General features: G+C 35.9%; 5 protein-coding genes across 7 annotated transcripts; 2 read left to right on the top strand and 3 right to left on the bottom strand.

Annotated features, from left to right (window-relative positions):
- Positions 1–10,588: 10,588 nt before the first annotated feature.
- LOC135840250 (uncharacterized) lies at positions 10,589–13,801 on the top strand. The gene is made up of 2 exons (XM_065356690.1): positions 10,589–10,701; positions 11,128–13,801. The coding sequence occupies exon 2, from the start codon at positions 11,139–11,141 to the stop codon at positions 12,765–12,767; it is 1,629 nt and encodes a 542-aa protein (XP_065212762.1). The 5' UTR covers positions 10,589–10,701; positions 11,128–11,138; the 3' UTR covers positions 12,768–13,801.
- A 40,488-nt stretch (positions 13,802–54,289) lies between these two features.
- On the bottom strand, positions 54,290–61,582 carry LOC135843046 (protein adenylyltransferase Fic-like). Its single transcript, XM_065360785.1, has 9 exons — positions 61,460–61,582; positions 61,242–61,367; positions 57,591–57,803; positions 56,403–56,483; positions 56,217–56,326; positions 56,039–56,133; positions 55,182–55,550; positions 54,981–55,097; positions 54,290–54,690 (listed from the first exon to the last, which is right to left on the bottom strand). The coding sequence occupies exons 1-9, from the start codon at positions 61,467–61,469 to the stop codon at positions 54,669–54,671; spliced, it is 1,143 nt and encodes a 380-aa protein (XP_065216857.1). The 5' UTR covers positions 61,470–61,582; the 3' UTR covers positions 54,290–54,668.
- Positions 61,583–73,805: 12,223 nt separating this feature from the next.
- Positions 73,806–343,913, top strand: shg (shotgun). 3 transcript variants are annotated; one of them, XM_065356719.1, is made up of 28 exons: positions 73,806–74,345; positions 292,350–292,493; positions 316,568–316,695; positions 321,260–321,448; positions 321,551–321,667; positions 321,781–321,930; positions 324,588–324,779; positions 324,930–325,135; positions 325,216–325,390; positions 325,482–325,661; positions 327,980–328,151; positions 328,384–328,527; positions 328,622–328,737; positions 328,816–328,974; positions 329,059–329,184; positions 329,283–329,444; positions 329,536–329,692; positions 329,776–329,963; positions 332,746–332,925; positions 333,047–333,205; positions 333,289–333,498; positions 333,599–333,852; positions 333,954–334,150; positions 336,389–336,528; positions 336,621–336,975; positions 337,071–337,277; positions 339,890–340,042; positions 343,703–343,913. In XM_065356719.1, exons 2-28 carry the CDS (start codon positions 292,427–292,429, stop codon positions 343,843–343,845), a joined length of 4,626 nt encoding a protein of 1,541 aa, XP_065212791.1. In that variant the 5' UTR covers positions 73,806–74,345; positions 292,350–292,426; the 3' UTR covers positions 343,846–343,913. The 3 variants fall into 3 exon arrangements, with proteins under 3 accessions (XP_065212791.1, XP_065212799.1, XP_065212783.1); XM_065356711.1 differs by lacking the exon at positions 73,806–74,345 and adding an exon at positions 258,986–259,137; XM_065356727.1 differs by lacking the exon at positions 292,350–292,493.
- On the bottom strand, positions 266,696–269,996 carry LOC135840260 (cyclin-dependent kinase 2-like). The gene is made up of 8 exons (XM_065356700.1): positions 269,896–269,996; positions 268,419–268,537; positions 268,256–268,337; positions 268,071–268,161; positions 267,788–267,954; positions 267,392–267,633; positions 267,151–267,298; positions 266,696–266,999 (listed from the first exon to the last, which is right to left on the bottom strand). Exons 1-8 carry the CDS (start codon positions 269,959–269,961, stop codon positions 266,787–266,789), a joined length of 1,128 nt encoding a protein of 375 aa, XP_065212772.1. The 5' UTR covers positions 269,962–269,996; the 3' UTR covers positions 266,696–266,786.
- A 19,568-nt stretch (positions 343,914–363,481) lies between the features above and the next one.
- On the bottom strand, positions 363,482–426,347 carry LOC135840290 (hexosaminidase D-like). The gene is made up of 8 exons (XM_065356739.1): positions 426,062–426,347; positions 384,683–384,858; positions 375,035–375,489; positions 374,536–374,925; positions 371,109–371,357; positions 370,784–371,025; positions 367,267–367,625; positions 363,482–367,173 (listed from the first exon to the last, which is right to left on the bottom strand). Exons 2-8 carry the CDS (start codon positions 384,687–384,689, stop codon positions 366,839–366,841), a joined length of 2,037 nt encoding a protein of 678 aa, XP_065212811.1. The 5' UTR covers positions 384,690–384,858; positions 426,062–426,347; the 3' UTR covers positions 363,482–366,838.
- Positions 426,348–426,567: the final 220 nt, after the last annotated feature.

Genomic DNA, 426,567 nt, shown 5'->3' on the forward strand with positions numbered 1-426,567 from the left:
TTAATATAAATTCAATCTACGTGTAGAATTAAGGAAATTTGCGTGAAATTTTTCTGTTTGATTTTCATTTTCTTGAAAATTCTTAAAACAACATTTTGAACGGCAAAAGTTTTGAAAAATTGATCGATCTTGACATTTTTCAAATTCAATCATTGATTTCTCAAAATTGTACTTGAGTCTGTAGAAGAGAACCAAATTGGCCCGAGCGAAGCGAGGGCAAAAGCTTCCAAAAGTTTGTAGTTCGCAAATAAAACAACATCAATTTCAATGTAAGCATTCAGTGTTTTCTAATCTCAACTTTTAAAACAAAATTTTCAATGGTTTTGTGAAATTATAAGGTGTGAAGAAAAGAACCAAATTAGCCCGAGTGAAACGGAGGCAAATGTTTTTGAAAATGTGGGACTTAGAATTGAAAAGTACATATAGAACATCAATAAAAGAATTCAGTTTTTCTGATCTCAATTTTTTTTTAATTTGTGTAAATTGTTTCTTGAAATTTCAATTGTGAAATAGAGAACCAAGAACATAAAATGTAAAAATGTTCAGAATCTTACTCAATCAGTGTATACTCGTAATCACAACGAGTGCTGAGTTTTGAACAAAGTATCTTTTAATTTATTGTAAGTTTTAATTTGCACTTTTTTCTGATTTTTCATTTTTTCCCCCTAAAATTTTCGGTTTTTCACAAGGCAAGACAAGCGGACTTGTCAGACAAGGCGCCGCCTTGTCTGCCTTGGCTCTGGCTACGGGCCTGGTGGAATGATTGAAAAACTGACTAATAAAAACCCTCAACCAAAAAAATCTAAATTTTGATAATCTACTCAAATTTTTGTGATTTTTTTCAAAGTTTGATTTCGGTAACACCTCCTCTAGAGGCTGAATGAAAAAAAGGACTTCAGATTCGTGTTTCTCGACCCAAAAAACCTACATTTTGACCTATCACTCGACTTTTTTCAGTTTTACAAAATTTGGTTTCGGTAGCTCTTCCCCAAGGGCCCTCAAGGGGACTGAAGAAAAAAAGTACCTCAGATTTGTGTTTCTCGACCCAAAAACCCTATATTGTAACATATCACTCGTTTTCTTTTTTTTTTTTACAAAATTTGATTTTGGTAGCACCTCCCTAAGAGCCCCCAAGGGGTCTGAGGGTAAAAAAGACCTCAGATTTGTGTTTCGCGACCCAAAAAACCTATATTTTGACATATCACTCGATTTTCTTCATTTTTGAAAATTTGATTTCGGTAGCACCTCCCCAAGGGCCCCCAAAGGGTCCGAGGTAAAAAAGGACCTCAGATTCGTGTTTTTCGACCCAAAAAACCAACATTTTGACATGTCACTCGATTTTTTTTCATTTTTACAAAATTTGATTTTGGTACCACCCCCCAAGGAGTCCGGCGAAAAAAAAGGATATCGGATTCGAATTCCTCGTTGAAAATTACTACGGAATCACTACTTTCAACTTTTGATATGCTCATAGTTTTGCTGTAAAACGCCATGCGCGCCTTTTTTCGCAATCCGAGTCACTGTGAAGCGCCAAGAATTTCCAAAAAATCGCAGGGAGGCTCCAAAATGATTCAAACTCACTAGAAGTCGATTTAATGGTGTGTTTAAGTTGAAGTGCAGCGTAAATTTTGGATTTCTAACTTCATTTGACGAAATTTTATGGAAATTTCAAGTTTCTAAAAACTGCTGGCGGCTCCAGAATTGCTCAAAACGATTTGATACCGCTTCCAATTGTTTTGACAGGTCGAATTTAGGGTATATCTCAAATTACAGTTTTTTGGGTCAATTTGGTGAAATTTTGATTTTTTCCCTTATTTTTGGCCCAAATTCGATTTTGAAAAATTCTCCAAAGTCGAAAAATGCATTTTAGCACTTGAAATTTTGACTGGTGATAAATTCTTGCATGTTCTTTCGATCTATATGTGTCCAGTCCAAAAAAATTGCTAGCGAGTCTACGAGTATGTATGTCGGAAAGTAAAATCTGCGATATCGGCTGACCTGTCAATCAAAATTAGTCCGGCATACGACAGTAGGAGTAATTACACCCCCCCCCCCGCCGATCCTCCGGGACAACTTTTTTCTTAAAGGGGACATCCTAAGGAACATTTTAAAGCAAACTTGCCCAAAAAAAAGTTGGCCTTACTTACAACATGACGGCCATTTTGATTTTACAGGTCAGCCGAAATCGCAGATTTTTTAGTATCAACATAGGACTTGCACGAAATTTTTCAAACTTTACAAAGGTAGATCGAAAGATCATGCAAAAATTCATCATCTGTCAAAATTTCAAGTGCCAAAGTGCGTTTTTCGATTTTTGGTGAATTTTTGAAAATCGAATTTAAGCCAAAAATGAGGGAAAAAATCAAAATTTTACCAAATTGACCATGAAAGCTGAAATTTGGGATATACCCTATGATCGACATGCCAAATCGATTGGAAACGGTTTTAACCCGTTCTGAGCAATTCTGGAGCCTCCAGCAGATTTTTGAAACTCGAAATTCCCACAAAATTCCATCAAATTGGAGTTGTAAAGCTGAAATTTATCAAAATAATTTCAATACGCTACGAAGTACTGCAGGTGAATTTCAAGTCGTTTTGGAGCCTCCAGCGGCTTTTTGAAAATTCCTAAAGCCTCCAGCAGATATTTGAAACTTAAAATTTCATCAAATGGAGATGGAAAGCTGAAATTTACTCTACACTCCAATTTTAACACCCTCTGAAGACGACTTCAGGTTGGTTCAAGTCATTTTAGAGCCTCCAGCGACTTTTTTGATAATTACTGGAGCCTCCAGTAGGTTTTTGAAACTTGAAATTTCCCAAAAGACATTAATTTATCAAATGGAGTTGGTAAGCTGAAATTTACTTCGCAGACTGTATGGTGGTTTAAAATGGTTTTGAAGCTTCCAGCTACTTTTAGGAAATTTCAATTTTCCAAAAGAACGCCATACAACCTTTCAAAAAGTCGCTGGAGGCTCCAAAACGACTTGAAATCCACCAGTAGTCAACTTCGTAGCGTATTGAAATTAGTTTGCAGAATGAATTTCGACTCTCCATCTCAGTTTGATGAAATTTTGGGGAAATTTAAAGTTTCAAAAATCTATTGGAGGCTCCAGTAATTTTCAAAAAAGTCGCTGGATGCCCTAAATTGACTTGAACCCACCTGAAGTCGTCTTCAGAGGGTGTTAAAATTGGAGTGTAGAGTAAATTTCAGCTTTCCATCTCCATTTGATGAAATTTTGTGAAAATTCAAAGTTTCAAACATCTGCTGGAGGCTTCAGGAATTTTCAAAAATACGCTGGAGGCTTCAAAACGACTTAAAATTCACTTGCAGTAATTCGTAGCGTATTGAAATTAGTTTTTAGAATAAATTCAGCTTTACAACTACAATTTGACGGAATTTTGTGGGAATTTCGAGTTTCAAAAATCTGCTGGAGGCTCCAGAACTGCTCAAAACGGTTTGAAACAGTTTCCAATCGATTTGGCATGTCGAAAATAGGGTATATCCCAAATTTCAGCTTTCTTGGTCAATTTGGTAAAATTTTGATTTTTTCCCTCATTTTTGGCCTAAATTTGATTTTCAAAAATTCATCAAAAATCGAAAACGCACTTTAGCTCTTGAAATTTTGACAGGTGATAAATTTTTGCTTGATCTTTCGATCTACCTTTGTGCAGTTTGAAAAATGTTATGCAAGCCCTATGTTGGAACGCAAAATCTGCGATTCTAGCTGACCTATCAATCAAAATGGCCGCCATTTTGTAAGTAGGGCCACTTTTTTTTTAGTACAAGGGCTAGAAATGTTCCTTAGGAACCCCCCTACAAGAAAAAAGTTGTCCCGGAGGATTGACGTGGAGGGGGTGCAATTTATCCTTAAGTGGGCTCCTCGACATCAGTTTACAGTTTGGATTTCCAACTGCATTAAGTTTCAAAAATGTGCTGGAAGCGTCAAAAATTTCCAAAAACTCGCTGGAGGTTCCAAAATGACCCAAACTCAATAGAAGTCGATTTAGTGTGTTTGAGCTGAAGTTCAGCGTGAATTTCGAATTTCCAACTTCATTTAATGAAATTTCGTGAAAATTTCAAGTTTCAAAAATCTGCTGGAGGCTCCAGAATTGCTTAAAACGATTTGATACCGCTTCCAATTGTTTTGGCAGGTCAAAATCAGCTTTTTGGGTCAATTTGGTGAAATTTTGATTTTTTTTCTCCTTATTTTCGATCTATCTGTATCCAGTTCAAAAAAATTGCTAGCGAGTCTATGTATGTTGGAAAGTAAAATCTGCGATTTCGGCTGACCTGTCAATTATAATGGCCATCATTTTGTTAACAGGGTCAACTTTTTTTTTGGTAAGTTCGATTTAAAATGTTCCTTAGGATGTCTCCTTTAAGAAAATATTTGTCACAGATGATCGGAGAGGGGTGCAGTTATTCCTATTGTCATTTATTTTACCTTTCAAGTTCACTGCTGGTAATTGTCCCCTTTTTGTGGAAGTGAAAAAACTAATTAAACCAAATCTAGACGTTTTCCAAGTAGGTATAAAAATAAAGACATAAATATTAAAAATTGCTATTTTGATTGTGTAAAATACGTATATTTCCTCCTACTTTAACTATTTTTTTTCAAAAAAAAAACGGTCATCGTTGTAAATAATTTTTTTAGTCGTCGAATTTGCCATCGAATATCGCTTGCAATTTCACACTGTTTAATAAACACACAGCCAATTGAAACCCGCTCATCTTGCGTTGTCGTTGTACGAGTATGTATGTACTATGTAGTTGTACAGAACAAAATCGAAACCACATTCGTATATTTTCGCAATAATAATAAAACAAAAGTGAAAATAAAAAAAAAACGGGGAAAAAAGACAAAAAGCACCCTGGAGGATCGGGTTGTTAGCAAATTAGCGCGATTGATATAGTTATGGTTTCAATTTGGTCGTAAAGCCTGGGACTTCGATTATAACAAAGTTTGGTACAGTTGGAAAGAAAAATAGATTACGTATAGAAAAATATTTCTATCGAGTGGGAACTTTTTCGATAATAATAATATTGGAGAATCTCCAGAAAAAGTTTGAACGGCGATGCGACGAGAAAGGGTAGGGGCGGTTGCAAAAACTCGAACGTTTTGCGAAAATTTTCAACTCCAAATGTAGCTCGCGAGGGTGGTAATTTTAACGGTTAGTGTGCCGTTTAGCCCGCAGAATGTTTGTTAATTTTCTAATTTTCTCTTCGTTTACCGTGAAAGTGGTGGGGTGCGGCGTTTACCTATTTAACGTCCTTTGACAAATTATAAAATGCGAAACAATTACGCCATAATTAAACCCGACCCAATTATACCGCGAGGCGAAAGTTATTCGGCGTGAAATTTTTCTCCGTTAACGATATTTATAACATGGGCGCGTATAGCGATGCGACAGCGACAGCGACACTTGATAAAGAAAAAGCAGCCAATGACGTAGATAGGTAAAGTAACTGTATAAGGTACCTACTTATACTTTACTTAGCGAGTTAATCTTGTTTTTTCCTTCTCTTCTGCTGCTAATTATCGAGATTGTGTAAACAAAGCCAGCAGCAGGTAAGTTAATAACAATGGTGTGGGGTGATAAAGAAATTCTCTTCGTCGTCGTCTTCGTTGGCGTCGCAACTTTTCTAATAAACTCGCAGAAGCGATAATTAGAATTTGTAGAATGCTTCGCTTCGGTTTTTCCCCTTCCCCGCCATATCGACCATCAAAAAACAAATCAAAATTAATCGCCTAAGGGGTTTAAAATTTGTACAATTGCGATTCACGTGTAAGCAGATATAAGTTACTTATCAACGTATAGGTAAGGTACATACATAATAGGTATATGTGCGAGTATTTGTATAGTCGAGAATACTCGTACTCGAGTCGAGTGTGCTGAGTAAAGAGTTAATGGTATTTATGGACGGTTCGAAAGAGTTGAACCCACCAACCAACCAACGTATAGAATAAAGAAACGAACAAAATGCTTTACTTTTGACTAAATTTATTCTTTGAGGCGAGCAGCGATGGCGCGGTAAACGGTGCTATCTTTTTATTTGTCCATGTTTTTGTGCTTGTTTGCTCTTCGCAGTAAACGACTCGACTCGACTGTACGACTTTTTTCGCACCTTTAAGGTCATTACAAGTGTTTTAGAACGACTCTCCTGTTTAATGTGGCGTTTTATTTACACTCGTCGTCGTCGTCTCGTTGAAATCCGAAGCGAGAAGAATAAGAAAAAGAGCGAGAAACAGAGAGAGCAAAAAAAAAGGTGAAAAATCAAACCGTTCGAGCGTACACTCTCGGTGCTTACTGTTTGTTGCTTGCTGGAGATTCGATGGCAATTCAACGCGCCATAAGTAGACTGTAGAAGAGAATTTTCAGTTCAGATTTGGCCATATTCGACGCCCTCGGCCTCGGCCGTCTAATTGGTGTTTGTTGACACTTGACGCTATATGTAGTGGATAGAACGTATAACGGAAATGCTATGTACGGTACAAGTGTGATGTTAAAAACCTGCAAACGTTGTTGATTTCCATTTGAATGAAGGTTTATTCCTCTAACGTGTGTTTTTTTTCTTTTTTCAGAAGATACCAGCAGCTAGCAGCCGATCGCTGAACCGTGAACGTCGTCCATTTAGGAGATAATTACATGCATCATTTCAACAACCAGGTAAGCACATGATCGGAGGCATGACGAAGTGATGTGATGTGTCGTGGAGGGGGAGGGGGATAGGTATTGAAATTTCCCAACCATTTTAACGACAGTTTTTCTTCCTTACTTGTAACCCCAGGACCCCCACCTCCCCACCCCACCACACCCCTCCCTCTTCCAGGATTTTTCATGTTAATAAGCCAGATGAGTTTCGAACAAATTTTGCAAGGGAGGGTTGGATAGAAAAATGTTGCATTATAATAATTTTAAGTGTTCAAAAACGATGCTGTTATATTTGTGAAAAAATTTGAATTGTTCTATTGCAAAGTTGGTACTGCAATCCAAAATCAAAAATTCATAACTTTTTGTGCTTTTTTTAGCTTTTTGGCTTTTGGAAATTGAATCGAAAAGAGAAAAGAAAATCTTCAAAAAATTTACGATTTGTGAGGTAAAAAAAAATCATTTTCAATATAACAACTATCAACGCCAAAATTTTGTGCTTTTTGGTATTTAAAAATTTTGAAGAAAAATAATGAACTTTTTATAAGTTACTTCATCACACAAAAAAAAAACATACTCGTAATTTTTACACCTCTCGTAATGCTAATTTTTGAAAACTTTTGCTCTCGCTTCGTTTGAGCTCGTTATTTGCTTTTTTCTTCAATTAAAATTGAAAAAAAAATCATTTGAATTTCCAAATATTGAAGCAAAATGATAAACTCATCTTTTTTTTATTCCTCCTGAAGTACTAATAAAAAAAAAGTGACCCTAATATCGACCCCCTCAAAAAATGTGTTAAAATTTACAAATGAGTAAAAAAACACCAAAATCAAAGTCTGCAGACGTTAAAACAAATATTTATTGCTTGACATATCAACATAAAAGTACCTTAGAACTTTTTATCGGTCATTTCTTACGATTTTGGTTCATCTTTTGGCATGTCTGTATCAAAAAACAAAGTCTTGAAATTGTCAAAACAATTGGGGGGGGGGGTCGAATTTAGGGCACATCATAAAAGTAACTTTGACCAGAAATTTGAAAACTCACCGTTGAGATTATCCAAAAAGTAGTTAGCACTAATTATTCGTTCAAGTGTCAGCTTTAACAGGAAATTTATCCGCCAAAAAATACTTTCACAAGCTCACTTCGAACAAAATTTAAAATTTAATGTTGATTTTCTGATTTTCGTTTTTTGCTTGTCATTTCTCACCATTTGGGTTTACGGCGGTGATTTTGGTCTCATTAGCTTTTTCTGTGAAAAAGGAATAAGAAAAATGTCTTTCCAAAAATTTTGTGGCATTATCAGGCGAGTTAGAGGGGGGGGGGGGTCGGATTTAAGGAGGGGGTCGATATTCGGTACCTTTACCCTTATTTTACTTTAAAACTCGTCGTTTTATTTCGAAAAATTGGGATGTTTTTATTCACAAAAATCATTCTAATTTTGCAATAAATTTTTGCATAGATATTTTTTAAAAATTTATTTTGAAAAAAGTTTTTTATTTGCTCAATTTCATTTCATTTAGGGTCATTCCACGTCCATTCAACCAAGAAGTGTAAGGAGGGTCGGCGATTTTTTTGAAATTTTTTCTGTGGAAACACCTTCCGAAGGGATGACCAATTGCGCAAATCGCAGTCCTCCTGTAGCCCTTTTTTAAAGACTGCTAGGGGGTGTCAAAGTTTTCAGTGAACTTGAAATATCATCGATTTCAGCAGTAGATTATTCGATAACCGCGATACCTACCAAAATGGAACTTTTTCCAATAGGCGGGGGTTTTAAAAGGCTTTTTGGTGATATCATAAAAATCAGTGTTGCCACTTTTTTTTTTCGTATGAAAAATTAGCTTGAAAAGTTTCAAAACGTAATTTTCATATCGTTCAGACTCTCAAAAATTCTGAAAAAAAAATATTTTGGACAACTTTTCATGCTGAACAACATATCAAAAAATTGGGATGGCATTATGTCGTAAATTCGATTTAAAAAAATTCAAAGTTTGCGGAAAAAATGCGATTTTTGATTTAAAACATGAAAAAAAGTTTTGAATGGTGAAGTTGACCCATTTGACCCCTATTTTTACGTATCCGTTGAAAAAGTTGGAAAAACACTTTCACTCGATGAAATAAACTCATCACAAAAAAATCAAAATTCGAAAAAATTCAAAAAATTATCGAATTTTTATTTTTTTGCTACGAGTGTGATTTTTATCAACTTTTTCACGAAATACGTCAGAACTGGGTCAAAATTAGACAACAAAATGAATTTAAACTTTTTTTGATGCTTGAAATTGAAAATTGAATTTTTCAAATTTTGATTATTTTGTGATGAGTTCATTATTCATTGAGTGAAGAGGGTTTTTCAACTTTTTCAACGGATATGTAAGCATAGGGGTCAAATGGGTCAACTTCACTACTCAAAACTTTTTTTCATGTTTTAAATCATTTTTCCACAAACATTCAACGCCTACCTGGCTACCTATTGGGGAAAAATCCATTTTGGTAGGTATCGCGGTTATCGAGTAATCCACGGCTGAAATGGATGATACTTCAAGTTCACTGAAAACTTTGACACCCACTAGAAGTCTTTAGAAAAGTGCTAGAAGGCTGCGATTTGTGCCATTGGTCACCCCTTCGGAGGGTGTTTCCACAGAAAAAATTTCAAAAAAATCGTCGACCCCCCTCAACACTTCTTGGTCCAATTGACGTGGAATAATGAAATTATATTTTCGACACCCGTTTGTTTGAAAAGAATCTGGAATTTTACGATAAAAGACATTAGAAAAGCGAAAAATTTGAATGTAAGATTTTGCCTCGTCCAAACCGTTTTTCTCTTGAAAAATCCCAAGTGTTAAGACATCATGCTGAAGTCTTAATTTTTTATTTTGGGATTTTGTTATATACACCCCGCAAAAAAAGAGAAAAAAATGTATCTTTTTGGGGAGCAAGGTTGAAAATATTTTAGAAGGTAGTGATTTTTTTTTTTTGAAAGGTAGTGAAAAAGATTTTCGATAAATCTGCCCGAGCAAAGCGAGAGCAAAAGCTTTGAAAAAATTGATTTTTTGGAAAAATTAAATAACTGATGCAAAAAGTTAATTTTCATAGCTTCAACTTTTAAAAATTTTGAAAATAGTTTTCAAGAAATCACAATGTGCTTAAAAACAGGAATAAAGACTGAGCAAAACGAGGGCAAAAGTTTTCGAAAATTCACAATTTTTCATTTTTTTCAGAACACAATTTCTATATTTTTTCAAAAAAAAAAAAACAATTTTAGCGAAAATTAGAAATTATTGTTTCCGAATTTTAAGCGAAAAATATGGCATTTTTTGATATTTTGGCGAAAGTTAGGTAGTTTTGACTGGAATGGATTGAAAAGACCTTTATTTAAATGAAAATTTCAACTAAAAAATTATTTTTGATTTGAAAAGCCAACTCTATTACCCTGTAAGTTTGGTCGGTGAAAGGAAAAGGAAAATGATGAGGCCTCCAGCGAAACGTGGGCGAGAATTGTATAGAAAATTTATTCCTTGATCTAACCTGCTTACACAATTTTCTCTCAACTTTCCCAACTCTTTTCAACTCACTCAATTTTTCCCAAAATTAACACTAAGTATGAATGATGCCCAATGATTATTTTGCTGTCTCCAGGCGTCTTCGATTTCCCTCCCTTATGACAGAATGAGAAACCCAGACCTCAAGTTCAATCTGCTTTGATCTCCCTCATCGTCCCTGGACACATGAGAAACCAAAGCTTGAAATATGGCACTATAAGTATGGTTCAGGATTATTTTTTGTTTTTCTTCTCTCCAAAGGGAAAACGAGAAAGCAACGTTATCAACATCTACCTAATCAATTTATCCAAGGTTGTGATAGAGATTATGACGAATTATGACTAACTCGTCGTACTGATGAAGAAATCGTCAGCAGATATTTGAAAATTAATAAAAAAAAATTATTTAATGAGGGAATTGATTCCGATATGGGCGATTGGAGTGTATTCACTTTGAATACAACTGGTGTATGGATACATTCGATTTGTTTGTGCGCTGCGTTTTCTAGGTAAGTACCTACTCAAAGGACACAATACAGTAGACTTACATAATTATATTTTTGCGATTGCACCTCTGAAGGAAGTTATTGAAGCTCTCTTTGAGAAATGAAAAATACGCATTTCTTTATAAATATACTCGTATTATGAAAGATGTATAAAAAAATTGCCACAAATGACACTTGGTGAGGTAGCATCCCTTCAAGTTTGAAAAAAATTCGGTTAAAAACTGCTGAAGAATTGAAATTTCCAAGAGAACTGTTAAATTCACTTATTTTGAAAGATTTGAGAGTGTGATCCAGCGATCAAATATACCCCCCCCCCCTCCCACAAGTAATTTGAAAATCATAGTAGGAGGAAATTCACTCTTCTAAGTACCTAATAAGTATTACCTTTTTTTTTTTATCGATAATTACGTTTTCCCCCTTTTTTTACAGCACTTTCCGACATGGATATAAAATTGATCATCTTTTGCTTCATCAACTTGGCATCAGCCCTAGACGTAAAGAACCTCACAGGAGTAATGTCCAAACTTCCTGAAATTTTAAATGACCCAAAATCGGGTACCACTCAATTATGTTCAACTTTCGAAGAACTCATTCTATGTTCTAAGATGTGGGTTGACAAGTCCCTCATTATAAAAGAAATTTGGAACGAAAACAGCACCGATGTTTTTGTGGTTACTGCTCCACGAGGATGGGGAAAAACGATAACTCTGTCTATGGTAGGTTATTACCACCAGCTACCAATAAATGATGACGGATCAGTAGCCGATAGAAAAAAATCAAGAAATTATATTTATTTCACCGAAGGCAAAGTTGCTTACAGATATGCGTCAGCAGCGCAATGCAACTGTTTACCCCTCATTTCTAGCGAACAATCTTTAAACAACGAGCATTTAGCAAATCATCCAGTTATATACATAGATGGAGAGGATCATGGCAAGGATTTCATAGATCATTTTCAAAGTATGATATGGAATACTTACCAAAAGCACGCTAGTCTGTACGAATTTCTAAGGAAAAAATCTTCAATACCAATCAACGATGGAGAAAAGACGGAAATTTTGCTCAACTTGGAGAAGTTTCAGGACTATTACAATTGGACTAAAATACAGAATTTAGATCGAAAGCGTTTAAAACAGGGTATAAAAATTTTATCAGATTTATTGGAAAAGACTTACGAAAGAAAGGTCGTAATACTTTTCGACGAATACGACAATTTCATTTCGAATACTTACGTTGGATATGCATGTCTTGGAGTTCCATCGTCGAAAGTAAGCGATGATTTTGTAGACTTTTTACAAGGATTCATGTACGAGACCTTCAGAGTGAACACCCACTTGGTCAAAGGTTTTATCACCGGAGTTTTACCAATGCTCGAAATCACAGGTCTATCTGGTCTGAATAATGTGGCTTTAAAATATGTGTTTGGAATTGACAGCTTTTTCCCTTACTACGGAATTCTTGAACACGAATTATGTGATTTGGTTTATGAAAGAGAAATTGTCCAAAGTTCAATGGAGCGTGCAGTGTCCCATTATGGCGGCTATCACGCATTAGGCCACCTTGACGATTCAATGTGCTCTGCATATTCGTCAATTCAATTTGTCAATACAAAAGTGGTAAAGGATTGCTGGACATTGACACCGGGTGTTAGCGATTTATTTAAACAAAGAAATTTTAGCTTGGATATTGGAAAAGTTATCACGAACTGGTACGAAGGCAAAAGTGCATTCAAAATCACGTACAATCAGATGACAGAACTTACTTTGCAGGATTTGGAAACTATTTTCAACATCTCAACGAAAAAGATATATTACGAATCTGACAAACATCGAAATTTAGTTTTTTCATTTTTCGTATCAGTGGGATTCATGTCAGTCTATTTCAATCAATCGAGCTCGAACTATCAACAATATCCCATCAAAACACCAGAAACAGTGGATATCGAGCTACCAAACAAGGAGATTTATGCGGAGATGAAATGGTATATTTTTCGTTACGTAAACAAGTATGTAAATTCGTTGACAGAATCAGGTCAACAAGAATTCCAATGGGTTAATAGGTTGATATAATATTGGAGTGAAAATGTAACAACAAATCACTGAGAAAATCACCAGTTGAATCTTAACCCTATTTATATAAAAATGCTTTCAATTTCTTGAATCAGATCAACACAAGTTTCACTATAACTATGACTCACAGTTCACCTCTAGCCGCGCAGCTTACTAAAACCATTTCGGAAAGGATGGGCTCATTTATTTGATTAGCCTCCAAATCTGAAAAAGTAAAAAAATATATTGGGTCAATTTTGGAACTGCAGTATGATATGGTTTCATTCGAATTATTGAATGAGTGAAAGCATATTTTGGATAAACACCTTACCCCTTTTTGGGCAACATACTTCGACAAAAATTGGAATAAAATACGGAAACCAATCCTCCACTTTTGGATTGATTGATACAGTAAATAAATACTTCATTTTTGGCTGATTAATTCAGTAAATAATTCACATTTGACTGATAAGCAGTACAGTAGACTTGACCCTAATTTGAGAGGGGAATTTCTTCGTGGAAACTGGTCCAACAACACGTTTACTACATACTTTGAAAAAGACGATGCCATCGAGAATATGGCATGCAAAATATAATCCAAACCATATCAATCGAGCTCGAACTATCAACAATATCCCATAAAACACCAGAAGCAGTGGCTATCACCTTACCAAACAAGGAGATATATGCGGAAATGAAATGGTTTATTACTCGTTACAGTAGTTATCTAAAAAAGTGTGTAGGTTTGTTCATTGCTGACAGAATTCCAATGGGTTGAGGAGTTGATATAATATTGAGACTCAAAATAACAGCAAACCACTGCAGCATGTAGCAAAATTAATATTAGAATATTTAGTAAAAAGTTCCAAGCAAATGCCTCCTGAGAATGTTTTTTTGTTGGAAATGTCACATTTGAACTTTTTTGAAACATTCATTTTCCAATAGATTTTTTTTACAGGTCGATTTTTTTGTGATTCTGCCAATTAGGCAAGGCATCCTCTATCACACTCTTCGAAGCAATAATTCAATATTTTAGAGCACTTTGGTTTCTGTCATTTGAAGTCTAGGTACTTGGGAATATTCCCATATTACTACTCTACATAGGTACTATTTATGTTTTGTTTTTTTTCAGCATTTTTCCGAAACGAAGGAGGTTACAAAAATTAGAAATAATGTTGCCTATAAAAAGAAGTAGGAGGAAAAAAATGATTCGGGCCATCATAATTATATGTATTTTGTGGCTTTATAATGAATAGTTTTTTGAATTTTAGCAAAATGGCGACTCTACTCATATTCTTATTTTTGCAAAAAAAAAAGCTGGTATTTTTGCAATTAGGTATGGTGTAAATTTGGCAAGAGAAAATCTTTTTTGCAATGTTGACAAAAAATTGTTTTTTTTTTTACAATTTTTCTTATGAATGACGTGAAAATAACTTCAATTGTCATTCCAGAGGCGGATAAATAACGTGAATCGAATTTTACCTTTCGATAAATTGAAATTTATTCAAATGAAAAATTTCTAAAACATTTAAAAACATAAATAAATTCGTCGAAGTATGAATAATAACAGATAAACGATGTTATCGTCATAAAAATTCTCGGAGTAATGAACTTATTTCAAAACAAAAATAAGTTCAACATTTTAACTTTTCAAATTGCTGCTAACCAGCGATATTTACATTTCCGCGAAATTACGTAAAGTCTGGCGCAGCCACATATTACCGAACGAACAATACGAATTTAAATTTTTAACAATATTTTTCTCGAATAGAATTTAAAACGTAATTTATGTACGGCCAGAGTACAATTGTACTGTGCGTACTTAACATACTTATAACGAAAATCTTTACAATTTTGGTAAAAACGAAACTTTTGTGTAATTTTGACCAGAAAAAACAGTATTTCTCAATTTTTTGTTTCCAAAGAACGACTTGTAAAAGATAAAGTCAGGAAATAGCCATTACAAACCACACGACTATTTATTAATTAATAAACATAAGCAGTTCAATCTAATTATATATGGCTTTTCTGTAAGTTGCGGATTGCAATCGTTTTTCCAAAACACAATAAGTCATGATTACTTCGTTTTCGTTACTTTTATAGCCAAAATAGAGCTGCGAATATGGTTTTTTTAATAGATAGTACTGTAATATGTACTATATTTTCGTTTTTATTTTATTGTCAAAATGCAGATAAATTTTTTTTAATGATAGTGCTATAGATAAATACTTGATTTTTGTCAATTTTATCGCCAAAATGGAGGTGAAATTTTTTTTTCAATCAAAAATTTTTTTCGTAAATTTATTGCCAAAATAGTGGTAACTATAAGATTTTTTTAAAATCAAAAATCTTTTTTTTCAATTTATAGTGTTGTAATAGGTAGGTAAATGTGCCTAAGTTTGCGCACCTAATTTTCAAACAGTCACTACTTTTTATGAAAAGGAGCTAGAATATTGAAATTTGTACAGAAGGTTCTTCAAACATTTGGCTATGATTTGCACCAGAAATAAAATTTTTAATCGATTTAGTTTTTGATATTTTGACCAAAAACCAAAAAAAGTCAAGTGCGCAAACTTAGGCATATGCCTTCCTAAGATTGCGCATTCACCTTCCCAAGATTGTGCACCAGTGAAAAACATAGAAATTCGTCAATATTGTTTAATTAATGATGAAAGCAAACAAAATGTCTCACAAGAACGTGCATTTGAAACTTCTGAGTGAACCACACTGGAAATGCGCTCATATCTGGTATTTCCAGCATTACACCCATTTTTCCCTAGCTTTTGACAAGGAGTAAACTCGATACACAGATAGAAGGTGTCATTTCATTCAAATAAATTGAATTCTTAATAAAAATTTTGAAAAGTATCATTATTATTCTAGAAAAGTAGCAAAAAATAAAAATCGCAATCTTAGGCACAGGGGTGTTTTTTTAAAAAATTGAAAAATTGAAACCTAATTAAAGCAGAAAATACTTGAAATATGTGCTTGTTATAATCCCCAGTCAATGACGAATCTAAAACTAGCTTATTTAGATCTCTACTGCCATTTCCATAAAAATTGTCGCATGCGACTTTTCTTAGAAAAGTTATAAAAAATTTTGAAAAAAAAGTTTTTCACTTGTCATTTGGCAACACTTGGTGCTACCATCACCAAAAAGCGTCAAGTATGGTCATTTTAATTCTTCTTTCAAGTAAAGGAGGAATCAATGTTGTAACTCTCACTGGTTCTGAGAAATCATTCCTGCGCAATCTTAGGAAGCGCGCAAACTTAGGCACATTTACCATACCTTAATTTTTTTTTAAAATACAGGTAAAATTTTTTGAAATTAATTTTTTTGATCATATACTTTTATATTGTGAATTAGAGTTGACTTACATCGATTTGCAACACTGGTTCTATCATATAAATGAAAACATGAAAAATCGTTTTCCCAAAAGGTGATAAGTCAGTTTACTTTTTCTTCTGCAGAAGCACTGCAAACATGAGTTACACCACAAAACCAACACATACGTGTTGAGGTAGATCCAATACAACATGCAGGATAGGTGGCATACTCCAAGTGCATCACACCTTGGAATGGGCACTAAAAACATCATTTATCTCGAAATCATAATTTTTGACTTTATCGCTTTTTGGAAAACCACCTTTCATATTAAAAATCAATCAATTGAGGTTGTCAGGGCTGGAGTTCTAGCTTGGCTGGAGACCTCCATCTCAGGCTGTGCAGTGTGCAGTCTCAGCCGCAGCCAACTGTTGGATGCTTCAGACCCGAGTGTCAATAATTGACTGGTGGTTCACCCATTCAGTGTCAGTATAACGGAATGATCTTCAATCGCCAACTAGCAGTGTTGTAACAGCAAAGCCCTAGGCACCAAACACAGATTTATCAGAGAGGACCACATTGTCGCCTGTATGGCTCGTCACACATACTGCATAGTGGTACCCCTTTGAGTCCCCCGCAGGGTCCAGACTCACTGACAAGACATAAAATGTGTGTATCAAATGGCTACCACTGCACTAATCACAATCACTGTCCCAATTAAAATCACATCTAGGTGCATTGCACCAAGATGTCATTCAAACAACTAAAGCAAGACATATTCTAAGCAAGTATTCATGTATCAGTGTACTCAGTAAGATAACTTATGTATTTGCGTAATATTTGGTATTGTATTTGTAATCGTCAATACAGTGTTAATGGAGCAGGTATCTCTCAGGTGACCAGGGAAAGAAACAGCAACGAGCACAGGTACTTTACTAGCAGCACAATCTTACATTGACTGAGATCTCTGTGCTCAGCCAAACTCTTTGCTGGTAGATTTGTACTCAATAAGTGGGAGAAACTTTGCCCCAGTCACCCATGGTCGCTAAGATAACCCCTCATAATATAGGCAACTCGATGCAGCTGCAAAATGCATATTTTTGCATCTTAAAAATATATAGCAACCACATGGTCACTATTAGCTCTGCGAGCCAACACCCTAAGAGGTGTCAGTGGATTAAAAGGGTCCAAAATGATATCATTGGTTACTACCGCCCCTACGATCAACATATCAAAATTTCAGCTTTATAGGTCATCCCCACTCCATTTAAGGTGGAATTAAAGTGGAAAAAATCGTATTTTACGCCTATTTTTGCCCCCCACCCCCTAAAATTGACCTATGGGGCCGAAATTTTCATCATTCAATGAAAGGATGCCACTCGAGTACTTTTTGCAGGTTTAAACCTTCCAACCCCATTTGACTCCTTTCCAGGGTCAAAATAGCAGATTTTTGTGTTACTTTACCATAAGTACGTGTTTTTTGACATTTAGGAAAGAGCCTGCTGCCCTTCCAAATTGATTCAGAGGATCCAAATTTTTCCAGTACAATGGGAGAATGTACCTCAAGTGTTTTTTGCAGATTTTAACCTTCCAGCCCCATTTGATCCTTTTCCAGAGTCAAAAAAGGTGGGTTTTCGGACTATTCTACATGTTTTTCGACTTTTAGGAAAGCCTGTCGCCCTACCAAATTGACATAGGGTGTCCAAATTTTTACAGTACAAAGGGAGAATGTATCTGAAGTGCCTTTTGCAGGTTTCGACCTTCCGACCCTATTTGACCCCTCTCCAGAGTCAGAAAAGTGCATTTTCAGGCTATTTCACCAATTTCGTTTGTTACATAAGTAATCTTTAGGACAGCCTGTAGCTCATCCAAAGTGACCTGGGCCATCCAAGTTTTCACAGCAGAATGGGAGGGTGTCGATGAAATGTGCCTTTTGCAGGTTTCAACCTTCCTAGTATAATTTTAATTTTTCAATTAATAAACACTGCCATCGTGTTTAAAAAGCCCACAAAGTTTTCTGTACAAAAATTTGGCTCTTACGTAGTGGCTGACTGCTACGACTTTTTTTTTTTTTGGGGGGCAGTTTTGACTAAAACACAGCTCTTTTGTAAATTTGGAAAGATCGAGACAAAATGAGAGACTGAAGTCAAAGATGGGCACTGTATGATATTTGTCTTGTTGAATCTATGTCACACTTTGGTTAAAATGAGAGAATCCATAGTCAAAAGTGTGCGCTGTATTGCTCCTTGGAACATTCAAGGATCTGATTTTGTTTTCAATTACGTACTTATTCGATCCTTTCAAATCGGCCAATGGTCTCCCAAATTTCATGAAAATTGAAAAAAACCGTATGAGATATGGTTTAGTACGAATATAAACTTATTTATTTTTATTCAATCCCTCACACCTCTCCCCCCCCCCACAAATGGATCACAAAAAATTTGTGCCAAGATTATCGCTTTAGATATAGACAGATTTATTAGATACCTACTCTTTTGAAAAAAAAATTGAAAACCAACTTGGGAGATCAAAAAAACATACATTCGTATATTTTGATACTTCGCACGACAGTCATCAAATTTTGAATTTTTTGACCCCCCCCCCCCTCCCTCTGCCGGTTGGTCAATTGGCCATCTATTAGATGTACAATCAAATTAATTTTAGAAAATGGAATTTCACGTCCAAAAATCGACATATCAAAAGTTTTTCTCAGCTCGAAATCGGGACTCAAACTTTTTTTTTCAAAGTCGAATATCAAGACTACAGAACAGGTTTTGAATAAAAACGTAATACATTATTCATAGGTTGAGACTTTGAAGTTTTTAAAATATGCAGCATCTGATCATCGAAAATAATTGAAAAATAATTTTCAATTGCCATTTCCCAAAAATTAGCCCCCCCCCGTGTCACGAATAGGGCCCTACCATTACGATCTCCATGTACGGCGAGTACATCTTTGTACATCCGCATATCAATACGTGTAGGTACACCGCGCCGTAGGCTATCCGAGCTTAATCTAATCGAGCTTTTATAACGCTTAAAAAAGTTACTCGAAATTCAATTTACCAAAGCACAGCGCACGTAGCATACACATCGTATGGAATAGGCTGCTTTCGCAAACTTTTCAAAAGATGTTTTCCAACCAAGATAAGTCTTTTACCAGATTCGTCTACTTTTTACCTTTTTTGTCCATTGACGACGACGACGACGACAACGATGTCATGATTACCTACCTACTCCTCGTATTAAAACTCTTCACTCAGTCTGTACTTTTAAGCGATCGAATTTTATACTACGTGGACCGCAGTTTGCGTACGTCGTGATCGGTGTTCGCTGTTCTGTTCTATTTTCCTTCATTTTAAACATCGATATTTTCAGCATCTACTCCTATTCAACCGAGATCCGCAACTTTAAATAAACCATTCAAAACTCGGTCGAGCGGTGGTTCGATGGATATTGTATAAACATTTCAACATCTCTCTGTCTACTTTTCAATATCCTATTCATCTGGCAGACGTGAAATAATTTTCTAAAATTGCCTCTTCTTTGTACCTATAGGTACGTTTACCTGCTAACTTATCGACTAATAAATGAATTTCGTACACGCGTTTCTCATATAGACACGTTTTCAAAGATTCTTTTCGTCGTCGTCTTTCTATTTGTTTCATCGTTCTTTCGTTTCATAGTATACGAAACTAATTCTATGAAATATAAGGCTTATACGTGCTCAATGTGCCATGAAAGTGTTCAAAAGCAGTTTAAAATTAACCAATGGGTTGGCCAAAGTTGGTGAATTTTGGTCAACAAGTGAAAGGTTGGCAAAAACAGCCAAAAAAGTAGCCCAAGCTCAAATTGAACTCCACATCTCTAGTCTATTCTTTTTTTTTCAACTCCACTTTGCAATTTGATGCGTTCCTTCCTCCCTTATAGCTTCGCCCTGCTTCTAATTTCTTTAATGTAATTTCAAAGCCGTGATTCGTAATACGATTGCGAAATGCGAACCTAAACGACGACAAAAAAAACGACCATTTCGAGCTACTGTTTATCAATTACGTACATGGTAATCTCATCGAGACACGGGCTATAAAGTTTATTTATACGGAAGTTGATCAGGATACAGAGTAAGTACCTACTTCGTCTCCCCAATTGAATTCGAAAATGATGCTACGAGTATATACCAAGACGGTGCGCGGCGCAAATTGACGTCGACCTTTCGAACCCCAAAGTTTTTGTTTTTCGTCGCTCGAAAAAAATACATGGTAGCCTTATACGAAGCAGGGGATACGCGCACATGAGAACGTATGCACGTGTCCATTCGATGGGGGTATCTAAATTCATTATTATGTCGACTAGGCGCAGAATGAAACGGCATTTCAAGATTTACTACCGAAGGCACAGCCTGTAACGGACACGCTAAGTGCTCTAATGTTCTTTTTAGATGGCGCGCAACCCATTTTTGACGACCTTTAAGGGGTTAATAATTCGACGAAGCGCCCCATACAAGATACGCTGCTCAGGATCACCAGCTCACCGGCTCATCGTACAAGTACGAGTGGAGTACACATATTGATAAATACTCGTACGTTTTAGGCTCACCCGTTGCAGCTTTATAGCAGTCTGCAAATTGCTCTTGGTAAATTATCGTCGATATGGAAGTGGGAAGTGCATTATTCCGTCTGCTGAGGCGACCTTGCCTACCCACCGAAACTTGAGGAAAACGCGATACGCGTTGTAAACCTCGTTAAGAACACCATTCCCACTTCGCACACCTGTGATAATTCCCTCTTGTTTCTCATACGAGACCGTCGAACGAATAAGGCTCCCCAAAAGTGCAATGGTATCAGCTCGTAAAAATTGTAAAGATATCACTATACGCTATAAACCATTAAATGCCATCTTTCTCTACAGACTATTTCCAAGCAACAAGCAACGCACTTGGTATCAATCCACGTACCTAGACCTACCAAGTATAAAGAAGTCATATCTACGAAATAGTCAGCTGTATAAATACTTCTTCTCTTATCTCTTTAGAATACATAAGAAGTTAGAAGTTGACCAAGCCAATCCATTTACAATTATCAAATATTGAATTAAGAGCAACTTACAGAGACAGGGTTACAGAAAATAAAACCGAGCGCATTCGGCTACATCAGTATACATACTTTTTACAATCACCCAGAAAAATAAAAACGTGAGCGTTTTTATTAGAAAAGCGTATTAATTGAAAACAAAATCAGATCCTTGAATTTTCCAAGGAGCAATACAGCGCACACTTTTGACTATGGATTCTCTCATTCTAACCTAAGTGCGACGCAAATCCAGCAAGACAAATACGAGTATCATACCCTGCCCATTTTTGGCTTTGGTCTCTCACTTTGTCTTGATCTTTCCAAATTTACGAAAGAGCTAGGTTTTTGTCAAAATTGCCAAAAAAAAGTCGTAGCAGTCAGCCGCTACATAAGAGCCAAATTTTTGTACAGAAAACTTTGTGGACTTTTTAAACACGATGGCAGTGAAACCTGCAAAAGGCACTTCATTAACACCCTCCCATTCTACTGTGAAAACTCGGACGACCCAAGTCACTTTGGAAGACCTACAGGCTGTCCTAAAGGCCATGTAACACATGAAACTTTAGGTACATTCTCCTATTGCACTGTAAAAATTTGGACGCTCCAAGTCAATTAGGAGTGGCTGCAGGCTCTTTCTAAAATGTCAAAAAACACGTAAAGTAGCACAAAAATCCGCTATTTTGAATCTGGAAAAGGGTCAAATGGGGTTGGAAGGTTTAAACCTGCAAAAAGCACTCGAGTGGAATCCTCCCATTGAATGATGAAAATTTCGGCCCCATAGGTCAATTTTGGGGGGTGGGGGGGGGTCAATAATAGGGGTAAAATAAGATTTTTTCCACTTTAATAATTTCGATATGTTGATCGTAGGGGCGGTAGTGACCAATGATATCATTTTGGACCCTTTTAATCCACTGGGAGCCAAGATATGCCTCTCCAAAAAAATGGCCTTTTTGTAATTTTTGACCCTCCACACTCCTAGGGTAAAATATAATTTTCGAGAAAATCCTATTCCCCAAGTTTGACTTTATTTTATCAATTAGAACAGGTTCCAAGTCATAAAACGTTGGGCTGAAACTTACGAATATAATTTGTCTGGCCTACTGCAATAGCCATCATTTTTTACAAAAATTTGACTAAAAATACCTACTGTTCATTGCTGATTATGAGCTTGTAAAAGAGGTGCAGCATTGTAAAAATTTCAAAAAAAATCGTGTTTTCTTATCGAGGTTGCAAAAACGACTCGTCCTTTAATCACAGAAAAATATCCCATTTGCCAGTAAAAAATCCAGAGTCCTGCTTTTGTCAAAATTTGCAAAGAAGACCTAGTAGTATTTTATTCCAAAAATTGTAAAAAATAAAATAAAATATAATTTTTTATGAAAATTGCAACATAAGCCTTCTTTTGCAGGGTTGGGCATCTACGCGTAGAATAACCTATTCTACATTTTGGTGTAGAATACGTAAAATTTGATGTAGAATGCGTAAAATGCGTAGAATGCGTAGAATGCGCGTAGAATGCGTAAAATACGGTGTAGAATGCGTAGAATGCAACAAAACCACCCATCTGAAAGCCAAACAAATTGTTTATTTACCAAAAATGCATTTTGAAAAATGAAAGTTCAACTTTTTTGTTCAGGAAATGAAATTTGAAATATGAATTTGGGTTTTCTTCTTTTGAATTATATAAATTGATTATAACAATTATAAGAATTTGATTTGAGAAAAGAAATCAATAGACTTAGGTACGAACTGAACAGAAAAAGTGATAAGACTAGTTATCATAATGCCGATGCCGAATGAAGCTGTGTTAGAATTTCAAAATTATAAATACTACAGGAAAAGCAGGTGATTTGAAATACGTTGCTGGTTACTATTTTGTTCTTGTTCTTTATACCTTATACTGTTACTATTTCGTTTTTTTTTTTAGCTTATTGTTCCTCTTATTATTTTTTTTAACGTTACTATTACCATTTCATTTTTTTACATACCAGCATTAAAATAAATGATGTAAAAAATGAAAAAATATAAGTATTTTGAAAAAATAAAAATAATGTGCATGTTTATTCTACGTCGTATTCTACGCATTCTACGCATTCTACATTTGTTTCAGGCTATTCTACACGTGCTATTTTACGCGTAGAATGCCCATGTATTCTACATGGTGTATTCTACGGCACAACCCTGTTCTTTTGTGCCAAAATTGCAAAAAGTCTTTAAGAAGTTGTTTTTATTACAAGTATATTTTGTGCGTTCTCGCGCTATTTTTGTAGTCTTGGTGTGTTTGGTGTTTCCAACACCTCTTAGGGTGTTGGCTCGCAGAGCTAATAGTGACCATGTGGTTGCTATATATTTTTAAGATGCACAAATACGCATTTTGCAGCTGCATCGAGCTGCCTATATTATGAGGGATGATCTTAGTGACCATGGGTGCCTGGGGCAAAGTTTCTCCCACTTATTGAGTACAAATCTACCTGCGAAGAGTTTGGCTGAGCACAGAAATCTCAGTCAATGTAAGACTGTGCTGCTAGTAAAGTACCTGTGCTTGTTGCTGTTTCTTTCCCTGGTCACCTGAGAGATACCTGCTCCATTAACGCTGTATTGACGATTACAAATACAATACCAAATATTACACAAATACATAAGTTATCTTACTGAGTATACTGATACATGAATACTTGCTTAGAATATGCCTTGCTTTAGTTGTTTGAATGCCATCTTGGTGCAATGTACCTAGATGTGATTTTAATTGGGACAGTGACTGTGATTAGTCCAGTGGTAGCCATTTGATACACACATTATACATCTCATCAGTGAGTCTGGACCCTGCTGGGGACTCAAAGGGGTACCACTATGCAGTATGTGTGACGAGCCATACAGATGACAATGTGGTCCTCTCGGATAAATCTGTGTTTGGTACTTAGGGTGTTGCTGTTACGACGCTGCTAGTTGGTCATTGAAGATCATTCCATTATACTGACACTGATGGGTGAATCACATAGTTAGGTCGGTGTATCTACCTAATATTTATTTTAAGGGTATATGCATGATTTCATTGTGTGTTTTATGTATATTTATTGTTTTTGTACGTGTAAGTGATTCCACACAGGTGAATCATTACAAGGAAATTAATTAGCTGCATCAAGTACTACACTCGGTGGCATAGTGGGTTGAGCCACGGCTTTCTGAACAAGAGGTCGTGGGTTCAAATCCCGCTAGAGACGCAGGCATTAACGTGTAATGTATACATTGTAGTGCATTTAACATCTATTACACGTTAAGCTCCGAGCACCAGAACAGCAGAGGCAACAGAAATGCACGCAATCTGTTGCCAGTATCAACAAGCTGTAACTGGTTGAGCAACTACAGGGGTCGGCATAAGTTAGTATTCCGATTTGCACAAACGAAAATTTTTTCAAATGAAAATGAATTTTTTTTCTGTAGTGATATAGCAGGAAGAAAAAACTATTATTACCAAAGTGTTGATGGGACTTCCACGAACACAACGCACTACCTACAAGACCTTCTATCTACTCATTACACACAACAGTGTGTTAAAAAGAACACATCAGTTTTCGAATACGAATACTAACTTATGCCGACCCCTGTATAGGTAGCGGTGATTACGGAACTCTGGGTTGTAAAAACCTGGCTAAAGATGTATGAGAAAGCAATGGGAAACTACTATGTGAAAGCTCAAAACAACATCGATTCCCCAGAATAATTGCGGTGGCAATAGGCATTCGCCTCACCGTGTTAGGGTACCACAAAAATGCGATTTCCAAAAGTTTCAAGTAATTAACTATTTTTAGGGAGGGGGGGGGGTGTTTTCATGGGGCAAAAATGTGAAAAATAGGTTATGAAAAAGCCATTATTAGGACATTTTAAAAATATCGAAAAATTTACCATAAAAACTGAATAAAATGAAAGAATTTGAGGGGGATGAAATTTGACTAGAAAAGAAGCTTTTCAGCAATAATTTTGTAAAAATCAGGACTTTTGTAGCACAAATACAAATTCCTTAGAAATTTTGGCAAAAATTACGACCATTTGACAATTTTATTAAAAAACTATTTTCGTGTGAATTTTGATGAAAAAAATTACAACATTTCGTTAACTTGTCAAATACAGATGTTTTGGCAAAAACAGGAATTTTTGGACAATTTAGGCAAAAACGAGATTTTTTGGGAAATCTTGACAAAAACAACACTGTTTGACAATTTTGGCAAAAATTAGCCATTTTTGACAATTTTATGAAAAATGAACACTTTCTGACAATTGCGCCGGAAATGTACTTTTTGTGATTGTATTGCCAGAAATTGACGCTTTTTACATTTTTCTCCAAAAATTGATGTCTACTTTTTGATTCCGACAAATTCGAAAAAAAAAAAAACAGAACCTTGTTAGCAAGTTTGACAAAAAGCAGGAATTTTGTTTGACAATTTTGAAACAAACAGAAGGTTTTTCAAACGAATTCGTTTTAAAAAAATAATTATTTTTCAATGTTAGTTGTTGGGTAGGAGGGGGGGAGGGGGGTATAGAAAATTAAGGACTCGCAACTTTCGAGAACTAGCGTGCTTCCAAAAAGAATTTACAAAAAAACAAGCCATCAGCTAAACGCTGATTACAAGAGAGTTTTTGCTGTTTTCAAATTTATTTAAATGGATTTAATCGGAAATTCACAAAACAAAACACTAACTATAGACATCAATACGGTTTAAACTTTAAAATTTTTATTTTTTACATTTCCATTTTTTTCGATTCATCAACATTTTTTTCTTCTCAAGCGTATAATTAAATATGTACCTTAATTCTTCCCAGGTTTTATCTTCAATGTTATATCAATAAACAACAACAATAATATTTTAAACTTGATTCGAAATTCAGATAAAAACATAAACGTAGCCAATTATTTGTGCATATTGCTTAGCATTTTAATAATTAAAATGCTACGACGACGACGACAACGTTGACGACGACGACGATGACGACGTTGACGACTATGAAAAAGTGGTTACAATAGAGTTTTTTCGCGCTCCGCGCAAAAACTCTAAAAAGGTCGATCATACGTAAAAATGTACGTTTACTGAATTTTTTTTCAAATTTTAAAATCATTTCTCCGAAATTCGGAAAGTTTTTGTAAAAGTTTCAACATTTTTGGAGAATAATTTTCAAAATATCTCATTATCATCATTCTTTAAAACGCCACAACGGATCGCAGATTTGATCGATTGCACTGCAAAGGCAGACAGCTATGTTTTTTCATGTTTTTTTTTATGAAAAACTGGAGGTTTTGACTTTTTAAATCCGCTCCTTTTCGATTTTCAAAAATTGAATGTTTGCCATTTTTTTGAACGATTTTTTATTTCAAGTCCTGGGTAAAGAGAGAGAGAATCCTCCTCCCTTCCCCTCCCTCACTCCCAACTTTTCATAGGAGACTGAAATTTGACAGTTCGGAAGGCGTGAAGGATAGAAAACATCTGAGACTTGAATATCTTGAATTTACTTCTGATCGATACTCATACTATTCTATATTTTTGTTTTTGATTTTTTGTTTCAGGTGAGTGGCCAATTTTTATCTGCACAAAGAGTTCTAATAATGTTGAAAGGTAAATATTCAGCATATTTTCTTATTTTCTTTGATAATTCCCAGTTTCCAAATACCTAATCCCTGTTATTTTTTTCGTTTGCAAAAATAAAATAATGACCATTTTTTTGCGACGATTTCAAATCTTGTGAAAACAAATGACGACCACCCCCTCTTCCTTTGAAAGATTTGAAACGCCTTTCCAATGATAAATAAGTACCTCCAGTTGATGGTGCTCATCGGTGAGTAAACTCGTTGTAAGGTAACTCGATACAGGATATGGTTTCATGGGGTGTTTTTTTTTTCATTTTTGATCACGTTTTAGACTCCCTTTCAAAAGAAATAGCCTGGTCGTTATTTTATCCGAAGATTTGAATAATTATTGGGCGTGTTTGTCTGTGTAGTGTGTATCGATATTGAGATATAAATGTATGCTGGTGGTGGTGGTGGTGCGCTTCGTGCTGTGTATTGAACTGAATGATGAATGCCTGCGTTTTTTATTTCAACGTCTTGTTCTCCCCTTGAAATTGAACTTCTCGTGTACCTATTTCTCTTGCAAATGCCAATGCCTCGATGGTACGAGTACATACATAACCGATTTTAACGAAGCTAAAAACGAGAGGAGGAAAAACGTTTTCGACATTTGGTTCGTTAAATTAAATTTTTAGACGAGTTGGGGGGTTCGGGGTAGTTGCGCGATCGGAATGTAATTTCAGGTACCTACCTCTCTGCTCTCCTATACAGCAATGATGTGTACTCGTATTGTGTACGCAAAACAGCGAAAAACGAGTGAACGTCGACTCCTCGTCGCGTCGTCGGTGTTGGTGTACTATATAAGACGAATGAAAAATCACCGTTTTGCGAGTACGTAATTCGAAAACATTTAAAAGTAATGAGATCGTGTCAGGATAAAGTCTATAAGCTATATAGTAATAGAAGGTAAAGGTACTATTCGTGTAAAGCCTTAGGCGTCGAAAACGAAAAACAGCGCCGCGTATTTTTCTCTCTTTTTCTCCCTCGGCGCGAGCGCGAGGGAAAGAAAAAACAAAACACGGCGCGTCTTTATAGCATATAACTATAGGTAAAGGTACTATATGTATATTCGCAGTCCTACAAATGAAGAGAGAGAGAAAAAAAGGGAGAAGTAAAGGCGAAGATGAGAGGAGAGGAAAAAACGTTTGTCATGAAAATAATTTGTTTTCCGCAATTCGTTCGGCGGCGAATGATTTATCTTTATTTAAACGCTTAAACGTATCAGTCGTCGAATATTTCGTAAACATGCAACAGCAACACGCTTCGGTTCACCGAGGAAGTATTTCATTTCAATAATTACCTCGTCTTGTGGCGTTGGCAGCCGCAGCTCCTGCTCCACCTAAGTCAGCCGTCAAATATCGTGCAAAATAAGAAATTACACGCGAAAATGTAGTAGGTAGGTAGGTACGTAGTATTTTGCGCTGAAAAGTGAAAAAGCGGGAAAGCACCGCATCGAGGTGTAATTACAGCGCAGGGTTGTGGATCGAGTGGATTGGCGACGAATGCTGGGGTTACCTACTCGTACACGGTTTACACGACGTTGCTTACGATTATCTACACAAAAACTTGCTAAAATATATACCTAGTATTCTGTGAATGGCAATTGTATGAAGCGAATATCAATTCAATACGAAGCAGAAAGCATGAGAAAGGGAACTGGATACACGTTCAAAATAATTATAATAGGTCGTGTTGTTGTAGCCAAATTTTCCACGCAAATGTAATAGTCTGGCATATGACAATAGGAGTAATTGCAACCCCCCCCCCCCCGCCCCCGCCGATCCTCCGGGACAACTTTTTTCTTAAAGGCGACATCCTAAGGAATTAAAGCAAACTTGCCAAAAAAAAAGTTGGCCTTACTTACAAAATGGCGGCCATTTTGATTGACAGGTCAGCCGAAATCGCAGATTTTGCGTTTCAACGTAGGACTTGCACGAACTTTTTCAAACTTTACAAAGGTAGATCGAAAGATCATGTAAAAATTTATCACCTGTCAAAATTTCAAGTGCTAAAGTGCGTTTTTCGATTTTTGGTGAATTTTTGAAAATCGAATTTAGGCCAAAAATGAGGGAAAAAATCAAAATTTTACCAAATTGACCAAGAAAGCTGAAATTTGGGATATACCCGATTTTCGACATGCCAAATCGATTGGAAACGGTTTCAACTCGTTTTGAGCAGTTCTGGAGCCTCCAGCAGATTTTTGAAACTCGAAATTCCCACAAAATTCCATCAAATTGGAGTTGTAAAGCTAAAATTTATTCTAAAAACTAATTTCAATACGCTACGAAGTACTGCAGGTGGATTTCAAGTAATTTTAGGGCCTCCAGCGACTTTTGAAAATTCCTGATGCCTCCAGCAGATTTTTGTAACTTTAAATTTTCACAAAATTTCATCAAATGGAGATGGAAAGTTGAAATTTACTCAATACTCCAATTTCAACACCCTCTGAAGACGATTTCAGGTGGGTTCAAGTAATTGCAGGGCCACCAGCCACTTTTTTTAAAAATTACTGGAGCCTCCAGCAGATTTTTGAAACTTTAAATTTTCACAAAATATCATCAAATGGAGATGGAAAGCTGAAATTTACTGTACACTCCAATTTTAACAGCCTCTGAAGACGACTACAGGTGGGTTCAAGTCATTTTAGGGCCTCCAGTGACTTTTTTAAAAATTACTGGAGCCTCCAGTAGATTTTCGAAACTTGAAATTTCCCCTACATTAATTTATCAAATGGAGTTGGCAAGCTGGAATTTACTTCGCAGACTACATGGTGGTTTCAAATAGTTTTGAAGCTTCCAGCTACTTTTAGGAAATTTCAATTTTCCAAAAAAAAGTTATACAATTTTTCAAAAAGTTGCTGGAGGCTCCAAAACGACTTGAAATTCACCATCAGTCAACTTCGTAGCGTATTGAAATTAGTTTGCAGAATTAATTTCAACTCTCCATCTTGGTTTGATGAAATTTTGGGAAAATTTCAAGTTTCAAAAGTCGCTGGTGGCCCTAAAATTACTTGAACCCACCTGAAGTCGTCTTCAGAGGGTGTTGAAATTGGAGTATAGAGTAAATTTCAACTTTCCATCTCCATTTGATGAAATTTTGTGAAAATTTAAAGTTTCAAAAATCTGCTGGAGGCATCAGGAATTTTCAAAAAGTCGCTGGAGGCTTCAAAACGACTTGAAATTCACCTGCAGTACTTCGTAGCGTATTGAAATTAGTTTTTAGAATAAATTTTAGCTTTACAACTCCAATTTGATGGAATTTTGTGGGAATTTCGAGTTTCAAAAATCTGCTGGAGGCTCCAGAACTGCTCAAAACGGGTTGAAACCGTTTCCAATCGATTTGACATGTCAAAAATGGGGTATATCTCAAATTTCAGCTTTCTTGGTCAATTTGGTAAAATTTTGATTTTTTTCCCTTAATTTTGGCCTAAATTCGATTTTCAAAAATTCACCAAAAATCGAAAAACGCACTTTAGCACTTGAAATTTTGACAGTTGATGAATTTTGGCATGATCTTTCGATCTACCTTTGTAAGGTTTGAAAAATTTCGTGCAAGTTCTATGTTGAAACGCAAAATCTGCGATTTCGGCTGACCTGTCAATCAAAATGGCCGCCATTTTGTAAGTAAGGCCAACTTTTTTTGGAAAGTTTGCTTTAAAATGTTCCTTAGGATGTCCCCTTAAAGAAAAAAGTTGTCCCGGATGATCGGCGGGGGGGCGGGGGGGTGCAATTACTCCTATTGTCATATGCCGGACTATAAAGTATTGGCAAAAACTATCCCTCGAAATATCCCCCCAGTCACTTCTGCTGCTTTTGATTTGTTCTCAGAAATATATAATTATCGACTCACTTTCGTCGGTCCTTCAGTAATGAGCCCCTCAAAGTTGAAAATATCGGATAAAATGAGAATGTATCAAAATCAGGGAAAACTTTTTAAAAATTTATTATAGGTTCAAATTATTTGAAAATTGTTCATCTCCGAGCAGAATACTTCTAGATAATTCTTTTTTCAGGAAAACCATTTCTTTAGACCTCTCAACAATTTTGGCCAATTACAAACAGACCTCCGAAGTTGAAAAAATCAAAAATAAAACAAATGAGTTTTTTTTTTTAAAAAAGATTATCTCTTCAGAGCAGCCTTCTTTGGAAACTTGAGGAGGGCCCAAGTTCCACTTTTTCATCGTGGAGGTGGAGGGGGAGGGGAAGTCGAAAATTTCAAGTGGTGCTTTTCTGATGAAGATGGGCCAAATCCCAGGATTAAAATTGCATAAAAAAAGTGCCTATATCAATTTTTTTCTTCATTTCTTGAAAAAGGGGGAGAGTTTAAAGTATTTCCAATTAAAATTAGCCGAATCTGAGAATTAGAAGGTAAAGCAGGGTATCTACCAAGTAGTGAAAGTAGTGAAAGTAGTTGAAAAGTAGTGATTTTCAGCAATTTCGCTTCAAAGGTAGTGAAAAATTTTAAAAAGTGGAAAACCCAATTTTCCACTCAAGAAAAATTCTGTAGAAAATGGCTTATTTGTTGACTTCTTTAGCACTTGAATTGCATATTTTTGAAAGCTTTAGCCCGAGCGAAATTGAAGAAATGTTCGAAGTTTCAATCAGAAAAATACTCCCTACCTCCATAAAAAAACGTTTTCTCTACTTCTTGAAACATGAATTTTTGAAAGATTTCTTGGCCTCGCTTCACTCGGGTTCTTCTGCTTTTTTTTCAAGTTTGATTTTTTTTTCTTCAAATGATCACTCAAGTTTTAAAATTTTGAAGCAAAAATAATCAACTTCTTCATTCATCCACCCAAGAAAACAACGTTTTTATACCCCTCAAAATACTAATTTTCGATAACTTTTTCGAAAAATTGGTATATTTTTTTCCAAATGTTGTTCAAATTTTTCATTATTTTTTATTTTGAAAAAAGTTTTTCATTTGCCCAATTTTATTACAGTAACAAGAACTTCAAAGGTGAAAATAAAATCGAAAATTGAAATAACAAAATTATATTTTCAACGCCCGCTTGCTTGAAAAAAATCTTGGGATGTTTGAAGACATTGTAAAAGCGAAAAATTGCAATGTAAAATTTTGCCTCATCCACCCCTCCCCCTCTTCAAATATCACAAGTGTTTGTAAAGTGTCCTGCTAAAGTCCTGCTTTTTCATTTTAAAATTTTGTTGGACTAACTAAATACCCTGAAAAATCACTGCTAAAAAAAATCCTTCATCTTTCATATGTATTTGAAAGAATTTTATTCTCGAAATATGTAGTTGATTGGTTTGTTAATTTTTCGAGTTCGCTCATTTTGTATTTTTTAACATGTACATGGTGAGAAATTGAAACAACTTGAATAAATGTAGCAATGGTTATAAAATCATTGAATTGATTTCAAATTGATAAAAACGTGTAACTCCTTTCTTAGGGGGGGGGGGGATTTTGGAAGACAGTGATTTTTTTTGAAAAGTAGTGAAAAAGGTAGTGATTTTTGGTTTAAAAATTCCGGTAGACACCCTGCAAAGACACGAAAAAATTCAAATTTTTCGAAATTTTTACATACTTTGAGAACTGAGGAGAGGGGGGGGGGGTGGTGAAGTCAGAGGGGGAGCTTCAGTGCACGACTTTTTCTCACCAACATGGTGGAGAAATTTTTCTCATGAAACTCGACAACTTTGGGACTACAAAGCTCACAACTTTGAACATTTTCTACGATACTTCGAATTTTTCATATTTTTTTATTAAAACTTGGGGCCTCACTGGCACCACTTATTTCTCACCGAGGGGGCTGAAAATTTCATGGCGTGATTTTCTCACCCAAAATAACAACTTAAGAAGGCCTAGGAGCGGAATAAACGAAAAAAAATTTCCACCATGTGTAAATTTGCATTTTAAGGTCTTTTTTTGGTGAAAAATAGTCCTTGAAGTTTTTTTAAAAAATAAATTATCCGCTTTTTTGAAAAAATTCTAAAAAGTTTTAGATTTTTTTTTTAAATTACCCAAAACTGCTGCTTTTTTTTTGTTGTCAAAAATTGTCCCTTTTTAACCAAATGTTCGCTTTTTCGACAAAGATAGCGAAAAAGTAACTTTTTCCTATGAATATCAGTGTTGTTTATTTTTTGACAGAAATTGTCAATTTTTTTTTAATTCCAAAAATTTACTAAAAATTACAAAAAATTTCAAAGTCGTCTTTTTAAAAAAATTGTTAGATAAAGACTTGTTTATTACCCAAAATTACCCCAAAGTTTCGCTTTTCGAAAAAAAATGGGATGGAGAAAAAATGTAATTTCTTTGCCAATAATTCCCAAAATTACTGCTTTTCGTTAAAAATTGTCAAATTTTTGTTTTCTGGCATAAATTCTGGCTTTGCAGAATAATTGCTAAAGATTTTCACTTTTTTTCTAATAAGTATATAATTCACATTCACAAGTTTCACTTTTCTGCCCAAACCATGTCCTTTGTGAAGAATTGTAAAAGATTCTCTTTTCTCAACAAAATGTCAGAAATTTGTCGTTTTTTTTTTTGAAAAAAATTCCATGAAGTGTCACTTTTTCTCAAAATTTACCCGAAAGTATCACCTATTTGTCAGAAGTTGCCATAAAAATTCCTTACTTTTGTTACTACCTAGTAAAATTGTCGAAGCATCGTTTTTTGTCAAAAAATTGTGTGTTTTTTTCAGTACTTTGCTGTCACAAAGTGCCAAAAAGTCTCAGTTTTTTCATCAGAAAGTTTCAAATGAGCTCAATTTTTTAAAATTAAGAACCATACTTAACACTTGAATTTGTATGTTCTTTTTTTTGGGGAGGGGGGATGACTTTTTTGCATTGAAATGTTTTGCTCACGTTTTGTCATTTTTTGGGTTAGTTTTTCAAGATTTTATTGTTATTAAAGTTATTTTGGGGGGGGGGGAGTGGAGTATAAACCCTGACCCTGGTAACATTGAAAACGAAGGAATGAAAATGATGAACAAAACCAGTGATGCCTGAAACGAAAACTGAAAAAACCTAAAATCAAAAACAACACCAGAAAAGTTTTTTTTTTTAAAATGAAAATTTAAAAAATTGAAACAATAACTGAACATTAAAATAATATAAAAACAAAACCGAGTTCTGAAAACCTGAAAACGAAAACTGTGAAACGAAATGGGAAAAACATCAACTCAACTTCTACGTGAACGTCTTTAAGCATCGACCAGCATTCCTTGATTTCTCTAACACCCCCCCCTCCCTTCTCTCATTGTCCATGGTCAATGTTGAAGACATAAAATTTTACCATAAAATATGTAATAAGGTTGTTGATGGATTGATTAGCTGTGAAGTTTGGTCTTTTAGTCGTGATGGAATTTTGAAGTTCAACAAAATGATTATTAGCTTATTTTAGACCAAGCTTTCGAAACATTTCAATGCAATAAATTTTTTTTTGATTTGATTGTTTTTTAAGATTTTGCAAATTTTTTGGCAATACTTGGTTGAATTTTTTTCGAGAAAACAGTCCAGTTTGGAAGAAAGTTGTATTCTGCGAATAAAAAAAAAAGAACGAACGAGCGAAAGTGAGACGGAAAATTGGCGCGATTGGGTTTTCACGCAATTTTCCTCGTTCGATTATCAATATTATCTAGATTTTTTGAGAGAAGCCGACTAAAGAAAATAAATATTAGAAAGGGGCGCAGTCGAGATAATAAAGGAATAGCAAAACAAACTTAATGGCACTCGAAGCAATGAAAAAGTCATAACAAGCTATGAAAAGTCCGACATTTATTGTTATCGTGGTTTTCGAGAGCGATCGCTGCTGCTTCGGCAGCGTGAAGGAGAAATAATACATTAATAGGCCTACAGTAGCACGAAAATCTACTAATACAAATACAGCTAGGCAAAAGAGGTTTGGGATACATTTTCCAAACTCAGCTCGCTCTTATACTCGTACCTATAAAAGCTTCGATAATTTTACGTTGAAATTCTGGTCGAGTGGCGAGTCCAAGGTACGTTCTGTTGGTGCGGATATGGAAAATGTTTCATTAGCGAGTCTGGATGGAGCAGGTATTGTAATTTAGAGTGTTGAATGGATACAAGCCTGACGTATTAAGCATATTTACAGGTATATTACGAGTATGACGGATTATTACCTCGTAAAAGTAGTTACGATCGATCAATTCGTTGAAACAATATCGTAAATATGGTGACATTTAGTCTGTTTACCATGTTTGTCCATCAGGTGCCTAATCTCTATTTGCGATTTCGCCCATTAGCCGATGAGTAAGGTGTTTCACAAGGAAATACCTGATCGCGTACGTAGATAGACTAAATTTCTATTTGGCAATTCACGGCGCCGTCGTCGTCGTCGAGTGATTTTTTTTTTTCGCAAAAGGAAGATATTTTGCGGTCGTTTTAGACGGTGAAGAGTGGAAGAGAGGGCGAGGTATACGATGAAAGTGTATAATGTAACGTCAATGTCTGACCAGAATAAGGTATCGAGTACTGCTCGAGCTCGAGCACACCTCTAGTATAGTAAATCTCTCTCAACGAATTGTGCAAGTTGATAGTCACGAATTCGTATAATGTTACAAACTATGATGAAAATGCAGTTAATTTCGTTTCGAATGCTATAAAGTTGTTCGTTTGGCATATTAATTAGCAATTTTGAGTTTTCAGTTTTCACAATGCGGTATCGACGAAGTATTGCGTGGGCTAAGGAAAGGCACTTTGAATGATACACGAAAGGATTGTGATTGCGAATTTGTACGAGTATTTCGACTGGAATAGTTTCATTCTGCTCGTATACTTAGATGTGAAGCTGAAGTTCGATACTTCCTCGAATTGGAGTTTCCAACTTCCGTTCTCTTTCGATAGTAATTCTATGGTCGATTCAACTGGTGTGTTCGTGTACGAGGGGAGCATTTTTTTGAAATTATTTCTTATTAGTCGAATAGTAAGGAGTCTTACACGTGTATTTTTGAGGGAAATGACTCGATGTAGAGCTATAATAATAGTAGACGGTTGATAGACGAGCTTGGGTGTATAGAGGCTGGGATGCGGTGGTGTGTGTGTGGAGGTTTATTTACTTTTTGACGAGGATTTGCCTTTGTACACTTCTACTCCATCTTGGCGATGGGTTTATTCATTTACTTTTCTTTGATGCATCTAACATTTATCACCATAAACAGCTAAGCTAAACAGTTAAACGTTTGAATAACTTTATACATAGCCCGAGCTGAATAAGATAAATGTATTTAAACACCGGCACCACCAGCACGTAACTGCAAAATGCTGTAGGCATAACCATGTGCCATATTATGTGTAGGTACTTCTACTCGTTTATACTGACTTATTTTGTGAAATACGTGTTCGAGCTTCAAAGTTGTTAAAAATCTCGCCGTTGTAGTGGTGTGTCGCAGGTATGCGGATGTTGCCTTTGAACATGCTACTGTAGGCTAGATTTTGTTTTAAAGGGTGCTTGTGCAGATTGAGAGTAGGTGAAAATTATCGAGGAGTTGTTTCATTAGTATTTTTAGTGTCAGTTTTTATAGAATTTGTTACCTTTTGTGGCTTCGATTGAGATATGATTTGACTAAAAGAACACATGAACCATGCATGACTCAGGAGATACTAGATCTGATGGAAGAACGAAGAAAAGCACCCATACCCAGCAATGACTATACGACATTGAATAAAGAGATCATGGGAATGTGCGAAATAGAGGTCTTATGAGTATCGATATTTATCGATAATATCGATTTGGTACTCAGGGTGACCGAAAAATAGTTGAAGTAAAAAATCAGTATTTTCGTTTCAAAGAGTAATAAGCACAGTGAGAAGCTCGGACGGTTGCATACATGCAGTACGTTTAGGAGCTCCAAACGCAACATCTTCGGTTTCTCCGAAGCAAGGCTTGTTTTTGGGACGCAGTGCTGCCAACTTAAAAACTTAAAATTTTAGCGAATTTCGGGAAATTTTAAAATGATGAAATATTTCAAAAGTAGTCTATGGAGCTGGTAGAGGTTGACGAAAGAAACAAAAAACCTCATATAAACGTTTTGCCTAACTTGAAATTTGAAGGGGCAATGATTCGGATTTTAGTGTTCAAATTAATGAGTAAATTATTGTCTCGTCATAAATTTTAAAACAATTGCAATTTTTTAAGATGGTTGGTGTTTGAACAGTAATGGACCAAGGGTGACATAGCAATTTGAATTTTTTGGATAAGTTGATTAGAGAATTTTTGAGAAGCATTTCTGTACCGGAACTACTTTTCGGTCACCCGGTAGTTGCTCAGTAGTATCGAATTGGTATCAATATTTACGTTTTTACATTCTCATCTCCACTATCCGTCTTTTTTTGGTTTGTAATTTGTATTTGAACATTAATTTTTGGTGTTAATGATGTAATTTCTATCAAGAAAAAAATTATATTTACATTATCGAGTTCTGTCTGGCTTGGCTGCTATTCATCTCCATAATTTATAATAAATTATGATCAAAATAACTGGTCAAGTGGTCATTGAAGTCAGTTGAAAAGTATCGATGTTTATTGATATTATTGATACATACTTGGGGGAAAATATCAATATATACAGTGGAAATCGCTTACAACGAAATTCAAGGGACCGGACATTTTGCTAGTTGTATCCGGTCTCTTTGAAGGGCAATAAAATCTGCGACCACTATTCTATTGTAAGCGCACCCAGATTTTTTGGTTCATTTAATATCAACCCTTAGGTTGGCTAAGAGCACTATTCACTTGGTAAGTGAACCTAACACAATTCCAAGGGAGGACCTATCTGTCAAGCAGATTCGCAAATGTCTGGCGAACTACCGCCTCGCCATTCGCTTTTCGGCAAATAAAAAAACTTAAGCACTGCCAGAGTACTGATAGAACTTATATATTTGAGGAACAGAGCAACAAAATATATAAGGTAAAACAAAGAAAAGAAAAGGCAAAAAAACGAAATACAAAAAGCAAACAAAAATATACAGAGCTGGACTAAGGTCCCCGGGATTATCCCATCGACACCCTACCAATCCTATACCCCTAGGTACCGGGCACGAGAATAGCCTAGAGACAGGAGCACCCTCACTCCATACCTACCTACCGGAGTAAGTAGGTACCAGGTTGTAATACCTAAGCCGTAGCTAATGGCTAGGTATTACGTGAGCTGTACATGCCACCAGTAGGCGCATATACAGACTGAATTTAAAACACCAAGAGCTCTCTCATCCTAAGCTATAGAAATAGCCTACGAGTCCCTACCTAACAATGTCCCTATACATGCCATAGCAGATAGGTACGCGGTCTGTTAGATAGGTGCACGGCTCGCAAAAGAAGCAAAAAACATTTTTCTCGCCTTACATCTTATACTAAAAGGTTTTGCATTTATAACGAGTATCTTGTAATAACCGGATATAAAGAGCTTCTCGTTATAAACAATGCTAGTGACACAAGTAGCAAAAAAATTGTCAATTTTACTACTATTTTTTGACTTGTCAAATCGATTGGAAACAGTTTCAAAATCGTTTTGAGCAGTTCTAGAGCCTCCAGCAGCTTTTTAGAAAGTTCTGTTTTTCAAATAATGCCACAAAATCTGTCTGAATTTCAAAATTTTACCAAATTAACCAGGGCTGTTAATACAAAACGAAACGAAACGAAACGAAAGACACAAAACGAAACGGAAAATTTTCCCTCTGGACACGAAACGAGACACGAAACGAAACGAATCAAAAAAATTACACGAAACGAAACGTTATAACGAAACAAATCATTTCTATTTCTTCAATTTTTGATTTTTCATTGCAAGTTTTTTTTGTAAATTTCGGCCAAATTTTGTCAAATTCAGTCACATTTCATCCATTTAGAGCCTCTAGAGGGGTTCTCTTCTTCATTTATTAATGAAAATGTCCGCTTTTCTCACTTTTTTGGCTGAAAGGAAACGAAACGAAACGACACGAAACGGCACGAAACGAAATGATACCACTTTCATGGAACGAAACGAAACGGTATAACGAAACAGTTTGGTTCAAAGAGCTCAACCGAAACGAAACGATACGTTTACGTTTCGTGTCTAACAGCCCTGAAATTAACCTATAAAGCTGAAATTTGGGATTTAATGAATGTTTTCTGCATGAAAACTCGTTATAAGCGAAAAAAAACAAAAACAATAAAACGAACCTTTCATCAAATGGAGTTGAAAAGCTGAAATTCATTCTTCAAACTAATTTCAATATGCTACGAAGTCGACTGCAGGTGGATTTCAAGTAATTTTGGAGCCTCCAGCGACTTTTTGAAAGGTTGTTTGGCGTTTTTGTTGGAAAATTAAAATTTCCTAAAAGTAGCTGGAAGCTTCAAAACCATTTGAAACCATCATGTAGTCTGCGAAGTAAATTTCAGCTTGACAACTCCATTTGATAAATGATGTTGTGGGAATTTCAAGTTTCAAAAATCTGGTGGAGAGTCCAATAATTTTCAAAAAGTTGCTGGAGGCTCCAAAATGACTTGAATCCACCTGAAGTCGTCCTCAAAGGGTGTTAAAATTGGAGTGCAGAGTAAATATTGGCTTTCCAATTCCGTTTGAAGAAATTTTGTGGGATTTTTGAGTTTCAAAAATCTACTGGAGGCTCCAGTAATTTTCAAAAAGTCGCTGGAGGCTCCAAAAGGCATTAGTTGCAGAGTAAATTTCGGTTTTCCAATTCCGTTTGATGGAATTTTGTAGGAATTTCGAATTTCAAACATCTGCTGGAGGCTCCAGAACTGCTCAAAACGGGTTGAAACCGTTTCCAATTGATTTGGCATGTCGAAAATAGGGTATATCCCAAATTTCAACTTTCTTGGTCAATTTGGTAAAATTTTGATTTTTTCCCTCATAATCACCAAAAATGGAAAAAGAAACTTTAGCACTTAAAATGTTGACAGGTGATGAATTTTTGCCTGATCTTTCGATCTACCTTTGTACGCTTTAAAAAAGTTCGTGCAAGTCTTATGTTGGAACGCAAAATCTGAAATTTTGACTGACCTGTTAATCAAAATGGCCGCCATTCTGTAAGTACACCACATTATAATATTCTTGAAAACAATTTTATTTTTTCAGTCAAATTCCTTAATTATTTGATACATTTTTACGTTTGTTTTGAAAATTTTTGAGCTGAAAGCTTCGGTAAGCATTGCAATACCCCCCCCCCCCCAAATCAACAACATTTTAAGACATCTTATTCGACTTTCAGTTCATTTACACACCCGTTGTTAATAGAAATAAATTATTGTTTCGCTGAAACGTTGTGTCATTCTCGAGTTGATACATTCAAAGAACTGATTCTTGTAATTCCCACAATGACTAAATAGATTAGGCATCCATAATGCGAGTTTCTAGTGAATAATTAATAGGTACAAACTGCTGCGATATATGTTTTTTCTATTCGTTTGAATTTTAAGGAGCAGTGCGTGAATTACCATTAGTAAAAAGAAAATAAACTTTAAATTATCGCACACCCGTATTTACTTTCAATTACCTATTACCTATTACAACGTATAATGATGTTTCAAAAACTCAGAAATTTCATAATAGTGGCGAAAATTCGAGAGAAAAATACTCATTTATTATTCTCAGTACATCTTGGTTGTTGGTAGCGTTGTAAAAAATTATATTAGCGGTATCCGCGTTTCCTTTGGCTTTTTCTCTGTAGTATAGTGTTACCTATACTTGCCACGAGCCACGAGGTGAACCATGATTTTCGACGTCGTCGTCGCAAAAAAGTTGTTCGAGATTTTTTCACTTTCAACTTGGTCAAAGGAGAGAAAAAACTTCTCTCTGGTAATTTAGTTGATACCCGTTCTTTGGTAATTACCTTATACAGTAGGTACCTGCGTATACCTACCTATATAGCGCAATGTGGATCGAGTTGAATTTTCAAAATTATACGTACGAAAAGATCTGCAGAAAACTCCGCTAAAATACCAGCATTGCAATCCGATGCCGGTAATTTACATTAAAGTTAATCGACGATTTAGGGTAAAGAAGAAGAAAAAAAATACGCCTCGAAATTACTCGCTGCTGTGTACGGTTATTTACTATATAAAATAAAGTGTTAATTACGAAAAGCTCACTCCGCAACTCGAGCATCCAACTTTGAGGATGAACCGGCTGCGAGCTTTCTTATTTAAATAATTCGCTAGATAATATCGTAAATTTTAAAAACTCTCGCAGAATTCATTCGCAGTGCGCGATTTTTAAAGCGAAAAGGCCAAAGTTAATTAATTCTTTTTCGCTAAACTTTTAAATTTTCATTTGGCACTGCGCGGTATTCTGGAAATTTTTCTTTTCAACGTGTACCTACCCTGTACCTACGAGTAATATTATCAACAACTCAGCTACTTCGAATTTGCTAAGAAATTAGTAACGAATGGTTTATAGTTTCGAATTTTAATGACCCCCCCCCCCCCCCTCACCACTTACTCCAGGTCGTACACCTTTATGAATATTTATTTGTCCTATTTCGATTCTGATTCTGTCGTGTAATAAAGCGTGTGTTTTGAAAATGTTGAGCTGTATAAGTATACGGAGGTTATTAATCAAAGTTATTTTTAATTTACTGATTAGATTTTTTATTAGTTTATTTTGAAGTGATTTTCAAGTTTTAAGGGAAAGCAAAATATTAGTGAAAAGGGTTCGTTCGACTGTTTGTGGTTGGGTTCTCCCATAGTTACATCTTTGGTTCGAGCAAATCTGTTTGCAGCCAGCCGATTTTCAAGACGTTGAATTGCAAATTTTTAATCATCAATTAAAATTATAAAAGCTCGAAGTTGACTTTTTCACAATGAAAGCTTAACTTTTCGTGTTGAGGTCATTATTAAATTTAAATAATTTTGAAAAAATTGCGAAACTTCAAAAGTGAAGTGGCATGATGGTTGTTTCTAATAAATATGGTGCTGAGATCAAATAGCTTCTTGCAGTACTTTCTCTATGTCTCCGCAACTTGATATAGCTGAGTGGTGAATGGCCAGAGGACTGGGTACAGTCAACATATGTCATTGTATCTTGAAAATCATTAAAACATGTTTTATATGTAGAACTATATTTTCAAGAACGTATATTACATCAGCATCAAATACATTAGGCTGAATAGAAATCAGTGAGGGTAATTATCGATAGGAAACTGACAGGAAAGTTATACACTACACTCTCCTCTGCGTAAAAATAATCTACATACCAATAAAATAATTTGAAAAAATGATTAGAAAGTTTGAATATAATGAATAATGACTCATAAGTCGAGTCTAACTGTTGGTTTTCTGACTCTGGTCGATCTTCTCAGAGTTTGTGCCTGTTGGTTACCAGGCTGGCCAATTTCGTTTCTATCATTGATATTTGGTTCCGGTATGTTGATTATCAGTTCATTGGCTTCAGGTGAGGCAATATCTGGCTCTGTAATTTGTTGATGTTGTAGGGATGTAGGCAGCTCATCCTCTAATGATACTCGTTTCACCTGTTTTCTTCAGTTGATCAATATGACGTTTTAGAGTACCTATAGCCATTGTTGAGACGGATTTCATAATGAAGATTTCCGAATACATTTTGTACTGTGCCATACTGCCATTTTATTGATTGGTTTTATGGTAGTCCTGGCTCAATATAAGGTCACTGATACACAATTTTCTGGTGTTGAAAATAGATGTTGATTTTAGTAAATTTAGAGTTGATTTTAAAGTTTCAAACCATGTTGTCGGTTTTGTAACTGAAGAACATTTTCGCTGGCGTTGCTTTATTATCGATTGGTGTGTTTAGGTAACTCGATAAGATGATGATCAATTTTTCCTTGATAGGTGTACATATGTTTACGTCAACCATTTTCTTCAGCTTGTGTTTGATAATTTGAACAGCTCGTTCTGCCAACCCATTGGTAGCTGGGAAATTTGGTGAGATGAACATTTCATGAATACTGTTGAATTTAGTAAATTCCGAAAATTCTGCTGATTTAAAGATGGTCGCATTAATCTTTTAGAAATTTGATTGTTTTCTTGCTGTCTGGGCTGCTTTTTATATATGATACACTTTGATCCATTTTGTTTTTGAATCAATTATGATGAATATATTTTCACCATTGCACTCAGCATAATCCATATGGACACGTTCAAATGGACTTTTCAGATCTTCCCAATGATGAGTCGCTGTTTTTAGCGAATTTTTCTAGACCTGGTCGCAATACTTGCAAATTCTAACTATGTTTTTTCTGCATGACGTGTTTCATTTTAACAATTCCATGATGAGTACCATCATACCATGTAGTTCGGTGAGAATTTTTGATTGAAGTTTTGCCGGAATGACAATTTGATCTTGATAAAAGATGATACCTTTATATTTTAATGAATAGGCTGAGTCGATATTTGCGCCATTTTCCAGTTGGTTTTTCAGTTTTGATAGACCTGAATCAACTTGGGTTTCTTTTGAAGCGGGTCTCGTGATATGTAGTTTTCAGCAGTTGTGATGAAATTGAGAGTATTTATGTGGTCATTGTATAGATAACAGCATTCGTTAATGACGTTGATTGCTAATTTTTCAAGTGGCATTCTTGAAAAATAATCTACGTGGCTTTGTTCTTTGCCAGGCTGATGTTTGATATTGTAGTCAAATTGAGATAAACATAAGCTGGAATTTCTTTAGATGAATGGAAGATTTGAGTAGGCAGCTGGTTTGTTGTTCGGTAATTATTGTAAATTTTTGGCCATACATGTGCTGGTGAAATTTCTTTACACCCCAGTAGATTGCAAATGCCTCACTATCTAGTTGGGAATAGTTGGACTTGGATTTGCATAACGACCTTGATGAAAAAACGATTGGCCTAGTTGAGCTATCAGGTAACGTATGTGACAGGATTGCTGATAAACCAACTGGACTTGCATCTATCTCCAGAATAATAGGCAGATCGGGATTATAAGGTGTTAAAACTTGATCACTGGCCGATATTTCTTCGACTCGATTGAATCCTTTGTCGCATCGGCTGTTCCACTGGTAATTATCTTCTTTCAAGTCATACAACGGTTTTAAAATTATAGATGCGTCAGGCATAAACCGATGATAATGGTTGACGAGATCCAGGAATTGTTTCAGCTCAGTTATTTGATTACTTTGATTTTTGATTGTGCAGTTAGAACTTAGAACCCTTTTGCTGTGATAATGTGACCCAGGTATTCAACTCATTTGGCAAAAAAAAAAACATTTCTTCTCGTTGATATGAAGATTCTTTTGGTGGAGTTTTTTAAGTACAACGCAGAGTCTCTGTTTGCATTCTTCCATCGTTGCACGTTGTACTAAAATATCATCGAAAGTAAACACTAACACCAGGTAAGTTTTCAACAAGTTGATCGATGAACTGATGAAAATGACCTGGAGGACGCAGTTTACCAGCATGTGTCAGGAGTGCCCTGAACAGAGACAGCTGGATGGAGCTGGTGTATCATGTAACAGAAATGTCAACTGGTGCATTGTAGTCATGATACCCCTTAGGCTTAGGGATGGAACGGCACCAAGAAGAAGAAGAAGAAGAAGAAGAAGAAGAGATCACATGTATAATATTTTTTTTTAAATCCAAACCGTCTGATCCTCTTCCTCCCCCGCCCTTCACCATGAAATTACGATGTGCGGGGGAGGGAGTGGATTACAATTTACATATAGATTTACTACTTGAAACTAGATTTTATATTAAAAGTACTAGAGCTTGAAGCGTCACTGGAAAAATAATTATTTACTGGAGCCAGGGTCAAAAGCGGAAGGTGAGGGTGATTTTTATTTTGAAGTTTTGCCTTTCAAGGTGACTTCCAAGTATGTACCCTCTAAAATTGAAAGATTTTGTAAGAAAATCGTTCCATATTTTTTGAGTTTTCCTCATGTACGATAAATTTGTTACAGGAACTCCTCCCCCTCCCCCGGCCACCGTTTAAATAAAAGAAAACAGTTTCCTCGAATTGAGCACCCAAAATATGTAGAATTTTTTTTGAAATCCACGAGTTTCTAGTCTTCCAACCACCCCAAAGATCATTTGGAACATAAACGTAGCCTTCAGCTTCTCATTTTTAGCTCCCTATATCTCATCAGTCATCATCATCAAAATGAGGGTCGATTTGCGTATATTTAATCACCCCATACATAATTTTCCAAAGAATACCGCTTTGATTTCATTCCAAACTGAAAATTAGATTCAAAATACGATAAATGCGGCGAAAAAGAAGCACGTTGGCATCCCCATGCATAAATTTTGATCAGTTTAGTCTTGGTAGTACGAGTAGATTCGTATTTGACGCAATTTACATTTACTGTCTTTACAAGTAAAAATGATGGCACGTCGCGCGTCAATTAATAGAAACGTTTTAGCGTTCGTTCGGTGTATTCGTATTCTTTTATGGCGCAAAAGATGTTTGATAAGAGTAAAGAGTCGCCGTCGTTGTACGCATGGAACGTAGAACGTACCCTAACATCGTAATAGGTCGTGACAGCTGTTGGAAAGTTTTTGATGCACCATTAAGATATTGGTTACTCATGACAAGATAGTTGCACAGTTTTCCTTCCACTTTGTATTTATATATAAATACACATGTTGTAAAGCTCTCTTTGCAATCTACGCGTAACTTTTCAATATATACGTACCTACCTTTCTGAGCAGTACCTCGCGCTTGCCCTCGGGTCTTAACCCTTCTGCACGATGGATCGGATCAGCTCAGCCTACGCGAAAACGAGGAAAACGAGGAAAAGGCCAATTGAAAAATAGGCCTCTTTACGAGTATACGAGCTTCATCGGCAAAAGGATCGTAATTTACGAGGCTAGCAAGAAAAGAATTTTACTCTTACATACGAGTATACGAGGCGACGCGACGCGGTGTCACCGTAAATATGTAGGTTATAGAAAAATTTTCTTTCTTGTAAGGAAAACATCTTTTATGGAACAAAAGACGTCATTAACCGAATTCAAAAATGGAACAAAATGAAACCTTTTCAGTAAGCGTATCAGCGTTTTTATCAGCTCTATTTCGTACCCAGCAGTTTGCTCATTCTTTCTCGCTTCCTCTATGTGGATGTTGGCTGGAAAAATGCTCCGCACAATCCCCCCTCCCCGGGTCACCACCTCCTTCTTACCCTCGCCATACGCTGCTGTGGGAGAATGTGCGAGCAGAATCGCGTAAAAACGTTACAACACCACGCAGAGGTTCGTATCGAAAATAAAATAAAAGCACTATAGGTAAAGGAAAGTACTTTTATATAAACGTATACCTATACATGGTTTTCTCAACGACATTACATATATCGAAAGATGAAAAGAAAAGTGTTTAGCGAGAAAATTTATCTGCAAAAAGGACATTATTGGAATGTATACGTTATACGAAGACGACGAACAGTGTAAGATCTCCAACGGAAAAACTTTCAAACGCTGCGCGAATCTGTCTTTTCATCTTTTTCTCGTTCGTGTTAGTGCTTTTTTTGGCTCGACGACGACGACGAGCGAAATGATCGAATCAATTTGCTTCAAAGGAAATATCAAATTTCTATCTTATTCAACGACAACGACGCCAAAATACACTTCGCTTTTTTCTTCCCTCCTGCCATCATCGCTTCAGCTAGGTACTATAGTACGAAAAAGGATACTTACTTTTATAATTCGCCGAAAAGAAGTGAAAAAAAAAACGTATTTCACGCGTTAACATTTATATTCCCATTGTGGCCGATTTTCCTCCTTCCTCCGGCCCCTTCGTCATTATTCTATTCCTCTTATAATACCTACTTTTCCCGAAACGCGCACGAGGAGAGTAATTTTGTATGTATAAAGTACCCATAGCCATACCTATATACTCGTACCCATGTCTATACTCGGATAATTTGCAGCATCCAATTCGATGTGCTCTGGTCAAAAAGCTAATTAGGTAATTCGTCACAGCCAGCACGTTCTACCCACCATCGCGACGACCGAGTATTTTATTATTCAATATTGATAATTTCAGCTATTCCTACCGCGATACGCTACGCGACATCGACAGCTGCAAATCCGAAAATGTCATGTTTTTCAAATAACACCATCGCGTAGAGATACTATAATCGTTATTTTTTATTCATAAATATTATACCTAAACCTATATACATCTCGTTCCACCTACACGGATATAGCTTTAAGCACGTAGGTATGAGATATCGCGCTATTTGTGTCACATTTTTTCAAAATGTTGACTAACACATTACAGAACTCGACAATAGGCTATATTATATTCTCAATTTCGTCGTATAGTTTTTTACCCCTTTGCAAAAAAATTGATTAAAAAAATGGCTATCAAAAGGTAGCGAATAAAGTTCAGCGTTTGATGATGCTGGTTAATTCCATCCTTTTACGCGTACGTTTCATTACTGAAATAGTCCGGCATATGACAATAGGAGTAATTGCACCGCCCCCCCCCCCGCCGATCCTCCGGGACAACATTTTTCTTAAAGGTGACATCCTAAGGAACATTTTAAAGCAAACGTGCCAAAAAAAAAGTTGGCCTTACTTACAAAATGGCGGCCATTTTGATTGACAGGTCAGCCGAAATCGCAGATTTTGTGTTTTAATATAGGACTTGCACGAACTTTTTCAAACTTTACAGAGGTAGATCGAAAGATCATGCAAAAATTTATCATTTGCCAAAATTTCAAGTGCTAAAGTGCGTTTTTCGATTTTTGGTGAATTTTTGAAAATCGAATTTAGGCCAAAAATGAGGGAAAAAATCAAAATTTTACCAAATTGACCAAGAAAGCTGAAATTTGGAATACAACCTATTTTCGACATGCCAAATCGATTGGAAACGGTTTCAACCCGTTTTGAGCAGTTCTGGAGCCTGCAGCAGATTTTTGAAACTCGAAATTCCCACAAAATTCCATCAAAGTGGAGTTGTAAAGCTAAAATTCATTCTAAAAACCAATTTCAATACGCTACGAAATACTGCAGGTGAATTTCAAGTCGTTTTGGATCTTCCAGCGACTTTTTGAAAATTCCTGAAGCCTCCAGCAGATTTTTGAAATTTTGAATTTTCACAAAATTTCATCAAATGGGGATGGAAAGCTGAAATTTACTCTACACTCCAATTTTAACACCTTCTGAAAACGACTTCTGGTGGATTTCAAGTCATTTCAGGGCCTATTCTAAGGCGCAGCTCCGCACATTTTGAGCAGTTCCAAAAAAAAATGTGAGTAGTTCCAAATTAGTTTGCGCAGTTCCAAAAATTCAGCTGCGTACATTTTTCATTTTATTCATTAAAAAACAATTTTGAACAAGCACAAAAGTCATAAAGATAGACGATAAATATGAGAAGTGTGTAAGTTCTGAAAAATCAAAAAATTACCAAAAACCGTGAATTTTTACTTCTTTGAAATCAATATTTCCAAAATTTTTCGCCCTCGCTTCGCTCGGGCTAAATCATTTTCTCTTTGCATTCTCTGATTATAAGTTAAAGAGTAGAAAAATTGTCTTCTCACATTAGAAATAATGCTGTTTCACTTGAAATTTACCAAAAGACGGTCTCTTTTCATTCCTGTCATGTACCAAAAAGTCCCAATTTTTTGCTAAAATACCAAAAAAAAAGTCCTATTTTAAATTCATAAGCAATTGAAGAGTGATATTCCAAAACTCGCTTTGTCCATTTTCACAACTTTTCAGGAGAGAGGAAAAACAGTTTCCCTTTAAACGGGTAAATTGGCTTTTTAGGCGAGTTTAGCACTTTATTTGGGTGGATTTATGATGTAGGAGTGTAGGTATACATTTCATCCACTAAATACTGCTGAAAAAAATTTCAATAAAAATGAACAAAGCGCGTTTTGGAACATTATTTTTTTTAAAATTTTTATTGAATTGGCTATTTAGGTGAGTTTAACCCCTCATTTTGGTAGGTTGATGATGTAGGAATGTGAGTTAATACTTCATCTACCAGGTACCACTGAAAACCCAACTTTGATAAAAATGGACAAAGCGAGTTTTGGAATATCACTCTTCAATTTGAAAACATGGGTAGTAGGTAACTACTTTATACTTAATTTTGTCCTGAAAAAATGAAGAATCGTGAATTTTTGAGAGCTTTTGCCCTCGCATTCTTACTTCTGAAAATATCGTGATTTCCAGAAAACAAAAAATTTTGAAGCCATGAGAATTGACTTTCTGCATCAAGATTGATGTTGTTTTGCATTTCGAATTATCAAATTTTTCACAGCTTTCGCCCTCGCTTCGCTCGGGCTAGACCTGTTTTCTTTTCTTTTCTCTGACCAAAGTTCGTGAAGAGTAGAAAAATTGACTTCTCGCATCAAAAATTGGCACTTGATGTTGTTTTACTTCTGAAAAATCATTAATTTTCAAAAGCTTTTGCCCTTGCTTTGCTCGGGCCTTCATTATCATTTCTGATCAGTCCCATCGTGAGCTATTTTTGCGCAGCTCCAAATTTTCCTTAGAATAGGCCCTGAGTCATTTTAGAGCATCCAACGACTTTTTTGAAAATTACTGGAGCCTCCAGTAGATTTTTGAAACTTGAAATTTCCCCAAAATATCATCAAACTAAGATGGAGAGTCGAAATTCATTCTGCACACTAATTTCAATACGCTACAAAGTTGATTGCTGGTGAATTTCAAGTCGTTTTGGAGCCTCCAGCAACTTTTTGAAAGGTTGTATGACGTATTTTTGGAAAATTGAAATTTCCTAAAAGTAGCTGCTGGAAGCTTCAAAACCATTTGAAACCACCATGTCATCTGCGAAGTAAATTTCAGCTGGCCAACTCCATTTGATAAATTAATGTTGGGGAAATTTCAAGTTTCAAAAATCTACTGGAGGCTCCAGTAATTTTCAAAAAAGTGGCTGGAGGCCCTAAAATAACTTGAACCCACATGAAGTCGTCTTCAGAGGGTGTTAAAATTGTAGTATAGAGTAAATTTCAGATTTCCATCTTCATTTGATGAAATTTTGTGAAAATTTAAAGTTTCAAAAATCTGCTGGAGGCTTCAGGAATTTTCAAAAAGTCACTGTAGGATCCAAAACGACTTGAAATTCACCTGCAGTACTTCGTAGCGTATTGAAATTAGTTTTTAGAATAGATTTTAGCTTTACAACTCCAATTTGATGGAATTTTGTGGGAATTTCGAGTTTCAAAAATCTGCTGGAGGCTCCAGAACTGCTCAAAACGGGTTGAAACCGTTTCCAATCGATTTGGCATGTCGAAAATAGGTTGTATCCCAAATTTCATCTTTCTTGGTCAATTTGGTATGATTTTTCCCCTCATTTTTAGCTTAAATGGGATTTTCAAAAATTCACTAGAAATCGAAAAACGCACTTTAGCACTTAAAATTTTGGCAGGTGATAAATTTTTGGATGATCTTTCGATCTACGTTTGTAAAGTTTGAAAAAGTTCGTGCAAGTCCTATATTAAAACACAAAATCTGCGATTTCGGCAGACTTGTCAATCAAAATGGCCGCCATTTTGTAAGTAAGGCCAACCTTTTTTTTTGGCAAGTTTGCTTTAAAATGTTCCTTAGGATGTCCCCTTTAAGAAAAATATTGTCCAGGAGGATCGGCGTGGGGGGGGTGCAATTACTCCTATTGTCATATGCCGGACTAAAATGTGAATGGGAGAAGCTAAACTAGATCTAATTTTTACTTGGGAAACATATCATTGTGATTTTTGTGTCTCTCCCTCCCCCCCCCCCAAAAATAAACAGAATAAGTTACGCAGACGACAAAGTGATAAATGCTGGTAATGATCAACCGAATAAGCAGTGCTGGATTAAGATATGGAATGAAGATGAACGCAGCTAAGACCCTGCATAAAAATCAAAACGTGAATCACATTCCAAATTATCCGAACCTTCAGCAAAATTTTAGTTTTTTGTAAGAGCGGATTGCAAAAAAAAAAAAAAAAAAATGTTGAGGATTTTGATCAAATTCGCCCAAGACCTCCATTTTGAGCTGAAAGTTGTTGAGAAAAAACGTTGACTGGGATTTATAGGTAGGTGCTCAAAGAGGGGACATTTTCAACAGACACGAATGGATTTGAAAAAGATTTCGTAATCACGAGCTAAGAATACGCGAATGTGTGTTCAAAGGCGTCCTAGAGTCTATAGATAGGTACTTTACCTGCAGCATTAAGCATATAGGCTATCTAATTACTTACAGTGCAGCATCTCGTAGTCGTACCTGCGAAACGGGTCTAAGAAAATTTCCTCTGCCAACTTGGGCGTTAGACTACGAGTAAAATTAAAGTAGGTAATTACAAGTAAATAGAAGCGAATTTATTTGGCTAATGAAAAAGCGAGTTTTACGCCTTAAGTACGTCTATAAATTAAAAACGTAACACGAGACACGGTCAAAAGTTACCGCGTAAACGTAGTCGCTGGTATTAGCGGTTAAAAAGATATTTATGTTTGCCATCGCAATTGAAAACGATTCGCGAATAATTCTTGCCTAGGTTCCCACGTACTAAATATTTACCCTTTGTTGCTGTTACCTAAAACGTTAATTTTTCAACCAGAATTCATCGTTTCGTTTTCCGCAGCGGATTAAAATTAACCTACCTGCTATCTGCAACCTGCTCTAAGTCGGGGTCGGCTTGCTTTTTCGATGAGTTGGTAATTTTGTTCCTATACACGAGCACGTTTTGTAGATGTGAAATTACTCGTAGGTGTGTTCATTTATGCGAAATTTTTTGAACCGTACAAAGGTAGATCGAAAGATCAGGCAAAAATTTGTCACCTGTCAAAATTTCAAGTGCTAAAAACTCCTTTTTCGATTTTTGGTGAATTTTTGAAAATCAAATTCAGGTCAAAAATGAGGGAAAAAATCAAAATTTTACCAAATTGACCAAGAAAGCTGAAATTTGGGATATACCCCATTTTCGACATGCAAAATCGATTGGAAACTGTTTCAAACCGTTTTGAGCAGTTCTGGAGCCTCCAGCAGATTTTTAAAATTCGAAATTCCTACAAAATTCCATCAAATGGAATTGGAAAACCGAAATTTACTCTGCAACTAATGTCTTTTAGAGCCTCCAGCGACTTTTTGAAAATTACTGGAGCCTCCAGTAGATTTTTAAAACTTGACAAACGGAGATGGAAAGCTGAAATTTTCCCTGCACTCCAATTTTAACACCCTCTGAAGACGACTTCAGGTGGATTCAAGTCATTTTGAAGCCTCCAGCGACTTTTTGAAAATTACTGGAGCCTCCAGTAGATTTTTGAAACTAGACAAACGGAGATGGAAAGCTGAAATTTTCCCTTCACTTCAATTTTAACACCCTTTGAAGACGCCTTCAGGTGGATTCAAGTCATTTTAAAGCCTCGAGAGAATTTTTGAAAATTACTGGAGTCTCCAACAGATTTTTGAAACTTGAAATTCCCACAACATTTTGTCAAATGGAGTTAGCAAGCTGAAACTTACTTTGCAAACTAATTTCAATACGGTATGAAGTCGACTTCATGGTCATTCAAAATGGCTTTGAAGCTTCCAGCTACTTTTTGGAAATTTCAATTTTACAAAAAAACGCAATACCTTTCAAAAAGTCGCTGGAGGCTCCAAAATCACATAAAATCCACCAGCAGTCAATTTCGTAGCGTATTGACATTAGTTATGCGGAGTAAATTTCGGCTTTCCATCTCCATTTTATGAAATTTTGGGAAATTTCAAGTTTCAAAAATCTACTGGAGGCCTCAATAATTTTCAAAAAGTCGCTGGAGGCTCCAAAATAACTTGAAATCCACCTGCAGTCGACTTCGTAGCGTATTGAAATTAGTTTGCAGAATGAATTTCGGCATTCCAAGTCCATTTGATGAAATTTTGTGGGAATTTCGAGTTTCAAAAGGTCTGCTGGAGGCTCCAGAACTGCTCAAAACGGCTTGAAACAGTTTCCAATCGATTTTGCATGTCGACAATAGGGTATATCCCAAATTTCAGCTTTTTTGGTCAATTTGGTAAAATTATGATTTTTTCCCTCAGTTTTGACCTAAATTTGATTTTCAAAAATCCATGAAAAATCGAAAAAGGCACTTTAGCACTTGAAATTTTGACAGGTGATGAATTTTTGCCTGATCTTTCGATCTACCTTTGTACGGTTTAAAAATGTTGTGCAAGTCCTATGTTGAAACACAAAATTTGAGATTTCGGCTGACCTGTCAATCAAAATAACCGCCATTTTGTAAGTAGGGCCATTTTTTTTGTGGACAAGGACTAGAAATGTTCCTTAGGACTCTCCCTTTAATGAAAAAGTTGCCCCGGAGGACTGTCGGTGGGGGGGGGGGTGCAATAGATCCTTGAGCGGGCTCCCCGACGATTATTATTGCATTTCTCACTTTATTTTTACTATAATACCTGAAAAATAACATAGGTGAAAACAAAATAGTCCAGTGGCAAACAGCGAAACTGCATTTTCATGATAAACGCATCGCTAAATCCCATAGGAAGGGTCCAGTGCGGGAGGGGTCAAAGGATCGAGTCAGCCCTCATTTTTCACGATTTTGTTTTCTGGTCGTTTTTGGCGTCATTTTCATACACCTGATTCAACCTAGATGAATTCAAAAAGTCATTACTTTCAAGATCCGAGGTGGAAAAGAGTCGTCTCAAACTTGAGATTTTCCGAATGAAAATTTTGACTTTTTACTCAAAAATATTCAAAAAATGTCATTTTTATGAAAATCTCGTCCGAAGAAAGAGTAAAACATATCAGTCCAAAAAACTGCATTTTTGGAATATTTTTGAGAAAATAGACAAAATCCTAATTTTTCCAAATGTTTTAACTTTTAAAGTACAAAAAATACTGCAAAAAATGGCAAAATAGCTCGTTTTTTGTGAGATTTCGATTTTTGAGCTTCACAAAAAATATATGTTATACCTTAGGGTGTAGCTAAAATTTTGAAAAAAAAATCGCAGAGGGCCCCCTCCGTTTTTTTATAACGAATTTTTAAAATTTTTGACCCCTCAAAAACCTTTCTAAATATGAAATTTTTCTTTTGAAAAAAATTTCACATACGTACCTACCTACTTGGTGACTATTTTCTATGAAAGTTTCAAAATTTTTGGACCGCCTCCTTCGGAAAGCAAGAATTTCGAATTTTGAGCACGTACATATGGGTCATTTCTCGGTTTTGAGGAGGGGGGAGGGTTGTCCAATAAATTCCTCGTGATGAGAATTTTCGAAGAAAACGTATAGTCAACTCTTTGAACATTTTTTACTTACTTGACGATCATTTTTTTCTCATCGAGCAGTCGTCATCTCCTTCAACTTTGGAGAACCGTTTCACTGCATCGTTTAGGGTTTTAAATTAATAAAAATGAAACTAAACGAAGTAAAATGGTTATACCCAGGAAAAAGTGAGATGAAAAAAAGCGGTGAAAAATTACTGGAAATTGAGAAGCGTTGATTTTTCCTCGGTACATGATACGAGTAGGTACATTCACCATAATGGATAATGGTACGACGTGTACGTGTAGAGGTCCATACTCCATAACTACGAACTAGGGTAGGTACCTTATGAGTGTAGTTACAGTAAAGAGACCCACCTATCTACGCCAATGGGGATGGCGCTGGGGGTGGAGGAAAAAAGAAACAATTTAAGTAATGCGTTGTCCTGGCGGAGTTGTATTTAGAAGAGCCCCGAACGAAGGTGATTAATGGGTACCCCGAGAAAAAGCAATTGTTTTAAAACAACTTACGTAACCGCGCTATGTCATTTTGTCAAACGTTTTACTCGTTTTCGTATTCGTATGAACTTAGCTTAGCTTACCTATCTACTATCTAGTACCTAAACCTACGTATTATCTAGGTGTACACTTGTACAGGGTGTTCGAGAAGTTCGAGTGCAATTCTCTTTATTGCCGAGAAGAAATGGTGATATATTCAGTTTCATGTTCGAGGAAATCGTGTCAGGTTATCGCCGATGTTGAAAGTTGCGAGAAATCAGCTGAGTGTTTTCATTGAGGAGTCGTATGCATTCTGTTAACAGAGTAATAATGGAATAGTTCAGATCATTGGGTCGAATCAGATCAGTAAATTGATCGTATTGGTATTTGAGGAGATCTAATTTGATGCACATCTATGAGTTTTGATAAGGGTGGGGGGGGTGATGATGATAATAAATAGTTCTAATCAGACCGGTTTGATCAAATGGATGTTTCTTTGATCCAATTTGATCGAACCATATCTGATCAGATGCCATAATTTCATCCTGAATAGACTAATTACCTAATTAGATTTGAAAAATGTGTTTACGAGTTGGAAATTACCTTGAATTTGCGATGGCTTGATGGGACTTGATCGACGAAATCACGCAGTCGCAAATAAACTTATAGTAGGGTGTGAAATTTCGCTTCTTAATTGCTTCCGTTATTACATCGTAGTACCTATTGAAAGAAACGAAAAAAATATGATCCAACGCAAGAAGAATTGAGTAGGTAATTATCGAATTGAAGTACTTGTATGCTTACGTTTGTATCTGATCGCTCGGTATGGTAACCCAAGGAAATCCATCTTCTCGTAAAATTGTATTCAATAGTATTCTGCTGATTCGACCATTGCCGTCAGCTAAAGGATGAACTTCTATGAAAAGAAGCTTAATCAGTCCAGCCTTGAGTACGGTGTGAAAGTTGCCTTTTGATAATAGTCGTGTGGTCTCGCTTATGAATTTTTTCATCAGGATCGGAACCACCTTGGGGCTGGGAGTTTTTGTCTGTCCCGTTGGTCCATTGACTACGACTTCGTATGATCTCAAATTGCCTAATTCTTTTTTTGGACAATGTGTAGGTCGTAAATAACGATGAGCTTTCAAGATCGCCGCGATGGATAAATTTTTACTTCTGGAAAACAGTAAATTTGTAAACATTTCGTGAAAAATTTAAGGAATTGAAGTATTGCTACTTGATTTTGTTGAATTGGTCGTGAAATTATAAAAAGGGTGAATCCTCTCCGATTCTGTAATAGTCCGGCATATGACAACTGGAAAAATGTGACCCCCCCCCCCCTGCTACTGCCGATCCTCTGAGACAACTTTGAGCGCATTTTTCGATTTTTGGCGAATTTTTGAAAATCAAATTAAGGTCAAAAATTAGAAAAAAAATCAAAATGTTACCAACATTTTTTATCTTATTTTTGATCTGTCACGAGGGGGTAGCAATAATGCCTATTGTCAAATTGCGAACTATGGCCTTTCCTTCTTCCTCCTCCTCCTCCTCCTCCCCTATCCCCCCCCTCAACTTTCGAGAGTCTTCATGTTTTGTTTTTTTTTCTATTTCCTTTTCTTTTACTTATACTACACATAATTTGATTGAAAAAATTCAATAATTACCCCAAGTCCACGATGTATTCAGTCGCTTTGATAACATTGGCAATGTTGAAATCATTTGCGGGTTCGCTCTCGATGATTAAGGAATTTCGGACATACTGTAAAAATTAAAGTTATTTCAAGCTTACTGTTGGAAAATGTGTACCTACATTGCTTACAGTATTTTAATGAAATAACCAACTTTTAAGAAAGATCGATCTTCCGCGTGTTCGTTTGCTAATAATTTATCAAATTCTGGTTGATCTGTGGCACATTCCATCATAATTTTAATGGCGGATAATTTTGCATCGACTGAAGAAAAAAATAAAGTGCACTTTGTAAAAATATCAAAATGGCCCAGGTGGTTACAAGCAAAATGAAAACTTACCGCATGAACATACGTCGAAGTATTCTTTTTTTATTTCACATTTATGTCTGTCGTTCAAATTTGACGTTATGTGATCAGCATCTGCAAGGAATATTACGAGCATGGGTAGATATATTTATGGGTTTGGGAAATATCGCGCTCGAATTGCTGAAAATCTTATTTTTCAAAAACTTTAAAATTTTTTTGTGGTGGATCCTCAATGAGAAAATGACGAATGGTGGCGTAAAACGGCAGTTCTCAAAGTGCATTTGCAAGAGAGTCAGGGGTGTTGAATCTTCTAGAAAATAAGGATGTAAAGTTCGAGCGAGGGCAACTTTTCGGGAGATGTGGTGTAAATCAATGTTGCCATCTTCCAAGCACCAAAAATCAACTGAAAGAATTGAAAAGTGACAACTTTGATTGGTTTACATTTTTTGTTAGAGAGTTCAAATTTTGCGTTATGTTCAAAAAATGATGAAAAAACATAAAAATTCTATAAAAATGTCTACTACTGGTAACCTACGAGTATCTTTACGAATTCAAACTGATTTTATCGGGGGTTTCTGTAAATGTGGTGTAAGATTGATGAAAATCAGTCAATTTGTGCAATTTCTACTTTTCAAAATATGAAAACGTACAATTTTTTGATAAGTTAATTTGCATAAAAAGTTGTACTAGGGGTGATTTTTTCAGAACTTTTGAGCATTTTTCAACTTTTCAGCTAATTTTTGGTGCTTGAAAAGGTGGCAACTCTTATTTTCACCCACCTATAACCACGTTTCTGAGAAACGCTTCTATACATATATTGAAATTGGGTATTTTTCAGAAAATCATCCTAACACCTCCTTTTCTTTTTTTTAAAATCAACCCTCAAATCAGAAATTGTCGCTCAATTGATAGTCTTAAGAGTATTTCGTACACTTCCCCCGCCCCCTCATCTCGCAAAAGTACTCAAATCACACTCATCAGGAGCATTTGACAACCCTCTGGGACATCAATACATTCTGAAGTAATTTGAAATTACTTAAAATGAATTGACTTTATTCAAGAAGGGTTTGTGTGCGACGAAATTCACGTTATACTGCGAATTTAGCGACGTTTTTCTCCAATTGAGTGGATATTTGTGGAGCATGTGGGGGGGGGGGGTGTCAAATTTTAATATCTCGATTATTATGGAAAATATTCGTGGTGAATTTCATATGTATTTACCTGTGGATTTTGTCGTTTTCAACAAATTCATCCAGAGATCCTTGCGACGACGTATTATTATAGCACGTATAAGAGATGATTTATCTGAAACTTTATCCTTAGCTTTGTCTTTTTTGGCCACAAATTCGTTCAATGAATCGGTAACGATCCCGGGAAGCGTCTTCTTTATGGTTTCAACTAAACGTTCGTCGATGTCGGTTTCATTCAAGTGATCTGTGTCATTGCCAGTAAGTGAATTCATATTTTAGATAGTAGCAGCGATTCAAAATTTATACAAAAATCTCCATAGGTAAGTTATTTACTGTGAATAAACTATTTTGATTTACCAGGTTTTTCAGGGAGGTGGGGAAAAAACTACATATATCCAACCTGAATTTTAACATAAATTGCTGAAGAAGTTCATTTTCAGTGCTCATAAAAATGTTGAGTCTTCTAGTATTACTGGAGGCTGCGCCAGCCTCCCCCCCCCCTTCAAAAAGGGATGAATAATGCTGAGTATTGAAAAAGTAAATTTCTTCACAGGGTTTGAATAATTTTGGGGAAAAGGGAAGGGAATTAGAAGAATGTTCAGGTTCAGGTGATAAAATTCAATGATTGTTCTATTTCCAAAGTACATAACAGAGCAGGCAAATAGCGGGTTTAAAAAGGAAAAAATTGGCACATTAATTTTTTCTTCGGGAATGTGTTCAGATGAACCCCCTGAACTACCAAAAAAAACCGACTCTCCTACTCCTGGAGAAAAATTTTTTAGGGGGCTGAAACCGGTTCCGATTCACGTTTTTTGCGTTTTGCTCCGTAAATATTAGGTTTTTGAGAAAAACTACCATGACGAAAAATGTTCCCCTTCAAATTCTCGACAATTTCATACCACGCTCGATACCCATCCCTCAAGAGGGGTGTCTAAAAAAATGGGTGGAAGAGTAGGTGTTTCAAAAAAAGTCAGCCCAATAAATTGATCGAAGTTTCCATTTAATATTATTCGTTTTTGCTCAAATTTTTTTTAAAAAGTCTACTCACCCAACTATTAATCACACCACCATTGATTGATCTTCAAGCCTCCGAAGGGGTTGGTGGGGGATGCTGGATTTTTCAAGTAACACAACGGAATCATATAGTTGAAAAACGAATCTGGAGATGCGATATATCGAATAGTATGTTTTCGAGGTCGCTGAATACGAATACAAACTTATTTTTTGGGTCCAACTCCTCAAAGCTCCTCTGTGCCCCCAAAAAGGGGGTTAAAATTTTGAAAAATCGTGAAAAGTCGAGTGATATATCGAATGCTATGTTTTCGAGGTCGCTGAGTACGAATATGAACTTATTTTTTGGGTCCCACCCCACAATGTCTCTCTTCGCCCCCCAAAAAGGGACTATTAGATTTTAAAAAATCATGAAAAGTTGATTGATAAGTGTATCGAATGGTATTTTTTTGGGATTCTATTTTGAAATATTTTATCAATTTATGAGTTTTTCCAGCAAAAAAATAACATTATAAATATGTAGATAATTAATTTCATTTAAAGGAGGAGTCCCGATAAGGCCATTTTTTGGCCCCACCCAATTTTCCACTCAGTCACTCTAAAAATGTTGTAATAAATGTCCCCAATACAAATCGGTGGTTGGTTAACCCAAAATGGCCATTTTTTTGGGCTCCAGGGGTTCCCAAAATTGTGATTACAAAAATAATTTTAGGAACCACTGAGTATTATTTTCAAAAACTTTTTTAGGGTAAAATATCTGTTTGAACTCGATAAACGTTATGCGAGGTGATTTTTCTATTTTCGACCCTCGGGGTCAGAAATTGAGGGGTTTTGATTTTTGGAAACTTTTGGAACCACCATTTTGAACCTACCCCTTTGAGCCCCCCTAAAAAGCTTTTTACAGTTTATTAGCATCTGAAAGACCTTCATCCTACCAAATTTTGAGCTCAATAAAATTTTCCGCTGGTACTCAAAAATCCAGTTTTATATTTTTTCGCAATTTCGAAATTTTGGGAACCTCTGGAAAACTAGAAACCTACGATTTGCGCCAAACGTAACGTTTTGAGGTCTATATTCAATTACGTTGATGAAAAAGTTCAACTTAATCAAGCTCCCTGTATATTCGTAATTTTGAACCCTTTTTTTAGAGCTCCCCACTTTGGGCACCCCTAAAAAAGGTGTTTAAGCAAATTTTTTCAAATAAATAGAAGAATTTACATTTGAACCACACTGGCAAGTGCTCGATGATTTTTCATTTGATTTTTCCTGTAACTTTCAAAATTAAGCTTTTTTGGGCCAAATTCTGAGATTTTACTCTTAGAAAAAACGCTAAAATCACGTTTTCACGATTTTAACGAAGTAAAATCTCAGAATTTTGCCCAAAAAAGCTTCGATATATCACACGATTTTTCACAATTTTTCAAAATTTGGCCCCTTTTTGGGGGCGTAGAGGGACATTGTGGGGTAGGACCCAAAAAATAAGTTCATATTTGTGCTTGGCGACCTCAAAAACATAGCATTCGATATATCACTCGACTTTTTGATGATTTTTTGAAATTTTGGCCCCCTTGTCGAGGCACAGAGGGACATTGGGGGGTGGGACACAAAAAAAAAGTTCATATTCGTACTCAGCGACCTCGAAAACATAGCATTCGATATATCACTCGACCTTTCACGATTTTTCAAAATGTTAACCCCCTTTTTGGGGCACAGACGAGCTTTGAGGAGTTGGACCCAGAAAATAAGACTAGTTTGGCTTTGTATTCGTATTCAGCCACCTCGAAAACATACCTACTATTCGATATATCGCGTGTCCAGATTCGTTTTTCAAGTATACGATTCAGTTGTGTTTCTTGAAAATCGAGCATCCCCCACCAACCCCTTGGGAGGGTTGAAGACCAATCAATGGTGGTGTGACTAATAGTTCGGTGAGTAGACTTTGTAAAAAAAATTTGAGCGAAAACGAATGATATTAAGTGGAAACTTCGATCAATTTATTGGACTGACTTTTTTTTGAAACACCTACTCTTTCCACCCCTTTTTTTAGACACCCCTCTTGATGGATGGGTATCGAGCGTGGTATGAAATTGTCGAGAATTTGAAGGGGAACATTTTTGGTCCCGGTAGTTTTTCTCGTAAACCTAATATTTTCGGAGTAAATCGCAAAAAAAGCGAATCGGAACCGGTTTTAGCCCTCTAAAAAATTAGCTCCAGGGTTGGAGGTTTTTTTTGGTAGTTCAGGGGGTTCATCTATGAATGTGCCAATTTTTTCCTTTTCATCCTTGCTTTTTCACGTTATTTTCCGGCTCTATAAAGTGATGATTCAAATTCAATTTTTTCAAGCAAAAAATCTAATTTTTCAATTCCAGTTTCTGCATGAAATGAAAAATGGAAATGTTTGAAATTTATTCGAAATCCTTATTTCATGGTGTGGTGTCTGGTGTGCGTACAAAACCTTCGTGCAATCGCTATTTATCACCAATGGCCTTCCTCCTTCGTCCCTCCCTTAACATTTTTCACTTTGTAAGCAATATGAAAGTTTTGAAGTGAAAACTGAAAGGTTATACTTATATACTTAAGACGAATAGGTATTCCGTAGGTATTTCGAAGTAACTAAGATATGTAAAACGATACAATTTTAAAATCAAAAGCCCATTATATGTTTACTCACGGTCATGGACCAGATCTTCTAGTTTGTACGCTACTGGAGGAGGTATTCCGCTTTCAATGAAGGAACTACACCTGCGATTATATTGCATGGAACTTCCAGTTCCAGCAGGACGTTTTCTTTCTGGACCTGTATTTTATATGATAAGAAATTACGAATGTAACTAGAACGTTTATGATAAAATTGTGGCAATACTCGTCATTAAAAGTTAAAGTACTTACTTCTAGACATGGTCCTGTAACTGGCTCGGTTTAATTTTGTGGTAAAAGAACTGAGAAGAACGTGTTTTGTTTTAATTAATTTAGTTAAATTTAAATCACGTGCACTTCGGTTTTCCGTTGAGAAGTTGTTATCATTAAAGTAACACCACGGATGTTCAAAATATCATGGATTTTTTTCTATTTTTGGGGTTTGTAGTGCTGGCAGTTTAGACAACATTGGTGTGAATCTGTTACCTATTTTGCGCATTCCAGCATTTCCACTTTCCAGCGCGAAACAAAAACGTTGGCGTAGGATGGAAGGAAATAAAACGACTAATTTTTCAAAGAAATTTCAAATTTGTTTGGCGGTGCTTCACCCTTAGGTAGTTAACACTTAACAGAAGTAGGTAAAGTGACGTTTTTGATAGTGTGAGTTTCAAACCGTTATTTCAGTATGATAATCAACTTGAAACGAAATATAGTATTTATGAAAGTTGTTCGTTGAAACATTCTGCTAACCAAAAAAAACCACAATTTTAATCAGAACTTATCAATTTTCATCGAGTTTTCACGATTCATAGAATGGGATCCATAATGCAACTTTTGGTTACGTTCAACCGTTTTTCTCCTACAATTTACAAGATATTCAATTGAATTTTTGATATGATGTAGAGAATTCCTCAACGAAGTGCGCTTGCTCATTGAAATTGAGGATAAATTGATATTATTTTCGATATACTCCTTCAAACTTCAAAGTTTCACCACGCTTATTCATACAGAAAAAAACCATCGCGAAAAAAATGAATCAGCAAGCGCACTTCGCCTACTAATAAACTATATAAATTCCAAATTTCACAATTTTTGATCCATTATTGGCGAAGAAATACGATTGAATGTAATACTTCGAAAGTGTCAGCCATCACGTTGAGAATGGCATTCATCCTTCATCAACGTTTTTCCAAATACGGAAATACTGTGATTTTTGAACCCCCTGAACACGAATATGAAGTCAGATTTACAGTAAGACACCCTAAGAGCCACATTTGGGGAGGAGGTTGCCTTAAAATTGAGTTTTTCGTCATTTCGTGAAATATACTCCTTTTTCTGGTAGTGACTGCTATCCTGGGAATACTCCTTGTATTTTTTCATAGACGAAAACAATCTTTTTTATGTGAAGAATTTTATTTTATTTCTGCTGGTTTCAAAATTTCAAAATTTGAGTGATAATATTGTAAAAATTCCTTGTTTGAAAAAAAGCAAACAAACAGGCTCGATCGAACTCATTTCGACGCTAAAATCAAAAGGGGCTCTACGGGGGAGGATCCAAATTTGAAAAAAAAAGTTTAATTATTGTGTGAGGTACCAAAATACACGTTTTTGAACCTCTGTAGCACGAATTTTACATCATTTCAGCGATCAACTTGAAAAATGAAAAGAGCTGTAGGAAGAGGGTCAAAATTTTGGAAAAAAAATCAATAGGTGAAAAAGTTTGGTTTTTTCGTGTGCGGAGTTGAGATTTTTTTGTTACAAAATTTCTAAATTTAATGGTAGTTTTTTAAAAATTCCAATTTTGAAAAAGAAAAGCAAAAAGGTCTGAACCAACTGAGGGCAACAATTTTGTTTTCCAAATTCGAAAAAAATAACAAGGCAGCTTTCGAAAATTTGAGTTTGGAGAAATAAAAAAAAAAGTTTAAGTTTCACGTGAAGAGTTCCTTTTTGATTTAAAATTTTTTGCACTAACGCAGTACTACCTATAGCTACTTGTTTACTTGTTTTACTGATTTTTACAACAAAAATGAACTTACTATTTCCACCCTGCACCCCAAGGACGAAGGACTAAGCAAACACGCGGTGATGCGGCCACATCCACATGTGGCAAATCTTTTTCACATCAAACCTGTTCAGTCAACGGGTGAAGAGGGATCATGTCTCGCCATCAGCAACAATGCTTTTCTCTCACACTCACATAGTCACATTTATGTACATATAATCATTAGAAGTAAACGTGATAAACATTCGTCTGCAATAAGTTCGAGTATACCTATATTGTGCAAATAATGCAACACAGCAGCACAGTGATGGTTGGCTCATCTTTTTTTGAAAAGTCAGTCGTCTCGAGTCGAGTAGATATTGCCCATCGTAACAGCATGGAAATAAATTATGTTTTTACAAAAATCCTGGTTACTTGCTCACAAGGCAGCCTATATAGACTTCCCAACATGCACAAAAATTTTCGAACTTTAGATCGAAAGAGCATTTTAAAAAATATGTCACCAGTCAAAATATTTTGGACGCTAAAGATGCATTTTTCAATTTTTGGTGACTTAAAAACAGGGTATCTAACAGATAGTTAAGGTACAAGTAGTAAAAAGCTAGTAAAAAAAAATGAAAAATTCATTAATGCATTCACTTGTATTGTGTTTTTTTAAATAATTTTGATTGAAATTAAAAATTTTCCTGTGAAAAATTTAAATTTGTTAATTTTTATGTGCGTGTGTGTGTGTGTGTGGGGGGGGGGGGGGTCGAATGGAGAGCTTTGTAAAAATTTGGTTGAAAAAGATAGAGAAAAGAATGATGATTTTTTTAACAAAAAAATTGTTTTAAATATCACGATTAACTTCTGGTAATTTTCAATTATGAGGGGGGGGGGTCAATTTGACAAATTTTATGACACTTTCTACAGTTTTGACAAATCTTCATTCAATTTTGTAAATTCCCGACTAATTCTTGGTATTTTTTTAATAATCTAAGCACTTGAGTAGTTTGTGCATTTTACCCAAATGAGACATTTTCTCAAATTTTTGTCCTTTTTTGATGGTCTATCAGTTTTTGATATTTTTGAGTGATTTTCACAATCAATTTTACTATTTTTATGATACTTTCTTTGTGTAAATTCATTTCTGGCCCTTTATTAAACGTCTAGATCGTCAGAATTTTTGCTTCGGCCGCCGACTATCATTATTTAATCGTATATCTGTTGATTGATCAATAATTATTTTATAACTAACTGATCCGCTTTAATTTTTCTTTGTTTCAGGTGAGTACAAATTTCCTTCCAAAAATGATGAAATATGAACTCGCGACTCGCGTATGAGAATGAGTAAGTGATTTTATAATCTTTATGAGAAAAAAATACGTAAGACACTTCTACACCTGCGTCCTTTCATTTTCAATGGACATTTTTTTTTTTTAATCTAAAATCTTGGAATTTGAAAATCAGCTGAAATAATTGTCCATCGGGTTTGAATCGAGGTGATCTGATTTTCCAAATACGAATTTGGAAACAATAGATCAAATTTATAAGTTTACAAATGATTTTGATTTTTAAGGAATTTTTAAAAAATCAAACTCGGGTCAAAAATGAGAAAAAAAATCAAAATTTCACCAAATCGACCAAGAGAGCTGAAATTTGTGGTGCCCCCGGTTGTTGACCCTCCAAATCGATTGGAAACGGTTTTGAATCATTTGGAGTGGTAGTTCTGGAGCACCCTGTAGTAGATTTTTGAAAATTTGAATTTCCACAACATTTTAACCAGTTGAGTTATTTTATTGAAATGAAATTTACTTAGTAATCCATTTTTAGTATGCTGACAAGGGAACCTCTTGAGGTGTCTGCCTCCGATTTGAACGGAGCCGCGATTTTTGGAAAGAACATGTTCTGAGACCCTCAAATCCAAATTTTCAGCTGCCCAAGTTCATTTTTCGATTATTAGCGAATTTTTGAAAATCCAAAATTGACTATTTTGGTGATTTATGTTTTTTTTTTAAAAAAAAGTACGTATGTACTTGATCAGTAAAAATGTTCAAAATAAGTCCTAAAACTGATATAAACCCCCAAATCTAAATTTCGCCATTTCCATGCATTCTGGAGCCTCCAGCGCTATTTTTCAATTTCTCCAGAATTTTCAATTTGCTCCAGAAAGCGTGAATATGAAGTTGGGCAGCTGGTGTATTACACTCGACCTGTTTAACGAGTTTATCGACATTTGAGCCGATTTTGAGAGTGACGTCTCAAGAGTGGTTTTTTTGACCAGCTTTTCTCAAAATTAAAAAAATCCAAAAAATCAAGTTTACTCTCAAAATCGGCTCAAATGTGGATAAACTCATTGAACAGGTCGAGTATGATACACAACTCGATTTTTAGCGTGAGTTTTGGACAAAATACAGCGATTCGCGTGAATTTCAAAAACTTCCACGCAAACGGGAAACTTTTGATTTTTTTTTGATTTTTCAATTTTGAAAATCAAAAAACCACTCTTGAGGTGTCCCTCGCAAAATCGACTCAAATGTGGATAAACTCTTTCAACAGATCGGGTATAACACACAATTCGATTTTTAGCTGCCCAACTTCATATTCACGCCTTCTGGAGCAAATTAAAAATTCTGGAGAAATTGAAAAATAGCGCTGGAGGCTCCAGAATGGCTGGAAATGGCGAAATTTAGATTTGGGGGGTTTATATCAGTTTTAGGACTTATTTTGAACATTTTTACTGATCAAGTACGTACTTTAAAAAAAAAAAGCATAAATCACCAAAATAGTCAATTTTGGATTTTCAAAAATTCGCCAAAAACCGAAAAATGAATTTGGGCAGCTGAAAATTTGGATTTGGGGGTTTTAGAACATGCTCTTTCTAAAAATCGCAGTCCCGTTGAAATCGGAGGCGGACACCTCAAGAGGTTCCCTCGTGAGTCGATTGGTGGTGGTTTCAAGCTGTTCTTAGAGCCTTCGGGTGAATTTTGAAAATTTCAGATTTTTTCTAAATTAGCGAAAAAGTAATAAATTAGTCAAAATAGTAGTAAAAAAATGAAAAAAATTCAAACACGCAACAAAAACCTTCAGATTATTGAAAAAATTGATTGGCAATATTAAAAAATACTTTGTAAGTACACAGATTTTCTTTCAATTTCAATTTTTTTGAACATTTTCCTGTGAAAAATTTGATTTATTTAATTTTGTGTGCGTGTGTTGGAGGGGAGGGGGGATTCAAATGGAGATTTTCTAAAGATTTGGTTGGAGAAACATGGTGAAACAAAATTGGTGAAAAAGTATCTAATGATTTTTTCAAAAAAAAAAAAAAAAAAATTGGACACGATGAAAAATCAAGAGGCCAAACATGAGAAAAAAATTAATCCCCCAATTGTCTCCCAATAATGTCATAAAAATTGAAAAACTCGTATGATTTTATCTAGTATTGTAAGGTTCGAAAAATCTAAAATAATGAGAAAAGATCAAAATCAGTGGGAATTTTTTTGAAAATATCTTATTTACACATAAAAATTGTTTTACATAACCCCTACCTTTTTTTTTCGAAAAAACTTTCGTTGGACCTCCGAAGTCATGTTGACTCTTAATATGTAGAAAATGAAAAAACATGAAAAATCGATGTTTGTTGAAATTTTTGGAAAATTTTTTTCGTTGGACCTCCGAAGTCATGATGATTCTCTTGTTGAAAATGAAAATAAAAAATAAAAAATCGATGTTTGTTGAAATTTTTGGAAAATTTTTCAATGATCAGAATTTTTCTTAAATGAAGACATTTTCAAGAAAAACCTTCCCTTGGTCTCCCAAATGATGTTGGTTTCCTTATAATGTGCATAAATTAAGACTCTCAAAGTCGAAAAATATCAACCAAAAAAAAATTAGAAATTTGGTATTTGAACGTGAAATTTTTTTGAAAATGTTTCATTTCATTTCTGCGCAAGGTACTTTTAAATAACCACATTTTCAAAAAAAAAAAAGAAAACTCTGTTCACAAAATTATGTTGATACCCTCGTATGAAGCTCCTAAAGTTGAAAAATACGTATCGAAAAATATGAAAAATTGATGTCTGTAGCTGCATAAATTATTTGAAAATTTTTCATCTCCTGAGCACTTGAGCAGAATACTTCTAGAGAATTATTTTTCATTATAACCAAAATATTCACTTTTGAAGATGTAAAAATGTTCCTATCCAGCTCCACTGCTCCAGCTATCTTCGAACTTTGTACCCCATGCTAGGAACTGCATGAATAATGACCATAGATCGCAAAACAATTGGTACCTAATTTTATTTCTCTTCTATTGTATTTGTACACATCTCACGATTATTAGTGATAAGAGATACAGCTTCATTCCCGGATCTACTTCGTATAAGGTATCCATAGCTATACTCTTATTGATAGATATGTTAGGTACCAAGTCCGAAATTGTACAATTCGGGGTTGATACAGCCAATTTTGTACCATCTCCGAAGTGTCCGGACCAAGCGTGAATATTATTTTTTCATCGGACTTGGTTCGTACCATGCCCGGAGGGTCCGGACAAAGTGTTCGACTTGGTACAATTTGTGTTGTGCAGAGTCCGAAATGTAGTTTTATAATGAATGAATTCGAATATTACATCCCTTTATTCCAAAGGAAATTTAAAGATGACTCTAAAATACACCTCAGCAAAATTTTCGGGTGCTGAAATTCATTTGTTGATTTTTGGGGAATTTTTAAAGATTCAAATATTGCTACCTATGCTCATTTCTCAAGAAGAAAAAAATCGTATATTATAGGTATTGGTATTAATTTAAAAGTTGGGAATTCTTCTAATTTTAGCTGATATTTTACCTAAGTATAAAAATTTCAATTTCCGAAATGAAAAACAATCAGCCCTAGCGAAGCTCTCAAAAATTGAGAGATGCAAAATTTTGAAATGAAAAACGATTAGCCCAGGTAAAGCGAGGGCAAAACCTATCAAAAATTTATAATTCTCAATTTTCTGGGATTAAATATAATTTTTTCAGTCTTGTTCCCTGAAGAAGAAATGTCAATTTCAGAATAATGAAGAAACTGGCCCTAGAGTAAAGTGAGGATAGAAGCTCTCAAAAATTCATATGTAATTCAAAATCTAAATAATTGGCCTAGGTATCTTTGTAAATATAATTTTTCTGGTTTCAACATTTTTAAAATTTATAATTCTAAGATTAAAAAATAATTTCTTTAGTCTTGTTCTCTGAAGAAAAAATATCAACTTCAGAATAGTGAAGAAACTTTGGCCTTAGTGCGAAGCGAGGGCAGAAGCTCTCGAAAATTCCTAATTCAAGAACTAAATAATTTGCTTGTCCCTATAGGTACCTATATTATTTTTAGATGCAAAAAGATAATTTTTCTGGTTTTAAGATTTGAAAAATTTGAAAAATAAATGTCAAAACATTTCAGTTTTGGAATAAAAAAATAGGTAAATGCGTGTGCAAAAGCTTTTGAAAATTTACAAATCAAAAAATAAAACGCCTTCGTTTTGTACTTGAATAAAATGTCAAGGTTTGAATTTTTAAATAAATGCATGAAATTCGAATTCCTTCATTATAAAACTTTATATCGGACTTAGCACAACACAAATTGTACCAAGTCGAACACTTTGTCCGGACCCTCCGGGCATGGTACGAACAAAGTCCGATGAAAAAGTAATATTCACGCTTGGTCCGGGCACTTCGGAGATGGTACAAAATTGGCTGTACTATCCCCGAATTGTACAATTTCGGACTTTGTACCTAACAGATATACGACAAAAACGACGTGATGTTCTCAAAAGATGAAAACGTTTTAAAACAAAGTGCAAAGTTTGTTCGGGCGGTCTTCTTGCCGAAGCCGAGAAGTTAATAAACACTCATCGTACAATCTGTTGACAAAACTTTTTGAAATTCTTCGCTTCTGCGAAACTTTTACAATCTTTGCCCTCGTAAATAATAGAAAAGCAAATGAAAAAATTAATTCGAACGAATTTTCGTCCTCGTTCACGTTCAAAGTTCCAATTTTACAGTCGTGTTATTTATTACTCGGGTAATACCTTTTTTTTATTTTCACCGGAGATACTTTTTTTTTCCTTATTAATTGCTCGACCTGTGAGAACGAATTTGTTGTAGGTGTTCTATTGCGATGGAATTGGAATTCAATGTACTTTATGTCTCGTAATCGTATTGTTTTTTTTTTAAAACAGTTTTTCGAATTGAGTAATTTTAAAACTTTTTTTGGTCACAGGTTTAACGTATAAAATAATATACAAATATTTAGTAATGGCAAAATACCCAGTCCCCACGTACTCTTTCAGAACTTGGCTATACACAAAATGATTTTGCACGTTTTATGTATAGTTAGGTTATGTAGTGTACGAGTACCTTATACCTTACTATAGGTGGAAAATAATTGCAGAAAATTTCACGACGCACGAAACTTTATACTTGTGTAGTTTCATTCGTTGGTAGTTGGAAAGTTTAAAAATCTTCCTCGACCAAAATCTTATCACGTGATAAATATCTGAAAGAACATAAATAACCGTAACTATAATTTCGCAAATTTACTTCGCAAAAGTTTGGCTCGTTTTTAGAAAGATGTCGAAGTTGGTGTGTAAAATGATAAAAATAATATGAATTAAAAATAACGATATCTCGAGGTACTATTTTGTTTAATGTGGTAGCTTACCAGGTATCCTGCTCATTATTCGTGTTAATGTATTATATTACAGTATAGGTATATATTCGATTCTTGGGGCAAAGCTTCGAATTTCACTTTTTCTTCCTTGGCGTAGGGGTTTCCCTAATCAACTCATTTTTAAACATGCGAGATGAAAAAATGTACAAATAGTATGAACACGGCTTTTTGTCTGTTCCTGTCTAAGCAAGAAAAACTTCTTACTAACATTTTTCAAAAAAAGTCAAGTTTTTACCACAAAGTTGTAAAAACTGTTGCTTTTTGCCAAAAATTGATAACGCTTTTTAGGGTCATTCCATGTCAACTCAACCAAAAAAAGGCGATTTTGAAAGTCATGTCTTTCGATTTCGCTCAAATTTTTTCTACAGTATATACCCACCCAGTAAGTAATAACCCCGCAATCAGTTTGGTTCCAGCCCCCTCAGGGGGTGGGTGGGTGGGGGGGGCTTCCATTATTTTCACATTGTCTCGAGGTACTCAACTTCAGCAGTCCATTCCTCCAAAACTATGATACTTTGATCAAAACTGATTTCATAGTTCGAAAGGGCATTGCATTTAGAACTTTTTGAGCATTTTGAAATTTTCACAAGTTGAAAGTTGAACTTTCAAATTGAAAGTTGAAATTTCAAAATGGCGCTGTAAGTGGGAGCTACCATTTAAAATTTTGAAAAAATTTCTATAGAAGAACCTTTTGATGCTTTTTCGAAATATTCAAGTTTCGAGATGGGATCTCTTGATGGAGGGGGAGCATCCCCACCCCCAATTTTGGGCGAAACTTTCGAAAGAACATCTGGGGCATGTGACATATCGAATTCTATGTTTTTGGTGACGCTGAACACGAATTTGACGTCAGATTTTTTATTGGACTCCATCCACGGCCCCCAACAATTTTATTGGACTTTTACCTATTGTGGGAGGTTCTGGGGGCCATGGGTGAGGTCGATTTAAAAAACTATGGCTATATTCGTGTTCAGTGATATCGAAAACATACTATTTCATGTGTCACACGAATGTAATCCTTTTTTGGGGGGGATACCCTCTTTGGGGAGGTGCTGGGGGCCGTGGATGGGGTCCAATCAAAAATCTGACGTCATATTCGTGTTCAGCGTCCCCAAAAACATGCTATTCCATGTGTCCCACGAACAAAACACTTTTTTGGACTTGACCCCCTTTGGGGAGGTGTTGGGGGCCGTGGATGGGGTCCTATCAAAAATCTGACGTCATATTCGTGTTTAGCGTCACCAAAAACACAGAATTCGATGTATCACATGCCCCACATTCTCTTTAGAAAGTTTCGCCCAAAATTGGGGGTGGGGGTCCTCCCCCTCCATCAAGAGATCAAACTTGAATATTCCAAAAAAGCATCAAAAAGTACATCCATGGAAATTTCTTCAAAATTTCAAATGATAGCTCCCACTTACAGCGCCATTTTGAAATTTGAACTTTCAATTTGAAAGTTCAACTTTCAACTTTTGAAAATTTCAAAATCCTCAAAAAGTTCTAAATGCAATGCCCTTTCGAACTGTGAAATCAGTTTTGATCAAAGTATCATAGTTTTGGAGGAATGAGCTGTTGAAGTTGAATACCTCGAGACAATGTGAAAATAATGGAGGCCCCCCACCCGCCCCCTCAGGGGGCTGGGAACAAACTAATTTCGGGATTCTCACTTACTGGATGGGTATTATATTGTAAAAAAAAATTGAGTGAAATCGAAAGACATGTTTTTCAAAATCGCCTTTTTTTGGTTGAGTTGACATGGAATGACTCAAAAATTACTGAAAATTGTCGCCTTTTTGACATGAATTCCAAAAAGTCTCATTTTTAAAAATTATCATGTCGTAAAAAAATGAAGAATTTTGAATTTTCGAGAGATTTTACCCTCGTCTCGCTCAGGCCCCATTCGAATTTTTAAAAATATTATAATTTCCTAAAAACTGAAAATGCTAACATAAAAACCAAGTTTTTGCATCGTCAAAAATTCAACAATGATAACGTTGTTTTACGTTTCTAATTAACAATTTTTCACAGATTTTCTAGTCCATTTTTCCTTTTTTTTTCCGATCAAAGTCGGAGGGTTGAAAAATTGACTTCTCACGTATCGAAAATAATGTTGTTTTATTTTTGAAAAATTATCAATTTTTGAAAGTTTTCATCTTCGCTTTGCTCGAGATTTTATTCCTATTTTTGAAAATATTATAATTTCGTGAAATTTTTTTTCTCAATTTTTCAATGGTGAAGCTATGAAAATCAACTTTTGGAATCAGTTATCGTGCTTTTTGCCGTCGCTTCGCTTGAGCAGATTTAAATTCAAATTCAACTGTGCAAATTTTCAAAAATTTTCAAGAATGGAAAAAAATCAACTCTAGAAATTTAAGAACCATAACCAAATCAATAGGTAGATAGATAAGGTTACCTGCTGTAAAAAAAAAATTGCAAAATAACGAAAAAAATGCGAAATTTCATTCAAAAATATAACCAAATAGCACAAAATTTTGGTGTTAGAACTTCGTATATTGACATTTTTTTTGTACCACACAAATGGCAAATTCTGAGGCTTCAGAGATCGCTTCGCTCGAGCAAAATTGAAAACGTTAGGTTCTCTTTTTGAATTTGATTTTCAATGGCCAAAAGGTTTAAAAAACACGAAAAATTACACGAAAAAAATTGCAAATTTTTTAATTTTGAATTTCAGTAGGTTATAGGTATCAACCTTGCAATACATAGAACAGTTCAAATTTTTTGTAAAATACAATACAAGTATAAATGCATTGTTTTTGGACATTAAAAATTTTTCATAATTTTTATTTCATACTACCCCTTCCAAAATTTGTTCAAACCTCATCTAGCTACTTAATTAGCATGAAAAATACTGCACGATGGAGAGGGACCGCCGACTAGGGTAGAAAGTTGGGTTAATCTGGCGAAAAAATCGAGAAAATTTCAGTCTCACTCCCCTTTCCCCCACGACACATCACTTTTTTACGCCTCTGTTTTGTAGATTTCCGTATAATTTAATTTCTAAATTAATCATCGTAAAAATGGTAAATTATCATGCTTTTTTCTGTGTAAATCTAAAATTCTGAACCAGCATTTTGAGGAGCTCGATGCAAAATTTTGTTAATTATTCTACTCTTAGAAGTGTCAAAATGATAATAAGTAGGTAGTAATACTCGTAATAATAATTATTATTGCTGAATAATATTTGTATTGAATAAATATCGATGACATTCAATCCTGAAAGATGAAAATAACAATTTATTGTTGATTGGTATATTGGTTGATTTATGAATTTATCAACATGATACTTGATTTGATTTTTGTCGTCGATGTTTAACGAATGCGTCATTCAGTTCTAAACTGAGTGAGCACAATAGTAACTGGCATTCGGGTACCTATTTTATTTATTGTAGAAAATTCCCAATACGTGACGTGGTCTCTCCGCTGCCTATAAATATTATAATGTTATCTTCGAAATTCGAAATATTTTGTCGATTTCGTATGAGTATAATATTTTTATTTGCTTATCAGTCACTTATGCCATGGCTATACCCCCTAGGCTATTGAAAAACTATGTAGAAAAATTTGAAATGACTAGGTAGATTACCGATTATCACCGTCCATTTTTGATAATAAATCGGAATGGAGGTGGAGAAATAAGATAAGGAAAAAATTAAGGAACGAGGGAAACAGAGGTGAACATACAATGCTAATCATTCGTGAAAAAATAAATAATAATTTATCGATTTAAAAAAAATAAAAATTTCAATAAAACATAAATTCCGATCCATTCGTGTACGATCTACGTCACACGGAACGGACGTTAAGATTTGAAAAACGCGTTCGGTCGTACTCGGCTATCCCCGTACGCGTTCGTCTCAGTCGGCGTTCATCAGGTTGTTGATACGCCAGTGGAATGTTTCATGCAGCGAGTGTAACTGTAATGGCGCGGTAGGTTGTGTCTCGAGTTCTAGCCTTTCCCGTTCGAATTTGCTGTGATACTCCGTAAACGTTTTCGTTTTCGTGTTCGATTCGGAGTAATAATTAATTTCTTTATAATATTATTACAAAAAATCAACGTTTATTGTGCGGTTTTACGTTTAAAATTGTAATAATAAATTAATGGTGCGAGTAAGCTTCGTTGTGCGGATTTGTACGGTACGCGAGTGCATGTGTTACAGTGTTTGGTGATTTCGGTAATACGTAAATTAATATCTATCTTCGATGAAATGTTTTAAAATTTAAATGAATATCCGCGTACGATGGTTACGATTTACGAATGTGTTAATCTTTGATTTTTTATTTTATTATTTACTGCTGCTGAAAAACTAGCGCGTAAAGTTTTTGTTTGTTGGTGTTGTGACGAAGGCGAATCTTGGAATTGCTGTGCAATAATGTGGCTGCCGTTGTATTTCATTGTAATCGGGTTGGCGGCTTCGTTGAATTTTAATTCAGGTATGCGAGTGTTTGATTTCAAAAGTATCGTAAGTAAAATAAATCGTCTTTGTAGTCGTTACTCTGTACTCTCGTTGTCGAGTGCTATAATTTTCCTCACGTACGTAATGTTTTTGGTATGTCGGTGTCAGCGTGTGTGTGCGTGCGTGTGAGTAAAATCATGTACGTACGTATAATACCTGTATGTAGTCGAATGCGTAAACAATGCACCTGTTGTCTGGATAAAGCTTGGCTGCTTGGGCCGCCATTTTCCGCCTGCATCGGGTATTATTTCCGTTCCCAAGTAAATATTCGCGAACGAGGAACGAAATACGAGTAAAAAGGAGTATATGGCTTCTTCCAAGATTTATTTCCCAACTCGAGATCAGGTTACAGGGTGCCCAGAAATATCGGGTACCCCAAAGAAAGTTTTTCATTAAAAATATATCTAGGTTGGTAACGTGAAATAGATGGATATGATTGGTGGAATGTTATCTCTCCAGTCCAACAACCAATCATGTGCTATCATTATTATCATTCAGTGTGACCAACCGAAGTATTTAACAGAAAACTTTTTTAGGGGTACCCGATATTTCTGGGCACCCTGTATATCGTGGTGTATTCGAAGCTTCGAATGTTACTAGAGATGAATTTAGCGTCGACCAATCGACCTAATGATATTTTTCACGATTGAATGCCGAAATTGAGTAATTATATTTTTATCTGGTCGGCTTTACACTACGTAATACGTATACATATGTAGATTAGATATCGTAGAGTACGTAATATTACCCACTTTAATCGTTTATTCGAGTCTGGGTTTTGTATATTAGGACTGGTCAAAATAATTATAATGCTAGTCTGGTCGTATTCGTATTGCTTTCATTTTAATGAAATCAACGACAACTCGTAAAAAAAAGAGCTATTCGTGTAGACGTAATACGTATTGTATGTTGAGTGCTGGAAGTACACAATATATGTATGATGTCGATGGTGTACGGTTATGTGTTGTACTGGTACATTTACATTTATGCACGATGCATGGGTTGTTGTGGCTTTTTAAATGTTTGTTTTACGTGATTCATGGTCCGGGCCAAAAAATCGCTCTTTCCAGCGATGCACGTAGAATAAAAATTCGCAATAATGCGCTTCATTCGGCTTATAAATATTATTTCAGCTTGAAAGAATTTTTTTCCACGTTGCTTTTTATCGTATTCGTATTAGGTACGCGAGATACGTGAGCTATACTCGTATGCGGATGGTCGATGGTCGATGGGTTATATTGCTTTGATCGCGAGTATAAAAATGCATATCTATAGTCTATGTAGATATTGAACAGTGAACCGTGTGTGATGTTGTCGAAATTGCAACTTGCGAGCAAAAGTCAGCAGAGATGAGAGACGATTTCACGATTTTCTTCTGGATCTGGCCAAAGTTGCGTAAAATTGTTGAGACGAATCGAGTTGAGATGCAGTTTATTATCTATCTACTTATTTAAATATTTTTTTATAGTCAAAGGCATGAAATGTGTAGGTAAATTATGCAAATCGTTTTCGTATTATAATTTGGGGGGGGGGGGTGTCAACAGTGTGATTGTACCTTTGGGTAATGATGGGTAAGGTAACATATTGTACAAGGAACCTCTAAAAAATTAGAAAAAGTCGTGAAAATTTCGACGACGATTTGAAAAAATTTGGAGAAATGTCAGGAAATTTGGATATTTTTATTACGAAAACACGGAATTTTGTGAATACGATTGAGCAGACTTTATTTTGTGGGCACGTTCATTCTCGAAAGTTGTATAAGTTTACAATTTTTTGTATTCTCTTCCACTCACCAAACATCAAGAAAAAAATTATTTTTACATTTTCTGTTTCAAAAGTTCTCTTTTTGTTCCAAAATTGCTAAACAAAAGTCATGTTTTTGCCAAAGTTGCTCTAGTATGAGGTTCGTGTTTTTTTTTTTGCTTAATTTGCCCCAAGTCAAAAAGTGTAAATTTTTGAGGGGAAATGTGAAAAAGCGTCAACTTTTGGCAAAATAGTCAACGAAGTGTTCGTATTTGTCAAACGGTCCTGTTTTTGTCGAGATTTTCCCCCACAGAAATATTTTTTCCCGCAAAATTGTCAATAAATTCCTGTTTTTACCAACATTGTCAAAGAGTGTCAATTTTTTACGAGTTGAAAATTATTATGTTAGTAGTTTTTTGATAAAATTGTAAAAACAGGGCCAATTTTTGCCTGAATTGTCAAACAGTCTTTTTTCGCCAATGATTTTCCATAAAATCTCCATTTTTGTTAAAATTGTGTAGAAAAAGTAAATTTTTAACAAAATTGTGAAAATATTCTCTTTTTCTGTCAAAATAATATTAATTTTTGGGGAAGTAGAGCCAAGAAGTGTCCATTTTTGACCAAATTGTTAAAAATGGGCATTTTTTGACAAAATTGTCCTGTTTTTGCCTAAATTGTCAAGAATTATTTTTTTTTGCCAAAATTGTCAAACTGTCAATTTTCGACGAGTTGATGAAAAATTGTGATGTTTTTTTTTTTTATCGAAATTCTCAAGAAGTAGTTTTTTGATAGATGTAAAATTGTCAGAAAAGGTTAATTTTGTCCTGTTTTTGCCAACATTTCCCAAACTAATCTCCAATTTTGGTTAAATTGTGAAAAAAAGGCCATTTTCTGTTAAAATTGTCAAATAATTCCTTTTTTCTATCAGAATTGTGAGAGAGTGCCAATTTTTGGAAAGGTTGTCAAAAAGCGCAAGTTTTGGCAAAATAGTCAAAAGGTGTCTATTTTTGGAACAATTGTCAAAAATGGGTCAATTTTTACCAAAATTGTGGAACAGTCTTTTTTTGGTTTTCCATAAAATCTCCATTTTTGGTTTAGTTGTCAAAAAAAGTCAATTTTTGACAAAATTTTTTTTTTCTGTCAAAATTGTGAGAGAGTAGGTATCAATTTTTGGTGAAGTAGGGCCAAGAAGTGTCCATTTTTGACCAAATTGTTGAAAAGGGGCAGTTTTTGACAAAATTGTCAAACAATCCTGTGTTTTGCCTAAATTGTCAAGAATTCTCTATTTTTGCCAACATTGTCGAACCGTGTCAATTTTTGACGAGTTCATAAAAATTGTGATGTTTTTTTTTTTGTCGAAATTCTCAAGTAGTAGTTTTTTGGTATAAAAATTTTCAGAAACGGTCAATTTTTTTCTGTCTTTGCCAAGATTTCCCAAACAAATCTCCATTTTTGGTAAAATTGTGAAAAAAAATGTCATTTTTTGTCACAATTGTCGAATAATTCCTTTTTTCTGTCAAAATTGTGAGAGAGTGCCTATTTTTGATATGGTTGTCAAAAAGTTCAATTTTGGAAAAAAATGTCAAAAATCGTAAATTTTTGGGAAAATGGTCAAAAAGTGTCCATTTTCGGAACAATAGTCAAAAATGGGCCAATTTTTACCAAAATTGTCAAACAGTCCTGTTCTCGCAAAGATTGACCACAAAAACCACTGCTTTTGCTTAAATTGTTAAAAACTTACCATTTTTTGTCAAAGTTGTCAAAAAGTGTAAATTGCTAAGAAACTCGTGGTTTTTTTGCCAAAACGTTCGAAAAGCATTGATTTTTACCTTGCGTACCTGAAAAGTCGATCTTCTTTTTGTATCAATAGGGAGCCAAAAAAAATGTGTTGTTTTCTGCAAAACTGCTCAAATAAGGTTCTTTTTTTTGTCAAATTTCATGTCAAAATTGCAAAAATTGTCATTTTTTTCCTTCAAAAACAGCCTGTAAGTTTTACTTTTCTGCAATAAATTGTTAAAAAATGGTTCATTTCTTATATCACTTTTATGCTAATAATAGTTGAAACAAGTTCTGCTTCTGCTAAAATTGATAAAGTAGGTATTGCGATTGGAAAAATTCTTGCTTTTAACCTTACCCAAATTGATGATTAAGTCAGACTTTTTTTATTGATTGTTAGTGTTACTTTTTTGCTAAAAGTTGGTAAATAATTTCGTCATTTAGCCAAAAGTTTTTAAAATGCCTGTTCTTTTGATTTGTCAAAATCAATTCAGAAAGCTTTTTGAAATGAAATTTTGACGCTGTACCTACTTTTCCAAGTTGCATAAAAGTTGGAAAAAATTTGAATTTTTAGAAAAAAAATATGAAAAAATTCTGAGCTTTTGTGGAATATTCGAGCTCCATATACACCTAATGTTAAAAGAGTCAAGCTGAAAATTTCTACAGTTTTCCATTTTTTTGAAATCGGAAACCCTTGCAACTCCTCAAACATCCCAACTGTCTCCGGAAATGTCGAACGAAGCAAATTTTCGGTGTGTTCCATACTTTTGGTGCTTATAAATCCCCTCGAATGAACCCCTTAGAGGCTAAAATTAATCTTTACAGTATTTTTCGTTTTCAGATCAAAGAAGAGGTCAATACTCAAGTATTAATCTGGGAAATTTCGAAGTTATTTAATTCATCCCTCCTCCCATATACTTACTTCAGATTTTTAACTAAAGAAATTCTTGAAACGATTCAGAGTCGAAAGCGACAAAATTACAATTTTCAAAATAATTGCCACCCTTGGCTCTCTCCATCTCTTCTCCTGTATTTCGTGGATATTATTGATGAAAATTGGTCGCTAATGACGTTCAAAATAATTGGCTCCCTCCCCTCCACTATTTTGTGTGTTTTTGACGTTTGAAATAGCCAGAAAATTGAATTAGCCAGTCTGGAAAACTATGTAAAGTTGAGTATTTGTTTCTGTGAAACCGAAAAAGACTGCAGGACACCCTGTATTACGTGTACAAAGAGTTAAAACCTGAGTACCTACGACAAACTGCGGAACTGATGATAGTGTTTTAGACCTACGGTTGACACAACAGATACCGTTATAAGAAGCAGTTATCGCGAACATTGCGCGTGTTGTGCTACATATGGTAGTTTTTTTTCACTACGTATTATTTTTGTTCGTCTTCTCGTTCTCGACTCGATGATGGTGTTAATAGACTAAATGGGTCTAATGGTCATCGTCATGGTAGGCGAGGCGGAAACGCGTCATCGGTCGCGACCAATATTTTGACTATGGACAGCGACTGCTGTGTACAATAGGATGCTTTTCGGTTTTCAGCGATCTGCTATACTACGAGAGTGTGCGAAAGACAGCGAACGAAAGGCTACGGTACTCGAGAGAGAGACGAGAGTATGAAATACGTAGATTTATAAGTGTATTCGACCGTACAGTGGTGTGCGAATTATTAGACTAGCGCAATTTTTTGCTACTGCATAAACAGATTTTTGGGGAAATACGTACTATTTAATGAATTAAACTGATTTTGAATTTTTTATACCATATCATTGACTACAAGGAACACTTTTTTTTGGTTTGGAAGCATTCATTTACTTTTTAAAAAAATTTTCGAGTTGTAAAATGAAATTTCACCAATTAGGAAAAAATCAGTTTTTCAGTAATAAATAATTATAAATTTCTAAATCTGGAAGCAATTAAACATGGATTCCGATTAAATGGACATCTATGGACCTTAGCCGATGCTGATTGGCCATTGGTTTTCAAAATGAAGCTGTATTTTCGAAATGCGCCATTTTTCATACTGGAATTTAGAGTTACAGAAAAGTCAAAAAAACATGTTTTTCCGTTGCTGATTTCTCAATTTCAACCAAAATTCAATAAATGGGACACCAAAATGACCGGAATTTAGTTGCGGATCTCTTCCCGTTGACAGAATTTTGCTATCTCATTTTGCTCTCGCAAAATTCGCAAAAGAATCTTGAAAAATGAGATTTTAAAAATGCACAAAAAACGACGTTTTTCAAGCTACTTCTGCTCGTGGAAGGAAAACGCGAATACCAATCGTTTCGCTCTAACCGCCATTCGATTCTTCATAAAATTTACCTTCAGAATCAACTCCTGAAAAAATGTATTGCGATAATTTGCGAGGTTTTAATAATTTCTTTATTCACAAAATCGCTCATGCAGCAAAAATCGCATATAAGGCGATCTTGAGAAAAAAGAAATTATTAAAACCTCGCAAATTATCGCAATACATTTTTTCAGGAGTTGATTCTGAAAATAAATTTTATGAGGAATCGAATGGCGGTTAGAGCGAAACGATTGGTATTCGCGTTTTCCTTCCACGAGCAGAAGTAGCTTGAAAAACGTCGTTTTTTGTGCATTTTTAAAATCTCATTTTTCAAGATTCTTTTGCGAATTTTGCGAGAGCAAAATGAGATAGCAAAATTCTGTCAACGGGAAGAGATCCGCAACTAAATTCCGGTCATTTTGGTGTCCCATTTATTGAATTTTGGTTGAAATTGAGAAATCAGCAACGGAAAAACATGTTTTTTTGACTTTTCTGTAACTCTAAATTCCAGTATGAAAAATGGCGCATTTCGAAAATACAGCTTCATTTTGAAAACCAATGGCCAATCAGCATCGGCTAAGGTCCATAGATGTCCATTTAATCGGAATCCATGTTTAATTGCTTCCAGATTTAGAAATTTATAATTATTTATTACTGAAAAACTGATTTTTTCCTAATTGGTGAAATTTCATTTTACAACTCGAAAATTTTTTTAAAAAGTAAATGAATGCTTCCAAACCAAAAAAAAGTGTTCCTTGTAGTCAATGATATGGTATAAAAAATTCAAAATCAGTTTAATTCATTAAATAGTACGTATTTCCCCAAAAATCTGTTTATGCAGTAGCAAAAAATTGCGCTAGTCTAATAATTCGCACACCACTGTATATATTGTGTACTGTGTGGTTTTAAGTTTCGATTTTGCCGTAGTACAGGATACTTGGGTTCGAATTCTATTCGAGTGGGTATCTTTTACGAGGATGTTTCTGGTGCGATTGTACGTACGAGATGAGATGAGTAAAATGACGATAAAACAATGTTTTTAAAGGGCTCATAGCATAGTTCCATGGCTCATAGTAGGTCTACGAGCGATGTGTTCTTGGCGAGGTGATTAGCGTTCGTAACTCGTAAAGTGTGCCATTTGAAAGTTGCTGTTTTTTTTGTGCAGATTGTTTCCCTTTGCTTCGTGTAATGATTGTGCTGGGGAAAGGATCGCAGTGGTTACCAAAATTATTATTTTAGGGTTTTGTAACTATTACACTCCCTGGAGAAGACCTCCTTTGGGAGCATTTCAATTCTATACAGGAAATTATAACTTGTTTGCAGTAAAACAAATTAAAATTTGCAGAAATGGTCCGAACAAACGCTGTAGAGTATCAAAAGATAAACATTTTTTCACCTTGGTACTTTCTCTTCAAGTTGATCGGTGGGGGGGGGGCGGCATTGACGTTGAAAATTTTTTCGGTACTTTGATGAGAAATAATGAAAAAGCATTTTTTCGTCCGTGTTGCACCAAAAATACGTAATTTGTTTGTTTTAGATCAAAACATGATATAAAATCGAAAAAACAGAGGATTCCCAAAAATGGGGGGGGGGGAGATTTTTGACTAGAGCTGAAAATAACAGGTGATGTCATGTGACATATCGTTTGTTAGGTTTCTGAGGATGCTGAGTTCGAATATCGACATGATTTTTTGATATGACCCTTCCAATCCCCACCTTAGGGCACTCAGATATTTCAAAATGGTCCCAGGAGGGGGAAGGGATAGTGATACCGTGTGACATATCGTTTGTTGAGGGTTTTGGAGCGCTGAGGTCGAATATTTGATTAGTTTTTTGATCCAACCTATCCAATTTCTGCCACAGACGCCTCATTGTTGTCTGAAGATGAGAAAGTTCAACTATTCAGGATGTCTCATATCCTGGTTTCTCTGTTCGAAATTTTATTTCAATCCGCTCGATGTCCTACAAATTGGTGAACATTTTTTCGAAGCTTGTGGGAGGGACATGGCAGAAGGAAGTCTAAGAATTGAAAAGTTGTATAGACGATGTGACTCGCTGTTGTGCAACGTCTGACGAACTGACGACGACGACGACGACGACGACGGTGTTAATTGTTCATTGTTGGTAGCGCGTTCAGTCTTTTTTTTGCGGTATTTAGTGCAGATTGCGAAGTAATAATGGGGACTCATCGACGTGTAACGGAACTTGGTAAACGGTGACGACGAAGACGAAGACGATGGCATTAGGTAACCGTATAATCGTTTAGCGTATGGAGCGTGCAGAGCAAATGCCCGATGACAAATATTTTTCAAGACGAAACGCGTCCTTTAAATAAAACCGGAGATGCGTTTATTCGTCGACACCTACGACGAGAGTGTTTCGGTTATGATTTTTCATGTTTTTCCGGTGACTCAGCTCGTCAATTGTGTCGTTGTCATCCGAAGTATACGAGAAGTCGAGTACTTACTCGAATACGTGGTTACTGTTTACCTTTCTGGCTGATTTATATACATTGTCACGGTACTGTTATCTTAATAGAGATATTAATATCACCGAAAAAGAAGAAAAAGAGCATATTTGTGTTCACCTTTATGTGGTCTGTAGGAGAATACAAACAGAAACGACGACCAGTGATATTCATCGCGTTTTCCCCATTTCTTTGAAATGGAACAAACGATTAATCGTCGAATTGGAATGAAAGTTGTAATATTTTTATCGAGGTCGAACTTCAACGTGATGCATTAGTTGTTCTATACGTTATGTGTGTGAAGTGAAGTAATCAACGTGTTTCTTGGAAACGGGGGGTCTCAGTCTCGATGCAGTATTATAATATTAGTACTGTGATAAGTAAATTGCTAAGTGAATATGGTACGCTCAACGTTGTGACTAAGCTACTGTTTGCTTTATGATAAGTATAGGTATTTACCATTAAAACGTAATTTTTAATCAGTGTTTACCTCAATCTTCCGCCAGATTACCATTTCCGTTCATATTTTTTAAAGGCACAGAGAAAGAAGATTATTGAAATTGTATTTCGTCGAATTCTTACGCAGTATTGGTTCAATTTTCAAGACTATTCGATTAATTACGTAATGAAAAATCAGTTTCTTTATATAAGGGACGGAATTCTGATTTGATTTGGTTTTCCGGTAGGTTGGTATACGACGCAATGTACCGATCGCTCTGCTGCACTCGGTAGCATCAAAAAATTATTAGTCCAATGAAATAGACTTATCCGTAAAAAATTATTCGTTCGAGTATAACGAATATTTTTTTTTAGCTGTTCGGATCGATGTAGAAAATATTCATTAGAAGTATCGCTGTGTCAGTGACCTCATTTGCATTTATTGGCTATTCCAGTGTCATCGTAATTAGTCAGGTCGAATGTAGGTACTTTGTTTCTGCGGACTGTGGACTGCACAGAACGTGATTTTTTTACATGATTTTAGTCCTGCGATGACTGCGGTATTATAGATTGGTTAGTTTGTATGTGTATGAGTTGAAACTGAGTTGAATTGAATTGAGATCTGCAGATTCACAGTTTTGATCGAAATTCAAAGAAAAACATAGGTACTTGAAACCTTGAATACTCGTAATAATGAGAGAATTGAAGTTTCTGAAAATTTTTGAAAATTATTTATTTTTAGCCAGAAGCATGCTGAATAACCCTCTTCTCTTTTTTTCAAAAATCACCCCCCTCTCTCCACAAGTGTGATTGTTTTTTGTTTGGAGGCCGTCAAAGCTGCGAGAAAAATCAAAAAAATCGAATAAAACGAATATGGGAAATTTTTTTTTGTATCAAAATTTCAATTTTCGTATTTTGAAAGAATTTTCGAATTTGAGAGCATCCCAAATTCGTAAACTTATTGTTCGCCCACTCGAGTTCATCTTTCAAATAATGTAATAATGCGAGCATTTTTCAATTTTCAACCAATTTTTCAGAATTTAATGCTCAATATTTCAATTAGAATATTGTCGAAATCCGCAAGCGAGACGAAGTGATATGTCCCTGAAGCGTGACGGTGGGAGGGGGGGGGGTGAATTAAATTTTTCCAAACAGATTTTTCCTACTTTTTACTTCACATCCCCTCCCCCTTCCCCCAGATTTTTCCAGCCAATTGGCCAGATATAGTTCGAACAATTTTGAAAGATGAGATGAAAACAAAAATGTTGAACAACATTAAATTTACAAAAATGATTGTTTTTACAAAAAAATTGAATTTATCTATTGATTTGGTGGTGTTTTCAATCTCAAATTGATTTTTCCATTCTTGAAAATTTTTTAAAAGAGATTTGGAAACAGAAATAGTCGCCCGCATAAGGATCACTTTCACCCCCCTGCCGATCCTCCGGGACAATTTTTTTCTTAAAGGTTGAGTCCTAAGGAACATTTCTAGCCCTTGTCCACGAAAAAAAGTGGCCCTACATACAAAATGACGTCCATTTTGATTGACAGATCAGCCGAAATCGCAGATTTCGCGCTCCAACATAGGACTAGCATAAAATTTTTCAAACCGTTCAGAAGTAGATCGAAAGAGCAGTCAAAAATTCATCACATGTCAAAATTTCAAGTGCTAAAGTGCCTTTTTCGATTTTTGGTGAATTTTCAAAAATCAAATTTCGGCCAAAATGTGAGAAAAAAATCAAAATTTTACCAAATTGACCTAGTGAGCTGAAATTTGGGATATACCCTATTTTCGACCTGCCAAACCGATTGGAAACTGTTTCAAACCGTTTTGAGCAGTTCTGGAGACTCCAGCAGATTTTTGAAACTCGAAATTCCCACAAAATTCCACAAATGGAGTTGGAAAGCCGAAATTATTTCTGCAAACTAATTTCGATACGCTGTGAAGTCGACTGCAGGTAAATTTCAAGTCGTTTTTGAGCCTCCAGCGATTTTTTGAAAATTACTGGAGCCTCCAGTAAAGTTTTGAAACTTGAAATTTTGGAAAATTTCATCAAAATAGAGATGGAAAGCTGTAATTAGCTATGCACTCCAATTTTAACACCCTCTGAAGACGACTTCAGGTGGGTTCAAGTGATTTTGGAGCCTCCAGTGACTTTTTGAAAGGTTTCATGGCGTTCTTAGGAGAATTGAAATTTCCAAAAAGAAGTCGGAAGCTTCAAAACCACTTGAAACCACCATGCAGTCGACTTCATATTATTGTATTGAAATTAGTTTGCAGAGTAAATTTCGGCTTGCTAACCCCATTTGATGAAATTTTAGGGAATTTTCAAGTTTAAAAAATCTACTGGAGGCTCTAGTAGTTTTCAAAAAATCGCTGGAGGTTCCAAAATGACTTGAAATTCACCTGCAGTCTACCTCATAGCGTATTGAAATTAGTTTGCAGAATTGATTTTGGCTTATTAGTAGGTAATGGCTTTAAATGCGTGTGCAGATAAATACAGAAATAAGAAGCTAACTGAGGACAACGTTTTGGCATAAATATGTAACGAAAAATCGAAAAGCATACGCAAAAATGTACTTATACCTGTTAGTAATTATCAGGACGATGACGACGACGACGATGGCGGTAATTTTGCCAATGTTGATAATACGACCAAGGCGTAGCGGAATTTTAGCCCTCTCTCCTCCCTCCCCTCGTCACTTATTTTTCTGCCGACTACCTATACTATTACGATGGTGAAGAAAAGTAGGTATACAGTAGGTAGCTAGGTACCTAACTAACAGCATTGTGGCGTCATTATGTATGGACGATGAAATGCCAGTGATGAGGAGTGAGGAGAAGAGGTGCGAAGGCGAGGCGAAAAGAAGCAAATACGGCGAAAAAGTTTACGCTGCTGCGGTTGCATATTTTAAAATGAGAAAAGCTGCTGAGAGAAAGTTTTACTTAATCGTATTTTTATCGCCGGTTTTAATACTGGTCCGAGCTTATGGTTTTTTAAGAAGAGAAGCAACAGAGCCGAGGCGAATAATTAATATTTTTCGCGAAGGGTGGAACGCGGTGGCGGTGGCGGCGGCGGCGCGGGCGTGTAAAAGAAAAGAGGAAAAAGTAAAAGCGGACTTAATTTAATGCAAATAAGCGTTAGTAGCGGAGTAAAATTTTCTTTATTTTTCGAAACATTAAGACAATAGAAAGTCTTTTCTTAAGAGCTGCGGGAAAAAAATGCAAGGTGTGTACAGGAAATATAATCTGTGCCTACGTCTTGGTTTTTGTGGAAAACTTGGACGATGTACGTTCAGAGTTGAAAGATTTTTTTTCAACTCGCACGTATTGTGGAAATTATACCTATACCGAAGTATGGTATCCAGCCAAGTTGAGTTGAGAGGAGTATATGAAAAATTTGCTGCCGCAAAACGTTCGCTCGACGGCGGAATAAAAGGTACATGTGTGTATTATCGATAAAAGCGCGTGTTTATGAGGTCACCCTCTCATTCCTGCCTCGCCTTTTGTTGGTTGACGAAGAGGAAGAGAGAACGCTTTGGGCGAGCTATAGCTATGTGGCGAAAACGAAACGAAATTAATTTCGGTGTTGTTTCGCACCGGCACGGCACCGGTTCGGTTCCTCGAAATATACCTTATAGATGAAGTGAAATTTTCAAACGTGATGCGAATAGGGAAACGAGATTTTGACTAAATTACCAAACAACCGTAAAGATTTTCTATTCAACAGGGTTTTCGTTTGTACAAACAAGTTGCGAGTAAAAAGTTTTCCTTAATTGTGCCGAAGAGTACGACGAAATCGTCGTCGTCGTCTCTCTGAGCTACGAGTACTACGTATACGACGACTTGACTTTTTTTTCCTGTTTTTGCTTCTTCGCAGTGAAGAGTTGTTGAGGCTGTGCCGAAGTTGTAGCTTCTTTTTCGTATACTTCTTCTTAATAGATCAAGCATGCTGTTTGCGTTGCTGTACTCTGCGAGGTTTGCGAGGTTTGTTCGTATCGTTGTAACGTGGCAGCGTTTCTTTGCCAACTCGTTACCGTAACCGCGTTATATCCTCAAATTCGCTCTGCTTTGTTGTGGTATTTAATCGGAAGAAGTCGACATGCAATATTGCTCGTACTGTACTGGAAGAACAGCAGGTTGGAATGATGATGGGTTTTATACACGAGTACAAGATCTCGTCTCAAAGTTTCGAGTTTCTTGATTTTTGCGAGTTCGTTCTCGCGAAATTGAATTATTCGGATACGGATGCTTGGTATTTTGATTGTTTGAGAGATACGACCGCATATCTCAAATTTTGGCTAGAAGTACATACAAAAAAATGATATTGTACGACAGATACATAGAATCGTAATCGTACTATAATTTTGGGGTTTCAAGATTCAAAGTCGATTAATCTTTTTTTAACTGCGCACTCAGCTGGAGGAGAGCATCGAGTGAGGCATCGTATTTTGATAAATATAAGCACTAAGCAGGTATTTAAATTCAGCACCTTATTCGAATGAAGAAATTGGGTGGAGTGCGGTGTCGAGTTTGAGTCATGAAATTTTCGTCAACATTTTTTCGTAGATTTTTTACATTGAGAAAGCATGGGGCCCTCCAAGCTCTAACCCATTTTTGAGGAACTGCAGGTGTTGGGCCAAAAGTTGGCCTTACTTACAAAATGACGTCCATTTTGATTGACAGGTGAGCCGAAATCGCAGATTTTGCGTTTCAACATAGGTCTTGCACGACATTTTTCAGATTTTACAAAGGTAGATCGAAAGATCAGGCAAAAATTTATCACCTGTCAAAATTTCAAGTGCTAAAGTGCGTTTTTCGATTTTTGGTGAATTTTTGAAAATCCAATTTAGGCCAAAAATGAGAGGAAAAATCAAAATTTTACCAAATTGACCAAGAAAGCTGAAATTTGGGATATACCCTATTTTCGACAGGCCAAATCGATTAGAAACGGTTTCAACCCGTTTTGAGCAGTTCTGGAGCCTCCAGCTGATTTTTGAAACTTGAAATTCCCACAAAATTCCATCAAATTGGAGTTGTAAAGCTGAAATTTATTCTAAAAACTGATTTCAATACGCTACGAAGTACTGCAGGTGAATTTCAAGTCGTTTTGGAGCCTCCAGCGACTTTTTGAAAATTCCCGAAGCCTCCAGCGACTTTTTGAAAATTCCCGAAGCCTCCAGCAGATTTTTGAAACATTGAATTTTCCCAAAATTTCATCAAATGGAGATGTGGAAAGTTGAAATTTACTCCACACTCCAATTTTAACACCCTCTGAAGACGACTTCAGGTGGGTTCAAGTCATTTTAGAGCCTCCAGCGAATTTTTTGAAAATTACTGGAGCCTCCAGTAGATTTCTGAAACTTGAAATTTCCCCAACATTAATTCATCAAATGGAGTTGGCAAGCTGAAATTTACTTCGCAGACTACATGGTGGTTTGAAATGGTTTTGAATCTTCCAGCTACTTTGAGGAAATTTCAATTTTCCAAAAAAACGCCATAATACAACCTTTCAAAAAGTCGCTGGAGTCTCCAAAACGACTTGAAATCCACCAGCAGTCAACTTCGTAGCGTAATGAAATTAGTTTGCAGAATGAATTTCGACTCTCCATCTCAGTTTTCAAAAATCTACTGAAGGTTCTAGTAATTTTCAGAAAAGTCGCTGGAGACTCTAAAATGGCTTGAACCCACCAGAAGTCGTCTTCAGAGGGAGTTAAAATTGGAGTGTGGAGTAAATTTCAGCATGCCAACTCCATTTGTGAGGGCGCATACGGAAAGGGTCCTTATGACCAAAAAAAAAAAAAAAAAAAAAAGTTCTCTAAAATTGTTGTAGGAACCCTTTCAGAGTTCCTACAACAATTTCAGAGAACTTTTTTTTTTTGGTCGAATTGTCCCTTTCCGTATGCGCCCTCACATTTGATGAATTAATGTTGGGGGAATTTCAAGTCTTAAAAATCGGCTGGAGGCTCCAGTAATTTTCAAAAAAGTCGTTGGAGGCTCTAAAATGACTTGAACACACCTGAAATCGTCTTCAGAGTGTGTTAAAATTAGTTTGCAGAATAAATTTTGACTCTCTATTACATGTTTGATGGAATTTTGGGGAAATTTCAATTTTCAAAAATCTACTGGAGGCTCCAGGAATTTTCAAAAAAGTCGCTGGAGGCTCCAAAACGACTTGAAATTCACCTGCGGTACTTCGTAGCGTATTGAAATTAGTTTTTAGAATAAATTTCAGCTTTACAACTCCATTTGATGAAATATTGTGGAAATTTCAAGTTTCAAAAATCTGCTGGAGGCTCCAGAACTGCTTGAAACGGGTTGAAACCGTTTCCAATCGATTTGACATGTCGAAAATAGGGTATATCCCAAATTTCAGCTTTCTTGGTCAATTTGGTAAAATTTTGTTTTTTCCTCTCATTTTTGGCCTAAATTCGATTTTCAAAAATTCACCAAAAATCGAAAAACGCACTTTAGCACTTGAAATTTTGACAGGTGATAAATTTTTTCATGATCTTTTGATCTATCTTTGTAATGTTTGAAAAATTTCGTGCAAGTGCTATGTTGAAACGCGAAATCTGCGATTTCGGCTGACCTGTCAGTCAAAATGACCGCCATTTTGTAAGTAACGCCAACTTTTTTTTGGCAAGTTTGCTTTAAAATGTTCCGTAGGATGTCCCCTTCAAGATAAAAGTTGTCCCGGAGGATTGGGCGGGGGGGGGGGGGTGCAATTACTTCTATTGTCATATGCCGGACTAAAAGTTGTGTAACCTTTGTATAATTTTTTGAAATTTTGTTTTTTTGTTTTAACCCTCTCGAGTCCTTTCTCCCAAACTGGAAAACTAACGTCAATGAGATGAAGTGAATTTTTGAAATTTTGTACTTCGCTTGTGTACATCTACATACTTGTATGAGATACGATAGTTGGTTGAACAAGTCGTACCAAACGGACGTTAATTTTTCGACGAATATGCAGTTTCATATTTAAAACGATCGTTTTAATTAAGATCAGCATATTTACATCGCGTAAGCCACATTCCACAGATGTACATATTTCCGTCTGTAGCACTGCACTGTGCATTATACCATTTACCATTCGACCGTCATTTCTATACATCATCAATGGCACTATACTCGTCAGAGGCGCGGATTCCGAAACAAAATCATAATGAAGTTATGACGAGAGGAGATGAGGAGATGGTAACATACCATCATACCAAAATCATATTACAAAAGGCAGGTGTAAAATCGTAGTATACGCAAACGAGCAGCTGAATTCTTGAGTTTATCCGTGTGTCTGTGTACCACTAACTCTAAGACCAGGTACCTGTACTTGTATGTACGCGACCGCACACCAGTTAGTCAGTTACCTATCCTATATTCTCGTTTCGGCCACATGACCCGGTTTCATAAGTCTCTTTCTCTCCAATCTCGAGTCATTTCTCCGATTGCATATTTTATGAGCGTGTACGTCGAGTAAGTCCTAGTTGACGATTCACAATTCGCGCTGCATAATTTTTCTTTTATTCTTCATGCTGATCGCTAATCCGATGTATCAGTTTGACTGACTACACATAAAATAGAAATAGAATCAAACCATTTTTTTTTCTTCAAAATTTGGTTAACTCAAAAATATAGGATTTTTCACGTTGGGAAAACTTTGGCGAACGAAGCCGAATTCACGAGGTTGACACACATTAAAGAAAACTCGCACCGCGGGTAAGATTGACGCTTGGTTTAAATGAGCTTCGCAGCTATAACAACAACAAAGACCAACGTATAACCCGACTGGCGAAGAATAACGAAATTTAAATTAATTTCATTTTTCGAACCTTCGCCGCCGTAGGTTAAACACCTTTAAAATCTCGTCGCTGTAGTCGCAGGCTTCGTTTTTCAATGCACTAGCTATACTTAAGTATACGAAGGCGAAATCGTATTCTAATTTTATTCGCGCCGCAGAAACTTTGTAAAACGTAAAAGAGCAGTACAACACGCGGTTTAAACGGATCGCGTAGTTGGATTAATTTGTATGGAGTATTTTTTGCCCTCTCTGTACGATGTAGATTTATACTCGTGTTTGGAAGAAATTTTCCATTTTGGAGTATCTTTCGGGTGTTGTGGGTCTGTAAAAGAGCTCGCGGACTTTTTACTATTTTGGAGATTGTTTCAATCCGGCGTATGAGAATAGGACTAATTGCAACATCTCACCCACCCTCTCTCCTTCCCCCCTCGAAATTCTCTGGGACAACTTTTATTTAGTATTTCCATTTGCTTGATGTATTTTCTTGATTTTTTTTGTTTCTTTTAAAAATTATAAAATTTCGAAATTTTTTTTTTGGCAATTTTGTGAAAATGAATTGGGGGGGGGGGAGTATCAGAACATTTTCAATTTTGAAAATGTCTTTCCAAGGTCCTTCTTTTTAGTTTTCAGAGATTTTGTTAGACACCCTGTACTCGCTTCAATTTCACTTCAACATTACGAATGTACCAAGCTCATGCTGAAACCAACTCCAGACACATAGTGGTTTTGAAATTGAATAGGATACGACTAGTTCATCATATTCCATTTTATCGGTCTGGTCTGGTCGTCGAGGAACGATAATCGTACCTGCTGCTGCCATGTACATTACATACGCGATTTCGTGTATGTATATATTGTATTTAATACTCGGAACCCATTCATCATCAACATAGGGCTATTCTGCTCTCGAGTACCGGCGATATACGATTTCAATTGTAATAATTGCGGCTTACAAATCCGCCCTGTGTATTGAAAATGTGCCTTGTTCGCCAACAGGAGGTCGAGTAAAATATTGTAACACGCGGTCATCGAGAGAGAAGGGTGAAATACATTATAGTGAAAACGACCTGATAATGGTGAAGGGTGGCTGGCTGGCGATGGCGGTACACTCATCATACCTCGTCGTTCTTTTTCCTATGTTTTTCAATTCATTCAACCCACCTTGTGGCTTCTATACGAGAGTATAATTCTATGCGCTGTTCATCTCCCAAAAACCGCTCCGAATATTATTTTTTCTTGGTATATACGATCTGGCTGCTGCTTCTGCTGATGCTACGTCTGCTCCTCGGACCATATATACTCACAAATAGGTATACGTGTGTGTAGGTTTGCCATGTGTTCTGTCTTCCTGCCGATGTATTGTTGTAAAATAGTCGACGGTCCTCGTCTATGCCTACCTGCCTTGTTGTACTCTTCGCGATACTAGTAAATTATTCGATAGATTGTGATTCTGTTTCACTTCTTTGCCTCTCGATAATATGCTGCAGTTCTTGCCAGAATTAAAAACGGTCGTTTTTACCTGAGTTTGAACGACTACACGACTAGTAACTATAAGGCTATACAGGGATGCTGTGTGCCTACACTCTATACGCCATTCAGGTGTCATCTCATTACTCTCTCACACACATACACACGCGTAGATACCTGCGTTTACAACACACACACACACACACACACACACACGTAGAAAACTAACGAAAATCGAATCTCTGCCAGAAACCGGTTCACATCGCCATCCTGGCTGTCGCCGCCGCGCTGCTGCCTTTTTCTCGTCCTATGTAATGACGCGTAAAATTACACGCCGACTAATCGGATCAAAACGTGATTAATAAGATTACCATTTTTTATGGCGGTTTTGTCTATTTTTTCCTCGCGAATTACCAGTTCATTTATATCTTAGGTCGTCGCAGCATCAACATTGTATTCGGTTTATAGCTTTTTCAAGTTCATTCGCTGATATGAATTACAACGACCTCGCATTTACCTTAAACAGACGTAAAATTGCAACTTCTCGTGTAGTTGATGGTGGACACAGAGAGAGGATTGGATTTTAAGTGGTATCGTCTCATCCGAGTGATACTACATATTTTTGTTAGAAAGAAAATGAAAAATTTTTACGACGCAATGCCCTTACAACGAACGACTTTTCAATTTTGAAACTCACTTGAGCATTTCAAATTAGCAGATTTAGTGTAATGATAGGTTAATTTACTTACTTTGTGTGATGATGAATTTAAATCAATCAACTAATTTATAAATCTTCATTTTGCTTTGTTTCAGGTAAGAACATTTTCGCTGTACTTACGAGTATTACACGTAATGTATTGATATGTACTTTGTTCAAGAATGGCTGAATAAGTAAGTTATCATATGACTCTTGCGTTATTTGATTTTTTATTTGGGGGGGGGTGGGAAATGGGGAGGAATTTGATTATTGCGAAGTTAGTTGATATACTTTATAATTGAGTATGATTGTTTGGGACAGGTACTAAAAAATTCTACCCCTCACAACCGCGCTATTTCAGGTTACGAGAGCTGGTTTTTCCAGGACCCCCCCCCCCCTTCAGAAACAGACGAAGCGCTAAAATCTGCACTCAAAAATCGTAGAAGCTTACATGTTCGAGTCAGAGATCAAAATCTGCTCGTCTGTTTCTGATTGCCACCAGAGTACTGCAAAATTCAGGGTGTCTAACGGTCCTTCCGGTCCTTCCAGGTCAGTAAAAGTCCTTCTTTTTGCCTATTGGTCCTTCTTTTTCAAAAAGTCCTTCAAAAGTCCTTCTTTTTGCCCGAAGGTCCTTCTTTTTTCCGAATTTTCTAATAATTCTGTCATTTAATAAAAATTAGGAATGGTGTTCTTTCACGTCCCATATTGTATCAATTTTCCACAGCTTTCGCCCTCGCTTCGCTCGGGCTAGATCATTTTTCTTTTCTTTTCTCTGACCGAAGTTAAAGGTAGAAAAATATTACTCCTCAAATCAAAAATAATGCTGTTTTACTACTCAGGAATTGTGAATTCTCAAAAGCTTTTGCCCTCGCTTTGCTCGGGCGTTTATTCAATATTCATATTTTTAACAATGATCAATACCTATAAAATTTTCTGAAAACTTAAAATTTGTAAATTTTGAAGCTATGAAAATCAACTTTTTGCATAAAAATGATGTTTTTCATTTTGAATTAGGTATCAATTTTTCAAAGCTGCTACGACAATTTTCAAACATTTCCTAGAATGGAAAAATCAACTCTAGAAATTCCAACAATATAATCGAATCAATGAAAAATTCATTTGACATTTTTGTTTTCAACTTCCCTTTTTAAAAAATGGTTCGAACCACATCTGACCAATTCTTTGGAAAAAATCTTGGTGTGGAGGGGAGAGGGGGGAGTTTGGAGTAAAAAATTGGGAAAATCTAGCGAGAAAAATTGAAGGAATGTCTTAGTCTCACCCCCTCTTCATCTCCCACCAGGCATCGTTTCGTCACACCTCTGAAAATAAAATGTAATGTTTTGTGTGGAAAGTTTTTTGCTCACCTCCTTTTTATTACATTAAAAATTTTTTTAGTCACTTTTTGATTATTTTTTGGTTACTAAAGTTATTTTTTTGAGAAAAATTTGAGTACCATCCCTGATATTAAAATTGTTCATCAAAGTACATAGTTTCCCTTACTCAATTTTGATGTCTAAAAAGTAAGCGAGGGTACGTGAGGCGTGACAAAGTATAACTTGAAAACTTATGTCGTAATATGAAAAAAAAAAAAAAAATCATATAAATACGAAAAAAGTACGAAATTTTGTTTTTTGGATTTGGTAGTCATTAGACAAAAAAATTATTAGGTCTATTTTGAATATTTTTAATTTTTTGTTTCTTTCAAAAATTATAAATTTTCGATTTTTTTTGGCAATTTTGTAAAAACAAATGAGGGGGGGGGTCAGTACGTGCATTTTTAATTTTAAAAAGGTCCTTCCAAAAGGTCCTTCCAAGGTCCTTCAAAAGTCCTTCTTTTTAGTTTTCAGATTTTGTTAGACACCCTGAAATTGAAACAGAAAAGTGAATCAACTTGAAACCAAAGTACAAAAAGTGTTGACTGGAAAAGGGAAAAGTGGAACAAAAATTGAAAATGAAAATTGAAAGTGTTGAAAAATTGGAAATTTAGAAATGAAAACTAGGATCCGAATCTTCATAAAACTGAAATGAAAAAATTTTAAAACTGAAACTAATTCTGTGAACTGTGTAAAAGTTGGAAAAGCGAAAATTGTGAAATGAAAACTTGTGATGAAAATCAGAAAAATTGAAATGGTAAGTGAAACTAAACTGTAAATCCACAAAAAATTGAAGACGCGGCTAAAAAATACGTAAAAAAGCGAAAATCAAAACCGAAAAATATAAAAATTGAAAACTGAGAACTTGAAAATGAGAGAACTGAAACTAACACTGCAAATTGCAAAATTGAAAGCAAAAATTTGACGAATGAAAGCTTAAACTGAAAATTTGGAAAATTAACACCGGAAGCGAAATGAAAGAGCTAGAAAAGTTTGAAACTAGAAATTGAGAAGATGAAAAATGAAGGAACTGAAACTGAGAAAACAAGAAAAATTGATGAAGACTGAAAGTGGAATAGCAGGGTGTCTAACACTCCTATTTATCCGATTTATTCTACAAAAGTCCTATTTTTTGCCTATGACACCTTTTTGTCCTTTTAGTGTCCTTTTTTTCAACAATTTTATCCAAAAGTCCTTTTTTTTCTAAATGACTTTTTCAAATTCTCAATTTTTCCCCTTTTTTCCGGAATTTTGAACTTGTAGAAAAGGGCTCATTTGTCGACTTTTTTAGAACTTGAATCACGCATTTTTGTGAGCTTCTGCCCTCGCTTCGCTCGGGCTATTTGCTCTTCTTTTACCGAATAAGTGACTTATTGTTCAAATTCAAGAAATGTTCAAAGTTTGAATCAAAAAAATAAACTCCTTCTTCTTTACATATTTTTTTTACTTCTCAGCAAAACATGAAATTTTGAAAACTTTTAGCCTTGCTTCACGCGGGTTTGTTTGCTTTTCTTTTTCAAGTTTGAATTTTTTTCTTTTTTTTGTTTTGAATTGGGATGTTGAATCATCATTCAAATATTGAAATTTTGAAGCAAAACATTATTAATTCATCACACAAACAAACTTTGTTTTTGTACCTCTCGAAACGCTGATTTTCGAGAGCTTTTGCCCTCGCTTCGCTCGGGCCTGTTTACTTTTCTTTTTTATTTTGAATATCATTCGAGTATCATCGTTTTTATGCCTCTCGGAACATAAATTTCCAAAAGCTTTTGCCATCACATTACTCGTGCTCGTTTGCTTTTCTTTTTTCATTTTCAATTTTTCAAAAAAAAAAAAAATCGTATTCGAATTTTAAAATTTTGAAGCAAAATTTTTTATATCTCTTAAAATACCTTCTAATTTTTGAGAGCTTTTGCCCTCGCTTCGCAAAGGGCCAGTTTGTTTTTCCTCAATTAATAATAAATTCAGAACTTGAAGGAGAAATCTCGCCCACTCCTTCCCCCTCTTAAAAAATCCCAAATGTTCAAAAACTGTCCTGTTAGAAGTCCTGCCAAAATTCCTTTGGCTAAAAACTTGAATGAAAATTTTGAACCTCCCACCTTCGAAAATTTTTTGACAACCCCCTCCCCCCTCACCTCAAAAAATTCCATAAATGATCGAAAAATGACCTGCTAAAAGTCCTACTAAAAATCCTTTTTAAGTCCTTTTTTTCATTTTGAAATTTTGTTAGACACCCTGAATAGTGAAAACCGATACTGAAATGAAACAGGGTGTCTAACAGGTACTGCAGGTACTGCAAGTACTGTAAAAGTACTGCATTGAAATCCTCGGTACTGCAAGTACTGCAAAGTACTGCATTTTGCCTGAACAGAATCATTGATTTAAAATTTTTTAAAAACCTCAAAATGAATAATAATTGGTGAAAATTTAAAAAAAAAAAATGTTAATTTTGTACCTCAAAAAATGGCGACACTTATATTTTTTTTTACAGGCGTGGCGAGACTGGTTACACGCGTCGCCACCACCGGAATGTTCAGCCAGTATAAGCTAAAAAAAATTACTCGTTATGTTGTGTTCCCCATCTTATAGTTTGAAGTCTGTGACATTGATGAAATATTTTGCAAATTTTGCGCAATGTGATAGTGAAAGGACCATGATTAATTTTTTACTTCTGCAATTTTAATTTGTTTCGATTGAAATGGTGAAATGGGATTATTATTTTTACGCTCCTCTCTGTGAATACAATATTACGATAATCACTAATCAGGTTGTCAGGTAAGTGTCAGTTTTCTACTCGTATAATATATTATGTATATTCTTTATATTTTACTCAGGACAAGGACGAAACGCTCTAGTATGATAACTGTTTTACCAAGTTGTGAAGAATATTTAGGAACATGAAAAAATAAAAGTATGGAATTAATTGTTTGATCATTACAATTTCAGATTCCAATTCAGCCAGTGCTAATAATTTTTCGAATTTATTCAGTTTTCACTTTCAGTGTTCATCTATAGAGATCTATCGTACCAATGTATTTTGAAGCATTCAAAATGAAAAGTTCGTGTTTCCTTGTTTTTGTGCTATTTATTATAGCATAATATGCTTCATGGTTTTCGTTGATTCTAACTTTTAATTTTGCTTTTGGTATGACACTGCTTCTTGATATTTTTTCTTCGACGATTCATTTACCATTTCATTCCATGATACCCATTGTTGTTCTTATCAGCGTTCATCACAATTTTATTCTTTCCACAACTTCTGTGTAAGATACATAATGTACTTACAATACTTGTTATTCGTTTTAAACTTGGCTAATGGAGAGCAGATTTAAAATAGCAGGATTGATAAATTAACATTGATCCATATCATTAATTGGTTTGTTTGCTTCTTTTTGTGCACGATTATTCAGATCACGAATTAAGAATGCGTACCTGACAGCTTGCTTACTTAATGCACGTTCAACCATTTACTTCAACTTTTTAAACAATCTCTTTACGTACCTAGAACGCACAATTTAACCAATTTTCATTTTATCCTCAAGTTGGGTGAATTTTTTGTTACGATTTCAGTATCAATAAATTTACCTATGATCATGATCCTGATTTTACATTTTCTCATGCTCTATTTGAAAAAATTGGAAATGAAAATGAAAACTAGAAAAGTTGAAAAGCCAAAATTTGATCAATTTCAATCTGAACTCTGAACTGAAACTGAAAAAGCTAAAAACTGGAAGAATTAATGAAAATCAAAATTGAAATGGAAAAATTTTTAATATTAGAAACTAGGAAAATTGACGAATTTCAACTTGAACCGTAAAAAATGAAAATCGATACAAATATGAAGAAACTGAAATGAAAAAATTGAAAATAAAAATGAAAATTAGGAAAGTCGCGCGGAACGCAAAAATTGATGAATTTTAATCTGAAGTCTGAACTGAAAATCGAAGTATGAAAATTGAAAATCGAAACTGTAATGAAAAAAACTTGAAACGGAAAATTGGAAGAATAATTGAAGGATGAAAATTGAAAAATGGAAATGAAAATTGACGAAATGATAAAATTGAAAATTAGAAACTAGAAAAATTCAGAAATGGGAACTGAAAATACTGAACGCTAAAGATTGATCGATTAAAACTCGAAATGATAAAATTGAAAATTAGAAATGAGAACTGAAAATATTGAACGCTAAAAATTGATCAATTGAAACTTGAACCGAAAAAACTGGAAAAATTGAAGACTGAAATTTGGAAAATATGAATAGAAAGTGAAATGAAGAAATTGAAAATTGAAAATGAAAACTAAAACTGGAAATTGAAAACATTGAGAAATGAAAACTGAGAAATGGAGATATTGAGAAGAATGAAGATTGCAAAATAAGCTAAACTGAAATGAAAAAACAGAGAAAAGGGGACAAAATGAAAGCTGAGACTCATTCTGCTACATTTTATCGGAGTATTTTAGTTTGCTGGTGTCAGTTTGTTTTATACTTATGAATTCGCCTTGTTTTCACGTACTTATTACGAGTACGTTTTAATTTTTCACTTTGACCATCCCTTCTCCCACCACTTCCAAACATATCGAAAATCGCGATATTTTTGAGTTCGCATATGTAACCAAAACGACGCTTTCATCTCGTCGCGTCTTCGCCCCAAGTCCACATTTTCGGTATAAAGGAAGGTGGAAAACGAATAAAAAAAAAAAAAAAAGAAAAAAAAGTTGAAATGGAATTTAAAATCGATTGTGTCAACATAGAAGTTGCATTAAAAAAACATTTAACGGGTTCGACGACGATAATCGCGCTTAACGCTTCGAAAAATTTCTAATACGCGAAGCGATGCGAAATTTAGCGTGAAGTGTTGAGAGGGTTGGTGCGAAAGGGGCAGAGGGTCACAACGATATTCTATACGGTGTAATTTTATCGTCAGTGTTTTTTTTTTCGTTCTTTTATTCGTTTCTTTTTTTTTTACGTAGTACTACGTATGCGAGTAGTCGATAAATTGAGTTGGTATTTTGTTTATATAATAATATTCTATCGGCGTGTCTTTGTGTGTAGGGTATCGAAGGCTCGATAGACGTCTTTTATCTGGTGTTTTTTCGACATCGAGTTGGTGAAACTTTCGATTATACTGCCTAAGCTGTAACGAAGATGCGGGCTCTCGCTCTGTGCTCGCTGCTCTTGTCGTGGATATGTTTAGATAGCTTATATGTACGTAGTGACTGCTGCTCGAGTCAAAAGAACGAGTAGGTACCTTACATACTACGAGTATATAAGATGAAGGACGATTTGGTAGAGAGAGATGATTGTGCAGTGTGTGCAGGGTTGTGAGAGTTATGCTCTGCATGTATCGGATTCTCTGTATGTCTATCCTACCATACCTTATCTTATATACCCACGTAAAGTGGTTTACCTTTCGAGTTGAGTTTGTTATAGGTGGTTGGTTGACAGGTGGTATATATACGAACTCCACCAAACGAGAATATTTCTTAGCTACGGGGAAATTAATTCTATCCGACTAATTTGGCGCGAAGCGGTTCCACGGTTAGAAGATTTTCCAGTTTGTGTTTCAAAAATGGATTTGAGAAACTCACGAAAGCGAAAAAGTATAGAAGGTACTCGTATTAAAAATAATCACGTTCGAAGGCGAGTGCGGAACTGCGGAGTGCAGGAGCAATTTCGATGCGAGTGAAGTGGTTGAGTGATTGATTGATGATCATTTTTTTTTTTAGTCACGGTGATTGGATCGAAGCTGTGATCGAATCATTGAACGAGTCGGTATGCGTGCCTTTGTGTTTGAATGAGAGTTTGAGAAATGATTCGTGATTTCGTGAGTGAGAATGTAATTTTTTTATGAGGGAGGTATCTTGACTTGCGAAAAAACTTTCGAATCGAATACAGCTAAATCGAAAGAGCGTGCAGAAATACATCATGAGCAAAATTTCAGACGCTGGAGTGGTTTTTTAAAAATATTTTTGGTGACTTTTTGGAGATCAACAATGACAATAAAATCAACAAGTTCTCAAAATGAACTGGAAAGCTGCAATTTCGCGTATGCAGTATTCCGATCCCTCCTCTCCCCTCTCGATCAGGTGATTGGAAACAGATTTGGATCGTTTTGAGTTGTTCCGAAGCCTTCAGCAGGTTTTTGAAAGTATGAAATTACCATAAGACTAATACTTAATGAAATACAATGCACAATTCGAAATAAAAGATGTATTCGAACATATTAATAATGTACAAAAATATGTATATTAATCGAATAAAAAGAAAATCGCCATAATGCGAACGGAAAACGTAAAACAGTAATAAAAATCAAATGAATTTGCGGATATTCGACTAGAAAAAATATAAAAGTCATCGGAGCTTCTTGTTGACTTTAGTTACACATACATTGTATGTATCTCGATAATGCGACAAATTGAAGATGTCATAGCAAAAAGGACATATGAATGGTGCTATTCAAGAAGGTCCTATCAACCGATAGGACCTTTTTGAGGAGTTCACGAAATTTGAATCTCTGACATTTTCTGCACACAATGGTGCAAACCGCAGCGCACTATGTGGTGTTTTTCACAAACAGCAGCCATATGAAGTTAGTGAGGCCGGCCCACCACAGTGACTTGGATGGCAAAAAAAGGGCGCATGGGGTTTTACAACAAAACTCAAGAGTTGGAAGTAGTGATTTCTTAGTAATTTTCAACGAGGAATTCGAATCCGATGTCCTTTTTTTTGCCCGACCCCTTGGGGGAGGGGGAGTGGGGTGCGACGGAAATCAAATTTTGTAAAAATGAAAAAAATCGAGTGATTCTGAATTTAATTTTTTCCTCAAGAGTTGGTGTTTTAAACTTGTAAATTACGTACCTAACAAGTTGTCTGAACTATTTATGTTTTTGGTGGGTTTGAGAAGGAATAAAATCAATTTTTAGGTGGAATAACCGCAAGAAGGTCCTGTCGTTTCAAGAAGGTCCTATCAAGGTCTCTTTTGTAAAGCACTCCCCCACTCCCATGGAAATATTGGTGGTGGAAAAAAAATTACTACACAGGAAATAAATAGTGGAAAGATGCTTCTGTTCAACAAAAAAAAACCGGAGCTCCCTATATCATTGTAAACCAAAATAGCAAAACACTGAAATATAAAAATGTGTTTTTCTCAAAACCAGTTTTTTGGCGATAGGACCTTCTTGAATAGCACCATTCATATGTGAAAAGTTGTATTTTGAGAAAAAGCTGTTTACTGAATGCAGTACACTCTTCACAAGCACACAAACTTTCAAATAGCTCTTTCTCAAAGTACAACTTTTTCACATAAATGTCCTTTTTGTTTGACGTCTTCAACGAGTAATTACAACGAAAAATAATCAATTACAATGTTGACGCGAATTTTACTTTATTTTTAACACTTTCCCTAATTCGAGAATTATCAAACAATGATCTAGACTATCAATGATATCAACCCAGATTGTTCTCTCAAGATTGACAATCTCGGACTTGGCAACAGCTTTGTCAGTATATCAGCCAATTGCTGCTCAGTTCGAATATGCTGAACATTGATCACGTTTACTCAAATTTGGTCACAGATGAAGAAGTACTTCCTTTGGATATGCTTTGTTCTGCTATGGAATTTGATGTTCTCTGCAATTTGAATGGCGTTTTCGGGAACATTGGACAGATTGATTAATTCTCGAAATAATCTCGAAATCCAGATGGTTTCCTTCGATGCTTCGTTAGCAGCGATCAATTCGGCTTCTCAACTTGAGTCAGCTACCAACTGCTGTCGTTTGCTGATCCAGGAAATCGCCACATCAGCATACGTGATCAGAACACAAGTTGTCAATCGAGATGTAGTAGGACTCCCAGTGAAATCTGCGTCACTGTAACATTCTAGCTGTTTGACAGTTGGATCGAATTTATACACCAACTTGAAGTTTATCATACCGTTCAAATAACGAATAACGCGTTTTAAACAGCTAACATCTTAGGGTGATGGATTTTCCAAGGATCTTGATAATACGCCAACTGCGTATGAAATATCAAATCGAGTACCTCTGGCGACATACAGCAGCGCGCCAACTGCTGATTGGTAGGGAAAATCAGACGTTTTCTCAATGTCTGATTTTATAGATCATCTTACAATTGGAGTATGTACTGACTTACAGCCAGCCATTCCAAATTGCTTCGTGATTTTCTCAATATACAGAGATTGATCCAAGGAAATATCTCCGTTCGATGATCGAGATATTCAAATACCAAGGAACTGGTATGCTGTTCTCAAAATGATCTTAAATTCAGACTGCAACACGTCGATAAATGCGTCCATCAGCTCTTCGTTGTCAGAAGATGTAAGTTCGTCGTCGATGTATAAATCTAAAATGAGCTTACAAATTTTCCCATTTTGCTTTACGTAGAGGATGTACACACAAGGATCTTCTTTACTTTGGACAAAACTGAGTTTTAGCAGGAAAGTGTGGAATTGAGCATTCCAACACCGTGGTACTTCTTTCAAACTGTACAAGCTGCTTTTCAGTTGACAAACTTGATTTGTACAGTAGTGTTATAACCATCAGGTTGCCACATGTAAACTTCTTCCTCAACTTTTCTGTACAGGAACGCTGCAGAGACATCAAATTGACTCACAGTCATATTTTCAGGCGCTGAGATCGCTAACAATGATCTTATCGTATCAAGGCAAGTTACAGGTGCAAACGTTTCATCATAATCAACTCCGGGTCGTTGACTGCAACCTTTTACAACCAATCGAGTGCAATATTTCTCGATTGTACCGTTAGAATTTGTCTTTAGGTGGGAAACCCATCGATCATGTAATACAGGCTTTCCCGGAGGTTTAGGAACCAAATTCCACGCCGCCATGCATCATTAGTAGCCATGGATTGCATTTTGGTATCCATCACAGCTTTCCATTGGGAACATTCTTGGCTTTGAGCAGCTTCGTCGTATGAGCTCGCAGCTCGCGCAAATTTCTCCGTCTAGATAAAAGATCGGATTTGTCTGGATGGTCATCGTTAGCATTTTGAAAACTATCATCGTAGTTCGAATCATCGTTCTCCGACAATGATTTCAATGATTTTGGAGAAGATTTTGGAGTAGACGGTGATTGTGAAATTTGCAAAGCCAAAGTTCCCTTAATGCCCTTGTGAGTAATTTCAAGCCGTTTTGAAGCCTCCAGCAGCATTTTGGAACTTCGAGATTTTCATAAAGCGCCATAAAAACTGTGCTTTTTGCAAAAGCTCTCTCTGCTGTTCACTCGAACATTCGCCCCCTGCAAAAATCAGCCCTCTTGCAGTTGAGTGATCAATCTGGAATCACAATAGCTGTCATTAGGTATACCTCGTCGACGACGCGGCGGGAAATTCGTTAAAAACGCGTGTCTTGGCGCGATATGTGTATAACAAGGTAGGCGTGTACCAACTTGGATAATAACGCCGAGAAGACGAGCGAGAATAAAAGAAAACCAAAGCGAGCTGCGTACATCGAGTAGAAGTGATAATTAGCCTCATTGTATCCCATTGTACATCATCTTCATCTTATAACAATAATCTAGGAAGTTTCGAGCAAGTGTTGAAGGTCAGTAGTTATCTGGTCGTTGGTAGAAGTTAGTTTTGAAAAGGGTTGCACGCGGCCAAGGCGAGTACAAGCTCACTTCTCTTACTCTCTTGTACATACGAAGCCAGCAGCATTCTATCTAGAGATATCCACTTACGTCATCTTCGAGCTATATATGTATTTTTTTCCTTCTAATAAGCACATAAGGTAGTATAACATTCCGTTAATGTGGGCTACGACATACACAGTTACACACAGAGAAAATGAAGGTAGAATGAAGAAAATGCTATAGTGTTGATGATGATGATGATGAAGAAGGATGAGGAGGAGAAGGAGCAGGAAAAAAATCGAGCAGGGAAAAAAGAGCACCCGAGTAAGGGCGTTCATTTCAACGGAGTGCTGCTCGGAGCAACTTTTGTTGTACAACATACAACAAGACGGATCGTTTATCGATACGATTTCAACGGGTTAAAAAAAAAAGATTACTTTGTCGTAGTTTTTTTTATATGTATGCTGCATAGTTGGATAGCGATGGAGGAGGAGAAGAGTACGGTACCGTAAACTCAGTTCCTATAAATACGTAACGTGTTCGTCGTAAATATAAAATCCGAATCCGACGAGCGATTTACAATTTGTAAATAAAAAGATTACCCGCGCGTTTTATGATTGGTGGCATGAGGGAGAGGGGGTGTGCGGGGAAGGTGGGTAAATAATATCGTACTTTCTGTATAGTAAGTTGTACTGCATATACTACGATTTTATTCGACGACAAATCGACCCAAATAAAAAGGTATAGTTTGCCTCGGCGCTCCGATAACGATGAGGGTGCCTATTAAAAAAAATACCTGGTCTAAAATTATTATATTCGTCGTAAAATTGGAATTATCATTTTTACGACAACTGCTGTACCTATACCTATACCTAGTAAGTTGTATTTGGCCGCAGGACGCAGGATTCCGCGAATCAAATGGTGAGATGTGCGAGTTCAAGTTGCGTGCATCTGTCGTCTTCTTCTTCTGAGGAGGAGCTCGAGCATCGAAGAGATGTAATTTAATAAAAAAAAATTACGACACGTTGTAAAACGTTTTTCTTTTTTTACCTCGAATTTCATCCCAGCTAAGTTCGAAGACGTTGAGTTTCATTTTTCCAAGTTACGAGCTCGGAATGCCGCATCGTCGTGTAAAAGAATTAGCGAATACAAGCGTTACGGTTGTATTTCCGGTTGCTGTACCGATACCACAACTGGACAGTGGACAGTTGAACACCCCTTCGCATTCGCGTAATTAAATTAAGCACGTGTTATATGTACTCCCAGAAGGGGCCAATGACATGATCCTATATGTACACGCTATACACAAATAGGTGCACTATACATTTATGCGGTCTATCGGACCATGTACGTACGAGTATTTGCAGCAGAGGGATTTTAGCATTTGCCACAGCGTCCACTGGCCATTCATTGCTGGTTAAGACTGTGTTAAGAGATTGTGGTATGGGAGAAAGAAGCTTTTATGAAATTCACTTTACACCGTTCGTTTAGTCGAGTCGAGTCGTATTATCGTAGATTATTTCATTACATTATAAAAGATCAACGTATAACATTGTCATGTCTGGTCTTGGGTGAAAATTTTCATTTCGCACCGAGATATATACAAGAGTGTGCTGGTAACACTGCAGCAGATTGCGAGCTTATACGAGAAAGTTATCACGTTCATAAAATATAAAATACGTAATGAACTACGGTGTATGAGTCGAGTACATTGTGTCGTAGCAGTGTAAGTACGAGTATACGCATTCTTTCCAGGTTCAGAGTTATTGACTGGGTTGAATAGGTCGACTTCAAACTCGAACCGAGGCAGGGTCGCGACCTGCCAATATAATCTTCGATCATTTTTTTAGGTCATAAAGCGTTGCTAGTTTGCTGCTGTGGTTACTGTCATTAATGCCTCTGGATGCTGCAGTGCATATAGCACCCAAGGCTCAGAGATATTATGTTCTTTTACTACTGTGTGCCCCCGTTATCTGCACGTACAAAGGTTGTTTTCGATATAACTTTATATTCTATACGAGCCATACTGGTATTACGATGGTGCAGTGCGGAGCTCGTATGTGCTTACTTTTTGATACTGAAGTTACTTTTTAAGGAACAAATGTCAAAATTTCTCACCTTTGTTTTTACAAAAGTTTTCCAAGTCTCGATGTTTGCCTGAAAGTGCGAAAAGTATCATTTTTTTGCGACAGTAATTGCCAAAAAGACCAGATTTTTCTTTAAAAATGGCTACTTTTTACCATAAATCTCCAATGAGCTTCACTTCTTTGCTAGAAAATGCGAAAAACCTTGTCTTTTGCTGAATTTGACGTGTTGCTTTTGGCCAAAAATAACAAAAAAAGTCTGTGGTCAACATTTTCCAGCCTTGTTTTTTTTGCCAAAAACTGCTTAAAATTTTCTCCGTGTTACAAAAAACTTGGAAAAGTTGAAAAAAATGCTTTTCCCCTGTAAATTGCTAAAAAGAACTCTGTTTTTTCTGAAATTATCAAAACTTTTTGCCAAAAATTGACAAAAAGCCTCGATTTTCATCGAAAAATTACATACAAAAACGTAAAGTCTTGCTTTTTGGCTAAAAAATTGAAAATTTTTTTTGGGTTTTCGACAAAGAATGCGAAAAATCATAATTTTTTGCCATTAATTTATTTGAAGCCGTGCTTATTGCTAAAATTGTCTGTCTTGTTTTCTCACCAAAAATTGTCAAAAATTCTGGCTTTTTCAAAAATTGACAAAAATTCTCGTTTTTTAAAAGTCAAAATTGTTGAAAATTGTGTTTCTTGTGCAAAAAACTTCAAAAAATCGTAATTTACGAGTGTAATGTGAGATTTGGAAACATCTCTCTTCAACTCACAATAATGATACTTGAAGCACCTATTCAGAGTACCTAATCTAACAGGTAGTGAAAGTAGTGAAAAAGTAGTGTATTTAGTCAAAAAGGTAGTGAAAAAAATGAAAAAATTTATTATTATTGAGTTAATTTGTATGTATTTTTTTTTTTTAAATAATTTTGATTGAAATAAAAAAATGTTTACTTTGTATGGTATTTATGCAAATTTTCTTCCAATTTCAATTTTTTTTGGTTGATTTTGTGTGTGTGTGGGAAGGGGGAAGGGTCAACTGGAGAGCTTTCTAAAAATTTGTTTTAAAAAAAAATTCTGTTAGATCTTTCTGCCAAAAATTGTCAAAAATTCTCAGTTGTTCGCAAAATTGCTAAAAAAAACTGTCAGTTACTTGTAAAAAATTTCAAAAAGTCTCACTTTTTTTCAAAAATCGTCCAAGATGCTTTTTTTGCCAAAAACTGGTTTTTTGATGGAAATTGCGAAACTTTTTTCTCAAAAAGTTTCAAAATACTCGTGGTTCAATTTTTCTAAATTAAAAACTGCAAATACTCGTAGTGGTATTCAATAATTTACTGCTGAAATAAACTAAAAGTGTTGTGGTGCTGCTAACATAATATGTATGTGTACTGTTGTGCCTATATCTTATCATGCGCTTCAGAAGTGAAGTTTTCTTATCATTTATCTGGTTTCGATTAGATACCTACTCATTTGATATGAATTTTCGAACGTCTATTTCGAGAATCTTTTCTTCTGCTAATCATCGTTGATTTTTAAACGATGCTGCGATGTAGATAAATTTAGCTTGTTTTTTCTGAACGATTTCTTTTCAGTGTGTTGAAGTGATATCGCTCTTTAGGAGGATGCGTTCTGGGAAGTACATACATACGTATTATGTACCTGTAAAAATGCTGGTATCAGATTTCCAATAAACAACTATTCCATTGTTATCACTTGTCAGTTTCTTCATGTTTGAAAAATTCGTTGAAAATCTAATACATGAGTAATAATGATGATTTTGAAACTCTCTCCTCACTCTCCCCTCCCCCCACCGAACCGCAGTAAATTGATTCATGATTTTGTTTCTCAAAATTCAGATTTAGGTATTAGAAGTGTTTGACAGAGTATCCGATTTTCAAACTCCATTACTGCGAATACTCCCCCCTCCCTCCAGATTTCATCAATTGTCGCTAGTCTTCCCCCTCCACAACTACTCTCACAGCTTCCAGCTCGCAACATTATGCCTGAGGCTTCTAGGTACTGTCGTTTTCGTTTTTCAGCCCTCACCCTCTTGAGACATTCTTGCAGTAGCTATAGCTATAGCAGGACCGGCCACGTACACGTACAGTCATTTTTCACGCTACAAAAAAGCACTTTTAATTGGCGACATATTTTTCCAGATGATCGCCAATTACACGACTGTTTTCTTTTATCTGGGAAAACGTCGCTAACATAGTTTTTACCTCAGCCCTCCGCTCATCCTGTTTTTGCTGTCGTCTTGCTTCTTTTATCCTGCTGCCTTATGGCTTTTGCTGTATTGCTGTTCTCTGTCTCTTCTTTTTGTGTATACCTCGCTCTGTCTCGTTTTACTTTTGGTTGGGTCGTCTACGCGAGATGCTTTTATGTGTACGTCGTAGAGGTACGTACTATGTAATTTTACGTCCTTTCAAAAACTTTTGATATTTATTTTGCCAACGAGGACGACGACGTTCGCTTCGTTTTCTAATCAACTTACAAAAATATAATAACAGCTCGGCGGCGTTTCGTTTTTGTTAATGATTATTACTCGCGTACACGAGAGCGGTGGAGTGTATTTTTTTTTCACCTTTTGCCTGGCCGGCGAATCGTGTCTGATGTAAAGCTTTTCATTACCTCGGAAAAAGCAGAACCCGACGACGTAAAAGTTGACAAAAAATTTCTGTTCATCGCTATTTTGCACGAGCGTACGTGTTACGCTTTAAGTATGAGAATCGGTGAAAAATTACGTTCGCATGATTATTTTATGGCAGCTTCGAGCCTGCGAGGTCTCAGTTTTCGTTCTGGCCTGCTGAAAAGCGAAAGAAAAAGTTCTCTCGATCGTGAGTTTCTTTTTCTTCGGTTTATTTGGCGAAAAGTTGGCTGAAATGTGTATGTAGAGTGGATTGGACTTGGTTAGCCTGGCTGAGTGGAAGTTTTTTGGGGCTAGGTTGTACTTTTCGGAAATGTGAAAAAATGAGATTTCTGAGGAGTGAGGGTGAAGTAGAGAAATCGTAATATTACGAGTAACTCGTTGACGTTCCTAGAGAGCCTCGCTCGTCCATATTTTTAGAAGTATTAGGTGTGTTTCTGTTGAAATCTAAATGGGTAATTTTAACACGAATAAGACGTAATGTAATATCCTAGAAGCTGCTTATATTTGCACAAGTCTCATTAAACGTAATACGAGAATGATTTCACTAATAGGTACTTAATTGTATGAATCATTCGAGAACTTCTCAAATACACACGTCGAGTGCTCGCAAATTTCTCATTTTTCTCGTGTATTTTTTTCTAATTTTTTTTTTTTTTTTTTTAGCTCCTTATCCCCTGCCAATATAATTTTTACGAGTTTACGACATCGAGTTTGAAGACCATAATAATCGTAATCTCGGATCCTAAAATGAAAATTTAAATATCTATTTAGCAATCTCGAAAACCACATCCTCGCTCAACAAATACTTTAGTACTTTGGCATCATTGTTGAGTCTGAGTCACATCAGTATAAGTTTTGAAAGAAGATAACTTCATACACCTTGGTTCTTTGTGTCATCACGGGGATCATACTCGTAGTCAGTATCATGATTCAATCCGTCGACGAAAGATGATCGGTAGGATCTGAACTTTCTCTCGATGGATTCCGCGAATAAATCTCGTCATTTAAATGCATTCATTTGTATGATTAGTTCATTCGTTCGGTAGCAGTCGATTCTAAGAAATATTTATTGATGTGCTAAACCCAAAATCTATCTCTTTCCGCTTTGATCGAATCATTGTTGAACGATTGATTCATTCAGTGGGTGGTGATAAAAGAAAGAAAATCCGGTAATTTTTGATGATTCAAAAAAAACAGAAAAAGGCCTTATTTTTGTTCGAAAGCCCCATTTCGAGATTTTCTCAGTTGTAATTTTTTTTCTTCGAAATTAGTGTTTAAAAATTCGATTTTTCATAGCAAAAGGTGAAAATGGAAGAATTTTACAATTTTGAATTTTGATGTTGTGCATTTTTTTGATATGTTGAATCATCTGCTAGAGCGAATTTGAGAAAAGACCTCAATTTTCTGTAATCAAGTGGCAGAGCAGATGGTACGAGGTGCAAATTTTTCAAAATTTGAATTTTGATTTTTTTAGTCTAACATGAAATAACACTTACTTACATAGAATAATACTTGAACATTGTGTGTTCTGTAATTTTGTAAGCAATTAATTAATGAATTAATTTTGTTTTTGTGTTTCAGGTGAGTAATAATGAATTTCAAACAAGATATTTGAGAATGAAAAAAACTGAAAAAAGTATGTACCTACCTTTTACGTGTTTATTGTTAGTGATTGTTCTCCCCAAAGTTGTTAGTTTTTATGGGGAAAAATCCTTGAAAATTTTTGCTCTTCAACTTGAAATTGAGAAAATCCCAAGTTTTAAAAATCTCTTCAAAATGAAAAAAAAAAAGAGCCAGCCCTCCCCCTCAAAATTGGAAAAATTAAAAATGAAATAAAAATCGAATTCTGAGATTTTTGAAACAATTTTCCACTCTTTGTGAGAATTGTTCTAAATAATATTATTAAAATTCATTTTCATTTTATCAAACTTTGGGTAGCTGTATACAAGGATATAAATTCTGTTGTGAGACCAGTGGAAGGGAGGGGGGGGGAGTCTTCATTTTCAGAAGGATTCTGGGCCAAAAGAAACAGACTACAGACTTTTATTTTTTTTCAATTTTGAAGTCTAATACTTAAGTATGTTTTTTCTGGTTTTCTCGATACTTTTGGAATAGTTTTTTGAAATAAAAAAATTTCTCAAGTATATTTATTTGTGCGAATATAATACTTTTTGATGACAGGGAAGGGGGTAGTATCGGCCCGTTTTTCATTTTTGAATAATCATGTTCTTCAGACCCCCTCTTTGGTTCTGAGGGATTTGTTAGAAACCTTGTTTTTGAATATCAAATTTGGGCCAAAAATGATAAAAATCAGAATTTTACGTTTAGAAAACGATTTCGAACGATTTTGAGCAGTTCAGGAGCTTCCAGCAGATTTTCGAAACTTGGAATTTCCACAAAATTTTACCCAACGAAGTTTTCATGTCCCAAAATATTAATTCGTAATCCTGCTATGGAGAGTTCAGAACTGCTGGAAATAATTCTAAATCGTTTCCAATCTATTTGGATTGGAGATGAAGGAGGGGGGGGGGGTAAAAATGCTTGGTTAATTTATTATAGTTTCTAGTTTTCCATTCCCCATTTTTGACGCAAATTTGATTTTCGAAAATTCACCAGAAATATACTAAAAATGAACTCCAGTTCCAGAAATGTTGACTGTAGATGTATTTTTTGCCTGCTCTTTCTATTTAGCTTCATCCGGCTGAGAAATTTTTCTGACCGTAGGGATTTCTCTTTTGTGAATGAAAAATACCCGCGTCTAAGTTACAAAATCTTGTATTTCATTCATGCTCGCAACAATGGCCACATTTTCCACTCAATTTTACGGGTATAAAAATATACTACATACACATACGAATGAAAACCCGTATAAAAGGTTAAAGGCAAGCACGGTTAGGTATGCAAAAGTAGATCTTGCTTTTATGACGCGCGAAAAAATACGTACCTGAAAGAGAGAAAAAAAAAGAGCAAAATACCTACCAAGTTTTTTCTTTATATATTTTGGAGTGTAATTAAGTAGCATTAAATAAAGGCTTCATTCTGTTCATTCGACCTTTGCTCTTCTTTGCTTTGCTTCTTTCTTTTTTTTTTTTTTTTTCTAGACACCTTTTCTTTCTCTGGTTCTCTCTCACACTCGTATACACTGTATCTTTCTAAATAAGGTCGGATTTTTTACGTAATTTTTACGCTCTGACGCTTCGTACAAAGTTAACATTTTAGGCGTTTCCGGAGAATAACGTTCGTGATCTTATTTTCCTTTTTTCGTGCACGTTTTTTTTTCCTCTCACATAGGTACCTATATAGACCTACACACATATTCTCTCTCGATGGTCTCATAGAGGAGCAATTTTTCGAAGTTTGAGCTTCTCTCTATATCGTATAGCCCGTACATGGAATATTTGTAATTTTTTTCATTTTTATTTCTTTTTATTGCTGTGTCCTGTATATACGATGTCGTAAGAGAGCTGTGGGATGCTGGTACTGCTGGTGGATGCTTTTTTTTTACGACGACGTCAGGCCATTGATACGCGTTTGAAATCTTAATTTTTGTTTACCCTGGCCCATCGTAGGTGTGGTTTTAATTTTTCAAAAATGTTGTATCTTATGATGATTTTGGAGTTTTGGTTTTGTTTTCGAGTATTATGAGGAAAAAATGAGTCCTGGATTGTGAATGATCGTCTGTAGGTTAGGTACTATGCGTCAGAAATTCTTTATTCTTCCAAACCTGTGGTATCGACTGATACATATTTTATCGACTGCATCGTTATCTATATCGCATACCAACGCCTGGTTTCAAATCCACCAAATCATCACGTTGGTTGGTTAAATTATCTTCGATTCATTCACATCCAGCACCCTTCACGAACTCGAACTATATTATGCGTAGAAGATGAGATAAAAACATTTATCATCGCTTAACAGCTATCATCTTTTAACGAGTAATCCGTATCCATAATTTGAGCTCATAGGTCCCGTTGGGAGCAGGAGGAGGAGGGGGAAGAAAGGTTAATTCGAAAGAGGCTGGCCGCGGCCGCGACCGTCCGAGTGAGAAATCTGAAACAGAAACCAGATGTGAAAAAAAGGCGGAGAGCGAGGAATACATATATTTATTCAACGTGGAAAAAAAAAGAGAAGCCAAACATCTCGCGTGAAAAAAAATACATACACAACGCTCTTCATAGACCCTTTAGGTATGTGCTTACATATCTTAAACCTACCTTAGGTATATCAATAATCGAAGTTTACTCGCTACAATCGCATCAATCCAATATAAGTCACGTTCTGAACATCTCTCCGCTTCGTACCTTGTCTTTTCAGGAACCAGCAGCGTTTCCTTTTCCTACGAACAGAGTCGTTTTTCACACGATACGAAGCGCGTTTAAAGCGCATTCGTAAGCTCGTTATATTGGATTCTAAGCTCGCAGTTGAGGTGCAGTACACACGATACGATTATCAAGCTTTGGTCCCCCCCCCGCCGGTTTCCCTCCTCTGTCCGTGCAACTTATGAAACAAGTCTTCGTTTGTTGAGCGTTTGAAAAAGATACTCGTGTTGGACTTTTTCGCTCAGGGTTGGCAAGAATTTCTTACGAGATCTCTATTTTTGTGTGTAATATACGTACAAGAAATCGTGAAGATTTTTTTCTTCGAAGTGAATCACCCGATGGTGCCTTTTTTCATCTGATTCATAGTGGAATATATACTTCACTCTGTTCGTAAAAATCGTGAATAAATCGTTCGCGAACGAAGGAATCATTAGAAAATATTCATGACGAAACAGCTGACATTTCCGATCCTGTAGTCAAACACTGGACTCGATTCACTCGGAGAGGGGGGCGGGGGGGTCGTTTGCGAACGAATGAATCCCTGTAAGTACTTAATAATTTTAGACAATATTTGCAAAAAACTGGAACTTTTGAACATTTTAATAAAAAACTGATAATTTTACAATGTTTCAAAAAGCAGAGATTTTATTTAGAGAATTTTGGCAAGAAACAGGAGTTTCTAACAATTCTGGATTTTTGGCAAAAGCTAAAATTTTTGACGACATTTACAGAAGAAAAAAAAATTGAAGTTTTTGAAAATTTTGGCAAAACAGTAAAATTGTTGTCAATGGTACAGATGCACTGGTACGCGTATCTCTATCATTTAGAGGGTCGATAATCAGAACACACTAACACATATATCTGCTTATCACACTCACTTCCCAAATGATTGTTGCATTGCATATCTTTTATCGATAAGCAAACTGCAAACACCATAATACATACTATACTATGCAGCAATTTGCGCTCAGCAACGTTCGAATATACGCGTTATCATTATACCCAGATGAAAATCAATTATTCTGATAAACCGGCTGTTCGGTTTCGTCGTTCGTTCTCATATTATTCCCTTGGCAAAAAGGAAAGTTCAATCGAAGCGGAGAAATTAATTTTACAACTTTTATCTTATCTCGGTCGCGTATACATTGCGGTACTACAATGTGAAAATTAAGCAAACATCGACACACTCGCGCAAAAAACACGATTATAATTAAATAATTCGTCCATCGACGTGTAGCTACGTATGCTACAAGTGCTACAAGTCGTCGAGTCGATTCCATCAATACCGTATTATTTTTTCCCTTCCTGCACATCCACCAACCCTGACCCATTCACTTCTCCTCCTCGGCTATGGCATAATACACGAAATGAATGCATATTGCGACCATCATTAGCGGCGTTGGGAAAACTACGAGTTCGTACATTCGTTAATAATTATTAAATCGATACTTTCGTTCGAAAAGAGCGAACTCATACGTTTACCTACGTAATGTACTTATTTGGAAATGCTAGTTGATTCAGAAACTCTATTTTCAATGCCAAAAATGTATCGTCTCGGAATGGGACATTTCTTTGATAGATAAGATCAAAAAGTAACCGGGGTCCAAAGAGATTATTCGCCTCAAAACCTTAATGTAAGAAATTTTGACTCATCTAATTGAATTTTAAAGCCCCAAAAATATATCTTAATGCATCATAATACGCTCATCTATTTCCCTCTCCCCGATGAAAATTTTCAACTTCATGCATCATTACTGCTTTTAAACAAAAAAAAAAAAATCAAAAAATTTTCTGTTTGTAGTAGTCCGGCGTATGACAATAGGAGTAATTGACCCCCCCCCCCCACCCGCCGATCATCGGGGACAACTTTTTTCTTAAAGGGGTCATCCTAAGGAACATTTTAAAGCACACTTGCCAAAAGAAAAGTTGGCCTTACTTACAAAATGGCGGCGATTTTGATTGACAGGTCAGCCGAAATCGCATAGGACTTGCACGAAATTATTCGAACTTTACAAAGGTTGATCGAAAGATCACGCAAACATTTATCACCTGTCAAAATTTCAAGTGCTAAAGTGCGTTTTTCGATTTTTGGTGAATTTTTGAAAATCCAATTTAGGCCAAAAATGAGGGAAAAATCAAAATTTTACCAAATTGACCAAGAAACTGAAATTGGGGATGTACCCAATTTTCGACATGCCAAATCGATTGGAAACGGTTTCAATCCGTTTTGAGCAGTTCTGGAGCCCTCGGCAGATTTTTGAGACCGGAAATTTCTCTCAAAATTCCATCAAATTGGAGTTGGAAAGCTGGAATTTATTTTAAAAACTAATTTCAATACCCTACGAAGTACTGCAGGTAAATTTCAAGTCGTTTCGGAGCTTCCAGCGGCTTTTTTAAAAATTACTGGAGCCTCCAGTAGATTTTTAATGCTTGAAATTTCCCCAAAATTTCATCAAACTGAGATGGAGAGTCGAAATTCATTCTGCAAACTAATTTCATTACGCTACGAAGTTGATTGCTGATGGATTTCAAGTCGTTTTGGAGGCTCCAGCGACTTGAAAGGTTGTATGGCGTTTTCTTGGAAAATTGAAACCTACAAGTAGCTGGAAGCTTCAAAACTGTGTGAAATCACTATGTAGTCTGCGAAGTAAATTGCAGCTTGCCAACTCCATTTGATAAATTAATGTTGAGGGAATTTCAAGTTTAAAAAATCTACTGGTGGCTCCAGTAATTTTCAAAAATGTTGTTTGAGGCTCTGAAATGACTTGAACTCACCTGAAGTCGTCTTCAGAGGGTGTTAAAATTAGAGTGTAGAGTAAATTTCAGCTTTCCATCTCCATTTAATGTTTCACAAATTTGCTGGAGGTTTCAGGAATTTCCAAAAAGCCGCTGGAGGCTCCAAAATGACTTGAAATTCACCTACAGTACTTTGTAGGGTATTAATTGACCAAGAAAGCTGGAATTTGGGATATACCCTATTTTTGACATGCCAAATCGATTGGAAACGGTTTCAACCCGTTTTGAGCTGTTCTGGAGCCTCCAGCAGATTTTTGAAACTCGAAATTCCCACAAAATTCCATCAAATTGGAGTTATAAAGCCGCAATTTATTCTAAAAACTAAATTCAATACGCTACGAAGTACTGCAGGTGAATTTTCAAGTCGTCTTGAAGCCTCCAGCGACTTTTTGAAAATTCCTGAAGCCTCCTGCAGATTTTTGAAACTTTAAATTTTCACAAAATTTTATCAAATGGCGATGGAAAGCTGAAATTTACTCTACACTCAAATTTTAACACCCTCTGAAAACGACTTCTGGTGGATTTCAAGTTATTTTAGAGCATCCAACGACTTTTTTGAAAATTACTGGAGCCTCCAGTAGATTTTTGAAACTTTAAATTCCCCCAAAATGTCATCAAACTAAGATGGAGAGTCGAAATTCATTCTGCAAACTAATATCAATACGCTACGAAGTTGACTGCTGGTGAATTTCAAGTCGTTTTGGAGCCTCCAGCGACTTTTTGAAAGGTTGTATGATGTTTTTTTGGAAAATTGAAATTTCCTAAAAGTAGCTGGAAGCTTCAAAACCATTTGAAACCACCATGTAGTCTGCGAAGTAAATTTCAGCTTGCCAACTTCATTTGATAAATTAATGTTGCGGGAATTTCAAGTTTCAAAAATCTACTGGAGGCTCCAGTAATTTTCAAAAAAGTCACTGGAGGCTCTATAAAATGACATGAACTCACCTGAAGTCGTCTTTAGAGGGTGTTAAAATTGGGGTGTAGAGTAAATTTCAGCTTTCCATCTCCATTTAATGAAATTTTGTAAAAATTCGAAGTTCAAAAATCTGCTGAAGGCTTCAGGAATTTTCAAAAAGCCGCCGGAGGCTTCAAAACGACTTGAAATTCACCTGCAGTACTTCGTAGGGCATTGAAATTAGTTTTTAGAATTGATGGAATTTTGTGGGAACTTCGAGTTTCAAAAATCTGCTGGAGGCTCCAGAACTGCTCAAAACGAGTTGAAACAGTTTCCAATCGATTTGTCATGTCGAAAATAGGGTATATCCCAAATTTTAGCTTTCTTGGTCAATTTGGTAAAATTTTGATTTTTTCCCTCATTTTTGGCCTAAATTGGATTTTCAAAAATTCACCAAAAATCGAAAAATGCATTTTAGCACTTGAAATTTTGACAGATGATAAATTTTTGCGTGATCTTTCGATATACCTTTGTAAGGTTTGAAAAATTTTGTGCGAGTCTTATGTTGAAACGCAAAATCTGCGATTTCGGCTGACCTGTCAATCAAAAAGGCCGCCATTTTGTAAGTAAGGCCAACTTTTTTTTCGGGCAAGTTTGCTTCAAAATGTTCCTTAGGATGTTCCCTGGATCGGGGGGGGGGGGGTGCAATTACTTCTATTGTCATATGCCGGACTATGGGGGAAATTTTTTGAAATTACTCCGAATGGCTGAATCTTATCTAAAACTATCCCTCCCCCACCGAATTTTACCATTCGAGACATTCTTTGGAGCCTCCAGCATCATTTTGGATCTTTCCAGTATACGTATGCTGATCAAAAAAACACACTCGAGCAGCCCTCCTGGAAATTGACTGAAATTGGGATGAAACTAGCTAAGCAGGTCGAAAATGAGTCGCGATTTGATTTTTTGTTGCTCAAATCAATTTTCGCACCTTGTGAAAAAATTTCAAAATTCTGGAGTTTAATTTGAAAATTGTGGTGGAGGCTTGGAGCCTCCACCACAATTTGAAATGGTGAAATTAGATTTGGGCGAGTTAATATTGGTTTCAGGACTAGTTTTTACCACTTTTTTCAAAAAAAAAAAACACACAAATCGTCGAAAATAGTTGACGCTACATTTTCAAGAACTCTCCGAAATTCAAAAATTTGAATAAGACAGACAACGGGTGATTTTTTTTCATCGGAGTATCATATTTCCAACGCAATTAGCCGAAATTTCCAATAACGAAGCTCTCATTTCAACCTCATTATCGCACACATTCGTTCGAATGGAATCAAACCCGCCGCGGTTTTCAAATGGTAAAAAAAAGTCCGCAAATTAAAAACTAGCGTCGAAAAAATACCAACGAGCTCGTCAACTCGCGTTGTTATTTTTTTCACGTCGTTTTTTTTTCTTCTTCAGTTTACCATCCCCGCAGCCTGCTCTTCACCTCGGCCAACCGACTCTTACACACTCACACTGATGACGCCGCTAAACAAACATTTCAACTTTGACAATCACTACAAATTTCACCATCGCAACAAAGCCGTTCTGATTACCTTAGATATTCTTCCCTGCGCGTCGTTCGCCTTTCTTTTCTTCACCCCGTAACTCTCCTCCGGTAAAGGGTTAACAATCGAAAAGAAACAGTTTCGTCGAAACGAATCAACAATCCAAAGTTACAACTTTCGCGTACCTACTGTAGGTACCTATTTAACTCGTTTTTGTTGCTCTGTTCGACTCCCTCCCTGTTCGGTCCATCGACCAAAATTTCTTTTCAACGTCGGGATCGGATGGTGCAGTATCTCTCGCGAAAAACGACGGTAATTTGTCTTTATTTACCGACTGTATTGAAGGCAGGCTACAAGGTGTTTCGTAAAATTGTAGACAATACTGTGAAAATTCAAATTCATACTTGATATAGAATTTTATGGCAAAGAGTCATCTACTTTTCTTACTATGTAATACCATATTTTTTATCAACCTCGTAATTTTTACTTTTTTCGAAATCAATATTAAAATACGTATAGTTTTACAACGAGAAGTGCTAATATACAAAAATAAAATGTGCTTTCTCGGATTGTAAGGTTCAAAAATTGCAGGTCCTTCCCCGAGGGTGGGAGAGGACATCCTGCACCCTTCCAGACTCCACTGACTGCAAAAGCACAAAGGTCTAGCTCTCCCGGAAACGATCTTTTCTTCAATTTTACTGCTTTAGCACGTTTCATAAACGTTCTCATCTCGTCTCTCCTTTATCAGCAGCGCACTACATCGTATAATATGTATTTTTAAAGAAGAGATAACGCAGCAATTGAATTACTATACTTCGAAACCCACCACACTTCACCTTTCTCCGATATTCTTGTCGTCATTGCTTACGTTCTGTTGTCATTTCATCGACGACTGCATTAATAAAATAAAAAAAAAGGGAACCGGAAATGATAAGTGTCTAGTTACACTCTATACAGGACACAATATAGCATACACGCCCGCCATAAACTAGGGACAGCGAGGTAAAGTGGTGCATGTTTCGCGGGATCGAATTGCACACCAGTCTATATAATACTCCGGCATTAAATTCGCCAAGAGTTGTTTTCTCTCCATTGTTTCTTCTTCCTCGTGAAAATTCTATAAAAAATATCTAATTCGAGTGTCGTTGAAAAAATTTGGAGAAAATTCATCTAGGAAATGAGAAAATTCTCAATATTCGTCAATTCCAATCCCTCGGGTGAAAAAGGTTACAATAATTTAAGAAAGAAAATTCAAACTTGCTACGAACACTTTGCCTCCAAAATAACTCAATTCAGTGGTAGGTAAAAAATCTGAAAAAATTGAACCAAAATATTCGTCGCTTTTCGTAGCACAATTTGACAGAATACAAGATATTACATTCAGACGTATTCCAACGAGCAAAAAAAGAAAAATATTCCAGCGAGCACAGATTCATAGCGATAATTTTCGAAAAAAAGTATAAGTACTCTCGATGTGTGAGACCGCAACAAAAAACGTCACGGTGGCATTTCCACGTTAATGAAAATAACTCTCACGACAAACCCTGTGAAAGATGTTGGAAAAAAGATTGAAACGAAAATAAACGCGTTGAGGAACGATCTGTCCAGTCCAATGCTGACCAGGGCAGCTCTTTACACAGGCCCTGGTCCCGGCCAGGGCTTCTTCACCCAGTCAACACGATGAGGTTAATAATTTCTCGTTATATCCTATATACGGTCGTACTTAGACTTACGTACGATGTACTTTTAACTTGGTTTATAAAATATGGCGTATAGAGCAAGACGAGAACGTGCAAGGTGCACGTTTTTATGGTTTAAGTATATACGTACATACTACATACGTGAAGTGTGAAGTGTAAAGTGTATCCAAAAAGGAGAGGAAAAAAGGAGAAAAAAAGCTAGAATGCTCAACGCGCAACGCTTACAAAGATGAGCGAAAAGGTTGAGCACCGAAGCGTTTAATTTCTTTAAAAGGAATTAAGAGTCGACTTTTAGTCGTCGTTATCGTGGGTGTACGCGACGATGATTCTAATTATTTGCTAGCTTTTAAACCGCGTATACTACTTGTACTTACACGTACCGAGAGATCCGCGGCGTGAAAGGTGTTGAATAGAGGACTTTTGTATCTACTTAGCACACATAAAAGACTAAAAAGACAACTTTGGATATTAAACATTTACGCAGCTCATTCCAAGAAAGAACAGCATAGCATACACACACATAACAGCGAACATCCAACTACATACATAGTGAGAGGCACTCATCGACTCAAAAACCTCTTTATGCCCGAAGGTGTAACGAAAAGATGTGTCGTGGGGGAGAAGAGGGGGGTTGAGACTGAAATGTTCCCTCTCTTACTGGATTTGATTCAGAATAGTGTTCCAACGTTCTCGAATGACTCGTTAATTCTGAGCAAATCGGTCGCGAACGAACTGATTCATAAGTTTTGAATGACTGGATAAAAAGTGCAGTCAAAGTTTCGCCAGTGTCATGTCATCTATGACTAATTCGATTTTACTTATAGTTTTTTGCCAAAATTTTCAAGTGTTTGGTTTTTTGTGTTACTTATTTTTTCGCCAAAATTGACAAAAATGCATGCTTTTGCCATAAATCCAAAATTGTCAGAAATGCCTGGTTTTTTTTTTTGCAATTTTCAAAAGTCGTAGATTTTTGTCAAAATTGTGAGAAATTTCTGTTTATGGCCAAAATTTTCTAAAATCCTTGCTTTTTAAATAATATTGTAAAAATCATCAGTTTTTTATTCAAATTTTCAAAAATTCGACTTTTTTGCAAATATTATCAAAAATTCCATTTCTTTAACAAAAAAATGATATTTTTTGTGTAATTTGTCAAAAATTGCAGTTTTTTTTGCCAATAGTTGTCTAAAATTGTAGTTTTTTGCCAACATTTTCAAAAGTGTCAAAAGTGCCAATGCCGTCCAAAAAATTCTCTATTTAGTCCGGCATATGACAATAGGAGTAATTGCACCCCCCCCCCCCCCCCGCCGATCCTCCGGGACAACTTTTTTCTTAAAGGGGACTTCCTAAGGAACATTTTAAAGCACACTTGCCCAAAAGAAAGTTGGCCTTACTTACAAAATGGCGGCCATTTTGATTGACAGGTCAGCCGAAATCGCAGATTTTTCGTTTCAACATAGGACTTGCACGAAATTTTTCAAACTTTACAAAGGTAGATCGAAAGATTATGCAAAAATTCATCACCAGTCAAAATTTCAAGTGCTAAAGTGCGTTTTTCGATTTTTGGTGAATTTTTGAAAATCCAATTCAGGCCAAAAATGAGGGGAAAAATCAAAATTTTACCAAGTTGACCAAGAAAGCTGAAATTTGGGATATACCCTATTTTCGACATGCCAAATCGATTGGAAACTGTTTCAACCCGTTTTGAGCAGTTCTGGAGCCTCCAGCAGATTTTTGAAACTCGAAATTCCCACAAAATTCCATCAAATTGGAGTTGTAAAGCTGAAATTGATTCTAAAAACTAATTTCAATACGCTACGAAGTACTGCAGGTGAATTTCAAGTCGTTTTGGAGCCTCCAGCGACTTTTTTGAAAATTCCTGGAGCCTCCAGTAGATTTTTGAAAATTGAAATTTCCCCAAAATTCCATCAAACATGTAATAAAGAGTCAAAATTTATTCTGCAAACTAATTTTAACACACTCTGAAGACGATTTCAGGTGTGTTCAAGTCATTTTAGAGCCCCCAACGACTTTTTTGAAAATTACTGGAGCCTCCAACCGATTTTTGAAACTTGAAATTTCCCCAACATTAATTCATCAAAATGGAATTGGCAAGCTGAAATTTACTCCACACTCCAATTTTAAATCCCTCTGAAGACGACTTCTGGTGGGTTCAAGCCATTTTAGAGTCTCCAGCGACTTTTCTGAAAATTACTGGAACCTTCAGTAGATTTTTGAAACTTGAAATTTCGCCAAAATTTCATCAAACTTAGATGGAGAGTCAAAATTCATTCTGCAAACTAATTTCAATCCTCTACGAAGTTGACTGGTGGTGGATTTCAATTCGTTTTGGAGCCTCCAGCGACTTTTTGATAGGTTGTGTGGCGTTTTTTTCGGGAAATTGAAATTTCCTACAAGTAGCAGGAGTAGTCTGCGAAGTAAATTTCAGCTTGCCAACTCCATTTGATAAATTAATGTTGCGGGAATTTCAAGTTTCAAAAATCAACTGGAGGCACCAGTAATTTTTAAAAAAGTTACTGCAGGCTCTAAAATGACTTGAACCCACCTGAAGTCGTTTTCAGAGGGTGTTGAAATTGGAGTGTAGAGTAAATTTCAGCTTTCCATCTCAATTTGATGACATTTTGTGAAAATTTAAAATTTCAAAAATCTGCTGGAGGCTTCAGGAATTTTCAAAAAGTCGCTGGAGCCTCCAAAACGACTTGAAATTCGCCTATAGTACTTTGTAGGGTATTGAAATTAGTTTTTAGAATAAATTTTAGCTTTAAAACTCCAATTTGATGGGATTTTGTGAGAACTTCGAGTTTCAAAAATCTGCTGGAGACTCCAGAACTGCTCAAAACGGGTTGAAACCGTTTCCAATCGTTTTGGCATGTCGAAAATAGGGTATATACCAAATTTCAGGTTTTTTGGTCAATTTGGTAAAATTTTGATTTTTCCTTCATTTATGGCTTGAATTGGATTTTCAAAAATTCACCAAAAATCGAAAAACGCACTTGAGCACTTAAAATTTTGACAGGTGATGAATTTTTGCATGATCTTTTGATCTACCTTTGTAAGGTTTGAAAAATTTCGTGCAAGTCCTGTGTTGAAACGCAAAATCTGCGATTTCGGCTGACCTGTCAATCAAAATGGCCGCCATTTTGTAAGTAAGGCCAACTTTTTTTTGGGCAAGTTTGCTTCAAAATGTTCCTTGGGATGCCCCCTTTAAGAAAAAGTTTTCCCGGATGATCGGCGGGGGGTGGGGGGGTGCAATTACTCCTATTTGTCATATGCCGGACTATTTCGATTGATATTTTGTGTTTTTTTTTCTCAAAATTTCGAATGATCATGAATAGAGCTCGGATTTTTATGCGCTTAAAAAATCATTTTATGCGCATAAAATATGCATTTTTTGAAATCAAATTATGACAAAATCTGCTCTTATTCATCAAAATATGCACTTTTATGCAACATCAATAATGGGTATCTATAGAAAAGATTTTTAATTTTAAAGGTGAAGAGAAGGCTAGAAAATTAAGAAATTCAAAACAAGGTGGTTTAAGTCTTCAATTTTACTTTGAGTAATCAATTTTAGGTTAACTGTAAATCGATTTAAAAAATCGTTTTTTCAATTTTTTTCAATTTTTTCAATTTTTAATGAAAAATACTACCAAAAATGGATTTTTTTGACCAAAATTTTAAAAATATGACTGAAAAATGGAAAAAAGGCCAAAATATGACGAATATGCGCTTAAAATGTCTAAAATATGCATTTATACCCAAAATATGCAAAATATGCGCTAACAAGTTGGGCTCATTTTACTTAGAATTGTATGATTCACAAAAATCCATAGGATATGCGTGATCTTCTGCGAAGAATGAAAATATGACAAATCATAAAAATCCGAGCTCTAATCATGAAATTAAATTATGTGTTCCTCCGTCGATCATCATGATTGTTTCTTTCTTTTGATCCCCCCTCACCCCATCCCAAAAAAAGGAGGATCGAATACGAGAAATATTCTGTGTGCTTGCTGTAAGAATTGTTGGGGAAAAAATCACGTTTCTTTGTCGTTTTAGTGTATTGTTTCTATATGAGTATAAGTGTAGCCGTAGAATTAGGACTTTCGACGACGACGACGACGTGGAAAATCCGAAACATAGGTACGTCTACGTGTTGTGTACCTTAACATAAGCCAAGCCTATACTAAAAAGTGAGCCGAGCACAGCACAGCACAAATCTGAAAGGTCACGATAAATGAGAAATAGACGAGTAAAACGAGAAGCAATATATACGAGCTACACGTACGTAGTATTTCAGTATTTGTTACGATTTCGAAGACGTCGCGTCGTATACTTACTTCCCTTAACCCATCTCTTCATCTCCGCACCTCGTCTCAGGTCTCAGCTTACCCTTACCTTTGCAATTCGTTCGCCAATACGAGGTTGTTCTTTCGTGTACCGTACCATACCATACCTTACCTTACCTCAGCTTAGCGTTAGCGTACACAACACATACATATATTAAATTTATCTCGTCACAGACGATAAAACAAGGTGTTGTAATTACGTGTATACAAGAACGGGCCGAGCCAGCAGCAACGGCGACAGCGACAGCGACATGCACTTCGGTGTGCTATGTGCGATCCGTGACTAGATGGTGATTTACTATCGACTTTGCTTTATTTATTTTCTACGGTTTTACTCTTCTAACCATTACTAGTACATAACCAAGACGAGAGACGACGCGACGCAGACGAAGGCGAAAAGGCGAAACGCGAACGAGAAGACAACGTATAGCGTCGGTCGTCTCTCAGCCACCAGCATCCCTCTCGTCGCTCTCTCTCTCACTCTCTGAAACACGATAACCTGCTCAACCCTTTAGCCATAAGATGAAGCGTGGTGTACACGGTTCGCAATCTGAGCGAGCTGTGATCGAATTCGAACGCTTGCGGAAGTTCGCGAGTTATTAGCCCGCGATGCTTTATATTGGTTTGCAAACGCGTTCGAAAGAACGAAATTACATTACTACGCGTACTTTGGTCGAAGCTGCTCAAAGGCAAGCGTTTTTTGAAGATGTTTTAATCGGAATTCCGACTTGAATCACGATAATTTGAAGGATCCAAGAGCTCAAGTCACCTACAATAGCTGTAGTGCTGATTAAACACTCTAAACGTATAACACCAATCAAATTCGAGTATCCCGAGCTGATCCAAAATAATGACCAAAGAAGAATTGCCTAAAAAGGAGCAGAGTCTGTCGAAACAGATTTGTAGACATCATCAAGCCACCGCACCGCTTGCCTCATCATTTCGTCGTCGAATATAATGGTGAGACAGACCAGGCAACAGACAAATAAACAGTAATGAGAATGACGAATGATTCGATATACACTACAGAACGTGTGTGTGTGTGTGTGTGTGTTTGTTTGCTGCGGTTCGTACTCGTAGTTTATGTGTACTCTTCTCTATAGCACTTATGTACTCGTAGTTTGAGTTTTCCTTCTTTCTTCATCCCTTTTTCTTTTGCTTTCTTTTCACGACTGTACAAAGTTTATTCTACGTATGAAGTGTTCGTAATACCTAACCTATTATCTGTGTGCCTACGAGTACGTACGAGTAGAAAATCGTGCGCAGCCGACGAATACGATTTGATGAGTCAGCGGAATTAGCATCGTGGCACGAGTTTACAGCCTACAGGTTTGATTAACGCTCGGCACGAGAACGAGACAATGATACCACCTCTAGCCTGTAACAGTAGGTGATTATGTGTATTAAGGTTCGGTTCGTTGTGTGATGCATTATCTAAACTGACCAAATTTCTTTAATAGTCATTTATTTATTCTTTGTAATACTGACGTAGTGAGCCGAGCGATGTAATAAATTCGTTTATTGCAGACTGAAGTGCAGCATAAATTTAAGCGTGGTTTAGCAAACTTGATACAACTTACTTATGTAACTTCATTATGTAAGTCGTAGACCCCCAACTTTTACATAACTTAGTTCTAAGGTCGATGGCGAAAAAAAATTGATGGAAAATTTTATTTTTTTGTCAGATTTGTCCAAAATTGCAGTCTTTTTTTTATCAAAATTGACAAAAATTGTACACAAGTCTGTTTTTGTCAAGGTTATGGTCCTTTATCGTGAAAATTTTTGCTGAATTTTCAAAATTGTGGTCGTTTGCCAAAATTGACGATAATTGAAGTTCTCTGCCAAATTAAAAGTTTTATTTCTTTGCCAGATTTGTTGAAAATTGTTGTTTTTTTAAATCAAAATTGACTACTATTTTACTGTTTTGCTAAAGTTGTCAAAAATTATAGTTTTTTTTTTTTGGGTGGGGGGGGGGGTAAAAGTTATCATAACTTGCAGGTTTTTTTGGCAAAATTACTATAAATACCTGTTTTTTTGTAAAAATTAAATTTGTTTTTTTTTTTTTTACTTAAATAGTCAAAAAGTTTCATTTTTGGCCAATATTGACTAATAAGTAAAATTCCTGCTTTTTGCCAAAATTGTGAGAAATTCTTGCTTTTGTCAAAAATACAAAATAGGTACCAAATTTTTACTACATTTTTCAGAAATTCGAGTTTTTTTGTCAAAATTGTCAGAAATTCCAGTTTTTTTTCTTTTGTTTGTTTTTTCAAAAATTGTAGTTTTTTGCCAAAGTTGTTAAAAATTGCTGGTTTCTTTGTCAATAGCTGCCAAAAATTGTAGTTTTTCACCAATATCGGTAAAAGTGCCAATTTTTTTTTTGTAAAGATTATCATACGTAGGTATAAATTTTAATTCGTTGCCAAAATTTTCAAGCATTTCTTTTTTTCTGCCAAAAATTGTCAAAAATACCAGTTCATTGAAATTTTTAAAAGTTCCAGTTTTTTTAAATAATAAGTTACTATGTAATCTGAAATTTCATTTCTTTGTAAAAATTGTCAAAAATGTTAGTCGTTTGCAAAAATTGTAGTTTGATGCCAAAGTTGTCAAAAAAAATGCATTTTTTTAAACCAAAATTGTCAAATAACTTTTTTTTGTCGAATTTGTAAAAAACTCCAATTTTCTGTCAGATTTGTCAAAACTTGTAGTTTTTTGCTAAATTTTTCAAGAATGTCGGTTTTTCTACGAAAAATTTTATAAATTCGAGTACTTTGCCAAAATTTCTAAAATTTCAAAGTTTTTCTTGACAATAATTTCCGAAAGTTGTTAACTCTTTCTGTCTCGCCCAAATCTCCAATTGGCAATAGTTTCTGTTCTCTTGTTCGGACAAAATTGTGAATATTACTCATACTTTTTCTCCACAACTGTAAAAAATTTCTGTTCATTTTTTCAAATTTCTCTAAATTTTTTGCAAAAATTGCCCATTTTTCTGTTTTTTTACTCCTGAAATAAAATTGTCTCAAGTCCTTTTTTTCCAAAATGTCGCATTTTTTTTTCTTTGTCAAAAATGTTGAAAATTTATGCTTACCAATTTTTTTTTGTAAAGATTATCATACGTAGGTAGGTGTAAATTCTAATTCGTTTCCAAAATTTTCAAGCATTTCTTTTTTTCTGCCAAAAATTGTCAAAAATACCAGTTCATTGAAATTTTTAAAAGTTCCAGTTTTTTTAAATAATAAGTTACGTACTATGTAATCTGAAATTTCATTTCTTTGTAAAAATTGTCAAAAATGTTAGTCCTTTGCAAAAATTGTAGTTTGATGCCAAAGTTGTCAAAAAAATGCATTTTTTAAACCAAAATTGTTAAATAACTTTTTTTTGGTCGTAATTGTAAAAAAGTCCAATTTCCTGACAGATTTGTCAAAACTTGTAGTTTTTGGCTAAATTTCTCAAGAATGTCAGTTTTTCTACGAAGAATTTTATAAATTCGAGTACTTTGGCAAAATTTCTAAAATTTCAAAGTTTTTCTCGACAATAATTTCCGAAAATTGTAAATTCTTTCTGTCTCGCCCAAATCTCTGATTGGCAATAATTTCTGTTCTCTTGTTCGGACAAAATTGTGAATATTCCTTACTTTTTTCCTACAACTGTAAAAAATTTCTGTTTATTTTTTCAAATTTCTCTAAATTTTTTGCAAAAATTGTCAATTTTTGCTTTTATACTCCTAAAATAAAATTGTCTCAAGTCCTTTTTTTCCAAAATGTCCCATTTTTTTTTCTTTGTCGAAAATGTTGAAAATTTATGCTTTGCTCCGAAAGTTGTCAACTATACCAAATGCCGAAAATCCCCCCTCCCCCGCAACCAAAGTTGGTACCTTTGTATGGAGCCCCTCCCACAATTGGCAAAGATGAACAAATTAATTATATAAAAAAAAAGAAAATCGAAATTTGTTGATTTTTTTAAAAAGTTTTTCATGTCTGGTCAGAATCCTCTTGAATGGTCGCAATTTCAAGGAGAAAATATCTCCATCGGTCTCCTAAACAATGTTCTAAAAAATTTCCAGTGATTACCAAAATACCTGACATGGCAAAAATTCACGAACAAATCGCTGGAATCTGCCAAAAATTGACACGAATTTTCTATGTGAGATTGGTAGTCTAATTTTATGAAAAATTAACGATATTGTATCACAAAAAAAAAAAAAAAAAATACCGGAATTTATCAAAAATTGACACGAATTTTCCAAGAGATTAGTAATTTACCAAAAAAATGTCAGTAAATTACCAGTAAGTAATTCGCCGACAATTACCGGTTATCTACTGTGAAACAAAATTTTTGCTCAAGATTTGGTAATGATACCTGGGTACCTCTCTCTACCTACGTCATAGATGAAAAATGTACAATTTTTTTCAGATTTTTCCAAAGGCTTGCATTTTCATTTTCGTCTCCATCTCCAGTTTCAAAGATTAGCCTCGATGATCGATTGTGACATAATGAAATTTTCAGTCGATTATCGCGTAGGAAATTCAAATTTCACCATCGAAAGGAGGAAGGGGGAAGAGGGAACTGGAAAATGGAAATATATATAGAAACCGAGAGCCAGCCAGCAATATGAGTGAGAATACAGCTTTAGCGACGAGCTTATCGGGGCAAAAGGAGGTGGATTTCGACGACGATGGCTCTGGTGGAGATGTTGGTAAGGGGTAAGGGGGTTGGGGGTTGGTGGTTGGTGGCGGCGCGACCGATTTTATAAACCGTACAGGAGACGAACGACGAACGCCGAACGCCTGAAACAAAAGTTTATTTATCGATGGTACGCGGTAATAAATTTTCGCCGCCGCGAATCGGAAGCCGATAGTTAATAACTTGGTAATGTGCTGCATGTGTTTGTGTATCGAGCAAAGACGTTCGTAGATTTATTAGTTGGAAATTACGATGCGGTAATGTGGGTCTGGAGGGCGCAAGATGTGGAGCTTCGGCATCAATTTGCCTCCGTGTATGTTACATAATACGTACGTACGTACGTTCTGTGTAGCTTTAATGCTGCCTGTCTATATACCGTAGGCATTTTGAAAAAATATGGCAGATATCGGAGCAGGTATATAGGAACTTGGTGACTATCTACTTATACTTATGTATGTTGCCCTACACGTATTTTTGAGTAGTTGTCCAAAAGATTCGGTATTTTGTAGGAAAATAATATAGGAAATTCAATTCTGTGATCGAAGCCCTAAAAATGCGAGGAGTATAGTTGAAATTCCACCACCATTCACCGATGTATTGTGGTTTTTTTTTTTTTGGACGACTCTCTAACAAAATCGATTTATCAACCCCTATTTTTGATTATCCTTCCCCTCGACCTGTATGGTTTGGTTTAGTTATGTGCTTAGCTTCACATCGTGTCGAGCAGTTACCTATACGTACTCGTATAGAAAAAACGACGTGTTCGATGAGCCGATTAAAAAGTAACGCGATATCCTCAATTAGCGACGATGAAAAAAAAAAAAATTATTAAAAAAAAGCGTAAGCGAACGCGCACGTTGTTCGCATACGCTATAGGAGGGAAAGGTATACCGATATACGCTTCCTTATTTTATTTCATTTTTTTTTTTTGACGAGTTTATCGGACAATTACGCGAATTAACGATCGTTTCACGTTTATTAATTATTACTGGTATTGTTTTTTCACCGGTTTAATTATTTTTTTTTGTTTTACTAACGTTGTGTATGTTTTTCGTGTGTTACAGGTAACGAATAAATGTATACTCGTCGGCTCTCTTCGTCATTCGTTGTGTAATTGTTTGCTAAATAATGTACTCACTCTCTTCGTAATTGTCAGAATTACGATAGAGAAAGAAATGGTTATGGAATGGGCGAGACGGGCGATGTGTGTGTTCATTATCCTGATGCTCGTGTAACGAGTTTTAACTGCTGGTAAGAGAGAAAAATTCGCTACACTTTAATAGAGGACAGAGGTAATCGGTGTTTGTACTCATATTTTTATTCATTTGATGTTAATCCATCTGAGATTTGTGTTCTCACTAACAAATTTCAGCATTATAGGTCAATTTGTAAAATTTTGCATTTTTTCCCCTCATTTTTGGACTAAATTGGATTTTCAAAAATTCACCAAAAATTGAAAAATGCATATTAGCGCTTGAAATTTTGGTTGGTGAAGAATTTTTGCATGTTCTTTCGATGTACAAGCTTTGTCCAGTTCAAAAAATTTTGTTTGAGAAAACATCGACTCATACAACATATGGCATAAAAGAATTGTATCAGCAAGGATGAGATTGAAAAAAGACTTTCTTACAATAATTGGAGGAGGCAGTACAAGCGGTAAATCCAGAAGATAAAATGTGATGCGATCTGGGATAGGGTACCCAAAGTCGGAAAAGTAAATTTCGTGCTACAGCAAAAAACAGTTGAGATATTGAGAAATGCCAATTTTCAGGTTACACTGAAAACTTGTTCTAGACACTGTTGGCTATCATCTAGCATAAAAATTACCTCTGAAAGAAATATTTTTCCCTATTAAATACCCGACGAAGTTAAAAAAGAAAAGGTACCCAAAGTCGTCGTGTTGTTTCCCCCCCCCCTTGCGCTTCCACTACCATTCCGCTTGCTACTACCCAATCGATGTTCTTCTGTTCTTTCCTGTTATAGTTATGTCAAATTCACAATAAAATTAGTTGTATACCATTAGAAAACACTTGTTACATTTATCTTCCTTGGTAGCTAGATGCCTGGAGAGCGGACCATCACGCCGGAGGTCGTGGGTTCAAGTGCTTCACCCAGCAAATAATTTTTTATAATTTTTTTCACTTATTTCTTTTTAAAGTCGTGAGTTTCTGTAAAATTTTCATTTTTTACGCATTAAGGTGCACCGGGGCAAGTCAGAATGATTTTTTGCAATTTCAACTTTGACCAGCTGTTACTCCCCTTCTAATGAACCAAAATGGATCAAATTTATTATGTAGGTTCCCATAAGGGTTCTTAACCTATGGTAAAAATTTGAGCGCGATTGACACAGTAGCTTTCGCTCAGTGGAATAAAATATAAACTGTCCTGACTTACCCCAATTGGGGGAAGTCAGAACAGGCTAAACTTTGCAGAGGCGTAGATCACAAACCGAGTGTCCTAGAAAAATTGAATAAAAACAGAATTGTAGAGAATTTAATTCTCTTTGAGATCACTCTCATCAGATTTTCACTAGGACGCACGGTTCGTCCGCTATATGCGAAAAACTAAGAAATAGAAAGTCTGTATTTTAGACCAAATTCAAAATAAGTTCAAAACAACAACAAAATACAATTGAACCAAGACATCTAAAATGAAACTGAATCGCGAAAATTTTTATGCCGTGATGAAGTAGGGGTAGTACCCTCAAGTCACCTTTAGTGGCACTTCGCCAGATATAAACCTCCAGGCGCTAGAGCAAGTTTTCTAACTTACCCCGAATTCCAACTTCCCCCGGTGCACCTTATAATGTTTTTTTTTTTTTTCAAATTTTCTGTACAAAAAATGTGTTTCCCTCAACATGATTCAACAAATAGTCAACAAATGTTGACACAATTTTTAAAATTTGATTGTCTATAATTTTGAAGTATCATATCAAAATTTCAGCCAATTTAGTGCAGTAGAAGTCGAGAAAATCATTTTTTTTCAAAATTTTGAAGGAAAAACTTTGAACTTTGATTTTCTCAACATTTTCTTTTTTTAAGCAGAAACTTCAACTGTTCATTGCTCAGCAACAAAAAGGGCTAGACTTAATATCTTTTTTTTTTTAAAAAAAAAGATGACATTTTAAGCTTTCAAATGACACAATAAAAACGAGAAAAAATTTTCCGACTTTGGGTACCCTATCCCAGATCGCATCACAATTGATAATAGCAGGAGACTTGAATGCTCAGGTAGGGGATAAGTGGGTAAAGACAGTAACTGGTATGTATGGAACAGAAGGACTGAATAACAAATGGGAAGAGACTGATAGATTTTTGCACTTTCAATGGACTAAGACTCATGAATACATTCTACCAACACAAAAAACATCACAAGAGGACAAAACTCAATGATCTACCATTTTATAGCCAACAAAAACGATGCAAAGAAATTCTTGGATGTAAGAACATACAGAGGTCTAGAAATAGGCACTGACCATCATTTTGTTCAAGGAGTAATGAGAATGGAAACAACAAGAATACCAGCCAGGAAAAATGAAAAGAAAATCGGCACAAGAGCCTTGGATGACCCAACCAACCAATGGCTGTACCAAAGACAGACGAACATCATAAGTGAAGTGATACCAAAAAGCCAGGACATAGAAGAAGAATGGAAAAATATCAAATCCATTGGGACAAAAGTGGCAAAAGAAATCTTAGGAATGGTTCCTTGCAGAATCAGGACAAAGCGGATAAAGAATTGAGACAAAGAAATCCAAGAACTCATACAAAAGAAAAGACAGGCATTTAGAAAATTCATGAGCACAAAAAGTGAGGTTGATGGTGAAGAATATCGAAAACAGTCGGCAAAAGTCGAGAGAAAGTCTAGGAAATTACAGAGAGGGAGCTGGGAAAATTTCATTACATTCCTGGAACATGGCACATACAAGTTATGGCCAAAGGTGTACAAGATCATAAGGAGAATTGACACAAATTTTAACGAAAGAGTTGGTTTGTCAAAAATTGAAATCAACGATGCAACGGAATATTCTGAAGAACTCTGGAGTGATGAAAATGCAAAAGATACAAAGATTGAAGATGAAATTGGAGAAACAGAAGACAGAATTTCATTTAAAGAGCTACAAGAAGCTTTGAAAACAGCCAAAAATGCAAAAGCTCCAGGAGAAGATGGCATACCAACAGAATTGTACAAATACGCAATTGGTGAATTTAAAAGAAGACTGCTGGAATTCCTAAATAGGATGTACCAAGAAGAAAAGGTACCTGAAGAATTCAAAACAGCAATTGTAATACCACTGTTCAAAAAAGGCTAGATGTCAAACCTGAAAAACTATCGAGGAATAAGTCTATGTTCCTCATGGTGGAGAGGATCAGCGTGGAAGGAGGGGGGGTTCAATCATTCCTTTTGTCATATGCCGGACTAAAAGAGTGAATTCTCGCCTTCCAATTGTTTGCCAACGAACTGCAGGAGGCATCGTCGTCATATCATTCGAAGTTCATTGAGACGAGAGTGCATTAAAACTACGCTACTCGTAAATATGTTTGGAGAATGCGCACGTACGCTGCGAACCGAGACCGAGGTCAATACGTGGTGTCAATTGGATCAAAATTAAGAAGACGATTTGCTGCTTTGCTTCTATACGCATTCCATGTATGTAGCAAGAGTCGGAGAACACATCGAGTTGCAGTTAAACCAACCGAGTGACGTAAAAACGTAATTTTTCTACAGTAATGGCGACCACTACGACTGCTGAGACAGAAAGGAATAATATGTGGGTGCTAAAAAAAATACTCGTATGCATCGTACGTTTATTATTATACACGTTCGTCCAATTTACATAAGTTTATGGTCGTCGGATGAGGTTGTACGGCAGCGCGGTCCATGAGAACGAAAGTACATAATACTGTATGAGTTAAGCTCTGAGATGACTCGAGAGTGTCGCACAGAGTGACAACCGCAAGGCGTTCTATAAAGCGAGTGAGACGAGAGAATTTTGTCGAGGAAACGTGTACGAGAGATGGTGTATTAATTACCCTGTATGGGTATGGATCGAGTATCACGTATTGGCATATTTTGTCGACATTATATACTTACAAGTACGAAATACGTGTATATTAATTATGCCAACGATAAGATTTATCGTATACGTTGACGTTTGTTGTGTATCGTAATTAATCGCAAGTACATTATTATTACAAGAGACCTACTGTAATTGGGCTCGTACGAAATGGTGTACGTACTTTCCCCCTTGTTGTGAATTGTGACGATCGAGTGAGGTGGAGGGATGGACCAGCAGCTCAAATACAATTATGTCTCTGTCCCTTGTTTAGTATAGCGGTGCATTAATCGGATAATCGAAAGTGCTACGATTGTTATTAACGATACGAGGTATAGGTACCTTAAATCGAAAGAACGAGCAGAAATATATCACTGGACAAAATTTTGATTTTTTTGATCAATTTTTGAAAATCAAAAATGAGAAAAAATCGAAATTTTACCATATTGGCATAGAAAAGTGAAATTTTGTTTGTGGCCTGTTGTCGAATAACCCCCCCCCCCTCTCCGAATTAGAAACTGTTTTAAACCGTTTTGAGCAATTCTGGACCCTCTAGCAGATTTTCGAAAGTTGAGAAGTCCCTCAAAATTTTGCTCGACGAAATTTTCGCAACCGAAAAACGATGCAAAAATGCATAAACAGTCAAAATTTCAGATTCTGAAATTGATCTTTTGGTTTTTGGTGAATTTTTGAAAACCAAATTGGGCGAAAAATTTAAAAATCAAAAATGGGAAAAAATCGAAATTTTGTTATATTAGCCTAAAAAGGTGAAATTTTGTATTTGTCCTATTTTCGAATACCCCTCCCCCCTTCCGTCTCGGATTTAGAAACAGTTTCAAACCGTTTCAACTAATTCTGAAATTGATTTGTCGATTTTCAGTGAATTTTTAAAAACCAAATAGGGTCAAAAAATTGTTTAAAAAAAAATGAAAATTTCACCGAATTGACGTGGAAAGCTGAAATTTAGTGTGGATTCAATTAATATCGACTACTCGATTCGAATGAAACCGGTTTAGAACTGTTTTGAGTAGTTCTGGAGCCTCTAAAGTAGATTTTTCCTCGAAATTTTGCTCGATGAAATTTGTACAATCGAAAAACTACGCAAAAATACACCAACAGGCAACAGCCAATGGGTATTTCAGATTCTGAAATTATTGCTTTTTCGATTTTTGGTGAATTTTTAAAAATAACCAAATTGGGCCAAAAATGGGGAAATAGTTGAATCAAAATTTCACTAAATTGATGTGTACTTAGAAAGCTGAAATTTGGTGTGGATTCTATTCTCGACTCCTCGAATCGAATGGAAACTGTTTAGAACTGTTTTGAGCAGTTCTGCAACCTGTAGCTGATTTTTGTTGAAAAATTTCACCCAATGTAGTTGGAAAGCTGATACTTCAAAAACTTATTTTGGAATTAATTGGTCAAATGGGTCACTGAAGTTGATTCAAACGGTTTTTATGGCACTTTTTGAAAATTGAATATATAGAATTTTCAACATTTATTTGGTGGCTCCAAAATGGCTTGAAACCGCCTCCAGTCGACTCATCATGTTGAAATTATATGGTATAGAGTAAATTTTAGCTTTTGGACTTCATTGGGTGAAATTTTGTGAAAAATTAAAACTTTTAAAAATCTGCTGGAGGTTCCAGAACTGCTTAAAACTGTTCGAAACTGTTTCCAGTCGATTCGAGGGAATGAAAATTCAGCTTTTAGGGTCGATTTGACAAAATTTTGGGGATTATTTGATTTTCAAAAATTCGCCAAAAATTATAAAAGCCACTTCAAGTATCCGAGCAGAGGTTTGCCAAATTGTAATCGATAAGTACCGATATCTGATTACATTCTCGAATATAGAATAAGTTTGACGTACCGAATACGAATTTTTAATGAAGAATTTGAGAGAGAAAAAAAGACAACCCGAACTCACCTGGGCAATAATTATACAGGATATAACTCGTAAAATGAAAATATACGACACTTTTTTTTAGTTTTGTCGTGTATTACGTTATACGTAGGGTAGGACTGCACACAGACGTACCTAACCTAACCTACCTATAGCAATGTCCTTGCGCGATATTCCGCTAGCTGCGTGTACTGTATTTGTACCTATAAACTGTACTATAGTCGTTTTACCTAATAGGATAATGTGGCCTTTAAATAATAATTTTCTGTATCGGTATAGTAAGTAATCGATTGTTGCGCTGCTCTATAGTATAATTAATGTGAACTGTGGAAGCGAAGAATGAAGAATGACGCATCGACGAATAAAGAACTTGCAGTTAGGTCGTCACGAAGTCCATGTATATTAATTTTAACATTGGTCGAATGCAGATAAACGCAATCGCGTTGAAAAATTATCGCGGAATAGCGGCAATAACGCGGACAATTACCGCAATACCACAACTATGGATTGGTGGGGGGAGGGGAATTGCAAAATTATCAGAGATGGTTTCCTAAAAATGGTTCTCAACATTCGATGCTTTCTACTGGTTCGTTTTTTTGATCAATCATCGTCGCAGAGATGTTGTTGCATATGTAATGTACTCGTATGCTGTCAGGGTTGCCCAAAATTGTCAAAATTTTGGTACAATCACGAATCTCGGTCGAATTGTGGTTTAATGGAGTCAACTTCTGGTTCAGTATCGAGAATCGACCGTTTTTCCTACGAGTACATCTTTTAGATCGATTCGTGAATCGTGAATCATTTGAAGATGAATGAATCAGGGTCGATTTCGAATTTCAAATGATTCATGGGCAAATTGATGTGTCCTAATTTTTGATTTGTGATTCAATTCAATCGGGTTTTGAGTCAATCTTGACAATCTCAGTCCATGACAAAGGTTTCTGAAAATTTCATCTTTTGTCCTCCGATTTTTTTTTTTCATTTTCGTCCATTAGAAGTTGTGGCTATCGATCAGTGTGAAATTGGCCTCGGCGATACACATTATAGCTTCACTTGATACACAGCAAATAAGTTGTTAAAGTTCATTCCAGCGGAATAATTTGAGATAAGAAATCACCAGCGAAAGCAGTTTTTTTTTTTTTTTTTTTCGTAAACGAATACGAAACATCGCCGATGAACGGTTTTCCGGATTTCGCATCTTGTTTACAGTGTTCGCCTGTTCGGCGTACTCGTATTTACGTAATATGTGTATTTGTTCGAAAATTTCGAACGGAATTGCCAAGTATTTGAATAGCATTACGACGATAATGTTGCTGGTACAGCGCATTTAATGTAAACACTGGCCACGTGGTTCTTCCGTCAGTCAGACGAACGTTGCGAGCATGCTGGGCTGGGTATTCGAACCCAGCTCAATACGAGGTATATTCGAAGTTGAATTTTCTCTCGTTTGAAAAGTTTCTATACTCGTAGCGATGTGATGTTATCTTTATACGTACAATAGGACCATCGTTTCTCAAAGTTGTCTGATAGGGATAATATTTCGTTATAATCTGGCCAAGTGTGTGAAGTGTGGTTGATCAATCAAAAAATTAATTAGTTAAATTGAGCGTTTTTGAAGCAAATTTTGAGCCAAAATTGTCATCACGATTTTTCAGGATTTTTGAAAAACTGCTACCTAATTCGACTAAAGTGTTTTTTGAGCATTTTGGAAGAATCAAGTCCAATTTTTTTTCATGGTATTGAAATAATTATGTTGAAATTTCGGAGTAAATTCAAATAAAATTCGACGAAAATGTTTTTAAAGTATTTTGAAAGAAATTTAGTTGGTTGTGATTTTCAGGATTTTCGAAAAAGCCTGATGTGACCTATTGAAATATTTTAAAATTTCGGGGAAAATTCCAATATTTTGGCAAAAGTACTTTTTGAGCACTTAGAAGGATTTTGAGCGAAATATTTTGTTACAATTTGCGGGATTTTCAAAAAAAGTGTCATGTGATTGAGATTTTGGCAGAAAATTAAATCTTATCATCGACAATTTTTTTGAGCAATTTTGAAAAAGTTTGAGCCGAAAATTGAGTCAATTTTTTTAGGAAATCATGAAAAAGTTTCACGCCATCTATATAAAAACTTTGTCAAAATTTCAGGGAAGGGTGGGGAGGATTGAACATTACCATGAAAATTATTTTGAGAATTTTTAGAGAAATTTTGAAACCAAAATTGTACCAATTTCTCAGGTAGTCGTGAAAAAAATGTCGTAAGACCCGTCAAAATGGGTCACACAAACACAAAATTTGATGATACCTCGAAGCAAACATTTTCAATGTTCATTAAAACCCTATAAAAACGCTCGAAATGCACAAAAAAATACAATATCGTGGAATCGACTCAATTTTTATGAAATTTTTGAAACAAAAATTGGCGAATTTGTGACACACGACGATATTGTGTTGTGTGATGTATAAGTTTTTTTTCAACAACAGAATGTTGCGAGTTTGGCGAAGAGGCTTTTTCATTTTCTCATCCTCTCCGTCAGGAAATTCACTTATACGAAAATAAATTATACGCGAATTTAATATTATCTTTTTTTTCCTCCGGTTTTTTTTCTTTTCATTTTGATCGTCTTCTGTGCTCGCGTAGCTCGTTCTCGTTTTTTTACGGTTCAAAATTATGTATTATGAAAGTTGAAATATCATTTTTTCGAGAGCTATTATCGACGATGAGCGAAGCGACGACAGCGACGACGACGACGAGACGCGTAGGGTGTAGGTATTTATTTTAATAATACGTTTCTGCGTAGTCGCTTTTGTGGGTGCGTCTTGTTTTCGAAGCGAAGCGAATGAACAAAGCGAAAGCTTTGAAAATTGGCCAGTTTGTCGGAAAAGAAAATATCGATACGAATGGGAAATCAAACAAGCTGGAATGTGAGGTATTTTTTAGATATTTTTTTTTTGCATTTGACAAGACGTATGCGATGGTTTTTTTTGGCAAGGGAGGAGGGTGCAGAAGATAGAGAGATGTGAAGGTTCGATTAGGTACGTGTGATTTTGGAGGATGAGGGTCCCAAAATCAACGGAAAAATGTTGCAAGTTTGCAAAAAAAAAAAAAAGTGAAGGCTCGAATTATGAGGTTTTTCGATTCCGTTAGCGATCGAATTGGACGGAAACTGCGTATTTGTTGGAATACTAGAACAGCAGTATGAGAACGAATGTAGGTTCGAATATATAAATTCTGTATTTCTGGAACAAATATTGTAATGAGCGTTTACAGAGTAGAGTACAGATACGATACACACGTAGTATTATGGATTCGACGATTATCGCATCTATTCGACGCGTCTCTCCACTCTATATGTTCGTAAACTGCCGCAATAAAGTCGAGAAGCGTAGTTAGATAAGAAGAAAAAAGCATGTATATCCTACGGTGTACAGAGGTTTTGTTTTTTTCCCCGCTTATTTATTGGTTGTACGTTTGTGTACGTGTTTACCAGGAACAGACCGTGAATCATGCGGATCGATTTTCTGCATGGCCATGATTTCTTTCTTTGCTGATTTCGAAGTTTTCTGTTTTTTTTCCCCTCTCTAGTTCTTCGATGTTCGTCGTGTTACTGTTGTTGTAATGCAAACGCAGCGAAAACGTGTCTTCAGACGATGTTCTGTTTATGGTGTTGGTGATTCTCGCTCGTCGAATGATTCGTATAAATCACGTACCGAGAACCAACCAGTTCAGCTTGTGTAATGTAGTCTGATTTAATGGTGGTGGTGTTAATTGCTGACGAAGGTTGCTTTTCGATGTCTTGAAACGTTTCTGAGAAACTGAGCGTTGGAGGGATGCTCATTTTGTGGAATGGAAATGTGATTGTCCGGTTGGTTGGTTGAGAATTTCTTAAATTACTGGTTGCAGCGACTCATACGAGTATTTCAAGTGGGCTGACTTCATTGAGGAAACCCACAGTGAAGGACGTCACAGAGGAAAGAACTAATTGTCAAGAAGTTCAATTTTTCCAAAAATTGCCGACAAGTTCTCATTTTTTCCAAAATTTGAATTTCTGTCAAAATTGTCCAAAATCCATCTTTTGTCAAAAAATGTGTTTTTTTTTCGAAATCGCCGAACTGAAATCCTGTTTTCTTTGCAATAATTGCCCAAAAGGTCCTAACTTTCCGAAATATAAAATCTATTTTCAGCCAAAATTGCTCCAAAGTTCGTGTTTTTTTTTCAAAATTGCCGGGAAAAGTCTCGATTTTAGTTAAAATTTGTCAGAAAAATTTATTCTTCGTCGAAATTGTCAAAAGTCATGATTTTTGTCAAAAAGAGTTCTGGTTTTTTTTTCTCAAAATTGTCCAACGTGTTCTTAGCCATGGTGAAAAAGCCCCGATAGTTGGAAAGTTACTTTTTCTCAAAATTGCTTTTAATAAAAATCCTAATTTTTTACCAAAATTCTGAAAAAGTTCCACTTTTGTGCTAAAATTGTCGAAAAGTCATGTTTTCTGCTATTTTTTGTCAAAATTATTGTCGAGAAGTCTTAAGCAAAGGAGGAGTATCGATAAGGCCATTTTTTGGCCCCAGACAGTTATCGACTGAACCACTCTTAAAATGTTGTAATAAATGCCCAAAATACGAATCCGTGGTTAGTTGACCCAAAATGACCATTTTTGGGCTCCAGGGGTCCCCAAAGTTGCGAATAAAAATATAATTTTTGGAACCACTGAGTATTATTTTCAAAAACTTTTTCAACGTAAAATATCTGTTTGAACCCGTTAAACATTATACGAGACAATTTTCCATTTTTGACCCTCAGGGGCAGAAATTCGGGGGGTTTTAATTCTTGGAAAATTTTGGAACCACCATTTTGAACCCACCCCTTTGAACCCTGCTAAAAAGCTTTTTACAGTTCATTAGTATGTATTTGAAAGACCTCCATCCTACCAAATTTTCAGCTCAATAAAAATTTTCGCTGGTACTCAAAAATCCAATTGTCCAATTTTTCGTAATTTTGATATTTTGGGAACCCCTGTAAAACTAGAAACTTGCGATTTGCGCCAAACGTAACATTTTGAGGTATATATTCAATTAACCAGATGAAAAAGTTTAATTAAGCTCCGTGTACATTTGTAATTTTGAACCCTTTTTGCAGAGCCCTCCATTTTAGGAACCCCTGAAAAAGGCGATTATGCATATTTTTTCAAATAAATTGAAGAATTTACATTTGGAAAACACTAGCAAGAGCTCGATAATTTTTCACTCGATTTTACCAATAATTTTCAAAATTGAGCTTTTTTGGGCCAAATTCTGAGATTTTACTTCGTTGAAATCATGAAAACGTGATTTTAACGTTTTTTCGAAGAGTAAAATCTCAGAATTTGGCCCAAAAAAACTCAATTTTGAAAATTATTGGTAAATAAAAATCGAGTGAAAAATTATCGAGCTCTTGCTAGTGTGTTCCAAATGTAAATTCTGCAATTTATTTGAAAAAATATGTATAATCGCTTTTTTCAGGGGTGCCCAAAGTGGGGGGCTCTAAAAAAAGGGTTCAAAATTACGAATATACAGGAAGCTTAATTAAACTTTTTCACATAGGTAATTGAATATATGCCTCAAAACGTTACGTTTGGCGCGAATCGCAGGTTTCCAGCTATCCAGGGGTTCCCAAAAAATCCAAATTACAAAAAATTGGAAATTTGGATTTTTGAGTACCAGCGCAAAATTTTATTGAGCTCGAAATTTGGTGGGATGGAGGTCTTTCAGATACTAATAAACTGTAAGCAGCTTTTTAGGGGGGTTCAAACTTCAAAGGGGTAGGTTCAAAATGGTGGTTCCAAAATTTTCCAAAAATTAAAACCCCCCAATTTCTGCCCCTGAGGGTCAAAAATGGAAAATTGTCTCGTATAATGTTTAACGGGTTCAAACAGATATTTTACGTTGAAAAAGTTTTTGAAAATAATACTCAGTGGTTCCAAAAATTATATTTTTATTCGCAACTTTGGGGACCCCTGGAGCCCAAAAATGGTCATTTTGGGTCAACTAACCACGGATTCGTATTTGGGGCATTTATTACAACAATTTAAGAGTGGTTCAGTCGATAACTGTCTGGGGCCAAAAAATGGCCTTATCGATACTCCTCCTTTTTGTCGAAAAAGTTCTGTTTTTTTTGCCAAAATTACAGTTTTACTTTTTTCATTTCCTCGATGTACCTTTGTAATTTTCCAATTTTTTTTTTTTTTTAGTTCTTTTTGAAAATTGAAACATTTCCGGAGTCGAATAATTTAATACTTTTGCTTGGTCTTTCCCATAGTACTTACGAAGTAATCGTGGTTTAAAACCTAATTTTTCTTATCTTTAATTTCTCAACGGTACACTACCACACGCTTCCTCCTCGATTAGCTCTTATCGATGTTTGCATTACCCAACGTTAATTATTTTAATCCAAATCCAATCGATAACGAATTGTTGAACGAGTGAGCATTATCGCGTATCAATATATGTACACTGTACAGTACACGAAGTTTTCACATAAACATAATATTACACGTTCATTTGGCAGTTATGTGTAGTTATAAAAATTACCCATGGTAGACTAGGCACTCGTTACGAGAAGCGTATTTATGCGCATACACGTAACGTCGAAGTTATGTTTGTTTATTGGCTAAATTGGCATGCTTATTCATCGTCTTTGAGTCACCCACCTCTCCTACCTACATGTATGGAAGTACATAGATTTAGAAACGGAAATCTTATAAGTTATAACTTTTGCTGATGGTGACTAGTAGTGAGTGGCGGTGGTGGACCAGATGATGTCATCGTACCTCTTCATCGGAGAGACGCAAACTCGACCATTCGACCAGTTTCCCATGTTCGTAATGAAAAACTTTTTTTTTTCTCACGCGTAACTTGTTCGCACGCTGCGTCGTCGCGCTGCAATTACACGCGCTGGTCTCGCGGCAATGGTCGCTGTGGCCCCGGCTACGCGACAAACCAGTTTTGAAAATATTACAAAAATTTCGTATTCGGATGGAAGCCCGCACGTTTACGTACAGGTAGCTGAAGGTACACACACAACTTTTAAGAGAAGAAGAACATGGTCGACCCGTTTCTCAACACAGCGTCTCTGTCTCTGAAATGCAGTTCTGCCCGGTGTGTTGTACTTTTTATTATCATCATCGTCGTCGTCGTCGTTATATTAATATCTTCTTCGCGACGTATTTATGCGTATAAACGAGTCGGCAAGTAGTCTTATAGGCTAAAATCAAAGAGATGAATCATCAGATGCACGCAACGACCCCGAGCGTTTGTCTCTCGGTGTATTTTACGACCAGGTCGGTCATTCTGCGATCTTTCTGCGCAAACCTACGTACCTACTCTCATACAAAGGTAGATGAATGCAATTTGCATGGAAATATCAAATCGTCTAGAGAGATAGTTGATCCTGTTGGATGGGAGGGAGGGGGGGGGGGGTTGCAAACAAATTTAGGCGAAAAATTTAGCACTTTTTGGGGAAATGAAATGAGTTGGAAAAAGTTGAGAAAAAATTGTGTTAGATTTGTGCAAAATTTTACTCAAATGGGACATTTTCCCAAATTTTGGTTGTTTTCAGGTCCAAAAAATAGTGTTGAAGATTCTACGTCGACCTAGAGGAAAGAGGAGAAGGACCGGAAGCATTTAGGAGCATCAGGGCAAGGTTTAATTTTGAACGTGAAATTTTTTCAGTGCTGCGAATGTACATAAAATTCCAGTCGTTTCTTAGGTCAAGTTGGAATATTAAACGTTTTCGTATAGTATCTGAAATCTAATCTATTCTCTCGAGACAATCGAAGAAGTTATAACTGGCTTTAAAATTAGGGTCTCTGCCTAGCGCCTTAAATCGAATCGACGTCCGCGTCGTACCAAATACGTATATTTATAACAATAGAATTGAATATACACAAAGCTACGTAAACAAATAATGGCCTATTACGTCTTAAGACCAGACCAGAGCAGGCTAGGTCAGGCGGCCTTTATAAATGCGGAACAAGCATTCGGCGGCGATGTTAAGCTAATATCGCGAGTACACGTACAAAACCTAGTAAACGCTACATTCAAAGTCTGTTTCGTGTAAACGGAAGTCCTGCCAACACTTTATATTGTACTTACACCAAAGTAACGGCGCAGTCGACCGCGATTTCTACATGCCAGCGACGACGACGACGACGACGGCGTCGCTGCTTTCCTTTTCCTACTCCTAGATTGTCATTTTAATGTGCTCGGTGCTCGCTAATTTTCGCTGAAATGTACTGTAGGTACGTCTATACGTAGGTAGGTCTATAGGTACGAGTAGGTAATAGGTATATCGGATCACGCATAAAACTAATTCATTTAGTCCTCCTGCGCCAAGTTACCTACTCGTATATAATATGTAATTCGAGTTTAACGATATTTCGCATACGAATATATGTACTGCCTAGTGAATTTACTCGTATATAGCCGCACTGCTCGCGAATATCGGCAGCACGCGAAATTATCATTTCATTTGTCACACCTATGCTGCTATATGTACACTGCCGCTATTTGCTGTATAGGTACTCGTCGCAGTCTCGCGAGAATAAGCAACCCACGCCACGCCACGGAAACAGCGGCGAGACTACAGAGACCTTCGAACGGCGTCATTTTTCTTCCTCTATACGTTGACAATGATATTCTATCAAAGTCGATTATTTCTCTTCGCCGCACTTCTCGACTGTACACTCGTAAATGTGCATATCTCACACCATATCAAATACAATTCGCTTTCCCGTCGAGTATTGCGCGCAAATTTGACGCTACGTCACGCCACCCCGCCGGAGGCAGCGATGAGCCATCGAGTCAGTCAATCAATTTCATTTGGATCAAGGTTTCGCCATCTTATTAGCGAACCTTTTGAACGAAATACATACTCGTGAACTTTGATTGAAAGAGTGTGTCCTAAAACCTTTGTAACAAAAATTTCAGGCTCTAGGGTTCATTTTTGGACCTTTCAGGGCTATTTGAAGTTTTGACTGGCTAAAGGCTCCGAAAAGGTCAAAGTGAGATTGTTTTCGAGTCGAATGATCCTACAAGTTGGTTAAAAATTCAATTTCAAACTCATACTCGTAGAATTTTGCGATAACATACTGTAAAGGAGTGTTCAAAAAGTCATTTGAAAAGGTCAGGAAATAGCCATTACAAACCACACGACTATTTATTAATTATTAAACATGAGCAATTGTCAGGTAAAATAAAACTTCATCAAAAGAATACGCAAATTATCTAAATTGATATTGTAAATCAATCAATCAATCAATCAATCAACTGAGGTTGTCAGGTCCGGAGTTCTGGCTTGGCTGGAACTTGGATGGATGATAAGCGATCTGTAATAAAAATAATCGCTTTTGAGTGCACACATGTTGTAAATAACTTTTGATAACTCATAAGCAGGGCTCGGATATTCTTTCTCTAAAAAACTCAAAATATGCGTTTAAATATTCTCTAAAAAATGCCAAAATATAAATGCTCTAAAAAGTAAAAATATTCCCTAACGATATGGGCATTGTTTTACAGGAAAAATCAATTACTATACAATTTGACTAATATTATTGTATAATACCAAGAATTAACGAACAAAAATGCAAACCAGAGTTTTTTAAAATCACAAAAAGGTAACTCTAATTTCATTATTAAAGGAATAAAAAACAAATAAAATGAACAAAAAAAATAAGGAGGTACGAGTGAGCTATTGCCAGTTTCACAAATTTTTTGGGGGAAAAAATTAAAAATAGCCAAATAGGTACTAATTAGATGCAAAAATTTGAAATTGAGCAAAATATTTCCTAAAAACTGCTAAAAACGTAAAATATGCTCTAAAAACGCAAAATATTCCCTAAAAAATGCCAAAATATGCTTTTATATGCTTTTATGGTGAAATATGCCAAAATATGCTCTAACAAATTCGGCTCATTTTACTTGAAATTTCATGAATCGTGGAGATAATTGAAAAATTCTTTATCATCTTTGCACACAAAAAATATGCTCCAGCATAAAAATCCGAGCCCTGCTCATAAGTATCTCAATCTCAACTAATACTAAAAGACCTCCGTCTCAAGCCATGCAGTCTCAGCCACAGCCAACTGTAGGGATGTTTTGGACCTGAGTACTAATTCTACCCATGGTTCACCCATCAGTGTCAGCATAATGGAATGATCTTCAATGACTAACTAGCAGCGTCATACTATAGACGCCCTAGGCATCAACTCAGATTTATCCGAGAGGCCACACCATTGCTTGTATGACTCGTCACACATACTGCATAGCAGTACCTCTATGAGTCCCCTTAGGGTCCTGACTCACTGACAAGACGTACAATGTGCGTATCAAAAGGCGACCACTGTACTAATCACAATCACTGTCTCAATTAAAATCATATCTAGTTACATTGCATGCGCAATGCACCATGATATCATTCAAATAACTGAAGCAAAACATATTCTAACAAGTATTCATGTATCAATGTACTCAGTAAGATAACTTACTTATTCGCTTAATACTTGGTATCATATTTGTAATTGGCAATACAGCATCAATGGAGCAGGTATCTCTTAGGTGACCAGGGAAAATAGCAGAAACAAGCACAGGCACTTTACTTCAACACAGTCTTATAACGACTGAAATCTCTGTGCTCAGTCCAACTCTTTGCCGGTATATTTGTACTCAATAAGTGGGAGAACCCTTGCCTCCGTCACCCATGGTCGCTAAGATAATCCCTCATAATAAACGCAACTCAATGCAGCTGCCAATAATGCATATTTGTGCATCATAAAAATCTATATGCTTATCTGTGTATCATAAAAATGTATAGAAAACACACAGCCACTAATTGCTGTAGAAGCTGACACCCCAGGAGGTATTGGAAAAGTTAACTCACCAAGATGACGAAAATAGCGTGAGAAACCCACAAAATATACTCGTAACAAAAATGACTTCTTACACTACTAAAGTGGCTAAGAGGGTGCTCAATAAGCACTGATCAAAGTTGTTACAGGTGCTGAAATTCATTTTTGATCCTTCCAGAAAGATTCAAAATTTCTGGAGAAAATTAAAAAAGTGCTCGAAGGCTTCAGAATGACCCAAAAGTGGTATAGTTGTTGATATTTTTATGGAAGTTTAATCGAAGAAATCGTTTGCATTGCTACACTGTGTTCTTCAAAAACCGTTTTTTTTAAATTTTTCTTTTAATTTTCAAAAATCTGGTTAGAATCCAAAAATGAACTTTAGCATCTGAATCTGAAATTTTGGTTTTGAGATTTTTTGGATGTACTTTTTCGATCTAACCAGGTGTCGTTTAATTCGAAGAGTGTGAGTTGGAAAAGTTCCTTTGTGAGATCTTTCGATGCTATTTTGGGAAATCTGTAGTACGACTACGAACTGACCAACCATGTGTGGTTCTCATTCGATTCACATATTCGCTGTGTACGCGGTAAAAGTGCATAAACGTAAATGAAAGTTGATTAGTAGCAATACGACGAGCGACGGTTTCACAAAGACAACAACCAATGCAACGAGACCCAAGACCTTCGTTTTGCCATTTCGCCGCATCAAAAATACAATTCCTTATTCACGTATACTTTACCTTATTCTCTACTGACACGCAAGATTCCGACAACAAACAATGAAGTCATTCAATTACTCGAGAAATACCTACGTGAAAATCACGTGGAAACGAGGCATTATTGTGAGGAGAAAGAGGCGAGAGGCGAGATGAAGATACACATGCGAAATGTTTTCGACGATGGTACTTATAATGACGAGATTCGAGGTGTTTTTTCAGTAAATTTTCCCACCGGTGTGGTTGGGTTCCAGTCCGTCGTCGTTGCTCGTATAATCGAATCACAACCAAATGAATAAAACAAACAAACACTAACACACGAACACAAAGAAATGCAACCAGCAGAATAAAGTAAATAAACGATATAATTAAATATTTACAAGTTGTATGGTCCAATATCGTGGTGTGTGTGTGTGTGTGGGGGGGGGGGGGGTATTCCTTCTAGGCATTTTTTCCAGCCTCGCATCTTCTAATAGGCTGTTTAATTTATTTGTTATTATATAGCTTATATATTGTTTTATTACGTGGTCTAATTATTCGTAAACGATAGAGAGATGAGGTGGCGTGACACCGCACCAATGTTCCTTTTTCTGTAAAAGGTCGCACTCCTCCCCTCCCCTTTCCGTCCCCTGCTCATTTTATTCGACTGTAATATATACTTTTTTTTAAAAGAACTGTACGAGCTACGAAAGATATAAAAGAACGTTTAATTAATTTCCAACCAAAACGCCAGTTTCCTGGCTTTTTTCTCTCTGTTCTCTTTGGCTTTGCTGGTTTTATTGACGGCTTGTAAATCGACGATAAAATGCTGATTTATGGCGACGTTCGCTGTAGTCCGAGAGATTGTCTATAAAAATTTAATCTGTAAACGAAAAGATTTCCGTGTTTTTGTAATGGGCTTTGCTCGATTTCTGTAGTATTCTGTTTGATTTTTAGCCGAATTCTCGCTAGAATTACAACACTACTACTTATTTGTATAATGAATTGGATTTGGGTAGTTGATTGCGCGGTTTCGTGCACAAAAATGATCTCAAGAATCTGCCTATAATCGCATAGTTTAAAAATATATGAAATAAAAGCCTTAGATTGACTTTTTTAGTGATTCGAGTTGCGAGAAATTTTTGACGTTGCAGACTAACACTCTTCTAATATGTAGGTACTTTTAGGGTCAAGCATCGGCAAATTTTGCGATATGGTGGGAGATGTGTGCCATCCGAGTGAGCCATTCGTTCATAAAATTAAACGGTAAACGATCAATGCGCACAGTGAAAGAGGAACCAGATTAGATAATCGTAATCTGCGTTCCGCTAGCACACCTTAATTACTCAACTAATAAGCATTGTAAGTGCGTAGTACGCTTACATTACATGGGAAATGCCGACGGTGAATTGCAACCGGTGTTTTTCCAAGACGATAGAAACATTACGAGTATACTCGTAGAATGAACGACGACTCCGGTTCGATCATTTATGAGAAAGTAACCACGGTGGTGTTAGTTTATCAAAATGAAATAACGTATTGCGATGTTTACAATGAAACAAAACCCTCGTAATTAGGACACTAATACGATACAGATACAGATACCTACATCCTCGTAAGGGTATTTGACGTGTACTGTGTACGGTATGCGAATTTACAGATTCGTATCCAGGAAGAGGGGATCAATTTGCGATGCATTAATTATTCCACGATGAAGGAGTTGGGACTGCAGAGTGCAGTTCTACTCGTAGTATTTCAGTCGAGTCGAGTAAGTCTATTCACGGTGCAACGTCACGATCGTATAGTGACGAAGATGACCTTTGACCTGTATTCTTGACACCCGAGCTCTGACCAGTCATCCGTACGTTGTCCTTGAGCTACTTGTACGTAACATTAGTGTACTCGTACTTTCCTGTTCGTACCTATACGATCATATCACGGCTAGTTCCCGAACAGATACTAGAATGATGCTGAAATGTCGTACACGTACTCTTATTTATGCGTGGCTACGAGTATTATGACGATGACGTCGTCGTATTGCAAGTGATGGTGAAGAGGAAAACGAAGGAAGAATGAGTATAACAATCGCTCCTACACTGACGACTAACTAGGTATACGAACCCATAACCTAATACTCGTACGTACGACTACGTATATCGAAGAGTAAAAAATACCGTAATTTAAATCCGAGCCACGTAATACGAGTATCACCAAGACCTGACTGAGATGCAGGAAGTCGAAACGAAATTAGTTTTGAATTTTGATGAACGCGAATAAACACTTCGTACGACGATCGTATCAAAAAAGAAGAAGAAGAAGAAGAAGGAGAAAAAACACAAATTGCTCTTTAGTATATATCCTAGCACAATATGTCGAATTGAATACCGTGTTCTCCCTTCCTGCCCCAGACACGACGACGTTGCACATCTTTTATTAGCATAATGATACGACCGTCATCATTGAGAGAACTTAGTATAAGCCCTTTTTTTTCAACAGCGTGCTCTGATGTATTAAAAGCGAGACGTGCATTTGTGCGTGTATAGGATGTTCAGTAAAAAATGCCTCCTCTTCGAGACTCGGTGCGAAAAGCAGGAGTTGAAAGACAAGGCATATATCACGTTTGCAGGAGAGGCAGTTAAGAAGTGAATTTTTGAACCAATTCGCTGAACAATACCTAATACCAAGCTAGATCAGTAGAGTAGGTTTGTCCAGAAATCTTCGCAATACAAATTTTAGCTAATGAAATTCACCTTTTGATTTTGGGGGCAAATTTTTGAAAATTAAGAAAATTTAAAACCTGATTTTCAAAATTTTTTCGTGAAATGCGATACTTTTTTTGTGGAAAGTAAACCAATGTGATGATTCATTCAATGCAACTCTTACAGACCATTCTAGAGCGTGGAGCCTCCAGCAATTTTTCAATATTCTCCAGAAAGTTCAAATCGCTCAGGGTGGGGGGGGCAAAATTGAACTTTTACACCTACGAGTTTGACCAGTGTTGATGGAGCACCCTCTGGAAGATGATAACTACGAAGTACAAAAGTTTTGAAAAGCCAGTTCCAAAGTGAATTTTTGTTTACTGAAGTTGCAATAGGAAATCCTACTGGCAAAAAGGAGTTCTTGCTTTCATTGCAGTTATACGCTCAGCGAAAAATCAGAAAGCAGCAGGTGTTGATAAAATGTATGTGGAGCAGATAAAGCATTATGGGTCAACAACTGTTACATGGATCCAGGAATTGTACAACACCTGTGTAGAAACATCAAAAATACCTCGATCATGGAGGCAGGCCCATGTCATTGCTATCCAGAAGCCAGGCAAAGACCCAAATGACCCTAACAGTTACCGCCCTATATCGTTACTATGTCACCTGTATAAGATATTTGAGCAAGTGGTCCTAAATTGAGTAGCTGAGCATATTGACAAGAACCTAATCAGTCAGCAGGCAGGTTTCAGACCCGGGAAATCTTGTACTGGTCAGGTCCTGACTTAACACAGCACATTGAGGATGGCTTTGAACAGCGCAAGGTCACTGGTGCTGTGTTTGTGGACCTCACTGCAACGTTTGACACAGTGTGTCATCGGTTACTTCGGTACACAATTTATGAACTGACCAGGGACTACAAATTTACAGAAATCATCACGACACTGCTTAAAGACCAGAGGTTCTATGTGACTTTAGAGATGGAATGAACAGCACTTGGAGAAGGCAAAAGAATGGCTTGCCGCAGGGAAGTGTCCTGTCACCCATCCTTTTTAATATGTACACCAATGACTGCACGTCGCTTCCTTTATGCAGACGACTTGGCGCTCACAGCACAGTGTGACACGTTTGTAGAGGTGGAAGACACACTGACTGAATCAGGCAATAGAAGAAATTGACGAATACTATAAAGCCAACCACCTCAGGCCAAATCCATCCAAGACAGAAACCTGTTTGTTCCACCTGCGAAATTGAGAGGCCAAGAGACAGCTCAACATCCAATGGCAGGGTGTCTAACGGTCCTTCCGGTCCTTCCAGGTCAGTAAAAGTCCTTCTTTTTGCCTATTGGTCCTTCTTTTTCAAAAAGTCCTTCAAAAGTCCTTCTTTTTGCCCGAAGGTCCTTCTTTTTTCCGAATTTTCTAATAATTCTGTCATTTAATAAAAGTTAGGAATGGTGTTCTTTTACGTCTCATATTGTATCAATTTTCCACAGCTTTCGCCCTCGCTTCGCTCGGGCTAGATCATTTTTCTTTTCTTTTCTTTGACCGAAATTAAAGGGTAGAAAAATATGACTCCTCAAATCAAAAATAATGCTGTTTTACTACTCAGGAATTGTGAATTTTCAAAAGCTTTTGCCCTCGCTTCGCTCGGGCGTTTATTCAATATTCATATTTTTAACTATGATGAACAGGTACACATGACATTTTCTGAAAACTTTTAAAATTTGTAAGTTTTGAAGCTATGAAAATCAACTTTTTGCATAAAAAATGATGTTTTTTGTTTTGAATTATCAGTTTTTCACAGCTTTTACCCTCGCTTCGCTACTCTGCTACAACAATTTTCAAACGTTTCCTAGAATGGAAAAATTAACTCGAGAAATTCCAAAAACATAATCCAATCAATGAAAAATTCAAATAAATTTTTTATTCGACATTTTTGTTTCCAACTTCCCTTTTTAAAAAATGGTTCGCACCACACCTGGCCAATTAGTTGGAAAACATCTTGGTGTGGAGGGTAGGGAGCTTTTTAGTCACTTTTTTGATTACTTTTTGGTTACCTACTAAAGTTATTTTTTTGAGAAAAATTCAAGTGCTATCTCTCATATTAAATTTTTTTATCAAAATAGTTTCCCTTACTCAATTTTGATGTCTAAAAAGTAAGCGAGGGTACGTGAGGTGTGACGAAGTACAACTTGAAAATATGTTGTATGAGAAAAATACGAAAAAAGTACAAAATTTCGTTTTTTGGATTTGGTAGTCATTAGACAAAATCAGGTCTATTTTGAATATTATTAATTTTTTTTTTAAATTATAAATTTTTGATTTTTTTTCGGAAATTTTGTAAAAATAAATGAGGGGGGGCTCAGTAGGTGCATTTTTAATTTTAAAAAGGTCCTTCCAAGGTCCTTCAAAAGTCCTTCTTTTTAGTTTTCAGATTTTGTTAGACACCCTGAATGGGGAAACACTGCACTGAATCACAATGACCACCCCAAATGCCTAGGAGTGACACTGGATAGATCACTCACCTACCAGCAACACTGTGAAAAAACCAAAATGAAAGTGGCTGCTAGAACAAATCTGATCCAAAAGCTGGTAGGTAGCAGATGGGGAGCTAAACCACAGGTCTTGGGCACATCAGCACTAGCGCTGTATCACTCAGTTGCAGAATATGCTTGCCCAGCATGGGGAGTGGAGACGATCAGCACATGCTAAAAAAGTAGATGTGCCCCTGAATGAAGCCTGCCGATTGATGACAGGATGCCTCAGACCAACTCCGCTCACAGCTCTGCATTGTCTCTCAGGGATTGCACCACTGGAAGTGCGTAGGGAGGTGGCTGCAGAGCAGAAAAAACTAAAGCAACACACAACCCCCTACACCCCATGCATGGCTACAACGAATTACTAGAAAGCAGACTAAAATCTAGACACAGTTTCCTGAGAACAGTGAATGAATTGAGTGCTCCTGCCAAAGTTGAACGCCGCTGTCAAATCTGGAACACAGCATCAAGTAGCAATACTATGAGCGAATCATTGCCCCAAGGCAACAAACTGAAGTACAGCCTCTGGAAAATGTTGAATAGAATTAGAAGCGGAACAACATGCTCAAAATCCAACCTACACAGATGACACTGGGCTGATGACGATCTGTGCAAATGTGGCGAGGTACAAGATGACAGACACCTTTTCAGGTGTCAATTATATGGTGACTTCGACGCAAACAAACTGGACTGGACAATTGATGACGAGGAGATGAAGTTCCTCGAGTATTGGGACAACAAGGGAATTTAAATACTTAGTATTGCCGACTGGAAAAGAGAAAAAAAAATTTCTAAACTTGTAAAAAAAAGCCCTGCTTTATTACCAGACTTGCAAAATGGTTTGTTTTTTGGTGAAATTGCGAGAAAAATTAAATTCCTAGTTTGTTGTTGTCAAATTTGCAAAAAGTACTTAATTGTGCTTCACTTCTAAACTTGTACTTATGTACTGTAGAAAAAGTCCTGCCTGATTCTGCAAACCTTACTTTGCTCACGAACACTTCTACTAGGAAGAGTATTATTATGCAAAAAGCTGGGGTTGCGCAATATGTACTTTATTGTGCTCAACTGCTGAGTGCTCACGCATGTTATGGACTATGGTGCTGGGTCCAGTAGTCGTTGTCACACTACTACTCGTCAAAATAGAAATGACCATTTCCGCTTTTGTACACGCGATACTGATAGCCGTCCTTCATGCTCTGTTTATGACTAATTCATCTGTAGCTGTACTGTAGGTGCCGTACTGGTTGGCTGGTGTACTGTACTGTACGTGGGTCGTGGGGGATGCTCCCAAGTTGGTGCAAATGGTCGCCGCCACATTACGCTGCCAGCAGGTATTCTCATTGCTTACTGCTTAGTGCTTAGGCACACACGGTGCACGGTACTAGGTAAAAGGAATTCGACCATGATGATGGTATACGAGCACATTACTGTAGGTATGCCGTTGTGCGAATGATTTTGCTGGTCGTTTTTTCGATCTTGGGTATAGCTCACATTGCTGATTATACCTGTGCGGTACATTAGGCTCGCATTGTACACCGATGATTCTGCTTCTATACACTCGACTACACATATTATTAACCCATTTACACGCTGTATGATCGCGTCGTCGTCGTCGTTGTGGAAGTGTACTCGTATGTGTGCAATGTGCATACTGCATAAGCATTGGCGTAGTAAAGTAGAGGTACGAGTACATCTACATAGCTCTAGCTGTACGTACTATAAATCATTACCGCTATAGTATGCTGTATATGTGGTAATGCGTACAGCATTGCGTTATTTTGCACGACGACGACGACGTTTGCCACCGTAATTTATGCATAAGCGAAGACGTCGCCGTCGACATGGACGTCGGCCATGCTATCCCCTGCCTATGCTTAAGTTATACTTATACTGTATAGTTACCGCATATCGTTAAAACTGCTGTGCTGTGTAAATTGACTGACGCGGATACGTTACGTTTACGAATACGGCCATCGTTATGTAGTATTATGATCGTGAAACAGTTCGAGCTCTTACGACAAATCGATTGTTGAGTAATAAAACAAATGCTCGCATCAAGGTTATATACATATACCTATACAATGCTGTGTGAGTGGGGCTTAATGCGTGTGTGCGAGTACGAGAGTAGCCAACTATACGACTGCTCGTATATTTGAGAAAGTACTTTACAGCCTTTCTATTAGTAAACGCCTTTTCCGCTTTAGGTTTTTACTCGACGATGTTCGAACGGACGTATCATATTTTTGAGCCAAATCGAGACGATTTTACGCGATATTTGTTTTAGTTTTTATTATAACGATGCTGCAAAAGTTCTACTGTATACTTGAGAGATCTGTCGAGTGGAGGTGGAGTGATTATGGTAGGGAAGTTCTCGAAATGGTATAAAGACTGGATTCTCGGTTTTAATGCTCTTTGAACGTATTCCTCGAGTAAACTGGCACCGATTAGATGTTGCTATATTTGACTCATTGATTGTATGTGAATCTAAAAGTATTACTTTTGTTGCTTTATGTTATATATCGTATTAATTGGTTTGTGTGTTTGTTATTTTTGTTCACAGGTAATTGAATGATACCATACTGATCTACGTAAATTATCGAGTCTGAAGTAGAAGATACCTATCGTTACTCAAAAAACTGAAAATGTATGAAAAATGTGAGTAATTTATAATCGAAGCTGTTGCATGAATTGACCAATCAGAATATTCAGTATTTAAAAAATGATAAAATTGACATAAAAATTATTCAAAATTGAAAAAAAATCGACAAAAATGTAACAATTTATCTAAAAATTGTTGAAAATGTCGAACAATGGATAAAATAATGAGAAAAGTTTTGAAAATTACTATTTATATAACGAAAACGTGATTAGGATGACTTGAATTGTCAAAAAATTTATAAAATTGGCTTACATTATAGGGGATGAAATGTCGGAATTGATCCAAAAATGGTCGAGTATCTTGAAAATGTATGAAATAAATGTGAAAAAAATTGATGCGACCTATTATTATCAGAATTGTACAACACGATGCAAAATATTCCTAAAATTCATTAAAAATCAGCTAAACTTACTTGAAAATGATTGATAAAAAATTCATGTTTGGAAAAATTTGCCAAAATTGCTACGAAAATCGTTCAAAAAGTGAGAAAAGTTGGCAGAATAATACGAAAGTTAACTCGAAATTTGCAAAATAATTGTTGAAAATCGAAAAAAAAAACCTGGTAAAATATCTATGAAATTGTAAAATTATCCATTTTCGTCAGTTTTCAATGGATTACGTAAATTTCTCGTTGATTTTCGAATAATTATGTTCTACATTTTTTGTTTTGAGCAGCTTTTACGTTATTTTCAACTCATTTTCTGTGAATTTAGATTTCGTTCTATAAATTTTTGATAATTTTTGTGCAATTTTCGCAATTTTTTAAAAGAATTTTCGACCTTTTTAGACCAATTTTCTGATTGTTCAATTTGTAAATATTTTGTAAAATCATCGCAATATTTAGCATTACTCTAATCGATGTTCTGTAAAAATTTCGTGAAACGAACTTTTCGTGAATCTTCTATCTTCCCTCTTATATATTCTCACGAGGAATACTTTGCTCTGTCAGTAAAAATCGTGAACAATTCGTTCGCGAACGATTCGCTCAGGGCGATCGTTTACGAACGAATGAATCATTAGAAAATCAATTGGGTATACTTGACATTTCCGATCCTATCATTAGAAACTGGACTCGATTCGTTCGCGAACGATTCGCTTGGGGGGGCAATCGTTCACAAACGAGTGGATTATTAGCAAATAAATCCGGAATACTGATGACGAAAATTGACATTTTCGATCCTATCTTCATAAATTGACCTAAAATCGTTCGCGAACGAATGAATCATTAGCAAATCAATCTAATATATATTCATGACGAAAATTGAAATTTACGATCTTATTTTGAGGCTTTCTCAATGATTTCATTGAAGAGTTCATAATTTTCTGGTATTGGCAGTAGGTCGTTTATCTTTCTTCAATTGCCTGTTTAAAAGCTTCCCAATATTGGCCTTTTTGAAATTGAATCTTGGAGGTGGGTTTTCACATTTAATTGGGCTGATGACCGCCTTAATTTCGCATATAATTGGCCTGTGTTGGGTTTGGGGATGATTGGCCAGTAGTCGAACTACTGTTTCTAGGGGGCGCCAGCTTATCGAGAAAATTTATTCGGCAAATCATCGTTTGCGCTTCTAATTGTTATCAACGGAAGCGCAAACGATGTATTTTTTTCAATCATTTGCGCTTTTTACTAAAATTTCGTCAGAGTAGCAGTGGTTCCCAAAACAGCATTTAAATATTAATTTTTTGAGAATTATTTTCTGAAAGTTTCAGCATTTCTTCTTAGTTGGTGCTTTTTGAAGGAAAAAATGATAATATGTATAGTTAAGTTCATAAAAACAGTTCTGTATTTTACTTATTATCAATTAAAAAAGTGCAACAACACAACGAGTAAAAATAACCAATTAAAAACGCGAGAAGATGAAAAAAAGCGAATTAAAATTCGATATAAAAAACACGAATCTTCAATAAACGTACAACAAATAGAAAATTAGTTAAAAAGGAACATGAAAATAAGTACCTATGCACTAGAGTGGAGCGGAAAAAATTTATAGTCTTCAATTTCGCTGAAATTGAAGTATGTTGGAGATTTTGAGTTGAAATGACCCCAAAAAAATGTTCAGCCCCCCACGTGCCCCTGCGGTGGAACGGTGGCCCTCCAAAGTAGGGCCATTTTGGAAAAAAACGTTGTTTTTTGAATTTAAAAGTATCAATAACCAACGTTTATCGATAACACTTTATTTAATAAAGTCAACGGCATGTAGGTAGTTAGGAATGTATCCTACCAATGTAAGACGCATATATATGTACAATGTAAGGTAAAGTACCAGTTGTGGATAGGGGTCCCAGTTGTGGATAATCGTTCCTATGGGCTAAAAAATTTTTTCATCACTTGTATCTTTTTCTGTAACATTTAATCATGTCGTTGCATTCATGACAGTACAAAGATTCACCCATAAAGTCTATGTACAAAAGCATTGAAGTTTCAAAATGATGAAAATGCAGATTTTAAAATTTTTTAGAAGGAAAGTTTTAATAATGGAAAAAAGCAAGTCAAATATGTAATTTTTCATAACTGCGGAAGTTTTTGGATAGTAATAAGATGAAATAACCACCTCTGCATATTTTTGAGAATTTTTGATTTCATATAGTACTTTAGAGCAGTCTTTGTCCACTAACCGGGCCCCCTGGCCCGGTTAGTGGACAATTTGAAGTTTTCGAGATTCTCTACCAAAAAATGAAATATTCTTGATTTTTTTTTCCTCCCAAGTAATATGTAGTTCAACATTTACACTACACAACAAAATCAAAAAAGTTTGAAAAATGTTGAAATTTGGGCTTCTCAGAGCATGTTGAAAAAAGTATAACCACAACTGGTACTTTACCTTACCTGTATACTCTCATACCCATTACATATGTGCTGAGTACAACTTACATCAATCATTTACCCATTCTAGTTATTTATAAGGGAAGCAGGCATCGCAAGTGGTCATTTTAATAATGACCTGGTCATTTTTTTCAATCTTGGTCATTAAAAGTCATTTTTTTCGAGAAAGTCATTTTTAGGTCCTTATTTTCATGGTTTTCCCTCGTCTTTAAATTTTTTTTTAATTTTACACAAAAAAAAAGAAAAATGTAACAGTTATTCCAAATATTTCATCATTTTTTTCTATTTTTATACTTTAATGGAAATTGATGTTACTATTAGTTGTTAGTTTCATGAAAATATTCCAAATAAAAATACAGTAAAAGCTCGTTATAACGCTTTCGGTTATAACGCTGATTTTCTCTGGTCCCTAGACAACCCCATTTAAACCAATGTAAAATTATTCGCGATATAATGCTCATGAGCGATTATAAATCGCGTTTTAACGCTCTAAAATTTAAGAAAAATCACATTTTTAAAATGATTTTGACAACATAAAACCAATTTTTTGTGACAAAAAAGCTTACTTTCATGTAAAAAATTCTCACTTTCTGAAAATTTCGGCCGCAAGAACAGTTTTTTGGTGCAATTTTTACAGTTTTGATTTTAGAAACAGTAAAAAAAACTTATATGGCAAAATTTTGCAACAGTTGCAGTTATACAAACAAGTAAAATTACTTTCGATTTTGGCCAGAAAAAGTAAGATTTTTCAATAACCTTATCAAACTTTAATAGAAGCTTGATTACAATTCTTACAAAAAAGGCAGTTAAGTATCTAGAATTTTTACAAAAGAGTAGAGTTCTAAATTTTTTGTCATAATCTTGAGAAAAAAACTGAAAAGTGAAATTTTTCAAACTTTGGTAAGCTACAAATATATTGATTACTTTTTAGTTTTTTGGAAAATTTTGAACAAGAATGCAAGGCTTTCTGAAAATTTTGACCACAGAAAACAGTTTTGTAAAACTGACATTACTATATTCAATATTCATTTATTATTTATAGCAGACCTCAAAATCAAAGTAAAATTTCAGATTTTTTTCATTTTCAATTGGAACAGTTGTTCAAATTCAAAATGAAGTTCACGTTTTCACTTCTTTTATTACGCTCTTTTTGCTTTAAAACGAGAATTCGCGGTATTACGCTCATCAGCGTTAAAACGAGACTTTTGCTTATAACGCATTTTGGCTTATAACGCTCTTTTTTTTGATCAATTGAAGAGCGTTATAACGAGCTTTTACTGTAATTTCAAAGCTTTTTTGCCGCGTACATTTTTAGCTTGAAATGTTATCAGTTCATAGCCAATAAAATGAATTGTGTTGGTTGATATAGGGTCTAAACATCTAGAAATCGAAAATATTAAGGTCATTTTTTAGTCATTTTTTTGGTGAAAAAAGGTCATTAAAGTCATTATTTTTTTTCAAAATTCAATTGCGATGCCTGGGGAAGAGAAATGTTAGTAGGTACCTACCTAGTACCTATTTATGGGACTCTGTTGAAGTGAAGAAATGCTTCTGTATGTGTGTATTGTGTACTAACACCTTCCAGTAGGTGCCTAGATGTTACTAACAAGTTTGGGAACCCCTGCTTTTCAAAAGCGCAAACGATGTATAAAAGCGCAAATGATTAAAAGCGCAAACGATTTACGAAAAGCGCAAACAGTTAACAGCCATTTATTCACAGTTCTTAAAAAAAGCATTCGCTGAGACTCATCCCTTGCCCCCCCCCCAGTTCAACGTTACCGTTCTTCGTTCCTTCTCGATTACACTTTCGCCAAACAAACACATTTGAAAAAAATTAAGAGTTAGAAGGAAAGAAAAGTCGTAGGTACGAACAAAGAGAAAATAGAATCGAAAAATACTTCCGTCCGACAAAAATGACGACATTAACTAATTGTCCTCATTATGGGGTAAATTGCGATCCGTCGATATAGTCACCCCCCTTAGCCCTCATGCAGAATAAGGTGCACCCGCTACCAACCGCATTTTTGCAAAACAAAATAAACGTGCGCGCTTGCTGGAGATATTTTCATAGAGTTTAACAACACTATAGGACTACCCATTCGGCACCATTCACGTTGGTAAATCATACTCGTAATGATGCGAGCAATACGACTTACAAGTATGCGACGCGTACACGTTAAATCGACGTTTGTAAATGGAATTACGAGTACGTATAGGAGATGCGACACGACGACTTTGGCCAACTTTTCTACCATTTTTCTTTTCATTATTTTTCATTCTTGGTTATTTTCTCGTTGGCGGTTTGACGATAGATACGTATATTAGATAGCAATGTACTTGAGAATGGTGCGGTAAACCGAGCTACTCGAATTACTTATAATAGGTCGAATATATTACTAGGTTATGATAATACCGTTCTTCGGTGCAATGCAATGCGATGCGCATATAATTACACGATTGTATATTGTGCGGAATTATGTATGTACATCTACTATCTACATACAAGAAACGGCGAGAATTACTCGTGTTCGACGAAACAAGAGTAAATGGTCCGTACAAGACTTTAACCAGCCTCGTAGTTGGTTGAAGACTTGCCAGAATTTTTTCCCCCCTTCGATGTGTGGTAGTCGAGGCCTCATTGTCTGTCTATTCCAACCAAGATTTCCTGTATTTTGCAACGGGAGTTGGAGAGGGGGGATTCTGGTCGAAATCCGAATGACGCTGATCTCTAAAACGCTGACTTTCGTGAGCTATGAAAAAATTGAAATGATTTGTAGACATTGCGTGAGACTTCCTAAAAACTGAAAAAATTACCCATATCGTGACATCTTGAGTAACACTGAAGAGACTTTTGGATAAAAAGTACATAATATGATTTTTTATGAACTTTTCGCATTATTTCTCCATCTGTATTTTACCTACCTTGTAATGATTTTCAAAAAAGTTTAGACATTTTTTTTCAGTTTTACTTTAGGCAACTTTTGCCTCATTTTATCTTTTCATGAATTTTTCCAAAAATATACGACTATACGTACTTACACTATTTCAAAAAATTTTGTAAGATTTTTTTGTTCGTGTTTTTTTTTTAACATCCAATTTTTTATCAATTTAAAACAATTTTGGCTTAACTAAATTCTGTCAATTTTTAGATAATTTTTAGCATCATATTTTCATTTTTTTTTTGTTGCATTTCTAAAAATAATACTATTCAAAAATTGTACTTGTACCTACTATTGTAATTTTAAGTAAATTCCAGCAGTTTTTTGGAAACTACTGGAGCCTCCAGCAAATTCTAAATGCTCGAAATTTCCACAAAAATTCACCGAAGAACGAGTTGGAAACCAGAAATTCACTATCGCATACTTCACTTCAAGTTTCAAAAATGTACTAAAAGCTCCAAGACGACTCGAAATTCACCTGCAATCGACTTCATAGCGTACTGAATTTAGTTTTAAGAGTGAATTTCAGGATTATATAACTGGATTGATGAAATTTTGTGGAAATCTCAAGTTTCAGGAAGCTGCTGGAGGCTCCAGAACTGCTCAAAACGGTTTGAGCCCCCATCCAATCAATTTGGCAGCTCGAAAACAATCTCATATTTCAGTTATCTAGGTAGATTTGGTAAAATTTTGATCGATTTTCTCATTTTTGACCTGAAATTTGATTGTCAAAAATGCACTTTAGCCCTTGAAATTTAGACTGCTGATGAATTTCTGCACGCTCTTTCGATCTAGCTTTGTCCAGTTTGAAAAATTTCGTGCGAGTTGGATGTTGAAAAGCAAAATCTGCATTTTCGGCTGACTTGTCAATCAAAATGGCCGCCATTTTGTCAGTAAGGCCAACTTTTTTTCGACAAGTTGGCTTTAAAATGTTCCTCAGGACGTCCCCTTTCAGAAAAAAGTTGTCCCTGCGTATCGGCGGGGGGGGGGGAGGTGCAATTATCCTTACTGTCATATGCATAAGACTATTTTTTGAACTTCGTAATGCTCTTTTTTCCCAATTCTTTCTCTCCAAAAAACAATTTTAACCATTCTTATCCTTCTCTACCTTTTGTGGTGGCATCACGACATCGTCGTCCTGTGAAATTCGTGCACCTATTCATCAGCTCTACACGATGACGAACGAGTTCGTAGAAAAACACGACGAATACCACCGACTAACATAGTTTTATCGCGATAAAATTTCCAAATCGACGTTAATGTAGTCGATAAGCGCGGCGATAGAGCGTCGTTTGGGGAGAAATTTCGAAGAAATACAGACCCCATTAACATACTCGTGCTCGTCGTCGTAAGATGGACCAGCCATCACAGCTCGAGTGTGTAACGAGCCGAAAAGAAGAAATCCGCTTAGCTCTATACTATTCGAAGACCGGCGCGGAGTAATTAAGATAATAGCTTGTAGTTTTGTACAACTAATCTGTGGAAAAACAACCAGGACAACGACAACGACGACGACGACGATGAGCACGAGGACACGAACTCGAAGTAATAAATCCATCGTCGCGATTAACGTATTTTCGTTATAAAAACACACAAAACGAAATATCCGAGCCGAACGAGAAAAAAAAAGAAGGAAAAAACCAGCGAAAAGAAACAGCCAAACGAATCTGAAAGAAAACGAAAAAAGAGAGAAAAAAAAAGCGCATGCCGAAAAATAAAGACGAGGCAAAAAGTAAATAAATTAGTCCGATTGTAAAGGTGGAACGAGAAAGGAGAACCAAAAACGGGGGAAAAAAAGTAGGTATAACTATCCGAAGCTGGCTGAAGAAGAAAAAACGCCGCTCGTCACCACCAAAACAACGTAAAGTGAACGCTATATAGAGGAAAATACGACAACGAGAACGAGACGATTCGAAAAAAGAGAAGAAAAAATGTCGTAAATTAAGTAAACTATTCCAGAATGAAAAAGATTCGTCGATATAGAAATAAGGAAACGAATTCGAAGACAGAGACAGAGGACAAGGGCAACATTTCTGCGTACAGCCGCGATTGAAGCGAGCGACGCACTGCCCATCTACGAGTATTTGTACGAAAGAAAAAGCCAGGCAAGGCAAATAAATGGAAAAGGAGGAAAAAACGCGCGCTTCGTCGAAGGAATAATTTTTCTTTCAGCCTTTTCGTTTAATCCGCGATATGTCACAGTTCAAAATGAATTAAATGGGATAAGAAAACGAGTACGTCGCATTAATCTTTCGCCGCCGCCGCCGCCGCCTTTTCAAAGGCAGTTTATTGCCAACGACGTGAAGGCTTTATGTGGCCGTTTGCGAAAGGGGTTCACTCCGAGTGCGAGGGTCGAGCGGTTAAAGGCCAGTATATCGCGGGCCAGACTGTCGAGTATCGTAATCGTGGTATTCTCGTATATACACATTTGCATTTTGTAGCAGAAATGAATATAGACTCGACTCGATGACGTATTTGGTTGGTATATGCACCTGCGCCTGCGTCTCTGCTCCAAGTGAAAAATTCGGACTTGAAAAATATCGCAGACCGGATACGGCGCCAATAGTCAATCTTGACGAATACACGTGCTGTGAAAACTTCAAAATGAGCTTCGATTTGTACTACGTACAAACTTCCCACCGGACGATGAATTTTTTCACCCTGTTTTCCGCCATCCCAAGTTCCCAACCGTGCGAGGGATGTGAAAAATGGCGTGCGCCGGACCAAACACCTCCTCATTTATTTGCGCTTCTGGCTGACTTGACTGATGATTTATGTTACGTAGGTGTAAGTGTACGAAGATAATCTCGAGTCGTACCTTTTTTGACCACTCGCTGATTCTAAATACATACATACTTACGAATATGTACTACATACGAGAATGCTACACACGAGTAAATGGTGACGAGACGAACGCAACAAGTGGTTGATTAAGAATCTCGTGTCATGCAGACACACACGAGTCCTTTCCAGCTGGTATGGTGTAGCCTTGTTCCGAGTTTGAAAAATTATACCACTTGCGGTCGCCCGAGAGCTTTGTGGCTGGGCGAGCGACTCGAATGGGAACAAACTCCTTATCATGCTAAATACTCGGCGTATTGCTCGGTTAACCGAGCTTTTTTCTTTGATTACTGCGGAAAATGTCTTTTCATTTCTTGAAGTGCACACGAAAAAAGTGTTTTCAGAAATACGAGTATTTTGGCCAGAAATGATAGAGAAGTTATACCCCATGTAAAAGCAGAATGTTTATTAGTTTTGATCCTCCACTTTTGTACAATTTTTTTTTCAAGTTCCTCATACTTACTATAGAAAGGAAAGAAAATAGCAATTGGCTCTCTCACCCCCCCCCCCTTCCAACCTGAAACAGATTGATAGTGGTAGTGGATGTTATCTTGTTACAAATGCTCTCACCTTTTGAGTTTGCGCTTTCGTTGAAAAACCATTCGAAAGAGGATAAAATTCTAAACATTTTTCTTTAATAAATTACCTACGCGTCCACTCTATCAATTTTTAAAAGCTTACCAATTTTTGGAGCTGTAATTTAAAATTTAGAAAAAAATTCAGGAAGACGTTATTTATGTTTATGATGTTTGCAAGAATGAATTTTTCGTGGCTCTTTTTTTCAAATTCAACTTTGAATTTTTGAATTCGTATCCCCTCCTTTTGTAAAATTTTGGATGAATTTCATTGCGAAATTCTCCATTTGCTAACTCGCAACTCGTAAATTCTAAATTTGTCGAATTTTCAGTACTTCGCAATTGGCAAATTTTCAAAAAATTTGAGCCCTCGCTTCACCAGGAATAGGTACGGTTTTTTACTCATTTGAAAGTCATTTCAGAAATGTCATCATTTTTGGTGAAAATTGCCAAACAGTCTCGTTTCAGCTAACAAAGGAACCTCTTGAGGTGTCCGCCTACGATTTGAACGTGACCGCGATTTTTAGAAAGAGCATGTTCTAAAACCCCCAAATCCAAATTTTCAGCAGCCCGAGTTCATTTTTCGATTTTTGGCGATTTTTTGAAACCCCAAAATTTGGCGATTTATGCTTTTTTAAAAAAAAAGTACGTACTTGATCAGTAAAAATGTTCAAAATAAGTCCTAAAACTGTTATTAACCCCCCCCCCCCCCCCAATCCAAAGTTCGCCATTTTCAGCCATTCTGGAGCCTCCAGCGCTATTTTTCAATTTCTCCAGAATTTTGAATTTGCTCCAGAAGGCGTGAATATGAAGTTGAGCAGCTAAAAATCGAGTTGAGTGTTATATTCGATCTGTTTAACGAGTTTATCCACATTTGAGTCGCTTTTGGGAGGGACACCTCAAGAGTGGTTTTTTGACCAGCTTTTTTTCAAAATGAAAATATTCAAATACATATCAAAAATTTCCCGTTTGCGAGAAAATTTTTGAAATATTCGCGAATCGCTCTATTTCGAACACAACAAACCCCTTGAGGCCGAGTTCCGCCATTTCCAGCCATTCTGGAGCCTACAGTGCGATTTTTCAATTCCTCCAGAATTTTCAATTCGCTCTAGAAGGCGTGAATATGAAGTTGGGCAGCTAAAAATCGAGTTGTGTGTTATACACTCGAACAGTTTAACGAATTTTATCCACGTTTGAGCCGATTCTGGAGCGGACGGCGGACACCTCAAGAATGGGTTTTCGACCAGCTTTTTCATAATAAAAATATCCAAAAATTAAAGGGAGGCCCAAGAAAGGCTGGAAATGGCGAAATTCGCTCTCGTATGGTTAATTAATGACGAAATACAGCGATTCGCGCAAATTTCAAAAATTTTCTCACAAACGAGAAATTTTTGGTTTTTGGATATTTTTATTTTGAAAAAAAGCTGGTCAAAAAACCACTCTTGAGGTGTCCGCTCCAGAATCGGCTCAAATGTGGATAAAATTCGTTAAACTGTTCGCCAGTGTATAACACACAACTCGATTTTTAGCTGCCCAACTTCATATTCACGCCTTCTGGAGCAGAATTCAAAATTCTGGAGAAATTTAAAAATCGCGCTGAAAGCTCCAGAATGGCTGGAAATGGCGGAATTTGGATTGGGAGGGGGGTTATTAATATCAGTTTTAGGACTTATTTTGAACATTTTTACAGATTAAGTACGTACTTTTTTTAAAAAAAAGCATTAAATCACCAAAATAGTCAAATTTTGGATTTTCAAAAATTCGCCAAAAATCGAAAAATAAACTTGGGCAGCTCAAAATTTGGATTTGGAGGTTTTAGAACATGGTCTTTCCAAAAATCGCGGTCCCTTTCAAATCGGAGGCGGACACCTCAAGAGGTTCCCTTGTAAGTAGGTAGAGCCCTATTGTAACTTTTTTGCGAAAATAAAAAAAAATTCAAAAAAATTTTAAAAAACGAAACAATTTTAGTTTTTTTTTTTTAAATTGACCCCAGTTCCTTTTTTTCGTCAAAAAATGCCAAAAAAGTGTCGCGTTCTAACACCGAAAACTTGAAAAAAAAAGTCAATAATTGCCATTAAATTCTGCTTTTTGCTAAAATTGTTAGTCTTAATTTTTTCCAAAAATTATCAAAAATACGTCTTTTTTTTTGCAAAAAATTCCAGAAATGTTATTGTTTTCCAAAAATTGGATAAACGTAAGTTTTGATTTTTGCTAGTAAATGTATCACTTTTTGAGAAAAATTGCGAATTACGTAATTTTTTCGCCATTAATTCCCAAACATTGCTGATTTCTACTCAAGTTGTCAAATTTGTCATTTTTGAAGAATTCTCGCAATTGCTAAAGATTTTCACTTTTTTTCTCAAAAAATTATCAAAAAGTCTCGTTTTTTTTTTGGCCAGAAATGGCCCAAGAGTATTATTTTTGGTTAAAAATTCTCTCGTTTTAGCAAAAAGTTCCAGAAAATCTGACTTAATTACAAAAATTGTCCAGAAGTCTCGATTCCCTATTGCTAAAATTACAGAAGTCTGGTTGATTAAGGAGGGAGAGGAGAGGGGCTCCAGTTCAGATCAGAGCTTACCTACATTTGCTCCCACGAAAATCAATTGATTTTCGACCACAGCTCACGAATTCGTACCGCCATTCTTCTGCATCACGCTGCTCTTAAATGTACGTAGTGTGACCTGTGACACAATGTTTGTCATTGTTTTTTCATTTATTTACCGAATCATACCGCGCTGGGATGAAGAATGCTGCCGTTCAAATATCCGCTTACTCACAGAAACGCGAAAGCAAGCGTAAGAAGAGAAGATCCGACACTAAATTCATCGGGGAAAAATGTATAAGCTCGACGAATATAATGACGACGATCATTATTCATTTTCGGTTAAACGTTTGGTAATTGACCTTAAAACGAAGAGAAGGAGAAAAAAAACCTCGAGATATTCATTTTTTTTGTGTCGTGTCGTCGTCGTCGTCGACAAGAATTAATAGGATTCGACGGAAGAAGACAATGATGATGAACACGGTTTTTGATTCTGAGGAAGGGCCGGGTGCTCGCTCGGCGCAGGAGACAGAAGACGGCAGACAACTCTTTCACAGCGAACGAGCTCGGACGATTTAATCTCGCTGAGTTATTTTCTCCTCCAGTTGGTGATTTAAATATGTACTACGTACATACGAGTGCTGTAATCGGCTATACGGGGAGGGGAGGAATGGAAATTACGTAAAACAATACGTTATTTCCGATGATTTTAAAACACGAAGATGCGATTGTCTCACAATAATAGGTAATAATTGAGAAGTTTGCTAAAGCTGCTAATCGTTTGCGTCAAGTTGCGCCCAATACAGAGTCGATGGTACGTATTGATAATTTCGCAAATTGAGAGCAGCTCTTCACACGAGTACTCGTATTTGTAAATAAACCGATGACGTCTTCGCAGTAACACGAGCAATTTCTCAAGTATTCGATTTCACCTTGGTCTTGGTCTTGGTCATTCTCATATACCTAAATGGCATACCCTACTACGAGAGTATTGTTGCGCATGATTCACGTCGTCGTGAGTCACTGCATTCGCGGTTGGCATGTGTACCTGGACTAGGCAATGTCCTATTATATTGCATTACATTTGCACGGTCGATGCAGTGAGCTGTCGGGGAAAAGGGAATTTCATAGTGCGAAATCTCTGATTGGTTTTTTTAACCAAATGACGATCGTCCTCCATTAATTTGACGCAGTTCTTCGAAATAAGTACCTACCTACGAGGAATCTCTCGCAGGTTTCTTTTTTCCAAGAAATGAGGTGCTTTATGGGCTAATTCATCATTATCATGAACGGAGACTAGTGGAGAGCATCGAGAGGTACCTACAGCGCAGCATTCGAGCATCTATGTGTAATTTGAATCACAAATTTTAAAACAGATTCGAGAAATCGCAAGAGGATCTGAATGCTCAAAAAATTCATATTTTGCCAATTTTTCAAATTGACTAAAATCATTCGTATCTCCTCGATTTCAAACACAACAGGCAAAATATTGAACACGACCAATATTGGAAACGCCTGTTTGAAAATTGCAACGAATAGTAATCTATTAATCTTTTCTCAGTCGAACGTTCGTTTAACCAGTCCAGACTTCACACACCACATACTTGGAGGCCGTGTAAGAACAAATGAGTTTGAAATCCCTGCGAGGGAACGGAATACATATAGAACTCGAGCATGTAACATTTTTCATCTATCCGATCACGAATCGATACTATATCTCGAGTATATGACAAGCGGAACGTGACTTGAACTATTACGATTACATTTTCAATATTCTAATCCAAAGTTCTGCAGCCGCGACTTCGGTCCAAAGGTCGATATCCTCTTTCCCCTCATCGTGGTGTATTGTCAATTTCAATTTCTGCGCGACTGAAAACGAAAGTGTAACATCGTGTCACCCCGAGGAGCACAATCGAGTCGTGCGGTTTATCTTCGCTGAATAATTTCTGATCGAATTTATTCTCCTACGTCGCGTCGTGGTAAAAGAACAAGAAATCCGTACACAATATACGCACTCGAGACTGCTTTGATGCGCACCTTTAGGTGTAAATTTACCATTATCGAGGTGAGATCGAATAGATCATCGACGAGGTGTTAGGTTTCCGCAAATCAAAGCGTGTAAAAGAGCGAAAATATAACGAATTACAAAATACGAGCGAATGCATTAAAGGTGCGTCGTTTTGAAGGGTAGCGACGACGGGATTTAGCCGGGGTTAAGACGTGTGAAATCAGTATAAATCTCCCACTTGCAAAGGAGGAGTGTACAATGTACATACACAACACAGCATGTATTGTATCGCCGAATACGTGTGTATGAGGGATATTATACGTGTCGGTTTGGTGTTCATTGAAGCGTAATAACACGATACACCATTACAAATGGGGATAAAAATTGTATACGCGATTCGATTTCATTACCTAATTGACGAAAACGACCGAGGGATGCTGTACAAATTTTCCAACCATATGGAAGAAGAAACATTGTACGTACGTAGTGTATGAAAAGACTAATTTTAGTAATTGTAACATATTTTCGAGTATTTTCCATTAGCAGCAGTGCATTGGGTGTATAATAAATTTTGGGATGGGATTCGAGCTGAAATTTCCTTAAACATTCACCAAAAACATCGTTTTCACTAAATTGGATTTCAGTGATTCATCTTGTCGCGAACGATTTTCTCATTACCGAATGAATCATTCGTGAAAAAAATCATCTTCAATTTTCAATGATGGGTTTGAAATCGCCTCCGCGCATTCTCTTTCGCGGGATTTGATTGATTAATAGTGTTCCCTCGTTAATTCTGAGCAAATCGTTCGCGAACGAACCGACTCGTAAGTTGTGGATGACGGGGTAAAAAAGTGTCAATGTTTCGTCACGTCACCTCCAACTAATTCAATTTTTCGGTGATTCATTCGTTTGCGAACGATTCTCTCAGAGAACAATCGTTCGCGAACACGAATCATTATTTACAAATTTTCGAGGTAGGTTAAAAAGAATCGTTTCATTTTGTCTTGTCGCGTTTGATTTGTTTACCAAGTGATTCAGTTATTCTCAAATGAGCGGTGACTGTATAGATGAGGGGCTGATCAGATAGCAGGCTGGATTTAGACCAGGAAAATCATGCACTGGCCAGATATTACACTTGACACAGCACATCAAAGATGGCTTTGAAAAAAAGAAAGCAGGGCTTGCAAACCGAAACCGAAACCCCCAAAAACTGATTAAAATTCCTCAAAATCAAAACGAGGAGCGTTATTTTCCCACAACTAAAACCGAAACTGGGAGTGTTATTTTCTCAAATTCAAAATCGAAACCGAGAGCGTAACCAATTGAAAACCGAATTGGTTTTGGAATTTTTCAGGTATTTAGCTCAATCAATGCTGAATTTTTGGTATAAATAAAGTAAAAACTTATGCTAAAGGTGAAAATGCCTGAAAACTAAAGAAGTTGACAAATTTGGCACTGCCAAAGTGCCGCTTTCTAGTCACATACACAAAGTATTTGAAAAAGTGATCACTTTCCTGGCCTTCTTCCCTCTAAAAAATGGAGAAAAAAGAAAAAAACCAAAACTGAAACCGATTTCTTTGAAATCAAACCCTTTAAGCAAAACCAGAACAAGAGAGATAATATTTTTAAAAACCAAAACCAAAACCTTTACTTTTTCAAAAAACATGAAACCGAAACCAAAACCGAGAGTGATATCTATCTGGTTTTCAAGCCCTGAAAGAAAGTCACTGGAGTAGTATATGTTGACCTCACAGCAGCTTTTGACACAGTGTGCCACCGACTACTCCAGTATAAGGTGTACCAACTTACAAAGGATTTTAAATTTATGCAGATAGTCACTATATTGATGAAAGACAGAAGATTCTATGTGACACTCAATGGTAAAAACAGCACCTAGAGGCGGCAAAAGAACGGATTGCCCCAGGGCAGTGTTTTGTCACCAATTCTCTTCACCATTTACACCAATGACCAACCAATTGGACCAGATACTAACCACTTTCTGTATGCAGATGATCTTGCACTAACTGCCCAACATGATACGTTTGCGGAGGTGGAAGACACACTAAACCAGGCTATAAAAAAACTGGACACTTACTATAAAGATAACCACCTCAAACCAAATCAAACAAAGACAGAGACATGCTGTTTTCATCTCAGAAATCATGAAGCAAAGCGACAATTGAATATTCGATGGGGAGGAACAGATCTGAAACATGCAGATAACCCCAAATACCTGGGTGTAACCCTAGATAGGTCCTTGACCTACAAAAGGCACTGTGCGGCAACTAAAATGAAAGTCGCAGCCAGAACAAATGTGATGCGATCTGGGATAGGGTACCCAAAGTCGGAAAATTTTTTTTCGTTTTTATTGTGTCATTTGAAAGCTTAAAATGTCAGCTTTTTTTTAAAAAAAAGATATTAAGTCTAGCCCTTTTTGCGGCTGAGCAATGAACAGTTGAAGTTTCTGCTTAAAAAAAGAAAATTTTGAGAAAATCAAAGTTTAAAGTTTTTCCTTCAAAATTTCAAAAAAAAATTATTTTCTCGACTTCTACTGCACTAAATTGGCTGAAATTTTGATATGATACTTCAAAATTATAGACAATCAAATTTTAAAAATTGTGTCAACATTTGTTGACTATTTGTTGAATCATGTTGAGGGAAACACTTTTTTTGTACAGAAAATTTGAAAAAAAAAACATTAAAATGCGTAAAAAATGAAAATTTTACAGAAACTCACGACTTTAAAAAGAAATAAGTGAAAAAAATTATAAAAAATTTTTGCCCGGAGGAGGACTTGAACCCACGACCTCCGACGTGATGGTCCGCTCACCAGGCATCTAGCCACCAAAGAAGATATGTAAGTAGCGTTTTCTAATGGTATATAACTAATTTTATTGTGAATTTGACATAACTAACAGGAAAGAACAGAAGAACATCGATTGGGTAGTAGCAAGCGGAATGGAAGTGGAAGCGGAAGCGGGGGGAAACAACACGACAACTTTGGGTACCTTTTCTTTTTTAACTTCGTTTGGGTATTTAATAGGGAAAAATATTACTTTCAGAGGTAATTTTTATGCTAGATGATAGCCAACAGTGTCTAGAACAAGTTTTCAGTGTAGCCTGAAAATTGACATTTCTCAATATCTCAACTGTTTTTTGCTGTAGCACGAAATTTACTTTTCCGACTTTGGGTACCCTATCCCAGATCGCATCACAAATATAATTTGCAAACTAGCAGGCAGCAGTTGGGGAGCTAAGCCCCAAGTTATGAGAGCATCTGCACTGGCACTGTGCTATTCAGTGGGAGAGTATGCCTGCCCTGTTTGGAGTCGTTCAGCACATGCAAGTAAAGTTGATATACCCTTAAATGAAGCATGTATATTGATGACAGGGTGCTTACGCCCAACACCATTGAATAACCTATATGAGTTGAGTGGAATTGCCCCACCAGCAGTCAGACGTGAGGTTGCATCCATAGTAGAGAAGACAAAGATGCTAAAGAATCCACTGCATCCTATGTATGGATATGAAGAACTGGCAGAAACCCGCCTCAGATCTAGACACAATTTCATGATAACAGTTGAAGAACTAAGAGATACCCCTAGCACAGATAGATGTCGCATATGGAATGCAGGTGTTGAGGGAAGAACTGGGCAGGAAGCCCTACCAAGCGGAGAACATTTGAAATATGGACTGTGGAAAACACTTGACAGATTGAGGAGCGGAGTAACATGATCTAAGTACAACCTTCATAGATGGCAGTTGGCTGATGATGATCTGTGTGAATGCGGCGATGTTCAGACTGACAAACACTTATTTGAGTGTGAATTATCAGGAATAATCGATCCTGGAAAATTAAATGGGGCACTTGTTGATGAAGCAGTTAGATTCCTTGAGTACTGGCAGGAGAAGGGTATTTAATAGTAGATTTAGATTTAGATTAAGATTTAGATTGAGTTTTTCATGTTAATTTATAAAAAAAAAAAAAACCGTTGAACTTTTGACGGGTTGCAGTAGAGGATTATTCAATTCTTTCGGTCAGCATCGTTGAAAACAGTCTTAATAAACCGCGAGTCGCCCGATTTCTTCAATTTTTAGGATCGTTGTACTCAAACCGAAAACCGGACTTTGAATGACCCTATGAAGTATTCAAAAGCAAAATTTACTGACTTCATAACTTCATCTTTAACTTTCAGCCAATCTACTTAATTAGCACTTATTGCAAACATCCATCTTCATCTAAGTACTCGTAGCATTGAGCTGTATACGCGGTTTGGATGTACCTATTACGAATATGTAGCATGTGTACGAAGCATCCAACTACATACGTACCTACGGGTACATTAAAAGACCATCCTGCTGCGTATAAGTTTACGTGTGTAAGTGTAATTGTAATTGTTTTATTAATGAGCGGGATATTTATGCATTACGGCGCGGAGTAAATATTAATACACGTTGAAAACACGCCTTTGATTGTATGATAATGTCGGCCAGAAAACGTTATAGTTAAATAGGTAATTTGCATGCGATACTCGGTTCGTGTGCATGAATAATGATGAACGGTTAGCGAGTCAGAGACGAGTCGATGAAGAAGCGCGACTCGACGTGGTACCATCTATAACTCTAAAAAGTACACATATTATAATATTGTATAGTCGAATCGAATATAATACGTACAAAGGTCAGTCAACAAATAAGTTTCCCTCATTCAGAAAATTAGGAAGAGAAATACTTAGGAACTTGAAATTTTCGGGGAATCTTGATACAACCTTTGAGCACTACTCTGCAAAATTTTATTTGGATCCGGTCAGTAGTTCGTTTATAATGAGAGTTTGAAGATGTGATAGAAGTTTTATAGCGTGTCCGAGGTTCAAGTGGATCAAGGAGGAGTAAAAAAAATTTTTAATTTTGAAAAAAATACGCCAATGGATTTTTATAGATGCCTACTGATCCTCCATGAAGAAAAAACTGTTCTAATTTGAACAATATGTGAGTGGTGCCGAAAATCCAGAGGTGAGCACACGAGCATGATAAGTGATCACAGAGTAGGTTGCACAACTAGTGTTTCAAAAACGAACTCAACAGCCAAAATTGATGAAATTATACACAATAATCTTAATATCAGTATCAAAAACATCATATGTGAGCATGATGCTTCATATTTGACTACCTAAAAAACATTATTGAACTTTGAAAGTCATTTTCAATACCGCAAAATTTGAATGTGCTGCATCACAAACAAAATTTTGCTGCATGTCAAAAGAATAGTCAGAATTTGTGTAAGAATGATGAAAACAAGTTCTTTAACACAATGGTAACCAAAAACAGGGTTGAGTGCATCACTATGCCTCGCAAATTTGGAACAATCCCCATTGAGAAATCAATTTAAGTTTCAACTCGGACCCGCTATAAGACTCCTACCACATATTCAAACTCTCATTATAAACGAACAACTGAACGGATCCGAATAAAATTTTGCAGAGTGATGCTCAAAGGTTGTATCAAGATTCCTTGAAAATTTCAAGTTCCTAGGTATTTCCCTTCCTAATTTTCTGAATGCGGGAAACTTATTTGTTGACTGACCTTTGTATGTACCGAAGTACCAATTTATTGGAACTGGAAGGTGCAGGTATCGTATAATAAACATACAGATACGCGGTAATACGAGTATAACGCTCGATGTTTGTGGCGTACTTCCACCCCGACGACCTCCTGCCAGTGATTTTCTAAGCCATGTGTGTGGAATCTCGTCAAAGAGAGCTACCTACGAATGCATAATGTGTATTTTGATAGCTTTCCCGATGGTATGGCATACGTGTTCGATATTATGATATTGAATTGATATCGTGTGTAACCGCAGCAGTAGGTATTGTGGAGCCGAAGTGGTGTTTCAAAAAAGGGTCAGTGCGGATGGATCCTTTTTGGTGTGTGGTGTCTTCGATGGGATCGGATCACTGTGTGTCTGTGGCTCCAAAATGTGTGTTTTGGGTTTGATTTTCACAAATTTTTATACCATATTTTGGGAATAGTATATCGTTTAAAGTCGATAAATAGGAAATTTTGAAACAAATTTGCACTGTATGGGCCTTTTGAGCCTGACCAATTAGATAGTGACCAACGCACGTGCGTTCTCAGGCTGGGTACGGTGCGAGCGTTATGTATTTTTGCTCACTCTACACTCGGGCGAAAAGTCGAAGACTATACGTCGGTGGCGAAGCGGTATTGGCGACCGACTTTGAGAGTTTGAGTTAGAGGAGTTGGAAGACTGGCGGAGGACTGGTAGACTACATAGTGGAATATACGAATACGATAGACTACATCGCAGTAACGGGTTCTCCTGCGGCTATACGATAGCGGTGCCGAGGTGAGGCAAATCAGCTCGAGTTTGCTGTTTGGCTACCGGAATATTATACTCGTATTTCCTATCCGCGTGTGTACGCATATTGTAGTATGTCTGTGTATAGGTAGGTACTGTATAGGTGGTGTACGATTTAGCGATGGTGTAGAACCCAGTCAGTAGGTACTTATGCGTCTTATTGCGGTATCGAGTAATATAGGTCACGATTTTTTTCCTACATCGTCGTTGCGGAAGAAACAATGTTGGCAAATTTCTGTTAGTTACTCCTCGTGTAATGCCATTCAGAATCTGGAGTAGACTGACTTGCTATAGTTAGCTAAGACGTAGAGTGCCCTATTTGCTCTCAAATAACGTTTGATTATAACGAAATACGTACGTACATATGCATACGATTAATCGACGAACACAACGTGTAAACAGAGACGAAACGAAAGGTTTTGTGTGGAGGGAGGGGGAGGGGAGGGATAGGTCTTCTTATAGCCAATCTTGACTTATGAAAAATTTTCGTTTTCCTTGTTCAATTTTTAGAATCCTCAAAATATGGATTATGCGAAGTGTTTGATTTTTTGGGTTTCAAAATTTTAGATTTGAATAATATAGTTTTTTTTTTGGGGGGGGGGGATTTCAATTTTGAACAAGAAAAGCAAACAAGCCCGAATGAACTGAGGGCAGGCAAAAGCTTTCGAAAATTTTAGTTTCGAGAAGTAAAAAAATGTTCATTTTGTGTGTGAGAAATTCATTTTTTGATTTGAACTTTTTTCGTTCAGGCCGAAGTTTTTTGATAACTAATTTATAATTCAAGAAGTAAATTTTTGGGCATTTCTTTTTTCTACAATAGTCCGGCATATGAAAATAGGAGTAAGTGCCCCCCCCCCCCCCGCCGATCCTCCGGGACAACTTTTTTCTTAAAGGGGACATCCTAAGGAACAATTTAAAGCAAACTTGCCCAAAAAAAAGTTGGCCTTACTTTCAAAATGGCGGCCATTTTGATTGACAGGTCAGCCGAAATCGCAGATTTTGCGTTTTAACATACGACTTGCACGAACTTTTTCAAACTTTAGAAAGCTAGATCGAAAGATCATGCAAAAATTTATCACCTGTCAAAATTTCAACTGCTAAAGTGCATTTTTCGATTTTTGATGAATTTTTGAAAATCGAATTTAGGCCAAAAATGGGAGAAAAAATTAAAATTTTACCAAATTGACCAAGAAAGCTGAAATTTGGGATATACCCTATTTTCGACATGCCAAATCGATTGGAAACGGTTTCAACCCGTTTTGAGCAGTTCTGGAGCCTCCAGCAGATTTTTGAAACTCGAAATTCCCACAAAATTTCATCAAATTGGAGTTGTAAAGCTAAAATCTATTCTAAAAACTAATTTCAATACGCTACTAAGTACTGCACGTAAATTTCAAGTCGTTTTGGATCCTCCAGCGACTTTTTGAAAATTCCTGAAGCCTCCAGCAGATTTTTGAAACTTTAAATTTTCACAAAATTTCATTAAAATGGAGATGGAAAGCTGAAATTTACTCCACACTCCAATTTTAACACCCTCTGAAGACGACTTCATGTGGGTTCAAGTCATTTTAGAGCCTCCAACGACTTTTTTGAAAATTACTGGAGCCTCCAGCAGATTTTTGAAACTTGAAATCTACCCAAAATTTCATCAAACTAAGATGGAGAGTCGAAATTCATTCTGCAAACTAATTTCAATACGCTACGAAGTTGACTGCTGGTGAATTTCAAGTCGTTTTGGAGCCTCCAGCAACTTTTTGAAAGGTTGTACGACGTTTTTTTGTAAAATTGAAATTTCCTAAAAGTAGCTGGAAGCTTCAAAATTATTTGAAACCACCATGTAGTCTGCGAAGTAAATTTCGGCTTGCCAACTCTATTTGATAAATTAATGTTGGGAAAATTTGAAGTTTCAAAAATCTATTGGAGGCTCCAGTAATTTTCAAAAAAGGTCACTGGGGGCCCTAAAATGACTTGAACCCACCTGAAGTCGTCTTCAGAGGGTGTTAAAATTGGAGTGTAGAGTAAATTTCAGCTTTCCATCTCCATTTGATGAAATTTTGTGAAAATTTAAACTTTCAAAAATCTGCTGGAGGCTCCAATAATTTTCAAAAAAAGACGCTGGAGGCCCTAAAATTAAGCTTGAACCTACGTGAAGTCGTCTTCAAGGGTGTTAAAATTGGAGTGTAGAGTAAATTTCAGCTTTCCATCTCCATTTTAATGAAATTTTGTGAAAATTTAAAGTTTCAAAAATCTGCTGGAGGCTTCAGGAATTTTCAAAAAGTCGCTGGAGGATCCAAAACGACTTGAAATTTACCTGCAGTACTTTGTAGCGTATTGAAATTAGTTTTTAGAATAGATTTTAGCTTTACAACTCCAATTTGATGGAATTTTGTGGGAATTTCGAGTTTCGAAAATCTGCTGGAGGCTCCAGAACTGCTCAACACCGGTTGAAACCGTTTCCAATCGATTTGGCATGTCGAAAATAGGGTGTATCCCAAATTTCAGCTGTCTTGGTGAATTTGATAAAATTTTAATTTTTCCCCCATTTTTGGCCTAAATTCGATTTTCAAAAATTCATCAAAAATCGAAAAATGCACTTTAGCATTTGAAATTTTGATAGGTGATAAATTTTTGCATGATCTTTCGATCTAGCTTTGTAAAGTTTGAAAAAGTTCGTGCAAGTCCTATGCTAAAACGCAAAATTTGCGATTTCGGCTGACCTGTCAATCAAAATGGCCGCCATTTTGTAAGTAAGGCCAACTTTTTTTTGGCAAGTTTGCTTCAAAATGTTCCTTAGGATGTCCCCTTTACGAAAAAAGTTGTCCCGGATGATCAGCGGGGGGGGGGGTGCACTTACTCCTATTGTCATATGCCGGACTACAATACATCTATTTCTTCACATTTGACATTTTTAAAAGTCAAGTAAGATCCCCCCCCCTCAATTTTATCCCTGCGAGTAGATTCGATGAGGAGGGGGGGGGGGGGTGATGTGAAAAATTAAACGAACGACAGTTTACTCGCATCTGTATTTAATTCGCTTTACCGTACACGAAACACGATTATAGAAAAAAAAAAAGGGTAACGCTGTAGAAGATACGAGACATAAAAAAAATTTTCGTTTGATGGAAAAGGCACGCGATAAATTTGTATTTGTAGCTTTTAGTCAGGAAGAGTCAAAAAGTAAACGCACCGAGGTAAAAGTACACTTACAGGCGATGAGGCGAGGCGCGGCATAAGCAAATGAACGAACATTCGACGAACGTGATTTGTCGAACGATTGGAGAATTAGTTAAATGTTTTGAAAGTCGAAGCTTCGACGTTGTTTTTCCTCGTATATATCCTTCCTTCCTTTATCTTGTTTTTCATTTTCTATCGACCTTTATGTACATTTTACTCTGTTCCAGTCGCACGATGAAAAAAAAAAAGAAAAAAAGGTGAAAAAAGATCGAATAAGAGTTGCATATTTGAATAAAAAAGACCGTACAGACGGTCGTTCACGTTTTAGGCACCTTATATGTATTATATAACTTCGTCTTTCGTACTGCTGCTGGAGTTGGACAAATCAACAAAAACGTAGGTAAAAGCAAAGTACAAAGTTTTTCAAGTTTTCCACCCCTTGGCTCGTATTACTCGCAGCATCCCACCCACCTATACTCGTAGCGATGAAAGTTTGCATTTTTCACGCGACCAAGACAAAATCTTGCCTCCGCTGGCGTCTCCGAGTGTGATTTTTATCGCAGCTCTTTTTCCCTGTAGAGGCGTCGTCGTCGGTCGTCGTGTAAAGTTGGAAAATTTTTCAAATGAGATTATAGGGCCTTCTGGCGAGAATAATATTATGGTGATTGCAGAAGCAAAAGAATAAGAAAGCTTTTGTCGAGTTGCACGAGTTCGAGTTGGCAATGTGTGCAAAGTTGTTCTCGTTTCTTCGGCTCGTAGGTACGAGTACGAGTAATTGCCACATTTGCATGATCTGAACTCTGAAGTTTCCACCGTTGATGATTATTTTCATTGGATGGGGGTTCGTTTCATTTTTTGGCTTCTATTCTGAATCAGTTGACGTTTATGATTCAATAATTCGAGAATTTGTAATCGACTACACTCGACAATCAAGAGCTAACCGTACCTCTACCTACTCGCTGAAAACGTTACGCGGTTGGATTACTTCCGCTTCCAACCCACTGGAGGGAGCGAAGAGGGGGGCTAATCGCCAATTGTTGGGACTTTTGGTTTTCTCACAATGTCGTCATAATCATGGCGGTGTTTTCCACAAATATGAGCATACCTTGCCTGAAATACGCTACAAGCAAGGAGAAGAGGAGAAGACCCGCAGACTTGAAAAGAGTCATCAGCACCAACATACTATGTATAATCAGATTATTGGTAATTACGCGTCGACCGCCAAATGAGCGCCACTCAAGTACCTACTCCGACTGGTACGAGTATTCTATGCGAAAGAACGTGGGGATGGGTACGTGGAAAGAGGACCAGAACAAGCGGAGATTAACGCGTACGAATCTACGATACAAAAATACGCGTGAAATTTACTCGTAGTTTCACGTATAGGGTATGGTATATCGTCCTAAAATAGTACTTAAAGGCTAAGCCCTGTTCGCTGCAGATACTTATACCATACTCGCGTGTCTCTTCCGGCCTCAACGCTATATGGTAGCTATAGTCGCTGTAAAAGTGTAGAACCTCTTCACCAGCCACATAAGTTGTTGGATGCGGCGCAAAGTGCGGTGGCTGTGCTGTGTATTGTTCATCGCCCACCGCCGCGCCGCAGCTGCCGCCACCGCCGTCGCGTCGACGTCGACGACGGTAACAAAGCGGATTAAATATACTAGCTGAAGGCGAATATGTAATCGAAATCCTTCTTCTTTTTCCTTTATAATTCGACAGAACACCTGAGACTACACTATACGCGTCGCGTCGAACCGCACCTCATCCTTTGGCGCCTTCTCGCTATGCACCCGCGTATACAATACGAATACACGTACTCGTACTTGTGAGTCACAGTGTATACGTATAGATATACTCGTATTCTGCACTATGTGTTCGAGCGACGTACGTCATTATTTTCAGAGTATAGCGAGGTATTAGCCTAGCAGGGTCGCCGCGACGCACCATAACCGCCCTCCCTGCCGACTGGCGTGAAGGATTACCTATCTAGGTGGCAGCTCTGCCTTCCTTACTCGTTACTCGTTAGATGTGGCTCAATCGACATTCCTTTAAGCGACACGTCATTGACGATACGATGGCGACGTTATCGCGAGAAAATCTTTTCGTCTTCATTATTATTATTAATATTACTATTTTCTTGTTCGCTTTTATTCCTTTTACAATAAGTAGGAACGTGTTATTGTACGCCAAGGTTGGAAATTTTATTGATTTCATTTTTAGTCAGGCATATGACAATAAGAGTAATTACATCATCTCCTCACCCCTCCCCGATCGACTGGGATAACTTTTCTCTTGAATGGGACATCCGAAGGAAGATTTTGAAGCCTGCAACTTGCCAAAAAAAGATGGCCTTACTGAACAAAATGGCGGTCATTTTGATTGACAGGTGAGCCAAAATCACCTCACCAATGTTGCTTATATTTCCAACATAGGACTCGCACGAAATTTTTCAAACTGAACAAAACTAGACCGAAAGAGCATGCGAAAAATCATCAGTCATTTTGATTGACAGGTCAGCCGAAATCGCAAATTTTGCGTTTTAGCATAGGACTTGTACGAACTTTTTCACACTTGAAAAAGGTAGATCGAAAGATTATGCAAAAATTTATCACCTGCCAAAATTTTCAAGTGCTGAAGTGCGTTTTCGATTTTTGGTGAATTTTTGAAAATCGAATTTAGACCAAAAATGAGGGGAAAAAATCAAAATTTCACCAAATTGACCAAGAGAGCTGAAATTTGGGATATGCCCTATTTTCGATATGCCAAATCGATTGGAAACGGTTTCAACCCGTTTTGAGCAGTTCTGGAGCCTCCAGCAGATTTTTGAAACTCGAAACTTCCCTGAATGTCATCACATGGAGATGGAAAGCCGAAATTCATTCTGCAAAATAATTTCAATACGCTACGAAGTACTGCAGGCAAATTTCAAGTCGTTTTGGAGGCTCCAGCGACTTTTTGAAAATTACTGGAGCCTCCAGTAGATTTTTCAGGGATTGTACTCGGTTACTTTTTAAGTAACCAAGTTGCTAAAGTTACTAATATAGTAACTTTTGGTTACTTTTTAAAAATTTTGGTTACTAAAAGTTACTTTTTCCGAGTTTTTTCACAAATATCTTTTTTTTTCTTCAAAATTTTACCCAGAACTCTTTTTTTTTCATAAAAAATGATGCTGTTTTACCTCTCAGGAATTGTGAATTTTCGAAAGCTTTTGCCCTCGCTTCGCTCGGGCTTTTCTTCATATTTCTATGACTATACGTATAATAATTTCTTGAAAAATTGAAGATTTTGAAGCCAAGAAAATCAACTTTTTACTTACATCATCAGGAATGACGTTGTTTTACGTCTCATTATTATCAATTTTCGCAGCTTTCGCCCTCGCTTCGCTCGGGCTTTTACTCATATTTTACACATAACACATAGATACCTAGGTATATGTAATTTTTTGAAAACTTTTAAAATTTGAAACTTTTGAAGCCACGAAAATCAACTTCTTGCTTAAAAAATGAGGTTGTTTTATGTTTCGAATCATCAATTTTTCACAGCTTTCGCCCTCGCTTCGCTCAGGCCGATATGAATTCTACTACTGCAATTTTCAAACATTTCCTAAAATGGAAAAATCAACTCGACAAATTCCAAAAACATAATCTCATCAATATTTGACCAATTATTTGAAAAAATCTTGTTGTTGGGTGGGGGGGGTGGTAGAGTAAAAGTTGGGAAAATCTAGCGTGAAAAGTTGAGAGAATTTCAGTCTCCCCCCCCCCCCCCTCCAACACATCGCTTCATCACACCTCTGAAAATAAAATGTAGTAGTTTTGTATGGATCAGAGTTTTTCGGTCACCTCACCTCTATTTTTTTGCATTGAAAATTTTTTTGGTCACTTTTTTGGTTACTTTTCCAGCTTTTTTGGTTACTAAAGTTACTTTTTTTGAGAAAAATTTGAGTACAATCCCTGATTTTTGGAACTTGAAATTTCCCCAAAATTTCTTCAAACTGAGGTGGAGACTTGAAATTTATTCTGCAAACTAATTTCAATACGCTACGAAATTGACTACTGGTGGAATTCAAGTCGTTTTGGAGCCTCCAGTGACTTTTTGATAGGTTGTATGACGTTTTTTTGGAAAATTGAAATTTCCCAGAAGTAGCTGGAAGCTTCAAAACCATTTGAAACCACCATGTAGTCTGCGAAGTGAATTTCAGCTTGCCAACTCCATTTGATAAATTAATGTTGAAGAAATTTCAAGTTTCAAAAATCTACTGTAGGCTCCAGTATTTTTCAAAAAAGTCGCTGGAGGCTCTAAAATGACTTGAACCCATCTGAAGTCGTCTTCAGAGGGTGTTAAAATTGGAGTGTTGAGTAAATTTCAGCTTTCCATCTCCATTCGATGAAATTTTCTGAAAATTTAAAGTTTCAAAAATCTGCTGGACGCAGGGTGTCTAACAGGTCCTACTGGTCCTATTAGTCCTACTAAAGTCCTACTTTTCAACAATTTTATGCAAAAGTCCTACTTTTTTTTAATTAGACCTTTTAAAACTTTCTATTTTCCCCCTTTTTTCCAGAATTTTGAGGGCTCATTTCTTGATTTTTTTAGATTTTGAATTGCACATTTTTGAGATCTTTCACCCTCGCTTCGCTCGGGCTGTTTGCTCTTCTTTTTCCGCATTAAAAACTTATTGTTCTAATCCAAGAAATGTTCAAAGTTTGAATCAGGAAAATAAACTCCTCCCTCCGTAAAGAAACTTTTTGTTTTCACTTCTCGAAACATGATTGAATTTTTGCATTCAAATACCATCGTTTTTATGCCTCTCGGAATACTGATTTCTGAGGGCTTTGGCCCTCGCCTCGCTCAAGCCCGTTCGCTTTACTTTGTCAATCTTGGATTTTTCGAAAAAAAAAATTATCATTCGAATTTCAAAATTTTGAAACAAAATGACGAATTTTTTATGAGTAACTCATTACTCAAACATCATCGTTTTTTATATCTCTCGAAAATATACTGATTTTCGAGATTTTTTGCCCTTATTGCTTCGCTCGGGTCTGTTTGCTTTTTTTTTATTTTGGATTTTACAAAAAAAATAATACCTACCATTCGAATTCTATCGTTTTTATGCCTCCTAGAATACTAATTTTCGAAAGCTTTTGCCCTCGCTTTGCTCCGGCCCATTTGATTTTCTTTTTACATTTTCTATTTTTCAACAAAAAATAACATTCAAATTTTAAAATTTTGAAGCAAATAGTACTTAATATGAAATTTAATATTCACGATCAAAATTGAAGAATTCTGGTTAAATTTGATTTTAAGCGAACATGATGTGATGTTCTTCAATTTTTAAAATTGAAAAGGAGAAAATCAAACGAAAAATTGAATTAAAACATTATATTTTATGGCGTTTTCCTACTTTTTAAAATAAAATCATAAGGTGTCAGAAGACAAGAAAAGCAAACATTTTTTACGAAAATTTTGCCAAAAACTTGAATACGAATTTTTAACTCACCCCCCTTAAAAATTCCATAATTGCTCGAAAAATGATCTGCTGAATGTCCTGCTGAAAGTCCTACTTGAGTACTACTTTTTTATTTTGAAATTTTGTTAGACACCCTGTAGGAGGTTCCAGTAATTTTCAAAAAAGTCGCTGGAGGCCCTAAAATGACTTGAACCCAGGTGAAGTCGTCTTCAGAGGGTGTTAAAATTGGAGTGTAGAGTAAATTTTAGCTTTACTACTCCAATTTGATGGAACTTTGTGGGAATTTCGAGTTTCAAAAATCTGCTGGAGGCTCCAGAACTGCTCAAAACGGGTTAAAACCGTTTCCAATCGATTTGACATGTCGAAAATAGGGTATATCTCAAATTTCAGCTTTCTTGGTCAATTTGGTAAAATTTTGATTTTTTCCCTCATTTTTGGCCTAAATTCGATCTTCAAAAATTTGCCAAAAATCGAAAAACGCACTTTAGCACTTGAAATTTTGACAGGTGATAAATTTTTGCTTGATCTTTCGATCTATTTTCGTACAGTTTGAAAAATTTTGTGCAAGTCCTATGTTTGAACGCAAAATCTGCGATTTCGGCTGACCTGTCAATCAAAATGGCCGCCATTTTGTAAGTAAAGCCAACTTTTTTTTGGGCAAGTTTGCTTTAAAATGTTCCTTAGGATGTCCCCTTTAAGAAAAAAGTTGTCCCGGTGGATTGGGCGGGGGGGGCGCAATTACTCCTATTGTCATATGCCGGACTACTACTGGTGCTACTATAGTCCTACTTTTCAAAAATTGTATCCAAAAGTCCTACTTTTTTTCAATCAAATTACTCGTGCTGGTAATAAGTTTCGGTAGTAATTATTTCGGGTGAAAAATTACTTGTAATGTTCTGGTAAATTGTTGATAATTTATAATTTGAACGATTTTAGCCGCACTGGGAAAATCTGTACAATGGGGGAGCAAAAGTTTACACCTCAACCTCAGCATTCTATAGTCGATGTGATTAACCGATGTATTAAACGTAGTCCCAAACTGCGGATAGAAGAATACTTATGCGAGTGAAAAAGGCAAAGACTCGAACCAACGATTTTTATTTGTAAAAGCGTAAAGATGCCTTTTCGAATTCCACATATTATACGAATAAGTACCTATACGAATAGGAGTAGAGTAGGTTCAGATACGGATTCGCTGTGTAGTAATCTGTGTCACACGCGTCGTCCGTCCGTCGTCGTCGAATCGAATAACACGTCGTCGACGTGTTAGCTAAAATGTAAAATAAACGAGAGAAGGTTTTCGACTCGTATTCGGTGCGAAAGGAAAGGAATTTCGCTGTCTGGTTTAGGGTTGAGGATGAAATTGAACGTGGATTCAATTGGTCCACCATAACAAACCCTAGAAGTAAATGTTTACTCTTGATTTTTCGTCGTTGTCGCCGTTGTCGAATATACTGTGCCGTGAACAATCTTCGTATACTCGTATATGTGTGTATGTTTGTGTTTAAAGGGTTTACCAAAGTGAAGAACGTGTAAGTGTCCGGTGTCCTGTGTCGAAGCTCGGTGTATGAGAGAAAAGGAAATTCACGCGGACAACGATAGAGATGGAAATAGCGTGTAGTCGAATTAACATAATTTTCAATTGCGGCGCGAATAACCGAATATTGGTGGGGGTTTTCGACCGTGGAGGACGTGCTCGCTTCGCGAGGTTTTCGCAAAACGACCAACGTTCCAGATTTGTACCGATTTTGTTTGTAAAATTGAAGTAATTTTTGCTTTTTGTCCATGATCAGAAGTGGTTCCATGTCCCTGAATGGGTGATGTCACATTCTGATTTCTGTTCTAATAATTATTGTTGCTTACAGATTCTTTCAAAATCGACGGAAACAATTTCGATCTCATTGAGGGGGGAGGAGGGGGTTCTAATGCTCTTTAAATTCTAATATGCCAAACGCTGCACTGCTGATCTCTATCAAAGACTTGAATTTCGTATTTTTGCGCTATTTTTATTTCGAATTTCGAGCCTCCCCCCTCGTCCGGTCCCCTCGTTCCGTTTCACAGGTGCTGAAGCGCAAGTCCTCACGTCGTCAATGGATTCAGAGAGATATGCAAACCAGCGTGTGTCTGTGTAATGTGTGATATAATGCAGTATATTGTAGGTAGAGGTACAGTATTGCACAGTTGAGCACATACGGTGACGCGAGTATTCATTCGCAGACGGTGGCGATGGATGGTGTGAATGAATAAAAAAAAGAGGACGATTAGCACGTTTAATAAAAACTATCGGGGACGCGACGTTTATTAAAAATCATCCAGGCGAGAAGCTGCGAGAAGCGCGCTCATTTGAAATAAATTAACTGACGGTGCGGCGCTAGCAGCAGAAAAGCGTACGTTTCTTTTTCGTGCGATGTAATGTGTATAATGTGTATGACTGTATGTGTGTGACGTATACAAGATACGAGAAAAATAGCAACCAGGAACTAGGAAGTAGATTTTTAATCGCTTCGACTCGTATATTGTGTATGGTACGATGAGTAAAAATTATCTAACGAGAGTTTAAGATCTGCGCGATGATTTTGTCTGATGCTCGAAAGATGCCTGTTTTTTGAGCTGACTTATTCGTTTTATTGTAGATATAGGTACTTTCTCTCGAGTGTAGCTTTTTTTAATTACTCGAATTTGTTGTACGGTGATTTTTATTTTTGCAGAGGATTAATTTTGTTTTTACTTTTTCTGTTACAGGTAATTATTTCGCTAATGTTATGGTTTGAATTTTCTGGAATGAGAATTTTGGATTCAGTTTCGTGCAAAGTGGTCGATTCATGTTCGGTGTGACTCTTCTTCTTTTGAATGGTTCGTATACTTATGAAGTACTATATTTTTATGTCTGTCGAACGATGAAGAGATTCCAGTCGTGCTAATTGTTGATGAAGTTCTTATAGTGCGGCATATGACAATAGGAGTAACTGCACCCCCCCTCCCCCCACCGATCCTCCGGGATAACTTTTTTCTAAGAGGACATCCTAAAGAACATTTTAAAGCAAACTTGCCCCAAAAAAAGTTGGCCTTACTTAGAAAATGGTGGCCATTTTGATTGACAGGTCAGCTGAAATCGCAGATTTTGCGTTTCAACATAGAACTTGCACGACATTTTTCAAACTTTACAAAGGTAGATCGAAATAGTATGCAAAAATTTATCATTTGTCAAAATTTCAAGTGCCAAAGTGCGTTTTTCGATTTTTGGTGAATTTTCGAAAATCGAATTTAGGCCAAAAATGAGGGGAAAAAATCAAAATTTCACCAAATTGACCAAGAAAGCTGAAATTTGGGATATACCCTATTTTCGACATGCCAAATCGATTGGAAACGGTTTCAACTCGTTTTGAGCGGTTCTGGAGCCTCCAGCAGATTTTTGAAATTCGAAATTCCCACAAAATTCCATCAAATTGGAGTTGTAAAGCTGAAATTTATTCTAATAACTAATTTCAATACGCTACGAAGTACTGCAGGTAAATTTCAAGTCGTTTTGGAGCTTCCAGCGATTTTTTGAAAAGTACTGGAGCCTCCAGCAGATTTTTGAAACTCGAAATTCCCACAACATTCCATCAAATTAGAGTTGTAAAGCTGAAATTTATTCTAAAAACTAAATTCAATACGCTACAAAGTACTGCAGGTAAATTTCAAGTCGTTTTGGAGCCTCCAGCAACTTTTTGAAAATTACTGGAGCCTCCAGCAGATTTTTGAAACTTTCAAACGGAGATGGATAACTGAAATTTACTCTACACTCCCATTTTAACACCCTCTAAAGACGACTTCAGGTGGGTTCAAGTCATTTTAGAGCCTCCAGCGACTTTTTTGGAAATTACTGGGGCCTCCAGTAGATTTTTGAAACTTGAAATTTACCCAAAATTTCATCAAACTGAGATGGAGAGTCGAAATTTATTCTGCAAACTAATTTCAATAGGCTACGAAGTTGACTGCTGGTTGATTTCAAGTACTCGTAGTTTTGGAGCCTCCAGCGACTTTTTAAATGGTTGTATGGCGTTTTTTTGGAAAATTGAAATTTCCTACAAGTAGCAGGAAGCTTCAAAACCATTTGAAACCACCACGTAGTCTGCGAAGTAAATTTCAGCTTGCCAACTCCATTTGATAAATTAATCTTGCGGGAATTTCAAGTTCAAAAATCTACTGGAGGCTCCAGTAATTTTTTAAAAAGTTGCTGGAGGCTCTAAAATGACTTGAACTCGTCTGAACTCGTCTTCAGGGGGTGTCAAAATTGGAGTGCCAGTGCAGAGTAAATATCGACTTTCCATCTCCGTTTGAAAGTTTCAAAAATCTGCTGGAGGCTCCAGTAATTTTCAAAAAGTCGCTGGAGACACCAAAACGAATTGAAATCCACGTACAGTCGACTTCGTAGCATAATGAAATTGATTTGCAGAATAAATTTCGTCTTTCCAACTCCATTTGATGAAATTTTGTGGGAATTTCGAGTTTCAAAAATCTGCTGGAGGCTCCAGAACTGCCCAAAACGGTTTGAAACAGTTTCCAATCGATTTGGCAGGTCGATTAAAATTGAATGAATGTTGCCAAAAATCGATAAAATCTCGATAAATTCGAGTGAACTTGTTGAATAAGTTCTTTGAAACATCGTAAAACGTTCATAAAATGTCTCAAAATTCGAATGTGAATCACTCTCAAATGCATTGAGGAAGTTTTTTTTTTACTTGAAAATGGCTTTACTTCGAATGATTCTTCCCAGAAATGAAAAATTCTAAAAAAATCTGTACAGATTTCAATTTTTTATCGTATTTTTTTAATGTGGTGGGGGGATGGGGCTCCATTCGAGAGAACCAATGTTATTCGGAAACAGAGTAAAAGGGTTCTTCTTGGAAAATGAAGTTATTTATGTAGGAGAATTCTGGGGCAGAAATGAAAAATTTTCTACAATCATCCAAGTGTTAAGTACATATTAAATTATAATTTTAAAAAAAATCGAAATAAGACCGAAAAACAAGTATATAAAACAAAAAACAACAACCGACAAAGCGAAAAAAGCAAAGCTCAACGACGACGACGACAACCAGGATGATGACATTTTCACGACGAAATCGTCGCAAAGTGAAACTGTGGAAAAGAAAAACCTCGAGGACGAAGTAGGTACGTGAGATTGGTTTTTTTTTTAGAAGAAAAAATTAATTGCGCGGAAGAAACGAAGTGCTCTCTGGATTCCAGTCAAGGTGTGATGAAGAAGAAGTTTTTCAAAAAAAAGAACTAAAGAAAAGAAAGCATACCACGCCGGTGGTTTTCTTTTCGTTGCTTTTCCTTTCGTATTATACCTTATATTTCCTTCAATGTCATGCCATTCTGGTTTTAAAAAGATGGAAAAATCAAAGCGTGGCGGAGAGGTTTAAATGCTTCAGGGAGGTATTTTTTCCCCTTTTTTTTTACACTAAAGCTTCAAATTGGTTACTTATTCGTATTTTTATAAGTATACGTTTAGAAAAGGTGGGAACATGCGAGGGGGAAGGCATTACAGAGGGTTGCCTCTGTAAGAGGGGAGCTATATTTTCTCGATATACAGCATTTAAAATAAAATCGGGTAATGGCGGGGTAAAGGTGCATCGTCGTAGGTTTTCTACATCCGTTTCTTAATTAGTCATTTCGCCACACGATAATGATGACTGGACAAAAAAAACCTTCTCATTTGGCGGGTCCATGGTCCATGGTCCAGGGTTCAGATCACATCTTTGCGTTGATTTCACTTCCACCACAATAATAAAGCGAAAAGAGGTGAGAGGAGAAGGACACGGTTGTACGTCGTCGACTGACACGTATTGTTGCAGATTCTTTTCAGATTTCGTCGTCAACAACGATGCCATTACCGATGACGCTGAACGCAGTCAGGGCTGAACGGGCTAGGGGACGGTTCGCTTTTAATACCATTTTCTTGTTACTTTACGACGTGTTGTAAATAAATCATTCGAGTCAGCCGGCTCGAGTGATGCTCAAGTGCACGAAATCGTCTCTCCTCGCACCCTTTTCATTGCGTATTCTAATCTGGTTCGTACTTCGTCGTCGTGGCGAATATGGTTGTTTCGCGAAAACGCACTTTAGCCTTGTGAAGTCAATTTTTTTCGTACGCAACTTACAGCCGAAGAAAAGGTTTTTTCGGTGGAAGATATGAAAAAAGAACTGAACTAGGTCAGTTTCTTTTTTTAAATAAAGAAATGATAATACTGGATGACACGAGATCACGAGCCGAAATTACAGGCACCAAAGTGCAGTTTTATATTTTCGAAAATCAAAGAGCCTAAAATGGGGAGGAGCTGTGATAATTTCAAAATTTCACCAAGTTGACCCAAAAAAGTGAAATTTGCTACGAACCCCAAAATACGACCAGAGGCTCCAGAAAACGACTTGAAACTATTTGTAGTCGACTCAGCATGTTGAATTTATTCCCACTCAAACACTTCATTTGGTACAATTTTGAGGTCATCTGAAATTTCAAAAATTGGCTGGAGACTCCAAAACTGCTCAAAATGGTTTGAAATCAGTTCGGCGGGTGGAATATAGGATACATTTCAAGTTTCAGATTTCTAGATAGGTTTGGTGAAATTTTGACCCCCCCCCCGCTACATTTTTGAGTCAAATTCGATTTCAAAAATCCGTCAAAAAAAATCGAAAAATGCACTTCAGTCGCTGAAATTTTGACTGGTGATTTATTTTTGCTCACTGTTTCGATTCAATTTGGTCCACTTCGAAAATTGTTCCATCAGTTCAGATACCCTTCGTTATAAGTACAACCTATCTGAAAAAATTTCATTTCTTCGAGAATTTCAATCTTCATAATCTCGTTGATTTTCACGAAAAACCCATTTCAAACCCACTTCTTTCGCGCGTTCATAATAAATTCAAAAATATTACGCGAAGCGCTTTAGTAGAAATTTCAAACTTTTAATCGCTGTTTCTTAAATAATATTTTTTACTCGAAACTAACCTTACTCGTCGTTTCAAGCGTTGGCGTTCCGATATACCTACATTTCTAATGTACGAATACGATACGCGCAAAGGTCGGCGGGTATTACTCCCTCGTAAAAATATTATGAAAGGTAATTTTACAAAATAATTAAGACGTTGGCTTTTACTCGTAGTAGAACGGCGAATAACGAATGACGAAATCCAAAGTGTAACCAGACGCGACTCGTGTAATTATTTTCGAGCAGAACGCCATCGCCACGCCCGTAAATTCGTAGAAATTTCGCTTTTTTGAAATTATACACTCGACTCGACTCGACGACTCGTCGACGAGACGATTATTATCAGCGCAATTTTCAATAAAGTCTCGCGCTATAGCGATGGAATTCATTTTTCCAATTTCAAACCGTATACCGTTTGTTAATTTCAGGTTTCGATTTACGAGTGTATTCGAAATTATTAGAGAGATGGATTTGAAATGCATCAACGAGGAGATTGGGAGGCAGCACGAATAACATCTCTTCGGATATAAGAGATCACTCCAAGGTGAAGGGGGGGGGGGGGGTTCAAACGAGTGAAAGGGAGGATCAAAAATTTACCCTTGCTCCGACTGTGACAGTTCGATGAATGAAAATTCTGAAAATATGTTTCATTTTTCTAACATGTTGAAGAAAAAACCAGAAATATTTTGGCTTAAGTTTCGTATTGTTTCGATAATCAACCAGTTTTGAAATTTTCAAACTTTCTCATCACCATTATCAAGTGTCTTCGTCACGATACGTCATTAAAAAAATTGAAAAAAAAATCGTCATCTTTCGAGTATTTAAAAAAGAGTACGAAACGAGTATAGATTTTTAAGCTAATAAATAGCCCGAATAGTTGGGTTATTAATCGTGTATCTGGCTTCGGTATCGATAACGAACCAATGATAAATTGCTTCACTCTTGTTTCATTAATAAAATTATTGTCCGTAGGATGGGCGATTAATCAAGTCTTACGTAAAAGTGTCGACCTCTCGTAGTTACTCGTACTTCAACAGGCGACAATATTATTGTATTCGTGCTCGGAGGTGCTGCAATCTAATCGTATCGTTTAAAAATCAAATTACTTTTTAAAAAAATTCATTCGTATCGATAACCCTGACTCTTTATTGCGACATCATTTCAAAAACACAGGTGAAAATAGGTTAGACGCAGACTACAACACGTGAAAAACAAATTTCCATTTTAAAGGCTCTAGTCGATTTTTCAAAAACACGAGCCGGGTTCCAAGTCTGACAAAAAACCGCAATCAACCTCAACCTAGCCACAATGAATGCCTTGTTATTCGCACTTCACCCTGGTCGGATTTTTTTTCGGTTTCGAAAGCTCACGTAAATTTACGTAGGTTGTACTAAATACGTACGAGTTGGGTCTAGAAGAATATTTGTACGATTCGTCTAAAACTTTACGTATACTTAACCGTATTATCGATTTCACCTTTAGGTTTTTTCATCTTCGTTTCGATCAAAAATAACAGTAATTTCAAATTCACGTCGATTTACATCACATTCCTTATTAGTCCGGCATATGACAATAGGAGTAATTGCACCCCCCCCCCCCCCCGCCAATCCACCGGGACAACTTTTTTCTTAAAGGGGACATCCTAAGGAACATTTTAAAGCAAACTTGCTCAATAAAAAGTTGGTCTTACTTACAAAATGGCGGCCATTTTGATTGACAGGTCAGCCGAAATCGCAGACTTTGCGTTTTAACATAGTACTTGAACGAACTTTTTCAAACTTTATAAAGGTAAATCGAAAGATCATGCAAAAATTTATCACCTGTCAAAATTTCAAGTGCTAAAGTGCGTTTTTCGATTTTTGGTGAATTTTTGAAAATCCAATTTAGGCCAAAAATGAGGGAAAAAATCAAAATTTTACCAAATTGACCAAGAAAGCTGAACTTTGGGATACGCCCTATTTTCAACATGCCAAATCGATTGGAAACGGTTTCAACCCGTTTTGAGCAGTTCTGGAGCCTCCAGCAGATTTTTGAAACTCGAAATTCCCACAAAATTCCATCAAATTGGAGTTGTAAAGCTAAAATTTATTCTAAAATCTAATATCAATACGCTACGAAGTACTGCAGGTGAATTTCAAGTCGTTTTGGAGCCTCCAGCAACTTTTTTGAAAATTACTGGAGCCTCCAGTAGATTTTTGAAACTTGAAATTTCCCCAACATTAATTTATCAAATGGAGTTGGCAAGCTGAAATTTACTTCGCAGACTGCATGGTGGTTTCAAATGGTTTTGAAGCTTCCAGCTACTTTTAGGAAATTTCAATTTTCCAACAAAACGTCATACAACCTTTCAGCTGCAGGCTCCAAAACAACTTGAAATTCACTAGCAGTCAACTTCATAGCGTATTGAAATTAGTTTGCAGAATGAATTTCGACTCTCCATCTTAGTTTGATGATATTTTGGAGAAATTTCAAGTTTCACAAATCTACTAGAGGCCCCAACAATTTTCAAAAAAATCGTTGGATGCTCCAAAATTACTTGTGCCCACCTGAAGTCGTCTTCAGAGGGTGTTAAAATTGGAATGTGGAGTAAATTTCAGATTTCCATCTCCATTTGATGAAATTTTGTGAAAATTTAAAGTTTCAAAAATCTACTGGAGGCTCCAGTAATTTTCAAAAAGTTGCTGGAGGCTCCAAAACGACTTGAAATTTACCTGTTACTTCGTAGCGTATTGAAATTAGTTTTTAGAATAAATTTTAGGTTTACAACTCCAATTTGATGGAATTTTGTGGGAATTTCGAGTTTCAAAAATCGGCTGGAGGCTCCAGAACTGCTCAAAACGGATTGAAACCGTTTCCAATCGATTTGGCATGTCGAAAATAGGGTATATCCCAAATTTTAGCTTTCTTGGTCAATTTGGTAAAATTTTGATTTTTTCCCTCATTATTGGCCTAAATTGGATTTTCAAAAATTCACCAAAAATCGAAAAACGCACTTTAGCACTTGAAATTTTGACAGGTGAGCCATTTTGTAAGTAAGACCAACTTTTTTTTTTGGCAAGTTTGCTTTAATATGTTCCTTAGGATGTCTCCTTTAAGAAAAAAGTTGTCCCGGAGGATCGGCGTGGGGGGGGGGTGCAATTACTCCTATTGTCATATGCCGGACTATATTATGGATTGATTTTGAAATTAGCCTTTTTTTAATGCAAGTATGCTGCGTTGCTTTTGAAATTGTCCAAGAGTATAATACCGAATACGAACGAGCAGGCAGCGGTACTAGAGAATGATATCACCTATTATTTAGAGCCTATGGGCTATGGGTTAATAAAAACATTCAAAAAGGCTTAGAACAAAATAACCAAGCCGTCTGCCTCGAAAGTTGAATCAAAAGCCCACGAAGCGTGAAATATGTTATGATGATGATGACGACGACGACACCTCATACATGCGCATGCAAATGTGGATGCTGTGGATGCACACGAAATGCTCGCAACAAAACCCAATTTCCGCAGCTACTGTGTGGCCGCAGCCTCCGTGAAAACCGCAATACGTAATACCAACCGGCAAAAGCACGCGTCCGCATCCGCCTCTCTCGCCTCGCCTTTTCCCAGCACAAATACGAGTAATAATGTATTCGTACGCCAGCCACCGCCATCGTCGTCGTCGTCGTAGGATGAGAAACCGCAAAACACATCGCATCGTTGTCGTCGTCGTTAGTCGCTAGTCGCTATATTACTCGTAGACCCACATCGTAGATGTATTATTAACGTCATAAAAATCTCATCTAAAGCACCGCCATCGCCATCCTCATCGCCGCAGCAACGACGACGCAGGCGGCTCGACGATTAACTTTTTATTTTCATTTAGTCCACAGGCGCCGCAGCAGCCACCGCCGCGCCGCGCCGTTTACTTACTCGTATTCCGAGTCAACGCCTTCTTACTGTTTGCCTGCCCATGTTGGCAGATGACGTGGCCCACGTGTGAAAGGCTTACTTACTTACGTCTTACATGTTACTCTATAACGAGGAAAAACGACGTCAAATGGGCACTGAATGAAAATGCTGGTGCGATGGGAACTGATGAATGGGCCTTTTTCTGGCGTCTAGACCATCTGAAGATGGGAATGGTGGAAACGGATTCTGAAATGTGATCGCAATGCGTTTAGTACTGAAATAATAGGTGAAATAAGAGGATTTATTCGGACTAATTCATACAAAAGGTTATTTGGTGGCATCCTGTAGTGGACGGAGTCTTATTCAGCGAACGAAAAAAACTGAAATTTGTTTTGCACTCTATTTTCAGCCTCCCTGGTCAATTTGTTGTGGTTTTGAGTAGTTCTGCGGTCTCTAACAGATTTTTAAATTTTCCTGTTTTTTTTTTGGGGGGGGGTGATACTGTTGGAAAGCTGTAAAACAGAAGAAAGCTCATTGTGGTGAATCAACAATTGCGATTCAAGAACGAGTTCTGTTCTCCAATTGGAGAGCTTCTCGAGTAATATGGAGGGAAGAGGATAAGCTTGGAAAAACACTGAGGTGTTTAGATCGTTTATTGCCCACGAGAGAACTTTATGAGCGTGTTTTTTCCAATTTGAACGAAGGAGTATCTCTTGAAAAGATTTGTGAGTTGAAAATATCACCCAGGAAAAAAAAACTTCCCAATAGCACGTTTTGGAATTTTGATGTATGTATAGTATTTTTTGAAAAAATTTGAGCCTCAAAAACACTATACTCATCTCATTCGCATTTTTTTTTTGAAATTGGGCCTCTAAATGCGATTTTAATTCAAATGTGACCAAAAATGTATTTTTTTTGGAATAATCATATCGTCATTTGAATTTTTTTTGCCAATTCTTGTAATTTCTTGAATATTAAAAAAAAGTTTTAATCCTCAAAAGATCTTTCAATATTTTCGTTTGAGAACCAAAAATATTTTTTTGGAATGTTCCAAAGAGATCTTCACGCAGGGATTGTACTCGGTTACTTCTCAAGTAACCAAGTTACTAAAGTTACTAACAGTAACTTATGGTTACTTTTTAATTCAAAATTTTATTTTGATGATTTTTCTTTTGAAATGTACCAACTTAGGGGTTTTTAATTTCAACAGGTACATATTATTATGTTTGAATTTCTCGATGGCTTTTAGTGGATTTTCTCCTGTTTTGATTGATTTCCACATCTTGAATTTTGGTGGTGATTTTTTTCCAAAATAATTTTTCCATGATTTTGCTCTGAATTTTGATGACGATTTTCGCCTGAATTTTTTCCCAATTTTATCACCTCGAATTCTCGTGATTTTTGCATAAAAATTTTCCCTCTAGCCTGTGTGATTTTATTGCTCAAATAGTGGGGATATCTCCTTATTTTGATTCGATGGCTTTTTTTGAATTTTGTGAATTTTTTCTTCGCTGATTTGGTGAGTTTTCTTTTGAATTTTTGTAGATTTTTCCCTATTCTAACGGGTATGACTTTTCTGAATTTTCGCGAGTTCTGTTTTTTCGAGTTTTTCAACGATTTTCTCAGAATTTCCTTTTTTTCTATTTTCTAATTTTGGCAAAGTTTCTACAGTTTTGACTCACCTTTTCAACTTTGAATTTTCACACGATTCTGTGGTTTTTGTTCTAAATTGTGGTCATTTTTTTGGCTGAATTTTGACTGCGTTTTTTTTTATTTCGACAGTTTTTTTTTGAGTTTTGTGCTTTAAAAAAACAAGTGATTTTTTTGGCTCACTTTTTTCTAGAATTGTGATATTTCTTCTTCCAAAAATCATAATTTCCTTTAAATTTTGATATTTTTTTTCGAGAAAAGAGGGAAGCTTCTTCGAGATTTGATGAAATTATTATTTTTTATTTTCACCTTTTGTGGTGGATTTTTCTGCATCTTGGGTCCTCCGGATTTCCTCTCTCTTTGAACAGTTTTTTTTTCAAGTTCGAATTATTTTTTTCTGTTGAACTCTCTTCAGTTTTGCTACAAAATTTTTCTCGAAAATTTATCGATTCGTTTCCGAATTTACTTATACCTAATTTTAATTCTCGCGAGTTCTCTGTCCTGAATTCTCACCTAATGTTTTTGCTGAACTGTATTTTCGAGAATTTTCTATTTCCAAAATTTTTCATAATTTTGTTTTGAATTTTATCGATTCGTTTTTCTGTCCAAATTTTTGTTCGTAATTTCGGCGAAACCTTTTTTCTTGAATTTTTTTATAAAAATTTTTCCTATTTTAGCCCCGAAGTTTGATAATTTTTTGTGCTTAAATTTTTGCGGAATTCTCCTGCTTACAGATTTTTTTCCGAGTTTTTGAGTGTTTTTTGGACTTTGAGACTCGATGATTTTATTCATATTTTTTTGAGGATTTCTTGATTTTTTTTCAAGTCTTATTTTTTCGAATTCTCTTAGATTTTATTTTTCAATTTTTTGACGATTTTCCTCGAATTTTCGTGTTTTTCTCTTGCGTATAAATTTTTGTCAAGTTTTCGCAATTTTATCGTTGAATTTCGTAAAGTTTGTTTTCAATTGTTGCAATGTTTTTTCTCGAATTTTAATGCTTTTTACCCTAATTTTTTTGGTGGAGTTTTTCCACTTCTAATCGAATTTTTATTCTGGAATCTTCGTGATTTTTTTCAACTTTTTAAATGTTGACAAAACTTTGTTTTTTGGTTATTTTGAATTTCGCGATTTTGATTTATTAAAAGGAGATCACGAAGTTGTTTTTCAACATTATTTTTCGATTAATTTTCTTTCTTTCCAGATCTCGATCTTTGCTCTGTTTCCTGTTTTGGTCATTTTCTCTCAATTTCAATAATTTTGTCACCTTTTTTCCATTTTTTTTGAATCGTGTCAATTTTCGACTGTTTTGATGGAGTTTTTTTTTTCATTTTGAAGGCACGTACACTTTTTTGTATTCTAATTTTTAAAATGATTTTTACAAATCACTTTTTTTCCAAATTTGGATTGCTCTCTCCCCTCCTCTCCTCCACCGTTCCCTTTTTTCTTGTTAATTTTAATAAGTTTCCCGATCTAAACTGATTCTTCTTCCTTATGAAATTTTTTTCAAAAATTATTGTTCATTATTTCTTAACACTAGAATAATTTTTTTCCCTCAAATCCTCGCTCGTGTCAACATTTCTGCTATTTTACTATTGGTATTTTTGTGTTTGATTTTTTGAAATGATTTTGATTAAAAGATTAAATTTCGTTCCTCCCTGTTTCGGTAGACTTCCCCCTCTTCTTTCAATTTTTTCAGTAGTTCAACACATTTTTCGGTCATGTTTCCGGAATCCAAAATTTTTCTCATACGTTCTTTTTGTACTACGAGTAGTTTGCTTTCGAAATTTCGGTAAATTAAGTATCTGTTTTGAGTTTTTGCTAGTTTTTTTTTCTTTTTCAAAAATGGTTTGTATTCGAATTTTGATGTTTTTTTTCTGTGTTTTTTGGAAAAACTGCTATCAAAATTTTCGTTAGGTACGGTTTTTTTTTGTGATCTGAAATAGAATGTAATGTTTTGTAAGGCATTGAAGTCTTTTGGTTGCCACTTTTTTTTTACATCAACATTTTTTTTGGTTACTTTTTCCGGCTTTTTTGGTTACTAAAGTTACATTTTTTGAGAAAGATTTGAGTACAATCGCTGTTCACGCTCTGTAGGGAAATGAAAGAGTATTTAGTCTCAAATTGTAGCACGAACCAGAAAAAAAAAACGATGCGCCATAAATGGTGCTCATCATGCAAAAGATACACATACTCGTACGAGTAAAAAACAAATCGTCCATTCGATCACGCTCGATCGAATCGCTTTGAACGTAAATTAAAAATATCGTCCTCTAATTAAGCGAGAAATTTTCCAACCCGAACAACTCGCATACAGAATGATTTGCAAATACACGGAATTGATGAAAAAAAATAAAATAAATAAACGCTCGTTTAAACTTCGATTAAAAACGTTTGATATTTTCGCAAAGGCTCGAACGCGATAGAATCGGTACACATTGGCATTGGCGTTTGGCATCGTCTCGTCGCTCGTCGTCGATAGAAAATTGAAAATAAAATTTTAAAAATAAATAACAGTGGAAAAAAACGTCCTATCGGGAAATACGTTTAATTAATGGTACACAAATTAAATGCTAATCCGCCACCACGTCGTTCTGTATACTCGTATAGTATGGTAACTTTGCACTTTATATGGTCGTGTGTTTGTTAATGACGAAAAATAACCTCCGGAGACCACGAGGACGACGACGACGAGCGTTTTCACAAATTGCCACCATGGTCGTGTGTCGTTACAGCCGCACTCTGCTTCGGCTATCGCAATTCGCAATTTAAAAGTTCCATTTTTTATTTTAATACACGTACGTATTTATACTCGTAAATTTGCGTACTACTACGATACGAGAGACTATGTCGCTTGTGCAGTGCAAATGGCAAAGGCAATAACGTCAAAGGCAGACTTATCAATTGATAAGTTCGATAACAAACAAGGCATGCAGAAATACTCGTACTCGTACCATCGTATACATACACATATGTACGTGTAGATAAATCACGATGACAGCGCCGGGGCCAAAACCGCGTAAAGCGCCATATAATCGAAAATAATGCCTTTTATTCGGCGTACCGGGCACATAAGCGCGTTTTACGCTTTTTTCAAGCATACGTGTGAAAATCAGACGAAGCGGAGAGAGGAGAAGAAAAAAAGAAGAAAGAAACAGATACATATAAACTCGCTAAACGTGCAGTAGGTACACTATAGCATCGTACACACCGCAAGTAAAATAAAAATATTATCAAAAAATACGTACATTCGCAGTCTCTCTAGCCACCATTTTCCCTTCGACCGTCTTTCCTCCTATCGGTAAAACCGCAATGACACAGCCGTATAACTTACGGTATAATCGGGTCAAATTGAGAATTTTTACTTCGACGTCATAGTTTACGCAGATTTTATACCTATAGCTACTCGATTGGGAAAAAAATTACACTTAAAAGTAACTCAAAACGAACTTATGAGAGCTTTTTGCCAATTTTGACGAAATAAGGGGCTTTCCAGGACAACTCAGGCAGAAATGACATTTCTGTCAAAAAAACATGGTCTTTTTTTGTTTTTTTTTTTTTTTGCAAAAACCAAAATTTTGTTGACAATTTTTAAAACTGACAAAAATGAAACCTTTTTGAAAATTTTGGCAAAAATTAAATTTTCTGTCATTTTGACATAAAAATGTAACTTTTTTACAACATTGGAAAAAATTACGTTTTTTTGACGATTTTTGCAAAAGATGAGACTTTGTGACAATTTTAGCTAAAAATGGTTTTCCCACAATTTAGGCAAAAAGTAAGATTTTCTTACAATTTTATAGCAGAAAACCCGAAGTTTTTTAGACAGTGACACCTGTGGTAAGAATCGAAATTTTTGAACAATCTGGACCAAAAATATGACCTTTTTACCATGTACCTACATTGGAAAAAATTAGAACTTTTTGTTAATTTGAGAAAAATGAGACTCACTGACAATTTCGACCGAAAAATGAGACCTTTTTTTTTTGATCACTTTGACAAAAATTTGAGTTTTTTTCCTGACAAAATAAAGTGAAATTTTTCAACAATTCTGACAGAAACTGGATTTTTTGGAAATTATAACCAAAAAAAAAAAGTCATAAATATGATCAAAATGAAATTCAGCTTTTATAAACTCGAATTTACCGTACTTGCGACCATTTTGAGTGACTTAAGCACCTATTTTCAAAATCAGTTTGTGCCGGTCCAAATTCAAAATTTTCTCGTCTGCATGTTTTTTTTTTTTGGAAAAATAAAAAATGAGCCATTCGCGAACGTTTAATCGAAAAACGCTGAAATTTGGATATTTTCAACCTGAAATCTCAAATTGTGTGATTGGGCAGTCATAACTTTGGGGAATCTTTCACTACAATTGTGTTTTAAAGGCCACTTTTGGTATGGGCTTTGAAAGGGTAGGTATTTGCGGCATTTTTTCGAAAAAGTGTCTCCTCTGTCACGGTTATCAAATTTGTTAGGCGTTTGATAAATAATTGAAAAGCTATCCATTCGAGCTCTATGCTTTGGTGAAAAAAATAACAAAAAGTGTCCAAGAGGTTCCCTAGTGAGTTGAAATATTTACTTAGTTTTTGAAAACCAATAACAAAAATACAAGACCTTTCAGATGATTTTGATCCCCCCCCCCCTCAGAAAAAAATCACCCTTTTGATGATATTGGCAGATCTACGAGTTTTTTTTTTTTTTTTTTTTGACAATTTGGGTGAAAAATATGACCTTCTATCACAACTTGAAAAAAAATTGGAACTATCTGTTTTACAATTTTGGCCAAAGATTTCGCTTAAATTATAAATCTTTCACAATTTTGGAAAAAGATTTGCGGACAATTTTTGCCAAATAGTAGGACGTTTTTATGCTGCTTCGACTGAAATTCGTTTTTTTTTTTGACAATTTTAGTAGCTATGTGATTTTTTTAATAGTCTAACTAAAAACCACGTCCTTCTTGTGCAATTTTGATAAAAGTTGGATTTATTGACGATTTTACCAAAAACAAAAAAACATTTTTTTTTGATATTCGCTGAAAAAATTGTATTTTTTGACAATTTTAGGTAAGTATGGTGAAAATGGAATTTTTGGACAATTCGGGCAAAAAATACGACCTTCTCTCACAACTTTTGAAAAAATTTGGACTGTTCGATAATTTTGGGTGGAATATGAGACTCTTGGACAATTTTGGCCAAGATAATGAATTTCTTATACCTAGCTATGAAAAAGAGGCTTCTTGGCAGTTGTAGCCAAAAAGTTGCACCTCTTTTTGGCCACTTCAGCAAAAATTAGAGTAGTGAGATTTTTAAGAAATTTTGATTGGTGTGGGATTTTCTGAAAATTATAACAAAAAAAAAAACTTATTTTTGGAAAAAATGGGAGTTGAAAAATATGACCTTCTCTCACAAATTCATTGAAATTTGGTTCTTTTCGGCGACGTTTCGAGGGGGGAAGAGGGGTGGATGGGATAATGTTCATTGTTCAAAATGACTGCTTGAAATTGAAACATTTACCATCCACTTAATCGTATTTTTTCTGTCCTCAATTCGACGGCAGCATACATTGTGTAATATTCCAACTTGGTCGTCGTCGTGGCGAAATGATTGACAGAAAACTTGACTAAAAAGAGGGAAACTTATTCGTATAAGAAAATACCGCACGAAGTCGACCGTGTACCCGAAGCGTTATCTGCATTAAATATCTGTTAAAATTATTTTCAAAGCCTTCACTGTCGAGTGTCGAATCGCCATCGTTTGAAAAAAAAAAAAAAAAAAACGCACTCGTATTCGAAATGGCAGCGATCGTCGCTAAATTGACGGCAAATATGACGTAATATACGGTACTGGAGGGAGAAAAAAATCCACCTTTGTGGATAGAAAACTATAGCTGAAATACTGAAAACAAAAAAAAAAGGAGAGGAATGAAAAAAAAAAACGATCGTTCGAATAGGTCGAAGGTGGAAAAGTTTCTTTCATTTGAAGAATAAGAAAGTACGATACGTATAGAGTAGACTTACACATTCGCGTATTGCATACTCCCCCCTCCCAGCCCCCCTTCGAGCCAGCTGTCAGTAGCGTTGTGCTGCCCTCGCCGCTGACTGTAAGCTTAGCTATGTTAAAGGTTATCGAACGTGAACTTTATTTGATTTTCAACGGTTACTTTACCTATATAACGTGTTACGTTAGCTGTTTTTCTCAATCTCAACCGAACGCATCTTTCGTTCGAGCACTTCCGCTTGAATTTTTTCGACTTTTTCCAAGGTGTATTTCTTCACACACGTGATACGTACTTCACCGAAGAAAAAACCTACATATGGCTAAATTACCCAACTCGCAACTCGTGTGCCAGGATACTTTGAGTCTTTTTCATTAACCACACACATGTGCACAGATCGCAGATACCTACCTGTTTATTGTGTGGTCCATTTCAATTCAAAAATGCGATAGGTAATCTAGATATCTTCCGACAACAACGATTTCCTCGTAATTACACCTCTTCCTCTTCGATCTCCGTCTACGTATCTTCATCTTGGTAATTTTAAGCAATTTTTTGTCCGAGCCCTTCGGCTACATCGACGCGAAATACACTAATTATGCAAACTTTCAATACAGCTAACTGTAGGCTACCCGGTGTGCGAAAATTTAACACTATGTACTCTATTTATGTAGCGAAATTAATCGTCCTTTTGAGCTTATTATATCGAAGCGAATATCTACGTAACCAGCTATTTTAGAGCATTAAATAGTATAATACGCAAAATTTCCGCCTTCGTATTCGATTACGCCGCACCACTTTACTCTACATCTCGCAACTCGGCAGTCTAATTAATTACTTACACATACACGCGTATACGTTTACGTGTACCATCGTAATACCGCGAACGTAATTACAGGTTATTCTCGAGGTAACGCGGCGGCGGCGGCAGCGGCGGCGGATAAAACACTTTGAAGAAAATTTTCGCAAAAATTCACGTCGTCATCGTCGTCGTCGCCGGTGGGGTGCTGATATTACTTCTCGAGTTGAATAAAAAAATAAGCAATTACGCCAAAAACTCGAGCTACCGAACCATAATACCTATACCTATGTATATTTTTCAGAAACGCTTACCGTATGGTAATTTAAGATCCGCGAGACTAAACTTTTTGCGCGAATTTCGAAGATTCGTTCGCGTATTACGAGCCCCGTTTTCACGTTTGTTTGAATTAACCCGACCGAACTCGTTAAAGTTGTACGTAAGTTCGAGAATAAGGATATAATTTTTTACTTTTTGGAAAAAAATACTTATACGTTGAGCGAAAAACCATCCTTAATAATACGAAATAATATGAATCATCAGTCGTCTGGAGAAGTCGTCAAAAGTCGATTAAAACATTGCGAGCAGTTTTGTAAATGTACGATTTGGTATCTTAAAAACAGCCGGGCACTATCAAAATGTCAAATTTTTTCGCAATACGACAAGAAAGCGAAGGATTTTTTGAATTAGCGATCAACGCGTCAAATTTTAAGTTTTGAGGTCAATTTGGTAACATTTTGATTTTTTTCTCCCCCCCCCCCCAACATTTTTGACCTAAATTTGATTTTCAAAAATTCATCAAAAATTGAAAAATGCACATTTGCACTTCAAATTTTGGCTGGTGATGATTTGCCGAATTTTTGCTTGCTCCGTCGATCTAGCTTCGTCCAGCTCAGAAAATTTCGTGCGAGTTCTGTGATTTTGGCTGACCTGTCAATCAAAATGGCCGCCATTCTGTTAGTTAATGTTCCTTAGAATGTCCCACTTTGATAAAAAGTTTGTCTCAGAGAATTTTTTTTTTTTTACACCTCGGACGCACTAGGCGCCGAGGGTTTGTATTTATTTAAAAGAAAAAACAATCTTAATTTTAGGGTTAATACAAACTATACCTTCACCCCAAAATTAAGATAAGGGATGGGAAGGGGAATGGGGGGGGGGAGGTGAGACGGATCATCCACCCTGACCCAAACCCCTAGGCGGTTGCCTAAGGCTTGATTCCTGCCAAGTTCCAGTAGTCATTATTCACTCATACCTGTCTGACAGCAAACCCGGGCCCCCAACCCATCTCTGGGGGAAGTTTTGAAGAGGGAGAGATTTTGCCTAGGGGTGGTCCCAACAAGTTGGGGCCCCTAGTTAAAAGGCCGAGAGTACATTGGGATATTTGTGGGGTGGTCAGTGCACTTGCTACTTGCTTCTCACCGACTGCCCACAATGAAGATTGTTACGTTTTTCTACACTAAAGCTAGGCTATTATGTACAGTATTAAATATCTTGATCCAGGTTGCGTCTTGGAAAACTTTGACGTCTGGATGTTTTCTGGCTTCTTTTTCTTCTATTTCTTTTGGATATGGTATAAGTAATTTTGGGGGATAAAAAATGAAAGAAATAATAAAAAATAAAAGAAATAAAATATTTACAAAAAAGGGAATTATTTACGTTAATAGATTTAAGGGTCATACTTGAACAGACTAGCTTAAACCTGAAACCCTAATTACAATTTTACGAGTGAAAATATAAGGTGGAGGGTGTCTATATTTATAATTCTTTGGCACCAACCACCTTTTACAAACTAGGATAATAATAAAAAATTTATATACATCTTAAAATATAGACAAAATCGGGATTCGGGTCACTATTTGGGTCACTATCTGGTACTGGCTACACTATCTTCTCGATTGGCTGCAGACTCAGACTGTAATCGGAGAGTTCTTGAAGAACTTGATTAACGCGTGTCAAGTCTCCAGTCCAGTTTGTCCAGTCCACAACCCAACCTGGGTATAACCAGCATCTCGATTTCCAGTTCAGAGCATTTTTGGACAAGGTTTTTCAACGTTACAAGGAAGTCCCTCTTTGTAGGTTTATCATTGTACTTCTCTTTCGTTACCATATATAACACAAAATTTGATGTTTTTCGGCCATTGAGCTTACCTTCCTTTCTGGTTTCCACTACCTCCCAAATTTCCTGAAAATTTGCTTCGCCACACCCTGAGTCATCTGGAAGTCGGCACTGACACAATGTGCCAGTGCGTATTTCGGAAAGCAGATGAGTAGATCCTCCTCTATTTCCTCCAGTGTAAAGACACCGTTGGAAGTTGTCACCAACTCCCCCTAGCTTTCCTTCCGGAGTTTTTCATTAAGTTCCTTTTCCTTTCTGTCTAGTATGGCTTTGACTTGAGCTGGAGTTGATGGGGTGGCTTCCAGGTACTCCTTGTATGGGAGTAGGACGGCCACTGCCGCCAGCCCAGCTGGTCTAAAGAATCTTTCTCTTACTGCCTCAAGAACTAAATACTGCATCGGCGTAAAGGGATGTCCCAACTCCCCACTAATGAGAAGCTGTTCCAGGGCCCTATCTACAATCCTACTACCCTTGTTTTGGTGTTCAATATCGTCAAAATATTTCCCTAATATTGACTGGGGGCTAATAGGATTGTCTTTTCTGGTAGGTCTTTTAACGTGGTCATAAGTATTCCGGACAGTTGTAACCCTTTGGTAGATGTCCTTGAGGCATATATATTTTTCTGGCAACCTGCTCCCCCCGGGGGGGAACACCCTTCCTCCAACGGATTTTCTCTGACCACCGGTCGCGAAGCCTCATGCCTTTCGGCACTAATCAACACGGCGGTCGTCATGGCGCCGCTGGGTTCCAGGGCTGGTATCACGGTCATATTCAGAGGTCTAAGTCTCATCTTCGAATGTGCTCTGGATTCCATCCTCAGTGAGGGTTATTGGTGGGGAGGGGGGATGCAATAATTATTCATATTATCATTTGAATTTGAGACTAAAATACGTACTTATGTAGGTGTAGATTCCTGGAACAAATTTCAAATCTGGTCCTATCATAGCCAGATTGAATTTCTCATAATTGAGAGGAAGGGGCTAATCTCAGGAGTGTTTTGTTGGTTTATCGCGTGAAATTTTGACACTTTCATACCTACTCTACCGCTGTTTTCCTTGATCGTGGGTGATACGTTGATATCGCATTGAGAGCGTGCACGCCCACACTACAATAGGTATAGGTATTAGGTACATTTGGCGAAATGTCGTTTACAGAGAATAATTCGCTACACCATTAAACTTCAGATTACCCATTGATCGCCTCTTCATTTTAAACGTTTCCGGATTTGTCAACAGCTTACCATTAACCTAGCTGTAGAACGATAAATTTGCATCGCGTCTTTAAAGCATAATTGGTGACGGTAACAGTGAGTTATCGTGTGAATCGTATAGCAGAGTATCTAACAGGTAGTGAAAGTAGTGAAAAAGTAGTGAATATAGTCAAAAAAGTAGTAAAAAGATATTAAAATTCATTAATGCGTTCATATGTTTTTTTCTTTATAATTTTTTGATTGAAAAATACTTCATATTATATAAATTTTCCTCCAATTTCAATTTTTTTGGCAATTTTTCTGTGAAAAATATATTTTTGTGTGTGTGTAAGGGGATCAAGTGAAGAGATTTCTGAGTATTTAATTGAAAAAAGGTAGTGAAAAAGTGGTGATTTTTTTTCAAAAAAAAAAAATATTCCGTTACTAGATACCACGATCAACGTCTGGTAATTTTTAATTTTATTGCAGGTTGGGGTGGGGGGGTGTCAATTTGACAAATTTTATGACACTTTCTGCAGTTATGACAAATCATCATTTAATTTTGAAAATTTCCTATTAATTCTTGGTAGATATTTTTCGATAAGCTAAGCACTTATGCAGTCTATGCAAAATTTTACCCAAATGAGACATTTTCTCCAATTGTGGTCGTTTTCTGATGTTCCATCAATTTTTGATATTTTTGAGTGATTTCCACAATCATTTTTACACTTTTTATGATACCTACTTTCTTCGTGAATATCTATTCATTTCAAATGTCGAGATCGTCAGAATTTTTATATGTACTTTGGCCTACGACCATTATTACCTATTTCATATATCTGTTGATTGATCAATAATTTTATAACTTACTAATCCGCCTTAATTTTTCTTTGTTTCAGGTGAGTACCAATTTCCTTCGAAAAATGATGAAATATGAACTTGCGTATGAGAATGAGTAAGTAATTTTATAATCTTTACGAGAAATGTTACGTAAAGTCACTTCTACACCGGTTTTTCGTAATTTTTCCTGTTAAGGCCAAAATTATCACCTTTTTGGATGTATTGACAACGAAACTGAAAATTTATTAGCTACTAATTTTGGCAGAGATGAGACTTTCTGACAATTTCGATGTAAGTAAAAACAAAACATTTTTTGAGGAAATTTTCGCCAAAAATATGTCTGATTAGGCAATTTTGAAAAAAGTTGGATCTTTTCGACAGTTTTAGCAAAAAAGTAGAATAAGTTGGAGCCTCTAAATTTTCACATAAGATCTGACACAGAAATGGGGATTTTTGTTTTTCAATGTTTGCGACTTATTTGAACTTTGGGGAACTTCAAACAAGGGAACCAAAATAGCTTGGGTCTCGTAAGAGGTTTTTTCTTAGAAAAGGTGAGTAATGATTATTTAGAAAAATTTCGACACAAATTTTTTTTTCGGAAATTGGCGTTTTTAGATTTTTTTACAAACTGGAAGTGGGCTCCTACCACGACTCAAATTTCAATTGGAGGTGGGGGGGGGTTAAACATTTTCAGGTACTTTCCTCCAAAAACCCCCATTACTTTTTTCGAGAGTGAGAAGCAAAAAAATTATCAAAAAGCCACTCTAAGGAGCACGTTGATGGTGAAACAACCCTCAAAAGACAAGAAACACATTTAGCTCGAGAACCCGAAGAATAAACTTCCGAGATTGTGCTAAGTGCGCTGCCAGATAAGAAAATTGTCGCGAGAAAAGTCGATCATCGTGTATATAGCCTTTAATTATTCACATTTAATTTCGTAATTAAGGCAATAAAAAGTTTATATAGGTTGCGGCTTGCTTCGTTGTTGGCGACAGCGTCGGCGGCGGCGGCAGCGACGGCGGTGGCGCGACGCACGTGACACAGCCGTGTAAAGTTGGACGCGAATTTTGACGGCATAGATGTCTACATTGACGCGAGCTGCTCGGAATAATTAATGAAAAGCGTGCATTATTGATACGTATAAATTCGCGTAAGCCGTATTGATAAGTGGTTTTACATGAGGGCTTTTCTATTTTCTTTCTTCGTTCTTCGTTCTTTACCTTGACGCGCGACGTACATACGAATAGCGCGAGAAGCGTTTTAGAGTGCTGCCGATGAAAGTTTAACGAACTGAGGACACCTATTTCTTTTATTTTTACTTTTCTTTCTCTTTAACTTCTTTCTTTTTTTCGAGAAAAAAAAATAATTTTTTGAGCGATTTTTTTTTTTCACTCATCGCTTTGTATTTTTACTTATCCTTTTTTTTTTTTTTTTTTTGAAAGTTCGCGATGGTTTTTCGACGGATTTTCTTTCTAAAAACGATATTTTTCGTTTACGTTATACTTCAAGGTGATTTCGCCCTTTGGTGCGATAAGAACCAACCAACGAACGAATGAACGAACGCTGGAAAGATTTAATTTCAAGGATAGCACTCTTCCTTATGCGCGAGTGAGAGTGTGTAATTTCTGTTGTATGTAGTTGTACTCGTATACTTTTTTGATGGGTATCTTAACGAAATACATTCATATTCAATGTCTTTACATATTTTTTCATTTTTTCCAAGGGTCTTCGACCTTTCCTTACTTATTTCATTTGATTTTCCGACGCGAAGGACCTTCATTTCCGTCTCTTTTGGTCAAAAAATACCAGATTATGTGTAATTTTCAAATACGAATCGTTTTCATCCTTTTCACCGCTCTAATACAATAAAAAATTCTAGCAGGGACTCTCTGGGAAGGGGGATGAGAAGGGCAATTTGCCTCATCCCATCTCGTCATTGTTTGGCTGGTGGTAAAAATCATTCGTACTACTTCGCTCAGGAGAAATTTTCTTCTTTGATCTCAAAATTTCGTACTCGTAAAAAAAATTGTACTTACCCCTTTTAAAAAATTTCTTTTCCAACGTCTGAAATTTTTTCTACGCTTCTTTGACGTCATGTCAGAACAATTTTTGAACTCCCCCTCCCACCATCACACCATTTTCCCTTTTGTTGTATGTAGCTTTGAGATCATGACCCGGATAAAATAGACAGTCTTCAAAGAGAAACTTGTTGAATCGTCAAAAAAGAATGCCCGCAGCCAGATCGTAATTCGACTTACGAGACGTTCAGCGAAATTTTCAATCTCAGAAATGACGAAATTCCCCCCCCCCCCCATTTCGCATATTCAACATTATTTTAGAACAAATACATACAAACGAAGCCAAAAAAAGACGAGTTTTTCAACAAGAAAAAGCAAAAAGAAGCAAAAAAAAAAAAGGAAAGGAAAAACTTGTTAGTTATCGTATCGGAAAGCCTAACACGTCCTGTTAGTATTCGAAAAGTTATCCAATTAGCTGACCTTTTCAGCAGCTTCGTCGAGTCGAGCGTCGCGTCGCACCTTCACGCAGCGCAGCGGCAACTTTCTTATTACTCGTAGGTATTTTCTTTTTATCGCCCCGACAAAAGACAGGAAGAAAACTCGCTCGAATGTCGTACCGCTCCGTTAGCTTTTAATAAAGCTTCATTATTTAAGTCGAACCATATTTTCGCTTTTAACTAGTCTCGTGGGACGAACGACTGATGTCGCCGTGGCCCCAGGGTGGACGAATTTATCCGATTCGATGTAGCTTTTCCCGCTGTACTGGAGATGAGAAACGTGACCAATGGAGTGCCTCATTTTCGTCTGTAGAGCCCACCAATATTGCAAATAAAAAGCGCAAAAAATAAAAAAGTTTCGAGTCTGTGTACCTACTGGAACTTTTTTGAAAATTTTTCATTTCTGGAGAAAACGTTCCCAAATTAAAAACCTTCCTTTTTAAAAAGCCCCCCCCCCCTTCCTTCAATATATGGCATGAAAGAATTGTATCAGCAAGGATGGGATTGAAAAAAGACTTTCTTACAATAATCGAAGTATATATGCAACAGAAGAGGGACTAGAGGAGCAAAGCGAAGAGTTCTATGAGCAACTACAGAGGGCAGTACAAGCAGTAAATCCAGAAGATAAATTGATAATAGCCGGAGACTTGAATGCTCAGGTAGGAGATAAGCGTGTAAAGAACAGTAACTGGTATGTATGGAACAGAAGGAATGAATACAAAGGGGAAGAGACTGATAGATTTTTGCACTTTTAATGGACTAAGAATCATGAATACATTCTACCAACACAAAAAAGATCACAAAATGACATGGAGCAATACAAGAGGACAAAGCTCAATGATCAACCATTTTATAGCCAATGAAAACGCCATAAAGAAATTCTTGGATGTAAGAACATACAGAGGTCTAGAAATAGGCACTGACCATCATTTTGTTCAGGGAGTAATGAGAATGGAAACAACAAGAATACCAGCCAGGAAAAATGAAAACAAAATCAACACAAGAGCCCGGGATGACCCGACCAACCAATGGCTGTACCAAAGATGGATGAACATCATAAGTGAAGAGATACCAAAAAGCAAGGACATAGAAGAAGAATGGAAAAATATCAAATCCATTGTGATAAAAGCTGCAAAAGAAAGCTTAGGAATGGTTCCTTGCAGAATCGGGGCAAAGCGAATAAAGAATTGGGACAACAAAATCCAAGAACTCATACAAAAGAAAAGAGGCATTTAAAAAATTCATGAGCACAAAAAGTAAGGTTGATGGTGAAGAATATCAGAAACAGTCGGCAAAAGTCAAGAGAAAGTCTAGGAAATTACAGAGAGAGAGAGCTGGGAAAATTTCATCACATTCCTGGAGCATGACACATACAAGTTATGGCCAAAGGTGTATAAGATTATGAGGAGAATTGGCACAAATCTTAACGAAAGAGTAGGTTTGCCAAAAATTAAAATCAACGATGCAAAGGAATATTTTGAAGAACTCTGGAGTGATGGAAATGCACAAGATACAACGATAGAAGATGAAATTGGAGAAACAGAACACGGAATTTCATTTAAAGAGTTACTTACAAGAAGCTTTGAAAACAGCAAAAAATGCGAAAGCTCCAGGAGAAGATGGCATACCAACAGAATTGTACAAATACGCAAGTGGTAAATTTAAAAGAAGACTGCTGGAATTCCTAAATAGGATTGTAATACCACTGTTGAAGAAAGGCGATATGTCAAACCTGAAAAACTACTGAGGAATAAGTCTACTCAACACCTGCTATAAGACATATGTGACGCCGCGTACGAAAAGGTTACCCCGACCAAAAAAAATAATTTTTTTTTAATTCGCTATTTTTATGTAAAATTGACCGTAGAAAACTTAAAACGTGTTTTTATCGAAAACTTTTTTTTTGATTTTTTTTGCTCGGGGTAACCTTTTCGTACGCGGCGTCACATATGCGAAAATACTGGCAAAACGACTGGCAGATCATGCAGAAGAAAAGTTGTCAGAAAGTCAAAACGGATTTAGAAAAGGAAGATCATGCACTGACGCAAGTTATACAGTGAAACTACTGATGGAAAAAAGGATCGAATACAACCTAGAAACATACACGTGCTTTATAGACCTGGAAAAAGCATATGATAGGGTCAATAGAAAAAAACTGTTTGAAGTCCTAAAAGATGAACAAATAACATACTTAAGTATAAAATGCGAAAGGTAATAAACAGCATATATGAGAACACTAGAATAAGAGTACGAATTGGAAATAAACTATCAGAACAAGCAGAAATAAGTTAAATAGAGGAGTTCGTCAGGGATGCCCACTGTCTGGTGTTTTATTCAACATGTACATGGATCACATGGTGAAAGAATGACAGAAAATGAAGCCAAAAGGAATCAAAACAGACAAAGGGAGGAAATATTAACAGTACTTTTCGCTGAGATGATCAAGCAGTACTAGCCGAAACAGAAGATGACCTAAAGAGATCACAATCTAACAAAGACATCAGAGAAGTATGATATGAGAATATCATCAGAGAAAACAAAAACAATGGCATTCAAAGGAAAGGAACCAGTAAGAAACAAGATTGTAATTAATGGAAAAATCAATAATTTCAAATACCAGGGAAACACGATATCATACCAGGGAGAAGTAGGTATTGGTGGAAAGATTGCAAAGTTCCTGAGAGTCACAGGACTGATAAATAGGACCCTGAGAAGCAGTAAGGTGCAAAAAGATACAAGGTTGAAGGTGTACAATACCCTAGCAATACCAATGATGACTTATGGAAGCGAGGTATGGACACTGAAGAAATCTGATAAAAGAAGAATAAGTGAAGCCAGTCATGAAGAAGATAAAACAGTATAGGAAAGATTAGAGAAATCATGTCAAAAGGATGGAGGGAACAAGATCGCCAAAACAGGTCCTCCAATATACACCAACGGGGAAGAGAAGCAGTGGGAGACCAAGGAGGAAACTCTCTGATACCTCAGGCTCATCCTCAACAGGTTCCACACCGTAGCAGACAGGCCAACAGGCCCACCGCTTACAAGGAATTGACAACGACGAAAATTTTTTGCACTTTCGAGTGGTTTCATAAATACGAAAATATCAACATTGTTTGAGGGTCGAGGGAGGTTTTTTTTATTGAAAACTTTGAGTCATGTGATCACTCTTCTGAAAGAAACTGAAAAATTTTCATTTTTTTTTTCTACAGATTTCAATTCAATTTTAGAGGGAACATCGCAACTTATGAGACCAGTCCCAGTTTTCCCAAGTTGAGCAGCCCACACACACACCCACAATACAAAGCTCGTTCATTCGTAAGCCTTTATAAATGTAGCTACCGATATACGTATTATTCTCGTACACGTACAATTGGTACGATTATACGTTCGGGTATAGCCTTAGCGTACGCGTGCAGCCGAAGAATTGGGAAGAAAATCTCGTGTAAAACAAAGTTTACTACCCGTAACGGGTGTGATAACGTTGTTTGTCTCAAGTTTACCTCTCCAGCCTTATTTTTACACGCGAAGGCTAAGGCGTTTAATTTTTTTTCCTCCTCTTTCGTCCTCTTACTATACACTTTGTGTGCACAGTACACGATCGCACTGTGTGCTTCGAGAAAGATTTATTTCGCCTGCCAAATGTAAAAAAAAAAAAGAAAAAGAAAAAAAACGCTTAAAAGTGTTTTTTAACAACGGTATAAACAACCAAACGAAGCAAAAAAAAAACACACAAAAAACATCCAACGAACAAACACACTCTGTGATATATGAAATGAAGCCGCGATGGTATCTTCCTCCTCTTCATCCGCGCATTCGACGCTCAAAATGAAAGAAATCGCCGCCTAAGATTGAACGGGGTTGCTTAGCAGATCCGATCAAACGATCCGGGATGTTTTTAAACAATTTCAAAATACCGTTTAGAATTCTAAAAAGGTTCGTTCACCTTTTTTTTTCTTTTTTCTTTCTTCTTTCTCTTTCTCTCGTTCGGTTGGGTTGTTTGAGCACAATTCGACGCGGAAAACTGTTACGATGCGATGTGGGATGTGTGTGCAATATTAAAATTATTATTACGCGTTGAATTGTTGAAAACTCCCTTATGGGTCGCGATGTTGATGGGGTTGTATTCGCACTGCATCCCATGTCTTACGAACACGTATAAAGGTACGTAAATTGTCTTTCTCGGATGTGATTTTTTTTTTTTTTTTTTTTTGAAAATACACGAATAGTTTATTGTAGAAAAATTTGCTCACGCCATTCCATATACGTAGTTGCTAAGGTATATTCGCGTTTATTTGTACCTACGAGCATATTTCATTCAATTGATAAATTTTCCTCGCTTTTAAAAAGGTGTATGTGTAGAATGAATCGAGCAAGAAATAAGAAATTTTAAGGTATTCCTTGGAGAAAAAAATAACCGTAAACACGTGTCAAGTATTTAGCTATACAAGTGGTCTCTAACAGATTTTTATTGAAAAATCATCACCTTTTTCACTACTTTTTTCACTATCTTTCTACAACCAAATTTTAGACTGCTCCCCATTCGAGCACCCCCCCACCCCTCCCAACACACACAAAAAATCAATAAAATCATATCTTTAATTATTGCCTTTGATTCCAAAATAAAAATTTCCGAAATAGTACAAATTCGTTATTGTTTTTTTTTTGCCAAAAGTTGTCTGAAAAATCCTCTTATTCCCAGAATTTAATTATTACTGAAATGCGAAATAATCTGTTCCAGAATAAAGCTTCACGCTTCGCAAAAAACGTCAAAAACATTGTTTTTTTGTAAAAATTAGGAGATGTGAGAGCGAAAAGACTAAACCGATGTCATTTTTTTTTTCAAAATATCCTTTCTCTTTAAGAATTTTATGCAGTACTTGCACGTAGAAAATCCCTGATACGTACTTGGTTTTCCTCAGAATTTTTGAAACTTCAACAAAGTTTATGAACACGATGTCTAGATGTAGAAAGATCGTTTGCGGAAGTATGATGATTCGAAGAAGAGTGTTTTCTTATTTTTTCGGTTCAATCGTCCTATTTTACTCATTTTCTCTTCGTGGTGGATATACGAGTAAAAAACGATTACGATTTCGTTACAGTGTTAAAATCGATCGTTACGCGAGTAAAAGGAACGCGATTGTGAACAGTTTTTCGAAAAACAGGTACGAAAAAAAAAGGAGGAAATTTTTGGTACGTGATTTCTTATACGAAAGAGTGTTGAGAAGGGCCGTTTGAGACCTTATAGCGTTACCAACTCGCCTTGTTCTTTCATCAAAACCAACATCTACGGTATGCTTCACTTTTCACGTCCGCGTTCGTAAACCTATTTATGCGATAGGAAAAACGTCGGTCGTTGGTGGAATTTTAAAATAATGAATCTAAAAATAATCGTTCTCTTTTGTTAGTTGTGGTGTTTCCGTTTTCTTTTTCCTCCGCCGACGAAGTGAAAAAGCCGAAAGTACCTACACATTTGAAATGAACAAAAGTCAAGTTTGAAAAAACTTGGCCAATTTTTATTGCTGTAAACAGTTTTTAAGTAATTAAGATACCTACACCTTATCGTTATTAATTTTTGAGGTCGACACCTACACGAATACGAACACAATTTTCAAGTCGCATTACTAAACCATTCTGTCATATTCGTTATATCGCGTCTGGCCTTAAAAATACCCTAGCGCTTGGAATACGCCGAGTATTTTCATCCACGTAGGTAGTTTTGTTTTTCCGGGGCAAAAAAGAAAAGAAAAACGTCGTTTCGCTTAAATTTTACCACAACACCGCCGTGTTGACTGTGTTGATGTTGATCGCCAACGTGAAATCTCGGCGACAAACGTTCACCACCAATCTGTCAACCGCGTTACCAGGCTGGGGCTTTTGTTTGCCTGGTGTATTGTACGTTAAAAGTCGACCCGCCATCGCCATCGAGGGGAAAAATTAATATCCTTCGAGCAACAGGAAGAATTAAATGATTGAAACAAAAACAGCGGAAAAAAATCGTGGCCTGTTTTGCGTTTCTCCGAAACGTTCCTGTCAAAAGTCTTATTCGTTAACGCCTACGTTACCATCTCGTTTGGTTTCATTCTCGTACACAGAGCTTGAAATTTTGTTAGAGTTGGGAAAAGCTTCCCCTTAGGTTATGCTCGAGACGCTCGTATCAACGAGTTTCACACATTACCACCAAAGTTCAAAATAGGCTAATTTAAAAAATATTGTTCATTTCAAGCCCACTGTGGTCCAGCAAATGCCTCATTTTTGCAGCAAATTATAACGTACCACAACAATAAAAATGTATCTACGTTAAAACTGAATGCTCACAACATTCACACCAATCAATTAAAATGCCATTTTCACCAGAGACGATTTCCGTCAAAATACACACGTATAGTTCCTTTACTTATTTATGGGTCCAAAATTCGTGATACCAGTTATAGTTATCAAATTTTGTAGTACGAGAACATACGAGTATAATTCATATTCGCTGTACCCTTTGCAATTGTTACGAGGGACATTGGACAATCACGCCTGCGACACCTCTTTCGCTCGCCCATTCACACGTCCGTCCGTCGTCCATCGTTTTGGCAGATTAATAAATCTGTTCGAGTGTTGTCGGTGAAGAGGCTTTTCAAATTTTCACACCGTGCTCTCGGCTCTCATCAGTTTTCACAGCGTATATCGAGAACACCACCAATGCTGAAATATTGACAAGCTGAAGCGGAGCAACGTATTTACACGTACATGGAATTTGGAATATCGAGCAGTTTTTGCACTAGCTTTCCAACATAAATGTACCAACTCGTATGACACGTGTTTTTCGACAATTTCCAAAAGATTGACACATTTCACGTATGTGTACCTACAGTATTTTGCCTTTCGGAACGTGCCCAAAAGACGTACGAGTATACCTTATTATAACAACATATTTAGACTGTAGTGTGTACCTTGCTTTGCAAAGTTGGAATTTTCCACCTCCCCCCCCCCTCCATCTAATTCCCTATTTTTTTTATTCCCCCCCTTATCTTTAAAAAAAAAACAAACAAACAAACAAATTAGACAGCTAAGCTTGCAAAGTGTGCGTAGCTAGCTGCCTTTCAACAGCTAACTCATGATAAAAATATACGATGCACAATTCAAAATAAAACGATGTATTTAACATATTTACACAATATACAATATGTACATGAAATTAAACGGATAGAAAATTGCAATAATACGAACATTAGTGTGATCGGAACATTTGTTAGAATATTCGAAAAACGGAATTGCGAGTATAAAAATACACAAAGTCATCTTCGATGTTTGTTGATTTCTTGAATACAATGTATCACAATAATACAATGAATTACCAGTAAAAACGCCGTAATAAATAATTACTGATAAATACATGATTTTTACATTATTTTTAACACCTTTCCCTAATTTGAAAATTATCGAGCAATAAATTGATAGCAATACAAGCAGTAAATTTTGTACCAATACCAAAAAAGAACAACTCACACAAATGCTCTGAATATAGAACCATTGCACTGATGAGCCACGCATTGAAGCTACTACTCTCCATCATAAATGCCAGAATTGAAAAGAAGATAGATGAAAATCACAATATGGCTTTGTAGCAAAAAAAGGGATGAGAGATGCAATTGCCCTGCTGAAAGTGATCATTCAAAGAGCACTGAATGCAAATAGGGAAATCATTGCTTGCTTCGTCAATTATGAAAAAGCATTTGATCGTGTCAACCATGAGAAGATGTTGAAGATCCTGGGAAAATACAATATCAATAACAAAGACCTGCAAATAATCAAGAACCTGTACTGGTAGCAAAGCGCCAACATCAAGATTGGAACTGAGTACTCGGAGAACGGATGTGGAATAAAGAGAGGTGTGAGGCAAGGATGTCCCCTCTCACCCAGGTTGTTCAACGTGTATGCAGAAAAAATAATGAGAAAATGGGATTCAAGATCAACGGCAAGAGAATAAACAAAATAAGTTATGCAGATGACAAAGTGATCCTTGCTGAGACAGAGGTGCAGATGCAGAAAATGATCAACCAAATCAACAGTGCTGGATTAAAATATAGAATGAAAATAAATGCTGGCAAGACCAAGGTGATGAGATTTACGAAAGGAGATGATAAAGAGGTCAAAATCAACATAGGATCACAAGAAATTGAAAATGTAAAGCAATTCAGGTACCTTGGAGCGCTGATAAACAAAGATGGTAGAGATCATAAAGAAATTAAATCATGGATTGGAATGACAAAGACCGCTTTCAACAACCTTGCCAATGTGCTGGGAAATCAAATGATGAGTATAGATCTGAGGAAGAGAATTATACGATGCTACATATGGACCGTTCTGAAACATTCCTGCAAAACATGGACCATGAGTGCAGAATGCGAGAAGAAAGTATCCGCTTTTTGAGATGTGGTGCTATCGAAGGTTACTACAGATCTCATGGAAGGACTTCATTACCAACAAGGAAGTACTAGCAAGAATAGGAGAGGAGCGGAAAGTTGTAGTTGAAGACATCAAAAACAGAAAGCTAAAGTATTTAGCTCATAAAATATGAGAAAAACGGTATTTTCATGCTAGCGGTACAGGGGAAAATCCAAGGAAGATCGACGAGAGGGAGGAAACGATCGGAACTGTTAACAACAAACTCACCAGCCAACTCTCCCTGCAAGGCCCTGAAAGAAACGATTAGATACGCTAGATACCGGCTAATATAGATGGACATATACGCTATCTCCTGTAAAGGAGCGCGACTACTACGACGACGACGACGATAAACATGAAGAATGTCGATCATGTTCTCCCAAATTTGGTTGATGTTGAAGATGCTTTGATAGCAACAATCAACTTGGATAAGCAACTCTATCAGCTACCTGCATCCGCAATATCACCGCATCAGCATTTTCAAAGTATACGCCAGTTGTTGAGTGAAACATACTCAGACATCTGGCGAAATCAGCAAAGCTGGAACGTTTGAGCTGTCTTTGATTTGCGTTTTAGACAGCTGATGTCTTTAGTGGTAAAATTTATCAGAGATCTTGATAACACACCAACTACGTTGATGTGTGTATCTCTGGCGACATAAAGCAGCTTGTTTGCTGCTGATCGATGATTGATAAGGAATATCAGACATAACGATGTCTGATTGCTTTCCCCAAGGTCTAAAACCCAGATTTGGAGCGTTGTTAGTGGCTATGGATTTCTTCCAAGTATCCATAGTATCTTTGATTTGGAATGGTCTTGGCTTTGAACAGTTTCCGGATATGACTTTGGTAAAGCTTGGAATTCAGCAGTGAAAATCTCAATTTCAACGCAATTAGCGAGATCTTTGGGAATTGGAGATTTTGATCGATGTTGGCCGCATAATAATTGCCATTTTGTCAAGTCTATATCTCACACTGAATCGTCTTGACTGTCGTCATTGATATTATCGTTAGTGTCATCTAATTTGTCATTCCCAAACAAGGAACTATTCTATGATTTTGTCGAATGTGTTGGTGTTGATTTAGTCAAAGATTTCAGCATAACAGGCGGTGACTTTGACATAGAAGGTGCACTGTTCTTTGGTGTTGACCTAGTGCTTTTAGTTTCCTTCGCATCACTGATTATGGTATCAGTTTCAGTATCAACCAGATCTAACAAATCTCAATTGATTGGTAAAGTAACTTGTTGGTCGCAATTTCGAAGTACTGGGAGATGAATAGCAGGGTACAATAAACACAGGGTGGTGATGGAATTGACTGGGGGTATAGCAGGGTACAATGAGCGGAAGGTGGTTTACAAGTCCCCTTTTCTCTTTCTTAGGAATTTATGCATTAAAATAATGAACTAAAATTGCAATTACTCAGCAATTACCCATCCAAATTGAATGAAAAATAATCTATTCCCTCCGCCTTAATGATCATCATATTCTGTCCAATACGTACAAAAAACAGTTGGATAGTCAGGGTGTCTAACACTCCTATTTATCCTACAAAAGTCCTTTTTTTTGCCTACGACACCCTTTTGTCCTTTTGGTGTCCTGTTTTTCAACAATTTTTTCCCTTTTTTCCGGAATTTAGAAGTTGTAGAAAAGTGCTCATTTGTCGACCTTTTTTAGAACTTGAATCACACATTTTTGTGAGCTTCTGCCCTCGCTTCGCTCGGGCTATTAGCTCTTCTTTTTCCAAAAAAGTGACTTATTGTTCAAATTCAAGAAATGTTCAAAGTTTGAATCAGAAAAATAAACTCCTCCTTCCTTACAGATTTTTTTTTACTTCTCATGTAAACATGAAATTTTGAAATCAAACCTTTTAGCCTTGCTTCACTCGGGTTTGTTTGCTTTTCTTTTTCAAGCTTGAATTTTTTCTTTTCCTTTTTTTGGAATTGGGGTGTTGAATCATCATTTAAATTTTAAGATTTTGTAGCAAAATATATGGGTAGCTTATTACACAAAAAAACATAGTTTTCATATCTCTCAAAATACTGAATTTCTAAAGCATTTGCCCTCGCTTCGCTCGGGCTCGTTGGCTTTTCATTTTCCAGTTTTAAATTTTTAAAAAAAATCATAATTGAAATTTTAAAATTTTGAAGTAAAACACGAATAATTTGTCACACATACAAACATTGTTTTTGTATCTCTCGAACTCGAAATGATGATTTTAGAGGGCTTTTGCCGTCGCTTTACTCGGGTCGGTTAGCTTTTCTTTTTGGATTTTAAATTTTTAAAAAATAATAATTAAGTATTCAAATTTCAAAATTTTGAAGCAAAATAATACTCATCACACAAGATAACACAAATTTTTATATCTCCCAGAATACCTTCTAATTTTTGAGAGCTTTCGCCCTCGCTTCGCCAGGGCTAGTTTGTTTCTATTTTCCTTAATTAATAATAAATTCCGAACTTGAAAGAGAAATCTCGCCCACTCCCTCCCTCTTTAAAAAATCCCAAGATGTTCAAAAACTGTCCTGTTAGAAATCCTGCTAAAATTTCTTTAGCTAAAAACTTGAAAAAAATTTTGACACCCCTCTCTTACTCCTCAAAAAATTCCATAAGTGCTCGAGAAATTACCTGCTGAAAGTCCTACTAAAAGTCCTTTTTAAGTCCTTTTGAAATTTTGTTAGACACCCTGATAGTTTAAGAGAACATTCAAATGAAATAAAATTTCATGTCTCCGAACGAAACCACGCTAAAAATGATGCTGGTAGCCCGATAGTTGAAAAAATCGCAAAAAATGCAATTCGTCAAAATTCTTTGTTTCTGCGTCAGAATTTGTAAAAAAAAAATGATCTCTTTTTTCGAAGAAAAACTTTCTTTGGCTCTTCAAACCATGTTGGCTCTCTAATGAGGAGTCCCTCGAAGTTGTAAAAATCACAACAACAACAAAATGATGACGGTATCAATACACTTTTCATCAATCATCAGAATGCCTGGCGCAGGACTATTCTTCAGCCAACAGAACTGTCGCTACTCGAGTTCAACAAAGGTCAGCGTACCATTCAAACAAATCATCCATCGAAGCGAATCACCATAAATTAATTACTTACGCGTATTTTTGGTCTAATATAAATCCTCCCCCTCCTTCGGCTTCCATATCCATCTGGCAGAGCTCATGCAGGAGAGGCGAGGCGAGTTAGTTCGCATTTTAATACCTTCGTGCGCTGAACCACTACGCGAGAGAGCATTCAATTACTCGTAGAAAGGGAAAAAACGCCGCGAAATACGAGTAAAAGAAAAACGAAATAACGTTGCGCCGCCGATTGTCGTGAGAAAATTTTTTTACACACGTATAGGAGGTAGGTTTGGTTTAATGCGAGCGAGCGCGTTTTTCTCTTTGGTTTGTGAAGTAAATCTGCTCAATGCTCACTCTGTGCGCTGCCCTCGCCCTCGCCCTCGGCCTCAGCCCTCCACTCATCGACGCGAAACAACTTAATGTCCACACGAATGATGCGATTAAACCTTTTTCTCTATTTTTCCCTGCTTTACGCGTTCTTCAACCTTCATTGCCTCTCGTTCTTCCTCCTACTTCCTCGAGCCATGTTTCTCGACTATACACTATACGTATAGGAGTACGACGACGACGTCCATTACACAGTATGCCTATTTCTTCGTAAAACACGCCGTTATTAGGTATTCTCACGCGAACTTAATTCTCTGGCCGCTCTAAACTCTCGTCTATAAGTATTCGAGTTGCCGAAACTATAGTGGTCTTTATTTATACCTAAGCTTGGCAGTATGTCGTTAAAAAATAGCTATAAGAAAAACTCGATCGCTTAGCTAAAAGTTTGGATAATTTGTGCGACCAGCGAGTCCGCAACCGACGTCCCGTCGTACTCGTATAATTTCCATTAATCGAATACCATTATTACCTACCTGCCTACTCGATTCGCGTGTAGGTATACTGGGTACATTTTATTACGCCGGCGATCGTTCGATAGCAATTTCGATCGCAGATTAGATACTTACGTGTTTTTGGGAAAGGTTACCTCAGTACAGCAGCCAATTGGTGACTCATTGCAGTTGCATTGATGATATTTTTTGATGATTTGAGCATGCCTCTCTCCATCAACTTCTGTTTCCAAATACTTACACACGAATTGTTGTCAAATCTATTCTCCCACTTAACCCTCTGAGTCTCGAGAAGAATCTGAAGGATTTGTAAAAATTGACAAATTTCTTGATTTATGGGAAGGAATACCCATAACTTCGTTAAGCAGTTTTTAAAAAAAAAAGAATTGAGGTTTATATTCAAAATATTTCATTTTGGAATTTGAGGAAATGCTCAAAATGGGCATTTTTTCTACCTGGATTTCCAAAATGTATTTTCGATGCGCAGATATGGGCGTCAAATCATCTAAAAAGTACTAATATATGTACCAACACAGGGCTTGACTTGACAAGTTACTAGTCTTGGATGATTGTAGGTTTGCCTGTAGCGCGCGTCAAGTTTTATCGAATTTAACGAATAAATGTGTATATTTATACAGACAGATGGATGAACGAACCGAAGAAGAAAGAGTTATCGTAATTTGTAAATATGTACATGCAAAGGTAAAGGTACTTCCTGAATATCTCAGTTCCCTATAACACTACCTACTTCTCTTCTCTGTCTATGTATACTTGTAGGTCTAGGTACGTCTATAGCACGAGCATTATAATATACGTATATAGCCGAGTATTTCGCTTCTCATCTGTTTGAGAATAGAAGCTATGCTGCTGCGGCTCGATGCGACGAGTATATTAGAGAGCCAAGTTAAAATACGAGTATTTCATAGTAGAATATGCGCGATCGAATTCATCGCCTTCGGTTATGAAATCCAGCCGCGAATAGACCTAAAAGCTTTATAATTACGAGTATGAATCGAGTTATCTGGACGACGACGACGATACGGTAGGTAAAGGAAATTCCGATCGTACAAATTCATCAACTTCGATTCGAGTATTTTTTTTTTTTTTAATACTCGTATATGTTCGAAGCAAATCGTACCGTACAGAATGCGTAGAGAGCGGACCAGACCACTACCGCTCCGCACAGCCTTTGTAAGAGCGTATTTACGACTTCCTCTTTGGGAATAAGCAGAAACTACTGGTGAGCTGGTGACTTTTCAGTTTTCCCAATGTAATGTCCGTCGTGTCGCAAATTTTCGTCGTCCGCAACCGTCTGCGTCTTATTTATAACGCTCTGTCGAATAGATCCCTCGTTTTTTTTGGTTTTTTTCGGTGGAGGAGAGGGGAGGGTTGTTGTATTTTCTTGTTAGCGAACAAGTTTCGTTGTGTGGGTCCACTTGGATTGTAAATTATTCCAAAGCGTTGGTCGTCGATGGAAAAAGTTTGTTTTTGGAGTTTGTTCGACGGGCCAATCAATTCGAGATGTGATAGGTTCACTGTTCGGGAGATCTACGTATGTTGTAGTATGTTGAGGAAGCGTGTCTTAAATAAATTGGCTTTACTGGTTTCTAGAGTAGAATTTTTTTTGGTGCATATTCTACGTGTTTTTTTAAGGTATGACGAATGGTGGGATTATTTTTTTCAGCTTTCAACACCTATCATGATCACGATTGTTGCCTTTTATGGTCATTTGTGTATATTTCTGTGTCATTATCAATGTTTTTGTGCGTAATTATTCTTTTGTGTGATTTGAACTCCCAATTAATCGAGAATTTATTTTGTTTTATTTGTTTTAGGTAAGTGCCAAATTTCCGTTAGCAAAGCGAGAGGCTCGAAGAAGATGATGATACTTACTCGGTTAATTATTTGTTCTTGAGCGAGGAATAAAATGATACCGTAGTTGTTGCGAGGAGAGAACTTGTCTCAATTTGCGTAAGTTTTTGCTCAAATTTTTCGATATTTTAACCTCTGACTTGATGTCAAATTTCCAAACTGATTTGAAAAATGTTCGATTCTCGTTTTTCCTCCAATAATTTTCATTCAAGCTTAGGTTAATTTTCTAGAATTTTGGGAATTTTTGGGACAGAGGTGTTACGAAAGTGATATTGAGGGGGGGGGGAGATCGACGTTTTCCCAGCTTTTTTCGCCAGATTTTCGCAATTTTTTGCCCCCCCCCATCCCTTTGTATTTTTTATGTTAATTAGCCAGATGTGGTTCGAGCCAATTTCGGAAGGGGGGAGTTGGATATAAAAATATGTTCAGAAACGATGATTTTGTACTTGATAAAAATTTGAATTGTTCGATTGCAAGGTTGGTACAGAAATCCGAAATTGAAAATTCGCAATTTTTTCGTGTTTTTTTTTAAGCTTTTTGGTAGGGTGTTTACCAGCCGAAAAAAAATTAAAAAACTACGAATTTACGTGAAAAAAAGTACTTACGAAATTGGAAAATGTCCTATAAAAGTACGAAAAACCATCGAAAGTGAACGAAATTGACGAAATTCGTGCGAAAATTCGAAAGGGTTTTTATAAAAATGAAAAAAAACCTGTTTGAAACATTTGTGCACGTTGCTCTTGCTTTTTTTCTAAATTGTTTTTTGAATTTGGTAGACACCCTGTTTTGATCCTTGAAAGTGAAATTCAAAAAATTAACAGAGCATTTTCGATCTTTTCCGAGGAAAGCGAGGGCAAAAGCTTCAGAAAATTTACAATCATCATCTTGAAATTCAAAACGTAGAAATACATATAAGTTTTTCAAAAAAATCATCCCTGACGAACCCCTCTGAAATACAAAAGTTCATCTCCCTGATAAAAAACACCAACCTCACAAACCAAATCTACCCCCCCCCCCTTAAGGGTGTAATAATCTTGTAATTACTATAAACACCCCCAAAAAAATTTCATTTTATTTGAGACGTCTTTTATTGATACATACATATTAGGTACTTTTTCATTTTTTTTTTTTTTTTTTACCAATTTGACAAAAATTTTGATGAATTTTATTTCAAATCATCATTTTTAACCAAAATTAACTCGAAACGTGAAAAAATTGATTTTTTGATTTTATTTTCGAAGTTTATATTATTCATTTTTTCTATCAATTGGATGAAAATTTTTACTAATTTTATTTTGAAACCATCAATTTTTCTATTAAACTTGACTTGATGGTATATATTTTTTACTCGATAAAAAAATTTAAATGCACAGATTTTCTTTCTTTTGTGTTTAAACGCTTTTTTCTCAAAATGAACTTTTTTGATACTGAAAATTCAAATGCATGCGAGTTCGCGAATTATGGATGTTGGTGATTGGGGTTGGTCTCATTCGAATGAGGACAGTGTTTCTAGTGCTTGAAAACGTGGTGAATTCGATTTTCAAAAATCCGACATGTGGTACCTTTTGGCTTAAGAGGTCACAAAATATGTTTAAAAGTATCCGATAAAATATGAATGGGACTCGAGTGAGGGGGGAGGGGGGCAAAAACTTTCAAAAATTCACAATTTTTCGTTTTTTTTTTTTCAGGAAATAATTCTTATTTTTTCAATTAGAAATTTTTTCTTCAAATTTTTGGCGAAGAATAGGGCATTTTTTATGCATATTTCAGCAGAAGTAAGAACGTATTTTCTGGCAGTTTTGACCAGAATGCATTCGGGAGACCTTTTTTTTTTTTTTTTTTGAAATTTTCCAGTACCTCGTCGTCGTCGTCGTAGTCGCGCTCCTATTTTTGAAGTGAGTAGTCAGTTTTCAATTTTTCTGCCCCCTAACTTTGGTCGGAGAAAGGAAGAGGAAAATGATCTGGCCCAAGCGAAGTGAGGGAGAAAACTTTTGAAAATTTTTAATTCAAGAAGTGAAAACTCGTGGTTTTTAGTATAATTCTTTGATTTTTCCTGTTTACACAATTTTTTCTCAAATTTCCCAACATTTTCCAACTTACCAGGTTTCTTACAAAATTCCAAACTTTTCGCAAAAATTTTTCTGTGGGGGGAACTGCCTCCCCCCGGCCACAACCCCTGTTCGGTACGTCTCTGTTTTGGGATCACGTTGCAGAATTTTTATAGTTTACGTATATTTTTGGTTTTGTTTATTATTTCACCAATTTTTGTTATTTTGAATTTTGATAATTTCAGTCAATTTTTTTCATGTTTTTGTCATTTTTTCGTGATGAGAGTTAATTTTTGAAAAAAATTTTCAATCAGGCATTCATAATTGTGAAAAAAAACAATCGCTTATTTGATGCATCAGAATAAAGGTGTCATTTCTAGCTAACTTTTTGCGAATGCAAAATGAATATGTGGTAACTAGGTTTGGAAAAAACTAGGGAAATTTTTTGGGACAAGAGATATAGGTTTCGATAGAGTGGAGAAAGTTGATAGGCAAGAAGATAGGTAAATGGATAGAATGAGACACAGGAAATAGGATCGAAGTATAGGATATTTAAACCTACTAGCAACCACATAACTAACCAGATAATCAGTTTCCATTCAAAATAAAAGATCTTCTTCACATGTTAAATAAAATGATTTTGTACCAGCCAAGAAGTTACGAGCATAGCTCGTGAGTAAATTTATTTCAAAGATACATACACCGTATGATTCATTATTTCGTGTAGTTCCGAATTGGGTTCAAAAAGGATCTCTCAATCGAGATATATCATTAATTTAGAAGGTAGGTAACTACCTATCACGATTCATAATGGAACCATATCGAGATTAATAAATTATTAAAAAGTCTTCAATCAGACTATATCATATTTACATCAGGTAATTCAAAAGGTAATTTAATTATTACATATCTAACCTAAATAAGGGGATTCTTTACTTCTCACCACATCTTCACCTGCACCTCAGTGCTCTGGCGTTTAAGCAGCCATATCAGGATACATGTCGAATGGGAAATAATCACGAACCACCTTCAGATAATTCAATAAATTGATCACGGTAATTCTTTAAATCATTGTAATGCTTTTAATAACGTTCACATTACACAAAACATCAGGATATTTCTTATAAGTTCAAAAAATATAACAAAACGCATAAACACACGTCTACATTCTATAACGGTATATCAAAAGTTAGTTGATCTGTTTCTAACGTATTTTATTTTCAAAAAGAATCAAACAGAATCAACTAACGAGCTCTAGTTTCGTTTTCTTTAACCTGTCAGAATCCTATATAGGTAGTTAGATAGGTTTCTATACTACAAATAATTATGTACTTTCCAAATGCGGAGCAAAATGAGAGTTATTCGTAAAGGATTTTCAAAAATAGAACATCAATTTAAAATAATCGATGACTATCTGCATTCATTCATCAATTTTGTGGTTATCAATATTGCCAATTTGCACGTACCTACCTAGCTACCTACCTATACAACCACAGCATAAAAGTTCGCGCATTCAACTATTTTTTCACTTTAAAAAAAATATATGCAAATTTCATTCATAAAAATCCTCGAGCATTCGCTTGGAATTTTTATACGTGACACTCACTTGCTCCTTATCAAAGATCACATCCTCGGTACTTCCCTGAATAAGCCACATTACACGAAAACCAAGTATTATTCACATATCATTTTTAGAAATTTGGCATGTTCATATCACACCACTCACACCACACTCGGACGTCAGCATCATTATCACAAAAATGACATTTTATTTCATAGAAAAATATAAAAAAACATGTAAGTATAACTTGAAGTTTTTTTCAATATTCCACCAATTTTTTGATCAAGATGGGTCTGGTCACCACTTCGTAAATTTTTTTTCAAAGTTGAACCATCTTCGTGTCAATTGTACCTACCTATTATTTTCGAAATAATATACCTACTAAACTCCGATTGGTCGAAATCCACCTGGGAAGAACTCCCACCTACGATTAGCCGTTATAGTCAGTCACATTTCATAAATCGAATAGGTGAATGTTACACGTGGTGAATTAGGATTTAGGAAGCACCAACCTGGGTGAAACACGCTGCTTGACACCGAAGGCGAAGGCACGCGAGTACACGAGGAGCCAAGCGGCGCGACCGTGGGCTTCGACGACCCTCCCGCCTGGTCTGCCTGTAGATTTAGCCGGAGCACGGGGCGCAGTGGCATATTATTCATCACCATTAATGAGGTAGAAAAAAGACAGTCTGGCGAATGAGTAACAGTGCTCGGTGCTCAGGTTGTGGAGGAATGGCAGACCGAACGAGAGGGTGCGAGTAAATAATATTCTCATTTTAGCAGCGTGTTTGGTCGACGAAAAATTCGTTGTAAAGTTTAAAACTTTGAGCCGCCATCGCGACCGCCGCCGCGCTCTGCGAGATTAGAATTTATGTTTAAAGTTTAGTGGCGGCGACGGCGACAGCGACGGCAACGGCCATGTTGAAAAAGTTGAAATGTATCTCGTATTTACCTATAATAAGTACATAAGCTAACTATACATTATGATACGAAAAGCACAAATCTACGAGCTCGTGTAGGTAGATAGGTGTACTGACACCGACCGCGGGGGAAAAATTTCAAAAAAGTATCTTACCGACGATGACGCCTCCGCTTGCAAGACGTGTACTCGTATGTATTGACGAAGGCATCAACTAGTAGTAGCTGGGTGCAGGTGAGAAGAGGGGTAGACGGGTAGACGATGGAAACTGTAAAGTTTCGACTTGTTATTCGTACTATAGGTATACGAATTACGTAAACTGCGAAAAATTTATCTACAAAAGTAAGGACGTAGATAGGTACTCGTGGTGGAGTAGGTATTCGAAAAAAAAATGCTAGCGAAAAAAAATATGACAGCTAATTTCGCGAGATATAATAAGGTAATTTTTTACACTTTGAAAGTTTTTTGCAACGTTTGTGTCAGCTTGGCATCTAACAGCGCGGTGATTGTTTTTTCCCCAGCTTTTTAACCCTCGTTTTGCTTTGTGCTTTTTTTTTTGCTGCACTCGATTACCCTTCTGTTTCTCCCCCCTCCCCCTCCCCCATGCTGTGGGTTTTTTCCACTTGTTGCTCTCGTTTCGCGAAACAAATGATTCGTGTGTTTAGATCAAACACACTGGCGCATTTTTTGATGGATGTAGACTGCATGTTGATGCACCATGATTTTTACAAAGGGTATTTTGTTATTGCCATTGCGATAGTCGTCTACTGTCTGCTTTATGGGTTCACTTTGTCGTTATCGATGTGCTCACTGTTCGGTTTTCTATCATCATTCATCATGCTATCGTACAGTGAATTGAATGCGAATATGGATAGGTTTCTTGATAATGCTGCGGGTATTTTGAAGCGCGGATATGAGTTTTGTATTTTGATCCTCTGTTGAACATTTTACCGACTTTGCCGTGAAACGGAAAAGTAAAGTATTGTATTTGTCATGATGGTTGAGGATTTGGGTGGGGGTGGGTTTTCTTGACGTTTTGGAGTGTGCTGATCACGATAAGACATATGGCGCAAAACGAGATAAGTTTATATAATTATTTATTTATTTATATATTTATCAATTTATGTATAAATTTGTGTCACGCTGAACTCAAAAGCTCCGAACTTTAAGTCGAAACTGATGATGGCAAAATATTGCTTTGATACTGAACTAGAGAAATTTTTAATTTGGTCGAAATCGATTCAGCCGTTTACGAGATATGAACGGTTACGTGTGTTTCAACGTTATGGATAAGCAGAAATTTGTGTAAACCCTTATATCTCGCAAACGGCTCACCCCCAACAAACAGATGGGGTGGTTAGGGTGTGTAGGTTGCAGATTAGCGCGCCGGAGGTCGGGTGTTCGAATCCCGCGCGAGTCAAGAGGAGAAAATTTTTTGTTGATTTTTTTGTTAATTTTATTCATCTAAAATTTTTTTGCCACAAAAAATCAAAATGTTTCAAAAATTTCTAGTGTAATTTTTGTTTCAACAAAAAACATTAAGTTTTTGGTAAATAGCCAGTAAATTTTGATAATTTTGTTTTTTTTTTGGTGAATTAATAGTAATTTTTAGTAAATAAAATGATTAGTTATTTTTGGTGAATTACTCGTAATTAAAGTTGGTCGAAAATTTTGGTAAATTGCTTGGGTAATTTTAGTTTTGGTAAATTAATGGCGTAATTTTTATTGGTAAATTGGTATTCCAATTGGTAAATTTTCGTAAATTGCTGGGGTTATTTTTGGTAAATTGGTAAAGTTTGGTAAATTGGTAAAAACCTTTGACAGTAAATTACTGGGGTAATTTTAAAAAATTGGTAAATTAGTGAGAAAATGTCCGGTAAATTACTGAGGTGAAAATTTTGGTAAATTGCTTGGGTAATTTTTGTTTTGGTAAATTAATGGCCTAATTTTTATTGGTAAATTGGTATTCCAATTGGTAAATTTTCGTAAATTGCTGGGGTTATTTTCGGTAAATTGGTAAAAACCTTTGGCAGTAAATTACTGGGGTAATTTTAAAAAATTCGGTAAAAAATTGGTAAATTAGTGAGGAAATGTCTGGTAAATTACTGAGGTAAATGTTGATAAATTGCTGGGGTAATTTTTGGTAAATTGGTAAATGTTGGTAAATTGGTAAATGTTGGTAAATTTTGGTAAATTGGTAAATTTCGGTAAATTGGTAAATTTTGGTAAATTGGTAAATTTTGGTAAATTGGTAAATTTCGGTAAATAGCTAAATTTTGGTAAATTGGTAAATTTTGATGAATCCGTAAATTTTGGTAAATTGGTAAATTTCAGTATTTGTTTTGTAAATTACACGCCTCAAATTGTTTATAAAACCAATTGTTTGTTTGTTTATTTTCCTGTATAACAGAGCAAAGTCGGTTAATCTTGCCTACTGCGCAAGATGTTTTTTATTGTTTAATGAGTGTAAAATTTCTTCTCGAAGGATAAATTTTTTTTCAATTTGACAAAAATCGCATAAAATAGGCTATGATGAAAAAACATTTACCAAAAATTAAGAGATGCTTTCTTACATCGAACGATAGCTTTAAAATTGTTTTTTTCAAATTAAAAGTAATGTAGGTAATAGGTATGTTTCTCGCCAACCAGGCTTTTAAACTTTTGTACAGACACCCCCCCCCCTCCTCAGCATTAAAAATTAATATGAACAGGTCAACAAAATTGAGGTGGATCCTAATTTAAATTGGATTTTTAGTGAGATCTTGCCTGATCTTGGACGTTGACAAGTGATGTGTCGTGGAGGGGGGGGGGATTACACTGATATTTTCATAACTTTTTTGCCAGATTTTCTTTACTCTTTACCTCAGATCCCTCCTCCCCCCTCAAATTTTCCAGTCAATTGGACAGATGCGGTTCGAACAAATCCTAGAATGATATTTGGACACAAAAATGTTGAATAATTTTAAATTTTCATAAACGATTGTTTTATACAAAAAATTTGAGTTTTTCTATTGATTTGCTTATGTTTCCATAATGTTTCAAGTCAATTTTTTTATTCTTGAAAATTTTTGAAAAAAATGGGCAACGGAATGAAAAATTGATTTTGAGAGACGCAAAATAACATAATTTTGGATGCAAAAAGTTGAAGTTCACAACATTTTCAAATTTGTTTCATTTTTTTAGCCCAAAATTTCATGTGTTTTAAAAAGAATAAATTCTGACAAAAATCAGAAATTTTTTACAAATTTTTGAAGAAAAACTGTTTTTTTTTTTGTTATTTAAGCAAAAGCTGAGATCTTCTGGCAGCTGTTTTACTTGTAGCGTACAGAGATCTTTAAATCAAATCAACTTTATTTTTTGCAATTGGCAGCATTGCTGCATTTACAAAGTCGACTTATTTACTAACAGTACAGGAAATGATAAAATATATAAAAAAATGAATAATAAAATGAAATGAATGCACCATGTACAGCATTATAGAGGTATAGGATTAGCACAATGATGATGTATGAATGATCATGACTATTGAAGATCATAAATCAAAAATACAAGAAGTCGCTGAAAGTTCAGTTTCTAATGCACTCAGTTATATAACAGCATCCATATACTCATCTTGTGTATAGAATGCTTTTTTTAGCAGCCATTTTTTCAGAGTCTTAGAAAATAATTTTGTGCAATTGATAATTTTGATTTCATTTGGAATTTTGTTATTAATTTTTGCAGCCATGAAGTCTATACTAGCTTAGTAAAATTTAGTCCTGAATTGTGTGCTATTTAGTTGTTGGCTATTTCTAGTATAATGACTATGTTCAGGGGTATGTAAGTTTACTATGCCCTTCTTCACAATTTGGGCTATCAGATATATGTATAAGCAGGGTAAGGTTAAATTTCATTTGAAAGAAAGACATTCTTGCATGATTCTGTGACTTGCATTCAATAGATGATTCTTATTGCTCGTTTTTGTATTACAAAAATTCTCTGCATAAGACTGATATTACCTCCCCAAAACACCAAGCCATATGCCATATTAGACTGGAACATTCCATAATATGCCATTTTTAATCTTCGCACATTGGTGACACCTTTTAATTGCCAAAGAAGATAATTTATTGATGATAGTTTCCCGGCTAAATAGTCTATATGATCAGTCCAAGTTAGACTGGAGTTGATGTACTATACTCCCAAAAATTTTAGACATTCAACTTTAGTAATAGGCAGTGCCAAATTTAAATTTTGTGTGCTGTGACCAAAATATATTAGGTTTGTTTTATCAACATTTAATTTCATTTTATTTATTCTGAACCACGCTACCAAATCATCCGCAACCTGCTGTACTGAGACACCCATATTCATAGGAATCAGTGCTGTATTGTCATCTGAAAATAGGATCAAGTTACTCCTTACATTTTTTTGAAGGTCATTGACATAATAAATAAAGAACAGAGGTCCTAATATTGACCCCTGTGGAACTACTTGCTCAACTAGGTATTGTTCAGAGAAGTGGTATTCTCCATTTATATCTTCTGTCTTAACAATTTGAGTTCTATTTTTGAGAAAGAATGTGGTCCAGTTCAAAGCCACCCCTCTAATACTATAATTTTCTAGTTTACCTCGCAATATTTTATGATTAAATCATATCAAATGCTTTTGAAAGATCGCAAAATAACCCTATAATGTCATTTTTGTTGCGGAGATTTTCCAAGATATTGCGAATAAGTTGATAAATTGCACTTGTTGTAGTGTATTTTTGTTTTTGCAAAATCCATATTGGGAGCTGTGTAACAAATTATTATCACTGAAAATTTTTTATATATGTTTATAGAATAAGCTTTCTAGAACTTTGGAAAACACTGATGTTATAGAAATGGGTCTGTAGTTATTCGTGGCACTTTTATCACCCTTTTTGAACACAGGTGTCACGATATTGACCTTAAGGATATTGGGGAATGCTCCTTCCTGAACAGACATGTTGAAGAGGCTGGCTAATGGTTCAGCAATGTATGGCGCTGCTATTTTCAGTACATAGATATCAAGTTCATAGTAGTCTTTTGAATAGGAATTTTTGAGAGAGTGAATTACATTCATGACCTCAACTGAGTTTGTTGGTGCAATGAAGAATGTAGGATTATTGGATGGGTTTAAATTATCCAAGGGATTTTCATCGTCCTTCAAGTTTTCTACCTTTGGTAAATTATAAAAGAATTTATTTAAAGCAGAAGCAATTTCCAGTGGATTGGTTACCATGTGGTTTTGGTCCATAATATAATCTATACAGTTTTTTTTTTTTGTTTTGATAAGTTCTCAGGAGGTTTTGTTCAAGTTTTTAGCATTATGGAGTTTCCTATCATTTGCAGTTTTTTTTGCATTTTCAATTAAAGTTTTATATTTTTGTTTAGTTATTTTATATTTTTCTTTTAGATGTGGCGAGTCAAAAGTCTTCTTCATGCTATGAAGGTCCATTAAATTTTGCTTAGGTAACAGTTTTGATTTCAATTTGGGTGGGTAAGGGGAATTTTGTAATACTTTTTTGTTTCCCTTTCACTATACAGAATGGGAATCACACTTCATAGTGCAATAAAAACAAATTTAGGAAACTCTGAAAAGCTGTATTAATGGTATCTGTTTCAGTCCAGCAGTTACTCCAATTCTCACCCTCAAGTAACCTAAGAAAAGTTCCCTTGGTCGTGTCATTTATTGTTCGTTGCTGAGGTTTTACATAATTTACTTCTTTCAATTAAAACAACATCAAGTATTTTGATTTGAGAAGTCGATTTTTCTACTTTCCAACTTTGGTGGTCAGATAATTGAAAGGGAAAATGATCTGGTTCGAGCGAAGCGAGGATGAAAGCTTCTGAAATTTTGTAATTCAATAGAACTATGTGAAAACTTGTGTTTTTTTGGTAATTCTTTGATTTTTCCATCTTACACACAAATTTTTCCCCTTTTTTTCAATTCATCGAATTTATCCTAAAAGTTTCCAACTTTTTGCCAATATTTTCTCGAGTCACCCCCCCCCCTCTCGCTCGGCACGCCTCTGATGGGTATGATTTTTGAATGGGTTGAAAGATTTTTTTGGGAGACCATGATTGATGGTCAATTGTGCTTTACATGTGTGGACGTTGAATGTTGACATTGTTCGTCTGTAGGTAGGTAAAGGCAAAAGAATGGAGGTGTTGGGTGGTTTCGTCTGTCGTCTTCGCCATACTCCTTCAAACAAAGCCTTACGCGGTTGACCCGCGACGAGTTGAATGACTGATTAGCGAACTATAAACGAAAGCGTGGCGGGCATAGGTGTGCCAGCGTCGTGTATAGTAAAACGAATTGCGTTACGAGTAAACGTTATTATTTTTAATCGAAATGTCGTCTAGATTTCTTCGACAATTTGATATTTCAATCTTGCGACACTCCCACTTCCATCTTTTATTCCAAACCGTCAACTTTTACCGAGTATTGTATGTCTGTGTTTGCTGTTTACTGTTTATACTTACCTACTTGAAGCCATAGAACACGCTTTGTTGATTCCTTAAAAAGTCAACGCCTCGGCAAAATGTCGATTATAAGCGAATCATAAAATTTGGTATAATATTATTGGTTCGTTTATCGAAAAATCATCGATCAGAATGAAATTATGACGATCTCGTTGATTATGATTACGATGATGATGTTGTTTACTTAATACTTCTTTCTATGTCGTTTTTTTTTTTTTGGTCGACTAACAAACGCACAGAATAAGTAAACAAACGATGAAAGGAGAAAGGGGGGAGAGTAAGAAATACTCGTCACACAAAAGTTGAACGTGATTCGAAAGTGTCAACACGGTAGTCTCGAGCGAACACAGAAGAGTCGTACATGTTTATAATACTTAATAAGGATAATGGCGATAATTTTTTCTTTCTTTCGCGTCGAAAAGTACTGGATGGCGATGGCGGGTTGGCGGCTGCACACAACGAAAGAGGTTCCAACCGGTTTGCGATGATGACGACGATGACAGCGACAACGACCACGACTCGACTGTGTTTTCCAGTGTTTGTTTGTTAGTTGGTTGGTTGGTTGGTGTTTGTGTGTATTACATAGAGTTAGTTACCTGTACACTCGAGTAAAGCTAAAGGTATACTTGGGTACGATGTCCTTGAACTGTGCTAGGCAAGTTCACAAAACGCGTACGAAGATCGTGTGGCTGTGGTGTTGGCTGGGCTGGAGCTGGAGCTGGAGGAGGAAGAGGATGAAAGAGGATGAGGTGGTGGTGGTTCGAATTGTGAGTACGAGTGTATTATAAGGTAGTATGCCTTCATCAGTGTGTGCTTCTGCCTACTGGCTGTAAAGAATCTTGTAAAACCGAATCATTTCGGAATAATTCTTACCTCATTACGCTAACTACCTATTGGTTATTGCCACAAGTGCTCGGCAACTGGGCACTAATTGTTTGGAGAGAGGTTTTTCTACGGGTATTTTTAGATTCCGGGGAGTGAATTCTCGATGTGTAGGGTCATTCGATGTCGAATCGCCGCCGGTCCCGAGGGATTTAACCCTTCGAGATCTGAGAAGAATCTGACGAATGAAAATTGAAAAAATTCATTATTTATGGGAAGGAGTACGAGTCTATACGTATAACTTTGTTGATCAGATTTTTTTTTTTTTTAAATTGAGGTTTACTTGAAATTTCATTTTGGAATTTGAGGAAATGCTCAAAATGGGCATTTTTTCTATCCCTATATTGTTCAAAATAAACTTATATTCCATTATGCAAAATAGTTTATTTTGTGAAATGTTTCGGGGTCATCAATAAATTCAACCTTTTTATCATTCTTACCTTAAAAATTTTGAAAATCAAAGGATCTCCTTTTTGGAATTTTTTTTAGAAATTTTCCTGTGAAAAATTTGATTTTGTTGATTTTGTGTGTGTGTGTGTGTGGGGGGGGGGGGAGATTGAGTCGAAAGCTTGCTGAAAATTAGTTGAAAAAAGTAGTGATTTTTTTCAACAACAAAAATCCATTACTACATAGATGCTACGTATGATCAACTTTTGGCAATTTTCAATTATTTGAGAGGAGCCGGGGGGGGGGGGTAAATTTGACGAAGCTTATGATACTTTCTGCAGTTTTGACAAATCATCATCAAAGATTTTAAAATTTCCGAATAATTCTTGGTACCTATTTTTGAATAATCTAAGCACTTGAGCAGTCTGTGCAAAATTTCACCCATATGAGACATCTTCTCAAATTTTAGTCGTTTTCTAATGGTCCATCAATTTTTGATATTTTTAGTGGACTTTGAGATTTTTATGATACTTTTTTATTGCGAATATTCATTTCTGGCTCTTTATTAAACGTCAAGATCGTCAGAATTTTTATTTCGCTCCTCGATCATTATTATTTCATCGTATATCTGTTGATTGATCAATAATTTTATAACTAACTAATCGAGCTTAATTTTTCTTTGTTCCAGGTGAGCACGAATTTCCTTTCAAAAATGATAGAATATGAAATCGCGTATGAGAATAAGTGAGTAATTTTATAATCCTTATGAAAAAAGTTACGTAAGTCACTTCTACACCTGAGACTTTTAATTTTCAATGGAAAAACGAAAAAAAATTTGAAAATCAGCTGAAATAATTCTCTATTAAGTTTGAATGGAGGTGATCTGATTTTCCGAAAACGAATTTGGAAACAGTGGATCAAATTTCTGATTTCACAAACGATTTTGATTTTTGATGAATTTGTAAAAAATCAAACTTGCGTCAAAAATGGGGAAAAAATTAAAATTTTACCGAATTGACTGAGAGAGCTGAAATTTAGTGTGTGCCCTGTTTTTGACCCTCCATATTGATTGGAAACGGTTTCAAACCATTTTGAGTGGTACATAGTTCCAGAGCACCCTATACCAGATTTTTGAAAATTGAAGTTTCAAAAACATTTTACTCTATTGAGTTTGTTGAGATGAAATTTACTTTGTAGGTACCCATTTTTAATACGCTGAGTCGATTGGATGTGGTTTCAGGCTGTTCTGGAGCTTTCGAGTATATTTTGGAAATTTCAGATTTTCTAAAAAGTGGTCTAAAAACTGTCCAAAATAACTTTGCCGCAATTTTTTTTTCCTGCTAATACAGGGTATCCGACAGATAGTGAAAGTATGTAGTGAAAAAGTGGTGAATTTAGTCAAAAAGGTAGTAAAAAAAATGCAAAAGAATCAAACGCACAACAAATTATTGAAAAAAAGTGGTTGAAATTAAGAAGTGCTTTGTATACAAATTTTCTCTCAATTTCAATTTTTTTTGAAAATTTTCCTGTGAAAAATTTAATTTTGTGTGTGGGTGTGGGGGGAGGGGTTTAAGTGGAGAACTTCCTAAAAATTTAATTGAAGACAGCTAGTGAAAAAAAGTGAAAAAGTAGTGATTTTTTTTTTAAAAAAAATTGTTAGATACCGTGTCTAATTCCAAAATGAAATAATTTCAAGTGAACCTAGAATTTTTTTTTCAAATCTGCTTAACGAAACTCCTTCTCATAAAATGAAATTTTTCAATTTTCATCCGTCAGATTCTTGTCGGGTCTTGAATGGTTGAAAGTATGATTACTACCATGATTTTAGGGGGGGGGGAGTACTTTTTTTTAAATCAGCCAAAAATGTGTAATGGTGTTCGTAATTGAGAGTTTCGTGTAGTTGAGTTCAATAAAATAAACGTTAAAAGGTTGAAGGTTGAGGCTCAAGTGAAGCGTAAAAGTTAATAGCACGATATACTGACTCTGAAAAATCGAATGATGTAACAGCCGAGCTACGAAATGAATGCTTGTGTGTGAAGGATGAGTGAACAAATGCCCCAAGTTGCGACGAATTCTTGGAAAATGACAAAAATTAGTCGATTGGCGATATATTTTTACCTGGCTATGCGTCAATATGAGATTGCATTTATCTGGGAAGACGTTGTCGTGTACTTACCAGCTGTGAATATTCAAACGAGTACGTTTGTATAGTATGTAGTGTTGAACTGGGTAAAATGCACTACCTGTACTCTGTACCTACCTCTTTCCAAGTCTTCGTAAGTGACTCGTACGCTGGATGAGTGGATGTCTGCCTCTCTGCTCTGCTGCTCGAATGGCGATCAGCGATGCGGTTGTGCCTGGTAACCCTTGGGCCACGGTGCGGAAACCGGTTACTGCGATGTCTTGACTCAGTTGACTCTGTCGTCTTATTTTGAACGTCGTCGTCGTCGTCGCGTCGCGGTCGTGTAGTTGTGCTCGACTCGACTCGACTTGGAGTACATGACCGGGTACCCGACTACCTGTGCAGTGTGCAACTCGGCGAACCGAAACTTACTTAGCTTTAGAGTAAAGAGTCTTTTACAAGCGAGAAGACTGTACGAATTTGGACCACAGACTTTAAGCTAATAATCATTGATTGTGGGGCAAAATGATGACCATTTTCTCGTAGATTTCAAGTTGCGATTTATACTTCAACAGATTCGGTATATTTTTTTGTCATTTTCACATCGTTTTAAGGTTTTCCAAAAATGGAGCTGAAAAAGATTCGGCGTATTTTTCTCTTTTCTTGTATCGTTAACCTCGCGGAAGCTCGTTGGCGTCGTTGCTCGCTGAATATAGCGATGCTAAGCGATAAAAGCTGTGTTAATGGATTCGACGTCGAAATCGAATTACCTAAGCGTGTCTTCGGTCTTGTCGACAAAAAAGAAGCGACTTCTCTTTTCGCGTGTCTTCGTTTCGAGAAATTGGTAATTGAAGTTATGTACTTTGCCGAAATGGCGAGAGTGTACTACCTCTTATCGTTCGGTGTCTTTGACTTTTGCAACCATCCATTCTCCTGTGCAAGAGCAAACTTGTATGTATTATTCAGGCATGTGTGCCGAATTGTTTGCAAATAGTTGAAAATTATTACTACATACTCGTACTTGAGGAAAAAATCTTTAAATTTGGCACCTGTTGGTGTTTTTTTTTTCTTCGTTTCCTCTGTTGTTGTTGTTGTTGTTACCCAATTTGAAAACCTTCGCGTCAGGAACATTTTCGTCAGAGATTTGAAATCTCTCCCCCCCCCACAACAACAGCACTCGCCATCTTACTTTTGGATAAATATACGAGGGGAACATTTCCGCGATTGGGGAAATTTTGAGGAAGACGACACTTGAGGCTCGACGACTCGGATCGAATTGAGGGCTATGTGCGTGGAACACTCTATAGATTCATATACACAATGTACATTGTACCTATACTGTTGTGTAATGTAAAACCGGCTTCGTAATCAGTCTTGCAAGAAACGAAGAAGAATCACGTAGTACGGGTGTATAGTTTGTTGCACTCTAATTTTCTGTATCATCGAAGGAGTCGATTCACTGCAGACGAGTGAGGTGTAATGTCAGCAGCGAGGAGGAGGAGTAGGCGGCTACGGAGGGCAACTTGTGTTTTCTTTGTTATTATTGTTACTCGCGAAGCAATTAAACGCTGTACGCGAAATTACTCGAAGCGAAGCAACGCGACGACGTAGAACTGGTTCGTTTTATAGTCATCACCGCGTCAAAGTGCAGAGTAAGCTGTGAAATTTTGATCAAAAATTTGTACCCACGAAAAAATCCATCCAATTGTGAAATTGAAAAATGGTATAAGAAACTTGGTACAAAATCACACTTACGAACTCGATTTTACATTTCTAAACCACTGTGTTGCCCCTAACACCTCGAAAAATTTAATTTTCGTTAAAATTGGAATCGGACCAAGCAGCTTACAAGGGAACCTCTTGAGGTGTCCGCCTCCCATTAGAACGGGACCGCGATTTTTGGAAAGAGCATGTTCTAAAACTCCAAATTTTCAGCTGCCCAAGTTCATTTTTCGAATTTTTGAAAATTCAAAATTGACTGTTTTTGGCGATTTATGCTTTTTTAAAAAAAAGTAGGTACGTACATATCTACTTAATCAATAAAAATGTTCAAAATAAGTCCTAAAACTGATATTAACCCCCCAAATCCAAATTTCGCCATTTCCAGCCATTTTGGAGCCTCCAGCGCTATTTTTCAATTTCTCCAGAATTTTGAATTTGCTCCAGAAGGCGTGAATATAAAGTTGGGCAGCTAAAAATCGAGTTGTGTGTCGTACTCGACCTGTTTAACGAATTTATCCACATTTGAGCCGATTCTGGAGCGGACACCTCAAGAGTGGTTTTTTGACCAACTTTTTTTCAAAATAAAAATATTCAAAAATTTCCCGTTTGCGAGAAAATTTTTGAAATTTGCGCGAATTGCAGTATTTTGTCATGAACAAACCCCCTGAGGTCGAATTTCGCCATTTCCATCCATTCTGGAGGCTCCAGGGCGATTTTTCAATTTCTCCAGAATCTTCAATTTGCTCCAGAAGGCGTGAAAATGAAGTTGGGCAGCTAAAAATCGAATTGTGTGTTATACTAGAACTGTTTAACGGATTTTTTCACATTTGAGTCGATTCTGGAGCGGACACCTCAAGAGTGGGTTTTTGACCAGTTTTTTTCATAATAAAAATATTCAAAAATTAAAGGGAGACCCAAGAAAGGCTGGAAATGGTGAAATTCGCACTCGTGTGGTTAGTTAATGACGAAATACAGCGATTCGCGCAAATTTCAAAAATTTTCTCACAAACGAGAAATTTTTGATTTTTGGATATTTTTATTTTGAAAAAAAGCTGGTCAAAAACCCACTCTTGAGGTGTCCGCTCCAGAATCGGCTCAAATGTGGATAAATTCGTTAAACAGGTCGAGTATAACACACAACTCGGTTTTTAGCTGTCCAACTTCATATTCACGCCTTCTGGAGCAAATTGAAGATTCTGGAGAAATTGAAAAATCGTGCTGGAGGCTCCAGAATCAGGGTGTCTACCGGGTCGCTATAGCGCTAAAAGTCGCGAAAAGTCGCTATTTTGAAAATAGGTCGCTAAAGTCGCTAAAAGGTCGCGATTTTCGCCAAAAATACCAAAAAGTCGCTATAAATTGTCCATACTTCAAATTTTTTTACTATTTTTCGTTGTTTTGAGTTTTTTTTTATGTATTTTTATTTACGTACCTACTGATTTTGTTAATTACTTTTAATTTTTTTACCGAAGTAATTCTAATTAATACCTAAGTAACGTTTTTTTCATTGAATTAATAAAATGAAGTTTTCAATTTTTTTTCTTCATAAATTTTTTTCGTGTTACATGGGAACTATCGAAAAATCCCATTTTTTTCGTTGAAAAATTGGGTGTGGAAACTGTTTAAAAAACATTTTCTCGTTGGAAAAATTGAGGGGGGGGGTAGATACTTACCTGAAAAAAAGTCGCTAAAAAAAGTCGCGAAAAGTCGCTATTTTTGAAAATTAAATTTTGGTAGACACCCTGAGAATGGCTGGAAATGGCGAAATTTGGATGGGGGGGGTTAGTTTTGGACAAAATACAGCGATTCGTGTGAATTTCGAAAATTTCCACACAAACGATTACCTTTTGATTTTTTGGATTTTTTAATTTTGAAAAATGCTGGTCAAAAAACCACTCTTGAGGTGTCACTCCTAAAATTGGCTCAAATGTGGATAATCTCGTTAAACAGGTCGAGTATAATACACAACTCGATTTTTACCTGCCCAACTTCATATTCACGCCTTCTGGAGCAAATTCAAAATTCTGGAGAAATTGAAAAATAGCGCTGGAGGCTCCAGAATGGCTGGAAATGGCGAAATTTGGATTTGGGGGGTTAATATCAGTTTTAGGACTTATTTTGAACATTTTTATTGATCAAGTACGTACTTTTTTTTAAAAAAAAAGCATACTTAAATCGCCAAAAACAGTTAATTTTGAATTTTCAAAAATTCGCCAAAATTCGAAAAATGAACTTGGGCAGCTGAAAATTTGGATTTGGGGGTTTTAGAACATGCTCTTTCAAAAAATCGCGATCCCGTTCAAATCGGAGGCGGACACCTCAAGAGGTTCCCTTGTTAGAAATGATTTTCGTTCAACAAGTATTATTACTTGCGATTCTTCACGAAATACGGTACTTCACGACTATAATAAAATCAATAAATATCCTACCTACACACATTGGTCTTACATTAGAGATTTCACTGACATTCGAAACAGAAACCTATTTTACTCGTAAGACTGATAACACCACGACATCGACTCCACACTAAACTGGAACCAGGCCCAAACCCAGGAATAAACAAAAAATGGTTCGTAAATAGATCAACTTTTTCGTTGTCGATGAAAAGCACACCATCTAATCAGATTCTAATTAGTAATTACTACACGTACTCGTACAAATACATTAACCAAACTGCAGTGTAGCTTTAACGATACCCCTAATCTAATCCTGCTCGCGTCAACTCTCATCATTTAACTATTAAACCGACACATTTAGGGGTTCAGCATCATCCACTTTGTATTACTCTTACAACACTATCTCTCTGTCTGTTGTTGTACATCTTCCAGATCTGTCGAATTCGTCCTTGCAGTTCGAAAACAAACCGTCTTCGATGTTGCTGCTGATTGATTAGCCACATGCCAACAGTCTGGCAATAATAATTTCTCGATAACACGTCGACTAAACAATAAACAGCTCATTTTATACACATTTTATCCATCGATGAGAGATACTCGAAATACGAGTATAAGAAGAAAGCATACACTCTCCAACACCAAGATCGGTCTATGCCTTTTTCAACGAGCGATTACGAACACGTTGCCAGGATAAGGCGAGGGAAAAACGACATATTTTTCAAAGCTCCGTATAGTACACAAGTAGGCTGTGAATTCTCATCGCACCTCCTTTTTTTTTCTTCCACCGAGTGTATATTAAAAAGCGGTACATAGTAAACGTACTACAACATACTACACGCCGCATTTAAAAAATGTGAAAAAAAAAACTCGTGAAATTTTAATATTTCCAAGTAAAACACACGGACAAGTATTTATAAGAGAGAGAAAGAAGGCTAAAAGTACGTAAACTGTTGGTACTTGCGGAAAAAAAAAGATGAAATAAAATAAAAAAAATACCTCGCAGTAAATCAAGCGCGTCGAGATAAAACCGATGGTTGGTTTTTTATTATTATTTTTTTTTTTTGCTTTTTTGCACGTTGTTGTATTTAATAAACTAGTATGTACACTTTCGGTATTGTCGACTATGTTTTGATAACATCTACCCGCCGTAAAATACGACTTAGGCGTTTAACATTATATGCTGAAGAAAAAGAGTAAAAAAATTACATTCATCTGCGAGATATACGTACGTATTACGTACACATTCGCATTTTTATAAACAGCGCATGCAGAAAGATATGAAACGAAATTTCACTGGAGGCGAGGAAGGGTGAGAAGGGACGAGGGGAGAGCTCGTGCGAAATTAAAAATATTCGCAGAAAGTCAGCAGCGTATACAAAAAAAAAAAAAAAAGGCATCCTGTAGGGCATCTCTGGTGTTAGCAGCTTATTCTCCCGTTTCGGTGTATATTCCTCGCTCCTTTTCGCCTCCTGCACTGCCCCTGCCATCTTGTACGTATTTTTATATAATACCTGCGAATATTGAAAATGAGAATCTAAGTAGAGGTAGGCAGATGTAGGTCTAGGTATACCCGAACTTGAGCATTTACACGACGCCCAAACCGAAAAAGAAACACACGTAGTACCTACCTAATTAAACACGGCAATAAATATAAGTTAACATCTCTCGTTGGTAATTTACACATCCATCTTGCTTAGTAGAATGGGATAGGTTTCTTTAGCACATTCGAATATATAAGATGGGCCCAGGAGCGTAAGATACGTACGAGTAAACCTTACCAGAGAGTAAATTTTACACGACGAAAAATTATTCATACCTACAAACAAACATACCCTTACAATCGGTACACTTTTTCTCAATTCAACTCTTCGTTTAAAAACAAAACAAAAAAAAAAAATCGTTCCAAATTGGCTCAATTTAGTCGACAGAGTCGAAAACCAATCGCAGTTTTCAAAACAAAAATTCAAGAATACTTTTCGCGGAACCTCCCTAATTGCGTACCTACGTATTTCACCCTCATTTTATACTTCTTCGAGTTCGACAACGTTTATACCGATGGTGAAAATCGGTATACACATCCTACCACAAAGCAGTGTAAAAACCTCGTATAAACACGGCGTAACACTTTGAAATAATTCGATAACCCGAACTAAGCATTTTCTCGGTTTTTAAGGTGGAGAAAAAAGAAAGAAAAATACGTAGTACCACATTAGGAGGAAAAGTGAAGTGAAAAAAACACGCACCCACACACCAGTGACTATACGAGTTGGAGTTTTCACTTCGATGTCGATAAAATTATACTTACCTACCAGATCTTACACATTGTGGGTGACATGGAAATACACGATACACGGTCGTAAAAAAAAAGAAAGAATTTTCAACGCTTTACCGACTCGATTTCCACTTTTTGTGCGAAAATTTACACCCTACGGTTCGAATATAAGGCCCCAAGTGGCGCAGAAATCGCCAACCAAGCGTTATTAAAAAAGAGAAAAACATCTTAGCACGCCATTTTTTTTGCGTTTCAAATCTACTTCTGTCGAGGAGGAAGAGGTAATAACCTTACGCAATGTGCCCAAACATAAAGTTGTACCTTTTATGTATTTTCATAATTTGACAATCCTGCAACCTCATCGTAGTTGTTGTGATCGCTCCTCCTCTGTAGCAGGTAGCTTAACGTGTCGTAGGTACTCGATTCTTTTTTTTTTTTTTTTATGTGACTTTAGTAATCAAAAAAGCTTCAAAAAGTAACCGAAAAAGTTACAAAACGGAAGCAAAACATTTTAATGCGGAAAAAATTACAAACAAAAAACTCGATCGAGATTTCAACAATTTTAAGCAAAACCTCCAAAAAAGTGATTTTTTTCAGAAAAGTTGGACTATTTCGTAATTTTTGGTTAAAAAAATAGAAAATTTTTGGCAATTTCAGGCAGAAACAACACTTTAAGAAAAAGGCAGGACCGTTTAGGAATTTTTGGGGAATCTTATGAAAATAAAACTTTCTTCAAATTGGCAATTATTGTTGGCAAAAAATGAGAGGTTTTCGAAATTTTTGACGGAAAGTAAAGACGTGTAATTTTATTTAAGAGAAACTTCTGGTAATTTCTGGCAAAAAGGCGAGACTTTTGACCAATTTTAACAATTGTTTTTCTCAAGACATTCGGCTGAAATTTGAAAAAAAAATATTTATGAAAATTTTTTAAAAATGAAATTTTAATTAGCAGAATTTTGAAAATACTAAAAACTGTTTTTCCCCATCTCTTCGTTGTTTTGAAAGACTGGTTTTTTGTTTTATTTTATACAACAGTTGGATTTCCTATCGATCAATTCCTATTTTCACTTTTATTATTTACTTTTTTCACCTCCTGTCGCGGATTTGCGATCATAATTATTTGGCTATGTTTTCGTTGTATTTAAACTTTGTGAATTCAGTTGATAACGCGCCGCAATTTAAAATAACCAAATCAGCTTTTGAAAATCTTTGGCAACAAATAATTTCTGATGATGTAGATTTTTGTAAAAATAATTCGATAGAATGGAAACTGTTGCCTGAATATGCCCCATGGTATGGCGGTTTTTACGAAAGGTTAATTGGTATAGTGAAAATGTCGCTAAAGAAAACAATTTTTAATTGTATAATAACAAAAAATCAATTAAGAACCGTGTTGTACGATGTAACTTCTGTAATTAATTTGCGTCCTATCGTTTATGTTGGTGAAAATGATAGAAATGTATTAACACCTAATGATTTGATGAATACCAAATTCAATTTTAGTCCAGATATCGATAATGTTGAGTAAAAATATTAAACGCGATGTACCTAATCGTAAATTTATGGAAAAGATCTAATGATATAATTAATCAATTTTGGAACGTTTGGAAATTTCAATATTTAACTAGTCTTCATGAACGTAATATTAGTATAAAACAAAAGAAAAATGTACAGTGGAACCTCGATAACTCGAAATCCAAGGGGAATGGTCATTCATTCGGCTTATAGAGGTTTTCGAGATAATCAGTTTCGAGTTATGCAGGTAAGATTTTGAGAGAGTTTGAGTTATAGAGGTTTTACAAAATGAATGAATTTAGAGATATGTAAGTGCATAAAAGATAGAAGTATGAATTGAAATATTCGAGTTATAGAGGTAAACGCCAGACAACGCACGACTTATAGAGGCTTTCTCACTATTCTTGGCAAAAGTTTAGCTTGGAGTTACAGCTGAGCTATGTAAGTGCATAAAAGATAGAAGTATGAATTGAAAAATATTTGAGTTATAGAGGTAAACGCTCGACAACGTACGACTTATAGAGGTTTTCTTGCTTTTTTGGCAAAATTTTAGCTTCGAGTTATGACTGGTTTGTGTAGTGAATTTCGACTTATCCGAGTAAAGCTAACATTGAGTGTTATGGAGATTTCAAGGGGAATGGAGGTTGGTTCGGCTAATAGAGGTTTTTGAGTTAGAGAGTTTCGAGTTATCGAGGTTCCACTGTAGTAGAAATCTACTACAGATCGCACCTCGGGAGTAATAAGGTGACATCTCAAAAAAGTGAAATTTTACAGAAGAGTGATTTTCTTTTTTTTTCAAACTTGATTCATTATTTTTATCAACTTATAATTAATTGTGAGGAATGAATAGCACCTCATTTTAAAGATCTGGTATCCTACCTTCATTTAGCATAAGAACACTTTGAAAAATAAAATCTTAAAGAGGAAATATTTCAATGTTTGGAAAACATTTTGAGTTAGCACCTTTCATTAAAGTTGATGTGGAGGCGAAAAGAAGCGTCCAAAAAAATTTTCACGTTAACAAAGTTGTAGAGAATTAAATTTCCAATCGACATAATGTCATTAGTTTTTTTCTAGAGTGCTTAGTTTTTGAGTTTTTCTCAAAAAACTAAAATTTCATTATATGTGCAAATTCATTTTTCTGAAAAGTGATCAATTTAAAAAAATTTTCCCTTTTGGTACAAACCAATAAAAAATGCACTCCTTGTGACTATTTCTAACTGACAAACATTCAAAACAATCAAAACTGTTTGTTAACACTTTGTATGTATGAAATTTGCTCAAAAAAGGTGGAGTTTTTTGAGATGTCACCTTATAACTCCAAACAACTTGCAATGTTGTTGAGATTTTGAGTTAGGCCATTTGGGTTTTTTACATGATCTAGATAATGTACCCAACTCAAAGTGTTATTTTTGGTTGAGGGGGGTCATACAAGCCCCAAAAATGCAAAAACATCAAAATCAATTATTTTTGAGATGTCACCTTATTACTCCCGAGGTGCGAGATCTCCTACTATAGGAACTAAATAGTTCCTATAGTAGGAGATATTGTATTAATCGAAGGTGATAAAAAATTTTGTCCTAGAGGAGAGTGGAAAGTTGGTAAAGTAATTAATGTTGATGTTAGCTCGGACGGTAATATCAGGTCGGCGATCGTTGAAACTAAAAATTCTAAACTTACCCATCCCATTAACAAATTGTATCCCTTAGAAACATCATAATTTTTCTCGTTTACTTATTATTTTAAATTTAAAAATTCGTTTTTCGTCGGGAGTGTCGCGGATTCGCGATCATAATTATTTGGCTATGTTTTCGTTGTATTTAAACTTTGTGAATTCAGTTATATTCGGCTACGAGGTCCGTTATCTGAAGTAATCCAAAGTTTGAAATACAGTGAAACCGCGATAAGTGCAAACTCAAGGGACCAGAAAAATTAGTGCACTTATTAAGTTTTTCACTTAAAAGGGTTTGCACTAAGCAAGGTTATTTTTTCGCAATTTGCACTTATCAAGGTGAATAAATTACGCGACAAGTACCTCATTTTTTTAACTCAATTTTGATGATTATTCATTTGATTTTACATTACCTACATCCATTTTCTGCCAACTTTATACTTTTTCAATTTTACACAATTTTTTTTTTGGACATTCTACTATTTCAGTGTAAATGTTGGAGGATTTTTTGAATATTTTCTACATGTTTTACTGAATTTTTCAAATTTTTAGTCTAGTTTGAATGATTTTCACTAAAATGTCGCCAAATTCATTGCACTTATCGAGGTACTGTTGCAGTTATGGGGGTGAATTTACATAGTAAATCGACTGTAGGGACCGGGGATTAATTTTGGTTGCACTTAACATGAATTTTCACTTATTGAGGTTGCACTTATCGCGGTTTCACTGTACAACGAAAACATAGCCAAATAATTATGATCGCGAATCCGCGACACCTCCCCTCACCCCTCCTAAAAATTGAGCCAATACCATCTCATCTCAAACTTGAGTTCGAGTGAGAATCGTAGAGACAGAGGATCATATTGTGAGAGGACTGAGGATGGATACAGCTTTGATGTCTGTTTTGGAAACTGCCATTAGCCGAAGGGACAAACTTTGGACGACACGACTCGTGTAAGTGACACGTGACGTGTGCTCAAACATAGTTATAATATGGTATACGCATCGTGTGTAATCGCATACGATACGCAGGAGAGATGAATACTCTCAAGTAGTACGAGTATGTGCTGCCATAATGAGAAATTACATTCGCAAAGTATCGCTTTGTGCTAAGAAAAGCGTCAAGACGTCTGCGAAGATGGCAGACAAGAAGTGCAGCATCCGTATATTGTATACTCGTAGCTGCAACATGAGCGATAATAGTGGTGATGGTTTTACCCAACGAATATGTTATTTGTTGGCTTATATGTATTATGTACATATAGCGTATGTTTGATAGGACTGCTTGTTACCATGTTGTTGTATGTATATGTTACTACGAATATCGTGTTACCATAAAATGAGACCCTGTCGTGTAATAGGAAAATGATGACAAAAGTTCATGAAAAGCGCGGACATAGACGCGATGAGGCGACATGGCGCGGCGCGGCGGTGATATTAATATCGTAGATACGATACGATAGTTTGGAGTGAATCTACCTCCCCCTCTTCCACTTGCTCTCTGTCTCATGTACCTACTCTTGAACAACACACCTCATCCTCATCCAGTCCTCCCACGCTTTTGGTAACAACCGCGATTATAATTGTTGTTATTGTAATCGAAAGGAAGGGTTGTGAGCGCAGCGAAGAGTTACCGAGATGTTATTGTACGCCACCCCGAGCCTCGACATCCCTATTATAAGCAACTTTTAATTGCTACGATGGAAAATTTCTGTATAGGAAACTTCTGCATTAAGCAAACGTTCGCGACTCGCGTCTCATTTTCTCTCGCTTTTTCGTGTGCCATCGTCATCTCAGCTACACCTTGTTCGGAGTTCTGCGTGTGCTTTAGAGCATTAGAGAACGATGCTGCGAGATGTGAGAAATTCACTCGCAGAGGAGCGCCGCCGTCGTCCTTTCTCCTTCAGGACAATGTACTTTCTATGTCTGCAGGTAGAAACGTGCGTGTATTTTCATTTTTAAAGGTGTCCCTTTTTTTTTTTTCATAATTATTTTTGGTGAACATTGTTAATGAATAATGAACCCTGCCTTCTGCAAAAATTTACCAAAAGTTACTTACTACGATCAAAAATCGCAGAAAATCTTGCCTCCAGTCGAAATCACTAAAAATTCCAAAAATGATTTTCCCTGACTTTTCACAGTTTCCTGATTGATTTTTCCAATTTGCCAGAATCATCCAACTATACAGAGGAAGAAGGTCAAATTCATGAGGAGGAGACTTTAATGTACTTAATTCAAGTCAAAATTTCTCCGAAGAAATGCAGTACCTTTTGCATTGCCTTATTTTTTTTATCCAGCTTACACCGACCCCCCCCCCCCCCCGAAGAAAAAATATTTTTGAACCGGTTGGAATTTGTTGACGAAACGCTCTATCTCTGGAATCCGACGCTCTAATAAAATTTTTACAAGTATTAATTTAACAAGTAAGTGTTGCCATCTTATGAGGCACAAAATGAACATTTTTTTCCAATTTTCACCAATTCATTCATTTTGAGGTTTTTAAAAAATTTTAAATCAATGATTCTGAGAAAAAATACAGTACTTTTCAGGCAAAATGCAGTACTTTGTAGTACTTGCAGTACCGAGGATTTCAATGCAGTACTTTTACAGTACTTGCAGTACCTGTTAAGACACGCTGAAAAATGAAAAAAAAAAAAATTAATGGGAAATTACAAGCTGGACTTGGGAAATGAAAAAAAAGCCAAAAACAGACTATTTCTACAAAAATAGAAATTTTTGACGATTTTGGCAAAATATGACTTTTTTTTGCAAACATAAAGATTTTTTAACAATTTTGACAAAAATTACACTAAAACTTCTAATTTTGACATTTTTTGAAAAAAATGACTTTTTGGGTTTTGATAAAAAACAATACTTTTCATCGTAGTTCGGACAAAAAATAGGGTTTTTTGAGAGGACGGGGGGGGGGGTTAGACTGAAAATTTGCCGATTGATATAGGGAGAAAATACCAATTTTGCCAGTTGATCTCACATTCATATGTCTCATAAAAATTGTCCTTTTCTGTTTCGGAGTTACTTGAAAACAAAAAACAAATTGGCCCGACAGGGTGTTTAAAAAAATTCCCAGACAAAAAATCACGACTTTAGCATGACTTTTTCATATTTTTACCGCATAAAAATTACCCCCCCCCCTTCCAAAAAAATGGAACAATTTGAAACTGCGAGGATTTTTTTAAAATTTTTAAGTAAATAGGTATTTCAGTTTTTTCGTTTTTCTGATTTTTTGAACAAATTTTTTATTTTATGGACATTTTAAAATGACTTTCATGGCGGTTAGACGCCCTTTATTTTCGAGAGCCCTGAAAACGTGGAGTTTGGAGTATTTTGAGAGAATTAAAAACGAAGTTTTTTTTATGCAAGGATTTTATTTTTTGGCTTTAAAAATTTTCCAACTCGAAAGATTTTGCTTTAGAATGTTAATTTTGAAAAAGAAAAGAGAACAGGCCCAAGTGAGGGCGAAACGAAAAGTTAGTATTTTTTTCTTTTTAGAAATTTCAATTTTGAAAAAAGAAAATGAAACAAGCCTGAGCGAAGCGAGAATGCAACTGATACGAGAAAACCAACATCACACATTTCCTTTTACGTCCCCCCCCACCTCTTCCATTTCACAAACCACATAGAAATTCACGCAAAACTCGACAACTTCGCAGCACAACAAACGAACCGAGAATAACAAAAGACAAACGAGCGTAAAAATTGGGTTGAAAAAAAAATATGAGCAATAGTAACAACTTGAGACAGTTTCGATAAAATACGCGTCGCGTACAAATCAATGACGCAGCTTCTATCATCCGCTCAAGTACCTGGTTACCTTACTTCCCTACCTGTACCTATATCTACTTTTCAAAATACGCATCGTCTTTTTCGACTTTCGTCTACACATTGTAAATAGGCAGAGTTAGTACGTGCCTTGTTCTCGCACTCTTCGCGTCTTTTTCGACCTTCTCCTCCAGTCTCAGTCCTCGTTCTCTCAAGAAGACATTCGACATCGACAAGCGACTTTCACAAATGAACGAACTCAAACCGCAGCAGCCGCAGCGTTGAAACAGTCAAGTAGAACACACCGAGTAAGACGTGAAGTTATGACTGAAATATTCGCCTATGCCGTTCCTTTTTCGTATATTTTTTATTTCACTTCGCCTCTTCTTACAGTTCGTACCGTCGTCGTTGTCGTCGTCATTTTTCGAATATAAAATCAAATATTTAAAAAAAAAAGGAAAGAAAAAACACGTCATTTTTACGACATTTTCTTTTCTTTTCGTTTTGTTCGACGACTCGACTCGCGATTGTGACATTTTCCTCGGCAGTGCTCACATTTCGCTTTGTCGTCACCTCGTTATAGGTTGGCAATGGCAATATTTTGCTTTTACCGCGACACGATGACAAAACTGACGATTGAAAAGTACGTATAAGAAACGTCGCGTCGTCGCTCGATATACGTCGCCAATAAACCCTTATAGCCATCGTCGTCGAGATTTTCCATCGTCTTCGACAGCCGAGCGGATCGTCGTATACGTAATTAACAAGCGCCTTCATCCATTTGTTTGCATCAGTGTTTCAGCGAAGACGGCTCGGTTTGAAATTTTTCATCACGTTCGGCAGAGATGAAAACACGTGCCAGAATAAAAATACGCGGCGCGGCGTGGCATGGCGTGGCGCGAAGCCGCCATCATTATCGGAGGATTAAATCGACTATTTGCCGAGGATTATGGTTGGCAAACTGTATACGCCGAGACGTGCACCGCACCGTGTCGAACAATTTCGCATTTTGTACCCAGTTTATCACACACGTCGCGCATTTTTTCCATCCTTGCCAAATAATAATTTTCTCATACCCAGAGTCAGGAGAGACGTCGGATGTCGGGGGCCATATCGTAACCCATCATCTCTAACCTGCAATCGTTCGCCTGACACGCCATGCAAAGTGCATAGCAGCATGTTATGGTGCATGACCTTTTCAAGAAAAGTCACAATTTTCAGGTACCTGACCTTTAAAGTAGAGCTCTCAATTGCTCCAAAAATGGAATCTTTTGAAAACTCGCAGTCACCAAATTGAACGAAATTAAGCTAGATCAAAAGAGCACGTTCGAAAGTGTCAAATTGAAATTAATATTTTACAAAAAATTTTAAAAACCACCCTTGAAACAGCTTTTGTGGGGGGCAAGGGATGAGCCTCTGCAAATGCCTTTTTTAAAGAACTGTGAATAAATTTTCAATAAGCGGGTGCCACCTGGAAACAGTAGTTCAACTACTGGCCAATCATCCTATCACCGGTCAATCATGCACCCTATGCCCACGTTAAAAAGGCCCTTCTCAGGGCCTCCAACGAGGACACCTCCCTTAAGGATCATGTCCATAAACATAGAGGGCCTGTCAGGGCCAAACGAAGATATGTGACGCGGCCAGCGATACCATACCATATGTCGGAAAACTTTTTTTTGAGATAATCACGTTTTCATGGAAAAAGTCAGAAAATATCAAAAAAAAATTTTTTGTCGATTCATATACTATGAAGCCTATACTTTGGAATGGGTGTACCCACCGATCTCAAACACGTCGTTTTAGTGGTGAAAAACCGGTTTTACAAAAGTGCTTTTCATAAAAAAATGTCAAAAAAAAAAAAATATGATGTAAAACCATTAAAAGATGAAGAAAATCAAAAAAAAAAAAAAAAAAATTTAAAAATGTTACAAAAATAACCCAAACTTTCAAACACATTTTTCTCAGAATTTTGGTTTTTGAATTTCAAAAAATACGCAACTTTGAAATTTTGAAAATTTGTCAGATTTTAATATTTTGAAAATCTGTTTGCACCATTGAAAAGAGGAAGAAAAACACTACCAGAAACCACAATAAAACGAAAAAAATTTTTGCCGACATATGGTATGGTATCGCTGGCCGCGTCACATATACTAACTGAAATGGTTAAGAACCTGAACATACTAGTAGATGTGATCGCCATTCAAGAAAAGGTGCTTTCATGATTGTCTGTAACTAACTGTAATAAAAGTTACGGTCTGTTATGGAAAAGTAAAATACAAGAATTCTTATGGCGTAGTTCACGTTGTCCGTAACCGTAACTTTTTGTTTTACAGAAAAGAACAAGGAAAATTACAGAAAAGTAAAAAAAAATTTACTTTTCTGCAACAAGCCGTAAGAGTTACGGACAATCATAAACGCACCTAAACACACAGGCGCAGAGAAAGCCAGAAGCCAAAAATCGAAGGAATGAAACTTATTATTAATAGACCCCATGAAAAATATGGAAATGCCATACTAGTTAAGCTAAACATGGAGGTAAAAAGTATTTCACTGTCTAACAAAAATGATGTCGAGATTCTAACAATCGACATGGGAACCTGCTTAATCTCATCTGTTTACAAACCACCAAATGTAGAATTTACATGGAAAGAAAACAGCTATGTCCCACCCACAGAAACAAGAATAATAGTTGGAGACTTCAACAGCCATAGTGTAAGCTGGTCTGTTGTGTCACCTATACAAGATTTTTGAAAGAGTCATCTTAAAGTGCATGGCTGACTGTATAGATGAGGGGCTGATCAGACAGCAGGCTGGATTTAGACCAGGAAAATCATGCACTGGCCAGATATTACACTTAACACAGCACATTGAAGATGGCTTTAAAAAGAAGAAAGTCACTGGAGTAGTGTTTGTCAACCTCACAGCAGCTTTTGACACAGTGTGACACCGACTACTCCAGTATAAGGTGTACCAACTTCCAAGGGATTTTAAATTTACACAGATAGTCACTATGTTGATGAAAGACAGAAGATTCTATGTGACACTCAGCGGTAAAAACAGCACCTGGAGGGGCAAAAGAACGGATTGCCCCAAGGCAGTGTTCTGTCACCAATTCTCTTCAACATTTACGCCAATGACTAACCAATTGGACCAGATACTAACCACTTTCTGTATGCAGATGATCTTGCACTAACTGCCCAACATGATACATTTGCGGAGATGGAGGACACACTAAACCAGGCTATAGAAGAACTAGGCACTTACTATAAAGATAACCACCTGAAACCAAATCCAACAGAGACGGAGACATGCTCTATTCATCTCAGAAATTGTGAAGCAAAGCGTCAATTGAATATTCAATGGGGTGGAGCAGATCTGAAACATGCAGATAACCCCAAATACCTGGGTGTAACCCTAGATAGGTCCTTGACCTACAAAAGGCACTGTGAGGCAACTAAAATGAAAGTTGCAGCCAGGACAAATATGTATAATTCACAAACTAGCAGGCAACAGTTGGGGAGCTAAGCCTCAAGTTATGAGAGCATCTGCACTAGCACTGGGCTATTCAGTGGGGGAGTATGCCTACCCTGTTTAGAGTCGTTCAGCACATGCAAGTAAAGTCGATATACCCTTAAACGAAGCATGTAGATTGGTGACAGAGTGCTTACCCCCAACACCATTGAATAACCTGTATGAGTTGAGTGGAACTGCGCCACCAGCAGTCAGACGTGAAGTTGCATCCATGGTAGAGAAGACAAATATGCTAAAAAATCCGCTGCATCCAATGTATGGTTATGAAGAACTGGCAGAAACCTGCCTCAGATCTAGACACAGTTTTATTAAAACAGTTGAAGAACTAAAAGATACACCTTGCACAGGTAGATGTCGCATATGGAATGCAGGTGTTGAGGGAAGAAGTAGGCAGGAAGCCCTACCAAGTGGAGAACATTTGAAATATGGACTGTGGAAAACACTTAACAGATTGAGGAGCGGAGTCACATGATCTAAGTACAACCTTCATAGATGGCAGTTTGCTATCTGTGTGACTGCGGCGATGTTCAGACTGACAAATACTTATTTGAATGTGAATTATCAGGAAAAATTGATTCTGGAAAATTAAATGGGACACTTGACGATGAAGCAGTTAGATTCCTCGAGTACTGGCAGGAGGAGGGTATTTAGATTTAGACTTAGATTATGATTTAGATTGACTTTTTCATGTTAATTCAGGCATGTCGACCGGATATGAGAAAAAAACAGCTTTTTTGAATTGAAGGGTTCCTTTCCAAGTCGGCCTAAGTCCATCTTTTTCGTTTCGAGAAAAACACAAATAAGTGTTTTTCTCGCCCTTCCGCTTCAATAATAAACGATGTGATTATATGGTTGTGAAGCTTGATCTTTCTGCTTTAAAGTACCGTATTGGTATTTTTTTAATTTTGCGTATTTTCAGCTCCAGAGCGCGTCAAACAGTCAGAAAAAGTGGACTTAGGACCATTTGGAATTATCTGATGTTAAAAATTTCGAAAAAGAGCTGAAAAACGCGTTTTTTCAAAAAAAAATTCACGAATCATTAATTTAATACATTTCTGAAACAATTTCATTCGAAGCACCTTCAAATTTCGTCTCTCGAAAATCGTTGAAAAACTTGAAAAAAAAACCGGCACAACCGCACTTGTATACAAATTCTTAAAAAATGTATGATTTAGGCCACTTTGGAATAATCAGCTGTTTTTTCGAGCCGGCAAAACAGCGCTCCTGAGTGAAAAAAGTAACGCCAGGTGTTGGGACAAGGTGATAAAGGTGTTAACCGACCTGTACCAGCAGATGGCGCTGCTAACTCAAAAATGATAAAAATGGACTTAGGCCGACTTGGAAAGGAACCCTTCAATTTTTTAAATTTTTAAAAATTGATCAAAAAACAAAAAATGAAGCTTTAGCGCCTGAAATTTTCGATATGGCGATTCTTCGGTCTAACTTGGTTTCGTTCACAATTCGAAGACTGCGAATTCAGAAGATTCTCTCGTAAGAGATCCGCGTCTACGCAAAAACTGAAGTCATTTTCAATCATCATCACTACAATAAAATTCAATTTCCAATTTTTCCCGTCGTCGTGACTCGTGATTCCGACTCGCTACAATCTGCGAGAAGATATTTTCATAGAATACTAACCCACACATTTACACAACCTATACTCGGGTCATGGAAAAAATTTCATCCGATGTGCCGTTTCTGCGTTATACTCGTAACTGTCACAATGCAGAAAGGGATACGACGCCAGATTCGGGAAATTGGTTCGGACTTTTTATAGCGCACACAAAATACACACCATCACCTTTGCCGGCGCCGCAACCGAGCGATATCGCTTTTAAATTTTATTTATTACGTTTCAACCCTTTCGCGACGGACGGCCGGCCCCGGCCGAAAACTATACGACGAGACCGAGACCGAGCCCGAGCCAGAGAGAACAGGCGAAATGGGGACGAGGGTCGACGCAAAGGCTCTACGTGCACGGTTACAACATTTTCTACGAATACATAGGTTAGGTTAGGTATATTATACCAAGTATATAGAGCATTTACCAACTCGGTTTTTATAGATATAATACGTAGACTGCATCCTGCGGTTCTATTTTTCACTGTGAACGACATTTTAGCCAGACTGTAATAGGGTAAAATAGAAAAAATCAACGCTTCGCGTATATACGAGTAAAACGAAGGAAAAAAAATTTCATTTTCACAACGCCACGTCTCGAATTATAAAAATGATTTACGAACGTGTTTCCAAAACCCAAACGATATTAATCGAAAACCTAACATCGACGACTCGACGTTGAAATAATCTCTTTATTTGCTTTTTCTTCGCGTTCTTATTCCTAAAAAAAAAAAATCGTTTCCTTTTTTTCGTTGACCACCCCCTCCCTCCCAAGCCAAAAAATTCGCATGAAAATTCATTTAGAGTATTCTTTCTTCAAACATGCTCGTGATTTTACTGGAATAAAGAAGAGCAATAACTACATTTTTTTTTATTCCAATAGTACCCTCCAAGCCCCCTCATTGTGGGTTTTTGTGAAAAAATGAAGATCTGAAAATTTTAGCTCCCAGACTTGAAATTTAGTCCTCATGAGTGTAATTAGAAGTAATTATGCAGATGTATTTTACCGAATAAAAAGGCGAAAAGTATCGTTTTCGAGTTGGTTTATTGCTTTTTAAAATACGAGAATTCTACTGTACCTTTCAAGTATTATGATATCAGAGAATGAACTAGGTACACTGTGGGGCTGTTCATCTTCGGATTGAGATTTATTTGCTTTGGAAAAGGTTGGTTGGTTGGGTCATTCGGTCGAGTCTTTTCAGTCGCATTGCTGTGCAGTGTGCCATGCCACCTGTACCGTAATATGCTACTTTTTGTCGGAGGTTTAAACTTTTCGGTGCAGTACTGTTAGTTGTATTTACTGTTTGGTTTATGTGTATTTTATACTCGTATGTCGAACGTACGAGTATGTTGGGTCGTGTCGTCGTGATCGAAGACGAGAACCGAGCACTTTGATAATATAATGTATGCTTATACGATGATTTATCGATGTGTAGGCTGTAATTTGTACTGTGTAATGTTTGTAGATATTATTGTTGTATTGTGGTACCGTTATTTTTAGACCTATCGGATTATTTATTCGAACCTATTTTGTTTCTTTTGTTTCAGGTAAATGAATATAAGTACACAATGTACGAATACAAAAGCACCGTAGACGTTTAGACCGACGAATTACACGTATTACCTACTGCTTTCAACCGGTCTCGTAATCGAGTCGTAACGTCGACGTGACGTTTTACTTCCGGTTTTACACGGTTCAAAGATTTGTCTCGGGTCTCGACGACGTTCGAATTTCCAAAAAGATGGGAAAATTTCAGACGAAAAGTGTATTGTAATTTTCTGCCTGCCTGCAACCGCGGTACGTTTGGTTTATTAATATTTCTTCATCGTTCGGTCAATGTTTTAGTATCGTAATGAAATGAAGTTGAAGTTCTTTTCGCAAGTGCGCAATAATGTTGTACATATTTTCCGACTTCGGATACGCGGAAAAATTCTAAACGTATGGCGAAGCGATAAGAGTTTTATTTATTCGAATTGTTGGAATTCATTTGACGTCGACTGGCTGAAGACCGAGGGACGCTTTTGTTAATGGTTGTATTTTATTAGCTTAGCGTGACGCGAGTTAAAGGATGAAAAAAGAACGCAGGACGAGGAGCAGGAGCGAATCTTTGCACGTTTCATTGCTCTCGATCTCGAATCTCGATGTTTGTGTACGAGTTGCTCGCGTATTCGCCAGTCCCCGATCCGTCAGAGTGCGCTAGTGTGGTCGTTGGTGATGAGACCATTCTAGGATTGTGCAGGTATCCTATGATTAGCTATGATGAGATCTGTATTAATATTGAATGGAAGCAAATTAATGCGTAACGTTGAAATTCGTTTTTCTCGGAACTGAAGGGGTTTAGGAAAATTTTTGTCAGAACATAAATTGAAGAGGACGAAATTTCCTATCGATTGGTATATTTTTCTTCGAGTTTCGTACAGAAATGGCGATTTTTTAAACATTTTTATGGACAGATTTTTTAAAATGTCAACTTTAAATTGAAATTACGGAAAATTTTCAGTGGACACATAGGTACTTTAATATACCAAAATGTTCAGAATTTCATCCCCTTTCAAATGGTTTTTTACCGAAAGCGCTAGCAGTTACCGTTCAAAAGTTTCCAAAGTTCAAAGCTTTGAACTTTCACAACTTTTGATCGAAAGGTGCTAGAGCTCTGGGGGAAAAACGAGGTTGTAGAGGAGAAAGAGTAGATCATTTTTCATGTTTCAAACACCTATGTGCTCGATCAAATTTTCGATTTATTAAAGTTCAAAGTTTCAAGGTTGAAATTTTTTTACATTTAAATTAAAATAAATCAAAATTTTGATCGAGCACATAGGTGTTTGAAGAATGAAAAATGATCTACTTTCTTTCCTCTACAAGCTGGTTTTTAATTCAAATCTGTAGCATTAACCATTCAAAAATTATTCAAAAAAAACTAAGAAATTGGGCAAGATACCATAAGACAATCGAGTGGCTATCCTAGGATGGGGTAATTCACAACTTCTCCACCAGAGCGCGTATCTTTGGTGGGGACTTGCGAATTGTTCTGGTATAAATATTTTGTTTCCTCGTTCTACTCGTACTCGTACTAGTCGTACTGCAGGTAGTATACAACTACACAACACACACAACTATACAATAGTACAATAGAATGGGTACAATATAATTGGAATAATTCGACACTCGGCGCGATAATGGAATTGAAGAGCAAAACAAAAGGCCAAGAAAAAAGGTGACATTGAACGTGGCCGAAGCACGTGCTACGTATCAATGTAGACGTACATTTATAAAATCGAAATAAAGAAGGAGAGGATATTATACAGACGACAGAATCGATTCGACGAAGACGAAGACTTTTATGAGTGTATTATATGAAGACGATGGAAATGATAGGAGAATTCACGGTCATTGGGCTTGGGCCAAATATTTTTACGTTCGAAAATCCGTTTCGGTCAATTTAGCATTTCATCATTTTATTGTACCTACATATAGATTTCAAATGGTGGTGCGCGTTGGATTGTTTATACGTATAGGTACATATCTGTTGTCTGTATCTGTCTGTGTGATATCTATAGCCATAGCGGTGGATTGGATTGGACGAAAGATGTAATTGGTTTTATGGTCTTTTGGTACGATGACGATAAGTTGCGGTTGTATCGAGTGCGCGGGCGCCTCTTCGTACACCATTGGACAAATTATTACCTTCGTACCTTTTACGTGGAATTGTGTACCTATACGAGTAGTTTTCGAAGACGTGGTCTCCGAAGTGTGGGCATCTGGGCATTCGAGGTACGCGTGTGGTGGTCAAATCGTGTGACCGATGAAATTGATATTTTTGAGGTCGCTGGTCCAAATGGCCCATCAACCATCAGTCGACTATATAGATTCGAGTATTTGGTACTGCTGGGTAGGTATTTTGATCGTATTCCGTGAAATTGCGATAATCGTGCGGTGTACGTACTATTAAGAGATGAATATTGAATGTATTGATGGATGAACCTTTACTATGGATTGAAATCAGTGCAGTTCTTTTGGAAGATGAAAATGTGCTGGTCGAAGTGAAAAATGAGTTCTGGGCATTGCCTTCTTAGGAATGATCAGTCTTCAGAATTTGAGAATGATGGTAGGTTTCAATTTGGAAAAAAATGAGTGTCAAGTGGGCTGCGTCTCATCTTGGATGAATCAGAGGTGTTGTCGAGGTGGCTCTAAACAAAAGTTATGTTTGAGGAAATTTTTTTCAATTATTTTCACTCTCGTCACCTAAAATTGTTGAGTTTTTGGGAGAAAAATCTCAAAGAATTCAAGGCACCTTTCAACTTTGAAAATAAGGTCGTACTGGGAAGCCCCCCCCCCCCTCACACTCTCGGAATACTGAAAAAATGAGAATATTTTTGGGAAAATTGGTCCCATTTTGACCAAATTTGACACTTTTTGACAATTTTGACAAAAATGGGCATATTTTGACAGAAATGACAATTTTGTTTAAAAAAGGCCCCCTCCCTGACAATTTTACCAGAAATGGTCATTTTTGATAATTTTGGAAAAATTGCTCCCTTTTTGACAATTTTGACTAAATTTGACACTTTTTGACACTTTTGACAAAAATGGGCATATTTTGACAGAAATGACAATTTTGTTTAAAAAAGGCCCCTTCCTGACAATTTTACCAGAAATGGTCATTTTTGATAATTTTGGAAAAATTGCTCCCTTTTTGACAATTTTGACCAAATCTGACACTTTTTGACAATTTTGACAAAAATGGGCATATTTTGACAGAAATGACAATTTTGTTTAAAAAAGGCCCCTTCCTGACAATTTTACCAGAAATGGTCATTTTTGATAATTTTGGAAAAATTGCTCCCTTTTTGACAATTTTGACCAAATCTGACACTTTTTGACACTTTTGACAAAAATGGGCATATTTTGACAGAAATGACAATTTTGTTTAAAAAAGCCCCCTTTCTGGCAATTTTACCAGAAATGGTCATTTTTGATAATTTTGGAAAAATTGTTCCCTTTTTGACAATTTTGACTAAATTTGACACTTTTGACAAAAATGGGCATATTTTGACAGAAATGACAATTTGGTTTAAAAAAGCTCCCTTTCTGGCAATTTCATCAGAAATGGTAATTTTTGACAATTTTGACCAAAGTGAACACTTTTTGACAATTTTGACAAAAATGGGCATTTAAAAAAAAGGCCCCTTTCTGACAATTTTACCAAAAATGATCATTTTTTTGACTGAGATAAGAGTTTTGGGAAAAATAGGTTCCTTTTTTGACAATTTTACCAAAAACGGTCACTTTTTGACAATTTTGACAAAAATGGGCATATTTTGACAGAAATGACAGTTTTGTGAAAAAGCGGCTCCTTTTTAACAATTCTACCAAAAATGGTCATTTTTTGACTACGATAATAATTTTGGGAAGAATTGATCCCTGTTTGACGATTTTACCAAAAATGGTCAGTTTTTGACAATTTTGGGAATAAATGGTCCCTTTTCTACAATTCACTTTTTCTTTTTCAAAAATCGACTATTTTTCACTTGGGAACATTTGATAGAAAAAAAACTTGTGGTAGTGGAATCCTGACAAAGGAATTGAAAATTTAAAAGAATGTTTAGTGACTTTAGATACTTAATTTATTATGTATTTGTTTGATTTCTCGACCTTCGAAGGCCTCTGTACAAAAGGGGGCCAACGTTGGGGAGGGGGGCAAAGAAGCTATTCAAGAAGGGAGTGATTGACAAGAGGGTGAAGGGCTTGGAACAAAAATAGAGACTTCAAAAATATGTAGGAAATTTGAAAAAAAAATTTTACAATTTTTTTTGGGGGGGGGGGGTAAGGCAGCACATGCGAGATAATCAATATTTTTTTTGAGTCTTGAGGGAAACTGTTTTTCAAAAAAGCAGTTGTTTATACATACAAGAATTTTCACACAATAATGGAAAATTTTCATCAACTTTGATTTATTTCAATTTGTTAAATTTTTACAAATTTATCATGCTTCACTCAAAGGGCCCAACATTGAGGCACCAGAGGCGGGTTTTTCTCGAAAGGTGGATTTTTCAGAAGGATTCTGACGACGCAGAAATTATTTATACTTGAAAATTTTTAGATGAATTATTTTTTTCAATTGGGGGGGGGGGGGGTCTTGCAGTTCTTTTTCTGGACTTGGGAAGAAAATTGAAAATTAGAAAATTAGAGGATTGTTTTCTCATAACATCCCATATCTTGATGTGTGTGTGTGTGGGGGGGGGGGGGGGACATGAAACAACAAAACGTCAATCATTTCTTGTGTCCTGTATCTTGAAAATTGAAGTTACCAAAGTATTTTGAAAATTTGAGAGCACGTATGGAATTTTTCGTTTTCATATTTTCAAAAGGTTCCAGTACCTTGATTCGATAATCTAATAATTATAAATAACCCCCCCCCCCTCCACCCACAAAAAATCGAGTTCGAATCCAACTTGTATAGACGTTTGAATGCTCTGCAGGAAATGAGGTTGTTTCCGAAACCACCGGTGAAAATTTGGATCAGTTCGCGAGTATTGAAAATTCCTCGACAATAAAACTGCCCTGTGTTTTAGTTGCAAAGGGATGATGATGAAACAGATACAGTTCATCGCGCTTGCTGGCGATGTACGAGTATTTACGAAGAAAGGTTTAATGCACGCGTGATGATATTCGATATAGGTAATTTAAATATAAGCGTACGAGCGCTTATAAATTTTCGCCGAAGACAACGATGCGACAGTGAGGTAATTACCCCGCCTTGGTGGAGTAATTAATACCGTGGGAAAATTACGTACTTTGTTGCCAGTTGTGTGTGTCTGTGTATACGTTGTTGCGGGGATGTCACGTATTCACCTTCTTGTGCATGATTTGTTGTCGACGAAGTAGCAGCACGCTGACGCAGCAGTGGCAAAATTTCTCTGTGAAATTTTCGTCGTTCGACCGAATGATACAATGTTGAATGTTGACTGGATGCTTGACCATAATTAAGACGACTTTGATGATATGCTCGCGTAAATGCTGGCTAAAGTAGCAGAAATAGGGCTGACTGAGAACCAGTGTGAGGCCACCTTTTCTATGATGATTTTGGTGTCGAAGACGACTGACTGGTGACTAGAGTGACTAAAAAAAGTCACCGAGCGACGATGAACGATGGCAATAAAAAAAAAAGGAAAGAGAAAATATGCGAAGAATGCGACAAAACTGTGCGGTGTGACCTTTGATTGAATCAGAGTTGCTAAGAAAAATTTGAGAATTCGCTGCATTCCGTTCATTTGTTGGAATAATCATCTGCGACTGCGAACATTGCTCCATATGTCACGTACGTGTGATTCACCAACAAAAACTAACCATTGCATCTTGTACCTTGTACCTACTTTTGGAAGACTAAACAATGACGAAGCCATGTGAAATCTGAATGATGGCCCAACACATACTACTCGTAGTATAGCTGCAGATAGCAATTATAAACGTGTGGTCTTCTCGACTTTGTGTTCAATACCTGGGCCTGGACCAAGACCAAGACAATCGGACATAGGATCGTTTCGCTACGCATGTGGCAAAAAATAATGAACTCGGAGACGAAGGTTCGACGTATTTGTATGCTCGGTATTTTCTTAAGAATTTTTCTCCCTCTACTTCGCTGTACTGTGCTGTATTCACTTTCATTGTTCTTATCATCGTGAATGACTAATGATAGAAGTTTTTGGTTAGAGTCGGCTTAATGAAAAATTCGCGAGCATTTGAAACAGACTGTTTTGATTTTAGATCAGTTTTCAAATTGAGGGAGGGTGTGATTGATCAACGGTTTCAAAATTGCTGAAATTGAGAATTTTTTGATCAAAAATGCTGAGGTATCGATGAAGTTCTCACTTTTAGTGTTGTGCCTCGTGCTATTTTTTTTTCGTACGAAAGAAATTCTAATCTTATCTTATACATATGAAAGGTGACGTGTGTGCAATTTTTTTTTTCGGCCAGAAAAAAAACTTGAGCCTGCGTGAAAAAATATTAATAATGTGGAGTTCGTGATATGAATGAACGTCCAATAACCGTTCGGCTTCGACTTCAAAGCAAAAATGTTGAAAATTTCTTAGTGAGTGGATGTGGAAAATTCTTCGAGGCGTATTTGACCCGCGAAAATGATTTTAGTACAATAAAGTTGCGTCTCTTTTTCATTCTGCTGTAATGAAAGATTTTAAAATTGCCTACAAGAACGTTGTAAAATCGTTCCACTTGAGCGGCGTGTTTTACGTGAGAAATTTCAAAGATTTCAATTTGTCAAAAAAATGAAAATTTTCCACGAAGCGAAATTTCTTTTTCAAGGCAAAAAATTCGTTCTTTTGTACCTTACTTATTTGACAATGGAAGAATTGTTGCGGCTGCTAGTCGTATTTATTCGTAAATTTTATCTCATCAGGTTTGCGGTTGAATGTGTTTTTTTGCTCGCAGTCGCGTAGGCTTTTTTGTAATTTTTCATTATCTTGGAAAATCAACGTTTTTTTGGTGGTTGGAGAAGAAAAGAAGATTGGAAAAAATGTTAAATTGTATAGACGACGTTTTTTGAACTTTGACAAAACTGCTAAAAAGTGTAGATTTCGGACAGAATTACCAAAAAGTCTCGTTTTTTTGCCGAAAATGGCAAAGTTATAATTTTTTGTCAACACTGCGAAAAAGTTTGAATTTTTGAAAAAATTTCCAAAAAAATGAAGTTCCGTTTTTGTTTTTTGTTTTTTTTTTACTAAAACTTTCAAAAAAGTTCTGTTTTTTGTCAAAACTACAAAAAAGTTGAAAGTTGATTTTTCCCAAAACTTCTCAAGCACAGACAGACTTTTTTGCAATTTTTTTTTTACCAAAACTCCCAAGAATGTCATGTTTTTTGCCAATAAACTGCCAAAAAGTCTAAATTTTTGACAAAATTCCCAAAATCGCCGAAAAAGTCCACTGTTTCTGGTGTTTACTTGAACTTATGAAAAAGACCTGTTGTTTTTGCCAAAAGTGCCAAAGATTATTTTTCTTCTCATTCAAAGTACCGAAGCTCAGATTTTCGACAAAAGGGCGAAAAAGTCCTAATTTTTGAGTAATAATTGCGAGATAATACAAATACTTGAGCTCTTTTTTTTTTTCAAACCAAGAAATAATTTTTTTTTTTTTTGATAAAACTGCCAAAAAGTTCAAATTTGTTACAAAATTGTCAAAAACTGTCTCATTTTTAGGCCAAAAATTTCAAATTTTTGACAAAACTGCCAAATACTTAGTCTTAATTTTAGACAAAATTTGAAGTTTTTTTTTAAAGTGCTGATTTTTTTTTTTTTGTTTAGATGAATTTACGAAATTATTTCATTAAAAATTGACACACACATAATTACACAACGATGTATTATTGCGACGTCTGAACGGAATTGTATCGTAAACATAGAATTTATAATTTTTAGAATGAACAATTTTTTTTTTCACCTTTCCTTTTCATTTGCTTTTTCATCCTGTTGATAAGCGTCGAAACGCTTGACAAGCTCGGATACGTCAGGTTGATTACATTTCGCAAAATAATTATGCTTTAAAGCGTCCGAGCATGTGATACGTTTTTCCGGATCGTAAACTATAAAGTTATCGAATAAATCGTGCGACAATTCGTCCTTGGCAATCTTTTTAAAATCGTCAGTAATCTGAAATATCGAAAAATTATTTTTTCACGAATACACAAATTATACATGCAAAATTGCAAATGCAAATTTGCAACCGCTTCATTGCTCGCCACAATTGATAAGATCTAGAAATACCAAAAAAAATGTACAGTAACTATTTCAATGTATTAACCTTTCTTTCTCTCGACGTGGAATCTTTTAGGTTCTCGTAGAATGGTAATTTCTTTACGTCTGGCCAAATTCCATCTATCGGCGTGCCACATGATTTCATTATTTTGTCTAATACGTCTTTTCCGTCAGTTCCTTCGAAAAGTAGCTTTCTGTAAAACCATGCAAATTTATACTTATTGAAGCCTATACATACGCTCGTGCGAATTATAAAAACATAATGAAAATCATTTAAATTGTCTTACCTCGAATAGAATTCGTAAAATATGCACCCAACACTCCAAACATCGATAGATTTTCCGTAATGAACGTCACCAAAGTACAATTCCGGTGCTTTATAAGACCTAAGCCCTACACGATTCGTCATTATGATTTCGGAATCGACGCCGATTGTCGGCAGTTTTTTAGACATGCCTAAATCTATAATTTTCGTTATTCCTTCCTTCGTTATTACTATATTGGACGGCTTCAAATCTCTATGTAAAAACTGAAATCATTAACAAATGAAGATATCAGGTGAAAACGTATAAAAACAGAATGTTGGAAAATAAAATATGTAATAGGTATAGGTATTTTATAATCAAAGAAAGCAATTAAATAACTGTAAAATAAAAGAAGAAGAAACGAAAATTATTATTTACATCGTTCGTATGCATGTAGTTCAGTCCAGAAAGAAGCTGCCTCATAATTGTTTTGATTTCCAAATTTTCAATAATAAATCCAGGCTTGAACATGAAACTTTTTAGGGTGAAATGGCCACACTCGAACATGAGTACGCCGTAGTATTTAAGTTCGGCATTTTCTAGAACTAAAATGAAAATGAAAGACACTAATTAAACGGGGAAATAATTAAAATACGCGAAGCGAAGTGAAATTGAACGTAATAATATCGTGATACTGTATGCTCGTATGATTGTAATTTACTCGTAATTTTCATATGATCAAGGAATGTAATGATATTATCGTGCTTAAGCTGTTTGTAAGCATCGATCTCGGATACAGCTGGTTTTGGCAACTGAAATAAAAATATCTAAATTTTAGAAAAAACGCGTTCAAGTATTCGTACTTTTTCAGGAACAAAAATCAAACGAATGATAAAAAAAAATTACCTCTTCTATCGCATCGTCGCAGATAAATTCTTTAAAAGCAACGATTTCGCCCGACTTCTTATGTTTTGCTTTGTACACGTTGCTGATGAAGAAGACCCATAACTATTTAAAATTGTACTTTAAAGTACATAAAAAGAAAAAAGGTTTTTCGTGCATTACTTACCCATATGTTCCATCGCCGATTTTCAGCAGTACTTCGTACTCTGGATATGCATTTCCATGTAACTTGTATTCAAATTTATCGCTCATGTTGAACCGTTTCTCAAATGGTAAAAATCGAATCTAATCGAATATTTGTTTTTAAGAAAATTATTTTCATTTTTCAAAGAAGAAATCATCATGAAGCTTAAAGATACTCGATCTGCACCGCACATGTGTCATGCTTAGTTTACCTATCTAATACTTTCATCTATGCACCAGCAGATTAATTTTATTTGTATAATAATTATACTAGGTTAATTGTATAATTTATGAGATGTTATACATATATTCAAAGTTATATAATTGAAGAGTGATATTCCAAAACTCGCTTTGTCCATTTTCACAACTTTTCAGGAGAGAGGAAAAACAGTTTCCCTTTAAACGGGTAAATTGGCTTTTTAGGTGAGTTTAGCACTTTATTTGGGTGGATTTATGATGTAGGAGTGTAGGTATACATTTCATCCACTAAATACTGCTGAAAAAAATTTCAATAACAATGGACAAAGCGCGTTTTGGAACATTATTTTTTTTCAAATTTTTAGTGAATTGGCTATTTAGGTGAGTTTAACACCTCATTTTGGTAGGTTGATGATGTAGGAATGTGAGTTAATACTTCATCTACCAGGTACCACTGAAAACCCAACTTTGATAAAAATGGACAAAGCGAGTTTTGGAATATCACTCTTCAATTTATGAGATTTTTCGTATTTCTTGGATTTCGAAGGCTGTTCGACGTTGCCAAACTTCGCTTCAAGGTGAAAGAACGTGACAACGTGGCCGTTGCTACCTTTTTATTTATATACTAACATTTTAATTCGTTTTAACTTATATTTACTCAATGAAAGTGTCTTTAGACTTTCTTGAGACCACTGATTTCTGTGAAAATTTTTGGGCAGCTTACAAATAGAAATTTGATTAGAAAAATCACTTATTTCCAGAAACAATTTGTCTTTCTTTTAGTGACAAATTAAACGATTTCTAAAGTAAAATATTTACCCAGTTCGCGTTTTTCTCTAGACTTCCCCCCATAATAAGTACCAAATTTGCAGTTGCCCATTTTCGTTGAAGCTTCTTCGCGTAAAGTTATGTGACGTACGTGCAGAATAATCACTTCCTTATCATCCTCTCAAAACTCCAATATTCGTTGAAATAACGCTAAAAAACATGTCTTGCGTTTCAGTTTTATATTCGAGACTTCTAAAATAGTACAGGTGCAATTTTCGTTCCTTCCTTCGTCATAAAAAAAAAACTCGAATAATACCATGAAGCTGAATCGTGCTCATCCTCCATTGTTTGGGTCCTACATGGGGGGCCATGTGATCCATTTATGTACATTGAAAAGTCTGTTTTTTTTTTGTAAAAATCCCGACAGTCCAAAGGTTAAAATGAATTCTATTACTATATAAATTATGTGTTCAAACATGGAAATACGTACTTACTTTGACGGTGAAAAAGACGGTAAAAAGTACAACTCTTATAACGCGACAGGTAACTCTTAAAAACATCGACTCGACGCTCTGCGATTAAATTTTTGACTGGTTAATCCGTTATTTTGGCGATTGCATCTTTCTATGTTGATTATTGCCACGAATCATGAATTTATGTGCATAAATTATTGATTCAACTAAAATATTATATGCAAGACACAAGTAGACCATCTCCCGTATTCCACCCTCATTCAAAACCTATGCTGATTAAGTGATTATAGTAACGCGGTACTGTGCTAGTATCGGCAGAATACCTACTCAACCAAGAAAACGATCTCAGAACAATTTTTCTCGGAAATGAAGGGGTTTAGGAAAATTTGTTGAGAAAACTGCCAAGTACATAATGTATACTTACTTAGTCTTGATTTCGAGCAAAATTTTTGATTTTTTTTTCTTGAAAAAAGTGCTAATTTTTCCTTTTTAGCCATAACTAGGAACTGAAAAAAAAATTTTTTTACCCCCAAAAATACTCAAGTTCAGGAATTTTGACAAAAATCTTAGAAAATTGAAAAGAGTCGAATTTTTTTTTGTCAAAATTGCAAATGAAGTCTTGCTTTTTTCATTTTTTTTTGCGTGAATAAAGAAATCTTGACATGATAAAATTCCCACTTTAATAATGATAAATTCCCCCCCGATCCCCGGGACAACTTTTTTCTTGAAGGGGACATCCTAAGGAACATTTTAAAGCAAACTTGCCAAAAAAAAGTTGCCCTTACTTACAAAATGGCGGCCATTTTGATTGACAGGTCAGCCGAAAACGCAGATTTTGCGTTTCAACACAGGATTTGCACGAAATTTTTCTAACCTTACAAAGGTAGATCGGAGCCTCCAGCAGATTTTTGAAACTTGAAATTCCCACAAAATTCCATCAAATTGGAGTTGTAAAGCTGAAATTTATTCTAAAAACTAATTTCAATACGCTTCAAAGTACTGCAGGTGAATTTCACGTCGTTTTGGATCCTCCAGCGACTTTTTGAAAATTTTTGAAGCCTCCAGCAGATTTTTGAAACTTTAAATTTTCACAAAATTTCATCAAAATGGAGATGGAAAGCTAAAATTTACTCTACAGTTCCAATTTTAACATCCTCTGAAGACGACTTCAAGTGGGCTCAAGTAATTTTAGGGCCTCCAGCGACTTTTTTTGAAAATTACTAGAGCCTCCAGCAGATTTTTGAAACTTTGAATTTTCACAAAATTTCATCAAATGAAGATGGAAATCTGAAATTTACTCTACACTCCAATTTTAACACCCTCTGAAGACGACTTCAGGTGGGTTCGAGTCATTTTAGGGCCTCCAGCGACTTTTTTTGAAAATTACTGGAGCCTCCAGCAGATTTTTGAAACTTTGAATTTTCACAAAATTTCATCAAATGAAGATGGAAATCTGAAATTTACTCTACACTCCAATTTTAACACCCTCTGAAGACGACTTCAGGTGGGTTCGAGTCATTTTAGGGCCTCCAGCGACTTTTTTGAAAATTACTGGAGCCTCCAGTACATTTTTGAAACTTGAAATTCTGGCAACATTAATTTATCAAATGGAGTTGGCAAGCTGAAATTTACTTCGCAGACTACATGGTGGTTTCTAATGGTTTTGAAGCTTCCAGCTACTTTTAGAAAATTTCAATTTTCCAAAAAACCGTCATACAACCTTTCAAAAAATTGCTGGAGGCTCCAAGACGACTTGAAATTCACCAGCAGTCAACTTCGTAGCGTATTTAAATTAGTTTGCAGAATGAATTTCGACTCTCCATCTTAGTTTGATGATATTTTGGGGAAATTTCAAGTTTCAAAAATCTACTGGAGGCTCCAGTAATTTTCAAAAAAGTCGTTGGATGCTCTAAAATGACTTGAAATCTACCAGAAGTCGTTTTTAGAGGGTGTTAAAATTGGAAAGTAGAGTAAATTTCAGCTTTCCATCCCCATTTGATGAAATTTTTTGAAAATTTAAAATTTCAAAAATGTGCTGGAGGCTTTAGGAATTTTTAAAAAGTCGCTGGAGGATCCAAAACAACTCGAAATTCACCTGCAGTGCTTCATAGCGTATTGAAATTAGTTTTTAGATAAATTTTAGCTTTACAACTCCAATTTGATGGAATTTTGTGGGAATTTCGAGTTTCAAAAATCTGCTGGAGGCTCCAGAACTGCTCAAAACGGGTTGAAACCGTTTCCAATCGTTTTGGCATGTCGAAAATAGGATATATGTATACCAAATTTCAGGTTTTTTGGTCAATTTGGTAAAATTTTGATTTTTCCCTCATTTATGGCCTGAATTGGATTTTCAAAAATTCACCAAAAATCGAAAAACGCACTTCAGCACTAGAAATTTTGACAGGTGATAAATTTTTTCATGATCTTTCGATCTATTTGTGTAATGTTTGAAAAATTTCGTGCATAGTCTCTTATGTTGAATCGCAAAATCTGCGTTTTCGGCTGACCTGTCGATCAAAATGGCCGCCATTTCGTAAGTGAGGCCAACTTTTTTTGGGCAAGTTCGCTTTAAAATGTTCCTTAGGATGTCTCCTTTAAGAAAAAAGTTGTCCCGGAGGATCGGCGGGGGGGGGTGCGCAATTACTCCTATTGTCATATGCCGGACTATTGACTCTCTTCTCCTTTCCCTGGAAAACATTGAAAAAATGACTTCACAAAGACCTGCATTTCTCTGCTTCATCATGCCATTCTGTTTGTTAGCTCCAAGTCGAACTGACGTCGTCGAGTCGTCAGGATGGCTTGGATCAAAAAGAGGATTTCGAGTGTTGATTTTCTGTAAAGATAAACGAAACGAGTGAAGAGTCAACCTTATTGACGTAATTTCTAGGGTTCTATTTTAATCGTTTCATCATTTTATTTTCCAAAGCCAGTACGGATAGTCGAATGTATGTAATGTACATAAAAATACCAACGTTAATGTATACCTCGTGCAAGTACGAGTACTTCTGTTATCAGTATTTTTATTCGAAACGTTTAGCTTATTTAAATGGCTCGGCGCGGCGCTGCGAGTACTTCTTCGTGTGCATGCGATTGGTCTTTGTCGATTTTTTTATCGCTGATGTGCTTCTCCCTTAATAACGTCGAGTCGTCTTTATACAACGTCTCTGTACCGTAGATGATAGATATAGAATACACATACAAACAAATATAGGCATTCGGTTTTGTATTTGAACGTAAATTACATGTGGCTGGATGTATGATTGTAGTATGTGATGTACATTTAGCTGTGGAGTACTACATTGTACCTCTATCTACATATTTCTGCTTTATGCAGATCTAAAATAAGTACGAGTACTTTCCTACATCTGAACAGTGAACATATAGGTACTCGTTGTGTACAATATTCAGTCGTAGAAAATTGTTGGGAGAACTGAGAACAGTTCACGTACCTTGTATAATCTTTTTTATCATCGTCGAAGGTGTTGGCGGCGTTCTCGTAAGTTGAGGAAATCCTTTTATACTAAGCTGTTGGCCTTTTTCTTCCCCTCTGTGTGCTTTTTCTTTATAATACGTATACTATACGTTCGTACAGACTTGGTCGTTTTCGCGTCTGTGTAATGTAGACGCAAATCCTTTGTACGTTGCTAGTCTAAACAAGAGCCAAAGAGAACAAATTGAAGCGATACGAAATCTTATTTTTAAACGATTTGTTTTTGTTTGCGAATTGAATAGCGAACAAATACGGTTCGTTTTTTCCCCCTCACTCTGTCTCTGTCTGTTTCTCTCTGTGAAAAAGACACTCTTGTACGATATGATTGTATTTTACATTGTACGTACTTACGGTACGTATGTATTTATATTACGATATTTACAAATGATGGAAAAAAGAGAAAAAAATGCAGCGTTTCGTCCCCCAATGTGTTTGGTATCGCTTGAAGTAAAGTAAGCGTACGATATTCGAAAGGAAATACGTAATTTTTTTTCGTCGCCGAAAGAAATTTTCACTCGATGCGACGGATGCGATTACGAGTATATTAGAGCGTCTTGTCGGTTCTGTTCTGTTCTGTTCATTTTTTCCAACGCTATTTCTATCTTTCTATTCGACGACAAATTATGGGGAGAATTTTTTTCTTTCTTTTGAAACGATGCGTGGGCAGTAGAGAATAATTTGGGTGTATTCGAAGTGCTTGTAAGTAGTAAATTTTGTCTCAGTTTTCGATTCGGGGGGGGGGGGGGGTACGATTTTGCTTGGAAATTTGTTCGTAGGTTCCTCACTTCAGAAAGGAAGCAAAAATTGCTATCATTAACCCTTTAACCCCCCCCCCCCTCTTGAAAAAAATTGCGAAGTGTTTGCAGAATGCCTCAACAATGACTAAGTGAAATGGTAAGGGTATTTTTGACACTTTCTTCTCTCAGAAAAACTCTTTTAGAATTTCAAAAGACATTTATTAAAACGAAAATGAATTCCCCTGCTTCCCTCCACCCCATCCCCCCCAAATGAAAAAGTCGCAAAGTGTGTGTAAAATGTCGTGCTTTTTTTATTTTGAAATTTTTTTAGACACAACAAACTCATTTTCTCAATTCGGTCTTTCAACTCTCTCCCCCTCCCCTCTTTCGTCCATCGACCAAATTTCCCGAAAATTGAAGGAATTGTGTGACATATGGTTTGCTAATAGGTGTTCGGGAGCGCGAAATATACGAATATCAGCTTGTTTTTTTTTTTTTTTTGATTCCGTACCTGCGATGCCCTCCTCAGCATAATGAAAGTAAACTATAAAGACGTATCGAGTTCACTATCACATCGGTTGAACTTTTGGCAATGAAGTAACAATCCGAGAACGGTATCGTCGACTGTAAGAAATAAATGAGAAATGACGAATACGCGAGTTTGGCCAAATGTTTTCGTACTGTATAAAACTTGAAATTCATCGCAGCACAGTCCCAGCTCCCAGCTCCACTCCAGTAGTCGCAGTCGCAGCCTCAGCTCCGGTGCTTTTAATGTCGGCAGTTCGCAGTTCGTATACCAAACTTCTCCGCATAACTATTCGTACACGCTTCGACGATTTCGCCCTGACGCGGCAACTTACCCCCCCCCCCCCCCCGCCCTCGAACCCGACCCCGGCTACAGACGCTTCGCACAGGCGAACTTATTTTCTATCTCTCTGTCGCTTGTTTTTCATGCCAATGCGAGTACTACAGTACCTACATGTATGATAACGAATGCCATAATATAGTAATATAGTAATGTATATACGCTTACGCTCAACGCACATCCACATGCTCGATACAGTTTACATATTTTACATTTACGTGTTGGTACAATTTATTCGATGCGTGCCGACCAAAAAGCTACAACTTGCTTGTACATACTTCCCAGACCCATCTCATTTTCACTTATCGGGCTAACTTTGCCGGCAAAGGGTGCGAAGTGACGATTTGTGTACATCGTCGGCGAATTTCACCAACAGATACGTATTACAGGCAGCGTACCGTACACGTGTGTTAGTTTTCGACATTTTTCAGGTCTTGTGTGGTTTTTTTCAATACAAATGAAGAAAAATGGGGCAATTTCTTGGGATTGGGAATCCCAACCAGCGCAAAAACTTTCGAAGCAGACAAACAGGACTTGATAGAGGAGTTCAAAATACACCATCAGCAAAAATTTCAGGTGCTGAAATTCATTCTTAAAGGGTATAGGAGGATAAGGTACGGTTTTGGGCCCAAAAATGGATTTCGACGTGGGTCACCCCAAAGGTTACCCATGATGAGAAGATACGCTGAAAAAATTTTCAGACCCCCAGACCTTTTTTTCAGGGGGGAGGGGCCAAAATGTGTTTTTTAAACTTTATTTTCCAGTTTTTCGTCAAATGTAGGTAAAACTTTCGCGTTTTTTTATATCGATTCTTGAGGGTGAGGGGAAGCCCCTGAAATTTTTTCAAAATTTTTTGGACCATTTTTCACCAAATTGTGGCGTTTTGAAAATTTTGAGCGGCCATTTTGTAAAGAAGTTACGGAGGTACAGTCGCCATTTTTTTTCCTAAAATACGTTATTTAGTCAAAATTATACCATAAAAGTTTCAACGAGTTTCAGTTGGTGCAACATTGTCAAAAAAAATAAAAACTGACCACGCGTCATATTTGCCGGGGGTTGGGCATAATAGTCCACGGCGCTATCGTGGGAAGTTACGTAGCGTTCGCGCGCGTTACTGTCGTTCGTGGTTGTCTCGTAGTCCAGTCAAATAGGGGGAAAAATGGGTAATGTAAACCACATACTCCTTATTCAGATTAAAGATTTTTTTGTGAATATTGTCAGAAAAGTCAACCCCCTCCCTTCATATATACCTCTCAAAATGGCGTTTTTTCATCTTACTTCATGTTTTTTAACAATGAAAATTGCGTGGAATAATTTTCTAAACACGTTTTTTGGATGTATTTATGAACCCTCAATATCATATATTTTTTCAAAATTTTTATTTTGGCGCGTCCATCATGGTGAAAATTTGAAAAAACGTGTCATAGAGGGGGTAAAATGAGAATTTTGGGAGAATTAACTATTAATGCGTGAGGTGTCGTTTCCGCATGATTCGATACCACTAAGCACGAATATGACGTCAGATTTTCTGCTGCACTCATCAAGCCCCCCCCCCCCTCCCAAGTGCCTTCACTCCTTCAGCCTCCACCTCAATTTTTAATATTTTTGAAATATAGTTATTTTGATGATATTGGTGTTGTTTTCATATGTTTCAAACCTACCGAGCACAAATTTTATGTCATATTTTGTTTTGCACCTACCTGGCCTCTCCAGGGCCTCAGCCCCTCCTCAATTTCTACTGTTTTTGAAACGGAACTACTTTTATAATATTGGTGTAGTTTTCAAGTGAACGGAACTACCAGAATGGTAATACAAACGTCAGATTTCGTTTTACTCGCACCCAGCCCCTCCAGAGCTTCTACAGGGGCCGAGTAAATGTAAAACAAAATCTGACGCAACATTTGTGCTTGGGAGGTTCTATGAAAACGTATCATTACGTCATTACGAGGGGGTAAATATGAAGGGAGGGGTTGAAATTTCTTATTGGTATACACCTTACAAAAGTTTTCAACATACATGAAAATTAGAAAAATCGGTTCCCATGGGGCTGAAAAAATAATTTTTATTCCAATTCCAGAAAAAGGGCGTTTTTCAAAAATGGGATGAGGTGGTCTGGAGATCTGAAACTTTCCATGCGGAAGTTTTTCGTTAGTACCTCTATCTACCTACCTACCTACCTACCTACCATGAAAATATCAACCCAAAAGCTGTCGGAGGCCATTTCTAAAAATTACGTCACTTCCAGGGAGCGTAGCGCCACCCCCTTGGGGCTAGGGAGTTGGTCAATAGATCATTCGATAGGTATTTGAGAGGACATAGAATTATCACCAAGCTCATTCTACTCGAAAGTTGATATTTTAGAAGTTTTTGACGAAAAACTGGTTTTGAAGGGGTGTGATCCACTGTGGAGGGGGGGGATAGTTAGCACTAGGGGTAAGGGGGATTTTAATATGTTGTTCACCACACTACTCTTGACAACATTCACCAAAAAATCTTTGATCTGAATAAGGAGTATGTGGTTTACCCATTTTTCCCCCTATTTGACTGGACTACGAGACAACCACGAACGACAGTAACGCGCGCGAACGCTACGTAACTTCCCACGATAGCGCCGTGGACTATTATGGCCAACCCCCGGCAAATATGACGCGTGGTCAGTTTTTATTTTTTTTGACAATGTTGCACCAACTGAAACTCGTTGAAACTTTTATGGTATAATTTTGACTAAATAACGTATTTTAGGAAAAAAAATGGCGACTGTACCTCCGTAACTTCTTTACAAAATGGCCGCTCAAAATTTTCAAAACGCCACAATTTGGTGAAAAATGGTCCAAAAAATTTTGAAAAAATTTCAGGGGCTTCCCCTCACCCTCAAGAATCGATATAAAAAAACGCGAAAGTTTTACCTACATTTGACGAAAAACTGGAAAATGAAGTTTAAAAAACACATTTTGGCCCCTCCCCCCTGAAAAAAAGGTCTGGGGGTCTGAAAATTTTTTCAGCGTATCTTCTCATCATGGGTAACCTTTGGGGTGACCCACGTCGAAATCCATTTTTGCGCCCAAAACCTTACCTTATCCTCCTACCTCTTACCCTTTTTAAAAAATAATTTTCCAAAAATTAAAAAAAAAATTAAAATTTGACCAAATTGATCTACAAGTTTGAATTTGGGTTTGTACTTTGGAGATGGGTTCGAACCGGTTTGAAACCTCCAGCGGATTTTGATCTTTTTCATTTTTTTTTTTTTTTTCAAAAATGATTATACAGTGAAACCGCGATAAGTGCAAACTCAAGGGACCGGAAAAATTAGTGCACTTATTGAGTTTTTCACTTAAAAGGGTTTGCAATAAGCAAGGTTAATTTTTCACAATTTGCACTTATCAAGGTGAATAAATTATGCGACAAGTACCTCCTTTTTTTGACACAATTTTAATGATTTTTCATTTGATTTTACGTTACCTACATCCATTTTATGCCAACTTTACCCATTTTTCAATTTTACACAATTTTTTTGGGACATTGTTCTATTTTAGTGTAAATGTTGGAGGATTTTTTGAATATTTTCTACATTTTTTACTGTATTTTTCAAATTTTTACTTTAGTTTGGATTATTTTCACAAAAAAATTCGCCAAATTCATTGCACTTATCGAGGTACTGTTGCAGTTATGGAGGTGAATTTACATGGTAAATCAATTGTAGGGGCCGGGGATTAATTTTGGTTGCACTTAACGTGAATTTTCACTTATTGAGGTTGCACTTATCGCGGTTCCACTGTAATTACCTATTTTGAAGATGGTAAATCCAAGTTGACAGTCGCTGAATTTCATTTTCATTTTTTTTTTTTTTCAAAAACTGGAGACTTTGAAAATTTGCAGAAGGCTCTATAGAATGGCTCGAAACCATCGCCAATCGACTCGGGGGATGGGGAAGGAGAGTTGAAAATAGTGTACAAACCAAATCTCAGCTTTTCAAGTCGATTTGGCAAGATTCTGATCCAAATTTGAATTTTCAAAAATTCGTCAATAGTCAAAAAATGAATTTCAAAACCTGAGAAATTTTGGATACTGGTATATTTTGGGATCATTTTTCGATTCTCCCTTTCGTGCGATTGAAAAATTCTATGTCATTTGAAATGCTTTCTCTCTGATATGACCAACAATAAGACTCGTATCTTTCCCAGCAAAAAAAAAAAAATGCTCGCAGCCACTCGACACTTCCTTAAACTCTTAAATAATGCAGCTATCCGGGAATACAAACGATATATATTTGATCGGTATTGTTTTACCCCGCCATTCGTTGCCTCGCCATCGCCATCGCATCGTCCAAACTGTGACCGACGACGACGGTTTGCGTCGAATTTCAACCATTCATTCGCTCCCAGCTCGACCGCTTTACGCACAATTTCCATCGCTATTGCTATACCGCACCGTAGCTGTAGCCGTACGTTACATCAAGTTTACGTAGACGAGACGTAGTACCACGTATCCCTATGTCAGCCTTGTTGATGCCCCGAATTGAAAGCGTGTTTGGAATTTTCTTCGGCAGTCGAATAAATTTCGACGTAAACGTTTCTGACATTTTATTCGATAGGGGTACCGCAGACCTATACATATTGTAGATGGATACGAAAACGAAAACGAATACGAGTATACGAGTAATGTAACGTGAAACAGCATCATGTGTACGAGTTCGACTGGCTTCGTATTTATTCTATGTACGAGTAACTTGCGTATACATTTTAGACCACGTTGCTTTAAATTTCGTAAAAACCTTCCCACAATAAGGAGATGGAGAAGTTCAAAAAAAATTGATAAGCATCAACCGCGAGTGCAAAATATAGAAAAAGGGGTTAAAAACTTGCCACCATCGAAGAAGGGAAAGCAGGTCGGAGCTTTGAAAAAATTTCCAATACCAAAGTACGTAACTACATACTAATACTACCAAGTACCAATACCGAAAACTTGAAGATATATACCGCTGTGCTTTACTTACAATCTAGAGTAGATAGATACATTATAATAGCACATCATTTTTGTTGAAGCGTGACAGACACGTGAAAAAATTTCTTTTCAAAACGATTCTCGAGATCTGCTGTATACGTACATACGAATAGGTCTAGTTAATAGGGATTATAACGAGGTGTATAAATTTGCGCCGAGCCAAGAGCTATAGTACGAGTAGCACAGCCTAACACACACACAAGATGCTCATTTTCTGCCAAGTTCGCTCGGCGGAGCGTTTTTCATTCATTTTCTTCAGCTGGTGAACGTCGCAGTTCATTCTTTCCTTTTTAATAATAAATTTTCCATTCGTTTCGATGATCACGTCTCGTTTAGGTATATAGTCTATCGAATCTCAGTAAAGCGCGCATTTTTCAGTATTTTTTGACCGATTTAAAAAATCAAACGACGTGACACTATTTGACTGATAAATGAGGTTTCATATATAGACACCCAGATTTCAAACAGCAGTGGAAGAAATCCAAACACAAAAAAAAACAAACAAACAACACGAAGGTATTTTTCATCTATTTGAGCAACTCACGTCAACCACTGAATTTTTGAAAAAACTTCAGTTTACAAAATGGTGGTCATTTTAATTGAAAGGTCAGCCGAAATCGCAGATTTCGCATTTTCACATAAGACTCGTGCGAAATTTTTTCAACTGGACAAGCTAGATCTAAAAAGCAGCCAAAGATCTATCACCAGCCCGAATTTCAAGCGCTCAAGATGCATTTTTCGATTTTTGAAAAATTTTTGAAAATCAAATCTCAGCCAGAAATGAGAAAAAAAAAATCAAAATTTTACCAAATTGATCTAGAAAGCTAAAATTTGAGACAATACCCTGTTTTCGACCTGCCAAATCGATTGGAAACAGTTTCAAACCGTTTTGAGCAATCTGGAGCCTTCAGAAGAATTTTGAAACATTGAAATTTCATCAAACAGGGATTGTACTAGGTTACTTCTTAAGTAACCAAGTTACTAAAGTTACTAATGGTAACTTATGGTTACTTTTTAATAATGTTGATTACTAAAAGTTACTTTTTCCGAAATCTTTCACCAATTTCCTTTTTTTTTTCAAAATTTTATTTTGATGATTTTTCTTTTGAAATGTATGTACTTACTTAGGGGTTTTTTAATTTCAACAGGTAGGTACATATTATTATTTTTGAATTTCTCGATGGTTTTCAGTGGATTTTCTCCTGTTTTGATTGATTTTTCACATCTTGAATTTTGGTGGTGATTTTTTCCAAAATAATTTTTCCATGATTTTGCTCTGAATTTTGATGAAGATTTTCGCCTGCATTTTTTCCCAATTTTATCACCTTGAATTCTCGTGATTTTTTCATGAAAATTTTCCCTCTAGCTTGTGTGATTTTATTGCTCAAATAGTGCGGATTTCTCCTCGTTTTGATTCGATGACTTTTTTTGAATTTTGTGAATTTTTTTCTTTGCTGATTTGGTGAGTTTTCTTTTGAATTTTTGTAGATTTTCCCCTATTCTAACGGGTATGATTTTTCTGAATTTTCTCCAGTTCTATTTTCTCAAGTTTTTCAACGATTTTCTCAGAATTTTCTTTTTTTCTATTTTCAAATTTTGGCAAAGTTTCTACAGTTTTGACTCACCTTTTCAACTTTGAATTTTCACACGATTCTGTGGTTTTTGTTCTAAATTGTGGTCATTTTTTGCCTGAATTTTGACTGCGTTTTTTTTTATTTCGACAGTTTTTTTTTGAGTTTCGTGCTTTAAAAAAACACGTAATTTTTTTTGGCTCACTTTTTTGTAGAATTGTGATTTTACTTCTTCCAAAAATCATAATTTCCTTTAAATTTTGTTTTTTTTTTCGTGAAAGGAGGGAAGCTTCTTCGAGATTTGATGAAATTATTATTTTTTATTTTCACCTTTTGTGGTGGATTTTTCTGCATCTTGATATGTTTCATTCGTTGATCCCTCTCTCTCTTTTCCTCTTCCCTTCCAGTTATGACATATGAGGGAAGGTCCTCCGGATTTCCTCTCTCTTTGAACAGTTTTTTTTTCAAGTTCGAATTATTTTTTTCTGTTGAATTCTCTTCAGTTTTGCTACAAAATTTTTCTCGAAAATTTATCGATTCGTTTCCGAATTTATACCTAATTTTAATTCTTGCGAGTTCTCTGTCCTGAATTCTCACCTAATGTTTTTGCTGAACTGTATTTTCGAGAATTTTCTATTTCCAAAATTTTTCATAATTTTGTTTTGAATTTTATCGATTCGTTTTTCTGTCCAAATTTTTGTTCGTAATTTCGGCGAAACCTTTTTTCTTGAATTTTTTTAATAAAATTTTCTCCTAATTTAGCCCCAATGTTTGGTAATTTTTTCTGCTTAAATTTTTGCGGAATTCTCCTGTTTACAGATTTTTTTCGAGTTTTTGAGTGTTTTTTGGACTTTGAGACTCGATGATTTTGATATAGTGAGAATAGGAATTACTGACTTAGGGAGTTAGAATCATTTGAATTGGTTAAGGGGTGAAGTCAAGAATTATTCCCTAGAGAGTGAATAATTACTCGTACCAGGATAGCTCGTAGAGAAAAGACCTTAAGTAAAACCAATCCACCATATACACAAAAATCATACTAAACTACCAATAAAGTACTCAAGATCGCAGAAATATTCTTAAAAGCAATTTATTCATGTTAAAGTACGACAAAATACACATTAGGATTCATGGAGGATATAACATAATCAGCATTATTTTATGTTCGATAGTGGACTCAACATCTACTAGACAACTCGCATAAAATAGAGACTCGTAATATAATTAAGTTTAAGCTTAACTAACATTACTTGGCGATGCAATTATGTATTATTTAATTAGACTAGGTGTGTTACGTCTCTCATAATATTATTATTTAACTAATAAGTCTATTTCACAACTTACGACACTGTGCTTATTTTCTGCCTCTCCTGTGATCCACTCATACTAAGATCGGCGACAGAATTGGGTTACTTTGTTTCATATTTCCCGATAGGTACCGGATCAGAGAAATATCCGTAAAATGGGTAATTTAAATTATTTAAATGAACGTATTTAATTAATTCACATTTTTGAACAAATTATCCACAGTGGTAGTGGGCGAAAACAGTTAAGAGGGATGATGGTTTTTAGACCATCATTGCCTATACGTCTTTTGTGACCAAGAACCAGCCATCGCGAGTGGCTTATTCCAAGTGAGGTTCGTGGCTGGAAATCCGATGCTCGTACCCTCGAGTTTTCCCTCGATCTACGAGCCACAGGACAAATAAATCATTTCCCCTAGGATATGTAAGTCATTTCCCCTATATGCGTAGTTCTCACGTTGCCATACCTCTGGTATAAGTAAATCGTATACGCCTACGCTAACGAAGAATATTACGATTAAATGTACGAAGGGATTAATTTAATTATCGCTAAGGCGATCAGGGCATATTCCCTCATATCAATTTTATTTATAATTTTTTCGAGGATTTCTTGATTTTTTTTCAAGTCTTATTCTTTTGAATTCTCGTGGATTTTATTTTTCAATTTTTTGACGATTTTCCCCAAATTTTCGTGTTTTTCTCTTGCGTGTAAATTTTTGTCAAGTTTTCGCAATTTTATCGTTGAATTTCGTAAATTTTATTTTCAATTGTTGCAATGTTTTTTCTCGAAGTTTAATGCTTTTTACCCTATTTTTTTTGGTGGAGTTTTTTTACTTTTAATCGAATTTTTATTCTGGAATCCTCGTGATTTTTTTCAACTTTTTAAATTTTGACAAAACTCTGTTTTTTGGTTATTTTGAATTTCGCGATTTTGATTTATTAAAAGATCACGAAGACGTTTTTCAACATTATTTTTCGATTAATTTTCTTTCTTTCCAGATCTCGATCTTTGCTCTGTTTCCTGTTTTGGTCATTTTCTCTCAATTTCAATAATTTTGTCACCTTTTTTCCATTTTTTTTTGAATCGTGTCAATTTTCGACAGTTTTGATGGAGTTTTTTTTTTTCATTTTGAAGGCACGTACACTTGTTTGTATTTTAATTTTTAAAATGATTTTCACAAATCACTTTTTTTCCAAATTTGGATTGCTCTCTCCCCTCCTCTCCTCCACCGTTCCCTTTTTTCTTGTTAATTTTAATAAGTTTCCCGATCTAAACTGATTCTTCTTTCTTATGGAATTTTTTTCAAGAATTATTGTTTATTATTTCTTAAGACTAGAATAATTTTTTTCCCTCAAATCCTCGCTCGTGTCAACATTTCTGCTATTTTACGATTGGTATTTTTGTGCTTGATTTTTTGAAATGATTTTGATTGAAAGATTAAATTTCGTTCCTCACTGTTTCGGTAGACTTCCCTCTCTTCTTTCAATTTTTTCAGTAGTTCAACACATTTTTCGATCATGTTTCCGGAATCCAACATTTTTCTCATACGTTTTTTTTTGTATTTTGATCTACGAGTAGTTTGCTTTCAAAATTTTGGTAAATTAGATATCTGTTTTGAGCTTTTGCTAGTTTTTTTTTCTTTTTCAAAAATGGTTTGTATTCGAATTTTGATGTTTTTTTCTGTTTTTTGAAAAAACTGCTATCAAAATTTTCGTTATAGAGGTACGTTTTTTTGTTTTTTTTTGTAATTTGAAATAGAATGTAATGTTTTGTAAGGCATTGAAGTTTTTTAGTTGCCACTTTTTTTTTACATCAACATTTTTTTTGGTTACTAAAGTTACATTTTTTGAGAAAAATTTGAGTACGATCCCTGATCAAATGAAGTTGGAACTCCGAATTTTAAATTGACTGCTGGTGATATTGTGTCATTTTTGGGCCTCCTTCAAAGTTTTGAAAATCCTCGAAATCTTCAGTAGATTTTTAAAAATCGAAAATTTCCACAAAATGTCATCAAATGCAGTTGACTTTTTTTTTGTTTGTAAAGTTGGCTGTAAAATGTCCCCTGAGATGTCTTCTTTATGGAAAAAGTTGTCCCAACGGATGGGGAGGGTAGCAGTTATTCCTATTGTCACAGACCAGATTATTATACAAATGATTTTCAACAATCGGTCTATCATAAATGAGGGGAAAAAACTCGACCAAAAATAACCCCAAAGATGTTTAAAACCGACCAATTCAATACACTACGAAGTGAAAATCAACTATTTGTAAGAATTTATTTGAGTTTTGCCTTCTGCTATAAAGGTCAAATTTCGTACAACATCGATATTTGGTAGCGAGTAGCCGATGGCTAAACTCGCCCTTGGTATCGTTCAGTTCTCAGCACCACAAATAAAGGCTGCACTCCGCACACACAAATCGAAAGCTCGCCTCGCCGCTCTGTAGTCTGTACGCAGCACACGCGACCACAATACCTAAAATTTCACTCGCCGTTTTTGCCAAAATGGCAACAATATTTATCGGATTATCCTGCGATGCGATTCGATCCTATCCTATGCGATACGATGAAAACTCTCGACTCTCTATACTACAACAAGAGGGTTGTACACTCTCCTTTAACAAAATGTTTACTTTTGCTCGTTTCTCCCTTTCTTCGCTTTGTCTATACTATAGTATACTTTCTCATCTCGAGCTTCTTTCTTATATATACACGAGTAGTAGGTAAGGTACCTACTCGTATACTCGTATAGTATACGACACGATGGCAAATATTTGATTTCGTTTCGTCGTTTCTGACGTGTTCGAGAATCCGCCAATCCGCCAATCGTTCGATTACCACAGCAACATTCAGTTACAGAGTAGGTACACGCTACACAAGATTACATAGTATACATTCGTCGAGTTTAATAAGAATAGTCTCTTATTCGACCTAAGGGTTTGTAGTCGAAGGGTCGCTTTTCATTTCTAGTGCAATCAAACTCCACGATGAAGAAAGCGTAACTGGTAACTAAACGTAAAATTGCCGCAATTTCTCCACTATTCTATCACCATTTTGAAACGCAAATTGACCTTTGGTAGTCCACCCTTTGAAAATTTCTATTCTAAGCCCATTATCTGACGTTCTTATACATACACAACACACACACACACACACTAAAAAAACAACAACATTCCAAAATGAAGTATTTTAGATGTTTTCTGTCAAAATGAACTGCTTTGAAACTTTTTGATGAAAAAGCGACACTTTTTGGCAACATAATCGAGTTTTGAGCAGTTTTGGAGACTCCAGCACATTTTTGAAAATTTGAAATTGTCGGAATTGTCCCCAAAAAAATTTCCAATTTGTCATCTCATGACAAATCAACTTCGTCTATAGGGTTTAGGCGCTTCAACTGTGGAATTTTCATAAGAGGGGGGGGGGGGGTCGGAACCCAGAATTTTGGTCAAAATGTGAAAAAAAAAATGTCAAATATCTTGTGACGTATCGTTTTATGCGTTTTTGAAAGCGTGGAATAGGAATATCGACTTATTTATTTGATTTGCCCCACCTGGCCTCCCTCAAACGCGTCTTCTCAATGGTCCTCCGAATTCCCTAGAAAATGGAAAACCCGAGTGACGTACGATTTGCTAGGTTTTTTTTTAGGAATGCTGAATACAAGTAATTCAATTCTTTTTTAGTTCGGCCCCTCCAACGCCTCCCCTTCCACAACTGAGCGTCAAAATTTCTGGAAAATTGAAGAAATCGTGTGAAATATGGCTTATTTTAGTGAGGTTTGAGGATATTGAAACTGAATATTGCTTATTAGATTGTTTTTCAAACCAACCCTTCCTCCTTCTCCCTCAAAAAAGGGGATATCCTCCAAACACGTCTCCTCATTGGTCCTCCGAATTCCCTGAAAACTGAAATAACCGAGTGACGTTTGATTCGCTAGGTTTTTTTTTTAGGAATGCTGAGTACAAAATATTGACTATTTTTTTTTGTTCGACCACTCCAACCCCTTTCCCTCCCCCCACCCCAATTGAGCGTCAAAATTTCAGGAAAATTGAAGAAATCGTGTGAAATATGGCTTATTTTAGATGTTTGAGGATTTATTAGATTGTTTTTCAAACCAACCCTCCCTCTCTCCCTCTCCCCTTAAAAAAGGAGATATCCTCAAAACACGTCTCCTCATTGGTCCTCCGAATTCCCTGAAAACTGAAATAACCGAGTGACGTATGCTTCGCTAGGTTTTTTTTAGGAATGCTGAGTACAAAATATTTACCTTTTTTTTTTGTTTCGACCCCTCCAACCCTTTCCCCTCCAATTAAGCGTCAAAATTTCTGGAAAATTGAAGAAATCGAGTGAAATATGGCTCATTTTAGTGAGGTTTGAGGATACTGAAACTAAATATTGCTTATTAGATTGTTTTTCAAACCAACCCTCCCTCTCCCCCCCCTCAAAAAAGGAGATATCCTCCAAACACGTCTCCTCATTGGTCCTCCGAATTCCCTGAAATCTGAAATAACCGAGTGACGTTTGATTCGCTAGGTTTTTTTTTAGGAATGCTGAGTACGAAATATTGACTTTTTTTTTGTTTCGACCCCTCCAACCCCTTCCCCTCCCACCCCCAACTGAGCGTCAAAATTTCAGGAAAATTGAAGAAATCTTGTGAAATATGGCTTAGGTATTAGATTTTTCAGGATACTGAATATGAGTACTTATGAAATATTGTGTTTCGATCCCCCCCCCCAAAAAAAAGAGATTTTGAAGATGATCGACAAAATTTTGAAATCGACTGTAAAATGCTCACAAGAGAGAGTGGTTGTTGAAGTAGGTTAGGCAAATGCATATCACGTTCGTGAATATAGGTATTTTTTGACAAAAATAGTACTGTACTTACGTAGGTAAGGTTGTCTGAAGAAATCTTGAGTGAAAAATGACGAAATTGCGCTAGGCGTTTGCGGCCTTTGGCACGTTTCGGTGTAAGATTTCAACGCGTATAAGAAAGGTCGGGTAAGTGGTGGGGGTGGCGTTCGCTTTTTCTTTCTACTTACTTTTGTATGTATCTGCGCTGCTCTCGTTCTGCTATGTGCTAACGCTAACGTATATAAAATGGAAGATGGTTCATCATCGAATGTGTATTAAAAATTCGGCTCGTTTCTCGTCGAGGAGCTCGGCTCGCTGCGCGAGTAGAAAGAATTATAATTTAGAAAAGGCGCTTCCATCTCTCTCGCTGTGTGTTGGTTTCTCATTCTGTTTCTTCATCGGCATCGGCATCCCATTTTCGCGTCGCGTCGCCCTCGTCGTCGAGGAGGGAGGAGGGAGGAAGCAAGCGCACGGTAACAGAGCAATAAAGACCCGACGCCGGGAGAAGGTAGTTTATAATTTTATTAACTTTAACTCGGCTATGTTGTTACCTTTGAGAGAGAAAAATATGACGAAGGCGAGAGTGAGGGTGTGGGGTATCTCTTTTCGTAGCAGGCTCGGGCTCGTGTGTATAGTACGAGTATTATGAAAAAGCTGCTCGTCGTTGTTGGAAACGGTCTCCGAACGTCTGCGGCAATTTTGTCGGCTCGTTAATTGAGCCGAAATGAAATTTTCTCGACCGACCAAGGTTTTGGGGGCTGGCCGGCGCGTAGCTATTTATTGTACATAGGTGTGTGCGATTCTCGGGTGTATATTTTGTACATATACGACTACGAGTATGTGTACTTATACTCGGCTCTCGATAATTGGTAACATGGGATGGGGGCGATGGCGGGGCCAATGGCCACCTTATTCGCGATATTGGTTTTACGTGTTGTGGCCTGCGAGATGATTAAAATTTTCATCATTGTCGCCACGCTCTCGCGTTCGACTCGACTCGTAGGTACATACTAATACGATTAGGATTTTTATTGAGTTTTCGAAAAATAATTTCAATCTCGTGGTTGTTATTAATCCAATCTGCGAGGTAGAATTTGGTTTGGATGATCGATTTATGTCGCTTGTGTATCATTTTCGGTCTTATATCTACACATGAGGAAGGAGATTCGAGTTGTGGGTACCTTGACTTACGAAGAGATACATTTATTGTATCGTAACGTAACGTAATGCAAGCAATGTAAACTTATGTGCATAGCAAGCATTGGCCAACGGTCTTCGTTAGGCATTTTTCCACGTGACTGCAGGTCTGTTTATTGTAGGTACCTACCTACCTACCTAGTTACGTATAAGCTGATATTTGTGTATCTGGGCGAACTATGCGCATATTTCTACGTATGCTATGGTATGGCCCGTACGGTTAATCGTTTTCTTTTCTCATCTTTTTCGAACAGTAGGTCTAGAGATATTCCGAGTCACGTTTGGTATTGTAGTAAATCTACGTGATGTTTTATTGTCCGATGTCACGTTTCGTGCGCAAGTATATGGTACATACGAGCACATACGAGTATACTAGTCTACCTACTAGGGCAATCGTATAGGTTTTTTCAGAATTTTTATAACACATCAGCATTGTCCAAAGATAGTCCTAAGAGCTGATGAGTTTTCACATCGAGGTGTAAGAGTACGAGTATAACAAGATGAAGAACAGGTGCGTGTCGAAAGTTCCGATTGATCGAACATGAGCATTGAGCAAGGTGTGTTAATGTTCTACTTCCGTCGTATACCTACTTGGTGTTTCTGTACAGTGTACAGTCAACAGCTGTGCTATAGTACAAAGCTACCTGGCTCACATGTTGCTGTTATTTTCACGTACGTGTGTGGCGTATTTTATCCTTTTTTTTTAAAAGTGTTTTTATACGCCGAAATGATGAACCGAAAGACCGAAACAAATCAGGGAAAGGTTAGATCCGGCATAACCAGGGGTAAAGTTAACAATTATCAGGCTTAATTTTGTTCCATCTCTGTAATGAGATTAAGTTAGGGTATGTTTCTTTTTCTACTCATATTGCCTTTTACGTGCTCTTTCGGAGCCGATTCGTTTGACATTTGTTTTGAGTCGAAATTTTGTTGTTTTTTTATTTCCGGTGGAAGTCCTTTTTTATACTGCGCGAAAACTTACTACGTTATTTTTAGTCTTTGAGTTTCAGTGTTTTTGATTTTAAATTTATCATTTTGGCCCTAGGATTTCTGATTTTCAATTTTTGCTTTTTCAATTTACACGTCTTCTGGTTTGCCTGGGATTTCTGATTTATAGTTTTTATTTTTCGATTTTGGTTTGATTTCTGGTCTTTTTTTTCATTTCAAGTTCTTTTGTTTTTCAATTTACATTCTTAGGGGTTGAGTTTTCTAATTTTCAGATTTAAATCGAACATTTTTCCAGTTTTTAGTTTTTGATTTTTAGATTTCAGTGTTTGTTTCTCTTTTGTTTTCAGTTCTTGGATCTTTGGTTTTCAATTTTCATTTTTAAGTTGCCTGATTTCCAGTTATCACTGTTTTGTTGTATTTTCAGTTTTTAGTTTTTGTTTTTCGTTCCAGATTTTCAGTTTTTTTTAAAAATTTGTTCTCGTATTTTTGATTTTTTAAAAATATTTTTCAATTTTTAGGTTCTTTTTGGATTTTAACTCTATTTTCATCTTTTTATATATTTTAAGTTCTGTTTTTTTTTCAATTTTCACTTTTTGCTTTTTTGAAAATATTTCTCATGTTTTGTCATTTTTTCTGAAATGTTTTTCATTTTTTTTTTTTTTTTTTTTTTTTGGTTTTACATTTGTCAATTTTTAAGTTTTTGATTTTTTTCATGGCAATGCAGTTTTTTTCGAGTTTTGGTGTTCAATTTTTATTCTAATTTTATTACACTTTTTTATATTAGTTTTCGGTCATTCATTTTCAATTTTCAGCGTGTTTTGGATTTTAGTTTTTTTTTTGCTTTTTTTTAAGTTTGCTGATTTTGTTTTTTTTATTGATATTTTTCAGTTGTCGATATTTGTTGTTAGTTTTCTTAGTTTTACTTTTTTATTTTTGGTTTTTTTAGGTTTTCTGATTTTCAATTTTCATGTTTTGATTTTTCTAGTTTTGGTTTTTGGTTTTTAGGTTTTGTTTTCGTTTTCTGTTTTAGATTTTTTCGTATTCAGTTTTCGATTTTGGTTCATTTTGGTTTTAAATTCACATTTTTTAAATTTGGGTTTTCTGATTTATAGCTTTCATATCTTGATTTTTTTTAAATTTTCGGTTATTGTTTTTAGTTCTATGTTTTTTTGGATTTCAGTTTTTTTTTGTTTTTCTTTTTTTGTCAATTTTCAATTTACACTTTAGATTAAGTAAGAAACACATGCACCCTACGTGTTTTTGGTTTTCAATTTTTTCTGCTTCAGTTTTTATTTTTTATTTTTTTTGTGGCCTGTTTTGGTATTTAGTCATCAAATTTTTTAATTTTCAATTTCCATTTTTCAGTTTCATAATATATTTTTGATCTCAGTTTTTTTTTCAGTTCGAGGTTTTAATTGTTTGGTTTTCGATTTTTAGTTTTGTTTTCAATATTTTTTTTTCGTTTTCTGTTTCAGTTTTTGTGTCGACTTTCATTTTTTTTTTTTCATTTTCTGGCTTTCAGTTCTTGTTTTTTGATATTGGTTTTCTGCATTCGCCTTGTAGGTTTTCAGTTATTGGATTTTTAATTTTCGATTTCCACTTTCAGTTTCTCGTATTTTTGGTTTTCAGTTTTTTTTTTTTTTTTGTTCTAAAGTTTCAATTTTTTGGCTTTCAATTTTTTTTCAGTTCAGTTTCTGTGTCAAGTTTTTATATTTTTTTCATTTCTTGACTTTCAGTTCTTGGTTTTCTGTATTCGGTTTGTTGGTTTGGTTTTCAGCTATTGGATTTTTCATTTTTCAATTTCCACTTTCATTTTCACGTATTTTTGGTGTTTATGTTTCATTTTCAGTTCTTCAATTTTCAGTTTTGGTTTTCAATTTTTTACTTTCAGTTTTAGTCTTTGTGGTTTTTTGGATTGGTTTTCTGTTTTCGATGTTTTGGTTTTCAGTTGTTGGAATTTTCTCATTTTACATAAATTTCCAATTTCAGTTTTTTGCAATATTTATTAGTTTTCAGTACTACGAGTGTTTTTTTGGTTTTCAGTTTTAGTTTTAGGGTAACCTTAAAACTAAAACTGAATACCAAAAAACCACAAAGACTGAAACTGAAAATGAAAATTGAAAATCAAAACTGAAAATTGAAGAACTGAAAATGAAACATCTAGTTTTAAATTCTTGTTTTTGGAGCTATGCATGTTTGTTTTTGATTTTACCTTTGGTGTTTCTAGTTTTTGATTTTCGATTTTTTGTTTTCATGGTTGGTTTTCCAAGATTTGTTTTGAACATTACGTATTTTCTTTTTTATTTGGTTTTTGTGGAGGGGAGGGGAGGGGGAAGGGGGGTTCTTGCATCCTCACCACGCTCTAAAGATATTCTTGGAATTACTCGTAAATTATGATGGATACGTTAGAATTATTTTATGCATACCTATTTTACACTTGGATGAAACATAAGCGTTGTAAAAAGCATTCCACAATACATAATTAACGCGAATTTTTTCCTTTGTTTGATTTCAGGTAATTGAACGATTCGACCTGTTTGAGAACGAGTACCATTCGTATTTCTTCCTGCTTACGATTCTATCGTGCGAAGAATGGAGTTCTCGGCATTTGTAGAATTCTGGCTGAATGTGTTTTGCGTCACCGTCGTCGTAGTTGTAGGTAAGAGATTTGAGAGTATATTAGAATCACAATAAAAGACGACGCGTACGAAGGAATTCCAAACTGGGGGGGGGGGTGACGATGCGGTACGATGCAGTTGAGCTTTTAGGGAACAGGCTATGGCTGTGTGTGTGAGAAGGAAAGAGCGTTGCTTATGGCTTCATTTGGTCACGAAAGCGCACTCGTACTGTACTGTAGTGTAGGGTGTAGGAGTGTAGGTGGTGTATTATTTCCATTCGCCGATAACCGATTTTGGTGGTACGTGGCGGCGGTCACCGGTGAGGTAATAATATTGCCGGTATACGAAGGATGAGAACGAAGAACGAGGAACGAGGGTCGTCGTACTGCATAATTGTGGGCACGAAATTGGCGACACTATGTATTAGTGTTGGTGACGGTTATCGCAGCTTTAGAGTTCGAGTTTTGGGTGGATGTGGATCGAAGGGGTTATGTTAATTCGTGTTTTTATTCGTCGTCGTATAAAATAGACTACCAACAACAGTGTGTTCGTCAAGTCGTTACCTCTATCACTTGGTTCGTACTTACGCTATAAAAATTCACGAAAATGGGTATGGGGATTTTTTGACCGTATTGTGGGTACGAGAATACGACGTATTCGAAGGGTCGAAGGCCGGCGAATGTAAATTACAGGACTGATGATTACCACGAACGCGATTTCGCGACCATGTCGCTATACGAGTATAAGGTATATACATATACTATAAGGTGAAATTTCCGCAGTCAAATATGATCCCTGGTGCGCGATTGGGTCGGTAAAGTAACTGCTTGCGGATGATGCAGCTTTGCCTTCTTCGTTTAAAATCTCAATTTACAATTACACGTGTTTGGTATTCGGTTATTCGGTCTTGTAGGGCACACGAGGTTGCAATTTTTACTCGGAAGAAAAATTACGAGCGCGTAATTTGGTTTCTCAGCTCATTATTATTATTAATAATACGCCAACTGATGATGTTCGTTTAAGTTGGCAGCAAAACAGAGAGTAGAGTTAGTTAAAGCATGCAGGGGTGAAGAAAAGTCGACACGATTTCTAGTAGAAAGAAACAGAGGAAGGAGGGAGGGAGAGGAAGCAGGAGCTTTTATTTTTACTAGAAATGAATTATGACTCGAGGTGAAATTAAGCCACATTAATCTTGTTATAGCGTACCACCGTACGTATAGTGTAAGGCATGGAATAAGGTAACACGAAATTCTATGTACAAAGTAGTCGCTCAGCGCTGATGGAGTGAGAAGCAAAGAAAACGAGAAATGACGAAGAGAGGCAGCAAAAAAAAAAAGGAGAGGAGAGGAGAGGAATAAGGAAATACTAACTTTCTTGCTGTGGTTGTGGTTGTTGTTGTTGTTGTTGTTGTTATAAGGGTTGAAAATTGTACGTAATCTACGAATATATACGAAACGTCGTCGTCGTCGTCGTTGTCGCTCTCTTGTTTTTGACGAGGCAATTTGTACAATTCGATTTGTACTGGCAGCCCCCCGAAGGCATTGGCCGCACATACAAATACTCGTACTAAAGATCCCAAGTACGAGGTCGCGTAACGCGTATGCTATACGCTGTTTAGTGTTTACTGTTCGGTGTATATAGTAAATGGTACTCGTACGTGCGTACGCTATTCGCCAGCTTCATGCCATGCACCACTCTCGAGTCTTGACATCATGTCGCTCGCTGGTTCGTTTAAAATTGTAATTCTTATCAAAAGTCGAGTTTCATTTTTTTCAGTTCTCCTCTTTTTTTCTCGCTTCGTTTCGTCGTTGTCGTCGCCGAGGGCTATTTTTTCTTACATATAATGAGACCTTGCTCGCCTTTTTGCGAGTATAGAGAGTGAAGCTCGTAAGGGTATAGGCGAACTTGGGTAGATTCGGTTTAGAAGAGTAGAATTTTCTAGGTGCATTTCCGCTCCACCCTCAACCACACTGATTGACTTCAAACATGAAAATGCCATTCGTTTGTGCTCAAATTTGTGCTGAAAATCTTTTCGTTCGTGCTTCCTTTTTCCCGAGAAATTGGGGAAACCTCTTGGGGCTGTAGAAACGAGGGAATTGTTGAAACTCTCATCGTTTGCTAAAAATTGTCGATAGTTAGTCTTGCTATTTTGCGAAAAGAATCAAAAATCTTGTTCTCTTAGCGAAGTTTTTCTTCTTTCACAACATCACAAATGCTACTTTTTTATCATCATTTCTAAAAACTGTGTTCATTCCAAAGATGTCAAAAATTTTGACATATTGCCAAAAATGTCAACAATGATAACTTTTTGTCATAAATGTCAAAAATAATGACTTTTTATCATAAATGTCAAAACTTTTGATTTTTTGCCAAAAATGTCAAAATTTTTGAATATTTCGGTCAAAAATGTCAACAATTTTGATATTTTTTGTCAGAAATGTCAAAAATGATGACTTTTTTATGAATGTCAAAAATTTGGACTTTTCGACAGAAATGTCACAGATTTTGAATATTTTGGTTAAAATTGTCAAAAATTTCAACTCATGTCAATAATAATGACGTTTTGTTGTACATGTTCAAAATTTTGATATTCTGCCAGAAATGTCAAAAATAATAACTTTCTATCATAAATGTCAAAAATATTGACTGTTTGTCATAAATGTCAAAAATTTTGATGTTTTTTTTTGTCAGAAATGTCAAAAATAATGACTTTTTTATGAATGTCAAAAATTTTGATTTTTTTTTTTTTTGTCAGAAATGTCAAAGATTTTGAATATTTTATTTAAAATTGTCAACAATTTCAACTTATGTCAATAATAATAACGTTTCATTGTAAATGTCCAAAATTTTGATTTTCTGTCATAAATGTCAAATAGGTACATGACGATTTGTCATAAATGCCAAAAATTTTGAATATTTTGGTCAAATGTCAAAAATAATAACTTTCTATCATAAATGTCAAAAATATTGACTGTTTGTCATAAATGTCAAAAATTTTGATGTTTTTTTTTGTCAGAAATGTCAAAAATAATGACTTTTTTATGAATGTCAAAAATTTTGATTTTTTTTTTTTTTGTCAGAAATGTCAAAGATTTTGAATATTTTATTTAAAATTGTCAACAATTTCAACTTATATCAATAATAATAATAACGTTTCATTGTAAATGTCCAAAATTTTGATTTTCTGTCATAAATGTCAAATAGGTAAATGACGATTTGTCATAAATGCCAAAAATTTTGAATATTTTGGTCAAAAATGTCAAAAAATTTGGTATTTTTTCTGTCAGAAATGTCAAAAATTTGGACTTTTTGACAGAAGTGTCAAAGATTTTGAATATTATTTTGGTTAAAATTGTCAAAAATTTCAACTCATGTCAATAATAATGACGTTTTGTTGTGAATGTCCAAAATTTTGATTTTCTGCCAGAAATGTCAAAAATGATAACTTTCTGTCATAGATGTCAAAAATAATGACTTTTTGCCAAAAATTGTGAATATTTTGGTCGAAAATTTTGACCTTTTGACAGAAATGTCAAAGATTTTGAATATTTTGGTCAAAAATTTTGATATTTTTTTGGTCAGAAATGTCAAAAATTGTGGCTTTTTTTATGAATGTCAAACATTTTGACTTTTTGACAAAAATGTCAACGATTTTGAATATTTTGATCAAAATTGTCAAAAATTTCAACTTATGTCAATAATAATGACGTTTTGTTGTAAATGTTTAAAATTTTGATTTTCTGCCAGAAATGTCAAAAATGATAACTTTCTGTCATAATTTTCAAAAATAATGACTTTTTGTCAAAAATGTCAAAAATGGTGGCATTTTGCCAGAAATGCCAAAAAATCTGACTTTTTGTCAAAAATGCCAATAATTTTGAATATTTTGGTCAAAAATGTCAAACATTTTGATTTTTTGTCAGAAATGTCAAAAATAATGACCTTTTTTATGAATGTCAACAATTTTGACGTTTTTATAAAAATGTCTAAAAATTTGACTTTTTGACAGAAATATCAAAATTTTAAATATTTTGGTTAAAATTGTCAAAAATCTCAACTTATGTCAATAATAATGACATTTTGTTGTAAATGTCAACAATGTTGATTTTCTGCCAGAAATGTCAAAAATTTTAACTTATTGCCAAAAATGTCATGAATAATGACCATTTTGTCATAAATGTCAAAAAATTTGACTTATTTACAGAAATATCAAAGATTTTGAATATTTTGGTCAAAAATGTTGATTTTTTGCCAAAAATGTCAAAAGTTGTAACTTATTGCCAAAAACGTCAAAAAAGATAACTTTTTGTCAGAAATGTCAAACATTTTGATTTTTGCTGAAAATGTCAGAAATTTTGATTTTTGGCTAGAAACGTCAAAAATTTCAACTTATCGCGCAAAAATGTCAAAAATTTCGACTTTTTTCAAAAATGTCTGCCAAAATTATCAAAATTGCTCTGAAAGTCCCACGTTTGGTCAAAATCGCCAAAATTCTAATTTTTTTGTTGTCAATAATCGTATTTCTGTAAACCGTGTTTTCAGAGATGTCAAATAAGTATGTCGTCTTTTGCCAAAAATCTCAGAAATTTTAATTTTTTTTTTACCAAAAATGTTGGAAATGTCTGATTTTTTTGCCAAAAATTACTACGAGTAACTTCTGGCCTATTATGTCAAGTCTTGCTTTTTGAAAAAAATTGTCTGAATTTTGTTTTTTTTTTTTTTTAATCAAAATTTCCAAAAACTGGTCAAAAAATGCCTGATTGTTTTTTTTACCAAAAATGCCAAAAATTTCACACTTCTCGCCGAAAGTCCTACTTTTTGTCAAAATTGTCATAATTCTCTTTTTTCATCAGAATTTCTAGAAACAGCGTCTCCAAAGTTGTGATAAATTTTAATTTTTGCCAAAAATGTCAAAAATTCCTAATTTTGAGTCGAAATTGTCAAAAATTCCTGGGTTTTTTTATCGACGATCTTCTGAATACCGGTTTTATTGCTGGCGTGACGCGGTTTTTTCCATCTAAGGCTCTGGTAAAGTCAAACTTTTCGAGTAAAAAATTTATGCTCGGAAATTACGTAATCACCTAATAGGAAAAAATGAATAGAGGGAGGGAGGAGGGCCAGTTGTGAAAAATTGGGTAAAAAAAAAAGTGAAATAAATCATCGTAAACTGTGTATCGTCGTCGTAACTCGGGAGGTTCTCATTTAATCACGCTGCTCTTCTTGGTCGTACTATACGAGTTTTCGCGAACGTATAAAAATACAAATAATTTTTCCCTCCTCGTCGTTTTTTTCTTCTTTGTTTTTCGCTCAGCTTCTTTTGCAGCCTTTTGGAAATGTTAATGCACCGGTGCGGTGCGACGACGGTGTTGAGAAAATTCATGGCGTGTACACCGTATACCTACGATGGCGTGGTGGGCGAGGAGAGAAGTGGGAGGGTTTCGAAAGTTGTAAAATTAATTAGTTTTCGCGAAAGCGCGATGGCGAGAAACTCTACGTCGAAAGATTACGTATATCTATATACGTTACGTTCGGGTGTATAAAATAAATATTTTCATTTTTCGACATCGCTGATATTCGTACGGGTACTTGGCCGTCTATACGTTTGGGGATCCCTTGTTTTGGATTGGGATTTTCAATCTGCCAAGCCCTTGATTGTCGCGAATCAGTCCAATCTGATGAAAATTGTAATCTACTCCTGGGCGACAAAAGGTACATCGCGATGTTTGTTTTGCTCCTGTTCTGATGAGGTACTCGCCGAATTTTAACGAGTTGGGATGAGTTTTGGATCTGGAGAGGCTAGTGATCGAAATGAACGTTAGAAATAATGAAGCGAAAGAAACTGCAATTCGGTTTTTGATCGGTACGTACCTACGTTCCATCAGTAATACACGAATATCTACGATGTGTCGAAAGAATTGAGGGCCGAGTGTCGCTATAGTTGGCTCGTTTGGAGAGTGATGAGTGGAGAGTGGCGAGTGGCGAGTAGGTAATTGAAATTCGTCGTACGGTCCGAGTTATCGTATCCGGTGAGGTGTTGTATGTGTAATTGTGTATGTACGACTACACGAATGCGAAGAATAACGGCTCTACGTGCTGCGAAAATGGAAACGACTTGGTCTGGTCGAAGACCTTATACTAGCTCGCTGCGTAACGAGTATCGATATACTTACTTATAGTTTTACGTGTTAAGGACGAAAAAAATACATGTCACGAGGGGTAGTTTGTAGTTTACGAGCTTTCCAAAATGCTAGCCGAGCATTTACTCGTACCTACCTATACCTATAGTTGCCAGAACGGCGAGCTATTACGTACAGATAGAGGTAGCAGCTTTCGAAACAGTTACGAAAGCTTTGAAAATTATCATGATTTCTGATGTAGCTTTGACCATACTTACTTACTACGAGCACACATACGTGTGAAAGATTCGATTCAAAAGTTCATTATGGTGCTGTAGCTAAGTATGTGTGGGGGGGGGGCTGGGTCTAGTACGCGAAATGCGAAAATAAACTGACGGGGTGGAACAACCGCGCCAATAACACTGAGTTAATAATCGACACTGTTTTGGAAAACGATTCGCGTTCTTTGCTTATTGCTATTCGCTCCCAGAGTTGATCCATCCTCGTTGAATGTACGAGTATAACTTTTATAGTACTCGTATACGAGTAGATACTAGAGACGGCTTAGGTTAGGTTAGGTATCTGTCTATTAACATCTTGCACGACTGCACGTATCCGTTTCCGTATTTTGTCTTAAAGGTACAGGTACCACCTACTTATCGAATTCCCATCGTCAGGTCGTCTATAATATAATGTTAGGTAATAGCTCCGCTGTCTCTGTGTGTGGATGCGCGGATAATGTGCATTTGTACGAGCAATTTTACTCGAGCAGAATACGAATGTAGATTTGCAGGCACATTCTCGAGCCATTCAAACTCCGCTCACCGCTGGTAAAACGGAAGATCTAGAAACAGTTCGTCCATATTTGATTTCATCCTCCTGGCGCAGAACTCGAATACTTGATTTGTGCATGAGATGAATAGAGAACCGAGAAAAGGAAAGAGTTCATGAACGGGGTCGGACATGGTTATCTCGCTTTTTAGCCAAGATTCCGTTTAAAAAGGTCTTTGCTTTTTCATTTTTAACCCCCCCCCCCTCCAAAAAAAAACAATCATACTTTGGTGACATTATTAACCAAAAAGTCTCGCCCTCATTCCGATTGTTGATAAGTAACATGTTTGCGGAAATTTTCACGAAGCTATGCAGGTACCACTCGTACTTGAATAGAAATTCGATAATAGTGTGGAGAGATTTATTGGCGCGACGATGAAATAATACGTCCTTGTATGTACTAGACAGACGTTCGAGTAATAAATTCTCGTCGTCCTCTTTGTTTAACAATTTTCTATTGATGGTAAATGAGTTAAAATACGAGAATATTTCATGCAGCTCTCGAAAGACAATACCTTCGCGTTACTATCACGTTTACCTGACATAAGAAAATAACGTCTTCGTGTTCGCTAATTAAATACCTAAGTTTAATTTCGTCACATTCTTTCCCTCGCAGATTTTGCTTTTTGTCTTGCTACTATGGCGACGACGACGACTACGACGTCATTTTTGTTATACACTCGCGTAGGTATCCGGAATGTTTCATTTTTTCAATAACATCCTCTGCTACCCTTAATCGTATCTGATTTCTGTGCATTTCTCCGTCCCCTTCCACCCACGCCGATAGACTTCTAACATATGCCATTTGTTTGTGCTGTATCCTTTCCTGAGAAATTTGGGGAAATTTGAGGGGTTATAAACGGAAGCCCCCCTCCCTACCAACACCTCTCTTCTTTCTCGCTTGCCCGTGTCCGGACATTGCAACTATGAAATTCTGGCAACCAGTTCCCTCGATCAAAATTTCCAAAAAAAGTCCTAATTTAAAGTAATAATTTTCAATTTTAAAAAATCACACAAGTTTTTCCTCAATTCCTAATTTTTTCGTCAGAAAACATACTTTTTTGTAAATATTTCTGATTTCTTTTTTACCAAAATCGCCGAGGAATCAGTTTTTAAAAAATTCATCAAAAATCGACAAAAAATTCGCTCAGGTACTTGAAATTTGTTCAGGGCTCTTTCAATTTAGTTTCGTCCTGATCAAAAAATTTTCTGCCAGTGGACATCTTCATCTCCCTGGTTAGCCCAATGACTACTTGAGGGGAACCAGCTAGGAAAAGTGAAATGCTAGAAAAGGCAGAAGAGATAACTTGAATACACATGTACTAAAAAAAATAAACGTCACGAGTAGGTAGAGGATATATCGAGAAAGAAGAGAGAGAACTCGACAGCGAGCGTGAAAACAATATCGACGTCGTCGTTGCTACGTAGAAGCATCGTGGAGTCGTGGAGGATGGCGGATGGCGTGGCGGGCGTAAAATCAGATCGCAGTCGAGCGAACAAATTGTTTTCAAATTTAATATCCATCATTTATTCGACGAATGAACTCCGCAGACGAAAGAATAAGAAGGAGAAAATAACAATAATGCTGATATTGGTAGATATACGTACTCGTATGTATACAGAAACACAATACACGTATTTGCTGTAGTACATACGTATGTATCGTAAATCGTACGACTACGTACTCGTAGTATGTAGGTACTTATTTAGCGTACAATGAGCGCAATATTACCGCTCACACTCTTTGTGCAAAGTTAGCCCCGCAGATATTGTTGCTCGCTGCGACAGACTGGTAATTCCTCATCGCGATGTTTTCTCCTCAGATATTCGACATTTCATTCTTTTTCCATTCGAAAGTTGCTCGAATGACGAAATTCGGTGTTTGAAAACACGGCGGCGGCTTCTGCGCCAGGAGGAATTCATTTTCGTCACACGCGACGACCGACGAAAGCATTAAATTTTCTTCTTCAAAAATCATACCCTTCTCTTCCCCTCCCCCAACTCTCTCGGCCTTGAAAAATAACCTAAATTCGGCGCTGAAAAAATTTCTCATCCGGAAAGTAATTTTTTCTTATACTTTCAACAGTCTTTTATATTAAAAATTCTCACTCTACATAAAATACACTTAGGCACCTATATAGTTTAAACAACAACGAACACAAAAGAAGATGATGAAAAACATCCGAGGGATTTGAGCCAAAGATAAGGGAACAGCTGTAAAAAAAAAAAAAAGGACATAGAAACGAATCTCGACTAAGCATATACTTAAGTAGCTATAGACAGAAAAAAATGGATAGCGTTGCGCAATGGTCGCGACGCGTACGACAAATTACTATATTAATTACGCTTATTTTTTCTTCGGATTTTGCAACATGGAGTTCGAGAGCAGATAATAGCGCTCCGATGAACGAGCAAAACAAACGAAATAATTAGCTAATTAATATTAATATCGCGAGTTTACCGTTCTTTTTTCATTTTTGGCTTTCTTTCATCGTGTTGACAAGGCGATAGTCGATGGATGGCGGGCGCGAAGAGGTGTAAAATTCAGAAGACAGTTTTCACGTACAGAGACTTGTTTGTGTTGCTCTTTTTTTTTTACTCTCGCTATTGCGTTGCGCTATTTACAGCTATTATGCATTTCGGATAAATATTTGTTGGTGGGTGATGTGGGGGGGGGAGACCGAACTGTAGGCGCCCAAAAATTGCAGGAAAAATAGAAAAAAATAATTTTGGAAAAAATTAGGTTCGGCAAAAACCGCGCCTTGTTCAACAATTTTCGCAAAAATCACATTTTTTTTCGACAATTCTACCAGAAATAAGACTAGAATTTTTTTGGCAATTTTACCAAAAAAAAACGGAATTGTTTACAATTTATGGTAAAAACTTTTAGGACAGAGGTTGGGAAAGAAGTACTTTCAGCCGCCCTGGATCATCCAGTATTGATGAATAACTACTTCATCAGTAACTGAGATATGATAAGAGGTAGCGCATAAATAACACTGTTGCAGGGTATTCTGAAATTTTCCATCGCTGGAATACTCGAATACATCGTACAAAAATAAGGAGCTTCTGAAAACACTCCAGCTAAAGTTGTTGGCAGCTGTGCACGTACGTACGAGTCAATTTCCATACCCAATACGCACGTGTACATTATACAACATACGAGTAGTATGTTTATGTTGTACGAGTTACTATATTGGACGATTTAAAAAAAAACGAGAGAGAGAGAGAAAGAGAGACAGAAACGTACGCACAGTAAAAAAAAATCGTACCACGCATCGACCATACATTCGATTGTATGTGCATTAAATTTCAATAGTCGAAACGCTAAAGCTAATAAACCAGATATCTACAACGAGTGAGCTCGTGGTACGGTTTGTGTAAAATTCAAGGAAATCATGATCAAGCTGCTGCGATAAAGAAAGCGTACTATAAAAAGGTGGCAAAAAAAAAAAAAAAGCAGAAGAAAGAAAATAAACGAAAAACATATCGTAATCGAATTTCAGTTTGTTTTATAGCGCGTTTTCACGACTTGGTTGCTGGCAGTTTCGACGAACGTTGTACGAATTACGAGCCTCGATAATCGCGAGAATAAAAAGTTATTTTATAATACGAATCGAATCAACAATATAGCACATACAGTCTTTATGGCGATAATCTCGCTTATTTTTGTTCTACTCGTCTATTTAGTCGCTCTTTTTGAGAGGGAGGGAGGGAATTTCTATAGACAGAAAGAGTTGCGGAATATCGATATGTGTAGGGCTTGATTTCTTTTCTCGAAATTGAGGGCATATATTTTCAAATATTACGAATAGAGGAGTTACGTAATCAGCCAATTTAGGCCGTGAACATCGCAATTCACACGAGGGTGATCCCAGTTTCCTCACAGCTATAGGCAAATTACTCGGAACGTCTACAAGTTGGTGAAGGGGGGAGGGGGACACAGCCTGTTCATTCGATTTGCGAAAAGGTTAAAAATACCGACTCTAGTACTAAAACGAAAAAGCAGAGAAATTGCTATAAAAATAATACGAGTACGTAATTTATTCGGTCGACTATGGAGCAGCGAGCAAAGGGGCAACGATTGCGGCCGAGCAAAAAAATTCGACCAACTGCGAAATGCCGAATGCCGAACGCCGAACGCGAAATTTATATAAGCTGCCGGACGTGATAACGAGAAAACAAATATTTCGAATCGTATCGTAAACATTATAACGCTAACGTACGAAATTTTCACAAGCATAAGCGTCCCGAATTTCCGGGCCAAACGCCGCGTAAAAGCCCTTCTCGTAACGCTAAAATGCTAAAATATTCTTATCAACTATTTCCTTCGCTATACCCTTCTCATCCTATCTTTTTATAGCGTGAGCAGAAACAACATTACTAGACAGGTTTTTTTTTGTGGCCATCTTTTCGTTTCGCCGTTTACTAGGCACCTATTTTCAAAAATATGCTAGAAATTTGATTTTCGATATTTTCAACCTAATTTTATTTTTACTCGAAGCCGAATTCGCTCGCACCACCAACAAACGATATTATTCGAATAAACTTTCACAGAACACTCCTAGACCTGGCTCAGCATACTTGCACAAGCGTCAAAATGAAGATTTTTACTCGATTACTGACACGTTAAAAGAGACACAACACCGTTCCAACCCAACTATTTGAAGCTGCTAAGCATGTGGCAGACGCCTTTGAGAGTCACAAAAAACAGAAAACAGTTTATCCATGGAGGCATTACTCCAGGCTGTGTAGCTGAGGAAACACCAAAAACACGATCATTCAATCTTCTCCATTGGGGAGAAGCTGGGCATCAAAAAAACCTCCGACCATAATATGTGAACAGACACATCTTGGAGGATGTAAACTGACAAATAATATCCCTAAGGAACATCTCCCCCCCCCCCCAACTCACAGAAAGAGTAGCGCTGAGCTCTCCACTTCCGCGACATACCAGCACTGGGAAGATGCCTCAAAGGAGGCTGAACCCAGGAGGATGAGGATAATTGCAAGAGCCCAGAGACAGTTACTCACTCAAGGGTGCCTGGAACATCCATACTCCCTGTTATTCAGTGACCACACCCACATACCTGCTATGCAATACCTGGTGCTTTGTGGGATCCAAGAGCGATTCTATGCCCTGGTTAGTGCTGCCAGTGTGGGGGATCTTCTCCCATACAAACAATATTTTGACATGTACAAACCAACAGCTTGTGATGTTGAGACCAGACTCATCTCCTCTGCTGCAGAAGTAATGAGGAGAAGAAGCTTGGGAAATATGGCTTTAACAGCGGTCTAGTCCTACAGCCTACTCACGCTGGAGGAAGCCAATGAAGACGTACCTATTCCTACAAGGCACCTCATTTGCACTAGCACACTGTGTCAGCCAAGACCTCAGAATGTCTGCTGGGATAGGGAAGGACTTCATACACCACTTTGGAGGTAGAGAGATGCTGCTGACCTAACCACATAATGTAGGGGAAGTGGCAACTCTAAAGAGCGTAACCTCAAAGGAAGAGTGAGCCAGGGTCACTACATAATATTCTGCATCATCACAAAAATCCACTACTACGACAAACCGACGTATAAGAACTTCTCCCTTGGCATCCAAAATCTTGCCAAGGAATGTACTAGTAGAAAAATAAAAAACTCGCTATCCCACGGATTGGATGTGGGCTGGACCAGCTTGACTGGGGCCAGGTATGGTCAATCATCATGAGAGAATTCGGGGAGATACCAATCAATATCAAGGTGTGTATTTGGGCTTCCGCCAACACCCGCTCTAAAACTAATTAATATTACTTGTGCATTTAACATCTATTACACGTTAAGCTTCAAGCACCAGAACAGCAGAGGCAACAGAAATGCATGCAATCTGTTGCTGGTATCAAAAAGCTGTAACTAGTTGAGCAACTATAGGTAGCGGTGATTACGGAACTCGGGGTTGTGAAACCTGGCTAGTGATGTATGAGCTACTTTGTAGATAGTGTAGAAAGCAATGGGAAACTACTATGTGAATGCTCAAAACAACGCCAATTCCCCAGAATAATCACAGTGGCAACAGGCATTTGCCTCACCCTGTTAGGGTACCACAAAAATGTGATTTCCAATGTCCTGCAAAGGACAAGAAACCACAACGACGACGAAATAGCTATAATAGTGTAACAAATTATCCAATTTTTGTCCCCAAACTCGACTTATAAAATTTAATATACAGTCGGCCCCGCTTATTGTGGTCGCATTTGTCCGAGGCAAAATGATTCTATTAAGCGGGTGATTCTATTAAAGGAACTTTTGAAAAAACACAATTTTCATAAAAAAATGTATTTTTTGATAATTTCGGCAAAAAACATGACTTTTTTTTGACAATTTCAACAAAAGTTGGGATTTTTAAATAATTTTTTCAAAAAAGAAACTTCTTTACAGTTTTGGCGAAAATTAGACTCTTTTAATAATGATTCATTATTCTAGCAATAAGATTTTTTGAACATTTTGGCAAAAAAGAGATACTTTTTTGGCAATTTTTACAAAAATTTGAGATTTTGTGATGAATTATGAAACATTTTGATAAAAATAGTGAAGATAACGAGTCATGAAAGGAGAAATATCTCACGAAATGATTCTACTAAGCGGGGAACTTGATTACATTAAACGAGTCATTTTCTGTGTAATTAGGTACAAAAAATCGGGACCAAGTCATTTGATCACATTAAACGGGAGATTCTATTAAGCGAATCCACAATAAGCGGGGCCGACTGTATATATTGTAGTACAGTGGATGTATATTATAGCACGACCCTAAGCTGAAGGATGGGAGAAACCTATGGCATGTGTCCATCCTTTATCCATTATGTAAGGAGGAGAGGTGGAGTGTTCCCACTTTCACACATACAAAATCATATCATTTTGAACAATCCTGCTCTAGGAGATCTCTTTCTGAGGTAGTTGAGGTTACAGTGGTGCCCGGAGACCTCCTAGGCCTATCCCTAAAATGGGAGAAGGGTCGGGGGGACGCTCCAAATCCGTGGAAGGGGGGAGTGGGCTACATCCTATGGTGCCCACTCCCTCAACCCTGAAGCGGTGGGAGCAATTCTGGGATATTGCCTAGGAGCTCCAGGCCTTTGGCCTGGTGCTGGTTGTGTCCCAACCAAAACTGGGGCCTCCCACTCACCGCGGCTCCAGGACCCCTGGGTGGCCAAACCATCCCCTCCCCCTTTAGTTTTAAGAAAAATTGAAACACTCTCAATCTCAGCTTAGCTCAAGTTGTACATAGTTTTTATAGCTAAATTTTAGCATCAAGTTGGTCATTTAGTATTAGAATTTACATCACCCTCCCCCTAAACTTGAGATTGTACTGGTATTATTCCTACTGAGGCCCCACCCCCTCACCGCAGGAATCAATTTTTTATAATCGTCGTTGTCGTAGTCGCGCTCCTTTACAGGAGATAGCGTATATGTCCATCTATATTAGCCGGTATCTAGCGTATCTAATTGTTTCTTTCAGGGTCTTGCAGGGGGAGTTGGCCGGTGAGTTTGTTGTTAACAGTTCCGATCGTTTCCTCCCTCTCGTCGATCTTCCTTGGATTTTCCCTTGTACCGCTAGCATGAAAATACAGTTTTCTCGTATTTTATGAGCTAAATACTTTAGCTTTCTGTTTTTGATGTCTTCAACTACGACTTTCCGCTCCTCTCCTATTCTTGCTAGTACTTCCTTGTTGGTAATGAAGTCCTTCCATGAGATCCGTAGTAGCCTTCAATAGCACCACATCTCAAAAGCGGATACTTTCTTCTCGCATTCTGCACTCATGGTCCATGTTTCGCAGGAATACTTCAGAACGGTCCATACGTAGCATCGCATAATTCTCTTCCTCAGATCAATACTCATCGTTCGTTTTCCCAGCACATTGGCAAGGTTGTTGAAAGCGGTCTTTGCAATTCCAATCCGTGATTTAATTTCTTTATGATCTCTACCATCGTTGTTTATCAGTGCTCCAAGGTACCTGAACTGCTTTACATTTTCAATTTCTTGTGATCTGATGTTGATTTTGACCTCTTTATCATCTCCTTTCATAAATCTCATCACCTTGGTCTTGCCTGCATTTATTTTCATTCCATATTTTAATCCAGCACTGTTGATTTGGTTGATCATTTTCTGCATCTGCGCCTCTGTCTCAGCAAGGATCACTTTGTCGTCTGCATAACTTATTTCATTTATTCTCTTGCCGTTGATCTTGAATCCCATTCGTTCGATCCGCGCTTCTCTCATTATTTCTTCTGCATACACGTTGAACAACCTGGGTGAGAGGGGGCATCCTTGCCTCACACCTCTCTTTATTCCACATCCGTTCTCCGAGTACTCAGTTCCAATCTTGATGTTAGCGCTTTGCTCCCAGTACAGGTTCTTGATTATTTGCAGGTCTTTCTTATCGATATTGTATTTTCCCAGGATCTCCAACATCTTCTCATGGTTGACACGATTAAATGCTTTTTCATAATCGACGAAGCAAGCAATGATTTCCCTATTTGCATTCAGTGCTCTTTGAATGATCACTTTCAGCAGGGCAATTGCATCTCTCATCCCTTTTTTTGCTACAAAGCCATATTGTGTTTCACTTAGATTTTCATCTATCTTCTTTTCAATTCTGGCATTTATGATGGAGAGTAGTAGCTTCAGTGCGTGGCTCATCAGTGCGATGGTTCTATATTCAGAGCATTTTTGCGAGTTGTTTTTTTTTGGTATTGGTACAAAATTTACTGCTTTGAAGTCCTTAGGCAGAGTGCCTTCATCGTATATTTTGTTTATTATCTTCAGCAGCTCCTTTTCATACTCTGGTGTTAAATGTTTGATCAAGTCTGCTGGTATTTGATTGGTAACACAGTACTTTCCGTCTTTTCCTCGCATATATGCTATTCCACTTCTCCTTTTCTTGTGGGTGGCCATCATCTGCTTCACTTTGGTATGCATTTCTCTAGAGTTGTGCCTTTTCTCCAGCTCTTCTATTTCTTGACACTTCTCCTCATACCACTTGTTTTTGGCCATTCTGCACATTCCCTAATACCTTTTTAAAAATCAAATTCTCTTTATAGTTGTCGAAAATTGCCAAAAATTTCAACTTCTTTGCTAAAAAAAAAAAAAAATCAGTCATAAAACCTCGCTTTTTTACCAAAACGTTACGATATCAACTTGAAAAAAATTTTACGCGAATCTGAGGTACCCCGTTTCCCTCCCAATCCATAACCTGTACCTGGCAAACAAGGCAATTGTAAAAAAAAATTCCCCATCACTTATCCATTTCAGCTGCGAAACTGGTGCACCTATTCTTAATCTTGGCCGCGAAAAGGAAGAAGAAAAAAACGGAGATAGCGAGTAACGAAAGAAGAAGAGCAGCGAACGAGCGCAAAAGCGTATGAAAATTCATTAAGAGTTCTTTCATTGAAATACTTTTACCTCGACCACAAAAATGCGTAGGATAAAATAAAATGTCTTTTTAAGTGCTTCCTCTACTTTTTGTTCTTCTCATTTAAACGCGCCATTAAAACGACACGACGACGCGACGCGACGAGCAAAAAAGTAAAAAAAAAAAAAAAAAAAAAGAAGAAAAGAAAAACTGCTCGCTAACCAAAATGAAAAGAAAAGAAAACTATGACGAAAGTTACCGCAGCAACAGCAACATCGCTAGCAACAGTAGTAAAAAAAAAGGGGGGGGAGAGGAAAATAAGAAAAAAAATAATAATAATAACGATACAACCGTAAAAGTGAAACGGAATACCGAACTCGACGATAGCTCGCCGCTAAATGGACCGAACGGGTTAAAAGGGAGTAAGGTAGGTAGGAAAGCTTTAATCTAATCTACAAAAAGCACAAAGACCAAGGTATCCGGCGAAACAGACGTTCTCGTATTCCATTCCTATTCCTATTCCTATTCCCGTTACCACCATTAGCATTTCCATCGTTGTTGTCGTCGTCGTCGTCATCGTCATCGCCAACTCGCCAGCGACCCGACGCGACCGTTTGCCAATAATAAAAATCGCTTTTTCTACAATCTCTACCGAGTCGACATCGTTAAATGCGAAGCAAGGTGATGCCGAGGGGTACGACGAGGCGCAGATTTGTCCTTTTATTTTTTCAGTTTCCTTTCTCTAAAACTTATTACTGCCTCGTTCGAGCATATCTTTCCTCTTTTTTCGCTTGTTTTCTCTCGACAAAGGCGCTCCGTTATCGCCAACTGCTCGTCTAATTGTATAAGCCGAGGCAGGTAACTCGGTGCGGTGGGGGAGGGGAGGGGGAGCAAAAGATTTTCAGCGCGAGACGTCGATTTTATAAAGCCAAAGTTATGGCACGATAATTTTCTAGCGCACCAATACGTACCTATACCTACTTATATAAGGGAAAAACTTGAACAAAAAATAATGAACGGTCATAGGTAGGTATCCGAAACTATGGTAAATTTTTAAAACAGAAACAACGCCGCCCATTCGCTATTATTGGTAAGGTACTTATTACCGAATCGTTTTTCATTAAACCTTCGCTGCTGCTAGGGTAGGCCTACATGAAATATAGATATGCCTTTATATTATTATACCTGTTGGTCGTTGCACAGCTACTCGTGTACCTGTGCAGTGTACACTGTATACCTATTACAGGCATACCAATAATTCCGGAAACAATGCAAACATCATCGCTGTCCACTATTATCTATCTATAGTTTAACAACAGTCTGAACAGTAAACAGCACACATACACACGAACCTCGTAATCGATTTATAGCGTGTTGGTCTCTTGTTTGTTGCTGTCTCAAGTCAATTCATTAATATTAAAATTACGGCAACGCCTAAGTTTACTATTAAAATACATAGATTTACGTACCCATTCGGTATACGAGTATGTCAAAAATTCTACATTTTTGAAACGATTGTGAAAAATGCTTATTTTTTGTTTCAAATTGACAAGAACAAATGATTTATGCCAATTTCGGGAAGGGTACAGCACAAACCAGCACAAACGATTGACATCATTTTGAACCCTTAAGGTGAGACATGTTCCAGAAAATCAAAACTATTACTAGCACCTTCGAAGCAAAATCACTCCCAGTCGACAATCAGGAAGGTAAAATGCTAACAAACAAGGAGGAAGTGAACTGAGGAAAGATGGCGAGAATATTGTGAAAAATTAATGGCAGATGACTCTTACAGCGGAGGAGACCAAGGCGAACCAGAGCCAAGTCGAGAGCTAGAACCTGCCATACTACAGACGTGTAGTATAGATACCTATCTAACTACCTATATAGGATTCTGATGGGTTAAAGAAAACGATACTAGAGCTCGTTAGTTGATTCTGTTTGATGCTTTTTGAAATTGAAATACGTTAGAAACAGATCAACTAACTTGTGATATACTTTTGAAATATGTAGACGTGTATTTATGCGTTCCTTTTACTTTTTGTATAATTTGAAGTTTATTTGATTTAATAATGAATTATAGTGTAATGTGAAAAGTTATATCTCGACATTACAATGATTTGATACGAACTGACTTAATCTTTCTTCGATATACCATGTACGTGGTTCGTGAATAACTTCTCTCTGATATGGTTGTTCCTGAGATGGCTGCTTAGAAGCCCGAGCACTGAGGTGCAGGTGATCTGATGTGGTGAGAAGTAAAGAACCCCCTACTTTAGGTTAGATATGTAATAATTAAATTACCATTTAAAATACCTGAATGTAAATATGAGATAGTCTGATTGAAGACTTTTTATTAGTTTTATTTCCTCTATATGATTCCATTATGAATCGTGAAAGGTAGTTTACCTACCTACTAAATTTAATGATATATCTCGATTGAGAGATCCTTTTTGAACCCCATATGGAACTACACGAAATATAATGAATCATACGTTGTATGTATCTTCGAAATAAATTTACTCACAACTTCTTGGTTATTGGTACAAAATCATTTTATTTAACATGTGAAGAAGATTCTTTTATTTTGAATGGAAACTGATTATCTGGTTAGTTATGTGGTTGCTAGGAGGTTTTAATGTCCTACACTTCGATCCTATTTCCCATGTCTCATTATTTCCATTTACCTATCTTCTTTCCTATTTACTTTCTCCATTCCTCTGAAACCTATATCTCTTGTCCCAAGAAATCCTAATTTTTATCCAAACCTAGTTACCACAGACGGAAGTGGAAGCAGCCATTAAAAAGTTAAGGAAAGGCAAATCAGCAAGAGCGGATGGAATTGCTGCAGAAATGATAAACGCAGCAGAGGAGGAAAGCGTAACAATGCTGCGCAGAATTTGCAAACCAGGTCTGAGAAGAGGGGAAAATGGCCCAAAGACTGGACCACATCCGTGTATGTACCTCTGCATAAGAAAAGCTCGAAGATGGAATGCTCGAACTATAGGACTATATCATTGATATCACACGCCAGCAAGGTATTACCGATGATCATACACGAGCACCGATGGCACCAGAACAAGCAGGTTTTGTGCCAGGAAGAGGTACTTACTAGAGAGCAAATCCTAAATGTGTGCCAAGTGATTGAATAGACAAGAGAATTCAACAGGCCAGAGTACATGTCCTTCATTGACTATGAGAAGTCATTCGATAATGTTAAGTGGAAGATCCTGTGGCAAAACCTCAAAAAGCTCCGAGTACCAGCACACTTCATCAGTCGCATGCAGAGCTGTGGGACTGAAATGATTTTGGGATTGGATTTCGGTTTCGGGATTTGTTCATCTAAATTTTCATTTCCATTTTGGGATTCATTTTGGGATTGGAAACATTGTTTCAGTTTCGGAATGAATCAGGTTTCAGGATTTTCATTTCAACCAATTTCAAGCCCAAATTGACTAATGGACCCTGCAAGGGTCTAAAAAAATGGGGAAGGTTTGATGTGAAGAATCCGATGGTGTAATTAATTGAACATTTTAAACGCATATTTTGCTTAATTCGTCAACTCGAGTCATTTTTATTATAATCTGAATGAATGACGATAAATTATGTACCTATTTCAGCTAAAATGCAGGATTTTTGGCAATTTGAGCAAAAAACACGACTTTTTGGAGGTTTTGACGTGAAAATAGGGCCCGGTTGGGAGGGGGGGGGGAGAGTGGAATTTTACTTTCGACAATCTTGCTAAAATACATTATCATTTTCACCAAAAGTGGAGTTTTTTGAAAATTTTTGCCTAAAAGTTGGTTTTTTGGCGTAAAATGGGCCTTTTAAATTAAAATTTCGTGAAAAAAAAAATTTGAAAAATTTTGGCATGAAAGCAGAATTTTTTTGTAAGTTAGCAAAAATGTGTGACTTTTTTGACAAAGGCTATAGGTGGATAAGTATGGTGAATTTGCCCCCGAGAGCTTCAGGGTTGATATTTGCATGGAAGGTTGGTACCCTTGAGCACCTTCCGTCACGAAAGTTTCAGACCCCCAGACCCCCCCGTTTTTGAGAAACCCACCCTTTTCTAAAATTACAATAAAAATTTTTTTCTCAGCCCCATGAGAACCGATTTTTTTAATTTTTTGGTATGTTGTAAACATCCATAAGAGGCATCCCCGCAAAAAATTTCAACCCCCTCCCCCCATATTTTCCCCTCAAAATGGCGCTTTTTAGTTTTGTTTGCCCCTTTTAGCAATGATCATGATTCGGCACAAAAATGCCAATAGCATTTTTAAATGTATTTTTGACTCCTACAAAACATATATTTTTTTCAAAAAAAAATTTTTGGTGGGCCGTGGTCAAAAATTGAAAAAACCAACAGAGGGGGTTAAAAATGGATTCTGGTGTAAATCATTGTTTTTGGTAAACAAGGTGTCGTTTCCATATGAATCGAACCCCCCGAACACGAATATGACGCCCAATCTTATGCTACCCTCATCCACACCCCTCCAGCGCCTCTGCCCCCTTCTCAATTTTTACTATATCAAAAGTTGAGCTATTTTCGTAATATTGGTGTCGTTTCCAAATGAATCGAACCCCCCGAACACGAATATGACGCCCAATCTTATGCTACCCTCATCCACACCCCTCCAGCGCCTCTGCCCCCTTCTCAATTTTTACTATATCAAAAGTTGAGCTATTTTCGTAATATTGGTGTCGTTTCCAAATGAATCGAACCCCCTGAACACGAATATGACGTCCAATTTTATGCTACCCTCATCCACCACCCCCCCCAGCGCCTCTGCCCCCTTCTCAATTTTTACTATACGAGTATTAAAAGTTGAGCTATTTTCGTAATGTTGGTATCGTTTCCATATGAATCGAACCCTCCGAACACGAATATGAATTCCAATTTTTTGCTACCCTCATCCACACCCCTCCCCAGTGCCTCTACCCCAACTCAATTTTCACTACAATTGAAAGTTCTGCAGATATTTTTATTATGTTGGTGTCGTTTCCCTATAAATCGAACATCCCGCACACGAATTTGAAGTTCAATTTAGCTCTACTGGCACTGGGGAGGGGTGGGGATGAGGGTAGCAAAAAATTGGAATTCATATTCGTTTTCGGAGGGTTCGATTCATATGGAAACGATACCAACATTATGAAAATAGCTCAATATTTAATATAGTAGGAATTGAGGTGTGGGCTAAGGCACTGGGGAGGGGTGTGGATGAGGGTAGCAAAAAATTGGAATTCATATTCGTGTTCGGAGGGTTCGATTCATATGGAAACGATACCAACATTACGAAAATAGCTCAACTTTTAATACTCGTATAGTAAAAATTGAGAAGGGGGCAGAGGCGCTGGGGGGGGTGGTGGTGGATGAGGGTAGCATAAAATTGGACGTCATATTCGTGTTCAGGGGGTTCGATTCATTTGGAAACGACACCAATATTACGAAAATAGCTCAACTTTTGATATAGTAAAAATTGAGAAGGGGGCAGAGGCGCTGGAGGGGTGTGGATGAGGGTAGCATAAGATTGGGCGTCATATTCGTGTTCGGGGGGTTCGATTCATTTGGAAACGACACCTTGTTTACCAAAAACAATGATTTACACCAGAATCCATTTTTAACCCCCTCTGTTGGTTTTTTCAATTTTTGACCACGGCCCACCAAAAATTTTTTTTTGAAAAAAATATATGTTTTGTAGGAGTCAAAAATACATTTAAAAATGCTATTGGCATTTTTGTGCCGAATCATGATCATTGCTAAAAGGGGCAAACAAAACTAAAAAGCGCCATTTTGAGGGGAAAATATGGGGGGAGGGGGTTGAAATTTTTTGCGGGGATGCCTCTTATGGATGTTTACAACATACCAAAAAATTAAAAAAATCGGTTCTCATGGGGCTGAGAAAAAAATTTTTATTGTAATTTTAGAAAAGGGTGGGTTTCTCAAAAACGGGGGGGTCTGGGGGTCTGAAACTTTCGTGACGGAAGGTGCTCAAGGGTACCAACCTTCCATGCAAATATCAACCCTGAAGCTCTCGGGGGCAAATTCACCATACTTATCCACCTATAGCCTTTGCAAAATATTACGTATAGTAGGACTTTTTTTTGGAAATGTTCGCAGAAACGTAGGTAAGGGGGGAGGGGGAATTTGACTTGTCTGCGGATAGGTCCCATTTGAGGATGTTAAAGTATCAGGATATCCAACAGGTAGTGAAAGTTGTGAAAAAGTAGTGAGTGTAGTCAAAAAGGTAGTCAAAATATGAAAAAAGCAACAAAAACTTTCAAATCATTAAAACGAAAGTTTTTTAAATGAATTGACAACTTATTTTTTTTCAATAATTTTGATGGAAATTAAAAAATACTTCGTATTGAAACTTTCTTCCAAATTCAATTTTTTTGAAAATTTCCCTGTGAAAAATTCGACTTTGTTAATTTTTTTGTGTGATTGGAGGAGGAGGGGGGGGGTCAAAATGTAGTGAAAAAGTACGTAGTAATTTTTTCAAAAAAAAGAAAACATCCTTTAGATTCCAAGAATGTGAGATTGGTAATCGGGATTGTTTTATACGTAGATGGCGCATGCAGCTAGCTCGGTTCGTCGGTCGGTTTTCTGTGGCTTTTCCGTTTTCTGAATCAACGCTAGGAGTTTCCCTGCGCCGCGCCACCCCGCACCATGCCCGAAACTAACATCTCCGGCATTGGGGAAAATAATTGACCATTACAGGGTATCAAATTCGAATGTTACTCGGTTGTAAAAGCGATAAAAATTGTTGGCGTAACCATTATCGCGCAAAACTCAGCGGGTTTTTTCGAGCTTGAAGCTCGTATACTCGTATTTTGGCCTGTAGCTTTTTTTCTCACATCGACGCGTTCTTCTTTTGGCAGTATTGTGAAGTGATTTTGATTTTAATTCGAAATAAACAATGGAAATTGGAAAGGGTTTGATTGACGGTATGGTTGCTGCGATGATGAGAAGGTTTGTAGCGAGGATTGCGTCGGAGATTTGCAAAGGTACGTATTCGCGAATATGTTGAGAAATACTGTTGTAATGTTGCCAGTTGGTTAATGATGGAAGACTGGCAAGGGAGGCGTTAGCGTTGATGTACATTCGTGTAGATAAGTGTTCTGATGTATGTACATGTAGTATATTGTACATTTGTACTATATACGAGCTCGGCGATGTGCTGTTGTCAAAAGTTTACTCATTTAAGGGCTGACTGTGTGTGTGTATTTGTGTACTTTACGTTCGTATCGTGCGTTTGTGTATCGTTTTTGTAGATAGCCTGGGTACGTTCGACAATGTACGCGTAGGTAGCTAGGTACATGGTGTATATTTGGAAAAACTATACATACATATGTACACTGAAGGCTCGAAAAGCAGCGGATGAGTAGCTGTAAAATATCTCTTTGAAAGTACCTAATTACACCCACCTAGTTTCTAGTATAGTACATATGCATGTAAAGCTCTACTATATGTACGAGTATAAATGCATACTCGTATAGACTGCTTCGATGGCTCGAACTACAAGTATGTACGATATAAGGTTTGCAAACACCTCTACCTCTACCCTCGAGTCCATGCCACTTTTTGCTACATAGCAATGGACCCAAGAGACCGAACGCTTGGAAATGATGTATTTTTTCAAGTTTTCGATTACTGCAGTGCTCAGTGTTCCCTATTTTTTTTCCTATTACGAAACATGTATACGTAGACGTACGATGGTCACTAATTGGATTAAGAAATATTAAAATGTGATTTTTTTTCTCGTGTTTCAGCGAGCGACGCTCATGAAGAATCGCTAATCAATAACCAACAGTTCAAAGTCAGGCATTTTAGACACTCCAGAGCGCCCGCCGCCTCAGCTCATGGCCCATCGCCGGATTTCGGAGACGAATACTCGCAGGTATTAATTTGGTTTATTTTTAAATGCCGAAGAAAATATGGTGGTGGGGGAAATTTCAAATCACGGATGGGTTTTTTCAAGTCCCATGAGGTCTTCCGGAAGTGAATATTTTTGTCGACTTGTGAGGTCAGTTACTGTGCAATTTTACGAGACGAGCGAGAAACTACGTTAAAAGGTAGATTTTAAACTTTATTTGCTCAGCTGTCTTCAATTTTAGCAATAGATTAATTTATTAGAGAACATTTTTTGTTCGTCTTGCAAAGTTATGAGTGAAAAATTGTTGGGAATTTGTTTTTTTTTCTTCTTCAGAAATCAGCGCTCGTAATCGGTTACTTTTCTTCAACTTTGGTTACTGAAGTTACTTCATTTTCAAAAATTTAATTTTTCCCAATCTTGGCCTTATTTTTTGAAAAACGTTGTCAAAATAGCCAAAAAAAAAAATGTAGTTCTTTGCCAAAAATTACTAAACATTCTCGCTGGTTTTCATAAACTTCAACATTTTTTCCAAACATTAACCAAAATTCCTGCTCTACGTTGTCAAAAGCTTTCGGAAAACCTTGCTTTGTCGCTAAAATTATCCAAGTTTTGCTTTTTGTCAATATTTTTCCAAAAAAAAGTTGCTGAAAAGTCAAATTGGAAAAAAATTTCATGTGGTCCCTAAAAAGTCAAAAATTGCCCAAAAAAAAAACATCACTTTTATTACAAAAATTATTGAAAAACGAAAAAATGTCATTGCCTTGCAGAAAATCCCACAAAACTGAATTTTTCGAGAAAAAAATGCTTCAGTCTCGCTTTTTGCCGAAAAAAGCAGTCCTTTTTACTATAATTGTCAAAATATCGCTTTTTTACCAGCAAATGTCAAAAATTCTCACTTTTGAGGTCAAAAATGGGTCATTCCACGTCAATTGGACCAAGAAGTGGTAGGGGGGTTCGGCGATTTTTTTGAAATTTTTCCTGTGGAAAGACCTTCCGAAGGGATGACCAATGGCGCAAATCGCAGCCCTCTAGCCCTTTTTTAAAGGCAGCCAGGGGGTGTCAAAGTTTTCAGTGATCTTAAAATATCATCCATTTCAGCAGTGGATTACTCGATAACCGCGATACCTACCAAAATGCAACTTTTTCTCGTAGTTAGGGGTTTTGAAAGGATTTTTGATGATATCATAAAAATCAGTGTTGCCATTTTTTTCCGTATAAAAAATTAGCTCAAAAAGTTTCGAAACGTAGTTTTCATATCGTTCCGACACTCAAAAATTCTGAAAAAAATATATTATGGACAACTTTTCATGCTGAACAACATATTAAAAAATTAGGATGGTAACATGTCGCAAAGTCGATTTAAAAAAATTTTAACCTTGCAAAAAAAATGCTATTTTTTGATTTAAAACTTGAAAAAAAGTTTTGATAGATGAAGTTGACCCATTTGACCCCTATTTTTACGTATCTGTGGAAAAAGTTGGAAAAACCCCTATCACTCGATGAAATGAACTCCTCACAAAAAAATCAAAATTCGAAAAGATTCAAAAAATGAACAAATTTTAATTTTTTTGTTGTGAGGTAATTTTTATCAACTTTTTCATGAAATACGCCAGAAAGAGATCAAAATAAGACAACTGAATGAATTTAAACTTTTTTTGATGATTGAAATTGAAAATTAATTTTTTTTCGAATTTTGAGTTTTTGTGAGGGGTTCATTTCATTGAGTGGAAAGGTTTTTTCAACTTTTTCGACAGATACGTAAAAATAGGGGTCAAATGGGTCAACTTCATCTATCAAAACTTTTTTTCAAGTTTTAAAAGCATTTTTTTGCAAAGTTAAAATTTTTTAAAATCAACTTTGCAACATGTTACCATCCCAATTTTTTAATATGTTGTTCAGTATGAAAAGTTGTCCGTAATATACTTTTTTCAGAATTTTGGAGAGTCGGAACGATATGAAAACTACGTTTCGAAACTTTTTGAGCTAATTTTTTGTACGAAAAAAACTGGCAACACTGATTTTTATGATATCACTAAAAAGCCTTTCAAAACCCCTAACTATGAGATAAAGTCCCATTTTGGTAGGTATCGCGGTTATCGAGTAATCCACTGCTGAAATGGATGATATTTCAGGTTCACTGAAAACTTTGACACCCCCTGGCTGCCTTTAAGAATGGGCTAGACGGCTGCAATTTGCGCCATTGGTCATCCCTTCGGAAGGTCTTTTTCCACAGGAAAAATTTCAAAAAAATCGCCGAACCCCCCTACCACTTCTTGGTCCAATTGACGTGGAATGGCTCAAATGCCAAATAATTACCAGAAAAACGTGATTTTTTGCTAGAATTGTCATTGTCAATGTCTCGCTTTTTGTCGACATTGTTTTCAACAAGAAAAAAAGTTGCAGAAAACTTTCAATTTTTCAGTAAAAAATTTCCAAAAAAAATTGCTATAAAAAATCTTGCTTTTTCTCTAAAAATACCAAAAATTGCCAAACAGTTTCACTTTTTTGCCAAAGGTGAAAACTTGTAGTTTCATTTTTTGAAAAAATTGCTTTAAAATCTTGCTTTTTGCCAAAAGTTGCCAAAAAACAGTGCCTTTTATTAACATTTTCAAAATCTCGTTTTTTGCCAAAAAATACCAAAAGATCTCACTTTGATCTTGAAAATTGCCAAAAAAAATTTGCTTTCTCGCCGAAGTCTTGTGTTTTATCAACATTTTCAAGGAAATCTTAAAGTTGCGAAAATGTCTCACTCCTTGCAATAAAAATTGCAAAAAAGTAATTTCCAAAATAAATCTTGCTTTTTTTCTAAAAATACTCAAAAAGTCCGACTTTTTATAACCAAAAACTACGCAACAAAAATTTCTTTTTATTAGAAAATACCAAGAATTCTCATTTTCATGTTCGAAATTGCAGAATCAGTAAAATGTCTCAATTTTTCAACAAGAAATTAATTTCCCAAGAAAATCGTGTTTTTTCTTAAAAATATCAAAAAATCCTGCTTACTTTTTTACCAAAAATTACACGCTGAAAAATTGTTGTTTTTCTGCAAAAAAAAAAATTCCAAAAAGTTTCATGTATTTTTTGTCGAAAAATTTCTTTGAAGTCTCGCTTGTTTGCCAAAAGATAGCTCTGTGCCGTTCGCTAAGAAATAAAATTGTTTTAATCTTATGGGTACTTTTTTGCCAGAAGTTTACAAAAATTCTCTTTCATTTTCCAAAATTCGCAAAATTATTATTATTTTTTTTTTTTTTAGAAAAAATTGAATAAGTTTTTAGAGGCATGATGAAATTGGCAACTACTTTTTAAAAATAATAATTAATTAAAAAATACTTTTTTTGCAAATTTTCTTCTAATTTCAATTTTTTTGAAAATTTTCCTGTGAAAAATTTGACTTTGTTAATTTTTTTTTGCGTATGGGAAGAGGGGATTGAGTGGAGGGCTTTCTGAGAATTTGGTTTATAAAATGTAGTGCAATTAGTAGTGATTAAAAAAAAAAAAAAAATCGTGCGAAAAATGATGAGATCTCATTTCCTTGATCCAAGTTGATTTGATATAAAGTTTTGATCGAAATCGAATCTATTCAGACGTGATCAGATCCAGTAGGGGAGACCTGACTGAAACTGGCCAGATCTGAATCATTTTCTCCTGGGAATACAAATTTGAATCCGAACTCAACGAGTGATCTATAGTGCAAAATTGATTGTTTCCGAAATATTTATAAAATTTGTATTGATTGATGGAATTTTTCTCAAGCAATAAACTCTCCCAGCAAAAAAAAAAAAAAAAAAAATGAAAAAAAAATGAAAGCTATCATTTTTATGTTAGAAATTTGCCACCAGAATTATAATTACCTCGTATCATACATAAAAATGTAGCTTCTGGCGCGTGTATTTACTGTTTAGTTCGTACACGTGTTAATGTGTAATATTTTATGAATTCGGTATGCAAATGTGAGAGTGACTGAGTACTTGGTATATTCATTATAAGGTTTTTTTTCTGCTATACGTCGATGCGGTTTACCGCTGTCATTCGTATGTGGCGTGTTTTTTATTCTTCTTTTTTTTTAAAACGATGCTAGTGATTATTTTATAAAATGACGAACGCCAGTATTGGCAGTAGGTATATTCGTAAGGATTCCGATGCCCGGCTGTACATAAACTTGTATATTATTATCCGTCAATTTCTGGCACGTGTCGGCAAACCGATATCTAAGGGTGGGCATTTGGGCAACTGGGCAGTAACGAAAAGTAAAGACGTGTTTTCCTTATTTACTTTTATTGGGCTGTACGTGTGACATGTTTGATATATGCTGTCGCGAGTTTTTTCTTCTTCAGTTGGTTGGTTTTTTTTAAACATTTTTTTTACTTTTTTTTTAAATGCTCGTTCTTTTTTAAAAATACTCGTGTTATTGACCTGTCGACGTTTCGAGTTGAAAATTTAATTGGGGTAAATTTCCATAGAGTGTATAGGTGGAGTTGTGTGTATTTAAAATTTTTATGAAAAATTATTGAAGATTTGTGTGATAGGTACTTTTCAAGATGTATTAGCTAAAAAAAAATTAATTAATTTTTATTTGATTTTTTTACAGGGTTATTACACCGGCAACAGCAACAGTTTAGGAAATGATCGTATAAACGAATATTATAGTAATAATAATTCCATCGTCGGCCAATCAAGTTTGAGAGTCGCTGACAATCGAAAACCAGTTTTCAGAAATTGCGCATCGTACCATCCCTCTGTAAAAGAAGAACAACCTACCGGCACCTTTATCATTCAGGTAATGAGCTATGGAATTTTTACAATGAAAAAGGTTCTATCACTTTCAGTACGAAACGAATACAAACTAATGGATTGATTTTTTTTTCGATTTCGCTGACAGGTTGAAGCAGTCGACGAAGATCCTCCAGAAGTCGGAGGCACGATTACGTACAGCTTTGTGACCAGCTCGAAACTCGTATCCATCGAACCGAATACTGGCACTATAACCACCAAAGCTGTAAGTAGATTTTTGATTTTCATTTAATTAAAAGCTAAGCAAAAATAGGTACCTACTACCTACATTGATTATTTTGAAATTTGACGATGATTTTTTTTTTTTTTTTTAAATAGATGTTAGATTGGGACGAACCGAAAAGAGAAAAGGAAATCTACGTTACGGTTCGAGCAACCGATAATGGAAAACCTAGATTAGACGACACGTGTACTTTTAAAATTACCGTCGAAGATATCAACGATAATTCGCCAGCTTTTGACAAAACTGTAAGTACTCTACTCAAAGTCACTCCTAACAACTGTGAAATGGATTAGTTCAGAAATCCAGAATAATAATATTGAAACGTAAACTTGTCAGTTTCTTGATAAACGTACTTGAAAGGGTTAGAATACTCGTATTTCAAGAATATGAAAATTTTGGATGATTTTTCATCCATTTTTTTTTTTTTGTTTTTTTTCAACATCAAAGTTTAACCAAAGTGTGTTAAAAAGTCCGATTGGATCGGATCATTTTTGCATCACAAAGTGTTGTACGTATTTTTTTTTCTCATTTTTGTTTTTATTCGACAATTTTGAATAGGTCTTTCGAGGAAATGCTTGGCAGGTAATTATTTATCAATGTTCATTCCTCGTAGGTAGAGCTTTGCCACGATTTTTATTTCTGCCTTGTATTCGTATCTCGATACGGACGCTAGCCTTTACCTTTTTTTTTAGTTTTACTTTTGCCTGTAGAATGTTGAGTACATAATATTTTCAAAATAGAGGCCTCAATTTTTTTTTCGTTTGCTACAAAAAAAAAAAAAAATGTTTTTGTAGTATTTATAGAGAAACGAACGGTCGGTCGAACGAATGAACGTTTAGTTTAATATAGGAAAAATATGTATAAATAGGTAAAGGTATTATTTGTTTTGTAGAAAATTAGTGTAGAAGTTGCGTGTTTCATTTTTTTTTTCAGCATTATCGTATTGTACATAAGTCACTATGCGATGATGATGATGATGAGCGTTTTTATAGTCTATACATTTTATTAATTTATTTAATGTATGTAGTGTTCGTTTTTACATTACGTGTTACAATTTTTTTCTCCCCTAACGTTCGTAGATTAAAAGCTGTACTGCAGCTACTGTTCCTATTGCATTGGTGAATGATGTTGAAATTTTACCGTACGTTTTGATATGAAAATCGAAAAAAAAAAAAAAAATTAATGGAAATCTTGCATATCTATAAATGCAAATGGGAAAATGAACGAAAAGACCCACTTGTAGAAAAATTATTTGCCCAAAAATTTTCGAAAACAAACATTCCCTTGATAATACTTTTTTCGATTTTGTTACCTTTTTTTTCGACCATACTTACCTATTCATTTTTGAAACTGATTTTCGTCAAAATTCTCAAGAAGTATATTTTTGATAAAATAGTCGAATTCGCATGTACATATTTTTCCGCCAAAATTGCTAAAAAAATTTGTTTTTTTTTCAAGAAGAAATGTTCATTTTTGCCAAAATAGTTTGAAAATGCTCATCATTAGTAAAATTGTCAAAAAGTGTCCATTTTTGGCAGAATTGTCAAAAAAAGGGTCAATTTTTGCCAAAATTTTCAAAAAGTGCCATTTTTGGAAAAATTGTCAAAAAATGCGCATTTTTGATAACATTATAAAAAAAGACCAATTTTTGCAAAAATTGACAAAAAACGTTCATTTCTGCCAACATTTTTAAAAGTGACCAATTTTTGCAAAAATGGTCAGAAAAATCTCATTTTTGGAAAAATTGTTAAAAGGGGCCAATTTTTGGTAAAATCGTGAAAAAATGTAACTTACATTTTTGCCAATTTTTGCAAAAATTATCAAAGAATGCCAATTTTTTCAAAATGTCAAAAAAATGCCCATTTTTGATAACATTGTCAAAAGGGATCAATTTTTACCAAAATTGTCTAAAAAAGTACATTTTTGCCAAAATTGTCAAAAAATATCCATTCTTGGTAAAATTGTCAAAAAGAGCCAATATTTACCTGAATTGTTGAAAAATGCCCATTGTTGTCCAAATTTTCAAAAAGTGGCCAATTTTTGCGAAAATTCGTCAAAAAATCCGGATTTTTTGATAAAATTATATAAAGGGACCAATTTTTACAAAAAGTGTTTATTTTTGCCAAAGTTTTCAAAAAGTGGCCAATTTTTGCAAAAATTCTCAAAAAAGTCCCATTTTTGGTAAATTGTTAAAAGTGACCAATTTTTGGTAAAATTGTGAAAAGGCACCAATTTTTGGTAAAATTGTCAAAAAATATCAATTGTTTTCAAAATTGTCCATTTTTTTCAAAATTATCAATAAATGCTCATTTTTGGTGAAATTGTCAAAAAGGGACCAATTTTTGCCAGAATTGCCCAAAAAGATACTTTTTTATCGAAATTGTATTTTTGGTGAAATTGTCAATAAGGGGGCAATATTTACCTAAATTGTCAAAAAATGTTCATTTTTGCCAACATTTTCAAAGAGCCAATTTTTGCAAAAAATGCCAAAAATGACCATTTTTGGTAAAATTGTGAAAAAGGACCAATTTTTGGCAAACTTGTTAAAAAGAGACTAATTTTTGGAAAAAATTTTCAAAAAATACCCATTTTTGGAAAAATTGTCAAAAAGGGGGGGGCAATATTCTTACAAAATTGCTTTAAAAACTTGGCTTAAAAAAAATCGAGGGAAATAAGGACAAGTGGACTGCTAGACACCCTGAACGATGAGGTCCCTTTATCGTAGAGAAGTTTGAATGTGAAACGTTTGAAACAAATCTCTGTGTAAATGTACTTAATTACTTGGATGATGCAATTGGATCGAAAATCTGTGATTTATGTAGATTTGGAATTGGAAAAACATTGAGCATACGAGTATATGTAATTTGACGTTTCTAAATTTCGATGTTTTTGCTTTGAACAGAGTTACGAAGAATCGGTGCCTCAAGATTTGAAAATAGGCGACGAAGTGATGCGATTATCGGCGACCGATATCGATAATGGAAGCAACAGCGTTATAGTGTACAGTTTGATGGAAAAAGGCAGCCCTTCGGACGTGAAGTATTTTCGCGTACAAAATACCACCGGAATCGTGTACTTGAATAAGCTGATAGATGTAAGTTTACATATTTTATGCGTACCTACTCATCAGATCTATTTAGACATCTGATTGGATCTTAGCAAACATGATCTTTCCCCCTGCGTCGATTAAATTTTGTACTTTGTAATGTTCTTATTCCGTTGATTTTGTTTTTTTTTTTTTCAGAAACAACCCGGGTACAAATTCAAATTCAAAGCATCGGCCACCGACCAGGGTCTGAACGAACCTCATTCGACCGACGTAGACGTGATAGTTTTGGTTGTAGAGTCAGACAAGAAGCCGCCGCAATTTACCCGGATACCTACTTCGCCGATTCACGTGGCCGAAAATTTCAGTAATTTTTCGTACAACATAGCAACGTTCGAAGCGAAGTGAGTAACGCCAACTATTCAAAAGAAATGAACAGTCGATCATTTTGTCAGAGTTGATTAATTCGATGCGATTGTTGCAGATCGAATACGGACGAAGGCGAAGCTGTTTTCAGTTTGGCTGTCGGACCGACCGAGCAGACCAATAAGCATGGTACGTTTCGTTTGAGCTTTGGAAAGAATATGGCTCATTTACGTTTGGCTGGCAATTTGGATTACGAAAGAATCGAACGATATGATTTGACTGTGAGAATAACGGTAAGTTTTGAAGCTCGTACTTTCGTCGTTAACCAGTAATAGAGGTGTATTTTTAATGCGATTTAATTTTTGTTTCGTTTTTCGCTTTCAGAATAAATACAAATTGGGAGCGGTTCATTCGCTGACCATTATGGTGGACGATGTGAACGATAATTTTCCCAAATTCACCAAAGATCTCACTGTCGGAGGGGTGTCGGAAAATCAACCTCCTGGTACACCGGTTATGCAAGTCAACGCCGTCGACGACGATAAAACTCCGTCGTTTAGCAAGGTGATTTGTTAATTTCAATCGTTTTATTATTTTTGAGATGAAGTGAGTGTGCTTCGCAATGATGAACTACTCGAACGAACATCATTCAGAAGTGTACCTTATGTGTATGTGATGGAAAATTTTTTTCGTTTTTTTTGCTCCTAAATTGACAAAAATTTAAGTTTTTTTTGCCAAAATTGTAAAAAAAGTTCAGTCTGATTTGTCCAAAATCGTGGTTTTTTCTCTACCAAAATTGTCAAATGACTTTTTTTGCTTTCCCGAAATTGTCAAAAATGTCAGTTTTTTATAAACATTCAAGTTCTTTAAAAAAATATCAAAAATTTTAATTTTTTCGAAATTGTTTCTGTTTTTTTTTTTTTTACCAACTGATGTCCATTTTTTGCTTTTTTGCTGCTAAAATTGTCACACATTTTATTTATTCCTAAACCGGCGCATAATTTCTTTTTTTTTTGACAAGGGGGGGGGGGTGAAAATTTCAACTTTGTAAAATAAGGTACACCCTGTTAGTCGAAGAGTCCACTTAAGGATAAATTGCACCCCCCCCCTCGACGATCCTCCGGGACAACTTTTTTCTTGAAGGGGACATCCTAAGGAACATTTCTAGCCCTTGTAGTCTAAAAAAAGTGACCTTACTTACAAAATGGCGGCCATTTTGATTGACAGGTCAGCCGAAATCGCAGATTTTACGTTTCAACATAGGTCTTGCATGAAATTTTTCAAACCTCACAAAAGTAGATCGAAAGATCATGCAAAAATTTATCACCTGTCAAAATTTCAAGTACTAAAGTGCGTTTTTCGATTTTTGGTGAATTTTTGAAAATCAAATTGGGGCCAAAAATGAGGGAAAAAATCAAAATTTTACCAAATTGACCAAGAAAGCTGAACTTTGGGATACACCCTATTTTCGACATGCCAAATCGATTGCAAACTGTTTCGAACCGTTTTGAGCAGTTCTGGAGCCTCCAGCAGATTTTTGAAAATCAAAATTCCCACAAAATTTTACCAAAATTGAGTAGGGAAGTTGAAATTTATTCTGCAAACTAATTTCAATACGCTACGAAGTCAACTGCAGGGGGATTTCAAGTAATTTTGAAGCCTCTGGCGACTTTTTTGAAAATTCCTGGAGCCTTCAGTAGATTTTTGAAACTTTAAATTTCCTAAAAATTTCATCAAACGGAGATGGAAAGTCAAAATTAATTCTGCAAACCAATTTTAATACGCTACGAAGTCGTAAGTTGTTTTGGAGCCTCCAGCCACTTTTTGAGAGGTCGCTTAGATTGAAATTTCCAAAAAGTAGCTGGAAGCTTCAAAACCATTTGAAACCACCATGTAGTCGACTTCATATCGTATTGAAATTAGTTTCCGAATTACATTTCAGCTTACCAACTCCATTTGGTAAAATGTTGCGGGAATTTCAAATTTCAAAAATCTACTGGAGGCTCCAGTAATTTTCAAAAAGTCGCTGGAGGCTCCAAAATGATTTAAACTCACCTGAAGTCGTCTTCAGAGAGTGTTAAAATTGGAGTGTAGAGTAAATTTCCGCTTTTCATCTCCATTTGATGAAATTTTGTTAAAATTTAAGGTTTCAAAAATCTGATGGAGGCTCCAGGAATTTTCAAAAAGTCGCCGGAGGCTCCAAAATGACTTAAATTCCCCCTGCAGTTGACTTCGTAGCGTATTGAAATCAGTTTGCAGTATAAATTTCAGCTTTCCAACTCCATTTTGGTGAAATTTTGTTGGAATTTCGAGTTTCAAAAATCTGCTGGAGGCTCCAGAACTGCTCAAAACGGGTTGAAACAGTTTCCAATCGATTTGGCATGTTGGAAAATAGGGTGTATCCCAAATTTCAGCTTTCTTGGTCAATTTGGTAAAATTTTGATTTTTCCCCTCATTTTTGGCCTGAATTTGATTTTCAAAAATTCACCGAAAATCGAAAAACGCAATTTAGCACTTGAAATTTTGACAGGTGATGAATTTTTGCTTGATCTTTCGATCTACCTTGGTACAGTTTGAAAAATTTTGTACTAGTCCTATGTTAGAACGCAAAATCTGCGATTTCAAGTGACCTGTCAATCAAAATGGCCGCCATTTTGTAAGTAAGGCCAACTTTTTTTTGGGCAAGTTTGCTTTAAAATGTTCCTTAGGAAGTCCCCTTTAAGAAAAAAGTTGTTCCGGAGGATCAACGGGGGGGGGGGGGGTGCAATTTATCCTTAAGTGGGCTCCCCGACTATCTTCAGTGGCGATTTTTGCCGGTGTACGATATTAACGATTTTAACCAAACTAATCGTGCATTGTCTAACGGTTTTTTTTTTTTTTAGATCACGTACATATTAGAAGATAATACGGAAAATTTCGACATTGATCCGAATACCGGAAATATCACTACCAAGCAGACATTCGATCGTGAAACGAAGGATACGTATAATGTAAAAGTTAGCGCTATCGACGGAGCACCTTCTTCGCACTCCGATAACGGTGAACCGAACAAAGGTAAGTAAACTACGACGAATAATATGATCTACGAGTCTGATCGGAATCGTACATTTCCTAGATCCAATTGATCGGATTAGATCTTTGTTCAGACTTGATAAGATCCAATAGAGATCTATGGGAAATGTCCGGATGAGATCAGATTCGATCATTTTCCACCGGTTGGTGGTTCTGATTTCGACAGATTCACTAACGATGATTTTTTTTTGTTTGTTTTGTTCGAATCACCCAGCTACTCAAGTATTCAGTATCGAAATCATCGACATGAATGATCACTCGCCGATATTCACGAAACGAAAGTACGAAGCGGACATATCGGAAGACGCCGGCACCAATCAATTAGTTACCGAAGTAAAAGCCGACGATGAGGATTCGGGTGAGTAGAAATGCAAACTCAGCTCATCTTCATCTTTTCATCATCAATTACCACCATTCGTCTAACGTTTTGAATTTTTTTTGTTCGCGTCTAGCTTCTTCTATCATATACAGTATCAAAAGTGGCAATGTGAACGATGCGTTTTTCATCGAACCAGAAACCGGTAAAATTAAAGTGAAGAGTGGATTAGATTACGAAAAGATAACGGAGGTAAGTCGTCGTCTCTGGCGAATGGAAATATTCGATTTATTCGGTTTACGTTATTAAAATGTTTGTTTTCGATGGCAGTACGTTTTGAAAGTCGAAGCATTCGACGGATTGTACCGAGACGAAAGCGAAGTAGAAATCAGAATTTTGAACGTGAACGATAATCCGCCGGCTTTCTTGGAATTTCAAAGAGAGACGACCATCCAAGAAGAAACACTAGTGCCCGGATGTTTGTTAACGGTGAGTTTGTGATTTTGGTCATTTTTATCGAATGGTGTTTGCACTAAGTATTATTAAAAAATTTTGTATTGTTGTGTGTAATAGGTGAGAGCTTTCGATCCGGATATCAGTAATAGGAACGCTCCTCAAAATATCGTCTATTCGTTGGTGAACGAGCATTTGCAGAAATATTTCTCAATCGATAAGGACGGATGTTTGTCTTTGATCAAAGTAAGTATACTCGTGAAAAAAGATTTTCATCGGTTTCGTTATTCTCATTCGAGCGAAATGTTTCTCTTTACTGATCCGCATTACTTTCGTACATTTAGCCTTTGGATCGCGAACCTCCGAACGGTAATGAAAAATGGCAAGTTTATATCAGAGCCAGCGATGACGGTGGTCCGGGTGTTAATAAAAATAGCTTGTCTTCCGCCGCCGAATTGGTTATCAACTTGATCGATATCAATGACAATGCTCCAACTCTGAACATGGTGAGTGATTTTACGTTGCGAAATGATCGAGTACTGCTAAATGTACTCTTCGGTTATACCGATATTTATTTATTTATTTATTTTTTCACAGGGCGCCGATTACGTGAGATGGGATGAAAATCAAAACCCCGGTTTCATTGTGAAATTGATAGCTACCGATAAAGATGGTCCGGCCAATGGACCTCCGTTTACGTTCGAGTTAAGCCCGGATGCCGATGCCGATATCCGAGCCAAATTCTCAGTCCAAAGTAAACTATCGTTCGTCGCTCTAACTTGAACTTGTTTCGCGAAGAATAATAATTATTACATTACTCTCGCGTATGATTTTTAGATGGTGATCTATTCGCCGAAGTGAGATTCGATCGAGAAGAACAGAAAGAATATTTAATTCCGATTAAAATAACCGATAGTGGTTCTCCTCCTCAATCTGGCGTTGATACGTTGAAAGTGGTCATCGGCGATGTCAATGATAATCCTGCCAAGGAAGGATCCAGCTCGATATTCGTTTATTTATTCGAGGTAAGCCAAAGCTGATATGTAGTATCATCGCAAGAGGAAAACTACTGCCACTGGTTAAGTAGACGATCAGAAAATTGAAACGTACTTATTTATTACTGAAAACCAATCCAGAGTTTCATTTTTTAAAAACCTCTCCCCTCAAACTTTCCTGAGCTTTCTTGTCTATTGCGTGAGAAATTGATATTTGTGTAATCTGTATCTAACCTACCAGTGGCCTTTATTGAGAAATTTAATTTTTCAAACAAATTAGGCACACCTTGCTAAGATTTTTACTTATACTCGAGGCGTTTTTTGTAAAAAAAAAAAAAAAAAAAAAAAAAATGAAAAAATGGGCGTAGGCAAAAAACGATGCGTTTTGGATGTTATGGGAAAAAACAAAAAAAAATTCTGAGAATTTTGATGAATAAACATAAGGTACAAAATTTTGTGAACTTGCCAAAAAAATAGCTTGTTTTTTTAAAGGGCCATCTTGGCAAGAACAGAACTTTTTTTTTGGTTTAACTTTCGGGTGTGACAATTTTGGAAAAAATTTGTTTCTTTTACAGTTTGACCAGAAATGGACACTTTTTGGCAATTTTACCAAAAATAGACTTTTTAAAAAATTTTTATTAAAAATGGATATTTTTTGATAATTTTTGTGAAAATTAACATCTTTTTGGCAATTTTACCTAAAATAATCCCATTTTGACTATTTTTGATAAAAATGGGCATTTTTTGACAATTTTGGAAAAAATTTGCCTCTTTTGACTACTTTTTTGACAATCGTTGCAAAAATTGACCTAATTTTAACTAAAATGAACACGTTTCAAGTATTTGTATAAAAATTGGCATTTCTTGACAATTTTGGCAAAAATTGGCATTTTTTGATAATTTTGGCAAAGATGGAACTTTTTTGACTATTTTGACAAGAGTGGAAATTTTTGACAATTTCGATAAAAATGCACATTTTATGATAATTTTTGTAAAAATTGGCCTCTTTTTGGCAATTTTACCTAATCACATTTTGACTATTTTGATAAAAATGGGCATTTTTTTACAATTTTGGAAAAAATTCGACCTTTTTGACTATTTTACTACAAGTGGTACCTTTTTGGCAATTTTTGCAAAATTTGACCTAATTTTACCTAAAATGAACACGTTTTAACTATTTTGATAAAAATTGACATTTTTTGACAATATTGGCAAAAATTTACCCTTTTTGACATTTTGATAAAAATGCACATTTTTTGACCATTTTTGTAAAAATTGGCCTCTTTTTGGCAATTTTACCTAAAATGAACACTTCTTGACTTTTCAGTAAAAAATGGAATTTTTTGACAATTTTGGAAAAAATTCGCCCTTTTTTGACTATTTTACCAAAAGTGGTACCTTTTTGACAATTTTTGCAAAATTTGACCTAATTTTACCTAAAATGAACACGTTTCAACTATTTTGATAAAAATTGACATTTTTTGACAATTTTGGCAAAAATTTACCCTTTTTGACAATTTTACTGAAAATGGAACTTTTTTGATAACTTTTGTAAAAATTGGCCTCTTTTTGACAAATTTTTCCTGAAATGAACACTTTTGACTTTTTAGTAAAAAATGGAATTTTTTTGACAATTTTGACAAAAGTTTATATTTTTTCACAATTTATAAAAATCCACTTTTTTTGACAACTTTTGTAAAAATTGGCCTCTTTTTGGCAATTTTACCTAAAATGAAGACATTTTGACTATTTTGTTAAAAATGGACATTTTTTGACAATTTTAATAGAAATGCACATCTTTTGACAATTTTAGTAAAAATTCACAATTTTTGATAATTTTTTCAAAAATTGATTTTTTGGCAATGTTGCCAAAAATGTACATTTTTTTGCATTTTTGTCAAAATAATTGCCCCTTTTTGGCCTCTTTCTGGCAATTTTACCTAAAATGAACACATTTTGACTATTTTCTTAAAAATGGACATCTTTTGACAATTTTAGTAAAAATTCACAATTTTTGATAATTTTTTCAAAAATTGACCCCTTTTTTGGCAATGTTGCCAAAAATGTACATTTTTTTGCATTTTTGTCAAAATAATTGCCCCTTTTTGACAATTTTGGCAATATGTATTTGCTTTTTTTTGATAGTTTTACCAAAAATTGACACTTTTGCCAATTTATACCAAAATATACACATTTTGACAATTGTGCCAAAAATGGTCGGTGTTTTCAATTTTTTTTTTTCGAGTATTGACAATTTCTGACGTGAGCAGATTAGACAGGTAAAAAACCAGAACATTTCAAGCAAGTTTGGCAAAATCAGTGCAACAAAAATATCGATAACACTAATTTATTGGTGAAAATTTCAATTACTAGACAACAAAGATCGATAATAAATTAATGAAGATATATGTATCTCATCAATAATCAACGGAAAGCATCAATAATGCCATATTATTGATAAAAAATGATCAATAATTTGATAAAAATGTTTGCAAATTTGTTAAAAATTACAAATTACTTCAGATGATGAATATTTGATGGAAATCAAATCATAAAATACACGAAAATGATTGAAAATTGGCGTAAATCATAAATTAGGTAACCTTATTATTGATGAAAATATTCGATAATTTCAATTTGGTAGGCTGTTGTTAAATAACGAGCATCAACGAATGCTCGATCAAAATAATGAATTTTTGATCGCAGAAATGAATAACTAGCGAAAATTAATAATTGAAAAGTATCAATATGTGATAATTGATAATTAAAATGCCATCGATTGATAATTAATAATTGTGTTATGTTGTCGCAGGGCGCTGCTACTGATACGGATATTGGACGAGTGTACGTCGAAGATCCGGACGATTGGGACTTGGATGATAAATATTTCGAATGGAAACAATACATCGATGGTTTTTCGTTGAACGCCCATACCGGAATGATCACGATGAATCACGGATTACCTGGAAAATCGTATTTATTGTACTTCAAAGTGAGTGTTGTACCTAGTTGTTATGTATTATTGACTCGTCAAACCCACATCTACATCGATCGGTTTCACGTTGCGCCGAGCAAAAGCAAACGACTAATTTATTTGTACTCGTAATTTTCAGGTAACGGAGGAGCCGAAAAGTACCGGCTTGTTCGCCAAGCATTCGGTCAGCGCCACCGTTAACGTTACAATCAAAACGATCCCCGAAGAAGCTGTAGATAAATCTGGATCGATACGTTTCGAAGGAGTTACCGCCGAAGAATTCGTTACCAAGAATCCGGTACGTGTATTCGTGAATTGGCGTTTTGAGATTTGCGATTTTGGGTGACTCGCTAACGAATTTTCACGTTTTTGTGTTTATAGAACGGCGAAAGTAAAGCGGATATTTTGAGATCGCAGTTGGCTCAGATTTTAAACAACACCGAAGACAATATCGACGTTTTTACCATACTCCATTCGCCGATAAATAATAACAATACCTCGTTACACTTGGACGTGAGATTCTCGGCTCACGGATCTCCGTATTACGAACCGGAGCGAATTAATTCTGCTATTGTCAACAATCAAGATGATGTACGTATAGTATTTTAAGCATTTAATCGAACGAAAACTAAGTTGGAGTATTGTATTTGTGTTATATTTTAATACATTTCGTACGTTTAAATTACTACAGGTGGAAAGAGCTTTGGATCTGAGAATGTTGATGATCAACGTGGACGAATGTATGGTGGAGAGCATTTTGTGCGAAGCTGCGTGCGTCAACGAGTTGAAAAAATCCAACGTTTCGGCGGCGGTTTTCACAAACACGACTTCATTCATCGGTATCAACGCTTACGTGCAGCCAGTCTGCGATTGTCGTCCTAGCTCGCGATCCGATTGTCGTAATGCGGCAATAGCTGCAGCCACAACTCCGCTTAATACCGGCGGGTGAGTAATAAAGCTGCAGTCGTCAGCGAAACATCGAGGTGTTTTTTTACGACGATTTCATTTCGACTAATTCGTGTACTTACCCTGTTTTGTTTGTACAGTTCGGAAGTGCGAAAATTACCCGCGGATACCTGCGTTCCAGCTGTTGGATTTGATGGCAAAGGATGGGCATTGTATCCGCCTTTTGAAGCTTGCAGCAACGCTCATATCACGTTGTACGTTCGAGCTCTGCAGAAAGATTCGTTAATATTTTACGTCGGACCGGATTCGATGAGACCGTCGGCTATCGGAGTTGAAGGTAGATGGCTGATTAGTGATTAATTTTCTCGTACAATGAGCTGCAGTACATGGTTCCTTCTTGGGGGGGGGGGGTGATCACAAAGTCTCGATTTCTCAGCCAGAGTTCGAAAAGTCTCCATTTTCCAATCAGAGATTTTAAGAAGTCCTGATTTTTTACCAAAAATTGATGAAAGTTCTGATTCTAGCCAAAAAAAATTTTATCCTAATTTTGGCGGAAATTTTTTTCCAAAAATTTAAAATTTTTTTAGGTCTTTGTGAAAAATTCGAAAAAGTTGTGATTTTTTCAGGATTACAAATAAATTACTTATGATTTTTATAAGGAAAAAAAAATTTAAAAAGTTGCAATTTTGTACATAGAATTAAGAATTGGAGAAAAGTCTTCATTTTTTTACAAACATTCAAAAAAAGTCTCGATTCTGATATCGACTTGATTTTTTTCTGAAGTTGAAAAAAATTGGATAATCTAGTCTAATTTTAATCAAAGTTTGAAAAAAATTCTGATTTTTTCCAAAAATTCAAAAAAGTTTCAATGTTTGCAAGTTGAAGCAATTTTGATTTTAAAACTGCTGATTTTTTTCAGAATTTTAATGAATAAGTCGTAATTTTTATCAGAAATTTGAAAAAAGGTGTCGATGTCGATTTTTTTACCCACATTTGGGAAAAGTCCTAATTTTTTCCTGTAAATCGAAAATGTCTCGATTTTCTAACCGTCCTGATTTTTTGTAAAAATTGTTTTTCGAAAGTCTCAATTTTTGTCAAGATTTAAAAGTCTTGATGTTTTCGTACAATTCAAAAAATTCCAATTTTTGTCAGAAATTTGAAAAATTTCTAGTTTTTTGGCAAGAGATTAAAAATAGTTTTTTTTTTTTAAGTTGCAGATTTTTTTGCAGAAGTGCTATAAAATCTTGATTTTTGCCAGAAATTCAATGAATTTTGATAATTTCTTTTCGCCCGAATTTTTGCTGACTTTTAATACCTCCAGTTTTCGTGATTTTTTCAGAAAAATTTTCCCTCAAACTTGTGTGATTTTATTGATCAAATTTTTTAGTTTGAGACTTGTTTGATGACTTTTTGAGTTTTGTGAGTTTTCTTTTGAATTTTTATAGATTTGTCCCAATTTTGAACGGTATCATTCTTCGAGTTCTCTTTTTTTACTTTTTCGATAATTTTCCCGGAATTTCCATTTTTCATTTTTTTCTTCTCTTCAAATTTTGGCAAAGTGTCTCTGGTTTTGACAGACTTTTTAATTATGAATTTTCACGATTTTAGTTTCGTTCTAAATTATGGTTATTTTTTTGCCTTAATTTTGACTGTATTTTTTGTTTTTTTCATTTTCACCTTTTGTGGTGTATTTTTTTTTTGCATCTTGATGGAAGAAGGTGCTCCGGATTTCCTCTCTCTTGAAGAATTTTTTTCTCAAGTTGAAATTATTTTTCTTTCTCGAACCTTGTTAAGTTTTGCTTGAAATTTTTCGATGATTTTATTTTGATTTTTTCTCGAATTTGTACTTTTAATTCTCTCGAGTTCACTGTTCTGAATTTTCAGTGATTTTTTCCAGAACTGAATTTTCGAGAGTTTTCCATTTTCATAATTTCCATGATTTTGATTTGAATTTTATTGATTCGTTTTTTCCTAAATTTTTGTTCTCAAATTCGGTGAAACTTTTTTTTTTTTTTGAATTTTCGTGGTTTTTATAAAATTTTCTCCTAATTTTGCCCCAAATTTTAAAACTTTTGTAGAATTTCCGTTTTTACAGATTTTTTAAAAGTTTTTTCGAGCTTGTTTTGGTGGTTTTATTTCGAATTTTTTTTTTGAGGATTTCTCGAGACAATGATTTTTTTCACTTTTCATTTTTTTGAATTTTCATAAATTTTATTTTCGAATTTTTCGACGAATTTGCCAGATTTTCATGTTTCTTTGGTGCCTAAATTTTTGCGAAGTTTCTGCAATTTTATCGTGAATTTTAGTGGTTTTTTTTTGAATTTTTATGTTTTTTCTTAAATTTTAGTGCTTTTTACTCTGATTTTTCCGAACGAGTTTATCTACTTTTGATGGAATTTTTATTCTGGAATCATCGTGATTTTTTTTTTACATTAAACATTTTTTTGGTTACTTATTCCAGCTTTTTTGGCACTAAAGTTGGTTTTTTTGAAAAAAAAATTGAAGTACAATCTTTGTGATAGCAAATTGATAATTGATTATTATTGATTAATACTTACTGGTATGTTTGTTACAGATTTCATGTCTTTGGAGTTACGAAAAGGTTACCCAGTATTGCTGGTTAATTACGGCACCGGTACGACCAAGGTGGAGCACTCGTATAAACAGATCGTCGACAATATGGTGCATAAAATCGAAATAATTCTCACTACCACGGTACGTATTCGTAGTTGATTTTTTGCTTACATATGCACTTCGTTGCATATTAAGGGACATTGGTAGTAACGAATCACTCGCTCTCGTTTCAGAGTATCGAATTGATCGTCGATGATTGCAAATTGCAAAAATGCATGGGTCTGTCGACGCCGGTCGGAACGAATAAATTTTTAAACGTGAATGGTCCTTTGCAATTGGGTGGAACTTACATGGACTTGACGCATATCTCGCTGCAGCGTAACTGGACTCATAAACCGTTCGCGTTGGGCTTCGAAGGATGCATACAGAATTTCACGTTCAACGATAAGCTATATAATTTGGGAATGCCGAGTTTATCCAAGAGTAGCGTAGACGTCGGATGTAATAATATCGTCGCCGAATCTATCACTTTCAAATTCGACTGGACCTTTTTGGCTGCTATATTAATTTGTTTAGTTATATTAACGAGTAAGTACCGGTGTTTTTGTGCGAATAGGTATGTTATATAAATGTGTGTCAGTGTATCTGGTTATGTTAACTAACGAATCGTTTTTTTTTTGTAGTTCTGTTGATGGCTGTGGCTGTGCATCGGAGGAAAGTCGAAGACATGTATAAGGACACGGACGATATTCGAGAGAATATTATTAATTACGAAGACGAAGGTGGCGGCGAAGGTGATATGACCGGATACGATTTAACCGTCCTCAGGTTACAAGATTACGATCCGATTGGCGATGATAAATATATGAATCGAATGTTACCTTCTACTGGTAAGTTATTTCAAATGCACTTTACACCTACCTTGTACGTTAGTTTGCTTCAATATTATTCAGAATTTTATAATAATGCGATTTCATTCGAAAATCAAAATTTATAACGAAGGTATGTAATTACACATTCGATGGTTCGAATCGTGAAATTCTGGAACAAAGTACTCCTAAGTGAGTTTTTCGATTCAATTCTGAAATTTTTCTACTATCGTAGGCGATTGGTTTTATTTTATATTTTGGTTTGCTCTACAGTTCACCAAACAAATCACAGAAATTTTTTGTTACCATTATAAATGCCTCCATAATGATATATGACGTTAACTTTTTCCATAAGAAATTTTGTTAAAAATTACGGTAATTATAAAAAGGGCTAAAAAGTAAAAAAAAGTGGTAGCAGTCTGCCGCTACGTAAGAGCCAAATTTTTGTGCCAGAAACATTGAGGGCTCTTGAACTACTCGCACCCTCGCTTCGCTCCTGTGCTTCGCCTGCATCTAAACCCCCCTTAGGCTTCGCCCAACTCTCTCCTTCCGCTATTTCCTTCTTATGTTCGCGAGCTGCACCCCCCTCGGGCTTCGCCCAACTCTCTTCTTCCTTCTGCAAAAAGTATGGTAACAAACCTGTCTTGACCCTGAAACAGGTCAAATGTGGTTGGAAGGTTGAAACATGCAAAAGGCACTTCGGGCACACCCTCCCATTGTACTGTGAAAATTAAAAATTTGAACCCTCTAGGTCAATTTGGAGGTGCTGTAGGCTTTCCCAAATGTTGAAAAACACATTTGACCCGGGAAAGAGGTCAAATAGGGTTGGAAGGTTGAAACATGCAAAAGGCATTTCGGGTACACCCTCCCATTGTACTGTGAAAATTTGGACTCTCTAGGTTAATTTGGAGGGGCTACATGCTGTCTGAAGCATTGGAAAATGCGTAGAATAGCAAAAAAATCCACTTTTTTGACCCTGGAGAGAGGTCAAATAGGGTTGTAAGGTTGAAACCTGCAAAAAGCACTTCGGATACATCCTCCCAATGTACTGTGAAGATTTGGACCCTCTAGGTCAATTTGGAGGGGCTACAAGCTGTCTGAAAAATTTAAAAACGTGTAAAATAGCAAAAAAAATCTACTTTTTTGACCCTGGAGAGAGGTCAAACAGGGTTGGAAGGTTGAAACCTGTAATAATCACTCATGGGGCACCCTCTCATTGTATGCTGAATATTTGGACCTTCTAGATCAATTTTAGGGGTGAGGGGGTCAAAAACTGGGGTCAAATGTGGTTTTTCCCACCTTAATTGAGGTGGGGATGACCTAGGAAGCTGAAATTTAAATATGTTGATCACAATGGGAGTACCGACCAATGGTATGATTTTGGACCCTTTTCATCTATTTGGGGTCATATTATGCCCCTCCAAAAAAATGAGCTTTCTGTAAAAATTGGGTTGAAAGGTTGAAACATGCAAAAGGCACTTCGGGTACATCCTCCAATTGTGCTGTGAGAATTTTGACCCTCTAGGTCAATTTGGAGGTGCTGTAGGCTGTCTGAAAAATTGAAAAACATGTAAAATAGACCAAAAATTCAATTTTTGACCCTGGAGAGAGGTCAAATAGGGTTGGAAGGTTGAAACCTTCAATAAGTACTCATGGGGCACCCTCCCATTGTATGCTGAAAATTTGGACCTTCTAGATCAATTTCAGGGATGAGGGGGGTCAAAAATTAGGGTCAAATGTGGTTTTTCTCACCTCAAATAGGGTGGGGATGACCTAGGAAGCTGAAATTTGGATATGTTGATCACAATGGAGGTACTGACCAATGGTATGATTTTGGACCTTTTTTGTCCATTTGGAGCCATATTATGCCCCTCTAAAAAAATGACCTTTCTCTAATTTTCAACTTTGACCCTCCCCACTGCAGGGGTCAACTCTAGCTCCCAAAAGAACCACATTCCTCAAGTTTAACCTTATTTGATCAATTAGAACAGGTTCCAGGTCATAAAATGTAAAAATCACGACGCTGAAAATTGAGCTCAAAACGTCGAAAACTGTCAAAATTTTTCACCCTCGACCTTTTTATCCAAAGTTGGGCCTTCCGCAGTAGCCATCATTTTTTACAAAAATTTGGCTAAAAATAATTAGAAATTGAGATTCAAAATTATGAGCAGGTAGATTGATAGGTTGTGCGCGCGCAGCTGGTATAGTAGTCATCAATTGAAAGCCAGGTGTGTTTACTTTCTTGCGCAACTGGTTGAGTGGGAGGGACACGCCCACCCACACACACGCTCATCACTCAGTTAGTTTTCGGTCGCGGTCGTGTACACACCTATTACTCCTGACGTCGTTTTTTTCTGTTTTTGCAGTTTCTAATTCAATTTTTGGTGCTCAAATTTGCTGGCGTTTTAGCAGTTGAATATAAATATTTTTTTCTTTGTATTTTCATTATTTTTATATTTTAAAGGATTGAAGTAATAACCGTACAAACTCTTTTCATGTTTTGTAAACTTTTTTTCTGATTACTGATTAGTGATTCGTTTGCCGCGTTTATTTGGTTGTTTTGTTTTTTATTTGCTATAGACTCACCTACAATACCTACATATTAATAAATGTGCGATTCTTCTGATTTATAGGAATGGACGAAGTTCCAGACATTTGTGGATTTTTAGATGGAAAGAAACACGCCGTTGATAATGATCCGGAAACTTTGCCATTTGACGATGTTAGACACTACGCTTATGAAGGAGATGGTAACACCACTGGCTCATTGTCGTCGTTAGCTTCGGGTAAGTGATAATTTTCATTTTCTTGTTTTTCTGCTACTTGATCATATCCAGCCTCCAGGCCCTTGCAAAGTCTGTAAATTTCAAATCACAAAATTTTCTTGTCAAAATTGTTCGTTTTCAAAGTTTTCATTTCGTTTTTGGGGCTTTGTGTTTTTCTACCATTTTGGTAGTAGTGTAATACTTAACTACCGCTGTTTTTTGCAGAAATCTTGTTAAAATGATGAGAAATAGTGTTCTGTCGAAGAATTTTTTCAAAATTTCGCGGACAAGTTGAAAAAAAATGGTAGTTAAGTTCTTATGAAATTCCGGACTTTTATAAGAACTTAACTACCAATTTTTTTCAACTTGTCCGCGTAATTTTGAAAAAATTCTTCGTCAGAACACTATTTCCCATGATTGTGATGTGGATTTTGCAAAAAAAAAACGGTAGTTAAGTTTTAATGAAAGCGCAAACTTATTAAAACTTAACTACCACTGATAGCGCTATCACTTCGCCACTAACAGGCTTCGAGAGGGTAATATTATACGATGAATTGAAAGGTTTTTTAACTGAATGTTTCACCAAGGAGTGGATATATTAAATGGGGGTCTGGGGGCGAAGCCCCCAGCAATATTTCTGTCCAATATATTATTGAATAAAAGTAAAATAGCTTTGTAATTGAAGGTGAAGCAAAGAGAATTGGTAAAACTGCAATTTTTAATTTTTTATCAATTCATTTTGCTTCAATTAGGTATGCTATTTTATTCAATATATTGGACAGAAATATTCCTGGGGGCTTCGCCCCCAGACCCCCATTTAATATATCCACTCCTTGGTGAAACATTCAGTTGAAAAGCAAAAAAAAATCTTATTAAAATAATATTGTTATAATTTATTTTCAATAATAATTGAAAAAAGAATCAGCGTTGAAATTCGCATTTTGTAATATTTTTAAAAAAATTCACCAATTCCAGTAAACTTGCACAATGTACATGTAGATACATCTCCCTTCAGAAAACAGGGTCTCAGAACCAGTAGTATTCGAGTTCTATTTTTATGAAAACTTGACTACTTACCGATTGTTTTTGCAAAAAACCAGAAAAACCTTTCAATTCATCGTATAATATTACCCTCTCGAAGCCTGTTAGTGGCGAAGTGATAGCGCTATCAGTGGTAGTTAAGTTTTAATAAGTTTGCGCTTTCATTAAAACTTAACTACCGTTTTTTTTTGCAAAATCCACATCACAATCATGGGAAATAGTGTTCTGACGAAGAATTTTTTCAAAATTACGCGGACAAGTTGAAAAAAATTGGTAGTTAAGTTCTTATAAAAGTCCGGAATTTCATAAGAACTTAACTACCATTTTTTTTCAACTTGTCCGCGAAATTTTGAAAAAATTCTTCGACAGAACACTATTTCTCATCATTTTAACAAGATTTCTGCAAAAAACAGCGGTAGTTAAGTATTACACTACTACCTTTATTTTCAGTTTCTTTTTTCAAAAAATTTTTGTTCCTACTGTTTTTTCACGATTTTGTTTTGAGTTATTTTTTTTCAATGTTTTTGGTTTTTGTTTAATATTTTGAATTTTTCAAGGTTTTTTGAATCGACTTGGTTTTTTTTTCTTGAAGTTTTCGGTTACTGTTTTTCTTAAATTTTGTACGATTTTGACTCAAGTCATCTACATTTTTGTGAATTTTTATGTCCATTTTTTTCAGTTTGTTGTTTTCATTTTCAGTTTCTCTCTTCAAAAAATTTCTGTTTCAACTGCGTTTTTGAAAATTTTCATTTTTAGTCATTTTTTTCCTATATTTTGGCGTTTTGTTTTCACTCTTTCAAAATTTCTTCTTTTTTGTGAATTTTTCTGCCCATTTTTTCAAAAAACTCTGTTTCAACTGTTGAAAAAAAATTGTTTCTATTCATTGTTTTTTAAAAATATTTTGGCTTTTGGTTTTCATTCCTCAATTTTCTTTTTGATTTTTGGTTCTTTGAATATTTTGATTCAACTTAGTTTTTTCTTGGAGCTGTCATTTACTTATTGTTTTTTTTTTTTTTTGGTCTGAAATTTTGTACAGTTTTGATACTGTAATCTAAGAGTACATTTTTGTAAATTTTTGCCCATTTTTTTCAGTTTTTTGTTTTTTTGTGTTTATTTTTAGTTTCTTTTTTGAAAAATTTCTGTTTCACATTTTTTTTTAAAGTTTGTTTCTAGTCATTTTTTTTTTCTTTTTGGTTCATATTTTGGTGTTGTTTTCATTTCTCAAATTGTTTTTTCAACTTTCTCCTTTAAGCTTTCATTGATGGTTTTTGTTCTGAAATTTTGTACAATTTTGATTCGGTCTTCTACGAGTACATTTTTGTGATTTTTTTTGCACGTCATTGTTTTCAGTTTTATTATTTTTTTTGTGTTCGTTTTCAGTTTCTTTATCAAAAAATTTCTGTGTGAACATTTTTTTAAAAAAAGTCGTTTCTAGTCATTTTTGTTTTTTTTTTAAATATTTCAACTTTTTGCCGACCTTTTTCTTGGGGTTTTTATTGACTGTTTTTTTTCTGAAATTTTGTACAATTTTGGTCTTATCATCTACATTTTTGTGAATTTTTTGTTTCTTTTATTTTAATTTTTTCATATTTTTGTGTTTCTCAAAATTTTTGTTTTTTGAATTCTTGAATTTTTCATTCTGCTCTTGTTTCAATTTTTTCCCCTAGTTGTAGTTTTTATTTTGGTTTTGAATTTGTGATTTTTGTCATCTTTCTTTTTCGTTTCGAGTTGTTTCATTTTTCTTATATGTACTTTGGTTTCGAAGTATTCTCAATTTTTCACGGCATTTTTTTGGATTTTTAGTAGTCTTTTTTGGATTTTGTGGTTCTTGTCTTGTTCCCATTTTGGGTTTCAGTTTCAATTTTGCTACAATTTCTCGTGATTTTTTAGAAATTTTTCGTTTTTCGAAAATTTCTTTCGAGTTTTTCCACAGTTTTTTGGTTTTTGTTTTTGTTTTCTGTTTTGGTCATGTGTTCTTTGTTTTTTGGATTCTCTCAATTTTTTGTTCTATATTTTTGTGAAAAAATGTTTGGTTTTTGTTATACGTTGTTTTATTTAGTTTTTTTGTTTTTGTTTTCTGTTTTGATCATGTTTTCTATATGTTTTTCGATTCTCAATTTTATTGTTCTACTCCTGTACTGAATTTTATGGTTTTTGTTCTAATTAATATTTATTTTGGTTTATTTTAATTTGATTTTGTTATTTAAATTTTTTTTTCAATTTTCATTTTTCCAAAATTGCTTTTGATTTTCCCACGGTTGCTTGGTTTTTTAGTTTTGGTTTTTGTTCTAAGATTTTTTGGGGGGTTTCATTTTTATTGTGGTTGTTTAGTTTCTTTTTTATAGTTTTTAGATTTTTATTTCGTCTGGAATTTTTTTCCCGATTTTTCATGCTTACCTGCATTTTTTGGTTCTATTTTCGTTTTCAATATTAAAAAACTTTTCCACCATGTTTTTTTTAAAAAGTTTTTTGCTGGATTGTTTGTTCGTTGTTTTTGAAATTGTGGCCTTTTAATTTCAGTTCTGTGTGATTTTTTTTTTAATTTTTTTCCTACATTTTATTCTTGCCTAAATGCCCTAGATTATGTACAATAATGTGATGGACCTCTCATTTGAGTATTTTTCTCTCCCTCTGAAACAGGTACCGACGAAGGTGACTTGAATTTCGACTATTTGTCGAATTTTGGACCTCGATTTAGAAAATTAGCTGACATGTACGGAGAAGACGCCAGCGACGAAGATAGCGATACATATCATAACACAGCGTCTGTGTCTTGGTGTTAACGATAACCTAATTGTAAAGTTTTTTTTTTCTATTTTTATTTAGTCGTTATATTGGTTTATGCGTTTTTTTATTACTCTCTTCACCAGCTCAAGTTACCATCTTGATTTATCTAAACGTAAAATTTATATACAGAAGTGATTTTTTTTCTTCGGACGGGTTTTTTAAAATATTATTGTATTTCCGTATTTATTAATTTGATTTTTTTTTTCCTTTATGTGTAATAATTATGTACGTGATAACATCGATTTGTAAACGTAGGCTATTTTTACGATATTAGTTTTTTTTTTTTTTTACTTGTATTTGACACGTTGGAAGTGTAATCCGATATTCTCTACCGGGTATTGTACTATTATGATTTTGTTAACATTTTCTTTGTGTTCAGTTTTTATTTTTCTGTGTAGTTGTTAAGATTGTTATTGTGAAAATGGGTCTCGAGGAACTCTCGATGATGTTTTGCAGAATTTGCATTTCGTTTAAACGCCATTTTTTTCTAGATTAAGTTGAGATTTTTTTTTTGTTACGTTGACGATACTCTGGCGATTCGCGGTAGAAATTCGGAAATGGTTTTTTTTCGAGTACGATTTTTTCGTACTTGTATATCCGAATGCTCGTTATTCGGTCGCGTGTTTTCGTGAAAAATTTTAAATTTAGGTAACGAAGTGTGCCACGACTGAACTTTCGTTATATCATTTAATTTTTTCAATTTAACTGCGAATTAATCGCCGAAAATAAATTCGCTCTAGAGACCAGTTTTTTGCGACGTCGAAACAGGACCACTATTCTTTAGACGGACGAATAGATATCGATAAAATTATCTGTGATCTCGAATTTTACTTCTCTCGGAGTAATTTTAAAACGTTTGTAATGGTCTTGTTTTGATTTGATGCGAAATTTACATTATTATTGGTCTTCGTGGCGGATATTTTTTCCACGTTTTTGCGAGTTATTGTTACAAAAACGAAAATATAAATTGGGTAATTTAAGCGTAATCAAAATAATGTTTTTTTGCGAGGATTTTGTTTTTTTTTCTATTTTCTCCTCGGTAGTCAATTATCCGATGGTTTAGTTGATACTCGTATCATTTTTCTCGCAATAATATTTAACGTTGTATTAGTAGGTATATTTTACAATCATTTCCAAAATACTGCATTTATTATTATTATGTTTAATTAGGTCGGATTTTATTGATTTTCTTTTTCTTGCGAGCTATTTTTTTTTTTTTTTTCAATTAATATGCTTGAACATTTTAATTTATAATCGGCCTCCGTTAATACTTAATTGTTTTTGTTTTCTCAATTATTTTCTTACGTTAGCTCGCAGTTTTTAATTTAATAATTATTAATATTTCTGTGATACAAAATTAATGGACGTTAGTGATGCTGCTTATTTAAGCACTGCCAAATTTATATAAACGAACGATATTGAACAAAAGTATCGTTCGACTATTTTATTTTGTAGACGAGTAGTAAATTTTTAAAGAAAAAAGTAACACAAAATTGCCTCTTAGATCATTTCCTGTCATTTTTTTTTCTAACGCGCATTTGGACTAATTATCTCTTCGTATCAGGGGGCCAAACGTAATTAATTTTTTTGAGCGATCTCATTACGATTTATGTACCTTTAATTTTTTTTTCTTTCATTTAATTTTAAACATTCGAATAAATCCACCTGCGTACGTGTAAATATGATGTAGTTGTAGATATTTTACGATATTTTTTATTTGTACTGATCAAAATTTCCGTGTAGGAAAATTTTTTTTTAAAAACTCGTGTATAAGTTGCCATCTTTTTTTTTTTTTTGGTATTTGAGCGTAAAGTGTGAAAATAATGAAAAGCCTCGATTGGCTGTATTTCTTTTTTATTTTTATTTATTTATTTAAATTAATTTTAAGATGCTTAAACCTAGTCAAAAAGTGTACACATTCCATCGTTATAGGTGTTAAAGTAACTGTTTATTATAAGTTACCCCCGAAATAAAATTGTTTTAATTTATGTACTTAAAAATTTTTTAAACATAAAAATGGCAGCTTATCGTATTAAATTTTATTTATTTATGGTTAATCGACATTTTCGTTATACTATTTCTCGATGTATGTATCATACGAATACTTTTTTATAATATTAAAACTTTTTACTTTTTCGTACAAATGTCGTGTTTTTTTTTAATTTTTTCAAAATACTAGGCGATGACGTAATTACAGAATGTGAAACATTGATCACGTTGTCAAGGTCAAGATCAGTTAATTGTTTGATGTACATATTTCGAGTTCAATCAGTCTTGGCCTCTTGAGATGTAGGCACGCTGCACGCATTATGGGCAAAACAGTGCATGGATAGATAAACGTCGAAAGAGTTGCATACTCGGTTTGCCGTAAATAAGCAATACGCGGTATTTACGGCAAACTGAGTATGCAATTCTATTAACATGGCCAGTTTTTTCAAAATTAAATCTTCCAACTTCATTATTTTTGATGAATCCGGATCAAAATAATACAGCGGTTTATGCAACATACATGCGAGCAGATTAGGTAAGTGGAATAAATTATTCGACGAATTATCCATCAATACTCATCGAAAAAATAGGATTTTCTTCTCCGAAAACCACACGATGACGAATTCGGAAACTACGACATAGAAAACCCAACAATCGATGCGTCTAAGTATGCCTACATTGGTAAAATTTCCAATTTTCCTCTCCTCATGCCTCATCACCAACTCCAGTCGAAAAATGGGTGCCAAATTCGGAATCTTCGATATCGAAAACCAAACAATCGATGTATCATACACTAGTATCAAGTTTCAAGTATTTATCGATGAAGCTTTTTTCATAAAAGTTGATTAGAAGGTTCGATGCTCCTAATACTTGAACTTTTGAATCAATTTAGCGAGCTTTAGAGAGCTTTTTAGGCTGTACGTTATACGAATGGGGGGTTTTTGGGTACGGCGAATTCATTTCCGGGGTTGGTTGTTGCAAAAAGCTCAAAGTTCTCTTCGAAATGAAGCTTTCATTCAAAAAAGTTGAGCTTTCAGTTAGTAGAAAGCTCGATTGACTAAAATAAACGAGCTTAACGTGATCAGCGATGCTCAATTAGTATTAGTCGACTATTCGTACACCCTAATTGATGTTCATTTGGCAAAAAAGCTCAATTTTGAAAAATCAGAAATTTTTCAATTTTCATTATTTTTGGTATAAAAGATGCTAAATGAGACCAATTTTATTAGGAGAATATAAAGTATTAGGGGGTTCGATGCTCCTAATACTTGAACTTTTGAATCAATTTTGCGAGCTTTGTAGAGCTTTTTAGACTATACAAAGTGGACGAATAGGGGGGTTTTTGGGTACGGCGAATTCGTTTCCGGTGTTAAATGTTGCAAAAAGCTCAAAGTTCTCTTCGGAATGAAGCTTTTTTTCATAAAAGTTGAGCTTTCAGTTAGAAAAAAGCTCGATCGACTAAAATAAACGAGTTTGACGTGATCAGCGATGCTTAATTAGTAATAATCGACTATTCGTACATCTTAATTGACGTTCATTTGGCCAAAAAGCTCAACTTTGAAAAAACAGAAATTTTTCAATTTTCTCAATTTTTGGTAATGAAAGATGCTAAATGAGACCAATTTCATTAGGAGAATATGGGATATTAGGAGGTTCGATACTCCTGATACTTGAACTTTTGAATCAATTTTACGAGCTTTGAAGAGCTTTTTAGGCTGTACGTATTGTACGAATGGGGGGGTTTTTGGGTACGGCGAATTCGTTTCTGGTGTTGGTTTTTGCAAAAAGCTCAAAGTTCTCTCTCAAATGAAGCTTTTTTTCATTAAAGTTGAGCTTTCAGTTGGAAAAAAAATCGATCGACTAAAATAAACGAGCTTGACGTTATCAGCGATGCCTAAATAGTATTAATCGACAATTCGTACACCTTAATTGACTACCATTTTGTCAAAAAGCTCAATTTTGAAAAAACCTAAATTTCTCAATTTTGACCATTTTTGGTAATAAAAATGATGCGAATTGAGACCAAATTCATTAGGAGAATATGGGATATTAGGAGGTTCGATACTCCTGATACTTGAACTTTTGAATCAATTTTGCGAGCTTTAGAGAGCGTTTTAGGCTGTACGAAGAGTGCGAATGAGGGGGTTTTTGGGGTCGGCGAATTCGTTTCCGGTGTTGGATATGCCAAAAAGCTCAAAGTTTCCTCTGAAACGGAGCTTTTTTTCATAAAAGTTGAACTTTCAGGTAGAAAAAAGCTCGATCGACTTAAATAAACCAGGTTGACGTGATCAGCGATGCTTAATTAGTAATAATCGACTACTCGTACACCTTAGTTGACTTTCATTTGGCCAAAAAGCTCAATTTTGAAAAAAACAAAATTTTCAATTTTGACCATTTTTGGTAATGAAAGATGCAAAATGAGACCAATTTCATTAGGAGAATATAGAGTATTAGGAGGTTCGATACTCCTAATACTCGAACTTTTGAATCGATTTTGCGAGCTTTGTAGAGCTTTTTAGGCTGTACGAAGTGGACGAATAGGGGGGTTTTTGGGTACGGTGAATTCGTTTCCGGTGTTGGTTATTGCAAAAAGCTCAAAGTTCCCTTCAAAATGAAGCTTTTTTTCATAAAAGTTGAGCTTTCAGTGAGAAGAAAGCTCGATCGAATGAAATAAACGCGCTTGACGTGATCAGCGATGCTTAATTAGTAATAATCGACTATTTGTACACCTTAATTCACTACCATTTGGCCAAAAAGCTCAACTTTGAAAAAGTACAAATTTTTAAATTTTCACAATTTTTGGTAATAAACGATGCTAAATGAGACCAATTTCATTAAGAGAATATAGAGTATTAGGAGGTTCGATACTCCTGATACTTGAACTTTTGAATCAATTTTGCGAGCTTTAGAGAGCTTTTTAGGTTATACGAACAGGACGAATAGGGGGGTTTTTGGGTACGGCGAGTTCGTTTCTGATGTTGGTTGTTGCAAAAAGCTCAAAGTTCCCTCTCAAATGAAGCCTTTTTTCATAAAAGTTGAGCTTTCAGTTGTAAGAAACCTCGATCGACTAAAATAAACGAGCTTGACGTGATCAGCGATGGTCAATCAGTAATAGTCGACTATTCGTACACCCCAATTGACTATCATTTGGTCAAAAAGCTCAATTTTGAAAAAACCAAAATTTTTCAATTTTCACCATTTTTGGTAATAAAAGATGCTAAATGAGACCAATTTCATTAGGAGAATATGGGATATTGGGAGGTTCAATGCTCCTAAGACTTGAACTTTTGAATCGATTTTGCGAGCTTTAGAGAGCTTTTTTGACCGTACGAAGTGGACGAATAGGGGGGTTTTTGGGTACTGTGAATTCGTTTGCGGTGTTGGTTGTTGCAAAAAGCTCAAAGTTCCCTCGGAAATGAAGCTTTTTTTCATAAAAGTTGAGCTTTCAGTTAGTAGAAAGCTCGATCGACTAAATGAAACGAGCTTGACGTTATCAGCGATGCTCAATTAGTAATAATCGACTATTCGTACACCTTAATTGACTTTCATTTGGCCGAAAAGCTCAATTTTGAAAAAACAGAAAATTTTCAAATTTTGATCATTTTCGAGTATAAAAGATGTCAAATGAGACCAATTTCATTAGGAGAAGATAGAGTATTAGGAGGTTCGATACTCCTAATATTTGAACTTTTGAATCGATTTAGCGAGCTTTAGAGAGCTTTTTAGGTTGTACGAACTGGACGAATAGGGGGGTTTTTGGGTATGGCGAATTCGTTTCTGGTGTTGGTTTTTGCAAAAAGCTCAAAGTTCCCTTCGAAATGAAGCTTTTTTTCATAAATGTTGAGCTTTCAGTTAGAAGAAAGCTCGATCGACTGAAATAAACCAAGTTGACGTGATCAGCGATGCTCAATTAGTAATAATCGACTATTCGTACACCCTAATTGGCGTTCATTCGGCCAAAAAGCTCAGTTTTGAAAAAAACAAAATTTTCAATTTTGACCATTTTTGAATATAAAAAATGCTAAATGAGACCAATTTCATTAGGAGAATATAGAGTATTAGGAGGTTCGATACTCCTAATACTCGAACTTTTGAATCGATTTTGCGAGCTTTGTAGAGCTTTTTAGGCTGTACGAAGTGGACGAATAGGGGGGTTTTTGGGTACGGCGAATTCGTTTCCGGTGTTGATTCTAGCAAAAAGCTCAAAGTTCCCTTCGAAATGAAGCTTTTTTTCATTAAAGTTGAGCTTTCAGTTGGAAAAAAGCTCGATCGACTAAAATAAACGAGCTTGACGTGATCAGCGATGCTCAATTAGTGAAAAGATGTCAAATCAGATCAATTTCATTTGGAGAATATGGGATATTAGGAGGTTCGATACTCCTAATACTTGAACTTTTGAATCAATTTGGCGAGCTTTAGAGAGCTTTTTAGGCTGTACAAACTTGACGAATAGGCGGGTTTTTGGTACGGCGAATTCATTTCCGGTGTCAGATTGGCCCGTCGTCGCGACGTCGCTATGGAACGATGCTTTTTTCACCAAGAAAATGGTTCATTAAAAATCTCATCAAAAAAGTGTGTTTGACAATTTTTTCGTTGCTCAATTCGAGTGCAGAAAAGTTCCATTTTGGAGTAGAAGGAAGCTGCGAATCGGCGATTGGACGTCGGAATTGAATTCCCTGTCCCAAGAAACCCCCCTAGCCGAGAGATGGAGTCGCTGGCGCGCATATTTCGAGGAGTTAATTTTTTTGAAAAAAAAACTGCATTTTGTGCAAAAAGTTGACTCCTTGAAATATGCGCGTCAGCGACTTCAGCTCTCGGCTGGGAGGGTTGCTTGGGGCGAGTAATTCACTGCCGGTGTCAGATTGGTGCAACGGCGCTTCCTTCTACTCGAAAATGGCACTTTTTTGTACTGAAAATGAGCTGGGAAAAAATTGTCAAATTTTACACTTTCACCTACCTTTTCTGACTAATTTGTGGACGCGAAGTCCGAATCTGGTGTCCATTTGTGTCGTGGAACGCTGCTTCATTGAGAATTTGCAACTATTTCGCAAATTGCGTGTCCGATTGCAAAACAAACGTCTTTTTTGGATTGAGCATGCTCAAATTAGTCAGAAATCGTCATTAATATCGCAAAATTTGAACATTTTTTCTTGCTCATTTTGGGTCCAAAAAATGGTAAATTATCGGTACAAGGAAGCGTCGTCGGAGCAATCTGACATCGGAAATGAATTCGCCGTCCCAAGAAACCCCCCTAGCCAAATTTTCAGCTCGATTGGCGACTAAAAGTTTTTTCGCCCAAAAAAATGCATGAATTACCCTTTGCATTTTTTGGATTTTTTTGAATTCCAAAAAAATCGAGTAAAGGGTCGTTTTCGACTAATTCAAGGTCGCCGAGTCCCAATCTGCTATCAGATTCGATCACTCGCCCTTTCTTCATACAGAACCGACGCTCATCTCGGAACCACAAAATCATGCATCAATTTCCACCTCATATTCGAAATCTGCGACTTCGAATTACACACTTAGTTTAAATCCATCATATAAAATGCGAAATTGTGTATACCCCAGTACATAAGGTAGTGCAATAATGTGTGTTTTTGATTCAGGCAATCCTGATTTCGGTAATATGGATATTTATATCGTCGCACGGGTAACACTCTAGGTAGCCTTTCTTTGCTCTGCTTCCCCCTCTTCCGCTCCCGCCCAGTGCAGTCCGCGCTCGGCTTGACCATGCTTGCTTATAGGTGTTGGATTGATTCAAAAATACCAGAATTACATAAAATGAACAAGCAGTTTAATAAATAAAAATACACGTCACAATTCAATCCTATAGATAGATGCCTACATGTAACTATATCTACCGTACGTACATTAAAACAATAACAGTCAATATAGGTATCAATCTTCTTCTTCTTTTTCTTTTTTTTCTTCTTTTTCTTCTTGATGGGGTTGTGCGGGAATAAGGCTATTTAAACGAAGTATTGCCGCGTTGCTAGATGCCCGAATAAAATCTCGAAGGCTGTTGCTGGATGCCAGAACATGGTCTCGTAGGCTACTACAATACTCTTCTGCTGTGCAGTTAGATGACAGAACATCTACGGATGGGTACGGTTGAAGTCTATCGCAGTGTATGAATAAATCATATTCTGTTTGGTATTTCGGCCAAAACGGAAGTGCTCCGCAATGGTGTATGTAACAAATTGCGTTTACCTTTCTCATCGCGAAAACATCTTCTCCGAGTACTGGTGAATTACGGGAAGATACGGCTGCCAGAACACCATCTTCATTATCGTAACGCACGCGATAAAATTGAATTTCGGCAGCATCAGCAGTCACAGTGTCAGGCCCATTTTCTAATACAAGCTTAACGTCCATCTTTCCCTCTATAAATGAATTAATCTTCGTTTCGAATACGACCGTTACCTCATTTTCACTATCCAAAATGTTTCTATCGTCCTTAAACCGAGTGTTTGTGAGGCCATCAGACTCTTCGAATGTATTCAGATTCACTCTAAACGTACCATTGCGTGTCCATGAACTGAAGTGTATATTTAGCGTCCACGTTGGATCAGTGTCTGTTTTTGGCTTGCCTCTCGTACAAGCCATTGCTGTTGCAGCGAACAAAATTAGACAAATTGTCAGCATTCTCGATAATTTCTCCATTTGCAAATTTAGCTACGTACGTAAAATAGGTACACTATTTTTTTTCACTTTATAAATATCTACCTGCCACCTTATTAGAAATTCACGCGATTTTTCAATGTTTAAACGACTTTACTCGTTAACACGTAGATTCACTACTCAAGTACCAGTAGGGCTGGCTTAGGTAAGTACACTGAAATAAAATAATTTAAAGACGAACGCGCTACTTACCATTGTGTAAGATGACTGGAAAACATGTGTGTCGTTGTCCTCTTCTCTCGATCTCCAAAACCTGTTATAAATGCAAAATGAAGCGAGCCCGCTGGAATGGTAGTAATGGTACCTTGGTACCTACATTCTCTCATTCCATATGGTAGTGGACCTGTATTTCCAGAGTTCATAACTTAATCAATTCGTTTGCGAATGATTCATTGAATATGAATCAATTCGTTCGCGAATGATTCACTAAAAAAAACAATGCGTTCGCGAATGATTCACTAAAAATGAATCAATTTGATCGCGAATGACTCACTATAAAAATGGATCAATTCATTCGCGGATGATTCACTGAAAATGAATCAATTCGTTCGCGAATGATTCACTAAAACTGAATCAATTCGTTCGCGAATGAATTACCAAAAGTGAATTAATTCGTTCGCGAACGAGATTTGCCAAAAAATATGCATTTGCGAATGATTCACAAAAAGAAGAATCAATTCGTTCGCGAACGAGACTCGACAAAAACGAACCACTTTGTTTGTGAACGAAATTCGCCAAAGAATGAACTTATTCATTCGCGAATGATTCACAAAAAATGAATCAATTCGTTCGCGAACGAGACTCGACAAAATTGAACCACTTTGTTCGTGAACGAAATTCGCCAAAGAATGAACTTATTCATTCGCGAATGATTCACAAAAAATGAATCAATTCGTTCGCGAACGAGACTCGACAAAATTGAACCACTTTTTTCGTGAACGAAATTCGTCAAAGAATGAACCTATTCATTCGCGAATGATTCTCTGAAAAAAAAACAAATCGTTCGTGATCGAGATTTTCCAAAAATGAACCAACTCATTCGCGAATGATTCACAAAAAATGAATCAATTTGTTCGCGAATGATCCACTTAAAATGAATCAAATCGTTCGCGAATGATTCACTAAAAATAAATCAATTCGTTCGCGAATGATTCACCAGAGATGAATTAATTCGTTTGCGAACGAGATTTGCCAAAAAATGAACCAACTCATTCGCGAATGATTTACTAAAACTGAATCAATTTGTTTGCGAATGATTTACTGAAAGTGAATCAATTCGTTCGCGAACAAGACTTGACAAAAATGAACCACTTTGTTCGTGAACAAAATTCGCCAAAAAATGAACCTATTCATTCGCGAATGATTCGCTGAAAATGAATCAATTCGTTCGCGAACGAGATCCACCAAAAATGAACCATTTCATTCGCGAATGATTCACAAAAAATGAATCAATTTGTTCGCGAATGATTCACTGAAAATGAATCAATTCGTTCGCGAATGATTCACTAAAACTGAATCAATTTGTTCGCGAATGATTTACTGAAAGTGAATCAATTTGTGCGTGAACGAAATTCGCCAAAAGATAAACCTATTCATTCGCGAATGATTCGCTGAAAATGAATCAATTCGTTCGCGAACGAGATTTGCCAAAAATGAACCAACTCATTCGAGAATGATTCACAAAAAATGAATCAATTTGTTCGCGAATGATTCACTGAAAATGAATCAATTCGTTCGCGAATGATTCACTAAAACTGAATCGATTTGTTCGCGAATGATTCACTAAAACTGAATCGATTTGTTCGCGAATGATTTACTGAAAGTGAATCTATTCGTTCGCGAACGAGACTCGACAAAAATGAACCACTTTGTTCTTGAACAAAATTCGCCAAAAAATGAACCTATTCATTCGCGAATGATTCGCTGAAAGTGAATCAATTCGTTCGCGAACGAGATTTGCCAAAAATGAACCAACTCATTCGCGAATGATTCACAAAAAATGAATCAATTTGTTCGCGAATGATTCTCTAAAAATGAATCAATTTGTGCGTGAACGAAATTCGCCAAAAAATGAACCTATTCATTCGCGAATGATTCGCTGAAAATGAATCAATTCGTTCGCGAACGAGATTTGCCAAAAATGAACCAACTCATTCGCGAATGATTCACAAAAAATGAATCAATTTGTTCGCGAATGATTCTCTAAAAATGAATCAATTTGTGCGTGAACGAAATTCGCCAAAAAATGAACCTAATCATTCGCAAATGATTCGCTGAAAATGAATCAATTCGTTCGCGAACGAGATCCACCAAAAATGAACCAACTCATTGGCGAATGATTCACAAAAAATAAATCAATTCGTTCGCCAATGATTTGCCAGAGATGAATTAATTCGTTCGCGAACGAGATTTGCCAAAAAATGAATCAATTTGTTCGCGAACGATTCTCTAATAATGAATCAATTTGTTCGTGAACGAAATTCGCCAAAAAATGAACCTAATCATTCGCAAATGATTCGCTGAAAATGAATCAATTCGTTCGCGAACGAGATCCACCAAAAATGAACCAACTCATTGGCGAATGATTCACAAAAAATAAATCAATTCGTTCGCCAATGATTTGCCAGAGATGAATTAATTCGTTCGCGAACGAGATTTGCCAAAAAATGAATCAATTTGTTCGCGAACGATTCTCTAAAAATGAATCAATTTGTTCGCGAACGATTCTCTAATAATGAATCAATTTGTTCGTGAACGAAATTCGCCAAAAAATGAACCTATTCATTCGCGAATGATTCGCTGAAAATTTATCAATTCGATCGCGAACGAGATCCACCAAAAATGAACCAACTCATTCGCGAATGATTCACAAAAAATGAATCAATTTGTTCGCGAATGATTCTCTAAACATGAATCAATTTGTGCGTGAACGAAATTCGCCAAAAGATAAACCTATTCATTCGCGAATGATTCGCTGAAAATGAATCAATTCGTTCGCGAACGAGATTTGCCAAAAATGAACCAACTCATTCGAGAATGATTCACAAAAAATGAATCAATTTGTTCGCGAATGATTCTCTAAAAATGAATCAATTTGTGCGTGAACGAAATTTGCCAAAAGATAAACCTATTCATTCGCGAATGATTCGCTGAAAATGAATCAATTCGTTCGCGAACGAGATTTGCCAAAAATGAACCAACTCATTGGCGAATGATTCACAAAAAATAAATCAATTCGTTCGCCAATGATTTGCCAGAGATGAATTAATTCGTTCGCGAACGAGATTTGCCAAAAAATGAATCAATTTGTTCGCGAACGATTCTCTAAAAATGAATCAATTTGTTCGCGAACGATTCTCTAATAATGAATCAATTTGTTCGTGAACGAAATTCGCCAAAAAATGAACCAATTCGTTCGGAGGCAGTTCGAATTTCTAAACAATTATTTTAAAATTCAGTAATTTGGAATTACTGATACAGAATTCTGAAAATTTATTTGAAATTTTGCAATACCTACAAAGACAATGGGAATTTTGAAAAATGGTTTGAAATTTGTTATTTGCGATGTGAATTTTGAAAAATTGATTGAAAATTTCATAATTAGGTAAGTGGCAATAAGGAATTTCAGAAAATTGATTTAAAATTTCGTAATACAAAGACTATGGAAATTTGGAAAAATGATCTGAAATTTTGTCAATTAGAAACAACCACAAAAGCATGCATCAATTTCGACGTCATATTCGAAATCAGCGACCTCGAATTAGTTAAAATCCGTCATAAAAAATGCGAACTTCGGTTTACCCCTGTACATAAGGTATAGTGCAATTTGTGTTCTTGATTCAGGCAAGCCTGATTTCGGTAATGTGGATATTTATATCCATCGTCACAAGGGTAACACTAACTCTCCAACGCATAGACATTTGAACTTGGAGACGTAGGGTTGCTTGAAGCTTGAATGACAATAAAAAGGATGGCAATTAGGTATCTCCGTACTATTCCAGGTAAAGTGTTAGATTGATTCAAAAATAACGGAATTATAAAATGGACAAGCAGTTTAATTAATAATAAATAGTAGGTAAGAATTAAATAAAAATTCAATTGAGATAGGTAAGTAATAAAATTCTTACTTAATGAGTAGGTATTACATATATTTGGAAAACATGAATAGAAAAAGAAACTGCAGTGTGCAAACCGAGGACACGTCACAATTCAATCCTATAGAATAGATAGATGCCTGTATCTATGTACAGAAAAACAACAATCAATGTACGAGTAGGTATCAATCTTCTTGATGGGGTTGTGCTGGAATTAGGCTATTTAAACGATATATTGCTCTGTTGTTGAATTCCATAATATCATCCCGAAGGCTGTTGCTGGATGCCAGAACTTGGTCTCGTAGGCTACTACAATGATCTGCTGATGTGCGGTTAGATGACGGAACATCTACCGATGGGTACGGTTTAACTCTATCACATTGTATGAATAAATTATATTCTTGCTGGTATTGCGGCCAAAAAGGAACTTGTCCACAACGTTGGATATAACAAATGCCTCGTACCTGCCTTACGAAAGGATCACCTGCATAACGGGAAGACACTACTGGCAGGACACCATCTTCCTTATTATAACGCACACGATAAAATTGAATTTCGGCAGCATCCGTAGTCACAGTGTAAGGCCCATTTTCCAATGTAAGCTGAACGTCCATCTTTCCCTCTATAAACGAATTAATCTTCGTTTCGAATACGACTGTTACATTATTTTCACTATCCAAAATGGTTCTATTGTTCTTAAACTGAGGGTCTGCGAAGCCTTCGTAGAAATTAGTCACTGTAAACGTACCATTGCGTGTCCACGTAGTGAAGTGCATATTTAGGGTCCACGTTGGATCAGTGTCTGTTTTTGGCTTGTTACTAACACAAGACATTGCTGTTGCGGCGAAGAAAATTAGACAAATTGTCAGCATTCTCGATAATTTCTCCATTTTCACATTTAGCTGGCACACGTAAAATACACGATTTTTTGCACTGTGCTACGTAGGTACCAATGTAATTAGAAATTTCGCGATTTTTAAACGTTCACACCACTTTACTCGTCAAGTTAACACGTAGGTACGTGGGTATAAGATTCACTACTCAAGTAGGGCTAGCTAGGTACACTGAAATAATTTAAAGAGGAATGCGCTACCATTGTGTAAGATGACCGGAAAACATACGTATATGTGTCGTTGGCCTCTTCTCTCGATCTCCACAACCTGTTATTCGGAAAATGCAAATGAAACAAGCCGGCTGGCATGATTCATTATTTCATTCCATAGTACGCCCAGTGGCTAGTACACAATATTTTTTTCCAGAGTTCTACTTTGTCTACAAATTACAAAACTTTCAATCAATTTTTGGAATCCACATTGTCTCTATATAATAAAATTTTAAATCATTCTTCAGAATTTCCATTGTTTTCACGTACCTAACAAAATTTCAAATCAATTTTCAAGGTCACATTGTCCACAAATTCCAAAGTTTATAATCAATTTTCGGAATTCGCATTGTTTCTAATTGACAAAATTTCAGATCATTTTTCCAAATTTCCGTAGTCTTTGTATTACAAAATTTTAAATCAATTTCTGAAACTCCTTATTGCCACTTAATTATGTGAAATTTTCAATCAATTTTTCAAAATTCACATCGCAAATGACAAATTTTAAATCATTTTTCGAAACTCCCATTGTCTTTTTAGGTATTGCAAACTTTCAAATAAATTTTCAAGTTCACATTGTCTACAAATTGCAAAAATTTTAATGAGTTTTTTGAATTCATATTGGCTGTAAAGTGTAAAAATGTCAAATTTTATACAGTTAATTTTTTAGAACTAATTCCCATTTGTTATTAAATTCACAAAATTTTAAATCAATTTTCAGAATTCTGTATCAATTCCATAAATTACCTACTAAATTTTAAAATAATTGTTTAGAATTCAAACTGCCTCCGAATTACGATATGTCGTGCAGTCCATGATCCAAACCACCACATATTGACTTTGCCATAACTTATTGACTTTTGGCACTCCTTATTGCCTTGGTACTACTGTCTTTGCCACAACATACTTATTGATTTTCAAATAGAACAATTGGTTCAGAATTCAAACCGTCTCCAAATGATGAAAATGCAGTCATGCAGTCTCCTGTAGAGGTCCATTTCAAGGGACACGCCCACACGTGCCTGTAGCCACGATTTTTTTCAGTCAGGGCGGATGGAATTGTAATCAGTCAGGGCATGAAAATTTACCAAAGTTTATGAGTTTTGGGAAGGGGGGGGTCGCAAATTTTTTATTTGGTTAATAATTCAAGCAGTCATTGTAAACATAATTTATGTGACCCGCTCCGACAAAACCGACCATTTCGAAGAAAAAGACTATTACCTAACATGCCTATATTTCTTTATAATTTTTGAGTTTTAATTTGAAATTTGAAGTTTTTGTTGCCAAGTAGCAAATTAGTGTATGAAAATTCATGAAAGAAAAGAAAAATTCATCTTTTTTCATTTCTTTTTGAACCTCAAGAAATGATGAAAACTGAAACTGAAATGGAAAACTGAAAACATGAACTGAAATGAGAAAAAGTCAAAAACTGAAACTGAAAACTGAAAACTTGAACTGAAATGTAAAAGTTTTGCCATCACTGAAAAAAAGTTACCGAAATAATGAAGTTTAAAATGAATTTCAAGGGTTAAAGCCTAGTTCACAAACAAAAACATAAGAAATAACACGTAAGGAAATGTTCTCTGATTGGCTAGTTCTTATGTTTAACGTAAAAATTTCCCATAAGAATGGGAATCTTATGTCAAAACATAAGAACTAGCCAATCAGAGAACGTTTTCTTATGCCTTACGTTTTACGTTTTTGTTTGTGAACTAGGCTTAAGGCTATTCTCCACCGCCCTGTTATCAGTAGCAATTTTTGATGAAAACTACAAACTTTGGTCGGGGATTGTGCGAAAACTATTGGATGGATTTTCATAGGGTTTGGTTTATTTTACTCAGAAAACATTCAAAAGCGAGGGTATGTCGAGATATTTTTGATTTATGTCATTTTGTGGCCGTCATTGGGAATTGAATGGAGGTACTATTGATGCTCAGATATCTGTTGGAAAAGCTAAATTAGAAAATATGGCTACATACCCTCGCTTTCAATGATAAAATATTAGCATTGGTGAAAAAAATTGAAAGAATTTTGAAAATTCACGGAGAAATCTCTGCCCTAAGTTCTGATGAGAGCGGGTCGCGGGACATAAGTATGACTAAATTCGTTCACTCGATTACACACAATCTTATGAACGAACGATGAAAATAATGAACAAATCGGCTTCATATTTCAAACGTTTTCGCAAAGGTAGAGAATACCCTTACCCTTAAAAGATCAGATTTTTGAAAAAAAAGCATTTTTTGAAATTTTATCAAAATGGTCGGTTTATATTAGAGCGGGTCACATAGTTACTATGTACCAATGAAAAAGAAATTTAACAATTTATGAAATAATACTCAGCAGTCTTCTATTTTTTTTGCCCATATTCTTTGTTTCATGTTTTTTTTTTTTTGAATGGAAGGAGTGTTGAATTACTTAATTGACCGATTATCATACTTTGCCTACATGAGCAATCGATTCTATTAAAGCAACCAAATGTCGCCTCACATGTGGCAGAACTGCAAGCAAATGTTGCAGCAACAGCAAAAACTTTATATGTTGTTTAAAAACCTTTTTTATCAAGTAGGTACAGTTCTTTAAGATAATTTGTCTCTCGGAATATTATTTTCTTTAAAATAATTTTTCACACATCAAATCGCACCTTGGGAGTAATAAGGTCACATCTCAAAAAAGTGAAGTTTTACAGGAGAGTGGTTTTCTTTTTTTTTTAAACTTGATTCATTATTTTTATCAACTTATAATTAATTGTGAGGAATGAATAGCACCTCATTTTAAAGATCTGGTATCCTACCTTCATTTAGCATAAGAACACTTTGAAAAATAAAATCTTAAAGAGGAAATATTTCAATGTTTAGAAAACATTTTGAGTTATAACCTTTCATTAAAGTTGATGTGGAGGCGAAAGGAAACGTCCAAAAAAATTTCATGATAACAAAGTTGTAGAGAATTAAATTTCCAATCGACGTAATGTCCTTAGTTTTTTTCTAGAGTGCTTAGTTTTTGAGTTTTTCTCAAAAAACTAAAATTTCATTATATGTGCAAATTCATTTTTCTGAAAAGTGATCAATTAAAAAAAAATTTTCCATTTGGTACAAACCAATAAAAAATGCACTCCTTGTGACTATTTCTAACTGACAAACATTCAAAACAATCAAAACTATTTGTTAACACTTTGTATGTACGGAATTTGGTCAAAAAAGGTGGAGTTTTTTGAGATGTGCCCTTATAACTCCAAACAACTTGCAATGTTGTTGAGATTTTGAGTTAGGCCATTTGCGTTTCTAACAAGATCTAGATAATGTACCCAACTCAAAGTGTAATTTTTGGTTGAGGAGGGTCATACAAACCCCAAAAATGCAAAAACATCAAAATCAATTTTTTTTTAGATGTGACCTTATTACTCCCGAGGTGCGAAATTTCTTCATCTGTTGGGAGTTTATATTTTCGTTGATTTTTTGCAATAAAGTATTCAATATGCAATTATTTTGAATGCAAAATTGCAAAAAATGGAAAAAGATTTCAAAATTTGTTATTTGTTTGAAAGAGGAGAAATTTGCAAATTCGTCCAGCCAGGGCAAAGCATTTTGTCAGCCCTGGCGGAGCTCTGGCTGCCCTTATGCTGGCTATGGGCTTACCACAACATATTGGCTTTCGAACTGCACTTTCAATTAAAACTAAAATGATGAAAACAATGATACCAAATAAATATTACCTGTTCAATAGGCTACCATTGATTCACAATAAGCAGAAATGCATAATGTAGGTGAATACATTACATAGGTACTCTTGACAGAGGTTACATAAGCATCACATAAGACTAAGCTAACAAGCACAAAGTACTCTCCACAGAGGGCATGCATGAAATGAATTGAAAAATTTCAATCCTGATGGAGGTAACTAAATAAATTGGTGAGAAACACCCCAACCCTACCAAACCACTCCCACTTGAATTTGAAATACACAGCTGGCTGCTGGTAGAGGACAGACTGGGGGTGTAGCAGGGTACAATGACACACAGCTGGAGGGGCGTTAACAGTAACAAATAAATACTATCAACTAACAATATTGGCAACTCTATCCCCATCAAAAAATGGTGTTTTATCAGTTTTATGTTCCTAGTGGCCTGGGGTGAAACTAAATTTACCACAAGCATCTGATTTGCTGATTCAAATTTTGCGGACACGCGAGATTCAAACCAGTTATAAACCAATCAATCAGAGCATTTTTGATAAAAGTTAGTTTCAACCCAGGCTGTTCAGAGAGCTCTATTGTTGCGACAAAAACGCTTATTGTATTTTAAATGGAGTTACCAGTATTGTTAGTTGATAGTATTTGACTCAGGCTTGTCGGACCAGACCAAAAAACTGGACCAATGACCACGACCAGATCCAAAAATGCACACTAGACCGAGTGGACTGGACTGGACCTCAGACCTCTAACACAAATTTATGTAAATATTAACCAAACCGATGACCCTTTTCAGAAAAAATAACAGGGACAGACTGAGACCAAAGACCTTTCTAAAAAATTGGACCAATGACCAAGGTTTGGACCTCAGTTATGCCTTACCTATGCCCAATTTTTCGAATTTATAATGCCATTTTAGATGCCTATTTCGAATAAATTTCCATTGTGATTTAATTTCTTTAGAAGTTTCAATGTTTTGAAAGTAAGAATCCCATTGGCCATTTTTCAATTCATCTAATGTGTTAGGAAGCTTTTTTCTTTCTGAAAAATGAAGACCATTTTTTGGACCTTGGCTGACCCATGACCACAATGGAAATTTGTGGTCAGGACCGGACTAGACCGACCTACAAAGACAAAAAGTACAGATCCGAATGACTGGACTGGACCGTTTGAAAGCTCCAAACTAGGACCTTAATTTTGGAGCAATCGCAAAACCTGAGTGGTCCTACAAGCTTGATTTGACTTGATGGCAAACTAAAAATAACCGAAAGGCAAAAACCCTAACTGAAACTGTAATTTTAGCCATTATCAAACCGTACCAAAACCAAAAACCAAAATTCATGGATTTTTTTTAGAAACTGTAACAGAGCATATTGGACGCAGTGAGAGTGGAACCCAAACCGAAAACCAATATAATTTATTTTGGTTACGGTTTTTCAATTTTTCAATTAAATTGTTTTACCATTCATTTTTTTGGGATTTTTTAAACTTTCAAGACTCAAAATTGAGGAAAATCAACAATTTTTTGATCATTGTAAAATAATTTCTGATATTTTACTACCAAGATTTAACTATAAGATCAACCACTCATGAGTCATTTATGATTCATAATGATGAATCTACTTTGTGTTTGTTAAATTTTCACCATGTGAAACCGTTAAAAACTGTAACCAAAAAACGAAACCCAAATTTTTGTGAGTAAAACCAAAACAGTTACCAAAAACCTGAAGTTTTTAATTTCAAAACCAAAACTGATAAAAATAACCCAAAAAAATTCAACAAAAAAATTGGAGTAAAGCATAATCTTAATTAAAATAATAAAGGTTATTCAACACCCCTGGTCCAATATGTACATATAAAAACCGGTTTGATAAATTAAGAGAACATTCAGGTTTAATACTTAAATTATTGAAAATGATTAAAATCAGCAGTAATCTATGAAGTGTTAAAATTCCTCAAGTGTTTCATCGATTTGCTCAAAAATTCAGCATTAATCGGATAATAAAACAATATGTATCCAATGTAAAAACTAAAATACACCACCAGAGCAGAAACGCCAAAATTGATGAAACAATATGAAAGAAAAAATACTTTAATGGCAGAATATAAACAAAATGTACAAAAACAATCAAAAAATATACTATAATTAAACATCTTAAACACGTGAACTACACGGTAAAAAAAAATGCACGCAATAACATATGCATAAGCACACTACCATCTTGTAATAAGACTTTTAAATATAGAGCCGATCAACAAAAAGATAAGTAAATATGTAGGTGAACCAAAACTTTGCTCATATATAGCATAACATTATTTTGTTCAAACAATCATCAAAATGTTCAAATGAAACGTTACCTACTCACTGCACTGTGGCAAAATTTGAAACAGAGAATACAGTAAGTACATAAACCGGATAATACTAGCCAATGATTGGAATTGCATGAAAAAAGCATTATGCACTTGACCCAAATTACAATATTTTACACAATTATAATAATTCTGTACACATGTATTACATAATACAGCCAAAAATCAAAGTATTTTGAACCCTTCACTCTCACCTATTTGTACACACGTAGGTAACTATTTCGCATATATGCAAAATTTCTGCAATTGTATCAAATTTTATAATCTTTTGTATACAAAATAACTCATCTCTAACAATTATAATCTCTAAAGTAATACTGTACTGTTATGGTGGCTCTTACCAAAGTCTCATTTAGAAAAGAAAAAAAAACATGTGTAATGTGTATAAAGAGACATTACACAATGCAAGGAAAATAATACATGTAACCAACAAACACTACTTACACACATAAATCACGTAGATAATACCACTGGGATTTAAAAAAAAAAAATAAGTAGATAAATTAATACTTCAACATCGGTAGGACGAGAACGACTCAATTTGTCCAAAACATAAATAACTTGATAAATGTGAGTAAGTATAAATAAAAATTAAAAAATATAAAGGTAACTGAAAGGAAAACAAAAAAATGAATCATCAAATCAACCATCTTGTACTAAGAAATTATAATCTAATACCATAAGAAAGAGGCTCCTATCAAGAATCACACAAACCAATGAATGGTTCAATCATCAAGTCATCGCAAAACTTTGCATAGAAACAAAAATTAAGTAATCAACACAATGATCCATTATTAATATTTCAAAAAGAAGGTAAAGTAATCAAATTGCGACAATAGTGAAATATTCAAGTTGCAATTTTTGCTAGGTACTTTATTCATGATTTGTAGTTTGCAAATATGTACATATTGGTACATCTCGCTTCTACATACAACATGACTATAATATCTTATCTACAGTCATGAAACTGATAAGATCTTCGTACGAATAATTGAAAAATAGCATACTCGTAGAAAAGCGAGAACAGTTCGCTGTTTTTGCTTCATCTATTTGTGCACTATCAGAAGCCTCTCTCCTACTTAAGCATCAAAAATTTATACACATTAAATACTAGGGCGGTCAATTTCAATGCTGCCATAAAAAAATGGTATTTGTATTTTCAAGGTGTCTAACAAATAAGACAACATGCTAAAACAGGACTTCTGGCTGAATATTTTTCCAAATGTTTCAATATGGGGAAGAGATGGAAAAAAAGTAAGTAACAGGTCTCAAGAATTTCAGCAAAAATTAGTACAACTGACAAATTAGGCAAAAATGGAGCTTTCTGACACTTCAACAAAAAATAAATTCAAAAAAAAAAAAATTATGGAGAATTAGCAACAAACTGGACTTTTTGGACAGCTGACACAAGAATAAAATACCTGTTGGATGAGTTTTTGCGAAAAATTTTGCCTCAAAAATTTCAGCAAAAATGAGACTTTCTGGGATTTTGATTTTTTTTTAAAATGACCATTTTGGAAAAACTGGCAAAAAACAGCACTTTTGGAAGTTTTGAAAAAAAAAAACAACAAACTAGAATATGTACTTATCCTCAAAATTTTGGCGAAATTTAAAACTTTTTGACAACTTGGCAGAAAATGACTTTCTGGCATCTGAGGTAAAAAACAATACTTTTTGGATATTTTGGCAATGAAAAAAAATTGTTCAAAATTTTTGCAAACAATTATTAGGACTTCCTATTTCAGCAAAAAACTACTTTTTTTTACAATTGTGACAAATGCAGAACCTGTTAAAAAAATTTTTGAAGTACACTTCTTTGAAAATTTTGGCAATAAATAGGACTTTTGCACAGTTTTGATAAAAATTAGAACTTTTTGAACTTATTGGTTAAAATAGGACTTCCTGGCATTTTGACCAAAAAAGAAACCTCTTTTGGCGATTTTTGCAAGAACATCAATTTTTTGACAGTTGTGGCAAAATACAGGACTTTTCAATACAATTTGATCAAAAAATAGGATTTTTTTTGGCAAAGAGCAGAAACTTGAAAGCAGTTTTTGGGAAACAAAAATGCAACTTTCACAATTTTGAAGAGGATCAGATCAGAACAATTTGACAATTGGGTATTCTGCCAAAAAGTGAGATTTTTTGTCAATTTTTTACAAAAATGAGACTCTTGAACATTTTTTTTTTTTTTTTTTCAAAAAACAGGATCTTAAGAACAATGTCAAAAACACGATTTTCTGCATAATCAAGAAAAAGTTCTGGCAAAAAAGGCAGGACTTTGAAGGACTATTAGACACCTTGATTTTCCAATTAGGAAATTAACGCCGAGCTTCTCAGATTTTCAATATAGTAGTAGTAGTAGTAGTAATATTTATTCGATCTGTTACTTGAGTAATATAAATTTTTTTAAATCAAAATCCTGGGAAATCGATTTGTAAAAAAATTCGTACATCTATCGGGAACGATCTGGGGAGTATAGTGGAAAATAGAAAGGTCTTGGAAAAATCAAAAAGTCATCAAAAATATAACGTTCAGGTGGACATTTCGTGATTGAGAAATCGTCCATTAAGCAATATTTTCGCCATTTTCGATCACTCTGAAGTTATCATTCGTACAGACTTATAAAGGACAGGACATACATATGAAACGTTCGGCGACTAACACAAAACACAAACAAACGGGCAATCACTCAGGTACACGCTACACATCACCGTAAAAAGGTATTACGAATAATAAACAAACTCATAGAGGTACACGATGAAAAATAAATAAATAAATGAATAAATAAACAAATAACTTACTAAAATGGGGGGGCGGGAGGATAGGGCAAAGAGCCCACGCATATAGGAGAGAAGGAAACGAATAATAGAGAAAGGAAAACACATCTAAAATTAAAAATACAGAGATCGCCCAGTTTATGGGGGTGGGGGTGGGGTGGGGTGGGGTGGGGAGGAGGGGAGGGAATTAAAACGAGAGCAAACGTAACACGAGAATAGAGGAGGCGCGGGGCGCGGTGGCGTATCGTAAGATTATTAAAGTGGTGCCTCGTGCCCTTGCCCTTTACGACGAATTCGAAGAGCTGGAATTGCCGAGAGCGGTGACGCCGATCCTTTGCAGATCTTTGAGCGGTGGCAGGGGTCTTCGAGGCCAAATTTTGATGGTTTTCAATCGTTGGGTTACCTTTTGCAGTCGCTCCATTTGCACGACCGAGGGGTACATTTTTTGTTCGATCCATTCGGCGATGGTGTATTTATCGTAAACGTCGCGTAGAGCGTCGTTCACCGACTGCACCAACGAGATGAGGTTATGGTAAATGCGACTTTCGTCCATCATCAGTTCGTCGATACGTAGCACGCTGGTGAAGTTGCGATTCACGTTGTAATCGGTGAGCCAACCTGCGGTAAACGTGACCAAAAAAAGCGAATATAAGTAGTGGTATAAAAATATAACGACGATGTGGACGATTCGTAAAACGAAATGCGAATTACCTTTTTTCGATTTGGTCGTAGTCAAAAATTCGTTGATTTCTTTTTCTAGCACGTGCCAACGATACAGCAGCCGGTAAAATTGACTACCGGAGAACATACATCTGGAAAATTGGTCCCAAAGGAACGGATCGTTATCTAAATTTAAGAACGAGCCGGACGGCGAATCGCCATCCTTGAGGTAGCTGCTGCGGCCTCCACTCTCACTCGACATGCCGCTCGTTATTCCGCATTTTAATCCTTTGAAGAGTATCTCTTTCAGCGAATTATTCGCGTAACCGTGACTCGTCGCTACTAAATTTACCGCCAAAGATGGAATCGACGCCGGTAACATTTCGCACAGCGTAGCAAAGTGGTCGTATCTGTAAAACAATAAACAGTTCGAATCAACGCCAGGCACTTCGTCACTATAATTACTCGTAGATCGATTAGAGTAATTCGAGATTAGGCATAGACACAAGCAATTACGTAATTTTAGCGTTCGAATCAATTGACGAGTTATTTTTCTCACAACACAAATTTTTTCACACGAATCTTTAAATTCTGCTGACAAAAGATCCACTCGATCATTCAGTCATCGATTTCGCTCATTTTTTTTTTTTTTTTTGTTTAAGCATGGGGAACATTATCCACAGGTTAACTGCTCAAAAGAATAATTGAGAGCCTCGCCGAGGTTTGAATTAAATTTTCAAAAATTTAAAAATATCCCATTTATGGATTTTTTTCTAAAAAAAAATGTAGAATGTACCAAAATATTGTTCGCAGTCAAAAATTTAAAATTTCAGTCTTTTACCGAAGGCAAAGAATGTACTAAAATTTTTCTCAAAAAAGTAACTTTAATAATCAAAAAAGCTGGGAAATGTAACTAAAAAGTGACCAAAACAATTTTTAACGTAAAAAAAGAGGACTAAAAAACTTGATCCCAACAGAACATTACGTTATATTTTGGATTAACAAAAAACAACAAAACGTAACAAAAATCTCGAAAGCAGTAAAAACACAGAAAAAAATCATCAAAATTCGAATAAAAACCATTCAACAAAAATTGTTAAATTAAACCGTTTTTATCCAAAACAAGCCAAAATTGAACATTTTTATCAAAAAATATCAAAATTGTGCATTTTTTATCAAAAAATGTCAAAATTGTGCATTTTTATTTTTAAAAAATCAAAATTGTGTATTTTTATCAAAAAATGTCAGAATTGTGCATTTTTATCAAAAAAAAAAAGTCAAAATTGTGCATTTTTAATTTTTATCAAAAAAAAGTCAAAATTGTGCATTTTTATCAAAAAAAAAAAACAAAAAAAGGTGTCAAAATTGTGCATTTTTACCAAAAAAAAAAGCGTCAAAATTGTGCATTTTCCATCAAAAAATGTCAAAATTGTGCATTTTTATCAAAAAATAACACTTATAACAATAATTGTTAAAATTTATAATTTTTATCAAAAATTATCCAAACTAATCATATTTATTAAAAATTGTCAAAATTTACCATTTTTATCAAAAATGAATCAAAATAGGCCATTTTTATCAAAAATTGTTAAAATCAACCACTTTTATCTTGAAACAAGCCAAAGCTTGTCCATTTTATCAAAAATAATCTAAATTGACTATTTTTATCAAAAATAAGTCAAAATATGCCATTTTTATTAAAAATTGCTAAAACCAACCACTTTTCTCAAAAACTAGCCAAAATTGACCATTTTCATAAAAAATTGTAAAAATTGACTATTTTTTATGAAAAATTGTAAAAATAGATTATTTTTATCAAAAATTATCAAAATTGACCATTTTTTTCAAAAATTGTTAAATTAAACCGATTTCATCCAAAACAAGCCAAAATTGACCATTTTTATCAAAAAATGTCAAAATTGTGCATTTTTATCAAAATAAAAAAACACTTATAACAAAAATTGTCAACATTTATCATTTTTATCAAAAAATGTCAATATTTACCATTTTTATCAAAAATGAATCAAAATAGGACATTTTTATCAAAAATTATTAAAATCAACCAATTTTATCCAGAAACAAGCCAAAACTTGGCCATTTTATCAAAAATTGTCAACGTTGATCATTTTTATTAAAAATTGGCCATTCCAGTCAAACATTAATTTTTTGATTGATCAAGAATAATTCTTTCTTCGAAATCAAAAGTTAACCATTTCAAATAAAATTTTACCATTTCAATGAAAAATTGGCCATTCTAATAAAATAGGTACCTAATCAAAACTTTTATCCAGAAACAAGCCCAAATTGGTCATTTTATCAAAAAATAAAACTCAAGAAAGATATGAAAAAACATCTCCAAGAATTATAGAAATTCTGCTAAAATTTAAGTTGAAAAAAATCACGACATTCCCCAATGAAAATTCGATTAACAGTAGAAAAACTCTTCCGAAAAAATTAAAATAAAAAGCCCAAACATTTAAGAAAAAACATCGTAAAAATTGAAAGAAAAAAAAACTCACGAAAATTCGAGAGAAAATTGCAGAAACTTAGCAAATATTTAGGAATAAAAAAAAATGAAAATTCGTCGAAAAATTGGGAAATGAAATTCATGAAAATTTGAGAGAATAAAACGTGAAAAAAAAATCAAAAAATCCCCAAAAAATTTGAAATAAAACCATCAAGTCTTCAAGTCCAAAACAAACTCTCAAAAACTCAAGAAAAATGTAAAAAGGAAAATTCCACAAAAATGTGGGCAGAAAAAATTGCTAAAATTTGGCGCAAAATTAGAAGAGAATTTTATAAAAATCACAAAAATTAATGAAAGAAGGTTTCGCCGAAATTAAAAACAATAATTTAGGCAAAAGAACGGATCAATAAAATTCAACATAAAATCATGGAAATTATGAAAATGAAAAACTTTCGAAAATTCAGTTCAGGAAAAATCACAGAGAATTGAGAAAAGAGAACTAGTGAGAATTAAACGTTATAAATTCGAAAAATAATTCGAAAAGAATCATTGAAAAATTTCAAGTAAAACTCAAGAAGATTCAAAAGAGAAAAATAATTTGAACTTGAAAAAAAAAATGTTCAAAGAATTTTTACAATGGGAGAGGACTACATAAAAAAAGAAACCAAGACAAGGGGAACAGAGGGGCAGAGGTGAGACTCTCGTTACATCGATTTTTCAATTTAAAAATAAATGTTAATTTTCGATTCTAATTCTAAAAAAAATCCAATTTTTTGATCTAAAGAATATATTGATTGATGAAAATGGTCAATTTTGACTCATTTTTGAGAAAATTGACCAATTATGAGAATTTTTGACAACACCGTCATTTTTGAAAATTTTTATAAATGGTCCTTATTGATAAAAAATGGGTTAATTTTGACAAATTTTGGTAAAACTGGTTGTCTGAAACTTTTGGACAAATTGAAAATTATTCTCTAATAAAATCCAACTTCAGGGTGTATGTGGGAGCGCGAATTAAGAGCCACCTCATTGGATACAGAGACAGACGTAAGCTCGCGTCAAAAAGACATTTTTATCAATAATGTCAATTAATCATACCTTTGCCAACCGGTGATAGCGATACCGCGAAATCCTTTTTGGAAACGTGGTTCTTCGACGCTCATCAAACTGAGCCAGTTCAAGTTGTTATCCAGATGGCGTTTAATATTCGGAATGTAGAACGTTTCGCCGAAAGCTCCTTTGAAAGCGCTCGCCGTCCAAGCGAATGGGAACACAGCTTGGTATTTCTCCCACACTGTCTGCGGTACAAATCTGTACACGTCTTCGGCGTACACCCAGACCTGCGACAAAATCACCACGAATGAGTCTCGTCAAGGTATTGTCGATTCGCTTTTTGAACCCGATTAAGGGGGTTCGCACTCACCATAGGTTCGACTAGTTTACCGATATTGTAAAACTCTAGAGTTGTCGATGGTAAATGCCTGAGCATATCGTCCCAGATGATCGGCGTAACGTACGGATGTCTTTTTCTGATGTAGCGCGCTACTTGAGACACGTGCGCCAGAAACAGGTCGTCTCGAGCTTTTTTGCGACACCTCGAACATTCACCCAAATGGAATACTTCGTCGCATCCGATGTGAAGATAGTTGATGTCTCGATGAATCTGCATAATCTGCAACAAAAAAAAAAAAACAAAAAAATGTAGGCACATTTTATAAAGATCGATTTTTTGAGCTGCGAAGCAAAAAAAAATATGGTGAAAAATTATGACCAAAGATCACAGAGGAGAGAAAAATTTGATAGTAAAAACGACAATTTTTTATCGAATTGATGAACTATTGATCGAAATGGACCATTAATTGTTGCTTTTCAACTTGTACTTACAAAGTGAATTTTACGAATGTGTTAGTTTAAAATGTCAAATTTTAATTTGAAAACATCAACTTTCAACTTGAAAGATCAATTTTTCGTTCAAATTGGTCAACTTTTCAGTAAATTAGTCAAATTTTGTTTGAAAAAGTTCCATGTTTGACAAAGATGGTCAATTGGTCAATGTTTGATTATTTTATTAAAATGGCCAATTTTTAATAAAAATGATCAATTTTAACATTTTTTGATAAAATGGCCAATTTTGGCTTGTTTCTGGATAAAAGTTTTGATTACCTATTTTATTAAAATGGCCAATTTTTCATTAAAATGGCAAAATTTTATTTGAAATGGTTAACTTATGATTTCGAAGAATGAATTCTTGATCAATCAAAAAATTAATCTTTGACTGGAATGACCAATTTTTAATAAAAATGATTAACGTTGACAATTTTTGATAAAATGGCCAAGTTTTGGCTTGTTTCTGGAAAAAAGTGGTTGATTTTGACAATTTTTGATAAAAATGGCCTATTTTGATTCATTTTTGATACAAACGGTAAATTTTGACAATTTTAGATAAAAGTTATCATTTTGGATAATTTTTGATAAAAATGATCTATTTTCAAAATTTTTTATGAAAACGGTCAATTTTGGCGTGTTCTAGATGAAAGTGGTTGGTTTTAGCATTTTTCATAAAAATGGTAAATTTTGACAATTTTTGATAAAAATGGTCAATTTAGATAATTTTTGATAAAATGATCTGTTTTCACAATTTTTCATACAAAAGGTTAATTTTCACAATTTTTTATGAAAATGGTCAATTTTGGCTAGTTTTAGAGAGAAGTGGTTGGTTTTAGCAATTTTTGATAAAAATGGTATATTTTGACTAATTTTTGATAAAAATAGTCAATTTAGATAATTTTTGATAAAAATGGCCTGTTTTCACAATTTTTCATAAAAAAGGTAAATTTTCACAATCTTTAGGTTGATTTTAGCATTTTTTGATAAAAAATAGCCTATTTTGACTTGTTTTTGATAGAAATGGTAATTTTGACAAATTTTGATTAAAATCGCCTATTTTGACTTATTTTTGATGAACACTGTCAATTCTGACTTTTTCTTATTTTTGATTAAAATGGCCAATTTTGGCTTGTACTGGATAAAAGTGGTTGAATTTAACAATTTTTGATAAAAATGGTCTGTTTTGACTTATTTTTGATAAAAATGGTCAATTTTGACAATTTTTGAAAAAAATGGTCAATTTTGACAATTTTTGAAAAAAATGGCCAATTTTGACAATTTTTGAAAAAATGGTCGATTTTAACAATTTTTTAAAAAAAATGGTCAATTTTAAGAACTTTTAATAAGAATGGTCAATTTTGACTATTTTTGATAAAAGTGGTCAATTTTGATGATTCTGGATAAAAATGGTCTATTCTGACTTAATTTTGATGAAAATGATAAATTTTTACAATTTTTCATAAAAAAGGTCAATTCTCACAATTTTTTATGAAAATGGTCAATTTTGGCTAGTTTTAGAGAAAAGCAGTTGGTTTTAGCAATTTTTGATAAAAATGGCATATTTTGACTAATTTTTGATAATTTTTGATAAAAATGGTCAATTTTGATAATTTTTGATAAAAATGATCTATTTTTACAATTTTTTATAAAAAAGGTCAATTTTTACAATTTTTTATGAAAATGGTCAATTTTGGCTAGTTCTAGAGAAAAGTGTTTGGTTTTAGCAATTTTTGATAGATAAAAATGGCATATTTTGACAATTTTTAATACAAAATGGTTAATTTTCAATTTGAACCATTCTGGTTTAAAACGTCCAATTTGGACCATGTTTGATCAAGTGGCCAATTTTGTGTTTAATAAGCCGACCTTTCAATCTAAATTGGCGAAATTTCAATCAAAAAGCTGCCAATTTCACTTTTGGTAAAAATTTAAACTGTAAATTTTGAATCTAAAAATTGCCAGTTTTTGATTTCGAAAATTTAATTTATAAAACATGGCGAACTCTTTGCTAAAATGTTGTTTTTTTAATGTTGATTTTTGATCAAAAAAGATGACGCAGTTTTTGATGAATTTGTTCAATTTGAACAAATTTTGAAATAAAGTGTAACTTTTTAGAAATTTTGGAAAAAATGTAAAATTTTCACCAATTTTGGTAAAACGTGAAATTTTTTGTTAATTTTTAGCAAAAAGCAAGACTTTGACAAAGTGGTAGCTGAAAGCAGGATATTTTGATAATTATTGGCAAAAAATGACGTTTTCCTCAATTTGTTTATGAAATGGAAAAAAACGAGACTTTTTCGAAAAATTTTGTTTGAAAATTTTGAAATGCTTAGTTAATCAGAAATAAACTATAAAAAACTGACATTTTTGACAAAAATGAATTTTTTGCAATTTTAAAATGCGAAAAATTTCCAATTTGGATACAATAGAAATTTGTGTCAAAAACGCAAAAAGTTTCAAAATTTGTGAGAATTTCATTTTTTTGAAATTTGAAGGGGAAACAGAGATTTAAGTAGGTATTTCGTTTCAAGGTAAAAATTCAGAAATCACCAAATTTTCAGAATTTCAATTCCAAAAATTACTACAAAAGTAGGTAATTAAAAATGTAATTTTGCCACACGTTTAGGAGAAATTTTTCCTGTCAGAAAATTTCTAAGAATAAGTTTTTATACTTCAATTGATATTCCGGAAATTCAAAAATGAAAAACTCTGTAACATTTGACCTTGTTTCATTTCAATGAAGGTTTTTCCTTGATAGCTGTCCAAGTTGTGAAAAAAAAAGGAACTGAAACTCATGTTTTGGGGCATTAAATTTTCCATTTCGGGTCCTTTAAATTTTTCCAGTCTCACTGGCTCCAAAAGTCGATTTCACCATTTGTATCCTCCAATGCTCTTAGCACATTTACGTTAACATAGTACATATGTATATTGATTAACGAGAAAGGACTGCATCATGGACCTACCTGTTCGACCATATCTTGTATAAACTCGAAGGAAGAATTCAACGACGGACAGAGCGCCTGCGGAGACTCGGGCACTTCGCGTAGATGCTCGAAATCTTGATTTTTGAGCGCGAATTCGAGATGACCGAAGGTCTGTATGAGTGGAATGATTTCGAGACCGTTTTTACGCGCCGCCGTAATAATCTGTTTGGCACCTTCGCGACTGTAGGCATTTTTAGCGGCTAAATTGTGCAGATTATCCTTCCACGGGAACATATCCTCCCATTCGAGTAATACGCCCGTCGCTCCTAAGCTTTTCACCAAGGCGAAGAACGCTTCGAGATAGCCGATCTTCGGAGGAGCTCCTTTCAAATCCAAATGAACGATACGATGATTCGGCACGTACGGCATCTGCAACAACAACAACAACAACATCAACAATGAAGCCATAAAAATGGAGTAGGTATAGGTAATTACAGCACGCCAATTATCCTTATAGATGCGTAGCGCATCAACTCACCTTAGCACCTCGTCTAGCGGCGCTCAAGTCGATACTCTGCTTGCGTATGAAGTCTGCGTCTAATTGGGCACCGCCATCGGCTTGGTTATTGCGGCCGACCACGTCCACCAAATTATCGCGAACCGCCGAAGACACGTCGCCGCGCTCGTCGCCGACAAACTGCACATTGCGAGCGCGATTTTTCGTCGAAATGCCACCACCGTCGCCGTTCGCGTTCTCGCCCAAAGACCCGGCAGCGTCCGACTGTTGCTGCAGCGACTGACCGCCGCTCGCGCCTTGCGAATCTTGCCGCGATAACGAAATCTCCACTATTTCTTTGGTGATGTTGTACTGCACGCAGACCAGCAGCAGAAGCGTCACTATCAGGATGGCCAGCAGCGAGGTCTTGCGACGCCAAACCGTCGTTATTAACCAAATCGTGTACGAAGATGCCGGATTTTTCATACCGTTAACTCCTGCGTAAAATAACAAATGAAAACATCCGAATTAACCTCAAAAACACCAATACTCGTAGGTACTTATATTACCTATACCGCGCAATCGAGCCGACATAAAAATAACCATTAGCTTATTACTATTTATAGCGTAAAGCAATTTCACGTTGATCTGTTCTTTTGTAATTTTATAATTAATTTTGCTATCGACGAGAAACGATTTCATCATTCGCGCACTTCGCTGCAGCATAAACCAGTGTTTAGGTTAGATTCCGGGTTGGGCATAGAGGTTTTTTTCAACTTCAACTTACAAGGCAGGTATCTCAACTATAGCTGAACATTTTTTGAACGCACCATGCAGAGCTAAATTGAATTGATTTTCGATAAATTTTTGAAAACCTTCAGCAAAAAATGGGGAAAAATCAAAATTTTATCAATTTGACCTACAAGGCTCAAATTCGACATGTACCTACATACTTTATATTGACTTTTGAACCGCCTTCAGGGGCATATCCCTATCACGGGGCTTCCAAGCTCAAATCCACTCCTTCAAATGACGCTCAAAATGATGTACTGTCTGAATACTTTTCTATTTTGCTTTTTGGACCTAATTTTCCAAACTCTCTTCTTTTTTTTATAAAAAAATTGGCATCATTTTTTTAATTTTCCAAACCCTTCAAATTATCAAATACCTACATCCAAATAGGGAGGGGTTTCCATGTAATGGAGAAGAGGAAGCTTTCAAATTATATTGGTGTCAAAATGTTCCCATTTTTAAAAAGAACCTGGAAAAAATAAAAAAAAAAAAATGAACTGGCAATTTCGACAAACTCAAGACTATTCAGTTTTTATTGCAGTTTAGACAGAAAAAAATTTTTTATTGAATTTTTGAAAAAAAAACAGGACTTCTTCGGCAAAAATCAAGACTTTCTGAAAATTTTGGCAGGAATGAGAAATTATTTTTGACTATTCTGCCGGCAAAAAATTGCGCATTTTTTTAGCAATTTCGGCAAAAACAGGATTACTTTGACGCAAACGGAAAACAGAACTTTTCAGTGTCGGTCTAGGTAGAAAACAGAAAATGTCAAAAAAAACTGATAAGAGAACCTCTTGAGGTGTCCGCCTCCAATTTGAACGAGACCGCGATTTTTGGAAAGAGCATGTTCTAAAACCCCCAAATCCAAATTTTCAGCTGCCCAAAATCATTTTTGGATTTTTGGCGAATTTTTGAAAAACCAAAATTATCTAACTATTTCAGTGATTTATGCTTTTTTTAATAAAAAGTACGTACTTACTTGATCAGTAAAAATGTTCAAAATAAGTCCTAAAACTGATATTAACCCCCCCCCCCCAATCCAAATTTCGCCATTTCCAGCCATTCTGGAACCTCCAGCGCTATTTTTCAATTTCTCCAGAATTTTGAATTTGCTCCAGAAGGCGTGAATATGAAGTTGGGCAGCTAAAAATCTAGTTGTGTGTTGTACTCGATCTGTTTAACGAGTTTATCCATATTTGAGCTGATTCTGGAGCGGACACCTCAAGAGTGGTTTTTTGACCAGTTTTTTTTCAAAATAAAAATATCCAAAAACCAAAAATTTCTCGTTTGTGAGAAAATTTTTGAAATTTGCGCGAATCGCTGTATTTCGTCATTAATTAACCACACGAGGGCGAATTTTGCCATTTCCAGCTTTTTTTGAGCCTTCCTTTAATTTTTTGATATTTTTATTACCTATGAAAAAAGCTGGTCAAAAACCCACTCTTGAGATGTCCGCTCCAGAATCGGCTCAAATGTGGATAAATTCGTTAAACAGGTCGAGTATAACATATGTACAACTCGATTTTTAGCTGCTCAACTTCATATTCACGCCTTCTGGAGCAAATTCAAAATTCTGGAGAAATTGAAAAATAGCGCTGGAGGTTCCAGAAAGACTGGAAATGGCGAAATTTGGATTTGGGGGTTAATATCAGTTTTAGGACTTATTTTGAACATTTTTACTGATCAAGTACGCACTTTTTATTAAAAAAAGCATAAATCACTGAAATAGTTAGATAAGTACGTAATTTTGGATTTTCAAAAATTCGCCAAAAATCGAAAAATGAACTTGGGTAGCTGAAAATTTGGATTTGAGGGTTTTAGAACATGCTCTTTCCAAAAATCGCGGTCCCGTTCAAATTGGAGACGGATACCTCAAGAGGTTCCTTAGTGAGTCAGAAAACATCAAGTAGGTACCTACTTTTGATAGGGATATGTTTTTTAGGTCGGGGGTACGTTCAAAAATTTTCATCATGCTGAGATATCAAATTTGACTAATAAGATGGGCGGACGACCTCGAGAGGCCAGACAGAACGGTCAATGACCTTAAGAGACCAGACAGACGGCATTATGGAAAGGCAGACAGGTACGTAGGAAACCTCAAAAGACCAGGCATGCAGACAGATGACCATAAGAAGCTATACATGTAGGTCAGCGACCTTGAGAAACCAGACAGACAGGTCAAACGCCTTAAGAGTCCATCCACGCACACATACAACTTTGGAAAGCTATATATTGACGGTCAATGACCTTGAAAGTCCAGACGGACAGACAGACGGGTTAATGATCTTGAAAAGCTGGACAGCTCTGACAAGCCAGATGGATCAATGACCTGAAGTGCTCAGAGAGGTCGAAACACAACCTTGAGAAGCCGGATAGACGGGTCAATGATCTTAAGAGACCATCCACGCACACAGACGACTGTGGGAAGCTATATTGACGGGTCAATGACCTTGAAAGTCCAGACTGACAAGCAGACAGACAGCCAGACGGGTTAATGAACTTGAAAGGCTAGACAACTCTGGGAAGACAAATGGGTCAATGACCTGAAGTGCTCAGAAGGGCAGACAGACAACCTTGAAAAGCCAGACAGACGGGTCAATGACCTCTAGAGGCCAGACAAACAGACCGAATACCTTGGGAAGCTAGAAAAGTTGGTCGGTGACCTTCAGAGTTTGCCTCGGACACATGGGTCAATGACCTTGCTTGAGTGGTCATTTTGGGCAGCGTGGATGACCAGCGTCCATACCTACAGACACACTTTAAACCCATTTTCTACAAGTTTGACAAAAATAAGACTTTTTGACAATTTTGACAAAAAGTGGGACCCTTCGCAGTAATTTGGCGAAAAACAGCTCCTTTTTCACACAAACAAAACACAGGACTTTATAAAACAATTTGAAAAAACAACAGGACTTTTAAAAATGTTAACAAAAAATAGGACTTCGTGACGCTATTTACAAAAAACGGCAACTTGTTGAAAATTTTTACAAAACATTTATTTTATGGAAATTTGGCATAAAAAAACATAATTTTTTACGTTTTTGTTTTAAAAAAAAGGATTTTCATTCGTCAATTTTGAGAAGGCAAAAATCCATAGCTTTTTTTAATGTTTCGGTAATAGTCGGAATTTCTTTGTAATTTTAACAAAAATTAGGACTTTTTTTAACAATTTTGGCAATATTGAGACTTTTTGACAATTTCAACTGAAATGGACTTTTTTATGGAAATTTTAGAAAAAACAATCGGGTGCTTCTCGACAACGATTTTAGCAAAAATTAGAACTTTCGACAAATTCAGCAAAAATTGGGACTTTTTGACAATTTTCAATTTTGATTTTCAAAAAATAGGACTTTTCAAACAGCTAAGAATCAATAATTTTGGCATACCTACTTTCCGAGAAGGGAGAGGGGTCGGGGGACAAAAATTTTCTTTTTGACAATTTTGACTACAACAGAATTTTTTTGGAAATTTTAGAAAAAAACAATCAAAAGTCTAGCTAAATTTTTAAATGCTATTGCGAGGATTCAAGTTACTTTGCACGTGTATCAAATATTTAGAGCACATAGACCCTCCCCCCACCACCACACCCGTCCAATCCACATTTCACGAGCATCGTACATAGGCAAAATTTTATTCCGATCAGCGATCGTAATTTTTGATCATTTCTCTCATACCTACTTCGCCTACAAATCTAGGCCACTGCAATATGCATCAATTTTTTTTCTGGAAAAAAGCCTCAAGGATAAGTTTTTTTTTCGAGCGAATTTTTCAATTGTTTCGGATTCACGTGAATTGCGCTTTTCTCTAGTCGAGTGAAAAGGTTGTAAATTTGGCATCAATTTTGGTACGAAGCCACGACGCGATAACAAATAAACTATGAAGTAGACGGCTACCATTTTGCATGTAGGTGTTAAAAATTAACAATGAGTACATCGTGTCTACCGTCTACTCTCATTCCGTGCGATCCTGTCGTCTCGTGTCAACTAAAAGATGAGATACCTAACGTTCTAGCGAGTTGTCGCCCTAGATAAAGGCGAATTTTGAACATACGTATAGCAGCATGTTGAAGAGATTTTAATTCGATTTCGAAATTTCATCAGCGAGAAGAAGGTGAATTACGAAAACCAGGCTAGATCGAGACGAGCGACGAATAATTTGGCGAATTGTTCGCTAATCACATCACGACGACGACGACGACGACGACCGTGGTGACGTCATCGAAACAAAGACGCAGACTCCCTGGCTGGGCCAACATAATATGCATTCGTACGAATCAATTAATCGGCGTAATTAATGATTTAGGACTCAACGAAGAACGCGATGACGATGACTCGTACACGAAAAACTGGTGTAACGATGTATACGACACACATAATACATACATACAAATTACAATGTACATAATACGTACATCTATATTATCGAATGCATAACGAGAGCATTTTTTTAGTCGATTTTTTTCGTCTCGAATAAAAATATATCGAACGACGAACGGCACACGAGTACGAGTACGAGTAATTAACGTTTTAGTATACAGTTTTTTTAAATTGGCAATTGCGAGCTGGCGTAAATGTAGGTTAATGTCGCGGGAGCTTCATAAGACGGCGGCGACCAGCGACTGTTGTCGGAGTCGGAATTGCATCGCTCGTATTCTCTCGCATCTCGCATGCCCGTTGCAAAAATTTTTCGGTCGTCGTACTCGAACGCTTTGCCAATTTTTTACACGAGCGTTGAACAACAAAAAAAAATCCCTGTAACGGCATTTCAAAATCGGCGATGATGCTGATGATGCTGACGACGACGACGATGTTTATATTGGCTTAGGAACAGCGCAACGGTAGCGGCGGCGGTTTATTATCCGCTTCATTTAGCATATTCTGGGATTTACCTCTACTAAGTACTCGTAATACTTGAGCGAAGCGAGCCGACAGCCGATAGACCAACAAGTAATTTGTATAGGAGATGGATCGTGTTTGTTTATGCAGTTTTTGTTTCGGATAATAGGAGGTGATTGATATTTGGTAAAGTTGCGGTTCGATTAATCCGCCATATCGGATAGATCAGATTTTTTCATCTTCATCCATCGTTTCCTGTCATTAACTACTCGTAGTACTCGTAAGTAGGTAAAAGTACCAAGTACCCGCGATGTCTTCGTATACGCGGTTGAGCGATTTGTGAATATTTTCCAACAAATCATTCCCGTTCGGAGAAACGAAAAATTCATCGGTAACTTCGACGACCTTTGAGTAAGTATTCAAATTAATGATCCGATTCATTACATTTTTCAACATTTTGCATTTAAACTGTTTTGAAAAAAAAGAGCCCCGGAGATGGATTTTGCAGACCCCAACAGTTTCAAGAAGGGGTGGGGTGACCCTTCGAAGAAATAGAAGGATCGTTAGAGCACCCAGTTCAGACGTTGGAGCGGCTTCCCTTCTTTTCCTTATTTAGTCCGGCATATGACAAGGAGTATTTGCACACCCCCCCAACGCCGATTCCCCAGGACAACTTTTTTCTTAAAGGGGACATCCTAAGGAACATTTTAAAGCAAACTTGCCCAAAAAAAGTTGGCCTTACTTACAAAATGGCGGCCATTTTGATCGACAGGTCAGCCGAAATCGCAGATTTTGCGTTTCAACACAGGACTTGCACGAAATTGTTCAAACCTTACGAAGGTAGATCGAAAGATCATGCAAAAATTCATCACCTGTCAAAATTTCAAGTGCTAAAGTGCGTTTTTCGATTTTTGGTGAATTTTTGAAAATCCAATTTAGGCCAAGAATGAGGGAAAAAATCAAAATTTTACCAAATTGACCAAGAAAGCAGAAATTTGGAATATACCCTGTTTTCGACATGCCAAATCGATTGGAAACGGTTTCAACCCGTTTTGAGCAGTTCTGGAGCCTCCAGCAGATTTTTGAAACTCGAAATTCCCACAAAATTCCATTAGATTGGAGTTGTAAAGCTGAAATTTATTCTAAAAACTACATTCAATACGCTACGAAGTACTGCAGGTGAATTGCAAGTCGTTTTGGAGCCTCCAGCGACTTTTTGAAAATTCCCGAAGCCTCCAGCAGATTTTTGAAACTTGAAATTTCCCCAAAATTTCATCAAACTGAGATGGAGAGTCGAAATTCATTCTGCAAACTGATTTCAATACGCTACGAAGTTGATTGCTGATGGATTTCAAGTCGTTTTGGAGCCTCCAGCGACTTTTTTGAAAATTACTGGAGCCTCCAGTACATTTTTGAAACTTGAAATTCCCGCAACATTAATTTATCAAATGGAGTTGGCAAGCTGAAATTTACTTCGCAGACTACATTGTGGTTTCAAATGGTTTTGAAGCTTCCAGCTGCTTTTAGGAAATTTCAATTTTCCAAAAAAACGCCATACAACCTTTCAAAAAGTCGCTGGAGGCTCCAAAACGACTTGAAATCCACCAGCAGTCAACTTCATAGCGTATTGAAATTAGTTTTCAGAATGAATTTCGACTCTCCATCTCAGTTTGATGAAATTTTGGGGAAATTTCAAGTTTCAAAAATCTACTGGAGGCTCCAGTAATTTTCAAAATAGTCGCTGGAGGCTCCAAAACGACTTGCAATTCACCTGCAGTACTTCGTAGCGTATTGAATGTAGCTTTTAGAATAAATTTCAGCTTTACAACTCCAATCGAATGGAATTTTGTGGAATTTCGAGTTTCAAAAATCTGCTGGAAGCTCCAGAACTGCTCAAAACGGGTTGAAACCGTTTCCAATCGATTTGGCATGTCTAAAACAGGGTATATTCCAAATTTCAGCTTTCTTCGTCAATTTGGTAAAATTTTGATTTTTCCCCTCATTTTTGGCCTAAATTGGATTTTCAAAAATTCACCAAAAATCGAAAAACGCACTTTAGCACTTGAAATTTTGACAGGTGATGAATTTTTGCATGATCTTTCGATCTACCTTCGTAAGGTTTGAACAATTTCGTGCAAGTCCTGTGTTGAAACGCAAAATCTGCGATTTCGGCTGACCTGTCGATCAAAATGGCCGCCATTTTGTAAGTAAGGCCAACTTTTTTTGGGCAAGTTTGCTTTAAAATGTTCCTTAGGATGTCCCCTTTAAGAAAAAAGTTGTCCCGGAGGATCGGCGGGGAGGGGGGGTGCAATTACTCCTATTGTCATACGCCGGACTAATTTAAAAAGTGGACAGATAACCTTGGAAAGCTAGACACGTAGGTCAGTGACCTTGAGAGTTCAGACAGACTGTTCAATGACCTTGGGAAGCCAGACAGACAACCTTGAAAAACTATACAATTGGGTCAGCGACCTCAAGAAGTCAGACACACAGGTCACCCTTAAAAGACCAAGGAAAAAGCCAGACAGACAGGTTAATGACCTTAAGAGGTCAAACAAGTAGACAAATCACCTAAGGAAGCCTTATTGATGGGCCAATGTACCTCAAGAAACCAGACAGGCCGAAAGACTAACCTGAGACGCTAGACAGGTAAGTCAGTGACCTTAGGAAGCCAGACAGGTGGCCTGTGGTGGGAGGGAAGTGCTCTAATGTCGAGACGGTACTGTAAACAGTTGTACGATGCTCTGTCCTTCTTTAACATCATTCTTGTCAAATTTGGTTGCATAGGTCAGGCTCATCGATTTGCCGGTCCCACCAACTTTTTGAGGAGGGGGGGGGGGGGTTCAACCGGCGTAATTGATTTTTCAATTATTGACGACGAATTTTTAAAAATTCAAAATTATAATATTTTCGGCAATTTATGTTTCATTATTTAAAAAAATATGTAAAAATATCTATTTAAATAAAAATGATAGAAATCATGAAATCAATCTCGAAACAAAATTTGTCATTTAGCATCATTTTGGAGCCTCCAGCGCGATCTTCACTGTCTCCAGAATTGTAAAATATCTCAAGAATTGGTGGACATCAATGGAAGGGGGAGGGCGTCGTTTGAAAATCACCAATATCAAAATTTTGTTGCTGTTTTCAGAAGAAAACAATTTTTCAAAAAAATCACGTTTTTATTAATTTTAAAAGTAGGTTCACCTTGGCCAAATTTGATGATCAATCAGCTGTAGTCCCAAAATAAAATTTTGTTACTTTGGCCTCTCATACGATTTCATTCTTTCATGTTGGTAATTTTTTAAACGAATCATTCTCAGTTTGGACAGCTAATAATCAAGTTATGGCTATTATCAGTCTATTTCACAAGTTGATCCAAATTTCACCTCGAATGCATTTTTTTGACCATTTTTATAAAAAGAAAATTCAAAAAAAAACAATGAAATGACCTCAAGTATATCTACGTTTTTTGACCACAAGTATTTTTATAAGGAAAAAAATTCCAAAAACCCAAAATTTTCTGTTCGCAGAGGGAAAATTTTCAAATCATGCACGAACGTCTAGAAATCGATTCGAAAAAGAATGAGCGCTTCAAACAGGTTGAGAATAAACCACAACTTGATTTCCAGCTGCCCTAATTGATTTTTACGTCTTCTGGAGAAATTTTGAAATTCTGGAGAAATCGAAAATCGCGCTGGAGACTCCAGAATGATCGGAAATCATGAAGTTTGGTTCGAGGGAATTTATATCGAGTTCGGAACTAATTTCCATGATTTTTAATGCGTAACTAGAAATTTTTGGATAAGGCATAAATCGTCAAAAGTAGGAAATTTTAAATTTTCAAAAATTTACCAAAAAACTGAAAAATTAATTTGAGCATTTGAAATATTGGCGATTGAGGTTTCATAACATGCTCTCTCCAAAAATCACGACACACTTTTGAACGTCTCTGACTCTAAGAGAAAATGCGGAATAATTAATAAATGCTATTTACAAAAAAAAAAAAAAGTATCCGAAGTACATTATAAAGAAGTAGGTAAGATAATATACGAAAATTTACCATCCATAATGGGCCGGTGAGGCGGAAACGAAGAGAAACAGCGTTAGCGTGACGGATAGAGCGGTGATAACAGCTCGCGCCTTGTTCGATTTTCAATAATTTTTCAAAAGCATCAATAGCATCAGCAGCAGCTGCTCAACACTGCGACCAAACTTGTTCTTCTCATATTCCATTGGCTAAAAAAAAATAATGAAAAATCAAGTATCAATATTGATGCAAGAAGATGGTTACAATATACAATATACGTACATACACTATTATATTTGTACTCTAGGTAAAGGAGTGTACTGTATATGGTGACCATAAAAAAAAAATGATTCACAACGTACATAATTCTCTCACTTATTTACATATCTCAAACAATAAAGCGAATTAAAACAAAAAACAAAAAAAAAAACAAGGCCGGAGGAAAGTAATAAACGAGTGATTGTTACGACATATTGCATTGTAGCGTTACCCCTTTTTTATGATTTTAAAAAAATGATAATTTAGGAAATGCGTGTGCCATTTTTCTTTCTCATTCTGTCCTCCCCTTGGAAAACTTTCATCAAGCTAATTGAAGCGCTGAATAAAAAACGTAAGCATATCTTTACAACTTATAACGATATACGTAAACATAAACAAAGCCATTTTCTCTCCAAACTCGAATCACTGTGTAGCTCAGAAGAGTTGAACGTCTTCAGTATTGTTTCATTGACGTAGGAAAAAGGAGGTGACGAGATCCGCACTTCGACGTAGAAAATAATTGAAAAGTTTCAGTACATATATTGCTTGATCATACTGCTCTAGGTTCATAAAGAAAGGTGTCAGAAATGTGTTTTTTTTTCAGGTTTCGATCTTCCAACTCTATTTGACCTCTTCAGCAAAATCTACAAAAGTTGATTCTTGACGCTTTCTTTCGCATTTTAAATTTTTAAACCGACCTGAAGTTCCCTTCCCGCAATTTGAATTGTTAAATATTTGATTCGTACCACTTTTGAAGAAAATGTTTCAAAAAATAATATGAACTTTAAAAATTGACTCGAGTAGGTAGGTACTTGAATTCCCCGATAAAAATTTTAGATTGCGACATTGCCCTCAAAACTGTCGAAAAATAGAAGTATTACTGCGATGATATCGTAAGTGGATGATAAAACTCGAGTGACAGAATTCGTTCCAACACGTGCACGATAATTATACCTATCAAAGACTTCGCGTACTTGAATTCTGAAATGCGCGTAGTGCACACATAGGTTTAAGTACGAGATATACCGCCAATGGGTGAACCTTTGAATTTTTTTTTTCGTTTTTGGTCATTTTGTGAAAAGTGGGAGACTGGTTGAAAAAAAAAGTGAAAACGGCGCAAATAGGAAACTTCCATCACCAAAATAGAACGAGCCCGATCCAATAATCTATAGCATCAAAGTTACCCTCGAAATGAGCTGACTTTGAAAGTTGGTTTATACAATATATCGAACCATAATATACAGGTACTGGTGATGAATGATGATAAATACAGAGTAATCGATTGAATTTCAGTCCACCCAGTACTTTTAGTTGAGATTTCGTCGGTTAGTACATAATTGATAACTTTTTCACTACTATTGATGACTACATTTTCAGAAATCTCTCCACTCGACTCCCCCCTACACACACACAAAATATAGGTTAGTCATGGGTGGAGATAGGGGACTAGAATTGATATTCAAGTAGATTTTACCTGAATATGGACTTGAATTCTGGCAACCAGTTCCCTCCAGCTATCTCTGTCTTTGGCCCTTCTCATCAGGAATGCAATGATACCTTATTGATACAAAATAAATATTTTTGAAAGTATCATGATATTGGATAGAAATATCATGATACTTTTATTTGTTTATTTTAGCTTAAAAATTAGCTGAGATGCTAAAACTTTCACAGAAAAAAAAAAGTCAAAAAAAATTAGAAGCTCGGTATCAAGTTTGGATCAAATTGATCTGATACAATGTATCAATAAGTATCATTTACCAGGTATCATCCCATTCCTACTTCTCATGCATTCTCCCAGCAACATTTTAGCAGCTTCTTGATCAAGTCCCCGTGTATTGGGTGGATGATCTTCCACTTCCCCTCTTGCCTTCTATGTGCCCTTGGACTGTGACCTATTTCCAGGTTGTCCCGTCGTCTCATGATATGTCAGAAATAGCATAATATCCGTCTCTTTAATGACTGTGCTGTTCACTTCTAGACCCAAGATATCCTTAGCATGAGTCTATAGCAATACATTTCAAATGCATTGATTTTGTCTTGATCTGCCTTGCATATTTTGTCCAGCATTCTGACGCATACAAGAAGATGGAGAAGACTAGAGTTTTTACAATTCTGAGTTTTGCGACCTTTGTGATGTTGTCATGGCTTTTCCAGATCCGATTGAGCTTTCCCACCACCGCTGTCTTTGCTATGGGCGTCCTTCTCTTGATTTCTCTAGCTGAGCCTCCCTGATTTGTTATCAATGAACCAAGGTACACAAAATCCTATACTATCTCTATGCCATCAATCTTCAAAATTTCAGGTCTGTTCTCGTGCTCCCTACCCTATCAATCATCATTATTTTTGTTTTTGCTTTGTTGACCTTCAGGCCTGCCTAGTTGCTGGCTTTTTCAATCTTCTGGAGCATTTCCCTCAGCTCATCTCATCGAGCTTTGTGGCAAATGTACCCATGTCCAAAAAAATGTATGTATGTTTGGTGATGGTTTCTGGAAGTTGGCAGGGCCATCTATTGGTCAAAAAAGAAACTATGTGCAGAAAATGCTTCCTGAGACTTCCCAGATCAGGGCCAGACCCAAGAACACAAAAAATTCAACGGCTCACCAAGGTATCCCATTTTAGTGGCACTGATTTTGGGCTCCTCAATTAATCGGCCAAATTTTTTTCTCCCATTTTTCAAAGTATAGGACACTGAGCATAAAAATTCATTCAGAAATTTTGTAAGCGGTCCAGGTTTTTACCTCATTGGCCCAAATACATCACGGCCCACCGAGATTTTCTCGGTAACTCAGTGGGTGGGCCTGGGCCTGTCCCAGATTCATTTTCTGTACAAAGTTTCTCTTTTTGCCATATGGTGATGCTATCAATAATGCTACATATGTCCGTTTGCCACTAAGCCAACAACTGCTGTCTCTGCAGTCAAGATGGTGTCATCCGCATAGGGGACCCTGCCCTAAGACGGCGCAATTTTTTTCCGAAGCCTGGTACTCCCAAAGTATCCAACCAAAATGGACAAAAATTTGATGGAAGGTCCCTGAGACTATCTACTACTTACCACCAGAAATGTAAAACTTTTGTTTTCAAACCCTTGTCTCAATCAAATGAATTGTAAATGAGTTCAAATGCGCCAATGGTGCAAATTCATTCCTGAGACAGCGCAAATCCAATTTTAATGTAATACTGTAACAAATATCGTTTGAATTTGATTGAAATTATTAGATATTTTGAATGCATTAGGATCCCTAATTTACCCCCAATTTTTTTGGTTGACGGTGTTTGACCTTTTTTTTAGTGATTTGGCTGGCAATCCCACTTTTTTCAATATTTTTGCAATAATAACTTTTTATGAAATATTTTGAACAGAAACATGTAACATTAGGCACACTATATACACTACTACACAATTCACCTAAAGCTACCTGTTTTTGTTGCTGAAAAGCTCGTACTTTTGCAGCTGTGCCATCATCATAGGACTGGTCATATGAATTCAAATTTTAGTAAATTAATGAATGAACATAAACACTAATGAAAAAACTGAGTAGCGCATTAGAAAGTAGATGAAATTTCGCACATTATAAGATACTTTCAGTCACTTTTAGTAAGGAAACCAATTTGGAAGAGCTTCCAGCAAAAAATTGCAACGATCAAATTTTTAAGCAAAAAAACAAAAATACGTTCTCAAGAAAGCAAGATGATTGTTCAAGCCGATATGACTAATTGACTACAGTAAAAAGTCAAGAATGTGAAGCACAAAGATGGTGTGCAGTTGGTTTTTACATCAGCGTTGCCAGACACCAGAAATTTGAATTGCGCCGTCTCAGGAACTGCACCATCATAGGGCAGGGTCCCCCTACTGTAGGTTCAATATTCTCTCTCCTCCAATCCTGACTACTTTTTCTCAATTCTCTGTGGCTGTTCTCATTACCCATTCTCCATATGTGACCGCCCGCGATAAAACCGACCATTGGTCGCAAAAAATCAATTTTTTTTCTTGCGAATTTTTGTCCCCTAAACCATTTAGGGGCAAAAAATAGGTGAAAAAACACTTCGTGATTTTTGCGACCGATGGTCAGTTTTATCACAGATGGTCACATATGCGTTGAAGAGAATTGGGCTGAGCATGCATCCTTGTCTCACTCCTTTTGCTGTATGGAAATGATTGGTGAGTTCTCCTTCTACTCTGATCTGCACCACATTGTCCTCATACAAGCTCTTCATGAGACTGACGAAGCAACAAGGTGCGCTGGTACTCCAAGCTTTTTGAGGTTTTGCCACAGGATCTTCCACTTGACATTGTCGAATGCCTTCTCATAGTCAATGAAGCACATGTACACCGGCCTGTTGAAGTTCATGGAGTGATTTTCTTACCCATCAGAACAACTTTGGGAGGTAGCAACGGAAAAAACGAAAAAAAATTATCCACCATGTAATGTAGGAGTATAAAAATAAGGCACACCCTAATGCAGATGTATGCACACAACATGGACATACTGACCCAAATTTTTCAAATACAGACTTGCCAATCGGTAATAACCTAGGTATTCGCCATTCAAAACACGAGCTTTGTACGATTGTAGAAAGAAATATACCGCCGTCGTTGTTGTCGTGGTCGCTGTGATAAGCGTAAGAAGAAATTTACATTGTCATATAATGGACGTACATTAAGTACAGGTAGTAAGTCAGGTAGCAGGTACTACATCCGTCTATCCATCGCCTTCGCCATCATTTTGTCCGCGGCTGCGGCACAAAAAGCGGCTAAAAGTTTGTAAATGCGATAAATAGCCGAAAAATACGAGTATGAATGGTAACGAGACCGTGACCGTGACGGTTCCCTTAAAAAATTACCATAGATCTACATCTGCTATCTGCTGCTCTGCTAATGCAACGATCGTATTTGAATATGCCGTCGGTCGAACGTCGACTCCTTGCTCCTTCCGTCCGCGTCCTGGTCTCTTTCGCGTCAGATTAATTCGATTCGCCGCACCGCGCCGCCCCCCGCCCCGCCTGCCCTACTTGGATGGATATTCTCTCCCACACAGGTATAGGCAGAGGCAGAGGCAGAGGCAGAGGCGAAGGCACAGGTTGCCAGAACGAAAACTATATCAAATAATGCATCGAACACCTAGTTTATGGAAAAACACCAACGAGTCGAAAAATTCCATTAAATTTATTCCATTTTATTGGAATTCGTCCAGGGAGCGTGCTTTGTTGATGACTATGATATGGTCTACTTGATGTGGTATATATGAGAGTATTGAATATGTGTAATGAGTTGGTGAGTTTGATGTGAGATGTGCATAATGTATTGTATACGGAGGAAAAATGCGGCTACGTCGAATATGTAATAAAGGACCATGATAAATCGACGAATCGCGTCTCTTTTTACGCTTTTCATCGCTCGATCGTCCGAGTCTCTTTTCTGTGGTTTGTGAACTACCATACTACCAAGCATGGTGAACCCTGAACGGATTTCCTTGTTCGTGAATACTTATGTTAGGTTAGTTGAATAAACGTCGCGCAGCAATGGAGCTCCAACAGTTGGAAGTACATTGTACAATGTACTGGTACATTATGCTCCCGGCTGTCTCTCCTTCCTTCCTCCAGTTCGTGGCCGGACATAATATCACTATTACATGTATTGTTCAACACGAACGAGATAAACGTTCAACAGAATATTTACTTACGTAAAACCCTGAGGCAAGGCAACGTTTTCCATCAACGTGTAATAAATTGAGAAAATGCTTAGTTATTTTAAAATTTGGAGACTGCGGTCGAATGCGATAAAAATAAATTTTCAGCACCTACTGGAAGTGGAAGGTGCTAATTCGAAGCTCATAGCTCGCTATTTTTCACATTTTGGAAACCATTGAGAACGTCGGAGGAGTCAAATCCAAAAAATGAGTCGATATTCGTATTCAGCGTTTTCAAAAACGTATGAAATGATAAATTGCACGATATACATATGACATTTTTCTAGAGTTTTAACAAAATTTCGGGGTTCCGTACCCCCTCCCCTGTTTTCAAACTCCATCAGAAAGAGTTTGCACATACAAGGGTTTTGTCGAGGTGTTCACCTCCGATTTGAACTACACTGCGATTTTTTGAAAGAGCATATTCTGAAACTCTCACAACAAAAATCTCAGTTGCCTAAGTTAGTCATAGTGATTTCTAATCGTTCCAAAAATTCACAATTACGAAGTAAAATTGATGGAAATCAGTCCAGAATGGTACCAACTCCTCCGAACCGAATTTCATCATTTCTGACCATTCTGGAACCTCCAACACGATTTTCAATTTCTCTAGAATTTTAAAATTTTTCTACAAGGCGTGGAATTCAAATTAGGCAGCTAAGAATCCAGATGTGACTTATTCTGGTCATCTCAAAAGGTTTATCAACATCTGAGCCTCGAGATTTTTCTAAACGTAGAGACATTTTTGAAATTTGCACGAATGACTGTATCTTGTCTAAAACCAGGGTTTTTTTTTGAGGAGGCACGCGAGGTCACGCAGAGCCCCCCCCCAATCAAAAATATCAAAAAATTGCGACAAAAACTGAAAAAATGAAAGAATTGGGGGGAAATGAAAATTGACAAGCTTTTTAAGCAATTTTGTAAAAAAAATAAAATAAAACTAGACAGCTGCGCTTAGCGCAGCTGTAACAGTGTGCGTAGCTAGCTTCTTTAGTTTGAAAAGCGCAACGCAATTTTGGAAAAGAAGCATAACAAAATTTCAAAAAAAGGCGCAACTTCGAAAAAAGCACAATGCGACTTCAAAATAATAAGCACAATGCGATTTAGAAAAAAATCACAACGCAAATTTCAAAAATAGAACAAGATTCCGAAAAAAATCAAAATATGATTTTGAAAAAAAAGCATAACGCAACTTTTTAAAAAAAACGATTGGAATTTTGAAAGCAGAACGCAATCATGATTTAAAAAAAAATCACAATAGGATTATGAAAAAAAAGCACATCACGATTTTCAAAAAAAGCACAATGCAACTTTGAAAAAAAGCGATTGGGATTTTGAAAGCAGAACGCAATCATGATTTTAAAAAAAACGCACAACGTGATTTCGAGAAAAAAAGCACAAAGCAACTTTGGAAAAAAGCAATTGGGATTTTGAAAGCAGAACGCAATGATGATTTTAAAAAAAGCACAACGCGATTTTGAAAAAAGGCACAACGCGAATTTTAGTTTAAAAAAAGCACAACGCGATTTCGAAAAAAAAGCACAACACAATTTCGAAAAAAAAGCACAACGCAATTTTGAAAAAAAGCACAGTGCGAACTTTGAAAAATGATCAACGCGAATTCTCAAAAAAGCACAAGGCCAACTTTGAAAAAAAGCACAATGCGCTTTGGAAAAAAAAGCACAACGCAAATGTTGAAAAAAAAACAGAACGCGAACTTCAAAAAAAAAGCACAACGCGATTTTGAACGCGATTTTGAAAAAAAAGCACCACACAATTTTGGAAAAAAAGCACAACACAATTTCGGAAAAAAGCACAACGCGATTTTGAAAAAAAAGCGAACTTTGAAAAAAATATCAACGCGATTTCAAAAAAAAGCACAATGCGATTTTGAAAAAAAAGCACAACATGATTTTGGAAAAAAAGCACAACGTGAATTCTGAAAAAAGCACAAGGCCAACTTTGAAAAAAAAGCACAATGCGGATTTTGGAAAAAAAACACCGCGATTTCGAAAAAAAGCACAACGCTATTTCAGAAAAAAAAGCACAATGCAAACGTTGAAAAAAAGCACAACGCGAACTTCAAAAAAAAGCACAACGAGATTTTGAACGCGATTTTGAAAAAAAAAACACCACACAATTTTGGAAAAAAAAGTACAATACAATTTCAGAAGAAAAGCACAATGTGAACGTTGAAAAAAAACAACTCGAACGTTGGAAAAAAACACAATGCGATTTCAAAAAAAAACAACGCGATTTTCATTTTAAAAAGCACAACGCGAACTTTGAAAAAAAGCACAAAGCAAATTTTGGAAAAAAAGCACGTGCGATTTTGAAAAAAAAGCACAATGCGATTTCAAAAAAAAGCACCACGCAATTTCAGAAAAAGAAGCACAACCCAATTTTTAAAAAAAAGCACAACGAGAACTTCAAAAAAAAGAACACAACGCGAATTTTAGGAAAAAAAGCACAACGCGAATTTTAGAAAAAAAGCACAACACGATTTAAAAAAAAAAAAAAACACGCAAATTTTGGAAAAAAAGCACGTGATTTTAAAAAAAAAGCGCAACGCAAACTTTGAAAAAAAAGGCACAACAAAATTTTGAAAAAAAGCACCACACCATTTTGGAAAAAAAGCATAACGCGATTTTGGAAAAAAAGCACCACACCATTTTGGAAAAAAAGCATAACGCGATTTTGAAAAAAAAAGCACAATGAGATTTAAAAAAAAAAGCACAATGCGAATTTTAGAAAAAAAGCACTACGCGATTTAAAAAAAAAAAAACACAACGCAAATTTTGGAAAAAAAGCACGTGATTTAAAAAAAAAGCGCAACGCGAACTTTGAAAAAAAAAGGCACAACAAAATTTTGAAAAAAAGCACCACACCATTTTGGAAAAAAAGCACAACGAGATTTTTTAAAAACAAAGCACAACGCGATTTTGAAAAAAAAGCACAACGCGAACTTCAAAAAAAAAGAACACAATGCAAATTTTAGGAAAAAAAGCACAACGCAAATTTTAGAAAAAAAGCACAACGTGATTTTTTTTTAAAAAAAGCACAACGTGATTTTTTTTTAAAAAAAGCACAACGGGAATTTTTGAAAAAAAGCACAATGTGATTTTTAAAAAAAAAGCCCAACGCAAACTTTGAAAAAAAAGCACAACTCGAACTTCAAAAAAAAGGCACAACAAAATTTTGAAAAAAAAACACCACACCATTTTGGAAAAAAAGCATAACGCGATTTTGAAAAAAAAGCACAACGAGATTTAAAAAAAAAGCACAACGCGATTTTAAAAAAAAAAGCACAACGCGAATTTTGAAAAAAAAAGCACAACGTGATTTTTAAAAAAAAGCGGAACGCGAACTTTGAAAAAAAAGCACAACGTGAACTTCAAAAATCAAGGCACAACAAAATTTTGAAAAAAAGCACCACACCATTTTGGAAAAAAAGCATAACGCGATTTTGAAAAAAAACGAGATTTAAAAAAAAAGCACAACGCGATTTTGAAAAAAAAGCACAATGTGAACTTCAAAAAGAATCACAACGCAATTTCGAAAAAAAGCACCACACAATTTCGAAAAAAAAAGCACAACGCGATTTTGAAAAAAAAGCACAACGTGAACTTCAAAATAAAAAAACAACGCGAACTTCAAAATAAAAAAACAACGCGAACTTCAAAATAAAAAAACAACGCGAATTTTAGAAAAAAAGCACAACGCGTTTTCGAAAAAAAGCACTACGCAATTTCAGAAAAAGAAGCACAACGCGAACTTTGAAAAAAAACACTATGCAAATTTTAGGAATTGAAAAGCACTAGATTTCGAAAAAAAAGCACAACAATTTTTAAAAAAAAGCACAACGCGATTTTAAAAAAGAAGCGCAACATGAACTTTGAAAAAAAGCACAATGTGATTTTTAAAAAAAAACAACTCGATTTTGAAAAAAAAGCACAACGCGATTTTAAAAAAGAAGCGCAACGCGAACTTTGAAAAAAAAGCACAACGTGATTTTAAAAAAAAAACTCGATTTTGAAAAAAAAGCACAACGCAATTTCAAAAAAAAAGAACAACACGATTTTGAAAAAAAAAGCACAACGCGATTCCGAATACACTATGCTATGCTATTCTGAAAGCTCCGGAGCACAACGCGATATATCAGGAAAGCATAAGCACTGCAGTACTGAGAGATTGAGAGAACCTCTTGGGAGCACAGCAAAATCACAAATGACTGGAGGTTTTGATTCTGAAAGGGTAACCACCTGCTTTCAGCATCTACGTGTGTAAATGAAACACCTGCAGGTGTTTCACAAATGACTGGTGGGTTTTCATTCCGAAAGGGTAACCACCTGCTTTCGGCATCTAGTCTAAAATTGAACAATGGGAAAGATAACACTGTAGATAAGAATATTTTAGGACCCCTGCAGTGTTACATTTTAAAACCAATGTCGGCTTCCCTTTTGATACCTTTCTCATTGTTCAATTTTGAAAATTTAAAGTCGGCTTCGCTTTTGTCGGCTTCCCTTTTGATATGGCCCTTTTCCCTTTTTTATTCTTTTTTTGGTACAAATTTTCGTAATTAATTGCAATTACTCAAGAAGCTAATTGAGTAATTGCAATTATAATTACGACATTCCCTCCCTCAAGTTATGCCTCACCTACCTACGAAAGATTCAAAAAAATCGGCCCATTCCTCTAAGAGAACATTCGAGCCAAAGAATTTTTCAACTTTCGGAACGAAACCAATAGTGTGCTACGCACACTAAAAACAGATTTTTGTTTGATAAACTTCAAAACAAAAAGTGGACTTTTCAGGTTAGGCAAGTCAAAAATCAATGATTTTTAAACGTTTTGGCAAAAAAGCAAAAATTTCATAACAATTTTGGTAACAATTATGACCGTTTGTTTAAAATTCAAAAACATCAATATTTTATCGATTCTCAAAAATTTCGCTTTTTAATCGAGTTTTTTCTAAACCTCAACACTCCCAAAACGACATTTTCTCAAAATCGAAAACCTTTACTATTTTTTACGCGTTCTTTCTCAATTTTTAGATGGTTGGAATTCATTAAAAATGAAGAAGCGAAATGCAGCACTCGTACCTAATTATTTCCAAAAAAGATACCTACACATAACTTTAAGTCAAAAAAGTTTGAAAAAATGACCAAAGAAAAATTAATTTAAAAAATGGCCAAAAGTGAGTAAAACATTTTAATACAGAAAAATTCACAAAATAACAAAACTTTTCAATTGAAGATTCAATGCAAAAAAATTTGTTTGGCAATTTGGTATCTACTTATTTACAAAAAGTTGACATTTTTTTACAATTGTTGTCGAAAAAAAAGTGAGGGTACTGGCAATTTCTGACATGAAAGCAAGACTTTTGGACAACTTTTGGAGAAAAAATCAGACTTTTTGGAATTTTTTACTAAAAAGCGATAAATTTTTTAGTGAATTTTCAGAAGAAAAACGATACATTATAGCAATTCTGAACAAATGGTGAAACTGTTTGCTATTTTTGGCCGAGGGAAGACCAGGAAAATTTTGACAAAAGAACAAAAGAAAGGGCGTTTTAAAAAATTATGGCAAATGTCGAAATTTTTTGTCTACTTTCAGCAAAAAAGTGAAATTTTGAGAATTTTTTGTAAAAAAATGAAATTTTTTCAATTTTGCAAATTCTGATGAAAAAAAGCCAGACTAATTTATTAGCTCAATGTTCTTTATATTTTTGTATTTTTTGCACCCAGTTGACTTGATTCACTCTTTTCCCCGTCACCAGTTTATTCCAAATCCTTCTAAACTCGAAAGATTTCAAAATAATTCAACTCAGCACTTCGCTTGAGAGCAATGGAAATTTCAAAAATATCAAAAAATTCCCATAAAAATTGAAAAAAAAATGAAATTAGACAAAAAAAGAACCTTTTGAGCAATTTTGCAAAAAACAGGACATTTTTTGACACTCTTTGAAGCAAAGAGGACTTTTCAGGTAGGTAAGGCAAAAATCAATGCTTTTTGCATGTTTTGTCAAAAAAAAATTCTTGGTCTTCTTGGAAAAAATTGCGATTAACTATTTGACTATTTCATCGAAAAATTACTTACTTACTGAGAATTCTGACGAAAAAACATTACAAACTCTACTCGTCGAAAATTGACTATCTCCGACAGTTTGGACAAAAAAAAAGGAATTTTTAATTTCAACAGTTTTGGCAAAAACAATGTTTTTTTGAGCAATTTTGGTAAGAACAAAACTGCTTGGCAATTTTAGCAAGAATTGATTCCTTTTTGAAAATTTTACCACACATTTATTGACCATTTTGCCAAAAATTGACGCTTTTTCGCCCTTATAGACTTGAGCTAATTTGACAGAAAAAAAAAACAGAACCATGAATAGTTTGGCAAAAAAACAAGACTTTTGGAACAAAAAGAGAACCTTTTGAACAAATGAGGCGAAAATCAATTCTTTTTGGTTGTTTGGGGGGGGGATGGGTGGGAAAAGGTAGGTACCATCAATAGAAAAAAATGAAAAAAAAGTTCAACCCAAAACTAACGCCCGAATTTCACAATTTCAAGCTATTCTGGAACCTCCAGTATCGTGATTTTCGATTCCTTCGAAATTTTCAATTTTTTCCAAAGAGCAGGAAGTCAATTCGCGTAGTTAAAAACTGAGTTGGAAAACGAAGAGACGGAACCTTCAGCTGAAAATTCTAGAAAGCGAGGGTAGATATATCATAATGATGTTGGTGAAATTCACATAATTATGTACATAGCGAGCCACCACAACACATGTCGCAGGATTTGATCTTTTGTAAAAATAAAAAATGTAAATGATGAACACGTGCTCCGATCGAGAGAGGAATTGCAACACTGGTATTGTCATAAAAAGCATACAACTGGGAATTGGATAAATAGGAAGTATGACGCGACGTAAGTAGAAGTAGATATTCTTATGATACGAGTAGATGAAACGCAAACGTGTGAATTGGAAAAACGATGAAATGACAATTTATTAGGTAGTAGCATTAATAATGAAATGACGATGTATGCTGCAGTGAGCAGAGCTCCAAATTCTTCTTATTAACCGTCGGCGTCGCACTCGTATGTCGTATCGATCGCAATCTACGAGTATACGCTCAACTTATGCCTACATACGAGTATACGAGTATCGTATAATATACTTTTAATTAGGTTAATGTTCGATGTTCGAAAATGGATGCTGGAGGATGCACAAGCGGCGACGCCGACTCGACTTCGATTCACGATTCACCTGTTATTTATGTGGGTATTTATTACACCCCCGCAGCGGCATTAATATTTCATATTACGAGTAAATCGTCTCGTAACAGTAAAGATGAAATATTCCGATTCGTCGGCGCAGCGTTTCACAAACCACGTTTATGTGTATACATATAGCTAAACATTGTCGACTGCTGGACTGCTCCCTCTATCACAAGTAGGTTTGTGAAAATTTCGCTTTTCGCACTCGAATTATTCGTACTCGTATTTTAAATGAGCGCATGCATGGAACCAGCAGGACCAGCACAGCAGCGACGCGACGCCACCAATGTAAGAGGTTTTCCTTTTTTTTTTTTTGCTTCTTTTCTTTATAACAATGACAACGATGCGATGATGACTCATTAGTACGAAACTATGCATTGGGCCACGTTTCGCGTGTTCAAGTGCTCGTTCGCTTTAGAGAAAAATACTTACTAAAAAGTAAGTAGAAAATGCCGAAGCTATAAAGGAAAAGTATACGTACAGAGTTTTTATGCAGAAAAGAAAAATGACACGCACATTTACTAATAATAACCACGATTGTAACGTGGGAAAGAATAATAATGTGAATGGTCGTCTGTTTCAGTATAGTCTGTATACTTCTTCGGCACTAATGGTTTTTTTTTTCCTTTTCACAACAGTACTGTCAAAAGATTTGAATACAACCAAGTTCCACCATAAAGAAGAATAAGTATTAAAAGTTGAAACGCCACGAATATCGTGTAAATATTGAAAGTATGGATGAGAAAACTTATTGAGATTAGAATTGGCCATCTTGAATGGCCATAAATAAAATGAGTACGTCTGAACAACAAAAAACCAATATTTATTTCCACCATCTTGAGCCCATTTTTATCTTCAATTTTTACAAGTGCATTTTCGATTTCTGAGGAATTTTTTAAAAATGGAATCTGTCCTAAAAAATGTGAAAAAATGTTTTATGGCATATTTTTAAAATCTGGAATTTCCGAAATATAACAGGAGACTCCACAATGCCTTGAAACTACCTCCAATCGATCCAAATCGCTTTGAGACTCTTATGTATTTCAGGATATGGTGCAATGAAATTTTTAATTTCCATTTTGATTTTTATTATCCCCCTGGAACCCCTCCAAAAATTAGAACATCCTCATATTTTCATACAAAATCGTTACGTTTCCAACTTCATTGGGTGAAATTTAGTGAGATTTTCAATTTTCAAAAACCTGCTATATGCTTGAGAACCAGAGGCGAGCCGAGCGTGAGATTGTAAGGAGAGGGGGGGGGGGTAAAAATTGAAGCGAAAAGTTGGAAATTTTCGGGAAAAATTGGGTGAGTTGGAAAAAGTTGGAAAAACGCAGACCCTTCCTAAAAAATTCAGGAAAAATCCCAACCATCTCAGAATTTTTTGAACCGAACAAAAATTCACGACAAATTGAAAAATGCACTTTAGCTCCTAAAATTTTGGCTGATGATTTTTTTTGCATGCTCTTTCAATATAGCTCGTACATTTAGTCCGGCATATGACAATAGGAGTAATTGCACCCCCCCCCCCCGATCCTCCGGGACAACTTTTTTCTTGAAGGGGACATCCTAAGGAACATTTTAAAGCAAACTTGCCAAAAAAAAAAGTTGGCCTTACTTACAAAATGGCGGCCATTTTGATTGACAAGTCAGCCGAAATCGCAGATTTTGCGTTTTAACATAAGACTTGCACGAACTTTTTCAAACTTTACAAAGGTAGATCGAAAGATCATGCAAAAATTTATCACCTGTCAAAATTTCAAAGTGCTAAAGTGCGTTTTTCGATTTTTGGTGAATTTTTGAAAATCGAATTTAGGCCAAAAAATCAAAATTTTACCAAATTGACCAAGAAAGCTGAAATTTGGGATATGCCCTATTTTCGACATGCCGAATCGATTGGAAACGGTTTCAATCCGTTTTGAGCAGTTCTGGAGCCTCCAGCAGATTTTTGAAACTTTAAATTTTCACATAATTTCATCAAATCGAGATGGAAATCTGAAATTTACTCTTCACTCCAATTTTAACACCCTCTGAAGACGACTTTAAGCGGGCACAAGTAATTTTAGGGCCTCCAGCGACTTTTTTTGAAAATTACTGGAGCCTCCGGTAGATTTTTGAAGCTTGAAATTTTCACAAAATTTCATTAAATGGAGATGGAAATCTGAAATTTACTCCACGCTCCAATTTTAACACCCTCTGAAGACGACTTCAGGTGGGTTCAAGTCATTTTAGGGCCTCCAGCAACTTTATTGAAAATTACTGGAGCCTCCAGTAGATTTTTGAAACTTGAAATTTCCCCAACATAATTTATCAAATGAAGTTGGCAAGCTGAAATTTACTTCGCAGACTGCATGGTGGTTTCTAATGGTTTTGAAGCTTCCAGCTACTTTTAGGGAATTTCAATTTTCCAACAAAACGTCATACAACCTTTCAAAAAGTTGCTGGAGGCTCCAAAACGACTTGAAATTCACCAGCAGTCAACTTCGTAGCGTATTGAAATTAGTTTGCAGAATGAATTTCGACTCTCCATCTTAGTTTGATGATATTTTGGGGAAATTTCCAGTTTCAAAAATCTACTGGAGGCTCCAGTAATTTTCAAAAAAAGTCGCTGGAGGCCCTAAAATTACTTGTGCCTACCTGAAGTCGTCTTCAGAGGGTGTTAAAATTGGAGTGAAGAGTAAATTTCAGATTTCCATCTCGATTTGATGAAATTACGTGAAAATTTAAAGTTTCAAAAATCTGCTGTAGGCTTCGGGAATTTTCAAAAAGTTGCTAGAGGATCCAAAACGACTTGAAATTCACCTGCAGTACTTCGTAGCGTATTGAAATTAGTTTTTAGAATAAATTTTAGCTTTACAACTCCAATTTGATGGAATTTTGTGGGAATTTCGAGTTTCAAAAATCTGCTGGAGGCTCCAGAACTCCTCAAAACGGGTTGAAACCGTTTCCAATCGATTTGGCATGTCGAAAATGGAGTGTATCCCAAATTTCAGCTTTCTTGGTCAATTTGGTAAAATTTTGATTTTTTGGCCTAAATTCGATTTTCAAAAATTCACCAAAAATCGAAAAACGCACTTTAGCACTTGAAATTTTGACAGGTGATGAATTTTTGTATGATCTTTCGATCTACCTTTGTAAAGTTTGAAAAAGTTCGTGCAAGTCCTATGTTGAAACGCAAAATCTGCGATTTCGGCTGACCTGTCAATCAAAATGGCCGCCATTTTTGTAAGTAAGGCCAACTTTTTTTTTTTGGCAAGTTTGCTTTAAAATATTCCTTAGGATGTCCCCTTCAAGAAAAAAGTTGTCCCGGAGGATCGGCGGGGGGGGGGGGGGGGTGCAATTACTCCTATTGTCATATGCCGGACTAATTCTAAAAATTTCCATTTTCAAACAAAAAATCAAATAAATGACGCTTGTACCTATGTTAAGGAAAATAACTTGGACTCGATTCATTCATTCGTAGTTCAGATTTATTTTTATGAATTACACAATTTCTTCCTTCCAAAACCTGTCAATTTCTTAATCAAAAATTATAACCAATTACATCAGAACATCTTGAATTTTCAAGGATCAGCTTCAGAAAGTCGAAATCTCAAGGTTAAGCATTTCATCTAAGGCAAGGGCTTCGCCATTGGTATTTTTCGCATCTAATTTTAGAAACGAGATACTCGTACTCGTATACGAAGAGCCGACATACGCGTATACGAAGCTTTCACTTTCCATTAGTCTCGCGATTGAATTAAACGGCGAAAAATTACGCTGCGAATATACTAATAATCGATGAAATAACTCGAGAAGATTTGAAGACGAAGAAGAAGAAGAAGAAAAAAGCAGAAAAATAACCTATACTAAAGAGAAAGCAACTACTCTTCGCGATATTTTAAATAACATGGGTAATATTCTCATACGTGTGGACTGCACTATGTGACTGTGGTTACTCGACGACGTACTCGTATCACGCGATGGCGATGGAGTCATTGTCGGTGACAACTTTTTAGCATTTTCATCGAGGTTCTAGTCGTTCTAGATACCTACAGTATAAACAAGTAAACGTGTAGTAGTTCGCACATTGTGGTCTTCTCACACATCTTCAAGGCACTAATATGTGGACGTGCTACGACAGTAATATAGGTCTAGGTGTAGATGTACAATTACATAGATACCTACCTAGACCTACTGCACAAACATGAAAGAAAATGCAGTTATTTTTACTGAAAATTGTTTACATAGTGTATGAAGAAAGTAGTTAAGTACTCGTACTACGTTTTTCGTGCTCCAGTCTTCCACCCTCAAAACGTAGTCACTTTTGAAAAAAAAAAAAACAAAAAAAAAACTGAAAATTTCAGTCACACAACTTGAAATTAAGTAGTGCTGGAAAATCTTCAGGTCCTCAGAAAATCAGAAAAATCCCCCCAAAAAAAATGTGATTCGTACGTCATCAATGTCATCATGGTATCTAACAGAATTTTTTTTGAAAGAAATCACTCCTTGTTTCACTATCTCTCCACTCGACCCCCTCCCTCCACCCCACACAAAAAATTACCAAAATCAAATTTTTCACAGGAAAATTTTAAAAAAAGTTGAAACTGAAAGAAAATTTGTATACAAAGACGTATTTCTTAATTTCAACCAATTTTTTCAATACCTATTAGAGATACTCCGTATTATGCACAAAAAAATGGCACTAAAGTTAATTTGGAAGGTTTTCAGAGCACTTTTTAGAAAATCTGAAATTTCCAAAACATACCCGAAGGCTCCGGAATAGCCTGAAACCACCTTCAATCGACTCGACGTATTGAAAATGGGGCAGGTACTAAGTAAATTTCATTTCAACAACTCAGTTGGGTAAAATTTTTGTGGAAAATTCAATTTTCAAAAATCTCAAAATGGTTCGAAACCGTTTTCAATCGATTTGGAGGGTAAAAATTTCAGCTTTCTCGGTCTATTTGGTGAAATTTTAATTTTTTTCCATTTTTGACCCGAGTTTAATTTTTTTTTTAATTCATTAAAAATCAAAATCGTTTGTGAACTCAAAAATTTGATCTACTGTTTTCAAATTCGTAATCGGAAAATCGGATCACCTCGATTCAAACTCGATGGACAATTATTTCATCTGGTTTTCAAATTCCGCGATTTTAGGATTTTTTTTTAATTTGCCATTTAAAATAAAAGGACACATGCGTAGAAGTATCTAACGTAACTTTTCTCATAAGGATTATAAAATTACTCACTCATTCTCATACGCGAATTCATATTCTATCATTTTTGGAAGAACATTTGTACTCACCTGAAACAAAGAAAAATTAAGGTGGATTAGTTAGGTATGTATACTGTATAGTTATGAAATTATTGATTAATCAACAGATGAGTATATACATATGTATATGAAATACATAATAATGGTCGAAGACCAAAGTAAAAATTCTGACAATCTCCATGTTGAATAAAGAGCCAGAAAAATGAACATTCACAAATAATAAAGTATCATAAAAATTGTAAAATTGATAGTGAAAATCACGCAAAAATTATCAAAAATTGATGGACAATCAGAAAATGACAAAAATTTGAGAAAAAGCCTCATTTGGATAAAATTTTAATCAGAAATTCTCAAAATTAAATGACGATTTGACAAAACTGCAGAAAGTTTCATAAAATTTGTCGAATTGACCCCCCCCTCCACCCCACCCCCAAATCAAAATTTGTCGAATTGACCCCCTCCACCCCCCTCAAAATCGACAATGACCAGAAGTTGAATTCATTCTATGTACCTAAGTACTTAAATGAAGCCTCAAATTTGATTCATTTTCATCACCCAAAAAAGCACTCATTTAGTAGTTTTGAACCCCCCCCCCCAACCAATGGTGGAAAAAGTAGAAATTGAGCCTCCATTTTCAAAAAAAGAAGAAAATGTATACGTTTTTACATTTCAGTCTTTAGATCTGCTGCATTTTTACCAGAAAAGCACTAATTATTAATTTTGACTCCTCCATCATCACTGCGCAGTAAAGAAGTCAAACTTGAGTCCCACGAACTAAAAAAAAAAAATACACAATATATATATGATATGCAAAGAACTCTGGACATACATCTCAAGTGCATTCTTCCAAACAGAATATCAGGTATCAGGGCTCGTACTCAATTTTTTTTCTCAAAAAAACCAAGAAATGAAATGTTCTGGTTTTTTATTTCAAAACTTTTTGGCAACGAAGGGAGAATTTTTGCAAATTCCGGCAAAAAAGCCAATTTCTAACGAAATAAAACCATAGACTTCTAAACTTTCCCAAATTTTTTCCAAAAATTCCCTACTTTTCGGCTAAATCTTTCTGTCTGGAGGGGGAGGGGAGGGGAGTAGTGAGAAACCCCTTTCTCCCCTCCTCATCCCCTCATATTAGGCACGCCTCTGGTTGTCGTGCTTATGATACGAACCTAGTTCATTCTCTTGTCATAGGAGGGGAGGGGCTCAAAATTTCTTATCCGATGAAAATGAATCCAAAATTCGAAGTGTAGAACTTGAAAGCGGGAAAATTTCAATTCTAACATTTTTTTTTGAGAACTTTAGGGCGGGGTTATCGCAGCACGACTCTCTACTTCAAGTTGAGATTGAGAAGCTGAAATTTTCAGATATTTTCCCCCTCATAAAAATTGGTAGATAACTTTAGTACACGAAGAATACAGGTATTATTGATTTTGAACTCGGAAATTCGTTGCATACCCTATTGCGGATCTCTAGATCGATTGTGGAATTTAAATGACTTTGAGGCAACAAATTTTGGAAACTTTTTGTGAAAATTGTTTCAAGGTAGGTAAATACCAGGGTGTCTAACAAAAATTCTCCGAAGAAATGCAGTACTTTTACAGTACCTTTTGCAGTACCTTATATTTTTTTAATCCAGCTTACACCGACCCCCCCCCCCCCCAAGAAAAAAATTATATTTTTGAACCAGTGGGAATTTGTCGATAAAATTATAAGTATTCCAATCGAAACAAATTGAAATTACAGAAGAAAAAGTGTCACCACGCCTATAAAAAAAAAATATAAGTGTTGCCATCTTCAGGGTGTCCACTCATTTCTGGAAATGATTTTCCCTGACTTTTCCAGGTTTTCCAGGCCAATTTTTTCATTTTTCCAGACCATTTTTTTCAATTTTCTATGCTTACCCCATACTTTGGTTCAAGAAAAATTTTTTTTTTGGAAGGGTGTATTTTTTTTATAAGCTTCTTTTCGAACTGGATAATTCTTCGGATATAAAAAACAGCTCAACTTTAATTATCAACTTTTTTAATTAAAAATGAATAAATAAATGAATAACGTCAGGGTGTCCACTCATTTCTGGAAATGATTTTCCCTGACTTTTCCAGGTTTTCCAGACCAATTTTTCCATTTTTCCAGACCATTTTTCTCAATTTTCTATGCTCACCCGTACTTCAATTTTAATTTTTTTTTTTTTGGGGGGGGGGTAATTTTTGTCATAAGCTTCTCTTCGAACTGGATACTTCTTCGGATATAAAAAACAGCTTAACTTTGATTATTAACTTTTCTAATTAAAAATAAATAAAACATGCATCAAGTTTGGCCAATTGATAAAATACCTATGTATTCATATAACTTCTGAAAATTTTTCTTTTCTTTTTTTGATTTTTGAAGGCCTCAAAATGTGAAATTTGTTTACTTCAAAATGAGAGACAAATTGGCCCGAGCGAAGCGAGGGCGAGAACTTTCGAAAATTTTTATTTCAAGATGCCTGAAAACGAGTTTTTTTTTGAATGCGAAGAGGGTTTATTTTTTGGTTTTTTAAATTTTAATATTGGAATGGATGTTTTTTTGAAGGAAGTTTACTCTTGAAAAAGAAAAGAGAACAGGCTCGAGCGAAGCTAGGGCGGAAGCTTCTGAGAATTTGAGTTTCGAGAGTCATAAAAACGAGGTTTCTTTATGTGAGGACGAGTAGCTTTTTTTTGGCTTTTAAAATTTTAGAATATTTGAATTTTATGTTTGGTTTTTTTAGTGAGGACGAGTAGCTTTTTTTTGGCTTTTAAAATTTAGAATATTTGAATCATGTTTTTTTTTTTGAAGGAAGTTGATTTTGAAAAATAAAACAGAACAGGCCCAAGCGCGGGCGAAAGCTCTTGTAAATTTGTATGTATTTCGAGATGCTTAAGAACGATGTTTTTTTCGTGAGGAGTTCATTTTTTGGCATAAAAACTTGATTTATATAATCAAGAAATTTTCATGTTGTCTTTGAAAAAGAAAATAAGCCCGAGCGAAGCGAGGGCAAAAGCTTTTGAAAATTTGCGTTTCGAGAAGTGAAAAACAGTGTTTTTCTTTCATCACAGGTCCTTATTCAGAATTTTCAATTGATCGTTTTTTTAAAATTCCAGAGATTTTGCGTGAAAATTACGAAATTCCCTGACTTTTCCCTGACTTTTCCAGACCGACCAAATTCCCTGACTTTTCCAGGTTTTCCAGGTTTTCCAGGTTTTCCAGACCTGTGGACACCCTGAAACGTGCATCAAGTTTGGCCAATTGATTACAATATTCATAATAACTTTTGAAAATGTTTCTTTTCTTTTATGGTTTTTTGGAGGCATCAAAATGTGAAATTTGTTCATCTTAAAATTGAGAAACAAATTGGCCCGAGCGAAGCGAGAACTTTTGAAAATTTTCATTTCTAGATGCCTAAAAACGAGTTTTTTTTTTAAATGAGAAGAGTTTATTTTTTGATTTTCAAATTTTAATATTGGAATGATGTTTTTTTGAAGGAAGTTAACTACTTTTTAAAAAAAAGTGAACAAGGTCGAGCGAAGCGAGGGCGAAAGCTTCTGAAAATTTGCATTTCGAAAGGCATAAAAACGAGGTTTTTTTAGTGAGAGCGAGTAGTTTTTTTGGCTTTTAAAATTTTAGAATTTGAATAATGCTTTTTTAAAGGAAGTTGATTTTGAAAAAGAAAACAGAACAGGCCCAAGTGAGGACGAAAGCTCTTGTAAATTTGTATTTCGAGATGCATAAAAACGATGTTTTTTTTCGTGAGTTCATTTTTTGGCTTTAAAACTTTGATTTTTATCATCTAGAAATGTTCTTCTGGCCCTTTAAAAAGAAAAGGAAACAAGCCCGAGCGAAGCGAGGGCAAAAGCTTTTGAAAATTTGTGGTTCGAGATGTAAAAAATAATGTTTTCCTTTCATAACAGCAATTGATTGTTTTTTCAAAATTCCAGGGATTTTGCGTGAAAATTACGAAATTCCCTGACTTTTCCAGGTTTTCCAGGCTTGTGGACACCCTGCATCTTTTGAGGTACAAAATGAACATTTTTTTTTTTTAATTTTCACCAATTAATTCATTTTGAGGTTTTTAAAAAAATTTTAAATCAATGATTTTGAGAAAAAATACAGTACTTTTCAGGCAAAATGCAGTACTTTACAGTACTTGCAGTACCGAGGATTTCAATGCAGTACTTTTACAGTACTTGCAGTACCTGCAGTACCTGTTAGACACCCTGAATACATAATTCATCTGAAAATACATCACTATCAGAGAAAATATTCTCGACATCCCCATGTTTCCAAGAAATCGTGAAAATCTTTTTTTTTTAATGGAAAAATGTTCACTTTGTACGTGACTTTAGGATAAATATTTTTTTCGCGCATAAAAGTTACCCTTCCCCTCCTGGCCAATCACGTCGTCGCCTTCAGGCAAGCAGAATATTACGAGTAATAACTCCATAAGTCAATTATTATACTTAAAGCAGGAATTAACATTAATATCTAGATAATTATGTTTAAATATGGGTACATTATTTTCATGATACACACACAGCCAACTGTCTCGTACGCGTATTGTTCGCATTGGCGATATTGTTTCAACATACGAGTAGGTATTTCTCGAAACTAATCAACTTAAAAAATCTATTGTACAAATTCTTCCACAAGGTTCTGGCGACTCGCACGCAAATTTCATTTCGTGGTCGCGATTGCAGACTTGACGACTTGGCCAAGTGGAGTGAGGACCACGTACGCTCACTTATGTAATCGAAGCTCCGCATTTCGTGATGATTACTCCCCGTCGTGTCGCTTACGCCTCACATCTCGCAATTTTCACGCCCATTTGTATGCATATTTTACTCGTATATTTGTACACATATGTATTTAATGCACAATATTCACATTCACGCTACTTGTACGAATTATTTTCTCATAATTTTTCGCATATTCGAGTCGTACATAAATATAATGCGGCGTTATTACCGGGTTCGGCTTCCTTATCTAGCAAACAATTCATTTGCACACTATATACTTATGTGTATGAAGTACCACATGGCCAGCGCAACAAAACTTAATCGTTTTATAATTTGAGTACTTTGTACCAAGTACGAAACTCGAAGGGGCGGAATATTAAAGAAAAAAATACCAATTTAAAAAAATATATAATATGTACGAGTACTTTATCTTGTGACATGACACACTTTTTCCATATAGTTGAATTGGAGGAAGACGAGTGAAGAATGGGTTCCTCAAAAAAATTGCAATCAAACCTTGTTATTGAAGCAAAAAATGTACCTACGTATGATTTGAAATTTTTCTAGCAAATGAGACTTTACCCCCCCCCCCCTTTTTGGCCCAATGATTTTCAAAAATGCATCAGAAATGGTAAAAAGTACCTACTTGATGTATTTTTGCACAGCATTTCCTCTCCGCATCCTTACTTTGAGTTTGAGAGAGCCTCTGTATGAGGGAATAACATTGCTGGGAGTTCAAGGGAGTGTCTTTTTTGGTTGAGGGAGGGATGATTGTTTTGAGGGCGGTTTCTTCTGGAGAATTTTCAAACAAAATTTATATAGAGACTTTAATTTTCAATTTTTTCAACTTTGAGAGCCTTCATGTGAGAAGATCAACATTGTTTAGGGTGACCGAGAAAATTAACATTTGTAATTACGTATTTGTTTCTAGTTATTATGTTTGTTTACGAAGTTGTGTACCTATGTGTAGTGTGTACAAACAGGTAGGTACACGACGCGATCTCGAAATTTACCGCAAAGACCAAAGAGAGAAGAAATCGTACACTGCTTTCACTGACAATGACAATCGACTCTACACCGCATAAAATAGACCTCGTTTACGTGCTAATAATGTACTCGTACGTGTAAGATTACGATGTCGATATGCCTCAAATTCTACGTACAACTCGGTGTGCATATCTGAATACTGTACTCTACATTCATGTACATACACAAGAAAGACATACCTATTACCTGTACCTAACTTTATGGAATGGTGAGAAGGAGGGGGAGGTGAGACGTAACTGAGCCTGAGCGTATTTAATCGTGTCTGTTGATGATGTCTTGACAGCTGATGCAGATGCAGCTGCTGCTGCTGCTGCTGCGCTACTACGAGTATAATATGCAATGCATTTTTACGTGTGTAAGTGTGTGCGTACCTAGTTGGATAACCTTAATGAGTTTTTTCGAGTCATTAAACGGAGCGTCAAAGATAAACGAGATGCATTTAAATGGATCTCTCTTTTTCCATCTCGTAATCCGTTAAGTTTGATGAGTTTAGAGCAAAAAAAAAAAAAAAGAAATAAACAAATAAAATGAGCTCCTCGGTCCTCGCAACTCGTACTCGCGTACTTAAAACGTACCATAATTTTTTCTTCTTTTACGTGCTTATTATTACTTATAATTATTATGTGCGCTGTAATGGCGAAAATGACAATTGTACGTATGATGTGGTGAAGCGGTTCGTTGATGTTTTGTACATAAAATTTCTCGTAGAATGAGCTACGGTACATGGCTCCCCCCCCCCCCCAACAGGGTGGTTATGAGAATTTATCATTCGATGACTGAATTTCGAATTTTTAGCAAAAAATCGTGGCATTTTTGAATTTTTGGCCAATGTAAAAAATCAAGACTTGAATTTCTGGCAAAAATCAAGATTTTATTACACTTCTGCAAAAAAAAAAGTTCACCCTTTTTGAAAATCAGAACATAAAAAAAAAGGAAAAAACCCAGGACTTGGTACATATTTTGAATCTCTTACCAAAAAATTAAAAAATTTTCAAATTTCTGAAAAAATTGGATTTTTTTCAATTTTTGAAAAAAATTCAAGACTTTTCTGAAATCTTGATAAAAATTGAGACTTACAAAAAAAATTCTGACAAATAATCAGGACGGTTGGAAAATCGAGACATTTTCGAATTACTGAAAAAAATACGAATTTTTTCAAATGTTGGCTAAGAAATCGTGACCTTTTTCAAATTTCTAAAAAAAATTTAATGAAAATCCTTTGGAAACCATTGAACTAGGAAATCAATCAGTAAGTGATATACAGGGTGGCCAGAAATATTGGGTACCCCTAAAAAAGTTTTCTAACTAAATATTTCGGTTGGTCACAGTGAATGATAATAATGATAACACACGATTGGTTGTTGGACTGGAGAGATAACATTTCACCAATCATATGCATCTATTTCACGTTGCCAACCTATATTTTTAATGAAAAACTTTCTTGGGGGTACCCGATATTTCTGACCACCCGCAGAATCTAGACAGAAAAAATGGCAGGAATTAGAGGAAAATCTGGATTCCTGTAAAGATAGCCAAAGATCCTGGCAACTGTTGAAGAGACTTGATGGAGGCAAAACCCAACAGAGCAATTTCACTCAGGTTACAGCTAACCAAGTAGCCCATCAACTACTCCTGAATGGCAAGACTGACAGCAAAAGCAGCCAAACAAAAGTGGAAATATGCATAGATGTGGAAGTGAATAACTTTGCCACACCAATTACTAACAAAGAAGTGAAGTCTGCAATCAAATTGTCCAAAAACAGGAAGGCTGCTGGTGTGGATAATATGTATACTGAACAGATCAACCACTTCGGACCAAAGGCAATAAATTGGATCCAAAAAGTGTTTAATGCCTGCGTAGAAACTTCAAAAATGCCAAGACTATGGCATGGCAATAGGCACATGTTATTGCATTACAGAAACCAGGCAAGGATGCAAATGACCCAAAGAATTACAGGCCTATCTCCCTGTTGTGTCACCTATACAAGATTTTTGAATGAGTCATTTTAAAGCGCATGGCTGACTATATAGATGAGGGGCTGATCAGACAGCAGGCTGGATTTAGACCAGGAAAATCATGCACTGGCCGGATATTACACTTAAAACAGCACATTGAAGATGGCTTTGAAAAGAAGAAAGTCACTAGAGTAGTGTTTGTCGACCTCACAGCAGCTTTTGACACAGTGTGCCACCGACTACTCCAGTATAAGGTGTATCAACTTACAAAGGATTTTAAATTTACACAGATAGTCACTATGTTGATGAAAGACAGAAGATTCTATGTGATACTCAATGGTAAAAACAGCACCTGGAGGCGGCAAAAGAACGGATTGCCCCAGGGCAGTGTTTTGTCACCAATTATTCTCTTCAACATTTACACCAATGACCAACCAATTGGACCAGATACTAACCACTTTCTGTATGCAGATGATCTTGCACTAACTGCCCAACATGATACGTTTGCAGAGGTGCAGGACACACTAAACCAGGCTATAGCAGAACTGGACACTTACAGGCATGAAACTCACTATTTCATTTTTTTTTAGTGACTTTAGTGACTGAAAAATAGCAAAAAAGTGACCAAAAATTTGAAAAAAAGTGACCTAAACTTTGAGAAATGTGAGTAAAGTATATGTAGCGATCATCGGAGAATGTTTTTAGTACCCCCCCCCCCTGCATGAGCGTAGCAAAGTGTTGATGTATACCCAGGGGCGGATGGGGCACTTCAAAGTTACCGGGATTTGGCGCCGGTGCTGATGCGACGCCAGTTTTTCTGGGGCGATGATTTTTTTTTTTTTTTTTTTTTTTTTTTTTGTTAAACCCCGGTCGCACTAGGCGCCGAGGGTTTATTTTAATTAAAAAGAAAAACAATCTTAATCTTAAGGCTACTAATATTACTATTTTTAATTATCCTAGATTATAGTTATACCTTCACCCCAAGATTAAGATGAGGGACGGGAAGGGGAATGGGAGGGAGAGTGAGACGGATCGTCCACCCTGACCCAGACCCCTAGGCAGTTGCCTAAGGCTCGATCTCTGCCAAGCTCCAGGAGTCGTTATTCACGCGTACCTGTCTGACAGCAGACCGGGCCCCCGACCCGTCTCTGGGGGAAGTTTGAAGGGGGAGTGATTTCGCCTAGGGGTGATCCCAACAAGTTGGGGCCCCTAGTTAAAAAGGCCATGAGTACATGGGGATATTTGTGGGGCGGTCAGCGCACTTGCTGCTTGCTTCTCGCCGACCGCCCACATGAAAGATTGTTAAATTTCTATACTAAGATTAGGCTATTCTATACAATATTACATATCTTGAATCCAGGACTGTCTTGAATCGCGACTTCCGGATGTTTTGGTTGCTTCTTGTATTATGTTTGGGTAAAAATGTATGGGGATTTATATCAAAAGAAAGAATATATAAAAAAGAAAGAAAAAAATTTTACAATATTTACAGTTATTTATTAAGTATTTACGTTAAGTATTTTTGTTTATTGGGCCATATCTATACAAACTAAATTACATCTGAAACCCTAATTACAAACATTTACATGATACATAAATATAAGGTGGAGGGTGTCTATTTATAATTTATCGGCACCAACCACCTCTGACAAATTAAATATATAAGGTGAAAATAAAAAGTAAGATAGAAACTGAAAAATAAAAACATGAAAGTAAAAAGGTATATGGGTAAATATATTTACATCTTAAATCTAGAGACTAATTCGGGATTTGGTTACTTCACATGGCACTGGCTACACTATCTTCGCGATTGGGTGCATACTCTGACTGTGATATGGGATTTCTTGAAGAACTCAATGATTGAGTGTCTTACCAGATCCCAGTTCAGCTTGTCTCTTCCGCACCCCAACCTGGGTATAGCCAGCTTTCCAATATTCAGTTCTTTACATTTTACAACTAAATTTTTAAGAGTAATTAGGAAATCTCTCTCTGTTGGTTTATGGTTGTAGCGTTCTTTTGTAACCATATATAAGACGTAGTTTTCGACTTTTTTACCGCTGAGTTTACCTGTCTTTTTGATTTCAACTATTTCCCAGACCGATGCCCCCCTGCCCTTTAGATCGTCTTTGGAGCCAAATTTACGGGTAATCTGTTTCGCGACGCCTGCGGACATTTCGAAATCCGCACTGACACAATGTGCCAGCGGGTATTCCGGGAAGCATACTAGAAGGTCTTCTTCGATTTCCTCCAGAGTGAAGACTCCGTTGGAGGTCGTTACTAACTCCCCCCAGCTTCCCCTCTGGAGTTTCTCGTTCAGTTCCTTTTCTTTCCTATCTAGCAAGATCTTGACTTCCGCTGGAGTTGACGGTGCAGCTTCCATGTACTCCTTGTATGGGAGAAGGGTGGCCACGGCCGCCGGCCCAGCTGGTCTGAAAAACCTCTCTTTGACTGCCCTAAGGACTAGGTATTGCATTGGTTCGATAAACTTGTGGTGATAGAAGAGTAGAGAGAAAGGGTGTCCCAACTGCCCACTAACTAGTAGTTGCTCCAGGGCCCTATCCACTATCCTACTGGCATCGTTTTGATGGTCAATATCGTCAAAGTATTTTCCTAATATCGATTGGGGGCTAATAGGGTTATCTGTTTTGGTTGGTTTTCGGGCATGGTCGTAGGTTTTTTGGACTGTCGTTATCCTGTGGAAGATGTCCTCCAGCTTTTCGGTGTTTTCGTGCGGTCCTTGAGGCATGTATATTTTTCCGGCAACCAGCTCCCTTGAGCCCCCGGCTTCCGCTGGATTTTCTCTGACCACCGGTCGCGAAGCATCATGCCTTTCGGCACTTATCAACACGGCGGTCGTCATGGCGCCATTGGATTCCGGGTTGGTATCTCGGTCATATTCAGAGGCCCAAGCTGCATCTTCGTATGTGCTCTGGATTCCATCTTCCGTTAGGGTCAGGTTTCCAACGTTCGGGGTATGTTGTATGGGTTTGGTAGTTGGTTGTTGTGGGGTTAACTCTCTGCTGTCGGCGGAAAAAAAATCAGTTTGATTTCGGAATCGAGACTTTTTTTGAATTAACTGTAAAAAAAATGGGGACTTTTCTCCAATTATGGCTAAAAAAAACGCATCTCTCGCTTAAAAAGCAAAATTTTCTCAAATTTTGCAGAAATTGGGACAAAAAAATTTCTCTGTTACAAGTAATCAGGATGTATCGGTAGGGATTGCGCCCGCAGGTTCCACTATAACGGAAGATGCGAACCTGTGTAGCGAATCGCGCAGCTAATGGAAATTTCCTCTTAGGGGCGCGATTTATCATCTTATTGTTAGTACTCGGAGAGGCTACATATAGAGTCAGCTATGAGTCATGAGTGCCACTTCAGTATAATAAGCTTTGCTTTTACGTTTCAACACAAATTCCGGCCTTTTACGCCGATGAGTAGGTTAATTACGGACTTGTATTATTTCTGTATTATTTGCGTCTATACTCCTTATTTAAATATGTCGCGTAGTTTCACCTTTAGTCTAATCAGTCTCTTGTGTAGCTGTTAAATACTCCCGAATAAATAAGTTGCGCACGTACTCGTGTATTGCACTCTGTTGGGCACTCGCGAGGAATCTTTTGATGATTTTAAAGTTCAAACTTGTCTTTTCGCCTCATCACTGCAACATTGTTAGATTGGCATACAAGATTGATACATTGTACGTGTATTTAGTTCGTTTCTGAAAAATGTTCGAGGAGATAATAAGGCCAAAAACCAAATTTGGAGAGCTTAAATCCATAATAGGGGAGAACGCTCATCAGTGATGCAAAGGGACACCTCAGATTCGTCTTTAGCACACAAAAATAGACCAGTATACCAAAATTCAGCTTTCAACCTCACTTTTCCCAATGACCGTCTATTTTCGGCTAGTTTTCCTGGACCATGATTCCTTCCTTGAAGCCTGGTAATCAATAACCAATCAGGTACCTAAATTGATTTTTCAATTTTTTTTAGCGAATTAACTTCTCATTAAAAGCTGAATGAGGGACATTTTGAATTTTTTTCTCAATTTGGTCAAACAATTACATTTTTTATACCTGCTGGCATTCGAGCCGAGCCTCTCAAAAATGGGCCATCTCAAAGCGTTCCACTGTAGAAATGTAGAGTCACTCGTTCGCCATTTTTTTTTCAAGAATTTTTTCCGCATTTCACGAATGCACGTACGCAATTTTTTTTAGCTTATTGCGTTAGTTGCTAGGTTTATAATACCATATAACGCAGTCGAGTCGTCGTCATTGCGCGGATAAATCACGAACAAGCGATAGTGATCGCGGTGCCATGCCAGTGCCATAGTGTGGCTGTGGCGTGTAAGCGTTCCAAGTGTAGGTTAATTTGCGTTTGAATGCGCTGCCTTTTTGAAATTAAAATTCGTTATCGTGATCGAAATTAATAAGTTATTCGTCGTCGTTGCTTTCACTCGAGGCGACGCGACGACGACGTTGCAGTCAAGTATAGGTATGTACGCTGGCGTATCGTGATAATGGTCATTGCTTCCAAAATCAAGCGAAAAAACAATCGAAAAAAAAAACAATGGGAAAATGAAAAGTGATCGGAAAAACTCGATTATTACGCGGTCACGTGTGAAGGGGGTGGATAGCTGATGATGGAACTGTTCCTATTGTCTTTGCTCCACGATGAGCAAAAGTAGGAAAATGTGAAAACCGAAACGAAACTGACTGAGAGATGATTGACAGTGAAGTTTGGTACGGTGCAAAGTGATCCAGGTGACTGCACTAGGTATATCTTCTATACGAAGGAACTGATAACTTTTTTACACATTAGTTATTTTACTTTTCGAATTATCAATTTTTTCAAAGCTTTTGCTCTCGCAATTCGAATATAAAAAAACACTCACGCAAAAAAGCGTGAGATAACCGGCTTTTCAGAATTGAAAAACGTATTAAAAACATATTAATTATATTTATATCAGTATAACAGTTTTATAAATATAAAAAAAATATCTACATCGTAATCAACTTCGGGTCAGTTATTTATTCACTAGTTTCTCAAGTATTACAATAGCGTAATTAATTTTAAATTTGCATAATATTTCAATTCATTGAAATAAATTTAAAAAACAAATAAAATCTCAATAAAGCATATTTGGATATTTCATATTGTTCTTTTTTTCGAGGGTGTTCATAATTCAATTATGACTGGAAAATTTTAAAATTTCTTGGGTTAATTTTTGATTGTGATTTTAAACATTACCACGTCGTAATCAACTTCGGGTCAGTTATTTATTCACTAGTTTCTCAAGTATTACAATAGCGTAATTAATTTTAAATTTGCATAATATTTCAATTCATTGAAATAAATTTAAAAAACAAATAAAATCTCAATAAAGCAAATTTGGAGATTTCATATTGTTCTTTTCAAATAGAATTCATAACAATGTCTTTCAATATGCAAATTTTAGTATTAAATTGCTTTTAGAATTTAATAGATAGAAAATCTGACGTCATATTCGTATTCAGCGTTACAAGAAACGTACTATTTCATGTGTCGCACGAACAAAACACTTTATTTAATTTTTACCCCCTTTGGGGAGGTGCCGGGGGCCATGGATGGGGTCCAATCAAAAATCTGACGTCATATTCGTGTTCAGCGTCACCGAAAACATACAATTCGATATATCACATGCCCCAGATTTTCTTTTGAAAGTTTCACCCAAAATTGGGGGTGGGGGTGCTCCCCCTTCGTCAAAGAGTCCCATCTCGAAACCTAAATATTTCGAAACAAGAAATAAACTGAGAAATCGTTTGGGTATTAAGACAGACATTGGTGTTTGCTAAGCAAAACATTTATGCTTTAAAAAAAAATAGGTGTACCAAAAACAAAACTGATGAGGAAGTCTGCAAAAGTCTGCAAAAATGCCACCAAAAATAAATTAGGCCTACCTAAGCTGAACTGTCAGAGGAACACGTGAACCGACTTTCCATCGAGTTCCTAACAAGAAATAAACTGAGAAATCGTTTGGGTATATTAAGACAGATGTTACTGATTATTGCTAAGCAAAATATTTATTCTTAGAAAAAAATAGGTATACCAAAAACAAAACTGATGAGGAAGTCTGCAAAAGGACGCAAAAATGACAAAAAATATCACTTAATCTGAAATATCGAGGGAACGCCTGGACCGATTTTAATAAAACTCGAAATCTCAAAATTTCGGCAATACACCAGTCGGGAGGGATAAAGCACTTTGTTCAAAATTTCATAGGTTTCGAGTTGACTCTGCCACAAAATTGGTACATAAACACATATATATATAGATTTAAACTTAGTCATTGTGGTGCCCGTTTTAAGTATACGTAGTCATTGTGGTGCCCGGTTTTGGTCTTGAGGTGCCCAAATCGGGCACCACAAGGTCTTTCTATATAAAACGATGTAGAATCTCATGAAATGCACTCTAAGGTGAAAAAAAATTTTTTGAGGCAGGCACCGCAAGTACCAAGTTTATATAACGGGCACCACTATGACTAAAAATACCAAAAAAACTAAACTGCTCCGAAACACCTCTATCATACATATATATGTGATCCTCTATGTACGCGGGCACCACAATTACCATAAAAGACCCGGGCACCACAAGGTACTAGGTACGTGTATTCATATATATATATATATATATATAAACTTTAAGGAAACCTGAAAAAAAACTAATGGTCCCACAATGATCCCAACACCCCAAAACGCAAAGAAAATTTACTCCGGACCGAAACTGTCACAGTTGAGACAAATACAGTACCTGACTTTTCTTCGAAAAGCCGGTAAAATTGTGGATATTAAAAAAAAAACTATAAACAAAAGTTGTAGAGTGTGAAAAATTGAACAATTTTTACTGATCAGACTTTGAAACCGGTTCATTGGTTTGCATTCAGCAACCAGTTGACAATCACCTAAAAATTGAAGATGAAGAAAAGAACTTGAAACAAAGGTTGTAGAGCGCGAAAAATTGAACTATTTTTGCTGTTTGGATTTTGAAACCGGTTCATTATAATTTGCAGCCAGTTATTAAAAATTTCCCAAAAATTGTGGATATTGAAAAAAGCTTGAAACAATAGTTGTAGAGTGTGAAAAATAATACAATTCTGATTGGTTCGCACTTAGCAACCATGTTCTTTCTTATCTCTGACCCGCCGGACCCTTCCTAAAAATTCAGGAAAAATCCCAACCGGCTCAAAAATAGTAGAACCGGACAAAGCAACATCACTATAGAAGACTTCAGAATACAACACACCACACTCCATAGGTAAAGATTTAGGGTACCTACTAAAATTCATTTTACATTTTCGAGTCATGTCTTTCGATTTCGCTCAAATTTTTATTACAATATATACCCACCCAGTAACTAAGAACCCCGCAATTAGTTTGGCCCCAGTCCCCTCAGGTGGGGGTGGGGGGGCTTCCATTATTTTCACATTGTCTCGAGGTACTCAACTTCAGCAGCCCATTCCTCCAAAACTATGATACTTTGAGCAAAACTGATTTCACAGTTCGAAAGGACATTGCATTTAGAACTTTTTAAGCATTTTGAAGTTTTCAAAAGTTGAAAGTTGAACTTTCAAATTGAAAGTTCAAATTTCAAAATGCCGCTGTAAGTGGGAGCTACCATTTAAAATTTTGAAAAAATTTCCATAGATGTACCTTTTGATGCTTTTTCGAAATATTTAAGTTTCAAGATGGGATCTCTCAATGGAGGGGAGCACCCCCACCCCCTTTTTGGGCGAAACTTTCGAAAGAAAATCTGGGGCATGTGATATATCGAATTCTATGTTTTTGGTGATGCTGAACTCGAATATGACGTCAGATTTTTGATAGGACCCCATCCAAGGGCCCCAGCACCTCCCCAAAGGGGGTAAAAGTTCAGAAAAGTGTTTTGTTCGTGTGACACATGGAATAGTATGTTTTTGGTGACGCTGAACACGAATATGACGTCAGATTTTTGATCGGGCTCGTCCACGACCCCCAGCACCTCATCAAAGAGGGTGGCCCCCCCAAAAATGGCTACATTCGTGTGACACATGAAATAGTATGTTTTCGATATCGCTGAGCACGAATATTGCCTTAGTTTTTCGAATCGATTTCACCCATGGCCCCTAGAACCTCCCCAACAGGTAAAAATCAAAAAAAATTGTTGGGGCCGTGGATGGGGTCCTATCAAAAATCTGATGTCATATTCGTGTTCAGCGTTACCAAAAACATGCAATTCAATATATCACATGCCCCAGATTTTTTTCAAAAGTTTTGTCCAAAATTGGGGGTGGGGGAGGGGGTGCTCCCCCTCCATTGAGAGCTCCCGTCTCGAAACTTGAATATTTCGAAAAAACATCAAAAGGTACATCTATGGAAATTTTTTCAAAATTTTAAATGGTAGCTCCCACTTACAGCGCCATTTTAAAATTTGAACTTTCAATTTAAAAGTTCATCTTTCAAATTTTGAAAATTTCAAAATGCTTAAAAAGTTCAAAATTTAATACTCTTTCGAACTATGAAATCAGTTTTTATCATAGTACATTATAGATTTGGAGGAATGCGCTGCTGAAGTTGAGTACCTCGAGACAATGTTAAAATAATTGAAGCCCCCCACCCGCCCCCTGATGGGGCTGGGACTAAGTCATTTTTCCTGAGTATTCCAGATTTTCTAAATCATTTTTTCCAATCTTCTACACTACCCCATACTTTAATTAAAGAAGAAGTTTCGGGAGGGGGGGTGTGTAATTTTTGTCATGAACTGGATAATTATGTATTTCTTCGGACATAAATAATGCCGAAGGAAAAATCAAAAATGAAGAATAATTTTGACTGACAAAACTAAGAATAAGTACGATAAGAGCAATTATATGTATTGTATACGCTTCTATTTACCTATTCCTGTATGAAAATGACAAAAAAATAGCAGAGCCGATGCGGACCTGGGACATATGTATCATGTTGGGCCCCAGTTCTCTCAAGTAGAAGCTATTTTTAGGTTTTTGAGAGGAGGTGGTGTTGAATGAAAATTTATGGATTCGTGTAGTAGGAAAGCATCAATTTTGCCAATGGCTTATATGGAAATTTTTCTCTTCTTTTCTGGAATTTTGAAGACCTCGAATGAGAAATGAATCTCAATAGTTGAAGAATAGGTGTAATAAGCTTGACTTTTGCTTTATTCTAAACAGATGAATCGGGCTAAAAATTGATCACAATTTTAGTTTCATCATCGAAATTTATACAAGAAACCGAGATTTGTTCTAGATCACTTCAGGTTCGCCGAATGAATCGTCGTTCGTGGAAAGTAATCAGCGCCGTGAGTTTGAGCGCGAAGCAACCATCGTCATAAAATTCGGCTTAATACTTATAGTGGGTGTAAAAGTTACAATATTGATAAAAATAAAATCCATGCACGATGTGAATATCATCGTAGCCATGTGTATTCGTCACTTTGGTCCATATTGAAATCGGCCCGGCCGTTGAATAATTAGTCGAGTTGATCGTAAACCATATTTTATTGCGGTTGCTGTTTAAAAGTGTGTATTTTCTCGACATCGCGTTCAACTCTGTATGGCGAATTGGCGGTTTGCTTTTACGAGGTCTGCCTTATATACTCGTATTTGTAGTTTCAATCATTATTATTATTATTTTGAATTTTGTATCGAGTGATACAGAAGCAAAGACATAGTCCGCTATTTATTCAGCCTTGTTGTTTGTTGGTTCTGAAGGCGATTATATAGTGACCTGGTCAAGCGTATATTCTCTCACCACATAATTAAATAGTGTGCTCGATGTAAATAGGTACAATGTGTTATGAAACAGCAGAACCGATTATACCTGTATAAATGCATTTACAAACATTTTGACAAATTTTGATAGCGATTGCTTCCTAAGCCCATCATATTGGGTATGATACGAGTATTTTGAACGAGGCATTCGGCTTCTTCAACCCTCTCATTGCAACCTCTCGGTTCGAAAGTGATTGAGTTTTTTTCCTCTCGAGTTTCATTATTAAAATGATCTGTGTATCTAGTGCTTGTAATTCGTGATTCGATCCAAAGTGACCTGAATTATGTGTAGCGTTTTCAGTGTCACCCAATTTTCATTGTACGCGCGAGCAGCGGACGCGACGACGCTGCGATGGACGCGAACTTCACGCTTTAATGCGATTCGCAGACAATACGATGAGATGGTTCCAGCGTTGTCATAGCGTCGTTTCTCATTCAGTCTATACCTACGTACAATCTAAAATGCGTGATTGCGATTGCAGCATCGACTTTCAGACACGGACCAACGAACGTTCACTCGATCTCGATCTGTTTTCCTAATTGATCGACATCGGCATCGTCTAACTATCTGGTATCTGCACTCTGCAGCCTGCATGGGATGGCGATGGCGAGCAGCGCAATTCAATCGTTCCGATGCCATGTTCTCTTCCTTTTCTTCTTATAATAGTTCTCTCATCTCTGACGCACTGGCACAGGCAGTGGCTGACTGACGTTTGTCTTTCGTCTTTTTGTAATTGCTGTTTTTGTAACCTTGATGGTTCGGCTATATTGACGAGACCTTGTACAGGAAACTCGACTAGCTGCGACTGTGGTTCACTATCATTTTGTTGACGCGATAGTTCGGATCTCTCGATTCGGTTGAATTAATATTTGCACCGATGAACTTGAAATGTCAGGGATTTTACGATGAATACGATTATTTTTTGGTCTAAATTGACGCGTGAGAACTTGATTTGTCCAAGAGTCTTCTTGTTTGAAGCTGCTGCAACTTGGAGAAAATCTGTTGCCGGTCTTTTAAAGTGATCGAGAGAGGAGTTTCAAAAATACATTTGCCAAAAATTTCAAAAGTTCAAAGTTGAGTTTTTTTTTGAAAGCTCAATCTTCGAAAGCTTCCCGGTTTTCGGAGCCATGATTCAAAAATTTCAGAAAATTAAGGATGCATGCGTCGTTGTGATTAGAGGCATGACGAAGTGATGTGTCGTTGAGATAGGAGGAGAATGAAATTTTCTCAACTTTTTTCGTCAGATTTTCCCAACTTTTCACCACAGACCCTCCCTCTACGGTATTTTTCATGCTAATTAGCCAGATGTGGTTCGAACAAATTTTAGAAGGGGGAATTTGGAAAAAAAAAAGTAGAATAATTCGATGTGAGAAGTAGGGTGGCTCTTATTTTCCAAGTTGGGATTTTCCTTCCTCCCAACCCCAAAGTTGTGACCTCTGGTGAGAAAATAATTCTCTACTTTTTATTTTTTCCATTTTCGAAAAACTTCGGCTGTGGCGGCCACTCAATTTTCAAAAATTTGGAAAAATAAAAATTCGCTGAAACACGTTTAAAATTTCAAAATTTCAAGTTCTGTAATCTCTAAAAAGTCTCTTTTGAGTAAAATAAACTGACCCCTTAGAATATCTGAAATTTGTATTTTATGTCGGAAATCCTAAAATTAATTGTTTTTGGTCATAGCTGATATTTTGATGCAAATTATTCACTCGCATAATAATTGCAATGAATTATGCAAGTTGAATTTTTGAAAAATTTGTACAAGAAAAATAATGAGCGGATTAAATCCGGTTCATTTGAAACTCAGTAGCTTCTGGGAACGGATTTTGAATTTTATTATCACTAAGAGTCGAAGCGAAATTCTTCCTTATTGGAGGAGAGGGGGGGGGGTTAGAGAACCAGAAATTCCCAACTAAGCATCATAGTCCGGCATATGACAATAGGAGTAATTGCACCCCCCCTCGCCGATTCTCCGGGACAACTTTTTTCCTAAAGGGGACATCTTAAGGAACATTTTAAAGCAAACGTGCCCAAAAAAAAGTTGGTCTTTCTTACAAAATGGAGGAAATTTTGATTGACAGGTCACATAGGACTTGCACGAAAATTTTCAAACTTTACAAAGGTAGATCGAAAGATCATGCAAAAATTTATCACCTGTCCAAATTTCAAGTGCTAAAGTGCGTTTTCCGATTTTTGGTGATTTTTTTGAAAATCGAATTTAGACCAAAAATGAAGGAAAAAATCAAAATTTTACCAAATTGACCGAGAAAGCTGAAATTTGGAATATACCCTATTTTCGACATGCCAAATCGATTGGAAACGGTTTCAATCCGTTTTGAGCAGTTCTGGAGCCTCCAGCAGATTTTTGAAACTCGAAATTTCCACAAAATTCCATCAAATTGGACTTGTACAGCTGAAATTTATTCTGAAAACTAATTTCAATACGCTACGAAGTACTGCAGGTGAATTTCAAGTCGTTTTGGAGCCTCCAGCGATTTTTTTAAAAATTACTGGAGCCTCCAGTAGAATTTTGAAACTTTAAATTTCCCCAAAATTTCATCAAACTGAGATAGAGAGTCGAAATTTATTCTGCAAACTAATTTTAACACACTCTGAAGACGACTTCAGGTGTGTTCAAGTCATTTTAGAGCCTCCAGCGACTGTTTTGAAAATTACTGTAGCCTCCAGCCGATTTTTGAAACTTTAAATTTTTACAAAATGTCATCAAACTGAGATAGAAAGTCGAAATTTATTCTGCAAACTAATTTTAACACCCTCTGAGGACGACTTCGGGTGGGTTCAAGCAATTTTAGAGCCACCAGCGACTTTTTTTAAAATTACTGGAGCCTCCAGTAGATTTTTGAAACTTGAAATTTTCCCATTATTAATTTATCAAATGGAGTTGGCAAGCTGAAATTTACTTCGCAGACTACATGGTGGTTTCAAATGGTGTTGAAGCTTCCAGCTACTTTTAGGAAATTTCAATTTTCCAAAAAAAGGCCCATATAACCTTTCAAAAAGTCGCTGGAGGCTCCAAAACGACTTGAAATCCACCAGTAGTCAACTTCGTAGCGTATTGAAATTGGTTTGTAGAATTGAATTTCGACTCTCCATCTCAATTTGATGAAATTTTGGGGAAATTTCAAGTTTCAAAAATCTACTGGAGGCTACAGTAATCTTCAAAAAAAGTCGTTGGAGGCTCTAAAATGACTTGAAATTCACCTCCAGTACTTTGAAGCGTATTGAAATTAGTTTTTAGAATAAATTTTAGCTTTACAACTCCAATTTGATGGAATTTTGTGGAAATTTCGAGTTTCAAAAATTTGCTGGAGGCTCCAGAACTGCTCAAAACGGATTGAAACCGTTTCCAATCGATTTGGCATGTCGAAAATAGGGTATATCCCAAAATTCAGCTTTCTTGGTCAATTTGGTAAAATTTTGATTTTTTCCCTCATTTTTGGTCTAAATTCGATTTTCAAAAAAGTCACCAAAAATCGGAAAACGCACTTTAGCACTTAAAATTTGGACAGGTGATAAATTTTTGCATGATCTTTCGATCTACCTTTGTAAAGTTTGAAAAATTTCGTGCAAGTCCTATGTTGAAACGCGAAATCTGCGATTTCGGCTGACCTGTCAATCAAAATGGCCGCCATTTTGTAAGTAAGGCCAACTTTTTTTTGGGCAAGTTTGCTTCAAAATGTTCCTTAGGATGTCCCCTTTAGGAAAAAAGTTGTCCCGGAGGATCGGTTGGGGGGGGGAGGGTGCAATTATTACTCCCATTGTCATATGCAGGACTATCACGAACTTCCCAATGGCCCCCAGTTGCCTGGAAAAAGCTCTTAAGTTGATTTTTTGGGAGGGGAGTAGGAGGAGGGGAAATTACCGATTTTGTGGAATAAAACGGTGAATTTTCAATGTGATTTGTTTGCAACTTCCCCTTCCAAAATTTGTTCGAACCACATCTGGCTAATTAGCATGAAAAGTACAAGAGGGGAAGGGTCTGTTGTTGAAAGCTGGCGAAAAGAAGGTCTGAAAAATTTCAGTATTAACCCAACCCCCCCCCCTCTCCCCTCAACAACGACACGTCACTTCGTTACACCTTTGACTTTTTTTTTTTTTCAACGAGAAGTTTCATTTCAACCGGGGGTCAGTAATAAACCTGAGTACTGAGTAAGGTATGAAAACTTTGAAAAGCGAATAAACAAAAACCCAAAAATCAATCAGCAAAAGTCAAAATTAAAAAAGAAAATAGACAAAACTTGTTCTAATTTTGGTTTTTTGGTTTTGATTTTGACTTTTTGACATATCTTGATTCAGCTTTAGCTTAATTGTTCTAAATCCTAAGAATGCGAACATTGGCCCTCTGTTTTGGATAATTTGCAACATTTAGTTCACTAAAACAATGCTGAAAAATCGATCTGAATCTTATCAAGAGAAGAAAAATCATTCAAAATGAGTAATGTTGCAGGGTAGATGGTAGACGAATGCTTCGAAGTTCGAACCTCTTCTATAAAAAAAAACTGGTTCCGGTTCCACAACAATTACGTTCCGAATGTTTTAGTCCATTAACACAAAAACTACCGACTAATTCATTCATTAATAAACACGACTCAACAATACAGTTTACAGTTCGGATTTGGAAACTCTAGCGTATCATTTCTTCAGCGAAGATGCAGCAACTCAATTTACTCGTATCAAGGTGTAAAAATCTCCAAACTCGATAAAATAGTACGTAAAACCAGATACGATATTTCAGCATATTCAACTCGAACTCGACCTTTCCTTTGTGAAAAATCACTCGAGTATAAATACGAGAAGGATGAGCTAGAAGAAAGACGATATCGATCGAAGAACCATCGTGATTTCGTCTTACAAGTTAGGAACACCTGCTCTTAGCAGAAAGTAAAACCAGGTGCATATAAAATAAACTCATCCGAATTAAAAGTTATATTGAGGTTTTTCCAAAAAAAAAAAAACAACAACTAAGTTTTGTTCATTGATTTTCACAAAATGAAGATACCTAGTTTTGAAACCCATCGATCGAAAACCGAAATGAGTTGGTTCTAAAATACAGTCAATTAAACGAACATTGGAACTATTCGAGCATCGAGAATCATATTTCTTTCGATCAATTCGAGCAATAAAACGAAGAAAAATGAAAAACTTGGAAAGTGAACATCTCCACAACTCTGTTATCAATACACTACTTCACCTACTTACACTTTCCAGCGCAAAAGCTTTCTTCAAAATGCCACACACGCTCGGAAACATTGCAACATTCGACTTTCAAGTTTTCGAATTTTACAACCGAGCATTACTATTATCAATTTACTCGTAAGATATATTTATTAGAAAATACGTAAAATCGATCAACATACCTCAGGTTAGATCAAGTCTCCGGCTTCGCTGACCAAAGCAACAAACAAATGAAACATCCAACTTCATAATAAGCTAACGACACTATTAAAATATCGAATATACGAATTAATTACGCGAAAAATTGTTGAAATTAAACGATCGCCAATAAATTTCGCATATTAATCGCCAAAAAGTATTATTAATTTAAAAATAATTAATAATCAGAATTAACCGAGCACATAAAATAAAACAATCACATAATCCGCACAACCTCTTCGCGTCACATAACACACAAATACTGGACTTGCGTTTGTGTATGTGTGTCGTAAAAGTTTTCAATCCCTTTTTCATTGTCCGCGAATTCCGAATTGAGCCGAGTTGACCCGAATATGAATCATAGACCTACGAACATAGACCAGAAAAACAGTTTGAGTTTGCAAGTGTCGTTGAAATGTTATTCGCTAGGAGCGCTAAAGGCAGTAATGATGTTATCATTTTTTCATTTTTTATAAAAACGTGAAAAATT

Source organism: Planococcus citri, chromosome 1 (assembly GCF_950023065.1).
Source record: "Planococcus citri chromosome 1, ihPlaCitr1.1, whole genome shotgun sequence".
NCBI lineage: Eukaryota > Metazoa > Arthropoda > Insecta > Hemiptera > Pseudococcidae > Planococcus > Planococcus citri.

What these genes read in the sequence shown, in the direction of transcription:
- LOC135840250 (XM_065356690.1), top strand. Translation starts at nt 11,139, where the DNA reads ATGGATATAAAATTGATCATCTTTTGCTTCATCAACTTGGCATCAGCC.
- LOC135843046 (XM_065360785.1), bottom strand. An exon ending in CTTCGACGTATGTTCATGCG is followed by an intron (nt 56,327 to 56,402) that starts GTAAGTTTTCAT and finishes TTTTTTCTTCAG; the next exon opens with TCGATGCAAAATTATCCGCC. An exon ending in CAAGCCATCGCAAATTCAAG is followed by an intron (nt 54,691 to 54,980) that starts GTAATTTCCAAC and finishes CTCTGTTAACAG; the next exon opens with AATGCATACGACTCCTCAAT.
- LOC135840260 (XM_065356700.1), bottom strand. Translation starts at nt 269,961, where the DNA reads ATGTTTTTAAGAGTTACCTGTCGCGTTATAAGAGTTGTACTTTTTACC. An exon ending in CCGTCTTTTTCACCGTCAAA is followed by an intron (nt 268,538 to 269,895) that starts GTAAGTACGTAT and finishes ATATTCGATTAG; the next exon opens with ATTCGATTTTTACCATTTGA. An exon ending in TGATCATATGAAAATTACGA is followed by an intron (nt 267,955 to 268,070) that starts GTAAATTACAAT and finishes TTTTCATTTTAG; the next exon opens with TTCTAGAAAATGCCGAACTT.
- shg (XM_065356719.1), top strand. Translation starts at nt 292,427, where the DNA reads ATGGAGTTCTCGGCATTTGTAGAATTCTGGCTGAATGTGTTTTGCGTC. An exon ending in CCGGCACCTTTATCATTCAG is followed by an intron (nt 321,449 to 321,550) that starts GTAATGAGCTAT and finishes TTTCGCTGACAG; the next exon opens with GTTGAAGCAGTCGACGAAGA. An exon ending in ATGCTCCAACTCTGAACATG is followed by an intron (nt 329,445 to 329,535) that starts GTGAGTGATTTT and finishes ATTTTTTCACAG; the next exon opens with GGCGCCGATTACGTGAGATG.
- LOC135840290 (XM_065356739.1), bottom strand. An exon ending in TACAAGATATGGTCGAACAG is followed by an intron (nt 371,358 to 374,535) that starts GTAGGTCCATGA and finishes TTTTTGTTGCAG; the next exon opens with ATTATGCAGATTCATCGAGA. An exon ending in TACGACCAAATCGAAAAAAG is followed by an intron (nt 367,174 to 367,266) that starts GTAATTCGCATT and finishes CGTTTACCGCAG; the next exon opens with GTTGGCTCACCGATTACAAC.